Here is a 499,080-nt window from a genome sequence, read left to right as displayed (position 1 = left end):
GGAGCTCGCCCCGGGACCCCATAGTAACCCTAGAGACGGGAGCGCCCCGGACACCCATAGAAACCCGACTGGAGACGGGAGCTCGCCCCGGGAACCCATAGAAACCCTGGAGATGGGAGCTGCCCCGGGAACCCGACAGAACCCTACAGAAGGGAGCGCGCACCGGGACCCATAGAACACCCTATGAGACTGGAGCTGCCCCGGGACCCCATAGAAACCTAGAGACGGGAGCTCGTCCGGGCCACCATAGAAACCCTGGAGATGGAGCTCGCCCCGGGCACTCCATAGAAACCCTAGAGACGGGGAGCTCGCACGGGAACCCGATAGAAACCTAGAGGAGGGGAGCTCGCCCCGGGACCCTTAGAGACCAAGAGACGGGAGCCGCCCCGGGGACCCCATAAAAACACTAGAGACGGGAGCTCGCCCCAGGAACCCGATAGAAACCCTAGAGAGGGGAGCTCGCCCCGGGACCCCATAGAAACCCTAGAGAGGGGAGCTCGCCCCGGGACCCCATAGAAACCCTAGAGACGGGAGCTCGCCCCGGGACCCCATAGAAACCCTAGAGACGGGAACTCTCACCTGGAACCCGATAGAAACCCTAGAGACGGGAGGTCGCCCCGGGACCCCATAGAAACCCTAGAGACGGGAGCTCGCCCCGGGAACCCGACAGAAACCTACAGACGGGAGCTCGCCCCGGAACCCTATAGAAACACTACAGACGGGAGCTCGCCCCGGGACCCCATAGAAACCCTAGAGACGGGAGCTCGCCCCGGGAACCCGATAGAAACCCTACAGACGGGAGCTCGCCCCGGGACCTCATAGAAACCCTACAGTCGGGAGCTCGCCCCCGGGAACCCTATAGAAACCCTAGAGACGGGAGCTCGCTCCGGGAACCCGATAGAAACCCTAGAGACGGGAGCTCGCCCCCGGCACCCCATAGAAAGTCTAGAGACGGGAGCTCGCCCCGGGACCCCATAGAAACCCTGGAGACGGGAGCTCGCACCGGGACCCCATAGAAACCCTGGCGATGGGAGCCTGCCCCGGGAACCCGACAGAAACCCTACAGACGGGAGCTCGCACCGGGACCCCATAGAAACCCTAGAGACTGGAGCTCGCCCCGGGACCCCATAGAAACCCTAGAGACGGGAGCTCGCCCCGGGACCCCATAGAAACCCTAGAGACGGAAGCTCGCCCCGGGACTCCATAGAAACCCTAGAGACGGGAGCTCGCCCCGGGACCCCATAGAAACCCTAGAGACGGGAGCTCGCCCCGGGAACCCGATAGAAACCCTAGAGAGGGGAGCTCGCCCCGGGACCCACTAGAAACCCTAGAGACGGGGAGCTCGCCCCGGGACCCCATAGAAACCCTAGAGACGGGAGCTCGCACCGGGAACCCGATAGAAACACTAGAGACGGGAGCTCGCCCCGGGGACCCCATAGAAACCCTAGAGACGGGAGCTCGCCCCGGGAACCCGACATAAACCTACAGACGGGAGCTCGCCCCGGGACCCCATAGAAACCCTAGAGACGGGAGCTCGCCCCGGGAACCCGATAGAAACCCTACAGACGGAAGCTCGCCCCGGGACCCCATAGAAACCCTACAGACGGGAGCTCGCCCCGGGAACCCTATAGAAACCCTAGAGACGGGAGCTCGCACCGGGAACCCGATAGAAACCCTAGAGACGGGAGCTCGCCCCGGGACCCCATAGAAACCCTAGAGACGGGAGCTCGCCCCGGGAACCCGACAGAAACCCTACAGACGGGAGCTCGCCCTGGGACCCCATAGAAACCCTAGAGACGGGAGCTCGCACCGGGAACCCGATAGAAACCCTAGAGACGGGAGCTCGCCCCAGGACCCCATAGAAACCCTACAGACGGGAGCTCGCCCCGGGACCCCATAGTAACCCTACAGACGGGAGCTCGCACCGGGAACTCGATAGAAACCCTAGAGAGGGGAGCACGCCCCGGGACCCCATAGAAACCCTAGAGACGGGAGCTCGCCCCGGGACCCCGACAGAAACCCTACAGACGGGAGCTCGCCCGGGACCCCATAGAAACGCTACAGACGGGAGCTCACCCCGGGACCCCATAGAAACCCTACAGACGGGAGCTCGCCCCGGGACCCCATAGAAACCCTAGAGATGGGAGCTCGCACCGGGAACCCGATAGAAACCCTAGAGACGGGAGCTCGCCCCGGGACCCCATAGAAACTCTAGACACGGGAGCTCGCCCCAGGACCCCATAGAAACCCTAGAGATGGGAGCTCGCCCCGGGACGCCATAGAAACCCTAGAGAGGGGAGCTCGCCCTGGGACCCCATAGAAACCCTAGAGACGGGAGCTCGCCCCAGGACCCCATAGGAACCGTAGAGACGGGTGCTCGCCCCGAGACCCCATAGAAACCCTAGAGTCGGGAGCTTGCCCCGGGACGCCATCGAAAACCTACAGACGGGAGCTCGCCCCGGACCCCATAGAAACCCTACAGACGGGAGCTCGCCCCGGGACCCCATAGAAACCCTAGAGAGGGGAGCTCGACCCGGGACCCCATAGAAACCCTGGAGACGGGAGCTCGCCCCGAGAAGCCATAGAACCCTACAGACGGGAGCTCGCCCCGGGACCCCATAGAAACCCTAGAGACGGGAGCTCGCCCTGGGACCCCATAGAAACCCTAGAGATGGGAGCTCGCCCCGGGACCCCATAGAAACCCTAGAGACGGGAGCTCGCCCCGAGAAGCCATAGAAACCCTACAGACGGGAGCTCGCCCCGGGACCCCATAGAAACCCTAGAGACGGGAGCTCGCCCCGGGACCCCATAGAAACCCTAGAGATGGGAGCTCGTCCCGGGACCCCATAGAAACCGTAGAGACGGGCGCTCGCCCCGGGACCCCATAGAAACCCTACAGACGGGAGCTCGCACCGGGACCCATAGAAACCCTAGAGATGGAGCTCGCCCCGGGACCCCATAGAAACCCTAGAGACGGGAGCTCGCTCCGGGACCCCATAGAAACCCTAGAGACGGGAGCTCGCCCCGGGACCCCATAGAAACCCTAGAGACGGAAGTTCGCCCCGGGACTCCATAGAAACCCTAGAGATGGGAGCTCGCACCGGGAACCCGATAGAAACCCTAGAGACGGGAGCTCGCCCCGGGAACCCGATAGAAACCCTAGAGAGGGGAGCTCGCCCCGGGACCGCATAGAAACCCTGGAGACGGGAGCTCGCCCCGGGACCCCATAGAAACCCTGGAGATGGGAGCCTGCCCCGGGACCCCGACAGAAACCCTACAGACGGGAGCTCGCCCCGGGACCCCATAGAAACGCTACAGACGGGAGCTCACCCCGGGACCCCATAGAAACCCTACAGACGGGAGCTCGCCCCGGGACCCCATAGAAACCCTAGAGATGGGAGCTCGCACCGGGAACCCGATAGAAACCCTAGAGACGGGAGCTCGCCCCGGGACCCCATAGAAACTCTAGAGACGGGAGCTCGCCCAGGACCCCATAGAAACCCTAGAGATGGGAGCTCGCCCCGGGACGCCATAGAAACCCTAGAGAGGGGAGCTCGCCCTGGGACCCCATAGAAACCCTAGAGACGGGAGCTCGCCCCAGGACCCCATAGGAACCGTAGAGACGGGTGCTCGCCCCGAGACCCCATAGAAACCCTAGAGTCGGGAGCTTGCCCCGGGACGCCATCGAAAACCTACAGACGGGAGCTCGCCCCCGGACCCCATAGAAACCCTACAGACGGGAGCTCGCCCCGGGACCCCATAGAAACCCTAGAGAGGGGAGCTCGACCCGGGACCCCATAGAAACCCTGGAGACGGGAGCTCGCCCCGAGAAGCCATAGAAACCCTACAGACGGGAGCTCGCCCCGGGACCCCATAGAAACCCTAGAGACGGGAGCTCGCCCTGGGACCCCATAGAAACCCTAGAGATGGGAGCTCGCCCCGGGACCCCATAGAAACACTAGAGACGGGAGCTCGCCCCGAGAAGCCATAGAAACCCTACAGACGGGAGCTCGCCCTGGGACCCCATAGAAACCCTAGAGACGGGAGCTCGCCCCGGGACCCCATAGAAACCCTAGAGATGGGAGCTCGTCCCGGGACCCCATAGAAACCGTAGAGACGGGCGCTCGCCCCGGGACCCCATAGAAACCCTACAGACGGGAGCTCGCACCGGGACCCCATAGAAACCCTAGAGACTGGAGCTCGCCCCGGGACCCCATAGAAACCCTAGAGACGGGAGCTCGCTCCGGGACCCCATAGAAACCCTAGAGACGGGAGCTCGCCCCGGGACCCCATAGAAACCCTAGAGACGGAAGTTCGCCCCGGGACTCCATAGAAACCCTAGAGATGGGAGCTCGCACCGGGAACCCGATAGAAACCCTAGAGAGGGGAGCTCGCCCCGGGACCCCTTAGAAACCCTAGAGACGGGAGCTCGCCCCGGGACCCCATAGAAACCCTAGAGACGGGAGCTCGCCCCGGGAACCCGATAGAAACCCTAGAGAGGGGAGCTCGCCCCGGGACCCCATAGAAACCCTGGAGACGGGAGCTCGCCCCGGGACCCCATAGAAACCCTGGAGATGGGAGCCTGCCCCGGGAACCCGACAGAAACCCTACAGACGGGAGCTCGTACCGGGACCCCATAGAAACCCTAGAGACTGGAGCTCGCCCCGGGACCCCATAGAAACCCTAGAGACGGGAGCTCGCCCCGGGACCCCATAGAAACCCTAGAGACGGAAGCTCGCCCCGGGACCCCATAGAAACCCTAGAGACGGGAGCTCGCCCCGGGAACCCGATAGAAACCCTAGAGAGGGGAGCTCGCCCCTGGACCCCATAGAAACCCTAGAGAGGGGAGCTCGCCCCGGGACCCCATAGAAACCCTAGAGACGGGAGCTCGCCCGGGACCCCATAGAAACCCTAGAGACGGGAGCTCGCACCGGGAACCCGATAGAAACCCTAGAGACGGGAGCTCGCCCCGGGACTCCATAGAAACCCTAGAGACGGGAGCTCGCACCGGGAACCCGATAGAAACCCTAGAGAGGGGAGCTCGCCCCGGGACCCCTTAGAAACCCTAGAGACGGGAGCTCGCCCCGGGACCCCATAGAAACCCTAGAGACGGGAGCTCGCACCGGGAACCCGATAGAAACCCTAAAGAGGGGAGCTCGCCCCGGGACCCCATAGAAACCCTAGAGACGGGAGCTCGCACCGGGAACCCGATAGAAACCCTAGAGACGGGAGCTCGCACCGGGAACCCGATAGAAACCCTAGAGACGGGAGCTCGCCCCGGGACCCCATAGAAACCCTAGAGACGGGAGCTCGCCCCGGGACCCCATAGAAACCCTGGAGACGGGAGCTCGCCTTGGGACGCCATAGAAACCCTAGAGAGGGGAGCTCGCCCCAGGACCCCATAGAAACCCAAGAGACGGGAGCTCGCCCCGAGACCCCATAGAAACCCTAGAGACGGGAGCTCGCCCCGGGAACCCGACAGAAACCTACAGACGGGAGCTCGCCCCGGGACCCCATAGAAACCCTACAGACGGGAGCTCGCCCCGGGACCCCATAGAAACCCTAGAGACGGGAGCTCGCCCCGGCACCCCATAGAAACCCTGGAGACGGGAGCTCGCCCCGGGACCCCATAGAAACCCTGGAGATGGGAGCCTGCCCCGGGAACCCGACAGAAACCCTACAGACGGGAGCTCGCACCGGGACCCCATAGAAACCCTAGAGACTGGAGCTCGCCCCGGGACCCCATAGAAACCCTAGAGACGGGAGCTCGCCCCGGGACCCCATAGAAACCCTAGAGACGGGAGCTCGTCCCGGGACCCCATAGAAACCCTGGAGATGGAAGCTCGCCCCGGGACTCCATAGAAACTCTAGAGACGGGAGCTCGCACCGGGAACCCGATAGAAACCCTAGAGAGGGGAGCTCGCCCCGGGACCCCTTAGAGACCCTAGAGACGGGAGCTCGCCCCGGGACCCCATAGAAACCCTAGAGACGGGAGCTCGCCCCAGGAACCCGATAGAAACCCTAGAGAGGGGAGCTCGCCCGGGACCCCATAGAAAACCTAGAGAGGGGAGCTCGCCCCGGGACCCCATAGAAACCCTAGAGACGGGAGCTCGCACCTGGAACCCGATAGAAACCCTAGAGACGGGAGGTCGCCCCGGGACCCCATAGAAACCCTAGAGACGGGAGCTCGCCCCGGGAACCCGACAGAAACCTACAGACGGGAGCTCGCCCCGGGACCCTATAGAAACACTACAGACGGGAGCTCGCCCCGGGACCCCATAGAAACCCTAGAGACGGGAGCTCGCCCCGGGAACCCGATAGAAACCCTACAGACGGGAGCTCGCCCCGGGACTCCATAGAAACCCTACAGACGGGAGCTCGCCCCGGGAACCCTATAGAAACCCTAGAGACGGGAGCTCGCACCGGGAACCCGATAGAAACCCTAGAGACGGGAGCTCGCCCCGGCACCCCATAGAAAGCCTAGAGACGGGAGCTCGCCCCGGGACCCCATAGAAACCCTGGAGACGGGAGCTCGCCCCGGGACCCCATAGAAACCCTGGAGATGGGAGCCTGCCCCGGGAACCCGACAGAAACCCTACAGACGGGAGCTCGCACCGGGACCCCATAGAAACCCTAGAGACTGGAGCTCGCCCCGGGACCCCATAGAAACCCTAGAGACGGGAGCTCGCCCCGGGACCCCATAGAAACCCTAGAGACGGAAGCTCGCCCCGGGACTCCATAGAAACCCTAGAGACGGGAGCTCGCACCGGGACCCCATAGAAACCCTAGAGACGGGAGCTCGCCCCGGGACCCCATAGAAACCCTAGAGACGGGAGCTCGCCCCGGGAACCCGATAGAAACCCTAGAGAGGGGAGCTCGCCCCGGGACCCCATAGAAACCCTAGAGACGGGAGCTCGCCCCGGGACCCCATAGAAACCCTAGAGACGGGAGCTCGCACCGGGAACCCGATAGAAACACTAGAAACGGGAGCTCGCCCCGGGACCCCATAGAAACCCTAGAGACGGGAGCTCGCCCCGGGAACCCGACATAAACCTACAGACGGGAGCTCGCCCCGGAACCCCATAGAAACCCTAGAGACGGGAGCTCGCCCCGGGAACCCGATAGAAACCCTACAGATGGGAGCTCGCCCCGGGACCCCATAGAAACCCTACAGACGGGAGCTCGCCCCGGGAACCCTATAGAAACCCTAGAGACGGGAGCTCGCACCGGGAACCCGACAGAAACCCTAGAGACGGGAGCTCGCCCCGGGACCCCATAGAAACCCTAGAGACGGGAGCTCGCCCCGGGAACCCGACAGAAACCCTACAGACGGGAGCTCGCCCTGGGACCCCATAGAAACCCTAGAGACGGGAGCTCGCACCGGGAACCCGATAGAAACCCTAGAGACGGGAGCTCGCCCCGGGACCCCATAGAAACCCTACAGACGGGAGCTCGCCCCGGGACCCCATAGTAAGCCTACAGACGGGAGCTCGCACCGGGAACTCGATAGAAACCCTAGAGAGGGGAGCACGCCCCGGGACCCCATAGAAACCCTAGAGACGGGAGCTCGCCCCGGGACCCCGACAGAAACCCTACAGACGGGAGCTCGCCCCGGGACCCCATAGAAACGCTACAGACGGGAGCTCACCCCGGGACCCCATAGAAACCCTACAGACGGGAGCTCGCCCCGGGACCCCATAGAAACCCTAGAGATGGGAGCTCGCACCGGGAACCCGATAGAAACCCTAGAGACGGGAGCTCGCCCCGGGACCCCATAGAAACTCTAGAGACGGGAGCTCGCCCCAGGACCCCATAGAAACCCTAGAGATGGGAGCTCGCCCCGGGACGCCATAGAAACCCTAGAGAGGGGAGCTCGCCCTGGGACCCCATAGAAACCCTAGAGACGGGAGCTCGCCCCAGGACCCCATAGGAACCGTAGAGACGGGTGCTCGCCCCGAGACCCCATAGAAACCCTAGAGTCGGGAGCTTGCCCCGGGACGCCATCGAAAACCTACAGACGGGAGCTCGCCCCCGGACCCCATAGAAACCCTACAGACGGGAGCTCGCCCCGGGACCCCATAGAAACCCAAGAGAGGGGAGCTCGACCCGGGACCCCATAGAAACCCTGGAGACGGGAGCTCGCCCCGAGAAGCCATAGAAACCCTACAGACGGGAGCTCGCCCCGGGACCCCATAGAAACCCTAGAGACGGGAGCTCGCCCTGGGACCCCATAGAAACCCTAGAGATGGGAGCTCGCCCCGGGACCCCATAGAAACACTAGAGACGGGAGCTCGCCCCGAGAAGCCATAGAAACCCTACAGACGGGAGCTCGCCCTGGGACCCCATAGAAACCCTAGAGACGGGAGCTCGCCCCGGGACCCCATAGAAACCCTAGAGATGGGAGCTCGTCCCGGGACCCCATAGAAACCGTAGAGACGGGCGCTCGCCCCGGGACCCCATAGAAACCCTACAGACGGGAGCTCGCACCGGGACCCCATAGAAACCCTAGAGACTGGAGCTCGCCCCGGGACCCCATAGAAACCCTAGAGACGGGAGCTCGCTCCGGGACCCCATAGAAACCCTAGAGACGGGAGCTCGCCCCGGGACCCCATAGAAACCCTAGAGACGGAAGTTCGCCCCGGGACTCCATAGAAACCCTAGAGATGGGAGCTCGTACCGGGAACCCGATAGAAACCCTAGAGAGGGGAGCTCGCCCCGGGACCCCTTAGAAACCCTAGAGACGGGAGCTCGCCCCGGGACCCCATAGAAACCCTAGAGACGGGAGCTCGCCCCGGGAACCCGATAGAAACCCTAGAGAGGGGAGCTCGCCCCGGGACCCCATAGAAACCCTGGAGACGGGAGCTCGCCCCGGGACCCCATAGAAACCCTGGAGATGGGAGCCTGCCCCGGGAACCCGACAGAAACCCTACAGACGGGAGCTCGTACCGGGACCCCATAGAAACCCTAGAGACTGGAGCTCGCCCCGGGACCCCATAGAAACCCTAGAGACGGGAGCTCGCCCCGGGACCCCATAGAAACCCTAGAGACGGAAGCTCGCCCCGGGACTCCATAGAAACCCTAGAGACGGGAGCTCGCACCGGGACCCCATAGAAACCCTAGAGACGGGAGCTCGCCCCGGGACCCCATAGAAACCCTAGAGACGGGAGCTCGCCCCGGGAACCCGATAGAAACCCTAGAGAGGGGAGCTCGCCCCTGGACCCCATAGAAACCCTAGAGAGGGGAGCTCGCCCCGGGACCCCATAGAAACCCTAGAGACGGGAGCTCGCCCCGGGACCCCATAGAAACCCTAGAGACGGGAGCTCGCACCGGGAACCCGATAGAAACCCTAGAGACGGGAGCTCGCCCCGGGACTCCATAGAAACCCTAGAGACGGGAGCTCGCACCGGGAACCCGATAGAAACCCTAGAGAGGGGAGCTCGCCCCGGGACCCCTTAGAAACCCTAGAGACGGGAGCTCGCCCCGGGACCCCATAGAAACCCTAGAGACGGGAGCTCGCACCGGGAACCCGATAGAAACCCTAGAGAGGGGAGCTCGCCCCGGGACCCCATAGAAACCCTAGAGACGGGAGCTCGCACCGGGAACCCGATAGAAACCCTAGAGACGGGAGCTCGCCCCGGGACCCCATAGAAACCCTGGAGACGGGAGCTCGCCTTGGGACGCCATAGAAACCCTAGAGAGGGGAGCTCGCCCCAGGACCCCATAGAAACCCTAGAGACGGGAGCTCGCCCCGAGACCCCATAGAAACCCTAGAGACGGGAGCTCGCCCCGGGAACCCGACAGAAACCCTACAGACGGGAGCTCGCCCCGGGACCCCATAGAAACCCTACAGACGGGAGCTCGCCCCGGGACCCCATAGAAACCCTAGAGACGGGAGCTCGCCCCGGCACCCCATAGAAACCCTGGAGACGGGAGCTCGCCCCGGGACCCCATAGAAACCCTGGAGATGGGAGCCTGCCCCGGGAACCCGACAGAAACCCTACAGACGGGAGCTCGCACCGGGACCCCATAGAAACCCTAGAGACTGGAGCTCGCCCCGGGACCCCATAGAAACCCTAGAGACGGGAGCTCGCCCCGGGACCCCATAGAAACCCTAGAGACGGGAGCTCGTCCCGGGACCCCATAGAAACCCTGGAGATGGAAGCTCGCCCCGGGACTCCATAGAAACCCTAGAGACGGGAGCTCGCACCGGGAACCCGATAGAAACCCTAGAGAGGGGAGCTCGCCCCGGGACCCCTTAGAGACCCTAGAGACGGGAGCTCGCCCCGGGACCCCATAGAAACCCTAGAGACGGGAGCTCGCCCCAGGAACCCGATAGAAACCCTAGAGAGGGGAGCTCGCCCCGGGACCCCATAGAAACCCTAGAGACGGGAGGTCGCCCCGGGACCCCATAGAAACCCTAGAGACGGGAACTCGCCCCGGGAACCCGACAGAAACCTACAGACGGGAGCTCGCCCCGGGACCCTATAGAAACACTACAGACGGGAGCTCGCCCCGGGACCCCATAGAAACCCTAGAGACGGGAGCTCGCCCCGGGAACCCGATAGAAACCCTACAGACGGGAGCTCGCCCCGGGACTCCATAGTAACCCTACAGACGGGAGCTCGCCCCGGGAACCCTATAGAAACCCTAGAGACGGGAGCTCGCACCGGGAACCCGATAGAAACCCTAGAGACGGGAGCTCGCCCCGGCACCCCATAGAAAGCCTAGAGACGGGAGCTCGCCCCGGGACCCCATAGAAACCCTGGAGACGGGAGCTCGCCCCAGGACCCCATAGAAACCCTGGAGATGGGAGCCTGCCCCGGGAACCCGACAGAAACCCTACAGACGGGAGCTCGCACCGGGACCCCATAGAAACCCTAGAGACTGGAGCTCGCCCCGGGACCCCATAGAAACCCTAGAGACGGGAGCTCGCCCCGGGACCCCATAGAAACCCTAGAGATGGGAGCTCGCCCCGGGACTCCATAGAAACCCTAGAGACGGGAGCTCGCACCGGGACCCCATAGAAACCCTAGAGACGGGAGCTCGCCCCGGGACCCCATAGAAACCCTAGAGACGGGAGCTCGCCCCGGGAACCCGATAGAAACCCTAGAGAGGGGAGCTCGCCCCGGGACCCCATAGAAACCCTAGATACGGGAGTTCGCCCCGGGACCCCATAGAAACCCTAGAGACGGGAGCTCGCACCGGGAACCCGATAGAAACACTAGAGACGGGAGCTCGCCCCGGGACCCCATAGAAACCCTAGAGACGGGAGCTCGCCCCGGGAACCCGACATAAACCTACAGACGGGAGCTCGCCCCGGGACCCCATAGAAACCCTAGAGACGGGAGCTCGCCCCGGGAACCCGATAGAAACCCTACAGACGGGAGCTCGCCCCGGGACCCCATAGAAACCCTACAGACGGGAGCTCGCCCCGGGAACCCTATAGAAACCCTAGAGACGGGAGCTCGCACCGGGAACCCGATAGAAACCCTAGAGACGGGAGCTCGCCCCGGGACCCCATAGAAACCCTAGAGACGGGAGCTCGCCCCGGGACCCCATAGAAACCCTAGAGACGGGAGCTCGCCCCGGGAACCCGACAGAAACCCTACAGACGGGAGCTCGCCCTGGGACCCCATAGAAACCCTAGAGACGGGAGCTCGCACCGGGAACCCGATAGAAACCCTAGAGACGGGAGCTCGCCCCGGGACCGCATAGAAACCCTACAGACGGGAGCTCGCCCCGGGACCCCATAGTAACCCTACAGACGGGAGCTCGCACCGGGACCCCATAGAAACCCTAGAGACGGGAGCTCGCCCCGGGACCCCATAGAAACCCTAGAGATGGGAGCTCGTCCCGGGACCCCATAGAAACCGTAGAGACGGGCGCTCGCCCCGGGACCCCATAGAAATCCTAGAGACGGGAGCTCGCCCTGGGACCTCATAGAAACCCTAGAGACGGGAGTTCGCCCCGGGAACCCGACAGAAACCCTACAGACGGGAGCTCGCCCCAGGACCGCATAGAAACCCTACAGACGGGAGCTTGCCCCGGGACCCCATAGAAACTCTAGAGACGGGAGCTCTCACCGGGAACCCGATAGAAACCCTAGAGACGGGAGCTCGCCCCGGGACCCCATAGAAACCGTAGAGACGGGAGCTCGCCCCGGGACTCCATAGAAACCGTAGAGACAGGAGCTCGCCGGAGGACCCCATAGGAACCGTAGAGACGGGAGCTCGCTTGGAGACCCCATAGAAAGTCTAGAGACGGGAGCTCGCCCCAGGACCCCATAGGAACCGTTGGGAGCTCGCCCCCGGAGGGAACTCTATAGAAATCCCGCCTTTGCAAGCAAGGGATTTCCAGCAAACGCGGCCACATCCAGAGCTGATGACGGGAACCTGCCCGGGCCTCACAGGACAAGGGCAGCACAAGCCTGACCAGGGAATTAGATTTCGTCAGAAGACGATGGGACAAGCGCAAACCAACACCCAGACTGACACCCTTCCCGCGCGGTGACTTATCGGTGTTGGGCGTGGGTCACAGCCTGGCCTGTGGGCCCCGTGCTCTAGTTGTACAAGTTCTGTGTTGAGAAGTCTTGATAGTGAAGCTTTCGGGCTGCCAGAGGTTGTGAAGTCCTCTTCTTGCGAATACAGGCTTTTTGGGGGCAGCCCTGATTGTCAGTTCTGGGAAGGCACTGGAGAACATTAACACTGTAATTCTTGATGCATAAAGAACTACATCCATGACTTTTCAAAGCTACTGTATGGACAACTCAAGGGTAGATCATGCAAGTGCTTTCCTGGCCTAACTATAGCTTTGCTTCAAACAAACCAACTAATAGAGGGTAAATAATAAGTGAATCTCCAGGCCTGTCAACTCAGAGCTGTTGTCAAGCAGGCCAGTGTGCCCCGGTACCCAGCACCAGGCAGATGCTGGGAGTGAAAGTGACCTGGGTGCAGGGATGGAGAGAGGAGACACAGCCCTGCCATGCCCCTGGGGTTCCCAACCCCTGGGACTGGCCTGGAGTCTCCAGGATCCAAAGATTAACCTTTAATTGGGGGTGACGCTTTGTGATGAAACCTCCAGGAATACAGCCAGCCAAGACTGGCAGCCCTCGGTGGAGAGCGCCTGGGCCGAGGGCTTACAAGGGGACCGGGGAGCCCCACAGGGTGCTGCACACTCACTGCCAGGGGTGCCCCCCAGAGCTGGTCCCACCCAGCCCCTGGCCGCCAGCAGATACCCCCAGAGAGCCACCAGCGCGACCCCGCAGAGCGGCCCGAGAACGAAGCCCGTGGGCGATACACGCTGACCACGTGGGTCCTAGAGCCAGCCCCGGGGGCGCTGCAGGGGAGCGGGGCCCCCAGGATCCCGCCCGGCCCCCCGGCCCCGCAGCGTGGGGCCGGCCGGCGGAGCTAGGGGCGGGTTCCCGGGACTGGCGGACGTGACGCACCTGTCATCGGCTACAGTGTATCCTGGGCCGGGGCGGGCTGCACGGGGCGCCGAGCCGCCGGAGCCGGGAGGGACCGAGAGCGCCCCGCGCCGCCCCGATCCATGAGGCTCCCTGCACGGTGAGGGCTGCGGGGAGCTGGGGTGCAGAGCAAGGAGCACTGGGGAGCTGATGGGGCAATGGGGGCGGGGGCAGTTGCGGGGGGCGCTGCAGGGGCAGTTGGGGGGCAGAGCAGTGGGGCCCAGGGGCAGTTGGGGGGCAGAGCAGTGGGGACCAGGGGCAGTTGCAGGGGTGCGCTGCAGGGGCAGTTGGGGGGCAGAGCAGTGGGGCCGGGGCCAGTTGGGGGGCAGAGCAGTGGGGGCCAGGGGCAGTTGGGGGGCAGAGCAGTGGGGGCCAGGGGCAGTTGGGGGGCTGCGCTGCAGGGGTAGTTGGGGGGCGGGGCAGTGGGAGGCAGGGGCAGTTTCAGTTTCAGGGCACAGGAGAGGGACTAGGGACTAAATCGAAAGTAGGAATGAGGCGAGGCGGGAGGCTCGGGCGAGGGGTCAGGGAGCTGGGCAGATAGGGCAGCATGGGACGGGCATAAGGTGAGAGTAAAGGAAAGAAGTGGGCAGAGAGAGCTTAGAGTGGGGACAGAGTCCGGTAGGGGGCCAAGCAGAGTAAGCCAGGGGGAAAGGGAGCAAGGGAGTTAGGGGTCCCTTGTCCTGGAGAATTGCAAACACATGACAGCATTTCATTCTTCCCTTAAAGGAGTTATTTATCCAACTCCCCTCTTCCTCCAGTCCCCCCAATAGCTCTCTCTTCCCATGTGTTTAGGAGGAAGTTCTGGGAAAAGGCAAAGTGTACCCTATTCTGAAGGGGCTAATCCTGTCCCATTTGCTGGGGGCGGGATAAAGACACTTCTGCTGAACTTTCATATATCCCTGAATATCTTGGGCATGGAAAGAGCCAGGAGAATAGCACTGTCCAATAGCTTGACACTCAGTTAGGAGTCACAGTTTCTGGGTTCCTATCCTGCTCTGCCACTGATGAGGCTGTGTGACTTAACTTCCCTGTGCCTCCTTTCCCCCCCATGAGTCAGGGATAAGACTTGCAAACAGTGATTACTGTGTGTAAAATACTTTGGGATCATCTGAGAATAAGGTCTTATAGAAAATCAAAATGTCATCTATCGTAATTATGTGATTTATCTGAGCTTAAGCTTCTGTGGGTAAAAACCCCACTTGTTCAGATGCATCTGAAGAAGTGGGGGTTTTACCCACGAAAGCGTATGCTCAAATAAATCTGTTAGTCTTTAAGGTGCCACCGGACTCCTTGTTGTTTTTGTGGATACAGACTAACACGGCTACCCCCTGATAGTTATCGTAAATATGATTATTCAGTGGCCTTTGTGTACTTTTGTCAGGTGGTCTGTCTCTGGCTGATTGTTTTTTCTATTTCAACACCACCCTATCTCTTCAGGAAGTGGGGAAACTTTGAAGGTTTTAGCAGCTGGTGTGTTCAGAAATTTACAGCCATCAGTTTCCTCCTTAGAGGAGATCAGTCATATAAAAATACCCTGTTTGGGGTAGGGAATGAGGAAGGGAACCTAGATCTCAGGATGAAGTAGGACAGAAACCTAGCTGAAGGCATCCCATGTGCTGAGTTAGTAGTTGCAATCTGCAATACATTTCCTCCAACTACTATCTACCACTTTCTGAGCTCTTCATACTCTATTCTCATACCCCCCAGCTCTTGGCATGTTTCCATCTCCCAACATCTAGGCCTGTTTGATTTTCTCAAGTGTCATGGAGTCATAGAATTTAGGCATTCTAGGTGCTGAGCAAGCAGATGTTGCTGGTTTAATCACCCCCAGGTCTTCCTGCTCTGAGTTGTTTTCCTTTTCTAACCTGCACCACAAAACCCTACAAGTTAGAACAGAACAGAGTGTGAATCAAGATAAACAGGGCCCATGACTAACCCTGAGCGTGACAGAAATGCAATGATACTTCCTAGGCCTTTGGCATAATGACTCTAAGGGTGTGCCTACACACAGAAGTTGCACTAATTGAACTAAAGGCTGGTACTCAACCACTTCAGTGAGTACAACTTCTGTCTGTAGATAAGTCCTAATAGTGAAGTCTTTAGGGCTGCCAGAGGTTGTGAAGTCCTCTTATATGCTAATACAGGCTTTTTGGGGGGCACTCCTGATTGTCAGTTATAGGCAAGGCACTAGAGAACATTAACACTGTAATTCTTGCAGGTGGGTATGCATAAAGAACTACATCCATGACTTTTCAAAACTACTGTATGAACAACTCAAGGGTAGATCATGCAAGTGCTTTCCTGGCATAACTATAGCTTTGCTTCAAACAAACCATTTAATAGAGGGTAAATAATAAGTAAAACTTGAGGCCTGTCAACTCAGAGGAACATTCATGGTATTCTTTGCATGTCCTGTTCACATGGATGTTAGTGAGTGAGTTTCAAAGTGAAGCTGTTACTGCCTCAGTTAACCATTTACTAAGAATATTCTGTATTTTCTAAGTGCATTCAAGGAGCATTTCATAGAAGTTAATTAAGCCTCAAAAATCTTTGTAGGGTGGATAAATATCCCCATTTTATGGTTGGGTAAACTGAGGAGAAGTGACTATTGAGTGTAACTGATAGGCTAGTTTCTCAAAGGCCTGATATTTTGGCTCACAAGACAGCAATCGTGCCTTGCAGAAACTTTTAAACTTTTAAGTGAGAAGTTACTGATTTGCTAAAACTGTTCAGAAAAATAACCTTTGACTCAGAGCCCTGCTGTTACAATTGAGCAAGCAATGTCCTAATTGCAGTAGACAGGAATCCAAAAATGAGTAAGAAGCAGCTAGTCATTATGCAGTTGAAAATTAATGAAATACAACGACGTCTGGAAATGGACTAAAAGTGGCCAGTTGTAGGGCTGGTTCTCACAGACTGTGGTATCTACTCTCTTTTTGTTATGTGCTGTCTAATTAACTAATTACTTAATATATCCAGTCAAGTTGACTTCTGAGGGCTCTTTAATTACTGAACAAATTCAAACCTTACTAAAACCCTTGTTGGAACAGTGTCCATGGCAGAGCTGGGAAAGAAACCCAGTTCTATTCCCTAGCCCAGTGGTTCCCAAACTTATTCCGCCACTTGTGCAGGGAAAGCCCCTGCCGGGCCAGACTGGTTTGTTTACCTATTGCATCGGCAGGTTCGGCCGATTGCGGCTCCCAGTGGCCGCGGTTCACTGCTCCAGGCCAATGGGAGCTCATGGAAGTGGCGGCCAGTACGTCCCTCGGCCCGCGCCGCTTCCAGCAGCTCCCATTGGCTGGGAGCGGCAAACCGCAGCCACTGGGAGCCGCGATCTGCCGAACCTGCGGACGTGGCAGGTAAGCAAACCGGCCCAGCCCACCAGGAGCTTTCCCTGCACAACCGGTGGAACAAGTTTGGGAACCACTGCTCTAGCCCCCTGATCTGACCCAGTTGGTTGGTTTGGAGTTTTGTCTGCAGCGTGATTGTGTTTTTGTCACTCAGTGTGCTAATGGGAAATACTGGAAATTGATCTGAAAGATTTGAGATGGAAAGGGAAGCTGAGGGCAGGATACGTAACACAAGAACCGGGGGTCACCCAATGGAATTAATAGGCAGCAGGTTTAAAACAAATATAAGGAAGTACTATTTCACACAACACGCAGTCAACCGCAGGAGCTCATTGCCAGGGGATGTTGTGAAGACCAAAACTGTAACAGGGTTCCAAAAAGAACTAGCTAAGTTCTTGGAGAATGGGTCCCAAGATGGGCAGGGACAACAGAGGATGAATCAGTTGATGATTGCCCTGTTCTATTCATTCTCTCTGGAGCAGCTGGCATTGGCTGCTGCCGGAAGACAGGGTATTGGGCGAGGTAGCATAGCTGTTCTTTTTTGTTTGTTTTTGACAGTAGTCTGCTTGTTCAGAGTCTGTGCCTCCTGGAGCTTAAAAGGAGCACTTGGAAAAGGCAGATGAACTGTGAACTTGTGTGACCTTTTCTGACTCAGCCACTTAGTGTAATATTTCAGTGAGCAGGTTGGCTTTGGTCTCCAGCAACATCATGCCACTGTGAAAACCCCCCTTTCCCCTTCAATCTGCAGATAGGCTTCTGGATCCTGGCTTGTGGTGCATCACTTCATAATGGAGATACAGGAATGCAGTGGACAATGGAATGTTACCATCTAGCAGCCCATCTGTCTGATGGGGGGAGGGATAGCTCAGTGGTTTGAGCATTGCCTGCTAAACCCAGGGTTATGAGCCCAATCCTTGAGGGGGCCATTTAGGGATCTGGGGCAAAAATTGGGGATTGGCCCTGCTTTGAGCAGGGGGTTGGACTAGATGACCTCCTGAGGTCCCTTCCAACGCTGATATGCTATGATTTGTTCACCCCTGAAACTAAGTGTTGACGATTCATTTGTGTGAGATCTCCTATCTCCATTACACTTTTTAATGAGCCAAAAGCCAGTTACAGTCATTCATGTTCCCTTTTCACAATAGGTTGTGATTTATTTTTTTAATTGCCCCTCCCATCCTGTTCCCTGATCCTTTACCCATCATGAGCATTAGTTGCTGATGGTGTCTGACAGGAATTGCACCCCACTGACTTATTTCACATGCTTGTAAACTGAGTAGGGGGGAAAGCTCTTGTGTAATTGTTAACAATTAAACAGCTGGTGAGGTGAGGTATCACAGAGTTCTAGTGACTATTAATGCACTAAACCACGATTTGAGGACTTCAATAGCTCAGACATAGGTGAGGTTTTTCATAGGAGTGGGTGGGTGAGATTCTGTGGCCTGCGCTGTGCAGGAGGTCGGACTAGATGATCAGAATGGTCCCTTCTGACCTTAGTATCTATGAATCTAGTCCAGGCACATGCAGAGGTCGGAGGCGGGTGGGCGGGCATGAATATTCTCACTCCTGCATGAAGTGGGACTGGCTTTCAGTGCGACATGCCACCGAAACCCAGACTCAGATCCTTGGTTGCGGAGTTCGAAATGCTGCCTCAAGTTACGAGCAGGTGAGAGTCGGATCACAGAGAGGAAAGCAGCGGGTTCCTTCTGCTGGGGACAGGCTAGGAATATGTTTAAGGAGACTTTCCAAGAAATGGATCTCAAATGTGTCCATTTGATGTGAATATAGAGGTGTTGTAATGTTTGTTTCTGTGTAGCTTTATATTGTTAGCCTCATGCCTCTTCCCTGTAGTCTGGGCACAGCTGTCTGAGCAGAGCCAGAGGAGGAAATGATCAGGCAAACTGTCCTTTTGTTCTGCCACTCAACAGCATTCAAAAGGAAACCCAAAGCTGGAGACTTTTTTCCCTGTTGAGCCTCGGGTTGAATCTGCCCATTGGTCAGTGATCCCAGGATACAAGTTAGCAGTTTGTCTGGCAGGAAGTAATTTCACTCGCCCACAATGGGTTCATGGCTCCCAGATGACAGGATATTTTCTCCTAGGTTGGGTGTGGCATAATCAATTCCAATTCTAACATTATTGGAAAGACAACTAACCCCGTGACAGTCAGCACCAAGGGAGCCTGGTCCTGCCCTTGCTTTACCAAAGGGTTCTGCAGAGTCCTGGCTTCATTTTAAGGGTGAGCTTCTAGGAGAGATGTGGGGCTTTTTGGTCCAGAGGATGTTCAGTTATGTGCTTGGGGGTGAAGCACCCAAGCCCAGCCTGGTCGTGTGAAGGACTCTCACTCTCCGTCTTTGCCCTCTGCAGCCCGCTTGTCTGATGCCGCATTGGAGGAGGAAGGCGCCATTATGGAGTGCTGTCATGGAGCCCACCCTGTGTATCCACATGTGCCTTTGGCTGATTGCAGCCTGGACTCCCTTCCTAGTGCCAAATGGACTTGTACATGGTTCAGAACTCGATCCTGGGGCTAAAATCCAGGAGATGGCTCAAGGCTCTGGAGAGTTAACCTGGGCCGTGCACTTAAATGTGCCGGAGGGGTTGGCCTCCCATGAGGAGGAACTGGAGCGACAGGCAGACGAACTGGCCAGGATGGGAGGCCTGGTGAACCTGGGCCAGATCGGGGAGTTAAAGGGCCGTTACCTCTTCGCCCACCAACCGAATGACCACACAGAACGGGGACCTGAAGCAATACGGAGATCGGTGGAGGCTTTATTTGCACAGCACGACCGCGTGCGGTGGCACTCTGAGCAGACGCGTCTGAAGCGCTCCAAACGCAGCCTGCACTTTAATGACCCCGAATACCCCCACCAGTGGCATCTGGTGAGTGTCTTTCCTGTGCGAGCGGTTGTGGGATCTCACTGCTGCTCTGGGCAGGCTGCAGCGCTGCCAGCAGGGTGAGCCCTGGGATTTGCCTGGAAACGGGGGAGGGAAAGCGGCCTCTTGGAGATCAGAAGGGATTTCTTTCGTTAACAAACTCTGAGAAACAAAGGAACTGTTTGGCCCGGTTCCCAGTGCACAAGTGATCGTGTCGCCAAACCACTGCCCTGGCTGGGCCCCTGGCTGGCATGCTTGGCAGATAGGGCAGTGAGCTCCTGTCCCATTGTTGGAGGTGGTTCCCTCAGGGCAGGGGAATGCCCTGCCTCTCTCTGGGTTGTACTTCCATCTCCTAGGGCTGGTGATCCGGCACCTTTCACCAGCAGCACGCTCACTTGAAATCAACTGGGCTGGGAGAGTGGGAAACTGACCTGTTCCGGTTCTTACCGGAATAGGGAGGTGGCGGATTTACATGAACCTGAGCAGAGGCCGGACAAAGCATTGTGCCAGGAAAATGTCCTGCATTTCACATTGGTATGGAAGTTCCCAAACCCTCCTGCTGCTGCAGGGGATAGGTACCAGTTTAAGGCCTGATTTGATTGATTGATTGATTGATTTGGGAGTGCCAGGCACCCACAGCTCCAGCTGGCCACTGGGAGCTTTAGGTACCCATCGTCTCTGAAAGTCAGACTCTGTCACAAGGCTTCTTGCACTCCCAGCTATCAGCTTCATGCCCTCCCCTAAGCAATGGCTGAGAGCAAATGCTCCTGTAATCTGCCTGGGAGCCAAGATCCCTATGTGCTCTGATCCTCCTTCCCCAGCCGCTGCCCCGGCTCTGCTGTTGCTCACCTCTCCTTCTTTCTGCCGGCGCTTAGAACAATCGGAGAACTCCAGGAAAGGATATCAATGTGACGGGCGTTTGGGAGCGGAACGTGACAGGCCGCGGCGTGACCGTCGTGGTCGTGGATGATGGCGTAGAGCACACCATCCAAGATATACAGCCAAATTACGTGAGTACCCCACAGTCTGGCTCTGGAGTGGGATGCCCCAGCTGGGTTTGAGATAAGAGTGGCCAATAGACCAAAAAAAGTGGCTGCCTAGGTACAGCCCAGACATGAAACCCTTCGCCTGGTAGCTCCATTGTGGCAGCTGCCTGGCTGTTCACAGGACTCAGGGCTCATTAGCAGCAGCATCACTTAATCCACCTGGCGGTGTCTCGTGTGCCATTGATGCAAGTCCTCTCCCGCAATCCCTCCCGGTCACTGGAATGCGGGAGACGGGGCTTAGAACCAGAGGCTCCTGCACTCTGGTTGCAGTAGCTGACTGACCTTGCGTGTGTCTCTTGTGTGCAGGAGGCTACATGAACACTGCACAGACTGCTAGTGAGCAGCAGATGTCTGGGGCCTGCTGTGCCAGGCGAGCCAGCTGCTTGCCATAGGGCATGAGTATCGGAGGTGCCCACCTGGAGATCTTGCAAGCTGCTCCCTTAGGCAGAGAGGCAAAGCCAGGGCTGCTCACTGGGAAGGAGCTTTCCCTTGTCTGTGGAGGGAGAGGTGGGGGTCATGTTTGCTCCCTTCTCCACCCCTGCTCCAGGGTGAAATGAGGGCACTTTGCCTTTGTTTGCAGTTGTTTCTGTTGGCTGAGGTGCCTCTGGCTTTGGGTGCTGCAGACTTTCCCTGTCTCTACTGGCAGGCTGGGCAGAGAGCAGCTACATGGGGAGAGGTGAATGTCACTGTCCGGGAATCCTGGATATGCTGTGAACTGGCTGGGATGGGGAGGAGGACATCTTTTCTAGATGCTAAAATGTCATTAAATTTGACTTTACCATTCCACTGCCCATCAGGACACCAGTGCTGGTTCTGCTAATATCCTTCCACAGTGATACATAATGGGGTTTGGTCACTAACCCACATGGACCGCTGCCTCTGCATTCTTTAAGCTTTCAGCTTATGCTTTCCAGGCCTGCTAATGTGGTATTAAATCTGCTTTCTCCAAAGAAAGGAGACCTCTAAGCTCCGGTTGTTGGTCTGTTTCAGAGCCCTGAAGGCAGCTATGATTTGAACTCCAATGACCCCGACCCTATGCCCCGCCCTGACGCAGAAAACGGGAACCACCATGGGACCCGGTGTGCTGGTGAAATCGCAGCTGTCCCAAACAACGGCATCTGTGCTGTGGGAGTTGCCTACGGCAGCCGCATTGCAGGTATGCCACCTCTGCATGCTGAGTTTGGTGCCTTTTTCAGTCCTCTCTGCTGTGGATTGTCCCCTTGTCTAGTGGGGTGGTTTGATTGGCGAGTGTTGGCTTTGCTCCTGTGCCAAGCTGTTTGAGTCTGGTTGGTGAGTTAGTCAGCATTTTTGCAAGGGAAATGCCAGGGATATCTCATTTCCCCCAGTGTTTTGGGGTGTTTGGATGTTGTGGGTTGGCTTGGACCCATTTCTGTATTGCTAGAGCAGCTGTTCCCTACACATGTAAGTTAGATCGATGTTGTAGGCAGCAAGGGAGCTTCTCAAACAACTACGCTATGGCTTTGTGCACTTATGGCTTCGTGCACATGTCCAGGAAGCCAGTATGATGAGACAGGGCAACTGACACACCCTGTGGTTTGGAGAAAGTCTGGTTTCTATTCAGTTCTGAAAGTGGCTGGGCCCCAGTGTCTCCATAATGTGAAACTCCCCATTCCACATGCGAGAGGCTGGCTGGTGGATCTTGCACTGGCCATTGGTGCTTTCCACTCACAAACTGAGCCAAAAGCTTCCTGCTTCGACTGAAATGAGTCTTGGATAAACATGCACTCTGGTGCCAAGCAGTTTGGTTCCCAGAATCCTTTCCATACCTTGTGATTCCAGTGAAGTGAAGCGGTGTCCCATCCTGCAGACCTTGTTGTTCACCTAGCCCTTCATCTTCATAGACATGATGTGCACAGATGTGGCTGCACATCTGTTCTGTGCAAAACCAGAGAAACAGTTCCTGTTGACTTACCCTTTGGTTTTGGTAGGTACTGAAACCACCTTGACGCCCATTGATTTCAGGGAGAGGATTTAGCCCCACAAGGGGGAAGGGTCCCAGAGCCCGGGCTCTCTGCGGAACGTTTATAGCTCTGCAGTCCAAGCCGGGAGCCCGAGTCAGCTGGTATGGGACAGCCACAGGTGTTTTATTGCAGTACACACATACCCCCTGGATGCCTAGGAACTTCATAGTCCTGTGTTTTCACTCTGTCCAGCAGATGGTGCTGCTCTCCTTAGAATGGGAGTACTTGTGGCACCTTAGAGACGAACAAATTTATTAGAGCATAAGCTTTCGTGAGCTACAGCTCACTTCATCGGATGCATTTGGTGGAAAAAACAGAGGAGAGATTTATATACACACACACAGAGAACATGAAACAATGGGTTTATCATACACACTGTAAGGAGAGTGATCACTTAAGATAAGCCATCACCAACAGCAGGGGGGGGAAGGAGGAAAACCTTTCATGGTGACAAGCAAGGTAGGCTAATTCCAGCAGTTAACAAGAATATCAGAGGAACAGTGGGGGGTGGGGTGGAAGGGAGAAATACCATGTGGAAATAGGTTTCAGAGTAGCAGCCGTGTTAGTCTGTATTCGCAAAAAGAAAAGGAGGACTTGTGGCACCTTAGAGACTAACAAATTTATTAGAGCATAAGCTTTCGTGAGCTACAGCTCACTTCATCGGATGCATCTGATGAAGTGAGCTGTAGCTCACGAAAGCTTATGCTCTAATAAATTTGTTAGTCTCTAAGGTGCCACAAGTACTCCTTTTCTTCATGTGGAAATAGTTTTACTTTGTGTAATGACTCATCCATTCCCAGTCTCTATTCAAGCCTAAGTTAATTGTATCCAGTTTGCAAATTAATTCCAATTCAGCAGTCTCTCGTTGGAGTCTGTTTTTGAAGCTTTTTTGTTGAAGGATAGCCACTCTAAGATCTGTGATCGAGTGACCAGAGAGATTGAAGTGTTCTCCAACTGGTTTTTGAATGTTATAATTCTTGACGTCTGATTTGTGTCCATTCATTCTTTTACGTAGAGACTGTCCAGTTTGGCCAATGTACATGGCAGAGGGGCATTGCTGGCACATGATGGCATATATCACATTGGTAGATGCGCAGGTGAACGAGCCTCTGATAGTGTGGCTGATGTGATTAGGCCCTATGATGGTATCCCCCGAATAGATATGTGGACAGAGTTGGCAACGGGCTTTGTTGCAAAGATAGGTTCCTGGGTTAGTGGTTCTGTTGTGTGGTGTGTGGTTGCTGATGAGTATTTGCTTTAGATTGGGGGGCTGTCTGTAAGCAAGGACTGGTCTGTCTCCTAAGATCTGTGAGAGTGATGGGTCGTCCTTCAGGATAGGTTGTAGATCCTTGATGATGCGTTGGAGAGGTTTTAGTTGGGGGCTGAAGGTGATGGCTAGTGGCATTCTGTTGTTTTCTTTGTTGGGCCTGTCCTGTAGTAGGGACTATGCTCCTTTCCCCCCCCTGCTGCTGGTGATGGCTTATCTTAAGTGATCACTCTCCTTACAGTGTGTATGATAAACCCATTGTTTCATGTTCTCTGTGTGTGTATATAAATCTCTCCTCTGCTTTTTCCACCAAATGCATCCGATGAAGTGAGCTGTAGCTCACGAAAGCTTATGCTCTAATAAATTTGTTAGTCTCTAAGGTGCCACGGGTACTCCTTTTCTTTTTGCGAATACAGACTAACACGGCTGCTACTCTGACCACTGAAGAAATGAAGCTCTGTCCCTTGCAGAGGAGGTGAGAGCGTAAATGAACGTCTCTCCCATGCGTTGAGGTAGATCTGTGGATGGAAGGTGCTATAGCTGTACAGAATGTCACTATAGTAATTAAATTGGGTGCCAGTAGCCAAATTTTGTTCTCTAACTCAAAGGCATAGTAAATTAAACAATACACAGTGTTGCCATCAAATGACCATGGGTTGGAGGGCGAGGAAGAGGGGAAAGCCATCTGCACTCTAAACAAATTCCTGAGGAATAAACTGAGAGAAGAATCTGTGCTTAATAAGAGTGATCAAACCATAATCTGAACCTGCCCCTGAGTCTGTGAATTGATTCATAGATTCATAGATACTAAGGTCAGAAGGGACCATTCTGATCATCTAGTCCGACCTCCTGCACAGCGCAGGCCACAGAATCTCACCCACCCACTCCTACGATTAACCTCACCTATGTCTGAGCTATTGAAGTCCTCAAATTGTGGTTTAAAGACTTCAAGGAGCAGAGAAGCCTCCCTCGAGTGACCCGTGCCCCATGCTACAGAGGAAGGCGAAAAACCTCCAGGGCCTCTCCAAACTGCCCTGGAGGAAAATTCCTTCCCGACCCCAAATATGGCGATCAGCTAAACCCTGAGCATATGGGCAAGATTCACCCGCCAGATACTACAGAAAATTCTTTCCTGGGTAACTCAGATCCCATCCATCTAATATCCCATCTCAGGCGATTAATCCTATTTACCTTGAATATTTAAAGATCAATTACTTACCAAAATCACATTATCCCATCATACCATCTCCTCCATAAACTTATCGAGTAGAATCTTAAAACCAGATAGATCTTTTGCCCCCACTGCTTCCCTTGGAAGGTTATTCCAAAACTTCACTCCTCTGATGGTTAGAAACCTGCATCTAATTTCAAGTCTAAACTTCCTGGTGGCCAGTTTATACCCATTTGTTCTTGTGTCCACATTGGTGCTGAGCTTAAATAATTCCTCTCCCTCTCCTGTATTTATCCCTCTGATATATTTATAGAGAGTAATCATATCTCCCCTCAACCTTCTTTTAGTTAGGCTAAACAAGCCAAGCTCCTTAAGTCTCCTTTCATAAGACAAGTTTTCCATTCCTCGGATCATCCTAGTAGCCCTTCTCTGTACCTGCTCCAGTTTGAATTCATCCTTTTTAAATATGGGAGACCTGAACTGCACACAGTATTCCAGGTGAGGTCTCACCAGTGCCTTGTACAATAGTATTAAAACCTCCTTATCCCTACTGGAAATACCTCTCCTGATGCATCCCAAAACCACATTAGCTTTTTTCACAGCCATATCACATTGGCAGCTCATAGTCATCCTATGATCAACCAATACTCCAAGGTCCTTCTCCTCTTCCGTTACTTCTAATTGATGCGTCCCCAGCTTATAACTAAAATTCTTGTTATTAATCCCTAAATGCATAACCTTACACTTCTCACTATTAAATGTCATCCTATTACTATTACTCCAGTTTACAAGATCATCCAAATCCTCCTGTATAATATCCCGATCCTTCTCTGAATTGGCAATACCTCCCAGCTTTGTATCATCTACAAACTTTATTAGCACACTCCCACTTTTTGTGCCAAGGTCAGTAATAAAAAGATTAAATAAGATTGGTCCCAAAACTGATCCCTGAGGAACTCCACTGGTAACCTCCCTCCAACCTGACAGTTCGCCTTTCAGTAGGACCCGTTGCAGTCTCCCCTTTAACCAATTCCTTATCCACCTTTTGATGTTCATATTGATCCCCATCTTCTCCAATTTAACTAATAATTCCCCATGTGGCACGGTATCAAACGCCTTACTGAAATCTAGGTAAATTAGATCCACTGCATTTCCTTTATCTAAAAAAATCTGTTACTTTTTCAAAAAAGGAGATTAGGTTGGTTTGGCACGATCTACCTTTTGTAAAACCATGTTGTATTTTGTCCCATTTACCATTGACTTCAATGTCCTTAACTAATTTCTCCTTCAAAATTTTTTCCAGGACCTTGCATACTACAGATGTCAAACTAACTGGCCTGTAGTTACCCGGATCACTTTTTTTTCCTTTCTTAACAATAGGAATTATATTAGCAATTCTCCAATCATTTGGTACAACTCCTGAGTTTACAGATTCATTAAAAATTCTTGCTAATGGGCTTGCAATTTCAGGTGCCAATTCCGTTAATATTCTTGGATGAAGATTATCTGGGCCCCCCGATTTAGTCCCATTAAGCTGTTTGAGTTTCGCTTCTACCTCAGATACGGTAATATCTACCTCCTTGGGTACAGCTCAAGCAATGCAGGAACCAGGCAGAGCAGCCTCTGGCTAAGGGATGGGACAGAGGATGTCTCCCTCTGCCAAGCCTTCACTTGCAGTCCTGAGACCACACATGGCTTGGTGCAAGCTGGCTAGATTTCAGACAGCTGGGAGTGGTGCAGTGCCAGTGCTGCCTTCATTCGACTTCTTTGGCACTGGGGCGGGGACTGTTCCACTGTAACAGTAAATAAGGCACTTGTGCTGCACCGTCCTGGAGCGGAAACTGGTGGGTGTTTCCTCTGTGATAGAGATTTTAACTCAGGCATATGCATGGTTTCCATTTGTAACATTGTTTGCTAACCTAAACTATGATGCAAAACTATTTGACTATCGACTCTTTGGTTCCCTGAAAACATGAGTCCGGTTTAAGCTTTCATTTGTTTATAATCTAGCCTCTGGAGTTGGGGTTACTGTACTGTCAAATACTCAGTGTCTTAATCACAGAAATCTGATAGTCCTGCAAATTAGAAGCCTTTCTAATTAATAATATATTGAGCAGATACATATCCGCTTCTGCTGTAAAGGATCCCTAAATACTTAGCAACCTATACATAATGGGATTGTTTCACCCACTGCTGCATTACAGCTGTGTCTGGGGTGGAATGCATCAGCTGTTTAACAGTGCACAGCACAGCAATTTGGGACAGATGGCTTAAAAAATACAGTCTCCAGCTGAGACTGTAGGGGGACTGGGGAGGCAGAATAGAATTGTCTGAATTGGAATTTGGCCAGGATGGCTCAGTCCTAGTGAAAAGCAACAGGGGATCTTTGGGGACCCCAAGGGCACATCTGTGCTGCAGCTGGGATCGAGCCTCCCAGCCCGTGTAGACAGACTCGTGGCAATGGGACTCACGCTAGCATGCAAAAGATAGCCATGTGGCTGTTACAGCACTGGTGAAGGCTCGGGCTAGCCACCTGAGCTGGCGGGTGGGGGGGAGGAGTGCAGATTGAGTTTGTGAGACGAGCTTGTGTGAGTCTATCTCCACAGCTTACTCCCAACTCCAGTGTGGACATACCCCAGGAGGTCAAGACTTTGGCCTTTTGTCTCTTCTGACCCATCCTTTCCACTTCTCTCATCCCTTTGCCTCCTTCCCCATCCTCCCACTCTAGCTCCCAAGTTCAGAGCAGAGACGTGCAAATCACCCCAGTGACCTGACACTGCTTCCAGCAGCCCCTCGTGTTTCACTGGCTGATTCCTTATCTGCCTCTCCTTGCCCGGGTGTGAGGGGCTCTGACAGTTTGTAAATGAGAGAGTTGGGCTTTCCATTCACTAGCCCAGAATGAGCCTCTGTGTGGCTTGACTCAGGCTCTAGCCTGAGTCCAGGGAATCCATCTCCGGTTACTGCCTTGGTCCCGGCTCAAACAAACCAGTTTGGCCTGATGCTGGGATGATAGATGTCCCTTCGGGGAACCTGCTGAGGAGTTGGTTCACACTACATCCATTATAGTAACTCTAATTGTCCTTTGTTGTGCAGGCATCCGAGTCCTGGATGGGCCCCTCACAGACAGCATGGAGGCTATCGCTTTCAACAAGCACTATCAGATCAATGACATCTACAGCTGCAGGTGAGCCCAGAGCTCTGTGCTAAGGTCCTGCCAAAACACATGGTACAACTACCCTTAGCATGAGTGGTGCAGAGCCTGGTGCTAGGCTACCTTCCCGGGATGTTCTGGCAAAATCAGAGCCGCGGTTGTCTGAGTGTTACAGGGCTGCTGCCCTCTCCCTCCACACCAGCTCCCTTCCCCCTCTTCCGCTTCTAAGGAGCAGCTCGGCCGTGAGCACCAAAACCCATAACATCTTTTCCCTTTGTGTGCTCGCATTTAAACGAGGTTAAAATGCTCGAGAGAGGTTGCTCCCTTTGCTCGGTGGGATAATATCTGCTGGAAAGAACGGCCGATCTGGGGACGCGCTAGCTGTTTGGGGCCGGAGGCGAGGGATTCTCCTGGTGTCTGGCCCAGGAGATGGGGATACCCAGAGAGATGCAAGAGCACTTTGCAGATCTCTAGCACCTTTCATTAAAAGGCTTTGAAAGCCCCAGTGAAGCCCCCCGAGCCTCCCATTAGTTGGGTTGGCATTGCCATCCCTGCTGGGAGGATGGGAACTGAATGGCAGAATCCTGGTGCCCTGGCTTCCAGTGCGTTGCTCTGAGTGCTAGCCCACACTTCTGTCCTTCTAGTCCTGTCCTGGACTTTGGACCTGGGACCCCGTGGAAAGTGCCAGGGGGCTCGTAGCGCTGCACTGGGAGGCTTGGCCCTGGTGTCCTGGGGGCTGAGCTTTTATGAAGCCATGTGGTATGTTTCCTCCTGGCGGCAGAAGAGTCCACACCACAAACACAGCCGCTGTGGTGGGGGCCAGGGTCTGTGCGTTCTCAGCAAGGGCCTGTCTGGAAGGAAGGCAGGAGCTGGCCATGGGGACATGGGCTTGGGCATGCATATCTTTTGGAATCAAGCTTTCCAAGCATCTCCTGCCCCAGCCTGCCTTGCCAGGAGTCCTGCATAGTTGAGCAAGGTGGAGGTTTGCAGCCCATCATATTTCAGGGGTGGGGCTATGACTTTATTGTTACTAATAGACACGTGGGTGCTGTTGAAGGCTGAAGTACACCCTACTCAGTGCTCCTGGATGGGAGTCCGTCTCTGGGCCTGTCCACTGGGAGATTGTCTAGCACCTTTTAAAATTGCTCCAACTAAACTGACTGTGAAACCAGTTAGAGCTGTGGGGTAAACCCAGTTAAGGCGGCTTGACCTATTCTTAATCAGCCAGCTTCCAGACAGGTGTAGACCGGCCCCCCGTGACACCCAGCCTTGTGTGAGGGTGAGGCTTACAAAGGGGAAACTGGAGCCCAGAAGCACCCTGCATGGGAGGTGCATTGTGAGCTGGAGTGTCTGGGGAGAATAACCTTACCCAAAATCAAACCTTCCCTCCCTTGGAATCAGACCTGGAGTGTGGTGTGAACACGAGGGCAGGCTCCGATGGCCTGGGGCCCCCTCGGATGGATGGGAAAGTGCTGTATGCTCAGCTCCCAGACGGCTGAAAGTTGGTCCTGTCTGACAGGTGCTTGGGGGCCTCTGTCCAGGTTTTGCATATAACCGGCACTAGTCTGCCCACTGGCAGATTGGATAGAGGGTGGCTATGGAGACTGAGCTCCTTTCCTGCCCTAGAGGTGGGCCGTGCTGGGCAGAGTAGGGCTGCATGTGGGAAGCTGCTCCTTGCTGCATCTGTCCTGTGGACAGATGCAGGGCTGCCAGTTGGGCACCTTTTCTTAGCACTGCAGTCACGCATGAAAACTTGAATTCAAAGCAGCGTCCCAAGGTGACTGTTTTTTCCTGGTGTCTCTCTTCACAGCTGGGGTCCGGATGATGATGGCAAAACTGTGGATGGTCCTCACCAGCTAGGAAAGGTATAAAAGAACTGAGCCTGCCCCAGAGTGACCACCTCGTTGGGAAATGCCTTGCCAGGCTGGAGCCTGTGATTCTCGGTTTGCCTAAAGCCCAGAGCAGGAGGGACTGCCCTGTGGTTCAGAAAGCTCTTGTGCGACCCCATCGTGCAGCACCCAGCACCCCAGGTCACTGTGCCACAGGGAGAGCTGTTGTTGCCTCAGAAAGGGTGACAGCCAGGCTTGTAGGGGATGGTGACTTGAAGTTCCAAGGAAAGGTTCATCTCACATAGACTCTCAGCCCCTTTGATACTTAACAGCTTTTGTACCAGTGAGCAGTTCAGAATCCAAGAAGTGCAACCTCAGAAAGCCTGAGAATGTATAAGGGACTCCGGCAGAGTATCCAGACCCTGATGAGTGGGATAAATGGCAGAGGGAGTCAGTCTGGAAGGGGCATGTAAAGGTGTTTAAGATGCCCCTGCCTGGCAGAAAGAGGTGGCTGGAAAGGAAAAGAAAGGAGGAGTGATTTTTGGATTAATCCACCTGGGGGCTGTGTGGGCTTTCCTCCCCTCTCCCTAGAATGGCAGGTCTGGCTGCTGCTGGAGTGCAGAGGTAATCTGGCCCCTGGAAGACTCTGCAATCCAGCTCCACTGCTTGTTAAGACAGTCTGTCAGGCCTGTGAGCAGCCCCTTCACTTCTTGCAAACAACTATAAGTTACTGTGGCTGTGGGCTGAGGGTTTCTCTATATTTAGTCACTGCTCGGCCCTGCAGCAGGAGAGCCTGCACTGTAACTGAGTAGCAAATGAAACACCCCCCAAAAATGCAGGCAGGAGCCAGGCTGCTGACTCTGATGCAGATCAAGGCCTGGCCCATTTCCGGCCCTAATGCATCATTAAGACACTGATGCTCTTGGCTTTCGCTAATGTGAGCATTTATCACAGGCATGCTGTGCACTAGCTCCCCATCCATGCGCCTGCCACCCAGTGACTTACTCATGTGAGTCAGCGCTACAGGATCAAGCCCCTAGTTTTTATCCATAGAGTACTTGATGGGTGAGAGCCCGGCTGACCCAGGGACTGCCTCTCCATGGGCCTGATCCAAAGCACATTAAAGTCAGGGAAAATATTCCCATTGATTTCAGAGGTTTTGGGATCAGAGCCCATCTGCAAACCCCTGAGAGTGCCCTGCGGCTGTTCTGAGGAAGGTGTCCAGCGCACCTCAGGGAAGGTCTTGGGAGGCTGAGGCTATGAGTGGAGCTGTGGAACTCCCTGCCTCTGGAGACCAGGATGGACACATATCTCATCTCTTTGCCCAGGCATTCCCTTGAAAAAGGGGAGGCTGCCCAGTGGCCAGTGAACTTGTTCCTTCCAGAGCCCTTTCTGCAGAACAGCCCATAAAGCGCACGCAAACCAGAGAGGGATGGAAGAACATTGTCCCAATTCCCTAACAGCCTTCACCCTTTATTACCTTGTACGTTATATTTGATGCCTTGAGCATACAGTGATGAGCTTAGCTAGATGATGCCTCCTTTGGAGTGAGCACCTAGGAATTCAAGTGCACAGCTTGTGTTTAGCTCTCAACTAACACAGGATGGGATTTCGCTCTCTGTAGAGTTCGTCCTGTTGCTGCATCTTGGTAACCACAGAACAACAGTTGCGCTGCAGCTTGGTGGCGTGGATACAGATGTGTTAAAGCATATATCTCTGTCACGTTATGGTTACAAATGGATTCCAGTTGTACCTGTTAATTTATTCTTTCCCAGCATTCATAGGCCTTCCAGAATGCTGAGACCAGCATCTGTATCTCTAGTAGCTACTTCGCACCTCTGTAGCACAGTTCGTCCAAGGATCTCAGAATGTGTATAATAGACGCAGCCTCATGCCACTGCTGGGAGGCAGGAGGGATTATCTTTGCTTCCTAGTTGGGTAAACTGAGGCACAGAGTGGTTTTTTTGACTGACTTCTGGTCGCACAGTAAGCTGGGAATTGTAGCCAAAGGATATTGACTCCCAGTTTCCAGCTCTAAGTGCCAGGACACAGTATCTTAGAACATAATGACAGGTTTCAGAGTAGCAACCGTGTTAGTCTGTATTCGCAAAAAGAAAAGGAGTACTTGTGGCACCTTAGAGACTAACAAATTTATTTGCGCATAAGCTTTCATGGAAGACACTGAATGCATCTGATGAAGTGAGCTGCAGCTCACAAAAGCTTACGCTCAAATAAATTTGTTAGTCTCTAAGGTGCCACAAGTACTCCTTTTCTTAGAACATAATGTGCTCATCAGAGGGGTCCATGAAATTAACTCTTTACTAGATACTAGGGTCACTGTCTGTGTCTTTGGAAGTGCTGCCACCTCTGGGTTGGAACATGGGTGCTGCTAATGGAATCCAGCAATGTTACACAATAACGAGTTTAAAACAGGTTACCTTCTCCAGCTGAAACTGCAGGGAGAATGTAAGAAAGCAGAACATGATTCTGATCAACATAGTCAAAGCAGAGAAATATGCACATCAGAATCTGAAAGCTCTTTAATGTAAACTTGGTTAGCTGAGTTTAGACCTGGTGTAAGCAGGTTCAACTCCATTGGCTTCAATGGAGCTTCATCCTCTTATGCCAAGTCTGAAATTGACCCAGCATTTGCTGGTGGAAATACTTTATAAAAGCACCTCGTTTCAGCAGGGCAGGGTGCAGAGCTGGGTATTTTATGGTTTCTGGCTGTAATTGTGCCGGTAAGCCTGGATAAGGGAACAGCTGGAACTCACTCTTTAGCAGTAACAAGTCTTTTCTCTTCCCCAGGCTGCCTTGCAACATGGGGTGATTGCTGGTCGCAGAGGCTTTGGAAGCATTTTTGTCGTGGCCAGCGGCAATGGAGGGCAGCACAATGACAATTGCAACTACGATGGTTACGCCAACTCCATCTACACCGTCACTATAGGTAACCTGCCGTGTGCATGTGCCTGTAACCCGGCCCCACTCTTCTGAGCACTGACGATTGCTGAGTAGCACTGCAAGTTGCCAGGTCTGCTCTCCAGTATGACCACATCAAGGAGCTGAGATCAGAGTCCTCTCTGCAGTCTGTGTGGCTGCAGGCACCGACTTTAGGGCTTTGGAACGGAGGTGTGCCTGAAAGGCTCTTGCTGCTGCTTGGAGGGAATGCTTGTGCCATGCCCTAGAGAATGATTGTAAAAATGAGAATTACGACTCTCTTTTTTAAGGAAACATATAATCTGGCTTCTCTAGGGCAGAAGCTGAGTGTGAGGTGGTAAAATCTGTGAAATAGGAAGTAGAATTAAGCTCTTCCCTGTAGAGCTGCCAGCCATGAAAAAATACCTTTGGGTCTAGTTTCTCCTCCATTCCTTTCAAGGATCACCCACGTAATGTCCCTGTCTCTGTCAGAGCTGTTTGCACTGAAAGTCATCATGCAGCAAAAAACCTACCAAACAGCAGCTGTTCTAATAGAAATCGCTGAGCCATGACCCCAGAACGACTGATTCAGGGGTTTGCCCCAAAGCCCAGGTTCATGACTACAACAGCAACCCAGCCCCTGTGACAGACGAGCATGCGAGGAGCTGAACAGTAGGCAATGGGCACTGGCTGGCATAGCCTGCTAAACCGGTACCACCGGTGCCTAAGGAAGCTGGTAACTCCTGCCCTAAGCATCCCATTTGGAAATTCCCAGATTCCCTGCATCCCCAAGTTCTGATCATGCGAGGGTCTCCCTCCAGGCTGCATAGAAATTCCACATCTGACAGGGCACTTTTGTAAGAGCGAGTGGCCGGGGGAGGTCTGAGGCCTGGCTAACTGTGAAAAGCACTTTGAGATCCTTGGATGAAAGAGAAGTGCTTCTTCAAGTGTGTGAGAGTCTGCCAGAGCCATTACATCCCATCCTGTCTCATTGCAGATCTTCCTCAATGCTTCTTTCCCAGATTTAAATACCCATTCGCCTGGGGAGGTGGACCAGGATGGTGGGGGTGGGGGAATGACAGAAGCTATAAGATTATGGGCTTCTGGGACACCATAAACAGTTTATAGCACATTCATTTTGAACAAGTAGCTTTATCCCTTGCAATGAGCCTTCATTTCTGCAGCATCCCTGCTGTGTGGGGTTTTAGCTCCTAACCCCCCCCCCCCCCGAGACTCTGCCCGTGACAACGGATGGCTCTGTAAGCTCTGGGGCCCAGGGGGTATGCAGGTGATGTGGGCTACGCAAATGAAATGTAACTCTGTGATGGATGGCTTCCATTTACTGCAGCTACTGTAGGGCCAGTAGGGAGAAAATGCATATTAAAATCTGTGCTCTCGCTGTAGAATGCAGTTAATGAGACGTCACCAGTATCTTCCCCGCTTGCCTTCCTCTCTTGCATTGCAGGATTTTGCTGCTTTCAGTTTTGCTGAATTACTGAAACTTTCCCCTGCAGGCAATAGTTCAGCTTTGTCCTGCATGTGAATTAGTGAGGAGGAAGACAGTATGGTCTAAGGAATGGCACATGGGGCTAGGTACCAGGAACAACTGCCCGTTCTTGCTGTACAGCCTCTGGCAAGTCACTTCGCTGCAGCTTTTTCCCCAGCTATAAAATGGAAGTAACTTGCCTACGTCTCATAGATGTCGGGGCTGATTAATGGTTGTGAAGGGCTAATTATTAAGACATCCAAGTAGCTGCCTGTGTTGATGATGATAATACAGAGAAATGCAGCAAGGCCTCCCCTCCCATGCTCCCAATGTATGAGAGGGGTTTTTCCATTCAGTTTAATATCCAAGATATTTCTGTATCCTGGGGAGGGAATGGGTGTGTTAAGGGTGGGGGGCAGGAGACGCTTCTTCATGAGACTCGACCAATGTAGCTATGGATAGAAAACTTGCAGAGCTACATAGCAGGCTGAGAGCTCTGCTTCTCGTCATCTGCTGGTATTTCACTGATTAAAATGAGGCTTAATATGGTAAATGTCTCTGGGAACTTCTTCCTAGAGGCCAAGCCGGGTATGTGTTTGCTGTAGGGCCCCTGTTCGGACACTGGAACAGGGTGGCTTTGTGGGAGGGTACATGCAGCAGTCCCAGCGCAGTTGGCTGCTGCCTGTAGTTGTGTGTCGGGGCAGCTGCACCATCTCATGATTCCAGAATGCACCAGGGCCTGTGTTCCAGAACCAGACACTACGGGCAGCATGCACAGGAGATAGCTGTGTGATAGGCTAACGTACCGGTACGTAGCTCCTGACGAACGGTAATTTGCTATGGGTATTATTCTCCCCATTATACAGCTGGATAAACTAGGGCGCAGAGAGGGGAAGTAACTTGTCTAAAATCACAGGAAGTCCCTTGCAGAACTGGGATTAGAATCCTGTTCTCTGGGTGCTGGTTCTGTGATGTCACCACGAGACCAGGCTGCCCCTCAGTAGATCCCATAATAACGCTGTCTTTCATGGAGACTGAGGTGTTGAGCGAAGACCAGCTTGGGATAGTTCTGGTTTTGTAAGCAAATTGCTTTAATTGACATTTTCTAAGATGTGCTTTCTGAGAAGGAATTTGTCAGTTGTTCACACTAGACTGTCGTGTGTGTAGGTGCATGCCAGATAGTGACTGGTGAAACCCAGAAGGGTTGGAGGCTTGCTTTGGATAAGCCTGTCTTCAGACTGCTGAGCACTGCTCAAAATTCAAAAGTCCTCTGGATTGTCCATCTTACAAACCGCATCATAAGGGATCCCCTCCTGGCCCCATCTCCTTCCCAACGTCCTATTCCTCCGCTTGGCTTCCAGCAGGTTTCCTTCTGGGGATTGCTGGCAATCCATGGTCCAGGCAGTGTGAGAGCCAGCGTACTACTAACCATTGAGCTCAGTTGCTCATCTGCAAACTCCCAATATCATCCTGGTCCCCAACCTACCCTGGAGGGAAGGGAGCAACTGGAGGGGTGATGTGGCCATGGGGTAACTGGCCTGAATAGTGGGTGCCTGTGAGCTGTTTGGACTCCGATAGCCACATCCCTTGAGGGAGTGTTACACAAAGTAGGACTTCCCCACTGATCAGGGCTCGGGCAAAGAGCAGAATGACCAAGGTTGTCTCAATTTCCTTGGCAGGGTCATAAAGAGGATAAGACTTGTTTGGGCATAACACTGTGTGGAAGTTAATTCTGGGCCATTTTATAGCAGGCCTTCTGCTCACCTGTGAAACTTTCCCGTTCAGGCCGGCGTGCATTGAAACGCAAGGAGCGCTAGCGGTTTGATATGTGACTCTGTTTCTCCTGGAAGTGTGGAGTTCCACAGTCTGTCAGTTTTTTGGAGTGAAAAATCCAGTCACTGTCTCAGGAAGGAAGGCTGAGAAATTGCCTAGGAACTGAGCAGCTGGGATGTGTAGTGAGCGAGGCAGCAGCCCCTGGAGCATCACGTGTTCTCCTTCGCTTTTCCTCAGGTGCGGTGGATGACGAGGGGAACAGGCCGTTCTACGCTGAGGAGTGTGCTTCCATGCTGGCAGTGACCTTCAGCGGCGGGGATAAGTTGAGGAGGAGCATTGTGAGTAATGCAGAAGGCAATTTCTTCCCTCCTACCCTCTTAGCCTGGCTTTGAGTGGCTGCTGAGTGGTCTGACCCCACGGTCTGCTCTCAGCAGCAGTGAGCTGAGCCTGGAGGAACTGGGTGGGCAAGAGCATGAGCACGTCTTCCATCTGGTTGTTCCCTGCCAGGGTGAGCACCCAGAATAAACAGACCAGATTCTGGCCCCTGCTATCATGCCGCTGCAGCAACGCCTGTAAAGTTGCTCTAGCTGTTGGGATTCCTCCAGCTGGCAGGATCCCAAGATGGCATAAAGCCGGAGTAACAGGCCATCCCAAGCCCTGGCCATGGTGTTGGGGGTGTCACCAGTGCTGCTGTGCTTGTCCCTGACGGGTGTCACTGCCCAGCTGGATGCTGTTAGAGCTGACACATGGGAGCACAACACCAGCTAGAGCAGGGATGGGCAAACTACGGCCCGCGGGACTGTCCTGCCAGGCCCCGGAGCTCCCGGCCGGGGAGACTCACCCCTGGCCCCTCCCCTGTTGTCCCCCCTCCCCTGCAGTAATGCCGCCTTGCGCCTCCCCTCTTCCCAGGCTTTCAAATAAGCCTGTCCTGCCCCTCTGAGCGGCATGGGAAGGGCGAGGTTGGATAAGGGGCAGGAGGCCCCGGGGGGCAGTTAGGGGACAGGGGGCAGTTGGATGGGGTGGAGGTTTGGGCAGGGGTGAGGAGACAGGGAACGGGGAGGGGGTTGGATAGGGGCTGGGTTTGGATGGGGGAGGTCCCGGGGGGGGGACAGGGAGCAGGGGGGATTGGATAGGGGGTGGGATACCGGGGGACAGTCAGGGAGCAGGGAGGGGTTGGATAGGTGTGGGAGTCCTGGGGGGCCTGTCTGGGGGTGGGGGTGTGGATAGAGGGCAGGGCAGTCAGGGGACAGGGAGCGGGGGGGCTGGATGGGAGTGGAGTCCCAGGGAGGCAGTTAGGGGCGGGGGTCCCAGGAGGGAGCAGTCAGGGGACAGGGAGCGGGGGGGGCTGGATGGGAGTGGAGTCCCAGGGAGGCAGTTAGGGGCGGAGGTCCCAGGAGGGAGCAGTCAGGGGACAAGGAGCAGGGGGGTTTGGATGGGTTGGGGATTCTGAGGGGGGTGGGAAGTGGGAGGGGGCAGATAGGGGGCAGGGGCCAGGCTGTTTGGGGAGGCACAGCCTTCCCTACCCAGCCCTCCATACCGTTTTGCAACCCCGATGTGTCCCTCAGGCCAAAAAGTTTGCCCAATCCTGAACTAGAGACCACAGGGATCAGGGGAGTGTAAAGGGGTACAGCCACCTTTTGCCATCTTTCTCCTGCCCCCAACTCCTCCAGGGTATGGGGCTGAAGCCAGCTCAGCAGACCTGTGGCTCTAGCCCAGAGCGGGAATTAACCATTCCCATCCCAGGACAAACCAGTGGTCCCCGTCGTTTGGTGTGCTGTCTGGGAGAGTGGCCCATAGTGGATATATCGGAGAAAGGCATAAAATCCCAATGCCATACCATTGTGGGGGGGCCCTTCGCCAGCTGGGGGTCAAGCATGAGTAATGAAAGCCCTTCTAATTTTCCAGCTAGCTAGTGCTAGCATCGCTGCAACATGCAGTTCTGCCTCAGAGGTAGGTGTGAGCCCATGTTTAACCCACTCAGCTGTTGGCTCCAGGATCCTGGAGCAGGGAGCGTCTCATGACAACACGTGTCTGTCTGGGGTTTGTTCTTTATTTGCTTCTGCTGGAGTGTGGCTGGCTCACTATGTGCACCAGCCTGCTCGGTACCGGTGCTGCTCAGGACCATGGCGTACTGGAGCCCGGGTTCCCCTTGCCGCAGCGGGGCAGGAGGCTGTTGTCCTTGGGGGTGGCTGCTGTCACTAGAGACAAATGGGTGAGTCCTGCTCACCTGTCATGGGCAGCCAGTCTAGATGCAGGAGCTTTGGACCCAGTTCTTCCTCCTGGCTTGCAGCACAGCTTAACTAACTGAGAGCACCAGAGCTGGAGGAAATACAGTTCACCATCACTAACCTGTCTAGTCACCCTGCCTGAGCCCACTCACCCACGGGGTCATCTCAGCAGGCATTGGGACTGCTGGTGCCACAGCACAGAAAGCAATTAGGAGAAGCACTGGGGAGAGGGGGCACTTGTTTCGGTCTAGCTTCTACAGAAATATTGCCCAGTGGGTGATCTGTTTATTTCCTGTCAGGCACCGCTCTCTCCAGCACCTGTGGGTCATTGCGTCAGGAGAGCACTCCCCTCCACATGCTTGCCCATGTCAAATTTTGTATCTAAACAGATTCTTAGTGGGAAACCTAAACACAAATTTTTGTCCTAAAGCATCAAGAGGGTGTTGGCTTTAAAGGGACTCTGGCTACATTCCAAAGCAGCTTCTTCATGCTTCCTCCTCCCCACCTTCTGTCACCATCATTAATGGGCTGGGACCACTGTTCCCTCTAAGCTGTGCACGTGCACACAGATCCTAAACCCCGCACACATGGCGAAACACCACGCGCACAAAAATTTGCACAGAAGAAATTTTTTGCACACAAGGCCTGTCAAAAATTTGCACAGAAGAAATTTTTTGCGCATACGGCGTGTCAAAAATTAGAGGGAACATTGGCTATGACCCTACGTTAGAAAACTCTGTTCTGACTTTGCTTTCCAAAGGAGAACACACTGCTAGAGACTGTCACATCAGGGGTGCACAGGCTGCCTGGTCCCCATGGCTGTTCTGCACCAATCAGTGAATGAACATGTGACAGCTGTTACTTGGGTTGGGTCGTTAAGCTGATTGGCTGCCTCTCCTTCCCCAGTTGGGCATACTTAACCCCTGGCTGTTTGGGGAATATTTTGTCGACTTTTCCTTTTTTGTCAGAAATGACTTGTCACCGCACTATCCTGCTTCCCTGGGCCAAACGTGTCCCGGCTTTTGGTGCAGTGCGAAAGCCAGGGCACCAGATCCTCAGCATAGTGCCAGTGCATTTGTGCCAATTTCCACCAGCTCAGGATCTGGCCCAGTATGTTCATAGTTTGGGACCAGAGCATCCTTGAGTCTTGCCAGCCTGGTGCAGTCTCAGACTGTTGCCCTTACCGGCTCAGGGTAGGAAAAGGTCTGCAAAGTTAACCAGCTCCAAGCAACAAGTGCATGTCCTCTGTGTGCATCACCAAGGAAGGCAAGCATCTGCCTCCAGGCCTGCGGATCCGGGCAGAGTCACTGGTGTTCTGAGCTGGGGAAGCCTGGCTTTTGACCACACTGACAGGAGTACTACATTCTCTCTCCCATTCAGCTAGGTGACAGCTAGAACTCTTGCAGCATTTTACTGTTTGCACATAGTTGTTTAATTTGTGTCAGTGCTCAGTAGTCAAACGGCACTGGGGTCGGTGCTTGCCTCTCGTCCCAGGAGGCCGAGAGTGGGAAATCTTGGCAGCAAGAGGGGCCCTCTTCTTTAACCAGCTCTAGCTGTGCCTGCTCCATGACAGCTAGGAAGCAGATTTCCTTCCTCTCTCAGTATTTCTGGGCCCCGTTTGAATGCGCCTTGTGTTTCCTCTCAGTCATCTTTCGAGGGCCATAGCTCAGGGGAACTTCTGCCTGAGCCATATTACTGGGGAAAGACTCAGCTGAAATTTGTAACAGGAACATGTCCCCTTCTGACCCCTTCTGTTGCTTATCTTTTCAGACAGTGCCCAATGCCCAGCACATAGCAGGAGCTACCAGCATAGACATGATGAGTGTGATCGATTCCCGGGCCTAGCAGTTGGCCATGGGGTCTTGTAATGTGGCACATGGAGAACGTTTTGTACCTCCAACAATTTTGTCTTAGCAGCCACGTCCCAAAGTGCACCCATGCATTGCCCACAGCCTCGTCTCTCCCAGCAGAGCTACATAGGGGCCATGGAAACCGCAACCTCTGTGTTTGTGCCATGTGAGCTGTCGGAAGTACAGCTTCCCAGGCACCAGCAGGGCATCTTATTGGAAAGAAAGAGCAGGGCAGCTCAGTACGTTTCCGGTGGCAGTGCTGAGTCTGGTGAGACATGATGCCACCTTTAAATCAAGTAATGCAGGTAACGGCTCTTCCTCATGCACTTCTGTGTAAGTGGCAGATTCTAGCCGTGTGCCTGGGTATCACAGGCAGTCCCTCACCCCAAGCTTGTCCTCCATACTCCCTCCCAAGCTTTTCAATGGAGCCAAAGATTAAATCTCTTTAGTTAAGTGCTAGCTTAACTAAACAACCCTCCGAGCATTCCTGATGCTGCTGTGGGCTTTGGCCAAGCTCTGTATGCTGGAGAGTAAAACAAAATCTCCATTCTCTGTTTGTGTGGAAAAAACAGGCAGTGCAAACCTAACAGCTGCTGGTCTTCTGTCCTTCATAGGCTATCCCTGAGCCACTTCCCACAGCAGGGAGAAAGAGAACCAAACAGTGATTTGTCGAGTGGGAACACACACTGCTGGGTACATCTTCGACAATGCTAGGGATTGCAATAGCTTTTCTATCAAACAGAATCAAATAGATGGAGTTCATAGACCCTGCTATGGAGGCAGGAGGCCAACAGTTTTCTGGGCTTCCAGTGGGAACAGGCTTCTCCTAATGCTACTGGCACGTCTTTTAGGCCTGCTTGACTGTGTTATTTCCAAAGCAACATTCAGCAGCCACAGTAGTTTGTTTTTATGGGCTGCTGCTCTTTTTAAATACAAGAAAGTGGGAGGGGAGAGATTACCCTGGAGACCAGCCTTTGGAAATCTCAGAGTGTTCCAAGATAGCATACATGGAAGAGGGGCATGTCAGTTATTCTTTCTCTCTCCCCCATAGCTCTAGTTCTATTCTGTTCATGATGTGTATGTGCTGTTCCTGGCTCCTTAGAAGAAATGACCAAGTTCTAAATACATCTGCCAATTTCCCATTGCTCAGGTTTGGCAGTAGTTCTACAAATGAGGACTCTCCAAAAGAGCCAGATCTGTAGCTCTGTATCTGTAACCGGATCTCTGCTTTGCAAACCAGACTTCGATAACTAATTGGAACAATTAGGGGGAATGACAGGGTCTCCAAATGGAAATGGGGAACTTGTGGGGGGGGGTCCAAGAAAATGTAACAATGAAAGAGACCGTGATGAGAGTACAAGTTAACTAGCCACTCAGTTTGAATGCTGAAAAGTAAATGAGCTCGAGAAAGCTTGGTTCATTTCATCTCTGAAAACCCCAGGGGCTAGTGCAAAGAATCGGTGTTTCCAAACTAGAAAAGGCCACATCCCCATCTAAGAAAATGGTTAGACTCAGGGTACTACAAAAGAAATAAAATCTATAATGGAGCTTAAGTTTTCCTTTAAAAAATAACTTGAATTAATTCACGCTGGCTTGAAAACCACTGGTGCTAGAGAAAAAGAAACGCTAGTCAATTAGGGACTCTGCTATACTTTTCATCTTGGAGTGTGTTGTTTTCATTTTTATGTCCAGCTTCCTCCAAACCTGAGGAGCTAATTTTAAAAAGTCTGACATGCCCGTTCTCCTTAAAGGATGGCCTCATATGTTGATAAAACAGGCGCTACTCTTCAATCAAAGAGTCTGAATTGGATGCCTTTCACAGCCCAGGCATTACACATGATGTAGATCTGTCCTCTCTTTTTACAGTAACATGACCACTATTCCAATAAACCTGTGTCTCTGTTACATAGGGGCATATTAAATATACCCCCATCTACAGAGAATATTCTCTCCTCTTTGTGCCTTTTAATTGTCCTTTAATAGTATTGGAGTTAATGTTGACAGCCATCTATTTTTCAGACTATAAATGTTCTGCCGTTTCCGTTAATGGGAAGAATTTAATACAGTCTCTGGCATGAACTGCATCTTTGACTGACGTTTGTGGTGCTCGCTGTATTTTTTTATAAATTTTTTTTGTAGAACATATAGTATCTCAGTGCAAAGTGCAGCTGTTAGCAAATGCTTTGGAGTTGAACATAAAAGTCAACAAAGAAAGTACAGTTCTTGGCAAAGGAGAATGCAGTTATATCTCACTGTGAGCAGAGAGGGACAAATGTTTATGCCAGCTTGCCCTGTGCTTTGACCATAACCAAGCTTTAATTAGCTGATTTTATGGCATGATGAAGGACAGAATGATGGACCATTTGGAGCCTTCTCAAGTGAATTTTCTAAGTCTCCCTTCTTTACTTGCATCTTATCTAAGATACCTCTTACAAAGGCCAAATTTTGCTTGGTTACACACCAGTGTAAAGCCAGAATAAATCTGTCACCTTTATTGGAGCTAATCTGGAATTACACTGCTGTATCCAAAAAATCAAAACTTGGCCTGGTAGTTTTATTTTCTACCAAGCTATGACTGCTTTTACCTCTCTCCTGACTGATAGCTGCATTTAGGTAACTAGAGTTTTGTCCACACTGGACACTCAGGAAAGTTAATCCAAATTAACTAAAGGTGTGAATTTAAAGTAGATAGTTAAACTGCATTGAACCTCTGTGTGGATGTTCTTATTCAGAATTAAAGTGGCCTTAATTCTGTTTATCTTATTTCACTTCCAGATGGAATAATGGCCCTCAGTGCACCAATCTCTGCAGCTGGGCCTGTCTCTTACTTTGTGTTTTAAAAAGAAACCGCATCCATTTAATTTTAGCAGGGGAAGCATTAACTCTATCTAAGCTTCTGTGCAGGGCTTAATTGCCCCCAGCACCCTCCTTGGAGCAGTGCTAGACCAGCCCCCTTGCTTCAGCTGGCAGGAATCCATGGCTGATAGTCTTACAAAGAGACGGGCAAGGGTAGGGCAGGAGATGGCTGGTGCCTGCGCTCAGCCTCCAGGAGAGGGAGGCTCCATGGCAAAGATAACTCCTGCAAGTTTTAAGTTCTGTGGCTGCAGGATATGGTGGCCGAAAAGCTGAGCCAAACTGGCCACTAAGCGCTTCCCGGGAAGAATAAGGTGAGCTAAAGGGGGGAGAAGCTCCCTGTGTCCCATGTGAAGACTCAGTGCAGGACGGCGCCAGGTTGGCTGGGTGGTGACCACATGGTAATGACATGAGTGCTGCCGAGCCTCAGCCGAGGCCTTTGCTGAGTTCACAGGAAGCGGAAGGGCGGCAAAGGGGGCTTACCAGGGTTTGGTACTTCCAGCATAAGCTGCTGGGAAGTCTATGAAAAGCCAGTCCCCTTTAACCTGGGCGACGGAGGGGGATATAGCCGTCCTGCTGCACCCTGGGGGAGACTCAGCTTTCTGGGTTTGGAGAACTGAACTGCTGAGTCAAAACCGTTAGCAACTCTTGACTGGGGGAGTGAGGGGTGTTCAGCATGGTCCCTAGCAGGAAAAGGAGCTGCAGGAGCAGGGCAGGGCAGGGCAGAGCAGGAGGGTTGAGAGACGAGCATGCCTGTGAAGCTGCCATGGGGGTGGGTGAGTTATTTTGGGCAGAGCTTGTAGGGTTGAGAGCTGGAAGGTGGCTTGGAGCAATGGAGCGATCTGGTCCTGGGCAGCTAAAAAAACAGAGCAGAACTTTTTTCACAGTAGCAGTATTCGTCTGTATCTGCAAAAAGAACAGGAGTGCTTGTGGCACCTTAGAGACTAACAAATTTATTTGAGCATAAGCTTTAGTGAGCTACAGCCCACTTCATCTTGTTGTGCGACCAGTGTGAATCCACCCCTGTCATAAGCCAGGCAAGCCCTTTGTGGGCCAGCAGCTGCAATGCTGCACTCTCTTGTTCATATGTAGCACGGGGGGAGCACTTTGCTTGGTCAAAGTGCTGGGCAGACGTCCCCTGCAATCCTCACGCCCCAGCCCTCAGTTTAGGGCTGAAGAAACAATTGTGCTTCAGGTGTCCATGGCAAAGCTGCCTGTGGTGTCATTGGAGGAGCACAGTGTCCTCCTGCACCTGTCCTGTACTACGCTGTACGTACCTTCACATGCAGGCACCATCAGCCATCTGCTCCAGGACTCTGTCACTATGGCTCAGCACCTGCCCTGGCCACTTAGAGAGAAGTGAAAGCTGCTTCCCCTGGCTGGAGAGCCCCAGGGAGCTCAGCATGGGGTGGAAAGAATCCCACGAATAACAACAAGAGCCTGTGTTTAGCAGCATGCGCATCAGGCTATGCGTGGAATTACAAGGCTGAAGCTTGGCTATGGTAAGTGCCAGCCCAGTGCTGTGGTGTCCCCAGAATATGCTAGTCTGGAGTCTTGCCTTCTTGGAATTTATTCATCACAAATACAGAAGCTCTTGAGCCCCTACATGGCAACTGCCGGGCACTGCATATCTGGGTATAGGTGTGACACTCTGCACATTGGTAAGGCCCAGTGGCACCCAGCCAGAAACCTCCACTAAGCTCACTAATCTGAACCCTCTAAGTGCTCTACCTCAGACCACAAGAGTCCTTCCCCCTGGGAGCACTGACTCCTACCCCCATGGGAAACGAAGCAAAGAGGGCCTGGAACTGAGCCAGGATGTCAGGGTCCCACTCCCAGCTCTGTTGCTCACTTCCTCTGTGACATTTTGGGCCATTCACCCTCCTCTCAAGGGCTGAGTTAAGTCAGTGTCCTTTGTAAAGGGCTCCCTGAGACAGAAAATGATGGGGAGGTGCAATGTCCCACTAGTCAAAGTTTGCTTGTCTAACCTCCTGAAGGTTAATCCCTACAGCGGCCATACTCTTTGTCCTGGTCAGACCTTTCCTGAGCCAGTTGCTCCGTCTGTCTCCCTACCACCAGAGCCATTGTGTGCAGCACAACAACCTAGTGTGGCTGTTCCCAGACTGCCCATGGTTGCTTTTCTGCTTAATCCAGTGGTTTGACTGTGAACTCACAGGGAAATGTTTCCAGACTTTCCCATTACTAAATCCTGCCCCTTTGTTGTTGTTCCATTTCTGGCTGCGAGTGAGAATGACAAACCTTCTGGCAGCTTGGCCTGCCTGGCTGCAGCTTGGCGTGGGCTCAGCAACCACAAAGAACAAAAAAGTCCATGTGTGCTGCAAATTCCACAGGCGTCTGGAGAGGAGGTTGCTGGTGCCTTCCTGTGGCTGTTCCAGAGGAGATGGTAGGGTGGTGAACGGATCACACCCCAGCCTGCCTGGAGTTAATAGTGAGCCAAACAGCTCTGGGGACTGCATTTGCAAAAGTAGCCACTTCTTTTGGGTGCCCAATCTGAGAAATTGGAGGCCAGACATTAGAGGGTCTGAGTCATTGAGCGTCTCAGTTGGGCACCCAGTTGTCCCAGGTGGGGCACCCAGTCATTGGACACACTAGAGAATTCTGGCCCAAGTGCACTGGGGAGGGAGACACAAGCAGCAGTGAGGGGAGTGTTAGGGGCAGGGAGCCCTTTGGCCATTTTTTAACTCTCGTCATTACCAGTGTTTGCATGGGGGCAGGAGTCAGGGCTCTTGGCTTCTAATCTGAGCTCTGGAGCTGAAGCAGCATAGCTAAGTCCCATCACCTCCCTGTACCTGTTTCCACATACTTAAAATGAGGACTGTGTTTACCCGTCTTGGTGAAGTGCTTGGAGATTCTCAAGCAGCCGCTGTACAAGTGCAAAGCATCATGATTTATTAAAGTGCCAAAAGCCATAAGGTGTGTGTGAAATGGGAAGTGACTCCAAACAAAACTATCTGAAGCCCTCCTCTGTGTGTGTGTGTATCCGTGTCGTCCGTCCCTCTTTAAGTAGTGCCCTTCCTGCAGGAGGGCCGCTGCATTGTTCAGATACTTTGCGAAGCTCCTGTGAGGAGATGCCCAGCTGGTTGGGTTAGTGGCACATGTGCCAACGTTATTTTCTGGCCGGGCTTTCATGCTCTGATACCCACTCTGACGTTCCTTTGTACAACCGCTCCACACTTCTCCCCACTCACATGCTTTCTAGTCAGTTTCACGCTTCTGATCACCCGGGGGGGGGGGGAGAAACTGAGTGTCTAGGCTGGAATGCATGGCTAGGCTGGTGACCTGAGAGGGCAGAGGGTAGTATGCTAGCTACGGGCAGCGCGAAACATGCTTGGTAATCGCTGTAGCAATTAGCCCGTCCCTGAGGCTGAGACGTCTTTTTAGGGCAGACGTCTCAGCCCAATCGAAGGACTTGTAGGGTGGATGGGAGTTTGCAATCCTTAGTGTGCAAACCGGAGGAGGTTAATGGGTGACATGAGCACAGTCTATAAGTAACTACGTGGGGAACAAATACTGAATAATGGGCTCTTCAGTCTAGCAGCGAACGGTAGAACACGATCCAATGGCTGGAAGTCAAAGCTAGACCAATTCAGCCTGGAAATAAAGCGTAAATTGATAACACAGAGTAATTAACCACTGGAACTAAGTTGTGATGCATTCTCCATCACTGGCAGTTTTTAAATCAGGATTGGGTTTTTTCAATTTCTAGGCACTTGTGAGGCTGGTCTCTGGGCTGTGTAATACTGGGGGTCGGACGAGGTGATCAGAATGGTGCCTTCTGGCCTTGGGATCTATGAATCTATTAAATGACAGCACTGGCCTTGCTTTCTAGGTGTACAGCACCTTGCACTACATGACTGAGTTGCTCAGAGTCCTTGAGGAGTTAGCAGTCCTGTTCCCATTGAAAATCAGTGGGATTTGGGCCCCTTTGAAAATCCCAGTCTATGAGCACTATGACAAACAAATAATAACCCAGTCCCCCGCAAGCATGCCTGTGATGCAGCCATGGGGGTAGGTGGGTTATTTTGGGGAGCTGTAGTGGAGGGATAGACCACAGAGAGAAAGCCTGTTCCAGTGATTCAGGCACTAACCTAGGATTTGGGAGCCCCAGGTTCCATTCCCTGCTTTGCCACGGTCTTCCTGTGTGACCTTGGGCAAATCCCTTAGCCTCTCGGTGCCCCAGCTGTAACATGGGGATGGTCACCCGGCCCTGCTGCCCAGGGGAGCTCGGAGGATAAATACATTAAAGACTGAGGTGCTCACTTTGGTGATGGGAGCCAGACAAGTGCCATAAATGGGTAGACAGGCCCAGTGGAAGAACAGCCCTTGGAATGGCTGCACCCCCTGCTTCTCAGTGATGTGGCCCTTGTCAGACCAGGCCTCTGTGGCCTTGAAGTTGGTTCCTCCAACCTCTGAGCCCTTCCTCCCCATTTCCAGCTGTATCTCATGGTCCCTTTTATCTCATCTTGCCCGTGGGAGGTAAGGAGCCATCTTGGCTGTGGCGAAAGCAGAGGAGGGCTCAGTGCTGCAGGCCTGTCCAGGAAACGCCCTGGGAGCCCTTGTCTGTGTGAGCAGGGGGTAAATGTTCAGGTCGGCACCCAAACCTCTGTCTGCTCCTTTGAAACCCTGGGCTGGAAATGTGGCTTCTCGCAGGGTTAGGCCAATTCCCTGGCTGGGACTAGGGGTGCGTTCAGACGAAACATCATCTGAGAAAACCCCCAAGTGATGATTTGTCTTCCCTCGTTGCTTGGCTGAGGTTCAGCTTGAGCATTGGGCAAGTGGTCAGGAGCATTTGCTGGGCCCAGTCTATACCCAGGGCTTTTTTTATTGGATGTATTACAAGCAAGGTGTAGCCTTCATCGGCTGGTGCTGTAACGTGACTGGAGAGCGAGCCAGGGACATGTGGGTGATTCCTGCGAGCACAGACTGGCGTGCACGGTGGCTCACGCATCCTAAAAGCTCTAGCACTCTGAAGGCTGCATCTGACCGGAGACGTCTCTTTGGCTCTTTCTTTCAAGGTGACGACAGACTGGAATATGGAGAAAGGTACAGGATGCACCGAGGGTCACACAGGGACTTCAGCTGCTGCCCCCCTGGCAGCCGGCATGATTGCCTTGATGCTCCAAGTGCGACCGTGTCTCACCTGGCGAGATGTCCAGCACATCATTGTCTTCACAGCCACCAAGGTGAGAAAAGATCTCCTTCGAGATGTCCCCCCTAGTTCCAGCTGCGCAGAACCTCCAGCCCCTCGGCTTTCTCTCCTTGGCCCCTTTTGGCGAAGGCTCTAGTGCATGCTGGAAGGGTCTGAATGGGTTTGAAGAGTGAGCTCACCCTCTATCAATCTCTCCTTTCCCTTGACCCCAGTGGATGGATGGCTTTTCCCCTCGCCCCTTGTAATCACCAGGAATGTGCCTGAGGCAGACAGTATTCTCTGCTGTAACTGTGATAAATGGAGTATTTGTTCCATGCATTCCTGAATCTGCCAGGATGCAAATCTTCAGAGGTATCCAGGATGAGCCTGCGTTTGGATAGAACAGGAGCTGGGGTGGAGTAGGGCGGGGGTGGTGGAGTCGAGATGATATGCCTGCTGGAGTTTTTGCAATGGCCCCTAAAGTGCTTCGCAATGTGAAAGCAGAAAGACCTGATTCGTCTGATGCAGTCAAGGAATTCTGAGTCTTGGAGACAGAAAGAGTGGGAAGAACTCCTTTTGCAAACGTTACTGTTTGATCGGTTTTTATTCAGGTACAGCTCCCACTGACTTCAGGGGGAGTTTGACTGCAGAAGGAATGAGTAGATAGTGAATCTGAAAGAGGCATCAGGGGTTGGCCAGCAGTCAGGGTTTCTGTTGTACTTGGTGTGTGTGTGTGTCCTGCAGTTGATGTGACACAGCGAGATAAAACTTGCTTTGGCGCAGGGTAACTTTTTCCACAATTGGAGACAACTGCTGCCAAAGTACTCAACCCTGGTAAGTAATGGGACCCAGATCTGATCTGCCCCAACTCGCGCTGATTTAAATGATTGTATTTATTCCTTTGAAACTGGCCTTTAGACTTTCCAGGGGCTGCAATCTGGGCAGGGAGGGAGGAAGGGACCAGCTGGGATATTTCAGAGCAGAGGCATTTTTGTCCTTTGCGCTGTTTGTTTTTTTTTGAAGAGCTAGGAATCCTGGCTCGGTTGGGGCTCAGTTTAAATAAAGGGTGAGCTGCCCTTTCTAATCAGGCCCCATGGCAGAGCCAGAGTTGACTTTGCTGCTGTTACCATTCACTTCTGAGTCTCTTCTGCAAAGTCTGCTGGTTAGGCAGATGTAGCCAGGTTCCCCCAGGTTCCGGAGGGTGGCTTAGGTCTGCGTTTCCAAGGTAGGGCCCATAGGTATGTGTGCAGCAAGGCTAGGAGGGTGCTTCCTCAGTTCCCCCAGTCCTTGCGACCCTTGTCTTTGTGTAGCTGGATGTTAGCTCACCCTGCAAGAGGCAGGTGTGTCCCCCCCAGCTGAGTTGCTCCAGCCGATGTGGCTCCCTCTGGTTCCTTTTCAGTACGAAGATCGTCGCACCAACTGGGACACTAACCTGGCGGGCTTCAGCCACAGCCATGAGCACGGCTTCGGCTTGCTAAGCGCTTGGAGACTTGTAAACGCTGCCAAGGTAACTCATGGCTGCTGACGTCAGGCCCATCTGACAGGCAACCCTGTGGGCTCCCCCAGACACGCCCAGCACCAGGGTCAAATCCAGCCTAGCAACAGCTTCTTCCCTGTCTCTGGCTCCTGGTGGCCTGGCCTAGGTGTTTCCATAGTGCCCGTTACTGTGGGCGCTACCCGCTGCCCGGCTGGCAGGGTTGTGGCCAAGCCATCCTGTGTACAAGAGACAAGGGCAGAGGCTACAACAGACAGCCATTGGCCTGGGCCAGCGCTCCTCAGCCTCAGGACAGCCTTACGTCAACTCCCACCTCCCAAACCTCTCACTCTCCATGGCCTTCCCCTCTGAGCGAGCTTGGGCGACCTCGGGGCTCTCTTGAGACGGGAAGGTCCTGTCATTTTGGGGGAGCTGTGAAGTCCTTTGCTGAGGGTGTGTATGAAGTGTTTTCCTCAACAGGGCAAAGCTTCTCTAACAGAGACTCATGTAGCCACTCTGGTATGGTCCAGGGCAACAGAGCTCAGGATGGCAGTCAGGAGACCTGGGTTCTAGTTCTGGCTCTGCTACTGACCTTGGGCAAGTCACTTGTCCTCTCTGTGCCTCAGTTTCTCCCGCTGTCCCATTTTGTACCGTCTGTGGATGGAAAACCCTATATGAAAGCTATGTATTTTTACTGATAAATTGCAGTAATGGGGAGAAAAGTGCCTATGTAGAAGTGGTCCCTGCTTCGTCAGCAAGTCGGCTCCCTGTGCACAGTCTGGGTTAGAGCTGGCCGTTTTGATATGGTCAGGTTTGGCCTTTAATACTGTCTCGCAAACAAGGGAAATAGAGCCTAGACAAACCTACTATACAGTTGGTGCACAACTGGCTGGAAAACCCTACCCAGCGTCGTTATCAGTGGTTCACGGTAAAGCTGAAAGGGCATATCGAGTGGGGTCCCGCAGGGAACTCCTCAGTCTTTCTTTTCAATATCTTCCTAAATGATTTGGATAATGGCATAGAGAGTACACTTAAAGTTTGTGGACAATACCAAGCTGGGAGGGGTTGCAAGTGCCTTGTAGGCAGGGCTGGCTCCAGCGTTTTTGCCGCCCCAAGTGGCAAAGAAAAAAGAAGAAGCAGGACCTGCCGCTGAATTGCCGCCGAAGAGGGAGTGAGGGCCCGCCGCTGAAATGCTGCCGAAGACACGGACGTGCTGCCCCAATCACGGACAAAGTGCCGCCCCTTTCTATTGGCTGCCCCAGGCACCTGCTTCCTTCGCTGGTGCCTGGAGCCGGCCCTGCTTGTAGGAAGGGATTAGAATTCAAGATGATCTTGGCAAACTGGAGAAATAGTCTGAAATAAATGGGATGAAATTCAATAAGGAGAAATGCAAGTTCTACTCTTAGGAGGGAACAATCAATTGCACAAACACAAAACGGGAAATGACTGCCTAGGAAGGAGTACTGTAGAACAGGATCTAGGGATTATAGTGGCTCACAAATGAAATATGAGTTAATGTAATATTGTTGCAAAAAAAGCAATCATCATTCTGGGATGTTGTGAAGGAGCAGAGAGGCGTCTGCCAGGCACAGCAGGGGTTAAAGAACACCTGTGGGGTCAGCTAGCCCTGCCCTGCCCCCTCCCCCCCCCTTATACCTGCAGCCAGTGCCAGGCCTGGAGGGGGGAGAAAAGAAGGGAGCCTGGCTCAGTCAGGGGATGACTGATAAAGAGGCAGGAGCTCTCTGCATCTCTGCCTGAAGGCACAGATGCAACCTGCCTGCCAGCACATCCACGGCAAGCAAGCAAATAAGAGTTTCCCCTGCCAAGGGGAGTCTACTACCAAGCCCCAACTGTGGGGAAACTAGCAGGGTCATGCCCCAACCTAAAGGACTTGCATAGGGAGCAGCTCAGACAGCAGGTCCTGAGGGCTTCCCCCCCACCACAGCTGGGAGCAAGATCCATCTCCGCTGTCTAGGGGTCCGAGTGGCCATGGATTCTGATCCAAGACCTGAGGGAAAGGAGGGCAGGTCTCCCCCTCCAGCCCTTAATGATCTAGCCGCTAGGCTGCCCGGCCACTCAAGGCCCCTTCACAGGTGTATTATCAGGAGTGTTGCAAGCAAGGCATGAGAGTAATTCTTCCCATCTACTCATTGATTAGGCCTCAACTGAAGGACTGTATCCTATTCTGGGCCCCACACTCCATGAAAGATGTGAACAAACTGGAGAAAGTCCAGAGAAGAGCAAAAACGATTAACAGTCTAGAAAACATGAGCTATGGGGGATAAATTGAATAAAATGGGGTTTGTTTAGTCTGGAAAAGATATGACTGAGGTGAGGGACACAATAACTGCCTTCAGGTATGTGAAAGGTTGTTATAAAGAGGAGGGTGATAAATTGTGCTTATCCACTGAGGTCAGGAGAAGTAGTAATGGGGTTAAATTGCAGCAAAGGAAAAACTTCCTAACTGTCAGGATAGTTAAACACTGGAACAAATTCCCAGGGGAGGTTGTGGAATCTCTGTCATTGGAGGTTTTTCGGAACAGGTTAGACAAACACCTGTCAGCGATGGTCTAAATAATACTTAGTCCTGCCTCAGTGGAGAGGGCTGGACTAGATGACCTATCGAGGTCCCTCCCAGTCCTACATTTCTGTGATTTCGATGTGTAGAATGAGTTTCCATGCATTTTGCTCCCATTGGCCCTGCAGAACTAGCCCAGCCTAGGGAGTGGGAGTTGGATTCTAGTCTGACTCGTGTTTCAGCAACAGAATTATTCACTCAATTCCAGTGCAGCATCTGTAATGCTTGAGAAGAAAAGTGCCACGCTTGACACTCAGACCCCAGAGGGAGACAGCAGCACTGGCGGTTTAAAGACAATAAAATAATAAAAAAAGAAACATTGGCAGAAAAATTTGAGTAGGGTCATGGAGACCAGTAAACACAGACCCCCTCGCACACAGCCATGCTGTTCAGAGCAGAGCTGCACTTTAAACGCTCTGCTAAGCCTTATCCAAATCTGCCTCTCTCAGTGACTCCAAAGATCAGTTGCATAAAGATGACAAGACTGTGGCCTTCCTTGTAGGGTAAGTGAGACGTTGACTTTGGGGTCAAACTACAAGGATTCCTGCTGCACCACCTCACTATACGGCTGCTTTGGGGATGAAGTCATGAGTCCTTAGGCAAGTAGTGCAAACCTGCCCCTCTTTCAGAGCTCTATATATAGCCACAGGCAAGAGGCTTGTTTATGGAAGCCGTCGGATGTGATTCATGGCTCTGGGGGGGTGGGTTGTTGGCAATGCGCAGTGTTATGAGGCTGTCGCACCTTCTCTTTGGGCACCAAGCTTTGGTGACATGGCAGGACATCGCCAAATGGCAAGGGAACCCGGCATTCTCTGGAGGCAACTGCAGATCTCCAAGAGTTGCAGTCCTTGATTGTTTGTGTGTGTTGCAGTGGAAGGGGAGTGCTTATAGCAGGGGCCGGGTTCTATTCCATGTTCTGGAACTAACTCGCTGTGAGACCTTGGGCAAATCCCTTCACCTCTGTTTCCTCGTCAGTAACCTGCTCAGTAGCATGTACAAAAACAAGACCGCTCAGCCAGCCCACCTAGAGGGGGCACCAGGTGTTTGTGGTTTGCCAGAATCACACCTCCCCCAGAGTACCGTACTAAGTGGATTTTCTCATGTTAGTATTCTCAGGCTTGTCTCTGTCCCTGTAGTGCTCAGAGAGGGTATTTAGGTGTCCCTGGGTAGGTGCCAAAAATCTTGTTCTGCTGCCCAAGCAGAGCCCTGGGAATCCAGGACCTGGCTGCCTTTGTTAATGGCCAGGCTGCTTCAGTGACTGAGCAAGAGCAAATTTCACTTTCCCTGGAAGCACCCTCACAGACAAAGCACCTACTTTTCTCGGCCATTCCTGCTGGTTCCCCTCTTCCCAGCCACGCTGGCTGAGACGTAAGTCAAGTGACATGTCCCCGGTCACTCAGCGTGTTGGTGGCTGGGCTGAAAATGGAACCCGGGAGTCCTGACTCCCAATCACCTGTTCTAACCGATGAACCAGTGTTCCTTCTGCTCTTCAGTACATTCAGCCGGCCTTCTTTTCTAGTGTCACATGCCTCGACAGCTTCATAAACGCTCCCCGCTTCTCCCAGCATCCCCGGGAAAGGCTTCTGAACCTCAGGCCCCAGACTTAAGTTCCCACACTAATGTGCTGTAATGACTCACTCAGCTGTTTCTAAATAATTAACACCACGTCTGTGAACTGCAATAGATTCATTATTGATGAGCCCAGCCGTGGAGAGACTTGTACTTAAAGGGTTGTGTGTTAATGGCTAGGAAGAGCAAGGGTCTGGGGAGGATTTGGATGCTGCAGGATGCCAACTCTTCCCCCATCTCTCCTTCTACAGATCTGGGAATCTGTCCCATACTTAGCGTCGTACATGAGCCCTGTTCTAAAGGAGGGCAGGACCGTCCCCCAGGTCCCTCAGGCATTGGAAGTCACCTGGAATGGTAAGCACACCATGTGCCCTCTGTGGGGCCCCGTTCTTGTCTCTCAGGCAACCTGCGTCCACACGAGAGGAGTACAAGGCCTTGTAGACCTTCAGGTCACCAGCTCAAATCAACAACTGGGTGATGGCAACCAAAAGTTGCCCTCGCCTGTTGCCTGCTGGCCAGTGTGAGCTGAGAACGGGCCCTAGAGACCCAGCTCCCCGCAGGGGTGCACCACAGCATGGCAGGGCTGGGGCTCAGGGGCTGGGGTGTATGTGCAGGGCTCACCGTGTCTCCTGGACTGTCAGTCCTCTGCCTTTCACCTGCGCTGAATTCACCTAATAAACCACCCAAAGCATCTGCCTGGGCAGAGATCTCCTAGAGTGTAACAGAGGGCAGCAGGTGGTGTGAATGTGTGGAGAGAACATCATCTGGTGAAGAAATCGGAGCATTCGGGGGCAAAGGCCCATAGCGGAGAAATTGAGGGAGCAGCAGGGATCGGTTTTCAGCGATGCTGGGAAAGGAGCTGGAGATGATGCCGTGGGGAAGATAGGAAAGCTGTTCCGGGGTAAGGCTCTCACCCCACAGGCAGGTTGTTTCTCACAGTGAAATAGCTGGTGTTGGGAGTTGCCCTGTTAAGGGGTAGCATCATGATGAGCATCCAGGCAAGGTCTGTGTGGGTGCCTGGGGGCTGGAGCGATACATGCTGGCAGGATGAGAGTGCCCTGCGTCACTAGAGGGCTCCGGCATGACCAGGGAAGAACTGATCAGGGTGAGCTGTCAGGGGAGCTTGGGACAAACCCAGGCTGCAGGCCAGTCATTTCCAGGATCTCAGGTCCCAGCGGGGTAAGAATGGGCAGAATTCTGCAGGGATGCGGCCAGAGCAGGGGGAGCCGAGCTGGGAAGAAAGGAAGCCAGGGCTAAGGTAAATGTGCCTGCATCATGCTGGTCAGAATGTGGCCCTCGGAGACCTCCAGCCAGATCTGCCCCCGCACTAGGCAGCAGCTGCCAATCTAGGGACTGCCCGTCCTAGTGTGTGGGTCTGTGCAGGCAGCCAGTGCTGGGATCTGCTGGTGGTGGTGTCATGCCACTGAGGATCCAGGATCCCCTCATTGCCTGCTGTGCTGTTTGTTTCTGAAGGGTGCTAATAAGCAGTAGGGCTCCTTCTCGCCCATCTCACTGGAGACGAGAGCAGGATGAAACAGGGAACCCTGGAGAAATGGGGGAGGCAGGATCTCCTGCTGGGTGTTCGCTCATGCAACATCTGTGGGGTTGAAACCAAAGCAGCCCGAGTTCTCCCCTGCTGGGCGCTGCACCATGGGAGGGATGCGGTGCTGAGAGGCTGGAGATGGTGCCAGAGCAGAAGCCTATCCTGGGGATGGGACGGACGGATTGGCCTCGCGCATAGACTGACTATGAAAGAGTTAAGTATCCCAAGAAGCCCGATTCTTTCCTTTCTTTTTGAGACTGCTGCTGCTTTTGTTTGTTGAGCTGCTTCCTCCCCCTCCCCTCTCCCCTGCGTAGGATTAGTTTAATAAATTGATGTCTTTGGAAAGGCAGACAGGCATTAGCAGGCTCTTAGGGCAGGGCCCGGCCTGGCCCGGCGGGGGCTGGGCTGCGGCCCGAGCTGCTCAGTTGCCTTTGACCATTTTAGGTAATGTTGCAGCTCCTGACTTGGCTGGCCTCTGTCAGCATAAACAAGGCCCCTCTCCGGAGCTGCTGCGAGTGGAAGGAGAGGCCCAGCAGCAAAGCTGAGCCAATGTGGTGCAGCCTGGGGTTGCGGGGCTTGTTTTCCTTCCCATACCAGGAGCCCCCTTGCCATGGGCTCACTGGCCAGATGTGCTTGTGTGTTTTAGTCTGGCCCTCCTTTCCTGCTCACCAGCCACCATCCCCTTTCACTGTGTTTTGCCTTTGTGCATGATGGGAAATTCCTTCTGCATCCACTGAAATGACTGGCGTTAGCCACGGCTCCCCAGACTCTCCAGCAGGGGGCGAATATGGGCTTAAACCCTTGGCTCGCCCACTGATCCCGGGAGTTCATCCCATTCATGAGCCTGGTGGGAGCAGCAGGGCACAGAGGAGCAGCCCTCTTTGTCCATTTCCAGTGCCTGCTGGTCCCTGAATTAGGGACGGGGGAGTCCCTATTACAAGCACTGCCGAGTGACTGACCTGCCAGATAGCTCTGAATCCTGGTGCTGCCTCTGGCTTCCACTCGCACCCTCTGCTGGGCAGGGAGCCCCCTGCTTTGAACCCACTGTATCAAGCCCCGGTGAGGCGCAAGCTGACTGAATGATTTCCCCCATGGTCACACAAAGGGTGACCTCCTCGTCAAGGATTAAACCCCAGGGGCCTCCAGTCTCCAAGTCCTGGGCACTAACCGCTTGGCACAGGATGGGTCACAGGGCAGTGAGCAGAGAAGCTCATCTGAATGGTTTTCACAGCTGCTTGCAGTTCGACAGAGTCCAGCATGAAAGCCTGAGTTGGCCATGACCCACTATTTGAAGGTCTCCCTGAAATGACTTTGAAGTGTCAGTGGATTTGCCAGTAGACAGGTGTCCCCATCGCAACTCCCCCTTCCGCCCCAGCCCTGGCCCTTGGGGGTCTCTCCAGGCCAGGCCTGAGGCACCTGGGCAGGAGCTTGCCTGGTTAATTTTGTGCCAGCTCTGGGGGGGAGTAGGGGGATGAGTCCATCCCATGTCCTTTCTGAGCACTGAATTCACACACCAATGTGAAGCGCAGAGACCTGGCTGCCCAGTCCAGGGAAACGTGAGTGTCAGGGGCAGTCTCTGGAGAGACCTTTTAAAACCGCAAGAGAGAAACTAACCCTGATCCTGGCAAACAGGAGACAGGGTTGGTTTTTGTTAATGGAGTCAGGTTTGTTCTCAGACTGTAAGGCCCTTAAAGCTCATGGTTAGGAAAGAAAAATAAGGCAGCTCTGGCAGCTCTGAGAGCGTTGCCCTAAAAGGAATTCTAAGTTGAAAGTGCAGCAGCAAACAAGATGCTGGGAAGTGCCAGAAGAGAGAGACTTGGGCGAAGTACGTCGGAAGGAATGCAGGCTCTGCATTCCACCCAGGTGCCCTGGGGACTCACCCGGAGACTTAACCCTTCAGCGCAGGCATAAAGGGAGACAAACTAGCAGCACAGAACTGGCCTCCTAGTCACCACACACGTGAGAGGCCTGCGTTGCTAAGGAAGCCATGTGTGAAAGCAGCCAAGGAGAGTCCTTAATGCACCCCCTGGTCCTGTAGCTCAGGAATGGGCTAAGGAGGCAGATGCTGCCCGCCTGCTTCCTGGCTGGGGTGGTTCTCGAAGCTAGAGCTGGCCACATTGTTTGGCAAATAGTAATTTTGCCAAAAAATGCATGGGGGGCACTGAAACCATTCATGAATTGTGGCTGGAAAAAAATGGATTCTCTCTCTCGAAAACATCAAACTAGTTCATTTCAACCCTTTCAAAATGGAACATTGGGATGTTTTGTTTTGAAGTTTAACTATATTTATTTAAAAATAAACAACAGAAAAGGATGAAAAACACCTGAAAAGGAAACAACTAAAACCTGAAAATAATTCATTTCTTCTCAGGGTTTGGTGGTGTTTTGTTTTCATTTCATCTGAGGTGTTTTTGGATGCAAAATGAAATGTTGTTTTTCTTTCAGTGAGAAAAGTAAAACATTCAGTTTTGCTTCAAAATGAACCAGAATTGGGTTTGGATTTTTTCGGTTTGGCCCCCAAACTGATCAATTATTCGCTCAACTCTGTTAGCCACCCTTAACTCTGGTTGAAATCTGCTGTCAAACTCTCTAGCTGATTATACGGTTTCTCGTTGGTAGCTCCTCTGGGGAGGCAGTATTGACTAGTGGTTAGAACTGTGGACTGGGTGTCCGGACTCCTGGGTTCTACTCTCAGCTTCGATGCTCACTCACTTGCCACTTTAGGCAAGTCACTTACCCTCCCAATGCTTCTGGTTCCCAAGCTTTATTGGGAATAAAGATGCCTCTAGCTCACAGGGAGGTTGTGAGGCATAGTTCACTGATGTTTGCAAAAGGCTTGAAGATCCTTGGGCGAAAGGCACCAGCAAGGGGCAAAGGATTATTATTGCAGTTACTGAAGATTGAAGGGTTCTTCTTGCAGCCCTGAACCTTCACATCAGCATCCTCCTCTCCCTGCTCTGGAATTCGCAGTCCCTGAGTCAGGACTATGTGGAATTTTTGTGGTAAACTGGCCTGTCAACTTGAATTCAGCCCATCTGTTCCAAAAGCAGAGTGTGTCACAGTGTACCTAGGGACGGGGCATTTGAATCCCTGTGGGGAAGGGCTGGAGCATTCAGCATGCAGCCAGGGCTGGGAGCTTGTGACATGCAGCATTTCGCTTTGACTGCAAGGTTAGGGGAGCTGAGCTTTCAGCACATCTGACTGTAAGAAGATGCAAGGAAGCTTCTTGTCATGGCATTAGCATCACAGTGGCACACGCAGCCCTACTAACTTCACAGCATAGGCACATGGACTATTTCAGAGAGAGAAAAGCATAGATCCAACTCAGGCCATCTCCTGGGTTTTGCAGGCGCAGTTGACATGTTATGGGATATCAGAGAAGCATCCGTTCTTTTGTATACAACATTTCTATTACTTGCTGCCACTACTTTCCTCAGTAGTTATCCGACACCATAAAACCCCTATCCCAAATCTTTTTTCAAATCTGCAATTTCCTGTCTTTGCTGTATATAATAGCCAAAGTTCAGCAGGAGTCACTCTGCTAAATCCACAAAAAGAAAAGGAGGACTTGTGGCACCTTAGAGACTAACAAATTTGAGCATAAGATTTTGTGAGCTACAGCTCACTTCATCGGATGCATTCAGTGGAAAATACAGTGGGGAGATTTATATACACAGAGAACATGAAACAATGGGTGTTACCACACACACTGTAACCAGAGTGATCAGGTGAGGTGAGCTATTACCAGCAGGAGAGCGGGGGACGGGTGCGGGGGGGAAGGGGACCGTTTGTAGTGATAATCAAGGTGGGCCATTTCCAGCAGCTGACAAGAATGTCTGAGGAACAGTGGGGGAGAGGGGAAATAAACATGGGGAAATAGTTTTAACTTTGTGTAATGACCCATCCACTCCCAGTCTCTATTCAAGCCTAAGTGAATTGTATCCAGTTTGCAAATTAATTCCAATTCAGCAGTCTCTCATTGGAATCTGGTTTTGAATTTTTTTTATTGCAGAATTGCCACTTTTAGGTCTGTAATCAAGTGACCAAAAAGAAAAGGAGTTCTTGATTGAAGTGTTCTCAGACTGGTTTTTGAATGTTATAATTCATGACATCTGATTTGTGTCCATTTATTCTTTTACGTAGAGACTGTCCGTATGTACATGGCCGAGGGGCATTGCTGGCACATGACGGCATATATCTCATTGGTAGATGTGCAGGTGAACAAGCCTCTGATATTGTGGCTGATGCAATTAGGCCCTATGATGGTGTCCCCTGAATAGATATGTGGGCACAGTTGGCAACGGGCTTTGTTGCAAGGATAGGTTCCTGGGTTAGTGGTTCTGTTGTGTGGTGTGTGGTTGCTGGTGAGTATTTGTTTCAGGTTGGGGGGCTGTCTGTAAGCAAGGACTGGCCTCTGCTAAATCCAGTTATTCTGCTTTGCAAAATTGTGCAGAGGAAGGATTTGTCTTTGGGAACAAAGCATATCTGCAAAAACTCCTAATGCTGGAGGGAAGCTCTGACCAGGTATCACCTGTGTATCTGTTTAGGACAAACTTCCTGCATTGGTGGGAAGACAAGCATTGCATTCAGGTGGCATGAGAAATTCCCACTGGAGCGCCCACAGCCCAAGCCACACAAGCCAGGTGTGAAAAGGCAGTGTAGTCACCACTGAAGGACCACAAGCCACGGAGCTGGGTGTACAGCCCCCTTCCCCTGATGGTGGGAGGGGACGGAGAACCCCTTCCCAGGCCTGACTGTTTTCCCACAGCTGACATGAGTGGCAAGGGGCTGTTAACAATGAAAACGGATCAGTCCGTGGGAAGTTGAGACACTGATTGCAGAGCTTGGTGCCCAGAGCGCCCGGAATTCGAAACCAAAGCAATCTTGCTTCACGTATGGGCAGTTGGCAGAGAGTCTGGGTGAGAGGTGTCTAGCATGTGTCCTGCCTACTTGTCACTCCATTGTGCCAATGCAGCGAGGGGCTGTCTGAGGGGAGTGGGGAGCGCTGATTGTGTGTGTGTCCGATTAACCAGCCCGGTGACACCCACACGTCTTTATTTGTTACCAGTCACAGCGACTGACCTCACCTTGTCTGGCATGAAGACCTTGGAGCACGTGGCAGTGACTGTCACCATAACCCACCCTCGCCGTGGCAACCTGGAAATCAAACTCCTCTGCCCCAGTGGCATGGTGTCCAAGATTGGGACCACCAGGAGCCTGGACTCGTAAGCAGCGCAGAACTCTGCTGGTGGGGGCCGCAGGAAAGGGTGGGATGGGCTTGGGGGGAAGTGATGGGTGACTTCCCAGGTGCTATAAAGTCTGTGGGTCTGGAGGTGAAAGAGGGGACTGGGTGGACCATATGCATCAAGGGCATTTCCATGTGGGTTATTGGAGAGAAAGGGGGTAGTTGAAAGTCATGCACATAATACAAGGATAGCACCTTATTAGCTCAGGAACTTCTGTCCCTATGTGAGACCCCGGCCCTTTCCAATCCCATCATTTAGAAGCCCGCAACGTACTGCTTTTGCTCCATGGGTGGGGAGGGAGAATTTCCCAGGATCTTCCTAATTGACTCCTAGCCCGCTCCTGCCCCATATTAACACAGACCTGCTGGCCGTGGAGAGCTCCACTCCAAGCCCCCCAGAGCCCAGCAAGTCCACTGCAGGTTTCATAGATACTAAGGTCAGAAGGGACCATTCTGATCATCTAGTCCGACCTCCTGCACAGCGCAGGCCACAGAATCTCACCCACCCACTCCTACGAAAAACCTCACCTATGTCTGAGCTATTGAAGTCCTCAAATCATGGTTTAAAGACTTCAAGGAGCAGAGAAGCCTCCCTCAAGTGACCCGTGCCCCATGCTACAGAGGAAGGCGAAAAACCTCCAGTGCCTCTCCAATCTGCCCTGGAGGAAAATTCCTTCCCGACCCCAAATATGGCAATCGGCTAAACCCTGAGCATATGGGCAAGATTCACCCGCCAGATACTACAGAAAATTCTTTCCTGGGTAACTCAGATCCCATCCATCCAATATCCCATCTCAGGGGATTAGTCCTATTTACCTTGAATATTTAAACATCAATTACTTACCAAAATCCCATTATCCCATCATACCATCTCCTCCATAAACTTATCGAGTAGAATCTTAAAGCCAGATAGATCTTTTGCCCCCACTGCTTCCCTTGGAAGGCTATTCCAAAACTTCCCTCCTCTGATGGTTAGAAACCTTCGTCTAATTTCAAGTCTAAACTTCCTGGTGGCCAGTTTATACCCATTTGTTCTTGTGTCCACATTGGTGCTGAGCTTAAATAATTCCTCTTCCTCTCCTGTATTTATCCCTCTGATATATTTATAGAGAGCAATCCTATCTCCCCTCAACCGTCTTTTAGTTAGGCTAAACAAGCCAAACTCCTTAAGTCTCCTTTCATAAGACAAGTTGTCCATTCCTCGGATCATCCTAGTAGCCCTTCTCTGTACCTGCTCCAGTTTGAATTCATCCTTTTTAAACATGGGAGACCAGAACTGCACACAGTATTCTAGGTGAGGTCTCACCAGTGCCTTGTACAATGATACTAAAACCTCCTTATCCCTACTGGAAATGCCTCTCCTGATGCATCCCAAAACTGCATTAGCTTTTTTCACAGCCATATCACTTTGGCAGCTCATAGTCATCCTGTGATCAACCAATACTCCAAGGTCCTTCTCCTCTTCCGTTACTTCTAATTGATGCGTCCCCAACTTATAACTAAAATTCTTGTTATTAATCCCTAAATGCATAACCTTACACTTCTCACTATTAAATGTCATCCTATTACTATTACTCCAGTTTACAAGGTCATCCAGATCCTCCTGTATAATATCCCGATCCTTCTCCGAATTGGCAATACCTCCCAGCTTTGTATCATCTGCAAACTTTATTAGCACACTCCTACTTTTTGTGCCAAGGTCAGTAATAAAAAGATTAAATAAGATTGGTCCCAAAACCGATCCCTGAGGAACTCCACTGGTAACCTCCCTCCAACCTGACAGTTCGCCTTTCAATAGGACCCGTTGCAGTCTCCCCTTTAACCAATTCCTTATCCACCTTTTGATGTTCATATTGATCCCCATCTTCTCCAATTTAACTAATAATTCCCCATGTGGCACGGTATCAAACGCCTTACTGAAATCTAGGTAAATTAGATCCACTGCATTTCCTTTATCTAAGAAATCTGTTACTTTTTCAAAAAAGGAGATTAGGTTGGTTTGGCACGATCTACCTTTTGTAAAACCATGTTGTATTTTGTCCCATTTACCATTGACTTCAATGTCCTTAACTAATTTCTCCTTCAAAATTTTTTCCAGGACCTTGCATACTACAGATGTCAAACTAACTGGCCTGTAGTTACCCGGATCACTTTTTTTCCTTTTTTAAAAATAGGAATTATATTAGCAATTCTCCAATCATTTGGTACAACTCCTGAGTTGACAGATTCATTAAAAATTCTTGCTAATGGGCTTGCAATTTCAGGTGCCAATTCCTTTAATATTCTTGGATGAAGATTATCTAGGCCCCCCGATTTAGTCCCATTAAGCTGTTTGAGTTTCGCTTCTACCTCAGATACGGTAATATCTACCTCCATATCCTCATTCCCATTTGTCATGCTACCATTATCCCCAAGATCCTCTTTAGCCTTATTAAAGACTGAGGCAAAGTATTTGTTTAGATATTGGGCCATGCCTAGATTATCTTTAACCTCCACTCCATCCTCAGTGTTTAGCGGCCCCACTTCTTCTTTCTTAGTTTTCTTCTTATTTATATGGCTATAGAACCTTTTACTATTGGTTTTAATTCCCTTTGCAAGGTCCAACTCTACTCCACTTTTAGCCTGCCTCACTTTATCCCTACATGTTCTGACCTCAATTAGGTAGCTTTCCTTGCTGATCCCTCCCATCTTCCACTCCCTGTATGCTTTCTGCTTCTTCTTAATCACCTCTCTAAGATGCTTGCTCATCCTGCTTGGTCTACAACTCCTGCCTATGAATTTTTTCCCCTTTCTTGGGATACAGGCTTCCGATAGCTTCTGCAGTTTTGATTTAAAGTAATTCCAGGCCTCCTCTACCTTTAGATCCATAATTTCTTCAGTCCAATCCACTTCCCTAACTGGATTTCCTTAATTTTTGAAAGTCAGCCCTTTTGAAATCAAAAACTCTAGTTGCAGATTTATTTTTGTTAATCCTTCTGTTCAGTTTGAACTGAATTAGCTCATGATCACTTGAGCCAAGATTATCCCCTACAACCATTTCTTCTATGAGGTCCTCGCTACTCACCAAAATTAAATCTAAAATGGCATCCCCTCTAGTCGGTTCAGCAATTACTTGATGAAGGAATCCATCAGCTATCACATCTAGGAAAATCTGAGCCCTATTATTATTACTAGCACTGGTCCTCCAGTCTATATCTGGGAAGTTAAAGTCTCCCATGATCACGCAGTTTCCATTAGTATTTACTTTATTAAAAGCATTAAAAAGGGCTCTATCCATATCCAAATTAGATCCCGGAGGTCTATAGCACACCCCAAGCACTATCGTAGGAGAGGCTTTACTAGTTATCTTTCCCAATGTAATTTTTGCCCAGACGGACTCTCTTATCCATTGCATCGCTTCTTATTTCTTTACATTCTAACTCATCATTGATATACAATGCTACTCCACCACCTTTACCTTTGATTCTGTCTTTCATAAACAGCACATACCCTTCAATACCTGTAGTCCAGTCATGACTACTATTCCACCATGTTTCTGTTATCCCTATAATATCTGGTTTCACTTCCTGCACCAGTAGCTCTAGTTCCTCCATTTTGTTACCTAGGCTCCTTGCATTGGTGTGAATCCAGACAGAGCCGTTTCTGTCCATCTCTCGGGGGAATGCAGGGAGTGGGAGGGTGTTAATTAGGTGCAGCTCCCAGGTTCCTGGCCAGTTCTGAGCACCACGCTTGGTATGAGCTGTCTCTGGGCTCTGTGTCCCCAGTGAACAGGGCCGGCCTCAGAGAAAGCAGCACAGGTAGGCAGGCAGCATGGGCCGGCCCCGCTCAGCTGGGTTGAGCTGGTACCAAGCCAGTGTCCTTCTCTCACCATCCAGGGTAGAGTGCGGAAGCTCATAGGGCAGTACCCAGACCACCCCTGGCCTGTGGGTAGAAGCATTGCTGTGGCTGGCACCTCTGCTCTTTAATCTCCACGCTCGTGCCTGATGGCTCGCGCAATACACTCTGCATTGAGGCCAGGGACGCCTTGGCAGCCAGCTCCTGATCTCCTGGCCATCTCGTTGGGACAGAAACTGTTTGCAGACCCGACACCCAGACATAAAGCGCCCAGTGGTGTGTTCGCTCCTTATGGGGTATTTTTCTCCTCCCTCTTGCAGAGATCCCAATGGCTTTGCTGACTGGACCTTCTCCACGGTGCGGTGCTGGGGGGAGGAAGCCCAGGGCATGTACAGACTCATCATCAGGGATGTCGGTAAGTCCCTCCCTCTCTGGGAAACAAATGGTCCTGGGCCCGTTGTCAGCTTTCGTTTTTGACTCTTGTGTGTGTCGGGTCCTTGCCCAGTCCCAGAGCCTGCAGTCTCCTCCTGCCCTGCAAGGTGAATCTATTGACTGCTGCTGAGTTCTTGGGGGGAAAGGCCCATTCCCTTCCTGCAGGACAGGTGGGGAGTGCAGGCCCCAGGGCTGGATGTAATCCAGGCAGGTGCTATATTAGCTGGTCTTCTACAGCTTCACTTCCCTGCTCCTCTCTCCACGGACCGGAGGGACCCTCCTCCGCCGAGGGTCCCCCTGCCGGCCGCCCTGCCCCGGGCCCCGGGCTTAAGCCCCCAGCGGCCACCGGTGAGCCCGGAGCTCCACGGACCGGAGGGACCCTCCTCCGCCGAGGGTCCCCTGCCGGCCGCCCTGCCCCGGGCCCCGGGCTTAAGCCCCCAGCGGCCACCGGTGAGCCCGGAGCTCCACGGACCGGAGGGACCCTCCTCCGCCGAGGGTCCCCCTGCCGGCCGCCTCCCCCACAGCACCCCTGATATTCAGCCCTCTGCAGCCTGCACCTCAACTCCAAACCTCATCCTCAGCCTCCCTGCTGTCCCAGCCCTGTGCACACCTGCGTCAGCTCATTCCTGCCCTGCAGCACCTTCTGCTCATCCAGGCTGGGGCCTCTCCAGTGCAGACAGAGGCTGCTAAATGTGGGGAGGGGCTGTGCTCACTTTGGGCTAGGGTGAAGCCAGTCGGGGCCTGAGTCCAACCGGAGCCCAGGCCTCCAGAGCAGGATGGCTCGGTTGGCTGTGCCCCCAAGGTCTCTCCCTGCTTAGGACCTGCTTTATTGCTGGTAGAGCTGCTGGGTCTAGAGCCTGGCAGAGCATAGGACTTTTCAGTCTGATGTGGGCACAGACGTGCGTTATCTGGACACTGTGCTGTGGGCCTTCCCGTGAGTCGTGAGGGGAGCAGTCGTTTATGTGCCACCCAGCTGCTGCTGAGGCCACGTGCCCACCACATGCTCCGGCCCACAGATTACAGAACAATCCTGAGAACACTGATTCTTTCCCAGGCTAGGAGGCACAAAGGGTCCCCTTCCCCCGTTCTGCCGGCAGGGTCGCCATGGCTGGTCTGCAGGCTGGAATGCTGATTTCTGTGGTATGCTGCAGCACCAGGTGCCATATGGACCCAAGTCTCCGTTTGCTTTTCCAGGGGATGAGACACTGAAGACAGGGACATTGAAGCAGTGGCAGCTGACGCTTTACGGCTCTTCGTGGACTCCAGCGGAGATGAGGGAACGGCTAAGGTACGGGACCTGCTTTCAGAAAGGCACTGTGAGGCCAGGCAGCGGGGTTTCCGTATGCGAACAAGTCAAACAGCCACGGCCCAGGAAGCATCAAATGAGGCAGGGGGAGCTGCAGGGAATCTATTCCTAGCCGCTCAGTGTGCAGCTTGGCATTTCGGATGAGGGTTGCTGTAGCCTAGCTCCCAGGGAGAGAACCCCAGGGCTCTGTGAAATGAAGGGAAATTCAGGTCTAAAGAGAGGGGGAGTCTGATTTCTTTATCGCCTCAGATATCTGAGCTGCTGCCCTTTGGCTGGCAGCAGTGTCTGTAAGCACCGCGGAGGCTGGCCTGGGCTGCTGAATGTAGAGAAACTGATAAAAACCTGCGTGTCCATACATCCTCTCTTCTCGCGTCAGTCCTGTTTGTCTCTTGGTTGTGTGTGTGTTATTGGCCCCATCGCCAGATGGGGCAAACAGGAGCAGGGGATCTGAGAGAGAGACACCTCATCCCATCCTGCTTCTCGGGGCCTGCTACAGCCAGCATATGGCTGTGCTGGAGCCGGCAGCCATTCCCTGTGCTAGTCGAAACAAGGGGGATACAATCAACTCTTCTCCTCAGCCTCTGTTACAAAACCCCTGCCCCACCCAGGCTGTCTGCTGCTCTGACCGCCCCTCCCCGGGCAGGCCCAGGGGAGCCTGCGTGCTGGGACCCTTCCATCCCTAGCTCTTTGTTCCTCAGCCCTCTTCCCTGATGCTTCGCCTCTGGGGCCTGTCTGGGTGCAGTTTATTGAATGCGTGTCTTGGCTTCAGGCTGGTGGAGGACGCCATGAGTGGCCAGTACTTGAGCCGTGGGGAGGCCCTGCCGTGCCCTCCAGGGCTGGAGATCGCCGAGGAGGAGCCATACACCATCACAGTCAACACCCTCAAGGTAAAGACTGCAGAGCCTGCCAAGGTGTATACCAGGGGCCCATCTTTGCTTTGGGGAGCTGATTTGGGGACCGGATGGCTCAAGGGGGCAGCAGTGGGATCTGGAGCTTGTCCGCTGGGGCACGAGTTCCTGTCCCGTCCAAGTCAGCAGCGAGCCAGAATACTTAATACTTGACTGCTGGTTGCCGGAATGAGTTGGGGGGCAGGGCATGTCTCAGCCCAGTTCCCACCGTACACGGACCCACAAGGCAAGAGCCATGAGCACACCATTGGCATGAACTGCCTGGCCCCGCTGGCAGTCTCAGCAGAAGGCCAAAGGCAGACTAGGCCTTGGAGCCTGAACTCCTCTGTCCCCAGAGGGAGAGTCCCCGCTGCTGGCGTTCGCTACGTTGCGTTCTACGCGGGGACACTGAACGTTCCCATCGAGCCTGCTTGTTGGCACTGAAGTGGCTGGCCAGCAGCTCTGCAGAACATGGGCTGGAAGTAAAGCCAGGCTGGCAGGCCAGAGGCTATCCGCACAGTGACAGTCACTGTGAACGCTGCCCTGGTCCGGCCCTTTGGGCATCCGCCTCCTCCCTGGGCCTCGTGAGCAAATCCCACACAGCAGCTCCTTTCGCCCTGCCCACGATCCCCATCCATTTACCATCCTCCTAAAGGGCTAGCTCTGCCCAGTTCTCCTTTCCCATACCACACAGCGGGGAGAGGGATTTCCGGCATGTCTGAGGTTTCTCTCCCCCCAGCATTAACACACGGGCCCCACTTTGCAGCCTCCACCCTACTGGGCAAGTTTGGAACACAACTCCCTGGCGAGCTCCCGTGTGCTGTTCCTTAGCTGGCTTGAGGGATTGCTGTCCAGACAAGGCTTCTTCCCCAGGTCCCGTCCTGGAGCCCAGCCACTCCACTGAGCTCCGGCTGCTCCTCGGCTAAACCAGGTGTCCCTGAGAGGAAGGGAGCCAGCTGGCCCCATGCAGGTTACAAATCCTATCAGGAAACAAAGCTATTCTCCTTTGCAGCAAACACAAGGCCTTGAAGGAGGTACAGGCATGTTTGAGGCCCATCCTTGGACTCTCTCCCTTCTCAGGCCAGCTGGCATGGCACACAGCTTCCACTGGGGTGGAGAGAGGGTAGGAGAGACCAGCTCTTGGGTTTTGATAGGAGGCTTTGGTTTCTAATGGGGTTTTCCCCTTCCTCTTTCCCCTCCCACTCCCCAGATGCTCATGTTGCTGGGATGTTTTGCTGTCTTCTGGACTGTCTACTACATGCTGGAGGTTTCCCTGTCCAGAAACAACGTGGTCTTCAATCTGACGCGCAGCAGCTTCCCCACCTGCCAATGGTACCCCAGGGCTGGGCGGCAGAAGCATGTGGAGAATGGGATGGATATGGAGTCCATTCCACTCAATGCAGGGAAGGACATGGAGGACATGGAGATGGAGTCAGAGCATCCACTGCCCAGCCCAGAGGCCCCAGAGAACTTAGGGGAAGAGGGAAGCTGGAGTCCCCAAGATCCAAAACCGCACAGCAATGGCCAAACCGTAGGCTTTCACGAAGCAATCCATTCGGGCTCAGCGTATCTTGGCCGAGACCTGGCCTCCGAACTCCTCTCAGCAGACAGGGAGCAGCAGATGTGCTAGCAGGAGCTGAGAGCTTGGGATGCTGGGTGATGTTGGGACCTGTCCTTCCCTGGGTGCAGGGTGTGGGAGACTTTCCAATCCCCCCACAGAGCCACTGCTGACTTGGGGATTGTTGGCGTTGGATGTGGCTCGGATGACACAGGCCCACGGATGAGAGGAGGGACCAGCGCCTTGCTCTCGACATTCCCCATCGCGAAGGCCCCTTTCCTTGCCTTTTATAAACAAAACAAGCCTTAACTCATTTTATAATGGAGTCTGTCCAGTGGCAAAACTCGGGGCTTCCCTCCTTCCTCAGCCCTAGGCCCTGTGCTCCTGCTCCCTGCCCGTGAGCACCCGGCATCTGCTGAACTGAGCTTCCTTTCATCTCCCGGGGTACCCCGCCCAGGGCCTGCCTGCTGCTGGTGCAGGAGCCTAGACTCACCTGCTAGGGCAGCAAGGTGCACTCAGCGAGTCCGAGCGCTCTCGTGGGGCTGGCTTTGGAGTGGCACTCTCAGGTGTGGAGAGGGAAGCCAGAAGGTTTCCAGGAGGGCAGCCCCCAGCCCCTATGGCTGGTGCCCTCCCCGACGTGTGTTCTGCAGGCATGGCGCAGCCCTGGGGGAAAGGTGGAGATGGTGGACGGCTCCTCAGGAATTCTCTCCGAGGGGATTAGCCTAGGGAGAGCCCCAGCTTGACTCCTCTCAGCAGTTTGACCCCCGTGCATCTCCATTGCCTTCAGTGGGGTCACTCCTAGCTGACAGCCCTGGGAGAGTGAACAGGCCCTTACTGTTGGATTAGCTGCAGCCGAACCCCACGGCTGCGGTACTCGGATGCCAGGGGTGGGTCATGCAGGGTGATTCTGCAGCAGGGAGAGTCCGGGTTCTGGACCTGGTGACTCTCTGGCTCATGCTCTGGGGTTACACCCAGGAGTAGTTACATGTACTGCAGGCACCCCCAGACTTTGCCCAGGCCCAAGCCCCTTGCCAGGAGCCCTGGGGCTGCCCCAAACTGCATTAGTGGAGGAGACTGTCACCCCGTTAGTTAAAGACCTGCAGGGACTAAGGGCCCAGCCCTTCAGCCAGCTGGATCGTGGCCCTGCGCAGGCTGCCCTATCTGGCTGCCCCCAGGTTAACGTCTGTACAGTCCCTTCGGTCTTGTAGGGTTAGTTCCTTCACTGAGTCTGGAGCTGGATTTTCTGACCCAGCGGGGAGTCCAGCCGCAGAGCTGTCTCTCTCCACACCTCATCTGTCTCTTGTCCTCAGCATGGGCATCGTGCCAGCTGGCTTGGGCAGCTCGCTCAGGGTGAGTTTGGTACCCAGTGCACTTCATGCCTCCCAGAGCTCGAACCAAGGGTCAGCACCCAGGCTCTGCGAGTGCTCCTGAGCTATTGAGGAGCCTTGCGAAATGAGGGCTTGGGGAGGTGATCGGCCGTGCCCTCCTGTAACCAGCAGATTGGGAAGGCAAGAGCAAGGCTGTCCCTTTCCAGAGCCTACTGGGAGGTAGGGCACTGGCAGCCGCCAGGTAGATGCACGAGTTCCTCCCCCCTGTGCAGTCATGCTCTTGCACAGGAGTGTGCTGGGCAATGTCTGAAATCCCGGGAGCCCTTAGCCTGTTAGCGGGGGGCAGAGTGAGGCTTCATGCAGAGTCATCTGCCCCAAGGGAAGTGCCATACTCCGGATGCGACTTCCCCAGCCCTGCACATGGCTGGGTTAGCTGGACGGCAGCAGGGGCCATGTAAGCACAGGGTGTGCTGGACAGCCATCTGTCTGTCTTTGCATCGTGTCCCATTGGCTTTGTTCCTGTTTTCATGGCACAGGGGCAGGGGGAAGCTCTCACGCCAACTCCCGGGCCCTGCTCAGCCAGCAACAGCTACAGTTTGGCTGGTAGTGTTTGTCATTTAAGCTCTGAAGATGCTGTCCTCCCTCTCGCCTGCCTGTGGCGTTGCAGCTTCTGCTGGAAAAGTCTCTGTTTGGGACAGAGGCAGGGGGACCTGGGCTGTGTCTAAGCCTGCTGCTTAAAGCAGTGGTCCTCCCTGGGGGGAGACCCTTTGATTCTAACTGGCCATTAAGTTATCCTGGGTGAAGGCATCCTACATCGTGAGAAGGCCCTTTACACAGTGTGTAGCCACTTGGTTGACTGTGTTAGCCAACATGAAATCTAGTGGCCTTGGCTTGGCTGACTGGTGTCTTCATTCCCCCTTCCTCAGCCAGCTGCCTTACCCTGCTGTCCGTGTTTTCTGGGCTCTGCCTGCTGGCAGCAGTGGTCTCCGTGCACTGCGCATGTTTCACCTCTGGATCTTAGTAGTTGGCTAATGTTAGCCAGGTAGACCAAATGCTGACGAAAAAAATCTGTTTGCCATTTCGAACAGCAGTAATTGCACCTTTTTCTCCCTGCTATCCGCTCTGACCACCATGCTCACCCCATCCTCTTACAAACTAGCAATTGTCTGGCTAGAGGAAAGTAAAGGGCCTGGTTTGTCTTGGGCCTTGTGTGCACATTGAGGCCCAGCACAGGGCATTCACAGCAAACACAACTGGTTGGCCCAGCGAGTGCAGAGAGAAGGTGCCTTTCCCCTTGTCTAGTTGCTATAGCATGTCTCCGTCTGAGATTCCCAGGACAGGACCCAGAGGAAGGTGGGGTGCAGAAGGGTCTGTGCTCCTCCAGATGCTTGAGGGGAGGCCATCGGAGTGTTCCAAGAGTGACAGGACCCCGACTCCAGCAATACATTGCATGGCTGGATGAGCGTGTCACGGTGACCATGCGTCTCCAGCCATGGCCCGCTCTGCTGCTTAGCACAGTGCTCCTCTGTCAGCTACGTTGAGGGAGCAGATTTTAAATCCTGATGGGTTTTCCAGGTGAGCATTTTAAACGTTACATTGGGGTTGACAGGTTGGGGGTTTAGTTGTTTTTGCAGCATCACAGACAGTGGGAGCTTTTCTTTTTCTAAAGATTTGGGGTTTTATTTTTGAAACAGCAAAGGCCTTTTTGTGCAGCTTTCCAAAATAAAGTCTTTAAAAACCAGACTAGTAGCCGAAATCTCTGTGTGCCAGTTGGCTTGTCGTTAAACTGCTCTGAGTGCTCCAACCCCTCCCCCCAGCGGAAGAGCAAGATAACCAGGTACCTGCCAGCAGGCAGGGTGGCGGGGAGCATGGTTTTGACTGACTTAGTCATCTCAGGGGGGCAGGAGCTGATTTTCGGGGGTGCTGAGCACCCGCAGAGCCAGGGGACGTCCCTGGGAATATGTTTAGGACCTCTGACACTCAAACCCAGCCTGCATGGGTGGGTCTCTCAGCATTCTGGCTGTTAGCAGATGGCAGGCGGTGCACCCCAAGGGGCTAGCAGCGCCATGTCAGGAGGCATTCATCCCTCACTGTGCAGAGAAATGGCCATTGGCATGGCTATTTCCTATTTAGGACCATACACAAAACAGCTGGCAGACAACTGCTTAGTTACCACAGCTGGCTGTTTGCTGCAGCCCTGGTGAAGTGCTGTCCCTTGGACAACTGACAAGCATCATCCCAAGAAGCCACGCTTCTTCATCACCCAAACAAAAAACTCAAGATGAAAAGCAGCAAATGGTTTGAGTGAATGCGACAGAAAAGAGGGTAATGGCAAGTTGAATGTTTTTCTAAGAGCTGCTTTATTTCAAACCGGAATTAATGCATGGAAATTCTACGGCCTGTGTTATGCACATCAGGCTAGATGATTACAGTGGTCCCTGCTGGCTTTAAAATCTATGACTCAATGAAATCATCTAGCCTGATGTGCATAACACAGGCCGTAGAATTTCCATCCATTAATTAAACATTCAACTTGCCATTACCCTCTTTTCTGTCGCATTCACTCAAACCATTTGCTGCTTTTCATCTTGAGTTTTTGTGAGTGCTCAAGACTGAAAATCCAGGATGAGCTAGTCAGAATTTAAAATAAAAAAACCCTCAGCAAACTGCAATAGAGTCATAATTCTTTTAATTTTGACAAAAAAAAGTAAAAAACAGAGGCTAAGTTGACTTCCATCCCGTTTGCAAGGATCTTTACAAAAGCACTTGGTTTTGCTTGTGCAAGATTTATTGAAAGGCTGGGTAATTCCAAGTATGCTACAGGTACGTGCTTTCCAATTTAGCCTTCTTGGGGGCGGGTGTAACATAGGATGTTTGTAACAACCTTCTCTATAAAACAGTAGAAAAATCTAGCTCACAATACAATTAAGTCATGGGGAGTGAAGCAGAGAACATGCAAAGGTCTCAGAGGAAAGGCGACATTGGGAAATGGAGCAAGCGGTCAATATTTGTGGCTGAAATAAAGCTGCTCCTATAGAGAAATACTTTGGGGGGGAAGTCTCCCCACCTCACTCCATGCATCGCCTTGTGGGCTGGGGTTAGGTGTTTAAAAGTTACCTAAATTAATACCAATGGATTTGTGTTCGGTCCAATTGGTGGCCTTTGGCGCTCCGCTGGCTCTATTCACATTGGCTGCAGTTGGGCTCTAGTCAGGAGGGAGCTAAAGACTCAGTTCCTATGGTGGGGTTTGTTTTCTCTTCTCCATGGCTGTCTAACTGATGATCTGCCGGGGCCGCCCATAGCCCGTCATGCCAGCCTGCGAGGCCCCCTTGTTGGTGCCCATCTGTAAGCCAATCACATTCTTCCCTTCCTTCAGCTGGCTGTCGGAGAAATCCCGTTTGTACTCCTGCGATTTCCTGGAGAGGGAGAGAATCATTCCAGGCCCCTGCTGTCCTGTGCATCCCATCCTAAAGGGACGCAGCTGATGGACAGGAGGGGATAGAGCAGTGATGGGAGAGGGGTGTTGTTTCCTTCCTCCCTTCCCCTCCCCCCCAGCCCAGCTGGGCTCTGCACGCCTCTGGGCTTGTGCAGAGATTTTCCCTGGAACTAGAGCTGGCCCAAACTTTTTCACTGGGGAGTCGTTCTGACCAAAACCACCAGCTTTTCGTCCGAGTGTTCACGGAAAGGTCCCTGCTTCCATTCCGTTTGAGGGAGCAGGGGAAAAGCCTGACACTTTGTACGGAAAACAGATGTTCAAAACCTGACAACTTCCGGGCTTCTTGGTGCTTTTTTGTGACAAAACAGATTTTTTGGTTGTGGGAAGTTTCATCAAGGACAGAGCCACTGAAGTTTCCTGCCCCGGTTAACGGATGGTTTGACCAGCTCCGTACACAGCCCCCAGCTGGAATGCAGGGGAAAGGCAAGAGACCCTGTGCTACCAACCAGGAGGCATGGCACCCATTTGGAGGGGCTAGCATTGACTCCACCCCCTACACCTCTGCTCCCGAGGGCCTGCCCCCAGTGGCAGGAGACGCTGAGGCCGGGCTGTGGAGAGGGACACTTTGCTGCTTACTTCATAAACCAGGTGGGGTCCCCGCGGTAATGTCCATCGTTCTTCGTGATTGCCAGGCTGCCCAAGGCCATGACTGTTCTCTGCACAGCCGCTATGTCCTTGCCTGCAGAAGGAAGGGTGCGTTCTATGTGACTGCCGGAAACCTCTGCGTGCATGTGGGGTGTAACTGAGCACCCGCATGGAGCGCTTTCCTCCACCCACGAAGCTGGAGGAGCCTCGCTCAGTGAGGGGCACAGAGAGGTGAAGCGCAGTGCCGGGGTGTGCCCGAACCCCAGGAACCTGCTCTCACCACCTCCCCCCAGTGGCACATGCTGACGTGCCCCGACACAAAAGCACCACATCTCGCATGGCACATCCAGGAGCACAACACATCCCAGCGCTCCAGCCTCCCAGAGATCTGGGCCTGGGAAGTCCAGGCCCCATTAGCTTCTGCAGCACGTGTGTGTGTTTTTTGGGATTTGGCTGTCGAACATGCCTGCGAAGAGGCGAACGTGTTACCTGCTGGCAACTTAGCAAGTGAGCCACCACTCAGCAAGAGCTAGTCAGTCCTATGCACCAAGTACACACCAGTCACAGCAGGGCCTACCCTATTTACACTCCCAGTTCCTGGAGGAAGGGGTGTCTACTCCCAAGAAGGGGCTCAGGGAGGAAGCCCAGCTCCTAAAGGGAGAGCCACACTTCAGCTCACTGTTCCCTTGGATGTCCCCATCCCTGTCTGTCTCCATCTCATGTCTCTTGGTTTATACTTGGATTGTGAGCGTCAGGCACAGGGACCAGCTCTTTGTTCTGTACAGTGCCTAGTGCCGTGGGGCTCTGGTCAGTGACTGGGGCTCCTGGGGGCTACAATAATACAGGTGATTAAATAGTAATGCATGCCTGGATCTGCCCATCACATGGGCAGGACCAGCTGATGCACCCAGCCCCCTACCCTCACCTTCAAACAGGTCGACCGTCTGGAAGATGTCTGTTTTCACCACACCATAGTCCTCAGCTGCCTTCAGGAACTGGGCCACCTGCTCCATCTGTTTGAAGACCATGGTGGGAGGAGGTTTGGGGATTTTCACAGGCTTTGAGCCTTCTGGGTACAGGCTGTTCACCAACTCGCTCAGCACCTGCGAGCGAAGGAGAAGGTAGACTCAACATTAAATGGCCCAGCGCAAAGGGAGCCAACAGATGGCATGGCCACCGCCATAGAGAAGGGGCAAACAATCCGCACTTACTATGCCGTTCTTCAGCCAGACTTGGAACCCCAGTCTGCCACGTTCAGGGCGTCCCACGCCAGCCCCGCACTGGGCCACGATCCACTCCACCAGGCGCTCTTCCAGTTCATCATCATACTTCTTCTCAATCTTGGACTGCACATCCCTGCTCAGCCCATAGGAGGGTCCCTTGTTTGCCATGTTCACTGATGAAATGAGCCCTGGAGGATGGGGAGCAAGTTGTGTGAACCCTGCCTATGGCAAACAGAAGCTGGGTTGCACTGTTGGCTCTCTCCTGCCCACTAAGCACCCTCACAGGCAGCAGAGACGAGGGTCACCCGTCATGAGGCCACTTGCTGCTCACACTTACTAGCCAATTCCCAGTTGAGGTCCTGCAGCTGGATCTGGGGGACACAATGGACCCTGAGTTTTCTTTGCCCTCCCCAGCACCTCCCGAGCTGCTTCTCAGGGTCATTGCCAGAGTCTGCCCTTTGCACACCATGCAATAATTGGAGTTCCAGCTCTCATGGGCACCTGCCGTCCCACACCCCATCACGGGAATGTTCTCCCGTACCAGTCACACATGGCTGTTGGAAGACCCTGCTGGTGGTTTTGGCGGCAGGAGGAGGCAGAACCCTGTCACCAGCCTGCTCTCTGCAGAGCGCCAGCGTGTGCTCCATGGAGCTCAGTTTGGGAACCTGTGCGCATGGGCAATTCCCATTGGCACCCTCCTGGGGCACTTGACTAGCACAAGCTGCGGCTGGGTACTGCACTCTGGAGTGGAAAGGGAGCCAGAGAAGACATGGGTATTCACCAATGCTGAATACAGCCTCTGGAGTGAGTTAGCGAGGATGAGGGGGGTCCAGGCCAAGAAGAGATCTGCTATGCACTGCACCAAGGGGCTCCACTCTATGTTGTGATGCAAAACCTCCCCGAAGCCAGACTCCTGACATTTATGGCCTCCCTGCTTCCACCAGTGGTCTCGTGCCCTCCAGTGCACTGAGCAGAGTCAGCAGCAGAGATCCATGGTGTGCAATATTACCCAGCTAGGCTCTGATTTGGGCTGGGGTGTACCACTGTCCAGTGCTCAAATAAAACCAAACTGTTTGCAGAGGAGAGGTCCCCCAGGACTGAATTCATGGGCTTGCTCCCGTGTGGAGGTCCATGACTTCAGCTCCCAGTCTGTGATGCTGCTGTATGTAACTGCCGGCCCAGATCCAGGCCAGGTGCTCTCAACTCCATTCCACACGGCCGAGCTGGGTGGTGTGAAAACAATCCATCCTACCTTCCTACCAAACATCCCACACCCAGGGGCCCAGGGCACCGTGCAGACAAACTGACACACAAACACTATAGAGGGATCACTGCACCCCCCACCCCCACTGAGCTGCAGCACCCCTCCTCCCCCAACACAGAATGCAGTAGCTGTTTAACATGCACAGCAACATTGCCCAGCGGGATGTGGCGCCCAGCTGTTTGCCATTGCTCTCAATCCCCTGTAGAGCCAAACACAGCAAGAACAGCCACATGCCTAGGAGCGGCAAGGTGTAGCCACTTACAAGCACCTGGACTAGATTTATCCAGGAATGGGGCATTCTGCTTTAGCATCCTCCTCTCTTGGAGGAGAATTTCACCCACTCCTTTCTATTGGCTCGTGACAGGATCCCTCCACAGCTGCATGCCTCCAGTGGTGAAAGTGGACTGGCTCCTGTCCTGGGATGGGGAAGATGACAAATTGCAAAGGAAGCCCACCCTGCACTCACCCTGAAGCTCCTGCCCTGAAGGACCTATCCTCCAAGAACTTATCTTGTTCGTTTTTGAACCCAGGGGTGACATTTTAGATTTTGGTGGTGGTGGTGGAGGAGGAGGAGGGACAACTTTAACCATGATTCCAAAGGCCACATGGGCACCTGAAAATGTTCTTGTTTTTTTGCAGATATCTTAGATACAGTATTCCTGGCAGATAATTTCTAATTCCTATATAAAGAAAGAAAATTAAATAAATATTAGACCCACTCAGCTCTAATATTTTTCTGACAGCTTGTGTCAATTCATTTAAGGGACACTGGTTAGATTTTAAAAATTAATGTACGTTCTTACTTTGTTACTAACTCTTGAATAAAACAATTGAAACAATTGTAGAAAAACCCTAGATGACTTCCTATCACTTTTTTGCAGTTCATCAAGCTTGGAATAGATCCTTTAACTTTTGAAAACATCCTATTAGGGCAACAAGGCCCAGGAGTTTATACTGCACCTGCCTGGGGCTCTAGGGGGTGTTACCCCACTACAAATAATAGACTAGAAAATGACTTAACAGGAGTGAAACTGACACTTTCAAGTCACTTTCACAGTATTGCCAACGCCAAATGTTCAAAAATCAAGAATCAGGCTCACCAAAAATCATGAGATTGGCTTTAAAATAATGAGATTATATAAAAATGGATTTGGTGGGGGTTTTTTTATTTACATTCCGCTTTTTGAGCTTTTAAGGTGCACTGGGGTCATTTTGAAGCTTTCTCCACAGCCACAAGGGCTAGAAACGTCATTTTTCTTTAAGAATGAAGTTTGAAATCATCACATATCACCTGCCTCCAGGAGCTGGGGTGTTAAGGAAAACAATAATTATCATGAGACTCATGACAAAAATCATGAGAGTTGGCAACACTGTTTATACTTCTGTTTAAAGGCTAGTTACTTTCCAGAAGGCTCTTAAAAACACAACACTACAGTGATTGAGTTGCAGTTTTCACAGCAGCATATTTTAAATCAAACACCAAGAAAATTCAACATTTTAAATTTGGGGGAAAAATTGAGACTTCTGAGGTATATCAGGGCCACTGCAGGCAGGAAAGGAAAATAAACCGGCACAGGAGCTCTTGGCAGCTCTTCTTCTTGAAAGAAAGTTGGAGGGTCAAATCTTCTAATCCTTAAAAACTTCTATTGCCATCAGTGTCTCCACTCATAGATATAAACATCACAGTGACCACGTGATAACGTGTGTGGTCAATAACTATACATTTCATACATAAATATCTGAGCCGTCTTATCCACAGTTACATCTTATATGCATTGGCTCAGGGACTACATTTTCTGACATATTCTGAACAGTGCTGAGTGCCCAGATCGTGCCCAGTGAATTATGCAAATCATGACAATAAGGGTCAACTTTATGGACTCTGTGCATGCAATTTCTGTTTTTTGTTCTGGAACTGGTCTCAACACAGCTGAACCCCTAAGAATTTGATGTATAATCACATCTGAGACTCAGACAACACTTTCTCATTCCTTCCTTTTCTCAAGCTCAGAACAAAAAATGACAAAACAAAATGGTTTCAGTTAAAATCTAAAATTGCACAGTAGCATGTACAGGACATTACAGTGGCATTACTGTACAACTCAGCCTGGGGCAGAAGCTGCCACCCACTGGCAGTTAAGTGCTCCCCTCATTCTCTTTCTTTCTTCATCTTTCCTGACCTCTGTGCTGCTTTTCATGCTGTCAACCACGACCTGCTTCCCAATCCCCTGGGACCAATTGCTGGCATCTCAGAGAACTGACCACTTTGGCTTTGCTCCCATCCACCAGAGGCCTCCTTTTTGCAGCATGCAGCAAAGAGAAAGGCTGGTCCAGTGGATAGGGAGCTAGCCCTGGGTTCTACATCCCCGGTGCCCTAGGGACTTCCTGTACGACCTCAGGTCAGTGCTTTAGGGACAGAGTCTCAAAGGTTTTTAGGCACTCAAAGATGTAGCTAGGCATCTAGTGGGGTTTACAAAGCACCTAGTCTTCTACGTGCCTAAATATCATTGAAAATCTGGCTGCGAGTCTCTCTGTGCCTCAGTGCCCCACCTGTACAATGGGGATAACAGCATTGCTGTACTTCACCGAGCAGCTGTGATGTGAGGCGCTCAGATACTACTGTGATGGGGTCACATAAGTACCACAGGTAGAGTGGGAACCTCTCTACACCACTGCTAGCCCTTCCCTGGGTTTTGGCCCCTTCTCTTCCCTTCTGCCCCTCACAGCTTCCTCTTTTCTGAATGTAACCTGGGCTCAGAGGGCTTGGCTGCATTTCTTCTGAGTCCCCTCTCTTCAACACAGCCTGCCCCCAAACCCCAGCAGGACCTCCCCGTAGGATCCCGCTCTTCTCGCTCAGGGCGTCTCCTCATGCTGTGGTTGCTTTGCTGGCTGCTGGGATCACCATCCTCTCCTCCTGGCTCTACAGCAGCCCTGCCCCCTGTCTTTGGGTGCCTCCCACTGCTGTGCCGGGGCCCCCAACCCAAGAAGGCTGGAGCAGCTCCTCCTGGAGCTGGGGCTGTCCCAGGTCCCACAAGAACAACCCTTAAGTACCAGCCCTGAGGGGCTGGGAGGTCAGGTTAAAATGCAGCCACCTCATCCTGAGGGCCATTGGCTGGATTTCAGATCTGCCCTTCAGCACTGCATGTTTGGCCCTGCCATCCCATGCCAAGTCCTGTGCCCTGCGACACAAGGCACGGCTACTGCACAGCTCGGCACTCGGCCGGCACTCGCTCCCAGACAGCTCAGTCCTGCGATGGTCCGACACTCTGGGTTAGGAGCCAGGTCCCCCGTGGGCTCCCCGGCCCAGCAGTTTCAGCACAGAGCTAGCGACTCCCTCGGCATGCGAGTGGCTTTGCCCTGTGACTGGGGCAGTGCTCTGTGTGATTGCACAGCTACCCAGAGACATCCAGTGCTCGGGAGTGTGCAGCCTGCTCCCAACGGGTGATCGGGAAGGGCGGGGTCCCCCTGCTCTGACTGCGCTTATTGGAAAGGCTCAAACAGAAGCAGTGACGGCAGAGCAGTTCTGCAGCACCAGGCCCCCATTCCCAGGAAGAGAGCAGCCCCAGCCCCTGCTGAGAGCCCCGGGGCAGGGCAGTTACTCGCAAGAGCTCTGCAAACTCAAGAGGCAGCACGTCAGGCCGCACGGAGCCACCAGTGGGATCCGTGCTGATTACCATGTGAAGGCATCCCCCAGGACAAGATGGCAGGTAGCAGCCCGTGTGCGTGCAAGGGAAGATCTGCCAGCTGGGGCGGTGGCTGAACTGAACTGGCTGCCCAGAGGGTGGTCAGTGCCTGGCTCCCACGCAGTGAGGAGATGCCTTCGGGGGTCCTGCCCTGTCCACTCCCATTCGCCAAGGCAGCATCACTCCATCCAGTGCACTGCCCAGCCCAGGTCTAAGCCAGCCACGCACTGGGGCTTCCAGGGGCCCAGAAGGCTAATGGCTCATAGTCAGCACCCCTGATCTCACACGCAGGGGCAAGAGCTGGCTCCTTTGAAAGAGTGCTGGTTAGGGCCAGGTGTTAGGCAAAAGCCGCATCCCAGGGTCTCCCAGCTACCCCGCTGTGTCAGCGTCACAGATTCCCTAGCATTTGGAAGGTCCCAGCCAGACGGGCATGGCTAGAGACGGCTGTTCCTAGCCACCACTTTTGGGTGCTCTCCCTCAGTGACTCAGCCTGGCCAACCCCAAACGTTCCAGGAGACAGGGCTCAGAAGTCACAAGACTGGCCTAACCCTCACGAGATGGTGGGAATGGTCAATGCTGGGTCTCACCCTCTGCCGTCTGGTTTCTGAGCTGTTCGGACACTCCCAGCTCACAGGACTTAAGCTTTTCTTTGCAGCCATGATGTTGCACTGCTTGGGTTCTCCTGGCTGCAGGACTCCAGGAGCTGGGGCCATAAGGAAAACACCAGCCATGGCGAGACTTGCAGCACAGTGGCGAGAGCTGGCGGCTGGGAAGGCGGCTCTGTGGCCACGTGGCTGGATCTGGGGCCTGTCCTGGGGGCCGCAGGCTGCCTCAGCTCAGCGCCCTGCAGCACGCAGGGCTCAAGGCTGGTTGAGCTAGGGGGCAAGAGGGGTTGCTACAGCCAAGGAGGAGGACTTTTTCCTTGATGCCGCCATCAGCGGCCAGTCGGTGGCCAGTAGGTAATGGGCGCTTCTGGGCCCAGCCAAGCAGCATGTCTGGGCGGCCAAAACCTGAAATAAAGGCCTGGGGTAGAGTTCTCCCCGTGCAACTTGGCTGGCACCGGTGGAGATGCACCAGGGATGGATTTGTCCCTTTGAGCTCCACACTGCCAGAGCCTGAGCCTGCTCCCAGCAACACCCACACAACCCCCTGGCATCAGCACAGCTGCCCTGGCCTCGCTGAGGACAGTCAGGCCCCTGGTTACCAGGTGACTATGGAACCGTCAGGGGTACAGCAGCAGGCGAGTGGGACTTTCCGAAGTGCTCAGGGTTGGCTTCACTCTGCTTCCATGCAAGTCTCTAGTCAAACTCCTGTTGGCTGCAATGCAGCTGAGTGTGGCCAGTGTGAGCACTCTCGAAAACCCAGCCACAGCCTCTTGCTCTTCCCTCTGAGCTTCTCTCATGAAACAACGATTACGGCCAGTTTCTGTCTCCCCGGGGAATTCCTGCCGCAAGAGGCCCAAGCAACCCTTAGCTTGACACTGTCAGTAAATAAACCAGCTCAGGCCCTGGCCACGGAGCCCCCTTTGTCTCCACATGGCAGCTGCTCAGAACAGTCTATTCGAATTCCACCACTGCCCATGCTTGGAGGGTGCCCCTCTGGATTGGCCTGGTCCCAATTTGTGTGGGGCAAAAAGGGAGGGGTGTATGCAATGGCACTTGGAACTTTTCCAGTTCTTTCCCTGCCCCGCCGTGATCGCTGGGGCTCCAGCTCCAAGGTGAAACGGAGAAATCTGCTAATACACCAGGTGGAGACAGGGAGTATCACTTCAGAGTTAAGAAATACCCACACCTGAGCTGTCAGTGTGCAGAGATCCCACTAGCTCTGCCTGGCAAGCAGACGGCAGCCTCTTGCTGCCTGGGGTGAGTGCCCCTAGATAAGCAGTGGAGAACCTGTCCATCAAGACCAGCCTTCACTGCTTCAGGAAGCTAATTATCGCCTGCTAAGGAGAAACCCAGTGCATTAACAAATCATTGGCCCATCCTGTCTGGGCACCAGCCTAGGAAACTTGTCCCTGCTCCTGCAGGCAGCCACTTCTGTGTGTACGAGTTTACCTGCATCCTTAACATCTAGTCCTCCACCTGGTCCCTGTGCATCCCACAGGGCGAGCAGCATCTTGTCACACCGGGAGTGACAGATTCACAGACCTCAGACCAGAAGAGACCACTAGGATCCAGCCTGGCCTCACATAAAACAGGCCCCACCCAGGGACTCCAGGGCTGGGAGCTCTAGAATGTGGCTTGTAGAAGCACCTAGGTCATCAGAGAACAAGAGGCCTGGCCAGTGTGAGATGCTACCAGCTGGGTGGGGAACAGGCAGCCTTGGACTTTAACTCCTTTCCAATTACCTAAGCAGACACACTTCCAAAACTTTCACTGGCTGCAAGTCTACAGGCGCCGGCTGTTCATTAGGTCCCAGGGATTTGCCCTGGGGGCAGGTGTTTCCTCTTGGCCCCCAGCACAGGGAGAGTCCCACAGGATGCCAGTCTCATCACAGACCAGGCTGGAGGGGAGTGCACCAGCCTGATCCCTCCCAGCGGGACTGCGCAGAGCAGACTCCCTGGCTAGCACCCGCTGCACACACTGGCAGGTTTTACAGTCAGTAACAATCTGGTTACCCCCTTGGACCAATGCACCCAAAGACAGCTTAGCCCCCGCGGCCATGCTGCCATGCGGGCAGGATTCTGCAGGGAGCAGGGCCGTGTGGGGCTCTGCACTCTCTCCTGTGAGCAAGGCCGCCAGCAGCTCTGCAGGCAGGTGGGCATTTCCAGCATGCACCTGCCCCAGGACAGAACCAGCCCCACAACCACCCTCTGTTGAGGAGATCAAAACTGGCATGAGACACTTAAGGCCCTCGCTACCTCCCCCCCGAACATGGCTGAAAGGCAAGGGCCGGCCTGGACATTTGTAGGAATTTCTGGGGCTGGGCCCCTGCGGGCTCTGGGCTGGCCACTTCGCGGGACAGGGACAGACTGTTTCAACGCCTGTGTGTGCAAACTGCAGCTCCCCACACTTGTGCTCACAGGCCCAAACGGCGTCACCACAAGAGGCTCCCCCGGCCGTGCGCAAGGAGCTGCACGGGGGGCTGAGGGCCCCCTTTGCTAAGGAATGGCTCAGCGTGCCGGGGTCGCTCTTCCAAGTGGCTGTATCATGGTCTCCCCCCGAGGCCCCGCGTGGCGCTGGGTCTGCACCTCCAAGGGCTGGGCTGGGAGCCTCGTTCCGCGCAGCCCGTGGGAGCGGGACACGGCGCCCGGCCGCCGCGTTTCCAGTCGGCTTCGGAAAATCCGTCCGGCGCTGGCGGCGTCCAGGTCCCCGTTTCCTTCGCCCGCGGCAAACGCCCCAGGAGCGGCTCGCGGGGGTGCCGGGGGAGGCAGGACGCGCCGCGGCGGGGCACCGTCTTCCCTCCTCTTGCTCCTGCCCCGCGGCTCCTGCACAGCCCCGAGCCGAGCCGAGCCGAGCCGGGCCGGGCCGGGCCGGGCCGGGCACGGCACCGTCCCGCACACGGGCGACCCCGGCCCCCTTCGGGCTCCGGCGGGGAGCGGGAGTAGCAGGCGGCCGAGCGGGGAAGGGGTCGCAGGGAGCCGCCGCGCAAGGGAGAGCCCGAGGCCCCGCCGCTTCGAGCCCCGGGCCAGGAGGCAGCGCCCCAGCCTCCCTCCATCGGCTCTGCCTGGGGGCCCTGGCCCTGCGCCCCCCGGCTGCCCCCCTCCAGGCTCGCAGCGCGGATGCACTTACAAGAAGATGCTCACGGAGTCTGGGATGTGGCGACGCTGGAGGCTGGCCCTTGTGCTAAAAGGCCAGCGGGGAGCACAGTGATGTCACCAGCCCCCCCGGGCCCCACCCCGCCCCCGGCCCCGCATCACACCAATGACCCTGCGCCCAGGCACCATATTTGGGGAAAGACTCCGAAAGACGGGACTACGGCCCGCGGGGAGCATTCTCCGCATGCCTGGAGCGAATGGTTTTCGGGCCGGGACAAAGCAGGGTCCTGGGGTCTGATGGAGTAAGTCCTTTTATAGACAGAAGCTCACCAGGGCTCCTGGTGAATGGACAGGGAGGTTTTTGTCCCTGGCTTCAGGGCCGGTTTCCCCCTGTGCTCATAGTCCCCATCATGGGCAGGGCTAGAGATCTGTGAGCAAAGCCTCCCAGAGAGCCTGAGCAGGAGGCGGCCAGGGGACAAAGGGAGCAGCCCTGGGGTGGCAGTGGGCTGTGAGCCCCTGGCTGGCTGTTCAGCAAATCACAGTCTCGATTTTTAGAGAGAAACCTTCCCCGCTCCTGCCAGCAGGGTCACCTCATAACCCGGGTCATTTCCCCCCACACCAAGGCTGTTTCACAGGCTGATAGCTCCTGAGGCCAAGACTCTGATTTCGGGGGCCTTCATTGCTGGGTGCTTGGTAGGAGACTCCGTGGGGCCAGTTTTCAGAACCGCAGAGCACCCCCATCCCAGGCACTACCCTGGGTCTCAAGTTGCACATGCAAAAATAGAGGTGCCGGAAGCCACGGGGCCGCTTTTGAGAAGGTCGGCCTTTGCCGCGGCTTCCCAAGTGCTACACGTGCTCTCCAGCCCCGAGCCTCTCAGAAGGAGTGAACGCCAGCCCCTCTGAGCGGGGAGTGACCCGCTGCCTGATAGCGCCCGGCAACGTGACACAGCAGCTTGGGAAGGGCCACATCGCCAGGTGTATGTGCAAGGTGCCACAGGCTGTGGAGGGAAGTCACCTGGGGCGGGAAGCATTTGGCTGGGTGGCCAGGGCCAGCACCTCGCCGCTTACAGAGCGTGCCGGGGGTTAATGACCACAAATGGTCAGGAGTTTGGGGTTCTGTCATCCAAAGGGCGGCACCTCCAGCATTGGCTCTCACGGCATCGTGGCCCAGTGCTGGCTCAGGTAAAGGGGGGCCATCTACTGCCTCCCCAGCACCCGTGCAGTACCGACCCAGCACAACCCTGCTCGGGCGCTAAGGCCCGACCCGCTTGGAGCGCAAGTTGGGAAAAAATGTGATTTGGGCAAATGGTAGGGTCAGTTACAAGAGCAAAATCGTACCCCGAGCCAGGTCACAGCCCCCAACGTGAGGTGGCAGAGTGAAACCACTTCGACTTCTCTGCTGCAGCTGTGGGGACAGGGGAGTCTCCACCACAGGACTTAGCTCGGCTGGGGGCATGTCCCCCGCTGCACTCTGAGGGAAAGAGAGAGGAAGGGGATCTTATCTCGTCCCAGGGGAGGGGCTCACTTCAACGCTACACTTGGGTGTTAGCAACGTAAGCCCAGCAGCTCTCACTGCCTGCCCAGGACATCTCCTCGGAGCCTGGAGGTGCCCCAGGCTTTTAGTGCCCTGATTCTGGGTGCGCTTGTCTGGAGCGGGATGCGTGTCTCGTCATTCTCCCACCAGGTGCCCGGCCCAGCCCCCTCGGGAGTGAAGCAAAGTCACTGGGCCCGAGTCTCCTGGAGCAAAGTGCATGTAAATGCCCCTGCTAAGGAAGGCTCACTGGCTGCCCAGCAATGGATTTGAACAAACCCCGCACAGACTGAGGACAATGCCCCTGGACTCAGGTGGGCACTGGTTGTCAGGCCGGGCCACGAACCTCTTTGCTGCCCTGTGGATTGCTGATGGGGGACAATGAGAGTGGCTCTGCGGCGAGGCTGTGACTCTCGTTCATGCAGCATGGGGGAGCCATGCAACTCTCTTGCACCCCAGGTTCCACTGCTGGGATGCTCAAGGGTTAATGGGAAAAGGCACGTGGCTATGCAGAATTTGGGGTCAGCCTGGGGACTACAGGGACAGCCTTTGCCCAGCTTGATCTCTAGCTCAGCTTTGAAGCAAGAATTTCAGCAGCAAAGCGTTGCAGTGGAGCGAGAGTGACATCGCCTGGTCAGCTGGGTCCTCGGGACCGGAGCAGCTCCGTCAAAGTAACAGCTGAGCTCCCACAGTGGAAAGCCCAGGGCAGGGTAGACCCTGGGCTAGTCCCACACAATGGCTCCAGGATGCACGAAGAAGCCTGTGGCTAGCGGGGTCCCAAAGCGTCTGCCGTCTCCTCTGAGCTAGAGTGATGTGGTGACAATTTTAAATAAACTGCTAGCAACGGGGCAGGAGCACAGTGGGCTCATGTGCTTGCCTTCCCCTCCAAGGGCAAACGTGGCTGGGTTGCAAGCAAACATGAAATGAATCTGGTGGGGCTCGTGATGTGTCACCCCATGTTCTTTATGAAAACATGCTTATGACATGAACACGACATAACTGTACTTCATGCAAGATGGCTCATGTGAGGTATCATTGGAGAGGTTATGATTTAGTGAATGCGATTTTCCGATTGCCTGCATCATTTCTGTATCTAAAGTTAGGAATATTGACTATGTATCTGTATTTCAGCTATGCTATTTTGGGTGACACCCAATGCCAACACTTCAGGTACAACAATGGAAAAGCCAGACAGGAAGGATGGCCCATCAACAGGGACAATGGACTGTGAAAAGCTTGGCCTTCCTATGTCCCCTCCATACTGCCACTGACTCATGGAAGCTGTGATACTACAGAGTCAGGTACTACCTAAAACATTACCTGGGACTTCCTGTAAATTTCCACTGTAAGGGAAGGGGGGAGTGGGGGTCAAGTTTGGGAAACAAGGGATTCCCGCATTATGTCAATCCTATTTACAGGTGGGGAGGAAGGCAAACAGGACTCCTCCTCTCCATGGCCTGTCTGCCCAAGTAGAAAGACTGCAAAAGCCACCTGAAGGGAAAGCAAGTGAGGGGAGTCCAGACTGAGACAGGGGTCCAGTCTGAAAAGGAGCATAACTGGAATTCTGAACCACAGAAACTTTGCAACCTGCCTGCAATAATATCTAGGGTGAGAAATACTATTTGTAACCAGCTTCTTTAGTGAAAGTTTAGTTTGCGTGTTTGATTTCACTTGCTTAGTAATCTGCTTTGTTCTCTGTGTTACCTCTTTTACCACTTAAAATCTGCCTTTTATAGTTTATTATTAAACCCAGTGTCTGTAATTTCTAACTGGGGGAGGGAGCAAGAAGTGTGCACACCTCTCTCTATATTGAGGAAGGGGGAAAAATTCATAAAACCTTTGGGTTTGTACCCCTTAAAAGGAGTGAGCACCGGAGTGCTGGAGCAAGTCCCTAAGCGGAGTCTTCCCAGAGCTGAGCTGCAGCTGGGGGTTGCCCTACCTGTGTTTGTGTGTTAGAGGAAGCTTTAATAGCCTGATTCAGCAAGACAGGTTAAAGGGGGCCTTGCTGTCTGAATAGGTAGACTCAGTGGTATCTCAGCACACCAGGTGGCTTCTTAAGGGGCATAACCCATCACAGACCTCATCTCACTGGGTGGATATGTGTGTGCACAGCATAATTCGCACCTGATGGGATGGCTTCCAGGCCCTGCTGGAGTGACCCAGCTCTTGGGTTGTTGCAGGTCAAGGCTGAGTGTCACTGGTAGGGCAGCACTGGTAGGGGGAGCCCAGCCCTCTGGCAAATAGATGGACAACAGCTGTGTGCAGAGGACCAAGCGGGTGCTCCAGAGCAACTCATTTGCAGTCCCTTCTGAACACCCACAATCCACACCCCAAATTTGCTTTGAAAGGAAGATTTCATATCTGGGGATCTGACTCCCCCAGAGACTCAATGTCTTGCCCAAGTCATGCCCAGACTTTGGAGCATAGGAGGGAAGTAACCCTAGATCTCCTGAGCCAGAGCCCAGTGCCTGAGCCACCAAGTGGCTGACACACAAAACTGAAGCTGTGACACCTTGTGCTCATTAGAGACCCCCTAGCACTCATCACAAGTGGGAATGTTAATCCCAGCATCCCAGACAAATGATATTCTGCCTCCCTATAGGCTTCAGATTCATGGCCCCATTCTCCTCTTCTATCTGAAGCTGTGGTGTAGCATTGCTGCATATCGTTAGATTGCTGGGTCACTGCAGCCCAGAGATGACTACATTTCCCTGCCATGCAAAGCTCACCAACTGCTCTGGGCTACCAGGTGCTGTACATACACACAAGATGCTATTTATAGTAGTTATGTGACCTTACTCTATACCTGGAACTAAAGTTAACTCTGGTTTTTCCTTTACTAACCCCTGACTTTTAGAATACCCATTCTTCCAATACCATTAATTTATATGCCTAGTCCTTACTAGACTGTCAGACTTCTCTGACTGAGACCTCTTAAGTAGAAGAGAAGAGTGTTGGAGAGTTGTTTTATAAGTATTGCTCCTTGGTGGTTGGCTGATGAGGAAGGGGCAGGGGTGTGGAGGTGGGAAATTTATTGAGAGCAGGTGAGTAAGTAGAGGAAGCTGGTGTGTGGAGTACAGCGGTAGGGTGGCTGGGAACATGTGTAGAGGCTAGGAGCTAAGGGGGTTGATGGGTGAATGGTTGGAGGAAGAAGTGCACAGACTGTGAGTGGATCAGGGGTTAGGAGTAGAGAAATGTGAAGAGTTGGTGGAAAGAGAATGGGGAGTAGGAGCATGGGATGAGTGTAGACATGGGGCAATAAACAAAGTGCTTTGTGCAGTGGAGCTGTTATTAGCAGCCCAGTTTCATAGCCAGGGCCCAGTGAGGGGAAGTGATTCCTAAGCTCAGGCAACGAGGCTGTAGCAGAGCTGTTAATTGGCCTTTCTCAGTAATGTTGACTTTTTCTTCCTCTACAGCCTTGGAGAAACCTCAACCCTCTGACCCGCTCAGTGCAAGTGGCTGTAGCGTGTCTGGGATCAGGGCTTGTTCCTATCATCCAAATGACCAAGCTTGTTCTCTAGTCAGCCATTCTCCTCAGAGAGTCCCAAGGACTGGGGCCCCATCTTCAGTTGTCCTGGTGCCATGTGTTTTGGGCTGGACAAGCAAGCTGGACCCTTGAGTTAGAAGGGGGTGAAGTAGAGCTGCTAGGTTCTCTGCCTGAAGGCTTTGCAGCTGAAGCCTGTGGGGTGCATGCAGGGCTGGGCATTGCTCATCAGGGAACAGACTGAGGTGCTTTGGCTGCTTGAGTTCTCATTGTTCTCAGCTATCTGCCATCAGCATATCTGGCATAAACCCACCACGCTGCTAGCCCTGCTACCCTTGCAAGGCAGGGATGGGGGTCTGGGTTTCCAATATGACAGCGCTGTTCCGCCCTCTGCAGCAGGGGAGTCCAGTACCTGGGCACTCCTGGCTATGGTGCCTCCAACCGCATCTACTTCATTTGCTGCTCGTCTGCTTGGTGCTCCCCCAGCCCAGGTCAAGCAGCATCTCCAATGTGGTTCCCTGGAGAGGGGCCAGGCCTGGCCATACTGTGTGGTGGGGAGGCCATGTGCTCCCTGGTTAGTAGCTGGTAGCTGTTGAGATAAAGCAGGTATCAGCTCACCTTTGAGGTTGCTAGCTCAGGGTGGTGCTGGGCTGCCATGTGGTTAGCTGCCTCCCCACCTGTAGGACTAGCCAGCTAGCCCTGGCTCACGCTGGGGGCCCTGCTAGTCTCAAGCCAACGGCTGCTAGGTGAGTGAACAGGGATCCTCTGCATCTGAGCTGGACTATTGTCAGCTGGGAGGTCCCCTCCATTTCCTACAGGAGCACTGAGCTAAGGGGGAGGACGTACCTGCTCTGCAGGCCACACGGCTCCTGTGCCCAGGCTTTTGGGGAGAGTGTGCACACGTGTGAGTGTGGGGCATGTCTGTGCCCCTGGGGGGGCCCGCTCCTCAGTCTCTCTCTGAGGGCTGCACTAGGAAGCTGACCATCCAGTGGTATGGGGAGGGAAGGGGCTCTTGTAGCAAGTGCCCTGTGGAGTGAAATGGCTGGAGCCCCTGCTCTGTAACCTGGGGGATGCACAAATGTAGCCAAGCTCCTTAGCATCCCATTCACCCCCCATGGCTACCCCTAAAGGGTAGGGTTACAAAGGGCATGGCAGCACAATGCACCTTCCTTCTCGCAACAGGGATGCCATCTTCACTGCCTAAGAGGTGTGCGTGCAGGGTGGGAGTACGACAGGATAACGACCGTGCGGTATCTCACTGCGAAGTCCTTGTGGGGACAAGGCCAGGTAGCAATTACTCCACTGTAACTAGCTGAGATCAAACCCTGGAGTCCTCTGTCCAGCTGTAGGTGGATGTAGAAACCCACCTCTTTAGCAGTGATGATGTGGAGGTAATGTCTGCTGCAGGCTTGGGGCTGTATCAGCACCGGAGGCTGCACACGCCACCCCAGTACCAGAGGGCAAGGTCCAGCATGACAACAGCCAGCCACGGCCGCCCCATGGCAGGCTGGGTGCGTGTCTCTTCCGGGGCACCTCAGTGCTTCCAGCCACACCAAGACGCTGAGCTGCCCAGGAACAGGAGGAAAACAACTCGCCGAGCTCCCCGCGGCCTCCGCGAAAGCTGCATGTTCTGGCTGTAGGGCCGGGCTTGAGCCACAGCCTCCGCCCCTGCTGGAACAAAACCGCCGTGAGTCTCGGGCTGCAGTGTGCAAAGTGCAGCTAGTGCTGGCCAGAAGCTGATCTCAGCAAGGCTCCCCCTCCCCTGTGTGACGGCTGCTGTCTCCCACTGCTGGCCCCTGCTCTCAGAAAGGTGCCTCTGGCTGAGGTCTGGCCCAGGGGGTGACAGCTGCAGGCAGTCACTTCTTCTTGCCAAAACCCACTGGAGAGGCAGCTGGGCCAGACTGCTGCTTCCCAGCCATTGGCTAGGGCCTGACCCAAATCTGGCCTGGGCCCTAGCCATCCCTTCTCCTAATGGCCCCAGGCCAAGCCGGCACTGGGACCCCCATGTGGTAGTTTATGAGCAGGATGAAAGGGCTGTGAGTGGGGGAGGGTGCCCATGTGGTGCACCACAGGTCCATGCCAGGACCCCTACACCTCTTGTTTCGGGGTGGCCAGACTGTGTCCCCCCCAGTGTGGGATGGCTCTGCTGCTGCTGGCAACTGCTAGACACATGGGTAACACCTCTGTCTCTGTCCATCCCTGCAGCGCCAAGCTCCCTGGCCCCACCATGGCATCACCTTTGTTCTTGTCGCGGGGAGCCCTGCCCCGCTTGGCTTATCACAGGCTGGCATCATCTTCCTCTTGGGGTTCAGGGACACCAGAGCTAACCCCAAGTGCCTGGCCCTAGAGCAGTTCTGCCAGGAGTCGGGACGGGCTTTCCTAAGGTAGGTGATGGCCCGTTGATGCCAATTGGGCAGCCCATGGGGAATTGCCAGAGCCATTCAGAACAGCAGCCACCAGCTGGGAGCTCCAGCCCCTGGGCCAGAGACTACAGGACTGTAGGTCCTTGGGCGTCAGTCAGTGCAGGCTCCGGCCCTGCCAGGAATGGGCTCTCGGCACATGTCCTGCTTGCACGGGTGCTGGATGCAGTGCCTCCCCCTCCGCTCATTCTTGTCCCCAGCATGGCCCTAGCCAGGCATGCGCCCTTCCCCAGCTGGGCTCAGCACCTCTCTGACATCCCTCCCCACACTAGCCTGGATTGTCTCCTGGGCTGCTTCCCCACCCACTTCTTTCTGCGTCCTGCCGCGTTCAAAGCAAGGCCTTTATCTACCTGCAGAGCAAGTGCCCCTAGACGTGGGCCTAGAAAAAGGAACATAGTGTGGACTCTACCCTGATGGCACATAGATCTGGAATCCCCTCCAGCAGCCAGAGCCTCCAAAGCTAGCTGGGGGCAGGAAAAGCAGAGTCTGGGAGCAGAGCTTGTGAGCTGCTGGGGCAGAGGGATCCCCACACAAGAGGGAGGTGGGACTGTCCCACCTGAACAACAGCTCTGCATCTTTGTCCTCTCAGCTTTGACTACACGGGCTGCGGCAGCTCAGATGGGTGTTTTGAGGACTGCTTAATCGGCCACTGGAAAAACGATGTCCTAACAGTGCTGGATGAACTCACCAGCGGGCCACAGGTAGAAGACAAAGCCAAGAGCCCCTCCTGACTCTGGGTCAGTGCAAAGGGCTTTACCTGCTGGGGTGCAGGTCCCAGGGGGTTCTTGCAGGCAGGGAAGCTTTGCCCAACAGATAGGGCTCTTCAAACCCTTTGGTGCCCCTTGTGCAGCAGATTGACAATAGCGCTTGGCTGGGCGGTAGGAGAGCATGCCCTGGGCAGAGGGACAGAGTGGACATAGCACCACGTCAGTGGAGCGTGGATGAGGCAAAGGCCGCCCGCTGGGCAGTGCACCTCGCTTTGACCATGACCGTTCCCTGTCTCCATCTCTCTAGATCCTTGTTGGGGCCAGCATGGGAGGCTGGCTCATGCTCTTAGCAGCCCTGGAGCGGCCAGGGAGGGTGGCTGGGCTGGTGGCCACAGGAATCGGGGCTGATGCCTTCATAACCCTGTACAGAGAGCTCCCTCCAGAGGTAAGCCAGGGTCCAGCACACGATGTGTTCAGCATAGGAAAGGCCCTGAGCCCTGTATGCTGGGTGGAAACAGGGTGGGGTTGTATTCATTAACCCACCACTGGGAATAAATACCTAGAGTCACCCCCCTGGGATGTGAGCACTGCCAGAACCCTGCTGGGAAGCGAATGCACCTGGTCTCGGCTCTGTCCCTGCTGAGTGGGGAAACAGACACCAGGCCCAGACTGAGTCCTTCCAGCGATCGCACTCTCCCTAGAGACACATTCCTCACTGAGTCCAAGAAATCCCTCCTGGCCTTCAGCAAGGAGGGGGGACATTTCTGGCACCTCTGCAGCCCCAAGGAATGGGGGTGGATCAAGCAATTGCCCATCCAGCCGGGAAGGAAGATCCAGGCTGCTGCTGATCTCTCTGGAGTCTCCCCTCCCATCCTGGTCTGGAACCAGAAAGGGGCTTGCCCTGCTGCTCCGGCTCATGAGAGAAGGGGGGTAGGGTGTCTTGTAGGGCAAAAGCATCTCCCTGATCCCAAAGCTGGTGCTGACTGACCTGTGCATTTTCTGCCCGTGGCGGGGATAGGTGAAGGTAGAAGTGGAGCAGACGGGAGTCTTTAACTACGAGATGGCCGGGGCTGGGGCTGTGCTAATTAAGCGGGAGTTCTTTACGGAGATGGAGGAGCACAGTCTGCTGGGGCACCCGTCCATCCCCATCACCTGCCCTGTCCGGCTGCTCCATGGCATGCAGGACCAGTTCATACCATGGGGCAGGGCCGTGCAAGTGGCTGAGCAGCTGGAGAGCCAGAATGTCCGCATCATGCTGTTCAAGGATGGGCAGCACGGACTGAAGGGAGCGGAGGAGCTGAGGGTACTCGTGGGGACAGTCGGGGACCTTGCTGAGAGCCTGCAGAGAGAGCCAGGGCTCAGAGAGAGGGAACAGAGCCTGCTGATGGGGCAGCGGTGACCAGACAAGGAGCCCCTTGTGGGCCCAGAGGCAAGGCCAGGGAGCAGGGCCACACTGAACCTAGCCCTGTCTAATTAGTTAATGAAGAGATTGTGTAGTGCTGGGCCCCCACTGTCCATGGCACCCCAAAGGCCCAAGCCAACCCCATTAGCATCAGGAGGTACTCAGATCCTTGGCTTGCTAATGAGCTCCCTGCAGGGGCTGAGGTGACTGGGCCCGGCTTGTAGAGCCATGTGAGTCTGCTACTGTCCAGTGAATCTGGAAAGCAGCTCCTTGAAGGATCCATGGCTACAGGGATCGAAGGTGGGTCTCTGGGCTTAGAACAGAAAAATTGCTCAACACCCTGCCCTCCCCCCTTTACAAAAACATCTGAGAACCCCAAAAGGGCTCAGGTTTTTGAGAAAAACATTGAACTTTCCTGAAGAAATGGTCAGTGGTGCTGCATTGTTTGGACCCAAAGCATCCCTGGCTCGGTTTGTCAGCTGGCAGCTGTGATGGCCCCAGTTCACTCCCTGGGGTAGAGCCGCACTGGGGTCACAGCAGGGTTTGCACAGCTGTCACTGGCCCCATTCAGGAAATAAATCATTTCCCCTCATTGTTTCTCTGCTCTCGCCCTCCTGGCCTGGGAGCAAACAGGCTCAGGGAAGGAGGTTGGACATTCAGTCGTCCCCCCTGGAGGTCCCAGCGCTATTCCACGGCCCACTGCCTCTCAGGGGGGCTGCCATGCAGGGTGTTGCCAGAAGCACTCTCACTGAGGGGGCCAGGCTAGGAGAGGCCTGGCAGGTGCCCATGCTTTGGGCTCCCTCAAGGCTAGATGAAAGGGAATAAAACGGGCCCTCTGGATCAGGATTGGCTTTGCTCTGAGTCTGCTGGGCCAGGCTGGCTTCATACCCGCGGGTTGGGCGTTTCCACATGCAGTGGTTGTAGCGCTGTTGCTATGGCAGTTGGGAGCGATATTTTTACCGGTACAATGTCTCCCATGGTGCTGTACTCCCCCACAGAAACTGCTATGCCAGTCGGCAGCAGCCATCCCCTGCGAGAACTGGGCTCACACCCGGGGCTGGAACTAGACTGGGGCGGTTAAAATCTCCAACTTTGGTGTAGCCAGGCCCATGGGCGTGGACTGCAGCCAGTCGCTGCTCGATGTCCCGGGGCGGGGACAGACTGTGGGGTTAGCGCGTGCACCCGCTGCTGCAGCCAGGGGAACGCTTGGCTTTGTCTCCTGGGGACTGATAAAAGGGGCTTCCCTTCCCCTGAACTATGGTCCCCTCCCCGCCACCCCCCCCCCCCACCGCCTGTTCCTTTCATCAGGGCAGGGAGAAAGGGCTCCTGCAAACCCGAGCAACGGGCAGAACTCTCCCTACTCCCCCTTCACTCAAATACCCTGTAGCCACTCCTAGCTGAAGGCTCGCTGTCACGAGGCTGGGCTGGACCAGAGTCGCTCTGGACCTTGCTGTCTCATGTCCCTGTCAGGGTGAGGTTTCAGCACGGGGTAAATGTGTGCTGATTGCTCCATGGAAGTTGGGTCCGTTGCAGATTGAAGGGGAAGGGCTCAGCAGCAGGTCTGACAGTGCTAGACCTGCAGCTGAGCCCCTAATGGGGATACATGGGGCCCTGCCTTCCTGGAGTGAGGAGGCAGGAGACTGAGGGGTAAAGTGCAGATCAACTTTTTTATTGTTTAATTCTCTTCATGTGACAGCCAAACCGTTCTTAGAAAACATGGTGCAACTTGGCTTAGTAACAGTGTAACTGGTAAGTCAATTCAAGAAACCAGAAAACTATAGACGTTTCAGTGACATGACCCTTCTTCGGGAGTAGGAAGCGGGTGTCTTCCCCTGTAATGACTGATAAAGCACCATTCTTGACCTTTCGTTGTGTAACCAAGGCACTCCTGGGCCTTGCACCACAGAACCATCACTGATATGTTATGTGGCCAGAACAAAGAGGACAGAATCCTGGAGTGGAGTCCAAATTTGAGCCTAAACCTAAACAATTCTAAGAGTAGAATACAAGCTCAAACTTGCAATGTAAACAGCCAGCAGGCTACCAGAGAAAGTTGCTTAATGACAACCTCAACACAGATTTGTGTTTTGACACCCCGCATTCAGTACATGTTAGCCAGAGGGAGCCCAAGACCCCACAAGTCCTTAGTAGTGGGAGGAACTAGACACAGTTAGACTGGACATACATCCCCCCCCAAATTGAAATAAAATAATAAAAATTAGGCACTGAAGAGAGTCATGCACCCATGTGCTTCTAGAACCGAAACGCAACTGCCCCCAGCGGCTCTCCTGCCTCTCGGAGGAGCCTCCACCTGGGGCAGGGTTTAGATGTGCTGCACCCACGGGGACGGCGTAACATTGGCAAGTGGTGTGAACGGCACCCTTCCTCCTCGGGAAAGGCCACAGTTGTAAGAACGATAGCAGCAGCAGCACCTTTACAAGAGTCACGTTCCTTGGAGACCGGACAGCCCCTCTTCCGGCTGTGGGTCAGACATGCCTATGGTCTGTAACATTGGTTATAGCCCGGGTGGAGGGGAGGAAACCGTGAAGACAGCAGGGATGGTAGCTACAGCCCCAGGGCACTAGGGCTGGGAACTCCCTTCTGGGCCTACCTCTCAGCTTGTCAGGCGCCGGGGGGCAGCAGCCCACACCGAGAACAGCGCTGGAACCACAGCGAGAGCCCAATGTTTCAGAATCACCTTTGCCATGCCTCAGACCCTACTGTAGGGCCATGGAGGGCTTAGGCTGCCCCTGCTTAGTGGGCGGGGAGGCTATACAGACTGGCAGGGGCAGTGGCTCCCACCCCTGGACCAGATGATGGGTGGGGGTGACAGGAGGGAGCCAGGGAGCCTGCAGAGAGGAAGGGCCTGTTCTAAGCCTTGACAGGGACATTTATGCCAAGGCCCCAGCGTTCTCGCTAAACAGCCAGGCCTGAGAGGAGCTGCCTGAGGGGGGACCGACTGAACTGCACAGCGAAGCAGGCCGGTCCCTGAGCGGGGAGAGGGCTGAACATCCTCTGTGCAGGGGCTGCCACATTGCTCCCCCTGTGCCCTGGCCAGTACTGGAGCGTTTTCTAACTTGCCTGACGTTTGTTCTGAGAGGTTCCCTGCTCCCCGCTGGTCCCAGAGCTATATGGGATAAACATGAACGGGGATGCTGGCTGGCTGCGGAGGAGCCAGCCATGTTAGGCAGAGATCCCAATGGCAGTCCGTCTTGGCATGGCACTGTGGTGGGGACAGAGACGGGAGAACGGCAGTGCGGTGAGAACCCACCACTTACCCGGCTGGGAACCTGGAGCCACCCCCACGATGCTGCAGGACCAGTAGCCCCAGCAGGGGAAGGGGCAACAGCTTCTGCTGAGTCTGACTGGGCTTCACACCATTCCCACCCTCTTCTGCGAGACACGTGGCGGCAGGTGGATGCGTCAGGCCTGCCCTGCAGCCTCTTGGGCAGCTCAAGCAAGGAGGTGATGTGCTCAGCTTGGCAAGGCGCCGTCTGAGGATTGGACGACACCATGGCATGCAGGAGGCGGACGGGGAGCATGAACAAGAGTCCCACTTCCGCAGAAGCCCCCACACCTGGGATGCTTTGCCATGTCCTCGTGAGCTCCCCACCATGCGTGTCTGCTACACCGGAGACCAGGGCTGGAGGCAGCACCTGGGCCGGATGGAGTCCCCTCCAGGAGGCCCCAGCTAACAAACCTCAGGCCAGGTGGTGTTACGGGAAAGGGCCTAGAAGACATAGATTTTGTCCCGTTGTACGCAGTCCAGGTCATCATCCAGCATCAGCAACACCTGCAAGGGGACAGGGCAGTGGCTAGGCCGGGGCTCAGGTTGAGGACAAACACCTTCCCCCTCTAGTAGGCAGCGTTCCCCCCACACCCCGATTGAGGGTAAGGGGAGAAGGACAGGGTGCTGGGACAGTGGCAGGGTACTGAGGGGAGATGGGGGGAGGGAAGAGGAGAAGGGCAGGGTGCTGGGGGAGGAGGGCGGGGTGCTGGGGTGGGACGGGGGTGGGAAGAGGAGGAGGGCTGGGGGGGATGGGGGAGCGGAAGGAGGGCAAGGGTGCTGGGAACCTCTCCAACCCCACATTGGTGTTTTTGGATGAGTGAAGCTGGTACTGATGGGGGTGGGGTGAAGTTTATGATTCATTCTAGACCCGACTCAGCACCCCGCTTTCAGCACAGGGGCTGGCCTGGATGGGAGCCTATGTCGCAGCCAGCAGAGGAGGCCATGAGGATGCTGCAGCGTTAGGTGGATAGAGCGAGGCACTTGCCGTTTGGCCCTGGCCTCGCTGGGGCTCTACACAGGCACGGGACAGAGGGCACTGCAAGACGTGTGCTCTCGCCTCAGGCTGACAGGGACCGCGTGCTCCCAAGGGCAGATCTGGTAGCCATGAGGAAGGGGCTGCCCTTGCGGCCAAGGCTGACGGATCTCTGGGGAGCGACAAGTGCTTCTGGGGACCCTCCTGTGTGCTCCCATCCCAGGCTGGGAGGGCTGCAGCCTGTGGCTAATGCAGCGTCAGGGCAGGGGGCAGGTGGCGACAGCAGCTGATTGTCTGGGGACCGGGGTGGGGGGGAGCCTTTCCCTCTGGGTGAGCTGGCACAGCCGTGTGCGCTGGGGCTGGCAGGACCTACCAGGAAGGAGCCGAACATGGCGATGGAGGAGAGGAAGTGCCAGATGTCGTGGTCATCAAAGAAGCTGAGCAGGATGCAATCTCTGTTGTGCTGCCGGGACTCGGCTGGTGTTTTCTGCAGAGGGGACAGTCACAGCTGGTGTGTTATCTCCAGCCAAGCACGCTGCCCACCTCCTCCCTGCGCAGCTCCTGCCCAAGGGTGTGCTGCAGCCTAGAAGAGCTGCAAGTCGATCGGACCGGGCGCTTGGGCCATGCACAACGCTGCCCCCGCTGCCTGCCCCGTACAAGGACCCTCCAAGCAGGAGACCCCCGAGTGTGGACCAGACACGTCAACCTGCATAGTCAAGGCCCTGGCTGGCATGAGCCACCACTCACCTGCCAGGTGCTCAGACCCTGGAAGAAGAAGAAGAGGGCGAAGCCCCAGACCACGGAAGTGAAAATGATGCAGAGCAGGGGGATGAGCTTGATGTGCTCGCCGCTTCGGAGCTGGGGAGGAGAGAGAGCAGGTGAACGGTGACACGCAGAGGGCAGGGGGCACGCGCAGAGAGCAGGGGGCACGCACAGAGGGCAAGGGAACAGAGATGCCTGGCACACGCAGAGGGCTAGGCACCTTCCTTGGCACACCTGGGGCCTGGGAAGGGCTCTCTGGAGGCTATGCCCACGTGATCCCCAGTGACAGAGGCTTCTCTCCCCACTACCTGGACAGATAGCGTCTGGAAGGGCTCAGCGGTGCTGGGGGTAGTCATGCAGGTACCAGGTCTCTGGGGATGTTGGTGAAAGGACTTATGGGTCCAGCTCCCCTGCTGGGGCCTGACTCTGGGGTAACCCCAGAGCTCAGTTACTCCCTATTCACCCCAGAGCTCTCCCGGGGTACAGGCCCCCCTCCGCAAGGCTAGGGGGTCTGTCCAGCCGAGCCTCTAGCCTGTCCACAGACAGTGATGGAACAGGGGCGTCCCTGCACCTTCATGATAATGTAGAAAGCGAAGTAGAGCAGCAGGTTGCAGATGCCGATGGCCAGCAGATAGGAGGCGAAGTCGTTGGGTCGGACGATGAGTCCATAAGCAGCGCTAGGGGAGGGAGAGGAGGGTTAGGAAGGCAGCAGAGGGGGGCCCCCAGCTGCGGCATAGCAGAGACTGGGGCATCCCCATGCCCACTTCAGCAGCAATTCTCTATGGCCACTGCTGCACCCTGCAGCCACCGGCAAGATGACCTGGGTCTCCTGGAACCTAACTTGGGGCGCCTGCTGCATCCTGGGCCTTGCCCAGCGGCAGAGCTGACAGGGGAAAGGTGTTAGCCCGACTGCTGTTCAGGGCAGCCCTCCACGGCTGGCGCTAGCGAGCCGCAATGCGCTCCCTCTCCAGGGCGCTACACCCGGCTTCACCCCATGGTGTTCACAGCTGACGTGCGGTGCGTTCTCAGCCTAGCTCCTGGCACAGCTGCATAGTAGCATGGAAGAGGGCTAGCCTGGAACAATTGAGACCAGCAGTTCAGGGCCAGGGCTGGCACAGCAGCAGGGGAGGGCCTGGATTGAGGTGTGTTGGCAGTGGTGGGAGGGGAGCTCTCCTGATGTTCCCTTTCCTCATACAGAGCACTCTCCCTCCGGGCAACCTGGGGCTTGTATCTCTCTCTCTCTCTCTCTCTCACACACATACACACTTACAGCGACCAGTTGATGATGTTGCCCACGACCAGCAGCACCATTCGATCCTGCAAACACAGACAAGGAGGGTCAGGGAAGGGGGCTAGCGGTTCTGGGGGGATGGCAAGTCGACGGGACCCTGTTTTCATGGCTCAGAGCCATTAGAGCTGCCATCTTGCCATCTCCCAGACCCACTCTCTGCCCCAGGGCATGGTTCATCTGCATCTGAGAAATGGTGGCTCAGCCGTTCTCTGGCTGGGAGGATGCTGGTCACAGGGAGCTCCATGTCCTGCCATGGAGCTCAGATCACCTCAGATGGGCCCAGCGTCACATTCCACCACAGCCAAACAAACAGCTTCCCTGGATCCCACTTGGGGGGCAGTGGGTCTGGGCTAACTCTGAGGATGGGGGGCTGAAAGGGGCCGTGCTGGGTCAGGAGAGGGAGGGAGGCCTCACGAAAAGGACCCTGGGGGAGTCGTCCGCAGTGGGCATTGAATCTAGGACCTCAGCTTCCGAAAGCATGGTGCCCTCCAGCTCAGATAGCCCAGGCTGGAGCAGGCCCCTGAGCCCTCCACGAGGGACAGCGCTTCATGGGGTGGGCAACATGGTCACTGGCTTGTCACCTCTGGGGCAGACTCTTGGTTTAGCTCCGTTTATCTCTATCGCAGAGCCAGGCCCAGAGCTGAGTAAACTGGGGATGCGCTTCAGAGGGGGCTGGGCAGGGGCCCAGGGCTGTCATGCCCAGGGGCTGCAGGGTTGCACTGGGAAGCAAAAGGGCAGATTTGGGCTTGTGGTCCATCAAAGCATCCTGCCCCCCTGCTGGCGTGGGAAGGTGGCTGGATGCGTCCTGAGCATGAGGCCTTGCTGGAAAATCCACCATCTAGCACAGAGAGCTCTGGGCTGGCACCGGGCCAGGCTCGTGCTGTTGCAGCTAGTCCTCGTCGTGCAGCATTAGCCACTCACGGGCTTTTTCCGAGAGTCGGGCTGAAGTGAGCCACTCACTCACCACGTACATGGGCCCACTGCACTGGCGGATGCAATCCGTGTACAGCACGTGCACAATTCTGCGCAGTATCCCAGAGTCTGCAGAGAGAGACACTGCTAGAGCCTGGGGAGGGGGCAGCAGGCCCTTCCCAGGCCCCTCCTAGCCCAGCAGGGCATGGATTGCAGCCAGTTCCACCCGGAAGGGAAGAGCCTGAACCCTGTGCTCCCAGAGCAGCAGTCCTGCTGGAGGGAGGTCAATGTGACCAGAGGCTGACCGCACAGAGCGGGGAGGTGTGGAGCTGCAGCGGGGGTTCCCCCAGCCCATCACGCAGCCCGGGAGGGTGAGCCCTGCAGCAAGTCCCACCGCCAAGCTGGCTTGGCTTTCAGACCAAGTCCCCTCTCGTCACCAGCACTGTGGGCTCATCAGAGCAGGGCTGGCCACGCTGGGCCCCACAGACCCCCGAGTAAGTGCAGACATCTCCTGTGAGAGTTGAGCCGGCAGCTCTGACAATGCCCAAGGTGCGAGGGAGCCAGACTTGCTCTGCCGGTGCACAGAGAGCCCTGGACGTGGGGTATACTAAGCAGGTAGGAGGGCTGGGCAGTCACCTGGGTGCAGGCGTTCCAGCGCCATGGGACCGCTCAGGCCATGACGCAGAGACAAGGACCCATGTGCTGGGCTGGCCTGCCTGCGGTGCCCATTGGGAGTCTGGTTCTGCCCCCCATCCCTGTCCTGGGCGGGGTCTCACCGAGTTTCCAGCGGCCCATGTAGTAGAGTTGCGTGCTCAGCAGCAGTGTGGCAATGATGTGGATGATGGAGAAGAAAATCCAGAACATCATGTTGCCTTTGCCAAAGACCTTTGGGGAGAAGACAGGGTGAGTGGGTGGGAGGCGGGGCTGGGGCTGGTCCCCAGGGGCCCGCGACTCAGGCGTCAGAGCTGCGGTTACAGAAGGAGCCATCAGCACCAGGTTGCTGAGAGAGCCACAAAGCCAGGATTCATGCCTGGGGCAAGGCAGCCTGGATTTTACTGGGGCAACTGCTGCCCTCTCCAGGTGTGGGGTTTGCTGGCCAACGACTCCTCACAGGCTCTCAGAGAGCTCAGTCCTTAGTCCCTCTGCAGACGGCCAGTAACGCGCCCACCTGGACTGAGCCTGTCTGCACAGGGGGCACCGGTGAGCTGGCGAGCTCTGAGCCAGTGGCTCCTCCCCCTGGACGTGGCTCCAGGGCTGGCACTTACCACGCCAACGACAGAGAAGAAGATGACGATGGCCAGGCAGGCATAGGCACTGTACGCGCTGGCATTGATGTCCGGGTGCCGTTTCTGATACAGCTTCAGCATGCAGAGCCCCGCGATCATGTACATGAAGGAAGTGTCTGCAAAGGGACAACAGCCAGACTGAGCGAGGGGTCGGGGAGGGGCAGGCTGGCAGCGAGGGCAGTCCCTCAGCATTGCACAGCTGCAGGAGCCTGGTCCCGGCTGCTGCGGGAAGGAGGGGAGGGCAGGGACAGCTCAGATAGGAATGGCGGGAGGAACCTGCACATCTGGGACATGGCCCAGAGCACACAGCTGGACTGCCAAGCCGTGGGGCCGGCGCAGTGCTGCACACCTCTCTGCTCGGAGCACAGCAGCTCCCTGAGCTCACCGGGGGATGTCGGGGGACTGTCTGATGCTGCAGGCTGCAGCACAAACCCCTCCAGAGCTCCACCTGTGCCCGTTCTCTGCCAGCACCACAGCCCCATGGCAGCTGGGTAGGGACAGGAGAGAGGGAGTCTGAGGCTGAGAAGGGGGTGAGCTCAGGGGGCTGGAGCAGCCAGCGAACGGGCTGCACTGGGTGGAGAGGAGAGCTCAGGATGCTTGGCCCAATAACTTCCCCTGGCAGTCACCCACACTCCAGCTCCACACTGGAGCTGGGCAGAGGGTGGCAGCTCTCGAGGGAGGGTGTCATTGCAGGGTCAGGGAGCCCCGAGCAGGCCTGGCCTCGGCACTCACCGAACTGGAAGTTGGTGTAGTTGGGGCAGACGTGGTAGCAGGCGCTGAGCAGCCCCTCCATCATGAGCGCCGTGCCCATGGCGTAGAACAGGCCAAAGTGCTTGGGGATGCCACACTCCTGTGGGGGGGGCGGAGAGGGAGGATGGACACGCCTGCCTCAGACAGACAGGTCTGGCCAAAAGGCACCTGAGCGAGACCCCCTCCCAGCTCAGGCAGGGGGCACCAGGTGGCAGCCTCCCCTGGACACCCCCCAGAGGAACTCCCCAGGCCCTGCCCGCCCCCACCCCAAGGGCCCAGTCCTGCCCATCCCGGCTATCATCACAGGGGATGGATCACCCAGGCTGCAGGCACAGGCAGATCCCCCACCCCGCCTCCCAGGGACGCCCTGCCCCACTGGGATGCAAGGAGCAGGGCAGGCGCGAGGGGCGGCGCTCACCAGGGCCTGCATGTCGTTGCGCACCAGCGCCCGGTTGCAGCTGATCTCTCTCTGCAGGGTGATGAGCAGGAAGAGAAGGCCCAGCAGCACGTAGCCCAGGTTGCTGAGGATGTTGTTGAAAGCGCTGGCGGGAAGCAGGTCAGTCCGGGTCACCCCCACAGGGCCAGCTGGGTGGCCGGTTCCCCAGAGGCACTGCCCCCGCCCCCACTCAGCTCGGCCCTGCCCAGGGCACTGCCCCCGCCCCAGGCAGCAGCACCCTCTGTCCCCTCCCCGCCCTGCAGCCCCACCCGCGTCCCACGGTAAGGGGGCAGCACAGTTGACATGGGCTCCCCTCCTGGGTGCTACTGGGGGCCCAGCTCCCCCCACCTGTCAGCCCATGCGGAAAGGCCAGGGAGTGTCACTGGGAGCCCCGCGCCAGCTCCTACCTGAGCTTCCCCAGCGGGTGGGCGCACAGGAAGTTATAGTAGCAAATGTCCTGATTCCCTGTCACGTTCACCACCTGCAGCGGGGAAGCAAAGTGAGACCCTGAAGAGGAAGGGCAGGGGACACCATCTGGAAGGGGCCTGGCACAGCTCACAGCCAGGACTCAGGGGTCTAGGGGAGGTGTCCCCAATAGAAACGTGCACTCACCAAGGAGGGGGCAGGGCAGAGGATTTAGGGGACCCAGCCACACTGGGCGAGTGCAGGACCCCGATGCTAGCCCAGTCTCACGGCCCAGGTTGGGCAGACAGCAAGGAGTGAGTCAGGGTTCATGTGTTCTTCCAGCTTCCACCCCTGGGGCTGGTTACAGCCAGGGCAGGGATGTGCGCATTTACAGAGGGCATTTGGCCAAGCCTGCCCCTTTGAGAGGCTGCTAAGTGCAGAGGGAGACAATGCGGCACTTCACTGCAGAGGGCTTGGCAGGGCTGATCTCAGCATGCATCTTGCCCTGCTATGCGGGGGTGACTGTGCCCCGCTTGAGAGGGGAGTGAAGGGGCTGCTCTGCTGGGGGAGCGCCTGCAAGAAGACTCGGCTGGTTTCTTTGGCCCAGGAGGGAACTGCCCCCCAGCCCATCTCCAGTGTTAGCCACGTGACTGCTTTGAAGCCCAGAGACCGGCCCTGGGAACTCCCCGAATGCAGGAGAACATGGAGCAGGGCAGCCAGCAGCCCCCAGGGAGTGAGCTGGGATACTGGGGCCGGAGGGGGACGCAGGCAGGGACCGTTCTTACTGTCTGGTAGGTGATGACCAGCTGTATGACAGGGAGGGCGTAGAACACAGCGATGGTGGCAATATTCCTGCAAGAGAGGGCGGCGTTGAGCCAGGCGGGCGCTGGCCGGGACTCCAGCTCCGCCTCCTCCCCGGGGCTCTCCCCACCGCTCCCAGTGGCACACATGTTCACCCATCTCCCTGCTGGGAGGCCAGGCTCCTCCATGGGCTCTGCAGCACCCACTGGGTGGGATGGCGCATGTGAGGCCAACGTCATGGGGGGCAGGATGCTGAGTTGCCCGCTGATCTGCAGCAGGGCAGGGCTCCAGACACCTCCTTAGCTCAAGGGCAGCCAGAAGAGTCCAGCAGCCCATCCCCCCGCCCTCCAGCCCCTCGTCCCCTCCAGCCCCTGGCCTCCCCTCCCTCCCCAGGCCTGCCCCCACTCACCAGAAGTAGATCTGGTATTTCTTCCGCAGGACACGCTTGTCCTTCCGGGCCAGGTCTGCCACGTACAGGTATTGCTGGGAGCAGAGGCAGGATCCTGTCACAGGCCAGGCAGGGCATGCAGCATACAGGGGCGAAGGCCCTAGCGCTTGGGGTGAGAGCGCACCCCAGGAACCAGCCCAGGCTGCTCTGCCTGCAGGTTCAGAGCTACCCCTGCCCAGAGCACTAGCTAGCTGGCAGCCGGGAGACAGTAGCATTCCCGGGGCGCATACAGGCTCGGTCACAGCCCTGGAAGGAGGCTGGCGCTGAGTGATGGGCAAGTACCAGACCAGCCAGCACAGGGTTAATGAGCCCATTGCCACATGGTCCTGGGGCAGTGCCTGGGTACACAGGCCTCCCCGCTGCTCCATCACCCTCTGCCCCACATATACCCTGCTCCAGCATCTCCCCACGGGGCATGGCTCAAGCCTGACACAGGGCAGCCATACCGGCTGTGCAGTGTGTTTCCGTTGCTGAAGCGATACCCAGGACGGGCAGGTGACAAAGGGGCCTGCATATCACACTCCCCACCCCATCAGAGCGATACCCAGGCTGGGCAGGTGACACAAGGGCCTGCATATCACGCTCCCCACCCCATCAGAGCGATACCCAGGCTGGGCAGGTGACACAAGGGCCTGCATATCACGCTCCCCACCCCATCAGAGCGATACCCAGGCTGGGCAGGTGACACAAGGGCCTGCATATCACGCTCCCCACCCCATCAGAGCGATACCCAGGCTGGGCAGGTGACACAGGGGCCTGCATATCACGCTCCCCACCCCATCAGAGCAATGCCCAGGCTGGGCAGGTGACACAGGGGCCTGCATATCACGCTCCCCACCCCATCAGAGCAATGCCCAGGCTGGGCAGGCGACACGGACCTTGGTCCGGATGACGTTCTTGTCGGAATCTATGTCCGCCAGCGTGTCGTAGTCATCCTCCTCCACGGAGCTGAGGGAGTCCAGGCGGGGCCGGCTGGCCACGTTCTCCAGAGTGTGCTCTGCAAGGGCACAGGGGAGCATCAGCGTCAGTCCAGGCTGAGGCCCACACACCCGGGCAAGGCATAGCCCGCTCCCTCCCCACAGCCCTGGCAAAGAGATCAGACCGCGGGGCAACGCGGGCCCCAATCATTCGTATCACAGAGTCAATCGGAGCCATTCAATCACACCCTGAGATCATCCCCCCATTCACTGTCCATAGCTCAGTGCAAAGGGATCGACAGGGCAGAGTGGGGGCAGCACAGACCCCACAACAGAGACCTCCGCCCCCACCGCTGCAGGAGGCTCCATGGCATCCAGCAGACGTTCCCAGCTCTTCAGCGCTGAGGTTCAACCCTCCAGGCCCTGGGACAGAGATCCCCGTGCACTGAGCAACGTACGGCCCGTCAGAGTAATTACACCCCGGGGTCGTTCTGTTCTGATTGGGCTGATCTGGATGTTGACGATACAAGGACTTGTGCGATTCATTCGTCATGCTGATGCCCCGGGCGCTCTTTCTGAGGGGACAGACTGTGTCTTTCGGGGCTCGCGAGAGAGACAAAGCCCCAAATGCACCATTCGAAAGGGACTGAGAGGAGTAAGGCAGCTCACTGCAGAACAGAGCCAGGGCAGGCAGCTCCATGTGGCTCACACAGCGGGTTACCCTGGCACACAGGCCCTGCATTCCAGGGCGGGGCTCACTGGGGCATCAGTGCCCAGAGGACCTGGAGCAGGACTCGTGCTGGGGGGTGGGCGTCACCCTCAGCAAGCAGGAGGTGGCTCTGATCAGACTGAGTTAATCAGAGGCAGTGAACTAGTCCAACTCAGCCTGCTGAGAACTCAGCCGCCCATCTCCTCCAGGACTGCTAACTAGCCTTCTCTCCCAGGCATGGCAAGGCCACCGAGCTGGTTTTGGGGCAGCATGCAGAGCCTACACCAGCTGCTGAGCGACATTAGTCACAGGGCGTGGATCAGGCCTGGCTAATAAGCACTGCCGGATCCTGCTGTAACATTAAGTAACTCATGGAGACGTCACACGCTGGCAGAGCATGGCCCCTTTGGCACAGAGACCTGCTGGCACTTGTCCAATGCTGCCCAGTGCCACGTAGGGCCAAGGTGCCAGCAGCAGAGACCAGAGTAAGACAAGTCTGCCCCTTGCTTAACGCACCTCTCAGCGCACAGTCATCGCCCTGGCCTATGCTGCGTGTGGGTCTGGGGAGGGCAGGCAGTCATGCACAGCTCGCTGGCACAAGACACTGTGCTCCTGGGGCTCTTCGGTTGTTGCTCTGTTTTGGTCTGGCCTGCGAGTCACCTGACAGTCACATAAGGCTGCTGCATGTCTGCCACTCCCTGGCTCGCTCTGCTAGCAGTTGAGTGCCCTGCTGCTAGCCAAAGGCTGCCAGCCTCGGGGGCATGATGAGAGAGGCTAAGGCCAGATGGGGCCATTGTGCCCCTCCCGTCTGCCTCCTGGCGTGACACAGGCCAGGGAAGCTAACCCCCTACGGAGCCGACAGAGGGTAGGGACACCAAGCCCTGCATGAGGTCAGGGAGCTGTGGCCACTCTGGGAAGGCGGCTCCTTCTTTCGGTAGCCTGTAGCCTGGGGCTCCAGGCCTGGCCAGCACGGCCTTGGCAGGCGGGGGCAAGGTGCTGCCCACACAGCATGAACTGGGCTGTTCTGCAGGCGATGCTGCCTCTGCCCCACTGCAATAGGGCCCACGGCTGCTCCCTCTAAATCCACACAGAACCCCGGCACCCCCAGCCTCTCAGAAAGTGCAGCCCCCAGCCATGGCAAGTCTGGGCAGGGGGTCCTCCAGGGCTTCATGTTACCATCTCAGACACAGACAGATGGGTTTCTTTGCGGGGTGGGGGGGAGGTCAGCCAGTCCAGAGATCATCCCTCCCTTTCCAGGCCCCTGAATGGGGCCCACAGAGCCAGGGCTAGGGTGGCGTTCTCGGCTCAGACGGGTCACACAGGGGCGTAGAGATCAGCAGCCGCTCCCCACGCTCTGAGTCAGCTGAAACGGGACTGATTTGCCTCCGTCTGGTCTGGGCACCTCACCTCCTCCCCTCCTGCACTACAACTGGCAGACAGCATCTACCGTTTGCTGAGCTTGTGCATCCCACCCAGCCCCGACAAGGGATCAGAAGAGGAGAATGACAGAGCTTCCCCTGGACCTTTCCACCCCCGCCTCTGAAAATACAGCAGGACAAGCCTATGCTGGTCCTGGGTCTGCCCCTCCCATGCCCTGCTCTGCAAACCTCACAGTCCAGCTGGGAGCCCGGGCCTGTTGGAAAAGGGTGGGGGAGACACTGCACTAGGGAGAACCAGCCAGAGTGCACACAGGGGCTGTGCATGTGTCTTATGCACAGCATCGCCAGTGTCCCTCAGTCCTGACCTGCAGCCCCCCTGTTACCCCAGCCCTGGGCCCCCTGCTACCTCACACACAGCACTGCCTGTGCCCCTCAGTCCTGACCCCTGCCACTACATTCTCGCTCTCCTGTTCAGAGGCTGACAAACAGGTAGAGTTGTGGGGCCCAGGGAGATGGCTGCTCCCAGCATGACCACGCATTGGAAGATGGGAGCGTTATGGGACCGCTTGTGGCTGGGGGACTGTTCAGTGGCTGTCCCTGGATCAAGGGACAACAGAAGGGAGTGAAGCTGCTAGTCGAATGCAGGGTCTGTCCCCAGGTAATATGAAGCCAAGGGCACCCCAATACTTTGGATTGATTCAAGTTCTCCTAGTGCCTTTTCTGCTTAACATCCACATCTACCCATAGCAATGCACATGTGCCTCATCTGGCTGGAGGGGACACGTCGCTTGAAGCGGTCCAGCCCTTGAAAGCAAAGCGAGAGTTACTGGGAGGGTGGATGGGGACAGAGCCTCCTTCTGAGCGCCGAGTGGGGTCCCAAGGAGCCAGCCAGGCAGTTTCAGTCCTCATCTACTGCCCAAGCCAGACAGCGACAACCGGGTTAAAGGCCTGGCCAGTACATTGGTCTTTCAAAGTGGAGCAGAGTTGGCAAGTGTGGGGGGAGTTCTGAATGAGGACGAGAGCCTGGGGCAGCCACTGCTCCTGGGGCAAAGTCCTCTCCCCAGAACCAAGCCCTCCCCAGAGAGCCTTTCACACTCAGGCCCCCAGACACGGGGGCTGATGCACACCCCCAGGCTTGGCGTTATATGGGATGAGCCCAGACAGCGGGCCTCAGACAGGGTCTCGGTGCATGGAGAATTCGCAGCAGGGATGGGCTCCCAGGCTCTGAGATTGCTCTGATGTGGACTCTGCAGTGCAAGACCCAGCTCCGGATTGCAGGGTCCATCTCGCTGGCCAGTCATTGCTGGTTTCTTGTGGCTTACCTGTGTACCCAGAGGAGATGTCCGTGGAGCCCATGCTCTCGGTGATGCCCTCGGTGCTTAGGGTGGAGCTGTTCTCTGGAAGGAGAGTTAGAACAAGGAGGCGAGTTGAAGCGGCCAGACACCCAGCCAGGAACGGGCTCCAGGGGAGCAGAGGGCAATGTGCCAGGAGCTCACACAGCAGCTGTGTATGTGTGGTTGTGGGGCAGGGAGACCCTGGCTTGTCCCACGTCACCATCTGGGGGAGAGGAGATGAACGAGACTCTGGTCACAGGGTCAGGAATTGGGTCCAGCCATTGCCAAGGGACTGGCGACCTGGCCCCCCAGAGCCCACTCCCATCTCCGACTGGTCCCAGAGCCCCATGTGAGCATGAGGGTGCAGTGCTCCTCGCCAGTGCTTACCCAAAGAGCCATAGTTGTAGCCATGGTTGGGAGGGTGACCCAGGAGGGAGTCCGGGGTGATGCGCGGATACCCTGCAAGACACCACAGCAGCCTGCATTAGGCAGGCAGCAGTCTTCACACATCACCCCCAGCAGTGCAGGCAGCTGAGGAGAGCAGGGGGCACGTGTGCTTGGGGGCCGGGGCAGGGTCTCAGTGGGGTGAGCGTGGCAGGCTCAGGCTGTGCCCGGACAGCTGCAGTGCAGCGTAGCACTTGGGGTCGCAGACGGTTTCTGGTCAGGAGAGACCAAGGATGGGGGTAGCTGGGGGAGGAAGAGGATGCGTCAGGATTGCGGGGCATCAGCGGAGCTGGGTGAGAGGCATTTGCACAGCACCCTGCATCCCTCTTTTTAGCAGCTGGCGCTTCCTACAGAGCAAGACCCCAGTGCAGCACCCTGCCCCGCCCACTTCCAGTTGGAGGGTGGCTCAGGACCAGTGCATCAGGGGCACCAAAGCATTATTTCACAGTCTGTGAACAGATCTGAGGCTGACGCTTACCCAGTAAAGACGCTGGGAATGGAAGTTCCCCAGGAGCGATGTGCAGGCAGAGAGAGAGAGAGAGAGATGGACAGACAGTCACTGACAGCAGCAGTCACCCAACCAGAGTCGCTCCGATCACAGATGACGCGGAGCTTAGACTTGGCACTCTAAGGACCCATTCACCTGTCTCCCCACAATGCAGGGAGATCTGTGCACAGAGAAAGGGAACCAGGCCATCGAGCAAAGCCCGAGTCAAAGGGCTGGAGCCAGCTCTCCCGGCCCCTCCTTTCCCCCCAGGGGAGTCCAGGCTGCGTGAAAGGGCAGCGACCAGGGAACCAGGGGTTTGGTTGGTGAGCGGCGGAGCTGGCCAGGGGCAATGGAGAGCGGGTTTCCATTCAAGGGAAATGTTCTATTTCCACCGTCCGTTGTTTGCCAAACACCAAACTCCAAAATGTTTGTTTTGTGAAGAGAACCCAGCAGCAATGTGTCCATGAAAACGTTATTTCACAGGGAGAAAAATAAAGAACAAATCCCCAGCCAGCTCTGGTACATACTCCGCCCCCCAAGGGAATTGTGCCCACATAGTCATCCCCCAGCCTCCAGCACATTAACCAGAAATATGCATTTTCGCTGCCCCTGGGACTACATGACGGGGCCAGCTCCCAGAGTCTCGCCCCGTGTCAGTGCCCCTATGGGCCCTGGGGTCCATACCAGTGTCCATGGTGGGCGTGTCCATGGCAGCCAGGAGCCCTTTTTTCTTCTTCTGTTGTCTGCAAAAATGCAATGGAAACCCTGAAACAGAAGGGCCGGGAGGCAGCTCCCTCCTGCCACAGACCCAGGTCCCGTCGGGCAGCCGAGGGCTGCAGAGCTCAGACACCTCCCAACCTGTGTTAACCTAGTCAGGGTTTGCCCAGGGAAATCCAGCCCCGGCGCTGTCCCTGGCTGGGGCACGCCACCATCTGCCACCATGTCTCCTGGGAGCTGCTCACACAGCGTGCAGGAGCCAAAGGAAGGGCTCACCCAGCCCTGCCCGAGAACCGCAGCAGGCACGGCTATGGCAGAGGCACATGCAGGCTGGGGGGCGAGGAAGGCTGCGTGTGTCTCGAGTAACGGTGACCTTCCCCGTGGCCCTTTGGAGACACGGCTGCGCCACGTTCCGATGTTCCCAGTGTCAGGTGGGGTGGGGTGGGCATCTCTGGGACGGACACTAGAGTTGGTGGGGATGCTGTGACGCAGCAGGGAGGGGAGAGTGTCACCCCCTGCAGATGGGAGATCTGAGAGCCTGTCACCTGAGTCAGGACGGGGAGGGGGAGGTACACCTCTGCCCTGGGAATGTGGACAAAGGCTGCAGGAGAGAGCCTGCTGAGGGGGGAGGGGGTTTAGTTTCAGTTTGGTGCTGGGTGGTGGAATGCAGCCAGGTGCCAGGGCTGGGGTCTAAGCTCCCTGCTCCCCCAGAAGGACTGGATTGAGGGGTCCTGGTTGTACCCCCAAGCTCTGTTTTAGACTGTGTTCCTATTGTCCAATAAACCTTCCATTTTACTGGCTGGCTGAGAGTCACAGTGAATCCCAGGAAGAGGGGTGCAGGCCCTGGACTCCCCCACACTCCATGACAACTGGTGGCAGAGGTGGGATCTACTGCACCCCGTGAATGGCGCTTCCTGCAGTAAGTGACTAGGGAACAGTAAAACAAAGGGGGATTGATGGGGACCAGGCGTGCTGAAGATTTAGAGAGAGACGGTTTCAGGGGGCGGTTAACCCCTGGGAGTGTGTGACCAGAGAGAAGGACTTTTGCAGTAACAGGGTTCCCCGGGGATTGCAGCGAGCGGTCCCGGGGCGGAGGAGTCTGCAGCTCGACCCTGGCAAAGAGGTGGTGACCTCAAGAAGGGCTGGCACCCTAGGGGTTCTCCCTGGAAACCGTGGAAAGCTGCCCCCAGGCCTGCGAGTGGCCAGCAGGGAGATGTTTGCTAAACGCCTAAAGAGCGACCTGGTGGAGCTGTGCAGGCAGAGGGGGCTGCGCATTGGGAGGTCCACCAAGGAACAGCTGATTGCCCAATTGGAGGAGAAGGATCGCTTGGACGACCCGATCCCTGTCCCTGAGGGAAGCCGCCCGTGGATGCAGTGTGGGCCCTGGGGCCTGACCGGGCTGGGAGGGGTCAGACTGCTGCCGAGGACAGCCCGAGACCCTGCCTACCTATGTCTGGGGGAGGGGTTGGGAGAAGCCCAGGGAATACCGAGGGCACCCTGACCCCGGCAGCCAGCAGGGGATCCTCCCGGTGGAACTCCCCATCCCTGGAGTGGAGGTGGCTGGAATGGGAGAGGGAGATGAAAATGAGGGAGCTGGAGGATCATGAAAAGCAGCGTCAGCATGAGCAGGAAGAGAAGGAAAAACAGAGGCAGCATGAACTGGAACAGGCCAGGCTGGGGAGCAGTGGGGCCCCGGCTGCGGTGAGTGAAGGGGGACCCAAGACTGCAAGGAGCCTTGATAAATGCTTCCTGGCCCAGCATAAGGAGGGGGAGGACATAGATAGCTTCCTGATGGCCTTTGAGAATGCCTTCGAGATGTACAGGGTTGACCCTGCAGACAGGCTCCAGTTTCTCACCCCCTTACTGTACCCCAAAGCCGTGGAGGTGTACAGCCGAATGAAAGGCGTGGAGGCAGGGGACTACGAACTGTTCAAAAAGGCCCTGCTCTGTGAGTTTGGGCTGACCCCTGAGATGTACCAGAAAAGGTTCTGGAGTCAGCATAAAACGCCTGAGGTCACATACCTACAACTGGTCAACCGGATGCAGGGATATGCCCGCAAGTGGACAGCTGGGGCCCAAGCTAAAGAGGACCTGCTTGACCTAATTGTACTGGAGCAACTGTATGAACAGTGCCCTTCCGACCTGAGGCTATGGTTGGTGGACAAAAAGCTAGAGAACCCACAGCATGCAGGGCAGCTGGCCGACGAGTTTGTGAACAGTCGGTCTGGGGGTAGGGAGGAGTCCCAAAAGAACAAGCCCCCACGATGCAGAGAGAGTGTCACCATGGGACCTCCCGGCGGGGAAATATGGAGAACCCCCTCCCAAGGGGAACGCCTGGCGTCGGGACCCTCCGACCTGCTAGAGGGGACCAACGTGACCTGAGCTGCTATCACTGTGGCCAGAGAGGCCACATACGGACCCAGTGCCCCAGGCTCAGGGACAGACTGAGCAGACCCAACCTACCCAGGGTTAACTGGGTAGGGACCCCGCTGGACGAGGGGCAGATGACCCAGGCAAGGGGGGCTGCCAGCTTACCACCTGCTCAGGAGGGAAGAGTACCCCAGGCCAGCTCTGCCAGAGGGCTGGAGGCTCTGGACTCAGGGTTCTCAGTTTACAGGGTGGGCGTGGGGCTGTCCCTCCAGAGAGAGTGCCTTGTTCCCCTGGAGGTGGATGGGAGGAAGGTCAATGGATACTGGGATACAGGCGCAGAGGTGATGCTGGCCCGGCCCAAGGTGGTGGCCCCAGATCAGGTGGTGCCCAAAACCTACCTGAGCCTGATGGGGGTGGGTGGGACCCCATTCAAGGTGCCCGTGGCAAGGGTACACCTGAAATGGGGGGCCAAGGAGGACCCCAAGGATGTGGGGATGCACCACCATTTGCCCACTGAGGTTTTGACTGGGGGAAACCTAGAGGACTGGCCAAGCGACCCCCAGACCGCCCTGGTTGTGACCCGTAGCCAGAGCCGGCAAGGGGCACTGCACCCCGACCTTGGGGAGAGCACCACACTGGAGGCGCCACACCGGAGGCGCGTGGGGAGGTAGCACCAAGGGGCACGGCTCAGAGAGGCTGTGGCCTCAGACCTGGCCAATGAGAGGGAACCGGGCCCCATCCCTTCCCCAGACGCTGAGTTCCAGGCCAAGTTGCAGCAAGATCCCTCCTGGCGGAAGCTCAGGGACCTGGCCGACCTCAGTGTGGTACAGACCATGAGGAGAGGTTGCCAGGAGAGGTTCCTGTGGGAGGAGGGGTTCCTGTACCGAGAATGGGCTCCCCCAGGGGAAGTGGAGTCCTGTGGGGTCAGGAGGCAGCTGGTGGTACCCCAGAAGTATCGCCGCAAGCTCCTGTACCTGGCCCATGACATCCCCCTCTCAGGGCACCAGGGAATCCGGCGCACCCGGCCGAGGCTGCTACAGAACTTTTACTGGTCTGGGGTCTTTACCACTGTCGGCAGTATTGCCGATCCTGCGACCCCTGTCAGAGGGTGGGAAAGGCCCGGGACAAGGGGAAAGCAGCTTTGAGACCTTTGCCCATCACATAGGAACCTTTCCAGAAGGGGGCCATGGACATAGTGGGGCCTCTCAGCAAGACAACCCGGGCGGGGAAGAAATACATTCTGGTGGTGGTAGATTTCGCCACCCGCTACCCCGAGGCAGTGCCCTGAGCTTCCACTGAAGCAGACATCATGGCAGATGCGCTCCTGACCATTTTCAGCCGAGTGGGGTTGCCCAAGGAAGTCTTGACAAACCAAGGATCCAACTTCAAGTCGGCCCCACTCCGGTGCTTGTGGGAGAAATGTGGAGTCCGGCACAGCTGGGCCTGAGCGTATCACCCCCAGTCCAAATGGATGGTGGAGAGGTTCAATGGGACGCTAAAGATGATGCTGAAAACCTTTATGAACCAGCACCCGCATGATTGGGACAAGCACTTACCTCACCTGCTGTTCGCGTACAGGGAGGTACCCCAGGAGTCTACTGGATTTTCGCCTTTCGAACTGTTATATGGAAGGAAGGTGAGGGGACCCCTGGACCTGATGAGAGACGAATGGGAGGGGAAGGCCACTCCCGATGGAGAGTCAGCGGTGGAGTATGTCCTGATCTTCCGAGAGAGACTTGCTGAACTCATGGGCCTGGCCAGGGAGAATCTGGCCCAAGCCCAGAAGCAGCAGAACGTCTGGTATGACCGCAGGGCGTGGGCCGGCGCCTACGCCACCGGGGATCAGGTGATGGTTCTCATCCACGTGAGAAAGAACAAACTACAGACCTCCTGGGAGGGCCCTTTCAAGGTTGTCAAGCAGCTAAATGAGGTAAACTATGCGGTGGAGCTGTCGAACCGGGCACACCACCGCCGGATGTACCATGTGAATATGATGAAGCCATATTACGCCGGGGGAATGTGGTGTTGGCCGTGTGTGGACATTGGGAGGAGCAGGGAGATGACCCTTTAGTAGATCTATTCCCTGGGCCAGAGCTGGTTCACTCCTGGAAACAATTCCCCTCTCGGATCAGCTAACCCCTGTCCAGCAAGCTGAGATCAGGGGGGTGCTGCATCCGTACCGACAGCTGTTTTCCAACCAGCCCGGACGCACTAATCTGACTGTCCACCGGATGCAGACAGGATCACACCCGCCGATAAGATGCTCCCCCTTCCGAGTCACAGGGAAAACTGCTCAGGACTTGGAAAGAGAGGTCAGGGACATGCTGGCTTTGAGGGTGATCCAGCCATTTGCCAGCCCTTGGGCCTCACCGGTGGTGCTGGTCCCCAAAAAGGACGGGTCGATCCGGTTCTCTGTGGACTATCAGAAGCTCAAGGCCATCACTGTATCTGATGCCTACCCCATGCCCAGACGTGATGAGCTCCTAGACAAATTGGGAGGAGCTCGATACCTCGCCACCATGGACCTTACAAAGGGCTTCTGGCAAGTGCCGCTGGATGCAAATGCCCGGTTGAAATCGGCCTTTATCACCCCTCTGGGGCTCTACAAGTTCCTGACCCTGCCTTTCGGCCTCAAGGGAGCACTGGCCACCTTCCAGCGCCTGGTGGATCAGCTACTGAGGGGGATGGAGAGTTTTGCCGTGGTGTATATCGATGACATCCGTGTCTTTAGCCAGACCTGGGAGGACCATGTGTCCCAGGTTAGACAAGTGCTGGAATGACTCCAGGGGGCTGGGATGACTGTAAAAGTGGAGAAGTGCAAGGTGGGGATGGCTGAAGCATCTTACCTGGGCCATCGGGTGGGGAGCGGCCGCCTAAAGCCAGAACCAGCTATGGTGGAGGTGATCAGAGACTGGCCCGCTCCCTACGCCAAAAAGCAGGTCCAAGCCTTTATTGGGTTGGCAGGATACTACCGAAGGTTTGTGCCCCGCTTTAGCGCCATAGCCACCCCATCACCGAGCTATGCAAAACAAGGTGGTCTGGACCGAGCAGTGCCAGGAGGCTTTCCGGGCACTGAAGGAGGCTCTGGCCAGTGGCCCGGCTCTGGCCAGTGGCCCAATTCTGGCAAATCCAGACTTTGACAAGCCCTTTATGGTGTTCACCAACGCCTCAGACACAGGACTGGGGGCGGTCTTAATGCAGGAGGATGAAAAGGGGGAGAGACACCCCATCATGTACCTGAGCAAGAAGTTGCTACCCCGGGAGCAACACTACGCGGCCATCGAGAAGGAGTGCCTGGCCATGGCGTGGGCCCTCAAGAAACTAGAGCCATATCTCTTTGGGCGACACTTCACCGTATACACCGACCACTCTCCCGACCTGGCTGCACCAGATGAAAGGAGCCAACGCCAAACTCCTGAGGTGGAGCCTGCTCCTGCAGGATTAGGACATGGACGTGGTCCATGTGAAGGGAAGTGCCGGCATGATAGCGGATGCGTTGTCCCGGAAAGGGGGCCCTGAACTTCCCTAGATCACTGGTCAGTGACCCTGCTCAGTTCAGTCTCGAAGGGGGGAGAGATGTGACGCAGCAGGGAGGGGGGAGCGTTGACCTGGGAACGTGGCAGGGGAGTTTCACTCCCTGCGGATGGGATACCTGAGAGCCTGTAACCTGAGCCAGGAGGGGAATGCCCAGCCCTTGATGTACAAAGAAAGAGGCCTCCTATCCTGGGGTGGAGGGGAGGGGATGTCTCATCCCTGGCTGCTTTTTCTGCCGTCAAGGCTCTGGCTCTCAATTCCCAACCTGATGGACGATAGCTACCCTGCACCGGCAGCTATGAGTCACCGTGCCAGGCCCCGTGGCTGCACAGGCTGGGAGAGGGGGGTGAAAGCTGTTCTAGTTTTGCGGAGCCAATCCTGGCTGTGGCGGGTGAGTGAGAGGGAAGGGGGGGAGGAGGTGGGTGAGCTGAGCCAAGCTGGCAGTCCGGTCCCGGAGCACCGTGGGGTGGGCAGCGTGGGAAGCGAGGCCCAGGGACTCACCTCCAGCTCTCCCAGCAGGCGATGAGCAGCGTCAGCAGGTAGAAGGAGAGGAAGATCCCCAGGCAGAAGAGCATAGCGCGGACGTAGACCTCCGCTGTGGGGAGAGGGAGCGGGAAGGGGGATTACGGGACAGCAGCAGCCCACAGTGCCCCACCCAGACAGCAGCTCACTGGACAGCACAGCCTTGCGGGCACAGGAAGTGAGCTGGGCACACAGCCTCCCCGGGCCCCACAACTCCCCCACTATGCCTACCATGACACAGCCCACGCCATGTGTCCCTCCACGCAGGGGCACAGACCCTGGCTGTACCGGGGAAGGTGGCCTCTACTCATTTTAGTTGCTGTGTTGGAGCCAGGCCTGCTCCAGGATCATGCCCAGCATGTAAAACCCAGACAGCGAGGGAGACCCAGGAGCAGGTGTGTCCGTCCATGCATGGGCCCAGCAAGGCTCACTTCAGACACAGAACCCAGGTGCTGCCCCAGGCCATGTGTGCTCGGGGCCTGCACCACCAGCAGGGTGGAGCCGTTTCTCAGAGCCATTCCCACGTGCCCAAGCCATGCCGGGGCGCTGGGACAGCCCTGCAGGGACGGCGCCCCATGAACACGGGCATTGTGACCGGCGTTCAGTAGGAAACGCCCCCAGCTGCAGATCTAGCTTCCGCAGAGTAACCTGCCGGCCCTGCCCATGGGAGCAGCTCACAGGTAATAGCAGGCGATACCATCACATCCAGCGCCTTTTGCCGACTGCCTTGATCTACTGGTTCATCTGGAAGGAACAGAAGGCTGGAGATTAGCCCAGCCTAGGTCAGCTGCCTCCTGTCTCCAGGAAAACATCTCAAAGCAGATGGAGCAGGCCCTGTGGAATGCCCATGCCCTGGGTCTCGTCCAGCATGTCGCCCGGCCCAGAGTGGGGTATGCCCAGCAGGGGCTGTTGGACCCTTTCCACCCACAGCGCCTTGCTGCTGAGAAGTGGCAGCGACTGAGGCAGGGAGAGGGGTCACCACACCCAGGTCAGGCTGGGAACCAGCTTCCACCTGGGCATTACGGTCCCCAGGGCCGCTTGCACGGTCTGGGTCCCATCGCCGGTGCCTTGGGGCGGCGGGGACTGATAAAGCCCATGCCTAGATGTCAGAGGGGAGAAGGCTGTAGGGGTGGATGGAGGAGAGGGACAGGTGAGTGGCTAAGCCCTGTGCCTTCCCAGACCCCCGCACATGCCCATACCTTTGGTGAGGGGGTAGTAAGGCAGGGACCCTCCACAGGCCTCGTCTTCCGTTTTCACCACCACCACGACGTAGAAGCTGTTGCTGGGGAAATCCTTCTTCTGGCACGGCCGCCGGGAACGAGAGAGGAGAGTCAGTGGGAGTGGTGAGTGGGCAGCTCTTCCTACCCAGCCCTGGTGGAGCGGAGAGGCCTGGATGCCCAGGCTCCCCCAATGAGAGTCTGGCGAGACAGGCACGTTGCGAGCGACCCAGAGAGACACCAGAGTTGGTTGTGGAGGAAGCTGCTGGTCTGCGCGGCTGACACACATGGTGCTATTAGCGCGGAGGCAGCACCGGAGACATGGGGACGAGCCCAGAGGCCACAGCTTGCCTGGAGGGAACTGTCCGGCTAGCGCCGTCTGGCACGTGAGGAACAAGGCTCCCAGGCTGTGTGCCCCCTGGCTCAGCACACACCGGCAGGAACATCTCCAGCCGGCGCAAACTGTCGCTAGGGCCACAGCAGAGAGACCAGCGAGGCCCGGCACCTGCAGCGTTTTGGTGGGGCTGGGCTTGCAGCGCTCCCTACCTGCACCGTGATGGCTGCCTTCTTGGTCATGGTCTGGTACATCCCGATAAAGGCCACGTTGTTGTCCAGGTCGTAGACGGGGCACTGCAGGGAGGAGAGGGGGAAGCAAAGACTCAGCCACATGGAGTCTGGACCTGCCCAGAGATCACCCTGGGGGATGCTGGGCAAGGGGAGCACAGGAAAGAGGAACCCAGCCCCAGGCCCCACGTACCAGGATGTCCTGGACGGAGACGACGGAGCAGGGGAAGACCATGCGCGAGGTCACCTTCACAATCACCGAGTCCACACCCTCCGGGAACACATACTTAAAATACTACCGGGGGGGAGGGGGGAAGAGGGCATGTTATCACCACGGTGACACTGCCCTCCCGCCCCCCATAGCAGCCCCCCAAGCAGAGAGAGACATTACCTGCGGCTGGGCTGCTGTGGCATTAAAGCTGAACTGCTCGCTCGTCCTGTGCGGAGAGAGCATTAGAACTGCACCGTGGTTCATAAAGTGTGAGCAAACAGGGACCCCCCATTGCCACAGCCCACTGGGGCAAAGAAAACCCCACCCAGCTGGAGCCAGCCACTGGCTGGAGCCGCAAATCCCCAGCTCGCAGGGCCGTGGGCAGCCGCTCGATGGGTCCCTAACCCTCCCTGAACGCTTGACAGGGAGCCCGGCAAGGCAATGCCTGCCCCAGCCCAGGACCTGGCTGGCCTGCATGGGTCTCCGGGAACGCGAACTCCCCAGCCATCCTGCACAGCAGGCTCATGGGCGGGAGCTGGGGGCGGAGGGAAGGAGGCACAAGGTGTAGGGCAGCGTGTGTATCTGGGGGAGTTCCTATCTCCATCCCTCACCTCAGCACGAAGTTCTCTACGCGGGTGACCCGCAGCTGGTAGGAGGCGTTCCTCGCGGACAGCGTGGACACATCCACATAGAAGAACTGTGTCTCCGACTCGCTCTTGGTCTGGGGCTGGCACAGCGTGCGGCTCACATTCTGGTACAGGTACTTCCTCTGGAACCTGGCGAAGGCAGAGACCCCCGGGCCGGATGAGAGAGGGGGCCTGGCAGCAGAGGCTGCGCTGCACCCCCCCTCTGGCCTGGCAGCGGCAGCATGGAGAGCACCCACAGCCTTCCCAGGGCCACCCAGCGCCTACGGTATGGAGCACTGCTCAGGAGCGTCAGGCGTGGCTCCAGGACCCTCCGCCTGGGGCCCTCCTGGGAGCGTTTCTCGGCTGGCTGGGTCGCTGTCCCCACCCGAGCTAGGCAGGCTCTCCTAGCGGTACTGAGGGTGCCATGAGGGGTCAGCTATGCAGCATCTCCCTTCCCAAAGGGCCCCCGGGGCACAGGCCGAGCTAAGGGTGCTGCTCTGGGTTCCGGGGCGAGGGGCAGCTCTCTCCTCCCATCGGCGCTCGCTAGCTGGACCAGGTCACTATGGAGAAGGCTCAGAGGCTGAACTTGCAGCTGTCCCAGAGCTGGTCTGCACCCAACCAGATGAGGCCACAGCTTGGGGCAGATGAGTCCACACATTTGGGTTTTAAGGCCATTTTCATGCCACAGTCAGCGAGCTGGCCTAGGTGCCCATGCCTTTGGAGGCAGGGGGACCCCAGAACTAGGCGGGGCGTGGGTCTTCAGCCCCACCTCGGAGGTCGTCTCTGACGAGGATGGTACTTACAGGCCCCTGAGGATCAGCGGCACCTGAAATGACACCACCGCCTCCTTCTGCCTCACCACGAAGAGAAGCGGCATCTCCCTCTGCTCAGACAGCACGTTCACCGTCACCCGGACGCCCTCCGTCTGGGGAGAAGAGGAGAAGGGACATGCTGGCCTTGGCCAAAGAGACCCAAGCCCTCCCCCAGGTCTCTGGGCTTAGCTGGGGCACTCTGGATTGAGCCCCAGACGGTTGAATTTCTTTCAGCTCCACCTCAGGGGAAGTGGTGGTCATTGGTGCAAAGGGCACAACAGCTCTGAGCACAGAGTCCTCCCGCAAGGACTGTGCGGGCTCACACTCGGCCCTTTGTTCCCTGTGACTCTCGAGACGTGGGAGCCGCGTGACCAGCCTGGGGCAGAGAACTATCCCACCTTAGCCCTGCTCACACATCGAACAGTTTACAGGCAGACACCGCATGCAATGGGGAATGGAACTCCTGACCGACGGATCCTGCTGACCCAACAGGAAGTTCAGCTTGGCTCATGTCCGCGAACAGCTCCTGCACGTACTCCCCCCAGCAGAGAGGAATGGTCAAGACACTGCAAGTCAGCCAGTCCAACTGCACGTGCTGGGATGGGATGGGGCAGTGCTTGAATGCTGGTGCCCAGAGACCTCACAGGCCAGGCGGGAGCTTGGGAAGGGGGTGCTTGGCAGATGTTGACTGTGGGGAGAGGCTGTTACAGATGCAGGAGCACAGAGCTAGGACTCAGCTCTGGGGGCAGTTAGGACAGAGGCTTGGGCAGTGAGGGAGGGAAGCTTCAAAGTGCAGGGCAGGGATGAGCAGCTCAGAGAACAGGACATGCCAAAGCAGAGATGTGTGGGGTGGGGGAAGAGGATTGGCAGGGGAACAGCTCACTCCATGCACCCTGGGAAGGGATTACTCTCCCACAGCATGGATGTCTCTCCTGCAGATCCAGCCTGGTACTAGAGACAGCCCTGAACTGAACCCCCAGATCCAGCCACGCCAAACTCTGAGACATCTGGGTGCAAACCTTCCTAGTCAGGACAAAATGCCCCACTCTTCAGCTGGGGAAGCTGAGTACGTATTTCCTGGGCTATTTGGCCCTGGAATGGGAAAACAGCCTTTGCATCCCTTCCCTTTGCATCAGAAACAGGGATTTATCAGCTGTGAACTGGCCGTGCCCTTCCAACTCCCACAGCCACAGGCAGGCCAGGCCAGAGCAGCCTTCCCACTCACAGCCTGACTCAACGCTCATGGATGGAGATAAAGGTGAATCTTCAATCTGGAACCTGGCTTAACAAAAGACCCAAAAGCGGGCAGTCGCCTCCCACCCTTCTAAACAAACAGCTCAGCCAAGTTTGTGGAAAGAAAAAGTGAAGAGTCAGCAGAAGCAACTTCTTTTTAAAAAATGCTGATTTGTGGCATGCACCGTAGAACACAGGGATGCCCACAAGACACACACACCCTACTAGGGCGAAATGAACACACACGCCAAACACATCACAGCCACTAGACAGATGAAAGGCCAACAGCAGGCACTGGCCAAAGCCACTGTGATCTCAGCTGGAAGCGATGGGGACACTACCCAGTTGTTTAAACTCATCATGTCAGCTAGGGAGGGAAGAAGGAAGTGAAACTGGGGCAGGAAGAAAGCAGCCTTGCTTTGCTGGCCCGAGCCCCGTGGGAACAGAGAACTAACAGCACAACCGGGGGAGAAGTTTGGGATTTTCCACCTGCAGTTGAGGACTCGGGGGCTGGATTCTCCACTGCCCTGCCCCCCGTGCACTCCACAGGCAGGGCGAAACAGAACCTGATCCATACAGAGCATCCTGCGGGTGCTTGGTGCTGAGGCAGGGCAGTGGAGAGTCAGGCCAAGGGACTATTCAGAGACACTTCATAGCACCCTCCAGCAGAGCACGAGGCCGGGCCCCCATTGTGTGCTAGGCAAGGATTATCCCCCCAGCACCTCATCAGTTGTTCTGGGCATGGCCCAAAGGTGGGTGGAGCAGTTCACAGGCCAATGGCTCTGGCAGAGGGACTGTGTCCCTTTGGCTGGCACTGGGCCTGACTCGGGGGACACTCACTCACCCTGTTCCTCATCACAGTGTGGTTGAAGATGTAGATGTTCAGTAGCTCGCTGTTCACAAAGTCCGTGTAGCTTTTGTCAAACTCGGCCTCCTTCTGGGAGATGTTCTTGGCAGCCTGGTCCTCGAGGAAAGCACCAGCTCCCAGCGGAGCCAGCAGCAGCAGCAGGACGAGGGGCAGCTCCAGGTCCAACATGACTTGATCCCACAGGCAGGCAGTGCGTCTCCTGGGGCTGGACTAAGGCAGCGGCAGGAGCTTCCAGCATCACCAGGGTCAGCACCCTTTAGACCCTATGTTGGGCAATCCCAGGTAACATTGCCCCCCTCCTCTTCCACACCGCACCTGGCCAAAGGGTGCAGGTGGGAGCAGCTGTGAATCAACAGCTCTGCCACGGGAGGCTGCAGGCTGGTCACGTCCAGGAGAAGAGTCTACAGGGCCTCCCGGAGCAAGGGTACCTCCGGGCTGCTCTGCCCCATAGCACTGCCAGCCCCACTGCAGTGGTGGGAGCTGCCCTACACACACCCAGCTCCCTGAATGGGAGCCAGTGAGCAGCAAGGCTAGCAGCTTCGTTCCTGCCCTCTCTGCTCCAGGGGATGGGCCCTCTCCCCCAGCCCACTGGAGACAGGCCTCCGCCTGGCCACGGCCCCTCACAGGTGAGGGGCTGCAGGCAGCTGGAGACTTTGTGAGCCTCCTGGATGCAACAAGCCCAGGCTGTAAACACTGAAGCAGCCGGTGACGTCAGGCAGGGAACTGACACAGTCTTAAAGGGCCAGGCTGCAGAAAATCCTTAAAGGGGAACTGACTCAGACGGCTCCATTCTCCTGCGGCCCGAAACTCAGCACCGGGAGTTCCTTGGGGACAAGATGAAAGACTGTAGGGTCTTCTAATACATTACGGCCTGTTCTAGAGCCCTGTTCTCCAGGCCAGCTGAAGGCAGGACAAGGAGTAATAGGCTTAATCTGCAGCAAGGGAGATTTAGGTGAGACATTAGGAAAAACCATCGAACTCTAAGGCTAGTTAAGTTCTGGACCAGACTCCCAAGGCAGGTTGTGGAATCTCCACCATTGGAGGTTTTTAAGAACAGGTCAGACAAACATCTGTCGGGGATGGTCTAGACCAGTGGTTCTCAAAGCCCGTCCGCTGCTTGTTCAAGGCGTCACCTCCTTCCTTTCCTCGCTCAGCTAAAGCGTACCTCTCCTGCCACCCCACTGGCTGCCCGCCCCCCCGCCGATCACACTGCTTCAAACAGCAGGAACATTCGTTGCTGGCGGTGTCCCTTTAATAAGAGGAAGGGATGGAAAGGTTCCATGGCTATTGGCTGTGGCAGTTGGTCTGAGCAGATGCAGGGAGTAACGAAAGGTCTAATTATTATGGTTTACATTGGGATAACACCCAAAGGACCCCATGTGGGCCAGCAGCCCACTGGGTGGGGCTGAGGCTGGATGCTGAGTTTCTTGAAGACTCATTTCTATTCATTTTGATTCCTAACTGTATCGACAGATTTCATTTAAATGGTCAGAAGATTCATTCTAGGCTGCCAGAGGAAGCTCTATAGGTTGCGGGAGGAGACGCTGTGTTCGATCCTATATCCAAGAAGAGGTTGAATCCCAGTTTCAAGTGCAAAACTCAACTCAGCCTTAACTATGGTGTCCATTACATCATCTTTATTTACTTACATATTTAAGAGACTCTTGCCCAACTCAGCACCGTACAAACATTGTCCTCTCACCCTGGTGTGAATCAGGAGGGACTTCACGGTCTTCAGTGAAAGCATTCTACCGAGGGCCCACCCTACACTGTCTCCATGCACACAGTCTCCTTTGGGAAGGGGCAAGTGAATCTTTTACACCCATTCTCCACCTCCTGAGCTGTGGGGAGGTGTAACTAGCTAACATTCATAAAGTGTGTTGGGATCCTTTTATTCAAGTTGCCATAAACATACAGGCTCCAAACAGTCAGGGTTAAGAGCCAGAAACAGCCATGAACCAATATTGGTAAGGACTTGGGTACAGTGATGGGGAGGAATTCCCATAGCTCAGCCCTGCTGCAAATAGCTGAGGATTGAGTCTCTGCCCCATTTCATCTTCCCACCCTCTCACAGTCCAGTGCACATCCACAGCCATTACTCAGAGAGGAGCATGCTGCAGGTTAGTGCAATGACTAACTATCTTCCTATTCCATTGCACACAGGGATCCTGCCCCATCATGATCGAAGTGGTGTGGGGTGGATGGGAGCATTCGACTCCCACCTGTGTACGACAGCTTCATGGATCCCTCTAGGGCTTCAAAAAGGCAACAAAACCTCCTCTGTTTGCTGCATTCTCCACAGTGAACCTCCCTGGCAGGCTTGCTATTAGAGGGAGAGAGGCAGGAGTGTCTAGTCAGTGCGATAACACTGCGCGTCTCTAACCTCACAGCACATCCCCTCTCTGCAGCATGGAATATTAGACATCTACGTGAATACCAATTCTAATAGCAACTCGGCAGTGCCCTCAATCAGTGTGTTTGCAGAACATTCTGACACGTGGCAGAGAGCTGCTTCAATAAACTTGCTGTTGCCCATATAAATCATAATCCACACCCACTCCCTCTAAGCCTGTACTGGAAACACATCAGCTTATGAAAGAAGGGCCTAAGCCTGGCAGATTCTCTGCACTGGGATTGGGTGGTTCTCAGCCCCTTTTACAATCAGAACCCAATGAGAAAATTTGTCCAAAGCTAAAACAACCTGAAAACCAACTCTTATCTCTATGGTCTCAATTTCGTTTTATCTGTGAACCACCCAAGGCCCCAGATCGAGCTGCGGGAGTTGGACCATTCCAGCATTGTGTGGTGTTTCTGGTGACGTTTTCATCTCTGTTTGGAGTCTAGTACTGGGAAACATGGCTCTGGCTTTGGTCAGCTGGAGTTATTTTGGTTTTACACCCTCCCCACCATAAATACTAGACCTGCTCCCAATGGGCTTGTCATGGCTAATGAATATTTGTACCGTCCTTTGACGATCTTGCCTTAAAGGGCTATTGTTAATTTCTGTTTCACTTTGTATATTTCAATTCAGTGGGAGCTACATTAGAAAACAATGGATGGAATTGAACTGGGACCAGAGCTTGTGCTGCAAAGAGCTCCCAGAGCAGGAGAAACACCAAAGAACACTCTGGCCTCCAAGAGAACTCCCCCTCAATGCTTACCATGCCTTTACAGCCCATCTTGACTGTTGTAACTACAGGAGCACAGCTAATCTTGTACACTGGTGTGATACATTGGTAAGAGTTAAAACAGGAAGCAATACAATATTGCTAAAGAACAGTGGTGCTTTGTTCTATGATTTTTTTTTTAAAATAGCATATTCCTAACCCCAGATCACCACCTGCCCTTCACGCTAACGAAAGGAGGGGGTCAGCAAGCAGAATGGAGATCCATTCATTATATCTGCCAGTTCTGACATTGCAGAACTGTCACCTATAAAGAAGGCAGCAATCAATAAAGTGCCGTTGCTTGGAAGTAAATAGAGAAGAGCTGGAAATCACAAGGGACGAATGTTTAAAATCTCACAGACTTTTCACTAGTTATACCCTGGATCTTTTGGAGTGTGGAACTAGCCTAGTCAGTTTCAAAGGGGCCCCAGCTCACTGCTTTGTGCTTGAGGTTCCAGCATAGGACAGTTTAGATCTAGGCTTCTGAAACATTTTGGTCGCATGGACCTCACTGAAGCAGTTTGTCCAATGGACAGACTCTCCCTTCCCATTTGTGATCTTGACACAAAATCCCTCCAGCAACTGCAGCAATTGCTAGCATGGAAAAGGAATTTAGGGAAATTCTCACTGTATTTATTTTATTTCTTCTGATTTAAATGCACACACCCCACCTAGGCACAACTCTAGGCCTCCTGACAAGAACTATTGTAAAGTCAGGCCATGTCTGCACCGCAGGCACTATAACGTCATATAGCCACGGCACCATAGTCACCCTGTAATAGAGACATAGGCTACAGTGACAAGAAGGTCTTTTACTACCCTTGTAGGAGCTCCACCTCCCTGAGCAATGGCTCCACGTGCACCAGGCATTAGGTCAGCATACCCCTGGCACTCAGCGATGGGGATTTTTGACACCGCTGAGTGATGTAGCTAGGTCAACCTAAGTTTTGAGTTTAGACCAGGACTTACAATCCACATAGGAGACACACAAGGGAGATCTAGGTGAGATATTCGGAAAAACTGTCTAACTCTAAAGGGGAGTTAAGCTCTGGAATAGGCTCCCAAGGCAGGTTGTGGAATCCCCGTCACTGGAGGTTTTTAAGAACAGGCTGGACAAACACCTGTCAGGGATGGTCTAGGTTTACTTGATTCTGCCTCAGTGCAGGGGCTGGACTAGATGAGCTCTCAAGGCCCCTTCCAGCCCCACATTTCTATGATTCTATACCACAACACAAGTTAACACACCAGCCAGTAAGTACAGCCAAATATAACCCTGTGCTCTCAGGCCTCCCATTTGGGCTATTTCTTGAAAATGCAGTTGAGCAGCTGGAAATGAGGCGGCAGAAGACCCTGGGGCCAGCTAGCTCTCTCTAGACCCTTCCTGGCTCAGGGACTGCACTTGGGGAAACACTGGTTTGGATGCGTGGCTTCCACGGCTGAGGTGAGGAGATACACTCTCCCCCATGCCAGGAGCAGCAGAGGATGGTACTGCACAGCTCTTGCATAAGCCACATCTGCTTTGGCCCAGCAAGAGCCGAGTGTGAAAGTGGCTATGCTAGGAGAAGCCACGTGCAGGAGCATCACCAGTACTGGTGCGAGCCAGGTCACCTGCCATCCTGGGTCAAATTTACACTCCGCAGCCACACACCATTGACAAAAGTAGAATCTGAGGCCTAAACTACTTGACAAATGTCTGTTTAACTGGACAAAGCAACAGGGGGATATCATTGGGGGAAACTCCACTGAAGTCACTGGAGATGCACTCACCTGCATCAGGGCCAGTTTTGGCCCATTATCTCAAAGTAAGAGCAGCAGGAAAAGGGCAAACAGAAGCAATGAACAACCAGGCAATGACGGATGCAAAATCTTATCCGTCCCAGAATTTTTCCTCCCCTAGTTTCTCTCCATTTTTATATACAGAGGGGTCTGATTTACACTCATCTCTCCGGGACAGATAGCACCAGTTCTTAGCTCGCAGTGAAAGCTCCTCTCTCCTGTCATCACAAAGCCCATGGGGTGGCTTGTGAGAGCTGGGGACAAAGTGTTCTCTGGGGAGGGGAACTAGCTGTGGAATGAACTTCCAGAGGAGACTGGACAAATGCAGAGCCTGGCTATTGCTGGGCAAAGCTACAAGGCCTCCCTCATCATTAAAGCTTTTCCACCATTGCAAGAATGACATTCACAACACTGACTCCCCCACGAACCCAATACACACCCTACAAACCCCAATCAACCAACCAAAAATTATCCATGTCCCAAGCAGTTTATACTCAGAGCTGGGTAAATAATGAGCAAACATCCATGAATCCACACATACTTCACAACTATCTGTCCTATAATCTTATGTTCCCAACCTTGCTGGTTGAGGATCATGGATATTTTAGGGTACCCTTTCTTTTGCACTCTCTCGCTTATCAGGGAACAGCTGGGATTTGGGGGGACATGTTGTACAGCACTAAAGATACAAATACTAAATGTTGCTGCAAAGAAGAGCCGGGCACCAGGAACTATGCGGAAATTGGAATGGTAGCAGGCACTGCCGGAGTCCGTTTGTGAGCTCTGTGTCTGAACTGTGAAACTTCCTCTCTGCTCCAGGGCCTTGGGCAATTAGGCACCCTGAGTAAATACAATTTTGCCACCTCACAAGGGTGAGGTAAAATCCATCCAGAAAACCAGAGAGAAAAACAAAGGCAATAAAGTAAATCAGATAAAGGCTTTGTTGGGCTAGAGCAGTCACTGCTTTTCTACTGCACCTGTCATGCTCAAGGACTTGCTGGGTACTTCTCACTGCATGGAGCCAGACGCTGAGAGGGGTGGGAAGCTCTGTGCCAGTCAACAAAGCAGTCAGGGTGATAGTTCACGGACAGCTGTCACCTACCTCTCTGGATGCTCTCCATACCCTGTCCAGCTGATTATCCACCACACACACAAAAAGTTAATCAGTCCCCTCTCACCAGTACCTAATTCAGACAGTTACAAATAATAATGGAATCAGGCAGTGTTAAAGGAGGCCTCCGGTTAGCATACCTCATGGCCAGTTGCTGCAGACAGACCAGATGACTTGCAGAAGCTGTGACTCCACGACAGGGAATGGATGACTTGATAATTGCCCTGTTCTGTTCATTCTCTTTGGGGCACTTGGCACTGGTCACTGTCAGAGGACAGGATACTGGGCTAGATGGACCTTTGGTCTGATCCAGTATGGCCGTTCTTATGCTCTTATCTGCCTGTTTGTAGTTGATGGCAATTTGATGTTATTAAAACAGTTCTTATAATCAGATGATCATTGGTTCCCTGCAAGGTAGCAGTTCTCAAGCAGGAGTCTGGGGCCGCCTGGGGGCCTTGAGTAGGTTTTAGGGGGTCCACTTAGCAGGGCTAGCAATAGACTCACTGGGGCTCAGGGCAGAAAGCCAAAGTGCCCCCCCATTCAGGACTGAAAACTGGGGCCCCAAGCCCCACCACTTGGGGATGAAGCCAAAGCTTGATCAACTTAGCTTTGCAGGGCCTTCTGTTTGCTACCCCCTAACGCTGGCTCTGGCTTTGTGGCACAGGTGGGCCAGGGAGTTTTTATAGCATGGGCTCAGAAAGAAAGAGGTTGAGAATCCCTGCTATAAGATACCTCTGTATTCTCCTGCAGGGAGAGCGGATCTACTAATTCAGGTTGTTCATGGCTTCCAGTTCCATGCTCTCCACAACACATACCCTTGATGTGGGTTTTTTTCCTGTTTGATGAAGAAATGAAGTCTCTTGAAACCTAAATCAAACATGCTACCTACTGAGGTTCCTTCCAGTCCTACACTTCTCTGATTCTATGCTTGGCTTATTTCTGGCATTCAGACAGGCTCCACTCCCCGTGGAAGATACAGGCTTCCCCCTCTGGTCTCACCCATACTATATAGTGCAATGCCAAAGGTAACGGCTCTTACCAAGGGCGGCAGCAGCTCTGTTCCCAGCCAGACTAAGCGATAACTGGACTGTAAATGGTGCCGTGAGAGTTACAGTTAAGATGTTGGTGGGAGGCCACTTCCGAAGAAAAACAATAAATCTGCCACATGTTCCTGAATAGAAAAGGAGTACTTGTGGCACCTTAGAGACTAACAAATTTATTTGCGCATAAGCTTTCGTGAGCTACAGCTCACTTCATCGGATGCATTCAGTGGAAAACAGCCATAAAAATGTTGGCATACTGTGGGGCCAAGCGGCTACCCATCGCAGTGCCGCTGATTTGAAGGTATACATTGTCACCAAATGTGAAATAGTTATGGGTGAGGACAAAGTTACCAAGCCACTAGGTTAGCCGTGACATTATCGGGGATACTGTTCCTGACGGCTTGTAGTCCATCTTTGTGTGGAATGTTGATGTAGAGGCTTCTACATCCATAGTGGCCAGGATGTTTTAGGAAGATCACCAATGGACTGTTGCTTACAAAACAGAGTAACACTAGAGGGCACTACTGGCCTCTTTCAAAGCCCTTCCTTCACTCCTTTCTCCAGACCCGATAGCAGTGCAGTGACACAAATGGAAGGGGGGGCGGGGGGAGGGGTACCCAAGCATGTAACTGCACAGGAAGTGCCTTGCCCCATTTCCACTGTGCCTTTCAGGGTCTTTGTGAGGAGACCTCTACGATCTCCGTTAATTTATATTTACAGAGTCTCCTTAGTCACCAAGGTTCCAGAAACAAACTGCAAATCACTGATTTATCCACCAGTGCTTGGCAGCCATCTCCGACATGGACTTATTAGAAAAGGCCTCAGAAGCAACAGTACCTCCCTTTATACCTGTGAGGTCATGCTGTTCCGAGTCAGATTCCCTGTTTATGTTAAAAGGGCACCTTGACGCCCCACCCACCTCAACAGATAGCAAATGGTGGGGGGGGAAGAGGAGTCAACATTTGCTCAGGAGAGACAGCTGCAGGATAAGGGCAGGAGACAAGAGATGCTCGCTATGCTACTGCGCCCTTGGATCACAAAGCAGGAATTCAAAGTTCTTTCATTTTGCTCCATTTAGGAGAGAAATGTGATGCATTGCCACATGCTATTTAAAAGCAAGCCTCTTGCTAGAGCTCCCCACACCACGAAGCACTGCACAGAGCCAGATGGGTTGGGGAAGCCAAGGGCGAGTTTGTCAACATTATCTTTAAAAAAAAAGGGCTTTAGGACCAATATATGATACTGTGGGGGTTCTACTCTCAAGTCTCCCAACTGGGCACCTGCAGTCCCCTATGCAAAGCCTGATGCCAACTTCTAGACCAAAACTGAAGTGTCAGTGTCTGTTATTAACCTCTGGTTTACTCACTGCCGGCCAAATGTGAGAAGCCTGGCAGACAAGGTGTCAGTGCTTTCGGGAATTTTATTTCTATACAACCTTTCATCTGAAGATTTGAAAGCACATGACTGACAAGTCTCACAACATCCTTGTATATTATTACAGCAATTTACAGGTGACTGCACTGAAATGCAGAGAGGCTGAGTGATTTGCCCAAGGTTACACAGGTATTTACAGCAGAACTAGCAATATAATCTATGAAAAACTTCTTGGTTCGAAGGCCAGAGGGGACAATTGGTCTCTGCCAGTAGCACCCAAGAGTCTAGTCTCCTGAGGGCTGTAATACTTTTATTTAATTCTGATTACTGGGCTTGTTGTGCGAGTGTTATTGGTGCCCGGTGATCTACAGGAGGGCAGAGTTACAATCTGGTGGTCCCTTCTGACCTGAAACGCTATGACCTAGTCTCACCTCCTGCATAACCCAGGCCACAGAACTTCTCTGAATTAAGTCCTGTTTGAACTAGAGAATATCTTTTAGAAAAACACCCAATCTTGATTTAAAGATGGCCAGTGATGGAGAACCCTCCATGACCCTTCGTTAACTGTACCAATGGTTAATTAGTCTCATTGTTAAAAATTTGCACCTTATTTACACTCTGAATTTGTTCAGCTTCAATTTTTGCTTTTGGATTATGTTCTACCTCTCTCTGCTAGATTGAAGAGCCCGTTATCAAATTTCTGTTCCCCATAGGGGTACTTATAGTTTGATCAAGTCACCCCTTAACCTTCTCAAACTAAACAGACTGAGCTCTCTCGAGTCTATTACTGTAAGGTATGTTTTCCAATCCTTCAGTCATTCTTGCGGTTCCTCTCTGAACCATCGCCTGTTTTCCATAGCCTTCTTGAATTGTGGGCACCAGCACTAGACACAATATTCCAGCAGCAGTCACACCTACACTGGATACAGAAGTAAAATAACCTCTCTCCTCTACTAGATATTTCCTTTATATGCCCAAGGGTCACATTGGGAGCTCAAGTTCAGCTGATTATCCACCATGACCCCCAAGTCCTTTTCAGTGACTGCGTCCCATGATAAGAGTCCCCACACTGTGTAAGGATGGGCTATTTTTTTTTGATCCTACATGTATAACTTTACATTTGGCCTATTAAAATGCATATTGTTTGCTTGTGCCCAGTTTCCAAGTGATCCAGATCACTGTGCATCAGCGACTTGTCCTCTTCATTATTTACTACTCCCCCAAGTTTGACTCTCAGACTCTTGCTCAGATTCAGAACACTGCCTCCTTTAGATTGATTTTAAAGCTACATCAGTACAAAAGTTCCTGAGATGGAAGAGGAAATGGATATTGAAACCCCTCTCCCCCCAAATAATCATTGAACACTAGTGTTCAACGTAGGCCCCCCAATCTGAAAACAAAAGAGCAGAGTTTTGGGTGCAAAACCTAAACTCAGTTTTAAAAAAAACAGGACCTTGTTAAGTCAGATAATCTGAGAACAGAGAATCAGAGTGCATCTCACCACACAGGAGGCTAAATTAAAAGCGAAGGTTTAGATGAGTCTCCTTCGGAATACCACAGGGATGAATACAGCCAGCTTTTACCTGATCAAGGTTTTCACCCCATCAGATGTCACCCTTCCCACTGCAACACCCTTGGGTGATGACAGGTTGCCACCATTAGCAACAGCGCATCACCCCACACATTCTGATGAACCCACTGGACACCTCCCTACCCCTGACGCACACACAGGGAAACCAGAGAGAGACGCACACCAGAACTCATTGGGGTGAAACATTTACATTTATATTGAAATATGCACAAAACATAGGTGAGTTCTACCAGTCAATGCCATTTTGCCAAAGCAGAATCACAGCTTTTCCTGGGGAAGGTTCAGTCAGCTCCCAGCAGTGGGCAGCGCCCCCAAGGAAGGTCACCGTGAAACAGGGCTGTATTGGATTTTACATATGTGCAAGCTTCCAGCCTTTGAGGTCCCCCAGCCTGCACCTGGAGTCCCCTTGCTAGCACCCACATACAAGTTCAGAGACAAGGACTCTCTCCTTCCTTTCACACCTTTTCCTTTGCATTTTCTTCACTGCAATAAATATAAAATTGGCAATGCTCATACACCACAGCACAGACAAGATTCCAGGCTTCAGCATACAACTGTAAACTGTAACTAGATTTAAAAAAATTAAAAGTTCAGAAAGGGACAGTTCTTTCATAATCAGCCAGTTACAATGAAAGAACTCACAAAGGCTACACAGGGGCACCCAGACTGGGGTCTGCTGGGCCTGATCCCCAGAGGTGGCAAGCACCCTACAGTTGAAATTGCAAATACTCAGTACTTCTCAGAACCAGGCTCTAATTTTGGTACAATGAGAAAAAGATTCCCTCCTTGCCTTCCTCAAAGGATATGTGGTGACACTGGGATATGGCCTGGTCACTGCTAGATGGTGGCAATAGGACAGTAGCTTCCATGTCCCAGACAGAAGAAAGCTGCCCTTCCTTTCCACAGAAGCCGCTGCCATGGCCACACACAGAGGTGGTTAATGCAGCTGGGAAAGACACAATGCAGACTGGAGATGAAGGGCGGCGAACACTGACCCATGCAAAGCAACATGGCACCTCAGCAAGACATACTTGAGCATGGAGAGCCACCTGAGCTACCCTGCCCCCACCCAACCGACATGTATTCAACATGCCAGACCCACAACACTGCAATCAGCACCTAACCAAAGGGCTCTGGCTCACAGCTGAAGATAGCCTCAGCTGTAAACACACTGCACTGTTACAAGGAGTTAGAGCTTTCTATAAAAAAAAAAAAAAAAAAAGTCTAGATTGCCAGCAAGTAGCTGTCTTACCAGTGTGGTGACACCATGGAGAGACATTTAGTGCATGGGTCAAACAAACATGGTACCTTTCAACAAAAGCCTACAACCCGCAAAAACTAGCAAAGACCCAAGTCCTGTTTTATCCCCCGACTCTTGCTACAGGTGGGCCCATACCACCCTGCTAAATCTTCTCTCCCAACTTTTGTTTTAAAATCTGCTCGCGCCCTCTGCTCTACACCCCCAAGTTCCTGCACTGAGGCCTCCGTTCTTTCAGCAGAGACGAGCGATGCTTCCATCGCTAACGTTTCAGGCTGTTGGAAGGGAAGGGAGTGGTGCTGCTGAACAAACATGACGACTGGGCCCCTGGAACACTCCCCCAGCCCACGCTGGTCTGAGAGGAGAGGAGAGACCAGGACTCCTCCTCTCCCACTGAGCACTATCAAACGTGAACCTTTATTTCTGGGAAGTGGGATTCTTCGGCTTTCCTCCACACTTCTGTGTGGATCATATATACTGGAGACACACACACACACACACACACGCTCTGCATGCAATCCAGGCAGAAATCCTGCTATGACAAATTCTACAGCAGCAGAGAAGCGCGATGGGGACATAAACGCATTCCTTAATGCTAGATTAAAGCCTGCCTTAAAAAGAACCTTTTACTAGAATAAAAGGGCAAACAGGCTATATATACTACATATGTATGTCTTTTTGTAGTGGGGTAGAAAAAGCAATCTAGGTAGATCTCCTGTTTAACAAAAATGTAAAACAAAAATCAGTTCCTCTTTTACCTGCCAAAAAGCAGCATGACAATTGAAAACTGCAGCCTTCATGAACGCTTCAACCAGTGCAGAGGCCTGCAATGGCTGTTGTATTTTAGCAAGCGGTGGTGTGAACCATTACCAGGGATAACACCACGGCTGAACTCCAATTGTGGTAGGTAAGTCAATGAAGAATAAACTTTGTTAAAGTATTTTTATTTTTTAAGAAGCAAGGCTCTGCATTGGGTTTCAAACAGTTTCTTATTGATAAGAATCTTTTTTCCTGTTCACCTTTAAATGAATGACAATTTTATATAGTCATTACACAGATTATAATTAGCTCTCGTATAAAGATTATAATTAGCTCTCTGTCTCTAGCGAGACAGAGTCCCTATGAACAGGCCACTCTCCACACTAACTCCATTTGCTGGAGGGGAAAGGGGCAGTGTCCAGGAGAGGAAAAGGCTACAGACTGTCTCAATTATTTACTGTCAAAGGCCTTATTTGCTTGAATAAAATGTTTGTACAAGTAAAACAGAAGCAATAAAGAAATATACACCTTAGCACTCGTAAAGCATTAGATTGGTTCAGGCCTTGCAAAGAGGAGCCGAGTATGGATTTAAAAAAAAAAAAAAAGAAAAAAGGTGTAACAGTCATACTTTAAAAAAATTGGAACTATGAACATGAACAGCACTGCACAGAATCCTGTAGCACAGCCCTCACAGTGGGATGAAATGTCAATTCTACGTTTCTGACTGGCTTGTGTTTGACGTTTGCTGGAAAACTAAGCTCTTAAACCAAAGAACTGTTAAAAGCTGCCAATACTGTACACAAACCAAAACAAAGAACAGGTTCTATAGAAGACATGATATTCAACAGCACCCAAATGAGACTGTCCACAGCCCAAGCAACAATGGAATGAAGTTTGTCACAGCTAACAGACTTTGTAAAACAAAACAATATTTTGGGAGTGTTAAATGAGTTCAGCTCAACTAACACTTTGGTTTTTTACATTTCTGAATTCCAGTTACATTTAGTCTCATGCTGCTTCAAAAACAAAGAGCCAGAAAGCAACAAGTGTCTCTTAAAAAAACCTTAGTAAATTAAACGTCTAAAGATGGGAACGGTTTTTGAAAAAAATGCAGTTGTTTTGTTTCTAGTGAGTGGAATGTGATTCTGGTTCCCAAGCTAATACATAGAGTATAATCCCTAGGGAAACGAAAAGCTAAACCGAGAGCTGCATATGGGTTATTAGAGTCAGGCTAACAGGGTTCTTGGGGCACCATAGAGGAATAATGCATGTGGAGGGGCACAGAGGTGACAGTCTTGTTCTCATTTTAAATGAGGAACGGTTTAAAAGTAAAAATCTTCTTTAGCTAATTTCTTCCTGCAGTAAAACCAGTCAGCCCTGCCCTTTTATGTACAAGACCAGTTTGACGTTAGCCCTCCCCCTCAAAACACTAGATACGAACATCCAGTAACATTCTACAATGGAAAGTGCTTTAAGAAAGAAGGATTCTGTAGTGCCAGTGATAGAACTGATCTGATGGGGCTGGGATGACGTTGAACACGGATATTAGCTGATCAGGCCAGAGCAGCTTGCTTCTCCTCAGGGGTCTCCTCCAGTAGCTGCATGATCAGTTCATGGAGGGGTTTGCAGATCTTTGCATAGCCCCCTCCCGTCAGGTGCAGAAAATCAAACATGTCATGGCACGAGATGGCGCCATCCGAGTGCACGAAGCCCCCACTGACGTCCAGGAGCTGGACGCTGGCGAGTTTTGGGAGCGAGGCTTTTAGCAGCTGGTTCACCTTGGCATTCTTCTGCCGCAGAGGGTTTGGCTTTTCGCCTCGAGGTAGCAAGCTCTGATATAGGAAGGAGGCAAAGAAGAGAGCTTTGAAGTGACTAAGACAATATAATAACTTTCTCTTTCTAGACTTAGACCCTTAAAGCTCAGAATGAGGGCCCATCCCATGGGTGGCACTTCTCCCCCTACACATCTGCCTCAGCCCTATTCAGCCCCACTTTGAAACATGACTGAAAACAGTCTGAAGGACACGGCTGACACGTGGGCAGAATCTGCTCCTCTTTTCACCAATTCTTATTAGCATTCTTATTAGCTACTTATGCCCTCTTTCAATGTAGTTTTAATGGTTGGTTATGCAACTCCCACAGCAGAAGAAGACAGTCTATGCTGTTTGAGTACAGGATCAGAAATGGTATTGATCAAGTTCTAGTCCCAGCTCTGTCTCCATCATTCTCATCTCTCATGTGATTTCACCGCTTCCGTTTCTCTGTCTGGGACAAAGACGCCTCTAATGAGAGTACTCTTCTGAAGGAGTTAAGTTAAATAACGTTGGCAAAGCCCTCTGAACAGGAGAAACCTTCCTACAGTGTTTATTATCGTAAATAAATTACGACCCTCCCCCCAAAATGCACAGGTAACACCCAATATCATTGGGACAGGGGTGCAAACAACACACGACATGGGTTGTTCCAATGGTGCTACGTTATCACAACCCTCTGATGCGCATACCAATACAATAACTTTGGCCTGTGGCTGTTGGGTATTTATCAGCCGCACGATGGCCTCGATTCCACCTGCTACTTCCTCCGCTGTATTTTCATGGTTATTTGTTCCAACCCAGACGACAATGACCTGTGAAGAGGAAACAGGAACTGTGCAGCAGGTTTAGCACTCCACTCAAGGTACACAAACAGGAGGGGCTGTAGCAGCCACACTAGCTCTTATGAAAAGGGCAATAGCTAAGGCCTAGGCTGTCTGCAACCAATTAGACAAAACAATTAAGAGTTAGGCTTAAATATTAAAAGTCCCAGACTGTCAGCTTTGTTGACTCTTGAATAATTTCTTATCAACTTAAGACTCCTCCCTCTCACTCAGTACAGAACCAGAGACACAGAGTTAAGGGAAGCTACCCTGATCAGCACAGGAACAGATGATATCTGACACTTCTTCTGCACTGTGTTTAGGGACCAATTCAGACCCTCTGAGTACCTTGCATCTTTCCTGTCCTTACAACATACTAGATGTGTACGAAGCAGACTATAAGTGTCACAGGTGAAGAGGCTTATTTGTTTGTAAAGCACCAACTACAGTCTTGGCTCTCAAATGAAACCCTTTTACAGCATTTCTCTATTTTTAAGCCTTAACTCTTATGTTGGGGTCATCAATGTGCCTGACAATGGTGACCAAACTTGAACCTGTGCTGTACATTATCTATTGTAGGCATTTGGAAGCACCCTGTACGACAACACCCCGGAACACTGTACATCATTTAGAATGTGCTATGAGTTGCGTGAAACCTTGTTGTGGCCTGAGTTACAATCTCATTGAGATGGATAGGTACGAATGCCCTTCAATTAATATAGCTGTAAAAATTAGACAACCTGAAGGAACAGCTAAATGCAGCGTCTGGCCCTGAAAGAACCTAAGGAGTGGTTTTTGGATCATGGTGGAGGATGAAGAGTTTGTTTTTGGTGCAATAAGCAAAAGAAGCTGTTTCTTGCTACTTGATTCCTTCTGTCTTCAGAGGCACAAGACTTTGTACATTGCTTGTAAATAAACCTTTTAGCGAGGAGCTCTAAAGAAGCAACTAAGAGTTCATTGGTTAGAGAGGGACTGTATTTTGGTGTCCTCAGCTCTGTACTAGACAATATTCAGAGTTTTTTTCTAAAATGAAAAACAAACTTAAAAACCAGCTCTGTATGTGTTTATACCTTGGGTTTAATGTTCTCCAATTCACCATTCTTCAATCTCCACAGAACATGAGCTGTTGTGTCCCCACCGATCCCAAAATTCAATGCATGAAGGGGTGAAAAAAGCTCTCGCCATATCTGTAACCAGGAACCAATTCAATATTTTAGCTCAAGTGTTATTCTTCAGCATCAAAAATAAAACACTTTACATAAAGAGGTAGCTCAAGTAATGATACATTTGAAGTGAGTAAAGATATACTCCAGGGGAGAAGAGGTGCTGCCAGTGGAAGCATTACACATTCTCTAGGCCAGAAGAGGTGGAATCACAGCAGTTAATGAACTCAATCCTGGCATAGAGAAAAGAGGGAGCTAACACAGAGCAATTTCCCTTCAACCCATCCAGGAGGGATGCCGATGGCCCAGGAAGGGAGCCATCTCCAGGACATCAAGGCCAGAATCAGATCTCTGCTAAACATGGGACTTTTGAGGAGGGAAAAGAACTCCTTTTACTGCCTAAGAAGTTAGAAGTCTAGAACCAAATGAGTCAAACAGGAAAGTAACACTTTCAGAGCAAAGCAGTTTGGTAGCCATCACTGATGAAACAGTGGATGAAGGGCTTTCAAAACATTTTATACATTTTTTAAAAATATCCTAGTTGCTGCCTTTTCTAATCTCTGGACATTGGGATAGTCAATAGCACAGTCTCTACGCCAGCAGAAGGACAAGCATGCTAGAACACTGTATGCAAGAGGGTTAAACTGAAATTCTCTGGCTAAGGAGATACATGCACTAAATTTCATATTTGTACCATTGTGAAATAAGGAAACTTCATTATTGAAAACCAAGTGAAAAACAGTCACATTGGAAGTGGGATGGGCACAATCTAGAATACAGAAGGTGTGGGGAGAAGAGAGGATAGAATTCATTTTAAATCTACAAAAGGGCTCACACAGTGACTGCAGAGTAAGGAAGACAGAGTGACGAGAGAGATAGAGGGACAGAAATGGGATGTGTACAGTGAAACTGAGAAGGCAGCAAGTGACCTCAGGGAAAGGAGCAGTGAGGTAGAGGTTCAAAGTGGCTGACGGGATAGGACTGGAGAAGGCTGGGGCATGAACAGGAAAATGGAAGGGATCAAGGTTTGGAAAGCAGCTGAAGAAGTAGTGGAGGTAAGATTAGAAAGAGCCGGAGGACAAGGAGGCACTGTCAGTATTGCATATGTTCACCAGTTACTGGACTAAAAGTGATAGGGAGGCACCATCTCAATCATCTAACCCCACAACTTCATCCACTCCAGCTATACCTCATACTGCTGTAGCAACTGCACCATGGAATCACCCACAAACAGCACATCGGGCTCCTTGTCCTTGCAGTCCAAGACAAATCTGTTATGCTGTTTAAAAGAAAGCAGCAACATAAGCTCCAGCTGACAGTTTCCCTTTGGTATCTGTAGTCCATACGCAGAAAGTGAGTTGCCCAACCAGTTCCTCTGCTGCCAAACTTTGTGACTTTCCATCCTGTCTGCCCCTCAAGTATGTATCTTTAGTTTAACTCCTTAACTGCTGGACCTTCCTCCCTACGTGCTCTCTCCCTGGCATAGACAAGTTCTGACATTTTAAATGGCCACTCCTTTACAACTCAGAGCCCCTCAGGCTATACTACACACCACACACAAAGGAGGTTCTTGCTCCAGATACTGTGTTCAGCCGTTCTAAATCTATGGGTCATTCAGGTTGTTGGCTATTCACAATACAAGTCTCCTCAGACTATTTCACCCTGTCTAGGAGGAGCTTTAATAATCTAGTGGTACGAACGGAGACTGAGTCCAGACACTTGGGTTCAGCCTTTCTCAGCTTTGTCACTGCCTGGCTGTATTACACACTTCAGTGCTCTCCCACTTATTTGTTTTTGATAAACTGGGTTGGCGATTCTTCTCAATTAGTGAGCCAGCTAAAATATCTTTCTGGAACTCTGTTTCAAAATGTGATTTTCAGGTCGTACCACAAAGCTGCTTTTTGCCTCTTTTATTGTGGCAGGTTACTGGAACTCATCAACAACACTGCTAACATCTGGGTGGCTGAGCTGCACTAGCCACAGAATCAGGAATGTAAGCACCTGTATTTTGCTCATCATGCACTTGACTGCCTCACAATCTGCTAGTAAAGAGGATTCCATCTAATTTGTCAGCTGTGTTATCAGTTTTACCTGTGACATCCACCTGTCGTCTCCTTGAACATCTTCAGCTGCATGTGGAACTGCTGCTGGGTTTGAGTCTCCCTGGCTCATTCTATTCCTGTCGAAAGAACATTTAATACATGTTACGCTATACATCCAAGACCAAAATCAAGCTCTGACTCTCAAGAGGCCAGAGCTGTTGTCATGCACTCGTACAAGGAGTCAAGACCAGCAGTGGCTTAGCTTGAAAGAACTGCATTTACAGACATTTATAACTAATAACAATTTCCGTCTGTTCTGCTGAAAGCTAATGTGCCTGGAAAACTCACTTAAGCAAGTTTTATTCCATGCAGGAACCCCAAATTGTCCCTGCAGCATGATCTTATTGGAACTACTCTACCGACTTGTGATCAGTTATATCCAGACAGGTGAAAACAACCTTTTAATAATAATAGCAAGTTCATTTTAGTGCAATCTTTGCAGGAGCACCTATCTCACCCATGTTCATTTTTCACTATAACACAGTATACATGCAAATTATCAGGGGATTTGCCACTACTTGTACAATACTCAGACTGCAACTGCAAATACACATTTCAAATGGATTAACTGGTTTCAAAAGACAATGTACTAGCTCCATTGGCCCAAGAGGGTCTAAGCAGAAAACATTAGAATTCCACATGGGGCTGGCACCTCCGAAGTGTCTTTAGCTGCAGTTCTGTGTAATAAGACAAAAAACTTTATTCTGAAACCAGTGTGGTAGTTTAGTGGAGAATACCATTAGCCAACAAAGAGGAAACAGACAGAAATATATCTTGGGAAAGAAAGGAATGGGACTGAAATATGCAGCCATGAAAAAAGTTGGGTGAAAGCCTACAAACCCTTACTTTGGTATAGCTAGTTTTATGTTAGATGTAAAATGTAGAGAGACCAGATGGTCCCTTCTGGCAGATGCAAATAGGGCAAGGGAACGCCCATATCCAAGTGCTAGAGATCATAAATCATAAAATTACATTTAAAACTAATTTTCTCTAAAGTATTTTCATATTTAATCCTACAGACTAGTGCTTCCTTTTGGGTAATGTATATAGAATAATACAAGCTGAGGGGAGAGTAATTTCTTTTGAAGTCTTTTTAGACAAAATATGATTAGTGATAGTTAATGTTATCTTGCTCTGTAAGCTTGCATTCTCTCTCAATTTGTGCTTTATACATGCGCACATATATACTGTGAAATATTCTTAGAATTAAGTCATTTTTCTCGTCTAGAAGAGATTTCACTGTTTCCAGAGCTGCAATTTGCTCACTATGATGCAGTGAAGCCGAGGGCATTCATACCATACCATTAGAAACAGAATGATGCAATGATCCAAGTTGACTATAGAAGTGGGCTCTACTACAGGGATTGGCAACCTTTGGCCTGCAGCCTGCCAGGGGAACATTCCTCGGCCCTCGCCGCTTCCCGCAGCCCCCATAGGCCTGGGAGAGCGAACCACGGCCAGTGGGAGCTGTGACTGGCCGCATCTGCAGACGCTGCTGGTAAACAAACCGACCTGGCCCACCAGCAGCTTTCCCTGGCGGGCTGCATGCCAAAGGTTGCCGATCCCTGCTTTACTGTATTATCGTAACAAGGAAAACAATTTTGGAATTCAGAGTAGGAATGTTCTTTTATATGTAACAATCCAACCCGCATAACTGCTTTATCCACAAATAACTGAATCACAACATTTACAAGCTGCTCTATAAAGTTCATGTGCCTCGTACACACTGCATTACTCTCACCGCTACACATGTACACAAAGAACTCCAAAGCGAATAACAGGAGGGAGCACACAGCGCTCCCACAAACCAAACCTTTTCTGACACAAGAGGTGACTGATACCAATATTTATTCTAACTTTTTTTCGCCTCAAATGACTCTTGCTAAGGAGTAAGTCACACAGCATTATGTAAACATTTATCCCTGCATTTAGGAGCAGAACACGCACCCTAGCACTGGAAAGAGAATTTGCCAAAACTAGGCTTACACAACATATGCCCTCTTCACAACAGGAAGTGCTAATGTTAATGGCTGACAACCATATATAAAAGTATTGTTATGGAGACAAAGGGTTTGATGCACAACAGCACTTACTCATTTTGGTGAAAACAGTTTCAAGTTTCCTGAAGCCTTCTGGGTCAATGTTGCCCTAGAGTGAATGAAGTAAAAGGTCTACTGCACACAAGAAAAGCTTGCCACACCAGATCAGACCATAGCTCCATCCGGCCTTGTGGCCTGCAGTTGCCAATAGCTTATGCTTCAGAGAAAGGAGAAAACTTAATTCACCGATTACAGAACATATGAATTTCGATACTGGTTCAGACCTCTTGTCAGCTCATCTAGCCCAATATCCTGTCCTTGGCAGTGGCCAACACCAAATGCTTCAGAGGAAGGTCAAGAACTCCATAGCAGACAGACATAGGATTATCAGACTTCATGAAAGTCTTGTCCCAACCCCTAACAGTCAGAGATTGTCTTAAGACATGAAACATGAGATTTTATATTCCTTCCAATGCTTTTTTGGGGCAGCATAGTCTATTAGAGCCAATATTCTTGTTATCCATATAAACATCCAATTCATCTTTAAATACAGCACAGTACAGGAAGAGGGGAATGAGTCCTGAAGATGAGATCTGAGCTATAGCTATTACTAATGGATATGAAATTAACCAGCTCTTTAAAAATTCAGTCACATGATTTGATTCAGTAACCTAAATAACCCTAAATACACTTATCACTTAAAAGTCCCACAATATCTCCACCAATACCTTTGGCAAGAACTTTGGTTGAAACCCTTTTGGTTGCCACAGGTAACTGTTCCGTGGTATCAAAGTACTCAGGTGTATGTGGGGAATAAAGTCTCATCTAATCAACTGATCAGTGACTTTCACTTGCAGTGGCAAAGAGTATTACAGTGTTGAGAGGTTCAGGTATTTTCCATGAGTGTATTAGTTTCCACCCAACCCACGATGGCCAGTCCCTCTTCTAGCGTAATATTAATGTGCCTAGAACACATAGCATCAGAGACCCAAAAGTGACTTTATGTGATGCTGAGAAATACAAAGTAATGGGAAACAAACGTGAAAATGGGTGGATCATAATATAGATGATAGTCTCCCATACACAAGCATATGGGGTTGAACCTGTACTAGACAAAGGATTTTTACACCTCCAGATGTGTAAGCAAGAAGTTAGAGCTCCCTGTAGTCTGGACCAGGAGACTACTCTGAAGTAAACTACAAGAAGCATTTCAGGAATATAGGTCAATTTGCAACAAGGTGAAATGAGGTCTAAGAATTCTCCTCTATCCTTCAACAGAAATTTCTTCTCTTTACTCCTACCACCCATTATGATTACTAAGAACAACATAGTTTCCAGTCAGCTTCCTCCTCTGGAACTTGATCCCACAATGAAGTAGGAATGATGATTTTTTAGACAGAAGCAGCCAAGTTGTGAGGAAAAGCGTCTCTTTAAACAAATATCTGATAGTTACAGCAGAAGGAGAAAAGTGGCAAAACTGTTTGCATCAGATAACATCCCAATGTGCAAGTCCCTCTTTAAACACATATGGCATCATAACCCGGGAAGGTCTGAAGTTCCATATTCAAAGCTACAGATGTACATCATTTCCATTTTATCCTTGTAAAGTCACATGATGATAATTTTGCTAATAGCACATCCCTGATGTTTGACTTTATCTTGGTTCAAAAAAGGAAAATGACTAATAAAAAGATTGTGCAAAAAAACCTGAGGTTATACAAAATGTGAGACTCAGTTGATCAGTAAGACTAAATCATGGACATTTATACACCACTAAGGTAAATTAGGAGACAGTTTATACAAATTCTACATTTTTCCTCTTGCCTCAAATAACAATCCCCACTCTCAGCCCCTTCAAAATAATTTTATAAAGTCCTGTGCACCACCAGATGGCAACGGGGGCAGAGCGAATAACGAGGCCTTGGCTAGACTGTTGGTAGCCTGAGAGTCTTATGCTCTAATAAATTTGTTAGTCTCTAAGGTGCCACAAGTACTCCCGCTCTTTTTGCGGATACAGACCAACACAGCTACTACTCTGAAACCTGTCATACAGCAAATGAGACTCAGCTACTCTCGTCATTTGAAAGGCTATGTTGAAAGACATTGGCAGGTACAGTTTGGAGGAAGCTGCTTGTTCTTGGGACAGAGGACTATAGTCTCCTGGTTGTCAACTCAACATCTTTCACCGGAAGATTCAGCTAGTTTTTAAAGAAACACCAAAAGAATAAAAGAAACATTGCCCCAGTAAGTCAGGACTTGTGTGTTACAGTATTCCTCCCCCTTGCTACCCAAACCCATTAGGACTGAGAATCTCATTCCAGCCGTGATGAGAACAGATTCTGGAATCCGATCCTGTTATTATGGCTGTGTCTGATGGCAGAGTCTAGCACAGAGTAGATCGAACGTGCTGGTGCGGTGAAGAGGCTGTTGGTCAGACTGGCCACAAGCATAACTCATGGTTTTTAAAAAAAAAAAAAAAAAATAATCCAAAAGTCCACTCTGCATAACTATTGCCCAGGCCTTCAAAATCCCTTGTGTATAAAAGAAAGGTTTTAAATTCAAGTGTCATGTTTGTAATAATGGTAATAATAACCTTCCATGGTTATACACAAAGTGATAACAATGCTTACCTGAGAAATCAAAAAGAAAAGGAGGACTTGTGGCACCTCAGAGACTAACACATTTATTAGAGCATAAGCTTTCGGAAGTGGGCTGTAGCTCACGAAAGCTTATGCTCTAATAAATGTGTTAGTCTCTGAGGTGCCACAAGTCCTCCTTTTCTTTTTTCTGAAACCTGAGAAATCAAGTGTGTGTTTTGGGGAAAGAGCCTCGCAGGAGGGTGGAGCCGCTCAAGGTGAATCCGTGGAGGAGCAGTCCCCTTTCCCCATGCCCCACCCCCACTTCCCAGGGGTGGCTGCCTCCCTGCACGTCCTGAGTTATCGCCCAGCGGCCAATGGAGCCAGGGAACCAAGGGGCGCCCCAGAGGCCGGGCGGAGCCTCCCCGGACAGACAGGCCGCGGCCCGCGGCTCAGCAGCGGAACCGCCCCCGGCCGGCGGCAAAGGGCAGAGGCCGGAGGGGGCGGGGGCGGGCCCAGCCCCGCGCCGGCCCAGGGGAGCGGCTCGGCCCCCGGCCCGCGCGCCCCCGTCTCACTCACGCTGGCTGCGGCTCCCCCCGCGTCTCCATCTCGCTCTCGGGCGGGCGGCGCGGCGCGTCCCCAGACTGCCGCTGCGCCTGCGCACTGCGCTGCTTCCGCTTCCGTCCACCCACGCCTACCAATCACGTGCCGGCTGCGCCGGAAATCCCGCCCAGCCCGTCTCCGGGCTTTCCCTCCCCCCGCCCCTAGGGGGCGCCGAGGGGCCCTGGCGCGGGGACAGCGGGGGGCTGCCCGGGAGGGGCCTTGCTGAGGTGACGGGACATGGCACAGCCTGATGAGGTCACCGGGCAGCGTGGTGACGACACAAAGTGCCCCCACAGAACGCTGATACGGCTGGCGACGTGACACGTCATTGGAGACGCGGCAGTGGCTCAGTGTGATGACGTCACTGCACAGCATGATGAGCAAACCAAAGTGTCCTCACAGAGCAATGATGCGTGTGCTGACGTGATGACCTCATCTGCAATGAGGCAGTGGATTAACCTGATGATGTCACCTCACTGGGCATCATGATGACACGCACGGGGTCTCAGCTGGGTGGCATTTGGACCCTGCTGGAGGTCGTGTTGCTGTTGTGAGATGACATTTTTGCCCAGGCTGGTGACGCAAAATGACAGCACTTTGGTTTCAGAGTAGCAGCCGTGTTAGTCTGTATTGGCAAAAAGAAAAGGAGGACTTGTGGCACCTTAGAGACTAACAAAATTTATTAGAGCATAAGCTTTCGTGAGCTACAGCTCACTTCATCGGATGCATTCGGTGGATGAAGTGAGCTGTAGCTCACCAAAGCTTATGCTCAAATAAATTTGTTAGTCTCTAAGGTGCCACAAGTCCTCCTTTTCTTTTTGCGAGCACTTTGATTATCATGCTGATCCATTGTCACAGTGTGGAGACTTCTTTTTTTCAGTATAACTTCTTGGTGCCATGGTGTGTCAATGTTGTGGTGCAATACGATGATAGTTTGATATAATTTGTTGACCTGTTGTTTCAGTGTGTTCTTTAGATGCAACGCATGGGGGCGCTTCAACCAACATGTTCTGGGTGTCTCTGAACTTCTGACTGCCAGAAGCTGGGCCTGGACAGCAGGAAATGGATCACTCGATAAATTGCCCTGTTCTGTTCACTCACTCTGAGGAGTCTGGCACTGGCCACTGTCGGGAGACAGGATACTGGGCTAGATGGATCTTTGGTATGACCCACTATGGCCATTCTTATGATGATGCACAGCATTGCAGTGAGATGATATCATTCAGTGTAGCAAAGCTGGGCCTCATTGGACTGGAATTTGTTATGTTTATTATCATAGCATCTAGGACCTCAGTCATTGCCCACGGCCCCATTGTGCTAGGGAGCGTACGAACAAAAAACAGTCCCTCCCCAAAGAGCTCACAAGCCCACAGAGCTTTCAATCTAAATACAAGATTTATTTTATTTAAGATTTGTTTCAGCTGAGGTTCTCATCCATACTGGTTTGTTATTTCATGTGTGATCATGAACACTGGGTTCTGCACTAAGGTTTGATCTCTCTCTCTGGTGCACAACATTTTAGTATCTGAGTGTCTTCTTGCTGTATGGTTTCTCATGAGCCTTGGGCTACTGGCAGTGATTTACTTTTTTTAACATTTGATTTGGAGAAAATATTTGTCAAAAGAACTATATACACTTTACATATATAAGAAAAAAGTTTATCAAAACTGGAACTATAAAAATACTTAAATATTTTTAAAAATAAGTTGTACATTTTTATCTTCATTATTTGTAACACCCTCTTAGGATTATAATGACATTGCTTTAGTTGCCAGTTTCGTCAGTTTGGCAGACACTGGTCTTTCCCCCCGTATTTCTAACAATGCTGAAATTAAGAAGCTCATTTTATCTAATCATTTTCTGGACACATGCAGCTTTAGTTATATCAACACTGTTCTATAAAAAAGGATATACTAGTTCAACTGCAGCTTGGCCAATAGGGGGTGCTCACACATCAGTTTTCAACAACAGGCCAAACTTTCCAAACGTGGGTGCCTAAAATCAGGTACCTAATGGCTGTTCTTTCAAAAGTGCTAAGCCTCCCAGCAGCTCTTACTGACTTCAGTGGGCACTGCTGGGTGCCCAGCACTTTTGAAAATCAGACCACTAAATCTGTATCTAGGTATCCAGATAATTGACCCAATGATTTTCCATTGAAGACCATAGGAACTGTAGGTGTTCAGCATCTCTGAAAAATGAAGTTACTTATTTAAATGCTTAACTTTAGGCAAAGATATTTGAAAAAACTGAATCTAGTTTTTTTGGAGACCGAAGTTCTCTATGCACGACTAGGCACAGGAGAGAGAGAATGTCATTCGGTTCTTGGACTCAGTGATAACAAAGGAGCAGGTTTCAGAGTAGCAGCCGTGTTAGTCTGTATTTGCAAAAAGAAAAGGAGGACTTGTGGCACCTTAGAGACTAACAAATTTATTTGAGCATAAGCTTTCGTGAGCTACAGCTCACTTCGCTCACAAAAGCTTATGCTCAAATAAATTTGTTAGTCTCTAAGGTGCCACAAGTACTCCTTTTCTTTTTTAACAAAGGAGCAGTTAGTACCTATTTCTGGCTGTGTGATGCAGACAGCTATCCACTAGGAACTGAACTGAGACCTACCACATTCACTCCACGCAGGCCACAATATAGTCATCAAATGAAAACAACTGTTTACCTCGTCTGGATTTGAATGAGGTACGGAGAGATGGAAACCTCACTATATCCTAACACCATTCTCCTAAAATATCCTCTCCCTGTGCAGTAGGACAGCCCTAAAGGAGGAACACAGTCTGAATCTCAGCTTACTTGTGGCACAAAGGTTCTCCTGATTCAAGTCCTAATTTCTCAGTGGCTGAATCACACATTGCATGAATATTGTAGCCATTTAAAGAGGTTTATTTTGTTAATCCAACAGCTCAGGGATTAGCTTTTAAAGAGGAATTTAGGTCCTTTATATCCCTTTTGAAGCCCTGAGGATTCCCACTTTCTAAATACCATCCTTGTGTCATATTGTGATCTTCCTTCAGGCCAAGGTGGTTTGGGAGACGATCAATGCCATTGTTAAATCAGCAAGAGGAAGGTGCTGAGAGTGGTGTAACTGCTCCTATCCTTCTTTTGCAGAGAATGATCCCCAGTACAGCTTCAGGACAGCCATCTGAATATTATGTATATTGAGTAACATTTGCAAAAGCACCTAAAACACCTAGGAGCCAAAGTCCCACTAGTCCTAAGTCACTTAGGTGCTTTACAAAATTCTACCCATTATGGAAAGGAAATTAATTGTTATTGAGTTCGCCAACAATAAAATCCTCCAGTTCATCACCTGTGTCCTTCCCCTGTGATTAGAGGGAGGTCGTGTTTTATGATGCTACGGATTACACTTGGTCCATCAGCTGCAGGTTAGAAGAGAGACTCTACAAGGGAACTAACCATGATACCAGTGTAAGGGAAAGGAAAATAAGGGGAGGCAGAAGAAGTGTCTACCAATAATAGAGGGAATTAACAGTGCGAAGGCTTTTACAGGGGCAGAGACAGCTGATCAAGGAGCAGTGGTTTAAAATTCAGCAATGAGAAATGTAAATATGGATCAATAATGGGATCCAGAGACTTTCACTTTGAAGCCACTGTTTTCAGTCCAGCTGTGTCTGGTAGTGACTGCACATTGTTACATATTCCTGGTGGATTCCTACCCACTAGGAATTGGACTGAGATTACTGTCTCAGCTATATGGAATGCTCCACAAGAATGGCATGTACTGTGTGCTGAATTTCCATATTTATGACTCTGCTGGATATATGAAATGGCATTTAGGCATCGGAGGTAACTCAGAAGACCCCTCCAAATATAATTTGCATAGAGGACCACTCAAGAGTGAGAATTTCCTGAGATACCTAAATCTAAAAGTTGAAGACGAATCTGGGAAGGATCAAAGGAATCAAAACTAAGTGTGATTTTCCACACCTACAAACCATCATTTGGTGAATATCATACAGAGAAAACCCAAGCAGATCTTTATACACTAATAGTGTCATGTAAGTGATACTTAATAATAGAAATCTAGAATCTTAAAAGTGAGGTTAGAGAAAACTTTATACATGTTTAAAATAAATGAACTGCATACCATTTGAAACCCTGGCCTCCTCTGTTACATATGTGATATCCCTCATTTGGAAATATTTGACCAATATTTGAAAGCCACGAGGGTGATATTAGGCTTCCTTTAGTGATTCAAGTCATCTTGGGTACCTTTTTTAAACATACCTAAGTGACTTGGGAATCTGAGACCAGCAAATATGTGTGTGACCAAAGTCAGACTTTGCACCCTGTGCCCAATCTCCCTATAGAAAAGTGACAGCAGAGCGGGGTGCATATCCTGCAGTGGAAATTCCTAGAAATCACCTGTTTATTGAATTATTGTATTATTTATTGCTTTTTCCAAAAAATCAGAGTAAATTGTATAATTTCCCAAGTGTACTTAGAAGACACTGATGAGGCACTTTTCATTGCTTGTCATTAATCTGGGTGTCTCCCACATTGGCCAGTTTTGATGGGATGGGGAAGGAGAATGAATGTATTCTTTGGTTATGCTGCCTGACGGGAAGGATATGAAAAATGCTGCCACAAGGAGGAAATCTAAAGAAAGCACTGCACAAATGTTCCTCTGTGACTGTCTCTGTGCTAGAGGTTCCCTTGATGTTTACAGCAGCAATGAATTCTCATCATATCTGGCAGACTTTTCCCATGTACACACACAATGCAGGCTGGTTGAAGATTAATATTTATTACATAAAGTCAGGGCCACAAGCAATTGGCCACTTATTTATTTTTTTAAATATGTAACTAGCACACCTGTCTCTTGTTTGATGGGAAGATGCAGCTAGAGCGTTGCCGTTAGCAACAGCTAGACCACTTGAGGTTAATTCAGCAGTTTCCCTGGGCAACCTTGACAACAAAGTTCTGTGGAACATCTTTAATGAACGAAAGATGCAGATAAATGAAGATTTATTGGTGAAAAAAATTAATGATGAGATCAGAGCCCTCAGCTCCATGTTTATTGACCTAGGAGAGGATGAGGACACCCTTTGAGTTAAAGGCTTGGGTTTTATTGTAGATTTCATATGAAAACGGCATCATTTTGCATTATTTACATCTCATGCCTGAATTTATTCCCTTCAAATCCCACTCCTCTTTCTTTGCAGGACTGCCACCTTTCTGACATACGATATGATAATTCCTCCCCACTTCCTTCCCCCTCCAAAAAATTATATAGGGCCAGGGATCCATAGACGCTCCTCTCCTCACCTAAATACTGGGGTCAAATTCATCTCAGGGATGTTTGCCCTGTAGTGAATGGAATGGCAGAGTGCCCAGGGATGCAGCTAGGCCTTGAATTCTAGGTACAATAAGAGCAGTTTCCATGGTCATTCTACTGTCCAGGTGAATCACTTATTGACAAGTCTTTTTTCCAAAGTCTTTTACTGAGTGCATGGGTGTGTTGGGGTGGGGATGGGGCGGAAGTGTGTTAGTGAGCAGGGAGAGGGGCAGGAAGGAGCCTGGGGTAGAAAATTGAAAAAATTCAAGGTCTGCTTCTTTATTACTTTGTCATTTCAAACTGTGAAAAGGGTGCGTAAAATGCCACCAAATCTTGCATTCATGAAAATGGCTGTGCAAGGTGCCAGGTAGTGGAGAATCAGGCCCCACATTCTCATCTCCTGTGGATTTTGATGTCAGTTGTTAGAGTTAAAAGCTGGATTACATTAACATCTAGAGTGGAAGCATACAAAGCTCTTTGAACCCCAGCCCATACAACAACTGAGCGCTAAGGCTCTGAGCTGCCCCTCTTTCTCTAGCAGATAAATAATACTGCCTCAGGCTGCCTACTCTTTGGTCATCTGGTGCCCATTTTAGTTTCCACCATCCACCCTTTTGGAGGGCTGTTTTACTTTATGCTGGATTCCATTCTCCTGCCTCTGTCTGTCCCAATTAAGGGGCAGCAATGAGAAGACCAAAGAGAGGCAAACTGCAACATTGGGTTGCCGCACTTTGGCCTGAGTGCTGTTCACAGTGTCCACATATGAACATTTGGGCGTGTGCTGCTTTGCAGTGCTCTGGGCTGCAGTAAGTGGTGTGCATGCTTCCCCGAACAGCAGCGCTAATGCACCTCAGTCTGGACACCTGCACCATCCCCAAGATGTTCTAATCCAGAGCCTTTCCTGGACAAGGACTGACAGTTGTGCCAAATTGCTCTGTAGTTTTCTGATGTACAGTCTATAAACGGGGGCTATAATGAGACCAGCAAACTTTTCTATGACCAAAGTCAGACTTTGCACCCTGTGCCTGATCTCCCTACACCAACTGGCCCCGAAACTCCAGCATCCTTGAAGAGCTGTGGATACAACTCTCAGGATTTCAAGCATCCCAGGACAACTGTAGACCTTTCTAAAAGCTCAAAAAAGCATTATTTTGCCTGCATTGCAAAAGGAACAAAGCATCTTTATAGATAAATAAAGTACAAGCCCAGCTTAATGCTAGGGAAGAGAACTGTTGAAGACTTAAATGAAATGTAGGAAAAAGAAACAAGAAGAGATAACAATGGCTGTAATTGTTACGCATCGCCCTTGAAGTGTAAATTGCAATGTATACCTTTGCTTGGCACTGACTGTGTCTAAATCAATGAAGTCCTTATAGGTAACTGATTACTAGGAAGTGGTTTTAACTTGCTCTTTCCTTAGCTCTTTTGTACCTATGCATGCCCACCCATTGCACAATGGTTAGTCTGGGGTTAGGGGAGGCTCACAGAGCTGGAAGGGATGGAGGTGCTGCAGATTAAGACTGAGGCCCTTGCAAAGTTTGGATGGGTGGACTCAGGACCGGAATAACAGGGGATGCTGCAGTGCTGAATGGAGTGCATCGACAGAGCTGTGCTCCTGTAGTCAAAGCTATCAGTCTCATGCTAGATAAGTAGATATAGATATGCATGTGTATATAAGATATAGATATACTGTTACCCCATTTTAATAGCGAATAAGGCAGACTAATGTTTCATTGTAGCAGATCAACTCTTCCTAGTATCCCTAACCTATTACAGAGCTATACGTTTCATTTTCAAAGTGCCAAGGCTCTGAGCACTGCGGGAAAAAGTGATTTGTAATTACACGTTTTAAAATAAAAGCTAAGTGCAGGGAACACTAATATTTCTTCCTTGTGAGCAGAATAGAAATGGCCCATCCAGTTGAATTCGCCATCAGTAATAAACTGCAAGGCTCAGCTTCTCCCCTTGGTTGGTGCTGAAAGGGAGAGGGCAGCCACACACCGCCTTATTGGGCTCCAAGGGCCATACTGGTCCATTCAGCTGTACTTTGAGCCCCTTTCTTCTGCAGATTTCTCAGGGGGAGGGGGAGAGAAAACTTTGAATCTCCTGATTTTTAGCAGGACACAAGACTTTTCTGTGATAATTAAAGAATCAAAAATATATGTGAAAAAATACAAAATCCGGAAAAGTAAAACCTTGGCCTTACTTGCCAGGAATGCTGAGACTCGAACATAGCAGCGTACAGGCTTCAGGACTGAGGGTAAGGGAAGAGAGATTCTGTTTTGGGGCCCCAGCTTCCTTTTCCTTTTCACAGCAGTGACCTCAGTGCTATGGCCAATGGCCAAGCCTGACAGGTAATTTGTTCCAGTGAAGCTTGTTATGCAGTGAATTAAATGATGGATGAATGAACAGAGAAAGATGAAGAGAGAGATTGGACTAACAGAAAATGATTTAAGTTCTGCTATCCAATGGATTGGCTGGAGTGCCTGTCCATCAAAGGTAGCCTAGACTGTGCTGCTAGGCATGATGGGAATTAATTTCCTTATAAAAGCCCCCAGCAGAGCAAATTGGCAGTGTTATATATAAGCCTCTAAAAAAACAGGAGCTGTGGAGGAGAGAACATAAGAACGGCCATACTGGGTCAGACCAAAGGTCCATCTAGCCCAGTATCCTGTCTTCTGACAATGGCCAATGCATGGTGCCCCAGAGGGAATGAATAGAACCGGTAATCACCGAGTGATCCACCCCATCACCCACTCCCAGCTTCTGGCAAACAGAGGCTAGGGACACGATCCCTGCCCATTCTGGCTAATAGCTATTGATAGACCTATCCTCCGTGAATTTATCTAGCTCTTTTTTGAACCCTGTTATAGCCTTGGCCTTCAAAACATCCCCTGGCAAGGAATTCCACAGGCTGATTGTGTGTTGTGTGGAAAAAATACTTCCTTTTGTTTGTTTTAAACCTGCTGCCTATTACTTTAATTTGGTGGCCCCTAGTTCTTCTGTTATGAGGAGTAAATAACACTTCCTTATTTATTTTCTCCACACCAGTCATGATTTTGTAGTTGTCTATCATATCCCCCCCATTTGTTTCTTTTCCAAGCTGAAAAGTCCCAGTCTGATTAATTGCTCCTCATATGGAAGCCTTTCCATACCCCTGATCATTTTTGTTGCCCTTGGGGTAGGCCAAGGTTAGTCCTGTGATAGCTACTCTAACCTTGAAGAATGAGAAGTTGACACTTCATTGTCTAGTCTCCAAAGATTTTTAATTTTTTTTTTTGGAGGGTTTATGCGTCTTTGTTGTTTAAGGCTGGGCTATAAATAGCCTCTGCTGGAAACCTCCCTCGAGCCCTTTTCTTTGGATTTTTACCTTGGACATAGATAAGTAGGAACTGAACTTTCTAGCTGAATCCCTGTTTCTTGTAATCTTCCAGGTAGCTTCCTCTGTCCTAGATTCTCACTGTTCTGTTGCTGCCCATCCAGTCTTCTTTTATACCCTCAATATCCCCACCTTTCCTTAGTTTTTCTACTTGCAGACCAACAGGAATGTTTTAGAATTCAGTCTCGATGTAACTTGAATGCCTAATGAATTTTATGTTAATGCTCAATTTGACACATTGTACAGATTCCCCTCTGTATTATCTAAACTCATTTCACAATTAAACCTAGTCTCGTTAATAGATTTATAGATACTAAGGTCAGAAGGGACCATTTTGATCATCTAGTCCGACCTCCTGCACAGCGCAGGCCACAGAATCTCACCCACCCACTCCTACGAAAAACCTCACCTATGTCTGAGCTATTGAAGTCCTCAAATCGTGGTTTAAAGACTTCAAGGAGCAGAGAAGCCTACAACTTTACTCCTGGAGCCTCAGTACCCTGTCTCATCTGTTATTGTCTTCCTCCAACCCCTCAAAAAACTGGCCTTCCTTCCTCTAGCACAACTGCTTCTAGAATACAGTGTAAGTAGCTTTCTTGTCTCAGTCTAGTTTCAGAGTAGCAGCCGTGTTAGTCTGTATTCGCAAAAAGAAAAGGAGTACTTGTGGCACCTTAGAGACTAACAAATTTATTAGAGCATAAGCTTTCGTGAGCTACAGCTCACTTCATCGGATGCATTTGGTGGAAAAAACAGAGGAGAGATTTATATACACACACACAGAGAACATGAAACAATGGGTTTATCATACACACTGTAAGGAGAGTGATCACTTAAGATAAGCCATCAGTCTATATACTGAATAGAATACGCTGAGCAGCCTTTAGTGAAAGATACTAGACCAAACCCCACACTGTATTATATCAAACCTATTAGAACATCCTGCAATACAAAACACTCTTCTGCAAGAATTAGTGACAGAGTAATGTGGAGTGAGGCTTTTCCACATCATAAACCCATGATATTAATTGGAGCAGTTGAGTTTCTGACTAGAAGAGGAATATGAGTGGAACAGAAAGAGATGGAGCAGTGAGAGAGTTGCATGAGGAGCCGAGGACAGAAATAATCAGGAATGCTGTGGCCCAGAGTAACTGGCAGAGTTGTACTTCTTGTAGTCACTGCTTCATAAGCACTAAAACTCCCACAACCTAGGCAGTGACTATGGCATAGCAAAGAGTCCTGTACAATTAAGTAGAACAGTGGAGCACGAAACATTGCAAATATTCCATAAACACAGTGGATCTGGTTTTCAGCAGTGTTGAACAGTTGTGCTTTCCACTGATTTCCACAGAATCTGGGAGTGTTGGGCACTCCTGAAAACAAACAGCATTGCCTCCTCAGCACGTAGAAAGAATCCCACCATGAAAGTCAGTTGTTATAATTGCAGACGGTGGGGATTTTGTAGTAGGGTTCCCATTGTCACAGCTCTAAAGTTACATAGTCCATTTAAAAACTTGTTTTGTAGAATTCTTGGTGGTGGGATGAAGCTTGGGGGCAAAAATCTGAAGCTAGTGGCTACAAGAGTGTCTGAGGCTTGTTCACCTGCACATCTACCAATATGATATATGCCATCATGTGCCAGCAATGCCCCTCTGCCATGTACATTGGTCAAACTGGACAGTCTCTACATAAAAGAATAAATGGGCACAAATCAGACGTCAAGAATTATAATATTCAAAAACCAGTCGGAGAACACTTCAATCTCTCTGGTCACTCGATCACAGACCTAAAAGTGGCAATTCTTCAACAAAAAAACTTCAGAAACAGACTCCAATGGCCCACCTTGATTATCACTACAAAAGGTCTCCCCCCCCGCTCACCTTACCTGATCACTCTCATTACAGCGTGTATGGCAACACCCATTGTTTCACGTTCTCTGTGTATATAAATCTCCCCACTGAATTTTCCACTGAACGCATCCGATGAAGTGAGCTGTAGCTCACACAAGCTTATGCTCAAATAAATTTGTTAGTCTCTAAGGTGCCACAAATACTCCTTTTCTTTTTGCGGATACAGACTAACACGGCTGCTACTCTGAAACCTGAATAATCTAGTAAATCGTATTAGAGCTGCTGTGAGGAGCCTGAAGTAGTAATGCACTGATCACTCAGTGATGGCTTTTGCCGAACAGCACCAATATGCATCGGTACCGACATGGACAAGAGACAATTTCAGTGATTGGCATTTTCATGATGGGCTGGAGCAACTGTCCCACCAAAACACAGTCCCTTCCTCCTTGATGGTCTCAACCTTCTGGAATAGAGTGAAAGTCTGGCTTAAATCCTAGTTTTGCAGCTGGGACAGGTTCTGGACCTCTGTGGTCAGCACTGGCATGTGGGAGGGGAGACTAATGAAGGGGAGGGATTAGTTTTGGATGCTAGATTGCATGGGATTTTGTAAATGATATTCATGTTATAACGAACAGCCTGTTGGCCAGAGCATCCTGTAGTTGCAGTTGGCTGTGCTTTACCAGCTGGGGTCACTACAGTCAAAAGTTCTTTGTGCAGGCAGCTTTTTAGAACATAGATTTCAGAGTAGCAGCCGTGTTAGTCTGTATTCGCAAAAAGAAAAGGAGTACTTGTGGCACCTTAGAGACTAACAAATTTATTTGAGCATAAGCTTTCGTGAGCTACAGCTCATTGTGAGCTGTAGCTCACGAAAGCTTATGCTCAAATAAATTTATTAGTCTCTAAGGTGCCACAAGTACTCCTTTTCTTTTTAGAACATAGAGAAACTTTTCTTTAGAACTTCATAGGGCAAAAATAAAACCACAACTGTAGCTACATAGGACAATAGACTCATGTATGTGAATAGTCTGTGACTACAGCGGCTGGCTAGGAAGCACATTTGGTGCCACTGACAGTAACTTTTACTGACAGATCATATTTAATCAAGAGAAGAGGGTGAATCAAACAGACTGTGTACTTGCCTTTCTCTGGAAAATGAGACTTCCCTGTAGCTATTTTCTGGTGCGTGGGTTCTGGTAAATAACTAAAAGTAAAACATCTTTGGTCTTTGGTGCAAAAAGCTGCTTGCCTTGAAATATAGGGAAAGCTGGCAGCATGGGGCTTCAAAAGCACCAGGATGAGACTTCAGCGAGCATGAAGGGATCACTAACTCATTATTCTTCCTCTCCCTCCATAAATACTGGCGAGGAACTGTTAACACTACAGATGTATTGTAGGTATTCTTGGTATTAATCCTGTTCTCAATTTTAGCTCTGAAAGTTTTGCCTATACTCGGAAATTATTTTAAAGTATTACTTTGAGGCTCTTGGGTCATATTTGGTGCCTTGGATTCTCTTTTAAAAATATATTTTTAGGGATTTTTTGAGAACGTCTCAAATTTCAGGCATGTTTGAATCCAGGGTTCTGGTTTGTCCCCCATATAATAATCTGATGAGGAAAACCCTCTAGATTTGGAATATTTTTAACTTGGCACAAAAGCTTAAATTTTAAACAAAGACACTAAGTCCTAGGAATTGTATCCTACTGGCACCATAGCTGCATTAAGCAGATATCTCCAGAGATATGCCAGTATGTGCTGCCTTCTCTTGTGAGAGGGGAGCTAATCAGTGGGAACTGGTGAGCATGAGAATCTAAGACAGCAACTTCAGCAGAAATGTAAGTTTCTAGCCCTCATGATTGCAAGGTAGCCTGATTGCAAAGAGGAGATGATAGTATAGCAATTACAGAGAAACTAACTAGGCTGGTCAATTTCGTAGGTACTCTTCACAGAAACTGTCAAGTATGGTATCAGCTTCATCCTGCTGTTGGTTGGATCAGCTAGGGACAATGCCTGAGGCAGAAGATAGAGCTATTTATGGGAGAAGACTCAAAAACATAGAGGGGAAATGGTATAGTCGTCAAGATCTTCCTTTCAAATAGCTTGATGGGAAGGATAAGGAACAGGTGGAGGATGATTGGTATATTCTAGCCAGCAGCTAGATAAAGACTGAAAGATGGAGCCCTAAGCAGGGTCCATGAATTGTAGGAATCTCAACATTTTCCCTATTTTCAGAAGTTGGGATGGGGAGCGAGTGAGTTTCTTACAAGGCTCCTGGACCTCACCATTGAGTCCCATCTCTTGTAGTTAGTTACCTGTGGCTGACAGGTGTTTGCTAACATTTTGAAGTCTGTCACTTTGAGTGTCACACCCAATGATTCACATTGGCTATGGAGTAACTTGTTGCATACTGAATGGTACCATGAAATTTGCACATGCATGCTCCTGACTGTACATGTTATATGTCTAGTAAGGCATTTGGATATCACAATGATGGGTACAATCTGACTAGAATAGATTTCCTTCATAATATGCGGTGCTGGTAAAATGAGAAACAGTCTGTAGGACTACAGCAATTTCCCAGTTCTGGTCCCAGTTACCTAAAGCTGCTGCCTCCTTCTCTGATCCTGTTGCACCTGCAGTGCCTGTCCCCTTACACACCCTGGGCTCTGCAGATTGAATTGTCCCTGAATTCCTTGTCCTGCTGTTGGACAGTAGGGTCGTCATCCTCCAATCATCCCTTTCACACCTACCAGGATACCTGAGTGGGAAGCATTTTTCACAGAGGTGGGAGATTCCAATCCTGGGTGTGGTGGTGAGGGGGTCTTTGGGTGTCCCAGTTCAGAAAGGGGGTATCCCAGATTTTGGAGAAGGGGGGGTGTCCTAGTTCAATGGGGCTGAGGTGGTCCCAGTGCAGGGGGATGTCCCCATTTGGGAGGGAGGGCTGAGGGGGGGGTCCCAGTGCGGGGGGGGAGCTGAGGGGGTGTCCTGGTGCAGGGGGTAAGGGGAGGGGATGTCCCCATGGGGGGGTGAGCTGGGGGGGTCCGAGTGCGGGGGGGAAGGGAAGGGGAGGGGACATCCCCATGGGGGGGCTGAGCTGGGGGGGTCCGAGCGCGGGGGGGAAGGTAAGGGGAGGGGACATCCCCATGGGGGGGCTGAGCTGGGGGGGTCCGAGTGCGGGGGGGAAGGGGAGGGGACGTCCCCATGGAGGGGCTGAGCTGGGGGGGTCCGAGTGCGGGGGGGAAGGGGAGGGGACGTCCCCATGGAGGGGCTGAGCTGGGGGGGTCCGAGTGCAGGGTGGGGACGTCCCCATGGGGGGGTTGAGTTGGGGGGGGTCCCAGTGGGGGGGAGGGGTGGGATGTCCCCATGGGGGGGCTGAGCTGGGGGGGTCCGAGTGCGGGGGGGGAAGGGAAGGGGAGCAGACGTCCCCATGGAGGGGCTGAGCTGGGGGGGTCCGAGTGCGGGGGGGGAGGGGACGTCCCCATGGAGGGGCTGAGCTGGGGGGGTCCCAGTGCGGGGGGGAAGGGGTGGGGATGTCCCCATGGGGGGGTTGAGCTGGGGGGGTCCGGGGGGGGAAGGGGCGGGGATGTCCCCATGGGGGGGCTGAGCTGGGGGGTCCCAGTGCGGGGGGGGAAGCGGCGGGGATGTCCCCATGGGGGGACTGAGCTGGGGGGGTCCCAGTGGGGGGGAAGGGGCGGGATGTCCCCATGGGGGGCTGAGCTGGGGGGGAAGGGTCGGGATCTCCCCATGGGGGGGCTGAGCTGAGGGGGAAGGGACGGGATCTCCCCATAGGGGGGCTGAGCCGGGGGGGGTCCCAGTGCGGCAGGGGAGGGGAGGGGATGTCCCTGTTTGGGGTGGAGGGGCTGAGGGGGGGGTCTCCGTTCCCTGGCTATGTTTTCAGGGCCCTGAGACGGGAGGGGAGGCTCCGCCCTATTGCGCTAGGGCCCGCTGGGCCGCGGAGATGGGGGAAGGGGGGGGCTTCCCCACATTCCCCGGAGGGGCTTCCCCCAGGGCTTGCCCCCTCCCGCGCCCCGTCGCGTCGCGTCTCCGCTATCGGCCCCGCCCCGCCCCAGCCCAGCCAATGCCGCGCTCCGCTCGGAATGACGCGCGGAAGCGGCGGCCGTTTTGTTGGCGTCAGTGGGCCCCGCCCCCGGTGGTTGCCATGGCAGCGGTGGCTCCACCCCCCGGGCCGATGAGCTCACGCGGTGCCGCAGCCCCGGGAGGGGGGGGGCTTTCTGCTCCTCGTAACAAGATGGCGGCGGCGGCGGCGGCTGCAGCGAGCGGCGGAGCGGGGGGCCCCCCTCCAGCCCCCGGCTCCCGGCTGCCCCCGGCCCCGCCGCCACCCCGGCCCCCGGGCCCCGCCCGCATCGGATACTACGAGATCGAGCGAACCATCGGCAAGGGCAACTTCGCCGTGGTGAAGCTGGCGACCCACCTGGTGACCCGGGCCAAGGTGAGGGGGGGCTGTGGATCAGGGCGGGGGAGCCGGGCAAAGGGGGGCGGGGGAGCGGGGTGATGTGGATAAGGTCGGCGGGGGCGGCACGTCGTGCCTGGGGCTGGTCACCTGGGTAAGTGCGGGGGTGGCGGGGGGCCCCGTCCCGTGGGGCTCTGGCTGATTCAGAGTCAGATCGTGGCTCCCCCTCCCGTCACCCCGCAGCAGAGGCCCCGGCCCCCAGGGTGCCATGGGGAGCAGTAGGCACAGCCCGATGCACGCGGACCCCGGGGGCTGGTCCCCCCAGTCTCCCAGGCGGGGGGGGGCTGTGCCCAGATAGGGGCTCGAGCCTGGGCTGTAATTCTCCCTTCGGCAGACTCCCGCGGCTGGGACACGAGCCGCTTCCCTGGCTCCTCGCTGCCCCCCTTTGCCCTGACCCAGTGGGACGGCTGGGTCTCAGTGTGGGTCAGGGCCTTCAGGACTCCGCCGTACCCTGCTAGTTGCTGGGTTTCAGTGTCCCTGGTCAGTGGCGGTGCTGCACGGCTATTATGCAACTGCTGCTGCACATGGATATGTCAGGAGCCTTGCACTATGTTAGCAGTAACTCCCATGTGCCACTGGTTACTTGTGTTGAGGTTTCTCTTGTGCAATGTGGCTCAGAACATAATGGTGGACAGTGTCCCTGGCTGCGTTTTAAGGGCTAAAATCAGATTGTGCAGGTTGATGGAGAATCAAAATTCTTGAAGGGAAAGGTTCTAAACTTCTGTCATTCAATATCTATGCTTTGTTCACAATCTGTATTTCTTAATTGCTCTGTCCATCTTGGACAGTGAAAATGTATTGGTCACTTTCACTTTCTGGGTCTTTTGCTGCGCTCTTTGAATTCCAAACTTTTCAGGGGGAAGTTTAGATCCCAAACAAATACTGTTTATTTAAAACAAAACAAAAACACCAAACAAACTGAAAGAATTTCTCAATATTAGGTTTTTTGAGACCCTGATCCTTTATATCACTGACACCAACCAGCGAAATGTCTTGTTTTGTGTGAATGTCATACATATTTTGGGCTCCTCTTTCCTGCCTGTGTCCACTTTAGAAGTTGTTGCTCTGAACAACTTGGGTAGGGCTAACACCTGTTGATCTAGCATTCTCAGGCCTTGAGGATAGAAAGTTTTTGTATTGATGACCCCTTTGACACAGCAAGCATCTGAATGTGACTCCCCTCCTTATACCTTAAAAATGGGGAGGGGGGTCATTTAATTTAATGGGGGCTTGGAGCTGTCAGCCCGTGACCACCTTGCAACCCTCTGAGGGGTCACGGTTCCCAGTTTGAGAACCCCTGGTCTAGCATTTGAGTTTTTGGTACAGCCCCAGGTAACAAAAAAAGCTGCAGAAAATGCTCTTTCCCAATTGGATGGTGGATTCTGAACTCTGTTGTCATTGTCTTAGCGTTGGGTTTAGTCAGAATGACTCTTACCTGAGGAAGAGCTCTGTGTAAGCTTGAAAGTTTGTCTCTTTCACCAACGGAAGTTGGTCCAATAAAAGATATTACCTCACCCACCTTGTCTCTGTGATATTGGTGCCATCCTCTTCACCGCAGACCTTTTGTCAATTCTCACGACTGAAAATAGCATTCTGAAGAGTCTTTACTATCGAATGCCATGCAACTGCTTTGATCCTGACTCTTATTTAATTAATTTCACATGGATAAACCTGAAAGAAGAGCCGACTGTTTTGGAAAGGAGGGGTTATTGGCTAATTTAATAAAGGGCAATACTTATGTTTCAGTTTAAAGACAAATCTTTCCCCAGATATTTTTTTTTTTTAAAGAGGAGTTTGAGTTTACCAGGACTATACCATAAACTGTAAAGAATAAAACAGAGGAAGAAAAGACTTGTTGACCAAATATTTGCAGTATGCAGGCAGGTCATTTTGAGGTACAGATTAGCTGATGGATATATCACTTATTTTTATAAAGAAGTCACATTCCAGCAACTAATAAAAGTATCATATTGTCATTTTTAGTACCCCATCCTCCGACTTCCAGATTTTAGTGCTGAATATGCCAGTACATGCTGCAACAGTGCAGTGCTCTGTGGGTTCCTCTGTAGAAGCCATAGTGTCCTGAAAACCCTAATGGAAACTTAATCAGGGGCCATGCTGGTCCAGCAGGGCTGTGGGTCCTTACCACCACAGACCATCTTTTCTATGCTTCTGTCCATTATATCAGCAAATTAACAACAAGGGAAAGTCAGCCTGTCAAGAGTTTTTTGGCTTGCACACTTTTTGATTGCCATGTAAATTTCAGGAGCCAAATCCTGCTGTGACATTGGTGTAACTACTAAGTAATGCCTCCATTTTCTTAAATTCTGGATTTACACCCATCTGCCTGAGTAGGACTTGTCCCAGAGGCTGTTAAAGTTTAATCTAAAGTAATGTAATGTCTACTGGACAGCATCTTTCAGTAATGGATTAGCTGCACTTGTCTATGTAGTATTTACAACATTCAGAGATGCCTCTACCTTTAATTGCAAGATGCTACAGTCTAGCCTGCATTTCAGCTTTTGTTACTTATGGTTGGATCATTATTTGCCCAGTGATGATGATTAAGCTTCCTGAACTTTGCTGATAGAAGCAGGAATGCTCCCACTTCAGCTGCTTTAAATGCTGAAAACTGAGCATCTTGATTAGAAATCAGCCCTTCAATTATTAACTGAGCTCCTGTTTTCAGCATTCCTAGCTGAGTCAGGCTTTGTATTGAGCATTGTTAATTCTGAAGGTTGTGAAATATTGAAGGTTGTGAGTTGGTTTATTGCACGTGAATGGCTAAAGATCTTGTGAGATAGTGAAAAGATGAACACAAACTTAACCTTTGACTGGCCTATTTATGACCAGATGGCCAGTAGTGCGTGTCTTGAGACTACCAAATGCATATAATTTATGACCTAAGAATGGGTTGAACTCGAATCTCCACTAATGAAAAGCCATTGCACTAAGTTAAGGCCAGTGCCACTTGCATCTGTAATTTTGAAGTCGGTTAACTTAATTGTCCTCTTCCATATAGGAGACGTATATATTTCATAGTATGGTGGTAGATGTTAGATGCTTCCAATCCTTAAACCCAAAGAGAGAAATTATAATGGCAGCTTACGTACTTTCAAGTTCTCCTCCAATAGATGTGGAGCAGGTTTCCCTTCTCTAACTGGAAACTGAAAACCTTCAGCACCAGGATACTCTGGGTTCTGAAGATCTAGTTCACTTTAAAACTCACCTCTGTCTGAGAAGCAGAGCAGGAAAAGAAAATCACTTCATATGTAGGACCTATGTCCTTCCCCGATATTGTTCTTATGCTGTTCTTGCTGTCCTCAGGAGCTGTTAGTAGTTTGGACATTGCTGACAAACAAGGGGGAAATCAAAAAGCTATATTTCAAGCTCTGTCAGAAAGATGGGGGTTGTTGGGAAGAATCCGTGTTAAGTAAATTGGAAACGGCTAACGTGATATGGAAACTTCATTATTTAAGAGGGCATTGAAAGTACCAAAATGAAACCCATGAAACATTTGTTTTCTTCATAATAACGAATTGTTTGACTCAAGGAAAATACTTAAACTGAATCTTTGTGAAATCACCCCGTTTAGTAAAGTAACTAAAACATTGTTGATAATGAAACTCGAGCATAGTACAATTAGTCAATGCCAGCAGCTCCTTCCAGCGCTAATCTTCTCTTAGCAGTTGCACAGAATGATAGTGCAATGTTTAAAATTTAGCAGCCGAATCAAATTGCTTAACAAATTTGATGCTCTGACTTCTCATTGGAAGAAGCTTAGTTTATTCTTCAGTGACACTCAAACTGGAACCATGCCCTTCCAAAAGCAATCACAGCAAATGTTGGTAACTTTTAAATGATGATGATGATGATGATGATTAACCTGCTTGGTACAGTTCAAAGTTTTTTACCATTGTGTGAACTTAGAGATTACCTGTTGATCTGAGATGTTTGATTCTTTTTCTGTCTGGTGCAGATATTCTACAAGTTCAGCTGACTTTGATGTGACACCTAGGTATGTCTTGATTTAAATACTGTAGATCCCCTTTCCCACCTGAAAAAAGAAATAAACAAAAACCTCATAACCCATTGCTTAGGTCAGTGGTGCTCACCCTTTCCAAACTACTGTACCCCTTTCAGGAATCTGATTTGTCTTGTGTACCCCCAAGTTTCACCTCACTTACAAACTACAGTACTTGCTTCCAAAATCAGACATAAAAATACAAAAGTGACACAGCACACTATTACTGAACAGTGGCTTACTTTCTCATTTGTACTATATAATTATAAAATAAATCAATTGGAATATAAATATTGTACTTACATTTCAGTATATAGTATATAGAGCAGTATAAACAAGTCATTGTCGGTATGAAATTTTAGTTTGTACTGACTTCCCTAGTACTTTTTATATAGCCTGTTATAAAACTAGGCAAATATCTAGATGAGTTGCTTTAGCCCTTGGAAGACGTCTGCGGTACGCTCTAGGGTACATGTACCTCTTGTTGAGAACCACTGACTTAGGTTGAGTATTATAATTTGTAGCCATTTTGAAACTGACTAGGACATATCTTTATTTACATAGCTAGTATGTTCCCACGTTTTGTCTACTTCACAACAATGGTCTGGTATGTCTTGCTGACACAAGACTGTAGTTTACACAACTGAATTTCACAACTTAAATATGGGTCAGTAATGTTGGGGACACTTGTGAAAGGAAACATTCATTAATCATCCTAAAGGGCAGGATGCTGGGGGTCATAATTATCCCTACAGGAATTAACTAAATAAAAAGGCATAGCTTGACAGTTTATGTATTAACTAAGCTAGCAACTTACTTTCAGGCTCTGTTATGCAAACTTGGAATCTAGTATGCTGTAAAACAGAGCTATTCTGATGGCTGGACAGGAACTGGAGTTATTTCCCTGACTAGGATTAATTGGGCACCTGCAGGATATCTTGCTACATCTCTCCATTTCTGTTTCCTGCCTCCTGTCATCCCTTCCTCTGTCAGTGTTCTGGTGTTTCACAAGAATCAGTCTTTGTTTTTTGTTTTAAAAATCCTCCAAGTGACCTATCGAATGGATTGTTCGCTGCACAATTTCCATTTATAAATCATCCAAGTGACTTTGTTAGTATTCTAACTCTGGTCAGATACTGGAGTTTTTTAATGCCATGGTCTTCCATAACAGTTGAATGGTGTTTGCTGATAGAGATGACTGCATATACTGTGGCACATCTACCTTCACCTTCCCTCATATTCTGGATAGTGTCGTAAAGCTTAGTGTATTATTTTGAAATCTGTCTTCACAACAGCAGAGATGTTATAGTCCTGAAAGCTGTTTGCACCTGTTTTGCTCCTTTTTGTCAGCTGCAGCATGCAGTAATCTGCTCCAACTCTGCTATGAGGACATATAACTACATGCCTTTCCAAAGGCTATTGAACAGTTTCTGACTTTTTTTGTTTTTGTGTGTGTGTTGTTTTTAACAAGGAACACATCTCTATGTAGGTCAAGCCCCTTCTGTAAACTGAGATGTTACCTTGAGTTCACAACCCATTGTGATGCATTTACTGGGGTTTTCAATCATCAATGAGAGTTAGGTGTTAAACTTTGCCTCAGTTTCCCCCAACATGGGATAAGTGGCTTGTCCAAGGCCACAGAAGGACTCCGTGTCAGGAGTTCCTGGCTTCCAGTCAAGTGCTTGATCTGCTAGACCATACTGTCTTCCTGCCAGCCAAATATGTATATTCTTGGGTTCATAGAACTAGATAACATGCAGAGCCCAGAGCAGGTCTGACTTTTACCTAAAAGTATTACTCATTCAAGCATTGTTTACCTAGAGTACAGAAGTTTAATGTTTTCCATAAAAAAAAAAAATTGATCTGACATACAAATATGGTGGTTGCAGGGTAAATTTAACTCCTTAGCATGACATAGACCTGCTATTTCAGGTACAGAAGCTGGGAGAGCAGTGGAAATGCTAGTGGTGAACTGATGTGTCCATTCTTCTGTTTACTTCTGTGATGCCCCTCATTGTTGAACTGCAATGCCTCTCAAATATTTGCAATAGAAATAACATTTTCCTTTCTTTGTAGCCTATTAAAGATATAGCTTAATTAGATTCTAGGCTTAGACCTATACATGAGTAACTTTGAGGCAAAGAAATTAATCTGGCATTGAATTCAGACAGAAGTGGGTCCACAGCACTTAAAACGCAGTATGAAAACTGGTTGGCTGACTTAGCTGGCAGTGGGAGCGGGCTGCCATGGAAAGGGCCTGGTGACTATGGCACTGTAGCTCCAGAATGCGAAAGGCTCAGGGAGCCACAGTGATTCTTGCCTGGATTCTTGTTTTCCGTAAAAGGTGGAAAGTAAAGCTGCTCTCAGACGGGCTAGTGCTGGGGAGTGAAGGGTGCTCCGTGCTCAACCCAGTTGTTCCCCATCTTGAGCATGTCCATAAGGCATGTGGGCATGGGGTAACCCCGAAGCCTCTGCTCAGAGCACTCCTAATGTTCTGATCGTGGAGGGGTGTTATACTGGGTTCAGTATGCTGTGATTCACCATTGCTCTGAGTCATGTCGAACAGAAACAGGTTAATACTCTTGCCATTAGCTTCATAATGAATTATGTGAGGAGCTAATATGGTAACCTTGTTAGTCACTTTCCCTTTCATCAATATCCATTAGTACACATTTTTTCTTTCAAACATAAGAAACCCTGATTAATTGTGAATCACAAAATTCCTCTGGCACGCAGTATAATGTTACTCACATGGTGCTGATCTTGCTGCTTATATGTTCCAAAAGAGCCACTGTATTTCATCCATTAAATATCCAGGCTTAGCGAATTCCTAAGAGAAGGAAAGGGTCTTCTGGTCCAGCATATTTACTGTTCTTCATGTCCATTGACAACCACTAGTGCTCTCTTCCTCGACACCGGTGTGTGTGTGTGTGTGTGTGTTAGAGAGAGAGAGAGAAATAGTACCTACTGATTGAATGCTGAGCTGATGGCATCTAGCATTTCACTATACATTTCTGAGCTGTACAAAGGAATTTACAAATAGCCAATAGATGAATGCATATACAGTGTTGAGCATGCGACCCTGTGTAGCAGGCTCTGTCCTGGTGACAGCTTACACTGAAGACCTTGAGAACAGGATTTGTGTATCATTACCAGCTGATAGGGCTTTATCATTTTGAATATGATGAATTGGCCTCCCTGGTCTAAAGAACCTAGTGCTTGCTTAGCATTTTTTGGAGGGGATAATAGTCTATTCTAGCATGGTTTTCAGGCAGTCTGCTCTCCCAGCTTGTCACTGGCCGCTTGTTAGGCAATGTTATGTCTTACTTACTTGTTACCCTTAAGGCATTCCCTTCCCGTCTTATAAAACACCTGTGTCCTAGCTGTGTAGATGAGCTTTGCTGAAAAGGAACAGAAGATTTGGGGTGAGGGGTTCTCTTAGAGTATCAAGTTTTCATTGAAGGGTTTGTAGGCATTTGTAGGTTTGACTTTTTTTGCCCTAAAGTAACCCAGCATTTCATTGCTTATTCTGTTGAGGCTTTGGAGCTGTGTGCCAAGAGGCAGGAAGGCTGAGTGTGTAAAGAGAATAACTGACGGTCAAAGTTGTATTTCATAGGCTAGGTACAAAAATAGCCTCCCTGAGGGGAAAAAAAGCAGGTACTGTGGTGACTAGTGTCCTAATGGGCTAGTGTCTTCCTTAGTACGGGGCAAAGTGACAGTATTGTTTTTTTGTCTTCTCCCCAGTGGTATAGATATGATATTGGGTCTTTAGGACTCCCGCCTCATGGTGGAGGAATAGCACTAATAGGAATTACCTGTGTAAATACCAGCTTTTTAAGGGAAGATTAGACTACTGTGAGAATCTGTGGAAAAAATCTCTATCAGCAAGAAAACACACACAGTACTGCAACTTTGTACAACTGTTCTGTAAACTTGCTAGCCCAAACACTCCCCTCTTCTCTTATCCTTGCCAAAATCATGAAAAAACTAAATTTACTATCTGCAGCAAAGAAAAATTTAGCAAGACTGCGTAAGCATATTTGTTAAGCCACATCACACAAATGTTAGCATGTCAGAACTCTGATTAGAATTCTCACTGGGCAGATAAATCATGGAAGACAGTGAAATTCTGTTCACTAGTGTCTTGACTTGATTGTAGAAACTGTAGCAAGTTGACAGGTGTCACTTACTGCCTCCTAATTATCACAATTTTTTTTTTTTTGCCACCTGTAGTCTTCTAGATAGAACAAAATAACTAGTTAGTGTCTGAGGTGTCATGGAGACAGAACCCCTTTGCCCTTCCCCATCCCTAAAGATTGCTCCTGCAACTCAGGCTGGAGGCAGTGGTGAAACCATGTAGTAGAGCTGATGGTGTTAATTTGTCCAACTCCTCAGTGAAAGCTCGGAGGGTGGAGACATCATTCTAAACAGCATTCTCTTCTTAATTGCTCTTACAGAATACCTGCTCATTCATCCAGAATGAACACAGCGTAGAGCTTGGTCTGACTTCAGTGCTCCCAAAATCATTGATGTTAAAATCACAAGTTTCTGTACCACAGAGATAAAATTACCACTGATGTGCTTAGGCCTTGTCTGTATGAAAAAGTGCAGTGGTTTAAGTAAATGATTTTTAAAACTCTCCCATTAAACCAGTGCAAACTTCTGATGTGGATACTCAAAATCAGTTTAACCCTTGATTATGTCAGTTCAGCAACACCAACTTCATACGAATTAACATAAGCAAGGGTTAAATTGATTTTTGAGTATCCACGTTAAAAGTTTGCACTGGTTTAACTGGAGAGAGTTTTAAAATGATCTCGTTAATAGACAAATGCAATGGATTACAGACTAGGCCTCCATGCCAGTCCAGGGGATTAATATGCTGCATTAACACTCAAGTGAAGAAACCCCCTGAAGGACTATGATTCATTATTAGTCATTGGCATATTTCTGGTAATTGACTCCTGTGTCTCTATAGTTGAGGCGAAACCTCTCATTCTATCCAGTGGCCATCAAAGAGAATTATGTAGCCTCAGCTAAATTTCATAGTCAAATCATACAAACACAAAAACTCCCACACCCGATGGAATTGACACAGTTTGTGCTCAAATATAGCACAAAGTTGGCTGCATCTTGGGGAAGTGGGGGAAGAAATGCTTTCACTTCACTAGACAGTACTAATCAAACAGTGAGGATGGACAGGATATCCTAGGACAGCCTGGATTGACTGAAGTGAGCCAAGGAACCAATATATGGCTATGGGCTCTCCATTAAGATATTACTGTACTAGGGTAGAGTAGCCAAATACTGTTGAATTGAAGAACTTTTAACACTAACATACAGTGTGCATACTTCACTTTTACTATTGGAACTTTCTCCAGCAGCTTTATGTATTCTGTAATGAAAATTCATGCTGGAAATTATTAGTAGATCAGCCACGTGCTTGCTCAGCCAGCTGTAATCCAGTATATGGTACTGTGGTAATATTTGATTTAAAATTTAATTGGAAAGCTGTTAACTTTTTCCTAATCTAGCAATTCTGGATATAGTGTTCAGCTTTGCTGTTCTGAGGAGAATGCTGTGGCACTAATTTTTGTCTCAAATCCTTTTATTGGCACAGGAGAGGGCAGGCACTAAGGACTGAAGTACTCTCTCTATGCTGATGATATGCCCGGCACCTTAAGATCTCCATTCTTCTGGCCAGGCAGGATGGGACAGTGTTGTCTTTGCTTTAGCTCTCAGGCGGAGGACCTCTGGGTGCCAGCTGGCAGGGAGTAGGAGTTGGCTAGTAAGGATGAAGCGTGGAAAGGAAAGTTTCAGTAGGAACGGGACAAGAACTTTGCATCAAAAGTTGTGAGCCAGCTAGGAAGTCTGGGGTGAGTTTGTGTTTCCTTTTGAACTTTGTTAATAAACCCAGATCCCAAGAAGGGCTTATGTGTCAAGCATGTCAAAGACATAGGAGTGCCCAAGGAGGGAAACCGAGGAAATGGCTAGTCTGAACTCAAACCGGGGTTAGGTAGCGCTGCTGCCTGATTCTGTGTAATGATAGTTCTTGAGTTCAAAACCAAGCTCCTGGTAGCCACGGTAACTAATTGGCAATCTTAGGTATGCAGATAGGGTGACTATCGCTTTATATTTTTGATCAACAAGATTTGGAACCAAAATCCTAGATATACTTGTTCACTAGTATCACACCACCAGTGCATAAAAAGCACTATTAAGTGTGATTGGCCTACCTGCTTTGGGTTCAAAAATCTGTGCAACTTACCTTCAGCACCAAATGCTTCACTGATTTAAAGCCACCCCACAAAAAAGCGAACATGTGCATGCATACGGAGAGAAATGACATTTCAGTGACAAATTATCTTGGCAGTTTCAAGATCTGAGAGTTAGCTTTTGTAGAACTGTTTAAAAACAATGGAAGAAGTTCATGGGATCCAATCTGGGGATGAGTCAACTGATTTGTAGATGACGGAGCTTACTGCTCTGAGCCATTCTAGACAGTCTCTTATTTTAATATTATACAACCGAAAGCATCTTGGCTACTAACAGTTGATATAATTGGTCTCTTCACAATACATTTGAATCTCTGTTGTTTGCTGTCTTTGTATATGGTTTACCACTTGGAAGCTTTGCCGTCAGTTTTTTAAAGCACCTGATGTAATTCTAGTATGTTGTGTGGATTTATCAGATTTTGGAGATGGGGTTGAGCGGGAGGGAGGTGGAAATTTGCATAGGATGCCAGTATGCAACTGTGAGACTGAAGCTAGGGCTAAAGTGATTTGACAAAGCCAGGCCACAACAATTGTTCATGCTCATTTAGGGAAACGCATAACTTGATATTAATGAGAATAAGACTGGGGTTGAAAAATTGTACCAAGGTCCCCCCATTAAAATATGGGTTCTGAGGCTTGAGCATTACCTTCTGTGTGTATATATTTACACTTCCACACAAACAGCCCTATACTATCTAGCGGTTCATGTCCCCTTCAGATACCTGTTTTTCCTAGCATGCTTAGCCCCTGTTTGAATCAAACTTAAACATGTCAGTAGCTCTATAACATTTCTAAAGGTTATGCAGTTATGCAGGAAATCTCCTGTAAAACCAGTTTCCTGCATTAAGGTTCACCATTGCTTAGTACAGTTTCTCTTCATTCTGTCCTGTTAGGGTGTTTAAATACTGAACCGTCTGGTTTTGTCTTTCATTCATATTCCCTGAGAACTCTGTGTGATGTAGTGTTGGCAATTGGTATAACAGTGAGCAGCATTGAAGGAACAGTAACATTTTCACTGTGCATATGACTGGCAAAGGATTGTCAATAGAGTTCAGTGATGTGTAAAAAATATGGCAGTGTTCTAGAGAGAAATGCTTCCAAATTTTCTCCCCCCTCACCAGCTTTTGAGGAACTAGATTCACTGGAATCCTGTTCAGTCTCATCAGCTATTTTCCATGTGTGTTTGTGGTACTTCTAGAGTTGGCAATATATTTAGTCTTAAACTTCTCAATAGACTGCCAAAAGCAGCTGAATTGAAACCACCAAAACTCAAATTTCACCTGAAACTAAGTAAATTAGTTAAGCCTTCAGGCTTTGAAGGAATAAGCTTACAAATGAAGATCCTGTTAGCTGTGTGTACTTATGGCTAAGTATAAAAATCTCATAAGATAATATGCTAAATTGCAGTGGATTCTTATTTGTGGCTGTTATCAGTGAAAAAAGATGCACAGTATCTGAACAGACTTTTACTGCAAGTCTAAAGGCTTGCAGGTATGTAGTGTGAGACTGATCAGTTAAGCTCTCTGGGGCAGGGACTGTCTTTATTTCTGTGCTTTGTATAGTGGGGCACTGATCTCTAATTTGGGTCCTTAAGTGTCTTTGGTCTAGACAAATATCTACTTTTGGCCAGTTACTGTAATTGCATAATTCTGTGTGCACTTAAATTTTAGATTAGTGCAACATTCAGTCCAACACAGTAGCGTTAACTAACTAAGGATGAAAAGTCTTGGTCTCAGCACTTCATTTTTTCTCTTAAGATATTACACTTGAAGGAAATCCTTGCACTAGAATCTTGCAAGTGGTTATCATCTAGACTGGAGTGTTGTTGATAAATATTGGCCTTGGTGGTATGCATGGAATCTCTTGGACTTGAGTAGCTAGAGACACTGAATTCAAATAAGCTTTTTCACACTTGGCAAATAGTATGCTGACACTCATAGGGCTGCCATAGAGAATCATAATGGCCTTTCCCAGATCAAAACTGAATGGATAAAATACCACTTGAGTTATATTGGGTTATCTTGTCATAACAAGGTGACATGAACAGAATAGCATTCTTCTGGGGTACATTTCAAATTGGACCTTGGTTTCTTGCTTCCTGAGGCTGGTAACAACGGCTTGTAGCTACTTTGGGGTGGTAGATCTTTTCCTGTAAGTTTAGTTGGTACACACAGTGCCATTTTACTCTGCACTAATAAACAAATTTCATACAAATGCAAATCTGTTATGACCAATGGCTATAGTGAAATCCATTATTAGTCGTGCCCAGAGCCTGCCTGTTGCATCTCAAGCTTTCTGTTTGAACTAGCCAGTTGTCACTAATATATAGCAATTTATTGGTTGCCAGTGCGATCATGATTTGAAAAGTCAAGTTCATTGCTGATTCTCAGTGCAGATTTAATCTTTGACTTCAAGGGTTTTTCAGAAGAGCTCCTTCGGGTGTTTCAGATAAATCTTTGACTTTCCATTCTCTGCCAGTTAATTCAGCTGCTAGTAATTTACTTCCAATCATACCAAACTGATGTCAGGAATTAAAGTAATAGTTACCTATATAACGTTCCCTGCTGTTTGGGAGTTCTATGTCCTCTGGAGAAACCCTTGCTTTTGCAGAGAAGCAGGGGGTGTACCTTCTCCCACACTGGCTGACATATATGGGGAAACTTTTGTTCAGTCAGAACAGAATATTAATTTCTTTTTAGTTTAGCTAAGAATACCAATTCATAGTTAAAAGCATAGTGAAGTCTGAATGTAGGTATTTTCCCACTCTGCTGCTTCTGCAGTTAGTCATTTGCCAGACATGTGGGCCCTGTATGTAACCTCACTTTTTCAATTGTGTTAGTTGTAAATGTGCTGCTTATTCCAGTTGGGTTCAGGGGATAAAACTGGTTGTCAGTTTCACTTATTGGGCCAATGGAGTATAAAGAGAAGTGACCCATATAAGTGGAGATTGGGAAGTGCCCTAGTTTAGCTGAATGGAAAACATCACTGTTTAGGGGAGATATTATAAGACTGAAGATTATAGCCACTAACCTTGAAGACCTGCTCTGGATGCCCATGTGATAGTGTATAATGAATTAAATGAATAACAAATTACTCACTCTCTTTAAATAGCTTTTAGAGGAGACCTGGGAAAACAAATTAAATGTTCTCAAAATGGCAACTTTCCCAGGGAAGTATGCTGATTGCTCATCCTAACTTTATTGTGGTTGCAGTAAAGACTCGTACGTGTTCACCACTCTCCCCACTGGTGTGCTCAACTCTAAGCAACCAAAACCACCTGGAAAAATGTGAAGGATAAATCAGAGCATGCATTACACCAATTTTATAAATTATCCTGCCAATAACTGAAAACTCCAACTCCGTCTTCAGAGCTGTTTAAAACAAAGGTGGGTAGGCTCCCCCCCCCCCCCCCCCCCAAAAACAAAAAATCAAATGTCCTCTGCAAATACTGTCTGGTTTTCCTCAGGACAGAGTTGCCTGGTCATAACATGCTAAGCCCTTTCTCTTGAAATAGACTGAGCAAGTCTAAAGGATTTACTAAAGTTGCCCACTGAACTGGGGAGGGTCTCCATAAGAAGGAATAGGAGACAGCTGCTTGCGCCTTTTGTTAAAAGTGCACTGAAGGATGGTAGGCCTAAAGTTACTGCTCACTTTGTGGCAACTTGCTGTCCTCTACTTGTGAACAAAGGATCAAAATTCACAAAAATCCTGCTCCGTTTCAGTGGTCAGGGATCTTGCATGTCTCCTACTGTGTCCGCTTGAGTGAAGAGACAATGATATGAAAAAGTGCATGATAGCCGGGGACTCTCAGCTTCTGAGGTTTGAACGGTCAGCAGCAAGAGTTGAATTATTAGTGTTGCACCCAAAATCAGGAGGTCAGATATAAATTATTTTCATTCCAAAGTAGGCAAAACTCTGTATTTCATTTCCTGCTAAAAAGTCCCGTAAAGATTTTTCCTTTTTTCCTTTAAAAAATATACATAGTTTTTTCTTGACTTTTATACACAACCATGAAAGGAAATTCTTTTGAGGGACTCTGCAAATTGGTTCTAGACCTGAGATTTATTTCAAGCACCTTTCATGTGGTCTGGGCACTTCATGAAAAGTAAACTGGTAAAAGATTAGACTCAGAAAATGAACTTCTCGTCGCCTCTTGAGTATTTTATTCAATACACTAAGCACAATTGTAGCCTGCCTCCCAACCTCTCCAAAATGCTTGAAGAAGGAGGCCTTGCAGCAGCTCTGTAGGGTGGTCAAACACTTCTAGTGACTGCCCAAGTGAATACATTCATTTGCAAACCAGCTGCCTTTAACTTAAGGATGCAGGGTAAAATTTTCAAAAGCCCACGGCCATATCTGTGCTAGGAAAAATGAGCATTTTTACAATGAGAAAGATGACCCATCCTAATGTATCCTAATGTAGACAGGACAAATTGTGACATTAATTGGTATAGCTGGGATTACAGCTCCCACAGTGTGGAAGTGGAAGGTTCTAGAAAGAGCATATGGCTAAATCACATCTGACCTTGAGAATTCTTGTGCCTCTATGCCCTAGTGATCTGCAATGAGGTGCTGTACTTCAGTAGCTCACAGGAAATCTGTGAGAAAACTAAGTAAAGGTGTCAGAGCTTTCACCATGGCAACAGTCTCCGAGCCAAGTGTACAGCCTTACAGCAGGATGAGAGGAAAGCAGGTCAAACATGTGCATGGCAAGATGGAGACCTTTTGAAGATGTGCAGATATAGTCTGCTTCTGAAACTCTTGCACGAGTTGCAAACATCCCTTTGCAAACAAGACTCCTTTAATGCTTCCTGGACAAGTACAGGTGCCTTGCTATTAAAGGATTAATAAGGCAGCTGTGCACTTTGGCAAGTTGAGATTAAAAGTGAATTCTGCTGATTGGCTCTGACTGGCAAAACATCTGCGTTATTTTTTTAAAGTTACAATGGATTTAAATATTAAAATCTCCAAATCCCTGTTCAAAATACTTACCTGGTCATCATGATTGTTTCTAAATAAGAGTATGAGTAACAGTAACACGGTTAGTGATTCAACTCCATCTAATAGATAAATTTTCAGCATTGTGACCTCCAGGCTGGTAAAATATGCTGCAAGAGAGTCACACAAGGAGATCAGGGATGAGCAGCATCATGGATTTTTTTGCTTAAAGTTGTAACTGTTTAGCAATTTTCATATGCTGCAAGCCAATCAACTCTTGTTTACACAGTTTTGTACCACATGAGAGAAAATATTGCCTAACTAGTTCTACTGTCATGTAGCAGAGTGCCAGGTGCTTGATTGTCTAGTCCTCTGTAATGATGGGCATAATTAAATTACTCTCACTAAAAAATTGTGAATAACTTTGAGCTAAGGTACTAATGCGATTATTAGATGTTTAATCTATTGTAGTATTAAATCCCACCAAATGAGAGGAGATCCATCCTCATCATTGTAGCCACTCATTATACTCCACAATGAACATAGCCATTATATGGACAACATACCCCCATATCTCAATGTCTATACTTTGATCCATTAAACTTTTACCCCCAATCGGTAAAATTGCAGATTGTGTATTCCTCATGCCACCCACTCCTAAACTGAATTTTGCACCCCTTGATAATCTGTACCTTATTCCCTGATAACCAGAAACTTCTATGCCTAAACTCTGTACCGTTTTCTTTTTACTTCAACTTTACTGGTCTTGCAATCAGCAACTGACTACAAGGAGAACATGGTGACATGGTGACAAAATTTGTTAGTCTCTAAGGTGTCACCAGTACTCCTTTTCTTTTTATGGTGACACTGATATCACACTCTAGTAGGTGATAGAATCTCGTCATATACTACCTATTGTTATCTTCAAACATACCTAGATACTCACTTCTTAAAGGACAATTAATGTCCTTGCAATGTGAAGTATTCATTAGCAATTCTTCAATCATTCATGAAATTCTACTTGCCATTTTTGAGGGTCACGCTGAAACTCACTGTACATACTCTGCAGAGCTTGGACCAGGAGTTTCCTAATTGATGTTCGTATGATGCTTGTATTCAAGAGCTTATTTTCTTCATATTTAAGCAGGGTATTAAATGGATTATAGTTTACAGATAGTTACAGGTGTTGCTCTTTCCAGGCAGAGGTGGAAACTGACACAGCAATTATTGCTAGCACTTGTCATGGACTCTGACTCTCTCATATGCTTCATGGAACAAAAGTGGAATTCATTGGAATGGTTCCACTGGAAAGGCTTTCTGGAGGCTTATGCAGGCTTATGTTCTGAAACAGATACTGTTGTAGTTTCAGGAATAACTACAAACGGGTGGAATTAAGAGGCATGATGGAGCTGCACATGGCATATCACAAGTCCCTTGGAGGATGAACAAAGACATTTCCAAGTGCATCCGATGAAGTGAGCTGTAGCTCACGAAAGCTTATGCTCAAATAAATTTGTTAGTCTCTAAGGTGCCACAAGTACTCCTTTTCTTTTTGTGAATACAGACTAACATGGCTGCGACTCTGAAAAAAGACATTTCAATCAGGGTTTGACTTTTGTGAAACACAAATATTAAAGATCAGAATAGCTTGAACAATATTGAATAAAAACTGGAATATTTTTATAATCAACTTAGAAAGAAAACAGATAGGCTAAGTTTACTCTCCAGGTCGCTACTGCAACTATTGACGATTGAACTGGAATCTTCCTATTAGACCTCTGTGCTACCAGTTCAGTTTGTAAACAAACAAAACCCCAAAACTTTTAGCCTCTTGTTAACAGTGTAGTTCATTTAAAGCTCACATAGATGTTTCTGTGCAGACATTGTCCTGGCTCTTGATGCTAGATTTAAATTACTAGTGTATAATGGTCTGTGTTAAACATTTGCTTGCATGAAAAATTCTCTTTAAAACTATTTTGAGTTATATAAAATAGCAGGACTCTTCTTGTGGCCAGAACAGCCTAGGTACAACAACACATTCTGTTTCCACGGCCTCAAATGACCAGGTCTGTGCCTCTTGGCCTTCAAGAGGGAAACACTGTTTCCTAACAGGCTTGCATCACTAACTCTTAAGTCAGCAGCTTGGGGTGTGGTCTAGCAGGGTGCCCTGGCTTGTTTGAATGAGTCATTATTAAAATAGCCATGGGAGCAAGTACTCTTGTCTAAACAGGAGATGGTGCGTAGACACCCCGGCATATATAAAAGCTTAACTTTGCCATATTTGTTTAAAAAAAAAAACAACAAGTATTTGGAAATAAGGTATATAGTAAAATGCTTTCTATTTTACTAAGAGTGGATCTTGAAATTTTAGAAGCTTAAGTATTGGTGCTAGTGTAATGCTGGATCATTTGCTTTAAATTGAACTAACTTTTTTGTCTGATTAATTCAAAGGATGTCGGAGGCAGAGGGAGAAGTTACTTGGACTAACTGTATTTTGGAGCCTTGTAAAGAAAAATACTGAATATCTGAATATGCATGCGATTCATGGTATCATTCCTCCTTGTGTTGGAAGGAAGGAAAACTTAGTTTTGCATTAGAATGATTGAAGAATGCTTAATTTCAATGCTTGTGGCACCTTAGAGACTAACAAATTTATTTGAGCATAAGCTTTCGTGAGCTACAGCTCACTTCATCGGAATGCATCTAAGGTGCCACAAGTACTCCTTTTCTTTTTGCGAATACAGACTAACATGGCTGCTACTCTGAAACGTGTCTTGCAGTATTATTCTATCGCCCTGATTTCTCTTATACCCCCTCCCAAACACACCTTATTGAGTAGAGGTTGAAGCAGTAGAGGTTGAAGCAGAACTTACTAGCAGATGACAGTGGCTGCTGTTAAAATAAAAATCTTTCATCTCTCTTGCTTTTTGTGCCTGTGTGAGTGAGTTGCCTTGTTAATACATCGTATAGTAACAGGGCCGGCAAGTAGCGGAGTACAATGTATGGGCCCATAAACTTCTGTTTTTAGATGGTTTATTTTAGTGCGTTCCTCCATGTCCTCCTGGGTGTTATGCCTTGCCTTTGCTAGCTATCACAATGTTTATCTTGGAGGTACTAGTGCATGCATATTACTAGGGCATGTGCCGGTCTAAGCATGAAGCTAGCCACTGTGTTGGGTTTCTTGTAAGATGCAAGTGTCAACCCAAGGCCACTGCGACCTCCACTCACCTTGGATTCAAATATGAAATAACTAGAGTGCAGCAGGATTATTGTTCATTATGCCAGTGTTATTTGGACATGGGTATTTCAGTTACCTTGAGGATGCCTAGAGATTATGAAATAGGTGACCCCTTTTGTGTGTGTGTGTGTGTGTGTGTGTGTGTGTGTTTCAGAGTAGCAGCCGTGTTAGTCTGTATTCGCAAAAAGAAAAGGAGTACTTGTGGCACCTTAGAGACTAACAAATTTATTAGAGCATAAGCTTTCGTGAGCTACAGCTCACTTCATCGGATGCATTTGGTGGAAAAAACAGAGGAGAGATTTTTATATACACACACACAGAGAACATGAAACGTGTGTGTGTGTGTGTCTAGATCTGTGAAATCTTAGTCTCTCTTCCAGCAGGGGAGTAGAGAGGACAGGACTAGATCTAACCAGTCTGATCGCTAATATCAAAGGTTCTCTGGTGATGAAGCTAAACCTTGTGTAAACTGCTAGTGGAAAAAATGTTCAGTTGGAAAGAGGCAAAAAGAAAGGGCAGCACATCATTAGAGACAAATCTGCATAAATGTTGATGCGGTCCTTGGTCTGTAGGCACAGTAGCCTGAGTCCAAGTGTTGGGGCATGTTGGTCCTTCAGTATTGTCAACCCCAAGTACTAAAAAAGCACAAGTCAGGCCCTGCAAAAATTGAGATTTTAAACCATTTTGAGTTCATTTTCTTTGGTTTTTGAACAGTTAGGGTGCAGTTGGGTCACACTTTCTAGCCCTCCTGGTAAGTGGGGGGGAAAAGCTTGAAAGGCGATTTCCCCCCCTTCCCCATGAAAGCTAAAATTCTGGTGTATTTACATGACTCCCAGAGCTGGAGCTTTAAGAAACAAAATGGCCAGACTCCTAAATAACAACCAAAAGATTGCCATAGCTGGCAACATGCTGAATGGGGAAACTGTCAGTGAAGTATACAAACTGCCTTTTGGAAAGTAAAATAGGAATGTGGGAATTTCATCTAATTAGCAGTCCGTCTAGTTAAGTATGCTGTGCTGATGCAGACTGGGGTGATGTTGAGCATTAGTCGTGCCCAATTAAAAACTACCCGCCCACCTGAAAATGGGCACTAGTTACAGCTCGCGTTCCATCTTGGTGTTTCAAAGTGATGTAATCTCACTAGCTTTACTCTAGTGATCATTCTATCACGGGCTCTAGCTTCATATGGGAGCTCCCTTTCATAGTTGCGGGGATTTCTAGTCCTCAAATATAACTATTTTTAGTTTACTCTCTTGTGAATTTACCTCTTGGATGGTTCCCTTATGGACTAGGGGGTTGAGGAAGAAGTGATGGGACAAGGATGACAAAAGATGAATCAACAGGAGTAGGGAACATCTTTAGCTGAGCTCTTATGTGGCCATGAGAAATCTATAGGACTGATGGCACTTAAGACAGGAAGACAGATTCTGTTAGGGGCTCACAGTCTATTTAGACAAGAAGTTTAGGCGATTAGGGAACAACCAAAGCAAGAATACAATCAATGGATGAGGTAGCGATTGTCTTAATAGTTCCTTGATTGCATCTTGGAGTGTGCACATTTTTAAAAAGTAAACTAATGGGGTGTCTGTACAGGCTTATGTGTTTGCACTGAAGTCTGAATTTCTTCCTATATATTTGGTGAGGACATTGCGCAGTAATGTTTTCAATGGATGAAGGCCCATTAAGTGCCTATCAGGTTGATATTTACTGGCTGCCTTTTACTAGTAGTGCCTGGCCCATCCTATCTAGATAAATGTACAGTGGGAGCCTCTGTTTATGCCTATGGCTGCTCATTATACTTATGATTTGAGTACAGCTATGTCTGTACTGAATGTTTACTGATACAAAAGGTGGTGGATCAACAGCTATGGAGTAGTCTTCTGTTTACTTAAAGACCAAGTATGGCCCACTCAGTGGCTGTGTAAGTTTCCACAGCATGCTTCAAGTCTGTTCTGGAAACACCAGCACTAAGAAGGCTTCCATTAAGGGGGGATAGTTCATCTTCATGGTGCATTTTGTTCTTGCGGTGTCTGCTGAAATTATCAGTCAAGGAGCCAATTACTACAAAATAGAGTTTTCAGTTTCTGGATGGGACACGTCCACTAGAATTTGCATTGAGAATCTTTTTTGCCTCATGTTCACACAAGAAACCCACCTTTCATACCAGCAATTCAACTGTGGAATCTTTAGAGAAAAGAGCCTCTTCTAGAAGACAATGTAAATATGAACAAAAAGCAGGAGGAATTTACCAGGAAATGTTTTAAAACTAGAATTGATAAACCTTTTGAGTGGACTGTATTTCCCTCAGAACCACTGGTGATCCATGGTACGTGTGAGGAACACTAGATTATGGAGTGTTCAGTTGGAGATGGGGGACTTACTCTGTCGTAAACATTCACATAATTTACTGCACCACTTTGTGTGTCATAAGCCTGTTTTAATACTTCCTAGGTCATTGATAAAAGAACAGGATTTATTAAGTGGAGTTGATCCACTCTTGTGCAGTCTGAACATTATGGCTATGCTAGCTGTTACTAGTAATTCTGTGTAAGGTTGGGTCTGTTATCCCATAAACTGGTGTTGACTTTCTTTCTTTTTTATTTTTTTTTAAGTGCTCTCGGTTGAAACTTGTCATCTGACCGTCTCAATTTAGAAACTATTTTCCCCAAACATTCATTTGGTCTTAATTTTTCTTTAGATAGTTGGGCCTCAAAATTTTGGGGTGGGGAAAATTACCTGTCACTGTGGTGAACTCCTAAATCCCCACCCTTGTAATCTATTTATGTTTTGGCATCTTGTGCCTTCCCGCATCTTCTCAGTTCCCTCCAAAATAAACTCTACTGAGGGATGTTTGCTGGAGGAATACAGAAGGATGTAAATGTTCCCAATTTACAAGTCATCTCCCAACTTCCTAAAGCCTTTCTCTTGAAGTCTTTTTGTTCTCCTCCCTCCACATCTCCCCTGCCTCTTATGCTGGTATGACTGATTCAGGTATCTGTCTGTACAGGTAATTTCCTTTAAGCACCAGGCCTGAGGACCTTGCCTAAAAACAGTTTTGATTGGTGATATGGTGGCAAAGCATTGCATAGTTAACTCCAAGATTAGTTACTTTCTCATCAGTTAATTGAGACCCAGGTGGCTCCAAATTTTGTCAGTCACTGAAATAATCTCCTGTAGCCAGTCAAGCTGCAGCTTCATTAGTTCATTCCCTAGGCAGTAATTGCTAGGAGTTTCTGAAAACTCAAATCGTTATCTGGACTAGCGGATGTTGAGGTACTTGCTGGTGATGCAGCACCTCTGGATTCAATTGACTTGAACTTAAAAATGTGCTGTTATAACAGTCTGACCACTCTACTGTCAAGATGAACAGTAAGGTTATTGTGCTTTGGAAAGAGCTCACCAGTGTCCTCAAATTGGATTAAAATTTGAGGAAACAAAAGCAATATACCTAACCTCAAAAATCATAAGACTGGTTTAAAAATCATGAGACTTAAAGTAAAAATCACTCTTTTTTTTCTTTCTGGCTTCTGAATTTTTAGGGGTGCACTTGAGTCCTGTATTCAAACTTTACTTTGCAATCAAGAGGGTCAGAAACTTATTTTTTAAAAACAAAAGTGGAGCTTCTTACCTAATCACCTGTCTCTAGAAGCTGTGGCTTTATGGGAAAAACCCAAATACCAGTAGACTCACAATACAAATCACAAGAGTTGTTGACGCTGCCAAAGGAATCGCAGAAGATAGAAAAGACGTCTTATGCTGTACAGTCAGTTATTGGCTTGTTCCTAATTGTAGATTTCATGGTGTTCTTTCAACTCTCATTTTAAAAATGTTATAAATCACTCCTAATAAAAGTTTTTAAGGCCTGACTTGACAAAGCCCTGGCTGGGATGATTTAGTGGGTGTTGGTCCTGCTTTGAGCAGGAGATTGGACTAGATGACCTCCTGTGGTCTCTTCCAACCCTAATCTTCTATGATTAATAGCCAAAGTCATTTATTTCCTTTTTCAAATTGGTATTCTGCTACCCCTGGTCTTTCACTACCTCTCCAGTTTTCCATGGATTTCTTATAACCAAAAAATCCCAACAAACGTTGCTATACTAAGTAAATAAAAATAAGCTGATTCTTACACATGTAACCTTCACTAGGTCCCCTCAAACTAATATATAAAGAAAAATAATAGTCCCTCCCAGATACGAAGAGGCCAAGGTTTGTGACCATAACCATATAAACAAATCTTACATGTATATACCTTAGAATTTTCCACCAAATGCATCCGATGAAGTGAGCTGTAGCTCACGAAAGCTTGTGCTCACATAAATTTGTTAGTCTCTAAGGTGCCACAAGTACTCCTTTTCTTTTTGCGAATACAGACTAACACGGCTGCTACTCTGAAACATGCCTTAGAATAATATAGTTTGCTTAATGTGCACAAGCAAGGTAGATTTAAGAGTGAAATAATGCATGAGTTAAATGAGTGATGACAAATACAGCCCTTTGCACAAGAGGTCTCTGCTATTGACAGAAGAGAGAATACAAGATGTGGGGGTGGGGCATCTAATCTTCTGCCAGTGTGTCTAAACCCTGATTTTCAGGGACCACTTTTTGAGTGAGAGGAAATGTTATAGTCTGTCCATTCCCAGGCTGCTTTGCTAAACTTCCTAAAAATAGAGGTTGATTTTGTTGATGTGGATATCTGTCAACAGGAATTTGAATGACACTGGCAAACTCATTTTATGCAGGTTGCTGATGGGTTTTGAATTGATTAAGTTGTGTAGCTATTTCCCAGAAGGAACATAAAATGGAGTTTCATCCTGGCTGCTAACTTCCTGATTTGAGTCTTTAAAACTAGACTGGTCATGCATTGTTAAAGGCATATTTTGTGACTACTGCTTGTTTCTGGATTGGTAAGCAGCCTTCCCTTCCCAGTTCAGTGAATGAGTGAACGAGGGATAAAACTTGTCTTAAAGGACTTCCTGCCTTCCTCTTTGCATCCTTCTTTTCTCTCCCCATCCCCTTTCCTTTCCAAGTCCCTTCAAGCAAAGGTTACTGTATGGTGGTTTTTGTTGTTTTTGGCTATAATCTTCAAAAACCTCTACTTAATCTTCTATCCTTTCAGCACCTAAACAGAGCTGGGGCCTCCTCTTTAGTGGCATGGAATATAACACTTTGGTTGAGAATTGTTTACTCCCATGGTACTAAGTTTGATTAAACCTGCTGAATTCTGCTAAGCCCTAGGATTTCTTATATGGCATTTTACCAAGTATCTTTGACTTCAGCTTTACTGAGACTGAAATAATAATTCTGGATCCCAACCCACTCCTCTAGCCTGAGACGTGATTGTACCTTTCTTCCTGCAGATGCGGAAGGCTGCCCAGACTTGTTCACGTGGCTCCAGGGCTTGGCCACATTCCTTCTACCCATATCCAGATTGTCTGCCTCTGGTAGTGCATCTAGGGAGGTGGTTCAATACTCCTACCTTTATCTGGTAGCATCTGCACTTTCAAAGCCAGTTAGGGCAGCACCAATCAAAATTCTTTCCCTGTCTATTTTATTCACTGACATGACCCCCATTACCCCTGTGAGGTAGGGACATGTTCCCATTTTACAGATGGGCAACTGAGGCACGGAAAGACTAAGTGACTTACCCAAAGTCTTACAGAGAGTTTGTGGAGGAGCAGGGAGTTGAACCTGGGTCTCCTGAGTCTAAGACTAGTGGCCTAACCGTTCCCCTCTGGGTGTCGTCATTCTTCTCTGAGGTTCCCTCCCCATCCAATCCATTGGGGACCACATTTCTAGGCTTCTGTCCCCCAATAGGGCTACTTGCTAAGGCTCCTCTTTGTTCTCTTTGTCCTGAGGAGACCCACAGCAACTCCACTATAGGAGAAGGGACTCTGTCTAGGTGACTAGCTAGGACTTAAGCCTCATCCCTTCCTTCCCCTAACTAGCCAAAATTCCTCTGGAATCTGACTCTGCCACTGCATCTGTGACTGTTGAGCAAGTCACTTCCCCTCCCTGTGCCTCATTTTTCTGAGAGAGGTAATTCTCATCCGCCTTTAAGTGGCTTTGAGATCCTGTGCTGAAGAGTATGTGTAAATGCAAAGTTGTTATCCTTAGGGCTGCAATGTCAATAAGAAATTAGACAACTAGTGATGATTTAATTTGAGGATCAGATGGGATAATGGACTATTTATAACTTGCAGTAAATGTACACATAAACTGCTTATGTTTGTATTTGTACCATCCTTTGTGCATCACATGCCTTCTAAGCTTGTGAATTCTTTGGGGTTGGGGACCTTGTTACTATAGTGCTTAGTCCTGTGGAGGCCTAACACTGATTGGGGCTTCTACAATAAAATGGTTTAATAGACCTCATTGTAAAGGTCCATATCAGGATGGGCTTTGAGAATGTATTGTGTACCCAAGGGTACTCCAATCTCTACCATCCTGGGTCTACCCTTTTGATGTGAGTATTAAGTATATAGTGGTCTGTCTGTTCGTATACTTTTACCAGTTGATGGGGAAACTAACAGAGGCTCCTCGTGGGTTGGAAAAGCATTAGTTAAATCCATTATGAAACTTAAACTTCATATCTCTCATGCCTGAAGTTAACTAACCTCTTTAGTGAAAGAGATAACATACATTTTGAAAGACATGCACAACAGAAAGGAAGTTACATTATACCAAAACTCTAAACCATGGCTGAGGGCAAGAGAACTATTTATTTCTACAGTTCCTATCAAAAAGACAATCTATTAAATACCTGCCAGCAAAGAAGCCCCAAAGAAGAAATAAACACTGGAGCATACAGGCCCTTTTCACTTTCTCAGGCACTAGTGTGCTAAGCATTCTAAGCCACTTGATCCAATAATCAAGCAAACAGGGCGTGCTATCACAATAAAAGGCTACTAGGTCATTGTTACAGGAAACAAGCCTGGTCCTGTAACATTTGACATAGAGAGCAGTTGTCAGCAAACTAAGGTTATTTAAAAGTACTTAACAGTTTTCAGAGTAGCAGCCGTGTTAGTCTGTATTCGCAAAAAGAAAAGGAGTACTTGTGGCACCTTAGAGACAAACAAATTTATTTGAGCATAAGCTTTCGTGAGCTACAGCTCACTTCATCGGATGCATTTGGTGGAAAATACAGAGGGGAGATTGATATACACACACACAGAGAACATGAAACAATGGGTTTATCATACACACTGTAGGGAGAGTGATCACTTAAGATAAGCCATCACCAGCAGCAGGGGGGGAGGGAGGAAAACCTTTCATGGTGACAAGCAAGGTAGGCTATTTCCAGCAGTTAACAAGAACATCTGAGGAACAGTGGGGGGTGGGGTGGGAGGGAGAAATACCATGGGGAAATAGTTTTACTTTGTGTAATGACTCATCCATTCCCAGTCTTTATTCAAGCCTAAATTAATTGTATCCAGTTTGCAAATTAATTCTAATTCCGCAGTCTCTCGTTGGAGTCCGTTTTTGAAGCTTTTTTGTTGAAGAATAGCCACCCTCAGGTCTGTAATGGAGTGACCAGAGAGATTGAAGTGTTCTCCAATTGGTTTTTGAATGTTATAATTCTTGACGTCTGATCTGTGTCCATTTATTCTTTTACGTAGAGACTGTCCAGTTTGACGAATGTACATGGCAGAGGGGCATGTACTTGGTAACTAATGAACCATCTCTGTTCACCTACTTAGTCAGTCAGTTACAATTGGTGAAGTAAATTCTGCTAAAGTCAGTGAATGACACGTCCTCCAAAATGTGAGGAGATGATATGGAAAAATGGTGTACTGGCCCAATGTCCAGACTTGCTGTGGGAGAAAGGGGATGTGTGTGGGTTACAGTAAATGAATTGAGTGTTTCTGAAATGTCAGTGACAGCTCACGTGGACATGGGTGTGATACTAAGGCAAGATGTCCCACATAATGATGCAATCCTGAGCTGCTGGAAGTACATCAAGGGGAAGAGGGATGCTAACTTCCATGCCCATTCAGTTCTTGACCTTTCGGCTGAGACCAGCAAGGATGAAAACTGTGTTGTACTGTAGACTCTTTCCAGTTGGCAACTAGACTGAGAACACCAGCTTTACTTCTATCCATGAAAGGCCATTGGATGATGATACCTTTCAGTTTGGTGCAACTTAAGCTGCATCCAGACCATTGTCCTAGCAGTGAGCTCCATATCCCAATTCCCCCATAAAACTACTTTGTATTAAAGAGGGAAACCCTGAGCTTTAAGTAACCAAAATCCTTTATCGAAAGACTAGCAGCAAAAAAGAATTCCTTAAGAGATGGAGGCTAGTCACAGTAACACATGGATACCAGCCTTCATTGAGAAGAGAAGTAATGTTACTTCTGTAGTGAACCAAAAAAATCTCTGAACTCTAACATTTTTCTTTCAACAGACCACAGGACAACTAGGCCATCTTTATTGCTTCTGAAGAAGCCCTGCTGTAGTTAAATAAACTCATTACATGTCTACCCCCTGTCCCCATACTTCCTGCAGGAAGATAAGGTGGAGCATTAAGATAAGGTGGAGCTTGCCTTTGTGGAGAAGTGTAGGGTGGTTGTAAATTTGTATTTTGAATCCATAAAGTCACAGGATCATAAAATTAGTTAGAAAAGACTTGGAGGTCATCTCCTTGCAAGTATCATTGGTAGTATTGATAAAGAATGTGTGTGATGCAGAACTGATACCCCACTTGATTTTGGCCAACTCAAATTCTTTTACAAACCGTTTTAGGGGCGGGTTAAAAGAACTCCAATTTGGAGATCTACATTTTCTGACCATTGCTTTAAGGGCACATAAAGAAAAGTAAGAAAATTGAGTATGCTACAACTAAGCAAGATGTGTAGCTATCTCCCTCTTCGCCCCTCACGAGGGTACAAAATGCTTGTGGATTTGAGAATGGCTTTTTAAATGTCTCTCCAAGTAGACCATCAAGACCATTTTCTGTGTGGGATTCAGGAAGAAGACTGGAGATTGTCCCAACCTGAGGAACCCAGAGACTGGCAAACAAGCTCAAAATTAGATACACCGGACCCTCGCTAGAACGCGTCTATACAGTGCAAATTCGCATATAACGTGGTGGTGGCCATGGATCCCAAATTTAATTACTTTAATTGGAATTCATTTTAACACGGTCCTTGTGTTAACATGTTACCGCTCATGGATCCCAAGTCCTGCATTCTAGCGAGGGTCTGGTGTATTAAATCTTAAATCTTGTATCAAGCATATCCAGTATGTAAGAAATTCAGTATGTATGGTTTCTCTCTCTTTACTTTCTAACAGATTATTTTGGGCCATTTTACCTGGCTCTCTCCCCACTGTGTGTGTAGAGTTCTGTGCAGGAAAATTGGGGCTTTGTTGCTATTCCTTAATCTTTTGAGCCCTAGCATGGTGCATGGAATGAATGGTTACTATTTTTCAGTGGGGAAAAAAAGAAAAGGAGTACTTGTGGCACCTTAGAGACTAACAAATTTATTTGAGCATAAGCTTTCGTGACTTCATCGGATGAAGTGAGCTGTAGCTCATGAAAGTTTATGCTTAAATAAATTTGTTAGTCTCTAAGGTGCCACAAGTACTCCTTTTCTTTTTTGCGAATACAGACTAACGCGGCTGCTACTCTGAAACCTGTTGTTTTTTCAGTGCAGACACTTACTTTTTGTATGTTCTTTAGGCTGGCGAATGAAATTCTTTGTTTAGAGCACTGTGTACTTTTAGGGTGTCTAACGCTACAATAGGAGAGGATTAGAAAACTATCTAGAGTATCTGCTACCTACAAGGTTCAAACAGGAAGTGACTCTTTTCTGGTGTTGAGCAAATGGGGCCTAATTTCAGTGCTTTCAGATCTTGTTTCAGGTTCTTCATATCTTCATACCCTTGTTGTTTTGGTACCTATAATTAATGAAAGCCATTAATACTATTCAGCTTTATTTTTTCACATCTCCTCTGCAGTGGAATACATCTGAAGCAAGGATGAGTAATATGTTTAAGATATGCTACTATAACCTTTAAACCTGGATGGGTAGATGGAGCATTTTAATCTCTAGATTTTTCCATTGCATCTGCATGACTGAATATTCCTATCAAATGAATCATTTTATTAACATGCATAGCTTTTCTTGTAAACCAAAGTATCTCTCAAGACCCTCAATGAAAGTGAACTTAAGCATGAAGCTAATGATATTGTTTAAAAGCACCGTTCGTGTTTTCAGTGATTTGAGTGCAGGCTTGAGTTTGTAATGCTGTCCTATCTCTACAAATCGCCCGCCCCCCAACTCCTCGTACATTTAGTTTTCTCTCACATTCCATTTTCATGACGTTGGGTGGCTTTTTCTTTTTCTTAACTTCCCCCTGGAGGCCCTGAGCAGCACTGTTTACTCTCAGTCAGAGCTAGTTTCCCCGTAGACAGACAAAACCAAGAGTTCTCATTTTACAGTAAGATGAATGGAGGGAGATATGAGAGCATCACTAGAGGAGTCACTATAGTAACCAGTAAAAAGAAAAGGAGGACTTGTGGCACCTTAGAGACTAACAAATTTATTTGAGCATAAGCTTTTGTGAGCTAAGTGAGCTGTAGCTCACAAAAGCTATTGCTCAAATAAATTTGTTAGTCTCTAAGGTGCTATAAGTACTCCTCTTTCTTTTGGCGGATACAGACTAACACAGCTGCTACTCTGAAACCTATAGTAACCAGTGCATTTAACTATGCTCTAATGAGGTGCTATGCGAGCATCTTGTGAGCTCTCCCTCTCGCCTTCATTGTGCTGTCTCAAAGCTGTTATGCTAGAAATACAGTCATTCGATCCATTTATTTGGGAGAAGTTTTAAGAGCAGCATTTTCATAGGTTGGATTGCACACATGGACTATTCTTGCCTTTGACCTGGGGGCTCAGTTTGGCTCTGGGTTGGGGAACTCTGCTTGTGAAAACTTGAGACCCAGTAGCATTGACAGCTGGACCTTTTTGTTCCCTGGGAGTTGCGTATATGGACAGCATCTCAGCATATGTTGTCTGAATGCTCCACTGCTACAGCTGTTTAAATGCCACCTTCAAATGGGGTATGTTTCTTAGTAACAGAGACAGTTCAGTGTTAAAGCTACCCCTGCTGAAGCCTGTGTAGCAATGCATTTAATAATGCTGGTTACTGTATCTCTGAGAGACTGCATGAGGGTAACCCAACACATTCTCCAAGTACTGGCAATATTTTCTAGGAGAGGTTTTGTCAAACTCCCATAGTGTGGACCACATCTTATTACAGGGAGAATCTCTTGTCTTGCCTTCCCTATCGTTTGTAATTGCACAGATCATATCCCCTCCCAACCTCCGAATCCGGATCCCATCTGCAACTATGCAGCTTCCTCTGGCAGCTACAGCAAAGGCTTATGTTCCTCTTTGTGGGCCATTGCTCCTCCTTGTTTCCTACTCCTTTTTGCAATGGATGTTCCTTACTTCTATCTGCTTTTTTCAGACCAGATCATGGATGAGCAGTGGTCCATGATCGTAATTTAGGAACTGCCAATCAAGCAAATTGATTTACAGATACTATACTAAAATATTATAGATACAAAAGTTATCCTCCGTGGCACAGATTGAGAGGCTGGAAATATTTGTATTTAAAATGACATAAATAGCTTATTTTACGCTATTTTGAGATCATTACGCAGGATGTTCTTCACTTTCTATGTCCCATGGAGTAACTATCAAAGCTGAATGGTGCTTTAGCTACATCAATCCTACTCTGCCAATAAGTCATAGGGCTATCTTTGTTTTTATGCTGTGAATCTATCCTTAAGTTTTAACAGGTAAGTGTAGTGTAAATATTCAGTACTTAATTGATTTCTTTTTCTTCCTGCTACAGTGTCACTGCTTTCCTTCTGGTCTCTGTAGGCCATTTGCATGTAATGACAGCATGGTTAGTCTCTTTAAAATCTGATTTGAACTTGTGTCTCTACAGAGACTGGCTGTCTTGTCTTAGGGGTGATGGGCAGAATGAGATGCATAATTATGGGAAACTGTAGCCTGTAATGAGTGGAAGAAGCACATTTTTATTAAGACTTGTTGGTGAGAATGACTTACTCTTTAGCAGTGCTGTGGTTATTTTAAAAGATGAACATACTGTACTCTAGCCTATTATAGTTATCTCGGATGTCACTTTTATTTATTTTCTAAAAATCTGCCAGTGGTTAAACCCAGCATTCCATTACCAATGAAAAGTTCTTGTTTACCCAGTGGAAGATACTGTGTATGAAAGCTGCTTATTACATTCTGGAATAGAAGCCCTTTTTCCATTTTATACCTAAATAATAGAAATCAAACCTTACATGGCTGAAAAAATTCTCACTTCTGGACAGACAAGGGGCAATTGTCTTCCTTACATAAATACTTTTGAGACATACTAGAGTCATTTGCCTCTTCTCTCTCTCTCCTCCCTCGTACCAAAACCTGTCAAATTTCGAATGGAGGTGGGTTCGTTAATTAAGGGATAATTCCACTGGAATCAGGCACTGTGTACTTGTAAATTGCGTGTGTGAATCTGAGGCTGTCTTTTTGCCTGGAGGAACGTGACTTTCGTGCTGTGATAGTAACAAAGGGGTTTCTGCTAACTAGTGGAGAGTGTTTAGCTTGTACTGACCGATATGGTTTATATGCTCTGAAACAGAAGCTTCCATAAAGCGTGTGGCCAGGCTGCCCAGTGACTGGCTCTACTCTTCTTACTCTGATGAAACGGTAAGGTTTGGCTAACTTTGCTTGGGAAAAGATTCCGTAGAAATTACTCGTAGCTGCTGAGCTTTGCTGGCTTTGGTGAATGTTATGGGGGAATTTGGGTAAGGAGAGTAGATACCAGTTTTCACATTCTTGACCCTTTCTGCAGTGTGTAGCTCCTGACAGTGACATTCCTCATCAGGCTGCTGTCCCCAGCACTTTTCTTAAATAAATGTATATGACGGATTTACTGTCAAACTGGAAGATACTCTGGATACTAAAGCCAGCCATGCAAGCATATGCATTACAGTTCAGAGTTCCAAACAAACCTTGCCTAGAAGGCAGGCATTTGGGATACATGCCTGTTCTGAAAGAGATTTTCCTGGAAAGATTGCAGCACATGGTGTGTTCATGGTAGCAATGCACCACTGTGCTCATATGGTTCAGAAACCAGATTCTGCTCCTCTGAAGCAAGCACAGGTATGAGGCAGTATAAAGCAGGTTAGCTGTCTCTACTCCCCACCTCGCAACACTCCTTGATCTCTGTATGCTTTCTGGCTTTCATTCTACTGTGGGGGCGAACCTGTCCTGAGGGATTGATTTGATGACCCTATAAGAGTCCCTTCAGCCCTACCAGGAAGTTGGGGTGGTTTTTGGCTGGCTGGCTGAATTTTTTTTTTTTTTTTGGTTCTATCTCGGGCACATTTATTTTACTTGATGTTCCTGTAACATAGAGTTTATAAATAACTGACTTTTTTCTGTTCTCTATATGCAGTGTTGTAGCCGTGTTGGTTCCAGGATATTAGAGACCACGTGGGTGAGGTAATATTTATTTTACCAACTTCTGTTGGTGAGAGAGGCAAGCTTTTGAGCTTACACAGAGCTCTTCTTTCGGTTCACTGTCACATCTGAAAAATTGTGTGTGTCGGGGGGAGAGAATCATTTCAAGTCAAACAAAACTTTGTTTAGATTCTGAAGCTTTTTATAACCTTTTGAAAATGAAATCGCAAGAAATGACTGTTTTGAATCAAAACTTCCTGGATTTTTTTTACCAACCAAAGCCATTTGGCAAAATCAACACAAATGTGCAAAGTGTTTAGATTGACCTGAATCTGCTTTTTTTTGTGTGCGTGTAAAAACTTCACCCAGCTCTAGCCTAATGGACTCGGGACACTGACTTTCATGCTGAATACTTTTTTGGTCAAACAAGACTGGGTGTCTCGGGGTAGTTTTGGGAGGGATGTTGCACAGAATATATATTGTTCAAGAGTTAATTTTTTAAAATCGTATAGACAAGTTGGTCCTTGAATGAGACCCTACATGCAGAGTATCCTCTAGCACATTACAAAGAATACTCAAAGCATATGGGTTTTTTAAGTAGTGCCAAATTGATGTGACTATCAGACTTCATTGTGGGACCCTCAATCTGAATTCTTCCCCCCTGCAAACACTCATTCCCAAAAAGTGGGCGGGGGGCAGTAGTGCCTGCCTTGAAGACTGTTTTACCAGTCAGTGCTTTTTCCCACACTATTATACCCTGAAGAATGTAAAATGAAATCCAACTAATTCTGGTTCTCTCTCTTTCCAGTGAGATCATATTGTAGCTGAAACATTGACATTTTTTGCTTCTCTAGTTTCCAGTACTGATTGCAGTGGTGATGTCCAACTAGCATTTCTAACCTCACAACCAGTAAATATATTAGCATTTTGCAGTCTCCGTTACGAGAAGGAAAGATTACTAATCAGCCTTGCAAGATACTGGCATTCTTCTCTTACTGGTGTATGTTAAGTTAATAGAAATCCTGTATAGCTACTTCTGGTAATATGTCCCTGGAGAGCAAGGTCATTGAAAATGATACAAGTGAATGAGTAGAGAAGGATGGAAATGTGATCTGAGATTCCTTCAGGCTCACTCATCCTGCACTCTCCATGTGTTAAGGGAGAGTGTATTTACGTCACTGTGTCTTACATAAGGACATTGATCTATAATGTGGTAGCTCCTGAGGCTATGTGGGTCTTACAAGGCTCCTGTATAATTGGTTCAGTATGTGCCCAGTGGAGAGCTATGTAGCATTTATGTACAACTTTGCAGCTATGTAGAAAGATCTTGGATTATGGAGTCTCTGTAGCTCTTGAATTCTTAAATATGAACCTTGATTCCGATAGTTAACTTTTTCCAGCTTCTTGGACTTTTAGTGCCCATCTGTTTAAGCAAAAGAACACATTGAACTAACCAAAGTCTGACTTGCCACATTGCTTTAGCTAGCAAAGGCCCAGTAATCGAGTTTAGTATCTGAATAAAATATCAGTGTCAACTATGAATAAGCAAGGTATTGTGCTTGGATTGGTGGCTTTTGCTGGACTATCCTGCAAGGCTGCCATAAATCTTTTCTCCTTGCTCCAGGCTTGTTAAGTCAGTTGTTTAAACTGACTTCCTCTCAGAACCCATTATATTCCTTTTGGAAATGGGTTGACCAATGTATAGGTTGTGGAATAAACCAAATCTTAAAAACTGGAGACTTACTGTGGAGGCACAGTGCTCAGCTTTTGTAGAGGCTGGCTTGTAAATAAAAGTTGATCCAATATAGAAATCTTGGGAATTCAGAACACTTTCTTAAAACCAGGGTCATGCTTTTTGTGCCTGAGGTAATGCTTTCCGAGATGGTGAGAATGATGTAAGTTAATGATTAAGAAGCAAGTGTCCCATTGTTAGCTCTTGGTTTCCATTCAGAACCTAAACAAAGAACAGTGTCTTGGGAACAGAGTACTCTGAACTCTGTGAAATGATATCAAAACCTGACACTAAAAATAAGTTTTGGCTGTTTGTGACACTTACAGCACATATAGGCTTGTGTTGTCTGAGCCGCTGGGTGAGAAATGCTGGATTTGTCTGTGTCCCAGTGCATACAGTACTGACGCACTATTGAGGAATCTGATACAAATGCATCTTTCATGATTGCTTGTCACCGTGTTAACCAGCAAGCAACAAACAGATTAACTGCTATCCAGTGAACTACATGGGTTTTGGCATTTACGTAGCAGTCTTGTGATGTTCCTGGTTTAGAAGGCAAGTAGCTAGTTTTACTGCAACATGTTATCCAATATAGCTGTTCAGTCTGAACCCTTCTTCACTCAAAACAAAACATATTTTTTACGCATATGTACAGTAAAAATGGAGCAGAAACTCAAAGTTGAAGCAAAGCTCTAAGGCTAGAGACTGAAGTATAGACACTATGGGTGGACATTGCATAGGTTTTCAAAAGAGTGCACTGCGTTCACTGTGGACTCCCAGTGACAGACAGACAAGAATGAGGCAATGCTGGTAGGAAGAAGGAAGTGCTTCAAAGAATTTGTCTCCTTTGTAATGCTTCTGGCTGCTGAGGTTGTCTGCCCTGTGATTAAGTTGGTTGACAACATTGATGTTCATTTTGGACTTGTAGGAGTTTAGCTATCTGGATAGCCATGGTGGCAGTAGTCTGTATTCATCTGTAATTGGTGAGAAGATTTTGCCTGTTCCAATCAGATGTGGCACTGTCCAGTGATGCAAGTTTGTGACTTTCAGGCCCAACTTATTGCAACTTTTTATATGTAGGAGTGAAGCCATGCACCCTGAGAAATCTTCAGCTGGTGCTAAGCAGACAGTCAGCTGCATTTTGGAATGTGTGTCACTGTGAGCCCATCTTTGATGATTTGATGTCTTCACAAGCTCCTTATTAAACTCAGTCCAGGTTGAGGTCTGTGTTCTGATGGTGAAAGGCCTCTTTGGGATTGGTCCTACTAGCTGAGAGATCAACTGTCTTATGTCAGTGCGTGGGGCCTCCCTGGCAGCTTGGTTCCCATGGAATTGAATACAACAGGGATGTGCTGAATTCATGAGACAGGTTTTTTTTTTTTTTCAGGAACTGGACCTAAACTGGAAAACTCTTTCCTTTTAAGAGAGACGTGACCATGGACTTCACGGCTTTGAGAACTTAATGCAAAACCAATTTATTTGATTTGGCTTTCCCCCAATAAATTTTCCTTATTGGGTTGTGAAAAGCTTTTCATGAGACCTGAAAGCTCCCTCTTAAATTAATTGAGCTCTTTCTCGTGTAGGCTGGAGGTGGTGGGGGAGAGAAGAGAGATCTTGCCATGTATTTTAATAACAAGATCTTGGTCACTACAACCATGTGGGTCATACAAGTACCTAAGTAAAGAGGGAGTTTTAAGTCTTGTGGTCTTGGCTGACCTAAAGCTAATACCCAATGACACCTTAGGGAGGCCTTTGCTTTGAACTGGATAGATGAAGGCAATAAAAATGCTAAAAATATCTCTAATATTGTTACATTTCCAGGTAGCCATTTTGGAATTTTTCAGTTAGAAGTGTCTTAGAAAATCCAGTGAATAGGGAGAGTCAAATTCTGACTTGGCAGCCTGTCTGTCTGATCTTTGGTAAATGCAGATGTGCATCTTGGAACAATTTACTCCTGGTAGCATTCAGTGGTACTAGCACAACTGTAGACTCTGACATGTGGAACATGGCTTCAGAAGGTAATTTAAACAAATGGCATGCCACTTCCAATTTTTCAGGCTTCTAATCTAGGAGCCAAAACTGTTCTCATGATTCCAGCTTGCTCACCCTCGCTGTACCAATTCTCACATAACCTGCCAAGTTTGCGAAGAGCCTTGGGAGGTGCCCTTTTCACTCTGGCTGTGCAGAGTTACCCTGTAGCAGCAGCATTTGGAGGTATTTCTGTACATATAAGGGCAATAAGAGGCAGGGAAGCAGAACTGTGGCTTTCAGTCAGTCTGAAGTCTTGAGCTAAATGGCCAGAACCATCAGACTGAACTAACCAGTTTGATCATGTGTTATATGAAGTTAGTTTGTCTAGCTTTCTCAATTTGTGTCTGTCTCTCCCAATTCTGTGCTAACATGTTGTCTCTGTATTGGAGCCATCTTAAATTGACTTTGGTTACAAAATTCCCATGCAGCCAGCTAACAAAATTAGATGACTAAATTCTAGGTTTTGTTCTGCATGGTTGAGTTTCCTGAGTGTTTCTGGTTAGCGTTGGATGCTCAATTACTGTCAGACACCTCACTTTCTTCTTACTGGATGTACTTCTGCAAGGATAGTTTAGCAAAAACTGGTAAATAGGTTCTTGGCATAATCTGTAGCCATTCCCACTTCCTGTGCTACTTGAAGAAAATACCAATGGTTCTATGGGATGAGAAATGTTAAAATGAATTATACAACAGAGCTCCTATAAGAACTATGAAATATATGGTAAACTTGCCTGCATTAGCACTTAGCATGTGAACAAGAACTTAAAATTAATATATTTGGCCAGCAGAGGATTTTGGGTCCATCCTCCCATTGCTAAATTGAAGGGGATACAGATAGGGCTTGTACAAGTTTTCACTCCCACTAGTATTAATGGGTGACACACTTGCTTTTCCTGGGGAAAAGTGATGAGTGGAATCCTCTGTGAGTGGACAAAGCAGAATTTAACAGTTTGACAGGTGTTGAAGAAGAATACACACCACAAAGTGATTCTTTTGTGCTGTTGAATTTTTTTTCCCCCGTTCACATGCAATTGTGAATGGATGGAGTTTTTGAAATACAAAGTTCACTCAGTACAACATGCATCTGCAGTTTTGCATTCTATATATCTTGTTTACAGGATTTATTGAGCCGTTGTTCATTGTACCTTCTCTGTTTATTAGCTGGGGCTAATTTGGTTACACGGTTCTTACTTTGTTTTCTGTTTAAACGCCTTTTCCTTATTATGATAGACTAATTTAGTATCTGTATCAGGTTTTTCTGTGAAAGTTACTATCTTCAGCCTATTAAAGCTAGAGTTGGGCATTTGATCAGTCCAAAAATAATTGGTCATTTGAGTGGTCAAATATTTTAAAGGATTAGGTTACTAACAAAAGCGTAAGACTACATGGTTTATAGTAGTTTTAGCCTTGGATACTTATGCCTAATTACAAAAAACAAGTTACTTAAGTCATTTTAACTTAGAAATATGTGAAGCACAAAGAAATAAAGTTCGAAAACAGAAAGAGGCAGCATGATGCAACCAGAAAAGTAGGCTGCTGCCTACCTCAGGGCATTCTGGCTGGAATACTTGACAGTATTTGACCATGGTCAAGTAATAAATGGTCCAACTAACCAGCTTACCAAGTCTAATTAAAACAAAACATTACTAAGTGCATAGTATCAGTACTTGTTTATCTGGTTTTCACCATGATGGATAAAAACCCCAGAAGACAAAACAGGAATAATACACTGCATTTATAGAGCCAAGCTCTCTGGTTAAAATGCAAGTAAGCAATACTCTCACCATTTTACACATGGAGAAATTGAGGCACTCAAGTCGCCTCAGGAAGGACACGCAGCAAATCAAATCCTGATTTCTTGACCTTTACTCTAACAATTAAACCAGCTGGCTTCCTTCATTAATATACAGGCCAAATATAAATCTATTGCTTAGTAATTCCCTGATTTTTTTTGGTAGTTAACTGATCTGTAGCAGCATGTCTGTGTAATAGAAAAAAATCACAATCCAAAATTCAAATGTATAAAGTTTAGTGTTGCAGATTTGTTTTGTTTAAGACCCTAGAATGCTTCCTGAGGTGGGATTTATTTATTTGTTTGTTTTGTTTTCCTGTGGTTTGTGTGAGACTAAAGAGGCTTTGTTCTCTGCAGGCTCCCGAGTGTAGGGTTTACAAGGAGAGGCATTGAGTGAGTTCCAGGCTGTGGCTTTATACCCACGTGCCCTTGCTGCATTTACCTGTATTTAGTGCATGGCTCAGATTCAGTGTTTATCTTTCAGTATTTAAACATTCCCAAGAAATTAAATCTTTTAAGAACAATATTCTTCACACCAAATGTCTGTGGGAGCACAGTCTTATTATGCCCATGTTCACGTGTTGGCTGGTGTCCTAGTTCTTCAGAATTTGATTTACAGTAGCAGACCAAAATGTAAAAGCTAAAATTAGATTTTTCAAACCATAATTCTGAAATCCACCTTCAAAATAGCAATGTCTCCCAGCTCGGAAAGCGCACACATGCCCCTCACTTTTTATCTTATGGAATTGGTGGGTGTATCAATTGCTCATGCAAGTTGGGAACTATAATAGCACTGATGTGAGCCAGGCATAGAGAGCTCAGGCACTGTTCAGACTTCCCCTTGAAACTCTTCAAAGGCACCTGAATCCTGGGCAGCAGTCGAGAGCCAACTCTTCGGAAATAGCATGTATCATCATTGTAACTGTAGAGTGTGCATGAATGGAGGCTACAGGCATGAGACCACGAAATTCACTTCCACTCCCGACCTTAAGCCAGGACGCACACAACACATGCTTTGTATTTTGCACAGACATTTGGAAACCAGGCATGAGACACATTGGTTCAGAGTCTGAGAGAGACTTGTTTTGACAATGTACATCAGTATTGACAAGCAACAGAACCTTTTAATTCTTGCACCCCAACCTGGACCCATTCTGCTGTACACCTTAGGGACCCCAAGCCCAGTGAGTTATGCGAAGTCTGTTAGCCCACCGAGCTCATTCTTTCCTGTGGCCATAGTGGTCCTATATAAGTGTTTGAAAGTGGTAAGGTGTTGAGTATAATGCTATTCCTCAAGAGGTATCCCCCTAATGTCATCCTCACATGGATGAGCTTTTAAAAGGATTCCTATTTAGCATAATTGTGATCCAGCAGATTACAATGGTGAGTCATAAACACACAGTTTAACCTCCCTCCTGTCTATCTGCTAGCACTCTGTGTAGTATCTGGGTACAAATAATGATATGGTGCCTCTCCTATAGCCCCCTTCGTTCAAGGATCAAACGTTCTAAACAAGAAGTAAGTTTTTTACTGCACCCCATGCGGTAGGTATATAGTAGCTCCACTGTACAGGGTTATGAAACTGAGGCAGAGGGGGAAATGACTTGTTTAAAATCAGCCAGAACTGATGATAAAACTTAGATTTCCTCCCAGTCCCTTACTCTGACCAGTAGATCAACAACCATTTCTTTACAGATTGTCTCTTTTCCTCCACTTGGTTTCAACCATTGAAAATGAGGGGGGTGGATTTCTTGCCATCTTGGTTTTTTTAAAAAAAAAAGGGGGGGGGGGAATGCCTTTCTGGAACTTGCAAACTCTATTCGTATGTGTTTGTGGGAGGGAAGGTACTTTGTATTGTGAGACCAAGTGCCAGCTTTCTGAATGGGGTCCCTCCAGTAGGTGAGAGGTTGTAGCAATCCCGTGAATGTAAAAGACTCTGCCATTGAGATGAGGTTGCGATTTACACACCTAGTGTAGATGGAAATATATTCCATGTGTACTAAATACTAACAAGTATGAGCCAGCTCCATAGATTTCTTCTTTTCTTATGGCTCACAAATGAAGAGAAGCATTGTTCTGTGAGATAGTCCTAAAACTATTATTAACACTGTGGTTGTTGTATAACACTCAAATTGACTATGCTTCTCCCAGAGGCTGCTCCTTTATGGAGTTTTAGTTTTCTAGATATGTTTTTTCACCTCTAGATGAGTAGCCTTTTAGCTGAGTGCTTAAACGACTTCTGATTCCTTGAACTGAATCCAGGTATTTGTGCCAGAAATGGACTGTCAGCTCCTATGAATTAGTTGTAGACCAAAGTGAGAGCCAATTCTTTAAAAAGATAGTATGTGGAGCTATTGCAGCAGAAGGCTGTCTCTTAAACCTGGCCTCCCTCAAAGCTGGCTTTGTCATAAGACAGATGAAAATTTAAACTACTTTTTGACTTGGGCCTCCAGAAAATGTGCGTTTAACCTAATTTGAAGCTGTCATGAGGAGTAAAATGAAGTAACAAAGAGTGAAGCAGACACTTCGCACTGACAACACAAGCAAACTATTAATTGAAATAAGTGTTAGAATCTCCTCTAGCCTCAGGAGCCTGTTAGTGGCTTATTGAGAAGTTTGGGGAGGAAGGACTGAATGAAAATGTGTTTCTGGTTAGGTACCTTTACCCCACCGATTTCTGATTCTGAGAGAGAGAGAGAGTGAGTTTCTATGGCTTTGTTTGAACCAAACTTTGTAATGAAACATAAGCTGCTGTGAAAAATGGGTGACTGCCATTCTGGTACTTTCCTTTACATCTTATAAATCTTACTGAAGTTGCATTTCTCAAGGTTCAGAGGCAAAAGCAGCCTGTAATTCTGAGCCAAAAGATGGATGTAGAGCAGCCCTAAAAAGGGCTGTAGTGAGCTTTGACTTGGCCATTACTACTACCACCTTGTCCTTTATGGCCCCTTCCCTATTTCAGAGATCTTCAGAAACGTTTGGGAGGCAGGGAAGAAGGTATTGCAGGGAACAATGATTGACTGTGGTGTAAAATAATGAGGAAGAAACCAAAGCCTGGAAGTTAAATGAACATGGCTATGGATGACAGGTGTTGAACCCATTCCACTGAGGTATGGTTTGGATGATTCTAATGACTTTCCTGACTTGTTGTGATGGTCCTTTCCCTCTTTTGTCAGTTTAAAAAGTTCTGAACTCATTTTCTGTTTGTTATCCTGATACTTAATTATGGATTTTCATTACCAACTTGTTGCCTGCTGGTTTTGCAGCAGAGAGACTGCTGTAACCTTGTTGAGGTTTCAGTGCAACTCATTTTAATGTGACTAGCTAATATACTTCTGGGCCAGTGCAAGTAACCACAATAGATATCTGGTGTGGGGAGAAGTCACTTTGCACCACAGAGATTTCCAGAAACACGTGAGCAATTTGGTATGGCACTTCTGATTTGAAGCACATGTGAGGTATAGGCTGGGCAGGGCTGCAGCTTTTTGGTGCTTTTTTTTTTTTCCTTTGAGGGTTAATAAGACTTGAAGACTTTAGCCCTTACAATTTAAGTGTTGTTGCCCTTTCTGAAAATATCCACTTTGTTGTTAAGCTCTGGGACCTCTACCTGCTCAATCTGAAAACATTAGTGTGTGTAATCAGAATGGTGGGATTGACCACAAGATTTTGAAATGGATTTTATTTGCCAATAATTTTTTACCAGGCACTAAATCAGCTAATTAGGAGAGTTATAATTGAATCAGGGAGTGGAGATGGCATACCGAAGGCCTTGGGTTTGGCAGGGAAATATTTCGGATTCTGTTGCATTCTTGGAATTGTAATTAGTATTGTAGTCTTTTAAACAGATTTGTATGTGAGTAATTTGACCATTTCAATTCTCTCTCAGGGTCAAATGCAGACTAAAGTTACTAGGTTTGGCAGAAACATAAAAACACTGAATTAAATTCATGCATCTCTGAGATGTAAATAGTGCTGTTTTAAAAAAGTATCTCAAATAGTCAATATTTTGAGGCTGAGTGAATCAGTAGTTTGAACAAGTGTGTGTGTTTATAAATATGTCCCTGGCTACAAAGGCCTGATTCTGCAAACTGCTCTGTTTGAGTGGACCCCTGCAATTCCTTGGGGCCCCATCCCTGTGGGCAGAGGGGCTGCACATGGGGTGTACTCTGAAGGATTGGGGCCTGTGTTAGCTCTGGTAAATAGTGTACATGCCTGAGTTCTATACTCTACCAATCACAGTGGCAATATTAGCCTTGTAGTTAAAGGACTCTTGCCATGTTCACTGTGGTTCTGCTTAGGAGCTGATAACTTGATCCTGAGAATATGCTCTGAGCTAAAATTTGGTGCATGAGATTTGACTTTTCATATTTTCCTGCTTTATTTGGTTCAGATGCTCTGTCTGCTCTAAAAATACAGGTTTCAGATGTCTTTCTGTGCAAACTGGAGAAATTACTGAGATCTGAGACCTGTCATATACTGGAAGAAATGCTTAGTGTTCACAATGTTTTTCATCTTCAAAATGCTGTATAGACATATACTAATTACTGTTTATTACAACAATGCCCCAAATGTGCTAAGAAGTATACAGGGATGATGGAAAGCACATTCCGGCGCTGAAGAACTTACCAAGACACAGAGGGGAGGACAGAGAGATAACATACAAGCAGTGTGGTCATGCATTGTTGGTACTGTTTTTATTTAAAAAATATTTATCTAGCCATTGCTGGTATCTTCTTTTGTCTCTAAGACTTATAAATGTGTTTAGGGGGGAGGTGTAGATCCCACTTACAGATGGGAAAACTTTAGGCACAGAAGTGAGGTGATTTCTCTAAGGTCACACAGCCGGTCAGCAGCAGCCATTAGAACTCAGGAGTCCCCAGCTCTGTAACAGGGCCACTCTACAAAGCGGTACTTTTCCATATGCTTGTGTAAAGTATATTCATTATTCATTCATTAAGTCTCCTGCTCATGGAGCATGAAGTGTACACTTCAGATCACCTGATTCCAGAGAGCCTGGTCTCCTGCCAGTGCTGCTGCCTGCTCTGTATTAAGGCTGAGTCAGGCGAGGCTGGAAGTCATGACATCCCTCCAGCATACACAATGCTGTCTGTGAGATCTTCCCCATCCAGCTTTTGTTGGATTGAATACATAAAGCTGGTGGGCTGGTATGAACGCCAGCATGTGGAGCAGAGGGCCAAGCCACCTAAGCTTGCGTTGTTACCTGGGAGGATCTTGTAGGCTAGTTGGTTTGATGCCTGACATCCTCTTTCGTGTCGAGATGAAAATGCTATATGCCTTCGATAGTTGTTGCTGTTTCATGTTGAAGGAGTCCAGTTGGCACATTTGTATGTATGTGACCCAGGTTTCAGAGCTATACAAAAGGATAGAAGCCACTGCTGTTTCATAGATACGCATCTTAGTCTGAGTTGATATGTGGCCTTGATGCAACAGACATTTCGAAAGAGTCTGCATGACGCTTCCTGATTCAATGTTTCATATCAGCAAGGCAACTTTCCACTTCTTAGTGACAACAGAGCAAGATACTAAAATTAGTTGACAAATTTAACACGTTGTCCATTGATTACGTAGAGGGGTAGAGGTCTACCAGCCACTTTCATCAGTTTGGTTTTCTTCCAGTTGACTTGAAGACCAAGCTTACTTGCTTCTTCCATCAATATATCTGGGAATTGCCGAGATTAGTTTGGATGTGAAGATAGTAGTACCATTCCCAATATTTGGCTAGTGACAGTTTCCATCATCTGGTCAATAACGGTGTTGAACAGATTAGGGACTGCCACGCAACCTGGATGGGCGCTGCTGTTGTGCTCACACTAGGCAGAAGTCCTAGTATGTAAGCGCGCACAGCTCACTCTTCAGCAGTGCATTTCTATGAGAAGGTTGAGGAGCTTGCCAGACGCACCGCTAACCTGCAGGCGGAGCCAAAGGGAACAATGATCAACTGAGTTAAAGGCCACTTTACATCAATAAAGATTGTATACATCTCGTTCTTCCTGTGTCAAAACTTTCTGGCTTATTCAGTAATTTGTCTAATGGTAAAAATCAGCTCTGTGGTTGATTGGCTGGGCATAAACCTGTCTTGCTGTAGATGGTGTAGATTCTTTATTGGGCCCTAACACACTCAAGAAGAACCAGTATGAACAGTTTGCTTGGATGAAAGCAAAGTGATGCTGCTGTGATTGGAACACATTAAAGCATTGTCTTTCCCTTTCCAAAAATAGGAGTGTAATCCCACGGTGCCATAACGTGTATTGTATGTATAAAATAGGTTAAAGTGATGTAAAGGCGGTATTGGATGGGTTGGTCGTCACTGTGAGAATGTGGCTGGCCCTGGTTTGCTGAATCTCCTTTCCTGAAATCACAAGGTCTGGGAAATGAAGATAATTCCTCTCTGATATATAAAACGCTGCTGACTACAGTAGCCTGCGTGATCCTGGGCACTCACAACTGTATGAAATTTACAAGAGTTTTACTGGCTCTGATGCTTGCTTGTGTTTCCATAGAAACTGCTGTCTGATCATGGCAAACTGCAGAAGGTGCTTGTTGGAAACTTGTTTGAATGTCTCTTAAAAACTTCCCTGAGTGGAACAAAAAAAAAAAAATGAAGAGGACAGGTGACTGATTAAGAGGGATCTGGAATGCTTGGTAAACTGCATGCAAATAAACAATTAGTTTTATTATGCCTAAACATACATATCTAGGAACAAAGAATATAGCTCATGCTTACAGGATGGGGAACTCCTATCCTGGAAGAGATTTTGGGGGGTCTTGCTGGAAAATCAGCTGAATTTGAGCTCCCAGTGTGACACGGTGGTCAGAATGGCCAATGCAATCCTTGGATGCATAAACGGGGGAATCTCTAGTAGAGAGGCTAAGAGTCCTGCAGCACCTTATAGACTAACGGACGTATTGGAACATAAGCTTTCGTGGGTGAATACCCACTTCGTCGGATGCATGTAGTGGAAATTTCCAGAGGCAGGTATAAATATGCAAGCAAGTATCAGGCTAGGGATAACGAGGTTGGTTCAATCAGAGAGGATGAGGTCCTCTTCTAGCAGTTGAGGTGTAAACACCAAGGGAGGAGAAATTGCTTTTGTAGTTGGCTAGCCATTCACAGTCTTTGTTTAATCCTGAGCTGGTGGTGTCAAATTTGCAAATGAACTGAAGCTCAGCATAGTGGCTGGGTCATTACACAAATTGAATCTATTTCCCTAAGTTAAGTATCCTCACACTTTCTTGTCAACTGTCTAAATGGGCCATCTTGATTATCACTACAAGTTTTTTTTTTTCTCCTGCTTATAATAGCTCAACTTAACTAGTTTCAGAGTAGCAGCCGTGTTAGTCTGTATTCGCAAAAAAGAAAAGGAGTACTTGTTGCACCTTAGAGACTAACAAATTTATTTGAGCATAAGCTTTCGTGAGCTACATTTCGTGAGTTGCATCCGATGAAGTGAACTGTAGCTCACAAAAGCTTATGCTCAGATAAATTTGTTAGTCTCTAAGGTGCCACAAGTACTCCTTTTCTTTTTTCATCTTAACTAATTAGCCTCTCACAGTTGGTATGGCAACTTCAAACGTGTGTGTGTGTGTGTGTGTGTGTGTGTGTGTGGTATATATATCTTCATACTATATATTCCATTCTAAGCATCTGATGAAGTGGGCTGTAGCCCACGAAAGCTTATGCTCTTAATAAATTTGTTAGTCTGTCAGGTGCCACAAGTCCTCGTGTTCTTTTTTTGAAGCTCAGCAGTTTCTCTTTGAAGTCTAGTCCTGAAGTTTTTTTGCTGCAGGATGGTAGAGAGGTTATTTTATTTCTGTATTTGGCATTGGTGCAATTGTTACCTGAATACAGTGTCTGATTCTCATGTCCACAATTCAAGAAGGATGCTGATGAACTACAGAGAGTTCAGAGAAGAGCCACGAGAATGACTGAAGGATTAGAAATCGTGCCTTATCGTGGATTGAGCTCCTTGACTCCATCTGTTTATCTTAAGTAAGAGAAGGTTAAGGAGTGACTTGATCAGTCTACAAGTATCTACAAGGGGAACAAATATTTGATAATGAGCTCTTCAGTCTGAGAGACAAGATAGAAAATGATCCAATGGCTGGAAGTTGAAGCTAGACAAATTCAGACTGGAAATAAGACATAAATTTTTAACAATGAGACTAATATTAACCATTGGAACAATTTACCAAAGGTGGTGGTGGAGTCTACATTATTGGCCATTTAAAAATCAAGATTAGATGTTTTTCTAAAAGATGTACTCTAGGAATTACTTTGGGTCAGTTCTATGGCCTGTGGTATACAGGAGGTCAAACTAGATAATCATGATGGTACCTTCTGGCTTTGGAATCTATGGATTTAATTTTATTTTTTTTAAAGCTGTCATCTGCTTTTTCTTTTCTCACCCTTTGGTTGTCAAAATACTGGACTGAAAAGAAACCACTTCCCCCTCCTCCTTTCTGCCAGGTTTATTCAATGTCTAGAAGTGTATTGCAGTCACTTTCCAATTGTGAACTTCATCATTGGATGATGGAAAAATCCCCACATACTTTGGCAATTGTCAGTGATGAAAGCACATGGTTATTAAAATGTGGGGTTTTTTTCCCAGTCATGCCCCAATATTGTATTGAAAAACTTGTCATTATTTTTACTAGTGCATGACCATGTCAATAAATTCTGAGCTGTGATCTCCCAGGTTTAGGACAAAATTCTCTTTTCAAAGCCATTCATGCTCAATATTCTGCACTCATTTCACATGTGCATCTCACATTGATCATTTGGTCATAACACTGTCTTAGGCATGACGTGTTCTAAATCTGATGTAGGCTGTTGCTTTATCTTTGAACATCTTACAGGGCCTGAAAAAACATTTCTTTAACTTCTGCAGATCATGTACAAAGACCTTGGGCAGGCTGCTCAGTAAAGCACCCAGTAGCAATCGGGTTGGCCATCAGAGGAAGCATGACTAGAATAGCTTTCTCTCTCCAGCCTCATAATTATCTGATTGTTTGCTAAATAGCTTTATTAATTTTCACCGCAAGCTCTTTCCATGTCATCAAAAAGTATTCATTGTTTGTGTCTTAATTTGAGCAAAGAGTATATTTAGTGGACTTTGCTACAGTATTATCCCTCTTTTAAAAATCTGTTTGTATTCCCAGTATCCCAACAGCTTTGTAAGGTCTCTGTGCTGGTATTGTGGGGTTGGTCGTTCCCAAAGCATACTTTAAAAAGATTGAGCATGGCTCTTCCTCCATCTTTCCTCATACACACTGCAGGGAAGCTATTCTGTATAGTTCAGTTACTCAGCAGAGAGACTGGTGGCTGCTGCTGTTTGACATTCTTGGTACACAGCCTGCTGTGACAATTTTCTTCCTGCATGTGACTACATTTCCAAAACTGCTGCTAAGCAACTCTGTCTAATGTTCTTGTGCTCTAATATAGTGTCAATGAGTAACAGTCTTGCTGGGCTGACATTCCGTCCAGCTCTGCTGACAGCAGCGAGAACATTAGTAAGCTAAGAAACATGTTCATTAAGAGACAGGTGATCTTACAAGTTGGTCTTGACATTGGCAGGCGGAAAGAATTGGACACAGTAGCTGAAATGTTTGGCCTGAGTCCTGCTCCCATTGTCAATTGGTTCTGGTCACGGTAACAGTAAATCAGTTGCAGTTTAATGGGATGCACTCTTACTTTTACAGGGTATCCTATCACTTTAATATGATATTTTATCACAGTTGTTTCACTGATCTGACCTTGTTAGAGACAGTTGGTTTTTAATTTTATTAGTATTGGCTGTTTGACAATTTTGCAGTAAAATGCCCGTAGGATTTTAGAAGTGCATCTAAAGAAACTGTCTTAAATCTAAAGCGCATGTCGAAGAGTTTAAAAAACACACATAAATAGGTAGTCATGTGTGAGGAATAATATTAATCTTTTGTTGGAGTGTGAGGCACTCATTAGACAGCCCCTGTTCTGGAGACCTTTTTCAGATGTTCCTCTCTATGTATTTACCTTAGCAGTCTTATCTGTAGAAACAGAAAAACTGAAAAATATCCTGCTTGTAGAAAAGCCCTAAAGTAAAGAGGTGATTGTCATTTATAAATAAACAAATTAATGAGTTCCTTTGTATACTCCCACCACTACCTGTTCATTGGGATGCCCAGGTCAGTGGCGTACAGAAGAGTTGAACAAGGCTGTTAGTTTGTTCGTTTGATGGAATTAACCATAATATTATTCAGCTGGAATCCCACCACGGATGGAACAGACTGTGCCTTTCTCATTCTGATAGTGGCTAACTCTCGTCAATCAACTATACCAGTACAAATGCTTGGGTGTGATTTCTTCCCAGCCAGTGGATGTAAACAATGTCTTGTGATTACAGCATCTTCTCCCAGCATTCTCAGATGCATCCAGATTTCAGCATTCATGAACTGGAATATTACACTAGGTATCACTAACGTTGGCACAAACAGGCCCAACTGACTGAGTAGATGAACTATTGTTGGTCTGCTCTTCCACAGGGTGTTTAAAAATAAATAAATAAATTAAAAAATCAGTCCAGTAAAATCCATGTATTAACTTCGTATTGATTGTTTAAATGGGATCAGAATAGATCTCTAGATTGGCTTTTATAAACTTGGAGGGCTAGATGTAGACTACATGGTTACCTGATAGCTGTTGTCACAGGACTCGGTAACTTTTTGTTCTAGACTGTGATGTCATGAGCTACAACAAATGAGTTTATACTGATCTTTCTATTAACTGGTGCGAAATGAAGCAAACATAAATCTATATCTCACACATTTTAGTGCACTAACACATTTCACATGATGATAGAATTGGTCACTAATTAATGTACGGTTTGAAATATAATTTTAAAAAATCCGTCTGCGCAGCAGTTGCACACACTTGAATATCTGGAGCCGGCCTGATTAGACTCCCCACAGTGGCCCTGCTGCGGCACAGGTTGAACTCGCTTTATAAAAAAGCATTTCAGCTTTCTTCCAACTAATGGCTTTTCCTCCTCTTCTTCCCTGTTCTGTTTCCAGGCAACCTGGCCTCCCGCAGGATCTGTGCACCCTGATGACGTCCTTGCACCTCTCCCCCTTCTCTTTTCTCTCCCCCTCAGACGCTCAGCTTTTCTCCACTGATGAGGTGCAGAGCTGAACACATGCAAGCTGCTTTTCATCTCGACTCCCACATGCAGTGTGATGTGCACCTCTGTACATGTGTGGGAAAGACTGCAGATAAGACTTGAGCAACCTGCATTGTATCACTGATTTACTAGGCCTTTCCAGACACGTTCCATTACCTTCATAGCCAATGTCATGAAAATAAGGGGGTAATCAGAGCACTTGGCCCATGCTCCCTGGAATGTGGGCCAGTGCTGGGTAACTTCCTCAGCGTGATTTCCCTTGTCACCTCCCCTCATTTCTGGTTTGTTTCACATCTCTGCGCCTCAAGTCAGACTGCCAGCAAGCCAAACTGTGTGACGGAAAAATGTCCAGTTGGGAGTAGGCTGAGGCACTAAGCTTAAATCTGCTTTTGAATGAAGAGTGGTTTAGGCCTTGTCTGCCCACAAGTTACCCCAATTTAACTAAAATTGCTTTTAAAATTGATTTATGTAGACTGGTTAATATAAATTGATATAAACCAGGCTGTGTTTGTCCACATAGGGGTTTGCACCATTTAACTAAATTAACTAAAACCAGTTTCTGAATCAACCTAATGAAACTTCTGTGTGTAGGCAAGGCCAATAATTAGTCTTGACTTGAATTTGAATAAATCTAGTGGCAATAAACTTAGAAGTGTGAGTGTGACTGACTCACTTTTACCAGTATTATCCATTTCTCAATGTTACTTTCCCTAAGGGCATGTCTACGCTTGCCATTTAAAGTGGAAAAAATCCCTTTTTTGCGCAAAAACAATGGGAGCGTCTACACTTGCCAATGACTTTTTGCAGTGAAACTTGGAAGTTTTTGTGGTGATGTGCAAGTGAAGACTGCAGTCTTCCTGTTTACATAGCACAGGATATCTCACAGTGCCTTGGTGATCACTCTGGCCAGCAACTCCGCTGCTCTGACGCCAGGTAAACAGACGTCCACCCCTCCCACTGAAAAGCCCCGGGAACTTTGAAACTCCCCTTCCTGTTTTCTTTGCAAGTGCTCACTTATCTAGCCAGGTGACAATGCCTGCTCCGCTGAGCTACTGGAGCTGATCAGCGTTTGGGGAGAGGAGGCTGTTCAGGGACCCATGATGCCCTCTCTACCCCCCTTCCCACAAGACCTATCGTCAAAATGGAGAGAGTTACACTGTGGGATAGCTGCCCTCAGAGCGCTCCTCTCCTCCATCATGGCAATGCTGCAAATGTAAACATTGTGATGCTTGTGGAAGTAAGTGAGTACACAAACCAGCGCTTTTCTTTTACCAGTTCACTATCACCTTTGGAAACTGACCGCGTAAAAGCTCTGCAAATGTAGACTTTGCCTATGGCTGTCTACACGACACCTTACAGCAGCACAGCTGTACCGCTGCAGCTGCGCTGCTGTAAGGCCTCCTGTGTAGCCAGTCGATGCCGAAGGGAGACCTGCAAAGGGTGAGGGTCTTGGAGCCCTGGCTCCAGCCTGAGCCTGAATGTGTACACCGCCATTAAACAGCCCCTTAACCTGAGCCCCGTGGTCTCAAGTCAGCTAGCACAGGCCTGCTGCAGGTTTTTATCTGCAGTGTAGACGCACTTTAAAAGCACTCACAGATGATACTTCAGAGCTTAACTAACCTCTTTTTATAAGGGATAGCTGAAGTCTTATATGAGTCATTTGCACATGCATACTCTTAACCATTAGAGGGTACTTCCAAAAGTTTGACCAGCCTCCGAGTTTGACAGTTTCTTTCCCTCTAACAGAGAGCACTAAATAGAAGGGCAATGGGGTAGATTGCATACAATGCAGATTTGTTAAATTGAAAACAGAATGGGATGATCTGTAGCAAAAAGTGCAGTGAAATGCTAGATGCATCTTTTATTTGAATCCTTTGGATTTGAACATTTAGAATTTGGATTGCTAAATCTTGCTATGTATTTGCATTGACTTTTAGTGTCAGAAAATTGCAGCCTTTGCTATGCCAAAGAAGAAAGGGTAGCAGCAGTTGGGACCAGGAGACTTCACACACCACCCTGAGCGAAGAATGTGGTACAGTAGAACCTCAGAGTGAGAAACTGACCAGTCAACCACACACCTCATTTGGAACCAGAAGTACACAATCAGGCAGCAGCAGAGACAAAGAAAAGTGAATACAGTACAGTACTGTGGTAAATGTAAACTACTAAAACAAAAGGGAAAGCAACATTTTTCTTCTGCATAACCAGGTTTCAAAGCTGTATTAAGTCGATGTTCAGCTGTAAACTTTTGAAAGAACAGCCATAATGTTTTGTTCAGAGTTAGGAACGTTTCTGAATTACAAACAACCTCCATTTGCGATGTGTAACTCTGAGGTTCTACTGTATAAGAAATCTTATACACGCTTCCAAAACTGTCTGAGGCAGGTTTCAGAGTAGCAGCCGTGTTAGTCTGTATTCGCAAAAAGAAAAGGAGTACCCGTGGCACCTTAGAGACTAACAAATTTATTAGAGCATAAGCTTTCGTGAGCTACAGCTCACTTCATCGGATGCATTTGGTGGAAATCCACCAAATGCATCCGATGAAGTGAGCTGTAGCTCACGAAAGCTTATGCTCTAATAAATTTGTTAGTCTCTAAGGTGCCACGGGTACTCCTTTTCTTTTTGTCTGAGGCAGTGGCAGGGCTGTCTTCTCTCACTTGAGCCTGCAAATGTTTTCAGTTCTGGGTCAAACTATGCTTAGCTGACATGATTTGACCTGGTCTGTACTGACAGCTAAGTCCTAATCAGTGTCATGTCTGCTAACTCTTTTGACCAGTCACCTTTAATCATGCTAATACTGTGCAATATAGGCATTCCCTACACATCAAGTCAACAAAGCTGAGGTTGATTGTCATGCTCCTGGGCAAACTGCTTAAGCTGTTTCCCCTGCTCTGCAGGTAGACCTGCTTCTTGGTTTACAGCTGAAAATTGCTCTTTAGTTATGTCCTTGTTGTAGACTGAAATGACACTTAGCACTTGTATCGCCTCTTATCAGCTTTACAAAAGTGAGTGGGTATTATTTGCAGTATGATTAAATGGCTCGTTTATTCCTCTTCAGTGTATCTCTTGCAATGCCTCACTTGCCTCTTGTGGGGAATTTAGCAGTCATAATTCTGATCCCAGTGAACAAAATGTGTGATGATAGGTGTGTTACATTAGCGTTTTCAGCAGCCGCTGGAGGTAACTTTAAACTCTCCATACATGTTTATTTTTCTTTAGAGAAATTAAATGGCTGGGAGAAATGGACTGTGTAGAAATGCAGTGCTGTGACTGACTGTGTGAGGTGATTGTGGCGAGCATAGGAGAATAGGGTCATATTGAATACAGACTACAATAGCTCCACTGAAATGAAGGCACAGTTTGGGGGAGAGAGGGCTTTATCTTACTCATTGTTTGTAGGACATTCTTGACTTCTCATTTCTTTCTTTGAAAAATCTTCAACCAGTCAGTTGAGTGCCCAAGCCTTCAGGATGTTACTGTCATTCCCCAGCCTCCAGAACAGTAGAAGTGTTCTGAATTTGGCAAGGGTTCTCGCCCCGGACAGTGGAACTCCTTGCTCTCACTCTGCAGGAACAATTTTATTCAGAGAAACTTTCACCTCTTGCTGTACAACAAAGTGCAGATTTTCTGGTAATTGGCTAGATGAACTCAGCACAGTGACTGGTGTTCTGGAAGTGCTACATCATGGCCAAGATGTCATAGTTTCTGTGCTCAACTGCCATCCTTTCTCATGCCCCACTGCTGCCAGAACATGGAATGTTGTGTTTCTCTTTGCAGACAGTCTACTGTTTTCATTAAGAAGCTGCCTGCTGCCAAAAGTTTCAAAATTCAGCTTTGGAATTCAGTAGCTTCAGTTCCATTTTCACAAATATGCACATTCTTAGGGCTTGGGAAACTTACCAGTATAATTATACTGCAGTAGTTCTACTAGTATAAGGCTGTGTGGGAATAAAATTGTTCACCTCGGGAGATGTACCAGTGCGGCTTTAGTAATATAATTATACAGATCTAATTATGCTGCTGAATTTCCCCATCTAGACAAATATGTAGAAATTGGACATCTAGGATATCAATGGTTTCCAATATTGCTATTTCCACCGAAGTGTTGAAAAATTGTTTTTTTTTTTAAATAAACATTGGGTTCTGTTTATTTGCTTTGTTTGTTAAACCTTGAGGGTGCAACTGGGACAAGTTTTCAAACTTTTCTCTGCAACCACAAGGCTAGAAATTAACTTTTTTTTCTTTTTTAAAGCGGAGATTCTCGCAAAATAACAAGACTTGAAGAGCTGGGGCCTTAAGAAAAATACCAAATATCATGACATGATAAAATGGCAAGAGTTTACAACACTGGTCTTCGCAAGTTGCAGTTTTTCACTTATACATCTGGATTGAAGTCTTCCAGCTTTTCACATGCATTTCATTACTTCAGTGGATTGCCATCAGTCCTCATTATAATCAAGTGAATTCAAGTGGCCTTCCGCACATTAGATACAAAGAATCTTAACCTGTAGTGAGGTTGGTAGTCGCTCTTGACTTCAGGAGGAAGGATTGCTGATGTGAGCAAGGGTTTGTAGGATCAGCCCCTTAAGTTGGTAGCTGTCTTACTCCAGACTTCAGATGCATATAAAATAACTTCCATTATGGGAGAAGGGAAGTAGAATTCCCCATCCCTGCAACAGTGCATCACACAAATGGTGATCAGAATTATTTTAACCAATGTTGCTTCTGCCCGCGCTCACTCGCGCTCTTTGTCTCACTTCCCTTCCCCCCGCCCCCCCCCCCCCCCCCAGTTGTGCTGATGAGCTTGTGATCTACCTAACAGTGATTCCTGATACAATAATATCTCCTGTGTGGCAGGCAGCATTCAGTGCTGCTGCATCATCCCCCTGTAGCTTAACAGCCAAAGGACGCCATCCCAAATTCTGGAGTTTCTGCAAAAGTGAATAGGCGTATAGAGTAGGAGGAAGACAAAGGATTAAATTAGTTCATAGCCATCCGACTGTCAATCCTGTTTCTGAAATCCCTTCACTGTTGATGCTGATTGAACTGCATTGCTAATAAATTCTTAAAAGGATTTGGTTTTGAATTTTGACATTAATGTTTAAATAGTTATGCATAAACCAAAGTTTTCTACTGAGCTTGCCATGGCGCTTTTGATGCATTCCATTGTGCCTAGAAATGACAGTGCTATAGGGAGTCTCTGACAACTCCCTATAGGTTGGGATAAGGAACAGGACATAATACAGTCCGCGTACTTTTTTTTATTCAGATGTCTCATAAAGCACCTCCAGGAATTGTAATATCCACTCTGACCAACACTGGAATGTATCCAGCACTGTTCTGGGGTGGAACTTAGTAGTTAACAGCACACAGACGTATTAAGTAGTTTAGGACAGGAAGTGAAGAGGAATCCTGCCTCTAATTAAAACCAGAAGGGGAATTTTGGGAGGAAAAGTAATATTGAGATCTCTCAAGGGCTCGTACAAAAAGTGCTGTGGGTTCTCTAATGACTGCAAAGGGCAGCGGGGGGGACAAGGGGTATCTTAATCAGAAGATGCCATGTCTAGCAGCACAGAACTCTTTAGCACAAATCGAGAGCATTATATTCAGCACTCAGAGGAAAGAGTGCCACCAAATGTACTTCTCGCAGCACAGGTTTTTTCCTTCAAGATCTCACTTCTAAATACTGACCAAGTATGACTCTGTTTAGCTTGTGATTTCTGAGATCCCAGCACAAATGGAATGGCAGACAGGAATATTGTGTGTAGACTTGCTTGTATTTTTGTTTTGCAAAGGAAAGACTGCAAAGGCAATACAGTTTTAATATTAAACTTGAAAATAAAGAGCACGTATTCTGGTTGTATTTACTTTCTGAGACACCAGCCACTCTACCTGGGATGCAGAGATCCAGGGTTGCTTATAGATTGCTTTCAGGTGCCTGAGAGCAGCAATCTCCTTTCAGTGTTTAGCTGGCATATTGAACTGTAGGTCTGAATGTTATGCTTTTGTCATTTGGATAAAACTGCTTGGTCCCTCTGTGGGCCAGGAACGGTGACAGCAGAGTACAATACTCAGAGAAGTAGAGTATGAAAGTCACAATAGACCTAGAGGAATTGGCACTACTGACTTTTCTCAAAATGTCCTCAGCATTTTCTTCATGTTCTGCAAAGTACAAGAGGTGGTGTTGGTCTTGGAAAGGATGTGGAGAAGGTGAGAACTTCATTGTTGAGCAAATGCAATTTCTTCATGCACAAACACTTTGGTCCTCAAATTCCCATCTTTCAGGTGTTGGCAATATTTATTTTCGAGCCACCGGTTTGCTATAAAATGGCCTGGGCTGATCTGTTGAGTAATTTTCATACGTGCAATGGAGAATTTTCCTTTGGCAATTTTATTCTTCTCATGAGATTAAAAATATTTCTCTGTATCGATATGAACTGCTGGAAAGAAGACTACAGAAGGCCAGCCAATCAGTTCCTGTTAGAGAGGAGACTCCTCCATTTTAGCCTTTAATCCTGTCAAAAGAGAGGTTACGTTGGTTCAGTAAAAGGTGCCCTGCTATCTACCTTCTTAGACTGTCAAACTGAAGAGCAAATACCCCCTTTGTGGGACCTTGTTGCAAATTTCACATCTATTACCTGTGGATAGGTTACTCTATTAGCAGCCTCATAGACACAGGCAGATTTATGGTGACAGCTCACTTGAGAAATGTGTGCACCTAAGCCATCAGACTGACCACTCAAAGACAAGGAGTTGCAATACAGCTGCACACGGCAAAGCCAGCATTTGTTATGTAAGGTCACCAACAAAAGCCTAAAGTTCAGCTCTTTGTCTCCAGCATTGATTACTGTGCATATGCCAATGAAAAGTGGCTCCAGATGTGAGTAATACGTGCATTGCCATTTGAATGACTGTCAGGGGTCAGCAACCTTTCAGAAGCGGTGTGTCAAGTCTTCATTTATTCAGTCTAATTCAAGGTTTCACGTGCCAGTAATACATTTTAACGTTTATAAGTCTATAATATATAACTAAACGGTTGTTTGTTTGTAAAGTAAATAAGGTTTTTAAAATGTTTAAGAAGCTTCATTTAAAATTAAATTAAAATGCAGAGCCCCCCCGGACCGGTGGCCAGGACTCGGGCAGTGTGAGTGCCACTGACAATCGACTCGTGTACCGCCTTTGGCAGCGTGCCATAGGTTGTCTACCCCTGGACTATGTCTTGCTTGTGTATCTGGGCTTTATTTAAGACTATAGAGCTAATAAGAGAAGAAACTTCGCTAGTAGATTTGTTTAAGAAAGTCTGAAGAACTCTGTGGAAAAAGAATGCAAGAGGTCGAACCTAAACTTTTCTGTGTGGTGGGATGTGTGGACAAACCCCAGGGGTTTTTCTACCTCCTGTTCTGTTTTGAAAGCTCACTCCTGCAGGCCCAACTGCCCACTTAAATTCCTGAAACAGGACAGGCTGTTGCTTTTACTTGTGCAATGACTTGATTAATGTTGGTTGTCGGTGTGGAATGCGATGGGACTGCTGCACCACCCTCATATTTGTGGTGTTGGGGCATAAATGGTGACATTTGCTATGTCATTAGGACTGAGCAATGGGTAATATGGTACGACATAGCTAGTAATGTATCTCTTCTGGAGTTCATGGATCTGAACTGACCAGAGTGCTAATCACATGGGTCCTGCTTCACATGTGGCAGATGGGGCACATTGGAGCAGATGTGCTCCATCTCTCTGGCAGGAATGGATCGATAGCGTAAGCGTTGAGTCAGTGTTACGGGACATTGAGGAATAGTTATTGTTTATTACTGAGTCTCCATAGTAATGCACTGTGTGCATATATTGCACGGCATCATCGAACTAATGTACCAGAGCTATGTTGTAGCTCTCCAGCTCTTTCAAGCTCGCTCCCACAGTTAATGTCATTTTTTTTCTTTGTCTCTGATTTCCTTAAGTTTCCGTTTGGTATTATGTGCTGTTGGAATCCAGTGGAAGGCTCAGTGCAACCCTTGTATCTTTCCCTCACTCCCCTGGGAGTTATCTATTCCAAATGAGCTGTGTTCCTGAGCTCTTCAAAGGTATCTGGCGTGGTGTGAGAGTAACTAGAAGGATACAGTTAACTGGCTTCCCTCTATCTCTCCAGGGTGTATATTGTTGTTCCCATCAGGCTAGGAGACCTAGTGGAATGGAAAGCAGAAAGAAGTCATATCAAACATAATGTGCATGTCTCAAATATAGAAAAAGCTCAGGTCTTGGAGTTGATTAGAAATATCTGCTCTTTCAGGGAGATCTGGCTGAGTGCATCAGTGGCTGAAGCAAATGGCACTGCTGGGTAACCTAATTTAACACTGGCATTTGGATGTAGCCTTTATTAAGCTGCAGCTAAAAGGATCTGTCTGCTTGTTCTGCATCATTTAACTGAATGATATTCAGGAAGACATCAGCTATGACTCCCCACATAGCTTAGTGCACCTCAGGCTTGACCTGCAGCATGATCTGGTGCTCCAGTCCTTGGCTTCCCACATAGCTCTGCCAGCGAATCTCTGTCCTCATCTGCTGTGTGCACTGTGCTATAACCAGTCCTTGTGACCTGTTCAGACTGCCCTGTGTGGTGATTCTGTGATACTAACACCTCTCTCTTAGATTAAACCGACACCTCTGAACTCACTCAGTAACTAGGCCCCAGATCTAGAGTGGTGACAGGTTATAACACTGTTGTACTAGGGCATATGCCCTCTTAGTTGATTTTTAGAGAATGGAATGTTTGTGGACTTGATGTTCTGGAGCAAGAGCATTTCTAGTTCATATTTGACATGTTTGCCATATGGAATTTGAGGCGGAAAGGAGGACTACTATTTCTGACAGTTCTGATTTTCCTAAATAATCACATTGTATTCTTACACAGTCGGATCATGATTAGGCCAGTATAGTTATGCTGGTAAACTTCCCTTGTAACGAACCCTAGAATACAAAATACCTGCAAGTGCAATACAAACTAAGAGCTTTTAGCTTTGGAGGTGTTGTGATAATTAGGCCTGTAGGTTTACTCTAATTGTAAATTGTAATTTCACCTGTAGAAATGTGAAAGTTCATTAGATGTTACGATCAGCTATAACAAATGATGATGGGAAAAGGTACAAAAAGGAGAGAGACTGAATTAGTCTAAACAAAAGGGCCTCCTGATACGGTTCAAGGACTACTTTAAAATCATGCTTGGGGGAAAAAAAACAAGATGTGGAATTGGAAATTAACAAACCAAAATTGGTGTGTTGGAAACTAGGCCTAGCTGGTGAACAAAATAGTTAAGGGAATGGGCTAGTCCACCCATCCCCTCCTTTTTTGGGATGCTTAAAAAATATTTCTTTTAGGGGAAAAAGCAGAAGAACAGACAAAGGCTAGTGGAGTGAGTGACTTCATCGGAACCCTGGCCTTTGTTATCCTGATACTGAGTGATGGCCTGGCCTGGCCTGAGAGTGGGACCCAGATGACATTGCCACTTCTGCCAACTCCAGCTAAATCCCAAACATCACCTTGGATGAAATGGGGTTGGACTTAAACAGCAACAGTAACAAGCTCCAGCCCATCACAACTAATTTCTCTTTGCTTTCCCCCAAAGGATAGTTATTACCACTTTTTGTACAATCTAAGGTTTCAGGTAGCAGCCATGTAAGCTTATGCTCTAATAAATTTGTTAGTCTCTAAGGTGCCACAAGTACTCCTTTTCTTTGTACAATCTAGGAGACTGTCAAACAAGGGGGTTCTTTCTTCTAAAAATTCCCCAGCTAAAGGAAAAGGGAACAAGGGAGTCTTAAAATGAAAGCCTTCTTTAATACTTCCAAAAGTTTGTTTTAACTGGTTTTTCCTTCTTTTCTTTATCTTTAATAAAAGGTTAAAAGGATGTTTAATGATGTGTTCGCCATGGGACTAAGCAGGCTAAAGTCTCCCTATAACAAACCTGGATCTTGTTTAACACTGTTTAATGTTGGACAGTGACTGGGTTATGCTGACGTCTTTTGGGCCCCTGTATTCCATCTAAATTAATACAACAAAGAGTAGCTTTGACTTTCAGCTTTCCTCACTACAGGTGACAAGAAAACTGTTTGTTTGGTTTTTTCCACCAAATGCATCCGATGAAGTGAGCTGTAGCTCACGAAAGCTTATGCTCTAATAAATTTGTTAGTCTCTAAGGTGCCACAAGTACTCCTTTTCTTTTTGTTTGTTTGAAGATGCACTTGCAGTCTATAGCCAAAATATTCTTTTGAGATCAGCTGTTACTCTGATGCTGTCTCTGACAGTTTATCACTTCTTGGTGCTGGCCTTTGAAAGAAGAACGATAGTGTTAGCATCACATCTATAATTTGAATGATCGGTATTAACACTACTTCTTCTCCAAAGATGACAAAAGTTGTTGACTCTCACCTGAGAGGCAGCATAGGACTGGAAGGGGCCTTCTGGGTCACTGAATCTAGTCCCCTGCTATTGCAGGCAACCTCTTTTACAGAACCCCATTCACAAACTGAAACTTAACTAGACATGGATGAAAATTGCAGGGTTGATCAGACTGTGTCAGGTGGTGATCATTTTCAGCCAGGTAACACTCGGGTAAACAAGAATTTTTTTTTCTAGATTTTCTAGTGTCTTAATTTAGAAGGCTAAACAGTAACCTAGAAGGATAAACAGTAACTCATTAATTTATTAAATGTAACCTATTTGCACTGAGTATACTTGTTCCTCCAGTGTTGGGAGCTCCTTGCTGCACTGAATTTACATAGAATGCATGCATGTAATGTGATTTTTTTAAATATTAATTACAAAATGCATCTTTAATATTCTCTTAGGCATCCATTTGCACCTGCAGATTCCTTAGTGTGCACAGCTGTCGTGCATTCCAGTTGAGCATAAGGTTGCCCCAGTTATTTTTGCATGTGATCATATGCAAATGGTTAAAATCTGTCCCATAAAGTACTTACTTCTGGCAAAGCATTTAAAGTGGTATATTCAAAAGCACTGGGTATTAGTCTAACTCTGCTCCCATTGAAGTCATAGGAGTTTTACCATTAATTTCAGTGGAAATAGGCCACTACTGAGTGCTTTTAAGAATACCTCCCTTATGTCTGAATTTGTAGTGATATTAACTTTAAATCTGACACACAAAATTTAGGCATCATAGCTTTCTTACTAATTGTTACTGGCAACTAGATGTGGCTATGAGGAGAAGACGCCTCTAGCAGTATAAGTACATCCACTTGCTATCAGAAAGATCAATCTAAAAGCATCACACTGTAAAGCAGCTGCAGTTGTGAGTCCTAAACTTAAAAAGAGAGTTACTTTCAGCTCTCCAGATGATGAATGATGGGGATAATACTTGCATTTGCTCATTGATCAGGAAATTAAATGAGTGTTCCTGTGGCTTTGAACTGCTTTTTCGATGATCAACACTTCTGTACTCTGAGAGGGCGGTTCCAATATACCCATGTTGGCATGTCCTCCAACTCTGTCTCTTCAGGGATATCATAAATAGGTAATACTACATGAATAATACTTTTTAGAACGCTCTTGTCATTTCCCTGTGTAGATAGGCAGAGAATGCTGTGATCTGCATATGGAAATAAATACTCTATGTGGGATTTAATTATGCAGACTTGTTTGGTTTTAAATCTTCAAGTGCTTTTTGCAAAAATATTCTCTGTAGTGAATTAGCTGAGAAGTGCAACATCCTCCTCAATTTGAACAAATGTTTGTTTTTTGTCTTTAATTATAGTGGAGTGCTTGCACATTGGTAGCTTGGTACTTGGTTAGATGGACTGTAGAGGAGTATCTGTAACAAATGCTATTAACGAAATAGTTACACTTTCAAACCTGTTTTCGCATGGGCTTCCTCTTCAAGTCCCACTGTGATCTTTAGTTGCCTGAGCTGGAAAGGTCACGTTACACAAGAAGTCAAACAAAACACTTTCTGTTCAGCATCTTTCCATTAAGCGACCAGCTTGTGTGGGCTGATCGTTGCTAGTTGTGCTTTGCTTAGTGAAAAACTTGATGGCTGTAGTCTCCCTATTTGAATGAGTAATATGTAGTCAGTGTGTTTTTCACAGCCAGTGTATGATCCAGTGCTTTTTTGGTCAGGTGTCTAAGCCTCTCTTTGCTTTCTTTGTCTGGACTTGAAGAGCCAGCATGAATTTATTTTGTTTGTTGCATATTGGACAGTATTTGTTTCAAGCAAGCATGTATGAATATTAACACAATTTAAATCGATAAACAGGATGTTTGTATTAATTGTCTTTTAGGGCTTTTATTTATTTATTTTTTTACCTAGAGCTTATTGCTAGTTAGTTCATGGTGATTATCATGCTTGTAGCAGGCTAGGCTGGATGCTCCCCAGACATTAGATCCTGGATACAAAGGTTTGAGGTTTACTTCCGCTGATCCATGAGCTTCAGACGTTTGTATCATGGAACAAAGGCTAGTTTGGACAGTCTCCAAACGTTCAGAAATGTGTTAAGTGCCTTGAGTCTACCCTAGAGGTAAAGACTCCTGTGTACCCAGGCCCTTTCATTTCATGCTGTAAGGTGCATAGATATAGTATAGTCTGCTGGTAAGCAAAAGCTACCAAATGTAGTGGCAAGGCTGTATTTAGTTGCAAATCAGTATTTTAATGATCTCAACCTTTCTTTAGGAAAATAACTAAAAGTATGACTGCAAAAATGAATGATTTAAATCAAGATTTTCTGCTTGCTTATTTCAATCATGATTAACACTGGTGATTTAAATTACATTGATTTAAATCTATCCATCTTGTTAAATTCCAAACACCTGTGTGATTGGCCATCCTATGGTTGAGGAAGGTGCACATTTGCTAATCAGGAACTTTGCTGGAGAGAGTTTGAAAAATAAAATCTTCTGGCTCCACAAATCTCTGGGTTTGACTACGTAGAATTGAACATGATATTAGTTGGAAAGTAGAGAGGCTAACAAGTGGAGAAATTGTGAGAGGGCTCTGATAGTTCTGGTTACAAGTTTCCCCTCTTTGAGCTTGCTGCTATGCAAACTGAGAGTGTAGAAATGGCACTGACCCAGGGAGTATGTAACAGCATCCCACCCTGACTGCTTAACTTTTCAGGTGTCAAATTATTATTTGGGCTTCAGTCACTTAAGATAGACAGGGCAGTCTATCCTAAGGGGTCAGAATGCTAACCCCTCCTTTCTGTAGTCTCAGGCTCAAATGCAAAGATTTTTTTCAGGTTTCAGGGTGGTAGCTGTGTTAGTCTGTATCAGCAAAAAAACTACAAGGGGTATTTGTGGCATCTTAGAGACTAACACATTTATTTGGGCATAAGCTCTCGTGGGCTAAAACCCACTTCATCAGATGCATGCAGTGGGAAGTACAGTAGGAACACACACACACACCCCGAACATGAAAAAAATAGGTGTTGCCGTACCAACTCTAACGAGACTAATCAATTAAGGTGGGCTATTAGGAGAAATATTTGTATTGATAATCAGGATGGCCCATTTCAAACAGTTGACAAGAGGGTGTGAGTAACAGTAGGGGGAAAATTAGCATGGGGAAATGATTTTTACTTTGTGTAATGACCGATCCACTCCCAGTCTTTATTCAAGCCTAATTTAATGGTGTCCAGTTTGCAAATAAATTACAGTTGTGCAGTTTCTCATTGGAGTCTGTTTTTGAAGTTTTTTTGTAGAAGAATTGTGACTTTTAGGTCTGTAATTGAGAGACCAGGGAGGTTGAAGTGTTCTCCGACTGTTTTTTTGATTGTTCTAATTCTTGACGTCTGATTTGTGTCCACTTATTCTTTTGCGTCGAGTCTGTCTGGTTTGGCCAAAGTACATGGCAGAGGGGCATTTTTTTCATGTTCTCTGTGTATATATCTTCCTACTGTATTTTCCATTGCATGCATCTGAAGACGTGGGTTTTAGCCCACGAAAGCTTATGCCCAAATAAATGTGTTAGTCTCTAAGATGCCACAAGTACTCCTCGTTCTTTTTGCTGATTTTTTTTTTTCCACCAATTTCCAATGTCTTAATGGGAAGTAATTTTTTTTTTTAAACCACCAACTAATAACTGCATATGAGAACTCTAAATGAAGGATGCAGGTCTCTGTGGCTGAAAAAATCTCTCTAAATTATTTTAATCTTCCTTTCCAAATATCTAAATTGGGAGACAGTTCCTCTTTGTTCAGTACTGTATACTTTATGGTAACCAATAGTTATTCATTCTAAGATTTTTCTCACACGCTTTAACATAAATGTCAATTTAGCACAATTGAATGTTGCTCAGAATTTCAGTTGCCCTCTTGGGTATCTAGTCAAGTCCTGTGAGGCCTCCAGTGCTCTGTCTAACCAGCTGAACTGAAATGAGAATAAGCCTACCAATCATAGTAGCAGATATTGCAATAATTGAAATAGAATAATGGTAACTAAATGTGCAACTGGTAACGTTGTACCACTTTGTCTTTGCCCTTTGAGATTGTAAACTCTTTGGGTAAGGACTCTGCCTGTGTGTATATGTCTGCACCTTGTGATGGGTTCCCCCCAGGGTGCCACCTGGAACTGGGGTACCACTGAGCCCTCTGACCCACCAACCTGGGCTCCCTCTCACACTGTGCTGCTCTGACATGCTGCAGACCTGCTCCTGGTCCTGCACTTCCACCAGCATTCACACAGGTAAGGACATACCCAGCAGCAATTACATGCAGTCTCTCTTACCAGCCACTGCATAAACCAACAATAGAGAGGCTACAGCCAAAATAACCACCAGCTTCCAGGCCTAGGACCCTAGAGGTGTATTGTCCTGCCCTGGACCAAACATCAAGCAGTATGAATTGATTATCCAGTTCGCCTCCCCCGCTATGTGGAGAGGAAATGCAACAAGCCTGTATTAACCCAAGCTGAGATTTTCCCCCAGATACTTCACTTAAAGGCACACTGGGTTTAAATTAAAACATGAAACAATTTTTAACAACTACAAAAGATAGATTTTAAGTGATTATAAGGAATAGCAAACAGATCAAAGCAGAGTACCCCAGCAAATAGACAAAAATGCAAACTAAGCTTAACATACTAGATAGATTGGATATGAATAAGTAGTTTCTCATCCTGAGTGATGGTACAAGCAGATTCTCAGGGCCCAAGCTGCACTTGCTTTGCAGCTTGGAATCCCCAGGTTTTTAATACACAGGCTAGAAATCCTGTTAGCCTGGGTCCAGCAATTCCCCCAGTTCAGTCTTTTGTTCCTTAAGTGTTTCCAGGAGTTTTCTTATGTGGGGAGTGAAGAACAAGAGATGATGTCACTCCCTGCCTTGTATAGCTTTAGCGTATAGCGGGAACTTGGTTCCAAAACTTTGTTTCCAGACCAGTTTGTGGAAAAATACAGACACCCCAAAATGGAGTCCAGAGTCATGTGGCCGGTCACATGCCCTTGTAGAGTCATAGCAGCCGTTACTTACATGCTGTCTGGAGCGTTCTCAGGGAGGCTTATCAGGTGGGGGATAAGCTTCTCCTAAGGCCTTTTGTTTTCCCCAGTGGCTCATTACCCTGAATAGGCTCTTCCCAACCAGCTATCTAGACTTAAAGCATCTTGCCTAGTGTGCATCACCCAGGTGTAACTACATTTGAAATACAGATACATAGTCAATATTCATAACTTCAGATACAAAAATGATACACGCATACAAATAGGATAATCATATTCAGCAAATCATAACTTTTCCAATAACATCTCACATGACCTGTCTTATACAAAATGCATCATAATTATGCTATAATCATGTCATAATAATATCACTATGAAGAATATGGGGTGTAGTGTCACACCCTGCTATGGGTGAAGTTACACCAATAGAACTTCTGTTTGGGAGTAGTATAGTGCCCATTATGCACACTTACATAGGGTAATTGACCATAATATGAGAATTCTGTACTTAGCACAAATATGCACCTGTGCAGCCGTCCAAGTACACATCCCATTTCTACATAGCAAGTATACGTGTTTTGATGAACATCACTGTCATTGTTGTTAGAAAGCAAAAGTCTAGTAATGAAGATGTGTGATTTCTTTAACTGGAAGTGAATTAACATTTGCTATTTTAAAATCCTCCCCAGGAACTTTTCCAATAAATGTTGGAAAAAGCACAGCATGTCCTTTCAAGTCCCCAGCCCTGCACTGTTAGTTGCTGACATAGGGTTGCATGTAATCGTCTGACTTCCCATTTCTTTGCTTTCCGTTACTGGAAAAGGTTTTAGCATTAACTCAGCATTTGCTGTTAGCTGGTTCATGAGCTCATCTCTTTGCAATCATAGTGGGTTATTTTCTTCACCCTCCTATTCTGGCCTGCCTTTCTCCTACACTATATCTGATATGGACTAATTTTTAAAGCGAATGGCCCTTTTTTGTTGTTCCTCCTCTATATTCAATGTTTTGTGCCTGAATGACAATGGAAGTCATTTAATTTGTTGTAAACCTTGTCTTCCTGTGGCGAACCCATTGGTCTTTAATGCATGCGTATAAAGTGGTAGCTGACATTTTAAAGACAGAGCCATTAGTGGTCCCCAACCTTTCTTGTGGGACTAGCATATTGCTATTCCCAGAAGACTGTGGCTGGTGCCAAACACCCCGCTGCTGAAATGCCACCGCAGCGAAGCAGCAGCGGGAAGAAGCGTCGCCACTGAAATGCCACTAATGGGGCATTTCGGTGGCAGGGTGACCTGCGGGCGCACAAAAATGCCCCGGTGGGCACCATGGCGCCTGTGGGCACTGCATTGGGGACCCCTGCATTAGAGCATAGCTGCATTAGCAGACCATGTTTGTGTGTGGAATAGTGAATTGGTTTTGTTCTCCAGGCAGCTATGTTTTTGATGATTAAACAATCACTCAGTAAGATCTTTGGTCTGTTTGCCTTCTGAGATGTCCTTCGAGCACTGTAGGAGCACAAACATTCTTACTAACACAACTGTTTTTAAAAGTAGAAGTTGTATGTGCTTCTGAAATTTATTGAAGCATTTTGCCTCAGTTACTACATCCCTTATGGCTCATTGCACTGCAATAAATTTGAAAGGAATGAAAAACCCAATAATGACATTCAGCCCTGATCTATTTTGGGAAATTACGGGTCAAAAAAGAGCAATTTAAATTTTTTTGGCTGTATACTTGGTAATGACGACGGTGGTTTTTGGAAGCTTGGAAAGGAGAAAGCAAGAGTTAGCCAAAGCTGGCAGTCTCAAGGACGGCTCTTTAAAAAGGAAAACGTTTGGGATGCAATTTAACTTTCTGCTAAATATTTCCATTTAATCTTCATTACTTAGCCACTAATATGCACATAAGGTCACATCCTTGTCCTATTAAAGTCAATGGGATCAGATGTTTTAGCAGTTAATTTGCAGACCCTGAGATGGGCTCATAAGCCCAACTCCTGGCAGGATGACAGATACCAAGAAGAGAGTTTTCGATGCTTGATTGCATAGTGACTTGCTCAATTAAGGTCTTCTGAAGTCTGTTGGGAATACTTGAAATGGCTCCATCACTTTTTATTTCACTATTGTCCGTTCCTTTAGCACTATGTAGATAGCTTGACTTTGTGGATTTCAAAATCGGTCTGAGTTTTCACTAGGAGGAGCTGTTTCTCTCCTGGGTTATCTGACTATTAAGTGTCCCCCACTTTCCTCTGTCTATATTCAGGTACTGCTCTTCCTTATTACTTATCCTGGCACACTCTGCTCCCCTTTCCATGTTCCTTCTGGCTGCTGTCCCACTCGATTTTGCAGCTGACTCTTCTTCAATATGCAGGTTCATCAGGCTGTCTCCTCTGCTCCCTGATCCTGCTTCTCTGTTCGCTTGAAGAAAGCGGGTTTTGTATTACTACTTATTCTCTGTTCTGTGCCACTGCTACCACATTTCCAGTCCTTGGCTCACTTAGTACCTGTTCTTGTACCATAATGAAGTCTAACCAGAGTAGTGTTCAGGCCTTAAAAATAAGTAATGGAAATTTTGCGTTTTGTTTTTCAAATTTTTTTTTTAAGTGCCAAGCCTTTCAGAGTTGTTTTATTCTGAGGAGTGTGGCTGCTTTAAAGCAGTCCTGCCTGTAGTGAAGTCTTTATATTTTGGGAGCTGTATGGGTAGTTATGAGAACTATCTGAGCACTGTACGATTTGTGACCACGGTGGCAGAGCACTTAGTATTGTGCAGTCCAAGACTTTGTCACCTAGGCTCTTAAAAATGATCCCTGCTGGATCAGTCTTTGGTTTTTAAACCCATGGCTGATTCTGAGTTTTGTAAGTTGGAAGAGTATTTTGCCTTCACTGTGCTGCAGAGATAACACTGCAGAGACAGATTCCTTGGATGTAAGGCAGGCAGTTATAAGATCCAAAGGCTTTGGGAGGCCCCAGGAGCTTGATTTTAACCCTAGGGTCAATGGGTTCCTCATTTTGGATTGCATTAGTTCATACAAACTGAGAGGACTGTGAGAGCTGAAGCACTTCTGAATACTATACTGCTGCTGCATTAGGTTGGTGGCCCCAAGAGTTAGTATATTTGTGAATGTTCCATGGTTGCTTGTGCTGCCCTGAGACTTGCACTGAAAAAGTTGAGTGGCTGATTTTGTCCTAAATTTAGCTTTTGTCCGTTATGATTTCATGTTCAGCTCAGTGAGTGATTATGTCAATATCAATGATAAGGGAACATTTTTTCTGGGCTTCTCCATGTAGCGTTTCAGTGCCTCTCCCTTGGTAGCCTCACAGTCTAGTTTTCCTTTAATAATGTTTTGCAGTTGAAATTTCCAATGCTTTTTGCCTGGCAAATTCATACTCTCTTGATATGGATCTAGAATCCAAAAAATAGAGAGCACCATTCCATTGAAAACCACCCTGAAACCCCTCTCTTTTTGGCTGTTGAGAGCAAGACCCCAAAGTGCAATTCTTAGTTTGAAGAGGTATCTTCTTCACCTGAATTGCTGTCTAGAGCTTAAATAACCTTTCTCCTATATAATAATTTGTTTCTCAAATTACTAGGTTATATTTTAGTCTGATCCAAGAGAGCGAGAAAACACTTAAATGTTTTAGAAATTGAAGAAACACTTTATTAGTTGGTAGCAGCATGTATGCTGTGAGCTGGCATGGTTTTTATAATCTGTAAGCTTCATTAGCTTTTGATAATGGAATTGTTAATTATTCCAATTTATTTTGTTTTAGTGTTTCACTTTTTAAGAAATTGGATTATGGTTTTATTCCACTTCTAATTGTAGTCTGATTTACACTTCATTTAACTTACTCCCCACATACTTTACATGGTAACAGAAGGTCTGAGGATGGTGCTCGCCAGCTTTCAGCACGCTATATAGGGTTCCTGAGGCGTGTTTTCCTTTCAGATAAGTAACAGAATATTGTGGGAGTCTTATTACTTCTGGCTCCTTCACCATGAATGTTCCTTTCTTTTGTAGTATGAAACCTGAGTTGCCCACACTTCTTCTGATGCTCATTATCAATGTGGGGCTACTTTTGTCTTTGAAGCTAAAATAGGAATTCAATGCAGGTGAAGAAGCTGAGTTCTAGCAGTGGAAATGGATGTACTGTCTCCACAGAGTAGGTACTTTACAACAGTGGTGGTCCGTGGACCGGTGCCGGTCTGCAAGCTATCGGCTGCTGGTCTGCATGCACATTGGGGAAAAAAAATTGCCGGTCCCCCCACATCAGATAGCTTGAGAAGCGCTGCTTTACAGCAGAAGCTGCTGCAGTGTAAGCTTCCTCACATTGCCTAGCCTGTATACCTCCGCTTTGCCCTGGAAGGTGATCCTCTAAGAATGGAGATCTAGTTTATCATTCTTATTGATCCAGCCAGTGCTTTGTTTCCTGAGATTGCCAACAGGAACATTGATTGATTGTGGTGGGGGGCATTTGTGAGAGAGAGAGAGAGAGAGAGAGAGAGAGAGAGAGAGAGAGATGTGATTACTTGTTTATCAAGAACTAGGCTGATAATGCCAACTCCTTACATAAGCCTCCAAACTGCCGTGAAATAGTAACTAACAAAGGTCATTACAGAACTTAAACTACATTTTTGTCAGTGATGTGTGGCTCTGTAGGCAGTGGGCTATGTTTTGCACACAGCTACTCTATATGAAAATGTGCTTGAATTATCCTGTCCTCCATCTTCACCTTTCCCACCTGTAGCATCTGTTAATGGACCAAGATAGTATATACTTTAGGACAGGGAGTGTCTCTTTACTACGTGTTTGTATGATGAGGTCCTGATCCTGATTAAGATTTCTTTGTGCTAATATCATATATGTAAGTAATGCCTCCATGTCCCACGACAAATCACCTGAGGCATCCCATGAAAACATTTAATATGCTCTTGCAGTGTATCCCACTAAAAGCTGAGAGTAAAATATATGGTGTTGAAGGAATTGGGGAAGGTGAAAGGCAATGAGGTAGAGCAAAGACTCTTGGTTTGATCAGTGAGTGTTGTTTTATTATCACAAGCTTTTAAAATCTTGTTGGTTTTTCTCTCTGGCTGAATCTCACCCACCCCCAGCTTATTATGTAATCTGTAGGAACCTGTGAGTATGGTTAGGACAACCAGATCAGATTTTCAAAAGGTGCTTAAGTGTCTTAGGCTAAGTCCTGTTAGGCTGGTAGGTCACTTAAGCCCTTTTTGAAATCTTACCCACTACCTGTTCTCCAGCCAAAGTACGAATGTAGTTCAGTGCCATGCTAGCGTATTAGAACAATATTGGGACAGCTGGGGAAAGTAGGTTAAAGAGGCTTGAAATGGTTTCTTATGTAAAACAGTGCCATTGATTGACATTTTTCTTGCAGCCCTTCTAAGGAAGCTAACGATCCAAAAATCTGTAAGGAGGATTTGCCATTAGACATCATGGAGAAGTCAGTTAATCACCCACTTGAACATTTCATTATGCAGCTCATGAAATGAACAGGCACTCATTAGGGAAATAAAATTTAAGTTTCTAACCTCCAGTATAGATGCAGCTAGATCAATGGCAGAATGCTTCTCTCAACCTAGCTACCATGGCTTTAAGGAGGTGGAGTTCCTTAAGCGATGGGAAAAACCCCTTCCGTTGCTGTAGGAAGTGTCTGCGCTACAGATCTACAGTGACATAGCTACAGTGCCTTAGCTGTAGCCTCCTCAGTGTAGACATAGCCAGAGGTAAACAGAAGGCTGCACCTCGTATGATCAGTAGATGGTTCACATGGTAGGGAGTCTATCTCATAGTAAAAAGAAAAGGAGTACTTGTGACACCTTAGAGACTAACAAATTTGAGCATAAGCTTTCGTGAGCTACAGCTCACTTCATCGGATGCTTATGTTCAAATAAATTTGTTAGTCTCTAAGGTGCCACAAGTACTCCTTTTCTTTTTGTGAATACAGACTAACACGGCTGCTACTCTGAAACCTATCTCATGGTATATGAACAATGAATTATTGTATTTCAGGCTGAGGTTTTAGATTAAGTCACAAGCCTCTTCTGACTTGACTTTTGTGGCAGGGATCAGTATCCATGTCATTGTCTTCTTTAAATTTCAGCATCATTCTGGTTCCATGGGGTGAGAAGCACTTTCTTCCTGTGTGAATTTTCAATAGTTGTGCTGAACTAAGGAGAGCTAATTCCCTCCTACGTTGCTACCTTCCACCTTCTGGTGTGCTCAAGGTGCCATGCTAAATGGTGTGGTGCTTCTTGTCTGTGCTTGGGCTTACTGGCTAACCATTGTGAAAAGAACCTCCCCCGCTCCTTTCTTTGGTGGGTAGTTTTTGATGAGACCTGTCATTCTGAGGGAGGGTAGTGTTGGTTGCAGTTGTTTCCCTGTGAGTAGGCCTTGGAGGAAATCAGCTTGGCTGATGTGGTCAGAGCCAGTTTTGCTGTGGTGAAATCTTGAATCATCTGTAATGAGGAAGGAGATTAGGCTGCTGGGAAATGCCAGCGTGGGGAAAACAACTTTGTCTCTTTGAAAATGCTCTTAATCCCCCAAGTATCAGAGGGGTAGCCATGTTAGTCTGTATTCACAAAAACAATGAGGAGTCCGGTGACACCTTACAGACTAACAGATGTATTTGGGCATAAGTTTTCGTGGGTAAAAAAACACTTCTCCAGATGCATGGAGGGAAAATTACGGATGCAGGCATAAATGTTCTGACACATGACCCAAATAAATCTGTTAGTTTTTAAGTTGCCACTGGACTCCTCATTGTTTAAGCCCCTAATTTCCCCCCGCCCTTCTTGCTTCCAGGCTGAGAGAGAACCAAGAAATTTCCCTGTACCAACTTAACCCTCATTTCCTCTTGCAAGCTCCTAGGGAGACTGTGTTTTCTGGGTCTATAGCACAGGTAACTTCCCCCAGACTTTCCCAAGATACAGTGATTGTTTTCTATTATGTACATCTGGTACCCAAGTGTTTGTCTGTGAAGAACCTTCGTTTAGGAAGTGCCCAGTATCTTGTTTAAGGTGAATGTGTTGGTCTGTTGAAGGGCTTTTCCATTGGACTAAATTTTGAGTTCAAGCGTTTAAATGACAGCTCTTCTGGCTTGAAAGCATGACACTCTCGCCAGCAGAAGTTGCTCCAATAAGAGAGATTACCTCACCCCCTTCTCTTGATAGTATCTTGGAACCACATGGCTACAACAGTACTGCATAGCTCTTCTAGCTGGTATTTTTCTATGTCCCCTTTTGTGACTGCAATTATTTTTTGTGGTTGATATATTTTTATTAAAGACAGTGTATTAAGCCCACAGCAGTGCAGCTGGGTAATGAGTTCATATCTCACACGTACTGTCGTGTAACATAGCAGACCAAATCCTAATATAACCAGTCAAATGATGTCAGAGAGGACAGCGTAATAATTCAGTTATTCTTGTTTGAGACACTGACCAAAATATACTGTCCGTATCTGTCTTGCATTGCACCATGAAATGTCCAGCAGCTTAACACAGCTATGCTATATGGGCTTTATCAGATTTCCCTAAAGCAGATGTACAGCTTTAAAAAACATAAAACTGCTCAGGGATACTCTACCTAGTTGCATGTACAGTGCTTTCCCTTTAACCCTCTGATAGCTCTCAGTGCCATCTTCACTACCACTGTCCGAAGAAAGTCCCTCTCCCCCGCCCCCTTTTTTAAAGCTTTACAAAAGCTTGTTCTTATTGGGAAAATCCTCTTAGCAAAAAGAATGTGATTGTGAGATCTTTGAATCCCATGTGACTCCTTTAGCTTTCCAGTCTGCCATTCAGCGCTGTCCTCTTAACCACATATTGTAGGCTTATCAAAAGTGTAACTAATGAAAATCTGCACTGCTCACATATTTGCTGCACAACAGAAGTTACTCTTCTGAAGAATGCTGCAAGCCTAGAACATGACAGCAGCAATTTGTCACCTCATTAATCGCAGCTTGTAAGTGCCCTGCAATTTTAGCAAGTGGAGAAAGGGGCCTAATTTTTTGCCATTTCACCCTTCCCTTAGCTCTAACTCAATTTCAGGCAGCCGCTTCTAATCCCAGTCACCAGACTGGTTTGCTGGACATTGTCATTTCTAGCAGGAGTGACTTTTGAAACCAGAGCTGGAATTTTTCGTGTGTGTGGCAGACTTGCCATTCCATGTGACCCTGAGACCTTAGAATCCGCCAACAGCTTGCCCTGGGTTGTCTGCCATTTTTGCTGTAATAGACACCCTCAGTGACTCTAGGGCATTACTTCAGATTTTAAATTTTAAAATAGTGCGGTTGTGTAAAGTAAAGAATCCGGTACCTAGTTAAGAGACACCCTCCCCCATCCCACCTGGGCTTCCCAGTGATCCAGTGCTGTGAAGTTTATAGATAAAGCACTTACTCTTTTATTCTTTGAAATCCGTAGCTTCAAAACTCCAGAGTCTCTCAGATTGTTAGGAGGGACCCTTAATAGAGCTATGTCCTGATTGCCAGGCTGCAGTTTAGATCTCCGGGCTGCGCTTTGAGTCAGGAGGGAAGCCTTATGAAACTTCATAACAAAAGCAAACCTTTTTTGAGGTGTATGAACCTTTTGGTGAATTGGACAGGCTTGTTCAGTCTTGATCATTTCTCACTACGTTAACTTTCTCCCCACAACAGTCCCCATAGAGACTGAGGGGAGATGACCTCCTCCTGAGCTTGTCAGAGTGAAGGTAGCTGGCTGGCCCATGGGGCTATCTTAATTCTAGGGGAGGGACAGAGGGCATTGTATTGTCTACCCCGTCCTCCTAAACTCTGAAACTACAGCACCAGGTGAGATCTCTAGGAAGGTGTGGTGGAAGTTCAGACTTTGAGGATATGGAGGTGTGGTGGGTGCAATTACTACGAAACTGAGTGGCTTTAACCAGTAATAGTTTTAAGCAGAAAACTGTAATCTGTATATTTTTTCTGAGGAACTTCAAAAATGTACGCTTGAAATTTCTATTCTACAAATACAGTAGAACCTCAGAGTTGCAAACTGACCAGTCAGCACACACCTTGGTGGAACCAGAAGTACGCAATCTGGCAACAGCAGAGACTCTTACCCCCCCTGCATCCCCCCCACAAAAAAAGGAAATAAGTACAGTGCTGTTAAATGTAAATTACTATGCAGAAGAAAAAAATGCTACTTTCCCTTTATTTTTTTAGTAAAGTTTCAAAGCTGTATTAAGTCAATGTTCAGTTGTAAACTTTTGAAAGAACAATGATAATGTTTTGTTCAGAGTTACAAACGTTTCGGAGTTACAAACAACCTCTACTTCAAAGGTGCTCATAACTCTGAGGTTCTATTGCATATGGAACAGTAAAGTAGTTTTGGTGGAGGGTAAGTTTTCATAACTGATGGAAGAAGAGGTTTAGGGAACATCCAGGTGACTGGCTGAGTTAACGTGTTGCTAATTATTATGATGTTTATTATGATTATGTTTACTATAAATTATAGCTCATTTGCTGAACAGTGATGATGATCTTTCTGCTGTACAGGACATGCAGACATGTTCCTGCCTAGTGGAGCTTACAGTCGGACTCCTGTTCTCCTGGGGTATTTCGGATTCTCCTCTTTAACTGGCTGTTCTTTCTCTTTTGATAAGTGCTTTTCCCATGATAGAGCAAGTGTTCAATTCCAAGGTAGCAAATGTCCTCCGTTAGGCATGTTCTTTAGTGTTTTAAGCCTTATGTTTACATGCCTGTTTACAGTTTGCTATGGTAACATTCAGTTCCACATGAAATATGAGTCTGTTGCATTCAAGGTGCAAATGCCAGAGTAAAGCCCTTAACTCATGTAGCCTGTAGTGCTACATGGATGTGAAATTTCATGCACACTAATCCCTGTAGCTGTTCAGCTAGCAGTTATTTATCCTGATTCAAGGATCCTAAGTCACTATGATACATATTCTCAGTAAGTTTTTACATTTTACTCCTGTTTCCCCCACATTCATCTCATTCATTCCCCTTTCAAAAGCAGCTGCTGCCCCCAGGACCTTTTTGCTTTTAAAACAGAGCTAGTAGGGATGATATTGCTGGTTGCTAACTAGTATTGTGCATGCAATTATAGAACTGTTGTGTAATTCTAAGACTTAAAAAGTATACCTCTTGTAGGTCTGTAGCTGTTTTGGGAAGGGACCAGGGTGAGCTTTCTGTAACAACAAATAAAGTTGTTCTATCTTATGTAGCTGTGCTCATGGGACTCGGGACAATCTTACTGATGGAATGTAGATTTTGAAAGAGCCTACAATCCATTTCCCTCCCTTCCCCTCTCCACAACTGATTGCATATTCCTACCAAATGCTGCTATCCATAATGTGATGGGTATCTTGTTCTCTGGCTTCCCAGATTACTTCCAAATAGTGAGTATGTGTTTCAGATCTCACGCCAGTGCAGTTTCTTTGTCCATTGATATGGCATGTCCCAATATGTGAAACACTTGCCCTCTAAGTGAATGTTGTAGCCTACTACAAACAAGCTGTTGTGTAGTTGGGATTTCCAGGTTCTCCTGTTCACTGTTTCTGATGTAGTTAGGTAAATCACGTCTCCCCGAACAAGCACTTCTGTGTGGTGGTTAACATTTTTGTAAAACATTGAAATGAAATCCAAAATGGGGCTTCTTGGTATCTTGCTACTCCTGGTCTAACAACCTCCCAGCAAAGGGGCAGGGAGGAATCCACTGGGCTTTCTGAAGCCCCATCATCCCAGGAATGAGTTTCTGGCCAAAATGAGGAATCTGCAGAGAATGTTCAGTATTGCAAAAAATGTGACATTTGGTCTGCTGTATGGCTGAGGTCTGGTTTTAATCAAACCTCAGGAACATCATTACAAAGGTGTTGCTATGTGTGTTTTTCCATGCCACTCTGACTTGGTGGCTTATGATATCTACCCTTCCTTGACATTGGCTGTCTTTTTGTAAATAACACTATAGCAAATCAAAGAAATATCACCACAGATTATGTTGTACTGTGGTTCTTTTTCTAGTGTGAAATGCCAGCTCTAAACAAGAAAATTTGTTGGTGGATCCCCAAATCATGGATTTGTTTCTGCTTATCTCCTGTTGGCACACTGTAGCTGTCACTCTTGCATTGCCAAGTGTCCTGGTTATTTTTTTTTAGTAGGGCCGGAGTTTTGGTTAGCATGGACCATGCATATTTTGTGTGTGGATATGTGCTACGGAGGGTTTTGACTCGCAGCATTGCTACAGATGCCTGCAGCATCTGTCGGTGGTATTCCTTTCTGTCTTTGAGAGCAGCCTCCATTTTGCTCACCCTTTTACTCTGGCATGGTTTGTGGATAGCGATGTGGTGAGAGCTAGCTTTTCTCTCTTCAGACTATAGCAGTGTGCAGCTGCTCAAACAGTTTGCAGAACAGACGTCTGTCCTTATCCAGGTGCTTTCAGTTAAACAATCTGTTTCCATGTATGATGGACACACACTGCTCTCATCCGATCAAAGCCCAGTCCCTTTACTGGCACGCTTTAAAAGAGCTTTTTAATTTTTCCAGTGTAGCTCAATATTTTAAAAATGTAGTTCAAAATTGGGAAAATGAAGTGTTACTTTTCATGAAGTGCCTTCCTATTTCAATTCCCTGGCATATTTGTGTAGCCAGCACTATACCCTTGTGGGGTTTCCACAGGCAAATCCCTTGAGGACTAGAGAAGTGTTTCGTGATGGGTGTGTTGTTTGGCTTCAGACAATAGACCTGACTCTTGTCTCTGATCTGAGCCTTGTGTGCTTTGCCTACATATTACTACTGGATCAGATAAATAGAAAGGAGTTCAAGAGAAGAAACGCTTCTTCTGTATGCATAGACAAGCATGGGACTTTTTAGAAGACACTTTACTCTGGCGTTCAAAAAATTGACTTTGTTTTTCACCTAATCACTTTTTTTCATTGTTTAAAAATAGCTTTTAACTTTTTAATGAGCACCTATTAAAAAGCCAGGCATGAGATTAAACATATTTTCATCGCAAACTAAATGTTCTCCATCTAAGCAGAAAACATATCCATCTTTTAGAAGCTGATGGATCATTCACATTGCCTTTGATGCTAGTTTCATAACAATGAGGACCCAGTTTCTGTGCAGTTGGGCAGCATGATCAAACATATCACTGTGTCTAGGTCTAGAGCTGGCATGTGATCTTAGATAGCTTCTGTGGAGTAAAATGGATGCAGAGAGTGAATCTCAGGCTTATGTAACAAGAAGATGGGGATTCAGACTAATTTGAATGAGTCTAGGGAAGAGGGCAGCTTATGTGTCCATCTCCGACCAATATGCTTTGGATTGTGCAGGTGGTGATATATGTGGAGTTTCATCTTCTGGAATGTGATGCACTGATGCCTTAAATACAGGCACATATAGTTGGTGAGGCTTGCTGCAGAGGAGCAGTTTAACACCACTGCAAAGAAGTGATGGGAAAGCAGAGGGAGGGAGGCTGTCTGGGGTGGAAGCAAAGGAATTCTTTGTGATATGGAATTTTTAAAGATCAGCTGGGTGGAGGTAGTAATGTTTGTTAAATTAGAAACATCAAAAACTGTAGGTTGCACTTCATGAAAAAGTATCATACCTGAACAATTAAATGTCCAATCACTTAACTAACTGGCAACCTGCCTACAGTGGGATTTTTACAAACCGTCCTGTCCTTGCTGATGTTCACTAGTCCACTTATTATATGTAATAGGGTAATATTTTGTTATGCAAAAAGAAGCACAAAGTAAATTGCACTGCTGTCAGTTTCCTTCTGTGTGGGTTTCTGACGGATGCTTCAGTTGATCATGAATTAATAATCTTTTTGGGAAAACACTGAGATCAAGGAAGGCTTTTTTGTTGTTGTCTGCTGAGGTTTTTTTAAATTAAATAAGCCTCCTATCCCCCACCCCCATTTTACGTCCTATCCCCATCGTTTCTGATGATGGGCATTGGAAGGTACCAGTGATTTTTCACTGGTACACTGAACTTCTTGGCTGCGCTTTACTGCAGGTGGAAAGGTTTTGCTGGCTTGACCCTGCCAGTCATCTGTTCTCAACTTTGCTTTGATCAAAGCTGGCAAAGTTTGCTGCTACCTTACAGTTTTCTCACTGACTTCCTACCCCCTTGAAGCCTTTCCCACTTCTATACTGAGGTGTCATTCATAAAAACGAATTTAAAATAATCCTACTTCTTGGGAGTGTAAAGATTGAAGATTGAGCCTTACCATCTGAATTATTATTGCCAGGCAAAATTTTATGTTAAAGTAGAGTTAAAGATGAGAGTATAGATTGGTAATTTAGGGTAAAACATATTGCAGGGATGTTGTAATGATCCCAAAACCAAGCATTATAAACACAGGAAATTCACTATTAAGGGTCAACATAAAATACATCAAACATGCTAAGATAAGGAAATGCACAATTAGGGCACCCCAACAAACTTAACTTTGCCTTGTACTGACCCTGTGTCACAACTGTGTGATTAAGACATTGTCGGTGTTTGTGGTCCCAGATGAGATTAAACCAATTTTTATAGGTTCCTTAAATTATTTTCTTTCCTTCCCCCCATTATGGTTCAGGGATTTGGTACTTATGTGCATCCCTGCTACAAATACAGTCCAGATCTGGGCTGTCTGAAAGTTGTTGGTGGGTGAAGTGTGTGTGTCTCTCTTGCACTGTTGCTGCCTCTGCGGTTCCTGTTCTGTTGACACACAGGATTTCAGTGTTCAGGCTGAGTTGGGCACCTTTCATCAGCACTTGAACCTGACAGCCTTGCTGCTTGTATATTAATTAAGATGCGGTGGCGACAAGCTGAAAGTCATCTTTTGACTTGTAAACTGAACAAATGGCAGCTGGGAATTTCTGGGGCCTCAATCCAGGATTCCAGGAAGCTGCTTTTCTAACTAGTCGCTGATGCTAGGGTGAGCATTCAGATACTATAGGAAGAGGGGAAAACATGAAACCCCAAGATCAGCATTGCACACTTCAGTGGCATACGTTCTTTTTTTCTCATTAACAATCAAAAAATTTAAATACATCTCCTCCATGTTGATGGAGCATAGTCTGTACTGAAGTGGGAGAATTTCCTGAATCAGCTAGACAATTCTTAAACTATGAGCTCTTTGGGACAGGGACTATATGTTTGTTCTGTGTTTGCGCCTAGCACCAAGGGGCCCTGGTCCTTGATGAAGGCTCCTAGACACTATGGTGATGCAAATAATTAAAATTAATTCTGAATAGTCACTAAGTGAGTGACCCATTTCTTTCTTTCTTTGCCAGGTTGCTATAAAGATCATTGACAAGACCCAGCTGGATGAAGAGAACCTCAAGAAGATTTTTAGAGAAGTTCAGATTATGAAGATGCTCTGCCACCCACATATCATCAGATTATATCAGGTATGAGCATTGTATAATCGGCTTTTCCCTCCCGGTGCAGGCTGTGCCACAGGCTGACCCTGTGCAGTAGTATCACGTATAGGGTTGTCTCTCGGTACTTTCAATAGAGTAAAATATGGAAAAAAAATCTTTAATTTCAGGGTTACAAAATACCTTGATTTTAAACACCCCCCCCCCCCCGGTCCCTGTGCTTCAGTAGCTCGTCTTCTGTTTTACTGGAAGATCAAATGTCCTCTGAGCGCAGCTGGTTTCCGTTTGTTTATGGCTATTGTGCGCCTTTCAGTTTCCCAGTTTAGACTAGCTGTGGTGTCCTCAGTGGATGGTGATCAGGGACAGTAATGGTGGTAGCATCACTCTAGTATTTTGTTGCAGTTTTTTCTCCAGCTTTTCTGACTTGGGAAGCAAAAGCACCAGGGAAAGGTCCCCGCTGCACGCAGTGTGGATGAGCCCCTTGGGTCTGTGCAATGGTGTGGGTTTGTACACACTGCTTTGGAGGTGCCACTCTCACTAAAGGGTAAAGTAGGATAACGGAGGGGATCCAGTCCCTTTGTGGAGGCCAGAAGTGATGTGGCACCCAAGTGAAGTGAGTGGAGAACTGATTGGAGACTAAACCCTTGGTGAAACTTTAAATGTCTTGTAAATGGTCCTGGTCCTGGACCTCCTTGATCAGGCCATTAGTGACATGTGGAAAAGGACTCCCTTCCCTAAATCCTGCCAATATTGCCTGTTGGTTGACAGGCTGAAGCGGAACTGCCTTTCACCTACAATCTGCTGAGCTGAAGATGCAGAAATAGAATTAACAAGTAGGATTCCTTTATTTCCTGCTTTAAAAACAATGGATTAAATTGGAAAGCAGAGAGCTTCTGCATGAGACAATGGACTGTACTGTCACATTTGCCTGTCTGCCTTTCCTGAGGGCTGGATCATGAAGTGGGGAAAATGCTGTTGTCTTCTCAGGCTGGGCATGTGTTAAGGTTAGCCTGAGAAGGGACTGGCTTGCCAGAGATGCATTAGAACCAAAAGTCTGCTGTGCTGTCTGTAGCTACTTGTCTCTGCTGGCTGGCAACACAGTTGGAACATTTGGAGTATCAGTTGCAATATTTAGGGGGTTTATTTCCCCTGTGATTTAATGGGGGCTCTGTATGTTTGCCAAGAAGAGAGGACACCATGCGCATCGGTAGAGATTGCCCTCCCCTAGAAACAGATGCTGTCTGGTTGAGGCAGAGCTGCTTCTAGTTCATGTCTCACTGCAGTCAGTGGCTATTTAGACTCAGAGGAACTAAAACTGAGAATCTTGGGTGAAAAAGGTTAATGACTTGGTACCTTGGCCAAAGAGCCACGTGTGAGATGCCTGTGACAGCCATTTGAAGAATTGTACAGGGTGACAATGCACAGGCAGTATAGTCTCTGGAAGAGCTGGTGCCTGTAACACTTTTTTGAATCAAAAGCTCTTGTCAACCTATTTTATGCAATATAAAGCCCCAGGCAGAATACTCCAGGAGATGGCAACCATGTCTCAGCTCTGCCAGGGTTAGAACAGAGCATCCTCTGTGTGGTGTTTTTTTTCAGCTGACTGTTCTAAGCGGTGCTTTTTCCACAGAAGTTTTATTCTGATTTTTGAAATGGTGCATGGTTGTTATAAAACACCTGCTAAACCTGAAATCAAAGCCGTCTTGTCATTAAAGCCTTTCCTCCCCAGCCATTCATTAAAGATCTGAATGGCACATTTCTTTAGGTTTGTAACACTCAAAGCCAATAAATGCAAGAGGAGAAGGTGTCTCCCTTATCTGAAAAAATGTAAGAGACCAGGTTTTCCTGGAAACAGGAAGATGTAAAAAACACCCATATGTTTCGTTTGCACACATGTGGAATAACTGTTAAGTGGTAACTGTAAACCACATCGCATGACAATTGAGTAAAGTTGAATAGCACATTCTGAATCTAAGGGCTTGTCTCTGCTACACTCATTTATTAGCTTTTCTGGGAAAAGAAACAAAACCTGCTGGTTAAAGAGCTGTAATTGTCCAGACTGGGCATCTTTTTTTAATCTGAAGGCTGCATGTTTCAAGCCCAAGCTCTTAACAGGAGCCAATGTGCTTAGTGTCTCTCACAGCAGAGAGGAACTGTCATCCCAAATGTGGCTGACTATTTAGACTTTGTGGAAAAGTTAAACCCAACCAAAATATTTTCATGACTTCAAAAATCCTAGAGGAAACATGGATGTTAAACCAAGCTCACTTGAAGGCTTTGCAGTCCAACTGTTTCAGCATTGAGAACAGGAAAATTAAACTAACTTCCTTAATTTTTGTTGTCCAAGTTTCAAGCAATGTGTAAAATTAATAGCATAATTGAGGCTTGGAAAATTTTACAGAGACCTGCTTGCCCAAGGACTAGTCCTTGAAGCTATGGTGAAAGTGTACTGCCATGCCCATAAAAGCTACTGTTGCCAAAGTCAATGCTATGCAATTTACAATAGTAACAGATCAATGTATTGTATGTAATCGTGCATGCCAGCCAACTTCCTATTTAATAAACATTTGAAAGGTAGCTTTCTGTCTCTGGTCTTTCTTAGGCCAACTGTTACAGTTGGGTGTCTCTCCATGCTTTCTTATCAATCCTAGGAGAAGGGGATTCACAAGAACGACCGTGACTTAGGAATACAGGTTCCATGAGAAGTCGGTAGGATTTGTACTCCTAAATCAGTCAAATGCTTTTGAAAATCCCACCCTTGGATCTTGCTACAATGCTTTGAGTGTAATGCTCACTCTTTCCCTTCACATCCTTATTTCCTTCTTCCTTCCTTCCACTTCCCCAGAGATCTCCCTCTCTGTTTTGTGCAAATGCATTAATACTGAAATCCTCTCGGATTTCTGGGGAAGTGGAAGAAAGGAGAGGGAAATAAGAACAGAGAATTACTTTATAACTTTTTTTAATGTATCCCCTCAATCTCTTGCTTTTACCGACATCAACCAGCTTACCCATGTGGACTCACCCACACATACACACTCGTGGACACACTTCAAAGCTTGCTGCTAGAAGATCCGTTCCCTCCAGTTAAACGAGTAGTGGCATCTGAGCTGCCTTACTCTCTGACCCTTGTCTTCCATCCTGAGAAAAAAGGAACTGCTCCAGCCACTTTTCTCCCTGGCTTTCCTTCCCCTGGCCTAAAATAGCAGCAGTGGCTCAAGGCTGCTTTATCCTCTTCCTCTATACATCCCTCCTCTGAAAGGATCACTGCCCCTATGCTCATCTGCACCCAGGCTTGCTCCTTCCCTCATGAGAAGGAACACGGAGCTCCAGCCCTTCTGCTCTGTGGCCCTGCTCTGCCTACTCCACATTCAGGTAGGTGAGTGTTTTAAGCCCTGAGCATGAATAGATAAAAGAACATTTAGATTTGGAATCTTCTCTTGGTATTGATGCTCTTAGTGTCGATAGTAAGAGGTCAAGAAATTGGCCTGTGTAAAACACATTATTTTGGGGCTGTGCTTCTGAATGAAACTGAAATCCCTTCCCGCACCTTGGCTTGTTTTGGCGTAGTCTGGTATCACCAGGGCAGCTACCTCTGCCAGCTCCCATTGGCCAGGGTAATGTTACCATGATAGGGCCAAAGAGAAACTTACCGTGACCTGGTCATCTATTCTATGGCTACTAGAGCAAGTCAGCTTTGTAGTGGAACTATCTGACCTTTCCCGGGGACTAATTTTGGCATTTAATTGGCTTGCTGAAAACGGGAGAACTAGTCTTGATACTGTAACTGGCCTTCATTTGTTGGAGAGCTCCATGTGCACCCAGAGCCCTGGAAGGCTTGTATAAAGATTGGCATTGTCTTCTCGCTTAAATGTGAACATTCCCTAGAGCAAAGCTCTTGAGCCAGTCGCTTTTATGATAGATAGATCTTGAGTCATTTGAAAGTCACTTACTAATTCTGGAGGTAGTCCTTCCTTTAGAAAAAAAGTATTCTTAGTTATTTGAGCGTTTCAGAGTGATGAATGATTAATACCTAAGATGAACTTCTCAGTCTTGGCAGCCCAGCGAAGTCTCTGAGGTTCTTGAAACCAGTGGAGACTAGCAACTGAATATTTTGTGGGTGGGATGCAGAAGGATTTAAGTAGTGTTTAAAATAGCCCCTTAATAATCATTCTTATTTTTCCCCTTCCCACCCCTGCCATTGCTCTCTCAAGCATTGCAATCCACTTTTTTTTAATTTGCTGAAAGCCGTTTGTGTCAAAGTTACAAGTAACAAAAGAAAATTCCACTTAGCTTCATTTCCTTTTGCACTGGGCAGTCTCTTTAGCTGTCGCTTTGTATCCTTGTTTGTCCAGGTTATGGAGACGGAGAGAATGATTTATCTGGTGACAGAATATGCTAGCGGAGGGGAAATATTTGGTAAGTACGTTTATTGCATTCTTTAATCCAATATTATACTTGGTCAACTACAGTAAGCTAAAAATAGCTGCCTCCTATCTCCTGTCCTTCAGCCCGGGAAACTTCCATTGACAAAGGAATAAAGAATAAAATCATTTAACTTAAAGGAAAAAAAGCCATACCATTTAAAAGGGCATCATCTCCATGTTTTCTCAAGGGTGGGAGGAGTTCATTCTCATAGAGGCAGTTCCATTTTTCTTCAGCCGCATACTGACACTTGGGATTAAAGGTATTGCATAGTGGTTTCAGAACTGCCTTTTAAAGAGGTGCTAAAAACGTCACTTCCTGGCAAGCTATAACGTGAGATTCTTGGCTGCAGCTGCGATTTTGGTGTTTGATGTTAGTGATGTCTGCAGCTCTGCAGTCTTTTATACTTCAAATGATATGATTTCTGATATTTTTTATGATCTGTTAGCCCTGCAATCTAGAGCCTAGAAGCATCCATTTTAAAATCTGTTTTTTGCTAACAAAGTTCTAGTTGAGTTTTCTTGACTAGTGTTTGTCTGAAAACCATATTATATAACTGTCTTAGAATCACAAAATTGTTTTTTACAATGATGACTAATGAAAAACCTGATGGTATTTTACTCACATGTCAAAGTTCTTTGCCCCGGGTAACTCAGTCAGTATTTTGCAAGGTTGGTCTGTAGCAGTTTAGCTAGCATGAGTCTCAGGAAAAAATCCTTGTTCAGTTTGGTCAGGAAAACAGGTCCAAAAATCACACTAATAACTTCGTTTAAACCCAGTTCTAGGTAATGTTGTTCTCATCTTGGTGTGGAGCGAAATCTAGAGACACGTCTGCTAAAGCCAAAGAGTTCTCTCTTTATTTAGTCTTCACTGACTTGTTCCTGTTCAGTCAATACTGAGATTATTATATCTCCTTTAACGTCAACATTCATGTTGCCATGAAGATAATAAAAGGCTCTGACTTTGCTGGAGGAGATGTTGCGGTGTAACAAAGGACAAAGCTCTTAATGAAGCAGGGATTCACCAATTCACAGCAAAGTCATTGTGGCGAAATTACAAACTTAATCTGAAAAGTTCAAGTCCTAGTTATGCCAGCATAAAAGCACGTCCTGGGGGCTGAAATGTGCTAAATGCTATACAATTCTTTCCCATTTTATCCTGAATGTTGTTCCTTTACCTGGAGCCAAGGAAAATGCTTTTATTTAAACTCCTGTTGTATGTGGAAGGGCTATAATGTGTGGTAAGCAATAGCTGCTGTCTGAACAGCTTCCTTGCTATTCTTGTACATGTCGGAGAGGGAAGGCAGATGTTTCAGCAGCAAGTAAAGCAATACTTGGCACTTCTATAGTACTTGTTATTCAAGGATCTCAAAGTCCTTGTAGGACTCTTGGGATGTAGGCAAGTATTACTTGCTGCCTACAGATGAGGAAGCTGAGGCACAGAGATATTGAATAAATCACTATGTGGCCTTGGGATGTTGACTGAGACAGTACTCTGGTCTGTGCATGGTCCCCTGCTCTAACTGCTAGTCTAGACAATACTACCGCCTTTAGAGAAAGCAAACCAAAAATCTGTGGGTACATAACCAGAGACTTGAACGATAAATAGCTGGCAACGGTTCTGGTAGCCTAAAAAGCGCCTTTAAAAATAAATAAAATAAAGTCTAACATCGTGACATTTTCTAAATGCCTTTGTAATTAATAGCTAATGACTCAGTAATAATGGAAGAAACTACATCTATTACTTCTCCCGTTATACTCCACTGCTCCTTTGATTCCTGCTTCTCCAAAGAAGGGGCAACTTAAGTAGGGAACAAGTTATAACTGATAATCAACAAGTATAGATTGTCTGTCTGAAAACCTAACTTTGCCCGGCTGAGCCTTCTGCTATCTCTCCAATGCAGCAATTTTCAAATTGGGGGTGGGGGGTACAACAAGCCTTCTAATTCATGATGGACAGGTGGCCGGGCCAAACTTGCGTGAGTGTCGTAGAGACTCTGAGTGACAGATTTGGGGTGTTTTTATAGTACCACTTGACTTACATTTTGATTTAGGCAATCTGCCTTGTCTCTGGTGTAGAAATGCATTAGCAGCGCTAGGTGGCAGTATCCTTCTCACTATTATTAAGCGGCAAAGAGTCCTGTGGCACCTTATAAACTAACCTAACGGACTTATTGGATTCACCCACGAAAGCTTATGCTCCAATATATCTGTTAGTCTAGAAGGTGCCACAGGACACTTTGCCGCTTTTACAGATCCAGATTAACACGGCTACCCCTCTGATACTTGACTATTATTAAGGTGGGTGGCAGACTCTAAGTTTAAAAAATAAAAAAAAAAAATGCAAAGGTGGGGGGCATGTTTCAAAAAAAGGTTGAGAACTCCTACTCAAAATATAAATTGCCATTAATTAAGGAGTGTCGGATGCCCCATAATTCTGCAAACTTGTGAAGTTCAGCTTACTCTTTGTAGAAGGTGCTAGTGACAGCAAAGTAGCAGTATTGTGTGTGTGCTTCATGCGCACACAGTGGGAGGCTTTGCTTTTCTGTGGATCGCTGCAAAGAGGTAAAATATCTCTTTACTCCCTTCCTCCTGTTGAATTTGGCAGATATAATCCAAGTATTTCCCTCTTATCCAGAACTGTGTACGTACTAGCAAGCTCATGTTGCAGACTTGGAAGAATTCTGTTGGCTACAAAAATAGCCCTGTAAGTGAATAGAAAGCGAAAATCTAATTGTTTTCTAAAATATTTCATGCTGTAGTAAGTTAAGATCATTAGAATTGCTAATTTACAGTACGTTGCCCCGTACTATATCCTCACTTGTGGCTGTGAGCAGACGAATTCAGTTGTCAGTTATGTACTAGAAGGTAAATGTCAATTTCTACCTCTATCTAGTAGGTTCTGGCAGTTTTCAAACTCCACACAAGGTCCATTAACTCCCAACTTTATATCTAAGAGAGTGAATCCCAGCAAAGTTTCCTGAATAGCCAGTGAGACTAACATGAGAAGCAATTTATTTTGTTCTAACATGAGAAGCAATTTATTGCGGGGGGGGGGGGGGGAGAGGAGGGAACCAAACAGAAGCCCATTTGGAAAATAATCTTTCCTTGCAATCATTAACATTTACAACACTGAAGAGGATCTTACATCTTCATTTTGTCAAGAGAAATAGTCTGTGTACTGTGCGCTGCCTTCAGATCCCTTTATGCTCTGTGTTTTGGGTCATTCTGAGGCTGGAAATCGGAAGGTGTAACTTTTTGTACGCAAAATTTACTTACCAGGTTTCCTTTCATTCAAGCATCTGCCATTTTTGGAGTCACGAACGTCTTTGGAGGAGTCTTCCTTCTCACAACATCTATAGGTTTCAGAGTAGCAGCCGTGTTGGTCTGTATTCGCAAAAAGAAAAGGAGTACTTGTGGCACCTTAGAGACTAACAAATTTATTTGAGCATAAGCTTTCGTGAGCTACAGCTCACTTCATCAGATGCATTCGGTGGAAAATACAATAGCTATAGTGATAACTCCCTGCTATTCATTTACAGTGAAGCTACTGTAAAAAGACTAAGATGTTTTTGGAGAAGAGGAAAGGTTTCACTTATTCAGTGTTTAAAGTGACTTTTAATTTCCGTTGGTAATCCAGCCAAAATATGTGGGTAAGCAGGCTCAGAATAGGCTGCATGCTTACAGTCCTAACATGATCTCAGAGCTCCGCTTCCCTTCCTACAGCCCTATGAGTAGAATATTTTTCCATGCACATAACATGGCAAAAATCACAGCAGGGTATAGAGTGCATTGGTGGAACAGCCTTATCAAGAATCACATTATCTACTGTTATGGAACACCAGGGAGATCCCCTCTGTGCTAAATGTCTATGTTGTGAGATTTTTGATTGCTTGTTTGATGCTTTCTGAGTATCTGTGGCCATACAAGCTAAGTTTTAAAGTGAAACCATTGCACTGAACCCCCAAATAAGGGGGCATAATGTTCTGTATTCAGAAAATTTCAAGAAAGAGAAACCTTGCTCTATATAAAGATCATTTCTGTTGCATAATGTGTGAGGTATTGCATTATACATGTCTGCATACTGGAGGCTTTTCTGTATGTAAAGTGACTTGAAGTGATTTTTGAAGTATTTAAATAGATTTTCAGAAGTTTTCCAAAATGTAACTTTTTACACAAAGTGAGCATAGGATGCAATTCTTGAACTGGAAAAGGGGTAATAAGTTCTGTAAATGGGTATGGCTGGAAAGGGCGTCAGTATTCAAGAATGTCAAAATTCAAAGCTTACCTTTTTTTTCTCCTTTATTAGCTCTTCTGAACTGTAGTCCTGGCTAGCCCCAGCCAGAGCTGCTGTACTTGTCTACTTGAGCTTTCATTAGACGGCCTCAGGCTGTTCTGAGAAGCCCTCCAAATGGCGCACATGTAAACGAGGTCTTTAATTCAGCTGAGATTGATGTGATCATTCATTTCCGAATGAAACCAGCCAGGCACTACAGTGAGTGGGAATGATGGAGAGCTGCTTGTGGTTTGTTGTAGGGTCAGAGCACTGCAGAGCACATCATTGTGTTTTGTGCCCCGTACACCTTCCGTATGCACATAAGGTGGCAGTTTGACAGTGTGAACAAATACATGCATCTCTTAAAGGTAGGTCACAGTTTTGTTCCACCAGTCTTGACAGCATTCCTTTACCTAAGAGGTCAAACAGAAAATAGGCTAAACGCATGTTTCAGTTTGTTGTTTACTTGTTAATATTAACCCAAAAAAATACTCTGCAACCCTCAATTACAAAAATGAAGTTAAGAGATTAGCTTAAAATAACTCACAAGATTATTTTCTTCAAATATTTACTATTAATAATACCTAGCTCTTATATAGGGCTTGCCATCAGATCTCCACAGCACTTTCTAAAGCTGGTGAAGTATCATTATCCCCACTCTACAAACAGAGAAACTGAGGCACACAGAGAGAAGTGACTTTCCCAGGTTCTCAGCATGTCATTGGCAGAACCAGGGCTGAAACCCAACCCCCCTGGGTCCTGTGCCCTTATCCACGGTCATCTTATTTGTTGATGTAAGATAGGTGGATGATATGGCAGAATACTTTGGGACTGTCTGACTTTTCCAGTTACAAGCTTGTGTTCCGATTAATAGGATTTATCTCAGTGACTGATATTTACTCTTCTACGTTTTTCTATGAAAAACATTTTTACAACTGATTTGTTTTCCTAAAAGGTTTTTTTATCCAGTTTGTTACACTCCTTCAGAGTGATCACATGGCTGGAATTAGCTACATCTATCTGAGGACATTTTGTTTCTATTTGGTCATTATGACAAATTGGATACTCTGCGTTGAGAAATCCTAGAAAATGAAGGAGATTGGAAAAAATATGGAATTAGTGGAAAAAATGGAAACTCTAGGGCAGTGATTGAAGGAGAATGGGTTATTGTCTAATAAGCACTGGAATGCAGAGATGCCTTGGCCAGGGAAAGGATGCTCATTTAGCCTGGGAGAGTGTGTGCAATGGATAAAGGACTGACAGCCACGGGGGGAGGAGTGCGGCTGTGTATGGGGAGGGCGGTAATGTATGAGCTACAGTTCTCCTGGGTGAACCACTGACCGTTCAGAGCCTGTCTGTGCCCGTCAACCCATCCAGAGGTAGCTGCTGAGTGATGCAAGCTGCTTCCTCCATGGAATGAGCCTGCAGTTGGCACACGGAACAGCAACTCAGGCCATCCCAGAAGGGTTCTGAGCATCATCGGTAAGCTCACACGTGCTAGTGAATGCCCCACCGGTACTGGAGGCTGTTGGGCCAAATGTGCAAAGGGAGTAGCACAAGTTGGCTGCTCAGAAGCAGCCTCAAGTTGTTTCTCTCTTTAGAAAAGGGAGCCAGCTGCTCTGGGTGGGTTCAAGATCTGCCTGGAGAACTCCAAGGGTTTCTGGGCAGTGGAACTGGGTGAACTTGAGCCCAGGGCTGTTTTGGAGGGGGAAAGAAATCAATGGCAGAGCACAGGTGGCAGAGTGCCTTCCTGCCCCCTACCCCAGTGCAGCTGCAAACAGGCTGCACAGTAGTGGAAACAGCTGGTGGAGTCTGCAGGAAGGCTGTCTAGAGTTGGGGGAGAGAGGCCAGTGAGTCAGTAACTGGCATCAGAAAAGAAGGGATGCAGGAAGTGGGGAGCCAGAGGATAAGGACAGTGGGGCTGAATTGTGTCACCGGGATGCCAGGAACAGAGCTGAAAGGGAGAAAGTCCAGTTCAGAAGGGACAGGAAAGACAGATAGTAGGGACAGTACCCAGAAGGAGAGAAGACAGTGCTATAAGGGGAAAAGAGGAACACCTAAAGGAAGAACAGTGCAGTTAAATGAGAAGGAAAATTACCTAGAGACTCTTCAGTTAACTAAGAAATTTTTAGAAAAACAGAAAAGCTTGAGCGTGCTGGCTATGAAAATGCAGAAAACCCAGCCCCCTTCCAGCCAGAGAGTGGAATGCCCTCAAAAGCGAAAGGGAGCCTGTCTTTACTCAAGGTAACCAAGGTGCTGAAGGAGCTCCCAGAAGAAGGGAGTTATTGAGGCATGGCTTACGTAGCTGCGCGTGGTACATTGCCCAAAGGCTCACAGTTCTGAAGGAATCCCTGTGCTAGAGTGCTGATAGACCTGCAGTTCTTGAGGGAGAACATGGCATTTAGAAGTACCGGATTCCTGTGTTGTATGGAGTCTCAGACACAGACTATCTAAACTGGCTCAGTTAAAAACATCCCTAGCCTTTTCTCTAGAAATGCAACAAGAGGTGTGTGAGAGCGAGTGCAAGTTGGAAGGGCAGGGCATTCATGTTTCAGAGTATTAGTAGAGATGTTCACGTGTTTAAATGCATACTATCCACTTTGGTTTGAAAGGGTGAGTTAAAAAGAGTCTCAGATCCCACCTGTTCCTGAGTCTCCCTGCCAGTGGCTGTGATGTTTGCAATCACTTCAGAAAGGTTCTCTCTCAGACCAACCACAAAACAGGAAATGGACTGGCTATGCAGGGGAAAGGATGAAACTGACTGCTTCTCTATGTATTTAGCAGCACTTTGAGTAAACTGGGACGGAGAGGGAGGAAGTGGAGAGAGAGAGTATTTCCATCCCTAATCTTAATTGAAAGGCGTTTTAGCGGATGTAACAGTAATATGTGCCACACTGGTGGAGTCCGTGTAGTGGTGTTTTGTACTTTTAAGAGAAAACTCTCTGAGGCAGCATGATCAGTGGGCAGGATACTGGACTGGGAGTGAGGAGGCTTCTGGCCTTGGCACCAAACTGCTGGAGTGATCACTCTCCTTACAGTGTGTATGATAAACCCATTGTTTCATGTTCTCTGTGTGTGTGTATATAAATCTCTCCTCTGCTTTTTCCACCAAATGCATCCGATGAAGTGAGCTGTAGCTCACGAAAGCTTATGCTCTAATAAATTTGTTAGTCTCTAAGGTGCCACGGTTACTCCTTTTCTTTTTGCAAATACAGACTAACACGGCTGCTACTCTGAAACTTGACCTCTGTGCCTCTGTCTCTGCTCTTGTCCTGGGTGTACCTGGTCAGTTGAGATTGTGAGCTCTTTGGGGGCAGAGACTCTCTCACTATGTGTACAACATGTAGCACAAGTGAACCCTGAGCTTTAGGTGCTACCATTATACAAATTAAGATGACACTCCTGATGTGCCAGCACTGAAAGGGAGTTGGCTAGAAGGTCAGACTCTAAGACCTTTTTATCACAGGGTCTCCAAGTACCCTGCACACTTTATTAAAGTATCACATGTCCTCCTTCGTGTGATAGATGACCCAGGAATGGAATCTGCTGAGTACCAGTGCTGTGCCTTATGCCTTTTCCCTTGGGGTCTGATCCTGTCTCTGTTTGCCAGCGGCAGCAGGATTGGTTTCTTGATATTAGAGCTCTGAAGGGCAGATCCTTTTAGAAAAGAACCTGAAGTGGAGTTACACATGGCTTTGTGGTCAGAAGACTGCACTTGAGGATAACATTGAATGCCTGGAACACAGCAACAAGAGCCTCTGCTTCTGGACTTGATGCACTTGGGAGTAAGGTGGCTGGGCCCCTAGTTCAAGCATCTGTGACCTGCCTTGCCCAAGAGATGTTCTGCAGACTAAGCTGGCAGTGGTTGATCTCAGAATACAGTTTCCTTCAGTGGTATGTGAAGTATTCTGTAGCTTCATTGTTTTTATTCTTCTAGAGCCTGTGCAGCAATGTCAGCATTTCTGCAAATGCCGTGCCTACGTGCAAAGCTCAGGGATGGGCCTCCACTCAGGCTTTCTTCATGGAAGTGAAATTTCACATACAAGTCTAAAGGAATTTGTGCAGTCGAATGAAGCAGTACGTGCTGAAAGAGAAGACAGTGCTATGTATGCAGACAAGTCTGGGAGAGTTTGATTTGAGAATCAAACTCTGAAGTGTTCATTAAACCAAATTGTATGAGTAAATCTGAATGTTTGGGTAGAGTTCTGAGAAATGATGCTTAAGCAAGTTGAAAAACAAACGGTAAAGATGGCAGTTGTCCATAGCAGAAGCTGACCTGATTGTGGGGTGATAGGAGACTGCCTCTTTGCAATCCCAAACTCCATCCCAAAATCTGTTTGTGTTAATAAACTATATGGTCTTAAATTACAAGTCCTGTCATCCCTCCAGTCTGTTTTATAAGTGGTATTACCTGGTTGATTTAGTTAAGATTGATTAAATGTCTTAGAACCTGATTAGAAGAGCTGAAATCTGTACAAAGGGAAGTCCTGAAATGGCAATTGCTTTCTGGGTTGTGAAATGTGGTTTTAACAATGATCAAAGTACAGTTTCTATTCTTGCATGTTTTCATCCTCATTGGTATTTGAATCTGGATAGAGCATAATATGCTCATGGGAACCTTCCAGAAATGCTTGAGAACCCTTTTAAAATGCACTTGTGGATTTTCAGTGTTGAGAGACCAGAATCTGGAGTTTTGCATTATCAGGTGTGTTGACAACATTTGCAAATGATGTTCCCAGTCCTGCAAAGACTGAAGCACATGAGTGATCTGATTTGCTTGGGACATGATCCACAGCCTGTTGAAATCTATGGGAGGGTTTACATTGAACTGGGCTCCATTTGTCAATGTGACAACTCGCATGAGTAAAGAATCTACTGTAAAGCACAGTGTTTAATGGGATCTGTGGGACTACATGTGGTAATAGGCACTGCACTTTTTAGGAAATGTTTGAAGGGTCACATCATAAAAGGGGACGCTGCAGATGTGCTTACTACATACACGGCTGTAGGAATAAATTAAACTTAAATGACAATGGGGGGGGAATTAATCCAACTCTACCCAACTGCCTTGAAATCAGACACAAAAGAAATGAATTATTCTTCATCAGAAGCAAGTAGAAGTGCTTTGATGTATCTTTGTAATTAGTATTTATTGCAAGACAGTTATGTCTCTGGTATTTTAATTAATGGGTGGTTTGGCAAAGCAGCCACCTGATGGGAAACTTCAGAAGTAGTTTGTATTTATTCTCTAGAACGGACTTCTCTTTCAAGCTCTCCGATTAATGCAATTTATGAAGTAAAATATATTGAAGCAATCAGGCCTTGGGCTTGGGACCTTTTTGAGGTCAAATCAGCAGCTCCTTAAAATAAATGGCCTCTCGAAATGTGGGAGGATGTGATGTTGAGCCTTCATTTGTTACATTTCTTTGAATTGTACATTCATAAAGCATCATTACAAGGGGTCAGTGATTTCTGTCTGCTTTCAAAGATTGTATGATTCTGGCACCCTGCTTCATGGGGGTGGGGGGTTGGAGAGCATTCCAGTAGCCTATCGCACTCTCTTTCTGAACTCCTTTTCAAGGCTTCTAGGCGTTAACAGTTATATGTTCTCTGAAGTATATAGAGACAGGAGTAAGAAGAAAAAGTACTCATGGGTTTTGTTTGGCTCTTGGTTAATCTGTTCCATAACTTGATTTTTAGCCCCACTATGGCACAAAGTGCTGTGTAGCTAATCTGGAGGATATGAAAGATAATGGGCATGTCCTTAACTTTCTTTCTTATTGTTTTGAACCAAGAAAGTTACACCTTTAAAGTTGAAGTCCAGCTAGTGAATGAATGCTCCAAATGTTTCAGAATTTGAGGCAGTTGCTTGTTTTCAGTAGGTGCAATGAACTGTATGCCCACTTAGCGTTGTTAATTTACAGTAACTTTTTCATATCTCAAGCAGTAGCTATCTGCCAGCTTTTTAAATCTGAAACGCATGAAATAGATGCACTACTGTGTAGTTGTTCTTAATGCATGCTATTGTAGATAGAGAATGGGCCCAAGTTAGGATAATGGTATAGGGTTGTGTGTGGAGTTGCTCTTCCCATTTGTAAGGGAAATATGACAACTTGTAAATATTGGGATATTTGGTTAGTGTGCCTTAAACCAGGATTCCTCATGCTTTTTCATAGTGTGGTTCCATTGTGGGAAAACTCCTCCTACCCCATTTGCAAATCATGCAACACCTATGGCCGTTCCTCACAGACCAAAGAAATATTAAGAAACTGCTTCGTTATTTCTAATAATTCTGATGGAGGCTCTGGCTCTTGTTTCCTCTCTGTCTCTTCAATTACCTAGATGAGCATGGAATGCCCGTAGTAGAAGATAGAAGCAAGGAGGAGGAGCCAACGTAGTATAACCTGCCAGTTGTTCAGACTATCCCCAAGTGCTCTGTGGACGCTGAATGATCCATGGGTCACAGACTGAGAACTGCTGCTGTAATAAAATAGGAGAGGTAGATTTTTGAATGCTGCTTTGCTTGGCACTGCCTCAGGGAAATCTCTCTTAGGCTCTTGAGAGGTGCTTGCCCTTGACCGTCTCAATTGCCTACAATAATCTAGCTGCTTTCTCCATTTCGTTGTCCACCTTTCCTGCCCATGTGCACGCTTGTAGAGAAGCATCAGGGTACTTGGCTAGGCCTGTGGATTTGGGTTTGTATTTATGCCAGTTGAAATTCTCTCTCCAAAACTGAGACCCAAATAGTTTGACACAATTGCTCTTGGGATAAATCCTGTCTTTTTAAAAGCTCTATCCTTGTAAAGGTATTTAAATGTAAAGCATATTGATTTAGCTTGCAGTTGTGCCGCCTCCCATTCTGATCTTATCAGCAAAGTAGGGTCTAGTTGGGTCAGTACTTGGACAGGACATTTCCAACAACAAGCCCGGCTTCAGCAGATGTCACATTGAAATGAAATTATTTCTTAAAACAAATTAAGGTAATATTCCAACAAAATGTCTAAGTACCCAGACTTTCTCCAGGAGCAGTATTTACCTGACTTTTGCAGTAATGAATTAGTTATGCAGAAAGTCTTACTCCATGACACTTGTGCAGATATATAAAAAACATGAATGTCACTTATAAAACAGCAAACACCTAGACATTTGAGCAAGCATTTAAGGCACAGGGTGACAAATTCCTGGATACACATTTTAAAATGTTCCTCACTTAATTTTTGCAACACTTCCTGAAATACATCTGGGCATACATTAGGGAGTTGTACTCCTATTCTTCCTCTGTGTTGTAGGGTTTAGTCACTAGAATCCTGTTGATAAAATATGAACCTTTATATTGTAAGAAAATGGATCTGATCTAGTTTGGCAATTCCTAAGGGCCATGCAGTTTAGGATCCTGTTTCTGATACTGGCCAGCACCAAATGGTTCTGTAGGGAGATGTCTGCCAGTCAACCCCACACACACGTTAAATGGTATCTTGGTCTCTAATAGAGATTGGATTGAGCCTTGCACAGGAGGTTTAATACTTCCAAAATGTATCTTTACTTGTACAGCTGAGTGTAGTTATCTAAATACAGACAAATCTCTAGTCTTCTGACACTTCTCTTGCCTTGCCGACAGCATGAGTAATGACACCATTTATTAGCCCTAACATAACTCCCAATCTTGCACCCGTTGAGTCAGGAGAACCCCGGAGTAGGCCCAACCCCTTGCTGGGTGGTTTCTTCCTTTCGTCCTCTGATGAATGTGTGTGTGAAAGTGCAGGAGTTAGTCTTTAGTTCTGAGTATCATCTGTCCCCATGAAAACCTGCCCCTTGTAACTGAAAAATGCTCTTCTATCCTCAGAGTGAGTTTCAGCATTCTCCAGTAACCTAAGCATTAATTAGACTGAAGCTTGTACTTCTTAATGGAGGGACATTATGTCACGGTGAAATACTGCTCGTTTTATTTTTCTCCCTCTATATCTCTTGTTAGCTGTACACCAGATGCCCATTTCCTGAGCCAATAACCATTTGTTCTTTTCTGGTCCCCTACAGATCACCTGGTAGCCCATGGACGGATGGCTGAGAAAGAAGCCCGGAGAAAGTTCAAGCAGATTGTAGCTGCAGTCCACTTTTGTCACTGTTGTAACATTGTTCACAGAGACTTGAAGGCAGAGAATCTGCTGCTGGACGCTAACCTAAACATCAAAATAGCAGGTGAGCTGGGGGCTAGCAGAGGGGGAGGAAAGCAACCGCTGTTAGAAGTTGTTAAACGGAGGCACTCGCTGTTTATGCTAGTCAGAAAGAAGGAAGCATAGTTCAGTTAAAGGAAACTTAAGATTTCTGCGTGGCCCAAAGCCAGCAAATGACAAATGATAGAGTAATGAGGAGTCCGGTGGCACCTTAAAGACTAACAGATTACCTGTTGGTCTTTAAGATGCCACCAGACTCCTCATTGGTTTTTATGGATACAGACTAACACAGCTACTCCTCTAATAAATTCTAGAATGTTGATTTATATCCCGCTTCATGCTGGTAAAGACTGGGCTTTTACTCTGCAGGCAGGCCTGGTGTTACAAAAGCTATGGTGTTCCAATCCTCTTTCCAATGGGCAAGACACAACTAGAGGCTAACCTCGAGGCTGGGTCCTGTTGTCAGTTTAGGGTTTCTCTGAAGTGGGGCAGGGTGAGTGAGAGGCAGAGAAGAATAAAGACGACAAAGTTTAGGGGTAGAGAGGTAAGAGAAAGTAAAGAGATTTTGATCAATTCTGGTCTCTTTGTGTGGAAGAGAGAAAATCACCACAGTAGCATCTCGCTTAGCAGTATATCAAGAACGGAGCGGAAAGCTGAAGACGATCCAACAAGGCCACATACACGTTTCCAGCAACAGGCTTGTTGCACAATGATAGGCGCCTCTATTGTTCTGGCATGCGTCAATAAGTCCTGGTGGAATGGGTGGATACTTTGCAGCTAGCTTGGCTGCCAGTAAAGCCTGCGTTTCAGGCACTCTCTAAACTATTTCAGCGCAGACCTTCACGTCTGTATTGCTTCCATGTATGAAAATGTCTGTTCTGTCCAGCTCCACAGATTTGCTGCCAGAGGGGCTGAGCTCGGTCTATGGCCTAAACTCTCTGGGCTTAGATCAGGATACACCAACTAGTCCTTAATGTCACGTAGATACATGTGAATGGTGAATGTCTGCTCAAAACAAAAGCAGGTCTTGTATCCATTTGGCCACCTCACCATATAGACTTTCCCTTTGGGACGGCTAATAGCAATCCATTTAGTTCCATTGATCCATGGATCCCAGCAAATGCCAAAGCTGTGGAAAGAGCTCATGGTGTCCTGATAAATAGGCATCCATGGAGAGCGCCTCAGCTTCATCTTTCTCTCCTAGCCCAGTGGCCGGAGTGTAATGCTAACAGCTGCTCTGGTGGTGGCACATATGATTGATGTCCGATGTGAATGATTCCTTTCTCTCCCTCCATGTATATTTATTTTTCCCCTCTATAGTGTGCGTGCGTGTGTGTGTGTGTGTATTTTCCTTTTCAATGGCTAGGTGAATATCCATATTGTAGTACCTGGCAGAGCTGAAATAGTGAAAGATTTGTCAGCATTTTAATTATAGAACCCTTTTTAGAAGGATTTATAACTTGACTGAAACTTGCTTCAGGCTGTGACTTGGCACAGAACTACTCAGTCTGGGAGCAATTTTAATACTGTCCTGATTTACCAAGTTTAGAACTTTTTTAGTGAGCCAGCATCTCGAGATGTACATTTTTCTAGGTTTAAATCGCAGTATTTTGGTTACAAGTGTGGCAGAGGAATTTAACTTTCTTTACAAATATGTTGTTCCTAGTCTTTTTGCTTATCACTATTTAGAATTAAAATATTCTTAGAGCAGACAGTGGCATGTGAGTGGCAGGCTGATGGAGATGGAAAGGTGAACACCCAAACCTGCATAAATCACAATGCTTGGAGCAGGGAGCCAGAAGTGCTGCTGCAGGGCTGGGCTCATGTTCCAACACCCCTCTGGGGGGTGGTCTTTCCATGGCTAGAGGGTCTCCCCTTCTTCCCCCGCCCCCACCCAGCACCTCTACCATGAAATTAACTAAAAATGCGTGACAAAATCATAGCCTTATTTATGATTGATGTATATTCTTATGTCTGCTGTATGCAAATACACTTACAAATGATTTTAGGCCTTCTCTTTTATGATGAGTGGGAAAAATTCCTGCATGTACAATTCTTTTTAAAAAGCTCTTCAGAAGTAACTTTGGCAGAATCTGAAATGCGGCTGGATTCCCTGAAGAAATGTCCATATGAACATGCTGACAAGTTATGTGAATGTTTGAAAATTGTGGAAACTTTTTTTTTTTTTTAATTTAAACCTAAGGAAGCTGGAAACTATTCTCCTTCCCAATCTCTGCTCCCAGAATGTTCTCTAGAAGATAGTTCCCACCCATGTGGTAGTGTTGTTTTACTTGGCAGGGAGACTTGGTAGTGATTTGAAGAACAGCCTGGAAAAGCTGATTTACAGTACAGTATTTAGTTTTGTCCCTAGACCCCATCAATTATAAGTTGACACTGGTGATTCTGTTATGTCGAGAACAAAAAGTGGTAGCAGCTGACCTTTTTTTTTCTTGCAGGAGCCCCCAGAAAGAATACTTCAGAAATGCATAGAACTGTACAGACAGGATGAAAGATAAGCAGAACCTTACTTCCAAGCCTTACTTTAACAATCTCTAAATTAAAAACCTCTTCCCTGTGAGGCAGATGATATTACTTCTATAGCTCCCCTCAACTGAGTGTTTCAAAGGGCTTCCCAAGCCCGCATATGGTAGGTCTGTTCGTTCTTCATTTCATAGACCTGGACCGAGGCACAGAAAGCTGAAGGGACCTATCCAGGGACACAATGTCACTGGCAGAACTAGAAATAGAATCCAGAAATCCTGTTTCCCAGTCCCCTGTTCTGAATACCAGGCTACACTGCCTCTCAAAGTATACAAGATAAAAAGGAAGCAAAGGGGTAGTGTTTTGTGTAGTTCCTTTTGTGCTGCATGTGTAACTCTGTGGGAAGCAGCGTGCTGTGAGATGGTTAGTATTGTTGAAGTGCATTATGGCTGATCTTTGGCATTATGTGCAAAGCGATCTCCAGCTTCTGCAGTTTTACAGGAACTTGCAAATCACTCATTGGAGGATAATGGGAAACTCCCAAGTTCCTCCCAGTGTGAACTTTCCAGTGAGCTCCTATTGCTCTATAAGTGGAATATACCCAGAAAGATAATGGAGCAAATAATTTAAGCAATCAATTTGCAAACATCTAGAACATAATAAGGTGATAAGTAACAGTCAGCATGGATTTGTCAAGAACAAATCTTGTCAAACCAACCTGATAGCTTTCTTTGAGAAGGTAGCAAGCCTCGTGGATAGGGGGAAGCGGTAGATGTGGTATATTTTGACTTTAGTAAAGTTTTTGATGCTGTCTCGCATGATCTTCTCATAAACTAACTAGGGAAATGCAACCTAGATGGAGCTATTATAAGGTGGGTGCATAACTGGTTGGAAAACCATTCCCAGAGAGTAGTTATCAGTGGTTCACAGTCAGGCTCGAAGGGCATAACGAGTGGGGTGCCGCAGGGGTCAGTTCTGGGTCCAGTTCTGTTCACTACCTTCATCAATGATTTAGATAATGGCATAGAGAGTACACTTATAAAGTTTGTGGACGCTACCAAGCTGGGAAGAGTTGCAAGTGCTTTGGAGGATAGGATTATAATTCAAAATGATCTGGACAAACTGGAGAAATGGTCTGAAGTAAATAGGACGAAATTCAATAAGGACAAATGTAAAGTACTCCGCTTAGAAAGGAACAATCAGTTGCACACATACAAAATGGGAAATGACTGTCTAGGAGGGAGTACTGCGGAAAGGGATCTGGGGGTCATATTGGAGCAAAATATGAGTCAACAGTGTAACGCTGTTGCAAAAAAACGAGTGTTGTAGACAAGAGAAGTAATTCTTCCGCTCTACTCTGCACTGAGTAGGCCTCAACTGGGGTATCGTGTCCAGTTCTAGACGCCACATTTCAGAAAAGATGTGGACAAATTGGAGAAAGTCCAGAGAAGAGCAACAAAAATGATTAAAGGTCTAGAAAACATGACCTGTGAGGGAAGATTGAAAAAATTTGGTTTGTTTAGTCTAGAGAAGACTGGGAGGGGGCATGATAACAGTTTTCAAGTACGTAAAAGGTTGTTACAAGGAGGAGGGGGGAAAAATTATTCTTCTTAACCTCTGAGGATAGGACAAGAAGCAATGGGCTTAAATTGCAGCAAGGGAGGTTTAGGTTGGACATTAGGAAAAACTTCCTAACTGTCAGGGTGATTAAGCACTGGAATAAATTGCCTAGGGAGGTTGTGGAATCTTCATCTTTGTAGATTTTTAAGAGCAGGTTAGACAAACACCTGTCAGGGATTGTTTAGATAATACTTAGTCCTGCCATGAGTGCAGGGGACTGGACTAGATGACCTCTTGAGGTACCTTCCAGTCCTATGATTCTATGATTGATTCTGTAATGGGCTTTTGTATGTGGCTTTGTGGTCTTTTTATGGTTACAGATTGGTAAGTGCAATACTGTTAAGTAACTGCCATTAAGTAAAACGCAGTAGCAATGACTGGAAGTTGGCAGTGCAGCTATTCTCACTTGCAGGTGAACAGAAAGCATGTTCTTAAGCCTGCAGATGTTGTTTCTGCCTTGCTGCCTAGCTTTCTTCTTCCCATGGAGGGTTTTTCTGCAGTGTATCTTAGAGTGAGAGTTGGAAGTTTTTGGCAATGTGCGTCTTTTTGCTTGCAGTCAAAAAGTTCATCCAGGGGTTGCGACACTTGGTAAACCCCCAGGTCTTTCTGGGAGCCACTTTCAGAAGAGGATCTCATCTGTAAGGCCATCGCTTAACAAGAATGCATCCTCAACTTCTTCCATCTTCTGAAGGCAAAAGCCAGTATTGTACAGATGTTATGTCCCCTTCTGGTTCTAGTTCTGGTGCTCTGTGGAAATAGAGCTAGAAAATATCGTAGCTAATCCATCTCTGAGTTCCTCCCCCTAGCCTATTGCAGGGCTTCCTCTGCCATGCCAGCCATTGGGTTAGTTAACTGCTAGCTGATTCAGATAATAAAAATGGCTTTTCCAAGACCCCTTCTCCCAGCTGCTGTGGTTACATTCAGTCCTAACCAGTGGTAAGAGCGCTCTGTAGGGGTTTTCCCTTTCCTTCTGTTTGTGGATAGTGAACATCCTGGTTGTACTCTGGTAGGTGGATCTGTAGGCAAACAGGTATTTTCCTTAGTCTGTGGCAGTGCTCATAGACTGTAAGTATGTTTGTTTAAAAAACAGAGTTTTGCTATTAAAATCCTCACACACACAGATATTCCCTCCTTGCTCCACACAGCCTTAAGAAGACTGTTTCCTCCCCACATTTGACCTCAGTTCATTAAGCACAGGTGGGTTCTGGAAAACTATTTCCAGCTGTTCAGCAGGACTTCATATCAAAGTGAGACATCTGATTCTAGTTCACCATAGAGCTGAAAGGCATGAATCATTGTGGGGTCTGAAATGCTGTGCAAAGAGGAAGCTCTTCAAAGTGAGCTATTTCCCCCTCTGAAATCCAGCCACAATGCAAAATGAACACCAGTTTTCCTAGGCTCCAGCTGGCTGCCTTACCTACATGTTTGACTCCAGAGTCCTGAGACATTTCTTCTGTTTGTTGTACTGATAATTTTGGTTCAAGACTAGCAGCGAAGGCTAGTAACCATGAGCTTCCTGATCCTACTGTTGAAGCAAGGAGGCCTTTGTGGTGTTTTTAGCCCCAGTTACATATGTGCCTGGGACTATATCCTTGGTAAAAGTGACAGTTATGATCACTGTTTCTACAATATCTGGTTAGGTGTTCAACTAGGACCAAAGCTATTTAAAGCCCCTAAACGTCCTTCTAGACCTAAGTTATTCAATAAGTGTTTCTTCTGTCAAATGAGTTGCTCTGATTTAAGGTGTCTTTGGGAAAAAAAATATTAAAAATGGACTGTGGGCAGAGAGGTGCAGGCATTTAAAATCTGCCATCAGTACTGGGTGGAGTCCTGAAACAGCTGATTCTCTGAGATGTTCATACCTATTGTTGTGTCCATGTCATTGAGTTCTGCACCCACCTGTCACTCGCATACGTGGCCTGAGTCTTTTATACTTGCCAGTAGCCCTTATGTGCCACATAGCAATGTGCATGTTCTGCATGTAGTCTGGGATTGTCAGAGGACCCCCAGGGGTTAGAGCTGAGTTCCCAAGGCTGTTTGGACAATCCTAGCCAGGATGTCTCAAAACATTCTCAGCTTGAACTTGGTTATAGTTCTGGTTACTTGCCATTGAGGTTGGCTGCAGCTTGTGGTGGAGATGATAGCTTTGTTCATGTTAACAACCGGGTTGGGAGGAGCTTGTTTAAGTTCTGCCTTTAACACTTTGAGACAGGAGCTGTGGTTTTGTTGCCTGTCTTCTTGTTTCATTTCCTACTGTTTGACACCTGTGTGTGTCATCTGTCTCTTCTTCTCCCCCCCAATTATCAAGCTGCAAAGAGCTCACTATTAATATGGTAATGGTTCCCAAGAATGCTCTAAAGCTCTTTGGGACACATTGACTTCCTGCAGAATGCTAGGGATAAAAAAACAAACCATATCAGCTTGCTCAGAATGTCAGCCAGCTGCCGAAGTTTCAGCACATACCTATTCATTTGAGGAAAAACTTGCCTTTAAGCTTGATTTCACATGGTTTGTTGTTAAAGGTGCAGCCTAGTTTTGTAGGCTTTAGTGCTTGCCTGGCAGTCAGAATTCAGTGACTTGCCAAGCATCCCACTGTAAGCATGAGAGCACATGTCAAAGGTTTTCAGAGGTGGACTAGAGAAACTCCAAGCTGTATGCTGTTTCTGTGAATCAGCCCCTTCGGGCTGAATGTTGTATTTGCCAATCCAGAGTAATTTATTTGGTTCCTAACATTGTGCAAAACCCAAGGAATTGGCAAGTGATGGGTTTGAAATTAATTTATGTTTATTATATTAATCTGTTTGCTGATTTTTGAAGCAGTTCTTGGTCTTGAACTGTACTATTTGTGTGGTGTGCACAATGTACTACAGTAGCAACCACAATGTGCTGGGCCCCATTCATTAAAAGAAATACATCCCTGGTGTGTTTGTTCTCTGCAAGATGACGAGCAGTTTACTGAAGGGTGGGATGAGGATAAAGTGAATGTATTCTTTCTTTTTAAGTTATTGTAAACTATCATCAGCTATCCCCAACCATGACCAGCCCCCATCAGTTAGCTGGCTAATATTTTTGTAGATGTCATTTAAGGGATTTGAAAGAGAAGAGGGTAGTAGTCCCATGGACCACATCCTAGAGAGAGCTCTCTGAATAAGGGTCAGCATGGAAAAATGCAAAGATTGCTGGAGAAGCGGAAACACTTGGATTGGGATTGGGATGGGGAGGAAGATTGGCACCGAGTTGGAGGGTATGGAATAACCTGTTACCATCAAAGTTAAGTAGGTTTTTTGTACGGGGTTGAGATACTCTGGCGATGGGAGCTCTGGGAGTCCCTAACATAGCTTTCAGAGTAGCAGCCGTGTTAGTCTGTATTCGCAAAAATAAAAGGAGTACTTGTGGCACCTTAGAGACTAACAAATTTATTTGAGCATAAGCTTTCATGAGCTACAGTGAGCTGTAGCTCACAAAAGCTTATGCTCAAATAAATTTGTTAGTCTCTAAGGTGCCACAAGTACTCCTTTTATTTTTTCCTAAGATAGCTGCTTGCCATTGTTGGTTATTCTCATAGTTCCTTCTTTGAAATATGAAAAGGAGTACTTGTGGCACCTTAAAGACTAACAAAGTTATTTGAGCATAAGCTTTCGTGAGCTACAGCTCACTTCATCGGATGCATTTGAAATATGGAATTCTTGTCTGATACGCTCGGCAGTTGTGTATGTCTATCCAGATGCTAATGCTTTCAGTGTTTTAAGCCAGACTTGCATAATTCTGCTTGCCCACAGGGAGTAACTTTTTTGATGAACAAGTCAAATAAAACTTATTTTTTCCATTATCAATCACGATTTTTAAGCATGGGTAAGTAAATTATGTTCTGGGGTTGGGAAATATTCATGACAGTTTTGCAAAATGAAAGTAGAAGAAAAAATCTTCACAGTGTAAAGGATTGAGTTCCTATCTTGCTATCAGACGTCAAGAATTATAACATTCAAAATCCAGTCGGAGACCGCTTCAACCTCCCTGGTCATTCAATTACAGATCTAAAAGTCGCAATTCTTCAACAAAATAACTTCAAAAACAGACTCCAATGAGAAACTGCACAACTGGAATTAATTTGCAAACTGGACACCATTAAATTAGGCTTGAACAAAGACTGGGAGTGGATGGGTCATTACACAAAGTAAAAACTATTTCCCCATGCTAATTTTTCCCCTACTTTTACTCACTTCTTCTTGTCAACTGTTTGAAATGGGCTACTCTGATTATCACTACAAAAGTTTTTTTTTTCTCCTGCTGATAACCTACCTTAATTGATTAGTCGCATTAGAGTTGGTATGGCAACACCCATTTTTCATGTTTTGTGTGTGTGTGTGTGTGTGTATCTTCTTACTGTGTTTTCCACTGCATGCATCTGATGAAGTGGGGTTTAGCCCACAAAAGCTTATGCCCAAATAAATGTTTTAGTCTCTAAGGTGCCACAAGTACTCCTCGTTGTTTTTGCTGATACAGACAGAATGGCTACCATTCTTAAACTTGGTATCTCTGCATCTTGAATAAACCTTGCTACTTCCATAAATACCATAGGCCAATTTCTTTTCTATTTCTCCATATTTGCACTGGTCTGTTAGAGACCAGATTTTAACCTAGCAAAGTGCTAGGTTGAGACTAATTCTGCTTGAAATACAAATCTTGGAGCCTGTGTTTTGTTGGTGCTTTGGCCAAAGAAGTTAATGTTATCCCCCAATGCATTGCAGTTAGAGGAGTCAAGGTTAGTCTTACTAAATTCTTCATGAGACATGTTTATTTTTACCAGCTGTACTCTAACTCTTGCACCTTGGTGCCCTGCTTTTTTTTGTTCACATCAAATTTGTGAGATGGGTTATTTCCTCACTGGCTTCCCTACTTTTACACCATCCCTCTCAAGAGGCCTTTGTGGAGATTTGCTTCTCATGCAGATCTTATGAAAACAGTGTGTTACTGATGTGGGCCCTGTTTGGTATGCATTAATGTCATTTGTGCTCATACTGGGGCATTATTAGCATAAACATCCAAAGGCAAAGCAATTTGCGAATAATCTTGGCTGTGTGGCCCCTTTGATAGTACTCCTGCATCATGCTACTTTGTTTTCTTTTCCTTGACTGGAGAGCAAAAAAGGGAAGAAACAGTTAATGATGCCATGTTCTGGGCAAAGCTCTTTTTGCTGATGCAATGGGGGAGGGGAACCCTTAATATCCATTGAGCTGGAACAGTGTTGTATGTATGAGATGCAGACCTTTGGTCTCCCAAATTCCACCCCTTTCTCCACACATGTGCAGACACATGCAAAAACCATCTCTGGGATTTGGATGGCACACTGGAGGTGGCAAAGCAATCAATGTGGAATATCGTCATTACCCCAGAGCGCGAATGCTGTTTGAATGATTGGATGGCTGGCCAGAGCTTGCCGTTTGGTTACCAAGACTTTTCTCTTAACTTCAGTCTCCGGGTTTACTGTTTGCTGTTGCTGAATGGCTGGATTAGTTTGCAGAACTGTCTTCTATGGGCTTGTCTACCCTGGCACTTTCCAGCGCTGCAACTTCCTCGCTCAGGGGTGGGGGAAAAAACACCCTCTGAGTGCTGCATGTTGCAGTGCTGTAAAGTGCCAGTGTAGACGGTGCATGAGCGCTGGGAGCTATTCCCCTCATGACTACACAAGCCACATTAAAACGCTGCCACAGCCAGCACTTTAACGTTGCCAGTGAAGACATGCCCTATGACTGGGGCTTCCAGGTTGCCATAAAAGAATCAAGCACTTTCTGGCAAATGAAAAACCCAGTTTTCCCATTCTCTTTGCTCTATATCTTCAGTTTATCTTGGTTTCAACAGTTTTAGCTGTAACACCTGCTCTGATCGTGAGAGTGAGATTTTTGAAACTGACAGCTGGGAGGGTGGAGACCAGAAACCAATGAAAAAATCTTCATGTAGCGTCTTCTGAATGTAAATTGAAATCCTAATGCTAAGTCTAATTGCTAGAACATGTCTCCCCTGCCAGAGCTGATACGTGTATCTGATAAATGGAATAAAAACAATGTAAGAACTGTGTATATAATCAGCGAGAGGCTGTATTTGCAGTTCTGACACAGTCCTAATAGTGCAAAGTTCCTGGTATTTTTAAGGAGGTTAAATAAATGGTGTGTGTGTGTGTGTGTGTGTGTGTGTATTTTGTAAGGCAAAGATGTGCTATTGCCAGCATTCTGCCTCTATTGTTCGTTTGTCCCCTATACCCGCTATTAGAAGCTGCAGATTTGCTGGTTGGATTCACTTTAGGGCACAGATCAGCAACAGCTCTTACTCCCTCCCATTTTCCCTGTCATGGTCCAAGGGGCAGTCAGCCATTGTGGAATTGAATGTGACTTCACTGGACTGTGTCTCTTAGCCGTTTGCTCACACAAACATCATCAGATGCTTACAGCAGTTGGAATGGGTCATGTGCTCCTCATTTAATTTTTTTTCCACCAAATGCATCTGATAAAGTGAGCTGTAGCTCACGAAAACTTATGCTCAAATAAATTTGTTAGTCTCTAAGGTGCCACAACTACTCCTTTTCTTTTTTTCATTTAATCGAGTCTCTCATTGTTCTTTCAGATTTTGGGTTCAGTAACATCTTCACACCTGGCCAGCTGCTTAAAACCTGGTGTGGGAGTCCCCCCTACGCGGCCCCCGAGCTCTTTGAAGGGAAGGAATATGATGGGCCAAAGGTTGACATTTGGGTATGCGGTGAACATATCTGTATTTTGCTTTGATCTCGTATCCCTGCCTTTTACATGTGGCTTTGCTTCCAAAGCACTGAATTCACTTCTTGTAGGAAGGACCCATTTGTGGAAATAGTGTTGTTCAAAGAAATGTAACTTTTTATTCCAGCTATTAAATTGCATGCTTCTTGTTATAAGGCACTGTACTTAATATTTTAGGAGTTGTCTAGAAATATATGTACATTTTGATTTGGTCTTAAAAGAGTTAGATTGTCTTAATACTTAACAAGCAGAATAGCCAACTTCTCACTGGTACCTGGTTTGACCTGGTGTAGTTATTTGTAGCAAGTAGAGATCATATCCCTCAGAACAGAGCATTTAAAGGGGCATAATGAAGGCAAAAGGCCCAAAAGAAGAATGCTAGCAGCTGCCTTCCCATCCCACATCACTTAGTAGTTTGAAACAATCTCCCTTACAGGCATTAACTGTTTGGTAACAGCTCTGCAAAAGCAGGGCTATAGCAGTTTTACAATCCTGGTTTGAAACTGGGCATGAGGTTTGTTGCCATTCTGATGTGGCCGTGCGATTCCTGCCATCCCTCCATTTTCCTGGCCAGATCGTCTGTGTGTTTCAAGAAGGGGCCCAGGAGGGTGAGTTAAACTCTGCATGTTCTGTGTGGACGTACCGTTGCCACAGAGCCACAACTGAATTTAACAAACTGTGTAACTCTGTTGAACCAAGTGGATTTACACTGGGGATGATAGTTACCCAGAGTTTCCAGTTGTGGTGATGGAGGGCTGGGATTTTAGGATTGTTGCACCCTTTGTTTTTGAGGCGTAAGAGCAGGCCTATCTCAGGCTTATCATTTCAACAGATGTCTTTGGGAGATTGAGCTGGGATTAGTTTGGGGCTGCTAAACCATGACAATATCATAATTGTGTTTGCATTCTTCCAAAAGCTACACTTGCTGCTGTTCTCTGCAGTTTGCAGAGCCTCTCATGTCCCCTTTGACATTGCTAATATGTGTCAAATCTTTGTTTTGAACACAGAGTCTTGGTGTGGTCCTGTATGTGCTGGTCTGTGGTGCTCTGCCCTTCGATGGGAGTACTCTGCAGAATCTGCGGGCAAGGGTGCTTAGTGGAAAATTTCGCATTCCATTTTTTATGTCCACAGGTAAGGCCAGATTTGTTTGCACTGAGGTTTCTGAAACTGTTTGTTCACAGGCACTATCTGAGGCTTCCTGTTCTGAGTGTCTTTGGAACAGTTCAGCTTCAATACCAGCTGGCTGAATTTATTTGTTTGTTTCTGTCATCAGATAAAGGACATTTCTACCCATCAAGTAGCTGTATGGGTTGAGCACTAATATCTAACATGTAAGCTGTATGGATTTCTGAATTCCAGAGAACTTCTAAATCCATTTTCTTTTGAAAATTTCAGCTCCCATCTATCTAACCTTGCATATCAGAGACTGCTGTCAATACATGACTAAAATATTAGTGAGGGCAGGTTTTTAGTAGCTCTTGTAAAGTGGAAAGTCTGAAAACACACCAGGCCCTAGGAATCTGGAACCTTTTACCATTTCTCCCTAGACAGGAGAGTTTTGCAGGCCCTCTGGTAAGAAACTGTTAATAATCCTGAATTTGTCTTCATTTTCTGTGCGAACCCCCTTGGATACATGTCTGCTTACTGGACACTGATACATGGGCTGCTGGAATGGAGCATGTTCTAGGCTCAACAAAAAGAAATTCTCCTGAAAGATTAGCTTGATTCCATTTAAAATAAAACCAAGTTCTCTCTGAAAATGGCTGTGTTGCATTTCCTTGTCTACAGCTCTGTGAGTAGAGAGAGGCCTGCTTTTCCAATGGCTAGTTACTGAGCAGCTTGATTTCTTTCTATTCTCGTGCCTTTACGGTAGGTTAGTAGTTAAACATAGTATAGGGCTAGTACAGAGCCACATCGCCATAAAGGCGAGCTGCATTTCATTCCTCGAAGAGCCTCACCTATGAATGTGTAAAAGGGCTCCAGTCTGTTTCTTTGTGCTCAAACATTTAACCTTTAAAAGTCAGTTAGATCTAATTAAATACGTTGCTGACTTTATGTACATACCAATATAGCTACTGAGAACCAGGAGATATCCGTAAATTGATCTTCACTTCCTTTGACAAGCGGTGGTAGGCTGCAGGGATTTTTTTTAAAAATCCATTTCTTCACTAGGTAGATGGGACTGAAGTGCTTAGCAGGAGTTTGCAGATAGTGTTTTCTTTTCTTCCCCTCCTTTCCCCCCCAGCTTTCTCTTTACACATGCACATTAGCTGTGTGAAACTACAGTATCCTGCTTGCATCTAGGGACTGCTCTATGCAGCCATCTTCAAGGGCTCCTGCTAGTGTAGCACATTCTTGTGCATAACTCCCATCTGTCTCAGGACTGGCCTCATCTGGTTCTCTTTCTCACTGCATTTCCGTGACCGCTAGTGACCTGGTTCTCAAGAGATGAAATATCCTTGGCATTGTGAAAGCTCGGGGAGTGTCATGCTTCTGCTGGAGTATGTCCAGAGCGGCTTGTTGTCTTAGCAAGTCTGCAAGATAGTGTCTAAGTGAGCCTTTTGCATACATCAGTCCTGTAAATGACATAGATATGAGCTTTCGTTATTAATAAGCAGTGCTTCCTTAACAAAGCTGTGGTGTTTAGTGTGTGAATTTAGGGTTGAATGTTCCTTCTCAAAGACGCCCTCAGGAGACTGGTTTGCAGATTACCACATTTCTGTTTGCTGTAAATTCTTAATGTTAGTTGCTCTGAGTGCATTTTAAATATTTTGTTTTTAATGCCCGTCATCTTGAGGTCATTCCTGATCTTCCCACGGTACCAGACAAGACATAAAAATATTGAAGTGCTATGCTGTTTCCATCAGTGTTTTCATCTTGGCAGGGCATGCTAGTTCACATTCATGACTAATTGTCTCAAATACACTGGTTCCTTTTCAAGTACCAGAGGAGTCATTTGGATACACATTGGGGAGAGACAAAGGAAAAGAAATGCATACTTCCTGCACACCTTGAATCCTTCTCTTATATGCATGCACAAAATACTTTGAAGGCCAAGTGGGTGAGTTACTTCAACAGGCTCTCATCTTTGGGAATCTGGGGTTGAAAGATGAATTGAAAGGCCATATCCTAATCCTGTGTACACATTTGCTTATCTCACATCTTCCCTGTACAGTTTGACACCATTGTCAGTTGCTGCTTACGCGGAAGCCAGGACTGCACAGTCAGAGTTGTGGAGGAGAATAGCACAAACACGTCTGCCCTAAATTGTAGGCAGCTTGTATTTAAGAGCAGCATAGAAAACTGTTTGACTTCAGTAGTGAAAAGAACAAGGGGACGTAAAGTGAAGTGTTCAGCATCTCCTGTAACTTGCATGTGCCTTAGCTAATGCTCGGGCGCTGCTGAGGCTTTGTGTGCTTGTGCAACCACGCTGAAATGCTGCTGTAGGGAGTAAAATTGAGGAGGATAATAAGCATGTTGCTCTTTTTAGTCTGTTGCTTCATGATTCTTTGCCATGGTAGCATAGGTGGATAGATAACTTCGCTGTGGTCCTAGCTCTTCAGAAGATGATGATGATGATGCAATTCCCTAGCCTCTCTCATTCGGGAGTATGGAGGAAGGTTTTATACAGGTCACTAGCTTTACATAACCACTTCGGTTTCTAGGAAATCAGCATCCATTTTTGTAGGTGTGCTGTGGGAAGGCACATTACCAAAGCCCCTTCACGTCAATCCAAATGTTTTCACTTAGCTTTAGACTTTTTGGAGTTATTGAAACCAACATTAGTTATAAGCTGCACTCATGCTAAGGGCACTTTCATGGCCACTTGTGCTAGGCAATTCCCATCAACATATCTGCCTAAAAACGGGGCTGGTTTGGGGGAATAAGACGTGATTTCAGATTCCTTTGCTCTCGAGGAGGAAGAGTGGAATTTAATTTCTGCCTTTTGGTTGGGCTGATTTTAGCAACACAATCCCGAAATGATGTAGTCTATCACTTCTGGAGACCTGGGTCCAAACCCTGACTTAGGTTCCAGTTGAGGGAGGTTTGCTGATCTCATCAGAGTTCCCCATTTTTCCAAAACATATCATTGCTAGGCACAATTCACAATGACTGTATATAAGAGGTTTAAGCCTGGAATAGCAGCAGGTGCTGCAAATCCAGACTAAGGAGCACTGTCAGAATTTAGGAAAGAAGCTCAGGAACAGCAGACCAGCTGTAGGCCAGAGCTGGGAGAGGTGGAAGGTGCACTGGAGAAGGGATAGCCTGGGCTGGGCTGCAGGTCAGTGTGTGTGTGTGTGTGTGTGTGGGAATAAGCCCAGCAGGGGCTGCTTTAGTGCATGATCAAAGTGGATTGGCAGAGTTGTCGGGGGGGAAGCTTTCCCAGTTCCTGCGTGCACTGTGCCTGTCTCAGACCAGCCTTCTTGATATACTTGTGTGTGTGCACAAATAATCTGATGGCGAATGCTCAGCGTGGTACTGTTCTCAGCCTCTAAGAGCAGATCACCACCTTGTAGTTGCAACATTAAAGGGCATGTGTTTAACTAAAGGAAAAGTAATTTTCAGTGAATAATTGCGGCTGCCAGAGAGAATAGAGATCTTCTGTTGACAGTATTGCTGAATCATTATTGATTAGACTTCGTTGTGACTTAACTACAAGCAACACAACATAAGCATTTTATCACTGGGACTGTGAGTAGCATAGTTTGTAATGTGTTTGGGGAATGCAGCATGCAGAGCTACTGCTAAATTTGCATGCTAAAATTGCTAAGGCCCAGCTTGACAAAGCCCTGGCTGGGATGATTTAGTTGGGGTTGGTCCTGCTTTGAGCAGGGGGTTGGACTAGATGACCTCCTGAGGTCCCTTCCAATCCTGATACTCTATGATTCTATGTGTGGAGACACTGCTCAGCCCTGAGTTCAATTAATTAAGAACACAGCTTTGTGTTAGAGATTGAAACAGTAGCCAGCCAAAAGGCCCATCTTCAATGTGCTGGGCCCAGTTCAATTCCTTTCAGGGCTTCAGGCTAGATGACGAGGGGCATTAATTGACATAGCATTTAATATCTATCTCCTAGTATATTGTGATCTCCCAAGCCAGCTTTGCAAAGTGGTATGGCTTGCACCTTTCCAATGTCAAGATAGCAGCTATCAGATCCAAAGTAACTGTGGCATAATACAGGAGCACAGCAACCCCTTTGGGAAGTCAGAGTTCTTGGGTTAGCCCAACAGCCACAGATGATTGTGGCACCTTCCTTTGTTTAGACAGGTTTCCAAAAGCAGTTTTCTGCTAGGCTCTTAAGCCATAATACACTGGAGTTGTGCTCTGAAGAGCCTGTAGCTGGAGACAGGGAAGCCATTGTAGCTCTATGTGAATGGTTTTCTCGTTTGGACCCTTTAATTCTCTTAAACAAAAAACCCCTTCTCCCTGTTCTGGTGCAATGTCTCTGCAGGATGGAGAGTCCCGAGAAGCCTGTCTAGTCTCTGTGTCCCGTACAGTTTAGCTTGCCTACTAAATCTGAGGCTTCCCAACCTGAAGCTTTGAGAGAGCTTAACTGCCACCAAACCAAAGATAAGCCAGTGAATTCTAAACATTACTGCGGTTATATCCCCCCACCCTCCCACACCCCACCAGCTCTTGATTCTTTGGCATGTACTAATCAGTGACTTCTTCAGTTATTCCTTTTGGCCCACTTACATGGTATGTCACAAAAACAAGGGAAAGCAGGGAAATTAGTCTAATCCGGGAATGATGCATGGGACAACACTGCCAAGGCAAGAAGCCATGGAGAGCTAGTTAGTCAAGGGACCTCTGTAGGGAGGGTTCACCAAAGATGTGGATTTGGAGACGAAACCTTGGCTCTTGCATAGGGAGTGGCATAAAAGAAGGTGCAAAGCCACCTTTATGTCAGATGTAGGAGCATCTGATGGTCTGAGATCTTTGCAGTGCACAGCTGGGTGAGGAAGGGACAGGGTGGCACCATTAACTACATTTTCTTGGTCTGGTTGATTTAAGTTAGAGCCTTACTGTTGTTTCAGTGTTTTTGTTTCATGAAAAATAATCCCCTTTGCCAGAAGCAGATGTTCTAGAGATTTCATAGAGGCTTTATTTCCTCTTCCTTCTGAGCTTTCTCCAGACTGAGGCCCTCTTTGAAGTCTTAGCTCATGAGTGACACATTGCGGAAAGGGGGAGGGTGGGAATGCCTAGAGGGGTGGCCTGAGCCATTTGAAAGGGCATATAGAGCAGCTCCATGAGTCTGAGAACAGAAGTGGCTGAAGAGCTGTGTGTAGCTAGTATTGCTTTACAGGTGGTTAAACTGCCCTGGTTTCTGACTTTCCAACAGATCCCTTCTGAGCCTCCTGGTTAACAAGTGCCTTGAGCTTTTGCTAAGCACTGTGCAACTTCATGTGACCATGAAGAATTCATGACATTCTCTGCCCTCAGCCTGCAACACCTAAAGCGACAGTTCAGCCACACCAGCTGTCTCCTGTTAGTTGGACAACAATGAAGGGTTTAAAGAGAGCTAATTTCACCCTCTGCCCCTCCTTGGTGCCTTGCTCTAGGAGTCCTAGGAGTTCTCGTTGGAACATTCCTATGATGGCTGAATTTGCAAGGTCTTGTAATGTGTACGGCAATGACGACTGTGCTGCTCTTGGTTGCTCTTCAGTCTCATTAGTTTCGTGTCTATGGAATGGCTGTTTATCTCTCTGTTAAACTCCAACAAAGCCCCATTCCGATAAAAATTCTCTTTAAACCCACTAAAGCTGTAAAAAGTGTATCATAGGAACAGGACTTGCCAGACTAGATCAGACAAGCAGTCCATCCCTTCTAGCATCCTGTATCCAATGGTGACTAGCACCAGCTAATTTTAAAGATGGTGCAAGAAGCTCCCAAGGGGGCAGTTATAGAATAACTTTCCTACAGAGGCAGCTTCTTCCTAACCTTCTTTACTCAGTGGCTCATGCTGTAAGGAATGAGGCTTTATTTCCCTTTTAAAAATGTTCTCTTATCCCAGGTGTTCCCATTGTCCTTATAAATGCCTAATCCTTTACTTTAAATCCTCCTGAGATCCTCACCTTTGATACCTTAAGGCAGTGAGTTCCACAGGTTAATTATGGATTCTATAAAACATTATTTTATCAGTTTTAAATTGCTTGTTTTTCATCTTCATTGAATGTCCTCTTGCACTTGTATGTTGTCCAAATGCGGAAGTAAGGCTCCTCCTGTCCTTTCCTGTCCCACTCCATTGTGCCAACAAGCTGTAGTAGCTCTGCGTGCCTTAGGGACTCTTTAGAACAATGGTAATATCACAGTAATTCCTAGCATTTTAATAGCAGTCTTCCTCACAAAGTGCTTTACAAAAGGAGGGGACATGTCCTCTCCATTTTACACATGAGGAGACAGGCCCAGACTGCTGTAGTGACTTGCCTAGGTAGAGTCAGTAGCAGACCCATATCTCTGGATTCCCAGACCCATAGGCAAACTGCTTTGGGGTACCATGTGACAACTGGCATGCATCAGCCACATGAAAATCCACCCTATCTCCTGATGTGCTGATCACTCCTTGCCCTGTACATGCCCTCGGATATGCAGTCACTTGGCTTAGCTGTTAACTGCTATGCTTCCATCCTGAGTTCTTGGGACTTCAGTGAAAGAGAAATCTAATACTTGCACTGAGGCAGAAATGTTGTACTAAAATGTGTAGTGCATCTAAAGCACTCCTAGATCTGTCCAACCTCTGGGACAGCCACAATGCTCTTCACTTAGAGCACCCTTTCCCTCCCTCCACCCCAGGATCCATTCATAACTTAATACTTCTGCTGTCGAAGGGCTGGTGCCTTGCATTCTCCTTTGAAAATGATCCCTGCGTATCTTCTTTCACTGAAATACATTGAGGTTTTTCTTGCTCTGAAGACTCAGTTGGCATAATGTGCGAGCTAGATAAGTGGTGTGAGCAGTAGCTGCTGCAGTTGGCAGAGGCTCCACAACGGGAATTCAGTGTGGTGCTTCGGCATTTTTAATGGCTGAGATAAGAAAGATGCAATATTTAAAAATTAAGCAGCTTATGGCTAGATCTGATGTGAAAGGAACAATTTGCGTTTTATTCCTTTACATCTAAATTGCTGCTTAATTTATTGACCCAGTTGTGATAGTTTTTTAAAAAACATCTGGCCTGTGAATTTGCATCTTAATTTTATGCTATGTTTGTTCTTTTTTTAGAGATTCTTGTGTTGTAAATATGAAAAATAATATTCACGAAAATGTTAACTGCAGACAAGGCTCCATCTTTATTGTGGGAGACTCCAGCTCATATTTTATAGCATGCTTTAATGGAAAATTTAATTTGAAAATAAGACACTTTTTCTGGCTTCAGGTTGCACTTGTCATCAGTTTACATGGTGTAAGCTTAGGTCAGGTGTGGCGGTGGTGCTTGTTGTAAGGAAGTTGGGGAAATGTGTTTTCCTGCATTAAGCCTGCATTTGGTAATCCTGCCTTGGCAGCCTGTTAGATGGTGATTGTGGTTTGCCCTTCAACCCTGAAATATGGGCTGTATTGCATTGCCAGAGTAAACAAATAGGTGGAGAGTAGATGAGTGCCACCTACAGGCTGTAACAAACATCACCGGGTTGATTCTGATGGTTGCTTGTTGAATGAAAGGGAGTTCATATTTCATTCAAAAACTGGACTTCGGTGTTGGCTGGTTTATGGGGGGAGAAGTGTACTGAATTAAAGGTATATATGCAGTGGTGGTCTAGTCGTCTGGTCTCAGGATATTTGAGAGACAAGGTGGTGAGATAATGTCTTTTATTGGACCGACTGTTAGTGAGAGACGCAAGCTTTTGCGCTTACACAGAGCTCTTCCGGTCTAAAGATGTACAGACAGACAGATTTGGCCCCAAATATCAATGCTTTCAAAGCAAGCTTCTGCAAAACCTAAATCCAATAAAAATGTTACCACAGACTTCAAAAGTTGATTTTTGCTGTACGAACGCAGGGTCTGCACCAACATTGTCTTGCACGTCGCTATAAGGAAAAGAAAACCCATGCTCTTGAGTGGCAGAAGCCATTGATGTCCTTTGGGAGTTGGGGTCTTCCTGCCCTTGGGCCTTGCAAAACCTCCCGCAGTTACTAACTTCTGGTCAACTGAGGACTGAGGGCTATTGTGGCACAGTGCTGCATGGGGTCCCTTTAACTCTGCTGAGCTGGAGATCTTGTTTTAATTTTGCTTTGGGTAGAGCGTGTGCCTAGTTCTTGTAGATGCTACACTCGGACATCAAATGTCTGGAATTTAATCCCATGCTTGTGTCCAAGACTGAATCGGGCCTGACACAAGGCATGTATATATTTGCTGTTCGTCAATGACCCTGTAGACTGAGTAGTGTTGTTGTCTGTTACTTTGAAAAAAAATACCCTTGTTCCTGACACAATGCAAAGCTGAGTCCCTCGGGAGGTGTTGCACTTTGCTACTGAATTACTCATTTTCTTGTTGCTCTCTTGTAGAATGTGAGCACTTGATCCGCCACATGCTGGTGCTGGACCCAAGTAAGCGACTGTCAATGGAACAGATTTGCAAACACAAGTGGATGAAGCTTGGGGAAGCTGATGCAGAGTTTGACAGGGTGAGCAGGCAGAAAGGCTCTGGTGTGTCTACGTGGTGAAAGGGTGTGGGGAATCCAGTATGCAGGCTTTAGGGAGGAGGGCTGAGTACTGGCCCTGTGTGCACATTGGAGACCATTAGAATGGCTCAAAACCAAATTAATGTCCTGTGTTAAGAGTTCACAATTCCCAAGTGCAAGTATATTGGTATTTCTTTCCCCCTGCAAAGGACTCTCTGTCGTCCTTGTCTTAGTGCCCTCTCCTCTCTTGGACTCTAGATCGTTCATCATCATTCTTTTAGTCTCTGTATCTCTAGGCCATTGGGTTTCTTTGATTGCCCTGCTGATACCATACCTGAAATCCTGGTTTCCAGTCGCATTGGCTATGGGACATAGCTGGCCCCCAAGATCTCATGCTAGTGTGAAGTGAGATGCTGTTTTTGCTCCTGCTTTGTCCAGGCAGGCCACTGTACCCTCAGTGTTTAGATACTGTGCCGAGCTGCAGCATGGGTCACGGGCCCTCCAGCTGTAGGCTTGTGGCACTCGTGGCTTATGGCGTGTTCCACCTAGTGAATGTTTGCTGCCCTTGAGGTGCTAAGCACTGACAGTCTTTCTATGCCCTTGCAGTTAATAGCAGAATGTCAGCACCTCAAGATTGAAAGACAGATGGAACCACTGAATGAAGACGTGCTCTTAGCAATGGTGGAGATGGGGCTGGACAAAGAGCGCACGCTACAGGTAACTCGAACCAGCTTGCAAGTGCCTCTGTTGTTGGGCTGTCGTCTGCAGCTGGTAAATGTCATGTTGGTGGCTGATGACACCTGCTCACACCAATTCATAGAATATCAGGGTTGGAAGGGATCTCAGGAGATCATCTAGTCCAACCCCCTGCTCGAAGCAGGACCAATCCCCAACTAAATCATCCCAGCCAGGGCTTTGTCAAGCCTGACCGTAAAAACTTCTAAGGAAGGAGATTCCACCATCTCCCTAGGTAAAGCATTCCAGTGTTTCACCACCCTCCTAGTGAAATAGTTTTTCTTAATAACCAACCTAGACCTCCCCCACTGCAACTTGAGACCATTGCTCCTTGTTCTGTCATCTGCTACCACTGAACAGTCTAGATCCATCCTCTTTGGAACCCCCCTTCAGGTAGTTGAAAGCAGCTATCAAATCCCCCCTCATTCTTCTCTTCTGCAGACTAAACAATCCCAGCTCCCTCAGCCTCTCCTCATAAGTCATGTGTTCCAGTCCCCTAATCATTTTTGTTGCTCTCCGCTGGACGTTTTCCAATTTTTCCACATTCTTCTTGTATTTTGGGGTCCAAAACTGGACACACTACTCCAGATGAGGCCTCACCAATGTCGAATAGAGGGGAATGATCACATCCCTCAATCTGCTGGCAATGCCCCTACTTATACATCCCAAAACACCATTGGCCGCCTTGGCAACAACGGCACACTGTTGACTCATATCCAGCTTCTCGTCCACTGTAACCCCTAGGTCCTTTTCTGCAGAACTGCTTCCTAGCCATTCGCTCCCTAGTCTGTAGTGGTGCATGGGATTCTTCCGTCCTAATTAACACTTCCTTCTGCAGAGGGGGTCTGGAGAGGAAGGGGATTTATTTTCATTACTAGAAAAAAAAATTGATTTCTTCTTATCCTTCCCTTGCTAGTCACTAAGGACGGATGCCTATGATCACTACAGTGCAATCTATAGCCTGCTCTGTGACCGATTAAAGAGACACAAGAACCTGCGTATTACAGCACCTCCCAGTATGCCACGGACCATGACCTTCCCCACACCAGCTAACATCCAGGTGGGTCTCAGATAGATGGGGTCATTTCATCGCTGCAAGTTAAGTCGTAACTTCCCCCAGCCTTGCAAAGCTCAACTTGGTCAGAGCTTGTTTTTTTAGCTGGGTAAGTAAAATAACTTGATTTCCTTCATGAGCATCCTCACCCTGGTAAGGAGAGAGGAGAAGATTCTTTGCCTGAGTGCTAAGTTTTCATCTGTGTCCATGTTACTGTTCTCTTGGGGTTTGTAACTTTCTGGCCAACGTGCTGCTGGAGCCTAAAAAAAGCCTGTTTAGCTTTTCATGAAAATGCTCCAATTTCTGCTGTGCAGCATCTGGGAATGCATCTGAGTTTCAATAACCGGAGTCTGAGAAGGGAGCATGGGTGGGAGAGGTGGGGGAAGATGTAGTTGAACCTGGAGTTGGGATCCCTTCTGCAAGTGTTAGGAAGAAGGCGATGCCCCCTGAAGAGCGTTGTGCTACCTGGCCTGTTAGCGGCTGACCAGTAGGAAGAGTCCCAACCCAGGGGACTTGGCTGCAGAGTTTAAAATGGAAAAGAAACCCCCCAGTTCCTCATGGTTTTGATTCCTTCTGCTTTGCAGGCGGAACAGGCAGGCAACCCCGTGAGTATCAATGTGCCACAAGTCCAGCTCATCAGCCCTGAGAACCAGATCATAGAGGCAAGTGGCTTTCCATTGCTGACTCCTCTGAGCACCCTTTCTTCGTGACACGCTGGGCTTCTGGCACCTGATTTCAAAATTTCTTGTATTTTTTCCCACCCCAGACTGATGGAACAATGAACTTGGACAGTGATGAAGGGGAAGAGCCATCCCCTGAAGCCCTGGTCCGTTATCTCTCAATGAGAAGGCACACTGTTGGAGTCGCAGACCCACGGTTAGTATCTGGCTCTTTCTCCTGAGTAGGAGCAGAGAGACCCGCTCCTGCCTTTTTAAGGGTCCCTCTCCACCCCAACGGCATTCTCTATGAATCCATGGATGATGTTCCTCTGGCTTTCCATGGCCTCTTGAAGGCACCCGAGTACGGGATAGTGCTTTGATTTGGAGGTTGTAAGAAGCTCTTACACCTTTGGATTGCTCCTGTTGAAAGGTCAGAGGTTTTGTATAATCTATTAAAATGATGGATTCATATCTTAATGGGAAAAACGCGTCAAAACCCCACCCTTCAATATCTAGCAGTGAAATCCCTTTGCTTTCCTGCTCCCGTCATATCTAGCTCTGCGGTGAATGGGATGGCAGGGTGGGATTCTTGCTCGAAAGCATGATCTTGGCTGGGTAGGGAAGGGAATCGGGTGCCACTTGACTAGAATCCATGTCTTTTCACTTGAAAAATCCACTTTCCCAGTGGCCTGTATGGCAGGCCTCTCAGGCAGGGACACGATTTCCTCCTTACCCCCAATGAATCAGTTGCTATTTCTGGCTGGCTTTGTTTAATTGGGGGCTGTGTTAGCCAGAGAGGCAAAGAAGGTCGGAAAGCTATGAGCCACTTTATTTTTAATATCTTAGTGTCTAGAGATTAAGTATCATGATGCCAAGTGCAATTGTATTTTGCATGAATGGTTAGACCTGAAAAATCCCAATTCTGAGACCCTTAAGGGCACATTAAAAATGAAGAACTTGCTACACTTAAGGTCTAGGCCCCACTCCTGAGCTGGAAAAATCAATGGTGAAAGCCAGTGAGGAGTAGAGCTGACAGTAGCAAGCATGTAGATTGGTTTGCTTGGGTTATTTCCAAGTCCCATGTTTCTAAATGTGATTGCGCAGCACGGAAGTGATGGAAGATCTCCAGAAGCTCCTGCCAGGCTTCCCTCGTGTCACTCCCCAGGCTCCGTTCCTGCAGGTGGCTCCAAACATGAACTTCATGCACAATATGCTGCCTATGCAGAACCTGCAGCCGACTGGACAGCTGGAGTACAAGGTACCATCCGCTGTGTCTGTTCCCCACAGCTGGAGCCAGTGCTAAGTGGAGATACAGGCTGGAGCTCTTGCAGAATCCCCGAGTCTGCTCCATAGGTTTAATGATCGATTTGATCGCTGAGACTGGACCTTAGTTCTGTTTGATGTCGCTTACCGCCTGGGATTGTCCCTCTTGTAATTCTGAGTAAAAACACACCCCACAATTTGAAATTCAGAAACTTGTTTGATGGGGAGGGGGAGATCAGTGATCTTAGTAGCAAATCAGACCGGGGTCCTTGGTTTCCAAGCATGTGAAACCCAGAGGTCCAGCCTGCCTTGTGGATGAAGCTCAGGGATGTAAGTTGGAAGATCTGGGTTCTACTCCCAGCTCTGCCACTGATGGAGAGAGTTCGGGCAGGTCATTCCACCACTCTGTGCTTCAGTTTCCCCAGGAGTAAGGTGTTGAAGATCCTTCGCCTCACCCAAGGCCAGTTCCTTTGGTATTTATACAGTGCTCTAAGATCCTCCATCAGGAGGTGGAATATTTGGTGATAACTCCCCTGTGTTCTTCCTAGGAGCAATGCTTGCTGCAGCCCCCCACTCTGCAGTTGTTGAATGGAATGGGCCCTCTAGGGCGGCGGGCTTCAGACGGTGGAGCCAACATCCAGCTGCATGCACAACAACTACTGAAGCGTCCTCGAGGCCCTTCCCCGCTCGTCACTATGACTCCAGTAAGTAGCGAAGGAAGAACAGAGTTGGTGGCATGTTTACAAACACGTCCTCTTGCTGGCAGAACTGGCAGTGAAAGCTGGGATGGGGAATGGTGTGTGCAAAAGAACTGCAGGGGCGGACAGGGAACGAAATGCCAGATTCCCAGCGTTGGCAGGGACTTGCCACCTGCCATTTGCTTTTGCTTTTTTTCCCTCAGGATGTTCACCCTACAATAATGTTCCATTTTGGGAGCATTTTCTCACCCTTTCCCTTGGCCCTCTGTACCCACCTGCTCTCCAGAGGCAAAGCTGAAGTGGGATTCAAAGGAACCTTTTAAAACAGATGGTGGCTTCGCTGCCAGTATCAGCAAATTCAATGCTGTCACTGGTGTCATCTCCTCGGTGCAGCGTATATAAGGGCTGGTAGCCTCTCTCTCCCACGATGCCTCTGGTCCTGGAATTTAAACTACTTTGGCCCTTCACTTACCACATGCATCACAAGCGCCTCTCTGTTCCTGGCAACCCTTTCCTATCTCACAAGATCCTTGGACATTGCTACTTGCCTAGCATCTGGCTTTTGGTGTCCTCCTTCGTGACACTGCTGCCAGGGAGCCCCGCTTTTGGAATTGGCATGCCTGGCTGTCTGGCTTTAGCCCCTATCTAAGCAGTGCATTGGGGGCAAATGGGGGGTTGGCTTGAGGAACACATGTGAAGTGTCTGGGGAGTAGCTGTATGTTTCCACTGTCTAGGTTTCTAATCTTTTTCCTTTTTGTTGTCTTGGATCTTCCTGGGGTTGTCAGCTGAAATCTGCCCAGCTGAGTATCTTCCTCCTTCCATTAATGACCTGCACAAAATTGCTAGCGCTAGAGGCCAGGCGTCTTGCTGCTGTGAGGAATATGACATGCTGATGGGCCTTTTATTTCTCATTTATCAGTAGTAATTGAAATATTTCTCCTCTTCAGAAGTGCTGAGAAGAGCATGATGTTTGTAACTCTCTGGCTAAGGTTTCTTTGCAACTCTCTTGCTTTATTTATCAGAGAAAGGAAAATCTGCCAGTGTTAATCTCCTGGGTGTTAATATGGGCAGTGCTTCCCCCTGGAGGTATGTGTATTACTGAATTTCCTGCTAGCACCAAAAGAAGCCTCCCCATATAGGTTGCACTGTGTAAGGGTGAGATGGTGAGGGTGTGTTTTCGAGGAGGATTCTGAGTGCCCCCAAATGTCTGGTACTTAATTGTTCTTCTAGAAGGTCAGGTTTCTGCAGCCCAAGATAGTGTTGAATAAGCCACCTTCTGGAGCCCATGGTTCCCCTTTCCTCTCTCCTCAGGCAGTGCCAGCAGTTACCCCCGTGGATGAGGAGAGCTCCGATGGGGAGCCGGATCAGGAAGCTGTGCAGAGGTAACATCCCATCTGTTGGCCTTTCCCCTTGTGCTGCTGGAGAGGCTCGCCCTATGGTGCTCTAAAGCTGATCTAAAAAACCCAACAAATCAACCTCGTCCCAAGCTGCAGGTGTTGATTTATGGTGAAGGTTTCAACTTTTCCTTTATGGGTGCCTGTTTACACCAGGCAATTACTCTACCTGACACTAACAGGCAAATGAATAACTCTGTAAAACAACCTGACATCACCTGAAATTCTGCAGGCTATTTGAGCAATAGGTTATCCAGAAACTCTAAGCACTAAATCCCTTTGCTTAGGGTGTACCAGCATGCAAACCAAACTAACCTGCATAGTGAGTGCTAAGACACTGCAACCTCCCTCATCCCTGCTGAGTGACTGGGGAAGTGGTCTCATTTTATCTGTGCAGCTTTTGGACCGAGACCTGCAGTAAACATCCAACTCTGATGCCTTGAAGTGAGTTTGATAAAAACTTGGGTATCTGTAGTCATTTAGATTTCTAGCCATAGCAGTAGGTCCTGAAACAGTCTGCTCCGACATGTGAGAGGTGGTCCAATATCAACTCCGAAACTTCACTTCTCTCCCCAGCCAAAGTATGTACCGGGGTTCTTCCTCCAGCCGAAAACACTAACACTGTCCTTGCTAATACTTCCAGAGTAGTTTTTGTATAGCTAGTTTTTCTGCTAAGCAACTGGTGCAGATGATCCTCCTCCTTAAGTTCCATGGATTCTCCCCAGTTCTGGTGGACAGGAACTTGATGAGAACAGGCTTTTTCTCAGCTTTTACAGATATCGTCCTTCCAAGAAGGAGGCAAATAACTGCTGGGTGGGCAGCAGGCAGGTATAGAGATGAGGGAGTTGCTGCTAAAGTCATTTAGTTCCCCATAATATTCCTAGAGCCCTGGTAAACTCCACTGGTCTCAGTGCTGTAAAACAGAAGGGTTCTAATGGCAATGGGAAGTTGGGTACAACAGTGGCTTGTCCAGGCATGTGCCAAGATTCCCTTGTCTACTTGGCCTTAGAAAATAGCCAAACATGGTACACATTAAAGAATGCCCTGTACTTCCACTGGCTAGGAGTCTACACATTCTGGGTAGCCAAAGTGTGGGCCAAGGAGCTATACAGTGCCACCCGTGGTCATTCTCATCTTCATTATGGAGGCATTGCCCGTGGACACTGCAGGCCCCAGCATGCCATGCTCTAGCTTGACAAAGAAGTCTTGCCCTCAGTCAATGCTGAACGTTGTATCTTGGCGTCAGAACTCTCCAGTGATGGCACTGCTCAGATCTGGGACCTGCAATCTCCATGGGACACTGCTCCAAACTGTAAAGCTGAACATACTTGCAGACTTTTCCATTTTGGGCAAATAAGATGCAGTCCTGCGGCTCATGGCAAATTGCCAATGTGTCCTCATCTGGCCAAGCTTAGGGTGCCCGTATTTTAAAATCTCTGCTTCCAGCTGAACCCTTTAAGATTCCAAGAGTCAGGCTTGGCAGGTAAGGTTTTGAGACCACGGGTAAAACGTCCAAAAATGTATGCAGGACTTAGGAACCCAAGTCTCACTGTAAGTCCATGGGATGCAGTTTCTGAGGTACCCTAAGTCACCTTTGAAAATGGGGCTTAGCTACTTTTGAAAATATTACCCCCAAATCCTCCTTGTGTGTGCTAATGCCACATTCTTCATAGCCGCTGGACGGGACCAAGCTTAAACTGTGCTAATGAGTGCACATTAACCCTCCATCTCCCCACCCTCTTACGCTGTGACATGCCACTAATCACCAGTAGAAGAGTAAACAGTATTAACACCAGGGACAGAAGCTAATATTTATCTTTTGAGAACACTGGTTTGAATGCCCTCTCCAATGACCACAAAGCAACTTTTGCCCTTGTTTGTTTTAGATTGCCTGACCTTGAAATAGCGTGCATTCCATTCCCCATGCCCAGGGCACAATCGCATCTCTTCAGAGCTTGCAAAACTTTTTTTTCCACCCAAACACTTGCAGTTCATGAGTGGATTGTTCCCTGGAGCTGTGTAATAAAATGATTGTAGCAAACCACAATTGTGAAGCTCTTTGGGAAACTCTCCCTATCTCCATCAAATGAATCTCAAACATTTAATGGCTCAGATTTTGGCAAGTCACCACACCACTAAGTACTCTTCATTCTGTTTACTTGCTGCTCTTTGTATCAATGGATAAAGCTTTTTGCAGAGCCATAGTTTTAAGTGCTGCTGTTTCCCCTACTGTACAGGTTTTAGTCACAGACATAAAAAAGAAATCAACTCAAAGTATTCCCCATTTTACCCTCTAGCTTTGTGTAGGCCAGGAATCTTTGTAGCCATAACTCATCACCAATGCAGCTTCACCTGCGTTAGCAATGGTGGGAGGGTTAGTCTAGTCCAGGTACAGGCATTGATTCCACTCTGTCCTCAAACCTTGTCAGCATTTCCAGCATCGCTAGCACCTGAGAGCGCTGCCCTGGTGCTTGCCCAAGAGTGAAGAATATCCAAGGATAGCTACATCCTTTGCCATCTCGCTGAATCAGACCCTTCCTGCCTTAGCGTCCAACACAAACACAAAGGGAACAATAGGGCTAAAAATCCCCAAACCAGCCCTGAACTTGTCTACAGCCAAAAGTGGAAGCGCTCAGACAGCCGGGGCTCCTGCTCCAGGAAGTAAATTGGCTGAATTAGCTGCTCACTTTCCCTCGCCATTTTAGGCATCATTGGTGCAGCCTCTGTACATTGATTCGCAGACTCTGCTCAAAGTGCCCAAGAGTGGGGACTAGATGGCGCACTTCACACACATGCTGTTCCTCCCTCAGAACCTACATTCAGATCTGGGTTAGATCACACACACAGTGCAAAGAGCAGGCCACAGCCTAATCTCCCAGCAGTGGTAGCAATGTCGTAAATGCCATCATCTGATGTGGGACCATTCAACGTGCTGATCTCTGCTCAGACTCAAGACTGAGAACGTTGCAGGTGAGGACTGAAGTGCGCAGGCTGAGCCAGGCAGGGAAACGTGCACAGCATCTGTCTGCACTGTGCCGAGCTCTCTGGCCAAATGCTGTAAGCGTTACTCATGCAAACAGTCCCACGGGCATAGTGCATATGACCCTTCCGACTAGCACCACTTTAGGGAAAAGAATCCGTACAGAAACTAACTAGTCACTATGAGATGAAGTAGGGCTTTTCTGCTGAGATGATGAATGGCCATTCTGTTTCTTACCAAGGTTGGCATTGGAATAAAGCTGGCTATGACTTCAGTCCTCCGCTAAGCAGTTAACGTCTCTTTAACCTGACAGGCATTGGCAGTACGGTTTGCTCTTTCATGGGTGTTCTACAACTCACAGCAGGCTCTGAACACTGCAGCGAGCATTTTTCTTTCCTAATTACTCTGGATTATCTGCTTCTGCTCCCTTCTTCTGGAGTATTCCCATCAGTCTCTTCCATTTATAAAATGTGCTCCTGCTTGTTGCAGATACTTGGCAAATAGGTCAAAAAGGCACACTCTGGCAATGACCAACCCTACAGCTGAAATCCCTCCAGACTTGCAGAGGCAGCTAGGACAGCAGTCTTTTCGATCCCGGGCTTGGGCTCCACACCTGGTACCCGATCAGCACCGGTGAGTAATGGCACCGGCCGTTGGGCAGCTCTGTGCCAGGGAACCCGCTCAGATGTCATCTGAATGGAGTGCAGAAAAAATCCATCTTGGCATAAAGGGGTTAAAAGAAAGGAGCAGACCCCAAAGCAGAAGCTGGCTGGCCCTGTTGCACATGCTTCATTTCTGAGCAGATATAGGCTCCTCACCTGCTAAGTGCATGGTGCACTCACGGGCAGGGATCAGTTGGCTCTTCCCCTTCAGTCCCACTTCTGTGGCTGGAGATGATTTGCCAGGATGGCTGCCTTAGCCCTGGGGCTGGGATTAAGATTAAGCGATCCAGTTTAGTGGAAAGCTTTGTTAATGTACTAGTAGGCTCAACCCGGTAGTGAGTAGTAAATCTGCTATGGAATATTCAATAGTGGAATGCTGTATAAAAGGCTGCACCAGGAGTAAACTATATGTAGGTTTAGAAACCTCACTGCACCAGAGTTGTGTGTTTCCACTGCAGAATCTCCATGCAAAACTCCCTGTTTGTCGTTTTGTTTCTACTTCAATCCTCTGGTGGAGAGGGTTGGGGGAGAACAATTATAACTTTTGTGACTGAGGGAACTGCTGCAAAACTGGATCCAAGTAAGCTAAAATTCTGGAGGAAGGGCCCTCCTGACTTTGAGAACTATTAATTCTACAGAGTCCTTCGATGCTGCAGCAAATTGAAGACGCTTCTGCCACAGACACCGCTTAAAAACTGCACCTCAACGCCAAAGCATTGAGGGTGTAACACAAACGTAAACTGTCATGCTCGTTTCTCTTTGATTTCAGTTGCTGAACAATTGAAAAAGCAGTTACCTAGAAGACCAGATTTGTGCTCATGTTAAATCCTCTAACCAGCTCTCACTGGCAAGCTTGTTACAGCACTCTTTATTGAAGCCAGATACCTGCTGAGCTGAGCGTTGGTGTAATCAGCAGAGACAGGTGAACTCTGAGCAGACTGAGTCAGCATTGGTGCCACGCTGGAGCTCTAGAAAACAAAAGATAAACCTTGAGTTACTCCTGGGTAGAAACACTTGTAGGGAAGCAGGAGAGGAGGAGTAAGATTTCTTTGGTCACAGAGTGCTTTATAGGAAGAGAAGAAAAACAGTTGCAAAGTAAATAAACAGAAAATATTTTATGTCCTGCTTCCAGGGTCAGTTCAGAATGGAGGTTTAAATGAAGCCATTGAGATATTGTTATAAGGTTCTTTAGACCAAGCCTACTCTGCCCCCTCTGGCTCTCATCTCTCATCATGTGTCTGCTCCTGTGTTTTTACATGCACAGGATAGCATTGACTCATTCCAGATTCACAATTTTACATGTCGCAGCAGAGGCCTATAAGCCTGTGGAACTACAGACATGCCTGAGATCAAAAGAGGAACTTGAAAATCAAATCTGGCCCCAGATCAAGCACCTGGAAGTCTCTGTACACCTCAGACATAGCTAGTTGAAGGCTGTGTCTTGTAGTGTAGCAAAACCTGCAGTAAACCACAAAGTACTGGCTCGTGGACAGCTGTCAGCTTTTATTCTGGTGCTTAACTTAGGCTGTTTGAAACTGGCTTGTAGTTAAAAAGGTCTCAAAATGTGTTAGTCTAGAAGGCCAGTCTGGAGTGCCAGGGGCAGTGTTACTGTGCATCATCCTAGCATGCTTGGGAACCTGATGCACAATGCTCACTTTCCTCGTTTGCTTCTGCTGCCTGTTACGGAGTTGGAAGGTCAGGTGGGCAGGCTTGGCTTGCTGACTGGCAGAAAGGGAACATGGGAGCCAGCCACTTCTAGCCGTAGTTGGAACATTTTTCAAATTGTAATTAATTAAAATACATTTTACCAAGCAGGGCTGAATATGTGAAAATAACTGGAACTAACATCCTGGAAATGTTACAACATGAATGAGAATCTTACTCCTGCAAGGGGTAGCTTCTCCAGCAGAGATTCCATTTTGTCTTTCAGAGCAGGCTTCATCAGAGACCTCTGTACATACATAAAATATTTAAAGTACCAATTGTCTGTCTAACGTAATTCAGTTTGAAGCACTACTGTAGACCACCGGGATCTAATTTGGATGTGGATAGAGCCCTTTTTAATGTTTCTAATAAAGTAAATACTAATGGAAACTGCATGATCATGGGAGACTTTAACTTCACAGATATAGACTGGAGGACGAGTGCTAGTAATAATAGGGCTCAGATTTTCTTAGATGCGATAGCTGACGGATTCCTTCATCAAGTAGTTGCTGAACCGACTAGAGGGGATGTCATTTTAGATTTGGTTTTGGTGAGTAGTGAGGACCTCATAGAAGAAATGGGTGTAGGGGATAATCTTGGTTCAAGTGATCATGAGTTAATTCAGTTCAAACTGAACGGAAGGATTAACAAAAATAAATCTGCAACTAGGGTTTTTGATTTCAAAAGGGCTGACTTTTAAAAATTAAGGAAATTAGTTAGGGAAGTGGATTGGACTGAAGAACCTAGGGATCTAAAGGCAGAGGACGCCTGGGATTACTTTTGAATCAAAGCTGCAGAAGCTATCGGAAGCCTGCATCCCAAGAAAGGGGAAAAAATTCATAGGCAGGAGTTGTAGACGAAGCTGGATGAGCAAGCATCTCAGAGAGGTAATTAAGAAGAAGCAGAAAGCATACAGGGAGTGGAAGATGGGAGGGATCAGCAAGGAAAGCTACCTTATTGAGGTCAGAACATGTAGGGATAAAGTGAGACAGGCTAAAAGTCGAGTAGAGTTGGACCTTGCAAAGGGAATTAAAACCAATAGTAAAAGGTTCTATAGCCATATAAATAAGAAGAAAACTAAGAAAGAAGTGGGGCCGCTAAACACTGAGGATGGAGTGGAGGTCAAGGATAATCTAGGCATGGCCCAATATCTAAACAAATACTTTGCCTCAGTCTTTAATAAGGCTAAAGAGGATCTTGGGGATAATGGTAGCATGACAAATGGGAATGAGGATATAGAGGTAGATATTACCATATCTGAGGTAGAAGTGAAACTCAGTTTAATGGGATTAAATCGGGGGGCCCAGATAATCTTCAACCAAGAATATTAGAGAATTGGCACCCGAAATTGCAAGCCCATTATCAAGTATTTTTAATGAATCTGTAAACTCGGGGATTGTACTATATGATTGGAGAATTGCTAACATAGTTCCTGTTTTTAGGAAAGGGAAAAAAAGTGATCTGGGTAACTACAGGCCTGTTAGTTTGACATCTGTAGTATGCAAGGTCTTGGAAAAAATTTTGAAGGAGAAAGTAGTTAAGGACATTGAAGTCAGTGGTAAATGGGACAAAATACAACATGGTTTTACAAAAGGTAGATCGTGCCAAACCAAACTGATCTCCTTCTTTGAGAAAGTAAGATTTTTTTAGACAAAGGAAACCTAGATTTCAGTAAGGCGTTTGATACCGTGCCACATGGGTAATTATTAGTTAAATTGGAAAAGATGGGGATCAATATGAAAATTGAAAGGTGGATAAGGAATTGGTTAAAGGGGAGACTACAACGGGTCCTACTGAAAGGTGAACTGTCAGGCTGGAGGGAGGTTACCAGTGAGGTTCCTCAAGGATCAGTTTTGGGGCGAATCTTGTTTAATCTTTTTATTACTGACCTCGGCACAAAAAGTGGGAGTGTGCTAATAAAGTTTGCAGATGATACAAAGCTGGGAGGTATTGCCAATTTAGAGAAGGACTGGGATATCATACAGGAGGATCTGGATGACCTTGTAAACTGGAGTAATAGTAATAGGATGAAATTTAATAGTGAGAAGTGTAAGGTTATGCATTTAGGGATTAATAACAAGAATTTTAGTTATAAGTTGGGGACGCATCAATTAGAAGTAACGGAGGAGGAGAAGGACCTTGGAGTATTGGTTGACCACAGGATGACTGAGCCGCCAATGTGATATGGCTGTGAAAAAAGCTAATGCGGTCTTGGGATGCATCACGAGAGGTATTTCCAGTAGAGATAAGGAGGTGTTAGTACCATTATACAAGGCACTGGTGAGACCTCACCTAGAATACTGTGTGCAGTTCAGGTCTCCCATGTTTAAGAAGGATGAATTCAAACTGGAACCGGTACAGAGAAGGGCTACTAGGATGATCCGAGGAATGGAAAACTTGTCTTATGAAAGGAGACTCAAGGAGCTGGGCTTGTTTAGCCTAACTAAAAGAAGGTTGAGGGGAGATATGATTGCTCTCTATAAATATATCAGAGGGATAAATACCGGAGAGGGAGAGGAATTATTTAAGCTCAGTACCAATGTGGACACAAGAACAAATGGATATAAACTGGTCATTGGGAAGTTTAGACTTGTAATTAGATGAAGGTTTCTAACCATCAGAGGAGGGAAGTTTTGGAATAGCCTTCCAAGGGAAGCAGTGTGGCCAAAAGATCTATCTGGTTTTAAGATTAAACTCGATAAGTTTATGGAGGAGATATTATGATGGGATTTTGGTAATTAATTCATCTTTAAATATTCATGGTAAATAGGCCTAATGGCCTGTGATGGGATGTTAGATGGATGGGATCTGAGTTACCCAGGAAAGAATTTTCTGTAGTATCTGGCTGGTGAATCTTGCCCATATGCTCAGGGTTTAGCTGATCGCCATATTTGGGGTCGGGAAGGAAGTTTCCTCCAGGGCAGATTGGAAGAGACTCTGGAGATTTTTCGCCTTCTTCTGTCGCATGGGGCACGGGTCACTTGAGGGAGGATTCTCTGCTCCTTGAAGTCTTTAAACCATGATTTGAGGACTTCAGTAGCTCAGACATAGGTGAGAGGTTTTTCACAGGAGTGGGTGGGTGAGATTCTGTGGCCTGCGTTGTGCAGGAGGTCGGACTAGATGATCATAATGGTCCCTTCTGACCTTAGTATCTACGAATCTATATGGAACTAGATTATCTTCTGTTTTGTTTTACAACCAAACCATTCACAGGGATGCTCTAAAGACTTGTTCTCTAAGGGCCTTTCACAGACAAAGACCGTTGCTTCGGCCATGGTGTTGTCCGCTCATTTTCTGTCTGGATTGAATTGGTACAAAGCTAAACCCATCTGGGCAGAGAAACTAAGTGGGTCCTCACGTGTTAATGTTTGCTTTTGGGTGGAGAGAGAGCAGTGTTTTGTAATACTCTTAGAGGTACTCTTGAGGATGCATGTGCTTGGGTTTAACTCGTATATATGGGACCCAGATTGAAAGGGAAGTTTGTTCCTGGAAAAATGTCTTCTGACCTCCAGTTCTGGAAGGGAACTGGAGAGGGAACTGTTATAAGTTCCTCTACAACCATTTGCCCTGGTACAAGGCTTGGTCCATTTATTCTCTGATGTGTGTCTCATGATGGCATGGCACCAAACATCTAGGCTGCTGGTTGACTCTGCGTTCAAGGTGATGGGATGGGTGGGGAAGAATCTGAAACGAGGCAGTCCCTAGCAGTGGAAGAGGGTTCCCTCTCTGTGCAAAGTCATCACATTTCTCCCTCCCCCGCATTGGGTTAGTGCCTTTCTGAACACGGATGCCAGCCTCTGCTCTGGCTCAGAGTGGCTGCAGGATAGACCCTTTCCTGCCCTTGCGGTGTTAATCTTATCCACCCCCACCCACTGGTGCTGTGACACGGCAGGTTTTATCTATACGTACTGGAGGCTTAAAAGTGTTTTAAAAAACTTTTGTTTTTGCCATTATTGGTTTTGTCTTAAGGGCCCCCTACAAGTGCAGCTTTCTTGTTTGACCCCCGCCCCGTAAGTCCATCCCTCTGTAGCCACATGTGGTGCAGCATTTGGCAGAACATGTTCAGATCAAAATTCCCTCATCTTCAAGGCCTGATGTGTGTTAGTGCTTGGAATAAACCAGTCTGACATGTTCATCAGCATATGTCATCTAGGAAGCAGAAGATCCTGGAAGCCTGTGTGTGCTGAGAGGGGGCAGGTCTTGCTGCTAGGTGGTGGTCTAAGCTTTTTTGGCATTCGAATGGGAAGCTTCCATTCCGCACACATGTCAGGGTTACTGGTACCTCTTTTGATGCACAAATTAGTATTTTCTAGTTTTCCTCCTTTCCCAGGTATCCATGGGATATCCTTGGCCTTGTCTCAGTGAAGTCTCTCTCTAGGTGTACCCGCAAATAAAGCGTCTGGGGTAGGACTGGGGGTGAGGTTTACTCTGGTCCTGCTTCTGGGCTTGTTTAAATTAGAATTTCTAAGGTGCTGGCCCACTGTATTTTAGAGTTAGACTGAGCAGGCAAGCTCCAGCTGTGCTTGTTAAAGTCTCCTCTTAGAGAACAGGCCTTGCCATAGAGAGACAACTGTTCCTAGCAGCAGAATCACCTTGTCTAAGACAGCAGCATTCCTGACTGGCTCCTACTTCCCCAATTCAGATAGATGAACATGCAACAATTTTTCTTAGCACAAAGTATTCCCATCGCACTGGAATATAGGGACGCTCCAGCTTAGCAAAATGTCACTGTGTAAACTCTGAGGTACGGTGAATGAAAAAGGCTCTCAGATGGAGAAACGCCTTTCAGTTCTTAGCTGTTGAATGGTTTCTGCAGGTCGGTGGAACCAAGTGCCAGGCCAAGTCATATGGTCGGTTATATGCCCCAGTTATAATCTAGTTAGGATATAAATCAGACTGGCAAAATTTTAGAGAAAATGTACCTACCCCAGCACCAAATGGACTTGCTAATCCTGTACCCTGCTGGTGATGAATAAACTAATGGCACTTTACTTCTCACTCTGAAACAGAACTTCTGGGCAGGCAGAACTTGGCAGAGCTGATGTAAAATGAAGTGTGTCTGTAGCTGAGTTTGTTTTTCAGCTGACATCACTAACGCACTTCCCCATGTGTTTAGCTCTGTTTACAAGGACTCCAACACCCTGCATCTCCCCACTGAGCGCTTCTCTCCTGTTCGCCGCTTTTCCGACGGTGCTGCCAGCATCCAAGCTTTCAAAGCCCACCTGGAGAAAATGGGCAATAACAGCAGCATCAAGCAGCTTCAACAGGTAAAGGAAGGAAGCAGGATGCAGTGGATCAGCTTAGGTCACTGACTTACTGGCAGAGGAAATAGAGGAGGAAACCTTTCCTACTGCATTGTCTCCTGGATCCAAACATTCTTCAGAGCTGCAGCTGGGGAACTTATCCTCCCCCTTCTGTGTATTTGAGCATGTTTTGTAGAATTGCCATCATCCTCTTTATCTCTGCTGCAGCCTGGGGACCTTGGAGGCTGCCCCCTTTTTTGGGGACTTGACATATCACTTTAGAAACACACGTAAGGGCCGAGAAGTCAGGCTCAAGTGAGGAACGTGGGCCCTGATACCTGTGCTCCCTAGAAACTGTCTGCGAGTTTCTTCCCAAGACTCGCACACAATGAAATCAGTCCCCAGAATTCCATTTCAAAGTTGAAATGGTTGGTTCTTGGTCCTGGCCTGCTTGTTTAATTGGTTTGAATAACAATCTCTGGTGTTGCACAGAGTAACCAGACTGAAGAACACTCTTGAAAATCCTCTTAGCCACTTCAGCTAAAAGCCACTGGTGCCTTCACCAGTTTTTAATGGCAGTGAAGTGCCATCGCAGTCCATATGACGTTCATTGAAAGGCCATTTTGCTCTGCTGTGGCATAAATTGCATAGTCCTCTCTTGGACCTCAGCTGGAGTTTGCAGTTGATTTCAGCTGGAGTTGGATTGGGCCCTAAGAGAGGAATTGCCCTGCGCCGCTCCTTGCAGTTGCAGTGTAAGAAGACTAAATAGCCTGTGAGTTTAGTTCCATGAGCATCTATTTCTTTCCCACTGTAGGAGAGAGTTGGAATGACCCTGGTGTTAAGCACACACGTGCTGCTAACTACGTGGATTAGGATTTCTGTCCTGCAGTTTCTTCTTTTTCTCTGGCTCTTTCAGCCAAGGAGACTGCAGAGTGAAAGCTGTTTTGCACAGCAGGGTCGCTGTGCAGGAAGAGATCACGTTGTGGGTGTATTGAATTCATTACAGGAGTGTGAGCAACTGCAGAAGATGTACGGTGGGCATATGGACGAGAGAACGCTGGAGAAGACACAGCAGCAGCACATGTTATACCAGCAGGAGCAGCATCATCAAATTCTCCATCAGCAGATTCAGGTACTGGAACCGGGACCCTGGCCCCTGAACCCTAACCAGGTTTTCCTGCAGTGTCACAGGTAGAGGTGTTGAATGGCCCCGTGGGACTAGGGAGAAAAACGTCTGTATATGTGGCAAGTTAGATTGCTCGACCTGCTGTAATGAGGAACAAGGGGGAAGGCTTTTCAAAAACAATGTATGCACAGCTGATAGGATAGTGAGAGCTTCTGTCTCAGGTTGATTAATTTATTGGTCCAAACTCTCTCAATCAAGATGAACTGACTAATTGCAAATAACTTTTTGCTCCTCTCCTTTCTGGTGCCTGGCTCAGGATTGTATTCGCCCACCTCAGCCATCTCCACCCTTGCAAGCTCCATGTGAAAACCAGCCAGCTCTGCTCACCCACCAGCTGCAGAGGTAAAGAAAGGGGTTTGCTTTGGCAAAGTGCTTGGGGGGGAGGAGAGGGTGAAGCTGTCACTCAGTGATGCACTGGGGCCTGTCCCAGAGCCAGCTGGGGGCATATAACCTTAGAGAACTGGTCCTCATTCCTAGAGGCCTGTGCAGGCTGCAGCTGGAGCTGTAGGAGCACATGTCTCTGGAAATCAGGCTCTTAACATTTCTGACCAAGAAAACCTTGAAAGTAACCTGATGGCACAACATTGTTTTAAATTGACACGGAATGGCTGCTTGTTGGCCAACTTGAAAACAAATGAGTTTCAATAATAGCACGAGCACTTTCTCTAGCACCTTGTATGCCAAGCCATTTATAAACACTCTTTAGAGTGTTCCCCATCCCCTCTGTTGGCTAACAAATATCATCCCATTTTATAGATGAGGAAGACTGAGGCAGAGGGGGAGAGCCTTGCCATAGGTCATGGTGAGTCAGGAATAGAATTCAGGATCCTTGAGTCCCAGGCTTGTGCACTAACCATACTCCCTTATCCAGATAGCTAATGAAGATAAAATAGAAATTATGTTGCAAAGCCTTTAAGATTCTAAAGGAGTTTTTTTATATTTGGGTTTTTTTTAAAAGCACGTAGAGTTCAGTTCCAAAACTTGAACAAGTGTCTTTATCAGGAAGAGTGATTTACGAAGATGCTTATTTTCTTGTGTAGGTTACGGATTCAGCCATCTAGTCCACCCCCAAACCACCCTAATAATCATCTCTTCAGGCAGCCAAATAGCAGCCCCCCTCCTGTGAATAGCAGCATGCTACAGACTCATGGTAAGCACTGAGTATATCAAGCCATCTGTCGTCCTGTTGTGCAGGCCATTTGTCAGAACCTTATGGTTTTATAAAGCACTTGGGAAAACAGTTCATGTCTTTTCCAAATTCTAGTGCCTGGCGCAGATAGCCAATGTAAAAGATTCTCCATCTGGCACAAAAAGAAAAGGAGTACTTGTGGCACCTTAGAGACGAACAAATTTATTAGAGCATAAGCTTTCGTGAGCTACAGCTCACTTCATCGGATGCATTTGGTGGAAAAAACAGGAGAGATTTATATACACACACACAGAGAACATGAAACAATGGGTTTATCATACACACTGTAAGGAGAGTGATCACTTAAGATAAGCCATCACCAGCAGCAGGGGGGGGAAGGAGGAAAACCTTTCATGGTGACAAGCAGGTAGGCTAATTCCAGCAGTTAACAAGAATATCAGAGGAACAGTGGGGGGTGGGGTGGGGGGGAGAAATACCATGGGGAAATAGTTTTACTTTGTGTAATGACTCATCCATTCCCAGTCTCTATTCAAGCCTAAGTTAATTGTATCCAGTTTGCAAATTAATTCCAATTCAGCAGTCTCTCGTTGGAGTCTGTTTTTGAAGCTTTTTTGTTGAAGGATAGCCACTCTTAGGTCTGTGATCGAGTGACCAGAGAGATTGAAGTGTTCTCCAACTGGTTTTTGAATGTTATAATTCTTGACGTCTGATTTGTGTCCATTTATTCTTTTACGTAGAGACTGTCCAGTTTGGCCAATGTACATGGCAGAGGGGCATTGCTGGCACATGATGGCATATATCACATTGGTAGATGCGCAGGTGAACGAGCCTCTGATAGTGTGGCTGATGTGATTAGGCCCTATGATGGTATCCCCTGAATAGATATGTGGACAGAGTTGGCAACGGGCTTTGTTGCAAGGAGCTATCTAAACTACTATATGCCACAAGGGGCCACAACAATGGTTCCCGTAACCCACCCAGCAATATTGTTAATCTATCCAACTATACTCTTAGCCCAGTGGAAGAATCTGTCCTATCTCGGGGCCTCTCCTTTTGCCCCTCCACCCCCACGAACATGATACAGTTCTGTGGTGACCTAGAATCCTATTTTCGACGTCTCAGACTCAAGGAATATTTCCAACACACCTCTGACCAACATATTAACCCACAGAGACCTTCCTGCCAACACTACAAAAAGAAGGATTCTGGGTGGACTCCTCCTGAAGGTCGAAACAGCAGCCTGGATTTCTACATAGACTGCTTCCGCCGACGTGCACGAGCTGAAATTGTGGAAAAGCAGCATCGCTTACCCCATAACCTCAGCCATGCAGAACACAGTGCCATCCACAGCCTCAGAAAGAACTCTGACATCATAATCAAAAAGGCTGACAAAGGAGGTGCTGTCGTCATCATGAATAGGTCGGAGTATGAACAAGAGGCTACTAGGCAGCTCTCCAACACCACTTTCTACAAGCCATTACCCTCTGATCACACTGAGAGTTACCAAAAGAAACTACAGCATTTGCTCAAGAAACTCCCTGAAAAAGCACAAGAACAAATCCGCACAGACACACCCCTGGAGCCCCGACCTGGGGTATTCTATCTGCTACCCAAGATCCATAAACCTGGAAATCCTGGACGCCCCATCATCTCAGGCATTGGCACCCTGACAGCAGGATTGTCTGGCTATGTAGACTCCCTCCTCAGGCCCTTCGTTACCAGCACTCCCAGCTATCTTCGAGACACCACCGATTTCCTGAGGAAACTACAGTCCATTGGTGATCTTCCTAAAAACACCATCCTAGCCACTATGGATGTAGAAGCCTCTACACCGACATTCCACACAAAGATGGACTACAAGCCGTCAGGAACAGTATCCCCGATACTGTCATGGCTAACCTGGTGGCAGAACTTTGTGACTTTGTCCTGACCCATAACTATTTCACATTTGGGGACAATGTATACCTTCAAATCAGCGGCACTGCGATGGGTACCCGCATGGCCCCACAGTATGCCAACATTTTTATGGCTGACTTAGAACAACGCTTCTTCAGCTCTCGTCCCCTAATGCCCCTACTCTACTTGCGCTACATTGATGATATCTTCATCATCTGGACCCATGGAAAAGAAGCTCTTGAGGAATTCCACCATGATTTCAACAATTTCCATCCCACCATCAACCTCAGCCTGGACCAGTCCACACAAGAGATCCACTTCCTGGACACTACGGTGCTAATAAGCGATGGTCACATAAACACCACCCTATATCGGAAACCTACTGACCGCTATTCCTACCTACATGCCTCTAGCTTTCATCCAGATCATACAACTCGATCCATTGTCTACAGCCAAGCGCTACGATATAACCGCATTTGCTCCAACCCCTCAGACAGAGACAAACACCTACAAGATCTCTATCATGCATTCCTACAACTACAATACCCACCTGCTGAAGTGAAGAAACAGATTGACAGAGCCAGAAGAGTACCCAGAAGTCACCTACTACAGGACAGGCCCAACAAAGAAAACAGAACGCCACTAGCCATCACCTTCAGCCCCCAACTAAAACCTCTCCAACGCATCATCAAGGATCTACAACCTATCCTGAAGGACGAGCCATCGCTCTCTCAGATCTTGGGAGACAGACCAGTCCTTGCTTACAGACAGCCCCCCAATCTGAAGCAAATACTCACCAGCAACCACACACCGCACAACAGAACCACTAACCCAGGAACCTATCCTTGCAACAAAGCCCGTTGCCAACTCTGTCCACATATCTATTCAGGGGATACCATCATAGGGCCTAATCACATGAGCCACACTATCAGAGGCTCGTTCACCTGCGCATCTACCAATGTGATATATGCCATCATGTGCCAGCAATGCCCCTCTGCCATGTACATTGGCCAAACTGGACAGTCTCTACGTAAAAGAATGAATGGACACAAATCAGACGTCAAGAATTATAACATTCAAAAACCAGTTGGAGAACACTTCAATCTCTCTGGTCACTCGATCACAGACCTAAGAGTGGCTATCCTTCAACAAAAAAGCTTCAAAAACAGACTCCAACGAGAGACTGCTGAATTGGAATTAATTTGCAAACTGGATACAATTAACTTAGGCTTGAATAGAGACTGGGAATGGATGAGTCATTACACAAAGTAAAACTATTTCCCCATGGTATTTCTCCCTCCCACCCCACCCCCCACTGTTCCTCTGATATTCTTGTTAACTGCTGGAATTAGCCTACCTTGCTTGTCACCATGGAAGGTTTTCCTCCTTTCCCCCCCCTGCTGCTGGTGATGGCTTATCTTAAGTGATCACTCTCCTTACAGTGTGTATGATAAACCCATTGTTTCATGTTCTCTGTGTGTGTGTATATAAATCTCTCCTCTGTTTTTTCCACCAAATGCATCCGATGAAGTGAGCTGTAGCTCACGAAAGCTTATGCTCTAATAAATTTGTTAGTCTCTAAGGTGCCACAAGTCCTCCTTTTCTTTTTGCGAATACAGACTAACACGGCTGCTACTCTGACATCTGGCACAAGGGGCTGGTGTTATCTGAATACTTTTGCAGTGGATCTTGCCAGCTGGAATATGTTGTTATATTTCATGTCCTGAGACCCTTGCATATAACTTCTGGGGGCGGGGGGGAGCGATATTATTCTCTGATTATGCAAATAACTTTACACTGGTATTGTTTCTTTTACCTTGCAAGTATTTTTAGCTGTGGCTGTATTATGATGAAGTTTTAGCTCCGAATAGTCAGGAAAGGCGCACACCTCATCACCCACTGAAATGCAGCTTGGGTCTGAAAAATCTTTCTTCTGGCCCTGATAGCATCAGACGCTATATCCGTTAAACAGAGCGCGCTCTCGAGCCTTGCCACAACTCAGTGCAGTTACTCAAAGGGATTGTTCTTCGTAGGTGCAGCCTCTCAGCCCCAGTTCCCAGCGATGCCTTCCCACAGTGCCATCTTCCAGCAGTCTGGTAACTGTTCCCCGCCCCCGAACGTGGCATTGACGTGCCTGGGCATGCCGCAGCCACCGCAGCCGCAGCAGGTCACCATCCAAGTGCAAGAGCCCGGAGATATGCTCAGCAACAACCTTCTGCAAGGGGCAGCTGGGGCAGGGCAGGGCATGTCCCCTCACCCACGAGGCATGTCCATCAACCCGAGTGCCAATCAGATCCAAATGCAGCATCGAGCTAACCTGATGGCCTCTCTCACGTATGGCCACAGGCCACTGTCCAAGCAGCTCAGTGCTGATAGTGCAGAGTCACACAGGTAAGGCCATTCTCCAACTGTTCTGCTAACCTGGGGAGGCGTTGAGGGGAGAAGGGAGGAGAAAAGAAACCGGGCCAGTCAGAGGACTGCCACCATGGCTCCGTGCGCCGAGGCTGTCTCTGTCTCCTGAGCACAGCACTCGCTGCCAGCAGCAGGCCGTGCACTGGTCATGTTATGAAGTTAGCTGTGATCCTAGTCCAAACCCTTAGACTTCAGGGCTTTGTTAGTGGGATGGGTGCTCTGACAGCTGGGGGGTGAGAATTGTGTGAAGTCAGCACAATTCCTGAGCCATGCGGGATAGGAAGCCAGCTTTCTCTCTAGGAACGCAGGTCGCTGCTCAAGTAGTGTCTTGCGCTTTAATAAGAGGGGCAAAATTAAAGAAGTACAGAGACTGTTTCTAATTCCCTTTTGTGCCTGGTCTGGTCGGAGCCTACACTAGCTTCAAGAGCTCCGACAGACGTTCTCTGCCTCTCACAACACCTTTTTCCCCAGCTACTTTTCCCCAGCTACATTCCCCCAGGTCTCTCCAGAGACTTCAAACCTTCCTTGTTACCTGGCCCTGCGGAGTTATTGTTGACCTGGGGCATGTGCTCTTCTTCAGGGTCTGAGTGCATTGTCTCTGCAGCTCTCCCACAAAGAGCTGCTGGGTGACAAACCTTGGTCCCCTCTGCTTCACTCTAGCTAGGCCCTCAAGCCACCACCCTGAGCATGTACAGCCTGCTGGAGTTGATTGGGAGATTGTGCAGAGTACCTGAGTGGTGGTGGCCTTCTCTGCATTCATGGGTTTGCTCTTGGCTGCTGCAACACAATCGCTGTTGTTTCTTCCTTGCAGCTTGAACATGAACAGGTATCCCCCTGCTAGCTATGACCAGGTGCACTTACATCCCCACCTGTTCTCCGATCAGGCCCGTGCATCCCCCAGCAACTACAGCCCATCAGCAGGGGTGGGATTCCCCGCAACGCAGCAAGCCCTGAAAGTCCCTCAACTTGACCCGTTCCCCAGCTTCCCTCAAAGCACGCAGCAGCCGCAGCCACAGCACTACACAGCATCAGCACTCCAGCAGGCACTGCTGTCCCCAACTCCGCCAGATTACAGCCGACACCAGCAAGTACCGCACATCCTCCAAGGACTGCTTTCCCCCCGGCACTCGCTCACGGGGCACACGGACATGCGACTGCCCCCAGCAGAATTTGCACAGCTCATCAAACGGCGGCAGCAGCATCAACAGCAGCAAGAATTTCAAGAATTGTTCCGGCATATGAGCCAAGGAGATGCTGGGAATATGGGCACCAGCATGGGACAGAACCTATCGGAGCGTCAGTCGTTGTCTGTGCCTTATCAGAATGCTGACACGTACCATCACAACAGCCCCCAACATCTCTTAAAAATCAGGGCACAAGAATGTATCCAGCAGGTATCTGCAGCAGTGGCACCACATGGGTATGTACACCAGCCAGCTCTGATCCATTCGGAGAGCATGGAGGAGGACTGTGCATGTGAGGGTGCCAGGGACAGCTTTCCGGACAATAAGAGTTCACATACATTGACCAAAGGTGGCCATGAGAACCCACTGCTTTTAAATGCAGGAGGGCATGGGGACCCAGAATCTCTGCTAGGAACTGTTAATCAGGGGCAGGAATTGGGGACGCATCATTACAGACATCAGCCAGCTACCGGATTCAGTAGGAATAAGGTGCCCAGCAGAGGTAAGACTTAGTGCTACTTGTGTACATGAAACAGCCTCTTCCAATGTCAGATACACCCCACATGCAAGCAGAGATGACTGTGTGTAACAGACAGAACTAGGAGTTTCAGTGACAGTCAACTTAGGGCAGTATTTTCTGGAGTCTTTTGGCTATTAAGGCTGTAAGTAAATTGTGGACTCATACAAACTTCGTACCAAACAACGAGGAGGAGAATTGTTAAATAATTAAGGGATACTCCCAGACTCCTAGGACTTGGAATTTGATGATTCTAACCTGCAGGTAATGAGAAAATACCCTGGATTCCTGCTTTGCCTTTAGAGATGAGCTGCAAAATGTTGGGTGGTTTATCTGTTTTTTTTTTTTTTTAAATTAAAAAATCTAGTGTCCCAAATTAAGGGAATATGTGTGTATTAAATTATCCCTACTGCCCAAAGCTGTGACCGGTTCCTCCTTCACAGTCCGGGCAGTGCTACAAGGGTCAATGAAATGTAGCCTGTAGTGCATAGTGTCATTTCTTGGGCCAGCTCCCTCCACTACAGTAACAGAGAGCACTAACAGGTAGCCCCAGAGGGAGCTTGAATGATCTGATTTAGGAAAACTGGTTGTTAAACTTGCTCCTAGTGAGTCCCTCAGGCCTGTTTTTGGTCCTGTGGAAACTACTGTCCCCTTTCCTGGTCTCCCCACCCACCGTAACTGTGGTGACAGAGCAGCATGGCAAGTGGTCTCTTTAAATGACTGTTCTCCCTGCATTGTAGTTGTGTGTTTAGAATTCATCTTCTGCCCGCCCATTCAAGAGAGGCGAAGGCATTGAGCCGTACCACTTGGCAGTCCTGAGCAGGGTAGAGCTATATCTGCTGTAGGAATGAGATGCATCTTATTTGAAGCCACCCGCATTCTCTTGACTCCCTTGCTGTACTGGTGCTTTGCCCACTCAGGAGGCATGGCTTAATGTTGAGACAGTAACCGCAGGTATTTTGTCAGGTTGTGTGTTCAAGCAGGTGTGCATGTGAGACGAAAGGGGTCCTTCAGAGCGAGGACTAGGGCCAGGCGTGGCCTGCCATCACTGTGCATTTGGTGATTTAGATCACTAATGCACTGGTCCTGTCAGACCGCTGTTTTTCTGCTGTGCTTCAGTTTCCAGGCATGGCCCTGGTAAAGGAGAGAGCTGTCAGAGTACAAGCAGGCTCCGGAAACTCCTCTTTTTTGAGTTCCTCATTTTACTGACCTGGGTCATTTTTATTATTGACGCAGCTAAATAAACTGCATGTAAAATGGTGCGAATGACTAAACCAAGCCAAAAGCAATGCTTGTGCCCTGCTTATTGCTCTGTTAATATCATGATACAGAGGAGAGTAGGACTTTAGACTGCAAGACTTTGTAAATGAGTAAAGACAAGTCAACATTTACCATAAATTGTGCAAGCTGCTCTGAAAGAGGGAGGGGAGTGTGCATGTGGCTGTTTGGAGTGTTAATATAGAAGATGGAACTCAAAGGTGTAGCTACCCTGACCTTTATTTTCCTCCTTGTGTTTAATAACCCAGTTGGAATCCAGCCTACGCTCTTCCCGCTCCAATTGAGCTACCATTTAAGTGACCCAAGCACACTTACATACAAATTTAAATGAAATAAAACCTCAATGTAAATAGTACTAAAGAGTTCACTTCCATTTGGTTGCATACAAAACAACTCAAATGTTAGCAGCAGCTCTGTGCATGCGCACTGAAGAGCAACTGGGGGAGTACGGCCGGGGGGTATTTAAACCCAAACAAGTGTAACTGTGTGATTTCTCTTGAATAATTTTTCTCTCTCCCCCCCCCCCCCCGCCCAAAAGGTTAGACTTTGTCTTTGAGCTCCCCTAGCTACATTCACAATGTTATTTGAATGGGTTTGAAATTGTAATTTCCCTTAAGAGGAAAATCTATTGTGGAAACAATAGAGGAGATATTTTTGCTTGAGAGATTATGAACCACTTCCTGGCACTTGCACGTCAGTATGTAAACTGAGGAGTATGCTGTTCCTGGTTACAGTTCTCTGGCGTGCCTGGTAAGTACTTTGGTCCACTTACTTGCCCGACAGAAGTGTAATTGTGTGTTGGGACATTACGTAGCATTTTGGGGCATGCCACCGCTTACTGCTGCCTGTCACCTAAATCCTTATGAAGGCTCCCACCAGCTGTGGCCCACTAGGTTGGATTTCAGTGATGCGCTTACGGGGCATTGTTGTGCTCCAGTTGCTGTACAGCTTTGGAAACGCTGCCCAGCCCAGGTTGCCAGCCCCAAAACACCTTGAGTAGCCCTGGAGATTAATCACTAATGTGGTGGAGGAACAAATCACCGCTGTCTCTCATGTGTAATGTTAAAGCCATGCAGGGAATTGGAAACCAAGCTGTCTGTCTTAAGCACTTGCAGATAACTGACTCTTGCCAGGGAGCTTTACCCTGCTCAGGTGGCAGCTGGGGGAAGGAAAGAACTCAGATTGGGCTTTACAATGAACCATGGATACAAATGTGAGTCTCCCAGCCACTGTGTAATCTGGGCCTAAGCATGAGAAGTGCTGACAGCAGTGGCAGCTGCGAGTGCTAAATGGTTTTCTTGCTCAGTGTGCTGTTTGTATAGAAGGGAACTCCTCCCTTCCCTGGAGCCTCGGTGTGGAGGCAGGTGGCTGGGCTTCACGGGCTGCTATCTGTGCTCCTCTCTTGCTCCAGATTTGTACTGATGTTCTTTGTGCAGCCCTTACAAGCTGGTTGCCGATAGCTGCAGGCTCTTGCGAGCTGCCCGCTCAGGCAACCGCTCCCACAGTTTGAACAGCAGCCAGAGCTGTGGGTGGGTGGCAGTTCTTTTTCACTGCCTCTTTCCAACCGTTTGTTTTCCAGGGAAAGTCAAGTTTTGTTTTGTTTTTCCAGGAAAGTGAGACTTGTAACTGAACTTAACCTTGTGGCCATGCAGAGGGAGGCAAAGCCAAGACCCAGTCTTATATTATTGCAAAATCTGCTCCATAACACCACAGCATGGTAAAGTACCATGTAATTGTGATATAAAGCAGCATGATCAGTGCATTTCAACTCCCTCCCTCCCCGCCCCCAAAACACCAACACCAAGGGGAGGCCAAGTGAGCTGGGAGGCCATACGCTGGAGGGGCTAGTGAACTGGCATGGCTGAGGAATAGTATGGCTAGACAGGCAAGTCGATCCACATGCAACACTTGTCTCTGCCAGCTTAGTCGCAAGATGGTTTGATCACGGATAATGCCGGTTAGATCGGATTGGACTGTGGGCAAAGGGAGTGCTGGCACAAGAGGCTGCCAACCCCCATTCTTCATGCAGAGGGAGATGTGAACCCAGATTCTGTACCTAGTGATGAAAGGCTACAACTCGTCCGTGAGAGCCAGGACATGTTCATGCAGAGTGACCTGGAGTCTAGACCCATTCGCTGAGCAAGAATCCCAGACTCTGAAGTGCTGTTTGGCTGCAGAGTGAGAGACAGATGTTCTCTACTGGGAATGGGGAGGCCCCATTGTCGCTTTTGCTAAAATGTGGTATCTTCTTTAGGACAGGTGCAGGTCCCCCCGCATGCCTGAATTGTGTTAGTTTCCTGGGGCAGTACAGTTTGGGGCCCAGTCCGGATGGCACTGAAACAAATGGATGTTCTGCTAAAGGTTTCGTTGGGAGCAGGGCCATTTACGATTGCTTTGGCAAGATGTCATGCCTGGCAGTTAAGAGACCACAGCTATGCCTGGTCTAACTCTATAGGCACCAACAGAGTTACATCCAGGTTGGATTTGTCCCCGAGTGTCCAGTACTGACTTTGGAAATGGCCTCTCCAAAGCAGTGCGGCACCTCTGCAATTCGCAGCACCGCCAGCTCCTTTTTTCCCCAGGCAAGGAGGTAGGAGCTCTGTAGCCCTGAGTCAGCCGTCCTTGTGCCCAAGCAGAAATGGAGGGAGCTACTCAGTGCAGCTCCAGAGTTGTGCTTGGTCCTTTCCTCTGACCCATGAGTTGTCACATTGTCCCTGAGTATTCCCAACACCTGGTGGTCTGGAGAGCAGGAAAATCAAACCAGGGCCTCTTCATGGTGCTGTGTGGTGCCGCGCAGTGGCCTGGATAGACATCAGCTGAATGCCTGGTAGGCCCCCACCAGATGTTGTGTATCCTGCCTTGGCAGCAAATGCGCTTGATAATCTGACAGGTGGATGCTCCCCTTTCAACATCACTGATCCCCATGATTTCACCAAGTATCAGGCCCCTAGAGCTGTAAAGCTTGTGTAATGAGCAGCTGGCTTGTTTTGCCTGCCTCAGAAAGAGAGAGGGCTGGTAGGTGGAACAATCTACTCAGTGTGTGACAGAAGTGAACGAGGACAGGCTTCCTCGTTCATTCAGAGTCCGATGCAACCTTTAGTAACATGAGATTTTGCTTGATAGAAATGTAACCTTTGCCCTCAGACACTGCAGGGTACGGATGGACTTTGCCAGGCAGAAACTTGTGCAGATATTCAGCTTTCTACAAACATGTTTGCAAGGGGCAAGGAGCAGCGGTTTGATACAGATTTAGTATCGGTAACTCCCTTTGCCAAGGTTATGCAGAATGACCCTTCTGGGACCTTCATTATATGGAAATCCATAAGCATCTCTTTCTGGAGTGGTCTCTTTTGGAGCATCTGACCCATTCAAATAAGTGGGAGCAACAGGCTGTCTTAGTACTGGATAGGAATGAGGTTTTGTGGGTGTCTCACAGCATTTGATAACGTTTCTTTCTCCTCAAATATTATGTATCTGATTGAGACAGAAATTTGCGTTCTTCCCTCTGAGTACTCTTGAAGTGATTCCGGTTGGCTGCGAGCTGTGACTGGGATCAATAGTCGAGCCGGTCGTGAGATCCTCTTGAATAGAGCAGCCCAGACATGGTCTTTGGAGTCAAGGAAAAACAAATCTGTGCTTCTCAGTCAGGAACAAGAAATATATGTCCAGTTGATATCCTTTTTGCACAGTCGTCATTGGCTAATGGATTAATTCATCCCCCCTGACTTCTGAGATTCTGCCAGAGTTCTGCATTAAGGCAGTTACTCCATGTTCTGTACCACTCAGAAAACAGCTGGCTTCTTTATACTAATTGACTTTCTCTTTTGTCTAACTCCCAAGAATCCATTGTAGGGAATTGTATGGACAGAAGTTCTCCAGGACAAGCTATGGAGATGCCCAGTCATAATGGATTGGGTTATTCTGCAAGACCAGCTTCCATTGAACACCACAGACCGAGGACTCTGCAGAGACATCACACCATACAGAACAGCGATGATGCCTATGTAGGTTTGAGAAGGTTCATGGCTGCCAGGCCTTGTGTACTGTGTAAAACTTTCTATGAAGTGTGCATTCTAGGGCTGAGCAAATAAGCCATTCACTAGCCAAATACAGACCCGCTTATAACCCTGTGGGGCTAACTTGGAATCCAGTGCAATGCTTCCCCCTCTGCCTTTGGAACATCTCAACTGCATGTCTGTTATGTACCATGCAGTTTTTCAAGTGGTTTTAGCAGAGACCAACCCAAAAGTGAAAACTCTCACCTGTGGCTAAACAAGCATTGCCCAGTTTACCACATATAGCCAAGTCCATATGATATTTTCCTGCAGGGTCAAGTGCACCCTAGGATGCCTCTGCTGAAAACATTTGAGTTAAAGCAGGGATGAATACAGCCCGGAGTGCCTTATAATCTGCAAAAGAACCAAACTTCCAGCCAGGCAATATTGGTGAACAACCTAGCAGTGCGGTCTCAGCCATTGAGAGAGCGGCGCAAGGACAGCTGCACTGCGTACGGGTACATCAGCCCTTTGGGGTTTTGAAGCAGTTCTGGCATAGTCAAGCCCTGGTGGGGGTAACTTACTAGTGTGCTGGAAGAACATGTGCACTTGTGACTGTCTCCTTTCGTCCTGGGGGAGCACTGGGGTGTGACTCTGTCTCCTTCTGCCGTCTCCTCAGGTCCAGCTGGATAACTTGCCTGGAATGAGTTTAATGGCTGGAAAAGCACTAAGCTCTGCTCGGATGTCTGATGCAGTACTCAGCCAGTCATCGCTCATGGCCAGCCAGCAGCTACATGCCAGGGAGAGCGAGGGTAAGGACTTCCCTGGGGCTGAAAAGGCATCTTTCAGAGGTGATTGAATTCTGCTGCAATCTGGTTTGGGTCAGAAGCGACGCTGATTTGTGTTATCCTGGTCTATCAGATATGGGTCCACACCACAGAGTCACCTCCTGTGGTGGTATTCCTGTGCATGGAGCCAGCAATGTACTAGGCATGTTGCAATACTGTCGAGTACGGTACAGTTGGCATTCTCTGTTTAAGCGTGGCCAAGGGCTGGAACAATAGATCTGCATTGGCAGAGCTGTGGAGGCTGAAAGATCAGGAGTTGTTGCAAGTCAGAGTTGAGGTGTATTGGCCTTTTGTGTATCGAAAGCTTGCATTGATTGACTCTAGGCACTGTTACCAACCTCCCCACAGAGCATGTGCTGGTGCTTATTTCTGGTACAGCCCTTACAGATGCTTGTCATTCTGGGATGTGCTGTAGTTTCAAGCACATAGTGGCTTCCATGTATAGTGACACTTGTCTTGGATTCCTGTGAAGCGCACACTACTGGCTGGAATCCTTTCTAGGTAAATTTCCACACACGCTTCTCATCTCCATTCTTCTCAAGGTCTGTTGTCATCTCTCCCATACACTCTGAGCAGCAGGGAGACAGCTGGGCTGTAGCACACAAAGCACAGTGTGATTTCTTAGGTAGTTGTGACATCGGCAAAGTCCTGGATTTGTGTCATGCTCACTGCAACGACTTTCTGTTAAAATGAGGGAAAACCCTGCATGCCAGCCCTGACCTGCACTCAGCACCTCAGGCCTGCCTGAGCCCTCTGCCAGAAGCTCCAATCAACTTTGCTCTCCTGGGCCCTTGGTAGACTCCGGTGTCCCAAGTAGCAGTGAGAGACTTCTCCTGTTCGCCTACAAGCGCTGATGTTACTCTTTGGTCTTGCAGACTGTGGGGAAAGTTTGGAAGGTCAAGAGCATCCAAATCTAGCTGATGGCAGCCAGCATTTAAACACCTCTTGTTATCCATCTACGTGTATTACAGACGTCCTCCTGAGCTACAAGCACCCGGAGGTGCCCTTTGGGATGGAGCAGGCTGGGGTGTAGCAGGAAGGAGGGAGTGAGTATTTTTTTTGTTTCTGTAAGTTCAGATCTTCCCTTTTCTGCCTCTAGGGCAGATCTCCAGTACCAGTAGCCCATGGGCTAGATATCCCTAGACAACTCCTTGCCCCTCCCTTAGGTGTGGGTCTGAGAATGAAGTTTAAGATAGAGGATGTCATTGCCAAGCTTCCAGGGGTCAGTTGTTTGTACTGCTGACAGTGCCGCTCTCGTAGACTTGCTGCTGGTGACCTTCAGTAGCTACTCAGCACTTCTGCTTTGTATAGTTTCTGGGTGGGAGCGCAGGGATTGGCGAGGGAAGGCCTCGGCTGTTGGTGCAAGAACAAGCACATGCAACAGTATTTCCCATCTGTACTGTGGTGTGTGGGGAGAGTGAACTCCAGACTGGGGGAGCCAGGAGGCAGCTCTCTGAAGAGCTGTAGAGGGACTCAGGCCTGTCTGTTTGGCTCATCCCCTTTCTGTGGAGGGGCAGCTTTCAGGAGCTTCTGCTGCTGTTGGTAGAAGGACATGGCACCTGAAGATGGTAGTCTGTCAACTTGCGTGATCCTGTTAGCTGCATGGAGCAGGGGGCACACAGCCCCTCCTTGTGCACGTCTCCCTTTTCTTTCAAGCCCCTTGTGACGTTGGCAGCATGAGCGCTCAGGGCACGTAGCTGGCTTTGTCAGGCTGGAGCATGGGGCGAGCAGAGGGATGTTTAAGGAGAAATGTCTGTCTCTTGTCCTGGCCTTTAACACCGCTTCTCTTCTTTCCTCTCTTCTCTTCTCCTCTCTCTCTCTTTTTTCCAGGTTTTGTGTACAGCTTTGAAATGAAAAGGTCCATTTTAAACCAACAGTATCTAGCAGCATTGCGCCAAATCGCCATAGTATTTCTCACTGAAATATCATGGCTCTTTTCCTCATAATCAGTTCCTCAGTGTGTCGTTCTTTTGGTTTCTTTCGTTTTTGCCATATTTGCCTGTAACTCCAGCTATCACAGAGCTAACCAGAGAACCCGAGTCCTACACCCTGTGTGAAAGGATTGATGGAACTTGAGTTTTGCATTTGGTTTGGAGGCGGTTTTAAATGCGAAGGGCCAGGCCATCATGGATGGTGCAGACTCAGGCGTTCTCTCCTTCATCCAGCCCTGCTTTTAAGACCTGTCTAACATCATCTTTTTCTGGGGACAAGTAGGAGAGCGTGGGACAAATGCCTTCCTGGAGCCTGCCTGAATAGGGGAAGCAAGGGGCAGGGAGGGAATTTGAAGCTCTGTCCTTTGGCAAGCAATAAGCAGAGCTTCTGAAAACCAAGTCCAAAACCAGAGTCGTTTTTCCAGGGTTCCAGCGCACACCATGCCCCACAAGCCCAGCCCCAAGGGCAGAAGAAGGCCACGCTGTAGTTTTATTTCCATATCCTTTGCATCTGAACTGATAGTGGGGCCCAGACCTACTCTGGGGCAAGAGCAACTCCAGTCTCCCTTACCACGATGCTAGCCTGTCCAACCCACCCCCATCTGACCTGCGGCAGATTGCGTCCCCGACCCCACTGGTTCTTCCAGTGGTGCAATACGCTTTGTCTCTCTCATCTTTGTCTGCTTTTATTTTTCTCTATTTTTGGTCATTGTGCTAAAAGGATCATTTCCCCCCCCTTCCTTTTTTAATACCTTTTCCTTTCAAACCCATGTATTGACCCCCTTTTTTTTCCCCCCCAGTTTAAAGTAAAGAAGACAGGTTGTTTCTCTTTGTCTTTCTAGCTTTTCCTCCTGATCATGTAGGAATTGTTTTATGGTAAATGTTGTTGTTTTTGTTTTTATTTTTATTATTATTATTATTATTATTATTATTAATAATAAAAGACAAAAGGAATTTCTGTTTGAGAGAAATTTTTAACTAGATTCTGTTCTATTTGAATTGTGACTTGCACCTTTTGTTCAAAGTATTTTATTTCTTTTTAATGACATTGTAATTATGACTGTTTTTTTTCTCTTGTGCCAGTGGCAGAAGTGATGTTCTCCTTTATACAAATTCAGACATGCATAGATCTCTTCTTTGTCATTCTTTTTAATTTCTTTCCTTGACTGATAGAAACCAATGCCCCCTCCAGTGGTTGGACCTAAGGGAGTATTTTGTGTCATCATTGCCTTTGGAACTTTAAAAGCTACAACTGAAAATTCCTATTATTGACACTTTTTGGGGAATTTTTTTTTTTTTAAATAAAGGAAAAATCAGTCCAACCCTCCTGAATTTGCACAGAAGGAAGTGTGAGACCAGCATGGCAAAGGTTAATTTGCTATCACCATCTCTTCCCCAAAGTCCCCAGCAATTGTCATAAATGGACCTGCAATTAGAAGAAAATGAGAGGGGAGGGGAGAGAAGAAATCTGCAACTGACTAACAGTATCTCCCAGGTCAATGTTTCTAGAAAGCCTAATGTCACTCTGATTTTATTGGTGTGTAGTTGTCAAGTTACATTTCTTTAACATGTAAAATAGGCGGTGTGTGTTGGGAGGGTGGGGGACCCAGACAGGGCTTGCCGGACTTCAGTGAGAGGTACCAAGAAACGCTGAAAGGCTTTTTGACATTGCTCTGTATCTTTGATTTGTTTTCCTTTTGTTTACATGACATATTTCTGGGAGAGTTGACAGCCGCCCTACAGTAGCCATCCAAAAGAAAAGCAGGGACTTGCTTAACCGTGCCATTTCGCCGTATCACACTTTTTTATCATTGCTTTGTATTGTAGTAATCAATACGCGCAGTATATGTTGAATGTATATTAATATACTTTGCTATTATTTCTGTTTTTTGGAAATGTCCGAAGTATTTTTTCTTCCTCGTTTATGCTGGACTAAAAACAAACAACTTTCAGTAAATCTTTAGTCCATTTTTTTGTGGGTCACTTGCAACTAGTAACTTAGTTGGACAATGGGATCATGACAAATAAAATCATGATTATGATCTTGTGATCTCTTCTTTGTGGTGTTGCTCAATATCTGATGCAAAGGAGAAGCCAGCCCAACTTGGATTCTCTGTATAACATCCCAGAAGTTGAAAGCTGCAGTGTGCCCAGGGTTGGCTGCTCTCCAGTTGCTACATGTTTCAGTCTGTTATCCAACCTGCCATATGAAATCACCGTTGGTGGTGATCCTCTGACTTTTCAAAGTTGAAATAGACAGAATGGGGGCTCCTGCGTAACATGTGGAAACAGACTCCCTTGACCTGCTGAGCACCATCTGAACTGAACACCTCAGGATGCAACTTAATAACACAGTGATTTTCAAACTTGGGTCTGCAGACTATGCCTAAGATTTCCAAACGGCTCCACACCTCCGTTCAACATTTTTTAGGGGTCTGCAAATGAAAAAAGGTTGGAAACCACTGTACTAACGCATTGCTGGAAGGTGTGTGGTCAGGGGCTGGCATAGGGAAGTTCCAGAGGCTGTTAAGGAGTGGGAAGGCCTTTGCGGTCTTTGCCCATTCTTTCCAAATGGACAAGCACTTCCCTAGGCTAGATGACCTTTGATACATCGACTGTCAATGGATCGACTTCATTTTGCATCCAAATGCAATCAAGTTGTTTTTTAAAGGCAGCACAGACCTCATTTAAGAAGCTCAATGGCTTCTGGTATGAGATTTTATCTGCTTTGTTAATAAACTTACTCAGAAGATATGGGCAGGATTTGCATGTTCTGTCTCCCTGGCCAATTTATCCCAGCTTCAGATGATTAAATGAAGAAGTGCCTGAATTTTATAGTGCCTTCAGGTTCCTGGTAATTGTACTCTGATCTGTTTCTCTGAAATCTCTCATTTACCCGCCCTAGCCCCGCAGAGAAGATACAGCCTAAAGCAAAGGGATTCTTAGTGGGAATTGATGGTTCCCTGCCCTAAGCTCATGTTGTGGATCTGTAAGATCACTCACTGTCTAAGCTCCTCCTGTGCATGCAGATGAGTCCCTGCTGCTCTGGGGACCTCAGCAGAGGTGAAAGTCCAGGTGCCAGGTTTCATTCGGATACTCTCACAGCAGAACTGTGCAACTCCTATTCAGGGTTTGCAATGCAGAGTGTAAGGCCAGGGCTCTGCAAAGCACTTAAGTGTGTGCTTCAAGTTAAGGCTGCTATGGTCCTTGACCCCTTCCCTGTTTTCCTGTTAGAACTACAGTAAGTCCATCAGTTCTCACCCTTTTAGCGGCTTATTGATATTGACCAGACCTTTAAGCTTGTGATGGGGGTCACTGCTGCTTTTTCCTTCGCGCTCCCTCCATTATCACTTGTTTTCTCTCCCCAGTTTCTGTTGATGACAAACTCAATCCTGGGGGCTGCTTGTCCTATCCCAGCACAACCAAACTATACCTCTGTTATTGCTCTCCCCCCCCCCCCACCTTGAACTCTCCTGTGATCGCTCTACTCTATCACAGCTTCAGTAGGGGGCAGTATCCATCCATCTTACCCGTCTCCTGTGCCCCCTAGTCTCACTTCCAAGCCAGAGTGTGAAGAAACAGAACAAGCTGCCAGTTAAATGGCATCTCAGTGAGTTCAGTACCCTGGGCAGAGAGATTTAATTCAGAACTGAAAAGGAACCACCTTGGGAGTGGAGCAAGGCACCTGCATGGTACCAGTAATAGGACCCCCCTCACGGAAGGAGAAGGGAATTACATATACAGCAGAAACTACCGGGGGAGTTTAGTGATTTGGGATGTAATGGCCCACTGTGGAGTTGTTGCCAGGACACTGGGGTCTATTCCTGTGGGCTGTAACAACTCCTTGGTGCCCTCTCCTGACAGGACAGCCCCCCGTTCCACTGTGTCGCTGTGCTGGTGGAAGGAAGTCACTTGGTGCCTCAGCCGGGCCTTGCCAAGAGCAATCCGCCTGAGCCTGCCTGGACTGCTGGATGGGTGCTCACAGCTGGAGGGGGAATGAGGTCTATGGGGTAGGAATAAAGAAAGGCCTTAGGACTGAAAACAGTGTCCAAAACTCCACCAGGAAAGTGTGACTGGGCCGGGGGAAAGGGACTGACTTGTCCCAGAGCGTCCCCAGCACTGGTGTGGCTGGAGACCAGCAGGTGCCTGTTCATTCTGTCTGGGGCAGCTCCTGCTCTGAGTGCCCCAGCTCCACCCTGTCCCAATGCCGTTTCTCTCTGAGCCAGACCAGCGCGGCAGGAGCTATCTGGACCAGCCATGTGTGATGGTGAAGCAACTGGTGCAGTAAGTCCAGAGCATGCTGGTGTCTTTCAGCAGAGCCCTTGCCGGACCCATGTTCACATCCCCTGGGTGCAGTTTGGGTGAATTCTCTGGCCCCTTGTCTCTGCTGCTGGATTATCCCAGCAGCTCACGCCCATGTCTGTGAAGAACAAATCGGACCAATTGCACCAATTGCCAGGTCGCTGCCCAGGGCTGACACAGCCCCTCCCTCCCCCACCTCCACACTACATGTCCTGCAGCCTGCTGAATTCTGGGTCCTGCAGTCCAAGGGGCACTCCACAGGTAGGGCTGCCTCCTGCTATGGCTGTGAGGAATCCTGTCCGTTTAAATGGCCCAAAAAGGGAGTTGATTCCCTGGCCTGATGCCCTCTTGTCCCCTGACCCCATACAGGCCAAAGGGGAAGCGCTCTGGGGTGAGCCCCATGTTCCTCAGGAAATTGCTTAGATAGGTGGCTTGGCTTAGGATGGTCTCAGCTCTGGAGGTAGTCCTTCGGGGCTGAGCCATTCTCTCGCCGAGGCTGGGAATTGAAGGAGTTTGTCAGAGGCCGTGGCAGGGATGTGGGAGGTTAGAGCATTTGGTATTCCAGACTTCGAGACCCATCTCCGTTCCAGTGGTCCTACACCCCCCCATTGCACACAGCACCACAGGGCTCAGTGCTGTCTGCCTGGCAGGTTCCCATTTGTGCTGGGCACCCAGGGCGACCTGCAAGTGGTTACTTTAGAGCTGGGATGAGGGGCACATGGTGGCTAGTGCAAATTTCATTGTTTCAAAAGAAAAACACGCAGGCATGAGGTGTCCTGAGAAAACACGGCTGAATCCATGAGGATACAAATCGCTCACTGGCTCCCATCGAATCTCAGGGGCTTCTGAAGGGCTGGGGAGAGGGAGGGGTCCCATTGTGGCTGGTGGAAAATCTGGGTCAGCCGAAGTAAGTAAACAGCCTTGCTGGTCTGGAGGCTCCCACTGCAGGAGCCTGTTTGTTCTGGCCTCTCCTCCCAGGCAGTTGCTCCTTGATCGCGCCCGTCCACAGCGGGGATGTGTTCGATCCTTGAACTCTAAGCGCCACATAATCAGAACTTGGGAGTGCTTTCCCGAGCTTATCTCCAGGATAAATCCCCTCTCCGGTATAAATAACAGCACTGGGGACACACAAGCCACACTCAAGAGGAGCAGCAGCAGCAGGAGGCAGTGAAACTGGTAAGCGCCTCAATCCTTCTAGGAGTGTGATTTGCTGGGAATTGTTCCTGGGGAGAGCTGGGGAGTCCTGCCCTGTCTTGGAGCATTGGTGCTGCTCTGTGCAGCCTCCCTCTGTCCTGGGAGGTTAAACCTGCCCTTGAGTGTAACTGCTGTGAGAGGTAATGGAGGGAAGGGGATATCCTCACCCCACCCTGGGAGAACTAAATCAGCAGCAGCATAACTGGGAAGCAGAAAGCTCATGAACCCTTGACCCATTAATCTGCTCATTGCCTCTGTCTGGGCGCTTGCTTGCTCTGCTGTAAAGGCACCTAATGGCTTTTGTTACATGGTCTCGCCAGTCAGGCTGATGCAGAGCCCTGAGCTGCCTTGAATGGGGCAATGCCAGGTGGGTAAGTGGCTCTCCCCTGGGGGATAGTGACAGAAGGAGCCAGGCTTGTCCCAGATTGTCACAGTCCTCCAGTGATCATCGACTGGCAGCTCCTTGCTCTGTTAAGCAGTTTCTATTTGTTCGCTTGAGTCCCAAACGTTTTTGCCTTCCCCAGGTTGAGAGACTCAGCCGAAGATGAGAGCAGGCACTGTGATCCTCGCCCTGGTGTTCCTCACAGGTAGGGCCAAAAACCAGCACAAAACTCGAAGGCGGGGTGAATGCAGGCACCCCTGAGCACGGAGGGCGGAGGAGCTGAATTCAGCCCAGGGCACGTGGTGCCCCAGAAGTCAGAGCCCTGGGCAGGCCCATGTGCCTTGCTGTGCAAGGGGCCAGGCCCAGGTAGCCTCTGCAGAAGGCATCCAGCCTAGAGTGACTTTAAAAGCGGTTTGGAGATGATGGTGCAGTAAAGTAGCACCCAGAGCCTCCGGGCGCCTGTCTGGGCCAGGGAGCAGAGACGAGGCTATGTGCAGCAGGGAGAGCGTGGGGATGTTCAGGGGTCGGAGAGAGGGGCAGGGTGGGCGAGTGAGCTGAGGTTTGGGAGCCAGGAGCTCTGGAGCTATAATCTTGGCTGGGCCAGGTAAGCCCACTGCCCCAGTTGAAGGACCCAGCCTGTAACTCCCCAAACCAGAGACATGTAAAGGGGCCAGTTTCCCCCAGGAAACCCTTCCTCCCCAGGAGGCTCAAACAGCTGGGCACTGTCTGCCAAGCCTGCAGTTGGTAACACAAGCAGCTTCCAACTCCAGCCCAGGGACTAATCTGGGCAGGAGGTGCCATGTGGTGAGTGTCTCTGGAGTGGGATTTGGGGAGCTGGTCCTGAGCCCTCTTGTGCTTTCCTTGCAGGGACTCAGGCCCGCCACTTCTGGCAGCATGAGGACCCCCAGACGCCCCTGGATCGCTTCAAGGACATGGTCCAGGTCTACCTGGAGACCGTCAAGGCCAGTGGCAAGGAAGCCATTGCCCAGTTTGAGACCTCTGCAGTTGGCAAACAGCTCGAGTAAGTAGCTGACTCTGGGGAGGAGCCGGCTGTTAAGAGGTCAGCACAGGCCCTGTAGCCTTGTGCCACACACTTGCAGTCTGAGGGGACGCCCCTGGTCCTGAAGCCGTCTCCCATGTGCTGCCACTGTCCTCGTCTGGTTGCAATGGGAACTGCTCGACTGTGTGTGTCAGGCCCTAGGACCCAGCAGCTAGTGGTGATCACAAAAGCCCTGCCCCTGGAGTTAAGGGGGGGGGGGCTTTGTCCCTGCTGGCACTGTGGGGTGCCCAGTGGCCTGCACTGCACAGCAGCTGATAGCTGTGACACCCCTCACCTTTGCGCTGGATCTAGCACTCTCCCTCCTTCCACCACCAGACAACCGAGTTAGCCTTGTCGTCCCCAGGTTGTCTGGAGAAACTGAGGCATGGAAGAGGTTAATTCTACCATTGACTTGACCCAGACCTGGGGTGTCAGCCACTCTGAGGCCCCAGGCATCCCAAGCTGGGCACCCAAAATGTGTGAACCCTTCTGGAACTGCAGGGTGAGGTGATTGGCCAGAGGGAGTCAGTGTTAGAGCTGGGATTAGAACGCAGGAGTTCCCAGCTCCCAGTGTTAGTCCCATGACAAGGCAGTGGCTGGGAGCAGAGCCCATCTGCTGGCTGTACCGTCCCATCCCTTCTGGGAACAAGGCTGCGTCTCCAGGGCCTCCCTGGGCTTTGCCAGGAGAGAGGCCGTGCAGCGGTGTGTAACCCCAGCCCCGTTGTCTTCCCCTGCAGCCTGAAGCTGGCTGACAATCTGGACTCCCTGACGGTGGCAGCGCAAAAACTGCAGGAGGACCTGGCTCCCTACTACAAGGAGACCTGGGGGCTGTGGGTGAAGGACACTGAGGCCCTTAGGAAAGAGCTAACCAAGGAGATGGAGGAAGTGAAACAGAAGATCCAGCCTTTCTTGGAGCAGTTCTACAAGAAGTGGACGGAGGAGCTGGAGGTCTATCGCCAGAAGCTGAGTCCCATCGGTGAGGAGCTGAAGGAGATGACCAAGCAGAAGGTGGAGGTCCTGCAGCAGAAGCTGACCCCCGTGGCTGAGGAGGCCCGGGACCGGCTGCGTGGGCATGTGGAGGAGTTGCGCAAGAACCTGACCCCCTACAGCAATGAGCTGCGCCAGAAGCTGACCCAGAAGCTGCAGGACATTCGGGAGAAGGGCATCCCCCAGGCTGCCGAGTATCAGGCCAAGGTGATCCAGCACCTCACTGCCTTCCGTGAGAAGGTCACGCCCCTCGTGCAGGATTTCAAGGAGCGCCTGACCCCCTATGCTGAGAGCCTCAAGACCCGTTTCTTGAACCTGCTGGACAACCTCCGAAAGAACTTGGCCAAGGCCAACTAGTGGCACCGGGCCAGGGACTGACACCCCCTTCCCTAGCCACAATGACCCCCAACTGATTAGCCACTGCCCTGCGTTCCACTGCTGCTAATGTGCATCTGGGCGAAGGCACCAGGTGTGCTTGCCTCCCCCTTCCCCTGCTCCCCGGGCGCCCCCAGCGCTGGGCCAAGCTGTCTCAGTCCTTTGGGCTCAGTCACTTACTGATCAATCGCTGTTGAACGAGGGTCTCTCTGGTGGGGGGCGGGGGGCTGGGGTGGAAACCAGCACAGGGCCAAGGCCAGTCCGCTGGAAACGTCCTTCCCAGAGCTCTCCTCCCTGTTCCAGGCTCAAGGCTCCCACCTGCCCCAACCCCCCCCACCCACTCATCCGCAGAACTCTTCATTCTTGTTTCTTTGTTTTGTCAAATAAAAGTGATATAAGTTACTGGGAGCTTGTGTTTGCAGGGGATTTCCCAGGGGCAAGAGTGCACTGGGGGGGGCAGGGAGCACCAAATGGGAGGCTGAGGGCCCTGTGGGGCGGAGAAGACATAGGAGCTCCAGGGGGGCTCATGAGGGTCCATGGGCTGCAGGTTACTGAAGGGAAGGGAAGGGCTGTGCAGACCAGGAGGGCTGGTGGGGGGCAGGAAGAGGAATGGTCTGCAGGGGAGAGGGGGCAAGGGGACCCTGTGGGGAGCCCTCCCAGGTGCTCCCTTTCCTGCACTCCAGCAATCCTAGTGCAGGCTTGCTGAGCAAGGGGTTGCCCCAGGGCGGCTCTTTCCAAGAGGGGTTGATCGGAAGCACCTTCCTGCAGGACCCAGCCACTGAGGGGCCTGTGCGCAAAGCCCAGCCCAGTCGGAGCCTTCTGGGAGCCCCAAGGGGAGATGTTGCTGCGGGGCTGGGGTGCGCTGGGCAGCAGACATGGCGTGCGAGGCCATTGAAGCTCTCCAGGGGAATGAGCCCCTCTGGCTCAGCCCTGTCCCGAGTGCAGGGGATGCCCTCAGCCGGGCTGTTATAAACCTGCTGCCGAGGGGAGCATCAGCCGGCCAGGGCTGGCAGCTCGGGGGCAGGCTCTGGTCCTGGCTGGTCACGGGTGGTCCGGAGCGCTCGTAGCAGGTCAGGACTGAGGGCTGTTAGCGGAGCTGGCTAGGACCAGAGCGGGTCAGGCACAAAGGGTTGATTCGTCCAGCTGAGGCCTCACCAGAGCTGAGTCAGGTGGGACAGTTAGCTTGGTGTGAGTTGGGTCCTGCAAATTCAGGTGCTCATTCTCCTGCAGCCATCTTGGGGGTTAGTGTGCATATGTGGGTGTGCGCCCTCCCCCCTCCCCCCCACACACACATCCCAGCATCACACCAAGATGGGGCGTCAGGCCAGGTCCTGGTGCCCGCTGCCCCCTCTGTAGCAAAGCGGAAGGGCTCTGTGCGCTGCTCTCCTCACTGCTGTTGAGAGAGCATCTGGCAGCCCTGCAGTGCTGGCTGTAGCCTGAGCCTTTATGCCCCCTGTTGTCCTTGTTTCCGTCTGCTTTCAACCTGCTGGTGTCAGAGCCAGGCCATGAGCCCATTGTGGGGGTCTGCCGCGCAGCAGTGCGTGTCTGCAAGGGGAGGGATGCAGCTGCGTTGCACAGCTCTGGGTTTTGCATACAATAACCGCCCACCTGCCTATGCTTGCTGGAGGTTTAGATAAACCCACATCTTGACGGTAGCCGGGAGAACAGCCACCCTGCGGTCTGGCCCAAGATTTTCAGATACCTTGAAGGGGCCTGATCCTGAGCAATTTCTGAAAATCCAGCCCCCTTTCCTGTGTCTCGGGTGGGGAGCCCCCAACAACAGCAGTGGCTTTGTTCTCTACCTCAAAGCACATTCTAGGCTGCCATTGTTAAAGCAGCATCTTCCCATGGGGCCAGGTTTCCACTAGATAACCAGCACCCAATCCCGCGTCCTCCTTTCGCTAGAAACGCAGCTGCGATTCCTAGGTGCCAGAAGGGTTGGAGGGGGGCATGCACAGAAGGCCTAATGCTGACTTCATTCATTGCCATGCAGCGAGCTGGGATATGCCACTCATGGGCGTCTGCGTCCACAGCTGGAGGATTGAAGTCGGGGCTGGACTGGGAGCCAGAGCACTCACCTGAATCCCAGCCCGGGGGGTGGCGGCTCATTGGCCAGTAAATCCCATTCTGGGCAATTGTTCCCAGTGACCCAGTTACTGGCAATTGACCCAGTGCTTAAGTTGTAATGAAAGAGGTCCTGGCGCTCAAGCAATTGTTTTTTATTCATAACTGATGCAGCAAGCCCAGAGGTGCCAGGACTCAGCCCTGTCCAAATCAAGCACTGCCTTTACCTAATGATGGGTATTGCACAGAGAATACATACAGCTTCTCAAACACGGTGCTGCTTGCTCCCGGAAGTCAGTTTACTGCATACAAGCTGTGTACACTCTGTCTCTCTGCAACACTCCAGTAAAGGCCACCAAATGCATCTCAAGTTTACTTCATTTTATTGCAAGACACATGACAAACTTTGAGTTATGATGTTTTATAAGAGGAAAAAAAACCCAGCCTCTCCAAACCAGCACACCAGCTGGAACCAAAACTCCTGTGCCCCAGTGGAAGTAGTATATGACCACACCACACTGAGTGGAGATTGAGCTACTGAACAGACAGGCACGTGGGAAAGCGCTTAGATGGACGGATGCTGGGCTCTCTGCCAGAGCAGGGCGTCAATTTGGTTACAATTTGCATTGCGCATCCTGCACCTGCCCTCATTCAGCTGAGAACCCGACCAGAGCTGCTGATGTGGGGCTCACTGCCCAGGCATCTGTTGCTCCCAGAGCGTAGAGATCTTGTCCTTTAGTACACCCCAAAACTCGTGTATGTCCTCAGCACGCAGGTTGACCCAGTCCCTGGAGGGTTAAACACACATTGGGGGGGAGCAGAGGAGGAGGTTATATTAAAGGGGGGGCCGACATGCAAAGGTTGAAGATAGCCACTTCAATAATATGACTCTGCAATCAAGCTGGGAGTTACACCCACCGGGGGCCAGAGAGGGAAGAACAGTTTACTGGGCATTGTGGGTCTGTGGCTGTCCTGGTGCTATAAAATGCTGCTTTAATAAGCAGTACAGGGTCACTGCTGTGTGGGGCATGGCTTTTATAATCATGCTGCCTAGACTGAAACGCTGAGAAACCCATTGTCCCTAAGGCATCCCCCTGTGGGCTGAGGAACGTGCTGGACTGATGGGACTGGTGCACTTAAGCCACAGAACAAGTGCAGCAGGAGTAAGGGCAATGCCAGCTTCCCCCATCCTGTCCTGGGGTCACAGGGACCATCTGTCCATGGCCTATTCAGTCCTTGCCTTTTCACTGAGCTGCCAATTAGAAGACAGACTCATGGGGTATTTTGTGTCCTCAGAGGGACTGGCCTGAGCCCCCTGCTCTGTCTCGTGCCTATGCCCCAGGATTAACCAGTTTGCATATTCTGGAGCAGTCAGAGTGCTTGGGGTTTGCTGCACCCCATTGCCTCGGCGTGACAGCTCCCTCCCCCAGCTCCTGACACAAGCGGCTGGGTACGAGAGCCGGCCAGGTGTTTGCCCTCGTGGAGAGGCACTGCGAGCAGACCAGTTTCTAGGGGGCCTCAGCCAGCACAGGTGTAACTTGGGTGCTGATCCTGCGGCGCCCATGGCCCTCACCTGGAGCTGTGGGACACTCAAGGTCCCAGGAGCTTTGTTACTGGCTTCCTGGGCCCAGGGTTGTACCCCAGCGTGTTCCACACTGGTGAGCAGGGGGCTCCTGCTTGCTGCTGCACTGGGGCAGACCTCTGCAGCTCCAGGGGCTGCTGGGCACTGCCCAGCCTGTATCTGCCCTGGCCTGATCGCCAGGGTTCTCGTACACTGGCTGGTGCCTGGGCAGGCAGGGGATGGGGACGGGGACAGGCTTGCGGAGAGCGGTAGGGGAGGACCCCTGGGCCAGAAGGGATGGGGGGCGCACCTGGCCTGCTGATCCACCTCGGCTTTCTGGACCTTGCTTAAGGCGTCCTTGGCAGTCTGAGCCACGTGCTGGACGTAATCTTGCACCTTCTTCACGATGGTTTCCTCCCCTCCACTGGGGGCATCGCCTCTGCAAGCACAGACAAAGCCATGTGTGTCGGGGAGGAGGGGGTGGGAGGTTATGGGGGTATTAACAGGAGTGTCGTTATGTAAGCCAAGGGCGGTAATTTCTCCAGCTCAACTCAGCACTGGGGAGAGCTCAGCTGGAGCCCTGGGTCAAGTTCTGGCTGCCCCACTGTAGGAGAGATGTGGACAAACTGGATGAGAGTGCAGAGAAGAGCAACAAAATGACCAAAGATTTAGAAAACCTGGGCCATTAAAAACCAGGATTTTTAGTCTTGAGAACCAAGAAGATGGGGAGGGACCTGATACAGTCCTCAAATAATGTTAAGGGCTGTATAAAGAGGGTGGGGATCAGTTGTTTTCCATGTCCACTGAGGCAGGACAAGGAGAAATGGGCTTAATCTGCGCAGGGGAGATCTAGGGAGATATTCGGAAAAAACTGTCCAACTCTCTAGGGGGAGTTAAGCTCTGGACCAGGCTCCCAGGCAGTTGTGGAATCCCCGTCACTGGAAGGTTTTAAGAACAGGCTGGACAAACACCTGGCAGGGACGGTCTAGGTTCTCTGGTCCTGCCTCAGCACAGGGGGATGGGCTAGGTGGCCTCTCGAGGGCCCTTCCAGCCCCACATTCTGAATCCTCTGTCTCGCTGCTGCCTTGTAAACTACAGGACTTCCATGGGGCTTTCCCTCCAAATCATGGGCTGCATGATTCCCTTCCCCTTGTCCCCACCTCCCCCCGCAAACCTGCTCCCTCCCCCCACTCTTCCCATCTCTTGCTTATACCCAATTCCTTCCTCCCCCCTTCCCCTTGCCCCTAGATGGGGGGCAGCTCTTACGTGCCACGGCAGCAGCAGTGCCAGGCCCCAGGAGAGTGAGGAGGAGCAGGGCCTTCATGGTGCGGGCTGAGGAGAGAGCAGCAGAGCGTGAAGGGCTGCAGGGCTGTCCCAGTGGACAGCACCCCCACACGCCGTAATGGCAACCTCCCTCCCATCCCCCCACCCACACGCCCCCTGGATCCAAAGCCAGCCAGCTCCCTGCTGGGTATGGTGCAGCGAGCCCCCCCTGGCTTCAGGGCATGTGCCTGCCCCCAGGCCTCTTCCTGTGCCCCCTCTGGACACATAGGCACAGCCTGCCCCGGGAGCCAGCGGCTGCACACCCAGGGGCTGTACGGTGTCAAGGCCAGCGCTCACGCCCCAGCCCCACTCCAGCCTGGCATGTGGAGAGCCAGGAGGCGAACGGCCACCGCGAGCTGAGCTGGGGGCAGAGCGGGCAACAGGGCTCAAGGGGGCTCTGAATAGACAGGCACCCCCTTCTGTCCCCCCACACAGGCCCCAGCCCAGCACCACCAAGCTGGGGGAAGGACACTGTCTCCCCACAAGCACACTGGCTCTGCTAAGCTGGGCTGGGGCTAGCCCACAGCCTGGGGTCTCCGCCTACAGCAGCTCCCGCCAGTGCCCTGATCTCTGAGTCCACAGGCTACAGCATGTGCGTGCCGGGGAGAAAGGCTGGCAGCTTCCCCGGCAGAGGGGGCTGACGGCCCCAGCCAGGCCAGGCCCTCTCCAGCTGCAGCAGGCACAGTCCCCTCAGGCAGACTGGGTCCCGTCCTGCTTGCCCCAGCATCGCTGCTCGGAGCTGGTGACGTGGGCTGGGACGTGGCCAGGCACGCGGGCCCCGGAGCGGCGCTTTGCAGCTGGCTCAGAACACACGCAGGAAGGTTTGATGGTCCTGTCTGCAGGGGGGGAGTCATGCCATTAAGTTGCACACACCTCCCGGGGGTGGAGAGCGCCCCTGCCCAGGGCAGACCAGGCAGGTGCCTGCACCCGCTGCACGTGGGTGTGCACAGAGCTTAGCGCGAGGCAGCAGCTGATGCCCAGCGGCATTGCCAGGGCATCCAGCTAGGACTCTGGAGGCTGGTTCACCGGGGGCAGGACTGGCTTTTCCCTGTTATCTCTTCCCCTGTTGCAGCCAGGCCTGCTTTTCCTTTGCAGTGATGCTCTGCGGCTTGAAATGCAGCTGACTCACCTCCAGGTGGGCGCGAGCCCCAGCCATGGCCCCCCAGACCCAGAATCTAATGTGTCAAACTCCAGGCTTACCTGGCTGCGTTGCTTCCTGGGCTTTGCTAACCAGCTAGCGCCCCGGCTTCACGCTTTATACCCGCCCTAGGAAGCGGCCTCCAGGGGACGTTTGGGCAAAGGTCAGTGGGGTGGCTTGGCCGGACTGAGGAGGGGGGTTGCATTTATGGCTCACTTGCTTGCTGCCAGGCATACTCAGGGTCAGGCTGCAGGGCGCCCTCGGGGAGTTGAGAAATCCCTCAGCGAACCGGGGCCAAGGCTGTACACACACCCACACCCACACTGCAGCACGAGGCCCTGTGGCGGTCAGTGCAGAGCAGTGACAGGGCTCCCATCCCTGCTTTGCAGAGAGCCTAACTCCCTGCAGTCACCGCCTTATCTGGCTCTCCCCTCCTGGGGGTGGGCCCCAGGTGAGTGCTGCCAACAAAGATGCTCCACTCCCCAGCCTGTCCTCAGCTCCCTGACCAGCCGGGCCCAGGGGAGGCTGCAAATCTGTATGTGGCACAAGAGTGACCTCCAGTGGCCTGCGTCCAGCTTGCATCGGCGAGCAGGGCACTGGGGCCAGCCACGGTCTGCCCTGGCTCTGGGGGCAGGCAGCGTCCGGGCTCGCTGCCCCGAGGGCCTGGGGCAGGACTGCACTGCTGGGTGGCACGCTGGCCCTGTGCTCGGCAGAGCGGCTCCTGAAGGCACCAAGAGCTGTGGGAGGCCCTGGGCTGCTCCCCCATTGTCCTGGCCGGCGGGAGGGGCAGCACCAGCACCTCAGCAGCGGGGAGAGGGCGGCAGGGCCCACGTGGGAAGCTGGATTGCCTGGTTACTGACGTTACTTTTCTGGGCCTGGGCCAGCTACTCCCCCATGGAGAGTGGAGACCCAGGTCCAACCTGCTTCCTCCCAGGGAGGGAGAGGAGGAGCAGGGTGACCCTGTCCGGATGACCCTCTGGCTCTGGCCCAGGTGGTAGCCCCCAGGGCTCCAGGCCAGGTCATGCCCCAGCCATATCGACCCCCATAAGCACCAGCTACAGCCCAGCTAGCTTCCAGGCAGGGCCCCACTGCTGGAGCACGCCCAGCAGAAAGGAGCCCAGGCTCCAGCAGAGGTGAGATGGGTCGAGGTTTGGAGGGGAGGCCCCTGAGGCATATTACAGCAGCAAACAGAGGTCCCAGCCCTGTGCAGACACAGTCCCTGCCCCAGGAGCTGGCAGTTTAAGCAGATAGACTGGCCCAGGAAGTTCCCCCTTTTCATAAGTGGGGAGCAGAGAGACTTGCCCACAGGGGGAATAATTGGTAGCTCTGGGCATTGAACCAGGACACCTGGGTTCCCCACCAGCACTGTAACAAGCAGCTCAGCCTTTCTGTGTCTCCAGGCTTGCTGGGTTTGGTAGGGGAGGGATGGTATGGGCCACTTGCACAGACCAGCCCTGCCAGCCTCCCACTCCTCAGTGCAGGTTTGCATTTGCTTTGTTCTCAGCATGAGCCGGGACATCCTGCTGCTGCTGGCACCTTCCTCCCCGAGGTCTCTTGGTTCACAGCTACCTGGTGTCGTGCACATGGGCCTTCTATGGCCAGGGCAGCAGCCGGGACTCTTTGCACTCTGGTGGCGTCATCCCCACTGAGCCCTGCCGCGAGCCCGTCACCCCACTCACCTTGTACTGTGAACCGGTGATAACACATCGAAGGGGAGCTTCAGCCTAGGCCAGGGAGGTCAGCGGGGTGCATCTCTGGGGAAGCTCTGGGTTGCAACTGGCTGGAAGATGAGCTGTGGGGAGACATTTATATGTGAACTAGGCAAAACTTGGGGGGGGCCTTGCGCAGACGCCTGCAGCTGTGCCCATCTGGCGCTCTCCAGGTCTCCCTCGGCACTTGGATCGCTTGTCTTAGGCTCAGGCTCCATCTCCTGCTGCGGCTGTTCATTCCACTTCTCAGGGCCTAACCGCACCCTGTGACATCATAAGCAGCCGCCATGGAAACGGCTGTGATGTCACAAAGAGAGGGCTATGATGTCAGGTGGGGGATACGCCTTGGCGGGAGAGTGGGGGAGCCCATTTCAAGCCCTGTCTCAGTGCTGAGCAGCTACTCTCATCCTGCAATCCTGAGCCAAGACTCCTTCAAGGCGGGTTGCTCTATAGCACAGGGTGAGGGAGGGGAAACTCAGCAACTCAAGCAGGCAACAGCAAGACAGCGAGTGCCATCCGGGGGGTGGGAAATAGACCTCCCCGCTAGCCCACAGGCCCCCCATGCATGCTGGTCACGAAGGAGACCCATGGCTGCAGCCCCCGGGTCAAGGGGCAAGCTGGATGCGTGGCCAGGGGAACGGGGCTAGTCTTGCCCTGTACACTTTCTAACTGGCCCCACAACTGGGGAAGCTCCCAGAGGGCTAAAGGCACATTTTCCCCCAGTCTCGGCTCTGAGGCCAGGGGGGGCCTGTTTGTTTGCAGAAGCTCGTTTTGCCAGGTGCCCAGGGCAGTGGCGGCAGGAGGAATGCTTAGCCAGGGCACTGGCTGTGTCCCAGCCCAACGGGAACTCTGTGCTGGGTGAGGGGACCCTGTTAGCCATGTCCAGTTGGGATCCTGCTTCTGAGCCTGGTCACTGGTGGTTGTAGCCACCTTACCCACAGGAGGGGGCTCGCCCACTCAGAGAGGGCAGAAGGGCATGCATGTCCAGCCTGGACTCACCTTCCCAGTGCGGGGTTGGGACAGGCCCTCAGCCTTGCAATGAGCAAGAGAGGAAAGACTCGGCACGATCTCTGCTGCCCTGGGAGGGGTCCTATGGGAGCGTTGTGCAATTACCACTCTCTAGGGCTGCACTGGGCGCCCCAATGCCAGCCAGGATTCCCGCGGGGTGGGGCTGTGCTGAGACCGAGCTGCAGAGCAGCGGGTGTGTTCCTGCAGCGCCTGGCAGCATGGAGCAATGAGGATGCTCTGGGCTGGCAGCGCGCAGGGAGCTGTGGGGAGTGCCTGGGCCGGAGATGCTGTCCCAGGGGCTCGCCATTCTCCGCTGGCCGAGCTGGTGGAACTGCAGGTGGGATGGTGCCGCTCTTTCCCTGGCCCAGTGATGGTTTCTCCAAGCAGATATATTTTTAGCTTTTCCTTTTTCTGGGTCCAGTTTGTTTCCAGAGTGGGGCAATTCCAGGGGTAAAAATGAGCCTCTGGCAGCTGGCTGCACAGCGCCTTAGCTCTCAAGGAGAATGAACTTCCTGAAGCTCAGTCTGTTCCCTGGTACAGATTTGGACACATCACAAAAGCAAACTTTGATTTCATACAGTGGTGCATAATTGTCAAGAAGAGGGTGGGAGACTGGGGAGGCAGCAGGTCAAGACTTTACGTGCATCAGCAGATCCAGAGTGCAGGGGACGGGCTGGAGACGGGGATGCTCTGGGTGAGGGGTGAGGTGCGTCGGCAGAGCTGGGCACAGGGAAGGGCTGAAGACGGGAGTGCTGTGGGTGAGGGGTGAGGTGCGTCGGCAGAGCTGGGCACAGGGAAGGGCTGGAGACGGGGATGCTCTGGGTGAGGGGTGAGGTGCGTCGGCAGAGCTGGGCACAGGGAAGGGCTGGAGACGGGAGTGCTGTGGGTGAGGGGTGAGGTGCGTCGGCAGAGCTGGGCACAGGGAAGGGCTGGAGACGGGGTTGCTCTGGGTGAGGGGTGAGGTGCGTCGGCAGAGCTGGGCACAGGGAAGGGCTGGAGACGGGAGTGCTGTGGGTGAGGGGTGAGGTGCGTCGGCAGAGCTGGGCACAGGGAAGGGCTGGAGACGGGGGTGCTGTGGGTGAGGGGTGAGGTGCGTCGGCAGAGCTGGGCACAGGGAAGGGCTGGAGACGGGGGTGCTGTGGGTGAGGGGTGAGGTGCGTCGGCAGAGCTGGGCACAGGGAAGGGCTGGAGACGGGGGTGCTCTGGGTGAGGGGTGAGGTGCGTCGGCAGAGCTGGGCACAGGGAAGGGCTGGAGACGGGGGTGCTCTGGGTGAGGGGTGAGGTGCGTCGGCAGAGCTGGGCACAGGGAAGGGCTGGAGACGGGGGTGCTCTGGGTGAGGGGTGAGGTGCGTCGGCAGAGCTGTCTGGGAACCCTGGGACGGACCAGATGGTGCTTTCTGTAAATCAGGACTGAAGTGCGTGAGCAGGGCCAGGTGGTAGCAGTGTGCGTAGTGCACCTCTGCTCTGGTTCCATCACATAGCACACACCTAGGCCCACTGCCCTCATTAAGTAACAGTCTGAGAGGCGGGAGTGGAGCAGAGCTGAGCCTTGGTGCATCCAATGTGCACTCAGACTTTGCCTCCCGCCCTGCCTTGGCAGTACCACGCTGGAAGCCAGGACTTTGACACCAGCATCTGGTTAGCAAACACCCACAGACCATGTTGCTCAATGCAGCCCTTCCCGAAGCCAGCAGAGCAGTGGGGCATGGTCATGGGAGACTGACCCTGCTCTGGGCAGGAAAACCAAATAGCCACTTTTCCCCTTAACAAACCCGCCCTGCCCTGCCCTGGAACACAGCTGGAGGTTTGGGCCAGGCTAGATTTGCTCTGCACCCATCACTGGCCTGTGGCTAGCAGGGCACTGTGCCTGCTGCCTGGGGCAAAGCATCTTGGGCCTCATCCTGCAGTGTGCTGAGCATGGCCCCTGCTGAGCACAATCCTCAGGCCCTGGCTGAGGCAAAGCTAAAGGAAATGCTAGACAAGCAGCACCTACATTGCTGGCCACTACGCTAACGGTTCCTAGGGCTCCCTGGGCTTGTGCAGCACGGAAACATTTCCACCTCCTGGGGGATGCTACTGGGCAATTATTCTTTACTGGGCGCTGATGGCTTCCTCTGACATGTGCCCCTCGGTCCCTGCCAGGTTGGACACCATGCGAGCTGGGGCGGGGGCGGGGGCAGGGGGGCAGGAGGGCTTCCAAAATCAGTTTCTTTTTGTCCTGAGACCTTGTTGTACCCCTGATCCACACCCTGCCCCCAGCCTCCTCACACACTGGCCCTGAGCATGCTGTGGGGTTAGAGTGGGGCTGGGCCTGTCCAGTGCCAACGCCTCATACGGAAATCCTGGGCGTGCTCCCTCCTCCAGGCTCCCTGTTGCCTCCTCCCGCAGGATATGCAGCAAGTTGCACTGGTCCCAGTGTTCCCAGAGCCATTTCACGCCCCTTCCCCCTGTGCACACACCGCGCGCTTGTCTGCAGCTCCAGGCGCACAGGCATTCAGCACTCGGGTCTGGCTGGGTGCACGCTCTGTCCCTAGCTGCCCGTATCTGACCCAAGCATGCACTGCTAGCACCCGCCCTGCTGGGCAGCTGGAGAATCAGGCCTGGGCTGTTGGCGTTTCTTTAGCCTTCTTGGAACAGGTTTCTCCCTCCTCAGCTGGGACCCTTGATCCAGGTGAGCTGGGGCGGCAGCCCATCACCTGGCCACCTGCAGCCTGGGGAGTGGCCAGGCCTGCTAGGCAGTGCCTGAAGAAATGGCCCATGGGGTGGGGGAGAGAAGGACCCACACTGAGTTTTGGAGCTTGGTCACAGTGACATCTTTTTGCACGACATGTCGTCATGCATGTCCCTCCACACACACACCACCCCCACCGTGTGGCGGGTGTCTTGGAACGACAAATAAGGGGTAGGATCCCCAGCGGGTGGCGATCGGTGCAGATCCAGCAGAGTCACTGCACTGCTTCACATCAGCTGTGGCTCTGGCTCTGGCCCAGTGGCCCCTGTGCTCTGTAATGACCTAGCGATGATCTGAGCTGATGTCCCAGACGCCCCGGGGAGGGACTCAGCACAGAGACTTTTCTTCTCAAAATCCCGGGATGGATGTATAAGGCCGTCTGAAGCTAGGGTGTGGTGGCTCTGGCAGGGTTTTGGTCTTGACAGGGACTCCAGTGCACCTGGGAGCTGAGCTCCATGAGGGCAGCGAAGCTGGCTGGGGAGGGGGCAATGAGGACCCAAGGGTGGAACTGACATTAAATGTACTTTGCCCATGTTACAAAAAGGGGAAACTGAGGCACTGAGCCAGGTGATGAGCCTTGCTTCAGGGCCAGTGGCGAAGCCAGGAGGAGAGCCTGAGTGCTCTGCATGCCTCCCCGCCCCGTTCTTACCACTGTGCAGCAGCTTCACATCCCCCTGCAAGCAGGATTACGGGCATCTGAGCTTCACAGTCATTTGTTTCAGCAGGCGCATCTGCAAGCAGTGCTGGAGACTGATGGCCAGGGAGGTCAGGGACAGGCGGGCTCTTTCTGGAAGCATTTTCTCAGCAGAGGCTGCCAGTGATTTTCCTGCCAGCTGAGAGTTCCCCTCCTGTATCGGATGGGAAGACAGGCAGCCCAGGACTTGGCCTGGCCTCTGTGCCTGGCTGGGCAAAATGTGTTTCACTCTTGGTCCTGACCCTGCAAAATAAAAAGCACTTTCCCAGTGCACACGACCAGAGCAGCCCCCTCCCAGCTGTGCAGAGCTACCTGCTGTGTTGGGCTGATGAACACACCTGTCCCCAGCTGCTGAGGAGGAGGGAGATGGTTCCCCCTCGGGCTTGGTCTATATCGGACACTGTCAGCCACCTCAGTGGAAAGTCTCAGACACGAGCCCAGAAAATGGCCTTGGCAGGGTCCAGTTCTGCATTTCCCTCTCCTGTTTCCACACCTGTTGGCTGCCGTGTAGTGGCACCTGGTTCCCTGCAGTGCTCCCCCACTATCTCCAGCATCGCGTCCCAGCAGATAACGACACACCCGCACACACGTCAGGAGCTTCCACGTCGGGCCCTTACTAAAGTCCAAGCACTGGGGACTGTGTCACCAGCCTGCGTGGAAGCCACTGGGGACTGCTGGCTGTGGTATAAATACAGGTCGGCAGGGCACAGCCGAGGAGCAGCAGCACGGGTAAGCGGGCTGGAAGGGGCAGCAGCAGGCAGCCTAACCCCTCTGGCAGGGAGCTGCGGCAGGAGCCCTGAGACGGCAGCAGCGGTCCCTGTCTCTGGCTCTTCACTGCACAGTGCCTTGTGGGGGAAAGGCTGCAGGGGCATCGGACCAGGGGTGCAGCCAGGAGATGGGTGGCTACGGGTCTGTCCAGAGGATCAATGGGTGGGTGAGATGGGGTGGGCACTGGGATCCCAGCCTCTGCAGCCGTTCCCAGGTCAGCAGCAGCCATGGCTGAGCTGCAGGAAGCTCAGCCCGGCAGGAAGAAGGGGTGCTTCGGGGGGGACGGGGATGGGGGGACTGGAGGAGGGACAGAATCTCAAGCAGACCCTGCCCTGTGACAGCGAGGGGCTCAGCTCAGGGTGGGGGCACTGCGGGAAGAGCAGGGTCAGGTGCACAGGAGACTGATGCATCTTGTTCTCTCTGCAGAGTGGCTCACTTTGCCTGGCCAGTCCCTGAGCCCAAACAGCGCAGGATGTCTCTGAAGGCTGCCACCCTTGCTCTGGCACTTCTCGCCATCACAGGTAAGGGAGAATAGCCTCTCCTGCTGGGCCGGTGCATCCCTCGGGGCTGGAGGCCCTCTGGGGCTGCCTCCTGTCCCCGTCCCTGCATGCTGCTTTGCAGAGCCATGGCCATTCTGGATTCTTTGCTCCTGTCCTGCTCGGGTTGGCTCCAGAGAGTGAGGAGGGCCTCACCGGGGGACATGGACTCAGGCATGTGACTGGGCTATCCAGGATGCTCTGCGAGTCTGGATGGAAAGGAAACCCCTGGGAACAGGAGGGAGGTGGGGCAGGCATAGGGCTGGCTGCATATGGCATTGAGCACTGGCGCTCTTGTTTCTTCTTAGGGGCCCATGCAGACGTCAGTGCCCAGCAGGTGGCCGATGTGGTCTGGAATTACTTCACACAGCTGACTGGCAATGCCAAGGAGACCATGGAGCAGATCCAGCAATCTGAAATCAGCAAGCAGCTCAAGTGAGTGCACTGGAGAGCAGGCCCCTGGCCCCCACGGGGGAATGTGGGTGATGCCGGGATCCGTAGGGAGGGTGTGTTGGCGCCCGTGGGAAGGATGGGACCTGAGCAGTTCCTGGGGCTGGCACAGGTGGAGAGAATAAAGCTCTGGTACCTGTTTCTCTGCACTGGCTCTAGGAGCTCCAACTAGAATAAATAGTAACACCAGAACACAAAGCAGCCATGAAAGAGAAGCCAGCTGCCTGACGTAACAAGGGCTTATGGCCTGCCAGACCTACTGCCCCGCTAAGCAGGAGAGACCCACTCTCATGCAAAACAATGGGGACAACAGGCTTGCAGGGAAACATTGCCTTCCCCAAAGTCAGGAGCAGGGTAGCTGGAAAAGACAGGGTTCCCTAAAGGCACTGAGAGGCAGGTCTGCAGCCAAGGGCTGCTCCGACAGGGGTGAGAGCACAGAGATGGGTGCCCTGGAAATGCCGCTAGATGTGTGAGGTGTAATTGCAAGGGCACAGGGTAGGGGACAGGAACTGCGGGGGGGGGGCAGTGCTTGAGTGGTCAGTGAATCAATGAAAGACACTCAAGGTGCTGAGCTTCATTTCCCCTCCTCCCAGCACCCTCTTCCAGGACAACCTCCAGAACGTCAACTCCTACACGGGGGACCTGCAGAAGAAGCTGATCCCCTTCGCCACCGAGCTGCATGCCAAGCTGAGCCAGGACTCAGAGAAGCTGAAGGAGCAGATCCGGAAGGAGCTGGAGGACTTGCGCCTCAAGCTGTCCCCTTACGCCGACGAAGTACACCAGCAGATCAGCAAGAACATCCAAGACCTGCAGCTCAAGCTGAGCCCTTATGCCGAGGAGCTGCGTGGCCAGGTCAACCAGAATGCGGATTTGCTGCACAAGCAGCTGGCCCCCTATGCCCAAGAGCTGCGGGACAAGCTGCAGGAGAATGTGGACGGCCTCCAGGCAGCTCTGGCCCCCTATGCCGAGCAGCTCCAGCAGCAGATTGACAAAAACGTAGCAGACATGAAAGAGAAGCTGGCGCCCTTGGCCGATGAGCTCCAAGTCAAGATAGACCAGAACGTGGAGGAACTGCGCAAGCAGCTGGCCCCCTATGCCCAGGATGTGCAGGACAAGCTCAATCGCCAGCTCGAGGGCCTGTCCTTCCAGATGAAGAAGGGTGCAGAGGACCTGCGGGCCAAGCTCTCGGAGAGCGCGGAAGAGCTGCGCCTGAAGCTGAATCCTTATGCCGAGGAGCTGAAGGAGAAGCTGCGCACGGATGCTGAGAGCCTCCGCCAGTCCCTGGGCCCCTATGTGGAGGGCCTGAGTGGGCAGATGGAACAGAAGATTGAGGAATTCCGCCAAACCGTGGGCCCCTACGGGGAGGCCTTCAACAAGCAGCTGGTGCAGAAGGTGGAGGAGATGAAGCAGAAGCTGGGCCCCTACGCTGGGGAAGTGGAGGATCATCTCAGCTTCCTGGAGAAGGATGTGCGGGACAAGGTTGCCTCCTTCTTCAGAACCATCAAGCAGATTGAAAACTGAGGGGGTCCCTGAGAGGACTCGGCTTCGCTTCCTATCGCCACCTGCTCACCCTCACCTCCACTGCACAAGACAAGCCACTGTCTACCTCAGAGCCGGGGCGAAGAGCACTGGAACCAGCCCCAGGACAGGCTCAGGGGCATGCCGGCTCTTCTGCAGCTCATGCCACAGAGCGGGAAAGGAACCCGGAGCTGTGAATGCCAGGAGACCTGCACATGCTAGATGACTGTCTGTCTGTGCTGCTACTGACTTTCCTGCACTTGTCCTTACTCCAAAATTGCACCTACTGTATTTGCTGAAATAAAACTGCAACACAGCAATGCACATGATGACTCTGTCCCTCTCTTAGCCTGACCAATAAGAGACTCATTCTGCTACTACGGGTTCTGCAGAGGCCATAAGTTCTTCCTTGGGAACATGGGGATGGACGGGTGGGCAGAGGGGTGCTGTCCCTTCCAGCTCTAGTGGCTTGAGGAAGTGCCTAATTTGTTAAATTAATGAGCCAAGTACACTCCAGTGAGTCTGAATAGGAAACTGGGGGATAAACTAGGCTGGATGAGGGGAGAGTGAGAGTGAGGCTAGTATTTCTTTCTTTCTTTCTTTCTTTCTTTCTTTCTTTCTTCTTTTATTTTCTTTTCTTCTTTCTTTTTCTTTCTTTCTTTCTTTCTTTCTTTCTTTCTTTCTTTCTTTCTTTCTTTCTTTCTTTCACCAGTTGAAAGCCCTATGCTGGGATGTCCTGTGGATACACCTGGGTGATTGCCAATGGGAGGGAAGTGGGGGATGGAAAGGGACTTGCTCCAGGCAAGGCGGTCTGCATGGTCATGAATAATGTGGGGCGTGGGGCTGGGTGATGGAAGCAGGGAGGGGAGTGTGCACAAGACAGTCTCTCTGTTAGGTTGTGGTCCACGCATTGAGCTAGTTGGAGCACTCTTGCTGCAGTGTCTGGGTACTTTAAATCCAAGGGGAAACCCTTTCAATTTGGATTAACATTCCCCTGGCTTACCCACCTGAGAGTGACACCCTTAAAATCGCCTCCTGAGCCCTGGCAGCCCCCAGCCAGCTGTGAACTCTGGTGCATCCTCCAGTCTGCCTCACCCCACTTCCCTGAGCAGCAGATCCTGTGTCCCAGTATTGGGTGGGGTCTCCCAGGGTCCTCTTCTGTCAGGCTAAGACACTTGCTCCCCTGGGAATATGGCACTCTGGTTTTCCTGGGCCCCACTTCCTATTCTAACAGTGTGTCATTCATCTGCAGACAAGGGGCCAAACCCTGCACTGGGGTAAATCGGTGCAGCTCCTTTGAGGTCAATGCAGTTATGCTGCTTTGCATCACCCAAGGACCTAGTTTGAGGGACCATGGAGCATCCCCAGCTGAGGGAGCATGGTTTCCGGACACATGAAGGGCTGCTAGCTACAGACAACAGTGGTGCTCCCTCTCCAGGGGGGAGAAGGGACTGCAGGCTCCATGGTGCATTCATCCCCTTGGCTGAGGCTGCTAACAAGGAGCTAGTTAGTGCTGTGAGTGACGGAGATGCCTGTCCTGCAGCAACTGGCCGGAGACCCACCCACCCATTTGTTTCAATGAGGCCTCTCAATGGCCATTGCATGGAAACCATTTTGGGTGCGTACCAACCGTGGTCGCTGTGACACTGTAATCTAGAGGGATGGATTGCCTACACTCCAGAGCCATCCAGTCCCCATGGCCGGTGTGATAGTGATGTAGCAATGGAAGCCCTCGAATGCGTTGCTCTGAATCCAAACTATATAGCCACATTCCCAGCCTCTGAACAGTCCCCAAACAAGGAGGTGCCTTCATAACTCAGGGTAGGTCAGCCCAGCTCTGTAGTTTTGTTGGCCTCTGTGTGTGTGAGTGCGTATGCACGTGTGAGTGTGCATTAGACTTCTTACGCTGCACTGTCAGCAACAAAGGAGGAGCAGGGCTTTGTCTCTTTCAGACACCACAGGAAGGAAGCCACTGAAGCAGGTCAGTTTTATTTTACAGCCTCATTGATTTCCTCTGGGGTGCTAATCTGACACCTGTGGGTGGAGGACTTCTCCTGCTGGCTGCTAACAATCCTCAGGCCTTTATCATCATCATCATCATCCTCATTTCTGCAAGAGATGGAAGCGAGGGGAAGCTTCATGGCATTGCACTGGTTTTAGCTCAGACTGCCCCTTGCGTCTCTAAGGATAGCCCTGCTAAAGTCCAGGCCAGCGTGGTGCTAGGCAAACAGCATATATAACGGTATTGGGTTATCTAGCTCCCACTAGGCATTCCCATTGCTCAAGGGCCCCCAGGAAGCTAGGTCTATCTATTAGCATTCCATGAGGAGGGTCAGACTGGGATTAAGGTTATTGGCCCTGGGGTGGCAAGGAGAGGGCTTTCTTTGGCAGCAGCAAGCTAGCTCAGGCAGTTGTGAAGATGAGTTACTGTAACCCACGTCCCCTCTGAAATAATGGCTGGATTTCTGCTGAATGCACAACTCACTCCCCAAAGTGACTTTGAATGTATTAGTCTTTAAGGTTGTTTTTGTGGATACAGACTAACACGGCTACTCCTCTGAAAAGTTATACCGAATCTGTTGTTTTGACCTGCAGTCAGGCTGCTTTCACAAACGAAGCAGTGTTAGGCTGACTCTGTATTTGCATGGGAGACGCCAAGGGATACCTCGCTGCAGAGGGAAAGAGTGATGCAGGGGCCCCAGTAAGCTCCTGCTCTGTGTTTGTACAGTGCCTGGCACAATGGGGTCTCGGTCACTACTGTAATACCAGCACTACAGACCAGTTATGTGGTTTAGATACCTGCTACTCTCAATGTCCTGCTCCTGGCTGGGCTGCTCTGATCATTAGTGCCCACACCAGCCACCTTCACCCATCAGAAACACAAGTTAACTCAGCACCAGAATCGATTTCATGAGGTGCAGGGTGCAGGTAGAGCCGTAGGAGAGGGATGTGGACGTGGGGGCAGCAGGGCTGGGAAACGAGGGCAGAGAGAGACAAGCCCACGCACATCACTGAAGGATGGGGAAGGCCTGTGGGAATGGCGCATGAGACCTAGGCTCTGAGCTCTGTGCAATGCCCCGCACGGTGAGACCCTGCTCTCAGGTGGGGGTCTCTGGGGTCTACACACCTGCATCAATAAACAATAAACTTCTTCCCTCTCTGAGCAGCTTTTCGGCTCTGGCAGGTAGAGGCGGAAAGTTGTCCCCAGCTCCTGGCTCTTTGGTGGCCTCGTTCCAGTTCCCAGTGGCCGGTTCTGCATGTCACCAAAAACACCAGCCTCATTCTCTGAACTAATTGGCCCCCTTGTGGGCAGTCTCAGGAGTGAGGCAAGGGGCTGAATGGACCCTGGAGACTGAACGCCTCTCGCAGCCCTAAAGGGGTCGGTGTGAGGCTCTCTGTTAACGCTGCGGAGCTTTCCAAGGGCTGCTCCTGTCCTGGAGATGTGGAGAGGACCTAGATCCAGGCCACCTCGCCCCAGTGCTACATTCACATGAAAAATGTTTTAAATGGAATTATAATAATGGAAGAAATTGACAGACTAGGGCCAAGTTCCTCTGGGGGCTGGAAAGTGCCCTATTAGAGGGAGTTATAATAGCATCACGCAGGAGCAACTCCCCAGCTACCTATCCAGGCTGGAGAGTGACTTCAGGATCAGGTGGAGAGGAAAATGGGGGTTCAGCAGAGCCCTGTGCCCTGTGAGCCACTCCTGTTTGCATGGCTCAGGGGAGAGAGGTGAACTTTGGTGTCAGAGGAAGGTCAGTGACTGCCTGGAACTTCATCCTTGCCTCAGGCTGGACTTTGCCAAATACGTGGATTGTCACCTCCTCTGATCTGCATGCAGATAACACATTGTCACTGGGAATGAGGCTGAAAACATGAAGTACTCTGTCTGCCTGTTTCCCAGAAGGGCCTTAGGTACTAATATGATACAAAAGCTAAATGAGGTAAAGGTTTGCAGATCAGTTCTTGGAATAAGCAAATCAGAGGTGGAGCGACAGCGTCTGGGGGGTTTACTCCTGTCACTGTTTACAGAGTTTGGTTCATTTCCCTCAAAACAAATATTTCCAAGCTTTTTTTTTTGTATTTCAAATGCAGTGCCAGCAGCCCAGTGCTTGTGAGCAGCCCTGCACTAACACACCAGTGTGCCCAGACCAGAGTTCACCAGCTATTACGTTGCTTTGGTTTGCTGTAGCAACCTGAGCCCAGTGGAAGCGTATAGATAACATATATATCTTAGTAGCAGTGCACAGTCTAGAAGTCAGCTTGGAGATTGAAGCACCTTCACTGCCCTACACAGTTTATGCTGCACAGAGCCCTGTGGCTCTGCATCTGGTTATATTAGTGAAGCTCAGGTAGGATCCTCGTACATCTCCATGGATCACCTGTGTGCTGGAGATGTATTGGAGCCATCAGGCTGACTACTCTCGCTGGCTCCTTCCTGCCTTGCCTGCTGTGTTCGGTGTGCTGCTGTTCACTGCTTCTACATCAGTACAGACACAGGGGGATGTTAAATGGGGTGACGGGTATGAAATGACCCTCCTGAGTGCTGGGCATTTCCTAGTCTGCCAGCCTCAGGAGAAGCTCTGGGTGGAGAATCTGAAATGCCAGTCAAAGGTGCCTGGAGCTGACGGCCCACAATTTATTCTGAATGTTTGAAAATGGCTCAGTTTTCGAAAACGCCCTCAAACGTGGATTTTCACTTTAAACTGGCCCCACTTTCACTCAGCATGGCTGGTTTTTCAGTGACAAACATACTTTTTAAAATACTGTTTACAAAATTTGAAATTGTTTCAGCGGTTAAAATACATGAATAAAACATGCAAAAAAGTTAAATTTTGGGTGTTCTGGATGGAAAAATAGCCATTTTGCTGAAATTGGGCCAAAGATGAGCTGTCTGGGTTATGAAATGGCTCAGGACACAAAGGCACCATTTTCCCAAATCTTTTCTCCCTTTTGTTATTAATTATTACTATTTCATATTTATATTCACTAGGTTCCAGCTGGGATCAGGGTCCCATTGTGCTGGGCATTGTGCAGACAGATACAGAGAGGCGGTTCCTGCAAAGAAAACCTTCTGGTGGAAAGATGGGTACTATGGCTACAGCCCTGAACTGGGACTCAGGAGATCTAGGTTCAGTTCCTTTCTGTCAGAGACTCCCTGTGTAACCATGGTCAATTCACTTCATCTCTCATTGTGCCTCTGATCCCCAGTTGTAAAGTAGGGACAATAGCCCTTCCTTTCCCCCCACTTTGTCTGTAAGTTCTTCAGGGCAGTGACAGACAGACTCTCACTATGTGTTTGTAAAGCATCCAGCACAATAGGTTGTCTGGCACATACATTTCTGCAGCATGCAAAGGGTTAACTTTGTTTGTAAGCCACTGGGGAGGGAGGTGGCTGGCTGGGAAAGCTGGAACTGAACTGGTCTGGCAGATGGGTGGGGTGAGGTTGGTGAGTGATCTGGGAAAGCCAGTCAGATGACTGGTACTCACGTCATCCCTGAGAATGTCTTTGAACCTCCACGTTGTATTTACATGGAGTGAGGTCCAAAGCCACTGGCTCTGCAGAGGCATATGGGATCTCTTGTCACCTGAGCATTTCTGCCTAATACTGATCCATATATAAAGGAGCAGCATATGACGGGGTCCAACTCACAGAGGACAGCAGGTGAACAGCAGCTAGGTAAGGTGCAGGTGATACAATTTGTTAATTCTGCAGCAGCTCAAGGCATTTTCCGGGGAGTGTTGTGTAGAGGTTAGAGCAGAAGTCTGTGAGCCAGGACTCATGGGTTCTATTCCCACCTCTTGAAATGTTACCTAGTGCTTAGGGACACTGGGAGCCATGTTTCCTGGGTTCCATTTCTGCATCGGGGGGGGGGGGGATATGGTTTAGTGGTTGAGCAGGGAACTGGAAGGACTCCTGAGTTCTAGACCCAACTCTTTCATTGACACACTCTATCTAGGTCACATCTCTGTGAGCCCTAGTTTCACCAGCTATAAAATGGGATAACAATGCCAATCTACTGTGTGCTACAGTGTCCTGTGATGCTGGATTACTTAGATTGCAAAGCTCTTTGAAAGCCTTGGATGAAAGATGCTTTAGTCGGGTATAGTGCTCTTGTATGGATTTCCACAAGGGCATAAACCTGTAAGGTGTGAGGGTGGTCTCACGTTAGAGCACCCTAAGGAGTTTGGAAATGAACCTGTATCAGAGCTTTAGAGTTTTCCATGACGTCAGTGGACGGATCTGTTAAAATGGTTTTCCCTGAGGTTGTTCCCAGATACCCAAAGCTGCCTTCTGAGTTATCGTCTTGAACACAGTGCCCAGGGCAGAGCTGAGCTCTCTGATCGTTTGGAAAAACTAATTTCAAACCAACGGTGATATTGACACAAAGGGTTGATTACACGAGTGCAAACTGAGGTCACCAGTGCTCTTGTCACAAGGACCACTGAACTTGTGTTATTATTTATTTATGTGTATTATGATATTGCCTAGGGAGCCCTAGTCATGGACCAGGAATCATTGCTTGTGTGCACCATTTGCTCTCACTCAGAGGCAGTTTATCTTGCTGACCAAGGGGGCCAGTTTTTGATACCCTTACTCACACTGAGACTACCTTACACCTTGAGCGATCCCACTGAAATAAAATCAATGAAGTGGTCAGGTGCTACTCAATAGGAGGGTATCAGAATCTGGTCTCTTTGGCTGTATTTTACATTCACTATCTGGATTTTGTGCCATCCAGCTGCAATTTAAATCCCCACCTGAAATGTATTTGAATCTAAAGAGAGTCACTGCAAAAAGCAGCAACCCAGAAAGAAGATCCAGGCATTGGAAAATGAACCTGGCCCCACCCATGAACCGATAAAGTGAAGGCAAAGCCTGGGTCATGGCAGGAACTCCACTAACTGCTTTCTGGTTGGTTTCTCTTCGCAGAGTCGCCACCCAGTGACCAGACAGACCATGCCTCACAAAGCTGCACTTCTGGCTTTGCTCCTGGCCATCTTCTCAGGTTGGTGCTCTTCTCTATAACAATGTACAGGGACTCAGTTCCTGGCTCTAGACACGAAAGGTGAAGGTCTCCCTGCCCGCTGGGGATTCAGCCCTGTGGCAGGGGTCCCTGGCTGCTTACCAGAGGATTGCAGCTTAGCGAGATAGTATTTTGGAACAGGAAATGACAAGTCCATTGTCCCATCTAGCCCCAAACGAGAAAGGTGTCGCAGTAAGATGGCCCAGTCACGGGTCCCCAATGTGTTGCTCCTTTGATGCTCTCGCTGTACCCCAAGGCTGGGTAGCTCTGACCCTGTCACGGGAGTCTCAGGCGCTTTTCCTTTGACTCTGCCTCTGGACCCAACATGTGTCACTGGCCTCCACTTCTGTTGTGTCATGTGAGTCAGCCCCCTGACGAATCTTTCTGGTTATGCTGGGCCTGGCACCCAGAACTCCCACTGAAGTTAATGGGGGCTGCAGCTCTGGAAATCAGGGCCTTTATTACTTTGGGGAGGGGACGCCCCTGGGACTTGTCAGTGTAGAGAAGACTCCTGACCATCCCAGGGATAAAATGTTGTCTCAAGGATTACAGACTGTGAGCTCCATCAGTTTAAGAGCAGCTCCCAACACCAGGTCTTCCCTTCACAGAGCTCCTCCATACCACCTCCCTGCTACCAAGCTCATGGTTTGCCACCAAGGCTCTCCCGAGGTCATTCTGTTAAATGCTCTTGTTCCACCCATGCAGCTTCTCAAGCTGAACAGGTGAGGAATGGGTTCTGGGATTACCTCAGCCAGCTCACTCACGACAAGGACAGCATGGCACATACCCAGAGCATGAAGCTGGACCAAGAGATCAAGTGAGTACCTCGTTCCTGGGGTTAAAGAATTAGTAGGTAGTACCCTCAAGCCCCTTGCCCTGTCAGAGATCCAAGCACATCTGGCTCCTGCACTATGCCTTCCAATTGCTTCCAGGCTGATTGGTTTATTGATTGATTTTTAGAGAGGTATAGTGCCCCTAAAACCTTCATATATATATATATATAGGCATTTTGGCATTTCCAAAAACAAATAACAGATGTCGTCAGTTGACTCAATACTATCCATGCTCCTTATGTGGCTGGAGGTCTCCCAGCTGGCCCTACTCAATAATGACTGAAATAAAACAAAGAAAAGCCCAGTGGAAACCAAAAAGTGATTTCTGCAGCTCGGCGAACATGAGCTCTGGCCCAGCAGCCAAGACCGGGAGTGAGGACCGCAGGCAAGGGCTCTCTGCTGCAACAAGGCAGCGAGACTGGCGTGGCTGTAATATTGGTTAGCCCAGCAACACCACAGGCAAGTGCTATGCAAACAGCTCTCTGAGGGCTCTCTCCCTGTACTCCTCTATTGCAGTTGTGATACCCCAATTCAGCTCTGCCAGTGCCCCTCACTCCTGACCTACATCCCCTCCCTGCTATTCACTCATAACCCTCACCCCAGCTCTGCCAATGCATCTCTTTCCTAATCTATCGCACTACCTGCTTGCCTCTCCTGAGCTTAGACTCATGACGAATTTTGCCATGCAGTTTTTGTTCTGTGGGCAAAGTCCACAAGGGATTAATCTAAGATGAGACCCACCAGACGCATCTTCACTTATGACGCAAGGCCCAGGTCTCAAGGGGTGAAAAGTTAGTGCTTTATACATCCTAGAGTGACCCCTTTCTTAATGCAGTGCCTAACTGTACAGCCATTATTTCTAGTAAAGTGACAAAAGTGCTAGGACGAGGAATCAGAGCTCAGGCAGTTAAGTGTGTGTCTGTTGTTTCTTACAGAAAAGTGAAAGAAAGTATCCAAGAAGGAGTCAACTACATGGGAAATCTCCTTGAGAAACTGGCCCCACTCAACAGAGGACTTCAGCCACGGTTCTACCAAGACTCTGACAGCCTGCGAAGGCTCATCAGGAAGGAGCTGGAAGGCCTGAGGGTGAAACTGTCTCCTTATGTGGATGAGGTGCACCAGAAAATCAGCAAGAACCTGGAAGCGCTTCGCTTCCAGCTGACCCCATTCACCGAAGAGCTCCTGGACCAGGTCTTGCTGAAATCTAGGGAGCTCCAGCAGCACCTCACCCCAACTCGAGACATGAAGGCCCAGTTCCTGGAAGGCGTATATGAAGTTCAGAGGTTTGTGGCTCAGTATGCCAATAAAATAGCCTTTCATACTGACCAAGTGAAGGAGGTCTTCCATCCGTACGCTGCCAGACTGGTAAATGAGATCCACCGCAACATGGAAGAGCTCCATAGAAACGTCATCCCACACACCAAAGTCAGCCCGGAGAAATTCAATCTGTACATCCAGGAGCTCTCTGAGAAGCTGACCCAGAATGCCAGGGATCTCCACCAGAAGATCCAGAGGAATCTGAACCACCTCAAGGAGCAGCTGCATCTTTACCCCAGTGGCCTCAGGGAGCACATTGCTGGCACTACTGTAGACCCTAACTGGGCTGTGGACACCTACATGGAGGGCCTGGCTCAAGAAGTGCAGCAGAGAATCGAGGAGTTCAGAAGGGACACGTTCCTCCAGATAGATGACTTCACCAGGACCATTGACCGGGAGACAGAAGAAATGAAGTTCAAACTGTCTCCACTGTCCTCGTACTCAGAGGAGTTTCAGGACAGCTCAGCACCTCTGGAGGACTTGCATGTCCGGCTTGACTCTCTGTGGAAGGATATTTCCCAGAGTTTAAATGAGAAAAGCAGCGATTTACAATGAAATCCTGTACCTGTGTATAGAGAGGGGTGTGCATGAGTGTGTGCGTGTGCTCGTGTGTATGCTTAAACCCATGCCAGTGGGAAAGAAAAACTGTCAAGAAGTCATGTCCTACTCTACTGCACTGTTGGCTAAGGACACTTGTGGCCATGACTTGGACAACTATAACAATAACATGCCATCAACATGGCTCCTCGTGCCACATAAGTACAGTTCTTTTGTCCAGTTGCAGTGCTAGTCCAGAGTTCTCAAATCTGATGGGAATTCAGCCAGCCTCTCCATCATTGCACAGCAGTCCCCTGTGGCTGAAAAAACACTGCAACCTGCTCTCTCTTAGGAAAATAAAGTCACAAAGCCACCCTCTGTCAGAAGGATACAATTCTGTGACTCCTTATCGAATCATTTGACAGGTTTCAGAGTAGCAGCCGTGTTAGTCTGTATCCGCAAAAAGAAAAGGAGGACTTGTGGCACCTTAGAGACTAACAAATTTATTTGAGCATAAGCTTTCGTGAGCACAAGAGCTTATGCTCAAATCAATTTGTTAGTCTCTAAGGTGCCACAAGTCCTCCTTTTCTTTTTATCGAATCATGCAATTTTACTAAAATAATTCCACAAACCATCTTTGCTGCAGTGTTTTGAAAGCCAAATGGTCAGAGTGCTTATCTCAGCAGCAGGAAAGAGGGAATAAGTATCACACCTGTAATTACCTAAAGCAGTGATTCTCAACCTTCATTGCACCATGACCCCCCTTCTGACAACAAAAATTACTACACAACCCCAGGAGGGGGGACTGAAGCCTGAGTCCACCCCAGCCCTGCCACCCCAGGCTAGGGGAAGGGGGCAAAGCTGAAGCCCAAGGATTTATGACCTGGGCAGGAGGCATGTAACCATAGCCCCTCGGGTTTTGGCCCTGGGTGGGTGGGCTCAGGCTTCGGCTTCAGCCCCGGGTGGTGGGGCACGGGCTTTGGCTTTGGCTCGGCCCTAGGCCCCAGCAAGTCTAACACCAGCTTTGGCCCTGACCCACAATTTGAGAACCTCTGACCTATAGCATACACTATATATGTATATATGTATATAAATATACATTTAGATATATGGCCCAGTTTTATAAAACTTACTCACATTGACTTCAGTGAGACTACTCAGGTGAGTAAGTACTAGTCAGTGGGAGTACACAGTCCAGAATCTGGTCCATACTGTATATCTTTGGATTAATACAGAGTTGAAATGTTGAATTATTTTTAAACTCTTGAAGCTGGACTTCTAGACTTTAACAATCTCCAGTGTGTTACTAGAATGAATAGTACAAGCTGCTAGTGTACTGTATCCTATGTAGGTTACGCCACAGTGTTAACCCTTTCCTAGCACATTCTGTGTATATATAAAATATCCCTCTCTATAGTCACAGCATTTTTTGTGGAACAATCAATGGGAATTCAGGTGTTTGGATGTTGTAAGTCACCGCCACAACAGTATTGAGAGGCCATTTGCTATATCAGTTTTATAGTTTCTTCCCCTGCAATTTAAACGACTGTCAAATCTGCTTCAATAAAGTTACATGTTGTTAGATTTCTTTGGAGTTGGTTTTTCCTTTTTTTTCTGTTGAAATTGCACAATGAATACATTATCACAATGTGTAAACTGTTAAAGGCTATGTAGGAGTCACATTGCTTTGTCTCTCTCTACTATTCTGTGCTAGATATCTGGGCTTCAAAACCCAGCTCAGCATCAGGGCAATTGGTATAACACAAGAACATAAGAATGGCCATACTGGTCCATCTAGCCCAGTGTCCTGTATTCTGACAGTGGCCAGGGCCAGATGCTTCAGATGGAATGAACAGAACAGGGCAATTTGCTGAGTGAGCTATCTCCAGTTGTCCAGACCCAGCTTCTGGCATCAAAGGCTTATGGACACCTGGAACATGGGGTTATGTCCCTGAGCATTTTGGCTAATGGCCATTGATGGACCTATTCTTCATGAATTTATCTCATTCTTTTTTGAATCCAATTATACATTTGGTCTTCATAACGTCTCCTGGCAATGAGTTCCGTAGGTTTACTGTGAGTTGTGTGAAACAATTCCTCATGTTTTAAACCTACTGCCTATTAATTTCATTGGGTGAGTCCTGGTTCCAGTGTTATGAGAAAATAACACTTCCTTATTCATGTTCTCCACACCACTCATGATTTTATAGACCTCTATCATATCGCCCCTTATTTGTCTCATTTCTAAGATGAACAGACCTAGTCTTTTTAATCTCTCCTTATATGGAAGCTGTTCCATACACCTAAGCATTTTTGTTGGCCATTGCTGTACTTTTTCTGATTCAAATATAACTTTTTTGAGATGGGGGCTGCATGCAGTATTCAAAGTGTGGATATACTAGGAATTTATATAGTGGTAGTGTGATATTTTCTGTCTTACTAGCTATCCCTTTCCGAGTGGTTGCTAGCATTCTGTTCGCTTTTTTGACTACTGGTGCACATTGAGCGGATGTTTTCAGAGGACTATCCAGAGTGACTCCAAGATCTCTTTCTTGAGTGGTACCTGCTAATTTAGGCCCCCATCAATTTTCTAGGTAGGGTTGGGATCGTGTTTCCCAGTGTGCATTGCTTTGCCTTTAGCAACATTGGTTTTCCTCCGCCACTGTGTTGCCCTGTGGTCCGGGTTTGCGAGACCCCTTTGCAGTCAGCTTTGGACTTAACTCTCTTGAGCGATTTTGCATCATCTGCCAACTTTGCCGCCTCCCTGTTCACCCCTTTCCCCAGATCATTTCTGTGCGTCGGTGGGTGACACGTGCGCGCTCCCCCAGCCTCCTGCCACCCCCCCCCCGTGCCAGCCTGAGGCCTTCGCCCGACCCTGAAGCCTGTGTGGGAGTAGCCCTGCGTCACGTGACCTCGCGGAGGCGTTCCTCCCGCCCCACGAGGCCCGCTGCCCCCATTTCAAAGGAGGGGGCGTGGCCCGCCAAGGAAGTTCCGGGTCAGAGGGCGGCGAGGGGGCGGAAGCGGAGCAGCATGTCGGCGATCGGGGCGCTGGAGCCCGTGCGGGGCGGCCCCTTGTTCCGGCCCCTCAGCGCCGAGGACGAGGAGCAGCAGCCGGACGAGATCGAGTCCCTCTGCATGAGCTGCTACCGCAGCGTGAGGGCGGGGAGGGGCCGCCCCGCGTGGGGGGCGGGGGCGGGGGCGGGGGCCGGGGGGGGGTACAGGAGTCCCGTGGGGGGGCGGGGCGTGTGGGGGGCACCCGCCCCGCCGGGTCCATGTTCCCTTGGCTTTGCTCTTCCAGGGGGTGACGCGGCTGCTGCTCACCAAGATCCCCTTCTTCAGAGAGATCATCGTCAGCTCCTTTGCCTGCGGCAGCTGTGCTTGGTCCAACAGCGAGATCCAGTCGGCGGGGCGGATCCAGGAGCAGGGGGTGCGCTACACCCTCGCCGTTACTGCACGGCAGGTGAGCCAGCCCCCCTCCCCCCCCCCGCCTCGGCCCCTCTGGGAGGGTGGAGGGGGCGGGTCCAGAGCCGGTGGTGTGTAGAGCCCCAGCACTACACCGCCGGTGCTGGGCGGCAGTTCTGAGGTCGCTGAGTTGTCGCCTGCCGCTTACTGGCCTTGTCTGGATCAGTCAAAGCCTAATGGTTGAAAACCAGCAAAGCTGTCAAAAGCCTCCGCTTGGGGGATACCAATGGCCTGACTTTAAGCGTCCAGCACTTGTGATGTAATAGGAAGCCCCTGAGTATATTGTTGATAGCGGAGACTGAATCTGGGGCCTCATGCTATGAAAGCCTGAACACCGACTGCCTGAGCTAGTAGACCCACTTCTCCTAGTCAAGGCTGTAGCAGGTTCATCAACCTATGTATTGCCCAGCCACTGAGGGGGGAAGGAGTGCCCCACTGAATAAGCACAGGTTACGCTTCCACTGCCTGTTGAAATTTAGTGGCTGATCCTGGGCTGTCTGCATCTCTGAAGACCACGTTTGGTGCCTGTGCATCCTAACTGAAACTATAGTGCGGGTTGAAAGGGATGGAATGTAGGTAAGCAAGTTCTAACCAGGACCCTAGGACTGTCAATACTTGTGGATAAAGCACAGCTGTCCTCAGAGTATAATATGGCAGAAATGCTGCTTCTCTGACTACTGTAAAGTAACTAACATTTAATGAGGCACTATCAGCTGCTCGTAAATGGGATGCTGACTCTCTGGGGAGTACTTTGGTGTAAGATGTCCGCACAGCATGCTAAAACAAGCTGTTTTGTGGAGACGTTGTGAGTACTTGAGGAAGGGAGAGCCAGTGGATCAGTGTTTGCCCTGATGCGTGGCATCTATCGTCAGAAAAGATGGTGGTTTTTGTCAGGTTCATTGATGCTTTGATGTATCTGCACTTACAAGGTGGGCAGAGGAGATTGGGGGGGGGGTGGTTAAGGTGGCCACCACTGAAGTGTAACTTCCAGTTTATGAACTTAAGTATATGGGCAGATAACTGGTGGGAGAGGCAGCTCAGGGAAACAGTGAGTGGAAACATTGGTTTCACTGGCTCTTTGTGCGAATGATCTTCTAGTGGGGGGGATGCTACCACTATGTTCTCAATGTGCTTCTCAGGGTTGAATTCATTCTTATTTGCTTAGCATGTGTAGGGTTCCTGGCCTGTTGTAACTTTGTTTTTAATCTTTCCTATACGATGTTCTGTCCAGGATATGAATAGGGAAGTAGTGAAGACAGATTGTGCCACGGCTAGAATCCCAGAGCTAGACTTTGAAATTCCTGCTTTTTCTCAGAAAGGAGGTAGGTATGTAATCTGAGCTCGCGTGTGGCTTGGGGTGGCTGGTAGCAACTTAGCAGAGGTGTTGGTATAGCAACAACTTTTGGCTACTGGAATAGACTGCTACCCTGTATCTGAGTATGACCTACCCTAGACCAGGGTTTGGATCTTGGGGCATAAACTGATTCACACCAGTACAGCTTTACTGAGATGATTGACTGGATGATGGATGGAGGTGGATAGAGTTAGGCTCTGTGGTATTACTGTCTTGTACTCTGGACCCCAATTTATCCTGCTGCTAGTCAGTGTCTAGCATGGAAAGCTAGCTCCCCCTGATCCTGCAGTGTCCTGGAGATGGTGCCTCAGCCTAGCCCTGAGGCGCCTCTTCCTTCATGAATGCTTCTCATGTAGGCTGCAGCAGCTTCTTCTGTTGGAGGTCTGGGCTTCTGTCCACTGACATGTGCATGGTGAATCTGCAGCTGGATAGTGCTGTCTGAGTAGGGAAGAGACTAGAAATACCAGGCCAAAAAGCAGGAGCTCTTAAGAGTTCTTGTTTTCCCATCTGTGGGAATGAATAGTTTTAGGAAGGACTGGTGGGCTAGGGATGATAAATTTAGAAGATTAACAACATTGCTCTAGTGTACTTAATACTGTAATTAAGTGTGCTTTCTCCCTCTATCAAGCTCTTACCACAATCGAGGGAATAATTGACAGAGCTGTCGCTGGCCTGGAGCAGGATCAGCCAGTCCGCAGGGTAAGGTGCTTTAAGAAGGTAATCTCAAAACAGATGTCCGCTTACGGATTACACTTATCTACAAATTCTGTAACTATCACAGTTGCACATCCCCTACTAGATGACAAGCTGAGAACGCTTCTTGGCTTGGCATTGTGTGCCTGTGACAGGCCTATCTGAAGGTCTAGGCTGGTACCAAAGATCCGATCTGATCTTGAGTATCTCTCCTTTCACAGGCAGCAGACAAATGTGTGGCAGGAAAAATAGATGAGTTTATTGTCAAACTCAAGCAGCTGAAGGAAGTGGATTCTTCTTTCACCTTTGTAAGTATTAGCAGGAGGGTGGGGAAGTGCATCTGCCCCACTCTTTGGGGGCAAAACAAGGAGGATTCCTGAAGACTTTCCTTATACTTCCCTCTGTCAGATCATAGACGACCCTTCAGGTAATAGCTTTGTGGAGAATCCTCGTGCGCCGCAGAAAGATGACGCTCTTGTGGTTACTCATTACAGTAGGACTGCCCAGCAGGATGCTATGCTTGGCCTGGAGGTATTATGTCTGGGTGGGGAAGGTGTCTTAAAGTCAGAAGTGAGGGGAGGCCTGGCAGGTGTATGTTAGTTCTTCCCTTATTCCTGCCCTCTGTGGCCTATATTCAGGTGCTCTCTGTGTCCTCCTTTATATGCCAGAGGGGATGCTGCTGAGTAGCAGAGGCATTCTTCTCTTCCACCCTGTCCCAAAGAGTCTGTTCAGAGATCCATGAATGGGAAGATGTATGAGGTATAATTATCTGAGCCTCTGAGTTGACATACTGATATTGGCCTCTATGCTGTTTCAGGCAGAGGAGACTGATGAGAACTCAGCTGACTCTGTGGAGGATCTGAGGAATGAAGTGAGTAATGTTCCTGGTTGGCCACCTGGAGCTCTCTAACTGGATTGCAGCTGTGTTCTGATTGCTCTGAGGAACATATGCGCACACATAGGGATACCGATACCTAAACTGCCCCATTTGCTGGACTAATTTTTTCCAAGCTACAGTGATCCGGATCATAAGTATTGAGATGGAAGCTAAATTCATGTATTGCTCCTGGTTACAGTAGTCTTTGGTATCTGTCTTTAGACAAGTAAGTGCCCATAGTGCAACAGATCAGACCCTTCAGTTTGTTCTTGTATTGCAGGTGTTGCAGTTCAACACAAACTGTCCGGAATGTAATGCCCCAGCCAATACTAACATGAAGCTAGTGCGTATCCTTCTGATGGGATGGTGTGACAGTACAAGCTGGCTTTTTCCTGCTGAGTAGAGCGGGGGGTGATCAGTATTGTGCACAGGCCTGGTGCTTTATGGCTCTGTATTCTGCCAGAGAGAGGCTTAAATGTCTGACCCAGGATAGCAAAGCCTGTGACTCTGGAGACCTATCTAAGAGCTACTTATGGCTTGGAAACAAGCTCATGTTTGAATCCCAATGGATGATCTCATTAAATAGGAACAAAAGGCTGGAAACCTATTGGTGCCTGTGAACATGACTCTCTGAATTGGTGCTCAGCACCTGCGTTGGCATTGACATGCAAATCTCCTTCAACTGCTCTTTTGAACAAAGTTGCCTCCTGTCGTGACAGGGCTGGGAAGTAGCTTAGTCCTGTGTAAGGAAGACAGAAGTTCTTTGTCTTGGAGGTTTCTTATTTCAGGCAAACTTCCCTAACAGTCTGTCCCAGAAATTCCACACTTCAAGGAAGTGGTCATCATGGCTACAAACTGCGAGGCCTGTGGGCACAGGACGAATGAGGTGAGCTGCAAACCTGACCATGGCTTCTTCAGAACATGCCAGCCTTCTCCTGTGCTCTCCAAAGGGATGGACTTTTCTGTCTGTCCCCTACCTGCACCCCACTCCTGATCATAATCTGACTTCCTGGATTACATATCGGACAGAGGAGACTGGGGGAGATGGGGGTTTGTTAAATGTCTTTTGTAGCAACTCGGGTGGGTAAGACCACAGCAGCTGAGTGGCTAGCATTGGAACAAATACCTGCAGCTGTAACATGTTAATTCACTAAGTAGCTGACTTGGATGACTAACTCTTCTATCCCCCAAAATCTGTCCTAAACCTAAGGTTGAGGTACTGACCCTAAATGACTCTAGATCTGGCTGGCCCAATGCAGAGTCTTAGATGCAAGACATACACATCAACTTTTAAAGCACACTGTAGTGGCAAGAGGATTAAAGTATTCTGAATGCTTTGTCACTTGTAAACTAACTCTAACAGATTGTTTCTAGGTTAAATCTGGAGGAGCAATAGAACCACTGGGTACCAGGATCACCCTTCATGTTACAGACCCTTCAGACATGACAAGAGATATACTAAAGGTAATCTCTTCCTTCAGATATCTGAAGGAAATCTCTAAATATGTGTGTGGCTACTTCTTGGAACCTCTTCTCTCAATTTGGCCCTACTGATGAAGGAAGTGGGGTCTAGTTGGGGCTTCTGGGATTTATTCCCAGCTCACCATAGACTTTCTGTGGTCTTGGCTCTGCACCTCTGAATCCCTCAGACGGAAGCTGCTCTCTAGCACATCACCATTTTGGATGACCTGGAAATAAGCATACCATGTGTCTCTCTGCAGTCAGAGACATGTAGCGTGGAGATTCCAGAGCTGGAGTTCGAGCTTGGCATGGGAGCGCTGGGGGGGAAATTCACCACTCTGGAGGGCCTGCTGAAAGATATCCGAGATCTGGTGAGTGGTGTATATTAAGCTCCTGTTTAGCTGAGGTTTGTACCTGTAGCTGCATTTGGGATGCATAGGACACTCCCCTGCCAATGAACTGACTCTAAATGCTGAGAACCTGTAGCTTCCTGTAGACTTGGGTATGTAGTGCAAGTGCGCAGCACCACTGAACAGTCATTCATGTTATGCTGCAGACTTCACTCGCCCTGCCTGGAGAGGGGGAGCACGTCAGCCAGTCACAGTGGCTTTCATGCTCTTCTGGGGAGAGGTGGGTTGTCCTTCCAGAATTCCTCTTCCTCCCTCCCCTTCTCCATGTTTCACAGCAACTGTTCTTGTAGACCCTGCTCCCCTGAGCTAGTCAGTGCATCTATCAGAGGGTTACTTGGGAGCAGCATCAATCACTCCCTTCTTAGACTCTGGATGTGCTGCCATCCCAGCCTCTCTCCATCTGAACAACTGAGGGCAGCTCTAATATGTGGCATAGCTTAATGCCTGCTCTGTTCTGGTGCACTGATGCCCACAGGAAGGCGGGCTGTAGAAGTGGGATTCTGAGGTCATAGTAGATGGAACGGACAGTGTCCCTCTGCCTTTAGAACCTGATCTAGGAGCTAAAGAGATCTCAGCACATTGGTTCCAGCTCACTCTGTACAGGGCCTCTTCACTGTAGATGTTGATTCTTAAGACACTCCGCTGAGCTGAAGACTTCCCCTTGACTGATGTAAAGATAGGAACAAGCTTTTTGTGTCTAAAGGAAACGAGGTTTCAAAAGCCTCTTATGGGTTGCCTAGAGCAGCATGCTATCATAGCAGGCTGCCAACTCCTATTAACTAGTGACTTCCCAGGGCTCCCCAAATGCCCTGGGCCAGGCTGGGCGTGGCTCACATGCAGGTACCACGAAGTATTCTGCAATAGTAACTCAGTGTGGCAGAATGTGAAGGAGCCTGTTTTCTGTTGCAGATTATGAAAAACCCCTTCACTCTGGGGGACAGCTCTACTCCAAGCAGAGTGGAGAAGCTCCAAGAGTTTGGCAGGAAGGTGTATCAGGTTAGTAGTTTTGGTGTCCTATTCACACTGAACCTGGCAAATGACTGACCTGGTCAGATGTGTTCTTTGGCAGCATTGCTGCAAGTCTGAAGTGTGTAACTTTGTGGAATCTCTGCAGGCATGTAAGTTTTCCCTCCTTATGCTGCCATCCTGTTCAGTTCCCACCTTCCACCAATGTCCTGTGTAGCCACGCTATAAGCCTTCTGCAGGGAGGGGGCTTGTGACTCCTTCAGGACCACTGATGTTGCACCGTATATCGTTAGGCAGGGAGCATCCCCAACACAACATGCTTACACCCAATGAAGGCCGTAACCCTGAAGCTTGCCCTGACCTCAGACCATCACACAAACTAGACTAAAGATGTTTAATATCCCTCCTCTGGCCAACTAAGTGTTGGGCAGAGCTTTCCTGTCACTGAAATGAGACAAACTTGCCATGCTGCAACACATTCCAGGCCAAAAGGGACAAGCTGTCCATGTACTTAGAGCTAATGCTCTGTGGCACCTCTGTGCCATAGGATCGCCAAATCTAGTACATATAACTATATACATCATGGACATAGATCACATCACTGGCTGTACTAGTATTCTAGTAATCAGTGTTCAGAAGAGTAATGTAATAGGGCTTTGGCTCTGTCTGCCAGCATGCAATGATTCAGCTGATGGGGGGTCAAGATGAAGCATTGCATGCTGGGAGATCAAGGCACAGCCATATTAGCCATACTATCCAGTGTGGACAGCTGTGAGAAGCTGCACTTCTATTTGCAGATTGTCATTGGCTTGTGGTGTGTTTCCTGAACATCCTGGATAACGGAGCTGGGACACAAACTCTTCACTTGTTGCACCAGCCTACTCAAACCTTCAAATGTTGCAGCTGTTCACAATATGAACAGGGACTAGATAGCATGACATCAGTGCTTTGCTGCTTCCTATGCCTGGAACTCTGTCCAGCTCTAAGCCTCCTCACCTGAAGCATGTCCTGTCTCGAGTGAATGCTGTTATACACAGGAAATGTTCTAGCTGTCTGTAGAGCACTGCACATTCTTAGAATGGTGTATAAGGTGTCTGTAGCTCCGGAGGTAGCATTCTTTGCAAGGTTGCGTGTGATGATGACAACCTGCAAGATGCAGCAGGGACTTGGATTTTAGGTTTGATTGATCACTGCTCAAATGGAGCATGTGGGGTCCTGGCTGTTAATCTGTCTCCATTTCCTCAGATTATGGAGGGTCACATGGAGGCTCACTTCATTCTGGATGATCCTGCAGGGAACAGCTACCTTCAGGTAGAGTATTGAGCACTTATGATGAGACTTTGCTTTAGGGTCTTCTGAATGTAGTAATCCACAGATGCACTCCCCACCCAATGCTATTCAAAACAACCAAGGAACCACTTTGGGGGTGACCTGAGATGGGAAGAGAATTGGTTTTTCACCTCCATGTACCTTAACTTCTGTCAGCTCCATTCTAGGAGGTGATCCAGGTGGTGGTGGTAGGAAAAAATCAGATGCCTGGTTGTTCAGGGGGCTGAGAATTAAGAGCCCAGGGTCTGTTTCTGTCTGCTATTGACTTGTTGGAGCTTGGGCAAGTCACTTGATCTCTCTGCCTCACAACTCACTTCTAAAGGGGCTGACCCTTGCCTTCCTAAAAAGGAGGGTAAGGCTCAACTATTATCTGTAAAATGCTCTGTGATCCTTTGGCTGAAACTTGCTGGAGAAGAGCAGTGCATGTAAGTGTGCTAGGCTCTGACCATACCAAAGCACAACTAACCGTTCTTTCTTTCTTTGAACCAAAGAATGTCTATGCTCCAGAGGAAGATCCAGAGCTAAAAGTGGAGCACTACGAGCGCACGTTTGCACAGAATGAGGAGCTGGGCCTCAATGACATGAGAACTGAGGGCTATGAAACTGAGCTGACCTCTGAGCGGTAGCAGCACATGGAGGGACAGAAAAGCCAAACTCTTCTCACTAAGTTATTACTATTGTAATAGGGCTAAGGACCTGGCCTATCTTGCACTGGAAGCAAGCTTTTTGTTGGGCAGCTGGAGGGTACACGTGCTTAATTTACCTTTTGGAAGTTGGCAGGTGGGCAGACCTTAAAGTCAAAAGTTGAGTCTGTTAATTACCTTATTTTGGAGGTTTATACTTGCATAAAGAAAAATGTAAAAAACCTGTTTGCTTGGGTTTCAGTTGTGTTCTTTGTCTTCCTGTGCATGCACTCACTGGGATCAGTAGACCCCCTCCTCCAGCAGCAGTTGGTGCTAGATCCTTGAGTAGCAGTTGGCTCTGTAGCTAGTGTCTCCAGAGGGATGGTACGCTTCTGTTTTTAAATGAAAACTACCCTCACCTTCTCTATACTCTGTTCCAATGTAAAGTATTAATGAACAAAGTGTTGCTTTTGCATAGTTCCATGTCTCGTTTTGTTTTTTTGTGCATGTCCTCAAGTTCACAGCTGAGAAAACTCCAGGGACAGAGAAGCTTGGGTTTGAAGCTTGTGAGCAAAAGCTAACAAAACAATTAGGGGTGGATCAACACAATCTCTGATTATGGCTAATACTTAAGCAAGTGAGGGGTTTGGCAGTGTAGACACAGTTCAATGTCCTCTGAGCTTTGCTCAAAATAAAAAAGGAATAATGGGACAATAGCTGGGTTTGTCTAACTTTCAGCCTGAGAAAGTGGGGCAGCTGTAGTGCACTATGCTCCACTTGCAGCAGTAAGGGGGAGGCTGCCTTCTTATAATTAAGGCTGTGATTTTTTTCATAGAGGTTGTGCAAGTCACAGAATGTGATTTCAGACTTTGGTAGCTGCAAGATTCCCCTGAAAAAAGAAAAGGAGGACTTGTGGCACCGTAGAGGCTAATAAATTTATTTGAGCATAAGCTTTTATGAGCTACAGCTCACTTCATCGGATGCATTAGTTGTAGATGGCAGCGAGCAGGGGCCCTCCACGGCTCCCTACCGCTAAGCTCCCTATTTTGTCCTAAACTTATTTTTTTTTTTTTTAAGCAAAAGTCAGCCAGGTCCTGACCTCCTGTGAATTTTTCTGTGACTCTTCCTAAAAATACCCACAACACACTCTTAACCTTCCTTATACTGCAGCTGGGCTGTGTGGCCCCTAGTTCCAGATCCTGGTTAAACTCCAGCCCAACGCTCCCGCAGAGCCCTCTGCCGGCCCTGGGCTTTTAATGTCCGCACCGGAAGCTTACATAATTTACCCCGCCGCGGCCTAGGGCGCTCCCTGCCCCCAGTCCCCCGACCCCGCTCAGCGCGCACCGCCCGGCCCAGCCGGGCGAGACCGAGGGAACTCCTCGCTGCAGGAGCCCCGCCCCAGGCCGCGCTCGCCGCACGTCCCACGCCCCTCCCCCGCCGGAAGCGCCCGCGCGCCCCGCCCCACGTGCGGCGGCCGGCGCCAGGCGGTTTCCGGTGCGCGCCGCGCGCTGATTTGGCCCCGTCCGCGCCGCGCCGCCATGGCGGCCCCGGGCCTGTCCAAGGCCGAGTATCTGCGGCGCTACCTGGGCGGGGCCGCGGCCGAGCCGGAGGGCGGCAGGCGCAAGCGGAGGAAGAAACCGCCGGGGAGCGGCGGCAGGGGGTGAGTGGCCCCGCTTCCGGGTCCCCCCCCCCCGCTTCCGAGTCTTCCCGGGGTCCCCCGCCTCTGGGCTCCCCGGCGCAACTCCCGCCCCCAGGGACTCGCCTCCCGGGCTCCCCCCTTGCCCCCAGGGACTCCCCTCCCCACCTCAGGGCTCCCCGGGCTCCCCCAGCCCCCCCCTTGCTCCCAGGGACTCCCCTCCCCACCTCCCTGCCCCCAGGGCTCCCCGGGCTCCCTCAGCCCCCCCCTTGCTCCCAGGGACTCCTCTCCCCACCTCAGGGCTCCCCAGGCTCCCTCAGCCCCCCCCTTGCCCCCAGGGACTCCCCTCCCCACCTCCCTGGCTCCCTCAGCCCCCCTACTTGCCCCCAGGGACTCCCCTCCCCACCCTCAGGGCTCCCCGGGCTCCCTCAGCCCCCCCCTTGCTCCCAGGGACTCCTCTTCCTGTCCTCCAGGTTCCCTCAGCCCCCCCTTGCTCCCAGGGACTTGCCTCCCCGCCCCCCTGGCTCCCTCAGCCCCCCCGCTTGCCCCCAGGGACTCCCCTCCCCACCTCCCTGCCCCCCGTGCTCCCTCAGCCCCCCCCCTTGCTCCCAGGGACTCCCCTCCCCACCTCCCTGCCCCCCGGGCTCCCTCAGCCCCCCCCCTTGCTCCCAGGGACTCCCCTCCCCACCTCCCTGCCCCCCGGGCTCCCCGGGCTCCCTCAGCCCCCCCCTTGCCCCCAGGGACTCCTCTTCCTGTTCTCCAGGCTCCCTCAGCCCCCCCCTTGCCCCCAGGGACTTGCCTCCCCGCCCCCCTGGCTCCCTCAGCCCCCCTACTTGCCCCCAGGGACTCCCCTCCCCACCTCCCTGCCCCCAGGGCTCCCCGGGCTCCCTCAGCCCCCCTTGCCCCCAGGGACTCCCCTCCCCACCCCCAGGGCTCCCCGGGTTCCCTCAGCCCCCCCGCTTGCCCCCCAGGGACTTGCCTCCCCACCCCCCTGGCTCCCTCAGCCCCCCCGCTTGCCCCCAGGGACTCCCCTCCCCACCCTCAGGGCTCCCCGGGCTCCCTCAGCCCCCCCCTTGCCCCCAGGGACTCCCCTCCCCACCTCCCCGCCCCCAGGGCTCCCCGGGTTCCCTCAGCCCCCCTACTTGCCCCCAGGGACTCCCCTCCCCACCCTCAGGGCTCCCCGGGCTCCCTCAGCCCCCCCCTTGCCCCCAGGGACTCCCCTCCCCACCTCCCGGCCCCCAGGGCTCCCCGGGCTCCCTCAGCCCCCCCCCTTGCCCTCAGGGACTCCCCTCCCCACCTCCCTGCCCCCAGGGCTCCCCGGGCTCCCTCAGCCCCCCCCTTGCCCTCAGGGACTCCCCTCCCCACCTCCCTGCCCCCAGGGCTCCCCGGGCTCCCTCAGCCCCCCCCTTGCTCCCAGGGACTCCCCTCCCCACCTCAGGGCTCCCCAGGCTCCCTCAGCCCCCCCCTTGCCCACAGGGACTCCCCTCCCCGCCCCAGGGCTCCCCGGGCTCCCTCAGCCCCCCCCCTTGCCCACAGGGACTCCCCTCCCCGCCCCAGGGCTCCCCGGGCTCCCTCAGCCCCCCCTTGCCCTCAGGGACTCCCCTCCCCACCCCCAGGGCTCCCTGGGCTCCCTCAGCCCCCCCCCTTGCTCCCAGGGACTCCCCTCCCCACCTCCCTGCCCCCAGGGCTCCCTCGCCTCCCTCAGCCTCCCCCTTGCACCCAGGGATCCACCTCCCCGCCCTAAGGGTTCCCCTGGCTCTCCCAGTCCTTAGCCCCCCCTTACTCCTGGGGACATCCCCCCTGCCCTAAGGGTTCCCCTGGCTCTCCCAGTCCTTAGCCCCCCCTTGCTCCCAGGGACCCCCTCTCCTGCTCTAAGGGTTCCCCAGGCTCCCTTAGCCCCCCTCTTGCCCTCAGGGACCCTCCCCCGGCCTAAAGGTTCCCCTGGCTCCTCCAGACTTTCCCGAGGCTCCCTGACCACCACCACCCCCCCAAGGATTTTCCCCACAGCACTTAGGGATGTGATTAAAGGGTTGAAAAATGTGCTGTATAGCAGCGGTTCTCAGCTAGGGGTATGCCAAGGTCTTCCAGAGCGTACATCAACTCATCTCCATATTTGCCTAGTTTTACAACAGGCTACATAAAAAGCCCAGACAACGATTTGTTTATGGTGCTCTATAGACTATACACTGAAATGTATGTACAATATTTATATTTCAGTTGATTATTTTTCTCTTATAAGATAAAAACAAGAAAGTCAGCCATTGTTCAGTACTGGTGTGCTGTGACAAATCTGTATTTTTATGTCTGATTTTGTAAGCAAGTAGTTTTTAAGGGAGGTGAAACTTAAGGGGGTACGCAAGACACATCAGACCCCTGAAAGTGGTACAGTAATCTGGAAAGGTTGAGAGCCATTGGCTTATAGTGACAGACACAAGGATCTCGGTCTATTGGCTTAACAAAAAGAAGGTTAAGGGGTGACCTGGTTACAGTTTGTAAGAACCTAGATGGGGAATAAATATGTGATAATGGGCTCTTCAATCTAGCAGAGAAAGGTAGAACTCGATCCAGTGCCTAGAAGTGGAAACTAGACCAATAAAGACTGGAAATAAGGCTAACATTTTTAAGAGTGAGACTAATTTACCATTGGAATAACTCACCAAGGTTTTCTATCTCGAATGGTTTTTAAATCAAGACTGGATGTTTTTCTAAAAGATCTGCTCTAGGAGTTATTGTGGGAAAGTTCCCTGGTCTATGTTATATAGGAGGTCCAGGTTCTCAATCTGTTTACCATTGTGGGCTGCATCCAATACTACCTGTGTGGTCCATAGGATGTCACGTGGGCTGCTGCTCTGTGCTGATTGGGACATAAGCGGCCCATGGGCCACAGGTTGAGAACCTAGATCATCACGATGGTCCCTTCTGCCCTTGGAATCTATGAAACTGTGAGACCTCCCCCACTTCCACTCTGAAGAATCCCCAAGTAACTCCTTAACCATGGGGGCCCACCAGGCATCTCCTCCCCTCTGAGACCGGAACCCTTGTATCTACCCCTATCCCCAGTGTGTGTTGGGGGCTTGGGGTTTGTGTAGCTTTTCTTCTTGCTCCCCCTGCCCTGTTCACTGCATATGGGGAGAGGTATGGCTAGAGCATCACCCCCAGGTGGCTGCTCTCACAGCAATAGACAATGGGGATGCAAAATGCAACTGCCATGTCTCTGCGGGTCCTTTCTTTGCCTGCCACCTGAGTTGCATACATTGGACACACATGCCCCTTATTGCTTCATTCATTTGCTTTGTACTCACTCCCCTGAGCCATGGTCCTTTCCTAAAGCCACTACCTTTCTCCCCCTCCTCTCAGGATGCGAATAGTGGATGATGATGTGAGCTGGAATAGCATTTCTGCTGCACAAGAGAAAGAGGAGGTGGAAGAGGATGAAGGGGATCTGCCTGTGGTGGGTACTCAAGGGTCGGGAGGCTTGTGCTATCAAAAAACAAATGACTAATTTTATTGAGCACCCTCAAACTTCCTGCTGTCATCATGGGGGGAAACACTTGCCAAGCAGTGCCCGGGGGAATGGCTGCCTGTGTAAGTGGACAAAGTGAATAACTCATCTGGTTTAACTGTAGAGAGATCTCATTAGCATCCTAGAAAGAATGATACTTTGCATTCAGATTTTTTATATATGCATTGCAGTAGATCTAAAAGCTTAAAGCAGATTGGAGCCTCGTTCTGCTAGGTCTTGTACAACCATCAGCAAAGGGACCATTTGGTTTGTAAGCTGTTGGGGATAGGGACTGTTACTTACTACATCTCTGTCTTGCATTAAAAAAATTAACAAAACAACATTATAGCAAAAGGAGAGAGCAGCTGACCCTGCAGTGCTGCTGTTCTGTGAAGATGTTTCAGAAATAGGAAGTAAAATTGACCAATAGCATAAGTGGGTGCAACTCTGTTGGCCTTAATCAGTGTCAGATTTGTCCCAAAAAGAAAAGGAGGACTTGTGGCACCTTAGAGACTAACAAATTTATTTGAGCATAAGCTTTCATGAGCTACAGTTACATTACACGTCCCATAGAGAATCCAGGATGCACAGTGTCTGTAAGTAACTGAAAAGCACTTAGAGACCATTATGCTTCATGACTCAAGTCTCTCTTCTGGGGTAGTAGCTTCTTAGAGCAGAGGTTCTCAACCTTTTTTCTTTGTGAGCCCCCCCCCCCCCCCCCCCCGCATGCTATAAAAACTCCCTGGCCCACCTCTGCTGCAACAACTGGTTTTCTGCATATAAAAGCCAGGGCTGGCGTTCGGGGGTAGCAAGCAGGGGAATTGCCTGGGGCCCCATGCCACAGGGGCCCCTGCAAAGCTACATTGCTCAGGCTTTAGCTTCAGCCGTGGATTGTGGGGCTCAGGGATCTGGGCTTCAGCCCCATGCAGTGGGGCTTGGGGTTTCTGTCCTGGGCCCCAGTGAGTTTAATGCTAGCCCTGCTTGGAGGCCCCCCTGAAACCTGCTTGAGGCCCCCTTGGGGGCTCCGGACCCCTCGTTGAGAATTACTGTGCTAGAGCATATTCTCCTGTGCTTTGTCTAGTTCAGGTTCCAATGACACACTGTAAGTAGATAGACTGTAACTAGCAACTTTTAGTAGGATGTTATTGAGTTAACAATCATATTTTTAAAAGCCTTTGTTTGAGTTACTAACAGCACTGAGATACTAAAAGATTTTTAATTAGCCCGATCAGTTTCACTTGATGCTTCTTTTGCCGTAGCCCATCTTCAATGTCTTGTGAACAGATACTGTTTAGATTTAAAACTTCCCTACAAACAAAGTTCCCATTGGAATTGATGATTTTTTTTTTTTTTTTTTTTTTTTTTTTTTGCTAATTCCTGTTTTTGAGCCAAATCTAAATTTTGAGCTGAGACTGCTTGACATGGTGGGTCTTTAGAGATTGATTTTTAAATGAAAAAGAAGCAAAGGAGAGCTGTTCCAAAACAAAAGCAACAGATGAGAGAAATATTTTGAAAAGTTTTAAAACAACCTCTTGTAATGAAATCAAATAAGCCTGTGCAATTGATGTTGTGAGCTAGACTTTACAACTTAAGTAGCAAGGGATGTGTTCTGTTCTAGAGTTACAGAGAAAAACCCAGCATTTAATACATAGTCAGAGGCTATAGCAGTATTGTATGTTTTGATATCATGTTTTGTATTGTTTTGATATCAATGAAGTCTGTGCAGCAGAATAATGGAGGTTTACAGGCAAACCACATTAGTTGCCTAAGTGTGTTTATTTTTGAGAGTAGAAAATCTTTTTGGTTGTAACTCTGCTACCTTACATTCAGGTGGCAGAGTTTATTGATGAGCGTCCAGAAGAAGTGAAACGGATGGAAGAATTCCGGACAAATAATAAATGGAAGCTTTTAGGAGGTAAGCTTGGAGTGATGGTTGTGGTTGTTTTAGCCCCAGTAAAGTTTTCAGCTTGGTACAATACCCACAAATGTAGTAAGTCCTTGTTCCAAGTAATTTACACTTAAAGATAGATATGTAGGAAATAGGAAGCGCTCTGTAACCCAGAGATGGAGAAGTCTTAGGTTTTATAGGGTTTTCATTCCACATTTCAATACATGTCTTATGAGCCTTACAGAAGAAAAGAGCTTTCAGGAGGGACTTGACCAAAGAGAAGTGATTTGGCTTAGAAGGGGTGTTCCACAGGAAAGAGGCAGCATGGAAAGTTGCACGTGGAGAGTGATAGAAGGAAATGAAGAGAGATTCAGGACTGGCATTTTACAGAGAACAGAGGGGCTGATGGGATACAGTGGGACACAGGATGAGATGCGGATGGGGGGAGTTGTGAATGGGCTTGAAGATAAAGCCAAGACCTTCAACTTGACTTCAGCAAGGTGATGCCCTGCAATTGTCAGGTTGTCATCGATGGAAATGAGGGTGAAAGTGAGCATAATCATCATCTGCGGAAGATGTGAGGGCAGGGGCCCTCTTAGTTGATTACAGGGAGCCCTGTCTGACTTCATCTAGGGAGCACATCTGGGCCAACTTTCCCTTCCCTTCCCCTGAGTGTATTGCCTCTGCAAGTTGAAAAATAAAACACTAACAGAAAAAGCATATACCACACAAGTCCTGAGATGTGCTCTCATTTTACGGAGAAATCATAGGACTGGAAGGGACCTCGAGAGGTCATCTAGTCCAGTCCCCTGCACTCATGGCAGGACTAAGTATTATCTAGACCATCCCTGACAGGTGTTTGTCTAACCTGCTCTTAAAAATCTCCAATGCTGGAGATTCCACAACCTCCCTAGGCAATTTATTCCAGTGCTTAACCACCCTGACAGTTGGGATGTTTTTTCTAATGTCCAACCTAAACCTCCCTTGCTGCAATTTAAGCCCATTGCCTCTTTTCCTATCCTCAGAGGTTAAGAAGAACAATATTTCTCCCTCCTCCTTGTAACAACATTTTATGTACTTGAAAACGGTTATCATGTCCCCTCTGTCTTCCCTCATAGGTCACGTTTTCTAGACCTTTACTCATTTTTGTTGCTCTTCTCTGGACTTTCTCCAATTTGTCCACATCTTTCCTGAAATGTGGCGCCCAGAACTGGACACAATACTCCAGTTGAGGCATAACCAGCACAGAGTAGGGCAGAACTACTTCTCGCGTCTTGCTTACAACACTCCTGCTAATACATCCCAGAATGATGTTCGCTCTTTTTGCAACAGTGTTACACTGTTGACTCATATTTAGCTTGTGGTCCACTATGACGAGAATCTAAGTAATGATCTTTTCTTTTTTTAGATCAGAATGAAGATTCACAAAGCTCAGACCTTTCTCTAGCTGCCAAGTCTACAGCAAGGTATGGGGCTTTGCCTGGGGTTGTGGTTACCAGGTTCTTTTTTATTTTGTATAATACTTTGTTTTCAGTATTGCCCCTTTTATCCCAGGGTCTTACAGAACTTTACAGTTAAGCCTTATGATGTAGGTAAGGGATATATGAGGATTGCTTTATTCAGTCCTAAAATGCATTCACCTCTGGGGGAGAACGCAGTAACTGTCTAATACAGTGTACAGAAATACTACACAAGACTTTAACATAGGAAGCAGATTTATTCCATAATCATTTAAATATGTAGGGAAAATGTTGGTGACTGCGTGCTGTCAAGCAACGCTGGAACTTGATGAGGACAATAGAGTTCCCTCGTTTTCATAACAGCCTTGGGATCTTTATATTCTCGCATGACTCCTAAAAACATTCCGACTGCCCATAAAATCTGTTTCAGCCCCTTCCACTATTAAGTGTCATGTTGGTCATAAAGTGATTCTGGTAGAACTTAAATGCCAATCTGGCCGGAGCTCAGAGGGCCCAGGTATAGGAGCTCTTTTGGGGTTTTTGTGTGGTAGTGACGGATCAGAGGTGACAAGTTCAGGAATTAATCTGTGTGAACGTCTGTCTGTGAAACTGAGAACCAAATGTGAACCAGCGCTTCATTCAGGAGGGCTATTAACACCCTTTAAACCCCGCTGGCTGCTTTACAAACCCCTTGTTTTGTTTTTATTTTCAGTTCAGAAACCACAAAACAAAAGAAAATAAAACACTCGTCTGAACCATCACCTCCCAGGAGAGGTCGCCATGATTCGCCTGAGATCTCTCCACCCAGGAAACAGCGTCATGATTCTTCAGATGAGTCTCCATCCAGGAATCAGCGCCGGGACTCGCCGGACCTGTCGCCGCCCCGCCGGGGCCGCCGGGACTCGCCGGACCTGTCGCCGCCCCGCCGGGGCCGCCGGGACTCGCCGGACCTGTCGCCGCCCCGCCGGGACTCGCCGGACCTGTCGCCGCCCCGCCGGGGCTGCCGCAACTTAGTGTCAGGAAGAAAAAGCAACAAAACTATGGACAAATCACTACCAGGAGGAATCCAAGGAGAGCAATCTAATCTGAGATCCGGCTTCCCACACAAGTCCTCATCGCATCATAAGCAGCAGATAACTCCAGATCTTTCACCCCCGAGGAAGAACAGAGATAATTCTGACCTGGCCACATCACCATGTCAGAGAAAGAGAACTGGATCACCTAGTGGGCTGAAAAAACAGAGCAGCACAAGAGGTGAGTGTGTATGAGATCATCCAGCGCTAGCTGGATGCTCTTGGGAACAGCAAGTCACTCAAGTTCGTGTTATTTCTAAACGTTTGTCAGGCCCCAGTCTGTGACCATGTTTGCACACTGCTGCCAGCTGTGGGATTTGGAATCAGTGTTTTACACTTTCTCTTGGTAAGTTAAAGATGGTAGGACTTGGACTTACCTTACATCAAGTACAAAAATCCCCAGTAACAAACGTTTTGTAATGGTAAAGCTAAGTCTCTCAGTCCCGTTCTGCACAGACTTAGCAAGGGGTTAAAAATCAACTCGGAAGCAAATTCAAGTAAAAGGAACCCCATGCAAAGAGAAGAATATTTCAAACACGTGTTAGTGAATGTTAACAGTATCCTTTTTCCCTGCACGTGAAGAGATGGCCTTAGGGACAGCTGACCTAGCCCATGCTGATGGGAAAGAGCCTCAATCAGGAACGAAGCTGTTGGAGCAATGCTGATTATACCTAAGTATTTACCAGTATTTTTATAGGTGTAGATGAGGGATTTTCAAAGTAACGTCCAGGACCAGTTGGGGCTGTTCTTAGAGTTTGATATAGGGTTCTAAAAGCAGTGCCCAGGGCTTAGCTGTCTGTGTACCCTATTATCACATGGCATGTTTAACATCTCTTCTGGTTTCCAAAACTGGCTAGTTTAGCTCTGCAGAGATGCACCACAGACGCTAGCGTGTCCAGGCTTTTACAGGGCTCCAAACTGTATTTCTTCTGTGATTATAATTTGATATCTCTCTATTATTGCAGGCTTTTCTCCAGCCAATAACAAGCCTAAACTGGCTCCATCGCCTAAAAGGCACAAGAGGCATGACTCTGATTCTTCACTGCCACTGAAGAGTTCCCAGGGTTCCTCTGATTCTGACCTTTCCCCCCTTCGGAACAGTCGCAGACCAGGCCTGCTACACCGTGACTCCCCCGCCAAACTCTCTCCTCCCAAGAGGAATCAGAACACGTCTTCGGATTCTGATTTATCTCCGCCCCGAAGGAGTCGGGCAGCTGGAAAGAAACTCCACAGTTCAAGGAGCTCTCCTGGCCTCTTGCCTCCTCGTCGAGGCCCAGATTCTAAAAGATCTTTCCAGGGGGAGAGAGGAGAGGACCAGAGGGTAAGCTTGCAAGGTATAAGTTTCCCATGCTGCCCTCCTTACATGCCTCACCCCATCCTGCAGTGAGCATTGCTAAGGATGAGTGATTGGCTTTGTCCTCTTGGCCCACTCAATCTTTGTGTGTCTGCTGAGAGTGCCCACAAGAGGGCCAGTTATTGCCCCGGGGAGGGAGGTGGCTTGGTGATATGGACGTTTCTCCTAAGAACTGGACTGAGATCACCAGCTCATTACATGGATGGGCCTCCACAGCTTTCAGCTAGTGATAATGATGGTATCCCTTTTTGGATTTGCAGGCCAGCCAGATGCTGTCTGGGGGTAAAGCTGGCTTGGTGTCAGCTGACCTGCTGCGAAGAGAACAGCAGGAGCACAGGAGACATGACAGAAATAACAAACACTTGGAAGGTAAAGAGTTAACAAGACTGTAATGGGCATCAACCTTCTTTCAACCTACAGCCTGGTTCCTACTGCTTTTTTCTGTGCTAGTCGTAGGGGTTTTGGGTGTGGTGGGTCCTGGCTGAAGTGATTCTCTGTGGGGTAGCATCTAGGCACTCTGAAAGGCCTTCAAAGGGCCTGTATAAGCCCCTTCATTTTCAGTTTAAATCTATTTTTATGAAAAAAGTCCTAGGTTTTACAAAAAGTATTCACTTTTTTTTTTCTCATTTTCGCCATACTTTTGTATCATTCAAATACATAAAAAATAACTTGTTTTATTAGGAAAATACAAGACATTGCATGAGATATATGTATTACGATAATACAATACTTTGCGTGTGTGTATATGCAAAATTGCCTGTTGAAGTAAGGCTACGTATTAACCTAGATAAGATGCACACAATAAACAAACAGGCACGCATGCAAGCTCTGAAGTGCGTGTGTGTGCATCCGAACATACTCATAAATCTCATGCCGAACACGTACACATTTCAAGCCGTTAGCAGCTATCGGTTTAAAGATTTGACACACTAAAATGGGAAGTAAACTAAAATCTATATCAGAATACATTTCAGAACACAAGGAAGTATTCAAAAGTTTAAAAAAACCCCAAAATCAGGAGAAAAGGATGAAGTTGAGTGTATGCGCAGCAAATGGTGTGGCCCAATTATTAAATGTAAATATTTATAGGTTAATAGTTCTAAGTCTACAACAGTAAACTGTTTATTCAAATGAAAAGTTTTGTTTGGGGATTAGCAATATATTATTTTGTTAAACTCAGAAGTGGCATTGTGTTTTGAGTTCTGTTTTAGTTCTGTAGCAAACCACATTGAACGGAATTCAAAGCATTAATCCATCTACTGAATACTTTTTTCCCGTCTTTCCATTCACCAAAATAAACCCTGATACTTACCTAGAAACATTATTAATAGTTTTTTGCACTGATTTTCACCAGTTTTTGGTGTTTTGGTAATAAACACTGATAAATTCCTGGGAAAAAAATAAAAACTGAAAACGAAGGGCCCTATGCCTGTAAAGTAAATGAAATGTAAATGGTGGAAACTCCCCCCCCCCACCCATGAGCACTGCTCCCCATGAAATAATAATAGAGAGGGCTGAAGCTTTTGGGACTTGCATCAGGGTGCTAGGCAGGCTCAGGGAGCACTTCTTAAAAGAACAGGGTCAGACTGTGATTTGAAGAGGCCTGCCTACAAGGACAATTGTGGTCAGTGCCTAGAAACTGGTGGTTGTGGTTCTATCGTTACTGGTTGGTGACCTTTTTCTGAGGTTGGAATACTTTAAAAACAAAAAAAAATATACATCAACCGACCAAAACACAAAGCTGTTGAAGTTCGTAGAAGTGATTAACTGAATTGACTGAGATCTTGGAAATGTTCTAAAATGACTAACCTGCAACTTCTCATGTCTTCAGATGAATCCCAAAATGCTGAAACAGTCTTTCGAGACAAGTCAGGCCGCAAGAGGGACCTTATGCAGGAACGACTTGAACAGCAGAAGAAGGCGGAGGCGAAATCTGAGAGAGATGAGCTCTATGCCAAGTGGGGCAAAGGGTAAGAAGCTCCAGAGTTCAATAGCAAACTGCTCAGACCTTCTGTTTCATGGCATAATATCCCCTCCCCCTAATGATGTAACACCACTGTTTCCAACAAAGATGGCCGTTTTGATGGTGGTTTGAGTGATATAGATGCAGACCCACTTGTGACTGGAGTGAGACCACTGGACCCCTTTCCCAGGGAGCACTGACCAGGCACTGAGATTCTGGATTTTAACCTGTGACCTGGACACCAAATGTTCTCTATCATCTTAGAGATGTCTTGAATCTTCCTGTCCAGCCCTGGTGTGTGGATTGTGAGTGCCGTACACTTGTTGGTAGCACAGGATTGCAGTCAGCCAAGCACACTGAGGAAGCAATAGGATGTGCCCTGGGTCTGACTTGCTCTAACATAAGGCTTCGTATGTTTCTTTTCAAGCCTGGCTCAGAGTAGGCAGCAGCAGCAGAATGTGGAGGATGCAGTAAAGGAGATGCAGAAGCCATTGGCACGTTACATTGATGACCAAGACTTGGATCAGATGCTTCGAGAGAAGGAAAGAGAAGGGGACCCCATGGCTAACTTCATCAAAAAGAAGAAAGCCAAAGAGAGCAAGGATAAGAGAGGTTGGTTTGTATTTGTTCTGGCAGTTCAGGGCTCCAGTGATTGCACTGGTGAACAAGACTGCTGTTAATAAATACACAGCACAAGACTCACCGGAACAGATCAGTCTGTTTTTGGTGGATGTTAGTGCAGTAGTGGTAATAACTCGCTGTACTGTTGTTGGCCAGCTGTGTTCTGATCGGCTTAGAGACCAGGTGAATGACAGCGCTATGGTCTTATGAACCAACAGAGTTAAACTAGATTAAAGGTGGTATTTGGAAGTTGCCTCCATGAATAATGGTCAGTGCTCAGCGGGCTGGCTGGCTGGCTCAGCATTCAGTGCCTGTGTGTGTACACTGTTTTCGATTGATGTTAACATAACCACATGGTTGGGCTGAAATAGTAATGGATTATATTGCTGCTTTTCTCTGTCTGTAGAGAAGCCCAGGTACAATGGACCAACACCTCCCCTGAACAGGTTTAACTTATGGCCTGGGTATCGCTGGGATGGAGTGGACAGGTAGGCATTCCTGTTAAGTTTGTGGCGGTAGAGGTAGTAGATGGGCCTCTGCCCTGAAGAGCTTACCTTTAGCTCAGGGGATAACCAGACAAAGGCATGGGGGAAGCATGCTGTACTGCCTACACACAAAGGCGTTTGCACACAGTCTCTTGGCTTAATGAGCTTCCAAAGCTTTTTTTTTTTTTTTTAATGATGTGAATTTCATGCCAGAGTGAGGTGCTGGTTCAACACCCCGGAAGACCAGAGTCCTCTGTTGACCAGCACAAAGGGAGCAGCCTGGGTAAGCAGCACTGCAGGCTTCTCGTACGAGCTGCTTGAATTTTTGGGGGGTGAAAATGGCTTTTCAGTGACACTGGAATGTTTGTGTTGGCAATTTTACAAATAGTTGGTCAAATTGAAATGACCGATTATTGGGTTTCAGTTTTTTGGAGGTGCATGCCCCTTCCTCTTTTCCCCTTTCCCATCCTCCCCCCTCTTTTTTCCCCAGTGAGGTGGGAGGAGAGCCCCAACCAGTCTTTTTTGTATTGAATATAACTTTTTTTTTTTTTCATTTTTTGATGAAAAATCGAAAACTTCCATGAAATGTTTTTAATTTTGCACAGAAAATACTTGCCATTTTCTTACCATCTGTGCTTTCCACACCCTGCTCTCCCCTTTCTAATATGCCTCAGTTCTGACATTTGCAGACCCTTGCTATGGTGAGCTGGGAGACCAATCTCCATAGTTTGTCCATCTTGCCAACGTGGGGATACGTGGCTTTTGCAGTCAGGACATCTATCATTAGAAACTGGAAGGAGTCCCACCTAATTTGCTGTACAGTGGCCACTGAACTGCCACCAGATGGCACCAGCTGTTGTTAACTACGGATGGAGCTGAAACTGAGCCAGCAATCTAGAAATGGAGGGGAGCTTGAGCAATCTGGTCATTCCAGAAGGTTTTGTTTCTCAGAAATGGCTTGGTAAAGTATATTGGGCACCAACCCACACTCTTGTTGATATTCTTTTGTAGGTCCAATGGGTTTGAACAGAAGCGCTTTGCCAGGCTAGCCAGCAAGAAGGCAGTTCAGGAGCTTGCATATAAATGGAGTGTTGAGGACATGTAAACAAAAGAGAAAACCAAATGGAAGATTGCTCCTGGCTCCCTGGCAGGGAGGAAGAGTCCTCAGTACACCTAATGCTGTTGCAAGAGCTGTAAGAAATTGCTCATTCTTCCCTGAACACCTCTTCTCCATAGCATTCAGTGTTAAAGCGGACTACTTGGGGATGACAAGGCTGCCTCTAATGGAAAGTTCAAGATGTTCCTGGAAGAGGATGAAAACAGGTCACTCTGTCCAGGCAGGCAGAGAGGAGAAGGGAGAAACTTTGGGTCCCTTGAGCACAGAGAAGAACTTCTACAGCTTTACTGCGAGCAGCTGACAGGTTGAATGCAGAGGCAAAGTGCAGTGTCCTGCTACCTGCAGGAGCTGTTCTGATCTGTTGGACCTGCTGCGAGATGCAGAAGAGACACCAGTTTCTGGCATTAATTTTTTTTTTTAACAAATTATATATAAATACATTTGTAACCCTATTTTCAGCCAAACTCCTGGTCCCCTAGAGGTGTTTTTGGGATCTGTTGGGTTTTAAGTTGTGTCCCAAATCTCAGGTGCTTCTTTGGGGTTCAGAGAGGATTAAAGAAAACTAGTTCATAGAATAATTATGCTTTTGCGTGTCAAGATTGTAAACCGAAAGTTGAGATTTCAACTGTGGGGAGCTCAACAGGTATTTGTAGGCAGTGGTGGTAGCTCGGGCTTTAATACCATCAGATGGCTTGTCGCTGTTGTGCCCCAGAAAGTCTGCCTGATGTCATTGCTAAAGGAGCCTGAAGTGGCTTTTCTGTCCTGCAATGTGTGGATTCCTCGACTGGCAGTGAAAGTTGGGGTAAAGCAGAAACCCCTCCTGCTCTTAGCTGTGAGCTACGCTAAGTAGACGAATATTTTCTACAATGCCTTGTTCCATATGGTGTAACATCACTATCTTGTTCCTTCCTAAATGGGGTTTTTGGAGAGAGGGGTGTGGGGGAGAAACTCTTTTGTTGTATTTGACAAAAAACCCATCCTGGCTAAAAGGTCTGGCAGTTGGTCTGGGTTAACTCCTTATGGAAAGATGCAGTTAATGGTGGGTTTAAATGTACTACCCTGAATGTGATTTTCTTTTGAGTATCTGATGGCAAGGGGTTGGTCTCTATCAAGCGGTCTGACAGTACCAAGCTAGCTTGGCAGTTGCAAAGTCACAGCCTTGCTGTTTGCATGTTTGTTTAAACCTGAAATCTAACTTTCAGAACAGATGACTGCTATGCCAAGACTCTGAGCCACAGCTAAGGGAGAGACAATGTGGCCTGGTCCCTCCTGTTGAGAAAGCACCTCTGATCTCACAGGCAGCTGTTGTTTTACTTTACATCTTTGTTTTCTTTGTAGAGAGAAGGTGTTGAATGCCCCAGCTGTTTCCATGGAAGGTCCTTGCTTAGTAGCAGTCTGGGTCTTGGGATAGCAATTAGGCTCCCATGGTTCTCGTACTGCATGAGGGTGCTGGGTAAGAAGTATAGTGCAAAGGTTTTCTTAGGAAATGTGATTCTTGGGGTGGTGCGCTCTCCTGGTCAAAAGGTCAAGCTCCTTTTTTATTTAACAGGTTAAATTTCTAGCGGTCCTCTAACCTGGATGTACAATTGTAAATAATAACTTTGTTTTTAGCTGGCTCTTTGTGCTGGGTGTTTTTTTTTTTTAAACTTTAAACCTACAGCGGGGGTTAAGTTGGCATAGGTGTGTCTTTCAGGGGTGTGGATTTTTCAGACCCCTGAGACAAGTAGCTCTACCGATTTAAGTTCCTGGTGAAGACCAACTCCAAACACAAATACACGTGTAGGATAAATGTATGCATGGCGCAGATATCGTATTATAATCTTTCACAACAGTTACAATTAAGTTTGAATTGGTGATTAAAAAAAAAATTAACCCTTGGATATTTTAAGTCAATGTAAGTTGTAGGCCTTTGCCCTCTTGAGATAGATGTATGTAAAAATACTTTTGTTTTTGTCATCTGATTTTTCTGATAAGTCACGTGCTGCTGGTGCTCCTCTGTTATTCCAGCTTTGCAGAAAACTACTGTTTGGCGTTGTTCAGATAGAGAGAAAGTTGGAAACACTCCTTTTGCTGAGGAATGCACATCTGTTTAATCAGGACCATTTAAGTGCTAACACTAAGCACAAACAATTATTATCTTTAAAATAAAATGCAAAATAATAGGCTAACACACTCTGAAAGCTAGTGTTAAAATATTAGAAGTTATTAAAGGTAAAATTCCTACAGAATCCTTAAACAGGAAATACAATGAAATTAGGTACAATTATTGTGTAGTTTCAACGGCTATTACATTTGTATTGCTGTATCTTAAGAAACAAATACCACATCCATGCACAACAGCCAAATTAACAGAAGCTATTCTGGGTGTGCATCTGCACTGTGATCAGAGGTGTGATTGCTTACCTGTGCTAGCTTTAACCTTGCTAACCTGGCTAAAAGGCAGCAAAGACATGCAGGCTGTACAAGCCTGACAAGAACCCTTGGTATGTACTTGTGTATCTATTCTGTGCTGCTGTGTCTTTGTTTTTAGCCACGCTAGCTAGGATACAGTTAGCGTGAGTACTTCTGTGTTAGCTGCAGTCACACCTCTGCAGTATAGGCATACTCAATCTGAGATTTTAGATTATGCCATTTTAATGTTGCTAAAATGCACAAAAAACAGTTTATTAAATTGTCTAGTTAGTAATTGTTTGCCCATTAGCATCCTGGGGACAGAGTTGATCTGTCTGAGGGATCTGCATCTACACTGCATAGCAGGCTTTAACGGGCATGAGAAAATTCATTGTTTCTCTTTCCTGCTGCTGTTGCTGGATCAAGTACATTTGCAAACGACAGACTGGGAGCGGGATTGGCCTGAAAGAGAATGTGGAGAATCCAGTTATGTGGATGTATGACTAGTGCAAGCGAAGCCGTTGTTGCATTGCAGCAATCAGAATGCTGCCATGGCCTGCCTGGACTCAATCACTGAAAGAAACTGTACCTGTAAGACTCCCTGTGGATGGTGGAGAAATCCTGCTTTCCCTGTGTTCGGATTGGTTTCTGCTCTGGTTTGCAGTTCTTCACCTTCTCCGCTCTCTGGGGCAGGAACGTGCTGTGTGTGGTAGTTTGGCTTTCAAACTTGGCCTAGAAATCCAAACAGTCACAGAGTTCAGTCCCTTTTTTTTTTTTTTTTTTGTATTTTATACTGCAAGGTGTTGGGAGACACTGTCAAAGTGCCCCGTGCCCCAGCCGTGGCTACATTAAACATGAGCCAACTGCTAACTAGAGATACCGGCAACTTGTCAGCTTCCTTTCCATTCTGAATGCGGAGCAGAGGTAATTATATTTGAAAAAGAAAGAAATGGAGAATGGTAGGAAATTGCTTTCAGGAAATATTAAAATGTGTTAGCAAGGAAGCAGGGTTTTTCCCGTTGTTGCCACGGTCAGTTGTAGGTGCTCTGTCATTGCCAATGTCACAGAACAGGTGAGGTAAGGCAATTGTAAATATACAGTAGGCTGTGCGAGGGGCAGACAGATGTGGCCTGTCTGGATTCTGCCGTCTATATTTCTGCATGTCCCTGAATGCTGTTTGCTAGGGGGACTGGAAAGTAACGTGTGTGCTGCCAGGGTAGCATTCAAAATACCCAGGTTTAACTTGGTGAACGTTTGTCTAAGGGCTGCTTTCTTCCACCTCTTGCTGTCTCAGATGTGCCCCTCCTGGGGGGAGCAGTAGAGGACCTAGACTGGCTGGTGGCAGCAGTAGGGTGCCCAGCTCCAGCCCAACCCATTGCAGCAAGAAGGCTCTTTGTTCCGGTCATTGTTTCCTCACTGGATGTTTGCTCCAAGCTCCTGTTCCCCTCCCTCATTCCCTGCCCACCAGCTTCCTTTCCCACACCTCTTTGCCACAGGGTAATAACTCCCTTCCTCACCTCCCATCATGTTAGTGCCACACTTCTTTTAAAGGTGATATCTGCAGCCATCCTGCTGCCTGTATCTCAAATCCCCATATGTCTCCCCATGTGTCTATTCAGATAATAAACTCTGCAGGACAGGGACTCTGCATGCCTGGGGAGTCCGTGCAGCACCTGCTACGGTAGGACCCTGACTGAAATAGGAGTTGGCTGCTGTTCTCTCAAGCACATTATCATTCATGGGACAGTGGCCTCTGTCTTTGTGGTACCCTGTGGAATTTGGTGTACAAGGCTGCGCTGAGGCTATTGGATGCACTCTGCTTTCACAGGACTGTCTGTGTTGTGTGAGGGTACCAGCCATGGGCAGCCCTTTAGCAGGAGCTGTCTCCTGACCCCATTGTATTACCAGAGGTTGGATGTAGACTCCATCATGGGGGTCGCCTTGCCGGATTCGGGGCTGGACTCCCCAGTCTCTGAAGAAGAACTTGTGGGCTGTGGAATCATCAAACTTTGCAGGGCGGGATCTCAGCACCGTGGAGGGCCACTGGATGGTCTCTAGAGGCCTGTCCATGGACAGAGGAGGGTAAGACAGCTGGAAAGAGACAAAGAGAAAGTCAGAAAAACAACCATAAGCTTTTTATAGTACTTTTCATCTCTAGATTGCAAAGAGGCAGAGCCAGATTTTCAGAAGAGTTTTGCACTTTGTAGCTTCTATTGAGAACACTGCAGAAGTTTTTTTTTTGTTTGTTTTTTTTTTTTAAAGTCTGTCCCTTGGTACTTAGAGAATGTGGTGGTGGGAAATGCTGCTTGCTGTTCCAGGTGTGGAGCTGGGAGTGGAATTGCTGAGTGCAAGATTTACACTAATGGTTTATTACTGGGTCACAATGATACCAGGGGAAGAGGGAGCCAGCCCATTTCTACCATGCAGGGGCAGGACAGGACAAAACTGTGGAAAGTGACACTGATACCCAGGGGTGGGGGGTTCAGGCAGTATTCCCTCCATCTCATTTTTTTCTTTAGCTTTCTTTTTTCCCCACTGGCAGGATCACTGCAATAGGGGATTCTCTGACCATGCTGCACAAAGCAACCACTGTATCCTCAGCACAAAAGCCAAGGGGTGCCCAGATACTGGTCCCACCTGACCCTGCACGCTGGCTTAGAGTTACTGACTTACTGAATGAATGCAAAATATAATTATCCTGAACTTCTGGCATGGCTTGTCCAAGAATCTCCAAGCAATTCATCAATGGGAACTGCATGGCCCACACCCCTTTATCCCTTTACAAACACTGGCTAATTCAGGAGATTTTCAAAGCCTCCCAGCCTGTGGTGCGAAGGAGTGTCACTGTTCCCATTTGACAGACAGGAGGGGAAGAAACTTGCCCAAGGTCATAAAACAAGGCAGTGACAGAGCTGGGAATTAACCTAGCACCTGGACTCCTAGACCTTGCGCTCTAATCACTAGATTTATTCCCACTTTGTCAGTGAGAATCTTCTTTATTCATTCACTGAAATTAACTTTGCTCAAAGAGTCCCTTGATCTCCATATAACCCCCCTCTCCTTTCCTTCCCATTACCTTGGTCACCGTGTCTCCACTGAATTTTCCATCCCACTCTCTCCCCAAGTCTGCCAGCTCCTCTTTCAGCTTGATGAGGCTGGCACGAGGGTATCTGCGAGTGTCCCAGCCATGGTAGCTTTTTCTCTGCACTGTCTGAAAATCTGTGCTAGGTGGAAGAGGGAAACACTTCAGCTGCAAGTAGGTGAATCAGGTGTTCCTTAGAGCTTTGCACCAACAGCCATCACTGTGCATCTCCTGCGATCTATTTGTGGCTGTGCCAAGGACTCGCTGTGCAACCTCAGGCAAGTCACTTCATCGCTTCATGCCTTAGTTTCCCCATCTGTAAAATGGGGTCAACACTGAGCGACTGTGTTTAGTAAGTGTGTGCATTAATATCAGTGAATGCCCGCTGGGCACTGTTCACTTGAGGATCTCAAAGCCCTTGGCAATGTTGTTTATAGGAACAAAATCCTGTTTTCTTCCTCTTCCCAAAACTTGATGGTTGGAGGCAGCCTTCTTCTGAGTGTGAGGAGGGAAGGGCCCTTGTGCTAGCTCTCTGTTAAAGGCTCAGCTTACCTGCTCTGCCGCCTGAGGGATCCACAGCCCCCTTGCTGCAATGCTGAGACAAACCCCTCGTCTTGCCTGGGTTTCCCCATTCCAAGCCCTGCCCATGAGGGTTACTTGGGGGCTGCACTCACCTGAATCCCTGATTGATTGCCAGGTTGTCCAGAGGAGGCTGAGCAGGCCAAATCTGTGCAGGTAACAAGCTGCGTGCTGGGAAATCACTCTGGTACTTGGTCATGTATTCCACCTGTGTTCGTTTCCTTGCTGGCACTACTCCCTTTCCGCTTGACTGGGCTACCCGCTTCTCTAAAGGCACAGACTGGTAGGTGCTCTGGTGGGTTGTCATCATGTCATGATCACCTAGCAGAACAGAAAGCAATGTACTGTCCCATGCCATGGGGGTGGAGGTTAGTCTTTGGAGGGAGCTATAGGAGCAGGGTTTGGCTGGTTCGCCAACCCTAGTGAGAGGGGCTGCAGAAATCAAGAGCATCCTGTGTCTTAAGCCAGATTAATAAAACGATACATCTTACAGCTAGTCTCAAACTTGTTGGACAGTAAACTCAGGCTGGAGAATGGGGAAGCTTTTCCCAGTTCTGGTTTGGAAAGTACCCCAGAGAGAGCTCAGCCCAGGCTTTCAGAGTCGTCTCAGCACTCTGACAGCCCCTGGGCTGGCAGCTGAGAAATGACATGGAAACGAGTCCCCCCGGCCGGTAAGCTCAGCTCTGTTATGCTCGTTAGTCTCTGAAACTTTGTGCTGCTTTGTGTTTATGGCACAGCCTCATCCTGGCCTTCCTGCGTAGTGTCCTCACACCTAGCTGTGACTAGCCTCCTGGGGTGTGTCTACACTGCAAGGGGCAGTGAGTCTCAGAGCCTGGGTCTTCAGGGCTTGTGCTGCAGTGCTAAGAATCATGTGGAGCTGTTCAGACTTGGGCTCAGAACCTGAGGGAACGGGGTGAGCACCCAAGGTCAAGCCGCAACCTCCACACAGCTGATTTTAGCACCGAACGTGAGCCCCAGTCCGTAGACTTGCAGCCGCTTGCAGTGTAGAGCTACTCCTAGACCAGGGACTCTCAACCTTTCCAGGCTACTGTACCCCTTTCTGGAGTCTGATTTGTCTTGCGCACCCCCAGGTTTCACCTCACTTAAAAACTACTTGCTTACGAAATCAGACATAAAAATACAGCTCTCTCACAGCGCACCAGTACTGAACAATGGCTGACTTTCTTGTTTTTACCACTAATTATAAAATAAATCACTTGGAATATAAACATGGTCCTTACATTTCAGTGTCTAGTCTACAGAGCAGTGTAAACAAGTCGTCGTCTGTAGGACATTTTAGTTCGTACTGACTCCACGAGGGCGTTTATGTAGCCTGTTGTAAAAGCAGGCAGATATCTAGCTGAGCTGATGCACCCCCTGAAACACCGCGGTGTTCCCCTGCTTGAGCACCTCTCTTGCCCTAGACCAGCGGCTCTCACCCTGTTTACCGCATCCAATAGTCCGTGTGGCCCTGCGGCTGTCACGTGGGCCGCAGCTCTGTGCTGATTGGGCCGCAGGGCGGGTACCGCTGCCCGAGCCTGTATCGCCTTGGAGCCGCATGGGCTGGAGGAAAAGGGCCCTGGGGCAGCCCGTACGGGGAGCGGGGCTGAGCCTTGCTGTGGCCCGGCGGAGGGTGCGATGGGGACCAGGCTAATGATGGGTCCCAGGTGGCCGGGGAGACTGGAGCTGGCTGCACACCGAGTGCAGAACGCAGCTGGGAGGAAGCTGTGAGAGGGCAGCTGGGACAGGCTTGGCAAAGGCAGCCCCGAGTGAGCTGGGAGAAGGGCCTGGAGGAAGGGGGTACCTGGGGCGAAGCAGCCCGCAGCCCGTCGGGAAGAAGGTAGGCACGAGCGCAAACCAGCGGTGAGCCCCAGGAGGGGCCAGCGGCCTGGGGAGGGCAGTTCTCTGAAAGTGGCAAGACCAGGCAAACCCTGACCGGGAGGACGTTCTTAGGCACTGACTGGGGGACGGGCCTGTGCCCAGCAAAGGTGGTTAGAGGGAGCCATAAAACCAGCAGGGCCGTGCTTGAAACGCTGGAACGTGTGGGAGACGGGATTGCTAAGACGCCAACAGCGAGCGCAATCCCGGCGAGGGTGGCTGCGTGCCGCAGAGCCTATGCGGGGGCAGCCCTGCTTCCGGGCCCATGTGGATGTGGGGCTGGAAGCTTTCATCCTCTCTGTTACCTTCGATGGTGAGCTGAGCCTGCAGGCCTTTGAGCAGCTCCGGTTTGGGGACGCGTTTCTCCGTGAACTCTCGCTGTGTGGTGCTTTCCATCTTGGCCGCCTGGTCAGGGGACAGGAGAGCGCCTGGGGTGGAGAGAACGGGGCTGGTGCCGCTCAGCGGGTCGGGCTGAACCCTGGGTTTCGGGCATGTTCCCGGGCACAAAGCCCAGCACAACCCAGCCCTGATTCAGGCACTGTGGGCCCGGGGTCTGGCATTGGAGAGCCCCTCCTGGCTTCTGTAGTGCCAGTGAGCACTCAGGGCACTATCCAGATCCAGGACTCAGGGTGGGGCACGTGGACTGGGGGCACCCCAAGTTAATGCAGCCCCTTTGGCCAATCTCAGCCTGGGAGGCGTGGGGGGGTTCCCAGCTGTACCTGCCAGGGTTGGCGGCTCTCCATAGCAGGCTGGGCGTTCTGCTCGCCATCCCTTGTAGCTCTCCTTGGTGGTCGTGGTGTGGGGGAAGCCAGAGCCGTCGGGCTGCCCGTGAGTCGGGGGCCACCGGAGGGTGGTCACGACCAGCTCCCTGGGCGGGAAGTGGAGGCGGTACAGACTCTGGCTTTGGAAGGGCTCCTGTGGGCACTGATATGCCTCCTGCAAAACATGACCGCCCCGTGCTTTGGGCTAGAAAGACCAGCCTGTCTCCTCCCCGTGGGGCGGCTGGGGCCGCGCCACTCCCAGGGAGTGACCTGTTGCGCTAACCCGGGCCCAGTGGCGAGCAGGCAGTGCAGCCCCCGTTGGCGCTGACTGGGTTCCAGAGTGTCCAGCCGCAGAGGGCGCCTCCCCTCATGAGGGGCGACGCGTGGCTTAATTCTCAGAGCCCCCTTGGCCTGCAGGCCTTGCCGGGCAGGTGTGTGGGTGGGGTAGAGCCCTGGCCTTCTCAATGGGGGGCGGGTGGGGGAGAGAGGGGTTCTCCTTTCTCTCTCAGGATTGGGGGACAGCAGGAACCTAGCCTGGATCAGCTGCGGTGCTGGCGTTACCCGGACGTGCGGCTTGGTCCTCTGGCCCAGCTCCCAGGGGATGAACTCTGCCCGCTGCGTGGTGCTGAAGGCCATGGCTGGGGGGTTGGGGTGTGGAGGGGTGCGGAGTGGCCTCTTGCTGCTTCGAGGATGCACGTCTGGAGGGGAGGAAGAGTGAGGAGGTGACGGGGAGGCGTACGGGGCATGTGTAAAACTCTCCCTAGGGAGGCTGCTTCGGTTCCCCTCACTTACTTGGTGGCTGGGTGTAAGTTGCCTTGTAATGGGACAGCTGGGGCCGCCTGCAGTCCTGAGGTGCTGGCCGGCTCCGCTTCTTGCAGTTCTTGTGGCGCTTGTGTCGACTGAGTGTGACAGAGAAGCAGCTGAGAGAGAGGAACCGAAACCGGGCTCCCCTCCCCTCTGGGAGCCTTCTCCACATCCAGCCCGTGTGCCCCAGGGGAGGTGACGGCTAAGGCAGCCGGGTCTGCTCATTGGGAGTTGTGTGCTGGGCCGTGGGGTGGCAGCTGCTCTGCAGCTTTCGGTGCCCCCGAGAACTGCTCCCCTCCACCTCTCAGGTGTCTCTCGGAGCTTCTGGGGAGACGGATGCTATTGGTAGGAGGAAGAGATCTCTCCTGTGCTGGAGGTAGGAGCAGGAAGCTACCAAATAATGTGAAATGACCCTGCCCCCACCCCGCCTGCTACTGCCCAACTCCCACTACCAACACGGCTCAGGGCACAGCTGCAGGCCCCTGTCATGTTCTGAAAAGAGGTGGTTAAAATTTGTAAGTCCCCAGGGACATGGGTAAACGCTACAGAATACATCCATGCACACGCACATGGGTGGTCTGTGGGGCCGAGACTTTCTCATGCCTCTAGGTACCACTGCCCTACAGCAAGAGACATAGAGCAGGCTGCTGTCCTTCTCTGTGCTGCCCATGGCTTCTAGCCTCCCTGCACACCTCAGTGCCAGCAGCTTTAGCTTAAGATCAGGGCTAGTGTGTGTGGAGTGGGGAAATGAACCAATTCTTGCTCTGGAAGCCTTAAGCAAAAATAAACAAAGGGCGAGTGTCTGTCTCTGCCTGTCGGGCGCTCACTTACCCACAGTCGCAGAGTTCACAGAGACAAGCAAACTGCAAGGACTCCATCTCCCAGGCTTTGTGGGTCAGGCAGGTGGAGGGAATTGCTCCGCCCCACACCCATGAGATGCAGTTTCTGGTTCTAGAGATGACGGGCAACAGGGCTGGCAGAACGGACCCAGGAGTGCTCTGAGCAGCTGCCTTTGGGCTCTAAGGAGTCTCTGTTTGGGCTGAGCTTAGGGGTTTAGTGTGTGTTGCAGGTTGCTATGGTTCCTGGTCTCCTGCCTTTCACCCGAGGGTGATTTGAATGTGAATGGTGCTCTAGCAACCCCACGAATGCCAGGTTACCAGGAGCTTAGAGGAGGGGAAGGGCTGCGCTGTGTTTCCTAGGCTAGGTTTGTAACTGAGACAGGATTGGGAGCAGCAGGGCTCCACAGAGCCGCTAACAACCATGGAAAAGTACGCAGCCCTCTGGCAGGGGACAGTCACTCGCAGGCGGGGGCCCCTAGGTGCTGTGCACACCTGGTGAGCTCTAGGGCAGGGGCCTGTCTGCATAGTGAAAGGACGGGAGGGCAAAACATGCCCAGAGAGAAGTGACTTGCCCAGCAGAGCTGGGCTTAGACCCAGGGCTTCTGACTCCCAGGTCAGTACCTTCCACGCTGCTTCTCTAACACTAGCTAGAATGTCCCCCAGGACTGGCCAGCACTGTTAAAGGTGGGTCTGCATTTCCAGAGCCAGCTCTTTGGCATGGCCGCAGGAAGCTGCCTGATCAGGCCAACGGCTTCCCTGGGGCCGGTGCCGCTGAGGACCCGTTCAAGCCTGAAGTCGCCACCAACAAGAAGCAGGCCAAGCCAGCACCAATTAGCTGAGAGGCCAATCATTGTGTTAACTGAGTGTCGTCAGTCATTTAATTGTTTGAAGCACTGTTTCATTAACAAGTTGAATGGTCCTGGCAGATGTTAATGGAACGATGCAGAAGAGTCTCCTTCTCACTGGTTAATAAGGGGGTAACTGCACAGTAATTGGAGACAAAGGTTATTTTTATTTGCTTTTGGGTTCACGTTTTCAAGCTTTTCTTCACAGCCATAAGCAATAGGAACTTAGCTGTCTGTCTGTCTGTCTGTCTTCTTTTTTTTTTTAAAGTGGGATCCTCAGCTAATAACCTGACTCCCAGGCTTGGGACTTTTAATAATAAATTTACAGTGTTGCCAACGCTCAGATGTTTTATGAGTCTCACAGTATTTGCTGTTCTTCTTAACTGGACTGGATCCGAGAACAAACAGAACAGAAAACCATTCCCTTCCAGCCCTGGAGACTTGGCCAAGTTGAACATAGGTCATCTCTCTCTCTCCCCACCTTTTTGAGCCCATTCCCTCTGGAGTTTACCAAACTCCCAGCAAAATGCATTAAAAACCCCTAAGTTGCCTCGGGGGCTGGTATCTTACGAATCCTGTGAAGGTGAAGGAGCAGTTCAGTGGTGCTGATGGACACAGGGCTGCCCACCCTTCTCCGGTAATGATGTTTGGTGAGCGTGTGTCTATATAATTTACTTGCTGTTGTGACTTGATCCTGCACAAAGTGTAATGGGGTCAGCCAGACCGCCACCCACTCCCTGCTGCAGGAAATACCCATTTCCAGCTGCACAAAGACAGGCACATCTCTGCTTTAATTTCAGGCCCTCTCAGGGCTGAGGGAGAATGTCAGTCTCACCTCCCAGCTTCTATCTGACTTGTTTGGCTTTCTAAGCATTTCTGAAGCCAGTCCTGGCTGCCCAGTAGCCAAGCCGGATCCTACACTAACCCAACAGGGGTTGCTGTATAACAACAGCCCCACAACAACAAACCACTACCCAATACGCAGCCCAGCCCTCAGAAGCTGCTGTGCGGTGTGCATGGTCCGTCAGTGCCAGTGAGCAGCCCTACAGGCAGCGTGTGATGCAAGAGGGACAGCACACATTTCAGGTGATGACTCAAGTATTAAATGATGCAGCTAGAAAAAACAGGGAAGCTGCTGAAATCTCTCTGGATTCCAGCTGAATTTATGACCAAGAACTAGTTCCCTCCCCGGCACTGAAGAATTGGCCTCGCTAGCTGTTAATTCAGGTGCTGAAGCTAAAGGCTGGGGCTGCTGCAGGGCTCAGTGACATATCTCATGGCAGAGCAGGGGCCCGGAAAGGGATGGCTCGGCCCACATGCCAGGCTGAGCTGGGGAGGGCAGGGAGGAAACTTGCACTCAGAAGTGGACAGTTGTTGCCTGAGGGGTTCCAACATGTGCATGAGCCTGTCCCATCACACCTTTCTGAGGCTGTTTTGGTGGGGGGCTGACCCCAGGGTGAAGCAAGGCACAGGAAGCCCCATGCAACTCCTACCCCAGCCAGGAGCTCAGGAGGGGGCATTATCCGATCGTGGGGGGAAGTGCTGACAGCAAGGGGCCAGGAGCTGTCCCCTGCCTGGCTTGACAGGCATACCCCTGCCTTTTCTGACAGCCTCCGTCGGGGCGGGGATCCTCCATTCAAACACTTCAGGTGCTTCCTCAAGCTCAGTGCACTGTGCTCAGGGGGGGCTGCAGGACAGGTGGAGCGTGCATTGCTCCTCTGTGCTGGGCGCTCTCCTGGCTGCTTTTGGGGGGTGAGGAACCCTGCTTTCCCCTCCCTCAGTTGGTTTCCTTGCCCCAGAGAAGTAGTATCAACGGCTGCTGCATGGAGATGCTTCCCTCCTCCCTGCCTGGCGGTGTGTGTGTGTCGGGGGGAGGGCAGCTCCTGAGGCCTCTGCTCCCCCCTGAGCCAGGACGGGACTCCTTGAAGCCCTGTTCCCTCTGGAACCCATTTCAGTGCTCAGTCTTCACGAGTCCCATGTGGCTCTTGCCAAGTAGCCCACGCCCCATTTATTGTACTGGGCAGTTTCCCTTACAGATGACCTTGGCTCCCCATGCTGGAGGTGGGTTGCCCGAGGGTGCTCCCCGCTAATTAGCTAGAGGTGCAGAGCTATATTATAGTCTCAATAGTCGAGGTGCTGCGGGCCCACCAGAGGGCACTGTGACACCAGCTATCTGTGCCCTGGGCCTGCCAGGGGCTGGGAGAGGGGGGTGAGTGCGAGTCTGTCATTGCAGCCCTGCCCCCTTGGCATCACTGGCTTGGAGTGTCTAACCAGCCCTAGAGCCGCAGCTTGGGGGTGGGGGTCACAGCTCCCCCGGTGCAGGGTGGCCAGGTCCCATGGCAGCATGGGCCTTTCCCCAAACACCTGGCATGCTGTTATTTAAAAATACGACTTCCATGGCCATGATGTCCAGCGCTCAGCCCTCCTGGGATGGACTGAGAGGGCTTTATAGGCTTTCACCTCCTGGGTTCTATCTCCAATTTAGAGGTGGGGAAACTGAGGCACAGAGTAGTGGTCTGCTTGGGCTTGACCTAGATCTAAGCCCACCTGAGCTTGAGAGGGTTGTGTCATTTTACACCTCAATCCAAACTGGAGTTGCCCCTGGGGTTGGTGTGGCTGCATGCGCCACTCCCTCCAGAGCAAGAGGCGCTGCCGTTCTGGACCTAGGGCAGCGAGGTGGCTGTGGCAAGCACAAGGGGGGCACGTGGCTGCCCCAGGCTGATCCCAGGAGGAGGAAAGCTGCCCTGAGAGGGTCTGCTTGTTTTCTCAACACTTGTGGCTGGGTTCAGGTCAGGTCACAGGGTTCTAGCACAGAGAGAGGAAGTGACTTGTCACCCAGCAAATCAGTGGCAAAGCCAGGGCTAGAACCCAGGAGTCCTGTCAGGGCTTCTCACTAGGCCTCAGACAGGTCATGCCTGACCGCTGTAAGTGTCCATACACCTACTGCGCTAGGAGGAGCAGCGATGGGCTTCCAGCTCTCTGGCTTCTCCTTGTGACCCCTTTCTTCCTGCATGAGCATGAATCTGTTGCCCTAGAGCTGCCAGGCAGGAGTGGTGGAGGTTCATGGCCCTCCCAGGAGACTTTTGCTCCCCTAACACAATACCAGGTAGCTGACATCACAGGTCATTTGCCTTCAGAGAGTGAAAAACTCCCGCCTGACAGTGTCATTAATCAGGTGGCACTGAACAGATCTGCTAATGTTTGTGCTTAATTAGTGCTAATGCAGCTGGGGGCCTGGGGATCATTTGAGGGAAGATTTCACACACCCCTCATCTTCTTCACTGGAGCTGTCAGTAGCTGGCCCTGCAGTACCTTAAATGTGGTGCCCTTAGGAAAGTGTCCAGATCTTACATGTCAGGCTGGAATCAAGGCAGGGCTAGGTCCCAAACCAGTCCCCTAGATCCAATCACCTCTCGATTTCAGGGATATTTGGATCCAGAATTGAGGCAGTTGTGTTATCATGCACACCTGCTGTATTCTTTGTGAATCCTGCTCCCCACATTTCCACCTCAGGTGTGTGATGCCCCCCCCCAAAAGCCACAAAGCATTATGGGTTGGGCTGTGCAAAACAGAGTGGCCTGCTGTTTCTTTATTTGCAGATGCAGAGTTCTGTTTTTACAGTACCCACATGCTTTGGATCTGGTTTTTGCTGTCAGAAGGCTCTGGTCTGAGAGAGATGTGCTGGGCTACAGAGTCAGATCAGAATGTGCAGAAACAGATCACTAATGGGTCCCTGCTTCAAACAGCTGTGTTACTGAGTGCATAGTGCCTGTGTGCTATAGCAGTTTTAGGCATGCATAGCCTGTGTGTGTCCTTGTTGTGTGCTTTACTGTGTCTGCATCCATTGTTCCATGCTACACGGTGTTCATTCCTAGCTCCCTCTAGCCGTGGGATGAATGACACCAGCTGTTGCAAAGTGGTGGCCTGATGAAGTGTTTGGGGGACGACCCCTTTCAATGGCAGTTACCTGAGGATATCTGGATGCAGGCCAGAGACGTGCTCATGCTGGAATGTAAGTGGATGGACTCAGGTGCCTGCCGGGACACTCTGTGAAGAACCCTGGTTCTAATGAGTCTTAAAGAGAGACGCTGTGCTACCAAATGGCTGGCTTGGCAACGTTTAGGGTTTCACTTGGACAGGACATGTGCCTCTTGCTCAGCCAGCCAGGCAAGCAGATGTCCACTCTCGCCAGGCGCGTATTTCAGGGGGAGCTGCCTGTGTCCAGTGGGGCAGCGGGTGGGTGAGTTGTCTTGGCGATAGGGATGGTAAGCTACTCCCTGATTATTCCCTTGGGAGGGGTTTGCAACAGAGGAGGAGGTCTGGGGTGGGGTGAGTGCATCACATGGCAATGGGGTTCTTCCCTTTGACTGCAGTGGGCATTGGGTCGAGGCCCTAGAGCACAACAAGGAGCTGGGGGCTGTACAGTGTTAGAGGGCTTTTCCTTCACCCCCTACCCTGGTTCTTGTTATGCAGACAGAGATCAGAAGACCGAAGTGCAGGCAAAGCGATGTTTATTGGGGTTAGTTCCAAGCAACCATGTCCAGAGCTCTACACGTCGGCAGAATCTGTTTCCCAGTGTTCCCCTCCCAGCTCTGATGCCCCAGAGCCTTGCCTGTGTCCCCATTCCTAACTCCTTCTCCTTGGCAGGCCCAAATATACCTGCCATGCACACCCCTAGACATGCCCCTGACAACTTATAGTCATGTTCTGTTTTGGAGGGTCGTGAGTCTGGAGTCTTTGTCCCACCCCTCTTTTGTATCCCATGGGAGGGGTAAGGAGTGAGATTGTGTTCTGGCCAAGGCCAGGCTTTTCTTTGGCATTTAGTGTTTCTTATGCCTCCTCCTCCCCCCATCCCATCTCCCTTTTCCCGTCCTGACCGATTGCTTATCTTTGGCTTGAGAAAGAAGCCAGGTAACCTTTCAGTGTATGCTCATATTACACTCCCATCATTCCCTGTAACACTTTAGTTCTATCCCTTATCTCTTCCCATTATGCTAGCAAACCCATCTGGCCAGGCAGAAGCCACACACACAATGTCTTTGTCCTTTGTTTATACATATTAGTATAAGAGAGAGAATTTTGGGTTTGACTTTTGGATACTTTTATCTCAGGTGGACAAACAAGCCTAGCTACTAACATATGGTACTTCAGCTGCCGGCTCACTACTGGCTCTCCCCAGCCCAGCAAAAGGGCTTGTGCCTCCCACCTCCTTGTGCCCCAATGGCGTGTGGGTGCGTGCAAAGGTGGACAGGCTGGGCTAGTGGCAAAGATTAGAGCCCTGGGTTCTAGACTGGAATCCAGAGCCACAGAGCATTCCAGTGACCTTGGCTAAATGTCTAGCTCTTCATGGCCAACATACCCAGGTATTCCTATCAGGCTGGGTTTGGCCCTTAATCCTGCCATGTTCCATGCAGTTTTCTGTGTCTGCGTCATGCCCGGGAGGCCTCTAAAAGGCCATCGAATCCCCATGGGATGTCTTGTAAGAGGGTCCTCGGTTTTGTACTGCTTGGCTGCCAGCCTCCACCCCAGAGCTGTTGGCTGTTGGCTGTTGCCATGGGAGCCTCTGGGATAAAGCAAACAGCACCCAGGAGTGGATCCCTTTATTATTGCTTCTAGAAGGGCAGTGGCTCCAGTCTTGGCATCACAAGGCGACTTTGATTAGCTTAAAAAAAATTAAAATCTTAATTTAAATTAAAACACTGTCATTCACAATCATGGCAAACGCTGAGCAGACTAATTATTATGCAAATTAGGCAGATAGAAAAATGATTAATAATTGCACAAATTAAAAATTATTGTAAACATCCTGTGACTAGTGATAAGTCCGCACGGAGTGCGTGTGCAGGAAGGAGCGTTGCTTAGCCTGAATCCCGATTTTCTCATTAGGGGACTTAATTAGCAAATGATGCAAAGGAGCGAAGCAGCAGTTGTGTGGTTCCGGGCTCAGGACAGGCCAGCGTTTGGTTTCAGAAGATGAGGGAGAGGTGCCAGCCTGGGCATTGCCACTGCCAACATGAAGCTTGAATTTCACAGCTGAGAGCTCAGTTCAGTCGAACACCCTTACAGTAACTTTGCTGCTCAAGGGCTCAGTCAGGGTTGATTGGCCCCAAAAGGTCACTTCCTGCACTGCGTCCTGTCTCTTTGAAAAATCCCTGAGACTCTGATGGGAATTCCCCTTCAACGGCTCGCACAGCTGGGTTTGTGCCTCTAGAATAGAAGGAATCGCCTGCTGCCCTGCCATACCCCCCCAGCAAGCCCAGTGCTCCCACGTAACTCTGCAGTAACAAACCAATTGCCCAGGCCTGGCATGGACTGGGGATGAACAAGGCAAGCATCCCGCCCGCCCCCTTGATGATGACCTCAGCCCTGTGCCGAGGGTAATGCGCAGAGAGGCAAGTTGGGTCTGGTCTTTCTGCCGACATGGCCAGCCATGGTGCCTATTGGGGCCAGGGGGTCTTCTGTTGCCTACGTTTCTGCAGTAGAAACTGAGATTAGGGGAGGTAGATGGATGATGGATGGACAGAGAGACAGGCCAGGTGGGGTGCACAGAACCCTCCACTGCGGACGTGCCTTTTGTAGGCTGCATTTGAGACAGGACCTGGAACAACACGCCCCATGTCTGGGCAGTGAGAGGGATCGTTGAAGGTGTCCCTCCGGGCAACAGCATGCTCTGCTACTGGCACGGATGCTCCTTGTTGACGCTGTCCTTCCAGTGAGGGGCTGGGAGCAGAGAGAATGGGATGCAGAGATTTTTTTTATGCCAGTGGTGGAGGTGGGAAGGTCTGGGAGACACTAGGTTCAGCCCAGAAGATAAATGGGACAGGTGAATGTGTCCCAGGTTACATGGGCCCCTCATTGGCCACCTTGGCAGAGAAAGCCCACGGAGCATCGATTGCCCTCATCCCCCCCCCCACACCTCAGCCCTGTCAGGACTAGGAGGGAGGCTGTAGGGAAGCTTGCCCCCAGTGCTAAGGACTGAGCTGGAGCCTGGGGCTCTCTGGCTCTTCTCCACCAGTGGGTGATGGGGAACTTCACAGCGATGGAGCTGAAGGGGAGGATCCCAAGCCCCTTGGAGCATTTGGGATTGTGTGTGGACAGGGCAAGGCTGTTTTAAGGTGGGGCAGAAGGCCACCATGGATCCATGGGGCACACTGACTGCACAGACCCCCTTTCAGGGATAGCCCCCGGGGTTTGACCTGGGAGGAGAGGGTCAACTCACAGGTAAGGAGGTGGAGGGGGCTGGCTTGACACTGTCTTGGCAGCCCTGGGCTCAGGGCTCTGCTTCCTTGGGCTGGCTTTCCCCAGGAGCACGGTGATGCTAACAAGATGACTGATTTGCAGAGCCAGCCCTACCTGGGTTGCACAGCAGCTGCGGGATGGCTAATGACCCTCTGTCATGATGATCGATTCCCCTTTATCTCGGTGTGCAGAGCAAATGCGAATAGCTATTGGACCCCACTACCTGGACCACTGCTGCATCAGCCCAGGTGAATGCTTCTCATCTGGCAGAGCTGCGTGCATCAGCCCTCGGCTGCATGCCCACACCAGCTCTTTCCGCCCCGTGCTGCTGAGAGGGAGGTGGCAGGGGGAAGGGGAATGCTGCCGAGAAAGGCTGGCAGAGCAGATGCTGTATGTGAGTTGGGGGCAGCTCCCGCAGCACTAGGAACTGGGTGAGCCCAAGAGACCACTTGGGTCTTTGTGGGATACTCCCGAAACCCAGCCTCTGACAGTGTCGAAGGGAGGCATGTAACTCACTTGCCCAGCGCTCCCCCAGCATGCAATCAATAGCTGTCCCATGCTGCCGGGGTCTCCTTTCTCACCCAGCTGCTTAGCCTACCAAGCCCCCATGCTAGGAGACAGATTGGTGTTAGCACTGGCATTGCTGCAGGTGTTGTGGCCAAGGCTGGACTGTGGGGGCTGTGGGTCTGGATTGAGGGGCACTGACAGCGTGGCGGGATGGGGCCCAGATCTGTGCTACCAGGGCTTGTTTAGTCAGGACTGAAGGGCAGCAAAAGAGGTGTGCGAGGTGAGGGCCGCTGGGGTGCTGCTTTGCGGAGGGTCCCATGACTTGACTAGCCCAAGGCGGTGCAAGTAGAATTGTGGAGGGGCCATATGTCTGGATTAGTAAAAGAGCTCAAGGCTGAGCAGCCCTGAAAGAGGCACCAGTGCCCAGAGCTGGATTAACAGAGGGCTGCTGGGCCGGGCTGGGGTGCCTTGGCAGAGCTATGGGTCCGACCTAGCAAGTGTCACCAGTCCCTTGCTCTCAGGAGGATGGAAAGTTAGCAGCGTTTTCTCCATGCCTTTAACACATGCACTCTTGTAGCCAGGCTGGCTGAGCTGGGGCCCATGTACGTGTTAGCGGCTGTGTTGCAATCCCTCGTGGGCATTCTCCAGCAGTGACAGACTCAGGCACCTGGGCAGTTTGTCTGCCGCCATGCAGATGAAAAGCCGCCTTTGGACCGCAGCAGCCTGACAGTGGTGTGAGGAGGAGGGGTGAGGGTTGGACAGTGGCTTTGTTCCATGTTATTCCTGCTTCCCTGCTGGGGTTAGCCAGTCTCATTCCGCCCTTCTGCTGTTGACAGCTCCCATGTCAAAGGGAGTTGCGGCATCCTGAAACACCTGCTCATTATTGCTGCTCTACAGAATATCCTTACAAGGGGGATTCGGAGCCAGCTGGCTCAGATACGAGCTACCCACTTTGGGGCTTTGCTCATTTCCCCAAAGTCAGTGGGAGGCTCAAACAGATAGTGACATACGATGTGCACCAGGGCGACTGCAGCATCAGCATGGGGAAGGGACGGGGCAACTATCCAGTTCTCTCTCTCTCCCATGCTGTCATTCAGAGAGAGCGAGTGCATGAGCTCCTAGGCAATGCACAGGAGGTGGGTGGGGGGTGTGATGGGAGGCCCCTACCTCTTGCCAAGGGACAAGTGCAGTCACTGTGAGGGTGGGTTATTGTAGAAGTTAGGCAGTTAGAGAACTGGTTATCTTGGGGAAGTAACCAAACCCAGGCCAGTCCACTCCTTCTCCTGACCATCACACACTGGGGATGGCACATTATGACATCAAGGCCATGGGTCCAACCCAGTGCAACTGGCCAGATCCTCAGCTGGTGAAAGTTTGGCATCACTTCCTGGAGATCAGTAGGGCTAGTTAACACCTGCCTTTGTCCGAAGTTTAGGACAAAGAGGCTGGTTTATGCAGGAGCTGTGGTACCTCTCTGGGATGGAGAAAAGCGCCATGCCCCATGGACTTTGGTCCCACAAGCTGTTCCACAGCTCTTTCCTGCTGAGCAACACTTTACTTTCACAGGGGGTGAAGGAATAATGCAGGCCAGAGAGGCCAATTAACCCCCCTGGTTGCATCTGGAGGGTGAGCCAAGCCTAATTAAAGATGCAGCCCAGCTGGGGAGGGGCTGGGAGTGCTATAAATAGAGGACGTTTGGAGCAGAAGAAGCTGGGAGTGGGAGGGAGTTGTGTGATTACTCTCCTGATAGCAAGGTGTGAAGATGTGCTGGAAGTCTAGAGGAAAAGGCTTGGTAGGCAGGATTCTGGTGGACTGAATGTTGACAACCTGTCCTAGGGTCACTGGAGTGGAGCCCTGTGTAGCAGGTGGGCCTGGCTTCCCTGCCAGATCCTGGTAAGTGGCAAGGAGTACCTGAGAAGGGGATAACTGGGAGTCCTGAGGAAAAAGTGCATGGACCATTGGTCCCAGAACTGAGGGTGTAAGCTTGCATGGAGGGAATGGACTCTCTTGCTGACCTTTGTCATGCTGGTGGGGAGGGATGACTAAGCATGACCTCTCTGGAGGGCTGAATTACAAGAAGAGGTGACCACTATGGGACTGCAGTGACTCTTGGCTGCGGGTGCTAGAAAGGAGAGCCTGCTATACTGTGCCCAGCCATGAGGGAGTGTTCTAGGGGTGAGTACAAACATCCCCCCTGACAGGGCTCATAAGGGGGAATATTTTAAGGCAGGTGACAAATGCAACCAGGGGAACCCCTTATGCTCCTTTGACATCAGAAAGCAAATGGCTTTTTCTTGCATGCTGATAGTCAGTGTTCTTCCCTTGCTCCCCAAGTTCCTTCTTGCAATGATAATGCTAGAAAGTACCCTCATGCCCTGTTAGTGGCTGGGGAGGTTTGCATCCAAATCACCCCCAGCCAGGAAAGCCATAACCTCTCTCCACTCTGTTCTAATAAAGCAGCTCACAGCATGGGCTGGCTGGTGTGAGACTAGACCCAAGCCCCAAACCGCCCTGGGCTTCTTTCAACAGCAGAGTGAATGTGTTGTAGAACTATGCCAGGAGTGGATGAGAATTGGATCCCTGTGTTTGTGAAGGGGGTTCACCCCCTGCCCAGCCCCCAAATGTACATCTAACAATCATTGACAGCGCTCACTTGTGCTAAGAATTAATGAGCTTGTTTGTCTGGCATTTTGCTGCTAATTGTGTAACATTATTCCCCCCGTTTGACTGTCTTTACTTTTATACTTTTGACAGTGAGTGTGATAATAACAATAATAGGCTTACACTGGGTAATAGGCTTATGTGGTGCATTATTCATGTCAAGGACAAGCAATTAAGATTGGCCTCACACATAATTAGATTTTTGTTGATGAGCGGATCTGTAATGTGCTTAATTGAGATTAAGAGCTTAATTCATGGTGTGACCTTTCCCCCTCCACTTCCTTCCCCCCTCAAGCTTTGTCTGGTTCCACTACCATTGGGTTTCTTGTTGGCTTGGAGGGGACTTCTTTCCTAGTGCGGTAATACATTAATCCTTTCTTCCTGCACTCCATGAGGTGCTTAGCTGGCCTTCATCCAATACTCTACCGCATATGCCCAGTGGGGTCATAGCCATGCCAGGGAGGCACAGAGTGTATTGCACAAGTGGCCTGGATGGGCTCAGGGGGCTGGGAATGGACTATAAGGAGGAGCCTTTTACTTCTAGAGCATCTGAATTTGCTCCAGGTGCATAATGGTCAAACATTGGTACTCTGAGGGCTGGCCCCTTCTGATAGGAGATGCCCATCTCCGAACACCTTGTGATAGAGGCCCAGGGCGGAATGGGCCAGGGGCACTGACCCCTCCACCTTGGCTCTAGAAATGGGGGGCCTAGCTACAGCTTTGGTGTCTGGTTAGTTGGAGGACTTGGGTGTCTAGAGCTGCCAGCCAGACAGGTTGGGTTCTTACCAGACTTTGCTCCCAGTGTGGGGTGGAGGTCATTGCTGCTGCTGATGCACAAAGAAGGAAGTAAACAAAAGCAGAGCCACGATCCTGTGAACTTCATGCTCCATTTGTCATAAACTTGTAGGGTCTGCCGCATGGTATTCCATGAGTTCCTCAATCTACTGCATTTACCCTCCTACAGCCCTGGGAAGTAGGGAAGTGCTATTAGTCTCCCTGTGCCTCAGTTTCCTCTCTGTGAAATGAGCATAAGTGACTTGCCAAGGTTAGCGAGTCTGAGGCAGGACAGGGCGTTTAAACCCAGTTCTTCCAAGCCCCATACTAGCTCCTAACTACTAGACTATCCTACTCCATCTTTACTAGATATGTCTGTGGGATTTTCTTAGTGCAATAGTATCCAGGAAGAGTTTCTCCACAACTTGACAATAGTTTTATTCCATCTTGGATAATTTCAGCTGGGTACTGTTCTTTACTTCCTGCTTAAAATGTAGCATAGTGTTCCTGCATGCAGTTACCTGCTCTGTTGTACCTCAGAGGTGGCTGCATTTCAATAGTGGAAGAAGCACCACTTGGTACAGTTTGCATGTTGCACTGGGGTCCTTTGGGGGGGGTGGGGAGAAGGAACTCTATAAATGTACCATTACACAGACTGAACGTGTTACAGTGGAAAACAATTTGTCCAAACAGCTTTATGAATTAGAAGGAAGCTATTAAAGTGCTCATGACTTTCTATTTTTGCAGATGAATAGGGAGACGCTTGTAGAAGACACATACATGCCTATAAATATTTCATGTTGAGAAATGGATGAAATTGTTCCCTGTAAATGATAGCATTTACTTAGGAATATCTGTATTTTCTCAGTTCCTGACAATTATAAATACCTCCAAACCCTGTAATATTCTAAGGCTGTATTTTTATCTCCAGAGCGTTGAGATTTAATAGAAACGCTTAGTATACATAAAGGCTGGCAAAGCACTTCCCTGGCTCCAGTGTATTCTCTCTGCCTGCTGGGGTCCTTTTTGTATCGATCAACGTCCTTTCCAATATTCCATGCTTGCTTTTCAGCTGTTTGGTTATCAGTCATTTCCTTGTCTGAATCCTTTGAGCAGATGCTCAGCAATTACAGGCTCGGCTGTGAGCCGTGGGGAAGTCGAATTGGTTGCCAAATGCTCCGGATTGTCAAAATATCAAATGAACAACCTGAGAAGAAATAAACTGCTTGGATGATAGGGAAGGGAAAATGCACAACTGCTTAGTGCATTTGCTGCACGCCTTCCCTCCCTCAACATCAGACTCGTGTTCATGTGCAGCCTCTCCTGCTTTGGATTCTGGGGGGCAGGGCAGCCCCGTGGGGCATTATGCCAGACTGACAGTTGGAACTGAGGAGTCCTTTGTCCTTGCAACAGGAAGGCATCCCCTATTGTTTTTTATTGCTTGTACCTGCTGTTGTGAGTGCTGGTGGCAGGGGAGGGCTGTGTTTGGTGCAATCTCCACTCAACCCTAATGTTCTCTTTCATGAAGGCGTGCTTGGCATCTCACGTGGGAGCCTGTCACATCTGTCAATGTAGTCACTGCAGAGGCCCCTCCTGCCCCATGACATGCAGACTCGTGCCAAGGGCTGCCTTTGACCTTCTGGCCCAGGCACCAGATCTCACCCAGGGTTGGGCATCTGAGCAGAATCTTCCTGGGCTGAAGACCACTGCTTTACCAGCTGCTCCAAAGGGAGTGTCCTCAGCTGGGCACATCTGTGGGGAGCTGGGGTCAGACCCTCTTGGCTGGCAGTCCCTCGCTATAGTTCTAACCACAGGCTCCTCCAAGACCTAGGCCAGCTGCACAGAGCCTGGCCTGTACTCCAGCCCCACTACTCCACAGCCAAGACCAGCCCTTAGGGCTGTCTGGAACTCTCTCTCCCCTCTCAGTGTCCTGCTTCACTGCACCGTGCCACAGTGCAACCCCTGCCCCTGGCTCCCCCTGAGGGCTCCCCTCCCATGCCACTGGCCTGGCTCAGTGTGCAGCACCACTCACTCTCCAGCCTGGCCAGCACTGCTGTGTGCTTCGGTGAACTTCATACCAGTCAGACACCACTGGCAGGCAGGAGGAGCGAGGGGAAACCTTTAGCCTGGTAAGAAGCTTCTGGCTGGCTTCTGTCTCCAAATGCCATTGCTCATCAAAGACCAGGAACAGTGAGGGGCCTTTATAAACTTTAACAACCAACATTGTCAACAGTTGGAAGGAGCAATGCTCAGTGGAGAGGCAGGAGCAGAAAGCCCAACTGCCCCTCCGCACCTCCCACCCACCAGTGACTGGGGGATTTACCAGGTCAGGCAGCGGTGCTCGCTCTGTGCCAATTTACCATCCCCTAAACGCTAACCGGGCTGTTGGAGGAGTGAGACTGTCACCCCTAGGCTGGCTCCTCTGGCACCTGCATGGAGTCCAGGCACCAGTGCAGAGTGGCAGCTGTTGCTGCTGCACATTATGCATGTCAGGATCTGTCGCTTCCTTTCCAGGCTGGCTTTATGGCTGAGAACTGCAGCTCCTCCTGCTGCCCTGGTTTGCTTCTAAACGGAAAGAAGGGAAACCATGAGTCCAAAAAGGCTGGTGAGAAATGTGAACAGGGCAGCTGGTCTGGAGGTAACAGTCATCGTCCCGCCTGGGTGCAGGGTTGACTCAGCACCCCAATGCAACCACCTCTGAAGTGGAGTTCAGCGGCTGTTTAACAGAACTTGGTTGTTGTAGAATTTTTTTTTTTTTGAAGCTCCAAGGGAATTCTAGGTTGGTAAAATACCAAGGATAACCAGCCTAATTCTCCAGGAAAGAGCCAGCAGGGTCTGTAACAAACATAAGGGAGACACTCCCTTCCCTAGCAGTACGGCTGGGGCCTTTGTCCAGTGTAGACTCTGAGAGAAGAGTAGGATTCACATGCAGCCCTGAGAAGAGGGCTCCTGTCCCTGCACTCTACTGTCTCCTCACTGGTCATCTCTAGGTCGAAATCAGTGATTCACCTCTAGCTTAGGGTGGTAGTACCCATGAGGCAGCTGTTAGCAGGGAGCTGGAGGGAGTGAGTTTGGAGGGGTCAGGGCTTGAGGCAGCTTTGAGGATACAGGAGATTCCCCTCCTACTGACCCGCTGAGGCTGTCAGCAAGGGCATGTCTACACTGCAATTAAAAGCCTGTTGCTGGCCCGTGCCAGCTGACATGGGCTCAGGCTAAGAGGCTGTTTAATTGTGGTGTAGTCCTTTCTGCTTGGGCTGCAGCATGGGCTCTAGGACCCTGCAAGGTGCAATGCAGCCCAGATGTTCAGAGTGGAGCCAATTAAATGGTCTGTGACCCCACATCAGCAGGCATGTGTCTGGTTGCAGTGCAGACATAGAAGCTGCGAAGTGAGATCTCAGGGAGATCCTTGCAGGGCAGATGTGGGGGCTTGGGGCAGCCTGTCTTGCAGCTCTTGGGATCAGCAGAAGGCAAAAGGGCTTATGGTGTCTTGGTGTTTCAGTATGGAGCTGGAGAAAGGTGCCTGAAGGGGCTGGGGATAGCAGCTCTCTGCTTCTCCCCAGAGCTGGCACAGCAGGGTTAGGGAGCTGTAGATTCCCAAGGCCAGAAGGAACCACTCTGATTGTCTTGTCTGACCCCCTGCATAGCACAGGCTAGACTGTCCCCACAATAATTCTGCCAGCAGATCTTTCAGAAAAGTGTCCACTCTCGATTTAAAAATGATCAGTGACTGAATCCACCACGAGCCTGGGTAACTTGTTCCAAATATTAATGACTCTCCCTGTCAAAACATGTATGCCTTCTCCCAGCCTGAATTTGTCTTGCTTCCAGCCTTGGATCATCTCCTGCCTCTGGGGTTAACTTTGTCTTCAGCTCTTCTGCTGAGGCTGCCCACAGGCATGGTGGGGAGCTAGGGCCAACTCTGGCAGTGGTTTTGCTGTGTCGTTGCCTGTCCCAAAGGAACTGACCTGAGAGCCTCCCTTCCTGCTTGTGCCTCATGGGCTGCAGAACAATCCTCCAATGGCAGCTTTCACTTACTGGGGTCTGCCCAAGTCTCCTGAACCAGGGCCCCGGCCCCAGCAGTGTTTCACTCAGTGACTCTGCTTCTGCTGCTGTGCGCTAGCCCTAGGATGGCTCCCGCACATCTGGCTGTTTGATGCACGGTCAGATGAAGGGACAGAGCTAGAGAATAGACCACTTCCCCTCCTCCAAGGGTGCCAAGGAGCCAGCGCTGGGCATCTCTCTGGCAGCCATGAGGCAGACATCAATCCAGGAGGGTTGCTGGAAGTAAATGTGGCCTCTCCAAGCTACCAGATCCCTTTTTTTTTAAACCCCCAAAACTCCAGTACAGTGGGTTTGGGTGAGCAACATGTTAAGTAGCTCTTTCCTGCTGAGGTCTCCTGTTCTGGAATTAAGAGCTTCATCACTTTTACTTCTCTTGAACTGGCAGCAGGTCCAAGTCACAAGTACTTGGCAAATCCTGATGGCTCCATAAATAGTCCTGGGCTTTCAGTGCCAAAGGCTCTGGGTAGGCTAAGCTGGCAATAAGCCATGCAAGGCTGTGCAGTTACAATGAGTGTGCAGTCAGTGCACTGCTCCTGCTCTGGGGGCTCTGACACAAGGACATAAAGCATCCAGACGTAGCTGCAGGAAGGGTTAGGGGTTTGCTTACAAGTTTGGGGGGTTTGGTTTTTAGTAGTAAAGGGGGATTTCATGAGCTCAAGGCCCTATTTGGCTATTCACAGTAAATGCACATGGTAACAGTCCCTTGCTCCAAAGACCTGGCACTCTAAACAGCTGAAGTGTGCATCATTAGCCAGAGTAAGTGACCTTCCCAGGTCATGCTGGGAGTTGGGAAAGGAATCCAGCCCTCTTGGGTCTAGGACCATGCATAACCACAAGGCTGCCCTTTGATCCTACCTGAAAACATTTTAGACATGGTTCCTAGATCACTGAAGTCTCTGAAAGGTCCCTACTGTTCCTCTCTCCTCTCCCAGCCGGAGGCTGTGTTCCTGTGCAATTCTCTCTCTGGTCAAACTCTGGTGGTTTTGAAGGGAGGCAGGGGCTGCAGCGGTCCTGGGCTGGGGGCCTGACTCTGGGAGTGTCCTCAGCATTTCCCACAGGTGTCAGAAGGGTAGGAACACTAATGTAGATGGCCATGGGTGTTATCACCCTTCTCAGAGCAGGAGGCGGCTGCTTTGGAGCAAACAAGGGAGGGGAAGTTGGTATTGCACACTTGGCAATTTGGGGGGGGAAATGGCTTTTTTCCTGTTTTTTTCCACTGGTCAGAATGTACTCTCTACCCCAAAACCCTGTCATCCATCTGTCCCCTCAACAGTGCAACTCCTCCCTGGTTTCAGCATCCTGAGCGATGCCCCGCCGCAGATGGCAGTAGATCTCAACCCAGGTGCGCTCACTTGGTGAGGCTATTGGAACAACCTTCTCTCAGGCTGGAGGGCAGCGTTTCCCCTGCATGCTGAGGGAAGTGGCAGCTGCTGGCAGTGTTAGAGCCTCTGCTCGGGGCGCTGCTTCTCTGACGATTCAGAGCAACCACCCTTTCTTAAAGAGCTCTTCAGTGGTGCTATGCTTTACCCAGGGCTGGCGTGAGACCAAGTGGCACCCAAGTAAGGAGCATCTTCAGCACCCCCCGCCATTTGTTTAATACCTCATTTTTATTGCATTTGGAGCCCATTTCTATGCGGGGAAATGGACAGTATTGGGGAGAGCAAAAGTCTCTGTTCCACAGTCTTAGCAAGTCATCGAACATTGTGTGTTAAGCACAGCAAAAGAAGTTGCTTTTCTATTGGTGCATAGATGTGGTTTGAGAGAGATCTCTGCCATCTCATTAAATATGTCCTTTATTAGTTGCTACTTCCACTCTTCAAGTCTTAAACCACAAGTCCAGTTTCACAATTACACGCTAAAACAAGGTTCACAATAGGGCAGCGGGGCTCTCACTTCTTTCTTATATCTTGCTGACTGGCGCCCGCCCCTGCTATACCCACGAGGGCCTCTCTGACAACGTTCTAGGTGGTTTGAGGAAAATGTCCTTCTGGAAGGTTCCACAAGATTCTACAAAGGTCCAGAATGTTCTAGGAGGCGAGTGCACGTACGGAATACCCGAAACATGTTAGTTCAAACAGTCTATTTTTCCTTTTGTCACGAACAACAAAAACAGCACCCCAAGTGCTCGCCTGCCCCTAAATCCAGCCCTGCCTTTACCTACCTACTGTCTGACAGAATTACCTCCCAGGCACGGAGAGCAACACGGGGAAACCTGGGCTTGCTCTCTGCCCCTCTTGTGGGGATAGCTCCCAGCAGAGGAAACTTGACAGAAGAGCCCCAGAAAATGACACCTCTTGCCCCTTATGCACCACCCTGCTCCGTGTGGTGTCTTCCCTCCAGGGAGGTGCCCATCGCTGAGAACTCAGACCTCTCGGGGAGGCAGTACTTGATCCCAAGTCAGCACCAGTCTGTCAGGGCTACATCCCACATTTCCTGCTGTGAGAATCTCAGAGCTCATGTGGTTTCCCACTGCAGACCTCCCCCACACTGAAAAGGCAGGCCTGGGACTTCAGGCATCTCTGCTACTGGGGGCCTGTGGGGTCACACCTCAGGTTCCCAAGGCCTTTCCTCTTGCATTCCCCTACCCTCCTTTGGAAGCTGGAGGGTTTGATGAGGCAATAGGGACAAAATATCCTTCCCTTGCGGGTAGGAGCTTGTTCATCTATTGGCAGGTATGTCTGTGGTTCACTTTGTCAATGCAGGCCACTTTTTGCATTTACCCTTGGAGCAAAGTCTGTTAACGCTATGCAGAAGGTTAGACAAGATGAAGAGAGACCCAATTCTGATGCAATGTACTTAGGAGTTTTGGGAGGAAGGTTGCATCTTTCTCCCCCCCCCCCCCCCCTTTGAAATTTGGCTACAATACCAGAGTTCACACCTGGACACTTATGCAAAGCCCTGTGGAGATGTTGAATGACCACAAGTGGTCAGCACTCACATTTTACATCTCAGCTGAGAAGTGGCACCTTCAGGAGAGCCCAGAGCACCACACTAGGGTATTGGCTCACAAACAAGAGCCTAATACCATCCCTCAGCACCAATTGTTTCCATATCCTGCAGCATATTCATATTAGGGGGAATAAAAGCATCTAAAATCCAGCTCTGTCTCTCAACTGGTGGCTGGGGTAGGAATGAAAATCAATAAGACTGACAGGTTAGTAATTACATATGCAGATATGCACTTTTCCTAATTATGGAATAATTAGGGACATGCAGAGATAAAAATTACTGATAATATTTACTCTAGACTCTTGTGGTTTTTTTTAAATAACCTCTCTTTCTCATACTTTCTGTTTTGGTGGAAATAACTTAGGAGCTCCTAGTTAATGAATATTTGTAAATTCAAGAGCATTCAACATCAGAATATCCACAGGGCAGCCTCTCTTTCTTGTCATTTTTTCTTACAAGATACTTGATATTTATGGCTCCCTAGCCTTGTGAATTAAAAATAAAAAAGCAACCACCTCAAACCCCCAGGAGCTGAGTCGGAGGATATTTATGGTGCTTCCTCTTTTCAATTACAAAGACACCTCACATAATTAAGTGCTAAAAACCTTGTTAATCTAAAATGGATACTCTTTCTCCTAGCCATCTCTTAATAGAATTAAAAACAGATTAATAATCAACTATAGGAGCCATCGCATGCAGTTATAGACGCAGGAGTGGGTGATGGGACAGTGATGCAGCATCTCAAACTTATGGCTGCTATTTTTTTATTCCTCTTCTCTCATGAAAGAGCCAACTCCAGTTTGTCATTCTGGTTTTGAATGTGGCTGTGGAGGGGAGGCTGCATGTACCACTGGATTAGTCTGAATCTATGGGCTCTGCCCCTCCCTGGTGGCCATTTGGTACAGCCCCAGGATAGCCAGTCTCAACAAGCTCCCAACGGTGAGGGCAGTGTGGGGCTTGTGCCAAGTATTGTGACTTTGGTCATTTTCAGGTCTGATCTGGAGAGTGGCTCTAGACCCATCACTCGGAGAAGGCACTTGCCGTACCTCTGGTACCCTAGTTATTTGTATTCCATTAGAGGCCCCAGCTAAGATGGGGACCCCTTGCTTTGGGGGCTGCACAGACCTGCTGAGAGATGGGCACTGTTCCAAGGAACATCCTGTCTCAACAGACAAGGTGAACCATGGAAGGATGATTGTTGTACAGATGGGAAGGAGGAAGAGACCCTGGGGTGTGTCTGGGGGAGCCAGGCTGTTCACTTGGGGTTTCCAAGCCTGTGCTGGAGCAACCATGCGCCACTGTAAAGCTGGATTGACAGCTGCTGCACCCGTGACCCGGCTCTACCAGCCGTACTCCCAGTCCATGCTGCATGACACAGACCATCTGACTTGGGCCTGAGGCTTTGAGCTGTGTCCACACGGCAACATGACAGGGCTTAGACCCCCCCAGTCTCTGCAAAGCTCGGACCACCCCCCAGGAGGGTCCTAGGACTGAGATCCTGTGTGCTTGCTGACTGAAGTCAAACTGGTTTGTGTGGGGCTTGGGCTCAAACCTGAGTCAGAACCCAGGCTTAGCATGCTGTGTAGACGTACCCAAAGTGGCTTTTGTAAAGTCACCCAGGGAGTCCACAGCAGAGCTTGGGCTGGAACCCTGGGTCTCTTCAGGCTTGTCCTTTCTTTGTCTGTGCCTTAGAAGGGTTCTTTTGAGACTACCACATGGGGGACTAGACTGGAACATGATCTGTACAGACTGGGGGGTGCCCTGAGCCCCCACTGCTGCATAGCTCCTGTCTTGGGAGAGACATTCTGCCACACTAGCAGCAGCAATTGGGATGAAGGCAAATTTATTACCCTTTGGCCTTCCTCTGCTTTTAAGAATGAGGCACACAGAGGCAGCTTCACTGTGCCCCCAGCGGGTGCCTGCTGTTGATTGCAATGCTGCCAGCCAGAGGTGCTGCTGGTGTGCCCACCCCATAGCTCCCAGGCTACAGCCATCACTTTGAATGATGCACGTTGAAAATAAGCTGAAAGCAAAGATGTGTTTTCCCTTGCTCTCTTTACACAGTTTAAATTTTTAAGACAAACAGCCATGTAACACCATCTCCTAATGAAACTGTTTTATGTTAATTAATTATGTATCCGGCTCATTTTCATGCACAGCTTGGCTTTGCATCTCCTGCACTGAGCCTTTGATCTGTCAAAGGCTAAATGGGATATAAATAATCAAATTAAAAAACAGTCTGGATGGAAATAAACAACCTTAGGCTGTGTCATCCAGTGTTAGTGAGAGGCACTGGGAAACTGGACTCATGGGTCTTGCTCCCTGCCCTACTGCTGACTTGCTGTGTAAGCCTGAGCAAGCCACTTCCCTGATTTGTGCCTCAGTTTCCCCCTCTCTAAAATGAGGATAATGATAGCTAAGCTTGGGAATGTTTGAGATGAAAGGTCCTAGCTAAGTACAAAGTGCTGTTACCATAGACACATGTCTGGTGAAGATCGAGTATTTATATCCTACTGGTGTCAGTTTCCATGGATTTGTGTGCCTCTGTAATATTTAACATGCATTGTAATTGGAATTATGATGTTCCTTGCAGGCCATATTCTCTGCTGGCACAAATCAGTACAGCGGCACTGGAGCTGTCCAATTTGTGCCAGTATGGAATTGGCCCTGTGGACATGAAACGCATTTTATGATGATCTATTCCCTATGTGCCTGCATATATAGATCATCAACAAAATCCCCTTAGGATTGCAAACCTGAATGGAAGAAGGAACCACGAAAGATGCTTAGTTCACTCTAGTTTATTTATATTGCTGTAGCATGTTAGGGTTCTGGTCCAGGCCTGGGCCCCCATTGTGGTAGGTACTGTACAGACACAGAGCGCAAAGACAGAGATGGAGCACAAGGTAACAAGGAAATGCAACTGCTCAGCATCCTCGCCATTGTGTGTGTTTTGGCAGGCTTCATGCCACACTTGGCTTTGAAGGAGGACAGTGAGGTGGCCTTGGGTGGCAAGGGTGCTGGAACAATTTGGGTAGTGGTGGTGCTGCTGATGGAAACCATGTATTCGGTGTTTGTTACTGCTTCAAGCCAGGGGGTGCAGCAGTACCCCTCGTTCCAGCACCCCTGCCTTAGGGATTTTTACCAGGGGCTCTTCCCAAGCATAAGAGGCAACATGGGGTGGAGAGGGAGAAAGCATGAAGGTGCTTGCTGGAAAACTTGCCAAATGCATCTATCTCCAGCCTTCCTCGCAGCACTCCAGCTAATGGAGCCTTGGGCATAGCCCTGACCGTAAGCCTCCTTTCAGAGATGCAGCAACCTTGCTCCTGTTAGACCTGGGACCCTACAGAGTTGTGATGCACTTCAGTCCTAGCCTGAAGCATCCTAATTTCTACTCCAGTCTTGAGCCCCTAGGCAATGGTGCCGGTGCATCTCTGTACTGACCGGCAGCTTCCCTGCTCTAATATTCCAGGTTACGCCCAGGAGGATGCACATGCAGTGTTGCTTGACCACTACAGACATGTTCATGTATCTGCAATGCTGCAGAATGTCCCAGCTACATGCCAGGTAATAAGGAGGTGCTGGTCCCCTGGGTGTGGCAGAACTGGGGTATATTGGCAACGTGGCAGCTGCCCTGTAGGCCCAGCGGTGACAGACTCCTGCATTCCAAGGACACCTTGATTTCCTTCAGGCTACGTAGGTTGAGCTTTTACTCCTTTAACTCCTTAGATTTCTCACTTGCTAAACCAGAGCCTTATTTGAGCTACAAGCGCATCTCGGGTCCATGCTGTCTGGAACCCAGCCTTCCCTCTGGGGCCCTGGTGCTGCTAGTATCCCTGATGCTGTTGCGATGGTAACTGTTTGATTTAGTATGTTTTTCCCCCTACTCAAATTAAGTAGACATGGGGGCATGCAGAAAAGAGGAGCAGGGGTGAAGCTGCTGCCAGATTTCTAAATGTGAATCAACTGAGACTTAGGTTTTGTAGCTCTGTTGGAAATGTTCATGTATCCTATAGTGTTGCCTAGACACTCAAACGCTCCTGAGTGTCTCATAGATTCCAAGTCCCGAAGGGACCACTATGATCATCTAGTCTGACCTTCTGTATGACACAGGCCAGAGAACTTCCCCAGAATAACTTCTTGATCAGATTTTAGAAAAATATCCAATCCTGATTTAAAAATTCAGTGATGAAGAATCTCTCTCAGTCCTTGGTAAAGTATTCCAATGGTTAATTAGAAAGACCTAAGGAAGGAAGATAATTCTGTAAGCAGTTTTGCAAGCAAAATCACTTGTGCATGCAATCTACTACATGACATTTAAGGTAAAATGCCATATTTTAAGGCACATGCTATCATTTGCACTATTGCTTATAAGCACAAAATTGTGCACATAAGATGATGTGATGAAGCTAGACCAAACAGGATATAGGTATACAACCACCCTACTCCTGTTGTGAGTTAAGGGGTCAGATGCGGGAAGCAGCAGGTCTGATGCAATTGGTGTCTTAGACACAGTGGAAAGGAGGGAGAACGACACAGTAGCTACAGAAGCAAAGATTTAGCATTGGGTCAATGCTAGACTAGCCCACCATCTGTGAATCTGCAATCACTGAGCCAGCTAACTGCTTCTGGACCCTGATATAACAAAGCCTGGGGCCTGGTGCCTGCCCTGCTTTAGCATGTGTAAGACCCATCCAGATGTCCCCTCTGCTTTTGGAGTTCCTCATGAAAGGACAGCTTGTATAGTGAAGCTGTCTTCATCCTGGCTGGACATAGGGTGCAAGGCAGGTGGCTACTGGCTAGGGCGTTTGGCATGTGTGGCTATGACAGCCTTCGCTGCTGACCGAGCAGTAGCAGTTTCTCCTGTCTGACAAGCCCAGAACTGAGCAGCCTGTACTTCAGAAAAGTTTCAAGCTGAGCTTTGCAGCTGAATCCCATCTCTAGCTGTACCCTCAAATGCCAACACCCTCCCCAGTGCATTGTAGGGCCTAGCGAATGCCATTTCCCCCCCCTGCCCCCACGAACTTTGCTTCAGCCTGCCTGCCACCAGCTCCCTCTTAATGGAAAGTCTATTCATGTGCACACAGAATGAAATTCAATAAAACTCATTAACCTAACACCAAGCTGATAAGATAAAAGGCTGAGATGCTGCTGTCTGAGACGCACAATGCCTCCTCTTGCTCTGCCAGCAGCCAGATAATTGCTTCAAAGCCTGCGACACAATGCATCACAATAGAGGGGACTGATAGGGCCTGGATGCCACAGACACAGGAAAGGACAGAACCACCAGTGCCTTTCCCTGAGAAGAACTCATCAAGGTGAATGGACCCACCACAGCCTAGGTTGGCCATGGATCTGGATGTGAAATGGAGCTGGAATGTCTCTGGCTCCTAGGGATGGCATAGAGTGCACTGGGGTCAATGCAAAGGGGGATGGTTCTTAGTTGGCTCCTCATTGGGAGAATTCAAGGCTGAGCATCTTAAACAAGGGAAATTGGTGACTGAAAAATCAAGTGTAGAGAGATCTGCTCCCCAGTTTTAGATACTGGCTGGGGAAATGGGCTGGAGCCTGAAACTATAACCTCAGTGGGGAGTCTCATTCAGCATGGAGTGGGCGTGGTGATCCTGGCAATACAAGTAAGAGCAAGGCATTTGCTCATTTTGCAGGACTGACATCCTGCTACACAGCAGGGCTCCACAGAATGTGAGCACCAGCATCTTCTCAAATCTGCAGTCCTCTAGCCTTGTTGCTCACCCTCTGACCTCAACAGATGATGGTAGAGTGATCCAAGGGCTGGTGTGCTCCTGAGTGATGCACCGTCAATGCAGGAAGGTAGCAGCAAACCTGTTTTCAGCTATGCACGAACCATTCTCCTTCCTGTCTGTGCACTGCAGAGATGTGTCTCTGTTGTAGCCATTGTCTGCTTGGAAACAAGGGCCCAGGGAATTGTCAGGAAGGCACCAGCCCACCTGCACCTGGGTCCCTACAAGGTTGGCGTCTCCCTGCCAGAGTTCCCATCTGTCTCCTGAAAAGGGGCTGTGCCCCAGGGTCAGCGTTCTGAGGAGCAAGACAAAGTGAACATGTGGGTGATATTGTTCCCTTGGCAAAAGTAACACAGGAAAGTTCTCAGTCCCTCTACCCTCTCATGTGATTTGGAAAGTGCAGGTGGGAGGCGCCAGTATTGATTAAGGGCCCCATTTCCAGCCCTGTTCTTTATTCTGGTATACTTGTCCTTTCTGTACTCATGCAGTGCATTAGCACCAAGTGCATGCAGATGGCTGAGGCTAACGCTTGTCTAAATGGGCTTTGAGCATGAAAATCCTCATGTGCTAGGGTTAGAAAAAGGGCTAGCTGCATGCCTGTGTAATGTGCCATAAGTGGCTGGGTTGGTGCCCTGCTGAAAACAGATGGTGGATGGAATATTGGCCTGGAGAGGAGTGGATTGTTCTGGGGAAGTAAGAGACCATCGCCCCAAACCCTGTTTGTGTCAGACACTAGAGCAGAGCCTCTATCTTTTTTTTCATAGACTCCAAGACTGGAAGGGGCCATTAGAGCATCTAGTTTCTAAACATTTTTACTTTGGGTAGTCCTGAAACCACTTTTTTTTTCCTGTGGCTTTTTTTTTTTTTCAAAACTGCTAGTTTACCAGAAAATCTGGGATGGGAATGAAGGATGTTGCCTGCATTCATGTGACATGGGGTGGTATGCAGAGCTGTGCAAATAACAAAATCCTTTTTGAACAGCAGAAGCTGTTGGAAAGTTCCCTGAAGCCTTTCTGATAACAGCCCATGCTGGGGATACGATCTTGTAGCAAAGGAATTTTGTCTCAAAACTACTTCCCTCCAAGAGGAATCTTTGCTCCAAGAGGAAGTACAGTTTCTGCTGTGGGATAAATGGAATCCAGGCTGGGCTTTCACTAATATAGTGTCTCCCTCTGTTTGAGTTCACTAGGAGCATTCCACACAATTTATCGTGGCAGGTGGTGTTGTGAGAACAGTTCAGTCTCCCGCTTTTCTTTCCCCACAGGCATTGGTGTACAGTACTGGACATAACCTACTTATTGGCAGGACAAGAGGGTCTCCAAATTCCCTTCGTAACAGAATTACTCGCTTTTATTCCTCCTCCCCTGGTCCAGTTCACCTTAACTCAAGGGTCCAGCTGTGTATAATCTTCAGAAAGGCACCTCTTAGAAACTTCATGTTGCAATGGGGGAGGTTTAGATTGGATATTAGGAAAAACTTTTTCACTAAGAGGGTGGTGAAACACTGGAATGCGTTACCTAGGGAGGTGGTAGAATCTCCTTCCTTAGAGGTTTTTAAGGTCAGGCTTGACAAAGCCCTGGCTGGGATGATTTAACTGGGACTTGGTCCTGCTTTGAGCAGGGGGTTGGACTAGATGACCTTCTGGGGTCCCTTCCAACCCTGATATTCTATGATTCATGCAACTTACCCCTCCTGCCTCTCACCTTGGCTTCACCTATACAGGAGCAGGAGAGGGAACAAGCACCGTTAGCATTAGCCTTGTGGCACGTGGACTGGACACATCAGTAATGGGATCAACCATCCTTGTGCCTCATTGCAGTGGGTACATTGTTCCCCTCTAATTAAAAGAACACATCGCAGCTCCAGCCAGCTGTTATGAACCAGCTTCGTTCATTCACTTTTGGATAGTCCAGTGAGTTCTGACCTGTAGTGACACTGGTAGATCAGGGTAATGAAATCTCACCTGTGGTTCAGGGACAAGCTGATCACTGCCAGGGACAGGAAGGACTTTAATTGTCCAATTAGCCAGGTGTGGCTATGCTCTGAGGTATCTAGTTTAGGCTACTGCTTAGAGGCATGTCTGTTGCCAGTCCTATTTGCTTGACTGGTCTGTCTGCCCCACTTTTGTTCCTAAAATACTAGCTTGGATACAAAGAGGGCCTTGGACAATGCCAAGCATTCGGCTTTGTTTCAAATCTGTACCCAGGAGTCTTTCCTCCTATGGGGGTTCATGTGCACACACTGCAAGGGAGTTACAAGGGCCAATTGTCTGTCAGTAGCAGAAACTTGCCCTGCACAGTCACGAGGAAAAATGCAGTGTGTTGTGGCTTTTTGTTTTTGTTTTCTTTTTGGGGCATACTGTGTATCTTGGCAAATTCTGGCCAGGGCTGAAAGGAGCCCAGGGTGCTTGGGATCTTGGTGGATGCAGTGTCAGGATAATTTAACACAATCGCTATCAATTTGTTACATCTAAGTGGAGACAGATGTGCATCCATATTCATTTTGGATAACTTAGGCTTGGCTGATAAAGTTGTTATTTCTATCTTAAACTGATTTAATTTAATTTTAATTTTTAGTTTATCAGCCAAGCCTGCTCAGCAGCCCAGTATCCTGGTCTCCAATTCAAGGAATAGCAGGTAGGATGGAGTGGAAATCAGCAGGACTCGTCTCTTCCTGCTGGAGATCAGATTTCTCTCGTTATAGGCTCTGCAAGGACAGATGGTGAAATGATCCTTCTCTTCCTGAGAAATGTGGGTTACAAGGGGGAAACCACTGCATCCAGAATCCCTGACAGCTGGGATCAGAAATGTATTCCAGGTTCTTCTCATTCCAAGAGGGTACAGAAATATCTCTGTACAGAAAACAACTTTCCTCCTTTAATAGCTTTGCCTAAAGATCATCCCAGGCAGGAGCAGGAATTTAGTCCAAGGTTTCTTCCAGGGTCTACATTGGATTTCATTCCAAAAGGACACAGAAATCCAACCCAGGGCTCTCTCCCAAGGGTGCAGGGGCACACATGCACGTGTGTGTATTCCATTCCAGCTCTGCAACTCACTGGGTTGGGTTTCTTACCATAAACCACAGACCTCTGAAAAGCAGGAACCTGCCTTCCCTGGCCCACGTGCCTGTTTTACTCAGTTGCTCTTGTTGCATTTAAATATTGCAACTTTGGCAGAAGTTGGGACCTGAATTGCAGTGACTAAGATCCGAGAGCAATTAAAGAAACCTCCTACCCTGTGCCTGATTCTCTCTGCTTGGGTCTTGGCAGCACAGCTTCCCTGGCTCCTGGGGCCAGCCTTAGGCAGTGGCATACATCAAGTATTCTTGTAACGGTAAACACCAGGCCACAGAAATTACACGTTATAATTGTGGCATGGCTTATAGCAATACCAATGTAATGTTCTAGCCAGCATGTAATTACTGCCCAATAGATTTCTTGTCAGAGTGCTTGATGTAGAGCCTTAGCCATCTTTGTTTATTGCTGGCGGCCAGTATAGGCATCTGGGCCTTTGCACCCTGCTTCGATTGGCAATGGTGCTTCTGGACTGTGAGAGTAAGGGTGAGCTAGCCCCAGCTGTGTACACAAGGAGGCATGCTTTTGGTGCAGGGGGCCTGGCTCTCCCAGGCCATCGGTGATTGGATGGGGTGCCTACCAGGACATTGCTGTGTCTAGGCAATTACACTGTGGCTGTCATGGCAGAATCACTGCCAGGCCACTGGGTTCTAGCATCCCGCTCTGGGCCAGTGATGGGGAGATGTTACCTACTTGTGGCTGTTGCGTGAAACAATTCAATGGCTGCATCCAGTAGGAGCTAGACTTGACCTCGACCTCACACAAATCCCCACCAATTGGCCCACCTGCCAACAGGCCAAAGACTGAACAGGCTAAATTTCCAGGTGACTTAGATTCATAGATACTAAGGTCAGAAGGGACCATTCTGATCATCTAGTCCGACCTCCTGCACAGCACAGGCCACAGAATCTCACCCACCCACTCCTATGAAAAACCTCACCCATGTCTGAGCTATTGAAGTCCTTAAATCATGGTTTAAAGACTTCAAGGAGCAGAGAAGCCTCCCTCAAGTCAACCATGCCCCATGCTACAGAGGAAGGCGAAAAACCTCCAGGGCCTCTCCAATCTGCCCTGGAGGAAAATTCCTTCCCGACCCCAAATATGGCAATCAGCTAAACCCTGAGCATATGGGCAAGATTCACCAGCCAGATACCCAGGAAAGAATTTTCTATAGTAACTCAGATCCCATCCATCTAATATCCCATCTCAGGGGATTTGGCCTATTTACCCTGAATATTTAAAGATCAATTACTTACCAAAATCCCATTATCCCATCATACCATACAGGGAGTGGCACCTTAGGTTATGTATAAAATCTGGTTAGCATCCAGTCTCTGGCAAACTGGAACCATGTTAGTAACCAGACTTGGGCCAGCCAACTTCCTGTACATGCCTGCACCTGTAGTGTAGACAGCCTTAAAGGGAGGCTGAGGGACTGTCCGAGTCCAGAGGCCTCTGCATTAAATAGAGTTTATGCTGCTTAATAAGAAGCTACAACTGGAGGCCATAGCAGCACTGGTGTCTGTGTTCCCCTAGCCATATTGCGCAGATGCACAGGCAGGTATAGCGCTAGGCAGAAAGCGGCTGCTGGCATGTGTCTAAGGGATATATTTAACTTAAAGGCAGTGACCAGCAATGACCGCTGCTCACCCAGGACTGTGCTAGCTGACATTCCATTCGTTGGGCAATGCAGGGTTTCACCAGGTGCTATTCTAAGCTCTGCACTTCCAAGGTAGAAGTTGCCAAGTGATGAAGAACCAGAGTGGCAATGCTGGGAGATCCCTTTTATTAGGGATTAGGTTTCCTTTGGACTCTTGGCAGACTTGGGGGGGAAAAAAAATCCTGTTTACTCAGTGAGGGCAGCTGCTTAATTAGCCATGTCGCTGTTGCAGCAGAGCCCATCCTTATGAATGGGATTCTGCTCCATGGTGATACCAAGCATACTGCTTTGCAGCAGGGCCACAGTAACCTGTGGGAGATGGTGTGTTGGCATGCAGGGGTGCTGGCTTGCAACACCAGGTAGGACATCTATAGTTATCCCAGGAACTCTCCTGTACAGAAGCTTAGATCCTGTTCAGGACACAACAGACAATACCAGTGAGCAAGCATGGCAGGCACTGCAGAAAGAGATGGGGAGTATGTGTGTGTTTGTGTGTACATGATCACAAAGATTTCCACTGTACAGGGACTCAGCTCATTGAATTGCTATAAAGAGAAATAACGTGAAAAGCTCCTTTGTTTCTCTGAAACACTGAGGCTCAGCCTGCCCCCTGACTGAATATGGCAGGCCGAAATGCTGGTGCAGGTATCTCTCGCATAAGATTGCTCCCTTTCTTCACGCAGCAGATGTGGGGTTCAGCCAGAAAGGTGCAGAAGAATGCAGCCTCCTTGAGAATGCCTCCTGCAGCCTGTCGCCACATCTGGCCAGTGCTCTGTCAAGAGCCGGCTGATGGAAGGCAAAGCTATGGTTCTCATAGCCCTGCACCTGAACATACCACCTGGTGGGTGTGCTGGAGCTGAGACAGCTGCACATCCATATTTATCAGAGGATCCCAGCAAGCCGGGCTGTTAGGGTCTCATGCCAGCTCACAGCTGTTCATGCCTGTTGGAATTCCCAGGGCCTTATTATCAAACCGGCTGTTTCATTCCCCTATCAAAGTTGCACGGTCCCCTTTTTACTTTGTTTTCAATTAGAAAAGAGCGCGGGAGCCAGCATAAGGTGTTACCTTGGCAGTTGGGAACAAAGGCGCAGAAGCAGCAATGCTAAAGTTCTTCAAACCGAATGCCCTACCAACGTGGGGGTGATGCCAATGCACAATCTCATTTCAGCAGAGGTGCTACGCTGCTTTCAGGCCTAGCTGGCTGCTTAGGTGCACAGATGAACCATGATAATTGTGGGAACTCTTTTGTTTGAGTTTAAGGCAAACAAATGGAGGCTGGGGGAAGGGGGGAGTGGATTAGGCTGCCTTCATCTAATTGCTAACAGCAGCATGGCACATGCACCACTGTTGTCTATAAGTGAGCAAACAAGCCCATGCCCCCTGGGTTTGAGTGTAGGGGGACACTGGGCTTCCTCTTCCTCCTTGTGGATGGTAGCTGTAAAACTGCTTCCAGTGAGCTCCAAGATCTGGACTGGCTACCAGAAAGCGAGATCTCCTGCAGTTCAAGCCAATGCTCGGTTGAGGGCCCAGAAGCCTCATTGCTGCTTGCTGTGTGCATCCCTCTCTGTAATGAAGATGTTTCCCAGCAGCGGCCGAGAGACTCCAGGGAGCAGGCTTTAGCATACATCAGCTCATTTAAGGGAGAGGGATTCGAATCCTTCTGTTGCATCATGGGCCTCGGCCTTCCTGGGTCCACTCATCAGCGTGAGTAAAGAAGGTCCTCCGGCAGGGGCCTTGCCAGGGAACACTGCACCCTGAGGTTACTCGGCAGATTAGGAGGGAGGTCGCTATATTCTGTCAGCTCCTCTTTGGAGGCTTTTGAGGGTGACCTTTTTATCTCTGGGTGCACCTGAGGCAGGGCTCCTTCCCAGAATCCTTTGCAAGTAGGAATTATGATGCAGCCAAGGATTTGCCTAAGAGCTCCTCCAGTGAAATAGGTTTGCTCTCCAAAACGTTCCCATGGGAACCCCAGCCTCCTGCAATGGGGAATTGGAAGAATCATCTACCAGCGGCTGCTTCTGCTGGCCCAATCTCCTGATCACTGGGGGGTGTCCATCTGAAAACGAGATGTGGGCTATCCAAGTAGGAGTCTCTCCTCACTTGAGATGGGCTAGGACCTCAAAGGCCAAACCCACTTTGAATGTTAAAGGGTTTATTTATTTAACAGTCCAACCCCTATTCCTGTGTCTGAATCCATACAGGACACCACTGTGTCAGATCTCTGGAAATGCCATGTAAATAGTATGTGCTTTTGATATTGGACTCATTTGGAAGGCATCCCTTCCATAAATACTTGACTATACCCAGAAGAAACATGATTTAAGGTACATGAATCTCTTCTCCTGGTTTTGGTTCCAGGTCAGATCAAAACCTGGAAGGTTCCTTTCCCCTCTCCCTGGTTTTGGCTCAAAGCCTTGTGAGAAGATATGGGAAGCCAAAGTGACTTGCCCAAGGTTATGCAGTGAGTCAGTGGCAGAACCAGAATTAGAACCCAGGAGGCCTGATGTCCAGGCCTGTCCCTTAACCAGAAAGCCAGGCTGCTGGTGCATTATTTTAGAGCTGGTCAAAAAACAGGGAACAAAAACTTTTGTGAAAATTTCCATTGGAAAAACACAGGGAAATTTTCCGACCAGCCTTCATGAATTTGAGCTGCCCTCCTGAGCTACCCCTGTCTCGCTGCAAGCGAGGACCCAAGAGGCATCCGGCCCAGCTATGCTCACCTGTGAATGGTGGGTCTTACTGCTGGGCTGTCTGTGGCCCCTGCAGGAGGGATAGACTGGCCAAGTGCCAGCCTTCAAGTGGGCACCTAAACGACCTAGCAGCCCAGAGGAGAACCCACTTCCCTTTGCTGGCTTTACAACGCCAGCTCTGTTGGCAGCACCTCACCTCAGGGCAGACTCGCAGCCTCTAATCCTCTCCCTCTCTCCTGCTGTGCACCTCTGACCGCAAATGCGCCTGGCCCCTCTTTAGCAGCCCCACCCTGCTGTTGGGAGGCAAATCTGAGTGCTGAGCAGTCAAAGGGAGAGCACAGAGCATGTCTCCCCTACACATCTCGCTCCGAGCCCTGCCTTTGCGCTTCTCAGGGCATGTCCCAAGCAGTGTCAGTTCTCGTTAATGTACGCCTCAAAGTCACAGCCGCAAACACTGGAGAGATTTTACAGGCTTCCTAACTGGAGTCACAGGCAGCAACCACATAGGTAGGGTGTGTGTGTGTGTGTGTGTGTACACTCATATACAAGGTGAAGGGGGTAGGTATTGCATTCCATATGGTCATTCATTTTCATATGGTGATCCCTGGCAGGGCAGGAATCAGGCACTGTTCCATATTTTCACATTGCTCCTGTCCTCTGCTTGCTCCAAACTCTGGCTCTGTGCCCCTTGTCCACTCACAAGCAGCAAGACTTACTGCTAGGAATTGGATGCTGCTGCTGCTTCCTTATACAAATGCAGCAAAAGAAACTTTTATCTATCTGTTAGAAGCAAAAGCCCTGCTTGCAGCATCACTCGCAGGCAGTTTGGATAGCCGCTCACAAAGCTGATCAGCTCAGCCCTTATCTCTGAACAGTCTCTCCATGGCACGCAGGCTTGTGGCACCCTGTCATGGGGAGCCGGGATGCTCGGTTTAGAGCAGCAATATTCAGGAGTGCCGGAGCTGAGGAGCAGCTTACTGGCTGTGAGTAGAGAAGCCAGTGCCAGGCAGCTCTAAATTGAGAGAAGTCTCTTGCAGAAGGAGCTATCACAGTCCTGGCACCTTGACCGGCCTTGGGAAGCACAGAGGTCTGGCAACTCACCAAGCCGGGTTATTTTCTGTATGTCCGGCCTAATTAATGTCAAGCTCCATTCGCCCCACCACCTCTCCCGGTCACTGCTGACCGGTCACGCGCTGCAGTTCACGAGAGCCCCAGCTCCTGGCTGTCAGGGATTGTTGTTGGTTTGTGAGTGAAGGGGAGATTTGTGAAAATCTGTAGTGTCCCCTGAAGCAGGAACGGGGCCCCAAGGCTCTGTCAGTGCACCTCTGTGCTGACCCACAGCCTGAGCTCCCTTCTCTCAATAGCGCTGCCAATGCACACCTTGATGCTGACCTGCAGCCATCCTGCCATTCTAGTGCTGGGCTTCCAACCCAGCTCTCCTGGTGCAATTCAATTGTGCCCAGTGTTCTAGGATAGAGGCTGCCTCTTGGAACGATGGATGGGGTTGAGACCCATCACACTCATTTCACTTGTGGCTGAACCCAGGACATCGGAGCTGAAATGCAAGTACCTGAGGTGGCTGAATTCTTTTAATCAGCGTGTGCTTCCCTCTGCTTCTCTTGCAGCACGTCAGCTTTGCAGGAAGCAGCAAGCCCATTAACCATCGGAGGGTTGAGGCTGCAGGATGGAGGGGGAACTGATGTAATGGACTATAAGAAATGGGCACAGCCACTCTTTTTGTGTCACTGCTCTGAATGAACGAAGTAGCCATCGGAGCAATCAGTGGAGACCTGACAGCCATGAATGCGTAAGAAGTGTGACCATGATGGGTGGAAGCCAACCCTTGGCTGTCTTTGGCTAATGCTGGCAATGTCTAACCAGGGGGAGTTACGGGCAGCAGAGGCAAAAGGTGGGCCGGTCAGTGGTCCAGTTGTATTGCTGTGGAGAAGAAGTGCACACTGCCTCAGGCAGTGGGTGATTGGACCATAGTACTGGCCTCCCCTGGGGCCACTCCATGGGGTGAGCCTGCCTGACTCATCCAGAAGTTTTCCCAGGTACTAGGGATCGCACGTGACACAAGGGCTCTGTCCAAGGGGCCAGCAAGGAGCTGGGTAAAAGCAGAGCTTCCCCCAGGGCCATTCCCCCTTCTCAGATACTGCCTCCAGAGCAGGGATGTTAGCAGCACTGGTCCCTTGGCCCAGCTGCTGTCTGGAATTCTTCAAAAGGCCAAAGGAGGAAACAAGAATTAGAAGGGAGAGGTTCCAGACGCTGCTCTTGGGCGCAACAAGCATCTTAGCATCTTGGTGACAGGCCATCTTCGCAGACGTGGCCCTTGATCAGCTCCGGGGCTGGAGCTGGGGGAGATGCTGAGGGTCAGCTTTGCTGACAGAGCTACATGGGCCCTAGGTTGGTCAGAGCAGGTTGTGAGGGAGGAGCAGCAAGTCTTCTCCACCCCTTGGGAAGGGATTTCTGTGGAGAGAGCCAATTAACACAAACAACCCAACCCTGATGGGAAGGGAAAACTCTCCACAAACTAGCTGCATGCAGTTCATTGGCCATCTCCCAACTGGGGATGCTCTGTCCTGTCAAGAAGCTGCCTTCAGCACATGCACTTGTACAGAGAAAGCTGACGTGTGGCTAGGAGGGGAGCATCACAGGTTCTACAGCTGAGACTGGGCTGCACCCTCATTACCATTTGAAAGACCATCTCACCAGTGAAGCAGGGGGCCAAAAAGGGGCTTCAGAGGGCACCACTTCCATTCACAGCATGGCAGCTGGCAGTAAAGCACCGGCAGCAGTCACTCTGCTACCATCTGTCTGGACATGGCCAGGGGGCTTGAATACTCTTGTGTAACATTTGCAGTGGGGTAGCACCTAGAAGGTAACCAGGCACAGACCCCATGGTGCCAGGTATATTAAAAACAGAGTGCCAGCCCCTGCCCCAAGGCACTGACATCACAAAGTCAATATTTGGGGGTGGTGCTGATTTGTTGTGCACTATGGGGCAGTGGAGTCACTGCCTTGGGTTAATGCCAGGGTCTCCACCCTCCGGGTACTTTTCCTTTTCAGTAGCAATGCAGAAAGGACACTGACAGGAAAGCAGCCACGGCAGGGTCAGTGCGCACCCTCCTTTCCATCGTTCTTACCGCAAGGACAGGGGTGCAGTGTGGAGTAATAGCATGCATTCTGCAAAGCTTCCGGAATGAACAGTGACATGAGCGAACGTTGCTAGGGAAATGTTCTGTCACCTGCACAGCTCAGGGGACTGATGAGAGGGGCCGGAGAGTCCTTGTACCTCCAGCTCACAGGTTCAGATCCAAGCCAGTAGTGACTGACTGTTAGCTCCTCAGTGGCTGGAGTGAAGTGAACTTGGTGCTTCTCAATGCAACTCTGAACAAAGAAATTCCATCAAGCTTAAGGCCAGAAGGGACCATCAGATGACCTAGTTGGACCCTCGGGATGTCACAGGCCACCAGTCTTTCTCTGATACCACCACTCTCAGCCCAAAGATGCTAGTTAGACCAAAGCACCTCTCTCCTCAGAAGAGTAAACTGTGTGCCTTGGGAAGAGCCCCAGGTGCCCCTCACAACCATATGTGCACCGAGATCAACTGTGTACCTCATAACTGGCTCCTTTTCAGGCAGAAAGCCCAAGGGCTGAGTGAGCAATGGAGGCTGAGGCCGAACCCTTCCCGGCAGGGTTGAAGCCTGTTAGCAGGGCAGCTTGAGGGAACCATACTGTGCCCGTTCTGAGGCTGACCAAAGCATTCTTGTCTGCAGGGCTGCTAAGCTGCCACCGGGACAAATTGCTGAAAGTCCAGAGAAGAGCAACAAAAATGATTAAAGGTCTAGAAAACATGACCTATGAGGGAAGATTGGAAAAAAAAAATTGGGGTTTGTTTAGTCTGGAGAAGAGAAGACTGAGAGGGGAGATAACAGTCAAGTATGTAAAAGGTTGTTACAAGGAGGAGAGAGAAAAATTATTGTTGCTATCCTCTGAGGATAGGACACAAAGCAGCGGACTTAAATTGTGGCCAAGGAGGTTTAGGTTGGACATTAGGAAAAACTTCCTAACTGTCAGGGTGGTTAAGCACTGGAATAAATTGCCTAGGGAGGTTGTGGAGTCTCCATCATTGGGGATTGTTAAGAGCAGGTTAGACAAACACCTGTCAGGGATGGTCTAGATAATACTTAGTCCTGCCATGAGTGCAGGGGTCTGGACTAGATGACATCTCAAGGTCCCTTCCAGTCCTATGATTCTAAGATTTTCCCCTAGCACCAGCTGCCCTACACTTGAGGCAGTTTGTTTTTAAAAGGGAAGAAGGCTTCAGGGTGAGGTTAGTGGCCAGGACAGAAGGTTAGCCTGTAATTAGATAATAGCCAAAATATGTCAACTGATTGTAGGTCACAAGCAGCGATTATCACATAACAGGTGAATAAACACAAAGGGCCGATTTGTGTATCGGGGTTATCTTTTCCATTAATAGGTTTCTAAATTGGTGGCAGTGGAGCAAAAAAACCCATTTTGAACTCAGAGCATGCATGATTACTATTGTAATAACCTTAGCTAATAAGAATATGATGTGGTGTTACGCTGGGAAAGAAAACACCATTTCTCATTAGCTTTTTGATTAATTACTCTACATAATTTCCTAGGGGGACATGCCTGGGACTGATTGCCTTTGCTTTTGATGCATCGAGGTGGTTTACCTTAACTTAATTTTCTCAGTGACATTTTAATGGTGGGCTTCAATTCATCTCCTGTTGGTTGGAGACTGACTCAAGGTCAGGAGGCCAGGCGTGCTTCCCCAAGAACAGAGTGCTGATACAGCAGCCAGGATGGGATTCAACTAGATTGACTAGCATCTTCCTCGGGGCCCGTGCGAGAGGCAAGGCCCTAGTGGCCTCTGAGCTCTAATCTCAGCTCTAATGTTGAGGGTCTTAGGGATTGACCCAGCTTCCCCTTCTGTACAATGGGGATACAGGCAGTCCTTGGACTTACAACACAATTGGTTCCTGAAAATTGCGTCTTAAGTCAAAACATTGTAACTCAGAACTGCAATCCACTCCATTGCAGGACTGAGCGTTGAAAAGTCAAAACCAATTGTTGTAAGTCGAATCAGGGTGTCAATTCAGAAACTGTTCATCGTAAGTCAAATGTCGTAAAGTTAAGGACTGCCTCTATTGACCCTCACCTACTTATTTCAGAGGGGAAAGGTGAGAACTAAATTAATTTTAATTGTGAAGTTGAGCTCTGCTCTGTCACCTAACAGGAATTAGTACTGTGTCCTGATCCAAGGACTGACCCCTATGGAACAGGATGCTCCCAATGATTTAAGTTGGGGAGACGCAAAGCCCCTCTAATAATTAGGGTTCTATTCCATATAGGTTCTTATGTCATGCTCATCACAGTAATATCTAAGCACCTTCCAGCCATGGATTAGGCCATGCAATTACAAATGTCACACATTTGTTCTCTCTGCGTGCAGTGGAGAATTTTGTTTTGGGACAGTTTTAGGGTTTTTTGTCTTTTTAAAATATACTCATCACTATGTATCTATGCTAGAGATGACTAGGTCAGATAAATGCACCTTGCACTTGGTGTGGAAGCAGGGAGGTTTGTGAGAGTCCTTGGTTTCTGGGGGAGTTTGTTTCGTAGTCTCTGGCTGGTCCGGAAGAAAGCTCTGTCTCCTTGTGCCAGAGGAGCAGAGTTATGGCCCAGAGTTTTCATCCTGGAGCTGTAGGTGATACCTGGTTAGGTAGGGAATAGGCCCCTGTCTATCTAGGCTTTGGTAATGGGATCATCTAAACCTTGAGACCTGATCACTGGTTTTAAAGGTTCCAGGCATTAGACATAAACCAGTGCCTCAGCAGTATGTAAAGGTGATGAGATCAAGCTTTCCTAAGCAGCTAGAACTCTTGGAATTTCTGCAGGACCAGAGATCTCTAGGCACTTCACACACATGTGTGAATGGTGCCCCGCTGCTCTGCTTAGGGTGGGCAGGCAAAGTGACTTCCCCAAAAGGGACCACTTCACAGACATGAGATGTCTGCTGTGCTGGTACATTCAACAGCCCATGGCTCTTTTTATAGGTGCTAGGGTTTGCCTCGGTACCCTTGGCCATTTGCCCCGCATTGCTCCAAAGGGCCGCTCACCCCAGAGATGGCTGCAGCGCAGTGCAGCCAGGAGGGTATAGATTGCACTAGGGCTTTGGGAGGTGAAATGTGAGCTATCCTCATTTGGGCACACCCCGAGTCAGGACTGGAACCACGTAGGGCTCTCATCAGCTGAGATGGCTCCTGGGAAAGAGATGCAGAATAGCCATGGTTTTTTAGGCTGACATCCAGAGGGATCTATTTCAAGAGGCAGAGGCCAGGCCTGCATATAGCAGTGAGCGGATGTTCGTGCCATGTGTGTGGCTTGTGGTCCCCATGGAGTCCTCCGGGCCAGAGCTCAATCCCGCCTAGAACTCTAGATAACCCTCTCTTTGCCATGCTGCAGGCTTCAGAACAGGAGCGTCTTGCTTTTTATTGCAAAGCTTTCCTCCACCTTGCAATGTTCAGAAATGCTTTTGCTTTTCCCCTTCCCTCTTTCCTTTGTCCCATTTGACCACTGAATAGGGGTAGGGGCAGGAAAGGAAAACGATGGACTGAAAACACACTCCCATTTTTCACTTTCTAGCTTTGTCAAAAAAGGAGGGGGAAAATTCCTCACCAATATTCTCATGGCGGGGAGGGGAAGGAGCCAGTTTTAGATGAACAATTTCTTTCTGTAGAACATTTCACCCAGCTCTATTCCCTGCCTGGCTGCGTCTGCTTCACCTGAGTTGCAGGCCAGAACCACTGCTGCATTCATTGTTACCAAATCGATCCAGCTGGGGAGCTGGGATAGGGACACTCCTTTCAGCCATTAGACAGTTAATGGCTTATAGCCTTGGCCAACCAGGGCTGGATTCAAGCCTGTGACCTAGAGGTTAAGGGCCCTATGATCCCATCCCCAGATCCTTCCAGTTCCCCTGCAGATGTTTTTTCCTGTGGAGCAAGACTGACACCCAATGGCCAGTTCGGGCACTCCAAACAGTTTTTGCTTTGGCTAAAGCTGACATCCTGCCCTGGTGGCTAGGTGGTGTGAGGCTTAAGGGAAGGCAAGGAAAGATGGGGAGAGGCAGCCCAGAAATGGAGTCCATGCCTTCTACCCAAGGAAGGGTTAGAGTTAATCCATGTAAAAGTAGAAGAGTAGGGGTCACCCCTCATGTCTAATATCTATTACTTGCCTTCCCTGACTCTCACAATAGTTTCCTTCTAGGGACTGGCACCCTCTGACAAAATGGCTTTGCTGCTCATGACCTGGGCCTCCCAGAGGATCCATTTCTTACTTGCTACAACTCCTCTTTGAAAAGCATCCCAGGGGCCTGGCACAGACCCGGGTTTTTTAACTGCTCACAGATTCCCACTGTCATTTGGACTTTCTGGTCCCTGATGATGCTCATGTGAAGTGGTGCGAGGCGTGAGGGCCAAAGGCTGTAAGTGTTGCTGTAATTCCCAAAGAGCTACCTAGAAACCACAAAGATGAAACTGGCTGATAGCTTGGTGAGGCAGGAACATGAGCATTTGAGCAGGATCTTAGCATGGTGAGCAGACTAATAATTAATTAGCAGTGCTGATTAAAGGATTAAAGAGAATAGGATAAACAGAGCTGGATTGTTTTGGCAAGTTTATCTCCCAGCTTTACGCAGGAAAACGTAGAGGTCACTGAGGGGTTTTTCCACCTCCCATACCTGCAGGAGGGAGAGATGCTGCAGAAATACTTGTGTGTGTTTAGCGGGGTCAAAAAGTAAATGGCTGATTATTAGAATCTTTCATAAAGACCAGCTGGAGCCTCTCTTGCCAGGCACCCAGCATGCAGCTATTGCAACAACATGGACTTAATACATTTTTTTCAAGAGGCGACGGGAAATGGCAGGAGTTCCAGGCTGCGAGTGCTTTGGTTCGGCTCAGTTTAATGGAAGTTGCTGTATGGGATCAGAGCAGTGGTGCACCTGGTGTAATATGCATGGCACAGGAGCCTATTGCCTGCTTGTATTGGAGCCGATGAATTGTCCCTATGAATTGTGAGCCAGTGGTCTGTTTTGCCATCTGTCCCACATTCCTGCCACACCAGATCACCGTGTTAGACCTTCCCTGTGGTCTATCCGGCATGGAGCACCTCTGGCACTGAGCAAATTGTAGCCTGCCTTTTTGGAGCAGGTTGAGTCCTCTTGCTTGGGATGCTGGCTTACTGCAGTGACTGGGGAAACCAGGGGGACTAGTGGCCTTGCAATGGAAATATTGCGGGGCAGGGGGGAAGATGTATGTTTCCACCCTCATTGTTTTTGCCCACTCGATATCTTGTGAAGCAGGGAGAAGAAGGGATTTGGCTATGTTTCTGCATGCCTGGGGGGTGGTGAAGGCGAGAGTGGGACCCTGAGGAGGGGCTGGAGTGGCCACCACGTGCATGAGATCAGGTTGGCTGGCTGCTGGGAAGGAACAGATGTGCTCTCCCAGCTTCTAGCCACCCTGGATCCCAGGGGAGACACTTGGCCTAGGGGAGGGGCAGGAACATTTATCCCTCAAACCCTCCCCCCCTCCAAACTTTTCGTGAAACAGAATGGGACCAAGGTTTCTGTCTGCAGATCGGAAAGGTCAGGCTCCAGATTAGTTTCTCTGGGATGGGGTAGAGTCCTCCCTGGACCTCCCAACCCTATCTTGAAAACTTCCTTGCAGTTGATGCATGCCTGGTAAAATGGTTTGGGCTCAATATAACAGTGTATGTCATCCCAAATGTTCCAGCCTGCTCTACCCACTCACTCTGCCCTCCAGAGAACTGCTGGGACTGAAATGCAGCTCCCAAAGACTCTGTTAAACACCTTCGCCTTCAAGCATCACCTACCCAGTGACACAAATCTGATATACCACTCCTTGGAGGTTAACCCATCAGCATCCTTCCAGCTCAGATGAGATTTCATATTGCTGAAGAGCTGTAGGGAAATCAGCTGGGAGCAATAACTCCTGAGCACAGTTGGAGAGGGGTAGGAGTGGGGGAGGAGATCAGAGGCAATCTGGTGATGCTGTGGGGCAGGGCTGAGCCAGGGAGCAGGGAAGGCTATTTTCACACTGCTGCATCAGGGTCTGGGTCCTTGAAGAAATAGGACAACAGGAGCAAATGCTGCAGAACAAGCCTGATCAGACCCCAAAGCACCAGTTCTTTCTGCCTCCGAGAGTGATGGCTTTTATTTACACACTGAAGCAGCAGTTTTGTTCTTCAAGTGAAATTGCAAGGAAGTAATTTTTTTTCAATTGTGGCCCCTCTCTTTTCCCTGTGGCATTTGGGGAGCAATGTCTCCATCTCTTGGGGAGCTGTCAGTGATGCAGATTCTCAGACTGCCCCTACCCCCATCCTTTGCTGAGGGACTGCTCTCTACTGTACAACTTGTTTTAAGTAGGCTGCTGCAGAGCAGTTATTTTGTTTACAATACCTAAGGGTACAACAATGGCACAATCCCTTCCTAGCTTTGCGACTGGCACTGGGAATGCCACTGTTAAAAGGCATGTGTTCACATGAACTGGAAGCCACTAACTTCCTTCCTTGCATTATAAAATAAATATTTTACAGGAGCTTAAAATATTCAAAGAGTATTTGATGCGGCCACATGGAGTGGTATCAAATGAGGGCTGGAGAGAGGAAAAGAGACTGAGGGGAGCAAGTAAAGATTCATTTGTTGCCATTCCAAATGGAATTATGCTTCATATTTCTGAAGCATAAAATTACCCTAGCCATTGATCTCTGCTGACTGGTGCAGGATGAGACTCTGGGATTTTGTCATTGCAGGATAATAATCACTTGGGTGGGGAGGGACATCTAGGGAGATATCCACCATCAGGATTGTATGTGCTTCAGGACAGGGACCTCATCTTCATGCCAGTCTGGGAAGGGCTGTGCCCACGGCTGGCTCCCAGCTAAATAATAAATGAGCCTCCTCTCTTGGTAGCAGGGTAGGACAGATGTCCTTATACCTAAACCCAGCCTTGAAATACATACCCCTCCTCCCCAGGGGGAGATGCATGTGAGGACAGTAGTGCATCTGTGGAGTGGTGGGGGGGCAGCTCCTGGGTGCTGGAGTAGGACAGTCCAGTGGCACTGGAACAACTGAGGGTGAGAACTAAGGATTGCAATAGACATGCAGTGGGCAGAGTGAAAGATGCCCCACAGACTTCTTCCATGATACCAGATGCCCCACAGACTTCTACCATGATATAACGTGTCATGTTAAGGCCACTGACTAGCAGTGGGAGGGATCCATATGACTTGGGACATGAAGTCTTGTGCATGGAGCCCTGTGGGGCAGGTGCTCAAATTTGCTGAGAGTTTCTTTTTAAAAAACACAAACAGAAGCGCCCCCTACAAGAAAGATGCCTTTCAGCTGAGAGCCAGTAGCTTTTATGGTATAATTAAAACATTGGCAAGTCCATACAAATCTCCACTAAATGAAATGTCAGGGTAATTCCACATATCACCCTGTTACCTTGACATTTCTATGGCTATTGTTTGAGTGCTAATTGCATGACAAATCATGCTGCTCTAAGCTATTTTCTACAGATCTTATTTGCCTTTGCTATTACTTTTTGGAGATGTTCAGAACCTTTATCCCACTGTTCACAGCTGTTTGGTCCTGGCTGCTCAAGACATACATAAAAGTAGGGCCTGGAGCCTGCCTTTTGTCTGAGATCAGAGTTACTAGCATGCTGCTCTGTATCCAGGTTGAGTTGCCACTCTGTGAATTGTAGAGGACAGAGGTATGGGGAAGACCTTGTACTGTAAAGGTTACTTCACAGGTGGGAAATACTGATCTCTTTCAATAACTTCTGCAGTCACAGTGGTTTTTGTAAGCCCAGGAATAAGGGGGAGTGGGACCTGATGGAATACTGAAGGGGGTTGGGTTGAGTAGTAGGATCTAAGCAGGTGGGCAGACAGGCTGGTGGAGAAGCACAATCCAGGGATATTGTGAGCTGTCTTGGCCTCAAGAATGGTTGTGATGGTACAGGGAAGCTGAAAGCCTTGTGATCAAAGCAGCTATTTGATTGTCAGAGTTAAAGGGTCAAGGGGGAAAAAATTAAATGACAGTCAGGCCTTCTGTAACTCATCCTGGATTAGCTACAACACATGACTCTCAGGAAGGAGGGTCATGTCCTCCCTGCTGGATGACAAATAAAATACATTTAGCCCTTCCCTGCTTATTCAACTGCCCAGGTACAGGAGCTGTTCTCATGTTGTCTGCTGGTCTGGATAAGGGAGGAATGACTAAATTGAACTGGGGTGGGGTGGGAAAGTCCAGCCTGGATGGGAACCTCTCCAAAGCCCAGCCACACTTGAATTGGGAGCTGGTTCTGGAATTTCTCTCTACAGTGGGCCAAACTGAAGCCCCATGATCAAATAGTTGCAGATCAGTGGGCCTGTTTAAGTCCATGTGCCCTGTAGGAGGGGGAGAAAATTGGGATTAACCACCCCTGTTGGACACGGGCCTTTCCAATACTGGAACCACTCTGTTTCCATCTGTGTTCTCAATGGATGACTTCTTAGTCAAGCAAACACTCCAGCTGGTGGAGCAGCCCTGCCTTTGCAGTGGCTGTGCTGTAGCTAGAACATATTTGAATGTGTTTGACTTGGGACTGTCCTACGCAATTGGGGAAAGTGGAAATGAAAGGCCTATTAGGTGGGCTAGTCTCTTGCCCTGTCTGATGCAGACGTGTCCCCAGCTGATGTAACCGTGTCAGGTTATCATGTGCTGCCTTGGCAGGGGCAGTTGCGCCTGCGGACAGTGGTACCAAAGATGCCCACATCACAGCAGTGGGAGGCTGGTAGTTTGAGGTGGGTAGCTGGAACAGCTAAGGATCCTGAGAGAACAGCAATGCAACCCACTACATCAGTGTGAAGGGAAATTTCACCAGCATAACCCTGCTTGATGGCTTAATGTGAGAAGGATTTGCTCTGACAGAAAGGCTGAAAAGCATAAAGTCCACTCCTAGATGCCTGCCAGTTGACGAAGGATGACATAATCAACCAAGCGTGTACCGAGAATAGACAGGATTACAGTCCAAATCCCCCCCCTCTCATTCTCATTGCTCCCAGCCTCTTAGGATTGCGCCTTCCCCCTGCACTCTGGAACATAGCATTACTGATCACCAACTCTACTGGCTTCTGGTAAAGCATTTAATCCTCATAGGGGGTCATCAGGCTTTGATCAGTTGAGTAAGAGTCCTGGGAGACAGCTGGAGAGGGTGACTGCCTCTCTAATCCCTTTGAAACACTGAGCTTGGGAGAACCAAGCATTCTGGAACATATAGAGACAAAAGCACAAGAGACCCAGAGTTGTCTATTAGTTAGAACAGGCAGTTGGGTGTCAGGACTTCTGGGATCTATTCCTGACTCCACTACCGATTCATTATGTGACCTTGGCCATGTCACTTAACATATCTGTTCCTCAGTTTCTCCCTCTGTAAGATAGAGGTATGCTATATCCCCATTGTGTTGTGTGAGCCTTAATTAATTAATTAATTTGAAATGTGCACAGATCCCCAAGATTAAAAATGTTACTGAAGTGCAAAGTATTAGGCTTTGTTTGAAGACTTGTATGATTGTCAAGTTACAGGATCCTTGTACAGTTGTTTGGGGAGCATTCTCAGAGTTAGCAGGGTATCTTAGGGTGAGAATCCACAGCTTGGCACACACCTTTCTGGTAAGATCAGCTTGGTTTTCACCAGCCTTTCTATTCTGGATTTAGTTTCCTTTTGCCCTTCTGTTCTGTAAAGTGTCCATTTTGCATCTGGGCCACTGAGCACAAGTTCTTTTCAGGTTTCAGAGTACTCTGAAACCTGTCATTATGCAAGGCACTGAATTTAGCGGTATGGAGTGGAAATCTATCAACTTCATGAAAAAACTCGTACAGATACAGGCAGACATCATCTTCCTTTCCAAATGCAAACAGATGGACATCATACCAAAAATGCTCAAATAAATTTGTTAGTCTCTAAGGTGCCACAAGTACTCCTTTTATTTTTAAGTTCTTTTCAGTTGCTGAAACTTTAATGCAGGTACTTTGGGATGGGTAGGCACTGTTGTGAATGATGGAGATTCTGTTCTAATTTTACTGTAGATTTACACAATAAATGACCAACAACCACCGGAGAGTGCCCACATTCAAACAAGCATCCCTGTCAGTTTCTCAGTTGAAATGCTTTTCAACCCTGGGGAAAGCTTTTATCCCGCCCCTGAGCTACTGTTTCCATGTGTGCAGCAGTCATATTAGATGTACAAAAAGCCATCTGAAATAGGCGCGGGGGGGGGGGGGAAACCTTGCTGAAATGCAGAAGGATTTGAATGGCAAGAAGGTCATTCACATGCATTATTCTTCTGCAGTTGGGAAGCTTCCGTGATGGGCAATGACAGCGCTGTCCGTGGTGCTGAAAGAATAAGTGACGGCTATATTTATGTTTCCATCTACATGCATGGATCAAAGCAGACACTTTAATCTATTCAACAACAACTCAAGGATTAAAAAGTTGCAGGCAAATCAAAGTCCTAAATTGGTAATATATTTTTGCTTGTCAGTTGACAAATCATTTAATAAATCTACTCTACAGCTTTATGTGGTCCTTGTAAGGGTAAGGAATTTACCAACTTCTAACCTGCAGTCTTCCTGCAGCTTATTCCACTCACCTCCTCAAGTGGGAAAAACACAGCAGAGGCACATTGTAAATGTAATTTTCTCAATTGCACCAGCTCTACTTATTTTATGTAGAGTCTAGGAAGCCTTATACAGCAGGGCACCAAGTTTTTTGATATTTGTGTTTATTATTTTGCTCAAATAGCTGTTTCTTTGAATCTCTCACTTTTTATTCTTCTCTGTAATGAAGCCCTAATAATAGCCCTTCCATCTGTAGTTTGTGGTCTGTTCAGTTTTCAGTAGTCCATAGTATATTATTCCATTTAGGCTGGGGTAAAGTCACACCCAGCCACCACTCTCAGCCGAGCTTTGGGGAAATCAGATGGAACAGTTTCACTTACAAAGTAAATGCAACTCCTCCTATACGTATAAAAGAAAAACATCCCAATTTATATTGTCAGGCTCCAAAAGTCCTGTGATACTTTCTCTGGAACCCTTCTCCACAGTTCAAATCTTCAGGAGCAACTCTTAGACCCAAGTGTCTCAGGGTCAGAAGAGCCTGCTCCAGGATATGATGTGATCAGTGGGCCAATTCTGTGTAAGGTAATTTATTGTTTTGTGGTAGCCCCTGTATAAGTGAAAGCTGAGGGCTGTTGCACAAAGTACTGTACAAGCACATAACGAGACTTCTTGCTTTGAAGAGATGATAATCTAAATAGAAAAGACAGATAAAGTGTGGGACGGGAAACAGACACAGAGGAGGTGACTTGCTCAAGGTCACATAGGTCAGTGGCAGATCTATGAGGTGACACTAACTCCAACATTTTGCATAGCTTCCCTGGCACGCAGGGCATCCTGCACCTCATCAATGTGCTGTTAATCAAATGGGGAGGAAAGCTAATGCTGTATCTCCATGTCAGTTGCACATCGCAGCAGAATGCAGTGACTTTTATTTACCAGAATGTTTGTTTATTTTTCAAACAAAATAATTGCTAATTAATTGGCAAGGAGCTTGATTTCTAATCCCTTCACACATATGAGGAAAATCTGGCCATTTTGTGTGTGTGTGTGTGTGTGTGTGTGTGTGTGTGTGTGTTTATGGGGCTAGAGTTTTATGACTGCACCATCTGGCAGTTTGAAAATAATTAGCAGGTGTCCAGTTTTGGGAGCAGATAATTGCCAGTGTACAGATCTATATATTTCTGCATATGTTCCAGGAACTAACAGACCCTCTGAGCAGATGATGGAAGGAGGTGCATTGTTCACAATCAGGAAATAATCCACAAATATTCAGAGTAAAGGTTAACCCCGCTGGGTGAGCGTGAAGGGGAGAGAGCTTTAGAGGAGGCTGGTGTGGGGAATTTCAGCAGGGAGTGCTAATGTCTAAGTAGAGGCTTCCTTTTAGTCTCTTGCTGGAGGGGTAACATTTGAGTTGGATTTATGGCTTGGTACGGTAAAGCCAGAGCGCTCTCAAGAGGCCCAGTTTGGATAAACAGGGATACTTTCTTCTAATACATCTGCCCATTCAACAGCATTGCCTTTGTAGCAAATGCTCTGTGAGGTAATAGGGGTGGGGTGGCTTCTCTGCTGTCTTTAATGTTTCCAAGGTTTCGCTTTAAACAGCTCCTGCCTTCCTGTGAGCTACAAAAGGCAGAAGCAGCTGTGTAATGGACCAAGGCAGAGGAGTCCTGGCAGGGCTAGATGGATGCTGCCCTCTGTGGCTCTCTGAGTGCAAAAGGGCTGGGGAAATCCTTCTGGGGGGCAAATTACTATCTGACTCCAAGTCACTGAGGTGGGAAGAAAACTGCCCTACCCTGTCAGTTCCTGTCTGTGGTAGGAGTGGGGTGTTATAGGGCATAAGAGACCCCGGGGGGTGGTTTGATTTTTATTTAACATGCACCCTGCTTGTTGCTCTGCCTGTCTGTGTGTTCAGTGTGTGGTTCACAATGGTCTCCCTTGCATGTCCAGGAAGTAAAGGGTTCTATTCTGTAAGATGTCTTAGCTGGGGCCTTTTCCTCCATTGTTCTTCATGCACATGGCTACCTTGCACTTCCCACTCCCAGCTTCAGCTACAGACTGGAAATATCAGGTTTTGGTGCTATGAGCACGGCAGCTGGGTTTTCATTTGAGCTGCTGGGTGTCTTCCACATGGAGCCACTGAGCTCTTCCAGGATGGCTCATGACTGGGCCAGAGATCAGCTCTAGCATGCTCACCTTGTTGGGGAGGAAATAACACCTCTGGGGAGACAGCCCATCGTGCTGTGGGGACCACTCACCAGGGCATGCCCAACCTGTGAGGCAAGCAGGGGATGGGATGGGGCAGAGACCAGGCTGTGATGGGAGGTGGGGGAGAGAAGCAGGCTTTAGACATGAAGCTGGTGATTAACACCTGGGGTGTGAGCTGAGGGGGGAGCAAGGGCAGCCTAGTGTCTGCCGCTCCTCCCCATCCATCCCATTTTCTCACAGAGGACCAGACTAACCCCTCTCTCCCTCCCACTCCTTTGCCTGCCTTTCCTAGCTCAGCCTTTCCTCTCTCTTCCCACTTTCTCTGGCCCATGGCTGTGCCTCTAAAGACTGACCGTCTCGTATCTCCTGGACGTAATGCTCCATCCCAGCAGTGTCTCAGGCACACAAGGGTTATGCAATACGTTGTGGTGAGCCAGGGCTGAGCCAGACAAGAGCATTTGTCTCGCTTTAGCAGATCAGCTTCCCGAGGCTGCCTTCTCCCAGGGTGCCTTGTACGATATCCTTAGAATAGTGTGTCTGGGCGGGGGCAGGGGTGGGAACCAGGACAGCATGTCAAGAACACATAGTAAAGAACACATCTGTTAGGAAACCTAAGCCAGCCCAGGAGCAAGGAAGGTATGTACCTTGGCTATATTTGGGCCTTCTAGGATCAGATTTGGAGGGGTGGGGAGGTTGGGGGTGGGTGGGGAGGGAGTTTCCCACAGAGAGAACTGTTCATAGAAGCAGAATCTGACAATTCCCTGCATCCCCCCACACCCTTCCACTTCACACCCACTTGTTGCTGTCTCTGCATTGCTATCTCTCCTGATCTGACACAGGACCAGAAAAATAGTCTGCTTTCAGCTTTGGGCATATTTTCCAGCTGTCCAGATTAAGGCTGAAGTCTCCTTTATGGGGGGACGGAGCGAATTGGAGGGGATGGACAGAGGACTATCAGTATAGCAGAGAGTCACAAATCGGCTGAATTAGACAGCCATGTCCACTGGAAGGCAGCGGCTTGGGCTGTGTCCCTTTTTTCTCTGTGGAGGGGGTGTTAGCTGCGCAAGGTTGCATTTGTATTTATGGTCCCTGTCATGCACCCCATGTAACAAGCAGCGTCTGCAACATAGGCAGTTGATGGACAGAAGGTATTGCTCAGGGAGGAAGGGATGAATTGCAGAGGTGTGGGAGCTGCCCCTCCATGTGGTGTGGGAGCTGCCCCTCCATGTGGGAAGCCAAGGTAGAGCGCTAAGGACAGGTGTGATGGCCTGTGTTGCTGAGGAGATGCACTGCAGTGTTCTCTACGAGTTGGAGTTTCCTGATGGATGATGATTCCATGCCCACAACTCCGCAGCCACACTGAGCCTTAGCTCCCACACCTCCCCTCAGCCACACTGAGCTGCCCCTCCATGTGGGAGGCAGCTCAGTGTGCGCAGCCTTTCTCATCTGGCTGGGGCATTGGCTCAAGGCTAACTCAGAGGGCAAAGCACCAACCTAGCTGGGCAGAGAAGGAAGAATTGCTGGAGTGGCTGTGGGACAGATGACTTTGGTTGCGTGACCTGGACGGGTGCTTAGTAACCTTTCAGCCAAGGTGCTGAGCCAATGCCCAGACGTGTTCATTGGAGCGAATCCCATCACGCAGAGACCAATCCGCCAGAAGTAATGTGATTCCCAGATGTTCGTGTCGTGGGGATTTGAGTTCTCCATTTGTCAGAGGGAGATTTAAATGCAAGAAACAAAGACATGCACAGACTGCTGGCAAAATATTACTCCGTCTGTTTCACAGGTCAGCGGTTTTATTCCTTTTTAAAATGAGCGTGTCTCTGGAGGGTAGGTCCTTTGCCTTCAGTCTGTTCAGAGTGAAACTAGACTAACAGGGATCTTATTTACATCAGCCTCTTCTGCTATTAAGTGTGTATCCCGTAGCCTTCAGTTGCTAGGGAAACAAAGCCAGGATGGCAGCTCTACAGCTGGGTTCCTTTGTCATGGAAGTGGCTTTGGGCTTTACCTGTTGGTGAAGCGTGTTGCACTGGTGGCGGGAGAGCAGTCTGTGGCCTTTCCCTCATTTTCTAGGCCCCTGGACACTCAAGGGAATGGTTGGCCAAACCCCCTCTGGGGTCTGAGTTCCTGGTGTAAGGTAGACATGATCAGCCTGTTTGAATGGGGGAGAGGGGTTTCAAATGCTGAGCTGCAAGCAGCCTGTCAGGAAGGGATGCAGGCTGCAGTAAATGGGAAAAGACTATCACAGTGAAGCTAATTCATGCTCTTTGGTATTCCAGGATCACTCTAAAATGTCACCTGCTTGTCTTTAAATGGTGCCTATGTGCTTGTCCTGCATCTGTTGTTAATTAATTCTAGCATGGTAGTACCTAGGTGCCATAACCAAGATCAGGGCCCCAGTGTGCTGGGAGCTGTACAGAGACTGAGCTAGAGACAGCTCCTATCTTGTGGAGAATAGTCTAAATAGACACGACAGATAATGGGTGGGAGGAGAGAGAGAGAGAGGCGGAGAGGGAAGGATCTTGCCCAAATCACTGTCCCCACCCCTAGTGTTTATCAAAAGGATGCATATTCTTGGGTAGGCAGTTGCTGCATTCTGCACCAGAGGTGGCAATGTTGGGAGAAAACCCAGCCTGTGGGATAGGCATGGAATATATGCCAGGAGGCTGTGAGGCGGAGTTAGTGAGTGTCTACAGTGGTCAATGAGATGCTTGCAACGTGTGGTTACATCTAGGTCCTGATATGGTGCCCATCACCATGGCATCTGAGAGTCTCGTGTATATCTCTGACTTTCATCTCTGCACTGCCAAGAGCCACCGTTCTTTAACAATAACTAACCTCAGCATTTGCTTGGGATGTCCCACTCTGAACTCGCCTTCCAAAAGCTTCTGTTTGGAGGAGTCTCCTCTTTCTTCTTCACTGCAGTAAATACAGCTACCCCCTGTGAAACTCCCCTTCTCCGAAGCCTCCTCTCTCAGCATCTTTAAGAATCTTAAGAATGGCCATACTGGGACAGATCAATGATCCAGCTAGCCCAGTATCCTGTCTCTGACAGGGGCAGTGCTAGAGCTTCAGGGAGAGTGCACAGAACAGGGCAAGTCTGGAGAGAGCCATCCCCGTCTTCCCCTTCTGGCAGTCCAAGGTTTACGATCGCCCTGAGCATGAAGTTTCATCTCTGACTGTCTTGGCTAGTAGCCATTGATGGGCCTATCCCCCAGGAACGTATCCAGTTCTTTTTGAACCCATCCATTGCAATGAGTTCCACAGGTTAATTATGCATGGTGTGGAAAAGTGCTTCCTCTTGATTGTATTAAACCTGCTGCCTGTTAATTTCATTGGGTGACCCCTGGTTTTTGTATTGTGGGAAAGAGTAAATAAGTTTTTTTTTTTTTTCTACACCAGTCATGATTTTATAGACCTTGATCATATTCCCCCATTGATCTGAACAGCCCTTATCTTTAGTATCTCCTTGTACAGAAGTTGTTCTGTACCCTTGATCATCTTTCTCTGAATCTTTTCCAGTTCCATTATATCCTTTTCTGAGATGGGGCAACCAGAAATGGATGCAGTATTCAAGGTGTGGGCACACCATGGATTTATATAGTGGCAGGATGATATTTTCAGTCTTATTCTCTACCCCTTTCTTGATAGACTAACAGAATGGTAGGAACTTTTTGACTCTTGCTGCTTGTTGAGCTGAAGTTTTTAAAGAACTTATCCATGGTGACTCCAAGATCTTTTTTGAATGGTAACAGCTAATTTAGAGCCCATCATATGCGTGTAGCTGGAATTATGTTTTCCAACGCATATTAGTTCACACTTACCAATGTTGAATTTCATCTGCCATTTGGTTGCCGAGTAACCCATTTTTTTGAGATTCCCCCTGTAACTCCTCAGTCTGCCGTAATTTAATAATTTTGTATTATCTGCAAACTTTGTCACTTCACTGTTCACCCCCTTTTCTAGATCACTATTAAATATGTTGGACAGCACAGGTCCCAGGACAGATCCCTGGGGACCTTGTTCACCTCACGCAGTACATGTGGGACCCTAAATGAACCTGGCACTATCCAGCTGCTTAATGGATGAAACTTAAGAATGTGCTTAAAATGCTTTGCTGAATTGGGGCCAGATGCTTGGCTCCTGGGTTCCTGTTCTCATGCGTCAGAGACCTTCCCAGTCTCCCTTCTTAACACACCTTTCACAGACTCCCACATGCCTGCAGCACTCGGAACCTGCATCACCTTTCAGTGCATGGGAGAAGATGAGGCTCCTTGAAGCAAGGACCTGTACTGTGCTGGGCCAACCAGGCCATAGTACTAGATAGCCAGGCTTCTGAAGCGTAGACTGGTGTCTTCTCCATGGCTGTGGATGGGACAAGGGAGCAGCAGATGGCATTAGTATGCGCCAAAGCAGAGATGCTCAAACTGACGGACCGCTCTGCTCTTGATTCTTCATTACTGTTTCCCTCCTTTTAATTATAGTGGGAGGAAATGGATGAGGAAGCATTTGGAGACACAAGCAGCTAATGGGGGTAAACACAAAAATGAACACCTTGCCACCCCAGCTGCATGTAATCATTCATCCGAAAGGGACTAAGCAGCCCCTGCAACTTGTGTCTTTCTGACCTTATTCTTATTTGGGGTTTGTAGCAGGTTGTTTAATAGGAAACATTGTTTTCGCTTTCCTCCACAATGCTGACACAGCCTTGGGTGTGTCTGTCTCTGTCTCTCTCTAAAGCAAAATTAATTGCTCTGGCAAGCTCCATTCTTTCTGGTTACATCTCCATCTGGGTATTATGCCCAGGGGCAGGTTTCTGAAAAGAATTAAGGTGTGTTGGAGGGTAGACAGTCAAGGAACACTTACATGCTGGAGTAAGTAGTGTGGGTGGTTCGGTAGGGGGTGCCCTTCCTTTTGAGTCTGGTACTAAGGAAGCTGCTCTGCTGGAGGTATTGTCCATCAGATGAAACAAAAGAGGGGTCACTATAGAGTACCTTGCATTTTTCACAGGAGTGAGCTTTTATACCTCTGGAATCCTGGCCAAATTCTAACTTGGCTAATTGTAGGTTGTGAACCTAACGCTGCACCCCTCTTCCATATTCCATTAGATATGGGATAGTTCTCCTAACCCATTGCATAGTGCTATCCTGTTCCATTAAACAGCTGCCACATTTTGCACCAGAGGTGGCTGCCTTTCCATCTTGGATGGAGTGAGCCCCAGTAGAGTTTCTGGAACAAAGGTATTTGAACACACAGTGTCATCAGTTTTCATTTAGCTCAGTGTTGAAATCTGATGTTTTACTAGCAGACTGGTGTAACTCTTAAACCACGTTATGCGGAGAATTCTGCTTTCTGTGTGACAGAAATGCAACACATAGAGGAAAAACCAAGATAGACATTGGAAAAAATGAAGAGTAATTATGTAGGGAAGAGATATTCCCAGGGTTGTCATCACGATATTGCAAAATGAGCTGGGAGGGAGGGAAGGAATGAAGGAAGGAAGGGTGTGTGTGTGTGTGTGTGTGTGTGTGAGAAATTCTTTTGTTTGCTTACGTGTGCATATCCTTTAGGCAGCACCTCTGTACTCGAGGAATGAACCCAGGCAGAGACACAGCGAGTGCACACACTTATACTTGGCTCAACTTAAGAAGAGATGGCTGTACCATAGCTAACAATGAGCATTTCTCCATGATCTGGTTTTACATTCACTTAAACAGAATTTGTAAGAGTGTCTGTAATAGCACTATCTAGTGCCCCCCAATAATGTTACAAGGTACTGAGATCACTAGGGTCAGGGCCTCTAGTCCATTGTCTTCCTGAGTGTGGGTCATTTGATCCTGGTCAGAGTTGCTGTTACCTAGCCCCACCGTAACTCGCTACCAGCGATGCGGTGATTGGAGCGTTGATGGGAAATGTCCAGTCCCTGCTCTGGAGGATTGGCTTTTTCTTTTGCAAAACAACAAAAATCAGTAGGAAGAAAAATGAAATGAGTTTGATTTCTGGCATCAATGGAGGGTGGAGCCCTTCATTGTGAAAGACCAGATCATTGCTGTGCTGGTGCATGCTTTGGGTGAAGCTGGCAGCGGGACCAGAAAGCTGCCTTTTTATTTACTTATTTCAGAGGAAGGAGGAGTTTTATTTCTCAGGCTGCACTGTCTGATGCTTCTCTTCTGGAGACTGGGCTTTGAACTAGATACAAAATGTGTATGGGGGCCTTGGGCATGCCCCTTAATGAACATTTGACCACGTCGCCACATCTCAATATGGACCACCCCAATCGGAATCTCGGCCTCTCAGAAGCAGGGGACTGGAATAGCAGGGGGCCTGCAGGTCAGGAGTGGGGCGCATTGGCAGAGCAGTGTAGCGTGTGCCATGACTGGAGTAATGAGGGACACACAGATTGGTTAGGAGTCAGGCATATCAGCAGAACTGTGGGGGAGGTTTTAACTGGCTCTTCCTAGCTGTCCCTGTTCTGCAGATAGCTAACAGGCTTCAGCCAGTGGGGCTGCCAATCTGGCTACTCTCCTTCTAGCTCCACAGGAACAGTCTGAAGAGACCCTAATAAACACAATTCAGAGCAGAACGATTTGGGGCAAAACAGCACTAAATGCAAAAGGATTTTTCTACTTTGGCTTCTTTTGATTATGATTCTATTCCCCCCCACCCCCGCCAGTGCCAGGCAAGTTGATGAATTATTTCAGTATATATTCTGTCTGGAAAGAAAACGCATAACCTATATATCTTTGACAAGTTATTATTTTCCCTTATCAGAATATGTGCACATCCAGCCCCGCCATAACTCACCCTTTGACTGGCTTTTGTAGCAAGACAAGAGAAACGCGGCAGATTCTTAAAACTCCTGCTTCCCCAGGCACAGGCCTGACAAGTCCTGAAATAACTTCAGGGAGTTCAGGACTCTGTCTGCCAGCGCTGGCATATTCCAGAGTAACCAAGGAGTAATTAGAACAGTGGTAGTGTGCGTAGGAAATCAGCAGCAAGAACTCTCGGACCCAAAAGGGGAAGGAAGTGCAGAACAGACTGGGGTGTGAATGTTGGGGTTCACCCTTGCTTTGATTTAACGCTAACACAGATTTTGGATTCATGCTTCAGGGCTTAAGCCAATTAATAACTATTAAGATCAGCATGAGTGCTAGTGATGAGAAGGAGATTACCTCATCTTCCTCTGGGCACTGACTGAGACAGGATACTGGGCTAGATGAATGCCTAGAGTGGTCCATTTGGGCAGTTTCTCTGGCTTCACAGGGGCCACCTGAGGAGTAAACTTTACTCATGATGTGTAGGACTTATCTATTATGAAGGCAATTGGGGCCTCCCTTGCTGCTGCCGTGGCAGGTGGTTCACCAAGACAGCCAGGGTGAAAGGGAGAGGCACAGTCCCATGAGCGCCTCGGGTAGCCCTCCCTCCCTGTCTGTAAGGGAGACGGGGAGTGGCATCAAAGGCAGATGATAAATGAGAGGTGAGTTAATGTTAGCACTTCGCATCAGGCCAGAGGATCCCAATTTGTCATGTTTCCAGTGGTGTTATTGCATTTTCCCCAGGGGTCAGGCTTCCAAATAGCAGGGTCCCTAGTTAGGAATATAAACAGGGCATCTCGCAGCACCATTTGCAAGTCGGGCGCAGCTAATGAGGGTCTGTGGGCGTGGGTCTGGACCAGCTGTGGTCTCTGATGGGAATGGCCCCTTTGAGCGGAACTCTTGGAAATGGAACTAGCAGCTGGGAAGCGAATCCTGCTGGGAAGTGCGCTATTCACCTGTACTTCTGCTGGGGCAGAGTAAAGGGAGCCGGGGCTATGGCAAATGCTATTGGCTAGGCTCCAGGGAATGGTGTTCCCCTGCTAACTTCCCTCCCCCAGGAAATCCTTTCTGCAGGGCAAAGACCCAGAAGGACGTGAAATTAACACATCAAGTTAATTCTGAGCCTGCCTCACCTCCAGCTGATCATCACAAATCAAATTTCATGCCCTGTGCTGGAGGCGTCAGAGCCTGAGTTGGCTGTGGGGGAAGGATGCCGGCTGGTGGAAATGCTCCGATGGCAGAGAGTCATACTACTGCTCCAGTACGGTTTGTGCACACAGCTCCTGGCAGCTGCATGGTCCGCTTCCCTGCTGCTGAGATTCTATCGGGCTGCTCTAGACCTCTTCCAGCCAGGCCGTTCCTATTGCCCCTGGCCTTGCAGTTACCCAAGGCCTGGACTAGTTATATCCCCAGAACCTCACCCATCGCTGGGATACTGCTCATGTTCTTTCTGCTCAATGTGCATGAGTAAGCACATCATCCTGCGCCATTGCACAGGGGGTAGGGAGAGGACAGGCCTGCTCCTCACTCACACTCATGCTGGGCCGCTCCAACCAGGATGATGGTGCACATGCCCTGCCCTTTGTAAGGGCTACTCCATCTGCTCTGTGGGGTGCAGGAGCTCCCAGATGGTACCAGAGACTCTTCTGTCTCTAGGATGTGCATGGAACTGTGGCTTCCCCATTGCATGGGTCAGAAGTGACGCCGAAGGAGTGAAGGATGCCTGCAGGCAGTGACAGCAGAAACACTCCGTGCCTGACACAGCTCCAGGTTCCGCTTCCATTAGTAGCAGATCGAGGCCAATTAGCTCGCTGTGTATAAGTGATGTGAGACAGACGGCAGCACGCTAAAGGCTGCCTGTTCCCTGGAGGACTGGTGACAGGAAAGGTCAGAGCCTGCAACAAACCAGGCAACTGCCCCCATATGTAGCAACAATACTTACTCTTCTCTTCAGGCCCATGACCAAGAGGTGCCAGTGGGATGGCTGTGGCACATGCCCTCTCACTGTCCCTCCAGTGGATGGCATAGCGCTACACTCCGGTGGCTCACACACTGTGTCATTGGCAGCCTCCTGCAGTTCAACCCCATCTCTGAGTCTCTGAAGGGCAGTACTGGCCTAAGGCAGACTGTGTGCGAGTTTTCCTCCCCTCCCAAGCATGCACTGATCTAACTCCCTCCTGTCTGGTTATACCCCTTTGTGTTCCAGTCCTGGGACCCTCCACAGCTCTGCAGATGCACCTCAATGCTACCCACAGCTCTGCCTACAACCTGGAGTCCTGGATCCCCCAGAAAAAGGACCATCCGAGGTACCCGAGTCAGAAGAATGTGCCCTACCTGCCAGGGGCTGAGCTGGCAGCCCTTGTGTTGGTCATCGATCAGTGCCGCCATGTCAGACACCCAGGAGGATGGTGCCGTGTGGATAGCGCATTCAAGCACTTTGTGGCGGTGTTCCAGGGAGTGCTCTCGGGTCTGAGCTAGGAATGGGAGGGATGGGGGGCTAAAGGGCATCCGGGTAGCATTCCTTGCCCAAGACTATCTGTAAGGACAAGATCTTGCATGCTTCCGGAGTCTCCTTGAGCCACTCAGAGGGATGGCCGTAATAAGGGTTAGTACATTTCTGTGTCAAACAGACGCACGCAGGGAGACAAAGGTGTGTGGAGTCTAATAGGCCTCAGGAGCAGCACCCTGAGAAAAGGATTGGGAGGTTTTGAGGAAAATTGGCGCACAGATGAGTGAGCAAACAGCTATTTTTTTCCCCCTGTAATGACAATCCTGGATTCTGAAATGAAGCCCAGCAGGAGGGCGAGTCTGCCTAGACTTCAGAAGAGATAGCGTGGCTACAGCCAGGAATTCAAGACAAGCCTGTGCCTGCAGCTAGGAATTCAAGGAGAGTGCAGGCAGGCTCTGTGTAAGCTTCCCCTCCACGCACCCAGCTCTGCTAACATGCCTTAGTCTTGACCTGCAGCACCTCCTGGGCTCCCTGCACAACTTTTCTGATGTCTCTCAATCCTAGACTTTCAGCCCCTCTGCTGTTCCAGTCCTGGCTTCCCCACGTGCATGATTCTGTCACAGCCCCCACCACGTCCAGCTCTGCCAGGGCCACTGGTCCAGCCCAGGGCCTCCCACAAACCCAGCCAGCTGTGCCAGATTTTGAGGCACCCTTAGAGAGACCCTGAGTCAGGATAGGAAGAGCTGGCATCTATGCACATTAACTCTCTCACACAATTAGGGGGCTCCTCTTCCTTAGCAGGCAGAGACTCTGCACTGGCTCATGGCAGCTGTTCAGTATTGCAGGGGCTTTCTTCTCTGTATCCCATGCATATAGCTTTCTGCTGTCCAAGGGTGAGTCAGGGATGGTCTGCTCCTGGCAAATCCTCCATTTAACCTCAGAGCAGGAATGCTGGGCAGGCTCCGATGCCCGTGTCAGTGTAGGCAGTGCAGGCACCCGTAGCTGGGGGTGCAGTATCAGAGGCAGGGTGTCTTTTTTTTTTTTTTTTTTTCCCCCTGGGACACTGAATATTGGGTCTTTTGAAAACAGAATCTGAGTGAAAGGGGCACAGTTGTGGTGCTTTGTTTCATGGGGGAACAGATGCCCTGCACTTTCTCTTGGTCTAGGTGGCGATTTCTTTAAGAATCTAAGATGTCCCCATTCTGTAGCATGTTGCCTCTGCACATCTTAGAGAACATTATAGATCTTAATACCTACTTGAGAATCTTGGTGTTAGCTATCTGAGTAAACTGAGGCACTGATTGGGTAAGGGGTTAAAACAGCAGAGCCAGGGATTGAATCAAGAGTCCCCCCCACTCAGTGCTAGAGCATGCTGCTTCCACTTGTGGTAGGTGTCTTCCAACCAACATCAGCATCTCTATCCCAGTACCAAGGACAAGCCCATTGCAGCACAGGAGACCTGGAGGGGCTCCCGGAGTTTGGGGAGCTCATGTGCTATTGAGATGCAGTGGGTGAGTGGAATCAGTACGCTTTTAGTATTCTACCCATGTGTAAGGAGGTGGGTGGGAGCTGCCTGCTCGTGTCTTTCCAGGCCTTGTTATTTCTATGTCCTCGGGGCAGGCTGGCTGTCTTAATTCAGTTTCTGGTCTTGGAAAGTTTTTAAAATCAGACCCTTAACTTTCATTTCTTTAGTTCCCAGCAAAGGGGAGCAACTTTCAGAGATCAGCTTCACATAGCCCACTCTGTGCCGCTGAGATACCCTGGGGCATTGTGTACCGAGATTTGGTCATTTAGGATCAGGGAACACAGCACAGTGGAGGCAGGAAAGGTTATCGGTTGTGCTGAGGACTGTGATGCTCTTTGTTTAACAGCTACCCCAGCCATTTGATTTGATCAGTGCCCCCTCCTTGTCCAGTCATTCCCGAGCAGCAGACCACCACCCTGCCCATCTCTGACCCCTTCTTTTGTGTCAGCCACCTTCCTCCAGTGGGGCGGGGAGGGGTGTGTGTGTGTGTGTGTGTGTGTGTGTGTGTGTCTGTGGAGCCCTGCCTCTGAAAAACATGGCTTGGCCTCAAGCAAGGATTCTGCACAAATGTCTGGGCTCAGGACGCTTCCCGGGATACCTCAGTGATAGGAATTTGTGAGATCTCTGACCAGCTCTGTGTGGGGAGAACACAAAACAGTCCCCTTGTATCTCAGGGACCTAAAGCAGTAGAACCACCACTTGCTAAGTGAGGTGACGTCATTATGCCTGGAGGGTCCCAGCTCTCCCTGTCTGGACATTACACCCATTGCCCCTGCTTTTGGTTTTCTCCCCTCCCTGCCAGAGTTGTCACAGCCAGAGCTCTGGGAGCCTTCCTCTGAACTATGTTTCTGCTCCCAGGGCTCTGTTTGCAGTCTCCACAGCACACTCAACACCTCCGTCCTGATCCAGGGCTGGAAATCAGACCCGTCTCCCAAGTAGCCACACAGAGCACTAACCACTAGACTAGAGATACTCCCAGCTCCTACTCTTCCAGGGAGTGGGCAACTTGCAGTCCTATGCAGCACAAAGAGCCAGCCTGGACCCAACCCCTTTTCATCAGTGAGGGTGAAAAATACAGGGCGCCAGAAAACCAAATATAGATGCTTATCACTGCCTCATCAATTCCAGCTCATTCCAGCTCTCTGTGGAAAACATCTCCTTTCCCTTTTGCCTCCCCATCTTAAATGGCAGCAGACGGGGAGAGGAGCATTATCTGCACAGATCATGCCAAGCCTCAGTGTGTGTGAAAGATGCTCTAGAAAATATAGCTGCCTTGGAATAATACTTAATAACAATTAAGATAGTTTCATTGAGAATCCTGATGTATAAGTGATCTGTTAATGTGCATGTGTATTTTAATATGGCTGCACCTCTCCAGCTCTGTGGATATATTTGGGTCTATATAAAACAAATCTCTAGTTAATGTATATTATGGGCCAGTTCTGCATTATCTGGGAGATGAACTAGAACTGCATTTCCCAAACCTTTGAAAGCTCATTTTCCTAAAGGAGGGAGCAAACACATTGCATCTGCCCCCCCCCCCGCCAATTCATGTGCTATTAAAGGTCCACCCATAATGTTAGACCTTCCTAATCTCCTCCTGTTCCTTCCTGATGAGCAATGAAATTGTTAACAATGCTGATGTTTACACTATCACCTTTGCAATTCTAAGTTAGCATCCACTGAAGTGGACAGCGCAGTTCAGACCTCAAATCCTGTTTTAGGCTCTTTGCAAACTCAGGCAGAAATTGCTTTGTTACATTTTAGATCCTTTTTTGAATGTTTTCTTTGCAACTGTAACAACTGGAGACTTGCTCTTTCTTTTAAATGAAGGCTCAGACTCTAGAGAACAGTTGTGGGGGGTCTGTATCTCCTCTCAGCTAGCCCCACACTTGCGAAGATGCTGGGCTAGAAGGCCCATCACTATCTTCTATGTGGGTGGATTGGTGTGGGTTTTAGTATGCAAAAAAACAAAACAAAACAAAGTGTCTCCCCATCCCAGGACATACAGATACATTCTTCTCGATTAAGCACTGTCTTGGACCTGTAATAAAGCAGAGGGTTTTTTCATTGTACAATTATTGCTTTGTCACCACTTCCTTGGAAGGGCATTGAGTCTTGTTTCCAGCATTGCAATGACTCTTGATGTTATAACATCACTGGTTGAAATTAATTGAAAAGCCAAAATGCCTGATTTTCAAGGCAAGGTCAATTGGAGCTGCCCGTGCTCACTGCCTCTGAAGATCAGGGTTCAAGTCCTTATTGCCCCTCTGGATCTAAAAAGAACATCTATTCCCTGAATGAAAAGACCAGATCCATTCATTCGGAGACAGCAGAAGGCTCCAAAGCCTTTCTGTTTGGTCTAGCCGCTAGAAGGAGTAAAAGACCCACAGTATATTAGCACGGGTTGCCTTGGCTTGATGCAGCTGGGAGTCTTTCCATTGCAGTCAATGGGGTCTGCCCAGAGGGAGGAAGTGGCAGCTGCGCTCATGGTGGTGGGAAATGTGGGATGCTACAAGCAGGTAAGCTGGACTGGTAGGAATGGTTCCGAGCAGTTCTGCCAACAGCTGCTGCAAGAGAGCACCTGAGCCATGGAGTTAAGCAGAACAAACGGAAATTTAAAATAATAAAGCAACCAAATAAAAAAAAAATGCACCAGGCAGGCTCTTTGAAAGGCATCACGAAGGCCCGGGCTGTGGGAGGCAAGCCCAAAGCTACTCTCTTGAAATAGTCGCACTATTATGGGGAAAAACCCAATTCTCCCATTAACATTGCTCATTGGTCGATAAGTGTAACTGACAGAAGGTAATGCTTTTCCTGCTCCAGTGATTGAGCTGTGATGAGCAGTGTGATGGGGAAAGGAGATGTGCATGCCCTGCTGGTTTGTTGTACCCTAGCAGGACAGATGTGCATTCATATTTATCACAGGAAGCTCTTTGGGAAGGAGTGGAGATGGTAATTGCAGAGAGGAAATCTGCTCAGGTGGCTCCATCTGGAAGCTTCACTCCCCAGCCTCTTCTCCTTGTCCTGATGATACCACACAATCTTCCAGAACAGCCAGTAAAGAGGGGAAATGTTGCTCTAAAGTTTCCCATTCTCTGTTGCTGGGCATTCGATGGAGACAAAGTCTGAGCCAGGAAGCTGGATCGGATTCCAGGTACCCTGTATTGGATATTCCGGTATGGGTCCATTGCAGAGATTGATTATGAACTTGGGATCTGGTGCTAAACTGAAGCTTCTCTATGCAAGGGTCTGAATCCTGGCTTCTGATTTCTGTGTTCTCCTCCCTGGTGGACTTTGCAATGGTACTATTGCCTGACAGGCATACAGTGTGCACGAAGGAGCGGCCCACTGGCAGGGAAGCCAGTTTATTTGGAAGCAGATAGGTGGTGAAAGCCAAGCAGCCATTATCCCAGGCTGGTCTGTGTGACAGGAGATTGGAGCAAGAATCCAATACAGGTGCTGCAGCTCCCCCCCCACCCCCCAGGGGCCCTACAGGGAAATCTGTAAGGGACATCTTCAGGGGTATTTCAGCTCCCTCTCTGGGAGAGCTCCATTATTCATGATTCTGGAGGCTGGCTTGGCTCAGCGCCCCAGGGCAATCCAGGAGCCATGCTGCTGGGAAATCACTCCTTGTCATTCGAACATCGGCTACCTCCAGAAGACTGAACTGTCTGACGCAGCCTGCCATTGAATGAAGAGGAGGCATTGGGGTGCATTGCGGAGAAATGTCAGCCAAGAAGACAAAGGCGCTGCTACTCTTACATGTCAAGGGTAATCATGATAACAATTACCAAGACAGGATGCAGCTGAGCAGGTCAGATCAGCTGGCAGTGTCTCTGATAGACTGCTAGGCCCAGGGATATTAGAGCGTGCAGACCTATTTAGGCCCTTCCTGCCCCGTGGGATGCTCGGAGCTGGCTAATGACTTGGGGACATTAGCATTTATTTCCCCCAGAAAGGAGAAAAAAAGCAGTTGGTAGAATACATATTTAACCTTTCTGTAGCAGTTGTAAATTTTTTTGTGGAAGATCCCTCTTTGACCAGGCATGACTGGGATAGACAGACACACCCCTTTCCGAGCACTTTGTGAAGCCATTCTAGTCATGCAGACTGAGCTCCCTGCCTCTTTGACTTGGGGTTAGCTTTATTCCCAGGAAATTTTATTTTATTTCCTTTAGTCCATACAGAGGGAGTGTTGTCCAGTGGTCAAAGCAGAGAACTGGCCAGCAAGACTCCTGGACTTTAGCTCTGAGTCTGCCATTGACTTGTTGTATGAAACCTTGGGAAAGTCACCTGACTTTCTCTGGGCTTTAGTGTCCCCATCTGTAATATGTGGGTATTCACCTGCGCGTGTGCGTATGTTATGAAGACTTTGCTCATTAATACTTGTAAAGAGCTGTGAGATCCTGTGGAAAAAAGCGTTCTGGAGCAGTTCATGCTGTGACATTATTTTACCTCTTGGACCAGGATCCAGATCCAGATTAGGGTCCCAGGCAAGTAAAAGCCAGTGGACAGCAGTTGTTTATCACTAAGCCCTGCCCACAGTTTTAGTGGATTAATTGGCAGGTTCTGCTCAGGAGGAGAATGGGGCAGAATGGTTTTAGGGGAAAAACACCTGGCTTCAGGTTTTGCTACAAATCAGAACCTCAGGCTAGGTGTGCTGAAGGTCATAAAACTTTCAAGTCTGGATCACCGCGTTGCAGTTCTAGGTGAAAACCAAGAGAAAGTAGGTAGTTTTGATCCCAAATTGGGTGACATTTGGCATTGTTGGTTGAGTTTCACTTTGAGATTTCATAGAATATCAGGGTTGGAATGGACCTCAGGAGGCCATCTAGTCCAACTCCCTGCTCAAAGCAGGACCAACCCCAACTAAATCATCCCAGCCAGGGTTTTGTCAAACCGGGCCTTAAAAACCTATAAGGATGGAGATTCCACCACCTCCCTAGGTAACCCATTCCAGAGTTTCACCACCCTCCTAGTGAAATTTCTGGGTTCCAGCCAAGGCCTAGCTCAGGGAATGCACAAAGTCATGCAAGGTTCTCAGGACCCAAACTGCTGCATTTTGCACAACTTCACTAACAGGGTTGAACTGTTCCTCAGCCCAGGAAGAAATGGTTTTGTCCACCCAGGGTTAGAGTTGTTGGCTGGGATTAGCCTGATTTTTCACCCACAGTTTCCATTAATAGTTCTGTATGCATCATGGTCACAACATTTTGTCAAGGAAAATGTACCCCCGAAGCTAACCCACAGGAAGATAATGATCTTGTTTATGGCTTTAATAGTTATCACTTCTATCTAAGCACTGATATCCTCATTGTTTATAACTTGAGCACTCTGAATCATCCATGGATTTTTATCCTCAACAACCCCATCAGGTTGGGAGGTGTTTTGAGCCCCATGTTACAGTGCAGGAATCTAGGTACATGGCAGATAAAGGGACTTGCCCAAGGTTACACTGGAAGTCTGTGGCAGAGTCAAAATTTAAACTAGATCTCCAGGGTCTCCATCTGATGCTCTGTCCACTAGACTATGCTGCCTAATTGCAAGACAAGAAATCAGGAAAACTGAACTAGGAATCAAGTATCGTAGGGGTAGCCATGTTAGTCTGGATCTGTAAAAGCGGCAAAGAGTCCTGTGGCACCTTATAGACTAACAGAAATATTGGAGCATAAGCTTTCGTGGGTGAATACCCACTTTGTCAGATGCATGTAGTGGAAATTTCCAGAGGCAGGTATAAATATGGAAGCAAGAATCAAGCTAGGGATAACGAGCCTTTCTATTCCTACTTAAAATGTTGCTCCCCAGCTCAAAGCAAAAGCATCTGCCCTGGCACAGACATGCAACACATGTGGGTGCATTCCAATCCCTGCCAATCATCTGGCATGCTCAGCATTTGTCCAGATCCTCTGTCATACAGGATCTGTTGGAAACAGCCCTTTGTGAATCTCCATTGGCAAGCGTGCCTGGGAACAGAGTCAATTCTGAGTCCAGATGCTGGATTTCACAGCTGCTCCATGTGTTTGATCACAGCCTAGTTGGTGAGGTAAGCAAGGACGAGAAAACCCACCAGCTTTGGGAGCACACTAAGTTTATGGATGTGTAAAGAGCGTGAGAGGAAGGAGAATGAGTTTGTAATCATTTCAGGGGGAAATGCTCCTCTTCTCTTCCATCCCCACGTCCCTCCTCTTGTGGCCTCTAGTCCTTTATTAGTCCCATTTTACAGAGGCGGGAATGGAGACACACAGATTAAATGATGTGTCCAAGGTCACACAGTGAGTCGGCGGCAGAGCTTGGAAGTGAGCTAAGGTCTCCTGAGTCCCAGTCTGGTGCATTAACCACATGACCAACTTCCCTACTTCCTGCATGGCTCACTAGTGCTGTGTAGTGTCTGCTCTGTGCAGTCTTCCCCAGCTGCCCCAACATGCAGCCTTTGTGCAGCAGCCATGGGACCAGTGATCATAGGGGGAAACAGCAGCCCACATGGAGAGCAAAAGTGCCCCAGTTAGACCAGCTAACATTTCAAATGCCTCCCTTGGGACCCATCCTAGCAAAGATCAACTGGGCAAAGGAAGCCAAGGATGGGATCTTGTGGCCTTCTCTTGGATAAATGGAATAATTAACAAAACCGAGATTGGAGCATGGGAGAAAGAGACACAATATTGGCAAATACTTGTTTTCTTTTGTTGGGTTTGTCAGCCAGCTGGTGATGCTTGCAGATATTGACATAATTCCATCAAATACGGAGCTGCAGGAACTAATGGAGGAGGCAGAAATACCAGCAGCAGAAGGGCTCTTTTCCCGCACTGTGCCAGACCTGGAAAATACTGCAATACTGCTCACTCAGTCTTAGGCCTGCAAGTTCTGATGGGTCCATAGAACAAGCCCTGATAGACAAGAATTGTGCTGGTGTGGAACGTGCCTGTATTTCCATCAATGGCCTTGTTAAGACTCAGGGCTGGGACTCATGAGCCCTGGATTTGGTTCCTGGCTGTGCCACTGACTTCCTGCTCGAACTTGGGCAAGTCACTTAATCTCTGCCTTGGTTCCCCATCTGTAAAAAAGATAAACCTTCTCTCCCTGCTACTTCCTCCGTTTAGAGTGTTGGAGCCAGGACTATCTGTTTATGTGTTCACACAGGGCCTAGCTCAATGAGCTGTTCGTTAGGGCGAGGTGGGAATTTTGTGGTGATACTTTTTTTTTTTTTTTTTTTTTTTTTTTTTTTTTTGTGAGGAAATACCAATTTTGCCAAAACAAACTTTGGATGGAAATGCATTGGTTTTGGTGAAACTTTCATTGGGAAGGTTTCCCAGGTCCAAGATGGAATTTCTCTTAAGTTAACATGCTAAGCAAAGAGAGAGACCCACACTTCCTCCCAGAACAGCCTGGTGATTATTGGAAATTCTGGGGTTGGTTTCCCTTTGTTTTTTTGCAAAAAAATAAAAAAAAGTTTTCAGAAGGTTCCATTTTCATGTTGACACAGAACAACAACAAATTTCAAAAGTTTTTCACTACATGGAAGTCTTGGTTTTTTTTCAGCCAGTCCTCTCCCTGACCTCAGATGCCGACTCTCGGCACTATGATCCGTTCATTCTTCCACCTTCCATTCTTTCCTTTCTTGTTTTCATGTCTGCACAGGTGTGGCATTTCTGTGCACATATCTCTGTATACATTGGTGTGCACACATTGCAAATACAGATGGTAGGAGTCTGCATATGCATTTGTGTGTGTGTGTGTGGGGGGGGGGGCGTATAATGCAGGCATCTGTGCTCAAAGCACTGGATAACAACACCCAGCCATTCTTTGCCAAGATAACATTACAGAACATTGTGGGAGATAAGTCCATCTCCAAGACAAACACGATTCCATTGTTCTGTTGGTTGGTCAGCTGAGGGGCATTGGTAGGATGGAGTTTGGGGAGGGGAGGGTTGTCCCTGTTTTCTGTACCCTGGAAATCAGAGGCTATTCGCTACTCCAGAGGCTTCATTTTGCCAGCTCTGCCTTCAGATTCTATCAGTAAAATGATATTTCTGGATAGGAAAATTTGATCTTTTAAAGATGTTGATAAGATTATTTTTTTGAAAGATATAGGCATGAGAAATGAAGAGGAACATGAGAGGTGTGTGTGTGTGTGTGTGTGTGTGTGTGTGTGTGGTTTTTTTTTTTTCCCTGCAGTTATCTCCAGCACAGCCTTGCAAGAAGAAAAGCTTGTGGGCATCTGTGCTTTATATTCTCCTTCCCCAGGGGCTTATCAATATGCGGTGCCTCTTGCCTTGATAAAGAGTCTTTAATGTCTTTGTGCCTTCAAGGTTACCACAAAAGTTCCATTTTGCAAAGAAAAGCCACATTGTTCAGGTGCAGCCGCTTGTCTGTGGCCAAGCGAAGGGGAAGCTCCTCCTCTTGCAAGCTACCGATGTCTCAGCAGGTGCCACCTTAAATGCAAATTTCAGCTGAAGAATCTGGATGAGCTCCATGGAAGCTCCAGGGGATTGGATGCCTGGTGCTTTCACTTTATTTCTGTTTGGGGTTTTTTTAATATGCTTTAGAAGGCTTTGTTTTCCCTTGAAAGAGAACAAGCATGAGAGTGGCTCTGTAGCTTGGTGGTTAGAGCACTCGCCTGGGCAATAGGGGACCCAGGGTCCAATCCCCCTGCTCCCATGACTTTTCCCCTAAATCGTGTGTGGAGTCGCTTCAACAGGAGAGATTGAAAGTGCCTCACTCCCAGAATATCCCCGAGCCCAGCAGTCAGAGCACTCACCCGAGAGTTGGCAGATCCCTGATCTGTCCATTGCCCACTCAGGGAGTGGGCAAATAGTTCTGAGGGAAGTCTTCCTCCTCTGTGTGAATTTTCAGTGGACACCCTCTGAGCAAACCTACAGGATTGGGCCCCATACATGATTTAGCAGGAGGGATGCCTCTATTCCCCCCACAGGCCCTGCATCACTCTGTGGCTTCTGGCATCCAGCAGGGCGCACGCTCAGAGACAGAAACACATATGCAGAGGGAGCCTTGACTGCAAAAACGCCAGGTGCTGATGCGGCTGCAGTGGGAGTTTTGCGCACTGCAGCGGTTCCAAAACAGGGCCTTGGGGCCTGTCCCCTTCTGCGCATTCATGCTCAAGTTGTCTCTCTGCAGCTCAGTTCCCTGTCACACTGGTAGGGATAATGCATCATCTTCCCTCTCCCCTTCCTGTATTCTCTAGTTAAACTGTCGGCTCTCTGGGTCAGGGAACATCTGTGCAGCTTCTGGTACAGTGGCATTCCAGCCTTGGGTGAGGCCGCTAGGCACAACTGTAAAACAAACCATACAGAGCATCGGAACTGGGGAAAAGCTCCATATCCCACTGCCCATGTCCGGACCCTCGGCTGCCTCGCTCTTTTAGAGCTTTTCTGAAGCAATATCCAGATATTTGCTCTCATTTGCCGTTCAGTGCCAGCTGAACTGGTCTGGATAAAACAAACCTCCACAGAGCATCTCCCAAACTCAGGCTAGCCCTGTAGTGGTCCTTTCTTGAGGTTTGAATCAGGGCTTGTCAGCTCCATGAGACAGGGTCCATCTCTTTGTTCTGTAATAGCTTCTAACACCAGGGAGTCCTGGCCCACGACTGGGGATGCTGCTGCTGCAGTGCTGCTAAGAAATAATAGTAATTAAAATATTTTATTAAAGCTAATGTTAAAATTATATAATACACAGGTTGAGAAAAGGGTCTGTACATCTGGGTATACTGATCAGATTATCCACAAATACGAAGTTTGTTTAAAAACTCATACAATACATATAGTACATAATCTGCAACAACCCAAATTTAGGTACATTTAATGATGCAGTTTAGATATAAGAATCTGAATACTCGGGTACATCACATATGAAAAGTTACACAGAGAGTTGGTTGTAAAAAGCAAATATAGAAATGAGTATAGATTGTTCCTCAGTAATTGAGCATTTAGGACGGGTTGTCCCTTAGTAGATATAATCCATCAGAGAAGTACTTCAGTTACTTTCGGACTTCGCTTCTCATCAGCACTCCAGCTCATCCCTCCTGGTATTGCTGATGTCCAGTGATGTGTTCTAGGTAGATGTCTGTCTGTAATGCTGACAGACCACCTGATGGTGTCTGACACTATGAGTTGCCGCATCAGCCGAGTGTAGCATTGACCGATTCCGCATTCCCACAACAGTCGCTCATTACGGGGTCCCATGTGCTCAGGGCACCAACGATCAATGCGTGTGTCTGGACCTGGTAACCCTTAGCTCTCAAGGTTTCAGCCAGAGGGGCGTATTTCTCCATATTTCAAGCTCGGGCGTCGCAGAAGGCTGGGGTTCTGTTCTCAAAGGGCACTTCTGGTCTTCATTGGTGATGATGATGTCCAGTCACAGTTGGCTGTTGGTTCCAAGGATGGTGGCATTCACGGCTACCTTCCTTACAGGTAGTAATAATAGTATACATGGAGCTTTTCCAAAAGAGCTATTCTGCTTCAAGGTCACATCTTACCTTTACTCCATAATGCCCGGCATGTGTAGACAAACCCTAAGTTAGGCTAGTCCCTTCCCCTCACTGTTTTTGATGTATATGCTTTGGATCATGGGGAACACTTAGGTAGCACATGGAAAGATTATTGTAAGATTCCCACCAGCACAATTCTGCAGGCTCGGTTCAGCATGTACATTAAAAACACTCAACTTTTTGCAGTTTTATCCAAAATGGAACTCCAGCTGAACTCTATCCTTTCAGAGATTTGCCCCTCACTAATTACCCATCATTTTGTGCTGATGAGGATGGGCTCTTAGTGAAGCAAATCAGACTCGCAATAGGTTCGCTCTGTCACATTGTGCTTATTATAATGATCATTGAGAGCAATGAATTAGTATTGAGTAAAATCAATGAGTTGAAAATCCTCATTGGTAGAAACCCAGAGATGCTCATAGGAATTTCAGAGATTTGTGGCTGGGCCCTCTTTGGATGGGGAGTGTGGCAGGTTGGATTTGAAGTGTGTTGGCAGAGCTGTATGGGAGAGTCAGTGCTGTGGACCATTCAGTGTATGAGCATTAGAATCACTCATAAATTTTGGCATTTTAAAAAATTCTCAAAATCAATTTTCTGTTGTTGGTCATTAACCTTCTTGTATCGCTGAAGAATGGGGAGATGGCTCAAACCATGGAAGTTGAAAAGCAGACCTGTTAGTATGACAATATCAAAAATATATACATACACATAGACCTGCTGTTAACATGGTTACGATGGCAAATATTTAGAGAATAAAGGAGTCAAATTGCTTAGCATTTCAGTTGGAATCAGACTTTCTAAGGCTGGGATTAATTTGAAGAAATTTACTAGCAGCGTTGTGGCAGATAAAACAGTTTGCTTATTTCACACTTGTATGGCCACCTGCTACAAACTGTTTGTTCAGTTTCAACTTCTTTAATTAAAATCAACATAAACCAGATTGAAAACATCCCAAGAAGGGGATGGTTGATTTGCTGGAGGATATTGCAGAAGACATGCCAAAGTAGTTAAAAACACTTTCTCCTTTGAATTATTGTGTCGTGCATTGGTGGGAGTAGGTGAACAGTCGCATATCATTCTCTGGGTGACCCTATGTGTGCTGTGGTGTGAGGTTGTTGTGATGTGTGTTTTTGTGGTGTGACATATAAACACTGTGACTATGATGCAGCGTGTAATGGTCTCTGTATATACATGACTGTGCTGGAATGTCTGTACATTGTTTATGACTAAGATGCACTAAAATGGATTATTTGCTTGGAACGAAAACCAGTGCTAATGCTTAGGAGGTTACATTAGCATCAGATGATCAAACCACTGTAGGAACATTACTTGATCTTTCCAACCCACCAGGAAGTTGGTCAGTATATGCACTGTTATCCAAGTTGTAGAGGATGAGGAAACTGAGATGTACAGAGGTCTAGTCATTCTTGCTCTTAGACAACAGGCTGCAGGATATTTACGGTGAAGATGCAGCATCCAAAAGGTTACCACGCTGGTGGTTTATGTAGCAGGGTTTGGGCAGCAACAACTAGTGCTTGGGACCACTTGTGCTTCATTTGTCCCACCCCACCTGCCATCTACTCTCTCTTGTGGACTCTGCCAGCCCCTGGAGCAGACATGCTCATTGTAGACCAATGCTCCTCTCTGGTTCCAGGAAAGATCCTTTTTTTAATTTTTATATATAATATATATATTTTACCAGGTTTCTCCTTCTGGCCCTGCAGCGCTTGCCTATCCTTGGCACTGTACAGCTCCATGCAGCTCTGAAGCTAGCCATTTCAGGTGTTCTGTAGTACCCATGTGTCTGACGGACTGGAGAGAGGACGGCTCCCATTGCTGGAGAAGTCCACTTATGCGGGAGGGGTCCGTGCTTGCTGCTATCTGGTGACTGTGTCTGAGCCCTCTCACCCTTCATCCCCTCATGTTGAAGGCCAGTCTCCTGTATTTCTTTTGACATGCTCGACTGCAAACCAAGGACCTGCAACGCCTGCTCAGCCCTGAACTCATATACGCTGCTAGGGGCGAACAAGGTGCCATGTATCGGCTCCTTTGTTGAGCTGATTAGAGGCTTCCTCCAACAAACATCAAAGCTTCAATTAACACGGGCCTCTTGCAGCCCTCTTGCAGAACTCTGATAAGAATAGAATTTTCCCTTGGAAAATGGATTTTGATTTAGTTGTGTGTACCGCTCAGTAAATGACCTACTCTCTACAGTGGCAGAGTGATTCCGGGGACAATTAGGGTGCTCGCTGGGAACCGGTTATCTGAAGCCAGCAGCCACACTGCTATTTAGCTGCCTAATATCCTGATGGGAGGGGCAACAAAGTTTTTAAAACTGCCTCTCCTTTCACCCCCCCCCCCTTTTTTTTTTTTGAATCTGCAGGAGGAGTCTTTTTGTTGTTGGGTGGCTTTTCATGAGAAGGGTTTTCCTCCCTGAATCTCACATTTGTGTGTGGCCATTTGCATCTCAGCAGCACTGAGCGCAAAAGGTGGGTGTGGCTGAGATGTGGGAAACCTTCACATCGGGCCCCACGCTCTATTCCCTTGTGTTGCCCACCGCTGGTGCTCTGGAATGGGAGATACTGAGCAGTGCTGAACTGCAGGAAGGGCTGGATTCTTTTTCCCTCCCATGCTGTGCCAGGGGTCTGCATTTCTTTCCTTGCCATGCTGTGTGGCCAGGGATGGATGTCGGCAATTCGGGATCGAAGAGACCTCTGAGGGCTTTGTCAGCAATGCTGGACTGGCATAGCTATGAGCCTTGCATCCACAGGCCATGTTCATGTTCCCCATTGCTGATGGCAATTTCCCTGTGTAGACAAGCAGGTAGAGAGTAGAGTCTGTCCCCCAGGCAGGCCAGGCTCCTGCTCGTACCCACTCCGGCTGAGGACATACCACGTAGTATAACACTGCAACTGGTCTTCTCCAAAAGGCCAAGAAACAGCCACTATGGGTGCTGAGTCCTGGGCCCTCCCCTGGCTGGCTGTGGGCAGGCCAGGAGGTAGCACAAGTAAGCTCTGGGCCATTGGGAGGGGAAAGCTCCATGTTTGTTTTTCCCAGGCACACAGTCTAGTCTAGATCCAAGGTTGTTCCAGGTTCCCCTCTAATCCCTTCTGTAAGTCTTACAACTGGACTAAGTCATAGGCATTAGCAGGCGGGTCCTCTGGGATTCACTGTGGTCGGACTATCCAGGATGGGAGTCAGGACTGTACTCCGGCCTTTGCCACTGAGTCACTATGGGTGGCCTTGAGCAAGTCCCTTACCCTCCCTGGGCCTCACTTTCTACACCTGTGAAATGGATGTGGCTGTTGGCCTAGCAGAGTCAAACTCGCCAGCCTTTGCTCAGCCTTCCCTGCCTTCATTAATTAACCTCTGCAAAGAGCTTTGTGGTTGAGAGACCCACAGATGGCAGCAGCGCTTTGATTGTCAGTACAATTTGGGTGGCACAAAGTGCGTTTGCAGGGTCCGGGGTCTGGCTGGGAGCTGGTTAGAAAGGGAGGAGCATGTCATGGGTATTGTATGGCATTGTTACTGCATTGGGACAGGGCAATGCACTGAGGTTACACAGCCTTGTGTGTTGGGGCAGGGTTTGGAAAAGGAAAACACACCATGAACTTGGCTGTCCAAACCCCCAGTACCTACATCTTTCTAACAAACTACCTCTCTCTCTCTCTCTTGATTCTCATTTATCAGAACAATTCTGGGGTGGCCCAAGCTGGTTGGCTGAATGAGATTCTGCCATAGAGCTCCCCTGTTCCCCGGGGCTGGTTGCACAGAGGTAGACTTGTAATCCACTACAGAGCCCTGTGTAGTATGTTACACAATAGCATCTCAATGGAAGATATAAAGCCACTTAGAGAACCTCTGCATATATTCATCCAAGTGCCTGCATCTCCCACTCTGAGGCAGAGGAAACAATAGCAAACTCACAGCGCAGAAAGTTAATATGGAGCCGAACAAGCATTTTAATAACTGGAAAGGTGAAGAAAACCCCACCTCCCAGTCTCTGTGCTGGCTCTTGCCAGCTCTCGCTCCTGAGAGCCTGGGAGATCCAAAATACCATGATGGTATTGATTCAATTATTTTCTACAATGTAATACTCTGCATTTGTTTGATAGCAACAAACAGAGTTGAAAGACGTACAAAAATAAATGATCTGAAAGTTAATATGGCTGAATGAACAGCTCTGAATATGAGGAGAGCGAGAGGTTTGGTTTTACATTGTTAAATCAATAACATGCAGAACAATGTCCTAACTTTCTCCAGAGACCTGGAGAGGACCCGCCTGAATCGATCACTATGCAAATTAATTGAATTCATGAAATCCACATTGCTGGGTAATTGATGCTTCTTATAATTACCTCCGACTTATGAGCTTTTAGGGGATTGCATTGATTCCAGCACACACACACAGAGAGAGAGAGAGGCCGGGTTCCTGGAAGCACAGATACTGTGTCTGAGGTTGAAGGATGTATCAAGAGGTGGCAGTGGCAACAGCAGCAGTATTTGAGGACACTTTGGGGGCACTGTTGCACCTATAATGAGCCATAGCTGCCTCCTGAGGCTCTCCACGGGTGGATCCTTTAGGGAATAGCATGAGTGCACAGCGTTGATTTACAGTAGCATTGTAGTCAGATACATATCATGGCCAAAAATCTCTCCTAGATCCTGGAGTGATGGGTGCCTTAGAAAAGAAACCAAGAAAAGTAAATGAATACTGGATTCTTCCTCTGCCAACCCAGTGCCACAATCCAGGAGCTGAGCTTTGAGCAGATGCATCTGACAATGCTGAACTGAACTGGTGCAGGAAGTTCTGTGCCAGAGACGGGGTCAGAGGTGAGACTGTGGTGTCTGATCATAGAGCTCTCATGGTTAATGAAATGTCTCGCAGCACAGTTCTGTTGCTGTGTCAAATAACCAGGTTGTGATGGGTTGGTTCTCTCCCAGCCAGACGGTGATGCTCAAGAGGTACTAGTCCCACGGGGTGAGGAGGTCGGGGTGCTGCTAGTGGCATAAAGGCTTGTGAAACACAACCCAGGAGAATGCTCACAGGGATGCACCACCTCTGCTGAGGTCCCCTTCATGCTCAGAGTGCTCGTCACAGCGGGGAAAGTGTTGCGGCTAGCAGACAGGTTCTGAATTGGTGCCGGCAAAAGGGGAGCCCACAAGGTATGGTGGAATTATTTTCTGTCTCGCGGGTTGGGGGGAGGTCAGTTCTCTCACACCTAGAGGCGCTGGTTCTGCTTGTGTTGTGGCACATGCTCACCCCTAGGAAATCAATGATCCATGCAACTTCTGCTTTTCAGGGAGCTTCTTACCCCAGTGACCCTGCTGCAGGGTAACATGGCTGGATCCATAGTTGCCTGCTTCTCTTTATTCCTGAAAATTAATAGAGACAGGAGCAGAAGACAAAGCCAGTGGGAAGGGGCAGCGTTTTCAGCCAGGATTCTTCGTGTGCAGCTGGGTAGTGCCTCCTGGGGTTAAATAGTGGGGTGGTTTTTGACCCTTTTTATATCCCACATTTTATAGGGGCATGGGCATGGGCTGGACCAAACTGAATACATTTCACCTGATTTAGGGGACAAGAGCCAGGCTGCAGAAGGCAGCAGGATGATGGTAGAGGGGAAACTGGAATTTTTAGAGTTTTAATTTTTTTAAAGGTTTCAGAGTAGCAGCCATGTTAGTCTGTATTCGCAAAAAGAAAAGGAGTACTTGTGGCACCCGAAGCTTATGCTCTAATAAATTTGTTAGTCTCTAAGGTGCCACAAGTACTCCTTTTCTTTTTGCAAATTTTTTTTAAAGTTGTTCAAAATCACTGCCTGTCAGTCAAGGTGCAACCTGATGTGTGATAGCCTGAAGGGTGCTATTATAGTCCCATGCATAGCTTTGTTTATAGTAGGACCTACAATAACAGAACCAGTTTTGGTATGCATATGATGTCTGCTGGCTTAAGAGATCACTTTAAAGAAAAAGCTACTTTTTCTAAGGCAGGTCAGAATGTGGAGCCCAGCCCTGCTCTGCAAAGAGGCCTCATTACCAAGCAGGGCAACCTTTGGTCTATTGAAAGCGGTGTGTGTGAGACATTTTCACTTCATTAGTATTCCTTGTGCTACACACATGTGATTGTTAGGACGAGCGACTTTCAAAAGCAGAATGGAATCGCTGCAGAAATAACAAGGACCAATTTCTCTTTTATAAGTTTGTTCTTTTCATTCAGGCTGCTAGCTGTTATCTGAACAATGGGAGGAACTGCAAGGGGAAAATAGAAAAGGCCCAGTTCCAATCCCCCATTCCACAAGTGGGAGTTGTGTGTATGACTCTCTCCAGTGGAATTGGAGGCTTTGTATGCAGAGACTAGCTGAGCTCAAGAGTGTTCTTTGGAGGAGAAGAAAGACTTGTTTCCCTCAGCACACATGCAATCGCACCACAACACACATCTGGAACAGACACAGCTGGATAGCACTGCCCCCTTTTCAAAGGATCCACTCTGCTATTGTATGGCTCAAAAGACCTCTCCAGAGTTTTTCAGTCTGTGGACTTGGCTTTGATAGTGAACGCATTCAAACTTAACCATGCCAGGAAAGAAAGGGAACTGGTTTAAACAGGGCCTGATTTTTTTTTTCTTGGTGTGCCAGGCGGTTCCTGACTGATCGACCAGAACAAAGATCACAGAGCTACCTGCGCTTTCTGGGGCTTTCATTTTAAACAGCCCCAAGAGTTTTCATTTGGGATTATTGCTTTTATCGAAGAAAAAGCAGCAGAATGCAGTCAAGCCTAAACAAAGACGATAAATCACTAATGGATATCAGTGCTCGTTAAAAACAAATTTGTCACATGTCAGTACAGAAGGAAAGAAGTAATTGATCCCAGCATTACACAGTCCTGCTATTTATATAGCGCCAGAGGTGCCGCTCGGCAGACGCGTCTGACATGGGGTCCCTGCCCCAACGATCTTCAGCTGGTGGAAGTTGGCAGAGCTCCATTAGTTGCAGTGGAGCAACAACAGTTTACAGCAATGGAGGCCCTGCCTGTTTGCGGGCCCAGTCTAAGACCCATGAGGAGTCCCTTTGCTTGGTAGTGGGATTTCTCACATGCGTGAGGTTCACAGGCTCAGGAATAAGTTAGACCATGTAACTGAGTGTACAGAGGAAGAGACATGGGGCAAGGACGGCAAACCACTCTCAGGAGCGCGTTCTGCACGAAGCATTCTGATCACTTGTCTGGCCACACTTGCCCTGTTTAGAGAGCGTATTTGGCGTTACATAGTATGGCATGGGGCAAGCGAGGGACAGCCCTGGGGAACCCTCTGTCAGGAGGATTATGCAGCACCTTGCACTAACATCTCAGGCCAAAGATGGACATCTTGATGTTTTCTCTAGTTGATAATACGCCAAGGGGGCAGCATTCCACCCTGTTAGTGCCCTTTAGGGAGAGGCAGGTTAGTTTCTGCTGACTGTGCATGTGCGTGCACGCCTCATTTGATCCCACCTTGAATCCTTCAGTGCTGGGACATGGTCTAATGGGTAGGGCACTGAACTGGGAGTCAGGGGATGTGGATTCCATTCCCAGCTCTGCCACTGAGCTGAGTGACCTTGGTCCAGTCACTTGACCCTCTCTCTCTGCCTCAGTTCCTCCTCTTACCTTTTGGAATCATGTTCAGGGCAGGGGCCATCTTTGTGTGTCTATATAGTACCTAGCACAGTGGGGCACCTTGGCCTCAGCTGAAACCTGTAAGCTACCATGATACAACCAATACTAAGAACTGTAGGGTAGGGAAGAGGGGAGCACCCTGGGGCAGAGTTAGGGCCTGGAGCAAAAGGCTGCTGGGGAAGGAACCTTAGGTGCAGCAAAGTGCAGGGAGAAGTCTTTGGTAGTATTTATATTTCTATGGTGCCTAGGAGAACTGGTCGTGGACCAGCGCCCCCTTGCACTTGATCTGCTGCCACTCCTGTAGTGTTACTCTGGAATTGCCTTTTCCTTCATAAACACAGCCCTTGTCGTTCTGGCTCTGATCAATGGGCCACTTTTTTGTCTGGAATTAACTGGGGACTCCATGCTCTTGTGAAGCACCCAAGGCCACAGTGGTGGCCAGTATGGACTTACCTTTAACAGGCAGGTCAACTCTGGAATGCGCATCGGGATTCTGCAGGATGACGGGCACTAGAGAAACAAGCATGGTGGTTGTTCCCAAGGGGCTGGGAATGAGTGTGTGCCCTACCCCTCACACAGCCATCCCCGGGAGCTGATGGCAGTGGCTGTCTGGCGCCAGGTGTCCATTCGTTAGCCTGCTTGACAAATGGCTGCAAGGGAACAGGTTTTATCGAAAGGGATAACGGGCTTACACAGCACATTATTTAAGAAAAAGGGACAGGCAATTGAGCTTTCCAGACTAATTAGATTAAGTTGATGAGCTCATCAGTAATGTGTATAATTAAGATCAGGAGCTAATTGTGGGCTGTTTGTTGCCCTACATTAACCCAGTTGTCCCTGGCTAACCATGGTGTGGTGGGGATAAATGGGAGGCATTAGGGCTTTGTGTGGCTCTCGTAGTGATTAAAGGGAACTGTCCAGCCATCTTTCTAACAAAGCCTGATGGACGCTGCATGGAACCATGGTGTAGCAAGGAGAACAAGTGACTGGGAACTGGGACACCTGGGTTCTATTTCCTGGGGCTTCCCATGACTCGCCATGTGACTGTAGGAAGTTGCTTCCCTTCTCTGCCTCAATTTCATTCCGCATAAAATGCGGTAATAACCTCTATTCTCTGCATGAGGTTTAATTAACAAATGTTCACAAAGTGCATGGAGATCCTGAAATGAAAAGTGCTAGAGGGAGGCAAAGCACTCAGTATTGTAACATTACCAGGGGAGACAAATCCTGGGAAGCCCTCTCTTCTCTTGCAGGCCCCCGTGAGGATAATGGACTCCCCGCATTGAATAGCAGGGCCTGCAGAGTGAGAGCCTTTTGCCCCTGGCTCCTGAGCAAGGGAAAAGCTCTTTCCTTTGAGCAGCTACAGAAGGATGGAGGTGGTGTTTATAGGGATGAGAGAGGCCTGTTTGTCAGAGGTTGTTGGACCCACGTCTGCACTTTCCTTCTAAACTATGCTATAAATGCCTTAAATTGATGTCTTGGTGTTGATGTCCTTAGAGGAGTGTCAGGTTTTTTTTTACCCGGGTTTGGCAGATTTTCACTCAGTGGCAAATCCAAGCCACAGCTCTTAGCCCAGGCTTTTCCACACCCCTATCATGGGTAGTTTTTATTTTATTTCTTAGTATCTGTCCCGCAAGTGACCTAGATGCCAGTGGAAAGTGCCAGATGAAACAGAAGTCTCTATTCACACTAACTGTGTGAAACCAGCAAGGTTTGGCTTGTGGGCATTTGCACAAATATTTGTGCGATTTTTTTCAACCTCCCTCAACGTCCGTTTCATTTTATTTGCTTTTTCAGAAAAAGCAAATATGGTTATTTTTTAAAACTCAAAACTTGAAGCCGCTGACTTGCCCTCTGTTTTGAAAGCAATCGTCACTCCACAGAGCTAACTGTGTCCTCATTCAGAACCAGGTGTGGTTTTGTGTGAAAACTAGAGGGAGCTAGCTGAATTTCCACACAAATGGGTCTATTGTTGAGTTTGTAACAAAATGTGAAATAACTTGAATTTCAATTCATTTTGCACATTTAGGGTGAACATTTCCTACACCTCCAGAACAGGATGTCTGGACAGTGATAGGGCAAGCTTCCTCCTTCCTCACCATTGATTATTTTTATTGCAATAGCATAACAATACTATATTATATGGCTCCCATGTAGTCTTTTAACTCGATCTGCTAGCTACACACTCCTTTATCTTCTCTAGGATTTTACCTCAAGTTAGTTAACGTGAGTTAGGAATATACATTTTCCCCCTAATGATGACAGTCCTAGTGAGAGACTGAATGAATTCATCCATAAAGAGGTGATTTTCAGGGTCTCCCAGTACATAGGTGGGGGCATGATTTCTTATAGTAGAGGGCTCTTCAATGTAGCCGGAAAAGGCAGAACAAGATCCAATGGTTAGAAGCTGAAGCTAGAACAATTCAGATGAGAAATAAGGTGCCCATTTAACAGTGATGCTAAATTAACCATCGAAAGAGTTTACCTAGGGACCTGGAAGAGTCTCCATCCCTTGGCATCTAAGTCAAGACTGGAGGTATTTTTAACAGGTATAGTATAGCTCAAACATATGTCATGGGCTTGAAGCAGAAATTACTGGGTGAGGTTCTCAAACCCATGTTGTGCAGGAGTCGGACTAGACAATCATAATGGGCCCTTCTGGCCATATAAATAGAGGAGTTCCCAGGGCAGTGCTTTAACCACAAGATGATCCCTTCATATCCCTCGCTTTCTGGTCTCGCCTCCCTGACAAATGTTCTAGAGTCAGCGGGTAAGTTCATTTTCCAGTGCACACTCTGGGCTTGGCCCTTGTAAGATCCAAAAAACTGGGGCTATCAAGACTATTTCTGCTGTGAGGATCTCCAGAGGGTGACTAGACAGTGAGTGTGAAAAATCGGGACAAGGGTTGGGGGAGTAACAGGTGTGCATATAAGACCCCCAAATATCGGGACATCTGGTCACCCTAGATCTCAAGCAGGTGAAATACTTGTCCAGCTGCTGTCCCATTGAAAGATGAAAGCTCTCTGAGGTTCAAACAACCCATGTGACCAATTGTGGGGAAAACCAAACTTTAGGGTGATGCTTATCAATAGCTCATAACCCTCTTCCTTACTTCCAAGTGAGATCAAAACCTCTCCCCCTTCTTTGCTGGGTGGATGTGAAAGGAACGTGTGGATGGGAAGTGGCTTTGAATTGAAGCACCTTCTGTCAGGTGTTGGAATCTTTCTTTTGCAGGCATCAATGTGGTGTCTACATGCCGGAATGAACAGGTTCAGATACAATAAAAACCCAATACGAGTCCAAATCTTACAGGAATCCAAAAGACAAATGGCAGGTAGAAAAGGCTGAAAGGAAATACAAAGAGATTTGTGCAAAGCAGAAGAAATAAAAAAGTGAGCGGGATGGGATAGATGTGAAGCTATAAAGAGGAAAAATAACCCCAACTTCTGAAGCAATAGTAGAAATTGCTTGATCTGGAGAAATCGTTTGAGATAATATTTAAGATTTATCAATATAGATATAGTGCTTAACAAGACAGACAATTTTCCCTGTGTCATGGCAGCCGGAGTGCCAATACAGCCTCTTTACTGCTTTTATCCTCACTCTCTTGTATTTCATATCTGATCTTTTTTCTTCTCTCCTGCATCAATGTCTCTTCTCTTGTTCTCTCTCTTTAGTCTCCTCACTTGGCTCTTTTTTCATCCCCTATCTCATCTCCCTAACCCTTCTCTTCTCTCTTTACTAAATTGGTGCTCTGCAGAATCATTTTTTGGCCCTTTAAAACCTCTTTAGTTCCCAATTCAGAGCCCTCTGTTCAGCTCGCCTTTCCTCTCATTTACTCCCCTTTTTCAGAAAAGGGGGTTCTGTTCTATGCTGTGCCTCAATTAGTTTCCTCATTGTCTCCAGTGCTGTTCCTCGCTGCCATGTCTGTTCCTTCTGCTGCATGCCCCCCTCCTTCTACTTTGGGCTCATTTTCTCACTGTCTCCAAGGTTACACAAACTAGTTTTCTAGCCATTCCTGATTTCCTAGCTCACATTCCCCCTAACCACCTCTTATTCTGCATTTGGATTCTTGTTTATTTCTGATTGCTGTTCTTTCATGGCCTTTCTGGCTAAAATCCAGGCTAGTATCTGTTTTAAGACCTGATGCATCCTGTATTTGGAGACTGTCTATTCCAGCTGGCTGAAGGGCCAGGATGACTTAATCAGTCTCTTCCATCTTTACCTTCTGTGATTTACAAAACCTGATGCCTGCCTGGGGCATGACAGAATGGCCCAGAAAGCCTCTGGACATCCAAAGACAATCCTCAATGAGGAACATCTAATAGCTAGAGGAGCCTTCATAACTAAGGCACTGGTCTGGGACTCCAGAGACCCAGATTTAATTCCTGACTCCACCAAAGACTGTGTTCTTGGGCAAGTCACTTAATTTCCATGGGTCTCAGTTCCCCGTTTGTACAATGGTGATGCCATCCCCCAGTGTTGGGGGCGAGTGTGTTGTCAGGGTATGTTTGAGACACTCATATACCATGTATATACCTAGAGAGTTAGAACTTCCTAAGATGCCTACGGGTGGGTCAGACTTGGATGCACAATGTAGAAGGGCTGAGTGCAGCTTTTGGCATTTGCTGTGAGAATTGGGAGATTGTCACCTTATCAGAATAATTTTGTTTAAACAACGATCTTCCTATGTGTAGAGACAATGCCCACCTGGATTGTGGACAGCAAACAAGGGGAAGGATATGTGAAGGGTGGTGTGTGTGTGTAGCCCTGGCTGGCCAATCTGGTATCACCTGTGTGACCGGGATACCTGTTTTTAGGTATGTGGCAAGAGATCCTTTAGGATCTGACTCATGCTGGCTATCAGCACACAGTAGATCTTGTCTCCGCTATGGGTAGCACAGAGCACTGTCCACATGGCACCGACCAAAGTGGGTGGGTCCTGACTGCAGCTCCTGCATGATCTTGTCATACAGCTAATACGTATTAATTATCCACCTGCTGATGCCAAAGGATGTGTGTGAGTGAAGTGGAAATGAGAAATCTGTCTGTCCCTGTGGGAATGTCGGCAGAGCGCCCGGGATAAAAAGAGTGGGAAGAGGGGTGAGAAGGATTTTTGTTATGTGAATTCTGGCTCCCATCTCAGAGTTAAATTTTACCAGGCAAGGTGGTGAATGCAGGCAGGACAACCCAAGACAGACTTGTGGCACCTTAGAGACCAACAAATTTATTTGAGCATAAGCTTTCGTGAGCTACAGCTCACTTCATTGGAGTAGCTCAGGAAAGCTTATGCTCAAATAAATTTGTTAGTCTCTAAGGTGCCACAAGTCCTCCTTTTCTTTTTGCGAATACAGACTAACACGGCTGCTACTCTGAAACCAAGACAGACTGGAGCTCGCCCTGGGATTCCCTAAAACATGACAGGCCCCAGATGCCATTCCAGGTGGGTACAGGGATCCAGTTCCAGTCCTCCTCCTGAGCAAGGCTGTGCCCAGACCCCACTCCATGAAAAGCCTTTTGGTCTTTTGTCTTTAGAGTGAAGTTTAGTGCTGGCAAGAGGCATCAGATTCAATATCGCTAACTCCAGATGTTCAAAAATTGAGTCAGGCCCTCCAAAGTCTTGAGAGTGGCTTACAGATCATGAGATTAAATTATAAAGGTGAGGTTCTCATTTGACTTTGGAATCTCTGAGATGCTCTCAGGTCTCATTTTCAAATGTCTCCCTGCAACCATGAGGACTAGAACAAAATCACTTTTTCTCCAATGAAAGCTGAGATTTTTACATCACACGACTCCAAGGAGCAGGAGCTTGACTAAACCCTGCCCCAATCTTGCAAGGCGTGGCTACAGTTGTGAGATCTGGCAGCACTTCACATCTTCTGAATGAGATTGAAGGCCTCTACTTATCTGTAAAGCAGCAACCAACTGCTTTGTAACAACCAACACCTTTGTAACATCCAGCACTGATCTACCTGACTTCATCTGTCTGTTCCCAGCTGGCAATTTCGTTTCCTTTCGCACTGAGTAGTAGTACTTGGCACTTAGGTGACACTTTATATTTTCAAGGTACTGTCTAAAATGTCTAGTCACGAGAGGAATTCTCTCTGTGTGGCCCATTCACTCCTTGGCCTCTCTGTTTACAGGTGGTATCAATCTTTTGTGGTCTGTTTCTCTGTATTGAGTAGCATCTTCACAGACCCCTATGTGGTAGGGCAGTGTTTTTATCCTTATGTTACCGATGGGAAAAGGAGGGACAAAGTCTCTGTCCACACTGCAATGATACCTTCGTGGCTGGCCTTTGTTGGCTCACGGGGATTTGGCTGCGGGGCTATAAAATTGCAGTGTAGACATTTGGGCGCAGGCTGGAGCCCGGGCTCTGAGACTCCATGAGGGTATAGAGATAAATGCTTCAATCTCTTCCCTGGGGTCTTTCTGTTGTGGTTACAGCCTTAAAAATGACTATAAAACATGTAATGAGGAGCCTGGCTTCTCTCTCTAAAGGGACGCTGAGTGCGGACCATAGGCAGATGTTTGTAGGTCACACTGTTCATTTTTGGATAGAGTTTATTGTTTGTTTAAATTGAGAACTTAATTTTGATGTCCCATTCATGATGCTGGGTGACAGCAGTGACTTCCCCCTGCGAGCAATGGTGTCCAGGCATGGTCGTCTTATTGCACTAGGCCTGACTCTTAATCAAGCACCCGGCAGTTTGATGGGGGCCCTGGCATGCAGGGGCCTGTCTGTACAGAGCTCATGGGTGCTCCAGGCTCCTAGCAGGGATTCTCTCTGATGGTCTTACAGCCCTTCACCCAAGCACCTCTACCGCTAATACCCAAACAGCCCCTTACCTGCGTTCATCCCTCCATTGCTATTCCTCTGTGCAGCTGCCCTGGAGAGTCTGACCAGCTCGCCCAGCTCGGATGCTGTATGGCTACAGAGAAGGAGGCTGTGGCTGCAGTTTATCGCTCCACAGGCCTTCCTGGATTTAAACGGTCATTCAGATGGCAAATTCAAGGCAACCAGCACCTTGGAGTTTAAGTGTCTTCTGGTTTAAAATCCCAAAGCCATCAGTCCATTATGTTAATATAACAGGCTGAGAAGCATTTGTAGCAGGGAATTTGGACCCAGTCATTAGGGCTGCAGGCCCAACGCTGGGTCTATGACAATCGTCTTCTCAGCCTCTCAAATTTATTGTGTGGTCAAAAGATGGCAGTACTGCACTGACTCAGTATGCTGCAAGGTGGGTTTGAAAGGCAGTTTTCAAAGCAGTGAGCCATGATCGCAGGCTAGGCAGCTGAGGCAGGACTGGGAAGAACAGTATCTTCCTTCTGCACTCCAGTAGTTCACAATGCAGCCTGCTTTAGGGGCTATTGTCTAGGTGCTGGCCTCATCTACTTGGATGGCATGTTACTCAGGGGCCTGGACCGTGACTGGAGCATGGTGCAGAGTCATCAACTATTAATCTCTTGCACTTGGAGAAATGTTTCCTTTTGCTTCTGTTTTTCATGTGTTTGCACTGAACGGATTGAAAAGTCATAGGATAATTAAAAGAGCCACCCACCCCTGGAATCCTTTATTCCCCGTGGCAGCAGCTGGCCCTTAGATGTGATGGGTGCCCTAACTAGATCAGACAGATGGGAGGGATAGGGTCATATCCCCATATCAAAAGCACCCGAGTGATTTTAGCTTATGTTCAATTTAAAGTCAGTGGGACTCGGGCTCCTGAGTGTCTAGGTCACTTTTTAAAATGGGGCTTAGTGGCTCTTTGAAAATGTCTCCATTGCCTGTAACTTTGTGCAAACTAATTGTCAACCTGCAACCCCTGCAAGGAAGATAAAGTATTATCCTCCCTGTTTGTCAGAGATGTGAAGTTATTCAAGGATGGGAGAAGTCGTTATCAGATCAGGGGTTAGAATTCGGGGATTCCTGGCTCCCAGGCCTGTGCTCAGGCCATGCCTCTCTCTAAAACTGGGATATTACAAGGAATTATGGCCAGATGTTTGTTTAATATGGGTTTGGGTTCTGTGGGCCCCGGGGGGGCCCCATGCCCTGAGCAAGGATGGGTCAGCTCTGTGGGAGTTACAGGAGCCGATGGAGTCAAAGAATCAACCCCACAAATTCCACTTGTCCCTGGGGAAATAGATTACCCCTCTTCCACTACTTCAAGGGCATCTCCAGGCTGGAGAGGGGCTGGTTTCCATCTGTCGCTGCCCAGCCACTGAGTTTTTCACCTTTCTTTATTTCATAAATTAAAATATTGATGTGTCTTCACTCATGCACGCGAGAGGCAGACAGCACTGGTGGCTTCAAGGAAAATGGTAACAGGAGTTTCCTTTTATACTTGGAGCCCTGGTACTAACTAGAACCAGGTATACCACAGGCAGGTGTCATGCATGCTCCTCCAATCCCAATACAACATGCCTCAGTCCTGCACTACAGCCCCAGTTTATATTCCCAGTCCTGCCCCGCTCCCGATACACAGCTCTGCCAATGCCCCTCAGCCACAAGATGCAGGCCCCTCACTATTCCAGTCCTGGGCTCCTTTCATGCACAGCTCGGCCAGTGCCGTATAATCCCAATGTGCAGCATTACCAGCTCGGACAATGCACCGTATTCTGCAGCTGGGTCACCCAGGCTCTTCCCAAGCAGATGCTGTCAATCAGTCCAGCTATTCCAGACTGTGAGGTAGCAATATATGAGCAAAAGACCCACCCATTTCTTCTTGCCATCTGAGTCAGGATTTGATCCCAGGCCTCCAGCTGAGAAGGGCTTGGCATCCTTGGTGAAGGCTGAGGAGCCAGATAGCACCTCCATTGGCTGTGGTGGCCTGGGGTGTGTTGGGATGCTCTGCATGGGTTGATTTGCTCAGTGGTTTTGGTCCAGCTCCGATATCTCCTTCTCTTCACCCAGCGCCCAGGTATGCAGGGATATTAGGTTACCATGGTGATTAGTACTCGTGCTGCAGAAGTTGGCAGAGTCAGGCTGCCCTTGTGAGTCTTCCCAGTAGATGGACGGGCATGTGCTTGGAATAACATGCTGGCATCTCACCTCCTTCCATTTGTTGCTCCGTTTTCTCTAACTTGTTAGGCCATGCGATCTGACACTAACTATGCCTGTCAGAATCCAATGAACTGATGAGCTGGAAACTGGTTATTAAGTATAATAACAGTTGCTGGTTTTAACAGTTGTGTGTGTAAGTGCCTAAGTGACAGGTAACTGACTCAAGCCATCAAGCCAGGTTGCATTTTAAGCAGCTGATTGCTGGGGCTTTCACAGACAGGTTTCTTTAGCCAATTTTCCAGCAGACTGAGCCAAAAGCGCCCAGCCAGAGACTTGGACAGCAGGGGTGGAGGGAGGGGGAAGAAAGATGATTTTTGGAAAGTCCATAAATTGAAGTTCAAGGAACTGATCTGAAATGATTAGCAAGGTCCTGGTCACTCAGCTTAATTCCCAGTGCTCCTCCCTGCCTTTGAGAGTCCTAACCTTGCCCCTAGAAGTGCTGCTTCCCAGGGATAGCTTTCTCACAGGATCTCATGCTCCAAATGTTCCCCCAAACCCTCAGAGTCAGCATGTCCTGAATGTCCTCCTGCTCTGGGTATTGACTGAATGTCTCTTCGCTTACCTGTGTCCATCATCCCTCCTGCTCTTCGGAGACTGGCTAAGCTCTCAAAGGGCAGGAGGGTCAATCTTGGGCTTTCCAGGTAACATGTAAATGTACTTCATCTCCAAGATTATAGTAGGGGAAGTGGATGGCTTGTGGGGTGGGGCTGTGACTGGTGGTGGGATATGGAATCTCTCTCACCTTGGCTGACAGAAGGGACTGATCCCAGCTGTCAGTGGGCCTGTGTGAGAGGACTGATGTGCTCGATTCAGTTTCTAGCAGCCCACATTACATTTTACTTCCTGATGGGCAGTCTCAGCTTGCAGGACAAATATTACAGAGACTGAGCAGCTTTCTCTCCCTGCCAGTCGAGGCTGGGGCACATTGGCAGGAGGCAGCGTGGGGGAATCTTGTTGAGCTGCACCTGTCCTGTGGGACAGGACCATTCACCAGCAGTAAAGTTCACATCAGCCATTGATGGATGGCTTATTTCCAGATCCACAGCAAGGGAGGGTCTACGTTTTTAAAGCAGACAATGAGGAGGGGCCATGAGGTCTCCTCTTGGCTAGTTTCCACCTCCCACCAGCACAAGAGAGAGAAGAAATTGTGACTTCCCAATGGGGTGCATCCAGAGACCACAGGGATTTAAAGGAAAGATTTCTCTCTCTCTCTCTCTCTCGCTCTTTTGAAGGAGATAATTTGGAGTAAAGAAGAGTTTATACAGATCTGATTCTCCCTATCTCATAAGAACACACTTCCCTTTTCCTGACTGCAAATCAACAGGATGCATTCCTGGGAAAGATCATCATAAAAGAAATGGATTTTCCCCCTACTGCTTTGCCATCTTTGCTTGTATTTGTGAAAGCCAGACTGATGGGTTGTAAACTTTAAGGAGTGATTTCTGTTTTTCTCTCTCCTCTGACATGTGGACAGCAGGGCCGGGAACCTGAATAACCAAACAGAGCAAGCTTAACACACTTAGGGAAAAAGCTGAGCCCTCTTCAAGATCCAGTTGCAAAATACTTTCCTTTAAGTTTACAGTAATAAGTGGTGATCAATACAAGAGACAAGCCACCTGGAGGGGGGTCTCAGGGCTGAGAATGACTTTCCATTTAAACTGATGAGGCTAATGATTGGACAACACCACCAAGGCCATGATGAGTACTAAACAAGGACTAGCATCAAAGTGCAGCTGTTCTCTGGAGCAGGGAGCATATCTATCTTCACAGGTGTCTGTAGAGTGCCTAGCATGACAGATCCCTGACAATCAGGCACTGCAGTATGGCTACCTACCTGCAGAGAGCGTGGCTGGCATCAGCAGAGCCCCAAGCAGAAGTCGAGCCCCAGGGTTCACAGTTTAGGCTGTTTCATGTTACATCTGGTCTGGATCACGGTGTTTGCTCCACATCCTGAGCAGACTGTCTGCCAGGGGGCTGCTCCCAACCCTGTATTTCCAAGTGACCCCTGTGCTCCCTTCCTCCTCTCCTAACTATCTGCATCCGGCGTGTTTATCACTGCGCTGGGGAACTTTCTCTTCGTTCCTGCCCGCCAGTGACCTTTTTTGCTCACACCGGTCTGTTTGGCACTGCCAAGCTGTGCGACTGGCATGTAGCTGACAAGAGCAGGGCTGCTAGCACAAGGATGCCTGACTGATTATAAATCAATCAAGCCTCACAATTCACCTGCCAATCCTGAGCTGGCATGCAGAGATGGTGGAGCAGCAGGGCAGGCTGCTGTCCAGGCTGCGCCAGGCTTCACTCTGCCAGGGCTACGTTCTGAATCCAGCTGGACGTCTCCAGCAGTCAGGCATACCCGCACGCTGCTCAGGGAAACTCCAGCCTGTGGAAGAAGGAACATGCTGCTATCTGGCCTGAGGCTGCCCAGTGCCTGGCTAACCTGTCCAGTGATCAGAGATCCCTCCCTGAACGACCGTAGCAGACCAGTATGTGACTGGCACTGACCCACCCATCCCCTGGGCTTTGCTTCCCGTGGCTCAGCAACCACACGAGGGAGGTGCCTGAAGTATCAGTCCTGGTGGGGCTTTGATCCTCAGGCGGCCTCCTCTGAGCGAACAGAGGCTTTCCTTTCATGCTCTCCGAGGGAAGGGTGTGACGGGGGAGTGGCTGCCGATTCCAGATGCTCAGGTGTTCCGTGTGGTTTCTAAGTGGGTGATGAAGGCAGCATGTGCTAGGAGCAGAGGATTCCACCCACCCCAAACACCTACTCTGCTGGGTAACTGGTTCTCCCCCATCTTACACTGGGACACATAGAAGTTATAGGCTGTGAAGGGCTCCCCCCATATCCCCATATTCAGCCTCATGCTGGGATCTGCATTAGTCATATGCTGCTACAGTTTAAAAATGGTCTTTGACCGATAGCCATAGTCCAGAGGGGCTACCTCTTTCCCCAGGCCATATTGCTGGGCTTGAACTGAACAGAGGCGCTCAAGCTGGAGTCTGTTGTTCTAAGACAGGGAGATGCTGGCAGGGCAGTCTCCTCTGCTTTGGAATTCACTGCTTTGCAATAGCACCAGTCTGTTGGCCTTTACGGTGTGTGCAAGCAAAGCCCATGTATTTGGCATCATTAAGGGAATGAGGAGAACTGGTTCCCTATTTGTGTTTGGTGTCTTTGTTGGATTGCACTTTTAATTACTTGCTAAGGATTCCTACAACCTGGGGTAGGAGCATCTTATGTTAATGCCTAGAAAGCCAAATAAATACATTGCAAACCAGTCAGGTATCTCAGAGAGGTGTGTTCTCCTTCCACTGAAGTGCCAAGCTCAGGCTACTGGGGAAGGCAGGATACCAGACCTGCTCCAGCCTTATCAACTCAATGGTCCACCACCCAATACAAGACTTGGGGATTTGGAGTTTTGGGGAAACCCAAATATCTTTTGGCCTTGAGTTGCTGGGGAAGGATGTGTTTGCAAGGCCAGACTTAGCTAGCTTTCATGATGTTTTGCAAGATCTACTCTCTCTTTCCAAACTCTGCCAGTGTTTTGTTGAAATTTGGCAATTCCAGTTCCCCAGGAACTAGTTTCTGGTGGTGAAAGTTCCCTTTTGCTTATGGCAAACCTTGCCAAGCTATTGAAAATTATACGTTCCTCTGCAGTGAACAAGTACCTCCCTTTAGAATGAGATCCACCTACTGTCCCTGAGCACTGTGTTTGTCCCCAAGGCCACTTCTGAACTGGGCCTATTTTGGGCATCTCAAGCCAAGTCATCCTAGAGGCTCTGTCAAACCAGGTCAGCCTCCAGACAACCAAAGCCAGAATATTCCTAATTCTGAGGTCTGGAGCTGCTTGTAGCCCGTCTGCCCGAGCTGCCTTTCCTTCCCTCCAGCCCCATGTCAATGGAACACTTTGCTTGAGAATGAAACTGCAGCTGTTTCATCTGCTAATTGCAGAGTTAAAAACACAAGGCAATCTGTTCTATAACGGCTGTATTTAATTAATACTAAATAACTCTGGGGCTCCTATAGATTTATACATTAGATCCACTCTAATGCCAAATAGTTTGATCATGAATAATGTAAGAACAATGCTTGAGAATCACCAACTGACCTTAAAGGCGCAGCACTTCTCTGCGTGATGCTCAGACAGGTGGCCGGCCCCTCCCCACTTGTCCTCTGCATGTACCCAAATGGACACAGCCCTTAGCCACCCCAATGAGAGCAGCAACAGGAGTTGTATACCCAGGCATACGTCAGGTTTAGCAGGGGGCCCGTCACAGCTGCTCTGCATTTGACCTGCCTGGGCAGGTCCCAGCTCTGTCTAGTCTTTGCTAATTTCATGGCTTCTCCTCCTATAAAATCGCCTCCTAGCCACATTTTATTTCCTTTGACCCAAAGCTCAAACAAACATAACCATTGCCTATGCTTTTAAATTGTCAATCCTCTCCCACTTTTCTGGAGGAGGAGGAGGAGGTGCAGATGCATCCCTCTGCCACCATTAAACTTCTCTGTCTTGCCCTCCCCAGTCACCGTGACGATCTGAACACAATAAACAGGTGTTAAATTCTGCTGAACTAGCTCATCCCGCTTCTTTTAATAGCTCTTGCTGCACAGACCTGTCCAGATTTCCTAATGCCAAAGAGATCAAATGAAATAAAAAACCCGTTCAGGATGAATGGAATGCAGAGGTGTTTAAAGGGGGTTTTCAGTCATCTGTTCAGTATATTTTTTTAACCTATGACATGAAATAGGACCAATGTAATAGATTTTAAAGCCAGAAGAGACATTATTATAATCTGGTGTGACCTCCTGCATAGCACAGTCCATAGAACCTCACCCAGCAATTCCTGCATTGAGTTCAACAACTTGTGGTCTCCAGCAGTTTTATTAGAAAGACGTCCAACCTTGATTTTTAAAGTTTCCAATTGGTGGAGACTTTGCGTGTGCTTTTGCAATAGAGTTGGTCCAATAGATGGGTAATATACATTGGCACAAGATGGGACTAAGGGACATTGATCTACAGAGCTGTGTGGAAGAGCAGACTCCGGGCAAGCAGCAGTGGCAGAGAAGGACACTGAGTGCTAACAAGTCTCCCTGCAATTCCTTGTTGAGCTGTCTTTAGTGCACACAGAGCACAGAAATGTGCTGGAAGAGGAGGCGCGGGGTGAGAAGTTAAGAATACAATAAAAGAAACCTTCCAGCTGTCTCCTCCAGACTAGAAAACAATAGAGTTCAGAGGGAAAACAAATTGAAGCACATAAAATCTTCCTTTGCATAGATAATATCATTGCAGGTGGTGTGCTGGCCTGGCAGAGAGCGAGAGCAGGGCCTCCTGCAGGGGAGAGCACAGGGGAAGCTACAGAGAGCTGTGGCCACACTAAGAATAATATAGATGTGTGTTCATATGTACCAGTAGCCTGTGTGTGTCCCGTAGTTGCACACCTGTGTGTATGTGCCTGGGTGTGGGAGAATATGAGCCTTAACAAGGCTGTGTGGGGAGCCCACGACCAGGATAGCCGGGGAGGAGGGCTGCAAGCCGGGACTGAGGAGCATTGACGGAGTCGTGTATGCCCAGAATCAGGACAGCAAGGGGGTTGCAGGTCAGAGCTGAAGTACATTGGCAGACCTTAGAAATTAAGTAAGGAAATTTAAGCATTGGAACAAATTCCCAAGAAAAGAAGTGGAGACACCAGTTCATGATGTCTTCAAGTCAAGACTGGATGCATTCCTGGAAGATACATTTTAGTCAAACAAGTTACTGGGCTCAATGCAGGTAACTAACTGGGTGAAACTGAATGGCCTGCAATATCATAGATCGTAGGACTGGAAGGGACCTTGAGAGGTCATCTAGTCCAGTCCCCTGCACTCATGGCAGGACTAAGTATTATCCAGACCATTCCTATCAGGTGTTTGTCTAACCTGCTCTTAAAAACCTCCAACGATGGAGATTCCACAACCTCCCTAGGGAATTTTTTCCAGTGCTTAACCACTCTGACAGTTAGGAAGTTTTTCCTCATGTCCAACCTAAACCTCCCTTGCTGCAATTTAAGCCTATACAGGAGGTCAGGCTAGATGATCTCATGATCCCCTTTGTCATGAAATTCTATGAAGCTGTGAGGGTGATGACAGGACCAGAAAAGCCTTTGCTCTGGAAAGTTAGGCTTAGATGCATTAGCAGAGCTGTATGTGAGAAGCTTGCCCAGAACTTGCCTGCATTTAATCTGGCTCTACCACTGAGCACAAAAGTTGCAAACTAAATTGAAAAGAAAAATTAAAAGGACTAAGACATTCGAAGATGCTTGTCAATAGCCTCAGTCTTCCTCCTTGGGCGCCTTTCAATCGAGTTCCTGTGCATGACACCTTTATATGAAGAAAGACATTGTTTTAGGGTGCATTAATAAAACCGGCTTGTAAGAGTCAGGTAGGTCATGCACTGTGGCTTAAAACCTTCCCTTTGAGGAGATGTAGACATATTTGAAGGCTATCAGGCTGCCAATTACTCAAGTCAAAATCCTACAGATAGCAGGAGGAAGAGAGGTTTGTGTTATAGAGCAACATACTGCTCCAGAGAGGAGGAGATGTGAAATCTTTGATCAAACTAGAGAATTGACAAGGAAAAAAACCTAAAACCCACAAAGAATTATCTCCAGAATGGGTCTGAGCACAAGACACAAGGGATCATTCCAGTCCAATCAGATAAAGAAAAAGGGAGCACAAGGAGACACATACTTGGAGAATAAGGGGAGGGGGGAACAATTGTCTGCCAGGGAATTGCTGGAGTCGGACACAAACTAAAGCATGAAACTAAAAACAATAACCATGGTTAATATAGGACCTACAAATATCTTCAGCAGCAGCTCTCCATCTGTCTTAACTAGAGCTGGTCTGGAATTTTCTGATGAAAAGTTTTGTTGTCAGAAAATGTGGATTAGTCAAAACCCAAAGTGTTCCTGGGTAGAGCTGGGAGTGTTTTTTTTTTTTTTTTTTTTTTAAAGAATAGCTCAAGTGAGGAGAAATGCAGCTTCGATCAAACCAAGATAAATTGTGAATTTGACAGGGTAGATTGTGACTTGTCCAAAGTCACTCAGAAAGTCTGTGGCAGAGCGGGGAACTCAACCCAAATCTCCAGAGTCCCAGCTTAGTGCTCTAATTTGTAGACCATCCTTCCCACCCCGCATGCTGTCCTGTTAGCTCATGCTTGTGACAAAGGCTGTAGGGCAGACAATTTTCACAAATATTTACGAGGAAATAAATAGAAATATGTGAAGAAAGGAAGATTTGGATGTGGAGTATGTTCCTGGTTTGGGAATTGGAGAAGTTACTAGTTAAAGGTTAATCCTGGCAGTAGGCCTTTTTGGAATGCCAGAGTTGTTGTCTCTCCATCATGGGTACGTGGAGTTTTGTCAGAATTCCCCTGGAGGCACTCACATGTGAAAGCGTGCAGACAGATGGGCGCTGACAGAGCTGCTGCTCACAACAGCAACCTTAGGGGGTTGTACGCTGGAGCCGGGTTGCATGGCATTGTTTGATCAGTATCACGTCCCAGGTTGGGACCTACGTATCTAAAAGCACGAGCTGTTAGAGCGTGAAATGAAGAACCAGTCCCATTGGTTTGGCAGCAGTTACAGACTCATAAACCTTGCCATGTGCCGCAGTCACTAGATGGGGTCAAAGAGCCAGCCCGAGGTAATCGGGGATTACACCATCCTCAAATGTTGAGTGACACGCACCCTCTGGGTTTACACTTATCTTGGGGTTTAAATTTGAAACCATCCCATTTTTGCTTTGGTCCCCCACGAAGGTGATGTGTTTGGCTTAGTCCTCTCTCCTGCTCCAGGCTGGGAAATCCAGCTCCTTCCAGCAGGTGTCACAGGTGTTTCAGATATGAGCCAGTAGACTGAAGTATTGGTGGCTAGAAAAATGAATGGGTGGGAGTCAAAATGATGCTGGTTACTGTCCAACCTCAGACAGATTCATGCTTCACCGGGGACTCCTTTTGGCTTTAGCAGGTGGATAAAATCAAATTTCCAAGGATAAATTCCGTGGCAGGATTTTAAGGCAGTTTTCCTTACGAGTGCATAAGGAGAGTCAGTCCTTTTCTTCAAGAACCGAGAGAGGCATTTTTTCCAGTGGTTAGCTCAAGTGACTGGGAGTCATGTCTCCTGGGTTCTGTTCCCAACTCTGCCACTGATTTTCTGTGCCAACTTAGGCAAGTCAACTGCTCCGTGCCTCAGTTTACCCAGTTTAACCACCTCTTGAGAAACTGAAGTAAATTATATTCACAAAGCACTGGAGAGTCTGAGTGGGACAGGGCTGCATATGTGCCAGTTGTGACCAGTGATAGAAAAACCCCCATCATAAATCACAAGATGAATAAATTAAGGTCTCTATAACTTTTCAAAATGCCACTTTACTTAAACTAAGTGTTCTCCAATTAGATAAAACAACTTTCTTCCTTCCCCCACCCCTCACCTCTTCGGTCTTGAGTTTTGTATTAAACCCTCATTGTACCTTTGGTGTGACAAATGATTGAAATGTGTAATTTGAAAGCTAAGCTCCCCATCACACTCTTTTCTCTGTTGTTTGTTTATTTGCTGGCTCCAAATGGGTTGACTGCCAAGTAAAGTAATCAGAAGGTAATAGCCTGATATCGGCTGAATCCCCAGAGCTGCCAGCAAGCTGGAAAACTACATTCTTGGTGCCGCCTGCAGTATTCATGCACTGAAAATAATTGTGTAAAACAGTATAGCTTGGATCAAACTTCGGCTGACATTTTGCAATGTAAGATTTGCGTACGCTTCAACCTGATGTGGTTATTAGTAACTTGCTTGGGGGCAAGGCAGTCCAAAGTGTCTCACAGAGGGATGTTGTAATTCATTTGCCCGTGTAGATAAGACAGTGTCTTCCTAAACCAAAGAGCATATCTTTATCATCGTCTCCTCCCTTCCTCTGCTCCTTCCCTCTCTCGCGCCTTTCCCCTTGTTGTTGCGATCCTTGCAAAGCGTTGATTTTATTGAGTGTGGCAAGTGGCAGTTCATTAAAAAGTGGGAGCAGATGGGGAAGGGATTGTAGAAGAAGATTAATGATGCACACCGACAACTAAATAGGCCCAGGTTTCGGAGTAAACACAATCACTCCGGCTTCCTGGGAGTGGGTAATCCTCTTCTGTCAGCTCTGTTCTAGTTAGCTGGCAATGGAAGTGCTCTGGAGAGCTAACAAGAGGGGAGGCTTGTTGCAGTGATGTCTCTGTGCCTTCGCTAAGGATGCTGACAAGCAAAGATGATGATTCTGTGGTTGCCTGGGGACCCTGGTCCTGCTGGCAGAGCCAACTGGGAGAAAGAGAGGAGGAGTGTGGTCTAGTAGGCAGAGCAGGGACTTGGGAGTCAGGACTCCTAGGTTTTATTTCCCACTCTGCTACTGACTTGCTTTGTAACCTTGTTACCTGTGCATCACTTCTCTGCACCTCAGTTTCCCCATCTGCAGGGAATAGCTAGGTGGTCTGTGGTTAAAGCACTGGAATATAGGAGATCTGACTCCTCTCCCTAGATCTGCTGCAGGCTTCTTGTGTCACTTTGGGCAAGTCATCGCAGTTCTGTGTCTCAGTTTCCCCTTTTGTAAATAGGTATTTATGAGGCTCAGTTCATTAATGCTTGCAAAGAGCTTTGAGATCCTTAAGTCCAAAGGTGTTAATGAAAATGCAGAATGTTACTTCAGCAGTTAGGAGTGGACAGTAACCGCTCTGATGAAACTGACTTGAGATACAAACTCAACTACCTGCTTAGGTTGCTACCTAGGGTGGTGAATGTAGGTGGGAAAGGTGAGGTCAGAAGGGAGCTAAGAGAGAACTGTTGCTAACTGATTTGGTTGCTGTGCATTTGAATTGCCCTCATTATGGGTGCAAATGTATCTCCAACTCATGCCACACATAACACATTGTGTCAAATTCTGGAGCTGGATTTTAAAGACAGCTGGCTAATATTACACCCAGTAGGACTATCTGAAGTTTTGCTGGCTAAAGAGACTGTGAAGTAGTCCCATGCTTCAGATATCCACTGATTCCCACCGGGGTCAGGACAGATTGTGCCCTCCCTCCCCAGAGGCAATGCACAGCTGGACAGATGTATTGCTGGGGTTCCCCCACCTTCCTCAGAAGCATCAGTTATTGGCTGCTGCTCAAGCCAGGATACTGCACCTGGGCGTGCAATGGTCTGATCTGATGGGGTGAACCCTATGCCTCCTGTTGTAAAATTATTGCTATCAGAAATCCTGAGAGCGAGGTTATGGGAAAAGGTGACTTTGCTAAAGGAATGTGATTCCTCAGCCTCTCACACGGCTCCTTTCTGTGCACTTCGGGCTGGTGTTCAGCAGTTATTTTACAGCCGTGCACACCCGCTCCCACTGAGACTGGTGTCCCCGGGTGTCAGGTGTGGTGCACTCACCTGGTGAGAGAGAGTCCTTGCCCCAAAGAGCTTCTGGTCTAACTAGACAAGACAGACAAAGGGTGGGAGTGGAAACGGAGAGGGGAAGTGATGTGTGCGGCCCCTCCTAAGCTGCTCTGATTGCTGCTGGGTGGCCCAGGCCCAGGGCGGCCCACGAGCTGCAGCAGGGATTACTGTTGTTCAAGTGCTGGTTGCAGGTTCCACCAGGGATGTATTTGAGTGCTTCACACAGGATCGCTGATGCTGCTGGACTGAGGCCGTTCCTCCAGGAGAGAGCCTTTTACTCCTGCCTGTCTCGGGGGGAGTCAACTCCCCTTCCAGGCAATCCACAGGTGTGTTTTCACCTTGCTGGATTGTCTCCTTTTCAATTTTCCATCAGGGCCATGTCTCTATTTGACGTTTTAAAACTGCGATTACAAGGAGGAAAAGGACTGTTTCTTTTTTTTTTTAAGTCTTGGTGTGACTCGCAGATCAAATTGACTCCATTAACTAGCTAAGGTGAGATTTTTTTCTTTCCCCTGACTGCTGGCTTCGCTCAGCCCAGCCAGGTGCTCGGGAATCAGACTTTCAGCTTCGTACCTTATCACAAGCAATAAAGGTTCTCACAGTTGGAATTTAGCTGGGCAAAATACAATCCAGATCTCTCCCTGCCCCAGGCCCCTTTGGCTCAGCTTTACTGTGAACAATAAAAGAGCGTATGTGTCATTCTCTCAGCCTCTCTGACTCAGAAGGCTCTCAGGTAGCAGGGACAAAGAAGGCTAAGCAAGGGGCCATTTTAAGAGTCTCTTTTCTGACCTACTAATAAACGTCTTATAATTAGTTTGGTTGAATGCACAGACTGGGCACGCTCGGTCACCATTAACTCTGCAGAAAGAGACCGAGGGGTCAAGGGAAAGTCTTGCTCACTGAGACACTACTGCAGCCTTTTGGGGGAAATAATGGTAATGGTGTAATGAGAGCATTATGCAATTTGCTCCTTACTTTTAAAGCCCTCCCACAGCATAAAGGCATTGGCCTCCTCTGCACAGCCAGTGTTTGCCCGCCAAGTATATGAGCAGCTACAGTAACTTCCAGTGCTAAGTAGGGGAAAAATGGGGTTAGAGAGGAAGCCTGGTCATATGCTTAAGGCAGCATGCTGGGACTTCCATGCTCAACTCCAAACTTCACCACTTCTTCTCAGGGTGAGGTTCTCAGGATGGCGAATCACCTTGTTCCCCCACCACCAGAGAGAGGAAAATGTGCTTGTGCTTAACTGGGGGTCAGCTCCCTGACACCACCAGCCTGATAACCACCCAAGCACTTTCCTCCTCTGGCTATGCAGGCCCTTCCTTCACCTTGCCGGTTAACAACAGGTGCACCCCAATACCCAAGTCTCTTTGAATCGTTCCCCTGTGATGTCCAGCCCCTGACACTGGCTACTCGCAGAAATCTCAGATCCTCTGCCCCCAAAGGTGCCGTGCAATTTAGTTTACCAGTTTTACCTAGAACTACCACTCCTGTAAACCGCAGCATACTTGTGAGCACTTGCAGTAAAACAAAAGGTTTATTTAAGAAACAATAGAGATTTAACAAGAAACAAGGGAGAGTGGTGGAAACTACTGGTGACAACACTAAACAAAATCAGAACACACAAACCTGGGTCTACATTTCTCAATAGTTACCTGTCCCATCTAATATAGCAGGTTTCCTGCACCCCTCCCCAAGTTCAGTCTATAGCAGAGCTGGCTGGTTTCTCAAGAACCAGGATCCAAACCCTTGTGCATTCTCTGTCTGCCTGGGCCTGTCCTCGGTAAATGGATGCAGAGGGTCTTTCCCCTATACCGAAACCAGCCTTTGGTGTCTGCTCACAGCGAGGGCAAAGCTCTGTCAGGTGGAATGTTCCTTTTTCACCTCCAGGAGGTTTCAGTTGTTCACTGGTGCCGCGATGGTTTCCCATTGCTAATTCTGGGAGGGAGCAAGGCTGGTCAGTTGAGCCTTATATTACCTTCCCATCTGGTAAGGGAGGCATGACCATTCCCTCTTGCGTGGATGAACAGTCCCTACGCCCATTACCACTTGGTGATTAATTTCTACTCCATGTCCATAAAGCAGACTTTCAATCTTCTTACTTTGTTCCTTAAATATTACCTGTACCTATAGCTCACAATGATGCTGAGTCTTGACAAGTTGTGAGCTTTCTGTAGACCCCTCACGTGATATCTCTGGTGGATAAATACCCTGAAAGATGTGTTTGGTGTGATGCATGCGACAGGCCTGAGGTGTTTACAAAGAACAGGGGACCCTTTGGCCGGAGGTCCCTGTGTCACAATGACCTTGGGATAGTCACAGTCAAGTGCCCTACTGCTGCCTAGTTAGCTTAACACGAGTGTCGGACACCGCTATCTTAACCCGTTTGAGGCTGTGCTCTAGGTGAGGGCCAGATTTCACTGGTACCAACACTTGTGACTTTATTGCAAGTCTTGCACTAACTGTTCCTTTTCCTAAAGGCTCGGCTCCTGAAACTGTGTTTTTGTGGGAACCTCAGCCTTTGTTTTAAAAATAAAAGGGTTCTAGCCCACTTGGTTGTGGAGAAAAGCTGGATGGTTGGACCCTGGTGCAGCCTAAACGCAAAAGCAAGGGAAAAATCCAAACTTTATTTTTTAATTGAAAAAAAGTGGTGGTTGGGGGTCAGGAGAACTCCGCACTCAACATACATGCAGCCTGCTGACCTCCTTGGTTTCCAGCCCCTAAGGTCTCTGCAATTCATGCCAGCCTCAGACACACACAGACCGCTCCCCACATCTCCGCTGTGCATGTCGGTATGTGAGGAAGGCATTGCAGGATCCGTCTGGCCTTTCATGAGTTCACAGAAATATTGACCCTCCTTGCCCAATTAATAATGTAATTCTTAGTGCAGTTCTAGCTCCCTTCAAAGCAAGCCACAGGGAGGTTTTGCGGTCCTTGCCTCACAGAGCAGGAGCTGAGTGAGCAGAGAAGTTAGGGGTTGCAGTTTTGGAAGTGGCCACTGATTCTGGGTGCCCGTTGCTGGAGACACCTCTGGTGTGGTTTTCAGCGAGCTTCAGGTCTAAGCGTCTGACAAGATGGAGGAGGTGGCATTCACCATCTGCTGAGCCATGAGGGCAGCATCTTGCAGGTAAGTGCTAAGGAGAGATGTGCAGGATGGCCAGGTAGGAGCTTCCCCCCATGGAGAGGAGACAGCATGGAAGAAAACGCAGAAGAAGAAGCAGACAGGCAGGGAAACCTGGATATGGAGCGGGCAGTAAGGTCTTATGAGTCCCCATGTCTCTCGGTTAGAGGCTTATCTGTCCCCATCATCATCATCTCGCAATCTAATGTGTTTATCCTCAGGTTGGGAAGTGGCATCAGAGACAGTAAGTGACTTGCCAAGTTTGCCACGGGAGTGTCTGGTGGAGCTGAGTAATGCTCCAGCCCCTGGACTACCCGTCCTCTTGGGCCATACTGCCATTGGCCAAGGTTCATTCGACAGCCACCAGCCACCTCCCTGGCTCGTTTCCCTTGTGGTGGGGATGCTGAGATGCATGGGCGGCACACACAGACAGGTGCTGCTTGCTTTTGAAAACAGAGATGTCAGGTCTGACACGGAGGAGCCTGACTGCTCATTAAGTGCGCTAAATTTCTGTCAGCAGCCTCTGTTCCCCGCCACAACAAAGTTCACCTTTCCCTACCTGCTTTGGTTGTCCTGGCCTTAGTCTCTTTTCATTTTTTTTTTTTTTTTTGACAGCACTGACCTATCCGCGTGGCTTTGCTTTCTCGCTAATAGAAAGGACATACACCAGTGAGCATCTGTGCCGCTTGATTTAAATACAGGGTACATTTGTCTTTCAGCAGGACGGCTGCTTCCTGCCAGCGTCCCCTAAGGACAAGCCTTTCATTATTGATGGGATTGTAATTTTGCTGCAATTTACAGAAAAGGGCCCAACACCTTGTATAAACTGCGGCATGGAATGCAGAAGGACATGGGCTCATTTGCACAGTGCGTGAAGCCAGGGTGGCAAGGTTGGCTGGTTCCTTTGCTGCCACCCCTTGGACAATCTAACCCCCTGAGATGCTGGCAGGATACTCGGATGCTGCTGCTCCTCCTGCGTCAGGCCTGTCAGATTCTGCAAGGGGATGGACAGCCCAGAGGGGAGAGACCCCAGTTCTGATTGCAGGTGACACCATTTAAGCGAGGCCTGTCTGCACAAAGGATGGCTACACAAGATGTCCCTGTGCCCGCCACCTTTTAGCCTACTGAGGCCCAAAATGTGGGACCCAGTGTGTGGCAAAGATCTACACCAAGGGGGCACCAAATTTTTTCAATCAAGAAATGTAAATGCTGTTGGATTGTGATGCACTCACTCTGCGAACAGCACCAGGGACTGTAGGCCTGGTGGGAGGGAACACAACAGGTTATTCCTCCCCTGTGCAGGAGCTCAGAACCCTTAGCTCTGCTCCCAGCTCTGGAAGACTTCAGTTCTTTGGGCTCTCCCTCCCGTGGTGAGCTTCATGCGGATCACAACATGGCCAGGGCTTTCCATTTTCAGCCAGAAGAGAGAGGCTTTTTTTAACCCTGCTCGTCAGGGCTCTCTCAGGACCTGTCCCCTCCCTTCCCCTTGGAAAGCACTTCAGCTACAATCTAATCCATCTAATTGAATGACGGCAAATCAGGAAAGGAATTTATCAAAGAGGGGGGAAAAAATCATGTCATTAGGCTCAATGCATATCTGTCCTTTCAGATCCATAGAGATAATTTGATTGCTGCTTTATGGGTAAGGCCGGGATTTCAGAAAAGAGAGGGAGGCGGAGGGAGAGGTATAAGGCCATTCTCTGTGGGATCAGCCCCTCAGAAGCCACTGGGAGAAGAGGGCATTAAACATCTCTCAGGAAGCTGGAAGGCTCATGCTGAGCCCCAAAGAGGAGGCCCTTAGCCTCGTCCCCTGTGGCTCCCATGTAAATAGGCCTGTGCACTGGACCACACTTGCCCATGCAGGATACAGGGCTGATGCTGCTGCAGACGTGGGGTCGCCTGGCACCCAGAGGAGGGCATGCAGGGAGGTGGGAGGGGCATGTGGTACAGCAGCAAGGGGAATAGGGGAAGGACATGGGCACTAAGCAGAGTAACCATCAACCGTTGAGCAACTCTTGACCAGCAGCCAATATGCAGCTCCCTTCGGCAGCATGGACCATCAGTGATGCCCCGGGCTCAGCAGACAGGCCCTGTGTTATCCTCGGGAATGGGTCAAAGTAACTTGGGCTGCTCTCCTAGCCCTGGTGCACCATATACCTGGGGTCACACATTACTCCTAGGGGCTTGCAATGCAACATCCAGCTTTCTTTGATGGTTGTAGCGGCGCCGCTCAAAGGACAAGAGGGGCTAGAGAGAAAGCACGACTGACTGAACGACCCTCCAGCGCGGAGAGAGATTGAAGAGCCCCTGCCACCCTTTGTCACAGCTGCAGGGTAGCTGCACCTCTGTTCCCCTCCTAGTTTCTCTGGGTGCACTGCTCAGGTGGCAGGCCTCCCACTCTCCTGGGGAATAATTCCACAGATCTCCCACTGAGACCACTCCCTGAGCTACAGAACTTGAGTATCCACTAAGCTTACCCAGCAGGCCTGGCTGGGTTTGGCACCTGTGATTCTTTCCTTCCGGAGGCTGTGACCAGCAGTGACTAGTCACCCGGGAGTGGCCTTAAACCAAAGCATTGTTTGTTCTGCAGTCGGAGCAATGCCCTAGTGCAACAAAGATTTTCAAACCACGTGCATGTCTGTCTTCCTGAAAGCCTTCCCCGCCCTGATGGTAACCTAGACAGGCACAGCTTCTTAGATGCCCTGGGTCCTGTCTGTGTGTGTCTGGTTTCCTCAAACAACTTGTCCCTCTTTTTTGATTCCATTTCTACCCTTTGTAGAACTTTGTAGAGTTCCTTTCTTCTTGTGTGTTCGGCTGCTTTCCTTTCCCTGGTCAAAACCAGGTTTGTTTGTTTTTTTTGGGAAAATTGTTAAGGCAAAGTTGCAACAAGCCATTAGCATACTATATCCTACATTACCTAACCCTTTTTTCAGGATCAGACTAATATTCAAAGAACCAGGCCAAACATTTTGGCTTGCTTGCTGGGGACCCCTACTCCTCTAAATATGCTAATAAGGGTGACACAATTTCTGCATACCTATGCTCTTTTGGGCATGTCTCTTGTGTACATGCTTGGTATGGAAGCTTTCGCATTGCAAGGACAGTCCACATTTTACTACACCACATTTCCATAGGAGGAGAAGTCACATTTTTCTAATAATGGTCATAGCCAAATTTGTAGGTTGGCTGGAGAAAGGCAAAACCATCAAAGCTCTTAGTTCTGGCATTGCCCTATTAGTGCTGTGAGCCATTCATTTGCTTCCAGCCCATCAGTTGAGCTAAGCCAATATATTCGTACTCTGCACATCCCAATAACCAGGCCAACTCACATTTATTGTCTGCACCCTACGTTACAACTTCCTGATGCTGGTTTGGTTACCCCTGTGTGAAATTAATGGGTGGGTGAGGGTTCCCCAGGGGATGGGGACTAGTCCTTCCCCTCCCAGTTGGCACTTACAGACCCATGGCATGCTGCCCTGGGAGGTAGCTGGTGTTTGTCTGGGGGATGGAAATGGCAATTTGTTTCCATGAAACATTTGCAGCCTGGGTGACAATTAAACCTAGCAGTTTGCTCCTGCCTGACTCGGGTTCTTTGCTGGCCTTAGCAGCACCAAGCAGGCTCCTCTGTCTGTGGCTTGCACTGGCCACAAGGTACTCCCTGCAGAAGCAGCTCTGCTCGATCCTTGGGCAGCCTGTCTGTATGATTGGCATGGGCTTGTAACTGGCACCTCCCAGACTTCACGGAATGGAAGAGGAAGAGCCCTTCAAGCCCTGACATCCTTTCACAAGCCCCGACACAGGCATGCCAGCACAGCACATGGGTGGGGAGGATGCTGCCACTCAGATGCCGGCTTGCTGGAAGGCTGTGGATGGTCTAGTGCTACATCTGGTGTGCCTGTGTTGAGTAGTGCTAATGGATGTGTGTGTGTCTGTTTAAGGGGTGTTTAATTTGCAGGTCTCTCCCCTGTGCAGGTTGCCAGCCCAGCTCCTTGCTCTCAGCGCGCTGTTTGGGGTCTCTCATCACCCACCCTCCTCAGATGGGGGGCCTGTGGCTCTCACATCCTCAACAGGCTGTGACATCTCAGTGGCCCACCCGGCAGGTCAGACCTTGCTCCATTTTAATGGGCTTGGACCACCCGCCTACAATGCAGCACTGGATACCAGCTGAGGCAGCAGAGCGGGGATGAGACTCCAGAGATAACTAACAACCATCCTTCTCCCCACCCCCAGCTAAATAACCACAAACCTATATAAATATCTAAGGGGGGGTGGGGATTATAACAGAGAGGGGCTGGCACCTGGAGCTTTGCTGCCAGAGAATGTAAGTAATTTAATAAGGGGATGTTTGAAATTATATCATCCAAAATAATATAATAAACCCTAATTTACTCACATTTATCTCCCGGAGTTTTTTCTGAAAGCCGTAATCTTGCATCTTCTACAGTGATGGATTAGCGCAATGGAAACTCCGCCAGGGAATAAAAACCCACATCGTGTAGTTTTTGACATGTTATTATTCAGTTTTATCTCAGGCTGCTCATTCCTGGTCCATTACTCATGTTCACAGGGATTTCTCTTTCTCTCTTATTTATTTATTTTTATCATGACTCGAAGCAAAGATGCTAACAAATTGCTCCTCCTTTCGCCTTCTTGGTTTGAAGAATGGCTCCCTCCTCACTCCCTGGTTAAAAAATATACGTACAGTGAGCACAGCTAAGAAGTTACTGCTTGTTGTGGTTGTGGTCCTTGGTTTAAGTCTAGGTTAAATCTTTGAAACCAGAGGGAACTTTAAATGTGCCCACTTGTCTGTAGCTCAGTTCTGCTCTGGACATTCAACTCAAGATGGTGATTGGGCAGCACTGGACCCTTTGCTGCGTAGAGATGTTGTTGGATTTGGCTTGAGATAGATGGAAAAATCGTGCCGTGGAAAATGAAACGGGACCAACTGGCTTATCAGCAGTAGTGGGACAGGAAGTGCACTGTGATGTCACTTATTTAGGACAGTGACATCACTGAATGAATAAGGATCAATAAAGCAGAGTACCTCAGCATAGAGGTTGGGTGTACTGAAGTTTTTTTTTTTTTTTTTGGATAGGACCCTTTTGTCCAAAGACCCCATGTCACCTTTCCCAACATCCAGACCAAGCTACAATTCAGGTAAATATATCCTGTAACACCCTAAATTCCCCTGCAGTTTCGCCGGCTTACAAAATTCTTCTTCACTTCATGTCCTAAAGTGTTGTGTAGAGTTGCTGTGCTGTGTAAAACAATGTCTGTGTTCTGTCCCAAAGATGACTGCATTTCCCCAGTGAAAAGACAAGCCCTTTCCCTAGTTATTGGGGGTGGGATGTTTTGTGGAAGTACGTGGCTAAATTAGTCACTAAGAGTCTAATCATTAGAACAGATTACAGCTGCTCTAGAAGAGTGGAGTGCTGTTGTTTACAAGGCACTGAATACAAGTGAAATAGATGCTACACATAAAAAGGCAACTAGGGAGTGACAAAACCACCCACCAATAAGCAGTGAGGGGGGATGCAAGAAATATGGGAGGATCTTTTAACGCATGTATCTTGAAAACAGATAATGATGGCTATGGAAAATATCCAGAGCTGGGTAATGGAGGAGCTTACTAAACTAAGGTGGTCTACCTAGCTGTTTATGGGATTCCATGGGTTAAAGAGATGGGCTACCTCTCACTTGGGATTCCCGTCAATATGGTTTGCCAAAAGGAAATGCTCATTGTTCCAGGGACCAGTCCTGCGGCTAACCATGTAACGACAGACTGGGGTTGCACTTTAGGGCCTCAGCACATGCAATCATCACCCCTTTAATTTTTAATGCTCTGTGCAGAACAGCTAAAATCATTAAAGCCAGGCATGTAGGAGTCCTCAGCTGGTAACTTTAATTATTGTAAAATTCTGTCTTTATTGCTTATTAGCAATTATGCATTGCAGTACCCAGGATGCAAGGCCCTGTAGTTTTTTCCTGAGAGGGAAGGTTTGTTAACTGTAGTGCTTAAAACCACTAAGAGGTTATTAAATAACTGCAGATTACATCAATAATGCCTGTTATGGTGGATCTCTTGTTTATTACAACTGCTTCGTTTACTCCCAGCCTTCAAAGAAATTTTAAAAATTCAGAAACCAATCAAGGCTTCAGCATTCATGTGGTAGAGGGAGCATATAATTTTGCTGCTGAGACTTTCCTAACTTGTGTGCTATCTGTGCAGCCCTGCAGTATGTGAGCTAATTACCTCAGGACTTAAGAGGGAGCCCTCCAGTATTTTGGAGTTTCATTGGCTTTGTGTGGCCCAAGAGGACAACTAGCACTGGGGTTAGTTCCCTCAGACTTGTTCTCTCTTCTCTGTTGCATTGATGGGGGAGGGAGGTCTTGTGTACAACAAGGATTCTTCAAATCCTTACCCCAGAATCAGATAAATGCATTTCCTGATGCAAAATGCTCGATCAGAGGTCAGATTTGGCCTCTGGCATTAACTAAAACAACTCCTCCCCTGCTTTGAGACCATGCTGAATTAAAGAGTCTGTGAAACGAGGTGGGGATACTTCAAGGACCAGCTCATTGATGTTGTTTGAACAGAAATTGCCCTCTGGGAAAAATCCTATTGTCTTTTGTGGCGGAGGTTTAAAGGACCAATCATTAGAAGGTGGCATTTCACATTAAAATTATTCCTATCAGGCAGTGACATTTCTTATGGCCAATGGACTCCAGTTCAAATATTCCCCATATTAACATTCCTTCCCCATCTGTTGTTAAAGCAGAAAACAGAAAATTGCTCTCTCCATGTGTACATGATATACAGTAGATATCTGTATTTATTGACATTTATAATAAACTCTGCCTGTTACATATACATAATGCATGCAGGGTGGACTGTGAAATCTAGAGGTCTCCGCAGGGAAGGACAGGCAGAGGGAAATCCTGGAGGGAATCCCCCCCAGCATTTACAAGACATAGCTTGCAGCACTGAAGGTCCCTGAGTATCCAGTGAAAATCCTTGCTTTGAGGCCTTTCTACACCAGAGAGACTGTAAATATATTGACTAGAAATTAGGTATATTAGGAAAGTATTGCCTCTTGGGGTGAAATGGTGGCCAATGACCAAAGCTAAGGCATTGTTTTCTTGTCTAATGGAGAGCAGTGTATAAATATTCAACATATTTAAATATTGATTGGCTATGTTAATAACAGATGTGGTGTTGTGACTTTGCAGAGCTCTGAAATCTCTGTGGCCCCTTGGGCCCTCTCCTGTTTCCTCGTTCTGGACCCAGCTCGCTCGTGTTCATTGAGTTGCCCTGCGGCTGGTGAGTGGCCCAGCCCCTAAAATGGGTGATGAGTTAGGAAGGGGAAGGCGTAAACCTACTGTAGATGACAGGACCTAGACTCCGGTGGTTTGTGCTTGGCCCTGGTGCATGCAATGCACCCATCTGGGCCAGGAATATTTAACATGCACGAGAAGGGGATGTGTGAGACCTCCCCGACGTTGGCATATAGATGAGCCTTGCAAAATTTCCAGTCACCAGAATGAGTATACATGGGTATGGCAGGGTGGCGTGAGTAGATTTAAGTAACATTAGGTTTCTTCATCATTGTCAGTTATAGCAGCTATCGTGCCTGGGCTGGTGAGTTTTCTTGATGCATACAATACCTCATTGACTCCAGCAGGCACTGGATACAGCCCTAGAGGCAGCTGTGAAGCACCTGAACTGGTCATCCATGCTATTTGGCATAGTTATACTTAGCTCTCACCTAGTACTTGTCATCCCTAGACCGTAATGCCCTTTGCAAAAGGAGCTCAGTATCATCTCCATTGTACAGCTGGGGAAACTGAGGCACAGACATGGGGCGTGACTTGCCCAAAGTCAGACAGCTGGCCAGGGGCAGAGCCTGAAATAGAATTGATGCTATGGACAGTGCTCTGGCCAAAAGGCCACACTGCCTCCCTCGAGGCTCTCATGTGACTGGCACCCGCCTTCGGTTCCTTTGTTAACTTTTCCTTTTTAAGAGTTTTTTGCTCCCAAAGAAAAGGTACAAATATTAGTTCCTGAAGTTTTTTCATCTGACAAATATTTTTCAAATATAAAAAACTGTTTGCAAAAACTTGTCAATATTGACATTTAAAATGTTTTGTAAACACTTTCCACTCTGTTTTATACCATGGTTTAGATCCAGATCATTTTTCAAAGTATTGAATGTTTTTGTTTCCCAAAAGCTGGGTTTTCTGTATAAGACAAAGTGGGCAAATTTATGAAAAGCGGAAAATGGGTCAGTTTGAAACCCTGGGAAATGGAAACACCTTCACAATGTTGTTTTTTTTCCTCCTTGGAGCAGGGACTGTGGTTTTGTTCTGTGTTTGTACAGCATCTAACACAATGGACTCCTGGTCCATGGCTAGCGTTCTAAGGCACTGTCACAATGCTGCTGCTGTTGTTGTTTGTTGAGATAATTTTCCAATTTTTTGACTGGCTCAATAAAATAACTTAAACATCTCTGCCCACCAGATGAATGCCCCAAAGGGGCCAAACCCACCATCGGACTATTGAGTCCTTACAATCCATCTTTGCAGCGTCGTGTAGTTCGCATTGCAAGCACAGCTGCAGGAGTCCATGGGCCTGTGTCTGACTCTAGTCATGTCTACGCATCCACTGACTGTAGTCAAGTTTGCTGTGTCTAAACTTTACACTGTGATTGCAATTCACCAAACAACAACTCCATGTTTGACTATCCCTGTCTAAATTTGCTTAGCTCAAGCTGGAATCTGCAGTAAGTAAACGATTGTCTGTTTATATTCAGCACTAATGAAGAGCCAGTGAACATTGCCCATTAATAACTTAGAAGATGATTGTGTTTACAGAAGGACTGTATGCGGCATGTCATACTTACCAGGGAGCTCCTGACTTGCTATTGATTTCCCAATAAGCACAGGCTCTTTTTTGTTTTGTTTTCTCCCAATAAGGAAATAATCTGTCCAAAGGACGAACTTTCTCTAGTGTCTGGAGTCAGGAGATGTCACCACTCTGACTAAAGAACCAACTCACCCCACTATTGACCCTGCCCGCCACCTTTCTAGGGAGCCCCTGATACACCCATGGGCAGGACTGGCCTGGCAGTGCCATTCCCAGCACACAGTTGCAGGGACTAAGCTGCCAGCTTGTCCTAGCCACTATGGATGTAGAAGCCTCTACACCAACATTCCACACAAAGATGGACTACGAGCCGTCAGGAACAGTATCCCCGATACTGTCACGGCTAACCTGGTGTCTGAACTTTGACTTTGTCCTCACCCATAACTATTTCACATTTGGTGACAATATATACCTTCAAATCAGCGGCACTGCGATGGGTAACCGCATGGCCCCACAGTATGCCAACATTTTTATGGCTGACTTAGAACAACGCTTCCTCAGCTCTCCTCCCCTAATGCCCCTACTCTACTTGCGCTACATTGATGACATCTTCATCATCTGGACCCATGGAAAAGAAGCTCTTGAGGAATTCCACCATGATTTCAACAATTTCCATCCCACCATCAACCTCAGCCTGGACCAGTCCACACTTCCTGGGCACTACGGTGCTAATAAGCGATGGTCACATAAACACCACCCTATATCGGAAACCTACTGACCGCTATTCCTACCTACATGCCTCTAGCTTTCATCCAGATCATACCACTCGATCCATTGTCTACAGCCAAGCGCTACGATATAACCGCATTTGCTCCAACCCCTCAGACAGAGACAAACACCTACAAGATCTCTATCATGCATTCCTACAACTACAATATCCACCTGCTGAAGTGAAGAAACAGATTGACAGAGCCAGAAGAGTACCCAGAAGTCACCTACTACAGGACAGGCCCAACAAAGAAAACAACAGAACGCCACTAGCCATCACCTTCAGCCCCCAACTAAAACCTCTCCAACGCATCATCAAGGATCTACAACCTATCCTGAAGGACGAGCCATCGCTCTCTCAGATCTTGGGAGACAGACCAGTCCTTGCTTACAGACAGCCCCCCAATCTGAAGCAAATACTCACCAGCAACCACACACCGCACAACAGAACCACTAACCCAGGAACCTATCCTTGCAACAAAGCCCGTTGCCAACTCTGTCCACATATCTATTCGGGGGATACCATCATAGGGCCTAATCACATGAGCCACACTATCAGAGGCTCGTTCACCTGCGCATCTACCAATGTGATCTATGCCATCATGTGCCAGCAATGCCCCTCTGCCATGTACATTGGCCAAACTGGACAGTCTCTACGTAAAAGAATGAATGGACAGAAATCAGACGTCAAGAATTATAACATTCAAAAACCAGTTGGAGAACACTTCAATCTCTCTGGTCACTCGATCACAGATCTTAGAGTGGCTATACTTCAACAAAAAAGCTTCAAAAACAGACTCCAACGAGAGACTGCTGAATTGGAATTAATTTGCAAACTGGATACAATTAATTTAGGCTTGAATAGAGACTGGGAATGGATGAGTCATTACACAAAGTAAAACTATTTCCCCATGGTATTTCTCCCTCCCACCCCACCCCCCACTGTTCCTCTGATATTCTTGTTAACTGCTGGAATTAGCCTACCTGCTTGACACCATGAAAGGTTTTCCTCCTTCCCCCCCCTGCTGCTGGTGATGGCTTATCTTAAGTGATCACTCCACCAAATGCATCCGATGAAGTGAGCTGTAGCTCACGAAAGCTTATGCTCTAATAAATTTGTTAGTCTCTAAGGTGCCACAAGTACTCCTTTTCTTTTTGCGAATACAGACTAACACGGCTGCTACTCTGAAATCTCCTTACAGTGTGTATGATAAACCCATTGTTTCATGTTCTCTGTGTGTGTGTGTGTGTGTGTGTGTGTGTGTGTGTGTATATAAATCTCTCCTCTGTTTTTTCCACCAAATGCATCCGATGAAGTGAGCTGTAGCTCACGAAAGCTTATGCTCTAATAAATTTGTTAGTCTCTAAGGTGCCACAAGTACTCCTTTTCTTCTTGTGATTTGGGTGTTTCTAAATAGAGTTTGTCATGGCTTTCCAAGGAAATGAGAGATGTGCTTCACAGAGACAGAGGAGGTAACTCCAGGCAACAATAATATGAATAGAACCACTGGGCCAAACCCTTGTCGCCCGCAAACCAAACCAAAAATGCAATAGACTAAGAAGACTTTGCATTTCTACAATGCCTTCACTCCAAGAGCCTCTGAGTGGCTTACCATTGTCCTTTTAATGGAGCCTCCCCCCATCCTCCAGGTGCTCGCTGGCATTGTCCCCAGTTCCCCAAGGCTGTAAGTGCTTAGTAACTGCCCTCCTCCTTCCCCACTGAGATCCCACTGGGGTTCAGTGGCCAAGCCAAAACCAGACCCTGGTAGTTCTTGCTTCCCAATCTCTTGATTTTCCTCTCCAGAATCACTCTTCCTTGCCCACAGAAGAACCATCACAACTCTGCCAGCCAGCAATCTGTTGGTTCCAGGCACTAGAGAAGCTGTCATAGGAGGATACATTCAAATTGTTAGTGGCCAAGACACTGGAATGACTTTGAAAGGACTTGAAGTTTGCTGACCTCTTGCCTGGAATATTTTCATGTTCCCTGCCTTCCTAGGAACACAATTTCTGTTGGGTATTGAACTACGCCAACATACCACAGATCCCACGTTCACTGGCTTTTCAAAGTTTAGAGTGGGAACCAGGGTACAGTTCCTTCAATGAGCCGCCACTTGTCTGCTTGGGGAAGAGAGCATCTGATCTTTTCTCCCGACCTCCTTGAGCTCCATGGACCTGTTCTCTGCTTTAGAATTCATGTCCACTGTCTGGTTACGTTCGGTCTAGTCATTAAGATTCTTCAGGCCTTGGAGTGGGGAGGGACAGAGAGCAATGCTTTCTCTTGCAAAGCTGAGTATTTTAATATGTATATATTTTTGGTTGTGTTTGCTAGCTTTGAACAATTGTGTGGCACTTGTCAGCCTTCTGCAGCCGCTTCTCGGGCACATTTCTTTATATGCTGAGGAGCCTAGTATGAACTACCATAGAAATCAGGGAGGTGATTTAATTTATGTGCATGAGAGGGGGAGAGACGGAAGCTTCTGGACCTACAGCTCTCAGTCCATGGCTATACTATAAAGAGAACATCCCAGCCTTCACTGCCCTGCTTCTGCCCTATCAGACTGTTGGCTTTGCCTTTCAAGTGAAACATAAATCTGAGGTCCTTATCACTCATAGGTATTAAAGAGCCCAGTGGAATTTTTCACAAGAATCAGAATAATATTCCTAGTTGATACCAGAGATGTATACCAACACTGGTATCTCTATATGGTGTGTGTGTGTGTGCTTAGTTAATATATAAAACGATCTAATGGCACATAAGAATAACACATTTGTTGTGGTCTTCATAGTTCTGTAGGTTCAATAAAGTTATTGTGTGCTGCAAATGGCTTCCTGGGTGGAGTTTTTGCAACGGGTAATCCAACGGCGTCTGGGGAGGGCAAGGGTGTATATCCAGGGGTGTATATCCAGGGGGCAGACTGGATTCTATGCCACTGACCCATTCTGTGACCTTGGAAATGGTACTTTCTAAGTCCCTCTCTGAGCCTCGTTTACCTGTCTGGGAAATGGGCCTGAGTCTGCTTCATGTCTCAGCAGTGTGAAGTTTTGTTCACTCCATGTAGCATGTGCTTTGGGGGAAGGTGACCAAGAAGCCTAAACTATTGGTCTGTTGCCTAAATTGCCCCCTCCCACACCAGCTTTAATGCAATCCTGGGCTGTTCTAAACTGCTGTGTAGCAATCACATCCGCTACGTGTGTAACACACACAAATAGGGCACGTCCACTTAGCACTTTTGCTGGAGTCCTGTAGGTGCAAAGAAGGAAGAAAGGCACAGAGGGTAAAATCCCATCAGGCTGAGAGACTATTGGTGCTTTCAGAGTTGGATTGCTTTTAAGGTCAGAAAGGACCACCAGACTCCGCTAGTCTGACCTGCATGCCACAGCGCACACAACTCCACCCGCCAATTACTGCAGCAAACCCTAACTTCGGTCTCAGACAACTTGGAGCTGTTAGAAGGACATACCATCGAGATTTACAAGTGTCAAGAGATGGAGAAGCCACCAAAGCCTTTGGGTAGCTTCCCAGGGCTGATTACCCTACTGTTAAAATGTTCACACTAGTGCTAGTCTTAGTTTGTTTAGTTTAAGCTTCCAGCCATTGGATTGCTTTTTGCCTTTTCCCGCTAGATTAAAGAGCTGTCCACTATCAATAATCTCTGCCCCATGTATCTATTTACAACCTGTGATCACATCACCACTTTACCTTCTCTTGGATAAACTGAATGGAGGGAGATTCTCAGGTCTCTCACTATAGGGCAGGCTCTCTAGACTTGTGGTATTTTTCTGAACCCTTTCTATTTTTTTAACACCCTGGTTGAAGTGCAGACACCAGAACTGGACACAGGATCCAGGACTGGTCTTACTTGTGCCTATAGACAGGTAACACGACATCCTGCCTCTCCTTGCTATTTCCCTGGATTCAAGGATCACATTAAACCTCTTAGCTACAGCATCGGCCTGGCAGTCCATGTTCAACTGGTTATTCATGGTGACTGCCAAGTCCCTCTCTGTCTTGCTGAACAAATAAAAAGTCACAGGCCCTGCTCCAAGAAACTTACAATCTGATTTTAGCCCACTCAACTTCTGGAGGGCACATGGATCAACACTGGGTCAGACCAGAGGTCCAGTGAATCCAGTACCTTGTCCAGTGCCAGCTGCTTGAGAAGAAGGTGCAAGAAACCCTGCAGTGATGGGGTAACTTTTAGAGGCTGGCTTGTATGCTGAACATACCTGCCTACCCAGCCTGGTAGCCTTGCTGGAGGTCCCTGGGGTTTTCAAGGGCAAGAGATTTTGTTATTTTCAGGTTGGGTTAATGTGGGTGGGTAAGAGAGAGAGGGTAGCCTCTCCTTACCCCGCACCATTCAGGAGCCCCCCCGACTGCTGTGCATGGGCCCCCACCCCTTCTCCAGAGCAGAGTGATATCTGAGCATCTGCATTTTGCCTCCTTTCTCCCAACACCTCCCCTCCGGGGAAGTGTAAAGAAATAATGTTTCTTTACAAATACAAATGTTATTGAGCCAAATGAGAGAGATTATTATGGGCTTGTGGAATTGTCAGCAAATGCTGTTTAATTAGAGCACAGACATAATACTCATCATTACCCTGTAGCTAGTTCTCTGATCTAAGGCTTTCTACCCCCAGGCTTCCTTGGCTACAATGAACTCCGCAAAGCAGATACTTTCCCTAACTCCCTCATCAAATACCTGCGCCAGACTCTCAAGGTTAGCGCTGTGGGGGTCAGCCATGTTTAAACGTTGATTACAGAGTCGGCAGGAGCTGCTAAGATTTCTAATTAAGATTAAAGAATGCACAAGGCTTATAAATGGTTCTTAGGAATGTATAATTTGATTAGCCTGTTTTCTCATGGTATTTTAATTTCTGGATTAGTTAAGATGGCCTCTTATTGCAGGGCTCCTAACTGCTGCCTCTCCCCCATTCTGTACAGCCTCATCAGTCGTGCGAAGGAAGGGTCCAAAGTGCTCTCAGATCGCAGGGGGCAGTAGGGTCCCAGGGCTAGTTGGGAGACCTGTGGTCCCAGCTCTTCCAATCACTGGCCGTGCGATGTTGGGTGGGTGACTCGCTCTGTGATTGTTTCCTCATGTCTAAAGTGTGATAACCATGTATCCCCTCTGCTGTAAAGTTCACTGGGCTCTGCAGGTGAAAAGCCCTCTGATGATGATTTATTGTTGTGTTGTGTTAGCTCCGAGGAGCTCTAATCAGCAACCAGGATCCCAGTGAGCTAGGAGCTGCACAAACCGAACAAAAAGATGGGTCCTGCCCCAAAGCACGTACAAGTATTGTTAGCACAGTCTGCCCTGGAGCCAGTTCACAGACATACGCTCATATGCAAAAATAGCTATCTCCACACCGCCAAAAATAAAAGACCCATGGCATGACTGTGGCTATAAAACCACAGTGTAGCTATCCAGGCTCAGGTTGGAGCCAGGTTCTGAGAGCCTACCCCTCTGGTCTCATAGCCTGGGCTCCCCCCGAGCCTAAAGTCTGCACTGCAATTTTATAGCCTAATCCCCGTCAGCCTGAGTCAGCTGCCCTGGGCTCTGAGGCTCGGTATTCGTAAAGCTGGTTTTGGTGCCAGGAGCTCATCTGATCTATTATTCAGTTTTGGTAGAGGTGGTTTTGGATACACTGAACACTGCAACTGTCAGTACCCAGGTAGTAAAGCCTTTAAAATGTGAACCCATCCAGGGTGTGGTGCTTACCTGTGCTCCATCGTCTGTGATGTTCACCCAGATTCTCAGTGCTTGCGAGGAGTTCACAATGACTCATTGTGAACACAGACTGTTGCCTATCACAAGGCTAGTGTTCAAATCATGATGCACAGTCCAAAAATAAAAAGCAGATGTCTATCCAGAGATACCAAAGCTCAAAAAGTGAGCTCTGTGTGTGGTCCCAGCCGGGCCACTTGAACACAGAGCTAATGGTGTATGCACAGCTTCATGCTCTAAAGCAAAAACGTTAGCTCTACCAACAGCCCTACAAAACACTGTTAATAAAACTCTGAGAAGAAACAAAGAACCTGCCAGTAAGTCAATGACAGGAATGGTCATTACTAGGGTGAACATCAGTCCATGGTGCTTGTGCCCTATGCTAACACCCTAACAGCAGCTAGCATGGTTGATCTTCAAAGAGCTCTCTGCATGCCGCAGGGAAAGCAATAGCACTGTGTTAGAGGGAGTGATGAGGCTCAGAGGAAGTATGGCCACAGAGGGTGTCAGTGTAAGGGCTGGAATTAGATCCCTGGATTTCCCGCTTGGCTCATGCTTCTGTGCTCTCCCCACCAGGCCACGCTGCTCCAGGCAAGCCGGTGGGCCTCAGATGGGGCAGAGAGAATTTGCGTGCTCCTACGCTGGGTGGTTCTTCAGGGACCTGCAGCAGTCACTCAGGCTGCAGGAGGACTGTCCCGCGTAGCAGGAGGCACCTGAAGGCTGAGTGTGGGTGCTGAAGGGAGGTCACATCCTTCCTGCGAGCTAGAGGGAGACAGCAGCAGCTCCTAGTTGGTAATTCAGATGGAGTTTGGAATTGATTCCCATACTCCCTTCTTTCATTAAGGAATCTACCATGAGACAAGGCGAGTCAAATGAGCCGGTTTGGCTGCCCACTCACCTTCCCCAACTTGCACAGCCACACTAGGCAGAGCAAGCTATGCTACAGAGCGAGTGCCCTACCTAGGGAGAATCTCTATTTATAATTTGATCCAAATAGGGAGGCAGGGAGTGGCAGGGAGCTATGCGCCAGCTCACAGGGTGTTTAACTGAGGGAGGACCGTGCCAGCCCTGGGCCGAGTTTCTGAGGTGCGGTTGCAGGTGGCAAGCTGAAAACGGAAACCAGACTTCCAGCAGAGAGGCGCGAGATCTTGCCCATGCGGGTGTGCACAGTCCCTAGGTGTGGGAGGTGAATTCCCATGTTCCGCTCACCGGAAACCGACCGAGCTGCTGCTTTGTTGGCAGAGGCAGGTTGGATCTGTGAGGGGCAATCCACGGGCTCCCCCAAGTTCTCATGGGGCCATTAGTACTTGAGATGTTCCGCAGGCTGTAGGCCAGCTGGGCCCAATAGGACATAACAGCACCTGCTGCCTTCGAGTGGCACTTCCCCCGTGCCACAAGGGTGGCCTGGGAAAACATCCAGAGTAGAGCCAGAGTGGTTTGGAAAGGCAGAGAAGGGAGGGTGAGATCTGGTGACTCATGTGCTTCACCCAGTCCATCTGCATGAAGGGAGATGCCCATCTTTCCAGTCCAGTTTGCCTGACGCCCACTGCAGATGTATGTCCTGTGCCTCCCATGGGGGGGGGCAGGCAATGGCCATGAGTGTATCATGTTACTTGGAGCTTATATGGGGCCAAGGAACACACAAGGTTTTTGCCTGAAGTCGCTAGTGCGTTCCCTGTGTGCCTGCTGGCCAGCCCTGCGTGCTAAGCCAGCTGAGCCTCAAAGCAGGGTATTCACAGGCCATGTTACTGTGTTACTCATTGTATTGTGGGATTACCTAGATGCCCCGTCAAGGCCCAGGACCCCACGGTGCTAGGCATGGAACAGTCCCAGGACAAAAAGACAGTCCCTGCCCCCAGGAATATGCAACGTAAGGAGCTGATGCCTCTCCCCGTCTCTAACACTCAGCTCATCTCAGCCACCTGCAGCTCCAGGCAGCTCTTCTGGGTGGGCAGCCTGAGTTGCCAGCACTTTCCCGTGATGTGGCCTGACTTGGCTGTGCCTTGTCCCCTACCTTCATGTTGGGTCGAATTTAAGGTACGTGTAGAGCTGGGAGGGCCATTTAGTTTGCTGGAGTCCCCCAGGGCTAGGGAGGAGAGAGGGTATGATTTATAGGGCTGCCATGCATCCTCATCCCACCTGAGGAGAGTGCGTCACATTGATGGATCTGCCTCATTTTCATTGGGATTCACACGCCAGGGCAGGCAGCGTGAGGGGGGAAGGGGGCTATGCTCCAGCTGGGCTCTGGAGATGGAATACGTTCACTCAGACAGCAACCAGGGGCCTGGTGGAGAGGGCTGGAGTACCATGGGCAGGGCTGCGCTGGCTTTTTGTTTTATACCCAAACACAGTCCTAATCCGGCTGAGCCTGACTCTCCTTGCTCGGTGTTTGCTGGGGTGTCACCTGCCTTGCCAGGGCAGAAAAGTCTCCAAAGGGATCCTCCTGTGAACATTTAGGGCTGCTGCAGCTGCAACACTTCTTAGCCTACGTGAAACCAGCCTCAGGTGGCATGTGACTAAGATTCATCACTGAATTTGGTCCGCTGGTTGGATCATTAGCTAAGGACGGTCCTTTGTCCTTTAAAGAGCTGCCTTTACCTAGGAGTGCAGGGAAGGATTGTGGCATACAGACCAATCTCTGACCCGTCCTTCCATGCCCTGGAAGGCTGTCAGAGGACACTGTCAAGCTTTAAATGTTATTGAAACTGTTCCCTAGTTCCCCCTGGTAACAGCACCCTGCAGGCTGTTAACGCTGGACAGACTGAAACACTGAACTGGCTTTTCATTCCTGATTCAGATTGTTCAGGGTTCCTTTCCCACCCTGTTCCAACTGGGATGGGTACTTTTGCTGCCTGGTTCTCATGCTGTCACCTCAGTTCAATGTGGTACGAGTCAAACTGTGAACTCGGCAGGGAATATTTAAATAGCAAGCGAGCCATGTCCTCAGCAGGTGTAAATCAAAATCCACCGAGCTACCAGCTGAGGATCTGGCTCCGTGACTTCAATAAACAATGACAGGAGCTTTGGTATTCATTCTCAGTTTGATTGGTGAAATCTCCCGCACCTCCCACTGCCCAGCAGCATCCCCCACTGTTCTCTTCACAGATACCTACATTTTAGATTCCAGTTCCTTGAGAGCATCCCTTCAGCTCCAGCTAGGAAATGCTCTTAACGCTAGGCGATTTGCTTCTGTTTTGCTGGAGCTCAGAGTAACAGCAGCCCTGGCGGGAAGCTGTTTGAATGCAGTTGTTGTTGGAGAGGAGAGCCTTGTACATGATGTGAGTACACAGACTGATTTGTCAGTGCGGTGACACGTTTAACGTTCCTGAGGACTCAGGGAGGTTGCCAATGTGAGAGCTTAGGAGGCTGCGTTGTTGCGTTCTGTGGTTCAGGGCCTTAGCCCTGTGGCTGCGGGGCTGAATTGTGCCATGGCTAGGAAGCAGGGAAGGAGACAGCACTTGGGGAATAGACTCTGCACCGAGCTTTGCTTGGAGACGATAGATTTTGACTGCGGCAGTTCAGAGTCTGTGTGAGAGGTGTTGCAGAGGCAACTGTGGAGTAGGTTTGTCTGGGTTCATGTCTCCAAGTCCCCCTCTGCTGAAGTGCAGAAAGTCTCACAGAAACTCAGCTGTCTTCCCCTAAGCGCCCACGTTCCACCCTTCACCGCCGCAGTGTTTGCACCTTCTTCCATGCTGCCCCTTAGGTTTGTGGCTGGCTTACTTGCCTTGGAAGCAAGGTGATGTTTCCCCTCCTTCAGACCCTTCCCAAGACATGCTGCTTCCACAAAGCCTTTCGGTTCTGCTCTCCCTTGGCCTCCCTGGAGCTTGCACCCTGACTCAGGCTCCAGCGCGTGTCAGACGTGTTCTCAGGCTGAATTAGCCCATGTGCTCCATAGTGCCAGGAGCAGTGGCGCTGCTAAATGCGTAACAAGCAACAGTGCTAACGTTCCTTGGGGCAGAAAGGATGGGGCCATAGCGAGGACCTGAGGTGAGGATGCAAGAGACCCAAATTCAATTCCCTGCTCAGCCACAGAGTCTCTGTATGACCTTGGGCATGTGTCTCAATCTCTGTGTCTCTGTTCCCAACTGGGAAAACAACACTGCCCTTACACTTACAGGGTGCAGTGAAGATAAATGCTTTAAAGTTTGTGAGG

The 499,080-nt window shown here is 48.8% G+C and overlaps 13 protein-coding genes and 1 long non-coding RNA gene across 49 annotated transcripts; 9 read left to right on the top strand and 5 right to left on the bottom strand.

Annotated features, from left to right (window-relative positions):
* Nucleotides 1-13,405: 13,405 nt before the first annotated feature.
* PCSK7 (proprotein convertase subtilisin/kexin type 7) lies at nucleotides 13,406-71,880 on the top strand. Of its 2 annotated transcripts, XM_038380694.2 has the most exons (16): nucleotides 13,406-13,562; nucleotides 19,178-19,690; nucleotides 20,560-20,694; nucleotides 21,721-21,886; nucleotides 28,244-28,334; nucleotides 30,112-30,166; nucleotides 32,939-33,077; nucleotides 36,543-36,643; nucleotides 48,273-48,440; nucleotides 49,785-49,892; nucleotides 54,258-54,360; nucleotides 60,618-60,774; nucleotides 64,949-65,043; nucleotides 66,255-66,348; nucleotides 67,136-67,253; nucleotides 68,464-71,880. In XM_038380694.2, exons 2-16 carry the CDS (start codon nucleotides 19,190-19,192, stop codon nucleotides 68,881-68,883), a joined length of 2,451 nt encoding a protein of 816 aa, XP_038236622.1. In that variant the 5' UTR covers nucleotides 13,406-13,562; nucleotides 19,178-19,189; the 3' UTR covers nucleotides 68,884-71,880. The 2 variants fall into 2 exon arrangements, with proteins under 2 accessions (XP_038236622.1, XP_038236623.1); XM_038380695.2 differs by lacking the exon at nucleotides 49,785-49,892.
* A 931-nt stretch (nucleotides 71,881-72,811) lies between these two features.
* TAGLN (transgelin) lies at nucleotides 72,812-88,389 on the bottom strand. 4 transcript variants are annotated; one of them, XM_043501022.1, is made up of 5 exons: nucleotides 88,385-88,389; nucleotides 75,432-75,631; nucleotides 75,146-75,323; nucleotides 74,212-74,314; nucleotides 72,812-73,555 (listed from the first exon to the last, which is right to left on the bottom strand). In XM_043501022.1, exons 2-5 carry the CDS (start codon nucleotides 75,609-75,611, stop codon nucleotides 73,411-73,413), a joined length of 606 nt encoding a protein of 201 aa, XP_043356957.1. In that variant the 5' UTR covers nucleotides 75,612-75,631; nucleotides 88,385-88,389; the 3' UTR covers nucleotides 72,812-73,410. The 4 variants fall into 4 exon arrangements, with proteins under 4 accessions (XP_043356957.1, XP_038236847.1, XP_038236846.1 ...); XM_038380919.2 differs by lacking the exon at nucleotides 88,385-88,389 and adding an exon at nucleotides 84,122-84,196; XM_038380918.2 differs by lacking the exon at nucleotides 88,385-88,389 and adding an exon at nucleotides 77,174-77,382.
* Nucleotides 79,207-123,633, bottom strand: SIDT2 (SID1 transmembrane family member 2). 5 transcript variants are annotated; one of them, XR_006276678.1, is made up of 28 exons: nucleotides 122,905-123,632; nucleotides 120,819-120,940; nucleotides 120,001-120,165; nucleotides 119,570-119,615; nucleotides 119,372-119,473; nucleotides 119,161-119,244; nucleotides 118,597-118,696; nucleotides 118,076-118,141; nucleotides 117,377-117,470; nucleotides 110,939-110,997; nucleotides 110,246-110,257; nucleotides 109,711-109,782; nucleotides 109,312-109,386; nucleotides 105,863-106,068; nucleotides 104,946-105,019; nucleotides 104,521-104,587; nucleotides 103,738-103,811; nucleotides 103,313-103,436; nucleotides 102,877-102,994; nucleotides 102,124-102,260; nucleotides 101,635-101,743; nucleotides 100,911-100,987; nucleotides 99,926-99,972; nucleotides 99,227-99,332; nucleotides 98,641-98,751; nucleotides 98,267-98,380; nucleotides 95,371-97,424; nucleotides 79,207-79,222 (listed from the first exon to the last, which is right to left on the bottom strand). XR_006276678.1 is itself a non-coding variant. In XM_043501018.1 (27 exons), the coding sequence occupies exons 1-27, from the start codon at nucleotides 123,094-123,096 to the stop codon at nucleotides 97,362-97,364; spliced, it is 2,616 nt and encodes an 871-aa protein (XP_043356953.1). In that variant the 5' UTR covers nucleotides 123,097-123,632; the 3' UTR covers nucleotides 95,280-97,361. The 5 variants fall into 5 exon arrangements, 4 of the variants coding, with proteins under 4 accessions (XP_043356953.1, XP_038236613.1, XP_043356955.1 ...); XM_043501018.1 differs by lacking the exon at nucleotides 79,207-79,222 and having other exon boundaries at nucleotides 95,280-97,424; XM_038380685.2 differs by lacking the exon at nucleotides 79,207-79,222 and having other exon boundaries at nucleotides 95,280-97,424; nucleotides 105,863-105,981; nucleotides 122,905-123,631.
* On the top strand, nucleotides 91,330-95,302 carry LOC119846694 (palmitoyl-protein thioesterase ABHD10, mitochondrial-like). The gene is given in 6 exon segments (XM_038380688.2): nucleotides 91,330-91,384; nucleotides 91,387-91,486; nucleotides 92,112-92,223; nucleotides 92,537-92,674; nucleotides 93,248-93,593; nucleotides 93,596-95,302. Coding segments are annotated over 6 exon segments (858 nt in total). The 3' UTR covers nucleotides 93,703-95,302.
* A 9,529-nt stretch (nucleotides 123,634-133,162) lies between the features above and the next one.
* PAFAH1B2 (platelet activating factor acetylhydrolase 1b catalytic subunit 2) lies at nucleotides 133,163-146,243 on the bottom strand. Of its 4 annotated transcripts, none has more exons than XM_043501025.1 (7): nucleotides 146,102-146,243; nucleotides 140,897-140,984; nucleotides 139,995-140,084; nucleotides 138,713-138,829; nucleotides 137,511-137,633; nucleotides 136,786-136,839; nucleotides 133,163-133,473 (listed from the first exon to the last, which is right to left on the bottom strand). In XM_043501025.1, the coding sequence occupies exons 1-7, from the start codon at nucleotides 146,128-146,130 to the stop codon at nucleotides 133,471-133,473; spliced, it is 504 nt and encodes a 167-aa protein (XP_043356960.1). In that variant the 5' UTR covers nucleotides 146,131-146,243; the 3' UTR covers nucleotides 133,163-133,470. The 4 variants fall into 4 exon arrangements, with proteins under 4 accessions (XP_043356960.1, XP_038236683.1, XP_038236682.1 ...); XM_038380755.2 differs by adding an exon at nucleotides 143,001-143,055 and having other exon boundaries at nucleotides 133,163-136,839; nucleotides 146,102-146,178; XM_038380754.2 differs by having other exon boundaries at nucleotides 133,163-136,839; nucleotides 146,102-146,242.
* Nucleotides 146,244-160,884: 14,641 nt separating this feature from the next.
* On the top strand, nucleotides 160,885-311,803 carry SIK3 (SIK family kinase 3). Of its 16 annotated transcripts, none has more exons than XM_043500736.1 (25): nucleotides 160,885-161,104; nucleotides 239,533-239,649; nucleotides 243,972-244,035; nucleotides 256,351-256,512; nucleotides 267,207-267,331; nucleotides 268,363-268,486; nucleotides 276,857-276,975; nucleotides 277,579-277,689; nucleotides 278,624-278,767; nucleotides 279,346-279,423; nucleotides 279,528-279,637; nucleotides 280,525-280,678; nucleotides 281,232-281,387; nucleotides 282,693-282,763; nucleotides 286,245-286,388; nucleotides 293,238-293,388; nucleotides 294,371-294,496; nucleotides 294,807-294,892; nucleotides 295,591-295,700; nucleotides 299,630-299,987; nucleotides 300,820-301,694; nucleotides 306,828-306,991; nucleotides 307,662-307,794; nucleotides 308,706-308,876; nucleotides 309,661-311,803. In XM_043500736.1, the coding sequence occupies exons 1-24, from the start codon at nucleotides 160,904-160,906 to the stop codon at nucleotides 308,861-308,863; spliced, it is 4,041 nt and encodes a 1,346-aa protein (XP_043356671.1). In that variant the 5' UTR covers nucleotides 160,885-160,903; the 3' UTR covers nucleotides 308,864-308,876; nucleotides 309,661-311,803. The 16 variants fall into 16 exon arrangements, 15 of the variants coding, with proteins under 15 accessions (XP_043356671.1, XP_043356675.1, XP_043356668.1 ...); XM_043500733.1 differs by having other exon boundaries at nucleotides 160,917-161,104; nucleotides 294,281-294,496; nucleotides 307,662-307,833; nucleotides 310,845-311,803; XM_043500732.1 differs by having other exon boundaries at nucleotides 160,917-161,104; nucleotides 294,281-294,496; nucleotides 307,662-307,833.
* APOA1 (apolipoprotein A1) lies at nucleotides 302,002-318,220 on the top strand. Of its 2 annotated transcripts, XM_038380485.2 has the most exons (4): nucleotides 315,002-315,239; nucleotides 315,782-315,844; nucleotides 316,507-316,660; nucleotides 317,416-318,220. In XM_038380485.2, exons 2-4 carry the CDS (start codon nucleotides 315,802-315,804, stop codon nucleotides 318,020-318,022), a joined length of 804 nt encoding a protein of 267 aa, XP_038236413.1. In that variant the 5' UTR covers nucleotides 315,002-315,239; nucleotides 315,782-315,801; the 3' UTR covers nucleotides 318,023-318,220. The 2 variants fall into 2 exon arrangements, with proteins under 2 accessions (XP_043356680.1, XP_038236413.1); XM_043500745.1 differs by lacking the exons at nucleotides 315,002-315,239; nucleotides 315,782-315,844; nucleotides 316,507-316,660 and adding an exon at nucleotides 302,002-303,983.
* A 2,250-nt stretch (nucleotides 318,221-320,470) lies between these two features.
* APOC3 (apolipoprotein C3) lies at nucleotides 320,471-325,848 on the bottom strand. 2 transcript variants are annotated; one of them, XR_005289981.2, is made up of 4 exons: nucleotides 324,189-324,284; nucleotides 322,932-322,997; nucleotides 321,976-322,104; nucleotides 320,471-320,892 (listed from the first exon to the last, which is right to left on the bottom strand). XR_005289981.2 is itself a non-coding variant. In XM_043500974.1 (4 exons), the coding sequence occupies exons 1-4, from the start codon at nucleotides 325,831-325,833 to the stop codon at nucleotides 320,793-320,795; spliced, it is 321 nt and encodes a 106-aa protein (XP_043356909.1). In that variant the 5' UTR covers nucleotides 325,834-325,848; the 3' UTR covers nucleotides 320,471-320,792. The 2 variants fall into 2 exon arrangements, 1 of the variants encoding a protein (XP_043356909.1); XM_043500974.1 differs by lacking the exon at nucleotides 324,189-324,284 and adding an exon at nucleotides 325,806-325,848 and having other exon boundaries at nucleotides 321,976-322,102.
* Nucleotides 325,849-330,887: 5,039 nt separating this feature from the next.
* APOA4 (apolipoprotein A4) lies at nucleotides 330,888-333,818 on the top strand. Its single transcript, XM_038380802.2, has 4 exons — nucleotides 330,888-330,997; nucleotides 331,463-331,557; nucleotides 331,881-332,007; nucleotides 332,616-333,818. The coding sequence occupies exons 2-4, from the start codon at nucleotides 331,509-331,511 to the stop codon at nucleotides 333,541-333,543; spliced, it is 1,104 nt and encodes a 367-aa protein (XP_038236730.1). The 5' UTR covers nucleotides 330,888-330,997; nucleotides 331,463-331,508; the 3' UTR covers nucleotides 333,544-333,818.
* A 1,075-nt stretch (nucleotides 333,819-334,893) lies between these two features.
* On the top strand, nucleotides 334,894-343,279 carry APOA5 (apolipoprotein A5). Its single transcript, XM_038380819.2, has 4 exons — nucleotides 334,894-335,055; nucleotides 340,475-340,550; nucleotides 341,274-341,385; nucleotides 342,337-343,279. The coding sequence occupies exons 1-4, from the start codon at nucleotides 334,894-334,896 to the stop codon at nucleotides 343,271-343,273; spliced, it is 1,287 nt and encodes a 428-aa protein (XP_038236747.2). The 3' UTR covers nucleotides 343,274-343,279.
* A 2,966-nt stretch (nucleotides 343,280-346,245) lies between these two features.
* Nucleotides 346,246-354,676, top strand: ZPR1 (ZPR1 zinc finger). 3 transcript variants are annotated; one of them, XM_038380840.2, is made up of 14 exons: nucleotides 346,246-346,408; nucleotides 346,554-346,715; nucleotides 347,949-348,039; nucleotides 348,700-348,770; nucleotides 348,986-349,072; nucleotides 349,173-349,295; nucleotides 349,582-349,635; nucleotides 349,922-349,988; nucleotides 350,457-350,527; nucleotides 351,016-351,105; nucleotides 351,363-351,473; nucleotides 352,422-352,508; nucleotides 353,724-353,789; nucleotides 354,299-354,676. In XM_038380840.2, the coding sequence occupies exons 1-14, from the start codon at nucleotides 346,286-346,288 to the stop codon at nucleotides 354,431-354,433; spliced, it is 1,338 nt and encodes a 445-aa protein (XP_038236768.1). In that variant the 5' UTR covers nucleotides 346,246-346,285; the 3' UTR covers nucleotides 354,434-354,676. The 3 variants fall into 3 exon arrangements, with proteins under 3 accessions (XP_038236768.1, XP_043356745.1, XP_043356746.1); XM_043500811.1 differs by having other exon boundaries at nucleotides 346,398-346,408; nucleotides 346,595-346,715; XM_043500810.1 differs by lacking the exon at nucleotides 347,949-348,039 and having other exon boundaries at nucleotides 346,251-346,408; nucleotides 346,595-346,715.
* A 1,234-nt stretch (nucleotides 354,677-355,910) lies between these two features.
* BUD13 (BUD13 homolog) lies at nucleotides 355,911-371,143 on the top strand. 4 transcript variants are annotated; one of them, XM_043500808.1, is made up of 12 exons: nucleotides 355,911-356,090; nucleotides 359,424-359,517; nucleotides 361,399-361,483; nucleotides 362,865-362,922; nucleotides 363,629-364,170; nucleotides 364,955-365,310; nucleotides 365,604-365,712; nucleotides 367,175-367,313; nucleotides 367,734-367,918; nucleotides 368,334-368,415; nucleotides 368,626-368,695; nucleotides 369,424-371,143. In XM_043500808.1, exons 1-12 carry the CDS (start codon nucleotides 355,969-355,971, stop codon nucleotides 369,436-369,438), a joined length of 1,857 nt encoding a protein of 618 aa, XP_043356743.1. In that variant the 5' UTR covers nucleotides 355,911-355,968; the 3' UTR covers nucleotides 369,439-371,143. The 4 variants fall into 4 exon arrangements, with proteins under 4 accessions (XP_043356743.1, XP_043356744.1, XP_038236643.1 ...); XM_043500809.1 differs by lacking the exon at nucleotides 368,626-368,695 and having other exon boundaries at nucleotides 355,914-356,090; nucleotides 363,629-363,808; nucleotides 363,878-364,170; XM_038380715.2 differs by lacking the exon at nucleotides 368,626-368,695 and having other exon boundaries at nucleotides 355,914-356,090.
* Nucleotides 370,464-380,067, bottom strand: LOC119846706 (stabilizer of axonemal microtubules 1-like). Of its 2 annotated transcripts, XM_038380716.2 has the most exons (10): nucleotides 379,856-380,067; nucleotides 379,013-379,119; nucleotides 378,782-378,918; nucleotides 378,179-378,395; nucleotides 377,765-377,887; nucleotides 375,677-375,902; nucleotides 374,997-375,144; nucleotides 373,826-374,011; nucleotides 372,510-372,652; nucleotides 370,464-372,382 (listed from the first exon to the last, which is right to left on the bottom strand). In XM_038380716.2, the coding sequence occupies exons 1-10, from the start codon at nucleotides 379,900-379,902 to the stop codon at nucleotides 372,271-372,273; spliced, it is 1,446 nt and encodes a 481-aa protein (XP_038236644.1). In that variant the 5' UTR covers nucleotides 379,903-380,067; the 3' UTR covers nucleotides 370,464-372,270. The 2 variants fall into 2 exon arrangements, with proteins under 2 accessions (XP_038236644.1, XP_038236645.1); XM_038380717.2 differs by lacking the exon at nucleotides 379,013-379,119 and having other exon boundaries at nucleotides 379,856-380,058.
* LOC122457193 lies at nucleotides 374,526-492,072 on the top strand. 2 transcript variants are annotated; one of them, XR_006276599.1, is made up of 3 exons: nucleotides 374,526-374,536; nucleotides 390,236-390,629; nucleotides 488,089-488,736. It is a non-coding gene; the product is annotated as an uncharacterized LOC122457193 (long non-coding RNA). The 2 variants fall into 2 exon arrangements; XR_006276600.1 differs by lacking the exon at nucleotides 374,526-374,536 and adding an exon at nucleotides 491,006-492,072 and having other exon boundaries at nucleotides 390,183-390,629; nucleotides 488,089-488,350.
* Nucleotides 492,073-499,080: the final 7,008 nt, after the last annotated feature.

The sequence above is a fragment of the Dermochelys coriacea genome, chromosome 22 (assembly GCF_009764565.3).
Source record: "Dermochelys coriacea isolate rDerCor1 chromosome 22, rDerCor1.pri.v4, whole genome shotgun sequence".
Lineage (NCBI taxonomy): Eukaryota > Metazoa > Chordata > Testudines > Dermochelyidae > Dermochelys > Dermochelys coriacea.
The sequence above is the reverse complement of the archived record's forward strand: the minus strand, read 5'-3'. Positions and strand labels throughout refer to the sequence as shown.

Excerpts from the sequence above, each read along its gene's own strand:
- APOA1 (XM_038380485.2), top strand. The coding sequence starts at position 315,802 with ATGAGAGCAGGCACTGTGATCCTCGCCCTGGTGTTCCTCACAG. Across the intron at positions 315,845-316,506 it reads CGCCCTGGTGTTCCTCACAG|GGACTCAGGCCCGCCACTTC; the intron begins GTAGGGCCAAAA and ends CTTTCCTTGCAG. Across the intron at positions 316,661-317,415 it reads GCAGTTGGCAAACAGCTCGA|CCTGAAGCTGGCTGACAATC; the intron begins GTAAGTAGCTGA and ends CTTCCCCTGCAG.
- APOA4 (XM_038380802.2), top strand. The coding sequence starts at position 331,509 with ATGTCTCTGAAGGCTGCCACCCTTGCTCTGGCACTTCTCGCCATCACA. Across the intron at positions 331,558-331,880 it reads GGCACTTCTCGCCATCACAG|GGGCCCATGCAGACGTCAGT; the intron begins GTAAGGGAGAAT and ends GTTTCTTCTTAG. Across the intron at positions 332,008-332,615 it reads GAAATCAGCAAGCAGCTCAA|CACCCTCTTCCAGGACAACC; the intron begins GTGAGTGCACTG and ends CCCTCCTCCCAG.
- APOC3 (XM_043500974.1), bottom strand. The coding sequence starts at position 325,833 with ATGTGTTATCACCGGTTCACAGTACAAG. Across the intron at positions 322,998-325,805 it reads TCACCGGTTCACAGTACAAG|CCCGCACCATGAAGGCCCTG; the intron begins GTGAGTGGGGTG and ends CTCTCTCCTCAG. Across the intron at positions 322,103-322,931 it reads CACTGCTGCTGCCGTGGCAC|GCGATGCCCCCAGTGGAGGG; the intron begins GTAAGAGCTGCC and ends GTGCTTGCAGAG.
- BUD13 (XM_038380715.2), top strand. The coding sequence starts at position 355,969 with ATGGCGGCCCCGGGCCTGTCCAAGGCCGAGTATCTGCGGCGCTACCTG. Across the intron at positions 361,484-362,864 it reads TAAATGGAAGCTTTTAGGAG|ATCAGAATGAAGATTCACAA; the intron begins GTAAGCTTGGAG and ends TTCTTTTTTTAG. Across the intron at positions 367,919-368,333 it reads AGAGAGCAAGGATAAGAGAG|AGAAGCCCAGGTACAATGGA; the intron begins GTTGGTTTGTAT and ends CTCTGTCTGTAG.
- SIK3 (XM_043500736.1), top strand. The coding sequence starts at position 160,904 with ATGGCGGCGGCGGCGGCGGCTGCAGCGAGCGGCGGAGCGGGGGGCCCC. Across the intron at positions 277,690-278,623 it reads ACAAAGAGCGCACGCTACAG|TCACTAAGGACGGATGCCTA; the intron begins GTAACTCGAACC and ends TTCCCTTGCTAG. Across the intron at positions 301,695-306,827 it reads GAATAAGGTGCCCAGCAGAG|AATCCATTGTAGGGAATTGT; the intron begins GTAAGACTTAGT and ends CTAACTCCCAAG.
- LOC119846706 (XM_038380716.2), bottom strand. The coding sequence starts at position 379,902 with ATGGAGTCCTTGCAGTTTGCTTGTCTCTGTGAACTCTGCGACTGTGG. Across the intron at positions 379,120-379,855 it reads TGTGAACTCTGCGACTGTGG|TCGACACAAGCGCCACAAGA; the intron begins GTAAGTGAGCGC and ends TGTCACACTCAG. Across the intron at positions 375,145-375,676 it reads GCAATCAATCAGGGATTCAG|CACAGATTTTCAGACAGTGC; the intron begins GTGAGTGCAGCC and ends TCTTCCACCTAG.
- APOA5 (XM_038380819.2), top strand. The coding sequence starts at position 334,894 with ATGGAGCATCCCCAGCTGAGGGAGCATGGTTTCCGGACACATGAAGGG. Across the intron at positions 335,056-340,474 it reads ACAAGGAGCTAGTTAGTGCT|AGTCGCCACCCAGTGACCAG; the intron begins GTGAGTGACGGA and ends TTCTCTTCGCAG. Across the intron at positions 341,386-342,336 it reads AAGCTGGACCAAGAGATCAA|AAAAGTGAAAGAAAGTATCC; the intron begins GTGAGTACCTCG and ends TGTTTCTTACAG.
- ZPR1 (XM_038380840.2), top strand. The coding sequence starts at position 346,286 with ATGTCGGCGATCGGGGCGCTGGAGCCCGTGCGGGGCGGCCCCTTGTTC. Across the intron at positions 349,989-350,456 it reads TACTAACATGAAGCTAGTGC|AAATTCCACACTTCAAGGAA; the intron begins GTATCCTTCTGA and ends AGTCTGTCCCAG. Across the intron at positions 351,106-351,362 it reads TGACAAGAGATATACTAAAG|TCAGAGACATGTAGCGTGGA; the intron begins GTAATCTCTTCC and ends GTCTCTCTGCAG.
- PCSK7 (XM_038380694.2), top strand. The coding sequence starts at position 19,190 with ATGCCGCATTGGAGGAGGAAGGCGCCATTATGGAGTGCTGTCATGGAG. Across the intron at positions 28,335-30,111 it reads AATGACATCTACAGCTGCAG|CTGGGGTCCGGATGATGATG; the intron begins GTGAGCCCAGAG and ends CTCTCTTCACAG. Across the intron at positions 54,361-60,617 it reads ATTGGAAGTCACCTGGAATG|TCACAGCGACTGACCTCACC; the intron begins GTAAGCACACCA and ends ATTTGTTACCAG.
- PAFAH1B2 (XM_038380754.2), bottom strand. The coding sequence starts at position 146,130 with ATGGAGACGCGGGGGGAGCCGCAGCCAGC. Across the intron at positions 138,830-139,994 it reads AGTTGCTACAGCAGTATGAG|ATATGGCGAGAGCTTTTTTC; the intron begins GTATAGCTGGAG and ends TCCTGGTTACAG. Across the intron at positions 137,634-138,712 it reads TGGAGAACATTAAACCCAAG|GTCATTGTCGTCTGGGTTGG; the intron begins GTATAAACACAT and ends TCCTCTTCACAG.
- TAGLN (XM_038380918.2), bottom strand. The coding sequence starts at position 77,297 with ATGGTTAAAGTTGTCCCTCCTCCTCCTCCACCACCACCACCAAAATCT. Across the intron at positions 75,324-75,431 it reads TCTGGCTGAAGAACGGCATA|GTGCTGAGCGAGTTGGTGAA; the intron begins GTAAGTGCGGAT and ends CTTCGCTCGCAG. Across the intron at positions 74,315-75,145 it reads GACGGTCGACCTGTTTGAAG|GCAAGGACATAGCGGCTGTG; the intron begins GTGAGGGTAGGG and ends TTCCTTCTGCAG.
- SIDT2 (XM_043501018.1), bottom strand. The coding sequence starts at position 123,096 with ATGTTGGACCTGGAGCTGCCCCTCGTCCTGCTGCTGCTGCTGGCTCCG. Across the intron at positions 117,471-118,075 it reads GGTATCGCCTGCTATTACCT|CGGAGGTCTACGTCCGCGCT; the intron begins GTGAGCTGCTCC and ends CTCTCCCCACAG. Across the intron at positions 98,381-98,640 it reads AGGGTCTGAGCACCTGGCAG|AAAACACCAGCCGAGTCCCG; the intron begins GTGAGTGGTGGC and ends TCCCCTCTGCAG.